General features: G+C 55.2%; 13 protein-coding genes across 26 annotated transcripts; 7 read left to right on the top strand and 6 right to left on the bottom strand.

Moving 5' to 3' along the window:
• Window positions 1-6,880: 6,880 nt before the first annotated feature.
• On the top strand, window positions 6,881-20,080 carry THAP8 (THAP domain containing 8). Of its 2 annotated transcripts, none has more exons than XM_084612691.1 (4): window positions 6,881-7,036; window positions 8,741-8,933; window positions 10,322-11,416; window positions 17,961-20,080. In XM_084612691.1, exons 1-4 carry the CDS (start codon window positions 6,954-6,956, stop codon window positions 18,105-18,107), a joined length of 1,518 nt encoding a protein of 505 aa, XP_084468817.1. In that variant the 5' UTR covers window positions 6,881-6,953; the 3' UTR covers window positions 18,108-20,080. The 2 variants fall into 2 exon arrangements, with proteins under 2 accessions (XP_084468817.1, XP_084468818.1); XM_084612692.1 differs by lacking the exon at window positions 6,881-7,036 and adding an exon at window positions 7,991-8,092.
• Window positions 20,081-31,892: 11,812 nt separating this feature from the next.
• CLIP3 (CAP-Gly domain containing linker protein 3) lies at window positions 31,893-59,481 on the top strand. The gene is made up of 14 exons (XM_084612168.1): window positions 31,893-31,970; window positions 37,437-37,591; window positions 47,037-47,176; window positions 47,913-48,006; window positions 49,253-49,414; window positions 50,018-50,136; window positions 50,711-50,947; window positions 51,111-51,246; window positions 52,250-52,378; window positions 53,254-53,388; window positions 53,565-53,688; window positions 54,206-54,270; window positions 54,996-55,068; window positions 56,150-59,481. The coding sequence occupies exons 2-14, from the start codon at window positions 37,456-37,458 to the stop codon at window positions 56,202-56,204; spliced, it is 1,605 nt and encodes a 534-aa protein (XP_084468294.1). The 5' UTR covers window positions 31,893-31,970; window positions 37,437-37,455; the 3' UTR covers window positions 56,205-59,481.
• Window positions 59,482-61,818: 2,337 nt separating this feature from the next.
• On the top strand, window positions 61,819-71,933 carry ALKBH6 (alkB homolog 6). Its single transcript, XM_084612106.1, has 6 exons — window positions 61,819-62,464; window positions 65,941-66,009; window positions 66,958-67,018; window positions 68,515-68,666; window positions 69,415-69,531; window positions 71,058-71,933. Exons 1-6 carry the CDS (start codon window positions 62,312-62,314, stop codon window positions 71,328-71,330), a joined length of 825 nt encoding a protein of 274 aa, XP_084468232.1. The 5' UTR covers window positions 61,819-62,311; the 3' UTR covers window positions 71,331-71,933.
• Window positions 71,934-75,600: 3,667 nt separating this feature from the next.
• On the top strand, window positions 75,601-99,617 carry SYNE4 (spectrin repeat containing nuclear envelope family member 4). 7 transcript variants are annotated; one of them, XM_084612099.1, is made up of 13 exons: window positions 75,601-75,997; window positions 78,313-78,447; window positions 85,046-85,300; window positions 85,862-86,012; window positions 87,562-87,744; window positions 89,062-89,199; window positions 91,650-91,844; window positions 93,066-93,360; window positions 93,952-94,058; window positions 95,357-95,513; window positions 96,963-97,117; window positions 97,949-98,010; window positions 98,765-99,617. In XM_084612099.1, exons 3-13 carry the CDS (start codon window positions 85,173-85,175, stop codon window positions 98,970-98,972), a joined length of 1,779 nt encoding a protein of 592 aa, XP_084468225.1. In that variant the 5' UTR covers window positions 75,601-75,997; window positions 78,313-78,447; window positions 85,046-85,172; the 3' UTR covers window positions 98,973-99,617. The 7 variants fall into 7 exon arrangements, with proteins under 7 accessions (XP_084468225.1, XP_084468226.1, XP_084468228.1 ...); XM_084612100.1 differs by lacking the exon at window positions 75,601-75,997 and adding an exon at window positions 76,053-76,332 and having other exon boundaries at window positions 85,050-85,300; XM_084612102.1 differs by lacking the exon at window positions 75,601-75,997 and adding an exon at window positions 76,053-76,332 and having other exon boundaries at window positions 93,066-93,294.
• Window positions 99,618-104,693: 5,076 nt separating this feature from the next.
• On the bottom strand, window positions 104,694-131,618 carry LOC311511466 (transmembrane protein 87A-like). 2 transcript variants are annotated; one of them, XM_084612096.1, is made up of 20 exons: window positions 131,452-131,618; window positions 128,011-128,077; window positions 124,353-124,441; window positions 122,902-123,021; window positions 122,483-122,539; window positions 120,249-120,473; window positions 119,576-119,681; window positions 118,587-118,651; window positions 117,431-117,614; window positions 116,358-116,457; window positions 115,751-115,844; window positions 115,118-115,189; window positions 113,387-113,495; window positions 112,832-112,890; window positions 112,233-112,336; window positions 110,673-110,752; window positions 109,333-109,394; window positions 108,642-108,694; window positions 107,834-107,864; window positions 104,694-107,229 (listed from the first exon to the last, which is right to left on the bottom strand). In XM_084612096.1, exons 1-20 carry the CDS (start codon window positions 131,581-131,583, stop codon window positions 107,188-107,190), a joined length of 1,851 nt encoding a protein of 616 aa, XP_084468222.1. In that variant the 5' UTR covers window positions 131,584-131,618; the 3' UTR covers window positions 104,694-107,187. The 2 variants fall into 2 exon arrangements, with proteins under 2 accessions (XP_084468222.1, XP_084468223.1); XM_084612097.1 differs by lacking the exon at window positions 115,118-115,189 and adding an exon at window positions 114,395-114,463.
• Window positions 131,619-134,626: 3,008 nt separating this feature from the next.
• Window positions 134,627-151,416, top strand: CAPNS1 (calpain small subunit 1). Its single transcript, XM_084612658.1, has 11 exons — window positions 134,627-134,782; window positions 139,767-140,001; window positions 144,415-144,448; window positions 145,482-145,571; window positions 146,522-146,579; window positions 147,545-147,609; window positions 148,016-148,084; window positions 148,773-148,851; window positions 148,942-149,058; window positions 149,871-149,929; window positions 150,419-151,416. Exons 2-11 carry the CDS (start codon window positions 139,811-139,813, stop codon window positions 150,443-150,445), a joined length of 789 nt encoding a protein of 262 aa, XP_084468784.1. The 5' UTR covers window positions 134,627-134,782; window positions 139,767-139,810; the 3' UTR covers window positions 150,446-151,416.
• Window positions 151,417-156,001: 4,585 nt separating this feature from the next.
• LOC311511870 (synaptosomal-associated protein 25-like) lies at window positions 156,002-168,436 on the top strand. Its single transcript, XM_084612798.1, has 8 exons — window positions 156,002-156,081; window positions 161,112-161,264; window positions 162,829-162,870; window positions 163,469-163,517; window positions 164,308-164,425; window positions 164,878-165,012; window positions 165,637-165,781; window positions 166,588-168,436. Exons 2-8 carry the CDS (start codon window positions 161,193-161,195, stop codon window positions 166,654-166,656), a joined length of 630 nt encoding a protein of 209 aa, XP_084468924.1. The 5' UTR covers window positions 156,002-156,081; window positions 161,112-161,192; the 3' UTR covers window positions 166,657-168,436.
• A 1,131-nt stretch (window positions 168,437-169,567) lies between these two features.
• COX7A1 (cytochrome c oxidase subunit 7A1) lies at window positions 169,568-176,308 on the bottom strand. Its single transcript, XM_084612444.1, has 4 exons — window positions 176,057-176,308; window positions 171,600-171,689; window positions 170,469-170,553; window positions 169,568-169,767 (listed from the first exon to the last, which is right to left on the bottom strand). The coding sequence occupies exons 1-4, from the start codon at window positions 176,285-176,287 to the stop codon at window positions 169,709-169,711; spliced, it is 465 nt and encodes a 154-aa protein (XP_084468570.1). The 5' UTR covers window positions 176,288-176,308; the 3' UTR covers window positions 169,568-169,708.
• Window positions 174,949-186,697, top strand: LOC311511662 (ribonuclease T2-like). 2 transcript variants are annotated; one of them, XM_084612443.1, is made up of 11 exons: window positions 174,949-174,979; window positions 176,828-177,233; window positions 177,581-177,665; window positions 178,647-178,704; window positions 183,086-183,153; window positions 183,234-183,291; window positions 184,004-184,068; window positions 184,505-184,618; window positions 185,675-185,723; window positions 185,906-185,980; window positions 186,424-186,697. In XM_084612443.1, the coding sequence occupies exons 3-11, from the start codon at window positions 177,586-177,588 to the stop codon at window positions 186,589-186,591; spliced, it is 735 nt and encodes a 244-aa protein (XP_084468569.1). In that variant the 5' UTR covers window positions 174,949-174,979; window positions 176,828-177,233; window positions 177,581-177,585; the 3' UTR covers window positions 186,592-186,697. The 2 variants fall into 2 exon arrangements, with proteins under 2 accessions (XP_084468569.1, XP_084468568.1); XM_084612442.1 differs by lacking the exon at window positions 174,949-174,979 and having other exon boundaries at window positions 176,771-177,233.
• Window positions 186,698-190,288: 3,591 nt separating this feature from the next.
• Window positions 190,289-200,830, bottom strand: LOC311511571 (ras-related protein Rab-1A-like). Of its 3 annotated transcripts, none has more exons than XM_084612265.1 (7): window positions 200,675-200,830; window positions 198,783-198,901; window positions 198,246-198,318; window positions 197,341-197,436; window positions 193,150-193,245; window positions 192,128-192,259; window positions 190,289-191,943 (listed from the first exon to the last, which is right to left on the bottom strand). In XM_084612265.1, exons 2-7 carry the CDS (start codon window positions 198,803-198,805, stop codon window positions 191,716-191,718), a joined length of 648 nt encoding a protein of 215 aa, XP_084468391.1. In that variant the 5' UTR covers window positions 198,806-198,901; window positions 200,675-200,830; the 3' UTR covers window positions 190,289-191,715. The 3 variants fall into 3 exon arrangements, with proteins under 3 accessions (XP_084468391.1, XP_084468393.1, XP_084468392.1); XM_084612267.1 differs by lacking the exon at window positions 200,675-200,830 and adding an exon at window positions 200,493-200,513; XM_084612266.1 differs by lacking the exon at window positions 200,675-200,830 and adding an exon at window positions 199,254-199,272.
• A 2,859-nt stretch (window positions 200,831-203,689) lies between these two features.
• On the bottom strand, window positions 203,690-210,286 carry CHP2 (calcineurin like EF-hand protein 2). Of its 2 annotated transcripts, XM_084612466.1 has the most exons (7): window positions 210,072-210,286; window positions 208,177-208,249; window positions 206,539-206,619; window positions 206,011-206,135; window positions 205,432-205,493; window positions 205,076-205,198; window positions 203,690-204,680 (listed from the first exon to the last, which is right to left on the bottom strand). In XM_084612466.1, exons 1-7 carry the CDS (start codon window positions 210,136-210,138, stop codon window positions 204,627-204,629), a joined length of 585 nt encoding a protein of 194 aa, XP_084468592.1. In that variant the 5' UTR covers window positions 210,139-210,286; the 3' UTR covers window positions 203,690-204,626. The 2 variants fall into 2 exon arrangements, with proteins under 2 accessions (XP_084468592.1, XP_084468593.1); XM_084612467.1 differs by lacking the exon at window positions 208,177-208,249.
• An 11,252-nt stretch (window positions 210,287-221,538) lies between these two features.
• DLL3 (delta like canonical Notch ligand 3) lies at window positions 221,539-479,194 on the bottom strand. 2 transcript variants are annotated; one of them, XM_084612808.1, is made up of 9 exons: window positions 478,936-479,194; window positions 476,510-476,752; window positions 469,749-469,806; window positions 443,174-443,431; window positions 424,148-424,509; window positions 417,692-417,908; window positions 410,355-411,021; window positions 355,192-355,306; window positions 221,539-221,710 (listed from the first exon to the last, which is right to left on the bottom strand). In XM_084612808.1, the coding sequence occupies exons 1-9, from the start codon at window positions 478,984-478,986 to the stop codon at window positions 221,705-221,707; spliced, it is 1,977 nt and encodes a 658-aa protein (XP_084468934.1). In that variant the 5' UTR covers window positions 478,987-479,194; the 3' UTR covers window positions 221,539-221,704. The 2 variants fall into 2 exon arrangements, with proteins under 2 accessions (XP_084468934.1, XP_084468935.1); XM_084612809.1 differs by lacking the exon at window positions 476,510-476,752.
• Window positions 479,195-495,068: 15,874 nt separating this feature from the next.
• On the bottom strand, window positions 495,069-540,921 carry TIMM50 (translocase of inner mitochondrial membrane 50). Its single transcript, XM_084612516.1, has 11 exons — window positions 540,724-540,921; window positions 537,490-537,640; window positions 536,190-536,221; window positions 518,164-518,185; window positions 508,929-508,987; window positions 506,794-506,913; window positions 503,639-503,743; window positions 501,868-501,966; window positions 497,900-498,056; window positions 496,776-496,882; window positions 495,069-495,555 (listed from the first exon to the last, which is right to left on the bottom strand). The coding sequence occupies exons 1-11, from the start codon at window positions 540,910-540,912 to the stop codon at window positions 495,454-495,456; spliced, it is 1,143 nt and encodes a 380-aa protein (XP_084468642.1). The 5' UTR covers window positions 540,913-540,921; the 3' UTR covers window positions 495,069-495,453.
• Between the last annotated feature and the right edge of the window lie 1,048 nt (window positions 540,922-541,969).

Genomic DNA, 541,969 nt, shown 5'->3' with positions numbered 1-541,969 from the left:
CTGTGACAGGGTGGGCTGGCCCTTTCAGGGGAGTTGGGCTCTGACCCACCTGCACTGAATTATCAGCCTAGTGCGTGGTGGATTAAGTGACCAGGCCGTGACAGATTTGGGGGATACAGGTGTGTCAGTATATGAATTCCATTTTGGGTTTGCGGTTGCTACGTTATAGTTCAACCTCTCACCTGAACACAACCTCTAGCTGAGCTTGGAGCATTCGCTGTTGTAGGAGACGCTTGACGGACAAACCACATCCGGGAAGTTGTGACAGAGCAATCAAGTGCCGTGAGCATTGAATGATGGAACAACACGTTTGATGCCAGCATTGACTTCGACTCACTCTCTGCCCAGAAGCCTACTGGAGGGATTGGTGCTGCCCAAGTGCAGGGGCAAAAAAGAGGCCATGTTTAAGAAGATGAACGCTGTCTAAGCCAAGGGGATATCTACACTGCATGGAGCTGTGATTGCAGTACATGTAGACATACCTTTAATCTAGCTAGCTACCAGAAACAGAAGACCCTGCTGGAGTAGGGTGACCAAGTGTCTGGTTTTGACCAGAACACCCGGTTGAAAAGGGACCCTGGCGGCTCTGGTCAGCCCTGCCGACCAGGCTGTTAAAAGTCCGGTCGGCAGTGCAACAGAGCTAAGGCAGGCTAGTCCTTACCTGTCCTGGCTCTGCACTGTGCCCCGGAAGCGGCCAGCAGGTCCAGCTCCTAGGCGGGAGGGCCACAGGGCTCTGCGTGCTGCCCCCACCCCAAGCACTAGCTCTGCACTCCCATTGGCCAGGAATCATGGCCAATGGGACCTGCGGGGGCAATGCCTGTGGGCAAGAGTAGTGCTGCGTGCAGAGCCACCTGCCACACTTCTGCCTAGGTGCCTGACCTGCTGGCCGCTTCCAGGGCGCAGCGTGGAGACAGGACAGGCAGGAAGCCTACCATAGCCCCCCCGCTGCGCAGGAGCCACTGGAGGTAAGCCTGCACCTCAACCCCCTGTCCCAGCCCAGAGCCCCCTCCCACACCCATAACCCCTCTGCCCCACCCCCCAGTCTGGAGCCCCCTCCTGCACCCCAAACCCCTCATCCCTGGCTCCACCCCAGAGCCTGCACCCCTAGCCAGAGCCCTCATCCCTTCCCACACCCCATCTCCTTGCCCCAGCCCAGAGCCCCCTCCTGCACCCTGAACCCCTCATTCCTGGCCCCACCCCAGAGCCTGCACCCCTAGATAGAGCCCTCACCCCCACCTGCACCCCAGTCCAGTGAAAGTGAGTGAGGGTGGGAGAGAGCAAGCCACCAAGGGAGGGGGAATGTACTGAGTGGGCAGCAGGGCCTCAGGGAAGGGGCAGGGCTAGGGTGTTCGGTTTTGTGCAATTAGAAAGTTGGCAACCCTATGCTGGAGGGACTCTGACTAAACTTGGGCCTCACAGGGATGGGGAAGACATGGAGAGGCTGGCATTGTTTTCCATAGATCTCTAACTGGGAAACCAGAGCTCCCACCGTCAGGAGGACTCTGGGGTGAACAGGTGGAATCTATGAAGGGAGTTGGAGTCACATTGCAGGCTCAGGATAAGAGTCGAGGTGAGAATTTTGTGCTTTCAGCCAACCTGGTTGGCAACAGTGCACTGTGGCTTTTCCTATAGAATCAGAGGTAACTGGACTGCAGTGGTCTGCACTGCCTGGAAATCTTGGCCAGAGACCAATGCAGAAATGCTGTATAAGGACCTGTTCCAGGCTCTTGAGGACATGATACAATTAATGGCCACAGCCCATCTTTCGAGATGTCACTGTGCCTTCACACATGGTGCATTACTGTATATAGCACGTGCTGAATTAAATGCTAGTTGTGAGGAGTGTTAAATTCTATATAAAACCATGACAGTTCGGCATAGACGTTAAACAGAACTGCGGCAAAACACATCAATTTTTATGGAACTTACTGCCGCAATAATGCAAGTTTCTTTTAAGAATAATATAATCATTTGCAACAACAATGCAAGCTGTGGCAAATTATGAGCATGGAACTAGGCAATATAAACTAGGCCTCATCAATCCAAATGAATCAGACAATCATGATTTTGGAAAATGGAGAATTTGGGATCACTTGTTTTTATAACCTTCCCAGTGATAGAGCACATTATAATGGGATGGTGATTTTATTTTACTGGAGCACCTATTCTGTACCTCAGACCAACAGTTCCTGCCCTAATAGGTCATTGTTTTCTAAATGGATATTGGTGGCAGAGTTTTTCTGAATGTTCATTTGTGAAAGAATCAAGGAGAAATATTAGAATAACAGGCTGTCTCCAAGTTATAAATGACTTGTATTAAAAGTAGCTATCTTCCATTGTGACCATTGGGATTATTTAAAATCAAGGTCTTATCTGTGAATAGGGAGCTTCTTATGTGAAGATGCTAATCACTATATTTTGAAAAAAGAAAAGGAGTCCTTGTGGCACCTTAGAGACTAACAAATTTATTTGAGCATAAGCTTTCGTGAGCTACAGCTCACTTCATCGGATGCATTCAGTGGAAAATTCAGTGGGGAGATTTATTTGAGTATAAGTATGCATCCAATGAAGTGAGTTGTAGCTCACGAAAGCTTATGCTCAAATAAATTTGTTAGTCTCTAAGGTGCCACAAGGACTCCTTTTCTTTTTGCGAATACAGACTAACACGGCTGCTACTCTGAAACCTATATTTTGAAATATTCTAAAATTGAGTGCTCCTTTTTAAAAAATAAAGAGAGGAAACTAGTCGGTTACATGTAAATTTCCAAGAGATTACACACTGCACCACAGAAACAAACATCACTGCTATAAAAATCACTGGTTGCACCAGAGAAATTAAGTGCACATTTAAAATCGGCATCATGTTGATAAGATTCTCAAGATTTGAAGCTTTCTTTTCTTAAAGAAGAGTTTTGTTTGATCACTTTTGTAATTTCCTCTCTTAGAAATAAATGAAGCTCCGATCTCAACTGGGGACTCTGGGTCCTACTGTACTATAATTTTCCTTCTCTTTTATTCTGCCATATCCTTGTCTGTTCTGTTTCTTCGGAACTTCCAGCATGTACAATCCTTAAACGTATTTTAGTGAGAGCTCATCCTGCTAACAGTGCATCCAATGAGAGAGTAAAAAGACGATGAAAGTGTGGTTTGTTCCTTGTGCTGCTCACAGTTGGTGTGATGTCAAGTTTTTATTCCTGTGTAATTCTGCAAGAGGGTAGCAAAGAACAAAAACAGTTCCGTGTGGGCCAGACCTTCTAGCAATCTCATTTCCCTATGGCAAAGAAAAGCAGAAGGGTGGTCAAGAACCTGTACACTGGCTAGTCAGTTTTTTTCCTATTATTCATGTGTGTCTTTAACACAGAGACAGACCTTTCACTGGTGTAAATCAGTGTAGATCCACTGGAACTATGCAGATTTACACCAGCTGGGGTTCTGGTCCATGGCTTCAAACACAAGAGAGATAAAACACTGTAAAAATAGGAAAATGTGATCTTAAAACCACCAATTTTGGCAGATGGACTGAGAGAGAAAGATGAGGGACAGGGCCTGGGACTATTTTTAGCCTCCTCCCTGACTTTTTTTTTTTTTTGGATTTACTAGATTTCAGGTTGATAGCACCTCTTAAATTATGTTGTTTTTGACTCTGTGCCACTCATGGAGGTGCAGTTATTAAGTCGGTGGTAGCAAAATTTAACTGTAGACACTTCCATACTTAGGCTGATGTAAGCTGCCATGCATCGACCTAACTCTGTAGTGTAGAGTCCCTAGGGTCCCTGTAAGCCGCACAGCCATGCGGCTGCACAGCAGGGTCTCAAGGGCCATGCAGGCAGGTGTGGAGAGGAGCCCTTCCCCAGCCCTGCCAGAGCTGCCGGGGAGAGGAGCCTTCTCTTCCCACTGCAGCCGCGGAGCAGCCTCCATGCCAAGCCCCTCATCCCTGGCCACACCCCAGAGCCTTCACCCCTAGCCAGAGCCCTCATCCCTCCACACCCCAACCCTCTGCCCTAACCCTGAGCCCTCTCCTGCACCCTGAACCCCTCATCACCAGCAGCCCTCACCTCTGTACCCCCAACCAGAGCCCTCACCCCTGCACATACCCCAACCGTCTGCCCCAGCCCTGAGCCCCCTCCCACACTCCGAACCCCTTGGCCCCACCCATCACCTCCATATTGTTGCACATAACAAAATTTATTCCGCACATAGATGTAAAAAATTAGAGAGAACACAAATCTTATTGAAAGTCACTTACAGCTGGAGTGAGGTAGGAGAATCACTTGGGAAACAAAGGCCAGGTCTATAGTACAGTCTTCCGCCAGTCAGGGAATCACATCTCTTCACGGCCTGGACCAACAGAGCCGGGGCAGCAGAGTCTGTAGCATAGCCACAGTTACACCAGCAAAACTGTGCTTGTTTTACCCATGGGGCAGTGGGTTACTATACAGGCACAAAGCACAGCTTTGCCGGTATACCTGCGTCCAGACTAGGAGCACTTTGCCAGGACAGTAGACCGCTAACATGCTCTGAGTGCAAGCATAGTCAAGAGGTGATTTTTGAAAACCCTTTCTAAAATAGAGACGTTGTCCCCCCTAGGAAGCATAACTATGGTGGCAAAACCCCTAGGAGAGATGTAGTTTATACCTGTTCTCAAACTGCTATATGTTTAGAAAATGGACTTTTTTGCCAGTGTAACTGCATCTAGTCTAAGGCTTTTGCCACAGAGCAATGTCAACCAAGGGTGTGATTCCCCCCCACCCCAAACACACACACTCTGTCCTCAGCATTAGAGCTACGCGAGCAAAATTCTTATGTGCAGATCAGGCTTTGATTTACACTCATGCAAAACTCCCAGAAACTTCATCTAGAGTTGGATCCAGTAAAGACCTCAGGGTGCAACCCTTTGTGAGCAAATCAACCGGGAATTCCTGACAGTGGCCTTTTTATGGGGTCCTCTAGCTGTGCTGTGCAAAGAAATGCACACAGCGCTCTTCTGAAAGCCACAGAATCGAAAAATCAATTATTTGGTCACCTCTAATTCTAATCCCGCCCTCTTCGCTGCCCTTCATTCCTTTTAGAGCAATGCCCCACTATCTCAGACCCCTCCTCCCTTCTGTGGTGACACCCACACCTCAACACTCCCAAGGAGACCCCTCCAGCCCAAGACCCCTAATTTAGCCCCCACCTCCAGGGTGAACCCCCATCCCAGGCCACTCCTCCCTCCTGGAGTGACACCCCCTAGCTCCGCCCCTCTCATAGCAACCCCCCAGCCCAGGCCCCTCCTCCCTGCTGGGGTGACACCCCCTAGTTCAACCCCTCTCATAGCAACCCCCCCATCCCAGGCCACTCCTCCCTCCTGGAGTGACACCCCCTAGCTCCGCCCCTCTCATAGCAACCCCCCATCCCAGGCCCCACCTCTCTCCTGGAGTGACATCCCCTAGCTCCGCCCCTCTCATATCAACCCCCATCCCAGGCCCCTCCTCCCTCCTGGAGTGATACCCCCTAGCTCCGCCCCTCTCATAGAAACCCCCCATCCCAGGCCCCTCCTTCCTCCTGGGGTGACACCCCCTAGCTCCGCCCCTCTCATAGAAACCCCCCATCCCAGGCCCCTCCTCCCTCCTGGAGTGACATCCCCTAGCTCCGCCCCTCTCATAGAAACCCCCCATCCCAGGCCCCACCTCTCTCCTGGGGTGACACCCCCTAGCTCCGCCCCTCTCATAGCAACCCCCCATCCCAGGCCCCTCCTCCCTCCTGGAGTGACATCCCCTAGCTCCGCCCCTCTCATAGAAACCCCCCATCCCAGGCCCCTCCTCCCTCCTGGGGTGACATCCCCTAGCTCCGCCCCTCTCATAGCAACCCCCCATCCCAGGCCCCTCCTCCCTCCTGGGGTGACATCCCCTAGCTCCGCCCCTCTCATAGCAACCCCCCATCCCAGGCCCCTCCTTCCTCCTGGAGTGACACCCCCTAGCTCCGCCCCTCTGATAGCAACCCCCCATCCCAGGCCCCTCCTCCCTCCTGGGGTGACACCCCCTAGCTCCGCCCCTCTCATAGAAACCCCCCATCCCAGGCCCCTCCTCCCTCCTGGAGTGACACCCCCTAGCTCCGCCCCTCTCATATCAACCCCCATCCCAGGCCCCTCCTCCCTCCTGGAGTGATACCCCCTAGCTCCGCCCCTCTCATAGAAACCCCCCATCCCAGGCCCCTCCTTCCTCCTGGGGTGACACCCCCTAGCTCCGCCCCTCTCATAGAAACCCCCCATCCCAGGCCCCACCTCTCTCCTGGGGTGACACCCCCTAGCTCCGCCCCTCTCATAGCAACCCCCCATCCCAGGCCCCTCCTCCCTCCTGGAGTGACATCCCCTAGCTCCGCCCCTCTCATAGAAACCCCCCATCCCAGGCCCCTCCTCCCTCCTGGGGTGACATCCCCTAGCTCCGCCCCTCTCATAGCAACCCCCCATCCCAGGCCCCTCCTCCCTCCTGGGGTGACATCCCCTAGCTCCGCCCCTCTCATAGCAACCCCCCATCCCAGGCCCCTCCTTCCTCCTGGAGTGACACCCCCTAGCTCCGCCCCTCTGATAGCAACCCCCCATCCCAGGCCCCTCCTCCCTCCTGGGGTGACACCCCCTAGCTCCGCCCCTCTCATAGAAACCCCCCATCCCAGGCCCCTCCTCCCTCCTGGAGTGACACCCCCTAGCTCCGCCCCTCTGATAGCAACCCCCCATCCCAGGCCCCTCCTCCCTCCTGGAGTGACACCCCCTAGCTCCGCCCCTCTGATAGCAACCCCGCCCCCATCCTAGGCCGCTCCTCCTTCCTCCGCCCCCTCCACCTTGCTGCGCAGCGCAGCACGCGCGCCGGCGGGTGGGGGTTATGCGTGGCGACGCACGACGTCGCCTCGCGTGCGCGGCGTGGCGCGTGTGACGTGGGAGTTGGGGGCCAGCCCGGCGCTGGGGCGGCCGAGCGGCGATGCCCAAGTACTGCCGGGCGCCGAACTGCTCCAACTCGGCCGGGCAGCGCCGGCCGGGCCGCGAGCGCCTCAGCTTCTATAGGTCAGTCCCGCGGGCGCGGCGTGACGTCAGGACGCGTCACGCGCCGGTCCGGGGTGTCACGCGCGCGGCGTTGTCGCCCCCTTTCCCCCCCCCCCCGAGCAACGCGGGACGGGAGGCGGGCGCCGGCCTGGAGGGGGGCGGAGCAGGTGGGAGACTGTGGAGCGGGAGGGCTATGAGGGGGCAGTGAGGTGAGGGGGCGGGATGCAGTGGGGGGCAAGAGGCAGTGAGGTGAGGGGAGGACCGTGGAAGGGGCAGGAGGTGGTGGGGGGGCAGGAGGCAGTGGGGTGAGGGTGGGGGGGCAGGAGGCAGTGGGGTGCAGTGGGGGGGCAGGAGGCAGTGAGGTGATGGGGAGGACCGTGGGGAGCAGGAGGCGGTGGGGTAAGGGTGAGGGGGTGGGATGCAGTGGGGGCAGTCTGGGGGGGCAAGCGGCAGTGGCGTGAGCGGGAGGACCGTGGAAGGGGGCAGGATGTGGTGGTGCGGGGCAGGAGGCAGTGAGGTGAGGGGGCGGGATACTGGGGGGCAGGAGGCAGTGGTGTGAGGGGTTGAGACACAGTGGGGAGCAGGAGGCAGTCGAGTGGGGAGGAGGCAGCAAGGTGAGGGGGAGGACCGTGGAAGGGGCAGCAAGTGTGGGGGGGCAGGAAGCAGCAGGAGACAGTGGGGTGGGGAGGAGGACTGTGGAGGGGGCTGGACAGGGGCGGTCTGGGGGGTAGGAGGCAGTGGGGTGAGGGGGAGGACCGTGGAACAGGCAGGAGTTCGGGGGGATAGGAAGCAGCAGGAGGCAGTGAGGTGAGGGGGTGGGATGTAGTGGGGGTCAGTCGGGGGGGGTAAGAGGCAGTGGGGTGAGGGGGAGGACCGTGGAAGGGGCAGGAGGTGGTGGGGAGGGGCAGGAGACAGTGAGATGGGGGGTGGTCTGGGGGGCAGGAGGCAGTGGGGTGAGGGGGAGCACAGTTGGCATGGGGAGTGGGCCATACAGGGGTGAAGTGCATGGAATTCCCCTCCCCCAGTAGCAGGATGGTGCTGTCATATCGGTATGTGCCACGTGGTGGGTGTTGCCAGGTACTGTATATTACTTTCAGTGTAGGCGGGCCCTTTATTTAATAGCAGTGAGTGACAGGTGCCGTATGGTTACAGAGGTGCTTACAACACCAGGGTGTAGCCATGGCTAATAGGCCCTAGGCACTGTAAGGTATTGGAATGGGGCAGGGAAATGGGCTGGAGAGCAGGAGACTCTTTCACTGCATCTGTTTTTATTGGTGTCTGGCTGAGCCCATGCACCTGCTGCCCTGGGGTGTAGGGGGAGAAGAGCAGGGTGTCAAATATTTGGAATTTAGCATTACCCTGGGGTTGATATTCAGGCCTTGCCAGCCGAATCCTGGTGTCTGCTGCCACCTCTCTAATCACTGTTATCTGTTTGGATATTTGATAGCATATGGGCCAAGAGCAGTGCTCAGGGAGTCAGGACTTTTAGGTCCTCTTCCTAGCTAGCCTGGTGACTCACTGCTTGAATTTGGGCAAGCTCTTCACCTTTCTGTCACTCCATTTCCCCATCTGTAAAATGGGAATCATAACATGGACCTGCCTCAAAGGGGGCTGTGAAGCTAAATCAGTGAATGTTTGTGGGTTGCTTGGAGATCAGAGGCTGAATATGGCTGTGACAGCGTGAGGTTTGGTTATCACTGAAGACCTCTTCTGATGTCCATGCAGGTTTCCCTTGCATAACCCAGAACGACTCCAACAATGGCTCTCTCAGATGAACCAAGAGAAGTGGGTACCCACCAGATACCAGCATTTATGCAGCGAGCACTTTGCTCCGTCGTGTTTCGAATACAGGTGGGGGGTTCGCTATCTAAAGCCTGATGCTGTCCCCACCATCTTTCAACTGTCTGAAAACCCCCTGGTAAGTCTCTGGTCATCAACTGATATGAGGACTTTCCAGTGTGAACTTGGAAGAGAGTTTTACAAAATAGCTGACTTGGGAGGGAGCATGGCTGAGTAGCTAGTGTAGCGGACTGAGCTCTATTCTTTACTCTGGGAAGAAATTATTCCCATACTTATAGTTGGGGAGACTGAGGTACAGAAGTATGAAGGGACTCAAAGTAAGGGCTTCTGAGTTATATTCCCGACCCTGGGAATGGCGTTTAGTGGCTAGAGCAGGAGGGACTGGAATGCAGCTCCTGGGTTCTACTCTCAACCCTGGGAGTGGGGTCCAGTGGTTAGAACATGGGGGACTTGGGGACTCAGGGCTCCTGGATGCTGTTCCCAACTCTGTTACTGACTCTGTGTTACCTTGGACAAGTCTCTTCCCCTCTCTGTAGCCTAGTTGTCCCATCTGTAAAATAGGAAGAATGATATTGACCGCTTCCTGAGGGGACTGTGAAGCTTTGAGCCCCTTGAGGGGAGCTTGAGTCACTGTGTTTTTATTACTTGTATGAATCTGGCAAGATGATCAGAAACCAGCCTAGTCACTGTCAGGTGGCCTGCCTATACCTGCCCCTGGTTCAACAGGCTATTGACAGTCTGTCACTCCCAGAGCAAACAGCTTGAGAGTAAACAGCTCTGTCATGTGATTTAACAAAGGCTAATAGCAATGGAGGAAATAATTGCCTAATCAGAACATAGGAGTGGGAGGTGAGGAGCATGTGGCTCTGTCTGACTGTGCATGCTTGTGCAAGGTGTTGGAGAGGGGGCTGGATTGATGACTCAGGGATCCCAGTGGCAGGCCTTTGACTGCACTTTAAATCTGGGCAGTCCCTGCAAAGCCCCCCAGGGAATGGCAGCTAGTAATGCAGTTGAGAATCAGGCCTGTTGGAAAACCTAAAGCCGCTTTGCACTGTTCAAGAGTGCAAAGGGGCCCGAAAGTGAGCAGAAACAGCTGCTTGAGCCTCCCTCTTGTGTCAGAGGCCTCCCCAGCTGGCACAGAGTAGGTGTAAGGGTCCTGCTTGTAACACCTGGCTTGGGGATAGATCAGGGCACAGCCAGAGCACACAGCAGTGTGTGTGTGTGGGGGTGGCCAAGGGGTGGCCAGGGGGTGGCCAGAGTGCACTGTGCTGTGTCCATCCTCTGCTCCCCAGGGCCCATAGGAAAAAGAGCATAACTTAGAGCAGCTCTGAGGCTGCTGTAATTGACATTGGAAGCCAGATAAGGCTCTCCCGCAGCATAGGGGAATGCGAAGGGAACTGCTAGCCGCCTCTTCCTCCTGCCTCAAGCAGGGCAGGTAATTGGGCCCCCTCACCTCTGCATTGTCATTCAGAGGCAAACACATGTTGTTTCTTTGGTGGCTTGCAGAAAAGGGAGAATCTTGCCAGGCCTCCATGCGAAACACAGACCAAGAAGCTAATTGTTGAGACCAGCATGGACAGGACCGTGCAGGGGCCACAAGCCATGGCTGCCCACCCCACTCAGGATACACTGGAAGCTCTCGCCATAGCTATCGACCCAGGTCTGTCCTCAGCCCCGATCTACGTGGAAACCCAGCCCTCTGTCTCGGATCTGGACCTCCATGCCCTCTCCTCCCCTCTGGTCGGGGCGGTGAACCTGATGCCTCTCGTTCAGATCGTGGAGCCGCTCAACGCTGTAGCCCTGGCCATGGCCTCGCCCACAGAGGGCATAGAGTCCATCCCCATCCATCTCCCGGGCCAGCCGTTTCCTCCCGCCATGGACCAGTGTGTGGATTTCTCTGTTGAGGCCTCACCGGACTCTTTCGTGGCAGACGTGCCCGAGCAGTTTGCCACAGAGATCATGGTCTCTTGTGAGGATGCTGCTGTGGTGGACCAGCCTGAGGGCACCTTCGCTGCTGATCAGCCGCATACCTTGGTGGCCACGGTGGACCCACAGGAGATCGCAGACCAGGGCACCCTCTTCATTGAGAACGTGTCCATCCAGCCCCTTCTGGAAACCGACCCTTCCACCGCAGCTGTCTTGAGCTCCCTGCAGGTGTCGACCACCCAGATGGTGGCATATTTCGAGACCATCCCCACTGCGCCAGTGGTGACCTCCGGTGCCATGGGGACGCTGACGTCCAGTGCGTCGCCTCCCGAGACTGTGTTGTCCTCAGCCTTGACGGTGCCCATTGTCTCCACGGTGCCCATCGTGTCGAACTATGCTGCCGGCTCCCTGGATGACGACGACGACTCCTCCACCATCGAGGTGGAGCTATGTGCCGAAACCCTGGAGGAGCAGCTCGAGGAGCACCGCTACCACAAGAACGAGCTAACCACCCAGCAGCTGGTCGACCTGGTGATGGGCCTGCAGAAGAAGGTCAAGGTGCTGCAGCAGCGACACCGGCGTCACTGCACCAAACTGGAAGCCATGGAGGGCGTAGTGGAGCAGCTGAGGAAGGAGAGCCTGGTGTCGGAGGAGAAGCTCAAGCTGCTGGAGATGGTAGGTTGGCGCGTGTCTAAGCTCTGTCTGCCTGTCTAAGGGTATGTTCTGATACTTGCCGGGTCCCTCGCCACCAGTTGCCCTTAGCATGAGGGAGTCTTGTCTGTCCCTGCTGTGGGTTGGCTTCCTGAAACTACCAGCCTCGGGAGCACAAGTGCTGCCTTCCAGGCCTTTGCAGGCCCCTCTTTCTCCACACAGATAAGCAATAGGCACATGTCATCTTGCTGTGGGCCTAGCCCTGTTCCTCTGAACACTGACAGAACTTGTAGATTTGCTGTTCCCAAAGGAGAAGTCCACTCCAGCTTGTAAAATGCAGCTCTGGACACCACTTTAGTGTACACACACACCCCACTGCGTAGGTATCTATATAGTAAAAACAAGAATCGGTTCAGCATCCAAGGACAGAGATTCCAGTGATAGTGGGTCGGAATATTGGAAACGGTTACATATGAAACAAAATCATAACACGCTTTCTAGAGATTATATTTAATTCACACAAGGCGTTTTCATACCTCCTACAGCAGGGGCTCTCAACCTTTTTCTTTATGAGGCCCCCCCAGCATGCTATAAAAACTCCACAGTCCAGCTGTCCCACAACAATGGTTTTTCTGCGTATAAAAGCCAGGGCCAATGTTAGGGGCATAGCAAGGAGGGCAATTGCCGGGACCCCCACGAAGCTAAGTTGATCAGGCTTTGGCTTCAGCCCTGGGTGTAGGACTCAGGGACCCGAGGTGCAATCCTGGGTGGCAGGACTTTGGCTCTCTGCCCTGGGCCCTAGTGAGTCTAATGCCAGCCATGCTTGGTGGACCCCCTGAAAACTGCTTTTGGCCCCCCAGGGGGCCCTGGACCCCTGGTTGAGAACTACTGTCCTACAAGATAGCCTACCCCAAGTCCTTTCCCCAGCATTTTCAGCCAGTAGGGTTGAGACCTCTTCTCATAAAATCAATCCCACTGACAGCTTGTTCTTACAGATTGAAGGACTAATGGGGGTTCATAGGCACCCCCTAGAAATAGTCCCCCAAACCATTGTTTGCGAACAGGATAAACCCCCTGTAGCTTGTTTTTTCCTGTGCTGCTTTCTCTTTGATGGCACATCCCTCTGTTAGCATTTGACAAGCCAGACCAGAGAGAGAAATGTTTCTTAGCTAATTATTCTACAGAAACATAACTCCTTAAATATCCCCTGTACATCCATCTTACAATGATCAAGAGGACCAGTGTATGACACACTTTCAGTAGACCCTGACATGGACCTTTGGTGAACTAGAATGTAAATACCAGACTCTGGAGATCCCTGTAGCCCTCTGTCAGTTGGCACCATGAGGTCCCTGGGTCACACATGTATGCATACATGGGGATGATTGCAATCTGTGTGGATGTACCTGTGCTAGTTGCACTCTTGAAGCCAGGATGTGGCACTGCGGGCTAGCTGGAGTACGTCTCCAAGACAAACCCGTGGCTGCAGTGTAGACATAGCCGTAGGTACTATCATGGTGGTATCTCTGCACTTCACAATCTTTAAAATCCTGTGGGGCAGGGCTCTTGTCCCCATTGTATAGATGGGGAACTGAGGCTCTGAGAGGCTAAGTGACTTGCCCGAGGGTCACACAGGAAGCCTGTGGCAGAGCCGGGAATTGAACCTGGGTCTCCTAAGCAGTGCTCTAGCCACTGGAACACTGTTCTGTTCTACCTAGTGGCTATGTCCCATAAAGAATGCAGGTACGGGCCTTTAGCTCAAGCAGTAGCAACTCATGAAGTTAGAGCTAGGGGTCCCATGTTTGATACCCACAAACAGCCTGAGCAGGATGCTCTGAGTGCCTCATGTGGGGATACAAGGGGGTGGGATTTTTTCCTGCTTCGGTGGGTGGGGGACAGACCATATAGCCTATTGTTCCCTACTCTATACCATATGTGGGGCCAGATTCATCCAGCTGGCTTCACTCTGCTCTGTGGAACAGCTCCAGGGAAGGATGTGGCCTGGTATGCTGTCCTGGTGACTGGGTGGCCCAGTGTCTTGTGGGTGTCTGTTCCTAATGGTGATGTCACTGCTATGGGAATCAAGGCTACAACAACCATTGGAAAGTTGTTCCCATCTGCCAGCCTGTCTGGCTGTCCCTGTGTGAGGAGAAGTGGGGGGGAGAGGTCTTTTGCAGCGAGCAGGGGTCTGTGTGCCAAGCCAAACCACTAACTCCCACATCGCCTTGGCCCAGAATCCATCGGGCCATTGGGACCAAACACCCCCTCTTCCCTGCTGGGGTGATGATGGAGGTACCTTGGTAGGGGGAGTGGGGCACTTTTCAGCATTACCCAGGATGACCAGGGTGAATACTACCACCTGGTTACAGTGGGAGGACACCCTGTCTGTGCCACACCAGGGGAAACTCTCCTCAGCCACCAGCTGCTGGCAACACAGGTGCACTGCTCTGGGCTCCAGGAGCCCCCTCTTTCCCAATGCAGGCTAGCAGTTTACACACCCCACTTTGTTACATGTGAGTGCCCAGTCCCCTATTTTCTGGATGCTTGCAGGGTGCGCCAATCCGCTGTCTGTGTGGAAGCAGTGCACCCCTGTTCAGTGGCTTCTCAGTTCAGCACTCTCCTTAGACACGTCTATAGTAAAACCACATTAAAGCTCGAGGTAAAGATTCAAACTAAAGGCAACTATAAGGGTTTGGAAACATAAGGTTTCCAACCTGGTGGCCTCTCTGCCGTTGAACTCCTCAGGGACATGTGACCGTTGACATGCACAATACAGAGGCTTTGCAAATAAAACAATCACTCTCTGCTTGAGATGGCCCAAGAGATATACAGATCCAGACAAAACACGCACACCTCCACACATTCCCTGCATCAGTTTCCTCACCTCTCTGAAACGTCTTTGGACTTAGATCAGAGTCGAAAAGTAAGTGGCACCTTTTATTGACTTTTGGGGCAGGGCAATGACACACAATAAAAAAACAGGTGTCCAGGACCCTCCTCCTGCAACTCACCGCTTCTCTTCTGAACCCTACTCTTGCTCTCTTTCTTCTCCAGCGAGCTTCTCTGACCTTGAGTGGTACTGCAGTCAGAAAAGCTGTCTTCTGCTATGAAAGTGTGTCCCTTTTTTTCCTCTCTATGGTCTCTGAGTTCATATGGCATAGCAATAACATCCAGTTTCTTTGTTTCTCCCCTTCTGGGAAATTCCAGTGTTCCAAACCCAAGGCCCCCGCAGAGGTGCTGGAGAAAACCAGTCCTCTTAGCTTCAGCCAGCGCCTGGTCCTGAGGCGCACTCCCAATTGAATGAGAGCCATTCAGGTTAATAAGTCTCCATTGTCCCTGGTCTGGAAGAGACATGCTACAGCCCTGAGAGCAGATGGTGGAACCCACATACACCGAGGCATTCAGTGATACAGCAGTGTCATAAAACCAACCAATGCGTAGCTTCCTCACCGTCATAGGAGCCAGTTCTTGCAAATAGTACTAGCAAGAAGGCACGGTGGCCCCATGGGTTAGGATGCCAGTATGGGAGACCCAAGTGCAATTCTCTGTGCAGCTACAACCCCCCTGTATGACCTGTTGCAAGTCACTTAGCCTCACAGGGGTCTTGTGGGGGGAAATACACTAAAGATTGTGAGATGCTCAGATACTATGGTGATGGGCACTATAGAAGTACCCTAGATGGATAATAAATCTGATAATGTTCACAGCTCTGTATCTTCCCCCGCCCCTTGAGAGGCTGTTAATACCTTGTGCCATGGAGATAGGGTTGCTCGGAGCCCCTACTAGACGATCTTTCCATTGACTAGTGCAATAACCTTCCATGCCTAATCATCTTTTGTGGGAGTGGCTTGTGTCTGCCCTTAAGTGCCAAATTGGCTGTGGTGTTGGGTTCTTTGTTAGCACATCTGTTCGGCTGTCTGTTCAGTCACCATTCTCTCCCTGTCGCTGGGCTCGGATGCAAAAAGATTCTCTCACTGCTCTTGTTTTAGGAGGGTTTTAATTGTTAACTTTGAACTTTCCCCTCATCCTCAATTGGAATTCACTCAGGCAGTTTATTGTTTTTGATCATTTTAATTGAACTGGATAAATGCATGTGGATGGACTGTATCCCCCGGTCTTCCTCAGATCGTAGCTTGAAGTTGGATCTTTTCCTGCTGCTCACTCATGCTGGTCTTGAAACCAGAGGCTTTGATTTAATTTATTGCCTACACCAGGGGTTCTCAAACTGGGAGTTGTGACCCCTCAGGGGGTCACGAGGTTATTACGTGAGGGGTTGCGAGGTGTCAGCCTCCACTCCAAACCGTGCTTTGCCCCCAGCATTTATAATGGTGTTAAATGTATTTAAAAGTGTTTTTAATTTATAAGGGAGGGTTGCACTCAGAGGCTTGCTGTGTGAAAGGGGTCACCAGTACAAAAGTTTGAGAACCACTGGCCTACACTGTATTGTGGGGCTGGGAAGTTGGGGGCTTGGCAGAGTTGTCTCTGTTAAGATGAGAAATTGATTTTACGAGTCAGGTAGACTCACGATGTCATCTTGTCTATATACAACTATCTCTACCAAGTGCTGATTCCCTGAATACAGTACAAACAAAACAGGCATCTTTCTTGCTCATACATCTTCAAGTCTGTCCCTCCAGAGCGGGCTGTCCCCAAGAAATCCCATCTCTCTGCTTCCTATCAGGGTCACACTCACAGCTCTTTCCCCTGGCTCTCTTGCCTAGCTTTTGAGTTTGCAGCCAGGGCCCCTCCTCAGTTTACATGGCATAGCTCTGATGTGCCATGCAGCCTGTTCCCTTGGGCTGCCAGCCTTTCTTGTCTGCAGCTGCCATCAAGTGGCTTGATTGCTCCTTCTGTTTAGCCTAAAAGAGTGCTTGGCCACACCCGTTGGCTACAGTGGGGCCTGTGACTGTGTTTGGATCCAAGGTTTGCTTGCTGGCAGCCTTTAGCCCTTTCAGCATGACAGTATGTTTATTCCGATGAAGTGGGCTGTAGCTCACAAAAGCTTATGCTCAAATAAATTGGTTAGTCTCTAAGGTGCCACAAGGACTCCTTTTTCTTTTTGCGAATACAGACTAACACAGCTGCTGCTCTGAGACCTGACGTATGTTTACCCCCACGCTTTCCTGTAGCATTTTGGAATAGGGGGTATGGGAGAGGCAGTTGAAGCAAAATTATGTTGCATGAAACAGGATCTGCTTTACCCAGGCCAGACTAAGATAATTGTGGTAGTCCCTTCTAGCCTTAAAAAAAACCAAAAAAAACTACTGATCTGTGGACCTGGGGGTTTGTCTACCCAGGGAAACTGACCAGAATAGCTTCCCATATGGATACTCTTATTCCAGAATATCTATAGGACTTGAAATCCATACCCTGCCTTGTTCCAGAATAACTTTCCCATGTTGATGAGCCCTGAAATAGTTGAGGTGGGGTCGAATGGCTTGTGGGCTTGACTAGGAGAGAGGCAGCGTCTTTCACTTCTAGGTCATCGGTTCAAGTGGAGGTTTCCGACCTCTGCCTGCGGTTCCCATCACAAACCAGGCCTCTTCCCAGCAGCCTAGGCAGAGAAGCCAAGGAATGCACAGGCCACTGAGACTGAACTCCTCTGTCACTCCCTTTCTCTGTGATCTGCAGGACCCTTTCTAGGGCTCAGAGGGGAGAGTTCAGCCCCCAGGGTCCGATCAGCCCTTGGGTTCTCTGCTGAGGCTGCTGATGGGGGCCTAAGTGCACCTCTGGCTTGTGCACCTCTGGCTCCTGCACCCTTGTTCGATAGCAACCAAACTCCTTTTGTCCATGGGCCACCAAACAGCTGTCAGACGGGAACGACTCATTTGCTGTTCCCTGGGGTTAGATCTAAGGAGCGATCTGGAGCTAGAGTCAGAGAGCGTAAGGCCAGAAGGGACCACCAGACCATCTAGACTGATCCACTGTATCTCACAGGCTACCATCAGCACCTGCGTGCTAAACGCAGCCACTGAAATTAGACCAAGTATTACAGCTTGCAGGAGATTGGATTATCATGTGCCACAGGCAGCGAATAGGAGGGACTGAGGGGCACCTGTGCCCAAGGCCCCAGCAGTGACAGGGAAATGATTCAATGAGAGAGACCCAGATCATCCCAGCAAGTGACCTGCCCCCCATGCTGGTGAAAACCCCCTGAGGTCCCCGCCAGTGTGACCTTCCGGGGGGAAATTCCTTCTTGACGCTGAGGAGCAAGAACCAGCCAGCCAAGCACCAGAGGGTGCGTCTACACTGCAATGCAAAAACCCACGGCACCGAGGCTTGGAGCCCAGGTCCATTGACTTGAGCTGCGGGTCTAAAAATGGCAGTGTAGATGCTCGGGCTGGAACCCAGATTCTGAGACCTGCCGCTTGGTGGGTTTGAGTCTGGGCTCCAGCCCAAGCATCTACACTGCAATGTTGAGCCCTGCAAGCCGTGGCTGTGCTGCGGGTCTTTTATTGCAGTCTTAGATGTACACCTCTGAGCCCTGGCCCCTCCCATCCTTTAAGCAGCGCTGCCTGAAAACCTCCCCAAGCAAAATCTTTAACCTCCCGTCTTGCTCTTCCCCCAGGCTTGCCTGCAGTCCAGCGCGGTGATGCCAGAAAGCGGCAGCACGGTTGCCATCATCTGCCAAGAGGAAGACCGGGCTCTAGTGTACGCTGTTCCCCAGCTCCCAGAGGAAGGGAATGAGACAATCATCCACGTGGAAGAGCAGTAACCCAGAGACCCGTCCTCTAGAGCCCTCCGCTCCCTGCTTCACTGAGCTGCACGTTCAGGGATCGCCCAGGTCCTTCTCTCCCCAGCAACAGGAGCGGCGATTCCCGTGCTGCTGGCGGTGATGCGGCAGCTGCGTATTCAATGGCCTTAATGCCATGGCACCTTATTTTTGTGGGGAGTAGAGAGGTGGGTTTGTTTCAGGTTGGAATGATTGTTTCTATAGGGTCTTCTCGTGGGGGGGGATCAAGTTACTGGCTTGTCCATGCATCCACCTCCCTGAGCATCTTGAGCTGCCGGGTCCTGCTGTCACTGGCTTAATAACCACCGATTAAAAGCCGTATTTACTTGTGTACTCGCTCTGCCTGCGTATAAGCTGGCTGCCTGGTTGAGTGACAACAAAAATGAGTGGGGTGTGTATAAGCCAAGCCAACTCACCCCGTCCTAAGCTGCTGAAAACTCCTCCTGTCAGATCTCTGCTTTGCTGCTGGCCCTGAGGCTTCTGCCTCCCCTGGGTCATCCTGTGTTTAAGCCCTCCCCCATTGATGCTTTGGAATCCTAGCACAAATTTCTCTGCCTATGCACAAGTGTCTGTGCGGATGGGAAATGGACCAAGCAGATTGAACCAGCAAAGCCGGGCTGGAAATCTTGAGGATACCAGTGCTTGCCCCAGATCTGGGCTGCAGAGGTCCTGGAGGGATGTGTGACTGTGTATCAGTTAACACTGGCCAGCTGCATTGTCACCCAAAACGCTGTCTTTACAAGGCTCTCCGCTCCCCCCCAGGGTCCCATGCATCCTGGGTGTGCGCAGTTTGCCATGGTATTTAAATGGCTTGTTCTAGGCAGTAGTGCCAACCCCAAATGTTCAAAACATCACCAAAATATCAGGAGCTTGGCTTTCAAATCTTGAAAATAAGGGCTTTGGGGTTCTTTTTATTGGCGTTCTGCTTTTTGAGCCTTTAGGGTGCCCTGGGGTCGCATTTTGAAGCTTTCTCCCCAGCCAGGAGGGCTAGAAGCTTACTTTTGCTTTAAGAATGAAGGCTGCAATCATCACATCTCCAGGAGCTGGGGCTTTAAGGTAAATAATAATTTATCATGAGACTCAGGACAAAATCATGAGAGTTGGCAACACTGTGTAGAAGGCTTGTAATGGTGCAGGTTTAGCAGCTGGGGAGATGGGCAGGGCCAGTCACTTCAGGGAACGTGGACGTGTGCACTAGCTCTGCGGAGAGGTTTGTGGCTGCCAGGAGTTGGGATCATCAGAAAGCTTGATAAAGGATTTGGCAGAGGGGTTGGGCACCTGGGATTTTCGGGGGTGGGGGTGGAAAGATGGGGGTGTCTCCTGACTCCCATGACTCCTGCTTTTTTCTGAGCCCAATCCATGAATGTTTAGAGCCTGACCCATGACTCCAGTGGGGGCTTCTGTGCTGGGTGCCCTAGCTTTGCAGGCAGCTCTTGTCTATCAGGTTCCCTGTTTGGAAGACACTGCAGTTAAGCAATTCGGCTGCTATTGAGGATGATGGCAAAGCTCCCATTGACTTGAGTAGGTGCAGGATTGGTCCCTGAATTGCAAGTTATCAGTAGAAGAGAAAGCTTTGTTTAGATCTAAGGATAGCTCATCCTCCAAAGGCTTTAAAGCAAGGCTATCCACCCCCCCCCCCCCCGCACCATGTTGTCCCGTTGCCAGTGGCTTTCCCTGACTAGCTGTGTACTTGATTCTTTCCTGAGGGTGTGAATAAATTCTCTTCCACTTTATTTTTTTATTTAAGTTTATTTTTAATACAATTGTTTGCAAATGAAACAGCCGGAATCAAAGGTTGACTGGTGACACCACGATTTTAGATCTTGTTGAATGTGTTGAGGGGAGGGACGGGGACCTCATCGTGCTTAAATCTTGATTTGTCTCTCCACCAGAGAGATTGTGTTTGTACCTGGTTAAAAAATGCTTTAATAAAAATGAATGATGATGACAAAGAAGTGCGGTTTCCACAGTGAAAAATTCTCCCTGGAGCATTTCCTTCCAGCCTATTGGGTGTATTAAAATCAGGGGTCTGATTTATTTATTTTTTCCTCCTCACTCTCTCCCAGTGTAAATCAGGAATAACGCCACCACTGTCAGCGTGTGGAGCTGGGGCACCGGTCCTGGGTCCACATGACGTCTGTACTGGAGCAGAGTGCCTGAGAGCACGTTTGCGCTGCGGTTTGGAGCCTGCCAGCCTGGCTTGACTGATGTGGGCTGGTGAGGCTTGCTCTGGCTTTCCAAAAGTGCCATATAGACAGTGCTCTGAAGTTGCATCTCGGGCTGGAGCTCGCATCATCAAAGCGTTCCTGCTAGCCTTTATCTGGCAGATTTGAGCTAGCGGTTCTGTGCTGAGGCTTGGGGGTATCGCTGCTGCAGGCTCCAATATGCAGTATAGAGACACAGTGAACCACTGGGCAGTCCATCCCTTCTAGGCACTTTTGGATGGCTACATCTCCTGCGGCAAACTCCTGCTTGTTCTCTTTCATTTTTTATTTGGGCTAACGCCATTCTCTGCCAAAGGAACGTTCCCTAAAGCCCGTTATAAATCACACCATGAAGCCGGGTGGGTCCCGGACGTTTGAAAGTTGAGCTCTATCATAAATATAAAGGGAAGGGTAATCACCTTTAAAATCCCTCCTGGCCAGAGGAAAAATCCTTTCACCTGTAAAGGGTTAAGAAGCTAAAGGTAACCTCGCTGGCACCTGACCAAAATGACCAATGAGGAGACAAGATACTTTCAAAAGCTGGGAGGAGGGAGAAAAACAAAGGGTCTGTGTGATGCGGGGACCTGCATGGAAACCTCCTAAGCTTACTTTTACCAGCTTAGGTTAAAACTTCCCCAAGGTAGAAACTATTTTACCCTTGGACTTTCACTGCCACCACCAAACATTTATCTGGGTTTATTTTTTATTAGGAAAGCGTTGTTTGGAAACGTCTTTCCCCCAAAAATCTTCCCAACCCTTGCACCCCACTTCCTGGGGAAGGTTTGGTAAAAATCCTCACCAATTTGCATAGGTGACCACAGACCCAAACCCTTGGATCTTAGAACAATGAAAAAGCATTCAGTTTCCTTACAAGAAGACTTTTAATAGAAGTAAAAAAGAATCACCTCTGTAAAATCAGGATGGTGAATACCTTACAGGGTAATTAGATTCAAAACATAGAGAATCCCTCTAGGCAAAACCTTAAGTTACAAAAAAGACACACAGACAGGAATATTCATTCTATTCAGCACAGCTATTTTCTCAGCCATTTAAAGAAATCCTAATCTAACACATACCTAGCTAAAAGAAAAGGAGGACTTGTGGCACCTTAGAGACTAACCAATTTATTAGAGCATAAGCTTTCGTGAGCTACAGCTCACTTCCTCAGATGCATATCTGTAGCTCACGAAAGCTTATGCTCTAATAAATGGGTTAGTCTCTAAGGTGCCACAAGTCCTCCTTTTCTTTTTGCGAATACAGACTAACACGGCTGTTACTCTGAAACCTGACATACCTAGCTAGATTACTTACTAAATTCTAAGACTCCATTCCTGTTCTGTCCCCACACAGACCCTTTGTTTTTCTACCTCCTCCCAGCTTTTGAAAGTATCTTGTCTCCTCATTGGTCATTTTGGTCAGGTGCCAGCAAGGTTACCTTCAGCTTCTTAACCCTTTACAGGTGAAAGGATTTTTCCTCTGGCCAGGAGGGATTTTAAAGGTGATTACCCTTCCCTTTATATTTATGACAAACTCCATGTAAGGAAAACACAATCCCACCCCCAAGCGTATCGGTTGCAGCTAGTCCTTTATGTGTCTCCTTGCCACCCCGCACGCTCTCTGCAAAATGCTGTTGTAGATCTTCTTAATTTGAGCCTCCCTCTCCTTTCTGACCTGCGTTAATGAGCAGGGGAATGGTTAATAATTAAGGGAGGCCTAGTGGATAATGCACTGGTTTGGGTCTCAGGAGATATTGGTTTTATTCCCAACTCTGCTTGCTGGGTGAGCTTGGGTAAGTCACCCCACCTTCTCTGTGCTTCAGTTCGGGGTTGAGGATACCTATCTCCTTGGGATCTACTGATAAGTACCATATGAGAGCTAACAATGGGGACATTTAGGCTTTGCCTTGACTAAGGAAAGTAGCTGAGTTTAGGGCTGGCTTTGCTAACACATGCCAGCTAAGCCTGACTGAAGTGTGTCCACTTTTCCGAGTCAGGATAAAGCCTTGTAAACATAATTGGCTTAGCAGCCGTTGAAATCAGTAAGGCAGTCTCCACATCAGAGCTATTGTTACAGGCTCTCTGCAAACTCAGGCAAGCTCTTCTGAATTGGTAACACTCGGAGCAGCTCTCCCCTCTCAGATTGCTCTTAGTGCTGGTCCACACTTAAAATTAGGTCAACCTAGCTACATCACTCAGGGCTGTGAAAAATCTCCTGTCCTGAGTGCTGTAGTTAGGTCAACCTAACCCCAGTGTAGGCCCGGCTAGGTGAATGGAAGAATTCTAGCTACCGTCTCTTGGAGAGGTGGATTAGCAACATCAATAGAAACTCCTCTTCCGTCAACGTGGGAAGCATCCATGCTATGGAGGTACAGCAACATCAGTTACGCTCAGAACAGTTACCCTCTCTCTGCCAGGGCGTCAGGCTCTCTGCAAACTCAGGCAGTCTCTGCATCAGTCACACTCTTCACATTTTGAAGATTTCCTTTGTAAGCGTAACCGCCAAAGACTTATTTTTTCCCTTTATACAAAAGCTGAGGCTCTGGGGAACGAGTGGAAGGTCTGGCTGCACCCCCCCGCCCCAATGAGTTCTTCGAGGGCACATCCCATTCTTTGTGAAACCTGGTCCTAGCTAGAATACAGCCCTAGCTCTGAGTTGTTAGTGTGGTGCTACTAGGTTTTTCCAGCACACGGTGGCAGGGCGCAGCATTGCCCTGCTGCAGTATTCGCTCCCACAAGAGCTGCGTATGTGCAAATTGATCTTCTCGTTGCAGAATGTCTGCGTGGAAAAGCTAACCTGACCCCAGAACAGTCGGATGCTTGACTAGCATCCACCATACGTGCTTTAAACATGAATCTCCCAGGGGCATTGCAGCTTCCAAGCCACCATCCTCCATTTTGTCCAGCGTGTGTGGAAGGAGATCGGCTGATGGGGGGATGGAGTTTTATAGCTGCTTTTAAGGTGATTTGTAGTAATGGACGCTCAGTTTTCTCCTAGCTCCATGCCAGCTCCCTCCCCTGAATTACCGGCAAAATCTTTCACGCTTGACACAAAGGATCACGCACACTGCGGAAATGGGCCTTCTCCACTGAAAAGCTTTTCTCTGGAGCTGGGATTGAATTTATTACCCTCTCCCCACCCTGACCTCTGAGCTCCTAATCTGATTTTGCAGATGGCTCGTGCCTTTATTATGGCGGGGTGGGGTGTCACTTTTGGGGGGGTGAGGAGGAATAAAAATTGGCAGTGCTTCAGCAACAACCTGTAACTCCCTACAATGCCCGCTGTACATAGTGTGGGGGTAGTTGCCATTTTTACTGTATATGGTCATCATTAGGTTCCAGAGTTATTCTTTTGCGATAAACGGGACCAGCTGCCTTCCCACATAGAGAAGGCGGTTGTAGCTGTGGAGGTTATATAACAGGCCTGTATTGGGTCATGCTCGGAAGGTATTCGTAGTTAGAAACTTTTACAATCTGTGGCAGATTGGCAATGCCCATGGGTGGGAGGGAAGTGTCAGGCCCTGCCCCACAGAACTCATGGGGTGTTTGGAATCTGGTCTGGGTCTCCCATCCTGGGTCTGCTAACACCTCAGCCCGCCGAACTGCTTCATGAGGGGGTGGTTCTGTTCAAAAGCCCGGGCACAACAGGGCCTGAAGCGCTGAACTCAAGTCTCGGGAGCTCCGGGGTTGCTTTGTCACTCCCTGTTCCAGACAGTGCAGGATGGCTGTGCGCTGCTGAAAGAGCCATCCTGATCCCGCCCCTGTGGCAGCCCCATTTCCGTGCACCCAAAGGCTCCTAGGCACTTTGGGGCCCCCATTAGTGGAGGGGAGGCATCTCTCTCACTCAGTCACCCCCACAGAACGACCCACGCTCCCTTCCCTATGCCTCTTTAGCTATGCGGCCCCCCCTATTCCTCTATACTCCCGCTCACTGTGTTTTAATCCTCTATCCCGTTCCTCCCCTGGAACCCCCACACCTCCTGCTCTGTCAGTACCCCATCATACAGCCCGTCTCTACCCCCTTCCACTTCCCCCAGGCACTCTGCCCCCTTACGTTCCTCTCTAAACCCCATAAACTCCTAGACCTCCTTTATAACCCCCATGCACCTTCTCTCCCCCCAGAACCCCCATAACACCTGCTAGCTCCCTATAGCCCACAAAGCAACCTGCTCTCCCCATGACACCCCTCCCATATCCCCGGTTCTCCTCCTGTAACCCCCACACAACCCCATAGCCTCCTCCTTCTCCTATCCACCTTGTTCTCCCCCTATAGTCCCCATAGCCTTCTGTTCTCTTCCTGTAACCCCCATACCAAACCAAGAGGTTCCTTCCCGCCCTGTTCCCTCTTATCTTACCCCACAGCCCTCTACTTCCCCCATAGCCCCAGCTCCCCTCTACACCCCCCATCCTGCCCCACAGCCCCCTACTTCCCCCATAGCCCCTGCTCCCCTCTACACCCCCCATCCTGCCCCACAGCCCCCTACTTCCCCCATAGCCCCTGCTCCCCTCTACACCCCCCATCCTGCCCCACAGCCCCCTACTTCCCCCATAGCCCCAGCTCCCCTCTACACCCCCCATCCTGCCCCACACCCCCTACTTCCCCCATAGCCCCAGCTCCCCTCTACACCCCCCATCCTGCCCCACAGCCCCCTACTTCCCCCATAGCCCCTGCTCCCCTCTACACCCCCCATCCTGCCCCACAGCCCCCTGCTTCCCCCATAGCCCCTGCTCCCCTCTACACCCCCCATCCTGCCCCACAGCCCCCTACTTCCCCCATAGCCCCTGCTCCCCTCTACACCCCCCATCCTGCCCCACAGCCCCCTACTTCCCCCATAGCCCCTGCTCCCCTCTACACCCCCCATCCTGCCCCACAGCCCCCTACTTCCCCCATAGCCCCTGCTCCCCTCTACACCCCCCATCCTGCCCCACAGCCCCCTACTTCCCCCATAGCCCCTGCTCCCCTCTACACCCCCCATCCTGCCCCACAGCCCCCTACTTCCCCCATAGCCCCTGCTCCCCTCTACACCCCCCATCCTGCCCCACAGCCCCCTACTTCCCCCATAGCCCCTGCTCCCCTCTATACCCCCCATCCTGCCCCACAGCCCCCTGCTTCCCCCATAGCCCCAGCTCCCCTCTACACCCCCCATCCTGCCCCACAGCCCCCTGCTTCCCCCATAGCCCCAGCTCCCCTCTACACCCCCCATCCTGCCCCACAGCCCCCTACTTCCCCCATAGCCCCAGCTCCCCTCTACACCCCCCATCCTGCCCCACAGCCCCCTACTTCCCCCATAGCCCCAGCTCCCCTCTACACCCCCCATCCTGCCCCACACCCCCTACTTCCCCCATAGCCCCTGCTCCCCTCTACACCCCCCATCCTGCCCCACAGCCCCCTGCTTCCCCCATAGCCCCTGCTCCCCTCTACACCCCCCATCCTGCCCCACAGCCCCCTGCTTCCCCCATAGCCCCTGCTCCCCTCTACACCCCCCCATCCTGCCCCACAGCCCCTACTTCCTCCATAGCCCCTGCTCCCCTCTACACCCCCCATCCTGCCCCACAGCCCCCTACTTCCCCCATAGCCCCTGCTCCCCTCTACACCCCCCATCCTGCCCCACAGCCCCCTACTTCCCCCATAGCCCCTGCTCCCCTCTACACCCCCCATCCTGCCCCACAGCCCCTACTTCCCCCATAGCCCCTGCTCCCCTCTACACCCCCCATCCTGCCCCACAGCCCCCTGCTTCCCCCATAGCCCCTGCTCCCCTCTACACCCCCCATCCTGCCCCACAGCCCCCTACTTCCCCCATAGCCCCTGCTCCCCTCTACACCCCCCATCCTGCCCCACAGCCCCCTACTTCCCCCATAGCCCCTGCTCCCCTCTACACCCCCCATCCTGCCCCACACCCCCTACTTCCCCCATAGCCCCTGCTCCCCTCTACACCCCCCCATCCTGCCCCACAGCCCCTACTTCCTCCATAGCCCCTGCTCCCCTCTACACCCCCCATCCTGCCCCACAGCCCCCTACTTCCCCCATAGCCCCTGCTCCCCTCTACACCCCCCATCCTGCCCCACAGCCCCCTACTTCCCCCATAGCCCCTGCTCCCCTCTACACCCCCCATCCTGCCCCACAGCCCCCTACTTCCCCCATAGCCCCTGCTCCCCTCTACACCCCCCATCCTGCCCCACAGCCCCCTACTTCCCCCATAGCCCCTGCTCCCCTCTACACCCCCCATCCTGCCCCACAGCCCCCTGCTTCCCCCATAGCCCCTGCTCCCCTCTACACCCCCCATCCTGCCCCACAGCCCCCTGCTTCCCCCATAGCCCCTGCTCCCCTCTACACCCCCCATCCTGCCCCACAGCCCCCTGCTTCCCCCATAGCCCCTGCTCCCCTCTACACCCCCCATCCTGCCCCACAGCCCCCTACTTCCCCCATAGCCCCTGCTCCCCTCTACACCCCCCATCCTGCCCCACAGCCCCCTACTTCCCCCATAGCCCCTGCTCCCCTCTACACCCCCCATCCTGCCCCACAGCCCCCTGCTTCCCCCATAGCCCCTGCTCCCCTCTACACCCCCCATCCTGCCCCACACCCCCTACTTCCCCCATAGCCCCTGCTCCCCTCTACACCCCCCATCCTGCCCCACACCCCCTACTTCCCCCATAGCCCCTGCTCCCCTCTACACCCCCCATCCTGCCCCACAGCCCCCTGCTTCCCCCATAGCCCCTGCTCCCCTCTACACCCCCCCATCCTGCCCCACAGCCCCCTGCTTCCCCCATAGCCCCTGCTCCCCTCTACACCCCCCATCCTGCCCCACACCCCCTACTTCCCCCATAGCCCCTGCTCCCCTCTACACCCCCCATCCTGCCCCACACCCCCTACTTCCTCCATAGCCCCTGCTCCCCTCTACACCCCCCATCCTGCCCCACAGCCCCCTGCTTCCCCCATAGCCCCTGCTCCCCTCTACACCCCCCATCCTGCCCCACACCCCCTACTTCCCCCATAGCCCCTGCTCCCCTCTACACCCCCCATCCTGCCCCACAGCCCCCTACTTCCCCCATAGCCCCTGCTCCCCTCTACACCCCCCATCCTGCCCCACACCCCCTACTTCCCCCATAGCCCCTGCTCCCCTCTACACCCCCCATCCTGCCCCACACCCCCTACTTCCCCCATAGCCCCTGCTCCCCTCTACACCCCCCATCCTGCCCCACACCCCCTGCTTCCCCCATAGCCCCTGCTCCCCTCTACACCCCCCATCCTGCCCCACAGCCCCCTACTTCCCCCATAGCCCCTGCTCCCCTCTACACCCCCCATCCTGCCCCACAGCCCCCTGCTTCCCCCATAGCCCCTGCTCCCCTCTACACCCCCCATCCTGCCCCACAGCCCCCTACTTCCCCCATAGCCCCTGCTCCCCTCTACACCCCCCATCCTGCCCCACAGCCCCCTGCTTCCCCCATAGCCCCTGCTCCCCTCTACACCCCCCATCCTGCCCCACACCCCCTACTTCCCCCATAGCCCCTGCTCCCCTCTACACCCCCCATCCTGCCCCACACCCCCTACTTCCCCCATAGCCCCTGCTCCCCTCTACACCCCCCATCCTGCCCCACACCCCCTACTTCCCCCATAGCCCCTGCTCCCCTCTACACCCCCCATCCTGCCCCACAGCCCCCTGCTTCCCCCATAGCCCCAGCTCCCCTCTACACCCCCCATCCTGCCCCACACCCCCTACTTCCCCCATAGCCCCAGCTCCCCTCTACACCCCCCATCCTGCCCCACACCCCCTACTTCCCCCATAGCCCCTGCTCCCCTCTACACCCCCCATCCTGCCCCACACCCCCTACTTCCCCCATAGCCCCTGCTCCCCTCTACACCCCCCATCCTGCCCCACAGCCCCCTACTTCCCCCATAGCCCCTGCTCCCCTCTACACCCCCCATCCTGCCCCACAGCCCCCTACTTCCCCCATAGCCCCTGCTCCCCTCTACACCCCCCATCCTGCCCCACAGCCCCCTGCTTCCCCCATAGCCCCTGCTCCCCTCTACACCCCCCATCCTGCCCCACAGCCCCCTGCTTCCTCCATAGCCCCAGCTCCCCTCTACACCCCCCATCCTGCCCCACAGCCCCCTGCTTCCCCCATAGCCCCTGCTCCCCTCTACACCCCCCATCCTGCCCCACAGCCCCCTACTTCCCCCATAGCCCCTGCTCCCCTCTACACCCCCCATCCTGCCCCACAGCCCCCTACTTCCCCCATAGCCCCTGCTCCCCTCTACACCCCCCATCCTGCCCCACAGCCCCCTACTTCCCCCATAGCCCCTGCTCCCCTCTACACCCCCCATCCTGCCCCACAGCCCCCTGCTTCCCCCATAGCCCCTGCTCCCCTCTACACCCCCCATCCTGCCCCACAGCCCCCTGCTTCCCCCATAGCCCCTGCTCCCCTCTACACCCCCCATCCTGCCCCACAGCCCCCTGCTTCCCCCATAGCCCCTGCTCCCCTCTACACCCCCCATCCTGCCCCACAGCCCCCTACTTCCCCCATAGCCCCTGCTCCCCTCTACACCCCCCATCCTGCCCCACAGCCCCCTACTTCCCCCATAGCCCCTGCTCCCCTCTACACCCCCCATCCTGCCCCACAGCCCCCTGCTTCCCCCATAGCCCCTGCTCCCCTCTACACCCCCCATCCTGCCCCACACCCCCTACTTCCCCCATAGCCCCAGCTCCCCTCTACACCCCCCATCCTGCCCCACACCCCCTACTTCCCCCATAGCCCCTGCTCCCCTCTACACCCCCCATCCTGCCCCACACCCCCTACTTCCCCCATAGCCCCAGCTCCCCTCTACACCCCCCATCCTGCCCCACAGCCCCCTACTTCCCCCATAGCCCCTGCTCCCCTCTACACCCCCCATCCTGCCCCACAGCCCCCTACTTCCCCCATAGCCCCTGCTCCCCTCTACACCCCCCATCCTGCCCCACAGCCCCCTGCTTCCCCCATAGCCCCTGCTCCCCTCTACACCCCCCCATCCTGCCCCACAGCCCCCTGCTTCCCCCATAGCCCCTGCTCCCCTCTACACCCCCCATCCTGCCCCACACCCCCTACTTCCCCCATAGCCCCTGCTCCCCTCTACACCCCCCATCCTGCCCCACACCCCCTGCTTCCCCCATAGCCCCTGCTCCCCTCTACACCCCCCATCCTGCCCCACAGCCCCCTGCTTCCCCCATAGCCCCTGCTCCCCTCTACACCCCCCATCCTGCCCCACACCCCCTACTTCCCCCATAGCCCCTGCTCCCCTCTACACCCCCCATCCTGCCCCACACCCCCTGCTTCCCCCATAGCCCCTGCTCCCCTCTACACCCCCCATCCTGCCCCACAGCCCCCTGCTTCCCCCATAGCCCCTGCTCCCCTCTACACCCCCCATCCTGCCCCACAGCCCCCTGCTTCCCCCATAGCCCCTGCTCCCCTCTACACCCCCCATCCTGCCCCACAGCCCCCTGCTTCCCCCATAGCCCCTGCTCCCCTCTACACCCCCCATCCTGCCCCACACCCCCTACTTCCCCCATAGCCCCTGCTCCCCTCTACACCCCCCATCCTGCCCCACAGCCCCCTACTTCCCCCATAGCCCCTGCTCCCCTCTACACCCCCCATCCTGCCCCACACCCCCTACTTCCCCCATAGCCCCTGCTCCCCTCTACACCCCCCATCCTGCCCCACACCCCCTGCTTCCCCCATAGCCCCTGCTCCCCTCTACACCCCCCATCCTGCCCCACAGCCCCCTACTTCCCCCATAGCCCCTGCTCCCCTCTACACCCCCCATCCTGCCCCACAGCCCCCTGCTTCCCCCATAGCCCCTGCTCCCCTCTACACCCCCCATCCTGCCCCACAGCCCCCTACTTCCCCCATAGCCCCTGCTCCCCTCTACACCCCCCATCCTGCCCCACAGCCCCCTGCTTCCCCCATAGCCCCTGCTCCCCTCTACACCCCCCATCCTGCCCCACACCCCCTACTTCCCCCATAGCCCCTGCTCCCCTCTACACCCCCCATCCTGCCCCACACCCCCTACTTCCCCCATAGCCCCTGCTCCCCTCTACACCCCCCATCCTGCCCCACACCCCCTACTTCCCCCATAGCCCCTGCTCCCCTCTACACCCCCCATCCTGCCCCACAGCCCCCTGCTTCCCCCATAGCCCCAGCTCCCCTCTACACCCCCCATCCTGCCCCACACCCCCTACTTCCCCCATAGCCCCAGCTCCCCTCTACACCCCCCATCCTGCCCCACACCCCCTACTTCCCCCATAGCCCCTGCTCCCCTCTACACCCCCCATCCTGCCCCACAGCCCCCTGCTTCCCCCATAGCCCCTGCTCCCCTCTACACCCCCCATCCTGCCCCACAGCCCCCTACTTCCCCCATAGCCCCTGCTCCCCTCTACACCCCCCATCCTGCCCCACACCCCCTACTTCCCCCATAGCCCCTGCTCCCCTCTACACCCCCCATCCTGCCCCACAGCCCCCTACTTCCCCCATAGCCCCTGCTCCCCTCTACACCCCCCATCCTGCCCCACACCCCCTACTTCCCCCATAGCCCCTGCTCCCCTCTACACCCCCCATCCTGCCCCACACCCCCTACTTCCCCCATAGCCCCTGCTCCCCTCTACACCCCCCATCCTGCCCCACACCCCCTGCTTCCCCCATAGCCCCTGCTCCCCTCTACACCCCCCATCCTGCCCCACAGCCCCCTACTTCCCCCATAGCCCCTGCTCCCCTCTACACCCCCCATCCTGCCCCACAGCCCCCTGCTTCCCCCATAGCCCCTGCTCCCCTCTACACCCCCCATCCTGCCCCACAGCCCCCTACTTCCCCCATAGCCCCTGCTCCCCTCTACACCCCCCATCCTGCCCCACAGCCCCCTGCTTCCCCCATAGCCCCTGCTCCCCTCTACACCCCCCATCCTGCCCCACACCCCCTACTTCCCCCATAGCCCCTGCTCCCCTCTACACCCCCCATCCTGCCCCACACCCCCTACTTCCCCCATAGCCCCTGCTCCCCTCTACACCCCCCATCCTGCCCCACACCCCCTACTTCCCCCATAGCCCCTGCTCCCCTCTACACCCCCCATCCTGCCCCACAGCCCCCTGCTTCCCCCATAGCCCCAGCTCCCCTCTACACCCCCCATCCTGCCCCACACCCCCTACTTCCCCCATAGCCCCAGCTCCCCTCTACACCCCCCATCCTGCCCCACACCCCCTACTTCCCCCATAGCCCCTGCTCCCCTCTACACCCCCCATCCTGCCCCACAGCCCCCTGCTTCCCCCATAGCCCCTGCTCCCCTCTACACCCCCCATCCTGCCCCACAGCCCCCTACTTCCCCCATAGCCCCAGCTCCCCTCTACACCCCCCATCCTGCCCCACACCCCCTACTTCCCCCATAGCCCCTGCTCCCCTCTACACCCCCCATCCTGCCCCACAGCCCCCTGCTTCCCCCATAGCCCCTGCTCCCCTCTACACCCCCCATCCTGCCCCACAGCCCCCTGCTTCCCCCATAGCCCCATCCCCCCGAGGAGGCGGGGATGCGGCGCTGATGCTGCGGGCGGCGCATGGGCTCTGCGAGGCTCCGGACCCAGCGCCAGCGCCCGGGCACCGAGCAGACGGACGGATCCTCGTCCCCGGTAGGTGCGGCCCGGGCCGGGCCCCCACCGGGACAGAGGAGTCGGGCCGGGCCCAGCTGCCTCCGCCCCGCGGGGATGCGGGGTGGGGGTCGGTGTTTATCTGGGGCCCGGCCGGGATCAGCCCCCGCCCCCCAGCCGGGCGAAGATCAGGTCCCTCCCCTGCCCCCCCTGCATCGCCCCACTGCTGCCCTCCCCACCCGCCACCGCCCCCCAACCAACCCGCCTGTACCCCATCGCCCCCCCGTCCCCTTCCTCATCGACTGATCACCCCACCTGTACCCCATCCCCCCTTCCTCTCCCATCCTTCCCCGTCCGCCCCCATCGCCCCCCATCCCCTTCTCCATCGACTGATCACCCCACCTGTACCCCATCCCCCCTTCCTCTCCCATCCTTCCCCGTCCGCCCCCATCGCCCCCCATCCCCTTCTCCATCGACTGATCACCCCACCTGTACCCCATCCCCCCTTCCTCTCCCATCCTTCCCCGTCCACCCCCATCGCCCCCCATCCCCTTCTCCATCGACTGATCACCCCACCTGTACCCCATCCCCCCTTCCTCTCCCATCCTTCCCCGTCCACCCCCATCGCCCCCCATCCCCTTCTCCATCGACTGATCACCCCACCTGTACCCCATCCCCCCTTCCTCTCCCATCCTTCCCCGTCCATCCCCATCACCCCCCCATCCCCTTCTCCATCGACTGATCACCCCACCTGTACCCCATCCCCCCTTCCTCTCCCATCCTTCCCCGTCCACCCCCATCGCCCCCCATCCCCTTCTCCATCGACTGATCACCCCACCTGTACCCCATCCCCCCTTCCTCTCCCATCCTTCCCCGTCAGCCCCCATCGCCCCCCATCCCCTTCTCCATCGACTGATCACCCCACCTGTACCCCATCCACCCTTCCCCTCCCATTCTTCCCCGTCCATCCCCATCACCCCCCCATCCCCTTCTCCATCGACTGATCACCCCACCTGTACCCCATTCCCCCTTCCTCTCCCATCCTTCCCTGTCCGCCCCCATCGCCCCCCATCCCCTTCTCCATCGACTGATCACCCCACCTGTACCCCATCCCCCCTTCCTCTCCCATCCTTCCCCGTCCGCCCCCATCGCCCCCCCGTCCCCTTCCTCATCGACTGATCACCCCACCTGTACCCCATCCCCCCTTCCTCTCCCATCCTTCCCCGTCCACCCCCATCGCCCCCCATCCCCTTCTCCATCGACTGATCACCCCACCTGTACCCCATCCCCCCTTCCTCTCCCATCCTTCCCCGTCCGCCCCCATCGCCCCCCATCCCCTTCTCCATCGACTGATCACCCCACCTGTACCCCATCCCCCCTTCCTCTCCCATCCTTCCCCGTCCGCCCCCATCGCCCCCCATCCCCTTCTCCATCGACTGATCACCCCACCTGTACCCCATCCCCCCTTCCTCTCCCATCCTTCCCCGTCCGCCCCCATCGCCCCCCCGTCCCCTTCCTCATCGACTGATCACCCCACCTGTACCCCATCCCCCCTTCCTCTCCCATCCTTCCCCGTCCACCCCCATCGCCCCCCATCCCCTTCTCCATCGACTGATCACCCCACCTGTACCCCATCCCCCCTTCCTCTCCCATCCTTCCCCGTCCACCCCCATCGCCCCCCATCCCCTTCTCCATCGACTGATCACCCCACCTGTACCCCATCCCCCCTTCCTCTCCCATCCTTCCCCGTCCACCCCCATCGCCCCCCATCCCCTTCTCCATCGACTGATCACCCCACCTGTACCCCATCCCCCCTTCCTCTCCCATCCTTCCCCGTCCGCCCCCATCGCCCCCCATCCCCTTCTCCATCGACTGATCACCCCACCTGTACCCCATCCCCCCTTCCTCTCCCATCCTTCCCCGTCCGCCCCCATCGCCCCCCCGTCCCCTTCCTCATCGACTGATCACCCCACCTGTACCCCATCCCCCCTTCCTCTCCCATCCTTCCCCGTCCGCCCCCATCGCCCCCCATCCCCTTCTCCATCGACTGATCACCCCACCTGTACCCCATCCCCCCTTCCTCTCCCATCCTTCCCCGTCCGCCCCCATCGCCCCCCCGTCCCCTTCCTCATCGACTGATCACCCCACCTGTACCCCATCCCCCCTTCCTCTCCCATCCTTCCCCGTCCGCCCCCATCGCCCCCCATCCCCTTCTCCATCGACTGATCACCCCACCTGTACCCCATCCCCCCTTCCTCTCCCATCCTTCCCCGTCCGCCCCCATCGCCCCCCCGTCCCCTTCCTCATCGACTGATCACCCCACCTGTACCCCATCCCCCCTTCCTCTCCCATCCTTCCCCGTCCGCCCCCATCGCCCCCCATCCCCTTCTCCATCGACTGATCACCCCACCTGTACCCCATCCCCCCTTCCTCTCCCATCCTTCCCCGTCCGCCCCCATCGCCCCCCATCCCCTTCTCCATCGACTGATCACCCCACCTGTACCCCATCCCCCCTTCCTCTCCCATCCTTCCCCGTCCGCCCCCATCGCCCCCCATCCCCTTCTCCATCGACTGATCACCCCACCTGTACCCCATCCCCCCTTCCTCTCCCATCCTTCCCCGTCCGCCCCCATCGCCCCCCATCCCCTTCTCCATCGACTGATCACCCCACCTGTACCCCATCCCCCCTTCCTCTCCCATCCTTCCCCGTCCGCCCCCATCGCCCCCCATCCCCTTCTCCATCGACTGATCACCCCACCTGTACCCCATCCCCCCTTCCTCTCCCATCCTTCCCCGTCCGCCCCCATCGCCCCCCATCCCCTTCTCCATCGACTGATCACCCCACCTGTACCCCATCCCCCCTTCCTCTCCCATCCTTCCCCGTCCACCCCCATCGCCCCCCATCCCCTTCTCCATCGACTGATCACCCCACCTGTACCCCATCCACCCTTCCCCTCCCATCCTTCCCTGTCCGCCCCCATCACCCCCCATCCCCTTCTCCATCGACTGATCACCCCACCTGTACCCCATCCACCCTTCCCCTCCCATCCTTCCCCGTCCGCCCCCATCGCCCCCCATCCCCTTCTCCATCGACTGATCACCCCACCTGTACCCCATCCCCCCTTCCCCTCCCATCCTTCCCCGTCCGCCCCCATCGCCCCCCATCCCCTTCTCCATCGACTGATCACCCCACCTGTACCCCATCCACCCTTCCCCTCCCATCCTTCCCCGTCCGCCCCCATCGCCCCCCATCCCCTTCTCCATCGACTGATCACCCCACCTGTACCCCATCCACCCTTCCTCTCCCATCCTTCCCCGTCCGCCCCCATCGCCCCCCATCCCCTTCTCCATCGACTGATCACCCCACCTGTACCCCATCCCCCCTTCCTCTCCCATCCTTCCCCGTCAGCCCCCATCGCCCCCCATCCCCTTCTCCATCGACTGATCACCCCACCTGTACCCCATCCACCCTTCCCCTCCCATTCTTCCCCGTCCATCCCCATCACCCCCCCATCCCCTTCTCCATCGACTGATCACCCCACCTGTACCCCATTCCCCCTTCCTCTCCCATCCTTCCCTGTCCGCCCCCATCGCCCCCCATCCCCTTCTCCATCGACTGATCACCCCACCTGTACCCCATCCACCCTTCCCCTCCCATCCTTCCCTGTCCGCCCCCATCACCCCCCATCCCCTTTGATCACCCCACCTGTACCCCATCCCCCTCCCCCATCACCCCTCCCATCCTTCCCCATCCACTCCCATCGCCCCGCAACCAACCCGCCTGTACCCCATTGCCCCCCCGCCCCTTCCCCATCGACTGATCACCCCACCTGTACCCCATCTCCCATAACCCCTCTCATCCTTCCCCCGTCCACCCCCATCGCCCCCAACCAACCCACCTGTACCCCATCCCTCCTTCCCCATGCACCCCATTGCCCCTCAACCAACCCGCCTGTACCCCATCGACCGATCACCCCACCTGTACCCCTTCCCCCCATCCACCTCCATCACCCCCAACCAACCCCCCTGTACCCCATCTCCCCCCCTTCCTGATTGACTGATCTCCCCACTTGTACCCCATCCCCCCATCACCCCTCCCATCCTTCCCCTGTCCACGCCCATTGCCCCCAATCACTCCCCCTGTACCCCATCGCCCCCCAAGTACCCTATCACCCCCACCTGTTCCCCCATCACCCCCACCCTTCCCATCTGTACCCCAGACCCCTCCCTGCCCCTCCATCCTCACCCAACTACTCCATCACCCCACCAGTCCCCTGATCACTCCACCCTTTCCATCTGTACCCTCAGTGTCACTCACTGCCCCTCCATCCTCCCCCAACCATCCCATTACTCCCACCCTTCCCATCTGTACCCACAGTGCCCCTCACTGCCCCTCCATCCCAATCCACCCATTCCTATCCCCATCCACCCCACAGTCCTGCCCTGTGTGCCCCATTCTCCCCTCTAGGCCTTGACAACCCCCCTCATCGCCTCCCTCCATTCTCTTGTCCTGATCCTCCTCCCTCACCCCCAACCATTGGTCCCATCCCCCCCGCTGCTGGGCTGCCCCATTTCTTCCCCTTTGTCCACCAGTCCCGCTGATTCTGGGGCTCTTGTGATTTTTGGATGTCAGGCTAGGGGTGTGTATAAGGCAGGGGGAGGAGGGGGCAAGTGTCTAAGGGGGCCCCCACCAGGCCCCCCTCTTCTGAGACCAACACCCCCTCTTTCCCTTCCCTCTTGCATACACGGCAGCGGGAGGGGCTGGGGAAGCCCCATCCGCAGCCGGGGCAACGGTTCTGATCCGCAGGGCAGGCCAGTGTGGACCAGTGGCAGGAGAGGCCTGGCTCACCTTTCCCACAGGGGGCTTTGGGGGATGCGGGTGGGAGGGGGTTCTGAACTACTGGGCTTTCCTAAGCTAGAGCAGGAGGCAGCAGTGTATGATTTGGTGAGATGGGCAGAGGGAGTGGGGTCTAGTGCTTAGAGCCAGGACTCCTGGGTTCTATCCCCAGCTCTGGGGGGGTCCTATCTGTTGTGATTGCTGGGAGACGGTGTGCTTAAGCTCGCCCATAGCTAAATGCCTTCCCGCTTAAGCATGGGGGAGGGACCAGTGAACCCAGGCCCGAGTGAGTACTGGGGAACAACAGATGAAAGAGCAGAGACAGGAGTGGGGCCTAGTGTTTAAAGCAGGGCACTGTAATTTCACCCTGGATTTCAGTTCCCCATTCTGCCTTGCCATGTGACGCTGCAAGGCGGCCCATTCACTGGTCCATGCCTCAGTTTCCCCATCACCTGCCCAGTATTTAGTAATACCAAACTCACTGTGGGGACGTGGGGGTGAGCCTATGGGGCTTAAAATGAATGTGAGCCCATGGGACAGAGGGTGCTGCAGAGATGCCAGGTCTGATCGTATTAGCCCTGCCCAATGACAGTGACTAGACCCTTGGGGGGCGCGGCGGGTTCGGCTGATTGCTCAGGCCTGGACATTTTTTCTCCCCGTTTCCTCCCCAGCCAGGAGTAAGAACCCATCATGACCAAAGACGACTCAGCCGAGCTTCCCTCCGAGGAGGCGCGCCAGCCCCTGGAGTTCCAGAGCCCCATCCTGGAGCGGAGGAAGAAACCCATCGTCCATCCCTCCGCCCCTGCACCCTTGCCCAAGGACTATGGTGAGCTTGCCCCGCCACCTGCCTCAGGACTCGTCAGTGTCTTGCTCTCACCCTCCTTTCCTTCCTCATTCTTGCCCTGCATTAGATCAGGCTTTGGATCCCAGTGACCCCCAGCGCCCAAGTCAGCTGCGTGGGGTAATGTTTCCCATTGCCGAGGGGCCTCATCCCCAGAGGTGCTGAGCACCAGCCAGTGAGAGGCAGCATGGCCCACCAGCTGGGGCCACGGGAGAGTTCAGTTCAGTTCCCATCTCTGCCGCTGACCTTCCTCTTTCTGTGTGTGCCTCAATTCCCCCTCCTGCCTGTTGTCTGGTTTGACTGTCCGCTCTCTCGGATGCTGGGGGGGGGGAGGGGGCCTCTTGCTCTGTGTCTGTGCACAGCCCGACACAATGGGGCCCTGCTTTCAGCTGGGATCCCGGGGCGTTGCCATGATGTATGTAAGAAGAGTGGCGGGTGCTTGGAACTTCTGGGGATCAGACCCCAGCATCAAAATCCCTAGCTCTTCTCATTAAGGGGTCTCAGAGCCCCATTTTACAGATGGGGAAACTGCTCCGTGCTTCAGTTTCCCCAAAATGGGGGCAGAGCTAGGATTAGAACCCAGGTTACCCAGGGCCTAATCCAGTGGGGTATTCACTAGGCAACACTGCCTCCCTGCATTGGCCTATGGGTGACAAGGATGTTGTTGCATTCTCCTCCCATGTGGCTCTGTGTCATTCAGCTTTTAACCCCAGGGCCAGGTGCCCTGGAGTCTGAATCCTTCTACTTATCCACCATGCGTCCTCCACTCACCCCACCCCCCCAGCCACAACGGCTCACCGCTGCTTGGACAGGGCCAGCTCTGAGCCAGCAATCTCCATGGCCCAGTCAGGCCCCGGTTTCTCTGCTGAGACTGCCAGCAAGAGGTGACTGTGCCGTCTGAGAAAATGGGCTGAGACCAGCCAAACTCGCTTCATGTAAGCTGCCAACCCACTCGTCAGTGCTAATGGAGTTCAGCCGTAGAAACCGAGGCCTGATCTGAGCAGAGTTAGGACCAGTTTGTGTCAGGTGGGAATATGATTCTTCTTCTGTATACAAGCCAGACGGGTTATACTGGTATAGCTCATTCCCCTTCCTATACAGGAATAGTTATCCATGTCTGAGCACCTTTACGCCTGTATAACGGCACCCAGGACTCCTGCTTTAACTAGACTGGGATAGTTGGTAACTTGGGTGGGGAGACAAAATCCCTAGGCTGGATGTGAACCAGAGGTTCCGAAACCCTTCCTTTGACTGCTGGCTCCATGGGCCTGAAATTTACGAACGAATTACCCACCTCCGTCCCTCTCAGGACCAGGACCCGGTGGAGGTGTGCCGGGGACGAATTGGCAGGTGATCGGTTTCTAAACACAGCCCAGTGACTCAGTGTTGCTAGATGCAGACACAGTGCGTCATCGGATGCCATTATTCTGGAAAGTCTCCTCCCTCCCCCCCGCCCCCCAGCTGCTTTTGCATGAATTTGGCTAGGACCGTGACAAGAGAAGTATAGATTTTTGTATAAGGGCTGGGGAGATGAGAGAGGGGTACGTGTCTCACCAGCAGTAGAAAAGGGAGTGGGGGGAGGGTGACTTTGGATCCTTTATTTATTTTTATTGGCTTATGCTGTGAATATTTTGGCAAATAAGATGAGCTATGAAATCCATGCTAGGAATATGCTTATAGCACGTGCTGTTACAATAAGCTTTGGGGGGATTTTTTTGCAGCGTGGATTGCGTGGGAGACCCCTTGGCTCTGTGCAGGTCTCTAGGTGCCTACACCTTGTTGTGATTAATTTGAAAAAACAAAATGAAACAATTTAAAACCAAAGGTGAAAGGAGTGGAAGGCTGATCTTGTTTGCCTGAGACTCAGGAGAGTGAGGGTCTATCCGGGGCTCTGCTACTGACTCCTTGTGTGATCCTGGACAAGTCACTCGATCTTTCCGTGCCTCAGTTTCCCCATGGGTAAAATGGGGAAACTAACCCTGCCTTTGTCTATTTAGATTGTGTGCTCTTTGGGACAGGGACCGTTGCTCACTCTGCGTCTGGGCAGCGCCCAGCACAATGGTGCGCTGGTCTCGGTGGAGCGTTAATAATTTAGCAGTTGTGGTGGGCATCAGATAGACGGCCCCAGAGAGGCAGAGACGTGGTTTGTTTATTTCCAGCGCAAACTGCTCCCCAGCTGAAAGGGGAGAGAGTTCAGTGTCCAGGGCCGTTCAGGCCCTGATTCTTTGCTTGCTGTGAGCTGAGGCCCACAGACTCATTTCACCAAGCAGCCCTTGAATCGTAAATGGCTGCTGGTCACTACCCGCCTGGCTAGGATTGGAACCGGTGACCTGTGCAGCTCCACCCAAATGGTTTCTTATGTAGTTAAGACAGTCATTTGTTTAACAATAATTATTATCCGTTGTTTTTATTTATTTATGTATTAATTATTAGTAATACTGTAATGCCTAGAAGCCCCAGTCATGGCCCAGGAGTCCACTGTGCAAGGTGCTGCCCATTTTGTTGCTATTAGGTGTATTGCGGTAGAACCTAGGAGCCCCAGTCATGGACCAGGACTCCGTTGTGCCAGGTGCTGTATATATATTTTTTGCTATTAGGTGTATTGTGGTAGCACCTAGGTGCCACACTCATCACCCAGGCCCCCATTTAGCTTACGTGGCAGGGGCTGGGCTTTCCGCTCCGCAGGGCCTGCTCCCTTCCTGCAGTGGCTGCCCTGGGAGAGGGGCGAAGTCGTAGGCAGCTGGGCATTTGTACAGCATTTACCAATGTTAACAATCATCAGCATAACCGGAATTGACAGCCGTGGCCTGGGCTGAGCGATGGATCCTAGAATGTGTCCTGCCAAACGGAAAGAGCAGCTGATGTTATGCAAATGGACAGTTGGCTCAGCCTAGAAGAACCCAGGAAAGGCAAATGAAAGGCAGGGTGCGATGGGATGTCTGATAGCTCATGGGGCTGGGGAATGGGACCCTTCCCATCTAAGGGGTGCTGGCTCCAATCCAGCCTCGGGGAGGGGACTGGCTGACTCAAGGGGGCAGGGAATGGGACATGGGGCCTGTCCTATCTAGGGGGCACTGGCTCTGATCCAGCCCCAGGATGGGGGGACCAGCTGGCTCTGGGAGTGGGGAATGCGACAGAGGCTTCTCCTCTTGGGGTCTCCAATTCTAATCCAGGACCTGGAGGAGGGGCTGGCAGGCTCAGGGGATGGGGAATAAGATATGGGACCTCTCCCCTCTAGGGGGTGTGGGCTTTGATCTGGCCTCAGATTGGGAAGACTGGCTGGAATATGGTGGGGACTGGGATATGGGACCTCTCTCTAGGGGGCACGGTCGTTGATCTGGCCTCAGGGCAGGGGGACTGGCTGGCACAGGGGCAGAGGCCGCGGAGGGAGGGGGCGGATAGCAGACAATGCGGCTGCCTGGTTTGCAGAGAGATGCCATCAATCTGGCACCTTTCACCCGTGTGAAATTGACTCAAAAGCCTCCCCGTCACACAAGCCAGCTCTTGTGCTGCTCACAAGCTGTGTTTTACCCCAGTTCTGAAACGCTCTCTCCTTTGTCCAAGGGCCCTGCCCTCAGGAAATCTATAGCTCAGCCCCAGAGTCAATCAGACGATTGAAACAATTGAAACAATGTTTATTCCTCCGCAAATCAATCTGAGCAACCGAAGTGCGGTACAGTTTATGAGGCCAGCTTCTGTTTTTATTAGATCTGTGGTGGTAATGTCTGGAGCCCCCAGATCAGGGCCTCTTTGTGTTGGGCGCTGCCCAGACACACCGTGACCGAGATCGGGACCCTGTTGCGCCGGGCGCTGCCCAGACTCAGCAAGAGATGGTCCCTGCCCAAAGAGCTTCCCGTCTAAACAGGCAAGGCAAACCAAGGCAGGATTATTCTCCCCCCAGTACAGCTGTGGAAACTGAGGCCCAGAGAAGGCAGGGTCAAGTTTTCAAGCCACACTTGTGGCCATATTTTCCAAAGAGCTGGGGTCAGCCCTGAAACACGGAGCAGGTGTTTCAAGCGAGATGAGCGCTTGACACATGCTGAATATTTATTTGTGAGGGTCATTCATAGAAGATCAGGGTTGGAAGGGACCTCAGGTGGTCATCTAGTCCAACCCCCTGCTAAAAGCAGGACCAAGCCCCAGTTTTTGCCCAAGATCCCTAAATGGCCCCCTCAAGGATTGAACTCACAACCCTGGGTTTAGCAGGCCAATGCTCAAACCACTGAGCTATCCCTCCCCCCCAATATTGCTTCTATCTAGTGCATGAAAGGGAGGTGAGCTCTTAAAATTTGCTTCTCTCCTACCCCACTTGTATAAGGCAGAGTGGGGAATTGAACCTAGAAGTCCCAGCCCACTGCCTTAACTATGAGGCTGTGGACAGGATGAGGGGCTTGTGGATGAGCTCAGGGAGATGATGCTTCTTGACTTTAGCAAAGCTTTTGACACGGTCTCCCATAGTATTCTTGTCAGCAAGTTAAGGAAGTATGGGCTGGATGAATGCACTATAAGGTGGGTAGAAAGCTGGCTAAATTGTCGGGCTCAACGGGTAGTGATCAATGGCTCCATGTCTAGTTGGCAGCCGGTATCAAGTGGAGTGCCCCAAGGGTCGGTCCTGGGGCCGGTTTTATTCAATATCTTCATAAATGATCTGGAGGATGGTGTGGATTGCACTCTCAGCAAATTTGCGGATGATACTAAACTGGGAGGAGTGGTAGATACGCTGGAGGGGAGGGATAGGATACAGAAGGACCTAGACCAATTGGAAGATTGGGCCAAAAGGAATCTGATGAGGTTCAATAAGGATAAGTGCGGGGTCCTGCACTTAGGACGGAAGAACCCAATGCACAGCTACAGACTAGGGACCGAATGGCTAGGCAGCAGTTCTGCAGAAAAGGACCTAGGGGTGACAGTGGACGAGAAGCTGGATATGAGTCAGCAGTGTGCCCTTGTTGCCAAGAAGGCCAATGGCATTTTGGGATGTATAAGTAGGGGCATAGCGAGCAGATCGAGGGACGTGATCGTTCCCCTCTATTCGACATTGGTGAGGCCTCATCTGGAGTACTGTGTCCAGTTTTGGGCCCCACACTTCAAGAAGGATGTGGATAAATTGGAGAGAGTCCAGCGAAGGGCAACAAAAATGATTAGGGGACTGGAACACATGAGTTATGAGGAGAGGCTGAGGGAGCTGGGATTGTTTAGCCTGCAGAAGAGAAGAATGAGGGGGGATTTGATAGCTGCTTTCAACTACCTGAAAGGGGGTTCCAAAGAGGATGGCTCTAGACTGTTCTCAATGGTAGCAGATGACAGAACGAGGAGTAATGGTCTCAAGTTGCAGTGGGGGAGGTTTAGATTGGATATTAGGAAAAACTTTTTCACTAAGAGGGTGGTGAAACACTGGAATGCGTTACCTAGGGAGGTGGTAGAATCTCCTTCCTTAGAGGTTTTTAAGGTCAGGCTTGACAAAGCCCTGGCTGGGATGATTTAACTGGGAATTGGTCCTGCTTTGAGCAGGGGGTTGGACTAGATGACCTTCTGGGGTCCCTTCCAACCCTGATATTCTATGATTCTATGATTCTATGCCATGCTTAGGGGGCTGCCAGGAAAGGGTGTATTTGCTGGCAGGCGTAAGGGATGATTCTCCACTGGCCTAAAATTCATGGGACCTATTTTTATGTCTTTATTTTCAGTCTTTGCTAAAGCTGCTTCGGGTTTTGGGTTATAAACTCGGGCTTGAGCCTGTTGGACTCGGCGGGAACTCACACGTTGATTTCAACAGCAAGTGACTCGATGCCCCTTTCGCTCGCCTCCCGTGTCCCCGCCCGGCGGCCCCGGCACACCCTCCTTCTGCACGGCACGGCACGGCACACCTGTGGTGTCGAGATGCGGCCCCCCCCCGCCCTTCAGGCGTGGCCGTCCGGCTACTTCTGCTGGCGCGGCTCTCTGCCCGGGGAGCTGCCGTGCCGTGATGCTCGCGAGCGACAGTCACGCTGGCCTGGTTTGCCGTTGGGGTGTGCAGATCAAGCAGCAGTTTCATAAGCTGCCATTGCTGGGGGAGGGAAGATCCAGGCTTTGTGTTTCCCCTGCAGGCTGAGACAAGCTCTTGTGTGAGTGCCCACTGCCTGGGATATTCAGCCTGAGGCTGCCTGCAAAGCGGATAAATGTGGCTGCAGCCCATATGTGTCAACGGCACAGAGCTGTCGGCTCGCTAGAATGTTAATTCAGGCCTTGGTTAATTCAAAGGACCCTATGAGTCAGGACTGAGTCAGTGCCCCAGGGTGGTACTGTGGCTGGGGGGATCGGTCCAGCCAAAAGTGTGGGTGGAGAAGCCTTTTGGAGATACTCTTCCCTCTCAATGAGTCCTGGTCCCCCTGCTTTGCTACAGGGAGCAGGGTGGGTGACTCAGTAGAGGGCGCTCTGCCTTTGCATTCAGTGCTGACCCCGGTGCCCCAGTGTGGGGCTAGGGGGCGCTGTGCTGCAAGGCTTCAGTAGGGGGGCGCTCTCCCCTTGCAGTCAGGGCTGACCCCAAGGCCGTGCGAGGAGGCGTTGTACTGCAGAGCGTCCGTAGGGGGGCGCTCTCCCCTTGCAGTCAGGGCTGACCCCAATGCGTCACTAGGGGGGCGCTGTGCTTCTTGACTTGGCGTCTTTCAGATCAAATGCAAAACTGAAACCCTAAACCCTTCCGGTGGTTCTGCGACGCTCTTTGCAATATAGCGGCTTCAGCCCATTTAGCCAAGGCACTGGGGTTAACTGGAGCCTACTTCCTTCCAGTCCCCCCATGCCGTTCCAATTATATGTAGGGTTTCCCTTTACTTTCTACCCTAAAGGGATGCACCGTGTTGCCGTTGAACGCTGCTGCGCCCCACCCCAGAGGAGGCTGCATGGTAGCACTGGTGAGCGATCCCTGCACAAATATGAAAGGAGGGTGGTTTATATGGTTATGGCGGAAGTCACCGGGTGGCACGGTGACAGCCATATCAGTTCTTTCTCTTAGCCTGGGAGCAGAGTTGGGCTCTTTTCGTGCTGCCGTTTCTCTCTGGAGGAGCTGTTGCAATCAGCGGGAGAACTGAGCCGTTGCCTCAGTCTCCCCGAGTTGAGTGGAGGCTTTGGGCAGAGCTGCTCCCTGGGAATCAGCCATTGGTGTTTGGCCAGACAGAGGACAGGGGTCAGATGGGAGAGGGGGAAAAGAGGTGCTACTCTTCCAAGCCCCGCCCACTAAATAAGCCCCGCTCGTGCACGTGTCTCCGCCCACAGCGGGCTGTGCAGACAGTCGTAAAGGGGGTTGGTTTGCCCCTGGGCTCTGCCAGACTCCTGGGCTCAGTGTGACAGAGAAGTAGAGTGACCAGACGTCCCGATTTTATAGGGACAGTCCCGGTATTTGGGGCTTTTTTTGATATGTGCTCCTATTACCCCCCCACACTCCCCATCCCGATTTTTCACACTTGCTGTCTGGTCACCCTACAGAGAAGGCAATTTCCTGCAATCTCCAACCTGGCCCAACCTGATTGAATTAAGCGTCGGTATCCTAGGGCTTGTCTACATTTGCAACGCTGCCGCGGTGCGGCCATTCAGCTGCGCTGCTGGAGTGCGCTGGTGTAGACGCAATTCGTGCCAGTGGGAGGGGTTCTCCTGTCGCTGTGGTTAATCCATTTCCTCGAGAGGCGAGGCTGGCGTTTCTCTGTCGGCGTCGCGGGCCACTTCCATCGGCAGGAGACACATTTCAGTGGAGACCCTTGCGCCGCTAAGGCATTGCGTTGTAGGGTAGACCAGGCCTGAGGCAACAGCTCACTTGCGCCCCGAGGAGACAGCCGTGGTCGGCCGATCAGCTGTTACAGGGGGGACGAGATCAGACGCCCAAACTGGACCGGCGAGTGACTCTCAGATTCACGGCGGGGCTGGTTCTGAGCGAGAGCCGTTGTGAATTTGTGGCCACAAAAAAACCAACCCCCCGCTGGGTGGGATTAGAAGGACTGATGATGGGCCAGGGCCTGTTCGAGCCTCGGTGCCTGGCCAATCCTTGCCCTCTGCCAGGCCACTGGAAGAGCAGCGGGCGTTGCAGGGTCTCTGCCGCAGTCACAGCTCTTGGGGCCAGTGATGTAGCCTCACTTGAGCAGCGCGTCTCTGGACCGGCCAGCTCCAGCGCGGAGTCGATTAACAGCCCAGGGCTGTTCTGCCCCGGGCGGGAGGGGCTCGGCTGGTGGGAGTCGGAGCGCGGAGGCGACAGGGTCGTTGGTGTTTGTCTGACGGGGTGACACTGATAGGGCTTTAATGGTGGCCAGACAACTTTGTTGGGACGTTCAGCATCCGGGTTATGTCTCAGGTCTGTGCGTTGCCTTGTGCGCTCGACTCTACGAGCAACTTCCCGGCGTATCTCAGGAGGAGCAATCCGGTTGAGGCAGGCAGATTTGCTGGGAACCGGGCTGCCTGGACGTATCCCGCTGAGATGCACAACTGCACCCAAGAGAGGCGATGGCTGGGGAACTAGGAATCTAGAGCGGGTGCCCCTGCTGGCCCCCAGAGGGGGAATATAGGCGCAGTTGCCCTGAATTGTAACCGGTGACTCCTTCCTGATTGCGGAGGAGAAACAAAAACTCTTGTGGCCGCTCCCAAACCCCACCCAGCATATTGGGCATCCCCGTGACCTGCCCTGGCTTGGCTGGACATGAAATCGTTAACGCTAGGGAGGTGGTGGAATCTCCTTCCTTAGAAGTTTTTAAGGTCAGGCTTGACAAAGCCCTGGCTGGGATGATTTAATTGGGTATGGGTCCTGCTTTTGAGCAGGGGGTTGGACTAGATGACCTTCTGAGGTCCCTTCCAACCCTGATATTCTATGAACGCGGCGGACGTTTAAACAGGCTCACACCTTCCTGAGATGAGGGGAGCGGCTCACACCTCTCCGAGCAATTACTTCAGACTCTCTGCATGGGGACCTGTTTTCTGGGCAGCCAGAAGAGCTAGTTGGTTTGTAAATGAAAGCTGAGCTTCTGGAGAGTTGGTTCAGAGAGGGGCAGGTCTGGCATGCGGGCACATACTGGTTATCGCTGAGTCCTGGTGGACGGGGGCCTGCATGCTGTTTGCAACCACCTCTGTCCAGGGGCTGGTGTAAATGAAACAAGCTGTGCTCAGAAAACACCCTGACTCTTCATCGCTCCCGGCTCTGCACTGGCCTGCTGGGTGGCCTTGTGCACATCCCTTCCCCGCTCTGTGCCTCAGTTTCCCCTCCCACTTCTGTCTGTTTAGGCAAGAACTAACTGGTGTCTGTGCAGTGCCCAGCACTAGGGGGCCCTGGTCTGCGTTGGGACCTCTAGGTGCTACTGTCATACAAGCTCGGTATGGCGTGGTCTCGATTTTGGATGGGGATAGATTCCCCTACTGTAGTGCACCTAATAAAGGGATAGATTCCCCTTTTTAAAGACCTTCCTTCTCTTTCCAGCTTTCACTTTCTTTGACCCGAATGACCCGGCTTGCCAAGAAATCCTCTACGACCCCAAGACCACGGTCCCAGAGCTGTTTGCCATCATCCGACAGTGGGTCCCCCAGGTGCAACACAAGATTGATGTCATAGGCAGCGAGGTGAGTGAGGGGAGCCGACGCGCCTTGCGCAGTACCTGGTGCTCGCGAGAGGTGCCGGGTTGCCCGCCCTGGGGACATGGGACGCGCCGCGGGGGGCTGCAGCTGGGTGGAACCGGCACATCCTGGTCAGAGAAGGGTCTGATTCCACTGCGGGGGTCTGAGATCGGCGCTGCAGCGGGTTGGAAAACAGCCCACAGGAAATTCCGAGGTAGAGCTGGGTGGGGGTTGGGAGTCAGGACTCCTGGGTTCTGTTCCCAGCTCTGGGAGGGGAGGGGGGTTGAGCGGGTTAGAGCAGAGGGGGGCTGGGAGTCAGGACTCCTGGGTTCTATCTTCAGCACTGCTACTAAGTCGCTTTGTGACCCGAGGCAAGTCCCTTCCCCACTTTGTGCCTCAGTTTCCCCCTTCTGCCAAAGGGGCAATGCCTGCCTTCGGGATTCCCAGGGCAGAGGTGCACCATGTGGCTGCTGTTAGAAACCTCCCATCAGGCCCTGAGACGCGCTCATCTCTTGCACCCCCCAAGCCCCCATCACCAGGCACCTTCCCACTCTAGGCTGGGTGCTGCTGACCTGGAAATTAACTTGAGACGCAGCAGGATGGCTGGGGGGGAACAAGGCTTGATCAGCTCTGGCCAACCCCACCCCCCTGCTCTCTCTTTCCCCTCCCCTTCTTCTCCTCCCCCCACCCTCTCTCCCCTCTTTCCCCCTCCCCCTGCCCTCCTCCCCTCTTCCCCCCCCAGATCCTGAAGCGCGGTTGCCATGTGAACGACCGGGATGGCTTGACCGACATGACGCTGCTTCATTACGCCTGCAAAGCCGGGGCGCACGGTGTCGGTGAGCTGGGGTCGGGGGAGGGCTGCAGGCTGGGGTGGGAGGGGGAGGCTCCCTTGGTGGGGGTTGCCCTCTATCTCTGCTGAGGCGCGAATGGCCAAATCCCCCGGTTGCGGGGTGGGGAGCTGCTGTCCTGGAACAATTGGGACAAGCTGGGGGGCTCACACTCCCCCACGCAGACTCTGCCCCTGTGCCGTGGGCCCAACCCGCACTTCAAGGGGGGTGGCAGGTGGCCCCCATCCCCTTGAGGCAGGGCCAGCATCGTGGGACCCATTTCTTCCCCCTGTGGAGCAGGATCGGGGCCATTCTTTCTCCTCCACAGAGGTGTGTGTGGGGGCCCCACAGTGCTCACCTCAGCAGCTGGGGTGTCTCTGCTTGGTGGTGGGGGCTGGGCCTGCTGCACTCTCCCCAATCTGCCCCACACAGAGCTCCCTGCTTGCGCAGGGCTGGCCGGACCCCCAGGAGCAGGGCGGCTGGGAGTTAAAAAACCCACTGAGATACCTGGGGCAGCTCCCCATGCTCAGAGCAATGGGCTCAGGCTCTCGGCAGACCCAGGCAGTGTCAGTTACACCCAGGACAGCTCCTCGTGCTCAGAGCGGTGGGCTCAGGCTCTCGGCAGACCCAGGCAGTGTCAGTTACACCCAGGACAGCTCCCCGTGCTCAGAGCGATGGGCTCGGGCTCTCGGCAGACCCAGGCAGTGTCAGTTACACCCAGAACAGCTCCCCGTGTTCAGAGCGATGGGCTCGGGCTCTCGGCAGACCCAGGCAGTGTCAGTTACACCCAGGACAGCTCCCCGTGCTCAGAGCGGTGGGCTCAGGCTCTCGGCAGACCCAGGCAGTGTCAGTTACACCCAGAACAGCTCCCCGTGCTCAGAGCGATGGGCTCGGGCTCTCGGCAGACCCAGGCAGTGTCGCTGCGTTAGTTACACCCAGGACAGCTCCCCGTGCTCGGAGCAATGGGCTCAGGCTCTCGGCAGACTCTGGCAGGCATTAGTCACACTCCATTCCTCTATTTCGGGCTTTTCCCCCATTCACCATGGCTGGAGAGCTGCTTCCTTTCCAGTGCAAGCCAAGCTCCTCCTCCTGGGGGTCCCGTGACGCAGGGAGCCGGGGCTCCCAGCCTGGGCCCAGCGCGCCTCTGCCTTCCTCTGGTCTGGAGTGTGCAGTAGCCTCGGGGGGAGGGCGGTTGCAGGGGCTCTTGTGCCCGCTCAGGGCTCTGATTCCATCGCCTTTGTCCCCCTCCCCCCAGGTGACCCTGCTGCTGCCGTCCGCCTCTCCAACCAGCTGCTGGCCCTGGGGGTGGACGTGACCCTGCGTAGCCGCTGGACCAACATGAATGCCCTGCACTATGCCGCCTACTTCGACGTGCCTGAGCTCATCCGCCTCCTGCTCAAAGGCTCCAAGCCCAAAGGTGAGCCGGGGCGAGACGGGGGAGACACATGCCAAAGAGGGGGACGCTTCCCCCCCGAGTGCTACTGCCCAGGGGCTCTGGGGTTGCGTTGCCCTGGCCCAGGTGGCCCAAGCCGTGTTTCTGGTAACTGGTGAATGTCAAAATACCTAGGAAGGCAAAGGTGACCTCAGTGGTTAGAGAGGGAGAGGGGCTGGGAGTCAGGACTCCTGGGTTCTATCCCCGGTTCTGGGAGGGGAGGGGAGTCTCATGGTTTGAGCAGCGGAGGGGGCTGGGAGTCAGGACTCCTGGGTTCTCTCCCCAGCTGTGGGAGGGGAGTGGGGTCTAGTGGTTAGAGTGGGAGTGGGGGAGGGCTAACAGTCAGGACGTCTGGGTTCTATCCCCAGCTGTGGGAGGGGAGTAGGGTCTAGTGGTTAGAGCAGGGGGCTGAGAGCCAGGACTCCTGGGTTCTGTTCCCACTTCTACCACTGACTCATTGTGTGACCTTGGACAAATCGCTCCCCATGCCCCTGTTTCCCCTCTAGCCCTCGGCATGGGGGGCGGCAGGTCCCTTCAGGGCAGGGGTTGATGCCTCACGCTGGGCCGCGTCCACGCTTTGCCTTGCAGTGCTCAACTCGACCTGCAGCGACTTCAATCACGGTACGGCGCTGCACATCGCCGCCTCCAATCTGTGCCTGGGGGCTGTGAAGTGTCTGCTGGAGCACGGGGCCAACCCTGCTGTCAGGGTGAGAGCCCAGGCGCGGGAACGGGAACTAAACTGCCCAGAGGGGAGGGGATGACCTTATACAGGCAGGAGACCAGCTGGGGCAAGATAGGGGCTGGTGTGGGAGGCAGCTGGCAGCATATAAAAGACACCAGATTGTCAGGATACGGATCAGGGTGGTGGGGAGGGAGAGGGGAGCTGGCATCAAACCAGTGACCTGATATGGACTGGGGAGAGGGCAGGGGGAGGTGGCAGCAAAGAGAAGACCTAACTGTGGGGATATGGACTGGGGGGAGGAGCAGCAGGCAAAGAGGGGCCCTGACTCTGAGATATGGACTGGGGGGAGGGGCTGCAGGCAAAGAGGGGCCCTGACTCTGGGATATGGACTGGGGGGAGGGACTGCAGGCAAAGAAGGGCCCTGACTCTGGGATATGGACTGGGGGGAGGGGCTGCAGGCAAAGAGGGGCCCTGACTCTGGGATATGACACAGGGGATGGGGGACCGCACACAGACAGCTTCTCGGGCCCTCCCCCCCTCCCCCGGCTGCCCCGTCCCCTCCTCCCGTCCCAGCGTCTCTCCCCCTCTGCCCCCTGCAGAACAGCAAAGGGCAGGTGCCGGCCGACGTGGTGCCCGACCCCATGGACATGACGCTGGACAAGGCCGAGGCCGCCATGGTGGCCAAGGAGCTCAAGCAGCTGCTGCTGGACGCCGTCCCCCTGAGCTGCAACCTGCCCAAGGTCACGCTGCCCAATTACGACAACATCCCCGGCAACCTGATGCTCACCTCCCTGGGCCTCAAGCTGGGGGAGCGCGTCGTGGTGGACGGACAGAAGGTACCGGCCCGTCGGCCCCCTCTGGGAGCTCCCCAAGCGAAGCGGGGGTGGGCTGGGCCGGGGCTGGGTCTGCGCTGACCCCAGTGTGGCAGTAGGGGGCGCTGCGCTGCAGGGAGCGGGGTGGGGGCTCAGGCCGGCCGATGATCTGTTTGCGTCTCTGTAGCTGGGCACCCTGCGTTTCTGTGGCACGACGGAGTTCGCAAGTGGCCAGTGGATCGGGGTGGAGCTGGACGAGCCAGAGGGCAAGAACGATGGGAGCGTTGGAGGAATACGCTACTTCATTTGCCCTCCGAAGCAAGGTAAATGGGGCCCGGACGCCTGGGTTCTGTTCCCAGCTCTGAGAGGGGAGCGGGGTCTAGAGCAGGGGTGGGCAAAACTTTTTGGCCCGAGGGCCACATCAGGATTCTGAACTTGTATGGAGGGCCGGGCAGGGAAGGCTGTGCCTCCCCAAACAGCCTGCCACCCCCCATCCACCCTCTCCCACTTCACGCCCCCTGACTGCCCCCCTCAAAACCCCGGACCCATCCAATCCCCCCTGCTCCTTGTCCCCTGACCGCCCCCTCCCAGGACCGCCCGCCCCAACTGCTCCCTCCGGGACCCCACCCCCTATCCAACCCTCCCTGTCCCCTGACTGCCCCACCCCCTATCCACACCCCTGCCCCCCTGACTGCCCCCTCTGTTCCCCGTCCCCTGACCGCCCCCCCGGGACCCTACTCCCTATCCAGCCCCCTCTGTTTCCCGTCCCCTGACTGCCCCGCCCCCCAGAACATCCGCCCCATCCAACCCCCCTGCTCCCTGTCCCCTGACTGCCCCCCCGGGACCCCCTGCCCCTTATCCAACCCCCCCACCCCCCGCCCCCTTACCGTGCCGCTCAGAGCACCAGGACTGGGAGCTGTAAGTAGTACACCGTAGGTAGCGCATTCCTACGGGGAGCAATTTAATACACGACACCTGCAGCTCTCGCAGCCCCGCCGCCCACCCCAGAGCGCTGGCGGCCCGGCAAGGGAGGGCGGACAGCAGGGGAGGAGCTGGGGACGACCCTCCCCGGACAGGAGCTCAAGGGCCAGGCAGGATGGTCCCACGGGCCAGATGTGGGACAGTATGGGGGGCTGTGCTGCAGGGAGCAGGCCATAGTTTGCCCACCTCTGGCCCAGAGGCTAGCGGGTGGGCCTGGGAGCCCGGACGCCTGGGTTCTGCTCCTCTCTCTGGAAGGGAATGTGGCTTAGTGGATCCTGGGCTGTACAGTTTAGCATTTTCTGAGTCCCCCATTGACTGTTGTTTTTTTTTTCTCCATCTTCTCAGGGGTTTTCGCCTCTGTGTCTAAAATCACCAAAGCCACAGACCAGACGCCATCATCGGTGACATCCACCCCAAAAACCCCCCGCATGGACTTCTCCCGCATGACTGGGAAGGGCCGGAAGGACAAGAAAGGTAGCAGGGCACTTCTAGTGGCTGAAGCAGCAGGAGCTGGGAGCCAGGACTCCTGGGTTCTGCTCCCAGCTCTGGGAGGGGAAGTGGTTAGAGCAGGAGGGCTGGGCGGCAGGACTCTTGGGTTCACTTCTTTGCCCAGCTCTGGGAAAAGTGGGGTTTAGTGGTTAGAGCTGGGGCGGGGACGGTGCTGGGAGACAGGACTCCTGGTTTCCACTCCCAGTTCTGCCACTGATTCTGTGCGTGACCTTGGTTGTACCCCTTTCCTTCCATGTCTCATTCATCCACATCTAGAAAGGTACTTGGCTAATTAACCCTGAAGATCCTTTATCACTGGGGGTGGGTGGAAAGAGCAGACCCAGCCTTTGGATCTGAAATCTCATCAAGGGGCTTGACATGACGGCCAATTAATCAGGGGCTCTTTGCAAGGAGATAAACCAGGAGCCCCCCCGGCCCTGTCCTCAGATCGTTCCTGCCCCTCCATGTCTGGTGGGGGAGATGTCAAAGTCCCGGCAGCTGGCCGGCTCTGGTGCCGCAAAGAGTGGAAGGGGAAATCTGCATGCTATTTACATATGCAAATTGGAAAGGCCCAGCCTCCCCACAAACCAATCCCACCAGTTCTCCCCACCCATCTCCTGCTGTGGGCTCAACGCCCCCTCTCCTCGGCTCTTCCCCCTGCTCCCTCCAAGTCACTCATTGGAGGAGAGAGGAAAAGTTGAGGGCAGGGAGACGGCAGGATTGGCTTACAGGTGAGCAGGGGGAGGGGTTTCATTCACCGCCCCCCTTCCTGCCCCACTCTGGCACCAGGCTACCCTCTGGGGCCGCTGCTGCTGGAGGTCTGGGCAGCCCTGGGCTGGTCTCACTGCCTTTCCGCTCAGCCCTCAGGAAGAAGTCTCCATCCGTGGGCAGCCTGGACCGAGAAGGGCTGAAGATCGAGATCGGGGACCAGGTGCTGGTGGCAGGGCAGAAGCAGGGCATCATCCGGTTCTACGGCAAGACGGACTTTGCGCCGGGTAAGGCACTGGCTGGCGGGAGGGCAGAGCCGCCGGTTGGTGGGTGGAAAAGACTATAACAGGGTCTTTTAGCTCTGGAGTGGGAGTCTGGTGCTTGTAGATCCGAGGCTCCGGGGTTTGATCCCGCGGCTCGTGCTGGGAAGTGGACAGCTGACGGCTTCTTATCCCATCACCAGGTTACTGGTTCGGCATCGAACTCGACAAGCCCACGGGGAAACACGATGGCTCGGTCTTTGGGGTCCGGTATTTCACCTGCCCCCCTAAGCACGGAGTCTTTGCCCCACCTTCCAGGGTCCAGAGGTACGTTTCTCCTGGCTCTCGCTGCGTGTGAGCGTGAGCGATTGCCTTTTGGTGGCTGACCCCACCAAGGGACGTGCTGCTTCTTTCGCTCAAGGGTGGGAACCTACGGCTGTGGCCCTGCAGGTGCTGGGTTCAAATCCTGCCTCCCTGAGGGGGCGTTTGTGAGCACCATTTCCTGCAGCGTTTGACAGCTCTGGTTCTCACTGGCAAGGACGCGACAGCCTCCAAATCATCCTAACGAAGCCCCTTTGAGTGGCAGATATTCTCCCCGTCTGAGGCAAATGTCACAGAAGTGGCTTCTGCCCGGATTATCCACCTCCTGTTTTTAAGAGGCTTTGGGACAGATCTCAGGTCTCGCCTATGCGGGGGTTCACCCTGATCCCCATCACTGGTATGCGAGCAGCCTTCCTGGACTATCACCGGGGGTTGGAATCTGGGCAACTCCCTGGCGTTGGTCCGGTCTTGGCTCCTCCACACCTCCGTGAACAAGCCTCTCTTCTCTGCCCCTCCCTTTCAGGATCGGTGGCCCCAAAGACTCCCAGGGAGATAGCAGTTCGGTGAAGAAGGTGCACCAAGTCACTAGTAGGTATACTCTGGATCCTCTGCCTTTCCCTTGCCCCCAGCGACGGGAGGGACCAGGGGCCAAGCCCACCCCACCTGTGACTCCACTGGCCTTGCACCGGGGGTGACTTAGCTAGTGAGGCCATGGGGACATCCAGTCTTCCCCAGCAATTCGATCTGTGCCGAAGGCATGGCCCCATGGAATCTCTCTTCAGTGCTTATGTGACCCCCCGCCGGCACTGTCCTCTCTGAGCATCTCACCATCGTTAGGGTGTTTTTAGCCTCACATCACCCCTGGGAGGCAGGAATATTTATCCCCCTTGCTCAGAATGGGAAACTGAGGCACAGAGGGGCAAAGTGACTTGCTCAAGGTCACGCAGGGAGTCTATGGCTTAGCAGGTCGTGCTCCAACCCCTGCTCCACGCTCCCCTCATTCTGCCAGCGCCGTTCCCCCAACACACACTGCCCTCGATGCAGCAGCAGCCCTCCCTTGCCTCAGCCCGCCACTCCCTCCCTCCTCCCTGTTTAGAGTCGTAATCCCCGTCATCTCTGCGATCCTTTGCAGCCACCATGCAGGGAATTGAATCCGGGCCTCCCACATCCCAGGCGAGCACCCTAACCACTAGGCCTGTGCACCCTCCTGGGTTTGTTGCACGGTGATTCCACTTGGGTTTGTTAGAGGGCGTCGGTGGCCCCCGGGTACAGTGACTCCCTTTAAAGCGAGGGCGTTGTCCCTTCTCTCGCAGTGTCACAGCCAAAGCGCAACTTCACAGCAGTCAGGACCCCAAAAGACATCACGTCAGAAAACTCCATCTCTAGGTAAGGCGGGGGAGGAGCTGTGGGGGGGGAGGGGGCCATAGCTGGACTGCTGTGGCCCTGCGCTGTGGCTACTCTCTGTCCACCAGGGCCCATAGGGGGCTGATTGGGGATGTGGCCAAAGCAGCCTGCTGTTTCTATTCTCTGCTCCCCAGGATCCATAGGGGGGAGGATCAGGAACGCGGCAGGAGTGTACTGTGCTGTGGCTATTCTCTGCCCACCAGGCCCCACGAGGAGCAAACAGGAAATGAGAGCAGTGTCAGAGCTAACTGACTGCTAGAGCAGCCTTGAGGCTGCTCTGACTTGTAATGTTGGCCGGGCAGGCCCCTGCACAGGAAGCATATGGGGAGGACAGAGCTGGCTTAAAGCCATTGTAAACCACCTTCCCTGTCTCAAGTGAGAGTGGCAGCACCAGACCCTTGGAACGTCTGCACCAGCTCTTGCAGGGGATGATTGATAGAGTCATAGTGGTTAAGGCCAGAAGGGACCATTAGACCCTCTAATCTGACCCCGATACCTCTGTATCAAGCCCGAAGACTTGAGCTAGACTTTGGCATTTCAGTCCTCAGGAGGCTAACCTGTTGTGAGCCCCCCTCAGATCTAGCTGGGGGGAAATACCCATTCCCTGGCTGCCTACCTAGCTGTTGTTATTTATTATGGGAATTACAGTAGCGCTTAGAAACCCCAGTCACAGACAAGGACCCCTTTGTGCTAGGGCTGTACGTTTTTATTGCAATTAAGTGTATTACGGTAGCACCCCCCCAGTCATGGAGCAAGACCCCATTGTACTAGGTGTTGTATATTTTTATTGCTCTTAGGTGTATTATGGTAGTGCCTAGGAGCCCCAGTCACAATGGTGTGAGGTGCTGTACAGTTTTGTTCCTATCAGGTTTGGACCAGGATCCTGTGGCGCCAGGCGCTGTACATTTCTATTGCGATCAGGTGCTGTACAAACACCGAACAAAAAGTCAGTCCCTGCCCCTAGAAGCTGACACGCTGCCTTCTCATTTCCTCTCCCCCTGCTGGTGGGGTCCCTGCTGCGAGCTGCCCGGTGAGCGCTCCCCCCGTCTCTCGTCTCTTTCAGATTACTCTTCTGCTGCTGGTTCCCCTGGATGCTGCGTGCAGAGATGCAGTCCTAAGGCCTCGGCGCGCGCCTCTCCCGTCCTCCGCTCTGTCCTCTGTTCTCCAACTAACCGAAAGACTGCTCTCCCCGTTGGGCTCTCATCTCCCCCACCCTAGTCGCAGTTCTAGTGAACCCCAGTGCCTTGGTACCATTGAACGTCGCCCCCCGTAGTCTGCGAGAAAGGCTGCACTAACCCCCCCAAACACCACGCGTATGCACCTCCCACCCCGGGTAGATGTGACATGGGCTTGGAAGCTCCCCTCTTTGATTTCTCCCCTGACCCCCTCTGGAGCACAGTGGCATGAACACAAAACCTCTTTGGTACGGATTTCCCTCTGCGGTTTGATTGCTCTGAGCCTGACGCTCGGGGTAAGGCCGATCCAGCATCCCCTGAACCTGGCCCTTTGAGTTGCTCCCCAATGAAACTTAATCTAACCTGGCCTCTCTCTACATCTCTGTAGCTGTGTGGACAGTGTCAGTTTATAACACTCCAAGCGTGGAAGTAATGCTCCTCCCCAGCTTAAGCCGCCTTTTTCTCTGGGAATCATGTAATGCTCACCTTCCAGGATTAGATTGCTCAATTCCTTCCAGGGAGGAGATCTGGCTTATAGAAACCGGTCTCTTGTTGGACCTTAAAGAGCAGTGAGATTTGGGGGGGATCTTCCTCTCTGGAAGCAGTGCGGGCCCCCTTCTGAGAAAGCCCCTGTCCCCCAGGCATTCACTCTCGGGCGCACTGTGCAGTTACCATGGGGGGAAATCAGTGCTTGAGTGTATTTCTAAGTGAGATCAGCACTTACTAAGATTGCTAAGCATTCCCCTTGAGACACAACCGCTCCAAGGACCATCTGATGTTGGCTTCAAAGGTTGGAGCAGCTTGTACCCGATACGTTCAGGGCGAATCTGAGGGGTTGGGGTCTCTTAACACAGCGGGGTGCCTGGTGCTCCCCTGTCCCTCTTTCACTCTCATCGATTCGTTCCCCTCGGCGTAATCGCTCTTTATTCACAGGCAGAGCCGCCGGGCTTTTTTCTTTTTGAGCTGTTTAGGAAAAAAAAAGAAAAGAAAAGAAAACGACCCTTAATAACTATCTTAAAAGAAAAATTAGCCATGGAGGGTATGTTGATGTTCTCCACCGAGCCAAAGGTCTGTCTAAACATGACCGTCGTCCTGTTTAACTCTCCCTGTTAAAGCAGTCCAGTCCCAGTCCAGTTAAAGCAGTACTGTGGATTTATACTGGTATCAAGGTGCTTATATCAGTCTAGTGGAGAGGAAAGGGAATAAGCTAGCTACAAGTAAACCTACACGGGGGTTATATCAGTGTAATGGTATCAGTAAAAAAAACCACTGCCCGGTTCTCTCCTGTGATAACCTCAGCCTGGATAAATAGCCAGCTTTGATCCCGTATAACCATGCGGTTTATAAAGGTGCCTCAGACTGCAACAGCTTATTCCCCTTCCCATGTGGGAATAGCTATCCTGGTATCAGCACACTGAGCCGGGTAAAGCTGCGTCCACACTAGAGGGGAGTTGTACCACGTCAGCTGGTCCGGTCTAGTGAAAGGGGTACAGCGTCTGGGGGCAGGGCAGGTCTTGGGAACGCTGGGAAGTCGGAGGTATTTGGGACGTTGCCAACAGCCTCCGGGTGGCTGGTTTTGGGAACGGCGGAGAGCTCCCTGTCTGAGTGCCGGGGCTCGGCTCTGGGCAGCAAACGGTACCGCGGCCTGCTCTCGCTGGGGGAGAGCTACAGATAGTTGGGTGGGGGCTGCCCAAGACAGGGTGTGGGTCATTGCTAGCAACCAGGAACAGCTGCATAAAATCTATCCCTCCATCCATCGCACTCTGTCCTCGGATCCATCCATCTTGTCCCGCCACCCATCCTTCCTTATCCCTCCCTCCTCAGCTTTATCCATCCATCTTCTCCCTCCATCTCTCCATCCTTCTCCCTCTATCCTTGGATCTGTCCATCCATTCTTACCCTTTCTTCCATCCTCCACTGCTGCTGCCATGTCCCCTAATGTCACAAAGTAGGAAAGCTGGAGAAAAACGACTGGTCAACCTGCTTTCTCTGGGGTGTCCTGTTAGTAAGCAGAGGCAGCCTGGTCCAGTGGTTAGAGGTGGGGAAGCCAGGACTCCTGGTTTCTATTCCTGACATTGGGAAGGACAAGGGAAAAGGAAGTCCAGACACCTGTTCTATTCCTGACATTAGGAAAGGTGCGCTGGGCAAAGGAATAGAAAGCCAGGACTCCTGGGTTCTGTTCTTGGCATTGAGAAGGAGGGTGGCTAAGTGTTTAGAGGCGGGAGACTACTGGGTTTTCTTCCTAGCTCTGCCACTGACACTATGGGCAAGTCTCTGTGCCTCTGTGTGCCTCGGTTTCCCCCATCGACAAAATGGGGATGAGGATATTGACCCACCTCACTGAGGGATCATGGAGCTTGCATAACGAGAAGGCTTTGAGCCCCTCAGAGTGGCAGCCCCTCCTGGAAACACAGAGCAGTACCAGTCAGTGAAAAAAGGACCTGGGCCCAGTGTACTTTAAAACACCTCCAAATGGAACAGCAGCTTGTGCACCAGGCCAGAATTCTAACCACCATCTCCAAATCCTCCAGCCTTCCTCCATGTCTTTCTGTTGCATTTTGTGAGAGCCGGGAAAAGCCAGGACTCCTGGGTTCTATCCTGACACTGGGAAAGGAGCCTTGGGAATAGGAAGCCAGGGCTGGCCCCTAAAGCTGCCCCCAACATGCATCTCCATCCCTGTCAGCTGTATGAGTACTAAACACACACACAACCTCATCCCCTTTGCCTCCTCTCTAGCCCAATAAAAAGACTCCCGCTTTCTCATTTTCTTTTTACTAGCAATAAAAAACCTGCAATTGCTCAGCTTTGTCCTGGTCACGAGGGGGTATCCTGGGCCTTCCCCCATTTCATCCGGACCTTGAGTCACCCCGGCCGGGCCTGCGTTCCTGATGCTAACCATCATCGGGGACCGCTGTCAAAATGCTAACCTGGCCCTAGTCCGGCTCTGACTCCTTTGCAGTGGTCCCCGCCATGGCCTCAGTGTTTGTATAATAGAAATCACGTCGGATGGAGTTTCTTTAACACTATTTTTAAAATTTGTAACCCATTCTCCTTGTAAATGGTTTAGCGAGTGGCTTGTTACTCCCGCTGATGATCTCGCTGTTAACTCTGCATGCCTTGTCCCTTTCCCCTTCCATCCAGGATCTCTGGAAAACTCAGCATGAGAAGAAATCAGTATGCCTATTGCTTATCTGTCATTAATAAAGAGTGTTTCTATGTGCATTGTGTAAACGGCCTCTGGCTTCCACTCCTCTCAGTGCTGTTCTGTCCCATCCCCCTGCCTCCCCCCCATTCCCAGCTCCTCTTTGGAAGTACTGTAATAATATGAGGAGAGGGAAGGTGGCATCTCAGGTCAGCGGGGCATTTAAAACGAAAGCCTCTGCAGTGTCTAAGTTTAGAATCCCCCTTTTCCCCTGCAATTGTGAGGGCAAGAAAATTAACTTAAAAAAATAATAATTTGAGATTCTCAGCGGAGGCTTTAAGATGCCACCTTCTCTCTCTTTCTGGAGTATGAACTTAATCTCTCTTTCGACCCTCTCCAGCCCTGCCTCTGAGCTCTCTGGCGGCTCGGCCGTCCTTCCCAACAGAGCATCTTTAGAAGTGAAGCCCTAGGCTCAACTCGCCCTTGGAACGATGCAGCTGATCAACCCCAACGTTTCGGGGATCATTCTAGGCGCCAGTGAGCAGAACTCCACTGATTTGGTGGCGCGGGGGGGAATGGAGGGGACAACTACTGGAGTTGAATGCAGCCACATCTTCAAGCCCCTCTGCTGCTGGCTGCAGATGGCAGCTATTATGCATTCCAGCATAACAAGCCCCCATCTCGGCTCTGCCTATCCTCCCAGTAGAGCTGACGTCCTGAATGACTTATCACTCAGACAGAAAGAAGAGGGATAATGGGGAGGGGTTGAGAATGCACACACAGCCCTTGCCATGGGGCAGAAGAGGGTGCACACAGAGCTGCTGGCATAGAAGGAGAATGGGAGACCCTGGTATGGGAGGAGGAGGGAATGGGGGGCACACAGAACCTCTGGCTGGGGGGATATTCGGCGACAGGGGATGGATCACTTGATGATGACCTGTTCTGTTCACTCCCTCCGGGGCACCTGGCACTGGCCACTGTCGGGAGACAGGACACTGGGCTCGATGGACCCTTGGTCTGACGCACTCTGGCCGTTCCTATGACCCTGTTATGGGGGGAATGGGAAATGGGGGACACAAGCCCCTGGCGTGAATGGGGAGAACAGGAGACAATGTTATGGAGGGCAGCCCTGGGGAGGAATGGGGGGCACACAGAGGCCCCGGGATGGTGGGGGGGAGGAGAATGGGGGGCACACAGAGCCCCAGAGGGGGGGGGAAGAATGTGGGACGTGCGGAGCCCCTGGTGTGATGCAGGAGGTGTAGGTCGCAGGGAGTCCCTGAACTAGGAAAGAGCGTGCTGGGGAGGAACGGGGGGGGTGTCCAGAGACAGCACCCAGCTGGAGGAAGCCGTGCCCCCCGTGCCATGCTGGGTAAGGGGAGTCACCCCCGAGACACCCCGCACCCCACACCCTGGCGCAGCCCCCGGGAGACGCTGCAAGGGGTGACCCCGGGGGGGGCAGCCGGGTAGCTGTGGTGTGGGGCACGGGGAGGCGGAGGACCCTCTGCTGCTGCTGTACCGCGAGCGGCGGGAGGCCACGGGGATGGGCTGCAGCCCCCGGCCGCGCTCACGCGCTCGCCCACGAGGCTGCTGCTGGCAGCCAGGGGGCGCGCGCGACGGCGCGGCCGCCTAGAACCCGGAGGCGCCCAAGGCCCGCCTCCGCCCCCAGCCCATTGGCTGCGGCCTGCCCCGCCTATCGCAAAGGCCGATTGGTTCCCTCCCCCCGCTTACCCTTTCCCCCCAACGCTGATTGGCTCAGCCGTGGCTTCTCAGGGGCTGGGCGGGGAGGGGACCTCGATCAAGGGGCAGCCGGAAGTGGTTGTGCTCGTGCCTCAGGTGGGGGAGGGGCCTCAGCAGCGGAGCGCTTTTCCCGTGAGCCTTTGCGACTTGCCAGGTGGTTCTGTGGGTTCTCTCCCTGGCTTGGGGGGCTGGGAGCCCGGACTCCTGGGTTCTCTCTGTCCCCGGCGAGGGGGGCTGGGAGCCCGGACTCCTGGGTTCTCTCTGTCCCCGGCGACGGGGGGCTGGGAGCCCGGACTCCTGGGTTCTCTCTCTCCCCGGCGACGGGGGGCTGGGAGCCCGGACTCCTGGGTTCTCTCTGTCCCCGGCGACGGGGGGCTGGGAGCCCGGACTCCTGGGTTCTCTCTGTCCCCGGCGACGGGGGGCTGGGAGCCCGGACTCCTGGGTTCTCTCTGTCCCCGGCGACGGGGGGCTGGGAGCCCGGACTCCTGGGTTCTCTCTGTCCCCGGCGACGGGGGGCTGGGAGCCCGGACTCCTGGGTTCTGTTCCTAGCTCTGGGAGGTGGAGTGGGGTTCAGAGGTTAGTGTCCTGGGAGTCAGGACTCTTGGGTTCTGTTCTCGGCTCTGCCCGTTTGAACACTTCCTCTCTCCCTGCCTCAGTTTCCCCGTACGTGAGGTGAGGATAACCCTGCCCATAAGCGGAGTGGGGATTGCAAGGGTTGGTCCATGCACAGTACTAAGGCCCATGTGTGCTGTAGGTCAGTGGTTCTCAACCTTTCCAGACTTGACTTTCAGGAGTCAAGCCCGAGCCCCGCCACCTGAGGATCAAGCCTGAGCTCTGCTGCCCGGGGCTGAAGCATGTAATATAACTTTACAAGCTCCCTGTGGCATAGGGCCTGGGCAGCTGTCCTGCTTGCCACCCCCTAAAGCCAGCTGTGCACTTGCAACACTGCTAAACCCTGCCCTGTGACCCTTTGGGGGCGGGGGGGGACTGCCAGGTTGAGAAACACTGATCCAGATGAGTTGACGTACCCCCTGGAAGATCTCTGTGTACCCCTGGTTGAGAGCCACTGTTGCCGTGCCAATGTTCCTGTTGGAGCTCTCCCTGCAGCTTGGGGACCCTGATGGTCTCGCTTCTGTTTGCAGTGTGAGCTTGGCTAGCTCTCAGGTAGCTAATGGTGCTGCCTCTGCTTCCTTTCCATGGATCTGCAACGGTTCCAGGAGGGGGACCCAGAAGACTGGACCTTCCAGCCGTCGCAGGCCCCTCCTTTGAGATGGAGGAGCCATGTGCCAAGATACTTGCGCTGGAAACGTTTCGTTTAGAGCAGGTAACCAGGCGGGGAACGTAGCTGGGAAGTGGCAATAGGGGGAACTGGGGGTTTTATGTGGTTGTTATGCACTGGTGCAATACCCTAACGTTCATTTGAGAGAGATGAGATCGTCTGGTTTTACCCACTTAGTTGTTGGGGCATGTGTAAAAACCATGGGTCTTGAAAGGTGAGTTTGGGGTGGGAGGGGTTATTGAGCATTATAGCAGTGGAGATATGCCTGCAGGTTTCGCATCTGTTGTTCTGGTATGGTCTGGTGCTGCTTTGAGTTGGTGGGCCCTGGTTTGGGGGGAACATGCTTCTGATGATGAGCTTCGCTAGGTTGGTGTGAAAGCCAGAAGAGGGGATTTGGCCAGGATTTCTTTCAGGTTGTGATCCCTGTCGAGTATAGGTTGGAATTGTTTAATGTTACCCTGTAGGCGTTCCAGTATGGGCTGGTCGGTGACAACTAAGGAGTAGGGTGACCAGATAGCAAATGTGAAAAATCGGGATGGGGATGGGGTGGGGTAATAGGAGCCCATATAAAAAAAGCCCCAAATATCAGGACTGTCCCTATAAAATTGGGACATCTGGTCTCCCTACTAAGGGGGTACAGTTGGAGGGGGTTTTGTTCTGTATTGGAGCAGGTTCTCTTGGGATATTTGGGTGGCCTGTTCCAGGATACAATCTACTTCTCTGGTGGAGTGTCCTTGTTCGGTGCAGGTGGTTTTAAGTGTGTTAAGGTGTGTATCCTGGACTTCCTCCTTGGAGTTTATTCTGTGGTATCGGAGTGCCTCACTACAGAGAGAACAGATTTCTTGGTGTGTTTGAGGTGCTTACTGGATCTGTGAAGGCAAATGTGTTGATGCGTGGGTTTCTTGTAGAATAGATAGTTGTCTGTAGGGTTCCGTTGTTGAAGCGGATCTTGGCATTCGGGAAGTTGACACTGGTACAGGAGTGTTCTACAGTTCGATGGTTGTGGGATGGTTGTTGAAGTTGTGACGGAAATCTATGTGAGAGGTCAGTCATCTGTCCAGAGGATGAAAATATTGATGTGTCACAGGTACATCATTGGTTTTGTGGTGCCTTTGTCCAGAAAATCTTCCTCATTCCTCACGATGGCCCATGAAGACATTGGCATACTGGGGAGCCATCCGAGTATCCAGAGCTGTTCCCATGGTCTGGACAAAGTGGTGTTGAATGTAAAATGGTTAAGGGTGAGGATGACGTGGATGAGTTTGGCACTTGGGGTGGGTATCCCAGTATCGTCCATTGTCTGTCTTGTAGATATTTGAGGCAGGTGGCCATGTTGTTGTTGTGAGGGATGTTAGTGTGGAGGGAGGTGACACCCAAGGTGGCAAGGATGATGATCTGAGGGTGGTGGTTAATGCTGTGGAGTTTCTGGAAGAAGTCAGTTGTGTCCTGGAGGAAGCTGGTCCTTTGTGTGGTGACTGGCTAGGGTCCTCGCAACAAATTTTTGGATGGCCTAGAGTGTGGCCACCAAGTCTTGCTGGTGGCTGCTCTGACAAATTTTCCTAAAATACTTTAGGAAAAACAAATATGCACATAAACAAGTCCAAATATTATTTATTTACATAGGGTGGGTTTATTTTGCAGACTCAATCATAAAAATAATGTACAGTTGGATTTTTTAGCTCCTGCTGCCTCCCATGGCCCCCCACCCATCATCTCTGGCCCCCACTGCCTCCCTTCAGGCTCTCCATTGTCCCCCGGGCCCCACGGCTCTCTTTCCTCCCCCCCGGGCCAATTGCCCCGAGCTCCCTTCTGCAGCCTCACATCCCAGGCTCCTGTCCGTTCCTTGCTTCTTGACCATGGTGCCCAGGAAGGCTGGCCCTGCTGAAGCCCAGAGCCGGAGCCCCATGATTGGACTGGGGTGGGGAAGCCATGAGCCCTGCTATCCTGGGGGACTGAAGCCCAGAACCCAGAGCCCCACAGCTGAAGCTTGGGGGGGAGCTGAAGCATAGGGTCCCGTCACCCTGGGGGATTGAAGCCCAGAGCCTCCAGCTGAAGAGGGGGCTGAAGCCTGCTGTTGGAGCCCCTAGACGCTGCAGGGAAGGGGTGCTGCTTTGACCCCCTCCCCCATCTCTGCCCAGGAGGCTGCTGTTGCTGCAGGAAAAACCCCTGGTGGCCACATGTGGCCACCGTGGCCGGATTTGAGAAACACTGGGCTTGAGGATGGTTTCTATGAGTTCAGTTATTCCTTTGGTAAGCGTGCCATGGCCAGGTGCAATAAGCCTGCCTGGGTTCCCTTGTTTGTGTATCTTGGGAAGCAAGTAAAAGATCCGTGGGGCGGGTTTGTGGGGGACGAGGTTATCGAGTTTCTTTTGGAGTTGTTTGGAGAGGGATTTGATGATCTCCTTCAATTCCTGGGTGAATTGTGGTGTGTCGGAGGCGTCTGTCAATCTGTAGGCCAGCAGTGGGGCAAGAAAGGAAGGGTGGCTTTGGAGTGAAGGGGCTGGGCTGGGATTGCAGAGACAACAGGTGGGTGTAACTGAGACCGGGATGGCCTACTGCAGTGGAGATTTTGACCCAAAAGGGGGTCACAAGCCTATTGTAGGGGGGTAACGGTATGGCCACCTTACTTCTGCACTGCCTTCAGAGCTGGGCAGGCAGAGAGCGGCGGCCGCTGGCCAGACATCCGTCTCTGAAGGCAGTTCCACTGCCAGCAGCAGCATAAAGGTAGTGGTGGCATGGTATGGGGGGGTTGTCAGAGCCTGAAATATTTTCAGAGCGGGTTCCAGCAAAAAAAAAAAAAAGTGAGAACCCCTGGCCTAGTGACTAGAGTGTTAAAGTAGTGCGCTGGAGACAGGGGGTCTATTCCCTGCTGTCACAGACTCCCTATGGGATCTTATGCAAGTCGCTTCATCTCTCTCTGCCCCACATTCCCATCTATAACACAGAAATACTAATCCCCTGCCCCTCCCCGTCCGTTTAGTCTGAGAGCTCTTTTGGGCAGGGACTGTGTCTGGGCAGCACCTGGCCCCGATCTCGGCTGGTGCCTCTGGATACTGCCGTCCTGGACGTAATAACGTTAAGCTTCTCACTTGCCTTGCCCTGGAGGGAGGCCCGTTCTGTCGGTGCGAACAGAGTTCAGGCTGAGAGGTGCGTTCAGCCATTGGGTTCTCTGCTGACGTGGCCCACACCTTTGGGATGGGTGGGGGTAGTGGAAGGGCAATTTGCATGGAGCCTACTGGTGGTTTTGTGTAAGGGGCACCTGTCCTGCTGAGACCCAGCAAACTCGTTGTACAGAGTTTTGCAGGGGTGGCATATGGCTTAGTGGATAGAGCACTGCACTGGAACTTGTTCCTGGCTTGGCCACTGGCCTGCGGGGTGACCTTGAGCAAATCACTTCCCCTTTCTGTGCCTCAGTTTCCCAGTCTGTAAACTGAGCATAATGACACTGACCCCCTTTGTAAAGTGCTTTTGAGATCTACTGATGAATATCTGGTGGTGTTATGAGTATGTTTTAATTACAGGTTCCACCAACTGTCTATTATATTCCAAACTTCATCTCTGAGTCGGAGGAGGCCTATCTGCTGCACCAGGTGTGTGAGATTTTCATTTGGGTTTATTATTCCCATGGCATGAGAAGCGAGTGTAGTGCTTGGTGGACGCTGCTCTTGCAGGGAGGAATTTCCTGCCTGACTCGGATAAAAGCAGGGCAGTTTGTCCGTTAACTTCACTTCTCTGCAACGGAGATCTCGGTCCCAGACCCCGAGTGCACAGATGGACCCAGCTTTTGTAGATCTGGAATCCGCCCGACACTCCCCCTTCAATGTAGTAGGACCAGTAGGGATCTTAAGTTCATGATACGTGTTATGGGAGCACCTTGAGGTCCCAACCAAGATCAGAGCCCCATTGTGCTGGGCGCTGCACAGACCCGGAATGAGTGGCAGCTCTTGCCCCAAAGACCTTGCAGCCTCAGTAGGCAGGGTGGATTGTTGTGCCTATTTTATAGATATAAGCACGGAAGTGCCTTGCCTGTGGGGTCTGTGGTGGAGACAAGAATTGCGCCAGGGTCTTAACCACAGGGCCGGCCTTCCTCTAAACATTCAGTTCTGGGCCCCATCACCCACTCCCTGTGCTTAAGGCCTATCCTTAATTTTCTGCTTCTGTTTCCCCCCTGGTCCCTTGGGCAGGCTCATTTAATGTGAAGCCCCTTGGTCATTAGCCTGGGCCCTGGTTCAATTCCTGCCTCTGCCACAGACTACCTGTGAGGCCTTGGGTGGGTCACTTAGCCTCAGAGCCTCAGTCTCCCCTTGTGCCCTTTGTCTGCCTTGTCTGTTTAGCTTATAAGCTCTGCCTGGCAGGGATGGTCTCTTTCTTTGTGCCTAGACAGTACGCGGCACAGTGTGGTGGGGGGTGTGGCTGGCATCCCTAGGCGCTAATGTAAATAATACTTTGTGCCTCTCGTACTGTTTCTCCATAATGTTCTTCCCCTCTCAAGCAAAGCTTTCTGGCATCTCATCCCTTCCCTGCGTTCATCCCCTCAGGTTTATGCTGCCCCCAAACCCAAGTGGACCCAGCTGTCTGGAAGAAAGCTGCAGAACTGGGGTGAGTTCTCTCCGGCCCCATCGCTGGCTCCCAGGTGACCTCCCCCACTGCACCAGGACCGGTTAGTGCATGGGACTGGGGAATTCGCTCCCGCTGATGGTCTAGTCTGGGCTCAGCGCAGGATCAGTATGTGTCAGCTTTGTCCTTTAGAAGCCACGCAGAGCAGCCTGCATCAGGGAGGGAAGGAATGTCATTTGGCTGGTGAGTGGGCTGGCTGGCTGCAGGATTGAGGAGACAAGATCTCCCCAAACCCAGCGCCAGACCCTGCCTCAGTTTTCCCACTCTCATGCAAGGCCCCAGGCCAGCTCCCCATCAGTGTTTGTTTTCAGTTCCTTTCCCCAAGGACATGTTTATAGTTCAAGGGCAGCTCGACATAGGTCAAGTCAGGTAACCCAGGCCCCTCCTAAGGTCTCGGGCTTTTGCTGATGTCTGGGCCATTGCTTTCCCCAGTCAGGTCTTTCCTGTAACTGGTGTGGCTGAATCTGGATCTCCTGCAGAAACTTCTCCTCGTGTAAATGGGGCTTGATTAGTCACAGGTGGGAGCTAAGACCAGGTCCCTCCCTGGGACCCCATGACCCAGATTCCTCCACTGGTGGTTCTCCAAAGATGTCTCCGGAGTGCGTCCGTCCCTATCAACCTCACCGCGTGTCCGGGGTTTAATCAGCTTCCAGGCAAAAGCACCTCTGGAGGGTGGTGGGAAATGATCTGCAGCCCTCCATGGGAAGCAGCAATGACTGAAGAGCAGCCAGTCGCATGGGCGTTTGCAGTAGGATGTAGCATCAAAGAGGATATAGTGATGGGGGTGGGGGGGGGGCTGCATATACACCCCCAAATATGACTGAGCCGGGGAGCTGAGAGTCAGATCTGGGGTGAGCGGACCAAGGGATATTACTTAGCTTGTCAGCTCCTTGGGGCAGGGACTGTCTTTTTGTTCTGGGTTTGTACAGCACCTGACACAATGGGGGCTTGGTCCATGACTGGGGCACCACAGTGCTACTGTAATATACCTAATAAATATGCTAATTGCATTCAGTTCAGGGCACAAATTGGAAGGGAGTTCAGAGGAGAGCAGTAAAAATGATCCAGGGGCTGGAGCGCATAGGTGACAACCAAGATGGGAAAACAGAGTGACCTAGAGGATAGAGCACTAAGCAGGGTCTTGGACACCTAGGTTCTATTCCTGGCTCTGCCTCTGGCCAGGTGGGTGACCGTGGGCAGGTCACTTTGCCTCTCTGTGCCTCAGTTTCCCTATCTGCAAATTGTGTAAAGTGCTTTGAGAGCTAGGGATTTGCTGGTTGCAGGTGCGAAAGAGGGAGAGGAATTGCTTAGGGTGGTATGGTGCTTAAACTAAGCCTGGTTGAACCCCTGGAGAAACGCCTGTAGGGGTTGATCCAGCCCAGTGCTTTTCAACCATGGATCTCCCAGCACTCTGAGCGAGATGGGACCAGCTGGATCTCTTTCATCGCCAGCTCCTCTCTGTATCCTCTGCCTCCCAGGAGGGCTGCCCCACCCAAAAGGGATGGTACTGGAGAAGCTGCCTGCCTGGCTGCAGAGCTATGCTGAGAAGATCTCCTCCCTCGGAGCATTTGGAGGGAAGCTGGCAAACCACGTGCTGGTGAACGAGTACCTCCCTGGGCAGGGGATCATGGTAACTACCCGTGGGCCAGCTGCTTCGTTACTCAACCTCAGGGTAGTTCCTGCACTTGGGGGCAAGTGAAGAGGGGCAGATGCAGATCCCGACCTGATCAGAGGCGTGTCTATGGGGGCAAATCCTGTAACCATGGCAAATCCTGCTGGCTGGAGATTTCAGCGAGGCGGAGTCTAGATAGCCAAGACTAGGTTTTCCCAGGAGAGTGGTGGTTAGCGCGGGAGCGGCCTGGGAGTTGGGATTCCTGGATTCTGTCCCTGACTCTGGGAAAGGAATTGGGCCTAGTGGTTAGAGCATGGGATGGGAGTCAGGACTTCTGGGTTCTGTCCCCAGCTCTGGGAGAAGAGTGGGGTCTAGTGGCTAGGCTGTGTGTCAGGACTCCCAGCTACCGACGTCTTCTCTTAATCCCAACATCTTTTGATAGCCCCGACCTCACTTCAAGAGAGCAGATTGCTTCGCCAGCCGTGCTTGTATCTTGGGTGTGGCGTACCAGTGACATGCGAGCCTAGGGCACTCCCCGTGCACGCTCCCGGCTTTGCCACGTGCGCTGGCTGCGAAGGTTGGCAACGTCAGGGAGGCATCTGCTCAGCAGCAGGGCCTGCGTGTGACGGGTTGGTCCACGTGTCTTCTGTGTGTAGAGACATTTCTTCCTGCGTTTCGTGCTGGGTACCGGAGAGGAGAGCTGGGGGAGTGAGTGAGTGCGTGCGTGCGCCTTCCCTTTTTAGTCTGACATCCCGGTTCCCTCTAGCCTCATGAAGATGGACCTCTGTACTTCCCCACCGTCACCACCATCAGCCTGGGATCTCACACGCTGCTGGACTTCTACCATCCCGTCAGTAGGGGGCAGCATGCAGACAGTGAGCAGGTGAGCACAGAAGGAATTACAGACAGAGCCCGGAGAATAACGGATTTGTTTTTTTTCCCTTTGGTTCCCATTGTGCCGGGAGCTGTACATTTTTATTGCTAATAGGTGTATTATGGTAGTGCCTAGGAGTCCCAGTCCTGGACCAGAAACCCACATTGAACTGGGAGCTGTTCAAACCTGGAACAGAAAGGCAGCCCCTGCCCCAGTAGAATCCCCCTGCTTCCTGTAGAGGGTTGTGAAAGTAAATCCATTTCCGACTGTGAGGCGCTCAGCTGGTGCCCATCACTGTGGTATCTTAAGTACCTGAGCTGGACAGAGACTGTCTTTTTTTCACCCTGTGTGTTCAGTGCCGCGGGCAGTGGAGCCTGATCGGCGGATTGGGATAACCAGTTCCTGCTCATTTTAATCTGAGAGCCAGATCTCTTGGGCAGCTTTAAAAATCTCTGCCGGAGGCACAACAGGGAAACCAATAACCCCAGTCGTGTTCCCTGCGGTGGGATCCCTGCTGTGCACGAAGCTAGGCAGGGCTGGTCTGCATGTGGATTTTGTAGTGCTTTAATTTAACTCCATCCATCTTAAAAACGACTACAGCAGTACACACATACACATCCCTGTTCCTTCTCTCTCTCTCTCACATACAGTTTAAGGATGATGCACTTATAGGTGTGTATGCATGCACCCCCCGGCCCACCTTATCATAGACTCACAGGGCTGGAAGGAACCTTGAGAGGTCATCTAGTTCCGTCCCCTGCACTCATTGCAGGACTAAGTATTATTTAGACCATCCCTGACAGGGGTTTGTCCAACCTGCTCTTAAAAATCTCCGGTGATGGAGATTTGACAACCTTCCTAGGCAATTTATTCCAGTGCTTAACCACCCTGACACCAACCTAAACCTCCCTGGCTGCAATTTAAGCCCATTGCTTCTTGCTCTGTCCTCGGAGGTTTAGATCAATTTTTCTCCCTCTTCCTTGTAACAACCTTTTTATGTACTTGAAAATTATCCTGTCCCCTCTGTCTTCTCTTTTCCAGACTAAGCAAATTCAGTTTTTTCAATCTTCCCTCACAGGTCATGTTTTCTAGACCTTGAATCATTTTTGTTGCTCTTCTCTGGACTTTCTCCAGTTTGTCCACATGGACATGGGTTCTGTCCCCAGCTCTGGGAGGGGAGTGATGTGTAGTAGTTAGAACATGTTGGGGTCTTGGAGGCCTGAGAATCAGGACTTCTGTTCCTAGCTCTGAGAGGGGAGTGGGGTGTAGTGGTTAGAGCTGGGGGGGGGCCTGAGAATAAGGACTCCTGGGTTCTGTTCCCCAGTCCTGCTGCTGACTCGCTGTGTGGTCTTAGGCAAAGCCCTGTTTGTGCCTCCATTTCCCCATCTGGAAGACGGGAGTGGTGCTGTCAACATCCGGGGGGGTTGTGTGGCTTAAACAACTAACATCCTTCAGGTGCTTTGAGATCCTCCCATGGAAGCAGCTGCAGAAAGGGCCAGGTTTCGTTCTGAACGTGCACCGCTCTCCTTTCCCAGGTCCCCACGCCCCAGACAGAGGAGCAGCGCCACTTCCTGTCCCTGCTGCTGGAGCCACGCAGCCTCCTGGTCCTGCGGGAGGACATGTACGTCCGTTACCTGCACGGGATCCGACCCGCCGCCTCTGACGCCATCACGGAGAAAGTGGCCAACGTGGCGGCCTGCGGCGCGGTGCTCGGGGACGAGCTGCGCCGGGGAACCCGGGTGTCGCTCACCATCCGCCATGTCCCCAAGGTGCTGAAAACGGCCATTTTCCTGGGCAGGGGGAAGTGAGGGGAGAAGTTTGCTTCCCTCCTTCCCAGGCTCTTGCCGGAGAATGGTGCCGTGAAACGCGCAATCAACAAGGGGGTAGGGAGGCCCAGATGTGGAAGGCTGCAGAGACCCCATCCTGCGGCGCGCTGGGAGAGCGGGAAGAGCCAAGCCCTAGAGCGTCTCGCCCGCAGGGGAAGAGAAGAGCAGCCTCTGGGGTCATCTGTACGAAGGCGCAGAGCCTTGGACAGGAAGCAGTGTGGTCTAGTGGTTAGAGCGAGAGGCCAGGGTATCAGAACTCCTGGGTTCTATTCCTGGCTCTGGGAGGGGAGTGGGGTCTAGTGGCTAGAGCAGGGGATAGGAAGCCAGAAGGCCTGGCTGCCTACTCCCCACTTTTGCTGCTGCCTCACCATGTGACCTTAAGGGACTCTCCTCTCCACCTCCCAGTGCCTTAGTTTCCCTGGATGGGACATGGCAGGGGTTGCTATCCGTTGGTAAAGCACCCTGAGCACTTCAGCAGCGCACGGCGGGCTCGCCTGCTCCTACCTACATTCAAACACGTTCATTTAAACCGATGAACTCTAATAAAGGCGGGGTGGGTCATTCCACCTCGCTGGGGGCTCCTTGCTGCTGTTTGAGGGATCTGTTACATTTCTGCTTCTGAACTCTCTTATGCCACTGAGCCCATTTCCCCGGACTGAGATCTCGGCTCAGCCAGCTGCTGCCCCTGCCCCCCGTTCACACCTGCGCTCTCTGCCCCTGCCGTAGCCCTTGGGTGCTTAGTAGGTGAAACCGTGCGTTTGAGGGGAGGGATTGGCCATTAACTGCTGCAGCTAAGGGCTTGTTAATCCACCTCCCATCAGTGATGCGCTTTCTAAGCTGGAGCCGATGGGGAACTGGAGTATGGAGCAACCTGTACTCGGCAGTGGCTTGGAGCGCCTCCAGATGGACGGGAGGTGGATACCCAGTGGGGAATCCACCACAAAAACCAGGAATACCGGGAGAATCAGTGGCTGGAGGCTAATGGTATTTAGATGATTCTGAGCTTCGGGTGCAGTCTTGGGAGCCAGGACTCCTGGGTTCTATTCCGGACTCTGGGAGGGGAGTGGGGTCTCGTGGTTAGAGCAGAAAGGGCTGGGAGTCGGGACCCCTGGGATCTATAAGTCTGGGTCTGAGAAGAGAGCATGCTCAAAGTCCAGGAGTCAGGACGCCTATGCCTATGGGTTCTATGCCTGCCCTTGCCACTGACTCTGGAGCATTGGGTGAGTCACGTCTTTGCTGCGTGCCTCAGTTTTCCCTGTCAGTAAAATGGGGAGAAATGTCATACATCCATCTCCCGGGGAGGTTATGAGGCTTCATTCATGAACATACTTGAAGCGCTGGGCTGTTCCGAGAGCCAGGTATGGAGGAGCCAGATCCCCAGATGGTGTGAACAGGCCATTGCTCCATTGGTGTCCATATGGATTTTCACCCCCCTGGGAATCTGGCCTTTACCGCACGACTCTGACTTTCTTAATACCTTTGGAGGTGAGTGGCTAAGAGCACATGTTGACCTATCTGTGCACCCCGCCCCCTTGGTTCTCTTGCGAGCCGGCTGCACTCGGGCGTGAAGGCCGTTGTGTGACATGCTGGAGCATGCTGCTCTCTGTGGGGAAAACGCGGCGCCCCGGGGCTGGAATGGATGAGCGCAGGGCCACCGCCGCCACTCCTCTTGTCTCGGTGCAGCCAGCAGGGCTTGAAGAGACAGCGGAGGATATCCTTGATTGCAGACTCTCCCCGGCTCTGTGGATGCAGCAGAACCAGTTCTGGGAGGAAGGATGGCTGGCCGGCCCAGGGGTCAGGGCACTACCCTTGGGCTCAGCAAACCTGGGTTCAAGCCCTAGCTCTGCCACCGCCTTCCTGTGTGACCTGGGCCAAGTCACTTAGCTGCTCTGGGCCTCAGTTTCCCCACCTGTGTGCTGGCGGGGTAATGCCACTGCCCTACCTCACAGAGGAGTTGTAAGACCCTCAGCTCGTACAGTGGTGGGCACTATCAACAGGGCCATATTTCCAATTAGGCAGAGTAGGCATGTGCCTAGGGGTGCCGCATTCTAGGGGTGCCTTACCTGTCTAAAACTGTGGCAAATGAAGGTCGGCTGTAGGCATGGGGGAGGTGCTGAAGCTGGTATGCCTAGGGGCATCTAAGGTGCATCCTGCTATAGAAGTATGATAGATCGATTAGCCTTTCCCGCACTGCGGGGGACTCCCTGTCTTGTCTAACATCTCCCAGGAAGGCAGGTGTCACCCTGAACCCTATAGACCTACAGTGGTCTCGGCTCCTTTTGGTCCCCTCCTCTAGGCTGAAATGGGGCAGACGGGAAGGTCTGTGGGTGTCTCGGGCTGGATTCTAGCTTGGAGATTCACAAGTGTGCATGAAGGGGAAATTGCTCAGTTCCCATAGTCTGTGGCCAGAAGGGACAGTCTCTTTTTGGTGTTTTATGCAGCGCCTGGCATGATGGGAACCTTGTCCATGCCTGGGGCTCCTTGCCACTACTGTAGTACACCTAATATGCCTTGCACAAATGAGTCCTGGTGCGTGAGTGGGGCTGTATAGCCCAGGCCAGAGAGTCCCACCGAGCCATTCCTACATCCAGCCCCTCTCTGGTGGTCGAGCTAGAGTGGATTAAATGGCATCCAATCTTGATTTAAAGACTCTAGTGATGGAGATTACTCCCCCTGTCCCTGGGTCAGTAGTTCCTAGGGTTAATTCCCTCTCTGTTTAAAAATTTGCATCTTTTTCCCTGTGTGAATTTGTCCAGATCTACATCAGCCTTTGTCTGCTGGTTTACCGAGCCCTCCGCTCACAGAAATCTGCCGCCTGTGTAGGTACTTATAGACCAGGATCAAGAGGCCTCTTGACATTCCTTTGGATAATTACACTTGAGCTGCTCTGTGCAGCATAAATGGCCCCGGCTGGAGCACACTGCGCTATGCCCATTTCTCTGCTCCCCAGGGCCCAGTGAGTATGTGAGTTAGAGCAGCCTCGGGGTTGCTCTGACTATTGCTGGGAGCTGGGCAAGGCCCAGAATGCAGGGAGAGCAAAGGGGGCTTCAAGCCACCTCTTCCCTTCCCCCCACATCCCTGCCTCAAAGTGCAGGAATGGGAGAGCCGTGAATCCGGCCTGAAGTTCTCACAGGGCTGCTGAGACTCTGCTGAATTCTGCATGATCTCCATGGTTGTCTGTGCTGCATAGGGCGTGGGTGAAGCTGCGTCCCATCAGCCTCGTTCTTCCCTTGCTTGCACTTTTCATTAGTCCAGGGAGCGATGTCTTTTTGCAGGCAGGCTCTTTCCCCCACCCCCACCCGGTCCCTGAAATGATGGAGATTGTTTTCCTAATGCAGCAGCCAGAGCCTTCCCATCTGTAGCCGGCAGAACTGCAAAAATAAATGCCTGGGCTATGAAAGTTTGTCACTGAGTGAGTTCACAACGGGACTTGAACTCGGGACAATCAAAATCCACAGCACAGTGTGCTACCTCTTGAGCTAAAAGGGTAACTCCTTCAGCTGTTAGCTGTAGTAGACTGCTATCCTTCCTGTTGCCACTAGAAGGGCCTACTGTGCTTGCATATTGCAAAATCACTTTTTTTATTTTTTAAATAATCTGTCTTCCCACAAACGTCTCATTAAATTTCCCTCCAACTTTGCAGGAAATTTCCTTTGCGGGTACAAGAGCCTGCTTCTTAATTTTCGGACAGATCAGCGTAGTGAACACAGTTAAGAGGGATGGGGTTAAAAAGATCCTACCTCTTTAATGGTAAAAGTTTCAATAGTTTAATGTGGCAGGATTTGTGTCTCCATTGTTTGGCTGTAATGCAAGCAGGGTTCCTTCTCATCCCTGCTGGTGGGGACAGTCCGCTTAAACCCTTTGGGGAAATCCCAGTGCTTTATACAGCTATTTGCTTTTCTTCCCATATCTGCCATCAGCCAGCCTGTTTGTGAAGGAAATTCGACCCCTTGAGCCTTCTCTAGAGCTTGTAGGGCTTGAGATGGTCTTGAGGCTAAAAAGCAGGGCTGTGACTCAGATATTTCCAGCTCTGTGCGGGGAAAGTGGGGGGGTTAGAGCCAGGGGACTGAGAAAGCCAGGACTCCTGGGTTCTATTCTTGGCTCAGGGAGGGGAGTGGGGTCTAGTGGTTAGAGCAGGGAGGCAGGACCCCTGGGTTCTATCCCCAGCTATGGGAGGGGGCCATTACGGGAGACCAGACTCCTGGGTTTTAGTCTTGTCACTGTCTCAGCATTTTTTGTTTTTTAGACAAGTCACTTCCCCTTTCTGCACCTCATTTCCCCCACCTCTAACCTGTGTCTAGTGTCAGCACACTGGGCGCTTCACTGGCCCCTGGGCCGCGCCCTGACCCCAGAGGGATTGCATTTCCCGGCAGCTCTCCCTCACCCCTCGTTAACAGAGAGCAGGCCGTATCTGTCTGGGGTTGGCAGTCCAGCCATGGAATTCGGTTCCTCTCTACCCCCAGATGAGTCTGCAAACAATGAACCGGGGTAGGGGGTGTAACGTTCCAGGGTAAATCCCCGCTCTGGGCTGAACCGGTTAAGACTTAAGGGCCCAATCCTTTCTGAAACCAACTGAGCTGCTTTGCATGCACTGGATTTGTTTGAGCAAGCCGGGTGGCTGGATTGGGCTGGGCTTCTTCCCTCGACAGGTAAGCAGGAGCAGGTCAGGTTACTTGGCACCTTTCCACCCCTCCCTCCGTCTGTGCGGTGCCGCTTTTGTGCCATTCTCCCAGCCCTGCCCACCTGCTCCTAAAGCCAGGAGAGAACCTGGGCTATAGCTCGCCGCCCATCTCCAGACAGGTGGGGAGATGTGCAGCCAGGCGGGTGCCTGACTCACCCGGCTGCCGTGAGGGCAGGGTGGAGGAGGGAGCGGGACCTGTTAATGATTGATCAGCATTGGAGATGCAAATGGACCTCGGTTCTGGGGTTGAACTGCGGATCCAGTGGGCCACGGAGGATTAGAATCAAGCCTTCCGCGTATCAGGTACGGTGAGGGCAGCCGCTGGGCAAGGCAGCTGGCTGGAGCGCCCGGCATTACTGGCCCCTTCAATTGCTGGTCTTTCTGAGGCTGCTGCAAAGGGGAGGCAATTGGTGCTGATCTCACCTGGTCTCTGGGCTGCAAATCTCCATCTGTCAAAGCTGGGGCGGGGTGAGGAGGGAAGGGGGGAATAATGGGGACTCAACAGTCAGGTTATTGGAACAGGGAGTCTGTGTCTATGTAGCTCCCAGCACATGGGGTCCATGCAGCACCTAACACAATGGGGACTCACCCCACCCCCACAGTCTTGGTTGGGGGGGGCAGGGTTGTGCTGTGATAGGCGCGGTGGGGCCCCGGTTATGATTAGGGTCTGCTGCACCTGGCACAATGGGGCCCTCTGATATCCGCTGGGGGAGGGGTCTGTGCTGCACTGATAGTGGGGGTCCCGTGATCTTGGTTGGGGAGGGGTTGTGCTATGCCTGGCACAATGGGGGCCCCTGATGTGGGGTGGGGGGGAAGGTCTGTGCTGTACCTGGCCCAATGGGGCACCAGGCTCAGTCGGGGATCTGTCTGGCGTATCGGGGTCCCTTTCTCAGCTGGGGTGGCAAGGTGGTACCATCATAAACAGCAGCAATGGAAACACGAGGCTCCATTCTTCCCTGGCAAAGCTGCCCCGACTCCCCTGGATTTAGGGAGTGCTGGGATGGGAGATTCCTGGCTGGGGAAGCTTCACCAGGAGCTGGATCTGAGGGGCCGGTGTGCACTCCACAGTCAATATTTATTCTGTCATTTTAACCCTGGCTGCCAGGTTGGAGACGTGGCCTGGTCAATGACAAAGTACAAAGTTTGTGGCTTCCCTGGGATTTACAGTATATCCCTGTCAGGGGGCAGCATTACGGCACGAACTCCTGGAGCACAGGCTTAAAGGGGCGTGCTGCCAAATAGATCTGGCAGGATCAACGCCGGATCATGCCCGACAGTCCTTCTTCTTTGTATTCTCCTAGCATCTATAGGCTCCGGTTTGCAAGGAGCTGTATGTGATGGATGCGGCTCCTTGCCCGAAGAGCTCACTGCCTAACCAATGTAGCGTTAGCCCCACTTCCCAAATGAGGAAAGTGACTCACCTTTGGCAGAGCTGGGACTGGAAGGCAGGTCTCGAGGGCCCAATAACCACCTGGCTAGTTTCGTTTCCTGGTGGCTTTGCTGGCAGTCCCAGGTGCCCAGCGCTGGCAGGAGCAGGCCCTGCCTGCTAGAAAGGGTTTCACTCTGCTTTTTAGCTTCAAAGCAAATGTTGGGTTTAAACTTTTGTCTCTGGGACCCCAACCTAGCAGCCAGGGGCTGAGTGCCCTCCCCTGGATAAGTTGACTGATGTAATGTCACTCGCCCTGTGACGCTTATTCAACACTTGCTTCTGGTAGCAATGGAAATGCACTAGGTACAGTGCAAACGCAAGCCCTGAACCTGCAAACAGGGCCCTAGGAACAGACCCCGGGCCCTTCTGCTGAGCCCCGTTAACTGCATGGTCCACAGGGGGCAGGGCGACGCTAGGAAATTAGGTCTGCATAAGTGTTGCTCAGGGGTGTGAAAAATCCACACCCCTGTGCGATGCACTTAAACCAAACTAAGTCCCAGTGCGGACAGCGCTAGGTTGCCTGGAGAAGTCTCCAGTCGATATAGCCCGGGGAGGTAGGTTATCTATGTTGAGGGGAGAAGCCCTCCTGTCTTCATTGAGGTGCTACTTCAGTGCAGCTGCAGCATTTGAAGTGTAGACCTGTATCAAAGCTCATCCTCTTTGGGACCCTGATCTCGGTTGCTCTAAGCTCCACTGTAATACAAAAACTAACATTAGAAAGATCATGATGTCTCCCTGTGAATTCAGCTGCCACCCATAGTGCGGGAGACCAAGTTGCCTTTCAGATTCGGAGAACTGGCGTTTGGCTGCTAGAACAAAAATAATCCGGTGTTTCTCTGGTCGCTGCCTTCCAGGGCTCGGCATCAGGATGGAAGCGTCTTCCTGAAAAACTCTTCATCTTGCCCCACTGAAAGGAATTTGTGGCAGCTCAGCAACCATCCTCCTGTCTTCCCACCTTGGAATCTAACCGTGACTGACAAAGGCTTCTGGTAAGAGGGGGCTGGGGAGCAAGAAATATCCTGCTCTTATTTCTTATTCTTCAACAGATAAACTGCAAATTTAGTTTCTGGGACACAGAAGGAGGGGGAGGGAAGGTAATTACAATCCCTAGCTCTTATCAGTGGTAGACCTCAGAGTGTTTTACAAGGCAGGTCCGTATCAATACCCCCATGTTTACAGATGGGGAAACTGAGGCATGGAAAAGCAAAGTGCCTGCCGTCATCATTCGCAGCTGTGTAATCGCTGCCCAGTCAGAATGGTCGATAACAATTCTGATGGCCTCCAGCCTGTCTGCCCAATTCTCAGGAGCTCTCAGACCTTGTCTTCCCTCCACCCCCCATCCCCTTCCCACATTCTCTCTAAAATAGGGGCAGCCACAGAATTGGGGTCAAAGTCCAGGGTCAGAAGGATCTGGGATTTCCTGGTGGAGCCTGCAAAGAGCAGGAATTTCCATAGACATGGGGGCCAGGGTGGATCAGAAAATCCCAAGTGGTTACACTTTATTTTATATCACCGTGGTGGCTAGGGGCTCTGTCGTGCCAAGACAGTCCAGCCCCAGAGAGCTTTCAATCTAACTAGACAAAGGGTGGGAGGAGAAACTGAGGCACAGTGAAAGGAAACCAGTGGCCTACAGTCCTTGGCGGAGCCAGGACTAGAACTGAGGTCTGTGGAGTTCCAATCTAGGGCCCATCCCACAGGATCACGCTGGATCTTTTGTCCGCATCCCTGTTTGTTTGCATATCTCCACCTGGTGCCCCCTAAACCCCAGTCCAGGGAAGGTGCTCGGCCAATGGAGACCCTGTGCTTGGAGCTGGGGAATTGCCACACCTGGTTTTCAATAGCCAACAGAGAGGACGCTTTGGACTCGGTAGTAACAGTGTGAGATTGGGGGGTGTAGGGCGCTTCAGGAGTGTAAAGGTCTGGGGGTCCTGGCAGCTTTATGTGCTGGGGAAGCTGCCTGCAGTGCTGGCTGTGTACACAGGGGACTGGGAAGGGCTCGGGGTTACTCTGATTCTCAGCTGCCCCGACCCTGCGTTCAGGGCATAGCTGAGGAGAGGTGGCTGTAAGTGTCCTCTTTGCATCCTGCCCAGCCTTAGCTCCGATCTGCCCCTGTGGGGCAGAGACTAGCCAAAAGCGCAGGGCTCCCCAGCCATGCCCCTGATCCTCCCTCTATGGGCCAGCCACGCCCCTGATCCGCACCCTATAGGCCCTGTGGGGCAGAAAACAGCCACAGAAAATAACCCAGTGCACCCTGGCCACACCCACAGATCCAGCCCCTACACCAGAGGCTTGGCACAAAACCTTTACGCTAACTCCATGCCAGCTGCAGGGGGCAGATTCTCGGGGGGGTTGTTTCCACCCCTGTGTAGCACAGGAGAGCCTCACCGTGATTGAGAACCGGGGCCCACTTAGGCCATCATTAGCTCCTTTGCAGGCTCACAGCCCCCCATGGGGGGCGGGATTCAGAATCGTCCCTGGGCGGGACGGGGGGGGGGCGCGGGGGTGGACTCTGGATCCTGAATGTGTTTGCAGAATTCTTGGTCTGTTTGCTCAGGACTTAAGGACTCCTCCAGCAGGTTCATTTTCCAGAGGGTGGTGGTACAATGGAGTGGGAAAGGCCCATCCAGACAGGACATGCAGGGTGGTACTGAAAGCAATCCCATGTCATGCTTTTTATTAGGGGGCAGCACAGGAGGGTAGTGGGTGGGCCAGTACGTGCTGGGCATCAGGACTCCTTTCCCAGGTTCTCTTCCCAGTTATCAGAGGACAGTGGTGTCCAGTGGTTAGAGCAGGGAGGCCTGGGAGTCGGTCAGGATTCCTGGGTTCGATCCCTAACTCTGGCAGGGGAGTGGGGTCTGCTGGGTTACTCAGGGACCGGGTGCTGGGGCTATGAACTGCTAAGCTTAGAGGGGCCAGGGCACAGTTCTGTTAAAAATTAAGCACTGTGGAGGGGCCATTCTAAAGCGTTCAGCGTAAGGGGCTGCGAGGCGGGAGTGCTGGGTTCTAATCCTGGCTTTGCCCCTGAGTTTTTTGCGCCTTCGACATGTGGCTGAAGCTCCCAAGATGACGGGAAACCCCCCCGCCCCCCCCCCCAATTAAGATGCTGGGGTGTCGTCCATCCCCGCAATCTATCGATGCCCCGCCACTGTTCGCTTAGCCGGCCGTGCAATGCTGGGCCAGGGGGAAATCTTTTCCTGCGCCTCTTAGCGCTCGCCTGCCCCCCGAGGTTGGGCTGCAGCTCGCTAACGAAGCAGGTGGCCTGGAAACCGCTGAGCAACAATCGGGTGGGGCGAGTTATGGCCTCCTGAGCACAACAAACAAATCACGTGTTGGTTGGCACAAAAGCAGCCAAGGAACAAACCAGGAAACCTGAGGATTGGGAGGAGGGCGGTTGGCTCAGCCCGGGCTGGAGCCGACGACCTGCCGGGTTTGGCTTTCGGTTCTGCTGGCTGGCAGAGAAGGAGGCAGAGGAAAGACGGTTCCCTGCTGGCAGCGGCAGATCCCTGGGTGGTCTGTTTTGTTCGGGGAAGGCAGGCAGAGCTGTAGGACCAGGATCTTTGAGCCAGTGGGGAGGCAGGTGCCGCAGGCTGGAGTTTAGGGCTGGCACCGGTTGGGGGCTGGTAAGACCACTGCCTGTCCCACTGCCCAGCACTGTGTCCTTGTGTCCATCTGTCCCCCCCGCCCCAGTCTGTCTGTCTCCACCTGGTCTTGTATTTGGATCGGCAACTCTCTAAGGAGGGGACTGTTTGTACAGTGCCTAGCACAATGGGGTCATGGGCTGTTGCTGGGATGCCCTCTGGCCTACCGCAATACACCCAATTGCCATCAAAATGTACAGTGCCTGGCACAATGGGACTCCAGTCCAGGATTAGTACGCCTAGAAGCTACTGTAATGCACCCAATAGGAATGCAAATGTACACAATGGGCTCCTGGTCCATGACTGGGGTGCCTAGGCACTACCGTAATACACCTAGTAATACTAATGTTGCCCCTTTGGCCTGAGCCCCTTAGCCAATATTTTGGGGCCTTGCAGGGTTGTTTCCATTAGGAGGAAAAAAATATCGTGATCACCAGGTGTTTGTTTACACAGAATGTGCAGAAAGTCCTGTTTTCCCTGAACACAATAGGGAGAAATAGCAGCAGGCAGCTTCCTCACTCAGAAATCTCCATGTCTGCCCCTTCAGTGGGCTCTGTGCCCAAAAAGTCCTGTCCCTCTGCTTCTTCTAAGGGTCACGCTCATAATACTTGCTTCAAGGTGCCAGTCAGTTGCTTGCAGGGTCAGGAAGGTGCCCCTGCGCCCCCCGCTCCTATGCACAGTTGTAATCTGGGGGCGGGGAGGGCAAATTTCACCTTCCTCTGAGGCATTGGGGATTGGCCACAGCAGGAGACGAGACACTGGATGGGTTGGACCAGCGCTCTGGGGTGGTCTTAGATGCCTGACTGGGGGGTCTTGCTCACATGCTCAGGGTCCAACTGATGCCCAGATTCAGGGCTAGGAAGGGATTTCCCCCAGCTCAGATTGGCAAGGACTTTGGGGTGTGGTTTTTTTGCCTTCCTCTGCAGCATGGGCCATGGGTCGTCTGCTGGGATCATCCGGGCATCTCTCACCTAATCAATTCTCTGCCATGGCATGGGCCTCGGGCCCTGCTGGCCCCTGGGTCTCTGCCTACGATTCACAGTTTGATCTCAGTTGAGCTCCGTGTCGGGGTATTTGGGTGGAATGGAATGTCCTGCTGGGCGCTCTGCAGGAGGCCAGGCTAGATGATTTAATGATCCCTTCCGGCCTGAAACTGTTCCCCTGGTGCTCTGCCTCCGCCAGCCATGCCCTACGACCCGTCTCCTCGCCCTTGTGTTGGCAACCATCCGTCCACGCTCTGACCTGCGAGTCTGGGGGCACCCCTGATAGTCGGCAGCTGCCTTCGCTACCTGAGGGGGCTTGGTTGACTCCTTCGGGTGCTCCTGAAGGAGCGTGTGGGCCAGGGTGCTGGGGCTTTAATGAAATCTCAGACTGTCATGGGATGCAAGGCTCAGCTGGTGTTTGACAGGGACCCCTTTCTGCAGAGCAGCCATAATAGCAACAGGAGCCGTTCCATGACATGATCCCACAGCCGTTGAAACTAGACACATTCAGACTGGAAATAAGGTGTAGATTTTTACGGTGAGACCATTGGAACAATTTACCAAGGGTCATGGTGGATTCTCCATTACTGAACATAGGAATGGCCATAGTGGGTCAGACAAACGGGCCATCTAGCTCATTATCGCATCTTCCGACAGATGCTTCAGAGGGAGTGAACAGAACAGGTCATCATCAAGTGATCCAGCCCTTGTCATTCACTCCCAGCTTCTAACAGGCAGGGCATGGGGTTGCGTCCCTGACCACATTAGCTAATAGCCATTGTTGGACCTGTCCTTCCAGGAACTTACCTAATTCTGTTTGAATCCTGTTACAGTCTTGGCTGTCAAAACATCCCCTGGCAATGAATTCCACAGGTTAACTGTGCATTGTGTAAAGAAGTACTTCCTCATGTTTGTTTTAAACCTGCTGCATATTACTTCCATTGGGTGACCCCTGGTTCTTGTGTGATGTGGAGGGGTAAATAATACGTCCTGAGTCACTTTCTCTACACCAGTCATGATTTTTAGACCTCCCTCAGATCCCCCCTTAGTCGTCTCCTTTCCAAGCTGAAAAGTCCTGATCCTTTTTTCAAATTGAATTGACTATTTTTAAACTAGGGCTGGGTATTTTCCAAAGAGATTTGGGCTAGGGATTGTTTTGGGGCAGGACTTTGATGTTGTGAAGGCCAAGACTATAACAGGGTTAAAAAAAAAACTAGATTTGTTCGTGGGGGATAGGTCCATCAATGGTTATTAGCCGGGATGGGCAGGGAGGGTGTCCTTAGCCTCTGTTTGCCAGAACCTGGGAATAGGAGACAGGGGATGGCTCACTTGATGATGACCCGTTCTGTTCATTCCCTCTGGGGCACCTGGCATTGGCCACTGTCGGAAGACAGGACACCGGGCTAGATGGACCTTTAGTCTGACCCAGTCTGGCCGTTCTTATGTTCTCTGGCGCGTGCTACGTGGCGGGTCACGCTACTTGGTTACACTGGGCCCTGCTGGCCTTGGGTTTTACGAAGCAGGATCTCCAACAGGATCTATGGGGAACGAACGGAAGCCAAATTAAAGGGGCCTACACCCTATTTTGTTTTCCTTTGCCGGTAGGGCTACCCCCATGCGTCTGGGTTTGCCCGGACGTCGCCTCTTTTTCTGAGGCTCCGTCCTCCGACTGGGCGGATTTTTCAGATAACAGGCAACGTCCGGGATTTTTGTAGCGCAGCCCTCGCGTTTCAGAAAGAGCCCTGATTAGTGCCCTCCCCTGCATCTGCAGCTGATTGGTCCATTCCCCTGCAGCCATAGCTGCTGGATCCTGCCCACTGGGGTCCCAGCTCCCAGCTCTGGGGAGCGGGGGTCCCACAGGGAGGTGCTGACCGACGGCTGTTGCTGTGTCCCAGGCTTGCGCCCCCCGCTCACCCCCTCCAGTGAGTACCCCTGCGACAGGTACCCCCTCCAGGACCCCAACTGTACCCTCCTGTCAGTGTCTTTCTTTCTGGAAACTGAAAATATGGTAACCTTATTTGCAGGACGTCTTTAAAAAGTCTTCCCCTCTTCTCCAGCCACCTTCACCACGCCCCTAATACTACCTCCTCCCATCCTATGTTCAACACAGTCTCCCCAGCCACCATTCTGAGATTCCTGGGTCCAGGTCTGCTGCTAGTCTGATGTGCCTCAGCCATCCCATCTGCAAACGGAAGGGCTCCCGGACCTTGCTGGCAGGCCAGAGGCAGTGCAAAGTGGCGGCAAAGCCCAGCCACCTCCCCCACGGAATACAGGCCCTGATTGTCACTTGCCCCATCTGTCCATATGGGGCCACGGCTGGGTGCTTTAAACTTCCTTTGCACTCTCCGTATTCTTGGCCCTTTTGTGTCAGTTAGAGCAGCCTCGCGGCTGCTCTAAGTGAGTGGGGGGCAGAGAATAGACTCGGCGCACTGCGCTCTGGTCACACTCCTGATCCGCCCCCTATGGGCCCGGGGTGGGGGGGGCGGGGGAGACAGAGAATATCCACCGTGCAGTGTCCTCTGGCTACAGGCCCAATCTGCCCCCTATGGGCCCTGGGGGGCAGAGAATAGTCACAGCGCAGTGAGCCCCAGCCACACCCCTGATCTGCTCCTAATGCCATCTCCATACTGCCTGGGGAGCATGGTGGGGGGAGGGGGGACAGATTTCAGACGAGTTTCCACCTATTTCGAAGCTCCTCCGTGCAGTGACACCATTCCCTGCTCCCTTCGGGAATACCTCTGCCCCAGGGGCCTCCCAGCGTGGCTGGAATTTACGAGAGCGGAGCGTTCTCCCCCGGGGGTGGTGGTGGCTGGATTTTCTCTGCACCTGTTGCCCTTAGGAGTTCCTGTCTCCCCAGCAGGCCCCCCACCCCGACCCTGGGTTCTGGGTGGCCCTGCTGTGCGGCTCTCCCAGCACTAGCCGCGAGTGGCGGCCCTGTTATTCAGGTGAGATCCGTTTGTGCCCAGACAGGATTGGCCGGACCCGCTCCCAGGAGGGGCAGTCCTGCGCCCCCTGCCGATGCCCAGGCTTTGTCCAGATGCCCAGGCATCCCCGAGACGCCCGCGGGGATTGTGAAGCGAGGGGGAGCCGGAGATGCAGGGGGACAGCGTGGCCCAGAGCTTCGGTTCGGCTCTTCTGAAGCCTCGGATGCTCTCCGTGCGCCGGGGGGAGGCGGTGGCCGGCTGCAGCCTCCGCACAGCCTCCGTGGAGAAACGGATCAGGTGAGGCCGAGATCCAGGCTCTGGTATTTGGGGAGGGGGGAGACCCTGCCCAGTATCAGGGCACGGGGGGGTGTCGGCCTTTCTGGGTCCCACCACCTGCAAGATGCCCAGTGACCTTCCCAGAAGCCTTCGAGGAAGCAAAAGATTGTGGGGATTTGGGTGCTGGTGTTACTTGGGTTTTTTTTGGGGGGGGGGGGGGGAAGGAGGTCATTTTGTGGGCAGCAGGAAAAAGAGAGGATGAAGGGAGCTGGGATGTGGGGGGAGGAGTGAGGGGGGGCTGGTGGGATGCAGTGGGGAGATAGGAGGGGGACTGGGCTCTGGTGGAGTGGAGGGGGTGGGGGCTGGTGGGGGCGAGTCTATATTTTCTAGAGATGTCCCCCGCGGCTGTGCCAAGCTGCCAGGCCCTTGGCTTTCCCCGTCCCTGTCTCTGGTCCGTTCCAGTCGCTCTGTTGGCGCGGCAGGGGAGCAGGTGTCACTGGCGTTCGTAACACGGGGGGGTGGCGACCGGGGGGGCGGCATGCCAGCGTGGGCGCTGTGAGGCTCCTCTCTGTCTCGCTGCAGGGCCGAGCAGGCCCGCCGGCTGCACGAGCGGGTCCTGGACTCCCTGTCCCGCTTCCAGGACTGGCTGCGGGGGGCAGAGCTGTGGGCCGCCTCCCCCGCTTCCTCCCAGGTGCCCTTCGCTGTGGCCAAGGAGGAGCTCAAAAAGTTCGAGGTGAGGATGGGGGTGGGGAGAGGGGCAGCGTGGCCCAGTGGATGGAGCATTAGCCTGGGACTCAGGGACACCAGGGTTCTATGCATAGCTCTGCCACCCTCCTGCTGAGTGGCTTTGGGCCAGTCCTGGCCCCACTCTGTGCCTCAGTTTCCCCTCCCACCTTTTGACTATTTAGACTTGGGGCAGGGACCGTCTCTCGCTGCGTGTCTGTGTGGCACCCAGCACAATGGATGGGGATGTGGGTGCTACCGGAATACACATAATAAGGCCCAACACAATGGGGGCCCCCCCATATCTGGAGGCAGATAGAGGTGCTACCGTAATATACGTAATAAGGCCCAGCTCAGTGGGGTCCCTATCCTGCATGGGGATGTCAGGGCTACCATAATATACATAATAAGGCCCAGCTGATGGGGCCCCAATTCTGGATGGGGATGTCGGTGCTACCGTAATATACATAGTAAAACAAGGCGTGATGGGGACGGTAGATGCTACTGTATTACACCTAATAAGGCTCCCCTTAATGGGACCCCAAACTCCAACCGGGGTTATAGGCACTACTGTAATACACCTAATAAGGCTCACCATGATGGGGCCCCAAACCCCGATGGGGACTGTAGATGCTATCATAATACACCTAATAAGGCTCGGAACAATGGGGCCTAGATCCTGGATGGCAACCGGTAATGAACTACCGTAATGAACCTAATAGGGCTCAGCATGGGGACAGTAGATGGTAGTGTAGTACACCTATTAAATAATACCGGAAGAAACTGAATGATTTCTTCTGCGCACTGATGTTGGCACAGCCAGGGTAGGGCAGGGTTGGCAGGAAGTCTCTTGAAAGAGACCTCAGGGGAGACCCTCGGTAGCAGAGGAGTCTTTGAGTTGTGTTTATTGAAGTCCTTTTATTTCAAAGGTGGCAGCAAGAGCTGAATACACAGAAGATCAAACAAGGGGAACATTTATAACCCCCCAGTCCTTCCCCTTGGCAAGAGGCTAACGGGGTCGCCAGTTTCCATAGTCCTTCAAGGATCTCGGCTGCCTGTTGCAAACGTTTCATTTCATCTCATGTTTCTGCCCCCCTGAGCCGGGCCTTGGTTATTTCCATTTGACAGATAGGGAAACAGAGATAAAGTGACTTACAGCAGAGTTACATAGTGGGAGAACTGGGAACAGAACCCAGGAGTCCTGCCGCCAAGCCCTTTGCTCTAACCACTAGCCCCTACTCCCCTGCCAGAGCTGGGGACGGAACTCTGGGATGAGCTCTGCAGATCAGCACCGTGGGGGCCCTGTAACACATACTCACCAGAGAGTAACGACTGCAGTCCCTGAACACAGCACAGCTGCTCATGAATTGATCCTCACAGCCCCGTCCTGCCCCAAGAGAGGGGAGAATTATTCAAATTTAACAGATGGGGAAACTGAGGCACAGAGCGACACTGCGACGTCTATAGCAGGGGCCCAGCATCCAAGCTAGTCCTAGTCCAGGGCTACAACAACAAGGCTGCTCTTCCTCACCAGTGCTGGTGTCCCTTTCTCCCTCCAGGTGCTGGAAAGGCAGATCCAGGAGAAGTTGCACCATCTGGAGTCCTTAAACAGGCAGTACCGGCAGCTGGTTCAGGCCAACAGCATCAGTTTGCAGGGCCGGCTTAAGGCCGCGGTCCAGGAGAGCAATCAGCGCTGGGACAACCTCCAGAAACGAGCTGCTGCCATTCTCAAGAGACTGAAGGTACCAGCTGGTGGGTCCCTGGGAGGGAGGGAGGGGCACTGGCATGGTGGGGAGGCAGCTCAAGGCTCCATCTTTGTGCCCAGGAATTTGGGGTCGTTAACAGGCAAAGAAATGTGCCCATGGTGTCTCTCCCACTAATAATATTTGGGTGGGGAGGGAGACAGGATTGGCGTATAAACCTGCCCCTTGTTACACTGGATATCCCTTACTCGGCAGGGAGACACGGACAGTGAAACGGTTCAGATCCTCAGTTGGTGTGAATTAGAGCAACACTGATTTACACAAGAGGGGGATCTGGCCCAGAAAGTGAAATTGATCAGGCCCAGATTCACGCCACTCGGCTGAGCAAAATGCAAAAGAAGTAATTCTTCCACTCTACTCCACGCTGATTAGGCCTCATCTGGAGGATTGTGTCCAGTTCTGGGCACCACATTTCAGGAAAGATGTGAACAAATTGGAGAAAGTCCAGAGAAGAGCAACAAAAATGATTAAAGGTCTAGAAAACATGAGCTATGAGGGAAGATTGAAAAAATTGAGTTTGTTTAGTCTGGAAAAGAGAAGACTGAAAGGGGACATGGTAAGAATTTTCAAGTACATAAAAGGTTGTTACAAGGAAGAGGGAGAAAAATTGCTCTTAACCTCTGAGGACAGGACAAGAAGCAATGGGCTTAAATTGCAGCCAGGGAGGTTTAGGTTGGACATTAGAGAAAACTTCCTAACTGTCAGGGTGGTTAAGCACTGGATTGCCTAGGGAGGTTGTGGAATCTCCATCATTGGAGATTTTTAAGAGCACGTTGGACAAACACCCATCGGGGATGGTCTAAATAATACTTAGTCCCCCCATGAGTGCAGGGGACGGAACTAGATGACCTCTCAAGGTCCCTTCCAGTCCTATGATTCTATGAAAAAGAGCAAAGTTTCAGAAACTCAGGGGTACCACCCTAGCATCGGATTAATTAGTGTTGTTATTGATTCACCATTTGTATCGTGATAGCACCTAGAAGCCACAGGCATGGACCAGTACCCTGTTGTGCCAGGCGGCGTACGAACACTGGACAAAAAATCATTCTGCCCCCAAGAGATTCCTGTGCTTAGGACAAAAACAAAGAGGGGCGCCTAAAAATTACCAGCCACTTCTGCAAGCGTGTCTGTCAAGAATTCAAAATCCTGGCCCTTTATTATAATCATTAATAACCCCTAGCGTCATTAGTGCTAAGCAGAAGGACACTGAAGTGTGAATTTTCTGATGTCCAACTTCCTGCTAAACCTGCTGGCTCTATTTGATTTTTGTTTGTTTGTTTGCTTCTCCCCCCTCAGTATTTTGTTGGCCAGCGGGAGGAGTTTGAGTGGGAGCGGGAGACCGTGCAGGTGTGGCTGACGGAGCTGGATCTGCGGCTCACCGATGTGGAACATTTCTCTGGGGGCAGCTCGCTCGAGAAAATGATGGAGCTGCAGGTAAAATGAGAGCGTCCTCTTGGGAAGGATTAGGGATCGCAGGGCATGTATACATCGTATTGGCCTCTTGCAACTCCCAGATGCATCCGTGCAATGCACACGTCTGTGCAGCCTCATCTCAGCATGACCTTGCACAATGTGCGAGGGGCACTGGTCTGCAGGGAGCAGGCTGAGGGCTGAATAGCGGCTGCGCTCCTCTTGGAGTTGGTGTTGCACTAGGGGGCGCTGTGCTGCGGGGCTCAGTAGGGGGTGCACTCCCTTTGGAGTTGGTGCTGACCCCTATGCCCCAGTGGGGCTCTGGGGGGCGCCTGTTGCAAGGAGCCAGGTGAGGGCTCAGTAGCAGGGTGCTCTCCTCTCTGAATCAGTGCTCACCCCAGTGTCCCAGTGCGGTGGATAAGCAGCTGCCACATCCCACCCCAGAGGTGGCTGCATTTCTGCACAGGGTGAAGTGATCCTTGCATATTCTTCCCCCCCATCCCCTCTGATGGGAAGCAGGGAGGGCTCAGAACTCATGAGCTATCAATTAATGTCTGTGATCTTTGAATGGGAAGAGCAGCGAGTGAGCAAAGTCCATCGTTCTGTGGCCAGCAGGCGGGTAGCACCGGCGAAGAGCACGAGCAGAGACGCCTGTGTACACAGGCACACGCCTGATCATCTGTTGACATAGAAAACAGTAATGATTTCACCGAAGGGGAAATTTTATTTTTAGATAATGACGTACGGCCGAGCTGGTTTCGGGTGACACGTTTCACTTAACCTGTCAGGTGCTGAGATGTCACTACATCCAGAGAAACGGCGGCTAGCTCAGGGTTAAAACAATACACAGGCTCAGGAGGATAGCGTGGGGTTTTTTTGCCGGGGAATCAGACCAGGCTAGTTCCAGCGCGGGAATATCTTCTCCCGGTGATGCTCTAGCATCTGCCTTCCAAGGATCTCCAAGCGCCTTCATAAATTCAGCCCCCGAGGGATACGAGTCGATATCTTCCTCTGAGTTTTATAGATGGGGAAACTGAGGCACAGAGAAGAGAAGTGACTCTGCCAAAGTCTTACAGGGAGGCTAGCTAGGAATAGAACCCAGGAGTCCTGACTCCATGTTGCTTCCTTCAAACACAAGCTCAGACCTCCCCAAAGCTTGGCGTCGTGTAGATCAGGGTAGGTTGGGTTGGTCTCACGTCAACTGGGAAGTGAATTCTTCTATCCCGTGTCATTTTTGTGCCTCCTCTCACTTTCTGCGCACGCACAGAGCAGGGCTCGTCCCCACCAGCAGGGGGCAGCAGACAGATGCCCCACCCCTGTGATCATAAACGTTACAAGTCCGTAAGGGACAAGGCGGGTGGGTTTTCAGAGAGGAAACTGAAATATTTGCTGCGATCACCTGGATCAAAGCGCTGTGCAGGGATGGATAGCTGCAGGCTCCCTGTATAAAACACTAAGCTGGGGCCTGGGGCCTTCCACCTTGAGGTCATCCGTTCCCATCGGGCCGTGGTCAATAGGGATTGAAACTTGATGAGTGTTTCCCCTGGATGGGCTGTTTGCTGGCCTGTGTGAGATGAGTTTGCCAGGCCTCAGGCCAGTGGAAAACTAGCTCTTCTTTTCTTCCAAGAATCCCTAGCTTTTTCCTCAGCAGATCTCAAAGCGCTTCCCAAAGGAGGCAGTATTGTTCTCCCCCTTTGACAGATGGGGAAACTGAGGCACAGTGTGGGGGAGGTGGCTTGCCCCAAGTCACCTAGCGGGCTACATCTCCCGAGTCCCACCCGAGGGATCTCAGTCAGCAGGCCGTATTCCACCCACCCCTTTATCCGTGTCTGTGTGGACTTTGTCCTTTGGTTGAAGGCACTGAGCAGTATTAAAATATCCCAGGGCTGATTAGTCTCCCAAATCCCGCCCCTCACCTCCCGCTCTGTGCACTGGGGTCAGGAGGGAACAGGTGTTGATATGTATTACTAGAACTCTGCTTGCTCAAACCAGCCAGCCTCTGCCCGGAAGCCTGTGGGGACGCCAGATTGATACCGAGATTAGCTTATTGCTTCCAGTTCGCGATCGCACCTGTCCCTGGGCACGTAATAAACCCAGTGGCTGAGCAGCTGCAGCCCTGTGACCTTGGGCGCCGAGCCGCTCTGTTCTGGCAAGCTCAGCAGGGTCAGGAACTGGAGGGGCGACCATGCCCCGTAGGTGTTGGGATCGGCCATTTATTTGGCCTTGCCCTCCTCTCTGGGGCAGCATTGAGACGGTGGCACGAGGGGGCGCTGTGCTGCAGGGAGCACGGTGGGGCTCTATCGGGGGTGCTCTCCAGTGCAAACCCCAGTGCCCCAGCATGGCCGTAGGGGGCCCTGTGCTGATGGATAAGTTATAAATCGGAGACCATGCCTGCTAAGATTCCCGGGGTGGTTTGCAGGGAGCAAGGAGGGTCTAGCCCCATTGTCTTGGCTAATGTCTCCCCTCTGTCCCAGGAGTTCCAGGAGGCCGTGCAGTCCAACGCAGAGCGGCTCGACTGGCTGCTGGTGTCCGGTGAGCGGCTGATCCAGAGGAGCGAGCCGCAGGACGCCGAGATCCTGGAAGAGGAGCTGCAGGAGTTGAGCTGCTACTGCCAGGAGGTCTTCTGGCGGGTGTCCCGTTTCCGCCGCCGGCTGGTCAGCATGAGGCTGGTACGCGTGGGGCAGAGCCCGCGCCACGGGGCACTGCAGCTCAACCGTCACCGGGCCCCTGGGTGACCTTGTGCTGCAGTCCCAGCAAATCTCTCCGGCTGCGCAGGGCCAGCCCTGCCCAGACTATGGATGTGAGATTTACCAGAAAAATCCTCGGGGCCACAGGACCCCCAGGGTGGGGGATTCATTGTGGGGCAGTGCTCCTCTGTCAGTGCTGACTGTAATGCCCCCCGGTGGCACTAGGGGGCGCTCTTCTGCAAAGAGGGGTGGGGGCACAGAATGAGGCGTGCTCCTCTTGCAGTCCGTGCTGGCACCAGGGGGCGCTGTGAGCAGGGAGTGGGGTGGGGGATCAGTAGGGGGCGCTGTCCCCATGCATTCAGTGCTGACCCCAGTGCCCCAGGGTGGCACCGGGGGGGATCTGTGATGCGGGCTGGGGGGGCACAAAGGGGAGTATGCGCCAGTCTAAGTCAGCTGATTCCAGCTGGCATGCTGCAAGAAGCAGAGCGGGGGCTCAGTGAGGGGGGCGCTCGCCAGACCCCAAGGCCCAGGTTTGGTGGCAGGGGCTGCATTGGTTGTGCTGGTGAGGGGAGAGGTCCAGGCACCGGGTGCTCATTGTGGTGTTTTTCTGGCAAGAGCTGGGCTACGAAACGCCTGGCTCGTGGCCACATTTCCTTGTGAACTGCCGCATTTTTACCTTCTTAGTCCGTCCCCTCCCCCCCACGTTTTCAGCTGGTTCAAGTATTCTTCTCTTCTGCTCCTCAGCTGTTGTGAAACATTGCTCTGCAGCTGTTGTTTGGCTGCCGCGCCCCACCCCAGAGGTGGCTGCATCTCAGCACCGGGTGAGGCAGCTCTGTGTAAACAGCTGCCACATCATCTCAGCCCTGGGGGAGGGCTCTCTGGATAAACAACTGCAGCTGTAGCCACAGAGCTAGATGAGGTGATCTCTGGGAATCAGTTTCCAAAGTGTTTGGGGGTTGTCAGGCGAGATATTATAATTTACAAGCTTGTGTGTGCTTCACTCCCCTCTGCAGTTAGAATAAAAATGGCTTGAATGTGTGTCACAGCCCCTCTACTGCCAACAATGACTGGGGATTCTCCTTTAGCTCAGGTGTATTGGAATTGCCCCCTGCAGGATCCATTGCAGGAGGGTTAGTTAAAGGCTACTGAAGGCCTAGGGAGCCGCTGTCTCTTTCCTGCTGACCCTCCCTGCTCACCCACCAGGTCTTTGAGGACGAGTGGCTGTCGGACCGAGAGACCGACGTGGAGTCTGACTGCTTCACAGATGCATCACTGAAGCCTGAGGTCGAGGGAGAAGCCAGGGGGCCCCATCCCGCTGCTTGGATCTACCAGTCCACCCCGCACAAGGCTCTCTGCTGCCGGCGCTGCCATCCGTTCGGGGCTGCCTGGAGGGGCAGCCTGGACCTGGAGTGGGACCCCTCGGTGGACGTGGGTGGGTCCACGTCTCATGACGAAGAGGGTTCATCTTACTGCAGCGCCATCACGGGTACGGGCTGCGGTAGGTCGCAGGCTCTGGCTGCCCTGAATTGCAGTGGTGGGGAGAGGAGTCCTTAAAGGGGCAGAGCCCCCCCAAACTGCCCCCGATGATGGGTAGGAGGTGGCTTCTTGCCCCCCTCCCAGAGATGGGGATGGAACCCAGGAGTCCTGACTCCCAGCTCCCCCACCCTCTAACCACTAGACTTCCCTCCCCTCCAAGAGCTGGGGATAGAACCCAGGAGTCCTGACTGCCCCCACACTCCCCAGCTCTAACCCACTAGACAACACCTCTCTCCATAAAGATTCCTCCCGCCCCTGCCACATATGGCAGGGGTGGGCCACCCTGAAAGGGACTGACCCCCCACCCCCAACAATGACCCAGCTGCCACCTCCCTGCTGGGGCTTCGCTGTAAGGGCCTCAGCTCCTGGCCCTGGAGATGGGTTGGGGGTGCACAGACCTGCCCACCCCCCTTGCCTTAAAGGGGTAATCCCTTAAAGGGGGCAGCCGAGCTGGGCCAGCCCAACATTGCTGCAGCAGTTCCTAGGGGGCATGGAGGACATGGCGGATCTTTTAAAGGGGCCGATACCACCCTCCGCCGTTCCCTCTCTCCAGGTGTGGGCCAGTGGGAGGAGTTGGGTTGGAGGTGCAGCTGCCAGCCGGATGCGCCCGCCAGCTGGCCGGCCGGATGCGGGAGAGGCGCCGGCCACGAGGACCTGAATGTAGGTAGCTGTCTTAGTCCATCCCAGAGGGCTGAGCTTGATACAGGGGTCACTGGGTGACACGTACCAGAGGTCTGCTGGCCCCTGCTGGCCTTAAACCTAAAAGTACCAGCGGGGGCTTCCTGGGACTCCTCTGTAAACGGCGGGGGGTGGTGGTGGTTTCGGGTGTGTTGAAACTGACTCCTTCGGGGAGCATCGAAGCGAAGTCCTGGAAGGGGTTTTACGCAGCAGTGGCCCAGGGTGAGGGGTGGACAGCAGAAGTTGGGGGGCCCAGTCCCAGGTCACAGGGCCACCCCACCCAGTCACCCCACCCAGCTCCAGTCAGGGGCCAGCTGCGGAGGAGGGAGGGAATGCTTCCCCCACAGCTCCCCTGCTGAGTTCAGGTTCAAAAAGGGGGTGGGGAGAGGCATGGACCCCCATGTTTAAAAAGTGTATGTGGGGGACAGTCCCCTTTGGTCCCCCCAGACACTGGTACCTCTGTGGTGGCCCGGGGGTCTGATTGATTTCCGGGACCAATTCTCAGCCCTTAGGCTTGTGTTTCCTCCCTCCCCACGTAGGATCCGTCCGTGTCACGTAAGCCCCTCTCCGCATTTCATTATCTGCTTTACAGCAGCAGCTCCCGGAGTGAAATTCTGGGCCCCGTCATGCCAGTAACTGAGATCAGGGCCCCGTGGCTCCAGGTGCTGCCCAGACACCGTAACTAAGATCAGGGCACCAGACCAGCCGTGCCTCAGAGAACTCACAGGCAGAGTGGGACTCTCTCTGTTTGAGGGGTGGGGAAACTGAGGCCCGGTGAGATGAAGTGGCTGGCACAGGGTCTCACACAGCTGGGACTTGAACGCCGGTTTCCTGAGTCCCAGCCTAGCACCTTAACCGCAAGGCCGCTGCAGCCTTGGTCTAGCCCTAAACCAGCCGTAGCCTGATCAGTAGCAAGGTGAGCTTCCCTTGCCTAACACGATCCCCTGCTGCTTATGGGCTTCACTGGGAATCAGAGACAAGGTGATTCCCTCTTGTATTTGTAAGAGGGAGCGGGGTCCAGTGGTTAGAGCAGGGGGCTGGGAGCCAGGATACCTGGGTTCTATCCCAAGCTCTGGGCGGGAAGTGGGGTCTAGTGGTTAGAGTAGGAGGCTGTGGGGCTCAGGACTCCTGGGTTCTGTTCCAAGCTCTGGGCGGGGAAGGTGTTTACAGACACGTGCAGGGGGCGGGGAGGTACTGGGACTCCTGGGTCCTGTTCCCTGTTCTAACCCTGATTCACTGCGTGATCTGTGGTTGTGTCCCTCCGTTCCCTGTAACCCAAGAATGAGACTAACCCTGTCTCCTGGGGAGGAGCTGTGGCTATTATTAACAGGCCATTCCCTTTGGGGAGCTGGACGCAGGCGCAGCTGGGCTCCCAGGACAGGCCTTGTCTCTCCCTGGCGACCAGAAGGAAGGTGGAAATTGCCTGGGGCAGTTCTGGTAAGTAACTCGGTTCCTGGCCCGTCACAGTCCAGTCCAGCTGACCACTGCCTACCCGCTACCAAGAGAGCCCCTCGGTAGCTCACACTCACAAGTCGCCCCTCATTAGCGGGGTCATAAGAAAAGATGCTGGGACTGGTTCCCTCGATAATTGCCCTGTTCTGTTCATTCCCTCTGGGGCACCTGGCACTGGCTGCTGTCTAGATGGGCTAGAGTTGTGTGTTTGCCACCGGGGTCCTGTTGTGGTTTTGGTTTTTGCAACATGAACGAGTTGGCAAAACTGTCCCCGGTTTGCAAAACGTGCCGAATCTGCGTTTGTCACCGAAAACTGAAACACTTCTCCCAGCTCTAGTCCCAACCCCTCTGAATAGACTTCCTCCAGTCTGGCTGGAAACCGACCGGAGGGAGCCGGGTGATTCATAGAGCCTAAGGCCAGAAGGGGCCATTCGGATCAGCCAGGCTGCAGCCAGCCCAGATCTGGTGATTGAGCTAGAGGATCTGATCTCCGTGGAGAGCGATGCAGAATCCACCGTGTCTCCTATGGGGCTGCTCCAATGGTTAATTCTTAAATTATCCAGCTTCCCGTCCCAGCAGCTTGATTTCACTCTGCCTTTCTGTGCTCCTATAAAAGTGTCTTCTACGATCAGATCTCTCCTTCCCGCGTAGGTACTTACGGTGGAAGGTACTTTATGCACCAGGGCAGGGCTTTGGCCCTTTATGGGCTTGAATGTGGCCTTTGGTTGTCTGTAGCCCCGGCGCTATGGCTGTGCCGTGGAGCGAGTTGTGAGGTCTTAGTGCCTTTCAGTGCAGGACAGGTTTCTGCAGCATAAAACACCCAGGCTCAGGACTGGCGGAAGGTCCCGTGTGACCAGCCCCCGAGATCTATTTCTCAGCCGCTGCTCTGGAAAGACTCCCCTTTCGGGGATGAGCTCGGTCTCCAGGGCCCCTTGAGTTCTGGGCCCCTCTGCTGGGTGGGGGGGGGACACACTGGACTCCCCAGGAACTTGACTGAGACCTGACAAACTCATTTCACAGCAGGGAGACCACCCACCAGCCATGAGCTGGCAGCATGTACTGAGGTGGGATGGTATCAAACCAGCACCCTGAAGACAAAGGGCTGCATAGACCACGCCACTGGCTCTGCAGCCCCCCATTATTAACTCCTTTGAGCTACCTGCTGATGCCCCCCCACCCCCGCATTACTAAGCCAAGTGCCTCACAACCCTCCTGTAAGGCTGGTATCCCCATTGCACAGAAGGGGAAACTGAGGCACTGAGGGGCTAAGTGATTTGTCCAAGGAGCTTGTAGCAAAGCAAGGATTTGAGCCCAGCCCTGCTCTCTCCCAGGTTGGTATCCGAATAACCAGGTCATCCTTCCTCCCCTGGGCTGGTGTCTCTCTGTTGTAGTCCTGCCCCTGGCAGTCACGCCTGCGCCATCCTCTCCTCTTAGGGAATGGCCCTCGGCAGGGCAGCTGGCATCCCCAGGGCCTGGCACTGGGGGGCGAGGCCTGCTGCCAGACAGAGATGGTGGGCTTTGACCCCAAGCGGATTGAAAGCTGGCTGGGCCAGACCGGCGTGGAGCAGGGCAAGCCGGAAGTGATGCAGGTGAGCACGGTTGCACCCTGAAGGGGGCAGGGAGGTACCCCAGCCTACCGACACCCCCACATCCCCAGTGCCTACAGGGCTTAGATCTCTCCTGGCCCCAAGCTCCATGCAGCTTTCCCTTCCGTGCTGGGGATGGCAGTGCTGATCTGGGGGTCAGCCCCGTGACCTCTGCAGGGATGGGGCACCCTAGGGGGAGCTGATGCAAGTGGGATTTGGGCTGGGGCGGAGGTCCTCCCCTCTGGTCTCGCCCCTGCCCCTTTCTATCCACCCCCACCCGCAGGCCTCAGAGCGATGGGGCTGCCCACCAGTTTCCCCTCCCCAAGCAGCAAGGCCAAGCGTGGGTGATCTCAGCTGGGGTGCCTTGTGCTGGGATGGTGTCAGATTCCCCAAGCTAAGCAGGGACGTGCCTGGCCACTCCGAGGAGGGGAGGCCCCCTTGTACTGCGGATCGTTAGAAAGAGCGATGCCCGCCCAGTGCATGAACCAAGCATGGGGCTAGACATAACTCCCCTCCCTGGTGCTGGGGTAGGACCCAGGAGTCCTGACTCCCAACCCCCCGCTGCTCTAGCCCACTAGATCCTCTCCCTCCCAGAGCTGGGGATAGAGCCCCCGAGTCCTGGCTCCCAGCCCCCTGCTCTAACCACTAGACAGCACCTCTCCCGCTGTAAAGTTTCCTTCTCCCCGCACGAGTTAAGGAAGAAGGCCCCACGTGTGGTGGGCTTGGGGCTGGTACCTCGGATGCCCTGGCCATGCAGAGCCCATAGCTCAAGGGGGTGTTGGGCCCCATCCAGCCCTAGCTAACGGCCCCCCCTCTCCATCCTTCCTTCTGCAGCCCTGGGAGAGGAATCAGGCTGGTCCCGGCTCTGAGGACGTGGCAGTCGTCATTGAGAAGGGGTAGGAGGCTGCAGCTTTGAGCCACGGTGGGAGCGGGGCACGAATGACACACAGATGTCCTTTGCCCCGACCTCCCCCAACTGACCCCCAGGCCTGGCATCTCCCCACCTCCCAGCCCTGCCTTGCCACAGCTGCTTTCCTGGGAGTGGGGTGGGTTAGCATGTTGCACCAGTGCCCCCAGCCGTCTGTCCCAGGTCACCACCCCATGGGTCCTTGCCCACCTGCAAAGGGTTACGGAGAGCAAGAGCAGATGTGCCCAAGGGGTGCCTGGAGCAGTCCGAGCGCAGCCCGGTTGTGGCTGAGTTTTCCGGTCGGCCTGGGCGCATGAGGCCGAGACGTGAGGGGCAGGGGTGGTGCTGGGTGGGGACCTCCCAGTGGGCTAGCCATGAAGCCAGCCCAGCCTTTCTAGCGCCCCCTCTCCTTGTCTCTAACTAGCCGCCCGTCCTTTCCAGCCCCAGCCAGACCTGCCCCTTTCCCATGCCCTGGAGCAAAGGTCTCCATACTCACTTCTGTCTGAAACAGCCACCAGGCTCCCTCCCCACTCCACTGGCTTTGGTGGTCACCCCTCGGGAGGGGGCTTTGGTCCCCCAGCCAGGGGACAGAGCAGCGCAGAGAAAGGGATGCAGGGAGAGGCGAGTCCCATGGGAGCAGCTCGCAGGGAGGGGGGTTGAGCTGCAGCGGGCCTCTTCCCTGGCTGTTCTCTTTCCCCCCACACCTGTGCCAACTCCAACCCTGGCATCTCTCCTGCCTCCAGGCCTATGTCGCAGCCCTCGGCTTTCCCAGATCAACCTCGCCTGGGCCCCAGGATCCTGGCCAGAATGAAGAGGCTGCTGCTCTCTGCGGCTGGGCTGCTCCTGCTCCTCCTGGCCAGCACCTCCTTTCTCTCCCTTGCTGAAACCCCCTGTTACACCCGGTCCTTCCATTTCATGCTGAAGTACGTCAACGGGCCACCTCCTACGTAGGCGTGGTGGGAAAATGCCACCGAGAGCCCACGGTTTCCCCAGTGGTCGGGGCAGCTCCAAGTGGGGAGGGGTCACTTCCCACCATTCAGTGCTACCCTCGGGTGGATTTTCCTTGGGCATCCGCTGTGCAACTCGCTTCGGAGGAAGGTCCCAACCTCCTGACGTGCCCAGATACGCAAGGAGCCTGCCCGTGAAGGAAACACCTTTTGGATCCTTCCGGGGCCTTTGGAAGAAGCTCAGCGGTACCGCCGGAGCTGACCTGCACAAACCCAGAAGCTTATGGCTGGAAGGAACCTCAAGAAATGAGCTGGTCCCACCACTGCACCGATCAAGGACTGAGGGTGACCAGACAGCAAATGTGAAAAATTGGGATGGGAGTGGGGGTGGTAGGAGCCTCTATAAGAAAGAGACCTAAAAATTATGATTGTCCCTATAAAATTGGGACATCTGGTCATCTTACAAGGACCCCTTGTGTTCATTGTCCTTGGCAGGTCCACTGCTCCCCAGGGAATGGGGCTGGTTGGAAAATTCTCCTGTTCTCTGACAGCAAATCAGGACTCAACCCCCCACAACATGTCCCCGGGCCCACCCAGATCCGAGTCTCTGTAAATGCCAAGTTTAAGTAAACGTGTTGAAGTGAATTTATTCCTGTGCCATAGAAATGGTTTGCTGGGATCTCAGACCTTTGGTCGCTGCCCGTCCACCATAAATGGGGGCCCACCTAAATTTTCATGCCTGGCTATGCCACTGGGGAAGGCGTTGTAACTGGCACCGTTGGATCCATGCGGGAGGACGAGTGGATGTGTTAATTGGTGCCATGCTAGTCACCCACCATTGGGCCATGGGTACCATTGGAGCTCTGCAGCCAGGGACCAGGGCACCCTGGTGCCAGGTGCTGTACAGACACAGAACAAAAAGCCACCCCCTGCCACAAAGAGTTGGTAGTCAAACCATGCCCATGTCCCACGCCTTTACGGGGCCCTGATCCTTCCACCGTGGGGCAGATGCTGGTAGAAAGGATGGCCCAGGGGTGAGGATGCTGTTCTTGGACTTTGCAGACAGGGGCATGTGAGTGAGTCATTTAGCCTCACTGTGCCTCAGTTTCCTCTCTATGCAGTTGTGAGGCTAACTGCATTAGCGGGTGGGAGGTGGTCAGATATTGCAGTGAGGGGGGCTGTGCGAGTCCTTTGGTAGACAGACAGCACTTGTTTTAGCGAGGTGGGGGGCGTGCTATGAAGACAGGCCTTGTGCCTTCAAGAAATACTCACGCTTCCCTGGGTTGGTGCAGCTTCTCCCTTGCCTCGTCGTGGGTCCCTTTCTGGGTGCTCCCTGCCTGCTGGACGCAGCCACCCCCTTGTGCCTAGCTCATGCCATGCTCCCGATCTGCCCCCCATGGGCCCTGGGGGGCAGAGAACAGCCACTGCACAGTGTGGCCCCTGCTGCACCACCGATGGGTGGGGTCTGGGAGCACAGCCTGGGTAGGCGCCCTAGATGGCAGGGAGTCTCTGGGGGTCCTTTCCACCCTGTTTAAGGCCCCTGTGCCCTGCCAGGGGGGCACAGAGAGAGGGATCTGTGTCTGAAAAGGGAATCAGCCTCTGTCTTTATGGGCCTATCCTCTGGGAGCTGGGCTATAGCCCACATTTACATGGCTAACAAGAGCCTCCACAGTAGAAATACGCACCTGGGAAACAAATCCTCCTGTGTCAGGGTGTGACTCAACCTCTACCTGACCCGGGTCAGGAACAGACCTGTCCAGGGGGCTGGTTATTCCACCCCTGCCCCCCTGGGGGAGTCCTTCTGCCTTCCTGTGATGCAGCAGGTGCCCTCTGCCACCGGAGATGGGAAGCCGGGTACCAGGGGAAAATCCTGGTTTCTGGGGGTTTTCTCAGCTCTTGCCAGGGGAAGGTGGTTTCCGGGGAGCTGAGAGCCAGGGCTGGCCTAACGCATCCCTGGGCCTGAGGTGACCGTTGGGGGGGGGGGGGGGGGGGTTTGCAGTGCCACTCAAAGTGCCGGCAGCTCTTTCTCATCATGACCCCAGTGAGGAGAGGAGGCAAGGGGGAATCAGGATGCCTGGGCGCCTTTCCTGGCTAGCTCAGCCACTGATTTGCCAGGTGGGCAAATGGTGCCTCAGTTTCCCCATGTGTAAGATTGTGGGGAGGTGATAAGAGTGACCTAAGGGAGGCCAAGGCCTTTAATTCATTGAGTTGGGAGCTCCACTTCCACCCTGGAGTGGGGGCTAGAACCCAGGAGTCCTGACTCTTAGCCCCCACCCCCCCCATTCTAACCACTAGCCCCCCCCATTCCCCTCCCAGAGCCAGGGAGTGGACCCAGGCATCCTGCTCTGACTCCTCTGCTCTATTAGACCATAGCACCGAGGGGTCCTGAGCCCCAGTCGTTTCCCCCTCCCCCCCAGCTGTAACCATTACTTCAGCCTGCCCCAAGCACCTGGTCTGGGTCCTCAACGCTCCGGGGCTGGGAGCATCCCCCAGCCCCTGCCACATAGCGAGGCCTCAGCTGCCCCACCACTCAGACAGGTTGCCATGGGAACACTGGGGGGGGTGCGCTTGGCAAAGTGTGTGTGTGTGTGGGGGGGGGACCAGAATGAAGCACAGTGTGGGGGTGGCTGGCTGGGGGTGGCCAGCTTGGGGGGGGGCAGGGGCGGGCGGGTGAGGGGGGAGCAGCTGGCTGGTTCCCAGGGCACCAGGCTGGCACAGTCCAGGTTGGATTAGAGGGACGAGCTGGTGCTGACTTGGCTGGGGAAATGGAGGCAGCCCCGGGTCATTCCCCCCCCCGCCCCCCCACGGGCGAATCCAGGCTGGTCCTGATCCCCATTCCCCCCACCCCTGTTTTGCAGTCGTAGGCAGGCTACGGGGGACTTTGCACCCAGTTGGCAGCTCAGTGATTTAGGGGGATGGGCTGTGGGGGGGGCCGGGAAAGACTGGCTAGGTCAGGACTCCTGGGTTCTCTATCCAACTCCATGTCGCTTTTTCACAGCTTGGCAGGGACGGGGGATCGTGCCTGGGGTTAAAGGGGAGATGTGAGTAAATCAAGACTGAGCTAGGAATTAGTCTGGTTCCTTCTGGCCTTGGCATCTACAAATCGATCCAGGGCTAAGTGCCACTGGTCCAACTCACTCGGTTTCTGGTTTCCCCAGCTGCTGTAGGAGTCACCCCCTCCCGGGCAGCTCTGCCCCCCAACCCGCCACAGCCCTGCTGCTTGCCCAGCCGAGGACGCCAGCCCCAGTGGCCTTCAACTGCCCCGGTGGGGGGCCAGCCCTTCACCTCCGCTGGATTTGAAGCCCCTCTCACTGGGACCTGGGCCAGAATGTGCATACAAACGCTGTCGTGCCCTCTGGATCCCAAGGGGGGAGGGGGCTGAAATGGATGTTGGGAGCCAGGGGGTAGGGGGACGACGTCCCAGCCCAGCCCGCGACGGCATCACCCCCATGCCCCTGGCTCATGGATCGGGGCTCCCGGCAGAACCCGGGGGCAAACACCCTTCAGAACAGGCCTTCCTGAGCCGGAAGATCCGGATGCTGCAGAAGGGGAAGACGGGCTGGGAGCCTGGCACCGCCAGGAGTTGTCTGCCTGGAAGCTAACCACGAGAGCCCCAGCCAGGCCATGAGGCACCCGGCAGGACTCAGTGCCGGGGAGCACGGGCTCCTCCCTGCTCAGAAAACTGCTCTGGTTCAAGGCATTGCCTCCAGGGAAGAAGGGCGCCGGCCCCAGGCCCCTCGCTACCCTCAGCAGAAGCATGGAGCCCTTTGCCGAGTCTCCCCTGAGATGGTGGCAGAGGCCTGACTCCCCCAGCCCAGGCGAGACAGGCTCCAACCCCAGGGGCTCCTGGGCTCTCCGAGGTCTGATCGCCACCAGGGCAAAGAGGAGAGCAGGGCCAGATGCCAGCGCCCGAGGCAACACCAGGGGCAGAGAGGGAAGGAGGAGATGCTGAGAAGCAAAGGGACCCCGGGGAGCTTGTGGTCCCCCCATGCAACACCCCCGTCCCAGAGGCAGGAGGCTGCAGCGTGGCCTCATTGGGCACAGAGATGGAGAGAAACGCCGGAGCCCGGGGGCAGCCCAGAGGCTGTGGGGTGCTGCATGGAGGGCTGGGGGCCCAGGGAGGGGAAGGGCCAGGCCCCCTGCCTGCTCCCAGGCAGGGAAAAGAGGGGCAGATGGAGTCGGCTGCAGGGAATCCAGGTTGGGGGAGCAGGGGCTCCAGCCCAGGCAGTCAGGGCGGCTGTGGGGGGGGCAGCTGCTTGTGTGGAGGGCAACGCCCCCAAGCAGCAGCTGGAGAAAGGGGCCACGACCCTCACCCTGGGCACATTGGCCAGCTTGGCTGCTGCCGGGCCACCCCTGACCCCGCCTCACAGGGAGCTCAGTGGACACAGTGCCCAGCCCCCTGCTCCGGCCTGGGGAGATTCCCGCTCCAGCAGAGATGGGAGCTCTGCCCCACACCAGCCCCCAGCTGGACACCCCGGCACCACTGGGTGCCAGGAATCGCGACACCCCCTGTGCTCTGCAGGCCTAGCCTCTGGAGCCGCCCGCAGGAGGACACGCCAGCCCGGCGCCACGGAGCGCAGGAGGGGCCTGCCCCACCCACCTCCTTGGCACTGACTCCCACCCAGGCAGGCACCCTGGACTGGGCAGAGGCTGCAGGAGGAAGCGGCGTGGCCCACGCAGCTGGTAAGGGTGGCGTGTGCCAGCCAAGTGCGGGGGCTTGGCTGTGCTCCCCTGGTGCCAGGTGGCAGCAAGCCGGCCTGGGGGTCAGCGCCAGGGACCCCGAGGGGCAGGAGAAGCGACTGTTGTATGGGGCAGCGGCCGAGATCGTGGCAGCCGCCATAGACGCCGCAGGCAGGCAGGCGGCGAGGGACCGGCTGGGCAGGCAGCGAAGGGAGCCCGGAGGACATGGAAGGGCTCCATTGCTCATGAAGGAGGGGGGCTTGACCAGGCCCCTGGGGCACCCCTCCCCCCTCCTCTGGTGTCTGGTTGTTGAGCTTCTGCACTAATTACTGCTAATAAAACACCTTCCTGCTGCAGGAGCTCTGGTGTGTCCTTGCAGCAGGGGCAGCTCTAGGGGCCGACCACCCAGGCGCAGCCCAGTCGACATCCTTTGGAGACAGAACTGGACCTTGGTCATGGGATGGAGTCAGTATTATTACAGATGGGGAAACTGAGGCACAGGGCGGGACTGCGACTTGCCCCAGGTCATGCAGCAAGGCAGTGGCAGAGCAGGGATTGAACCCCAATCTCCTGCATCCCAGTCCAGTACACTAGATACTAGCTAGGAACAGAACCCAGGAGTCCTGACTCTCAGCCTAATCCTGCTCTAACCACTAGACACTACTCCCCTCCCAGAGCTGGGGATAGAACCCAGGAGTCCTGGCTCCTGGCCTTACTTTGCCTTCCCGAGCCGGGAACAGAACCCCGCGCCCAGCTGCGTTTCCTATTGCTAAGCTCCCCTGGTCTATTAGCGATCAGCACAGAAACCAGTGTTGAGGGGGTGCGGGGAGAAGGGAAAATCACAGGATATGGCCTGCATCCCTGCAGCGCCTGGCCCAATGGGGCCCCTACCTTGGCTGGGCCAAGGCCGGTATCTATGCAGTAGCTGGCCCCACGGGCCCTGCTCTCTGTCAGCACTATGCGGGCAGCGTCTTTCAGCCAGGGCTCCAACGGGAAGCGGTGGGGCTGAAATTTCACTGCTGAAATTAAAAGCACAAAAGGACGGTTTCAAATCGTGACTTCTTTTTACCATTAGTGGATGTAACACAGACAAAGTCCCCTCCCGGCAAAACAAAGCAATACACCGTGCTTCCCCCCAAAAAACGGCCCGTGATGGGGGCAGAATTTGCCCCGCCCGACAGCCTGGAAAGCATTTCACAGTTTAAAATTAAAGTAAGCGGGTGAGAGACCCTCCTGGCGCAGCCAGAGCTGGCAGGAATCGGGGAGACGGGAAAAGGAAGATTTCCCGGAGAGACATGAGATCGGGGAGGGATCTGCCTCCAGGCAGGTGAAATCAACGTAAACACAAAGCGGAGGACAGGGCACTGCTGTGGAAAATGTCAAGCACGTGGGACTGGATGCAGGTCGGTGTGGAACGGGCAGGGGCGGTGGAGTGGGACTGGCAGCCCTTAACGCAGGTCAAGCTGGGGTCCGGGGTCGGGGGGCGCAGGCTGGCATGTGGGAGGCAGAGGCTTACTGAATTTCAGTAGGGGGGGGTTATAGGACGAGGAGATGGTGGAGCTATAGGGAGAGAACATGCCAGGCTAATGGGGGGGAGGGGGGAGAGAAGAGAGAGAGAGTGTGTGTTTATAGGGAGAGGATGCCCAAGGCCATCAGTGTCAATTTCTGACGGCTCACAGAGGAGTCACCCCAACCCGACAGACTGGGGAGGGACGTGGCTCCACCACTCCCCCCATTTGCTGGAGGAAGTCGCAGCCCCCCTCGGAGAAGGGGCAGCGCCTGCAGGGGAGGGATTGGGGAATCGCACCTGCAAGAGGGAGCTGGGGGAGGGTTGCTCAGCGGTGCCCAGAAGTCCGGCAGGCACCCACTCACGTGGATCCACGGGCCGCCCTCAGTCCCACGGGGGCCCTCTAGCGGCCCAGGGACGGGGCAGGTTTGGTCGGGCTCCAGGGCTGAGTTTAGTGGCCCCTGGCACCCGCTGTTGCCATGTTAATGTCCTGTTGGCTCAGGAGTGAGGAGAGGGAGATGCGGGGGGGGGGGGGGTAAGATCAGACACAGCCAATCACAGCCCCCCTCCTGCCGGCAGAGGGCAAAGCAGCAGGCGAATGATTTTCCAGCTCGCTGGCTTGTCAGCACGACAGACAGCCGCCAAACAGCTGCTTAGCCGGGCGAGAGAGGCAGGCGACCGGGTGACTTGCAGGGCTGGGTGGGGGCTCCGGGTCCCTGGTTGTTACTGGTGGTGGTTACTTTCTCCTCCTCCTCCCAGTCCGAGCCAGGTCCAGTTTGGAGCCGGGCTCAGCCTGAAGCAAGCACCAGGCACCTGTTCGCCCTGGCAACGGGCACCGACCCGTGACCCATGTCAGTTCCAGAACTGGGGGCCCCGGCACAGATCAGGTGTCTCTCCTCTCGGGGCGTCAGCGGATCTTGGATGGGTCTCTCGGTGCGACCGCTGTGCCGGCTGGGAGCCACGTCGGAGAAGAGGGCACCGGCTCCGGGGCGGGCAAGCCCTGGCACTCCATCCGCCTCGGCGAGTGCCCAGCTGGGGGAAAAAACCCTGAGCGGCCCCCGCTGGAGTCAAAGAGGCTCAGGGAGGATGCGCTATGCCAGGCAGGTCCAGAGTTGCCGCCGAGCGGGATCCCAGCATCCACCGCAGCGTGGTGGTGTCCCCTCCCCAGCGCCCGGTGGCGGATGCACACGGCACGTGGGTTCTCTCCGGGCTGGAAAGAGGAAGCGTCCCGGTCTTGGCAGCAGAATGCGAGGGGTCCGGCGGTCCCAACTGATGCCAGCTCTGCCCGTGCAGGACCAGCGCGGCAGGGAGTGTCCCAGGACGCAACGGGGTACGGGGCGAGCCTTGCCTGCAGCCCCAGAAGAGCCAGTCTATCTCCCTACCCCATCACTGCCAGCCACCCCTCACTGCCATCTGCACCCAGCATGCCTCCCACCTTCCTTTACACACCCAGCCCCCACACAAAGCTCCCGGCCTGCCTTCCCATATAAAAGCAGCCCATCCCACTTACATCGACCCCCCTCGCCTCCTCCAGGCACCCCCTAGCAGATCCGGGGCGGTGTCTAAAGGCCGGGTGTAAGATGGGCACCCCTGCAAGAACCCCATGACAGGCGCACCCAATACGCGTCCCCCTGTCACTCCCCACTCCGCCCAAGCCCACACCGCCACTCCTCCCGACCCATTAGAAAACCACTTGCACGTGTCCAGGCAATGCCGCTCCCCAGCGGGACAGAGGCCCGGAGCAGCCTAAAACCCTTTCCTTCCTAATCCAGTCCGAGAAAGAAGCCGATCCCGGTCGAGGTGCATCCTGGTCTTCCTCCGCAGGTGGGGGTGCTCTCCGGGGGCTGCTAGCAGGGGAGAGCTCCCCAGTCCGTCAAAGCCCGAGTATTAGAAACTTAAAGGTAATAAAATAATCTTTTAACCATATACAAATATATATATTAAAAGAAAAACCACCAACAACTCTCCTTCCCCGACGGGCCACGGAGGGAAGCCGGGCGCATCCTGCAGCGCAGCTGGGCGGATTCCTCCCTCACTCCATCTTGGACATTTCAAACTTCGTGGTCACTATTTCCTGGAGCCGGAGAGAAAAAAGGGCCCTTGTGAGGTCCCACGGGGAGGAGAAGAGTCACCCCCATGCCTAGGACGACTCCTTGCTGCTTCCAAGCTAAACGCTGACACCAAAAAGAGATCACTGCGTGTCGGCCACCTCTGGGGTGGGGCGCGGCAGCTGATGAAGGGGGACCGAGCTACCCAACAGCAGAGAGCGAAGAAAAACCCTGCGCCCGACTAAAGCGGGAAGGGGACACAGAGGCAGAACGGAGTCACCCGGAGAACGCGGAGCTGGGTAAACTCCTGGCTCTTGTGAAGGGGTGGATGGGACCTTGGGTGACCATGAGTGGTCAGTGCCTCCGTTTCCTAGCAGGTCGGAGAGACAAGAGAACGGCGCCCCCTAGTGCTGCACTGCAAGGGGAGAGCGCCCCCTACCCTGCTCTCTGCAGCACAGCGCCCCCTAGCGCTACACTGGCTCCGAGGGGAAGAGACCCACTGCCTTGCATTCTGTATACATAGGTGCTCTTTGGAGCGGGCAAGCTAAGAGCCCAGGATGGAGCCGCGATGCCACCTGCGGGTTCAGGGAGGAGAATCTCTGGGGCTCTAAATAGGAAAAGCAGGGTTACCTCATCGGAGTCCAGCAAAGGGGGTAGCACCCTGCAAGAGGGAAGAGAGGCAGGAAATTAAGGTGCTGAGAGCCGCAGGCCCTCTGAGGGACAGACGGATCTGCCCACAGCTGTTTAATAAAGCTCACACTCAAGGCATATGGGGTCCCAAGCGAGGGGGGGATCTTACCCCTTGGGGACGGGGAGAATCTGGACATTGTCGGAGAGGAATTCAGCCAGGACGCTGAAGCCATATATCCCAAATCCCACAGCATGGACCAGGGGATATTCCCGGAGAGGGTTTGGGGGTCATTTCTCATCCAGGTATTTGCACCTCCTGGTCCATGCCTCCCGGTACCGTACTGGGTCATTACGGACTCCAAGCAGAGAGCGCCCCCTACTGAGCCACCCATCCTGCTCCACAGTGCCCCCTGGTGCCAGGCTAGGGCAACGGGGTCATTACTGACTCCCAGGGGAGAGCGCCCCCTACAGAGCCACCCGCCTCACCCCCTGCAGCACAGCGCCCCCTTGTGCCACACTGGGGTCAGTACAGCCTCAGAGGTGAGCAGCCCCTGCTAATACCATTTCTCCAGCACTGGGCATTCCCCTCGGTGGTCTCCCACTCAGGGTCCAGCTCAAAACCCGGTTAGCATGTCAGCTAACAGGCCAGGAGCCCAGCGCGGCACGCAAAGGCCCTGCATACGAACAGACCGTCCTCCTCACAGCATCACCCCACGGGGAAGCTCGAGGGACGCACGATAAGATCTTAGATTGCCCCGGCCAACGGAGGGAAGGGCCCGGCGAGCTCAGGGATCGCGCTCAAACCTACACGTCAGCCATAGACGACGGGATGTTTTCCTCCACCCATTTCAAATCTTCATCCTGCAAAGAAAGGTCAGGGGGGAACGACAGCTAGTCAGTGCTGGAGTCCAGGGGAGCAGCCCCCAGACTGGGCGCATCAGCCCGAAGTTTGCACCACCACACAGAATCCACTGAATGGGAGGGGACTGCGCCCCCTAGAGCCACTGGGTGGTGAGGGGCACCACAGCGCCCCCTAGCACTACCATGCAGGTGAACACTGAGTGTAAGGGGACAGCAGCTCCTCAACCCCGCTCCCTGGGACACAGCGCCCCCTAGTGCCACACGGGCGGACTGGGGTTAGCACCGAGACAGAGGGGAGAGCTCACCCCTTGCCACGGAGTCACCAAGGACAATGCCTGCAGTCTCTTGGGTCTCCCGCCCACGTATTAAGCGGGTCCGACCCTGCTTAGCTTCGCAGCTCCAAGAGGAGCACAGCCCAAGCTGCAAACCTTGCCTGGCTGCGCGCTGGCGGAAGCGGTTCACCCTGACTCACCCCGCTGCAGCCACGCGCTCCTTCGGCTGGGCTGACAGGGGCCGAAAGGGCTCCGATGTAGGGCCAGGGCGGCACCCGATTCAGAGCCTGACCCTGGAGAGGTGGAGGCCCCTTTGGGGAGCCACGAGCCAGATCAGCAGCCCCTGCCCCCGACCCCATTCCTTACCACTCTGCTGCCTTTGAGGATCCCATTGGCTTCAGTTTTTGCACCCCGCATCTTCATCCCTTCTGCAAAACAGATAGTCCCCCCCCGGCCCCAAACCAGAGGGTCAATGGAGGAGCAACTAGGAGCAGGCCCCCACCCACCTCCTGCTGCAGCTGCCCAGAGTTCTCGCATTTCATGCACGATCTAGTGGGCCAGAGTCATTTCGGGGCCACAGCTGCTGCTCTGTTTGATCCCTCCCCTACCTGGCTGGCAGGGTACACAGGAGCCACTAGGAACAGAGGTTTTGGTTGGAAGCCACCACTGCCCATCGAACGGGGCCGAGCCAACCCCACCCCTGCACCGCACTCTTGTGTCTTTGATCGCAGGGATCTTGACACGCCACTTACCCTCACAACCCCCCCCCCCCAAGTGTTATCTCTACCTCTCACAGCAGGGGACATGACACAGCAGATCAGCAGCAGAGCCAGCCTCCCTTGTTCCAACCACTAGACCTCACTCCCCAACCAGCTCCAGGAAGAGAACCCGGGAGTCCTAAGCCTCCCTTGTTCCAACCACTAGACCTCACTCCCCAACCAGCTCCAGGAAGAGAACCCGGGAGTCCTGACTCCCAGGCCTGTCACCACTCCTCTGACCCTTATACAGCACTGCCTACCTCATACTTACATACCTGGATTACTGTCCGACATCCTTATCTTTGTGTACAGGGCAAAAATAACCTTGCCCCCTATATATTCCCCTATGCACATACACACACAGTGCAGAAGCTATGCAGGTAGCCGTGCCAGAAGTCCAACCCTGCGGCTGGATCATTTCATGGTTCTGATCATTTAGAGCCCTGCTAAGTTAAGGGGAAATCAAGCTCATGCTTCAGGGAGCAGGGGTCAGGAAGGGCTTCGCTCACCCTTTCCTGCACACCCCACGTGAAGCAGGGCTCAATGGCCCAGGTGGGTTACAGGGTGGATCTGATTATTGGCTACCGCTGCAGGGCATGGTGGGTGCAATAACTGATTGGGGGATGCACTTGGTCAGTTGCTAGCGCTGGGATTATGTTTAGACCCCTAACTTGCTCTGACTTTCCCAGCCCTAGAAAATTTAAAGGGACAGGTACACCAGAGAACAGCCACCTGCCTAGCATCACTCAGGTACGGAACAGATCGGGGGGTGGGAGAAGGGGGTGTATGAGTACAAGCTAGCCACATGCCAGGGCACCGAGACAGCAGGGCGAAAGGTAAGGAGCAAAGGGAGTCACTTGAGCTCAGGCCAGTTTCTTCCTACCCCGGCCCAAGCAACAGACACGGGAGTCCAGGGTCTGGGGGAGCATCCTGTTAGATCAGACTTACCGAAGGCCTCGTTCACCATACGTTCCTCTTCCTCGTCCTCTTCCTCACTCCCTTCATCCACCAGCGGCACAAACGCATATCTGCTGAGACAGCACAATGGTTCACAAATGCATAGATCCCATAGCCAGGAGGACCACTGTGATCATCCTCCTGGATAACTAGCCACGGCAGATTTTGATTCTTCTTTTCAATAATTTCAAAGAGTATCGATGTATGTTTAAGCATCCCCCCCCCGCATTATTAGCTACAGTAGAACCTCAGACTTATGAACACCAGAGTTACAGACTGACCGGTCAACCGCGCACCCCATTTGGAACCGAGGTGCACGATCTGTCGGCAGAGACAGACAGAATATACAGCCCAGGGCTGTGTGAAACAAACTACTGCGAAAATAAAGGGGAAGCTGCATTTTCTTTCGGCACAGTAAAGTTTCAAAGCTGTGTTAAAGGCAATGTTGCGTTGTAAACTTCTGAAAGAGCCACCAGAGTGTTTGGTTCACAGCTACAAACATTTCAGAGTTACGAACCACCTCCGTTCCCGTGGTGGCTGCAACTCTGAGGTTCCACTGTATTTTCATTTTCACAGGTGTGCAAAATTCTGGGTTTTAAGCTTTTTTTTTTTTAATTTAAATTTTCACTGTTGTGGGAAATTATGGGGGAGTGGGGACAGCCAATTATTTAACGACAGATGCTAAGATTCACAAAGTGACATTTTTTGTAACCGTTAAAACAGAAACGGTCAGTATCACACGTCAGAACATATGAGATAAATAGCTTGAAATCAAAGGCTAAGAAGTTCTGAAGCAGCATTCGTTTTACTTTGCCCTGCTGTATATTTCAGTTCTCACAGATGGAAACATTTCTCTCGCTGGTTTGCCTATTTGTGGTGAAATCAATGTTTACTGACATTTACCAATCAAAATCGAATCCTTACTGGACCGTGTGTAATGCAGGCCTCAGGACTTCCCCAAAATAACTCCTAAAAGATCTGCCCAAGTTCAAACAGAAGGCCATGCCAATTGCAGGGATATTTTTAAGGGGGCATCACCTGGGGGTTTAATACCCCATGGGGCAGGGCGGGGGAAGCAGCCAGTGCCTGGGTGGAGATGTGGCTCCATCTTAGCCACCAGATCTGGGTTGGATGCAGGAACGGCTGGGCGGGTTATGCAGGAGGTTAGACCCGATGCTCACAATGGTCCTACAGCATAGTATGTGATGTATCTCCCCACTCCCCCATCGCAGTTCCCCATCTTGAAACACCCTTCCCCCAACAACTGACCCCTCCCATCCCAGCGGCCCTTCCCTGGCAACAAGCACCCCCCAAAGAGCTCCTTCCCTGCTGCCAGATACCATCCTTTCTAATGGAGGCTCATCCCTGGAAAATGAGCCAAGCGCAGCTCTCAGCCAAGCCCCAGTCTAGATGCTTTCACTGCCTGCTCTGCCCGGGTGATCTGCACTGGCGTTTCAGATGACACCTAGGTTGGATCCTTCCATGCACCCCAGTCTCGAGCGCCAAGCGCGTGGCAGAGTATAGCCCGGATGGGGCGGGGGGTCCAGGCACCTTTGGTTGTTGGCCGAGGGCCTCCACAGGAACATGATCACCAGCAGGATGATGGAGAAGAGGAACCTCCAGAAGGCGTCGTCAATCCACAGCTCCCGCCAGTCCTGGGAAGGGCAAGGGCAAGCGGGAAAGGGAGTGAACCAGGGGAGGCAGGACCATCATGGAAGCCCCATCATCCCCAGGTCGTCCTACAGCACCCCTGACATTTGGCCGCACAGCCTCCCATCGGAGGCAGGAGAGGTATGGAGCAACGGGGAAACTGAGGCACGGGGCGGAAGTGCCTTGCCCAAGGGCACCCAGTGAATCAGTGGCAGAGCAGAGAATAGAACCCAGGAGTCCTGACTCAGCATCCCAACAGTAGCTCCTGCAGACTCCGGCTGGTAGCACCCCAGGGGGTCGCAGCCAGCCAGGTGGGTGGGTTAGACGCTGCAGCATGGATCTGCAGCCCCATGCAGCCTCCACAGCCAACCTAGGCCCAGTTCCTCCCCAGGGGACCTGACCTCCCCCAGGCTACGCTCTTGTTCACTGGGTTACTGTGCCGGCCCGACTGCCCGGGGCACTCCTGGATCAGAGCCTGCCGGCAGCGCCTGGCTACTCACCGACTGGCACTTGGCAAGCCGGAAGGTCTTGGTGGTCCAGATGATGAAAATGACGGATGCTGGGGAGGAGACAGGCTGTTACCAGGGCGACGGCTGCCAGGCGGGTCCCCCCAACCCCTCATTCAGCTTTACCATCACAACTGGGGCTGGGGGCATTCAGAGCCGCCTTGGGTACACTCCCCACGGAATAGGGGGTGGGCCAGAGCCCTCCAGGTGCATCCCCCGCAGTCCCCACCAGCACAGGGGGCAGAAGGCCCTCCCTGGGGCACCCCCAATTCCCCGTGGGCACTGGGGATCAGCCAGAGCCCCCCCAATGGGCACTGGCATCAGCTACCTGAACCCTTGGATTCAGCGGGTCATGGCCCCCACCCCCTGGGGAGGGCACAAGAGCCAATCATCCCTGTCCGGTCACAGACTGATCCGGGGGCACGGCCGCCCAAGAGCCGGGGAAGGGATCCCAGTGGCCTCAGAGACCTGCCCTGCAGGATCCTGCTCGCTGGAAGAGGGGGCCCAGCTCTCAGTGCACTCCCCCTCCCCCCCGCGTCCCCAACTCACCGATCACGGCAAAGATGAGGGTGTTGGTGAAGTGGCGGTACAGGGATAGCTTCACCATGTTGCGCCGTAGCTTCAAGAGCTTCATGGTCTGCACCAGGCTGATGAGGATGTGCGGCCCGTTAAGGGAAAAAAAACGGGGTACGCCAAGAGGATTGGTGGGGAGGGCTTCACCTCCTCAAAGACGCTACAGCCCTCCCCCACCCATTCCATGGTGTCTGACTTGGGCTCCTCCCCCAGGTATGCCCCATAAAGCAATGGGGACTACTGCAAAGCATTCTGGGACACCTCAGATGGGGGTTGGGGGGGGTCAGGTGGGTGGAGACATCAGAATTACCTGTCTCAAGTACTTGATAGCACACAATGCACACCCCCCCCCGACTCCCCAAGGGCCAGGAAATGGTTAATAAGCATCCTCTGCCACCTCCAGCCCCTTCCACCCCAAGAGGCCTGGGGGGGAGGGGGAGAGGGTCATGATCTCCATGTTAGAGACAGGGAAACTGAGGCACAGACAGGCTGCCCTCAATACTACACAGCAAACTCGACGAATACAACTCAGGAGTTCTGATCACTTCCCCCCAGCCGCACAGCTGGGGATAGAACCCAGGAGTCCTGCCTTGAAGCCCCCGCCTGCTCCAATCACTATATCAAAGTCCCTCCCAGAGACGGGAGTCCTGACCCCACGTCCCCTTGCTCTAACCACTGGACCCCCTTCCCCTCCCAAAATGGAGAATGGAACCCAGGAGTCCTGACACCCATCCTCACCCCGCCGCTCTAACCACTACATCCGCCTCCCTGAATGGGGAATGGAACCCAGGAGTCCTGACGCCCAGCCCCCACTGCCCAATCAGCCCATAACCTCACACTGGACAGAGCAGTCAGACCCGGACCCAGGCAGCGCTGGGGACCCGGAAAGAGGAGGATCTTAGCAGGTTAGAGAGCGCAAGGGGAGGGGAGGGGAGAGGAGGCCGCGCGGACGAGCTCGGACAGACCCATGGTGGCACAGGATATCCACCAGCAGAGGGCAGAGTCAAGCATAGCCAAAGGGATGGCAGCCAGCAGCACCAAGTCATCCTGAGCCTGGAGAGGGGGAGAAGAGAAGCAGAGAAAGGTGAGCTGCGGGGGGGGGGGGTGGTGGAGAGGGGGGAGAGGAGGAGGAGGAGACACGGCTAAGGGGGGTGGTGCGGGAGGACAGCACAGACAGCGACAGTCCAACCCGTGTGCATAGAGCGGGGGGTGGCTTTTTTGTGAGGGGGGGAGCTGGCCGTGGTTAGTTCGGGAGCAAGGAGGGATGCCCCCCCCAAACCACCCCCATATAGAACAGCTGGTTAGAGAAGAGGAGTCCCTCACCTACAAGGAGGACCAAAACACTAGCCCCACCTCGCCCCTCCCTCCCACAGGGAACCTCAGGGCAAACCTCCCCGCAGCTAGGCCCCGCCCCAAGGGAAATCCTGCCACAGCTAGCCCCGCCCACTGGCAGCAATCCCCAACTGGCCCCGCCCTCCCTCTCACAGGGAGCCCCAGGGCGACCCCCACAGGCTGTCCCTGGCAAGCCCAGCCCCACTCTGCGCACCCGGTGGCTGGGACCATTAGCCCAGGCTGAGGTCACTCCTGTCCCCACCTGATGAGTGTCAGGCCTGCCCCCCAGCTGCCCCTCCTCCCCCAGCGAGCCTGCGGTGGGGTGGGGGCCAGGGCAGGAGGATGGCGGTCCCGGGGGCGTAGGGTAAAGGATATCCACCAGACGATGCAGGAATCGACAAAGGCCAGCACAATGTCGCACACCAGGGTGGCCGTGCTACCCTGGTCCTGGGTGTGGGGAGGGAAGAGCCAGATGCTGAGGGATCAGGGAGCAGGGCCAGCCAACCCACCCGCACCGGCCCAGGCCATCCCCCAGCTCAACCCCCCTCCCTCCCCGCCCACACCAGGAGCCCCGCTCACAATTCCCGCCCTCTGCCCAGTTTAGCCCCACCCCCACCATCCACCCCTCCCTACAGGTTATGATGGTCACCCCCCAGCTGCCGTCCCACCAGCCAGCCCCTCCCTGCTCGACACCCACAGGGCCAGGGGCAAACCCCTCTGGGAGCTGGACCCCAAGGAAGTTCCTCTCCTGCGCATGAGGCTGCCAGGAGAGAGAGCCCTGCTCAGCAGAGACAGCTGTCCCCGAGGATGCCCCCTGCCCCTCCGCTGCACCCCCCCCCCCACTCCTGGCGCCCCCAGAAACAGCTGCCACCACAGCTCTGTTCAGAGGCACAGTCTCCCACCTGCCGCGGGGCAGCCGGTGGCTCCAATCAGGCTGTTACTGGGGCCGTGACTCCAGGCTGCCCATGGGTGGTGGTGCCCCCCTCCTCCCCCAAGGTCCCCACTTACCGATTTCACTCGCAGGATGCCCTCAATGATGGAGAAAAGCAGGTACATCAGCCCCACGCCCACCACCCGGTTCAGCAGGGCGCCCAGCCGCGGCCTGCAGAGAAGCACAGAGAGCAGGGCCAGGGTCACCCACGGGGCGGGCGGGCCAGGGAAGAAAGGAGGGGGCTCGTCCACGAGCTGAGCCGCCCTCCTCCAGCTTCCCCCACCCCCTTCAGCTTCATGCAACCCCCCAACGCCTGGCATGGTCACCCCGTCCTCCCCACACATGGTCTGACCCATCTCCGACCAGGCCCCCGCCCCCCAATCGGAGTCTGCGCCGACCGCAGCCAAGGCATGGAGCCGCTCCCCACGACCCATATGTGAACGCGCTACCCTTCCTGCAGGGAGGGGAAGGTGAGCTCTCAGGCTTCAGGGCGTAACCGGTCATTGGCGGGGGCAGGAAGGAATTTAACTCCTTGTTCCTATAAGCAGCATTACCCAGGGATCATCCACCAGGGTTCATGGGCTAATCTGCCAGGCATCACTCTCAAGTCTCTTCCACTGGTATTGTCCCCTCCACTTCCCGATCTCCCCCACTCTCTCCGGGGCCCCAGCCCCAGGTACTCACTTGACAATGCCGTATCCCAGGCTGGCGATGATGACCAGCACTCGGGCCAGCATGCGCTTCACGGCGCACAGCACTTCGGCGAAGATCACGGCCCCTTGGACTGGAACGGGAGAGAAAAGCAACGTCACCCCAGGGCAGGAACAGGAAGGGTGGGGCGCAGCACTCCAGGCACAAACCATCACCCCCACCTCTCCCTGCCGTGCACAGATGCCCCCTGGCGAGCCCCGCCAGGCACAGCCACCTCCCGACCCCGCCTGCCTGCCTGCCAACTTAGCTGCTGAGAACTGGGAAGAAAGGGAATTGCCCCCCAAAAAAGGATCAGAAACCAGAGCTGGGTGCCATTTCGGACCCGTTACATCGGTCCCATGCCACCATGTAGTGGGAGCCGGACTGACGACGCAGAGACGGAAACAGACCTGGGGCAATCTGGGCTCGTTCCTGGCGAGAAACTGGGGTAGGGCTGGGGTCTGGCCTGGATCCAGCCCACAGGCGGTTCGCACGTGGCTGGCACGACCCTCAAGGAAGCTTCCAAATGGGAACCGAGCACAACTGATCCCGGGGTGTCTGGTGACCGCGTCGGAGGGGAAAAGCGACCCTGGCTCGCTTGCTGGAGGAGCAGTGCTAAGGCCAGATGACGCAAGGAAATGCAGAGGGGAGAAGAGAGGAGACAAGGAGGGGAAGGAGGAGGCTGGTGAAGGGGGAGCAGATTTTCCCAGCATTTGATGCCCAGCGGGACAAAGTGTTCTCCTGTCGCTCTCTACACAACCCAGGGGGAGAGCTGCTGGGCCTGAGGGCAGCCAAAAAGGTCTGGGGTCGGCGCTGACAGGGGAGAGCACCCCCTACTGAACCCCCCCCTAAAACCAGGTGGTGCATTGTAACCACGGACTGCGAGGGGAAAGCGCCCCCTCCTGAGATCCCCACCTGGCCCTGGCGCCTCCTCGTGCCTCGCTGGGGTCAGTGCCAAGCGGGGAGGGCGCCCCCTACTGAGTCACCCCCCGCCAGGGCTTCCACCCAGGTCCCAGCGAGGGCGAGCCCTGCTGGGTGGGAGCTGCGCCGGGGGCCCGCGCACTTACCAGACACCCCCTGGCCCTGGATGCTCTGGAACTCGGCGTAGAAGACGGCCTTCTCCAGCATGCCCAGCAGGATGACACCCCCGATCCAGAACTGGATGCGCAGGATGTCCCGCCAGTAGCAGGCCAGCAGCCCCAGCCACAGCACCCCGTAGAACACGTAAACGATGCACATGGCCATGTAGAACTGCGGGGGGCGGGAGAGCGGCGCAGCTGACAGGCCTGATCGCAGAGCCCCGGCCATGGGATTGGAGGGGGCTCCTGGCTGTCCAGCAACTCCCCCCCACCCCAATCACCAACGCTGCCCTGCGGCCTTGAGATCAGCCCTGATCTGAGGGGCTGGTGCCCCCCTAGCGCTGCACTGGGGCCTGCGATGGCTGTGAGGGGAGAGCGCCCCCTATTGAAGCGGCCACTTGCAGCACAGTGCCCCCTAGCACCATGCCGGGGAAGGGATGATTGCAAAAGGAAAGCGCCCCCTACCGGGCCTCCCAGCCCCTGCAGGTTGGCATCCCCTAGTGCCATAATGGGGCATGGGGGTTGGATGGGAGAGCGCCCCCTACGGAGCCCCACATTTTGCGGCACAAAACCCTCTCCAGTGCCATGATGCAGCACTGATGGGAGAGCGCCCCCTTCTGAGCACCCCACCCCGCTCTGCAGAGCTTCCTAGCACCATGCTGGACTCAGAACTGGCCCAAAGAGGCTACCCCCTATGTCCCTTCCTACAGCAGTGGGATATGCCCCAGCAGTCTCCCATCCAAGTACCAACCTGACCAAACCCTGCTTAGCTTGCAAGACCAGCCAGCATCCCAGCTCATGGTGCTGAAGGAGAATGCGCTCAGTGGAAGGCAGTGGGGTCAGGCAGAGCTGGGCCGTTACCCACAACGCTCAGCAGAGCTGGCAGGGGCTTGGCAGACACGCTCACTGGGAGGCCATGAAACGGCCAGCAGCGAGACGTGGCAGCAGCCCCAGGCCTGGGGTGAAGAGACGGGGGCCTAGCCAAAGCAGCTGCTGGTCTCCACTTAAAACTCCCGGCGTTCATGGGGAGGGGATGTTAGCACGGCCATGGAGACCGCCGGGCTGCGCTCCCCAAACCGTGCCAGCCCCGGGGGTCGGGTCCCTCCCCTGAGCCTTGACCCCAGGGCTGCTTCTGCTCACTCACCACCATGAGCGGCCACTCGGAGGCGGAGACATACTGGTAAAGAGGGTGCTTCATCTGGACGTCAACTGGGGAAGGAGACACACAGCTGGGTGCCGGGAAGCAGCCAGAGGCAAGGAGCCCGCCCACCACAACAGCTGCTCTCCAACCGCGTTCGCCACCCCTCTCCCCCCCGGGAGCCACCTCCCTCCACCAGCTGCCCCCCCCCCCATTCTCTGCCTCCTTCCTTCTGCAGGGATCCGTCCCGTTCTCCCCAACCCCGCCCCCCACCCTCCCTGGGACAGCCTCCCACTGAACCCCCCACTCACCCTGGGACAGCTGCCCCCCCCCGACATCACTCCCCTGGGACAGCTGCTACCCCCTCCCCCCGCCCCTCTCAGTGGGACAACCTCCCACCAAACCCCCAAATCCCACCCTGCCCCACACTCCTTCTCCCCCAACTCATGCTGAGACAGCTGGTCCTCCCCCAGCCCCAACTCCATGGGACAACTGCCACCCACCAACTTCACTGGGATGGCTACACCCTCTCCCTCTGGGACAGCTCCCCCCCCCACACCCTCACCCCCCCAGGACATCCACCCCCGCTCCATGCCCCCTTCCCCTGGCCTCTCTACCACCACCCTCACTCCCCCCTCCTACCCACACGCACCCCTACTTGCCCTCGGCAGCTACCTGTCTCCAGCCCAAACCCTGTTCACCTGGGACAGCCAGCCTCCCCCACCCCTTCCCCAAGGAAAGTCACTCCTCCCCTCTTCCAGACAGTCACCGCTCCCTCCCCACATCCCCTTCCCCTATGGCAGCTCCCCCACCCTAGCCTGTTCCCCAGGACAGCTCCCTCTTTCTCTCAGCTCCCTCAGGGAGAGAGTCACCCCTTCCCTCACACAGCTGTCCTGTTCAAGGGGCACCAAGACACCTGCTTCCCCAGTGATTCAAACCCGGGATGTGGGAGCGGAGAGGGGAGGCTGCAGCTACCTAGCTCAGGCTGTGCTTACTTGTGAGCTCCCAGTTTGAGGCAGCTTTTGGGTCCCTGTTCTGCCCCTCAATCTTCAGGATGAACATGTAGGGCCCGTCCTCCCAGGTCTCGGCTAAGGCATACAGCTGCAAAGAGACAAGCCCGAGTGACCCACAGGAGGCACTCTGCCCCCACAGGAGCAAACCTTCCACCCTCACCTGACCCCCAAACTGCAGAGCGGCAAACACAATCAGGGGTTCTCACTCCCTGGGATGGGCCACTCGTTAACCCACCCAGCAACAGCAAGAGTGGGGAAGAGGACCTAGGGTGTGGGCTGAGCAGCGTGGAGGGAGGAGCCCTATTGCAGCCTGGGGAGAAAATCCAAGCTGCAGACTACTCTCTCTTGATTTCTATGCTGGAGAAAAAAAACCTGGGGCATGTGGTGGGTGGACAAACCTGGGATTATACATACAACTTTGGCTCAGCCAATGACATACTCGAGCGGTGCTGATTCTACCCAGTAGGGGGCAGAGTGTACTGAGGAAGCCAAGCTAGGGCAGTATTTGCCAAGCTGCACCAGGATCGGAGGGCTACCTGAGCCTGGCTCCATCCAGTCCTACAGACACAAGCAGCTCCTTGAAAGCAACCCTAACCACGACGACAAGCACTCCAACTGGCTCCCATGGGATCTGCCAGCTGTCGCGGTCACCAACCTCCGACTTGTCCTGCCTCCCTGCTTTTGATTTCTTGGTTCCGTCAGTCTTTCCCGGGCCCAGTTTCTCCCCCTTGGTCTCGCTCGGCTTCCCTGCCGCCTCTGGATTTTTGCCAGGCGCACCGGCCAATTCAACAGTAGACGACTTCTGCTTCCCTGCGGCATCCTTGGCGTCATCCTTGGACTGCGTACCCACGGTCCTGCGCCGCTGGACCCTGGTCGGCTGCTGCAGAACGCAGAAATTGAGGGGCAAGAGTGTATGTTGGGGGGTGGTGGTGGGGGGGTTAGAAGATTCCATGGGGGGGAAAAATGGTGGTGTAGGGTGGCGGGGGGTATATGCTCTTTTCAGGGCATCTTTCTGATGGATAAAGGCCACCAAAAGTGCTTTTATTCTACTGCAGAAATTTCTTCTACATTAGAAATCCAGGTCTTCTCTAACTCAATTTTTTTCTCTTGGGAGACTAAGGACAACTGGAGATCGGTAGGGTTAGGACACTTGACTGAGAAAGCAAGCAGGTTTATTCAGACTGTTTCAAGTGTTGTTTCACATTTAAACTCAAACAGATCGAACAACTGGGAGAGCAACTCTTTGTTAAATACACCATTAATTGCCAGGAGAGCTCCCAGTCCAGATCTCCGGGACTTCCAAGGAGACATCTAGGGTAATTAAGACATAACTGCTATTTTTAGGGTACACATATACACTATTATTATTTAAATTGAAGACCCACTCCAAGCCCTTTTATCCCTCATAAAGAAGCAAGAAAAGGCATAAAGTGTGCTGACCTGGAAACAGATGGTCCGTCCCGTGAAAAATAAACACAGCAGGAAATAATTCATCCCAAATCGGGGCAAAATGCCCAATTTTCTAATTTTTTTGCCAAACAAAATTCTGGAAATAAAACGTTTTGAGTCAATCAAAATGTTTTGCTTCAATAAACTCAAAACATTTCGATGAAAACCCTTTTATACATAAAATAAAGGACGTTTATAAACCGAAAAGTTTTGAGCTTTCGTTTTGAAACAGAACGTTTTAGAAAAATGTCAAAATCCCAAGTCTTTCTTCCTGAGGGGAAACATCGTAGAAACCTGTAAGATTTTGCCAAAAATTCCAATTTAATCAAAATGGCATTTTCCAACAGAAAACTCTTTCGATGGAAATTTTCCGACTGGTTCTAGGTACAAATCCCAGCTGGCTGGACTGGACACCATGAGGAGAGTAAAATCAGAGCTACCTACATGGTTTGTTTCAAAGCAGCTTCTTGCAACTAAAAAATACGGACAGAATGGATGGTGCAGATATTATTCAGTTATAGGTAGCGGGCAAAGGAATTTTTCTCCCTGCATCACGTCCCGCTTACAAGAAGCGAAAATATTATTCCGTTGCAAACAAGAAATACATATCAGCTCACACATTTAGAAAAGCAAGTGAGGAAGAATCGCTGCCCAGTTGAATTTGCAAGGGGGCAAGGTTCGGGGGGCAGAAGGAAACTGCCAACACTAGAATTCAGCTGGGGTGCCACGGCTAGCACACTGACTCTTGGGGAAAATGCCACTGGATCTACAATCAGCACGAGCGATCAAGACCTCTTACCTGAAAGATTGTCCCTCTAGGGACACGGTGCTGTGCTGGGGTCAGCAGGGATTCAGAGGGGAGAGGGCCCTTTACCAAGCCCCGCCCACCAGCAGCACTGCACCCCTTATCGCCAGGGCTGATGGAGGGGAAAGCACCTCTACCCAGTCACCCATCCTTCTTCCTGCAGCACAACGGCCCCTAGTGCTGCTCTGGAGTCACCACCCAATAAGGAATCAAACCCTGGTTCCCGAAGCGCGCTGGGTTCCCCATCCAAGCCTCAACCAGGGCCGATCCTGTTTAGCTTGCAAGACCTGCCAGGATTCCAGCAGCGTAGCTGCAGGACAGAACCAATTACAGAACCAATGACTACTCAAACCCAGAGCCACAGGACCTCATCAAGCCCCTAGATTAGAGCAAAGTGTCAAGCCATGAAAGGGTGGGTGATCAGAGCTCTTACCCCCGGGCCAGGGAAGGAGGGGCTGTCCCCTACATACCCCGCATCAGAGGGCCAGGCAACGCCAAGCAGAAAGCCCAGAGAGTGCCTGTGGTCCCCCCCGCAACCAGGAGTACCTCTCTCTCAGCCAGCTGGCCTCGATGACCGGCCTGAAGCCAGGGCTGTGGGGGAGAAGCGGGGCAGCCCAACAGTTGGGGTGACCCACCTGCAAGTCCTGGAGGCGATCCAGCCGGGTGGGAAGCTCGAAACTCTCCACATTCAGCTAAGGGAGGAGGGAGAAGAGAGTCACCAAGAGCAGCTGGCACAAAGCAGGATGGCGCCCCAGGGAACCCCACAAACATGGACCCCAGCCCCCCTCCAATGGCCAAAGAGCCCCCAGTTATCGCAATCCCCTCCTGTTTCAAGCAGCTGAATTAGAAAGCCCGCCCTCCGCCCCCCACCCAATCAGCCCACCCTTGCATCGGCTCCCCACCAGGACACCCCCAAAGACTCCAAGACCCCCCTGCCTGCCCCCCACCCCGTCATCAGACCCATCCCCCTTCCTAAGAGCTCTGTTTGAATACATCGATCTGAGCTCCATTCTCTTCCTGGGCTTCCCAGCCCTCGGCCCCAGAGGGAACTCACCTCGAGGGGGACCGTGTGACTGCAGTTGAAGGGTTTATACGAGCGTAGGATGTACTGGCCAGAGCTCTTCGGTTCCAGCTCGGTCTTGTAATTTGTCAGGTAAGTCTCTGCTCTCTTCTCCTGCAGGGGTGGGAAGAGACTAGGTCTGAGGCTCAAAGATCTCCCCACCCAGGGGACACCGATCACATGGTTGATCCCAATAGCCCATCACCTGCTCCATACGCTCTAGCCAACAACCTAGATGGGGGGGGGACTCCTCCCTGATTCCTCCCCACCCCAGGGACAGCCATGACATTGTGAATCAATGAGAGTCCAGGAGGGAGGGGCCATATTCCCAGCAGATGAGGAGGAGGAGGAGGAAAGAGATCACCCCCACCATTAGTTCCCCCCAAGGCTTAGTCTACACGTGGACACTAGGGAAAATTACTGTGAATTAACCCAGATTAGTTAAACCAGATTTATATAAGAACAGCCATATTGGGTCGGATCAAGGGTTCATCTAGCCCAGTATCCCGTCTTCCGACAGTGGCCAATGCCAGGTGCCCCAGACGGAATGAACAGACCAGGTGATCACCAAATGATCCATCCCGTCACCTATTCCCAGCTTCTGGCAAACAGAGGCTAGGGACACCATCCCTGCCCATCCTGGCTAATAGCCGTAGATGGACCTATCCTCCATGAACTTATCTAGTTCTTTTTTAAACCCTGTTATAGTCTTGGCCTTCACAACATCCTCTGGCAAGGAGTTCCACAGGTTGACTGTGCGTTGTGTGAAGAAATACTTCCTTTTGTTTGTTTTAAACCTGCTGCTTATTTATTTCATTTGGTGACCCCTAATTCTTGTGTTATGATGAGGAGTAAATAACACTTCCTTATTTACTTTCTCCACACCAGTCATGATTTTATAGACCTCAATCATACCCTCGTTAGTCTCTTTTAGTTTGTACCGGGGCATCTTCGATCCAATGGCCCCCAAGCGATTTACACACAGTTAATGATGCCTCACAACCCCAGCTCCCACCGTCCTCTTGCAAGGTCAGCACCATCCTCGTTTCACAGAGGGAGAAACTGAGGTACGGAGAGGGGAAAAGAACTTGCCCGGGCTTATAGGGAGTCAGTGGTACAGCTGGAAATAGAAGCCAGCAATCCTGACCCCACCCCACGCCCCCAGTCTCATGCACTAACACACTGGACTCCCAGAGCCAGGAACAGAACCCAGGAGTCCTGGCTCCCAGCCCCCTGCTCTAACCACTGGACCGTGCTCCCTTTGGGAGAGTGGGTGTCCAAAGCCTCTATGCTCAGAGCTCTCACTCCAACCAGCCTGCTTTGAATGCCTCCTCCATCCAGTTGTCCCCACTTCCTCTGCCTTTTCCAGGCCTCTTCTTCTTCCCCCACTGCCCAGGCCTTCCCCGCAATCAGAGCCCAGGCCGCAAGGACACGGAGGTGCTTACGTCTATGTAGACTTCGTTGTGACAATGGGAGCTCCGCAGGTACCAGGTCACGTTCAGGGTCACCCCCGGGGAGCACTCCTTTGCCAGCACTGCAAAGCAGAGGCACCATCAGCGCCCAGCCAACAGGCCCCCGAGACCCCAGCAGCGGAGCTGGAGTCACGACCGACAAGGGGCAATGCAGGCTGTTTGCATCCTCAGCAGGAAAAGCTGGGATGACATCAGCACTGGCAGGAGAAGTATGGAGACAGAACACGGACCCCTTCCCCCACCGCCAGGGCATGTGATGGTCTGATGGGGGTGGGAGAGGGAGACTAGACAGGAGTAGATAGACGAGGCAGTATCATTACCACCATTTTATGGATCGGGAAACTGAGGCAGGGATGGGACTTGACCTCTTCACTCAGCAGCTGAGCCAGGAACAGAAGCCAGCTCTCCCACGTCTCAGTCCAGAGCTCTAGCCACATGGCGTCTCTTTCGGAGAGAGACTGATTTGCTTGGGTCCCATCAGCAGAGGCTGAATCTTTTGGATTCCGTAGGCCCAGGGACCTTGCTCAGTTTGAACGGCCAACCCAGGACTGGTCAGTTTTCCTTTGGGTTTCTCTCGCTTCCTCTCCAACATATAGGCACTAAGCAAAACCAAGCTGCATTCGGCTGCCCAAGAACATAAACCTTCAACATGATGCTGTCACAGTCCCACGTCAGTGAAGCCCCTGAGCACATGCCTAACTTGAAAGCACGTAAGCAGGCACTGCTGATATCTGATGCCTAAAGCCCCAGCTACTGGATTCACGTGATCAGGTGAGAATCAAGACAAGCCGGAAAATGGGACACCCCCTCCCCCTGAGAGTCTAATACTAGAAATCAAAACACGAGTTGTGTTTTCACTCATTATTTTTTGAAATCTCGTGATCTGCCAGCCAATTGTGTAATGCTGGGGGACCCAACTTGCACTTCTGAACCCCTGAGCTCAGCAACGCAGCACGGGGGTCTCACTAGCTTCAGCAGAACGGATTCCATGCTCAAAGCTTAGGTACCCTGCTAACTCAGGGCCGATGTTTCGTATTCTTTTGCAATCAAAATTGCTTTAAAAAAAAAAAAGGACACATTCTGTGATGCTTTGGAACATTTTCCCTGGGTCCTCGGAACAAGATGATAGATATATTTTGTGCACGGCACTAAGAAACATGTAACTGTCAATGTGTGACCTTCACTAGACACTGGGCTTGTTTTAAATGTAATCTCTCTCTCTCCCCCGGGAGGACTGCGTGTCGAGCTCAGTAGCTGCTTACATGACTAATAAAAAAGTTGTGTTTTGATATGATCCAAAGGGCTTTTTAAAATAACACGGTATTTTTAGATGCCCCAGCTCAGTGGGTTACAGAGAACATAAGAATGGCCCTACTGGGTCAGACCAAAGGTGCATCTAACCCAGTATGCTGTCTTCCGACAGTGGCCCGTGCCCCATAGGGAATGAACAGAACAGGTCATCATCAAGTGATCCATCCCGTCACCCATTCCCAGCTTCTGGCAAACAGAGGCTAAGGACACCGTCCCTGCCCATCCTGGCTAACAGCCATTGATGGACCTATCCTCCATGAATTTATCTAGTTCTTTTTTGAACCCTGTTATGGTCTTGGCCTTCACAACATCCTCTGGCAAGGAGTTCCACAGGTTGACTGTGCATTGTGTGAAGAAATACTTCCTCTTGTTTGTTTTAAACCTGCTGCCTATCAATGTCATTTGGTGACCCCTAGCTCCTCTGTTATGAGAGGCAGTAAACAACACTTCCTTATCTTCTTTCTCTACACCAGTCATGATTTTATAGACCTCAATCATATCTCCCCTTAGCCGTCTCTTTTCCAAGCTGAAAAGTCCCAGTTTTATTAATCTCTCCTCATACAGAAGCCATTCCATCCCCCTAATAATTTTTGTTGCCCTTTTCTGAAGCTTTTCCAATTCCAATAGATCTTTTTTGAGATGGGGCGACCACATCTGCACGTAGTATTCAAGCTGTGGGCGTACCATGGATTTATATAGTGGAAACATGATATTTTCTGTCCTATTATCCATCCCCTTCTTAATTATTCCCAGCATTCTGTTTGCTTTTTTGTCTGCTGCTGCATATTGAGTGGATGTTTTCAGAGAACTATCCACAATGACTCCAAGATCTCTTTCTTGAGGGGTAACAGCTAATTTAGAGCCCATCATTTTATACGTATAGTTGGGACTACGCTTTCCAGTGTGCATTACTTTGCATTTATCAACATTAAATTTCATCTGCCATTTTGTTGCCCAGTCACCCAGTTTTGAGAGATCCTTTTGTAGCTCTTCGCACTCTGCCTGGGTCTTAACTATCTTGAGTAATTTTGTATCATCTGCAAATTTTGCCACCTCACTGTTCACCCCTTTTTCCAGATCATTTATGAATATGTTGAATAGGACAGGTCCCAGTACAGACCCCTGGGGGACACCACTATTTACCTCTCTCCATTCTGAAAACTCACCATTTATACCTACCCTTTGTTTCCTATCTTTTAACCAGTTACCAGTCCATGAGAGCACCTTCCCTCTTATCCCATGGCAGCTTACTTTGCTTCAGAGCCTTTGGTGAGGACCTTGTCAAAGGCTTTCTGAAAATCTAAGTACTCTATATCCACTGGATCCCCTTGGTCCACATGCTTGTTGACCCGCTCAAAGAATTCTAGTAGATTGGTGAGGCATGATTTCCCTTTACTAAAACCACGTTGACTCTTCCTCAACAAACTATGTTCATCTATATGTCTGACAATATTGTTCTTTATTATAGTTTTAACCTGTTTGCCCGATATTGAAGTCAGGCTTACAGGACTGTAACTGCCGGGATCACCTCTGGAGCCCTTTTTAAAAATTGGTGTCACGTTAGCTATCTTCCAGTCATCTGGTACAGATGCAGATTTAAATGATCGGTTACAGACGACAGTTAGTAGTTCTGCAATTTCACACTTGAGTGCCTTCAGAACTCTTGGGTGAATGTCATCTGGTCCTGATGACTTACTGGTGTTTAATTTATCAATTTGTTCCAAAACCTCCTCTAATGACACCTCAGTCTGGGACAGCTCCTCAGATCTGTCAGCTAAAAAGAACGGATCAGGTTTGGGAATCTCTCTCACATCCTCAGCCGGGAAGACAATCCTTTCCATTTATTGGATAGCTCTATTTCTCTAGATTTACTACTTCCCTCTCAGGAGAGCTGTGATCAAAGCTTTCAAATCTGGGTGCCTAAAACTAGGCTCCTTAAACTCCATATTTAGGCTCCTAATTAAGGACCGATCATGCAAAGACTGAGGCATGTACTTATCACAGTTTATTGGAAGATCTTCTTTGAAACAGTTTCCCGTTGGAAAATACGAATGTTTTTCAAGGAACTAGATCAACTGAGACAAAGCTTTGCGCAAAACATTGGGAAAATGTTTTGAAAACGGCCAAACATCCCCCAAACGCTGTTTGGACTCTGACAAGCCCATCCCCATATAATTTAAGGAGCCCAGCTTTAGATATCCGGGTCTCCCTGTTTTGACCCAAACATATTGCACGGTTTAGCTGGAGGATTTTGCTGGGCTTGTCTTGAATATGCCCAATACCCGCTCCCCAGCCTTTCAACACATCTGAAGCTACTCACCCTGAAGAGAGATCGAGGAACCATTGAACATCGTCTTGGAGAACACAAACAGGTTCTTGGTGCTGTTCTGAAAAGGCAAGGGGGGTGGGGGAAGATCTGTTTCAGTCACAAGGTAAGAAAACACACAGGGAAGGGTTTTTTGATCCCCTAAACAAACCGATGCCAGGAAATGTGTACTAGTGAATCGTCATAAATGAGCAACTTGAGGCAAACAGCTTTGCATATAGCCTGGAGTGCAGAAAATTTTGCATGGCTGCTTCTGGGGAAGAGCAGAAGGGTTAAGAAACAGCAGAGGTTTATCCCCCTGGCTTGTCCTCAGAAGAGCCAACGAGAAAGGGCTGTATTAGGGGGCAGCATGATCCAGGGGTTAGAGCACTGATTGGGTACTAAGGAGACCTGTGTCCCATTCCCAGCTCTTCCACTTCTGTTTCCCTTCCCACCCTGTCATGTCTATTTGGATAAACTCTCTTGCTACGGGGGTGGGGGTGGTAGAAAGTCCCTTGGGAGATGGCACACGGGGACTAGGGGTGATTAGTGAATGCAATGAGCTCAGCCAACAAAACATGTTATTGGCCGGGGATCAAGTGACCCAAGCAGGCCAAATTCCTGGCTCACTCCCACAGGAGGCCCCTCCAGGGCAGGGCTGGTGGAAGGGTCTCTGGTAGGAAGTTGATCACCTGGGCTGACAAGCTCAGCACATGAACATGGTTCCGACAGGGGGAAGTAGGCTGGGAAAAACCAGTCAAATCTGAGCACGCCCGGCCACTCTCAGTGGAGGATCTCAAAGGACTTTATGAACTAAAATTGAGTCTCAACAGCCTCCAGCAGCAGGTGCGCCCAAATCCACAGACCGGGAAGCAAGGTGATGTGTTACGCCCAGACACAGCGGAGGAGCCACAATGAGAACTGAGGAGTCCTGACTCCCAGTTCCTCTGCTTGAACAACAATGACCTCACTCCGGCCCAGAACTAGGCAGAGGACCCAGGAGTCCTGACTCCCATTGCTCAACGCCCCCATCCTACTTTGTGAATAGAACCCAGGTGTCCCAACGGCTAGATCCCAGCCCCATCCCACTGGAGGCCTAGAATCCATATGCTCCAACTCCCAGCCCCACTAGGCTAAGTAGGCTCTACTCCCACCTAAGGATAGATCCCCAGGAGTCCGGACTGCCCGCCCCCAAACCACACTCCCATCCAGGGCTGAGAATAGGATACAGGCACCCAGCCCTAAACACTGCACGCACTTTGTCTCAGCTAGGTCCTTATTTCTGACGTTCCGATGATGCTGTTATGGGTAGAGAGACGTCCCCACTATGCTAAGATCATCCCATTGTCCCTGGTACCTAGAGACTGTACCAGACATTGAGGATTTTCAGCTGTGCACTGATCCAATCAAGAGATCTTATTAATAAACTGACTGATCATAGGGCAACGAGCAAGTACTGTCTTCGTGCCCAGATGACTGTTAAGTTTTCGAGGTAAATATTGACCGAGGTACATTCTATTCGGTCAATATTCAGTTCTTCAATTATTCAGAACATCACTGATGTTGGCTCGTCAACACAAATCCATTGCCCTCTTTGTAAGGTATGTTCAGTAGCTCTCCAGAGGAAATAACCGGTGAATTTGCCATTACAGCCAGATCGCACCAGTGGGACAGAAGCAAGGAATATTTTGAATGGGGGATATTAATACACTTTTATTTCCTACCCTTTTCCATCCAAGGAATTCAAAGCCACTTACAGGTGTCAGAAAATTAAACCTCACAATCAACAGTGGAAGGAAAGTCTTTTCCCATTCCCTTTCCCCCATTTTACAGATAGGGAAACGGAGGCAGAGAGTGACTCATCAATGGCAGGGCCAGGCATACAACCCAGATTTCCCAGCTCCCTGGCCTTAATAGTGACACAAAGGAAAAAAACCCTGAGATTCTTTATGTTATATAAAGAAGGAAAGATTATTTCCTGTGTGTATTTTATACTAGGAATCCAGATGGTCGTGGGATTGAGGCACTGGACTGGGATCCAGGGGCTCTGTGTTCAACTCCCAATTCTGAAGTGGGTTTACTTTACAGAAGTCATTCTCTGGGCATCAGATCCCAAATGGCAATTTAGGGACCAAAATCCACCGTCTCCCTCTCTTTTCTATTTAAATTGGATGTTTTTCAGGACAGAAACTCTTTCACAGTCTGCACTAGGCCTGGCACAATGGGGCCTGGATCTTGGCAGAAGATTCCAGCCACTCCCACCCATCGTACAGTTATTTGTTAAATAACAATCAGGTCTTGTCTGACGCGGGAGACTTCACAGCGACTGGACTACCAGTGGCATTACGACATCGCAAGGCACTGAACGCTGCAGCAAGTCAAAGAGGGAGTGGATTTGTAAAGCAGACTGCTTAAAACTTTAGGGCATTTGAACACCCCTTGAAAACTAACGCACATGCCGGAGAAAGAACATCTCTGTTAAACGATTCGCATGCACTCCGTTAAAAGGCCAGATCTCACAGTACACCCGCCCCGATCCCAGGAGCGAGCCCATGCTAAGGACATTTCCCACCCCTGCCAACGCTGGAAGCCCAAGCACAACCAAGGCTCGCACACCAAGCTGCAGCAGGCACAGGGCTCCTGTCTACACTAGGGCTCCCAAAGTTGCAACAATGGGATATTTTGATCCCCCTTTCCCCAGCGGAGGCTGCAGGTGAAGCGAGGAAGCCCACAGCCCTTCCTGATGTTCCTCAGGAACAGGAGAGACCTAAAGGCTCATTTAAGGGCTCATTGGTTATGAAGAACAAGGCCAACAAGAAACAGGTGGGACAGCCCAGGTCCTGCACAGGAGGCCAGCCCTGCCCCTAGTCTGGAAGAACACAGCGGTCCAGAGCAGGGCACCCCCGCCCCCCACTCTATAGGGGCCGGGTCTCACCTCTATAGGGGCCCGGCTCGCCCCCTCCCACTCTATAGGGGCCCCAAACAGGGCACCTCCTCCTTCATTGACCCCGACAGACCAATCTCTAGGTCTCCCACTCTATAGGGGCCGGATCACACCTCTATAGGGGCCCGGCTCACCCCCTCCCACTCTATAGGGGCCCGGCTCGCCCCCTCCCACTCTATAGGGGCCCCAAACAGGGCACCTCCTCCTTCATTGACCCCGACAGACCAATCTCTAGGTCTCCCACTCTATAGGGGCCAGGCGCCCCCGCCCCCACTCTATAGGGGGCCAGAGCAGGGCGCCCCCTCCTTCGTGCTCCCCTGTACATAGGGATCGGTCTCCCCCCTCCCTAGGGGGCCAGAAGACTCTGACCCCCGACCTGGGGGGGGGGGCGCTACTGCGCCGAGGCGGAGCCGCTAGTGGGGGGGGGAGGGGGAGCGAGAGCGAGCCCCCCCGCAGGGGGCGGAGCCTCTGTCGCGACAGGCCCCGCCCCTGTCGCGCCGCCGCCGACTCACGCTGCGGGCGCTCACGGTCCAGCGCCCCGGCTCGGACCCCGCCCCGCCGGCCGCCGCGGGCCCGAGCGCCAGGAGCAGCAGGAGCGAGAGAGGCCGCGTCCCCCCACCGCCCCGCCGCGCGGCCGCCGCCATCCTCTTCCGGGCCCGGCACCACGTGACGCGCGGGCAGGGGCCGGGGGGAAAGGGCCAACCCCGGGGAGGGGCGAAACCCCCGCCCCCGCCCATCCGGGAACCAGGGGCCGGGGGAAAGGGCCAACTCCGGGGAGGAGCGAAACACCCTCCCCCCCCGCCAATCCGGGAAGCAGGGGCCGGGGGGAAAGGGCCAACCCCGGGGAGGGGCGAAACACCCTCCCCGCTGCCAATCTGGGAACCAGGGGCCGGGGGGAAAGGGCCAACTCCGGGGAGGAGCGAAACACCCTCCCCCCGCCAATCTGGGAACCAGGGGCCGGGGGGAAAGGGCCAACCCCGGGGAGGGGCGAAACACCAGCCCCAGCCAATGCGGGAACCAGGGGCCGGGGGGAAAGGGCCAACCCCGGGGAGGGGCGAAACACCCTCCCCGCTGCCAATCTGGGAACCAGGGGCCGGGGGGAAAGGGCCAACTCCGGGGAGAGGCGAAACACCAGCCCCAGCCAATGCGGGAAGCAGGGGCCGGGGGGAAAGGGCCAACCCCGGGGAGGGGCGAAACACCCTCCCCCCCGCCAATCCGGGAACCAGGGGCCGGGGGGAAAGGGCCAACCCCGGGGAGGGGCGAAACACCAGCCCCAGCCAATGCGGGAAGCAGGGGCCGGGGGAAAAGGGCCAACCCCGGGGAGGGGCGAAACACCCTCCCCGCTGCCAATCTGGGAACCAGGGGCCGGGGGGAAAGTGCCAACTCCAGAGAGGAGCGAAACACTCTCCCCTCTGCCAATCCGGGAAGCAGGGGCCGGGGGGAAAGTGCCAACTCCGGGGAGGGGCAAAAAAAATTTTCCTCCCCTTTCTGCTCATAGGGGCTGGGAGGGTGAGGACCCGCCCCAAAGAAGGGTGAAAAATTAGCTCCTCCCAACCCAGGGAATAGAGTCCCACCTTGAAGCTTTGGAGCCAGGGGAGAGCGCCCCCTACTGAGCCACGTCACCATATTGCGAATAAACTGGTCCCTCAGCCACTGCCCCCAGGCCGGAGCTGGGCACCCGGGGGGGGGGGGAGCCTGTGCCCTGCTCTGCCGTGAAAACTACAAATGAAGCTGCCTGCACTAAATGGAAACACTCCAGGTCTCTCCCCTCTCCCCCCTGCAGGCTGCATGATGCTGTATTAACCACCCCAAAGCAGCATCTGCTGGTGGATGTACCTAAGCCTTTGCTAATTCTGCCTCTTGGGCCGTAGGCAACGGGGCCTAGCGGACAGAGCATGGCATTGAGACTCAGCCAACCTGGGCTGGGTTCCAAGTGGCGGTGGGCAAATCGCTTCCCCGGCCCCTGCCTCAGTTTCCCCAGCTGTACAATGGGGATAATGATACTGCCCTCCTTTGCAAAGTGCTTTGAGATCTGGTGTCTAAGAGCATAATAAATCATCATTAGACAATCCTCAGTAGGGCCTGGTTCTCCAATACCTTGCACCTAACACCACTCTGGTCTGGGTAGCGTTTCCCACTCACTCTGCATGGTGTCAGTGATTGTGCAGGGCCAGAAGTGATGGAAACTCAGCCTCACCGCATATCTAGGAGGAACGTGATGCAGGATTGCAGAAAGCCCCATCCGGGAGCAAATGGGTCGGCTGGAAAAGGCTCTGAAGCCAGATTTCCAGCCAGTGTCTATTGGCCTCGCTGAGCCAAATTCCCAGAGGTGGAGATTAACCTAACTGTATTAGAGTCAATGGGGCCAGATTCCCCTGCGGGTGTAAACCAGTGAGAGCAATTTACACCATTTGGCACCCAGCCCATTGTAACCAACTTTCCTCCTTGCCCATCCTTGCATGTTTTCAGAGGCTGAACTAACCCTTCCTAGAAGGGGTGTGCTGGCACCCTGCAGCCTCACATTCCAGGCAGCTGATTCAGAACAAGGAGCTTCCCTCCCCACGCCCCTTTCCTGGGGAAAACCACAATGAATATTTGTACACTCTGCCTCACAGTTTAGCTGCAGGCCGGCAACTAAAGAGAGATAGCGGGGAAGGAGTAAGGGGCGGAGATCCAACTTCCTTAAAGAAACAGGATGTAGCTAAATCCACCCATGCCTCCACAACCTGTTGAGTCTGGGTGCTGGATTCTGATTTGCATTTACACCTGGGGCAATCCAGAGTCACTCCAGGATCAGAATCTGTCCCTGGCGCTGAGCAGCCAGGCACATAAGCGCTGAGCATGGGTGATAATGTCCATGTGTCATGGGTCTGACCCCCCCCCCAAGCCCAAGGGCCTCGATCCTGTGCAGGTCTATGCCCATGCAGAACCTCATTGGCTTACATGTGGCTCAGCTTGCAGGGAACTCAGCCCTCAAAGTCCTGATCCCCTGGGCACTGCTGTAGAGCGCCTCACGGGGGGGGGGGGGGTTCCTTGTCCACGACTGGGGCTCATAGGTGCTACCCTAATACCAGTAATAATCTAACCATTAGACTTCACTCCTCTCCCTGAGCTGAGAATTGGGCCCCGGTAATCTTGCTTCCCAGTTCCAACCAGGAGAGCCCACTCCTCTTCCCAAGCGGGGAGGAGAACCCAGGCGTCCTGACCCCTGGGAACTCCATCCCACTGCCCATGGGAACAGGACCCAGAAGTCCCTGAGTCCCACTCCCCCAACACTAACCACTAAGCCCATCATCTAAGAAGGAGTCCCTGGTGTTGGCTGTCTCTAAGATCCTACTCAGGCTCACGGGGAGAGCTGCCTGGAGGGAGTTTCCCAAGCCAGAGTGGCTAATTCAGCCGTGGAGGCAGGTGGGTCTTTCTCTGGAGTTGTGGGTTGGAGGCCCACATGGGGTACTTTTAGTTTTGGGCATCGATCCACCCTAACAATGGTTACACTGAATTAAGCCTGTGGGAGGGGCAGGGGGGGTGTCTATTGGTTGGGCTGGGGGAGTCAGGGATAGCCCTCCGGACTCCTGGGTTCTTTCTCCAGCTCTGGGAGGGGAGCGGGATCTAGTGGTTAGACCGGGGGGGGGGGGGGCTGGGAGCCAGGACTCCTGGGTTCTCTCTGAGCCCTGCGGGCGGCACTAGGGCCCCGGTGGATCCGGGAGGCGCCTCTGGCCGCGGCTGTGGGGCCCGCCCCGCCGCAGTGACTCGCTCGGGCGTGGCGGGTCCCGCAGTCCCGTCCCGGCCGCTGGCAGAGGCCCGCTGCAGGCAGAGCCCGGAGTCCCGCATCGCCTCCCGCAGGTAGGTCCTGGGGGGGCCTCCCCGACTGGCCACCCCGTCGCCCGCTGGGTCCCCGGCTCCTGCCCCCAGCGGATCCCTCCGTGGCCGGCCCCCGTCCTGGCTTCCGCTGCCCCAGATCCCTGGGGCTGGGGGCCGCTCGTGCACCGGATGGATCCCCCGCTGCCCACTGGGTCCCCTCCCTTTCTGATCCCCATCCACTGAATCCCCTCCCCTTTCTCCGGGATCCCCTCCCGCCCCCTGGATTCCCTCCCTTCCCCCGGGAATCGCCTTCTGATCCCCATCCACTGACTCCCCTCTCCTTTCTCCGGGGATTCCCTCCTGCCCCCTGGATTTCCTCCTGGCCCCTGGATTCCCTCCCTTTCCCCTGGGAATCGCCTTCTGATCTCCTCCCTTCCCCCCGGGATTCCCCCCTGAGTACTGGATCGCTTCCCCTCTGGGGATCCCATTTTGATCCCCATCCACTAGATCCCCTCCATTCCCCCAAGATCCCCTCCTACCCCCTGCACAGTGAATTCCCTCCCTTCCCCCTGGGGATCCCCTTTCTGATCCTCATGCACTGGATCCCTCCCTTCCCCCCGGGATCCCTTTCTACCCTCTGAGCACTGGATCCCCTCTTTTTCCCCCCTGGGGATTCCCCCTCTGATTCCCTCCCTTCCCTGGGATCCCCTCCTGCCCCCTGCACACTTGATCCCCTCTCCTTCCCCTGTGATCCCCTCCTGCCCCCTGCACACTTGATCCTCTCTCCTTCCCCTGTGATCCCCTGCACACTGGATCCCCTCCCCTTCCCCCTAGGATCCCCTTCTGTTTCCCCCATGTGCATTGGATTCCTTCCTCTTTATCCCCTGGTGATTACCCATCTGCACTGAATGCCCTCCCCTTTCTCCACTGGGGATCCCCTTTGAATCCCCCAGGCACATGGGATCCCCTTCCTTCTGCCGGGGGATCCCCTCCTGCCCCCATGCATGCTGGATCCCTCCCCTTTCTTCCTCAGGATTCCCTTTTGAATCCCCCCACACTGGATCCCTGCCCTTCCCCCTGGGGGTCTCTGATCCCCTCCCTCTGGATCTCCTCTTTTCTTCCCTGGAGATTTCAGATCTTCACACACTGGATCCCCATGGGGCTCAAATTCCTTCCTTACTCCATTCTCTCTATCCTTTCCCCTTCCCTGGAGATGTGTCCCTCTGGGTTCCTCCCTCTATAGCATGATCCCTAAATCCCTACCTGGTAATCCCTTTGCCCCATTCGATCCCTTGAAATCTATCCTCCACTCCTACACTGGGGCCTTTTCTCCCCTCTGCTGTGGTTGTCTAATCCCCTTCTCACTCCATCCTTTTACACCTCCAACTTTCTGCTCTCTTTGGATTCCTCCCCTAGGATCTCTAGGGCAGTGGCTGTCCAGACGACTGTACCCCTTTTGCGAGTCTGATTTCTCTCATGCACCCCTAAATTGCTCCTTGCTCAAGAAGGATTTGCTGGCCAAACCAGACCTCAAAAGACCAAAGTGTCCCAGTGCGCTAATGCTGACGAATGGCCGACTTTCTCATTTTGACCAGAGCCTTATAAAAGAAATCCGCTGGAATAGCAATATTGTACTTCCATTTCAGTGGCTCGTCTATAGCGCAGTCTAAACGAGTCATTGGCTGTATGAAATTTGAGTTTGTACTGACCTCCCTAGTGCTTTTTATGCAGCCTGTTGTAAAACGAGGCGGAGTTGATGGAAGACCTCTGCGTAACCCCAGCGGTACGCGGTACCCGTACTGCTGGTTGGGAACCCCTGCTCTAGGGGATCCTCTTAGGACTAGAAGACCTCTGCGTAACCCCCGCGGTACCCGTACTGCTGGTTGGGAACCCCTGCTCTAGGGGATCCTCTTAGGACTAGATTCTCTCTTCCCCTTCCCCCCCCCACCCCACTGGATTCCTCCCCCCTGGGGACAACTTGCTCTTCTTTACGCTGGATCGCCCCACCACCATCCCTCCTACTGGGATCCTTCTCCAGGGAGATCTCTTGCCACCCTGAACACTGGATTTCTTCCCCTCCACCTGGATTTCAGGGAATCTCCTGCTTCCTCTTTACACTGGATTCCTTTCCCCACAGGGATCTCTTGACCCCCTTTATGCTGGATTCCTCCCCCTCCACGGGGTTTTCAGGGAGTTTCTTCCTTCTCCTTTTTGCTGGATTCCTCTCACCCATGGGGAACACGGATACCTCTTCCCCACAGGGACTGTGTGTGTGCGTGCGTCTGTCCGTGCTCTGACCCAGCAAGGAGGGGATCTCTTCTCTTTGGCTCATGTCCCCCCATTAGCCCCCCACCCCCACCCCAGCAGACGGGGTGCCAACTGGCTTGCTCAGCCCTGGGCCTAACTAGGCTTCTTGCACACCGGTCCTGGGTCACTGACCTCCACCCCTTCGCCTGCCCCCCGGCTGGCTGGAGCCTATGAACCTGGTTTGGCCTCCCACCCTGGCTGCTCTCCCATGGAACTAACGCCCCATTGTCTCTCTCTTCGCCCACGCCCCCAGGCATCTGGCCTGGTGCCCAGAGGCCTCCCGCTGCTCTAGCATGGGTCTTTCCCCAGCTGACACCGCACCCAGCTCTCCTGCCCCCGGGCTGCTGCAGTTCCAGCTCTGGGGCGCTCTTCTCGCTTTTGTGTGGCCTGGAGTCGAGGCCTCATAGCTCCTGGGTTCTGCTCAGGGGTCTCAGGCGCAGAGGGAAGGCAGTGGGGGCTGGTGGTTAGAGCAGGGGGGCTGGGAGCCAGGACTCCTGGGTTCTCTTTACAGGTGGAAGAGGAGTGGGGTTTAGTGGTTCGAACAGCAAGGCAGGGAGCCGGGACTCCTGGGTTCTGGTCCCAACTCGGGGAGAGGAGTGGGGTCTGGTGGTTAGAGCAGGGAAGCGCTGGGAGGCAGGACTTCTGTTTCATTCCCCCGCCCCACTCGATTAAATGGAGAGAAAGGTGGGTGGCTGAGTCCATACGACTTTTACTGTCATACCCCGCTTGTCCTGTGAGCTAGCCTGGCCTCAGGGTGTCGCGTGCTAAAGCTGTCTTGGCAGAGCCCCTATTAAGGCCCAATTAAATCTGTTTGGCCTGCTAATCAAGCCAGCGGTCGACCTGGGAATCAGCTGGGCCCTCGCGATTCTACAGCCCCGGCTGCTCATCTGGGATCCTGCATCTTGCGCATAAAGCGTGTTAGAATCCTGCTTGCTCTCCCCGTCTGCCCCGGGGCCAGTCAGTGGATGCGTTTTGCGGGGAGCTGAGATGGGGCCCGTTTAGCCCAGTCGGCTTCCCCTCCCCCCGCTTACAAATGGGCCGTAGGTGTAGACAATGCCCCAGTGTTCTCTGATTTGCATCGTCTGGGCTCCGCTGTTCCTGCAGCGCCGGCATTAAATCTTCCAAAGCTCGACCCGGTCTGCTGAAACTGGCTGGTGATTTCGCCCGCTGAAAACAGAAGAGGGGAAAATAGTCGCTAACGAAACAAAAGTTCTTTTGTGTCCCTCGGCAGCACCGGCCAGATTTTAAATGAACCCCGGCGGGTGTTCATTTAGTACCTGCTAGGTGGTTATGGCGGGTGTTTTCCCTGTTTCACAGCAGGGGAAACTGAGGCACGGAGCGAGGGCGTGAGTGGCTCGAGATCACATGGGACGTTAGTGGCAAAGCTGGGAGGCCTGACTTCTGGTCTCTCCCAATCCAACTTGGAATCATAGAAGATCAGGGTTGGAAGGGACCTCAGGAGGTATCTAGTCCAACCTCCTGCTCCACTCCAAGCAGGACCAATCCCCAATTTTTGCCCCAGATCCCTAAATGGCCCCCTCAAGGATTGAACTCACAACCCTGGGTTTAGCAGGCCAATGCTCAAACCACTGAGCTATCCATCCCCCTGTTGAGCTATCCCTGCTTGGGCTTAATTTTTAGGTCCGCCCCAAACCCAAATCTGAGCCCTTGTATCAGGGCTTTTTTCCACTAGCAGAATCCCCTGTGGATTTCATAGTCTCTCTGCCATGTCTCCCTCTTTGGGGAAAAAAAAATCCTGCCTGGGGTAGGGATTTGGGGTTTTGTTTTGCTATTTTTTATTCATTTCTCCTCTTTCTTGTTTGTTCTGTTTCTGTATAGTGGGTTGGCTGGGGTTCATTGGGTCGCAGGTGCCGTCTGTGTCAGCCTGATGGTGGAAAGGTTTTTGTCAAAGCTGGGGACTTTGAAGCGCGTTCAGAGCTGGGGCTAGAACCCAGGAGTCCTGGCTCCCAGCCCTGCTGCTCTAACCACTAGACACCACTGCCCTCCCAGACCTGGGAATGGAACGTCAGAGTCCTGGCTCCTAGCCCCTGTGCTCCCCTTCCAGAGCTGGGGTTAGAACCCAGGAGTCCTGGCTTCCAGCCCCCCCGGCCTTCCCACTCTAACCACTAGTCCCTGCTCCCCTGCCACAACTTGGAATAGAATGTGAGAAGCCTGGCCTCCAGCCCCCCCCGGCTCCCCTTCCAGAGTTGAGATTAGAACCCAGGAGTCCCGGCTCCCAACCCCAACCCCTGCTCTAACTACTAGACCCTGCTCCCCTCCCATGCAAAAGCATGGCACCAGATGCCCGTGGTTACTCTCCAGTTTGATTCCCTGTTTTGGCAACACCCCATCCAGATCCTGCTAGGTGCTGGGGCCCTACCCCCTCCGGGAGTTAGAGGGCGCTCGGTCCCCTGCAGGTGTGGGCCTTGAAATTGTCCAGGAGCTAACTAACCAGGTGCTTGTGCCAGACGCTTCCCAGAGCATCCTGCTTGCCCCCCATGGGCCGCTTCTGCTGTGAGGCTACTGAGCAAACACTGCGGGTGGGGCGGAGGGGGCAGTTCCTCCTGGGCGAAGACACCTGTCGTCTGTGCTGAAAACCCTCCTGGGAGAGACGTCGTCGTCTCCCCAAGGGGAAAAGGGTGGCCGCGCTTTGTAGCAGAACCACCGGTGGGTTGAGGGGGAGTGGAACTGACCAGCCCTTTGTCTGTTTTCTTTCCAGCCCATCTTTTTCGCAGATCTTCCTCCAGCTAGGAAACCGCCCCGATGTTCCTGGTCAAGAACTTCCTAGGAGGAGGAGGAGGAGGGGGAGGAGGCGGAAGCGGGGGCTTCGGCGGGAACATCGGGAACGTGATCGGAGGATTCCTGAGTGGCGGCGGTGGAGGAGGACGGGCTGGAGGTGGGGGAGGCGGTGGCGGAGCCATGGGCATCATCGGGGGAGTGATCAGTGCTATCAGGTTCGTACGTAGCCTTGTTGTTATTGGTTTTGCGCTAATGCCTGGGCTCCGTGACCGAGGCCGGGGCCTCGTCAGGGTGGGCGCCGCCCAGACGCATGGTGAGGGAGATCGGGGTCCCGTCGGGCCGGGCGCTGCCCAGACACACGGTGACCGAGATCGGGGTCCAATTGTGCCGGGCACCGCCCAGACACACAGTGATGGAAATCGGGGTCCCATCGGGCCGGGCACTGCCCAGACGCACGGTGACGGAGATTGGGGTCCCATCGGGCCGCGTGCCGCCCAAACGCATGGCGAGGGAGATCGGGGTCCTGTCAGGCCGGGTGCTACCCAGACACACGGTGACGGAGATCGGGGTCCCATCGGGCCGGGTGCCGCCCAAACGCATGGCGAGGGAGAGTCAGGGTGCTGTCAGGCCGGGTGCTACCCAGACACACGGTGACGGAGATCGGGGTCCTTATCGGGCTGGGCGCCGCCCAGACGTGCGGTGACGGAGATCGGGGTCCTTATCGGGCCGGGCACTGCCCAGACGCGCGGTGACGGAGATCGGGGTCCCATCGGGCCTGGCACTGCCCAGACAGACTTTAAGAGACAGCCTTTGCCATTTCAATAGATAAGGAAGGCTCATTACCCCATTTTCTAGTCGGAGGAACTGAGGCCCAGAGAGATCAATGTGCATCTTTTCCTCCTTGGAGACTTTGGACAGTTCGAGAGCGGGGGTCCGGGCACTAGGACTCCTGGGTTCTTTTCTCGGATTGGATTGGGGTTGGGGGGAGTGCCTTTGGATCAAGGACAGTGGGATGAGTTTGTCTGTGCCAGTCTCCAATAGTGGGAGGAGAAACCCCAGACAGGCTCCTTAATTGTTGTCTTTCTGTTTGCTGGCCAAAGGGGCTGGTTTGAATGGCTGGATCTGCAGGGTGGGCGCAGCATGGGGAGCTGCATGGTAATAATACTTCACTCTCATCTAGCATTTTTCATCTGTAGCTCTCAAAGTGCTGTGTTAACGAGGGCAGAATCACAGAGATGTCAGACTGGAAGGGACCTCGAGAGATCACCTAGTCCACACCTCCTCCTCCTCCCCCCTCCCTCCAGTTTACTGGGCCAAGTAAACCTAGACCATGCCTGAGAGGGGTTTTTCCAGCCTGTTCTTAAAAACCTCCAACCATGGGTATTCCACAACCTCCCTTGATCACCTGTTCCAGAGCCTAACTCCCCTGAGAGTTACAAAGTTTTTCCTAATACCTCACCTCAATCTCCCTTCCTGCCAGTTAAGCTAATTCCTTCTTGTCCTCTCCTCAAATGGATATGAAGAATCACCGTCCTCTTTATATCAACCTTTTACACGTCATTATCCCCATTTTACAGATGGGGAAACTGAGGCTCGGTAAGTGACGTGCCCAAAGTTGGCCAGCGGCTGGGTCAGTCTCTCATCCCCAGCTGCTGTGCCCTGCCCCGACCTGGAGGGACCTGCTTTAGAGGGTGAGAGGAGAGGTCAGCCCTGGTGGCTGCTGAGTGGCCGGGAAGGGTAGTGGATTATGTGTCGGGGGCATAGATCTTGCTAGGAACTGGACTGAATTTATTACAGGCAGGGGCCACCATACAGCCATCCAGGGTGGGGAGTGTAACAATTTTCAGCCAGGCCAGATTCGAACTGGTGAACTTGTGGGTGAAAGGCTCCCTAGCCTAAAGGCTCCTAAAGAGTCTGGCTGTGTCCCTGACGATACTGTTGTTGGCTGTAGGGGCCTGTTTATTGGTGTTCACGCTCTCCTCTGGACTTGCTTCAATGTGTCCACATCTTTCCCGAAATGTGGCGCCCAGAACTGGACACAATCCTCCAGCTGAGGCCTAATCAGCGCGGAGTAGAGCGGAAGAATCTCTTCTCGTGTCTTGCTTACAACACTCCTGCTGATACAGCCCAGAATGATGTTTGCTTTGTTTTTTTTTGGTTGGGCAAGAGTGTGACGCTGTTCACCCCTATTTAGCTAGTGGTCCACTCTGACCCCCAGACCCCTTTTTGCAGTACTCCTTCCTAGGCCGTCACTTCCCACTGTGTATGTGTGAACCTGATTGTTCCTTCCTAAGTGGAGCACTTGGCATTTGTCCTTGTTGAATTTCATCCTATTGACTTCAGAGCATCTCTCCAGTTTGTCCAGGTCATTCTGGATTTTCATCCTCTCCTCCGAAGCACTTGCAACCCCTCCCGGCTTGCTATCGTCTGCAAACTTTATAAGGGTCCTCTCTATGCCATTATCTAAATCACTGATGAAGATATTGAACAGAACCGGACCCAGGACTGATCCCAGCGGGACCCCACTCGTTAGGCCCTTCCAGCATGACTGTGAATCACTGATAACTACTCTCTGGGAACGTATCCCAGATCCTTCCGGGATCTGTTGACGCTGGGGCACCAGAGGAGCGTGTGGTGTTTTGGGGTTCACCCAGGCTGGGCGAGGTGCTGGCAGGCTGAGACAAAGGAACTGAGCAATCTGATCTCTGTCTGGCCTGGAAATGCTGGACAGGAGACCGAGTCTCTGAGACGCTCGTTTTCAGTTTAATTCCCGTCTTGGCCTTTCTCCCCGTTACTTGGCATCACTTGACCCATGGGCCTTTGTGAATCAACTCACTTGGCTTTCATCTCGTAAATCACCAGCCGCTGATTGAGCTCCATCGAGGGTCTGCCTGATGGGCTGGAGGATCTGTAGTGGGGGCCCAGTGGGAGGGGCTGGTCCCTCCAGGGCAATTTTAGGGCTGGAGAGGTCTTGATTTCAGCTTGCAGGCTGGGTAAAGGCTGGTCGTTGAAGGCACCCAGAGTTTCAGGGCAGGCGGTGACCCATCCCCTTACTGGTCTGGCTTGAACCCCAGAATCCCATGGCCTCTTGGGGGAAGTGGATTCTCCCTTGCTAGGAGGTGTTGCTTTGAATGTGGTGCCCTGCCCTATTGATGGGGTGGCAGGGGGGGGGGGAAGGCTGGGGATTAGGGCTGGCTGGGCGGCTCTGCCTTGTTTTGCTTTTTAGTCAGACTGGTTTGTCCACATAGTGGGAACTAGCTAGAGGCCCAGGCCCCAGGAAAACCCTGACGAGCGCAGGGGAGAGTTCCCGTTTTCTCTGTCCCCGCCTCAGTTCTTCCCCTGATGCTGGGCTCTTCTGTCATCACTGATAGTCCCCCCAGTGCTTTCCATGCATAAGATCCCCAAGCACCTGGCAAACCATATACGCAGGGATCCCTCACCCAGCACTGAAATGCAGCCACCTCTGGGGGTGGGGTGTGGCAGCTGTTTATACAGGGATCTACCTCTAAATTGGAAAGTGGTTCTGCAGTTTATCATGCCATGTATTGTGTGTAGGGGAGGCAGCGTGGTCTAGTGGCTGGGACACTGAACTGGGAGATAGGAGCCCTAAGTTCTGTTCCCAGCTCTGCTGTTGTCTCTGTGTGAGCCTGGATGTGACTCTGTGCCTCAAGTTTCCCCCTCTGTATAGCAGGGAGGTGCTCTTCCATGTATTATGGTGGCACGCTAGGAACCCCAGGTGCCAGGTGCTGTACAGACACACAACTAAGGGGTGGCTCCTGTTTCAGGTGCATCATTTCACTTGACAACAGCCGGATCTTCACTTCTGGGATGCTTTTGTCTCAGCCACCTCTCTTCTATAGCACTCGAAATATTAAATACATTAAATATTAAGGAACTGGACTGGGACTTGGGGAATCTTGGTTCAATGCCTGGCTCCATCACTTGGCTCCCTGTGTGATCTTGGGCAAATCGCTGCATCTCACTGGGCCTCAGTTTCCCCAACTGTAAAACTGGAATAGTAACTATTCCCTTGTCTATGCAGATTGGAAGCTCGTGGGATCAGGTACTGTCTCAGTCAGGTTCTGTGCAGCGCCTGGCACAGTGGGGCCCTGATCTCGGTCAGGGTCTGTGCAGCGCCTGGCAAAGAGGGGCCCTGATCTCGGTCGGGGTCCGTGCGGCGCCCGGCGCGACGGGGGCCCTGATCTCGGTCGGAGTCCGTGCAGCGCCTGGCACAGGGGGGCCCTGATCTCGGTCGGGGTCCGTGCGGCGCCCGGCGCGACGGGGGCCCTGACCTCGGTCGGGGTCCGTGCGGCGCCCGGCGCGACGGGGGCCCTGACCTCGGTCGGGGTCCGTGCGGCGCCCGGCGCGACGGGGGCCCTGACCTCGGTCGGGGTCCGTGCGGCGCCCGGCGCGACGGGGGCCCTGACCTCGGTCGGGGTCCGTGCGGTGCCCGGCGCGACGGGGGCCCTGATCTCGGTCGGGGTCCGTGCGGCGCCCGGCACGACGGGGGCCCTGATCTTGACTGGTGCTGCCATAATGCAAATATATAATAACTTTACCAGATGGACGTGTGTGTATAAAAGACCCTTCATAATTGTTTCCTCTTTCTTTCCCCCTCTGTTTCACAGTGAAGCAGCAGCTCAGTATAATCCGGAGCCACCGGTAAGTCCTGATTACCGTTCTCCTGTTCTAGCCCTGCCTGTCCTGCGTCTAACGACTCCTGTCAGATATTAACACCGGCCCTGGACAGGCTGAGTCTGTAGCAAAGCACGTGGGGGAGGGTTTTCTGGCACGGAGCCCCACTGCTTTTGTCGGGGTAAGCCGCGGGAATGCAGGCGTCCGCCCAGGAGTAAGTGTTCTGGGGTTTGTTTTGTTTTTTAAAGTGACTTGCAAAGACGAGTAAATGGGGCTCATGTCCTTGGCTGCTTGTTCACGGAGCACAAAGGCAGCCCAAGGTGTTGTGTCGTACGTGAGAAATTCAGGTCTCCTGATCCCTGTTTGTCCTGGAGGACGCTGTGGACGACTGGAGAACTGGATCGTGCCCTGCAAAGAAAATCTTATTGACCGGAAAGGGAGGGGAAAGTGGCTTTTATTCATTCAGGTTGTCTCTCTTTGGGCCAGATCCTCCTCTGGCGGTGTAAACTGGTTCTCTTGAAATCAGTGCCCTGGCGGGGGATCTGGCCCCATTGACTCCAGTGGCTTGAGACTCATTTAGACAGGCTGGGGATCTGACACCGGTGGAGTGACGCCCATTTACCCCACCGGCAAGCCTGTCTCATTCCTGATTTACACCATCTGAGTATCTGTCCCTTTGTGGGTTGTCAATGTCCAGCCCTATTTAACTCAGGGCACTCTTGGGGGAAAACGCTTTCTGCTAACGATCCACCCCAAACCTGCTTATAAAATATCCAAACCTGCCTTGCAATGAGCTGAAAGTCTCCTGCTTTCCTTGTCTATCCAAACAAGAGCTGGGTTCCCTGCGTCCGGGCTGTCCAGATATCCACTCCTCTTGGACTATGTCTCAGTTTCAGATACTTAAACGTTTTTTGCTAAGGAATCTGCACCTGCCAGTGGAGGACTGAAAATCGCTCTAGGGTCCTGGTGCTTCCTCTTTGGGTCATTGGAGAGACGTATATATGTTTAAACCACCCTGGCTATTTATATTTTGTAACTTTCTGTTTATTTCTGCCCCCAGCCCCCTCGCAGCCACTTCTCCAACGTGGAAGCGAACGAGAGCGAGGAAGTACGCCAGTTTCGGCGCCTCTTCACGCAGCTGGCTGGAGATGTATGTATTTTCCCGTCCTCTCTCTTTGCATCCATCAGAAAGGGTCCCCGGCCCAGCCCTGAGGGCATCTCGCTGGGCCAAAATTTTCACTGAGGGCCTCTGATATTTATGTTAGGGGGGGCTCCGAATCGAGACTCCTCGGGCCTGACTCCCAGCCAATTCACAACCCCTTTGCAAATCAGGCCTCTGGTTACCCTGTGACCTTTCCTCTCCTATGACTTTCTCTCCGTAGATAGCCCTGCCCAGAATCCTCTGCAGCATGGGACTCTAGTGGGTTATGGGTAGGGCCCTACCAAATTCACGGCCATGAAAAATGCATCACAGACTGCAAAATCTGGTCTCCCACCGTGAAATCTGGTCTTTTGTGGGCTTTTACCCTATACTATACAGATGTCACGGGGGAGACCAGCGTTCTCAAATTGAGGGTCCTGACCCAAAAGGGAGTTGTGGGGGGTGGTGGTCACAAGGTTATTTTAGGAGTGTGTGGTATTGTCACCCTTCCTTCTGCGCTGCCTTCGGAGCTGGGCGGCTGGAGATCAGCGGTTGGCGAGGTGCCCAGCTCTGAAGGCAGGACCCCCCCAGCAGGAGCACAGAAGTAAGGGTAGCAGTATCGCAACCCCCCCCAACATTAACCTCGCCCCCCCCCCCAACTCCTTTTTGGGTCAGGACCCCTACAATTACAACACCGTGTAATTTCAGATTGAGATAGCTGAAATCATTAAATGGATGATTTAAAAAATCCTATGACCGTGAAATTGACCAAAATGGACCGTGAATTTGGTAGGGCCCTCGTTAAGGGGTGAAGAATGGGTGCAAGGAGGCAGCCGCCTCCATCCTGGAGCAGCCGGGAGGTGGCTCCCTGCAGGGTGATCTGCTCCAGAGAGACCAGGCAGGGCGAGAGTCACTCCAGCCCCGTGTGACGTCCCCCTTGTCTCTGTGCTTTGCGGCAGGATATGGAAGTGAGCGCCTCTGAGCTGATGAACATTCTCAACAAGGTGGTGACCAGACGTAAGTGGGGCCCGCAGTCCGTTTAAATCAAACCCTGCCTTGGTCGATTCATTTACGAAATGGTTAAAAGGTCCGGGCCGGCTGGACCCTGCCTCCCAGAGCATGGCTGTCCTGTGGTGCTTGGTAACCGTTCGTCCTGATGCTACAGGAAACCTAGGGAATGCCAGGACTCCTGGGTTCCATTTCCGGCTGGCTCGGGGTTTGACCTCAGGCAATGTGCTTTGGTTTCCCAGATTCATTGGTTTTAAGGCCAGAAGGGACAGTTGTCACGGAGTGTGGGGGAGTCGGGGCTCTGCACCCCACACTTCCTACGATTCACAGTGATTCTCAGCCAGCCAGTAAAACAGAAGATTTATTAGGTGACAGGAACACAGTCCAAAACAGAGCTCGTAGGTACAGGAAACAGGATCCCTCAGTTAGGTCCATCTTGGGGGGTAGGGAGCTCCAAACTGATACTCCCTCCAGCCTCTCCTCCGGCCATTGTCTCTTTCCCTGGCAAGGAGGCCACCTGATCTCTTTGTTTGCCAACACCTTCAGCTGGCACCTTGCAGGGGAGGGGCCCAGGCCATCAGTTGCCAGGAGACAGGGTGTTGTCTGCGTTCTCTGTGCAGACAGCATCACACTGTCCCTCTGCTCTGCAACAATCACACATCCTTATCCCACCACCTTGATACTTAAGAAATGCACAGGGGACTTTTGTGATCATCTCGCCTGACCTGTATAACGCAGGCCAGGGATTCCTGCATCCAGCCCATATCTGGTGGCTGAGCTAGCCGGCTGCCCTCTCTGAACAATGGGGGACGATGCTGAACTTCTGGTATCTCCATGGCACTGAGATGCCTGGCGCTGGACCCTGCGCCCCAGATGCAGTAGGTGCCATGCAGAGCTCCGTGGCCTGGTGCCCTGTCGTATTTACTCCTCCCGCATCATCTGAAATTGCCCAAGCCTGCTCTCTTGCCTTCCAGATCCTGACCTGAAGACAGACGGGTTCGGGATTGACACCTGTCGCAGCATGGTGGCCGTCATGGATGTATCCTCCTCCAGACTGATGTCTGCGCCCAGGAGCCTTTAAAGATACCAGGGCCCGATTCACAGCTCCCGTGTCTTTGTTCTCCCTATATTCTAGGCCCTGCCCAGCCCCTGCTATCGGTCTCCGGGCTGCCCTAACTCAAACTTCACCCCCTATGGGCCCTGGGGGGCAGAGAATAGCCACAGCTCAGTGCGCTCTGGCCATGTCCCTGATCTGCCCCCTATGCTGGGGCCCGTATGCCCAGCTCCACGCTGGCTGGGGAGATCCCCTGCATGGGTGAGAGTCTCAGGGGGCTGTTTCCACCCATGTTGAAGGCCCCTGTGCTGCTGGATCCTCTCCCCGCGGCTTGGCAGGGCCCCAGGTGGCTTTGGCCGACGTCTTTGTTCCTTGACCTCGAGCGCTTCAGAGCGACACGACCGGGAAGCTGGGCTTCGAGGAGTTCAAGTATTTGTGGGGGAACATCAAGAAGTGGCAGGTAGAGAGATCGGGGGGAGGGGGGCGGTTATCACGTGTGGCTGAGACCCGACTGTACCCCCCCTCTGGTGTGGGAACAGGAGTGGGAACGAGAGACCTTGGGGCTCCCAGTCTGGGGGGGGCCTTTTCAAGAGCGCTGGACTCCAAGCAGCCTTCCCGGCTGGAATTGACATGCGTTACTTTCAGCCCTGCGTGTGTGTGTGTGGGGGGACCTTGCTGCTGCATTGCCTTCTGGGTACCCAGAATTCCCAGCGCCGCACCCCTGCCTACCTGCCAGAGGTACTGGGGGTGCCCGGCAGGGGGGCAGCTGGGATCCGAGCAGTCCCCTCCTTGGGGGCAGAGTTAAGGGGCTGCGTTGCCTCTGATGTCCCCCTCCCTGCTCCCTCCGTCACCCAGCGCTCTAGGGAGGGGCTGCCGTTTTAGTCGGGGGGGCATCTCTCTCGTGTCCCTCATGCCCCCCATGTGCCACTTGAGCGGTGGGGTGGTGGTTTCTTATTTCCCTCCCCTGCTCTGCCATTCTCCGGGGGGTGGATCTCGGCTTCTGTCCCTTCCCCCGTCACCCATATCTGCTATCTCTCTGCCTGTGGTCCCCCTCCCTGCCCAGCCCCAGTCTGCAGCTGGGTGTTCGTGCTGGGGGGGGGACTCTCTTAGCCCATAACCAACTTGTCTCCCCCCCCACCCACCCCCAGTGTGTCTACAAACAGTACGACACGGACCGATCCGGCACCATCGGGAGCAGCGAGCTGCCAGGCGCCTTCGAGGCAGCGGGTAAGGAGCCGCCGAGGGGTGGGATTGGTGGGCGGGGGAGTGACTGTCTCAGATCGATGGGGAGTGACTGTCTCTGCCCCCCACCCCCAGGCTTCCGGCTGAACGAGCAGCTGTACCAGATGATCGTGCGCAGGTACTCGGAGGAGAACGGCCACATGGACTTCGACAACTTCATCAGCTGCCTGGTTCGCCTGGACGCCATGTTCCGTAAGTGGCCTGTGGGTCGGTCCTGGGGATGGGGGGAGGGTTCTGGGGTCCCGCCTCTAGTGTGGGCTGGGCCCCTCCCATCTGGGTTTAGCTCTGTGTTTGTACAGCGCCTGGCACAATGGGGCCTGGTCCATGACAGGGGCTCCTAGGTGCTCCCGTAATCCACCTACTAGCAATAAAAATGTACAGCGCCTGGCGCATTATGCTAATGCAAGACATAATACAAAAAACCAACAGCAATGGTTGGTCTGGCACCTGAGCTGGTTTCTCTCTCATCCCGACCCCTCTGCCCTGGCCTCTGGCGAAATGGATTTCTGTCAGTGACTCGGCGCTCCAGCCAGAAACCGAGGGGTTAATCCTAACCAGTTCATGGGAACCCCCTGGTTCTGGACCTGTGAGGTCAAGGGGGTGGGCCACCGGCGTTTGCCTTGGAGAGAGGATGGCTCGTTAGCGATTGGAGCACAGGGATGGAGGTCAGGACTCCTGGGTTCTATCCCCAGCTCTAGGAGGGGAGTGGGGGCTGGTGGTTAGAGCAGGGGGTGGGGGGGCTGGGAGCCAGGACTCCTGGGTTCTATCTCCATGATCAGGGGATAGAGATCGGGGCGGCTCCTGCTGTGCCAGGCGCTGCACAGACACGTGCTGAGAGACAGTCCCAGCCCCCGATTTAGACAGTGCGGGAGGGAGAGAGAGGCAGGATTATCACCCCCCACCCTGGCTCACAGGTTGCTCACAGATAACTGAGATCTCCGGAGTCCCAGCCCACTGTGTTAACCATGAGGCCGCCCTTCCCCCTCTCCTCTCTACTCCTACAGGTGCCTTCAAGTCTCTGGATAAGGATGGGGACGGGCAGATCCGGGTGAACATCCAGGAGGTGAGTGAGGTGGGAGGCTGGCTGCCCCCTGGCCTTTACCTTCCTGCTCTCTAGCAAGGGACCCCGATGTGGTTCCTGCCTCCCTCGCAGGGCTGGCCAGGAACTCCTGGGTTAGCGGGTCCAGCCCGGCTTCCGCAGGCCACTCCTGGTGGAGCGGGGGCCGGGGCCAGGGACCTTCCCAGCTGCGTGAGGAGCGGCCGCAGCCCCAGCAAAGCCGCAGCATCCTATTGGGGTCCATGGGGAATGGCCCCTCTGCCAGCCCCGCACCCCCACCCCATTGGGGTCCACGGGAAATGGCCCCTCCCCTGGCCCTGCACCCCCACCCCATTGGGGTCCACGGGGAATGCCCCCTCCCCACTCCACCTTAAAAACAGGGGCCAATCCTCTCCCGCCCCTGGGTTCTGCGAGCCCGTCTGACGCCTGGGCGGTCTGTATTTCGTATTGCCCGGCCCAGCTCTCTCCTGACCACTCTTCCACTCTGCCCTGCAGTGGCTGCAGCTCACCATGTACTCCTAAGAGCCTGTGCGCCAGCCTGGACCGACGGCCCGGAGCGCGCCCCCGGCCTCCCCGGGCTCCATGCTGCGACCTGGGCCCCTCCACGGCAGCTGCGATCCGCCCTTCTCTTCGCTTTCTGATTTCCAACCCTCCCCCCGCTCCCTGGAAGACCAGGTGTGCCCTCCTCTCCATCCCCCACCTTAGCCGGCTCTGCTCCGGGACGCCCGGCCGCTCAGTCTGGTGCTGTGTACGGTCTGGGGGGTGGGGGGGGGCGGCTTCCGATTTGGAGGTATGTTTGCTGCCATGTGATCCACGCTTCAGTGATCCCTCTTCGGGCCCCAAGGATCTCCCAGCTCCGGCGGGAGGGGGGGCAGAAATGAAGCCAAATGCAGCCATCCGTGGAGCTCTTTACCCCTCCCCACACACACCGGCAGATTTTAACTTCCCGATCGTCTGGGATTCCGGCTCCCTCCCTGGCTGGAATTTCGTCGGTGGAATGGGAGCCCACCAGGCCAGTTCCTTTCCCTGCATGCAGTTTCTCCGCCCAGGCCCTCGCGAGGCTGGGCATGGGGCGGGGGCAGGTGGCAAAGCTTTTGACTGTAGCAGACATGGCAGCCCACCTGGCTCTCCGTCTTCCTCTAGTGGCTAGGTCATGTATAGCGATTTTATCCGGCTGCTGCAGGTAGAGGGTTGTGCTTTTTAGGTCCGGAGGTGCTGGGTTCGATCCCCCGCAGACCACCCAAGCCAGGGAAGGCATCTGATGGGCATCCAGTGCCCCCCGTCCCCAAGGGCATCGGGTGAGGCCGCTGCTGAGCTGGGGCATATGCCAGTCTGGGGCTGCCCTGCTCGGTGGTGGCATTTTGGAAGGCAGGAGGGATGCCCGGGCTGTTGGGGGTTTGCCCTGGAACGTACCAGCTGTATCTCTCACTGACGCCCACCGTGTTTTCTAAAGCTCAATAGAAACGATAATAAAGTTCTATAATAACATGTCACCAGAGCTCGGAGGCGTCTCTTTTCCGCCCCTGCCCTGCGTTCCAGCTAAACGTATGCTCCCTGCCAACCCCCTGTCTAGGAGCTGTCACTGTTTTCATACTTCATGCCTTCCCCCCTCTCCCCTGAAGCACTGACAGTTTAGGTCACTGCAATGCAGCTGCCTCTGGGGTGGAATGCAGCGGCTGTTTTTAACACCACACAACAGCTTAACCAGCCTTACTGTGGTGCTTGTGTGGGCCCCCTTGTCTGAGCACCTCACATTCTTTAATGTGTTTAGCCTCACAAGGTAGTCCAGTGCTACTCTCCCCGTGCACAGATGGGAAAATTGAGGCATGGAGCTGCAGTGACTTGCCCAAGCTTACTCAGAAGGAGCAGGGAATTGAACCCAGGTTTTGCTGAGTCCCAGGGTGGTGGCCAAAGGGGAAAATTTTAGGGATGCAGAATTATCCAAACTGGGATTTAACCAGTTGGATGTTCAGTTGCAAAAGGGTCAATGGAAAAATAAATGGGCCCAAATTTAAACACCTCCCATCTGTAAATCTACATCTTGACATCAAAGGACTTGCACTGGATTTCAGCTGGTGTTAACTGAGAACAGACTCTGACCCCAACGCCCTGAGCTCTTACTCTGGTTCCATACTCAGTCGTTACATGCTACCGTGTCAACTGCCTGTCTCTGCCCTTTTTGGCATCCCTGCCTGAACTGGGGACGCACTATTCAGTGTGGGATACCTGGTGCAGATCAGCCGTCATGTTCCACCCCAGAGGTGGCAGCATTTCACTGGTGGTTGAGTGAGTCCCTCGGGAGGGAGGTCTGGAAAACACATTCCTCATCGGAGTTGGGGGGAAGGTACTAGGTAACAAGCAGGTATAGTGCTAACGGTAAGGGTTAGGGATGGGGAGATGGTCCCGTCTCTCCCCAGATGCAGCATGGCCTAGTGGCTAGGTTGGCAGACTGGGACCCAGGAGATCAGGGGGTCTGTTCCTGGCTCTGCTGTTTCCCTGCTGGGGGACTTGCTTCAAATCACTTCTCTCTGCATCTGTTTCCTCTCCTGCTGTCTGTCAATTGAGGCTGGAAGCCCTTCGGGACAGGAGCCATCTCTCGCTAGGGGTTTGTGCTGGCCTAGCACAATGGAGCCTGGGCTTGCAACGCACAGTGAGTGCTTGCCTGCCTCAGTTTCCCCCTCTGTAAAATGGGGATCATATTTATTACTCAGTCAGTCAGCTCTTTGGGGCAGTGTCATAGAATCATAGAAGATCAGGGTTGGAAGAGACCTCAGGAGGTACCTAGTCCAATCCCCTGCTCAAAGCAGGACCAACCCCAACTAAATCATCCCCGCCAGGGCTTTGTCAAGCCGGGCCTTAAAAACCTCTAAGGATGGAGATTCCACCACCTCCCTAGGTAACCTGTTCCAGGGCTTCACCACCCTCCTAGTGAAATAGTGTTTCCTAATATCCAACCTAAACCTCCCCCACTGCAACTTGAGACCATTGCTCCTTGTTCTGTCATCTGCCACCACTGAGAACAGCTGGGCTCCATCCCCTTTGGAGCCCCCCTTCAGTTAGTTGAAGGCTGCTATCAAATCCCCCCGCACTCTTCTCTTCTGCAGACTAAATAACCCCAGTTCCCTCAGGCTCTCCTCATAAGTCATGTGACCCAGCCCCCTAATAATTTTTGTTGCCCTCCACTGGACTTTCCAATTTGCCCATATCCCTTCTGTAGTGGGGGGTGGGGGGGGACCAAAACTGGACGCAATACTCCAGGTGTGGCCTCACCAGTGCCGAACAGAGGGGAATAATCACTTCCCTCGAGCTGCTGGCAATGCTCCTACTAATATAGCCCAATATGCCGTTAGCCTTCTTGGCAATGAGGGCACACTGCTGACTCATATCCAGCTTCTCCTCCACTGTAATCCCCAGGTCCTTTTCTGCAGAACTGCTGCTTAGCCAGTCTGTCCCCAGCCTGTAGCGGTGGCTGGGATTCTTCCTTCCTAAGTGCAGGACTCTGCATGTATCCTTGTTGAACCCCATCAGATTTCTTTTGGCCCAATCCTCCAATTTGTCTCGGTCACTCTGGACCCTATCCCTACCCTCCAGCGTATCTATCTCTTCCCCCCAGCTTAGTGTCATCTGCAAACTTGCTGCGGGTGCAATCCATCCCATCCTCCAGATCATTAATGAAGATGTTGCACAAAACCAGCCCCAGGACTGACCCCTGGGGCACTCCGCTTGATACCGGCTGCCAACTAGACACTGAGCTGTTGATCGCTACTCGTTGAGCCTGACGATCTAGCCAACTTTCTATCCACCGTATAGTCCATTCATCCAATCCATACTTCTTTAACTTGCTGGCAAGAATACTGTGGGAGACCGTGTCAAAAGCTTTGCTGTAGTTAAGATCTATCATGTCCACTGCTATCCCCATATCCACAGAGCCAGTTATCTCATCATAGAAGGCAATCAGATTGGTCAGGCATGACTTGCCCTTGGTGAATCCATGTTGACTGTTCCTGATCACTTTCCTCTCCTCCAAGTGCTTCAAAATGGATTCCATCATTTGTGTCCATCTTTTGTGTTCGGCGTTTGCACAGCACCTGGCACAAGCGGGGCCTGGCTCTGGGCTGGGGCACCTAGATGCTACTGCAGTACATGTAATAGCAGTACAAAAAGTCCAGTGCCTGGCCCCACGGGGCGCTGGTCCACGCCTCAGCCTGCCAGCTACCATGGTGCACCGAATAGCATTCCTCTCCCAGGGGAGGGGTAAGAATGAATTAGTGTAAGCGGTGAATTGCACATTGCATGACAATAAATGTGAAGTGACAACCCATTTCAAACTGTTATTCAATAGCAGCTGAACCGAGGATCTCTTGAGCAGTTGCCAGCACCCCCGCCCCTCCTCTTGTCCCATTCTCCGGGGCAGAGGCAGGGTCAGGGCTTAAGGCATAAAGCAACTCTACAGTGATCTGTGAACTGAATAACCTCGGCACACCCAGCATGTAGAGGAGCCAGTTCGGTCGGGGCCTCGAGCAGCCCGGTCACAGTTCAGCTGGCAGGCTGGGACATGTGGGGCTGCCTGGATCACACCTGCTGCACAGGGAGTTGTTCGCAGTTCAGCAGGCGTCCCCATGAGACTGTTACGCCTTGGGCGAAGAAAGCGCTGGGCTTGTTATATCCACAGCCTGTTACCTTCTCTCCTGTGGGCTCACTACAGCCCCTCATCCCACCTAATGCTGGCCAAGAGCCTCTGACTGTTAGCCCCATGGAGTCCTGGCTCCCAGCCTCCCTGCTCTAACCACTAGCCCCCACTCCCCAGCTCGGAGCAGAACCCAGAAGTCCTGGCTCCCAGTTCCCCTGCTCTAATCACTAGGCCCACACGCCCTTCCCAAAGTTGGGCATGGAACCCAGGAGTCCTGACTCCTCGCACTCTGCTCTAACCACTAAACCCCACTTTTCTCCCGGTGCTGGGAGCAGAACCCAGGAGTCCTGACTCCTAGCCCCAGGGGTGCTGGAACACTTTTTATAGTGGGGGTGCTGAAAGCCAGCGAAACCACAAAGCCCTATTTTTACCTCACCCCCACCCCTGGAACTGGGACCAGGAGCAAAGCAGTGGCTCTGGGAGGCGGGGAACACAGACAGGGGGAAGGGGGCCAAGACGGGACATCGCTGGGGGTGGGCATGGAGCCCCAGGCGTGGGGCCGGCAGCCTGAGCCCCGTGTAAACCCTGCTTCCTATGCCCAGCCCCTGCCCCTGTCCTAGCCACAAGACCCCACTGCCCTCTCAAAGCTGGGAGACGAACCCAGGAGTCCTGATTCACTGCCTGCTTAAGACAGTCACACTGTGTGCACAGCCCGGCCTGAGGCCCTATTACAAAGGGCCCTGTCATGTTGTGGCAGGTGCAGAGTCATGGATGAGAGTGAAAAGCTACAGGGCTGTGCCAGCCATGGGCCTGTCAACTAAGCCCCGCCCTGGCAGCAGCTGCGATAGGCCCCCCCTCTCTCCCCCCCGGTGGAATCCATCGCCCCCTGCTGGATTATCCTCAGCCAGGCAGCTCCCCGCCAAGCACCAGTTCAAGCCACGGCCCTTTTCCTCCTCAGGGGCGCGGGATTGAAAGGGCCCAAGCGAGTCTGGATGCCACGTCGCTGCCAGGCTGCCCAGTCGGCTCCCAGGAGCGCGGCCCAGGTTGCCTGGGTTACAAAGAGGCCCATGTTACCAGGCTAGGTGCCCAGGTTGCCTGGCGCTATGGCCGGTGGTTCAGGTTACCACGCCAAATTGCCCAGGTTGCAGTACCAAGCTGCCTAGGCGAGTTGGCCAGGTTGCCATGCAAGTTGCCGGGCATGTTGCCCGGGTTACCATGCCAAGTCGCCATCTCCGGCCTCACTGCTCCCCAGCTAACGTCATAGGCTGGAGGTTGCCCCTGGTAACAGCATCCTCAGGTGGGTGGGTGGGTACCAGCCTCAGGCTCTTAACCCACCCGGTCCTGACCCCCCTTTTGCTGGCAGCCAATGGGAAAGCATCCTGAGCTGCCAGCTAGGCCAACTGTCCAATGGGAGCCCCCTAGAGGTGGGGCCAACCCTCCCCCCCCCACCTCTCAGAGGAGCAGACAGAGACTCTGAGCTGCTGTGACTGGAAACAGAACAGGGATCCTGGAACTGAGCTAGCAACAGGTAAAAGGGGAGGGAGCCGCTCCTCTGGGGCGAGGGCTGCAGGGGGGGTGAGGATCCTCCGGCCCTGGGATTGGGGGCAGGTCTGTAAAGGGGAGGGTGGATGGGGCAGTGGGAGGGGATCTGGGCAGGGAGTGGGAGGGTCTCTGGAGGAAGGTCTGGGTAGGAGGATGGAGAAAGGAGGGTCTGGTCTGGAGAGAATTGGAGGTTGCAGGGAGGTCTGGGGGAGGCTTTGGGGGGGTCTGAGCAGATGGGGTCCATGAAGATTCCAGACAGAGGGGGTGGGGGTCTGTGGGGTGGGGCAGTCTGTGGCTGGCAGGAGGGAGGGGGGCTGGTCAACCTATCTCTCCACCCCCTCCCAGCCTCACGCTCCCATCTGGATCATTCCTGGGACTTTCCCTGCCTCTGGGCTGGTCCTTTTCAAACCCCTCCCCCGCCTCCCCCCCTACTGCCAGACCTTCGTCTCCATCTGGGGTGCCAAGGGCAGCAGGTGTTGGATCTGGGAGTGGAAGATCGATGGCTTCTGGCAAAGAGGGGCCAACCTGGCACGGCTCTTACCAGACCCCCATTGTGTTAGGCGCTGTTCATTTGTATTGCTATTAGGTGTATTACGGTAGCACTTTGTCATCCCAGTACTGGACCAGTCCCCCATTGTGCCAGGCGCTGTACAGACACAGAACAAAAAGATGACCCCATTATATTATACTATCATTTAGAGCTTTTCTGTTTACTATTCCCATTTGCGCTGTCATGTTTGGACGGGATCAAATCTGTCCCAGAGGGTCACTTTGAAGTTTCCAAATGGACGTGTTTGGAATTGTTATTCCGTGAACAGTTTCAAATGTTCGGCTTTGGGGACACAGCCCAGTGCCTGGATTTCCCGTGGTCAGGGCAGTCCCATGTTCTGAGGGGCTCTGGCCACATGAGATGGTAACTCCAGCTTCCCCAGCTCCTGATCCTGCCGTGGGCCCAGCATCCCCCACTCTGCCCAAGGCTCGTTGATTTCAGCAGGAGTGGAAGGCCTCTCAGCACCACCCAGGAGGTACTTGGCACCAGTTAGAGCAGGGGGGACTTGGCACCCAACAGGATCAAACCCTAAATGTGGCCATCTACAAAGGAGTCCATCTGGTTAAGCATGAAATGGACCCATGCTACCGGCTGGGAGCCAGTCCGTGGGGCTGGGAGATGGACCCCAGAGAGAGGGAGTAACTTGCCCAAGGTTACGCGGTGAATCAGTGGCAGAACCGGAACCAGGCCCTTAGCCCTGGTCCTTCCTGGGTCCTAATGTTGTAAGCGGATCATAGGTGCCTCACAAAGTCTGGTCTGGCCAAAGCACAGGGGGGCCTAGCTACATTTCAGTTCTGGGGTTTATAAAGGTAGTTTCCTTAGTTTGCAGACCTGAGTAAGAATGGTCTAGCCTAGTGGTTAGAGCCGGTTGGGGGATTGGGAGTCAGGACTCCTAGGATCTACCCTCAGCTCTGGGAGGGGAGTGGTGTCTACTGGTTAGTACAGGAGACTGGGAGCCAGGGACTCCTGGGTTCTTTCCTCAGCTCTGGGAGGGGAGGAGTGATCTATGAGTTAGAGCAAGGGGCACTTGGCCTCCTGACTCCCCGGTTCTATTCCTTGGCACTGCCACTGGCTGGCTGTGACCTTCCTCGCCACTCTGTGCCTCAGTTTCCCTCCCTGTAAAATGGGGACAACGATCCTTCACAGGCGATTCTGAAGTGTTCTGAGATCCCTGGATGATGGTCGCTGCGGCACGACACGACGGATAATGTGTTCGGCAGAAGTTACAGTGCAGGGAGATGGACCCCAGACCCCTGGCGCTGCTCATCCAAGCAGCGCTGAGTGCCCTGACGGCAGGAACGATTGCATCCTCCCAGCTCCGCCCAGTGCTATACCCCCCATATTATGAGGCAGCTGACTGGGAGGGGAGGGCGCCCCCTGCCCCACAGCGCCCCCTAGCACCGCACTGGGACTGGCACTGACTGCCCGGGGAGAGCGCCCCCTGCTGAGCCCCCACCCCGCTCCCTGCAGCACAGTGCCCCCTGGTGCCCCATTGGGCTCAGTACTGGGAAGGAAGAGCGCCCCCCTCTTGATACACCCCCATCACTGTTTGCAGTGTGGGGCTTCCTGGGCAGATCTGAGGATGCCTTTCTCCAGGCGCTGCCTCCAGGCCGTACGCCCCGGCCTCAGAGCCTGGTTAGTAATCCCGCCGGGGAGGCACAGTCCCGGGGCTGACACCCCCTGTCATCCTGCCCCACCTCCTCTCCCGGCACCGGCCACAGAGCCCTTATTATGAGGCAGCTGATTGCTGCTGCTCGCTTGCAGCTCCCCCGCCAGACTCCCAGCGAGGCATGTTAAAAATAAGCTGTCACTGGTTCCCCCGTGCCCCCCAGGAAAGGGGGGTGTTGTGAGTGTGGGTGGGGAGGATACTTGGCAAATCTCTCTCCATACGTTAGTAGAGGTGAAGTAACAGCTGAGCATCTTGGGATAACACGAGGCCGTAGGGGCGCTGATTTAGATCTCGCAGCGAGGGGGCAGGGGCCTGGGGTTCTGGCCTGGTTCTGACCCGTGTCAATGTTGTGGGTTTGGCCCTAGCAGTATTGGGGTCTGCTTTAGACAGGGGGTGGGGGGTGAAACTAAATGAAAAAGACAAGGTCGAAAATCAGATCAGGGACAACGAAAGACAAATACGGAGGGAGCATGAAAGGTGCTCTGAGGAACGATGGGACGCGGGAGATCTGGAGGCCATTCCTGGCTCTGCCGCAGACTCCGTCGGTGACCATGGACTAGTCACTGCGTTGCTCTGTGCCTCAGTTTACCATTTGTCCGTTTAGACTGTTTAGCTCTTTGGGGCAGGGACTGTTTCTCGCTCTGTCTGTGCAGCGCCTGGCACAATGGGACCCTGATCTCAGTGAGACCTGTGCAGCGCCCGGCACAATGGGGCCCTGATCTCGGTCGGGGACTGTGCAGTGCCTGGCACAGGGGGGCCCTGATCTCGGTCGGGGACTATGCCGTGCATGGCACAAAGGGTCTTGATCCCTGATCAGGGCATCTAGATGCTAGCTGAACATAGGAACTGCAAGACTGGATCAGACTCAAAGCCTGGTCTCCCGTCTCTGACAACTCCCAGCACTGGCTGCAACAGAGGAAAGTATCAGAACCCTGCAGTAGCAGACGTGGGACAGTTTGCCCCTCACCCCGACCTCTCACAGAGATCACAGGAGGGAGGGGTAGCTCAATGCTTTGAGCATTGGCCTGCTAAACCATGGGTTGTGAGTTCAATCCTTGAGGGGGCCATTTAGGCATCTGGGGCCAAAATTGGGGACTGGTCCTGCTTTGAGCAGTCAGTCGGACTAGATGACCTCCTGAGGTCCCTTCCAACCCTGATATTCTATGATCAGCATAAATCCTGAAGCAGGAGATTTCTCTCCCTGTCTGGATTTACAGCTTCCCAATGAATCCTTTCCTTCTAAGGAATAGAACCAAACTCAACTCTTTATGGTGGGAGCCATTTCAAATCAGTGAATTCCAGGGAGGGCTGTGAAGGACACCATGAGAGAGAGAATTACAGAGTTTATTTAATATAAAAATCAAGAGGGAAAGCACACAGCCACTACAAAAGAACCAGCCCCTGTGTGGATACTCACTGGTCCCGGGCCGAGAAGAATGGACAAAAAATCCATTTGGTAACAGCACCCCGATGCAGATGCATGCTCTGCTCTAAAACCGGGGTACTGCCCTTTCCCTAGCCAATTATAACAAGACCCCTTAATTAATGAAACCTGCCTTTGACCTGATCTGTATTTTGGCGGCTGCTGTATTTAAGCTGGGCCCCCAAACCCAAATGTTGTCTACTTCTTTATTGGCTGTTGTCCAACATGGCTTGAAAGGTCGTTTGTGTCGATGCAAATTCTGCAGTTGCTACTCTTCTGAGACACCTCCAAATTCCCCTACAACACCGGCCGGAAACCCCCCGCAGATTTACTACCTGACCCAAGGTCACGCCTTGCCTCATTTCTATTAATCCCTCTTGTTCACACTTAGCTTTAATAATATGGAGCCTAAAGCCCTGCTCTGTACTTGCATTTCAGCACATTTCCAATTAGCAGATGCCTATGTGACCCCATAGGTTACACTGTCTTCTTAGCCTGCCCTGGCAGATTCTTGTTCTCCATATCAAAGTCCGACCCCCTTTTTGACTCTTGCCTCTGTGACTTTCGGTTGTCGGCAGCGAGGCTGGGACCTGCGACTTCTGGATCTCAATGCGTGAGCCTCTCCATTTCCTGTCTGAGCTAAAAGTCCCTGCTCACTTAATCGAGGCTGTAGCAGGCTCAATCCCCCTGTATGTGACCATCACTAGAGGGAGAGAGAGCGCCACCCAGGGGCGGTGTTGGTTGCATTAAATTCCCATCCTCAGCGGCATCCGGTGGCCGTCGGTTCCGCAGGCTGACGCCTCGTGTGGAAAAGCATTTCCTGGTGTTGAGTTCGAATCCACACGTTCAGTTCCATTGCCTGTCGCTGAGTGATGAGATGGGGTCCCTGCCCAATCTCCCTTCTCTCTCCTGGGCACAGTGTTTCTCACGTCCCCTCCTATTCACGCCTCTCTAATGTAACACTCCCAGTCGTTTCAGTCTCTCTTCATATGTTGTTTTTTTTTTTTTTGCCCCGGATCTTTCTCCATCTGTCTGTGACCCCCGCTCCATCCCTCCCACCCCAGCACTCCCCTCCGTCCCTCCGGGCACCCCTTCTCCCCCCCCAGCACATCCAATCACGCTCCATCCATCCATCCATCCATCCAGGGCACCCCCCATCCATAAATAAACGCCAGTCCCTTCTAGCCCTAGGCACTGTGCTGAGCTCTCCAACCAATAGGGTTTGTATAGGTTTGTAGGCTCCACAGCCTAGGGGATTTAGACACCCCATCATAAGTGATGTATCTAAGCCCCCTAGGCTGGAAATCTCAGCCTTCGTCTGCCGCTTGCAGGGCTCTGGACACTAGCGCAGCTGCTTTACGTCACCCCCTGCAGGTGATCCGGGAGAGGCTGTAAGCAGAGCCCGTCCCCCGTGTGTTCCCGAAGGCACTCGCCCTCCGCCGGGGAGCCTGCAGGATGGCAGCCAACGGCACTGTGGGGCCCGAGTCGCAGGAGGTGCAGCGCCGCGTGGATCAGATCACAGATGAGGTGAGCAGGGAGGAGGGTGCTGGGGCCATCTCTAGCATCCCAGGGTGCCTGGCGCTGGGGCAGGCGTGTGAATACCCCCACTGCAGAAACTGAGGCACCGAGAGAGGAAGTGACTTGGGCAAGGCCACACTGCAAGTCAGTGGCAGAGTCCTGACTCCAGCCTGCCTGCTCCAACTCACTAGCCCCCGCTCCCCTCCCAGAGCTGGGGAGAGAACCCAGGAGTCCCGACTCCAGCCTGCCTGCTCCAACTCACTAGCCCCCGCTCCCCTCCCAGAGCTGGGGAGAGAACCCAGGAGTCCTGACTCCAGCCTGCCTGCTCTAACTACTGGCCCCCACTCCCCTCCCAGAGCTGGGGAGAGAACCCAGGAGTCCCAACTCCAGCCTGCCTGCTCTAACTACTAGCCCCCACTCCCCTCCCAGAGCTGGGGAGAGAACCCAGGAGTCCCAACTCCAGCCTGCCTGCTCTAACTACCGGCCCCCGCTCCCCTCCCAGAGCTGGGGAGAGAACCCAGGAGTCCCAACTCCAGCCTGCCTGCTCTAACTACCAGCCCCCCTCCCCTCCCAGAGCTGGGGAGAGAACCCAGGAGTCCTGACACCCAGCCCCCTCCCCCCACCCACGGGAAAATGCTTCCACCTAGGGGAACAGGGGAAAGATGGGGCCAGAGAGAACAAAGGGATCCGAACCGCCTTGCGGGGACGAGAGTGAGGCCCAGGCGGAGGGGAAGGAAATCCCAGCCCCTGCCCCTGGTGGCGACGGGTGGGGTGAAAATGGCAGCTGGGGAAGTGGCAGCTCCTGAACCGGGCGCTCAGTCACTGGGAACCATCCCCTCCCAGGGCACACACAGTGCAGCGGACGGTCGGGGGGAAGCCAAGGGATTTGGGTGCTGTCCCACGGCAGGACAACCGCTGGTCGAGAGCTCATTACAGGGGGCCCGGAAGGGGACAGATTCAGTGAGCACAAGGCAGGTGCCTCCCTGGGTCTCTCAATGCAAAGCCCACACGGATAGATTATTACAGTAACAGCCACACGATGGGGATCAGGGCCCTGCCGGGCCGGGTGCTGCCCAGACACACAGTGACCGAGATCAGGGCCCCATTGCGCAGGGCGCCGCCCAGACACATCGCAAGGGCCTAGAGAGCTTTCAGTCTAAATAGACAAGGGAAGGATTATCATCCATCTTTTACAGGTGGGGAAACTGAGGCACACTCACTCACCCAAGGTCTCATGGGGAATTGGTGGCCGAGACTGAAATCAAACCCAGATCCCCTAAGTCCCAGAGTAACATTGTAACCACGAGGCTTGCGGGCCAGCCTGCCTCCCCCGCATAACATCTCTCCCCCCGACACCACACTGCACCCCATCCCACCCCACTTGCTCTCCCCCAGCTATGCAGGCACTTTCTGCAAGAAGCCTTGCTGTGGTTTTGTTGCGCTGTTGAAGGGCCGTGCCCCAGAGGTAGCTGCACTGTACTGAGCTCCTCAGCGGGGGCACGTACGCTCTGCCGATGGGAGTGCCGGGCGGCGTTTCTTGTACCAACACCCTGTTCTCTGTTCTCCCCTGCAGTCTCTGGAGAGCACCCGTCGAATGCTGCATATGGTGGAAGAGGTAAGAGCTGAGCAAGGACCCCGGGGGTGATGGGGGGGTGGTCCCTTGGCACCCCCTTTAATACAGAGCTGTGCAGCAGCTGATGGCAATGGCAGCTGTCCCTTGGGGCTGGAAAACTGGAGTCCCAGCTGGAACTGATCAGGGCACTGCTGTGGGGAAGTTCACAGCATCAGAGGTCCCAGCCAGGTACGGGAAGGGCTCTGTTGTGGGGAAGTTCACTGCACCAGAGTCTTCAGCCTGGTACTGGCAGGGCACTGCTGTAGGGAAGCTCACAGCTGTGGAATCCCTGGCTGGGCACTCTTGTGGGGAAGCTCACAACACTGCCATTCTGTATGGACACTGCTGTGGGGAAGCTCATGGCACCGGAATTCCTGGCAGAGCACTGCTGTGCGGAAGCTTGCAGCATCGGTGTTCTTGGCAGGGCACTGCTGTGTGGAAGCTCACAGCATTGGGGTTCCTGGCAGAGCACTGCTGTGGGGAAGCTCACAGCCTCTGGCATCAGAGAGCTGTTCTGAGGTTGGTGTCACCGGGCAGCGGCTGGGCCGGGGTTTGCTAACACTGCCCCCCCTCTCCCCACTTGCCTCCTCTCCCACCGCAGAGCAAAGACGCTGGGATCCAGATCTTGGTGATGCTGGATGAACAGGGAGGTGAGAAAGAGGCTGGGGGGTGGGATGGGGGGGGGAGGCGGGAGGAGCAGGACACAGCCAGTGTGTGCCTGGGGGGGACACTCCCAGACCCCCCCCCAACCACGTCGCTCCTGTCACAGACCCACCCGGCTGGATCAGCACCAGCTCCAGTTTAAGGCTGGACCCCCCTGAGTTCTGCTGGATCCAGGCCAGGTCCCGGATGGACCCGGTTCCTGAGACGCCAGTGCCCCCACCCCCAGCCCTTGGCTGTGCGGCTCCCAACTCCCATGGGCGTGGGGGGGCATCAGCGCTGGGGAAGGGGCTGAGCACATGAGAGAGCAGGGGTGGGAGCTAGCTCCAATATCCCCCCCCACACACACACACAGTAACTCACAGCCATGGTGGCTGGAGTCCAAGCTGGAACTGGCCAGGGCACTGCTGTGGGGAAGCTCACAGCACTGAATTCTCAGTGCCGGGGGTGGGTGGTGCTCCCCATTGGCTCCCCCGCCTTCCTCTCAACTGGGAGGAGCAAACCCCAACCCCGTAGGTTATTTGTACCCTGGGATGAACCTCAAGACCTGAACCCCCCTGGTACCCGCAACTCCCCATTACCCTACCCTGGGTTCATGCCTCCTGAGACAGCCCCGGGCTCCTCCTGACTGGGGGCAGGTCCAAGTGAAGACTCAGTCCACTGCCAACCTAGAGCCTGCCCCCACCAGGGGCTCCCCCCAACCCCCCATAGGCTCCCCCAGCCCTACGGCCTCATCTGCCCCCCTGGCCCCGGCACTCACCTGCCCCTCCTCCGCTCCAGAACAGCTGGACCGGATTGACGAGGGGCTGGATCAGATCAACCAGGACATGAAGGAGGCGGAGAAGAACCTGACAGACATGGCCAAGTGCTGCGGCCTCTGTGTCTGCCCCTGTGCCAAGTAAGCCCCCCCGCCCCCTGCCTGGAAGGGGAGACACCCCTGTAATCTGCCCCCCTGTCACCTCCATCCTGCCGGTCCCATCCCCATGTGACAACGCAGCTGCCCCACACCCCTGCATCTCAGGGTACCTGGGGATGCCTGGGGCAGCCCTGTGGGATCAGACCCCAGCTGGGTTTTGGGGGGCAGCCCTGTGGGATCAGACCCCAGTCATGTGTGGGGGCAGCTCTGTGGGATCAGACTCCAGCCGGGTTTTGGGGGGGCAGCCCTGTGGGACCAGACCCCAGCCGGGTGTGGGGGCAGCCCTGTGGGATCAGACCCCAGCCGAGTTTTGGGGGGCTGCCCTGTGGGATCTGACCCCAGCCAGGGAAAGGGGGGAACCTGGCTGCCCTGGTGGGCGTCAGACCCCCCCAGGCCTGTGTCTCACCGGCTCCACCCCCTCCTGTTTTACTGAGGCTGAAGAACATCAAGGCCAGTGAGGCGTACAAGGCAGTCTGGGGCAACACCCAGGACGGGGTGGTCTCCACGCAGCCCTCGCGGGTGGCAGATGAAAGGGAGCAGATGACCATGAGCGGGGACTACATCCACAGGTAGGGTCAGCAGGACCCACCCCCAGGCGCCTCCAGGGGGCTGAGTCCAGCTAGGCCCCCTTGGTCTGGGAGCCCATCTGCTGATGTCCCACTGGAAGCAAAGGGAGTGGGGTGGGTGGTTCAGGAAGGGGTGCTCTCGCCTGGGGGGAGAGAACCCCAAATCCCTTAGGTTATTTGCATCTGGGGAGGGGACCTCAAGACCTGACCCCCCTACCCCAGGTTCTTGAGACAGTCCTGCGGGGTTCTGGACCATCAGGGACTCGATGCTCCAGCGCGGTGCTAGGGGGCAGGATCGGGGGCTCAGTAAGGGGTGCTTTCCCCTCAAAGTTGGTGCTGGCCTCCATGCCCCACCGGGGGGCGTTGTGCTGCAGGGAGAGGGGCTCAGAAAAGAGGGCCTGACTGGGGAACCGCCATGAATGGGGAAGCAGCGGGAATCCAAGGTCTAATAAAGTGGCTGCAGCGGCTGCAGCCTGCATAGAGGATAATAGCCTGCTACTGCCCCGTCGCAGAGGGAGCTACTCCCTTAGCCTAGGCAGCAGGGAGGCTGGTGCTGTTAGTGTTTAGGGTCGGAGCAGGACGCTCCCCACCTTACGGGAGGGGCGGGGGGAGGGGCGGATCTTCCAGAATAACCAATGACGCACGGGAGGACGAGATGGAGGAGAACCTGGTGCAGGTGGGGAGCATCCTGGGCAACTTGAAGAGCATGGCTCTGGACGTGGGCAACGAGATCGACATCCAGAACAAGCAGGTGGACAAGATCATGGAGAAGGTGAGCGCTGCGCGGCCGCATGCCCGTCTCCCCACCTGGAGACTGAGCCTTTGGGCAGGAGCCTGGTTGCCTGCAGGGGGTGCCAAAGGAGTGGGATGCTGTAGGGGGCTGGAGATGGGGCAGTGTCTTGCCCCATTAAGGATCCGGGCTGAGAACCCCCCTCCAGCTCGGTTCACTGCTCGGCCGTCAGCTGCTCCCCTGCCTAAGGAGGGTGTCCTACCAGCTGAACACGCTCACCCGGTGCCACGCACTTGTGAATCGTGCGCTGCATCCCGCTCCAGCTGGTGGATAACAGCCCAGCTACTGCAGCTGGCCGAAGGAGCGAGTCCCTCCTTGAATTCAAGGTGCGGAGAAAGGCGGCGAGGAGCGTGAGGGGAAGGGAGGAGTTGAGCAGGCTGAGCGGGGAGCTGAGGGCTGTCTAGAAATACCCCAGGAAGACGAGCTGTGAAAGCTAAAGGCATCGGAAGAAGTGGGATTAAATTGGGCTGTGATCGGCTGAGGTTGGCGGGGTTGGCAGGGGATGGGATTCGAGGACCCAGCGACCCCTTTCCGGTGCCATGTTCAAGTGGGAGAGGGCTGGGCTTCCGAGCGGTGGAGTCCTGGGTTCGAAACCCTCTAGCAGCAGCTAGCGAGGGGATAGACCTGCACCAGCAGGTCCGGCGCTCCCGGGTAGCCCCCCGCCCGCCTGCTCGGGAACTAGGTGCTTAGGTTGCTGCGGGAGGGTTTGCAGCCCCTACCAGGGAGCCGTGGCCCCCCGCAGAGTTGTCTGCGTGAGCGCGGTCCACCGCCGGCTCCTCTCCCCGCAGGTCACCGTGAACGAAGATCGCATCCAAGAGGCCAACACCCGGGCCAAGAAGATTCTCAAAAATGCATGAGCCCCGGCCCCACGTGCTCTCCCGCTTCGCTGCCCCCCCACCCCGGCTCCCGGTCGTCCATCTGTCCGTCCCTGCTGTCCAACCTGCCCTGGAGTCTCCAGCGCTGTGTGTTAGGTGGAGCCCCGGATGCTTGGGGGCGGGCGTAGGGTGTGCGCACTGCCATGGCACTTAGCGGATAACAGCCCTACTATTGCAGCCAGCTAGGGGAGCTCCTTCTGTAGCTCCAGTGGGAGAGGGCTGTCCCTGGGAGCTGAAGGTTGCAGGCTCAGTCGCAGCTGGGAGGGTGGAGTATGCTACAGACATAGTGGCTCCATGTGTTGTGGGCGGGGGGAGGAATCTTTATTTCCTCTTGGGGGGGTACACACGTGACCCCCCCCCCGCTATAGGGAAGGCAGACCCTAGTGCATCCTGCCCCAGTGCAGTGACTCAGAAGGAGGAATCTGCATGGAACTTTCTCCCAGTCTGGGGGAATTTTTGGAGCGTGACGTGTGGATATTTGGCTCTATTTTCAAACTGCCACAGCCCTGCCTCCTATGGGACCCTAATCTCCCTCACCCCTCCTGTTGTGATTGGGTCCTCATGCCCCCCCGCCCCCTATGACCCTACCCTTGAGGCTCCTTCCCCTGGCTGAGATGGGTTTTCCCAGGGGCAGATAATGAGTGCCGGGGGAGGGCCAGTCAGATGTGGGATTGGGCAGTTCTCTGCCCTCTGGAGAGAAATGGGGGTAGGGGAGGGGGTGAGAGGGAGACAGGAATTTTCTTGTGCATTATCCCAGCCAACTTTGATTGAGAGAGGTTCCGAGCAGCCTCTGATTTTATGAAGCACGTTAACCTGTGGAACTCCCCACCACAAGATATTAATAATCCCGAGATTTTATCATCCATAAATCTCAAAGCACTTTACAAAGGGGAGTGATGGTGTCAGTATCTCTATCCCCATTCTACAGATAGGGAAACTGAGGCACAGAGAAGGGAAGTGACTTGCCCAAGCTCACCCATGGCAGAGTTGGGAATAGAACCCAGGTCTCCTGAGTCCCGCTCCAGTGCTCTATCCACTAGGCCACACTGTTCTGAAGAAAGCCCCTATATCAACTGACACAAATGCTTCAGTAGCTAAATGAAGCCAAACTGGATTGACAGGACAGCTGAATCAGAGAGGGTCAGGCCAGAGACTTGCCTGGTTCAATTCTCCACTCCATCCTTCCCTGTTAACCTGTGGAACCCCCCACAACAGGATATTCCTGAAGCAAACATTTCATTAACTAACTGAAGAGAAACAGGAATGATGGAAGAGATGAATCAGAGAATGGGGACATTGGAGATTTCCCTGGTTGAGTTCCACCTCCATCCTTTCCTGGTAACCTGGGGAACTCCCCACCACAGGATATTCCTGAAGCAAACATTTCATTAACCAATTGAAGAGAAACAGCAGTGATGGGAAAGATGAATCAGAGAAGGGGGACATCAGAGATTTCCCTGGTTCAGTTCCCCCTCCATCCTTTCCTGGTAATCTGTGGAACTCCCCACCACAGGATATTCCTGAAGCAACTATTTCATGAACTAAATGAAGGGAAATAAGACTGATGGAATGGCTGAATTGGGAGGTGGGGCGCATGCCGATGACTCCCTGGGTTGTATCCCTCTGTGTGTGTGTTTGGTTTTCAAACGTAATCTGTCACTGTGACACCGAAGCCCCTGTCTGTGTGAGGGGCCCTCTTCATTTTTATCCGTGATGTAAGCGAGGTGATTTTTTTCTTCCAAAGCATAATACAAAAAAAAGCAAAAGCAAAAGCAAAAGCAAAAGTGCCTTTTTCTTTACGATAAACTCAAATCCGTGTCCATTTCGCCAGCTGGTAAAAGGCTCCAGAGGAGGGGTGTGTGCCCGTCCCACAGCATCCTAGGAACGTTGGGCTGAAAGGGACCTCCCCGGGTCAGCTAATCCACCCCCTCTGAGTTGAGACAGGACCAAGTAGCCCTGACTCCCCCTGGAGTTTCTACTATCTCCCTTGCTGCGGGTTAGGACAATTCCTGCTTGGCCTACCCACAATGGAGAACAGTGGCTCACCCTCCGCTTTATGTAGCTCTTAACGTAATTGACGACTGTTCTCAGGTCTCCCCTCAACCTTCTCTTCTCTAGACTAAACCTGCCTCCTTCTTTCAGCCTTTCCTCCTGGGTCAGGTTTTCTAAACCTGTCCTCGTTTGGGTCAATTGCCTCCAGTTTGCCCTGAGGCTGCTCAGCCTGACTCTGAGGACCAGGCAACTGATAGAACCCAGGAGTCCTGGTGGCTCCCAACCCCCTCTGTTCCAATCACTAGACCACTCATAGCTGTGAGACCCACTGAACTGGCCCCTGGGCAGCATGTTTATTCCACTGCCATCCGGCCCTGAAGTAACAACAATCCATAGCTCCAATAAAGGGCTTACAAAGGGCATCAGTAGCATTATGCTTATTTTGCAGATGGGGAAACTGAGGCACAGAGCGGTGATGTGCCTCACTCACTAAGCAGGCCAGTGGCAGAGCCAGGAATCAAACCCAGGTCCCTGTCCAGTGCTTTGCTCACTAGCCCACGCTTTCTCCACCAAAGCAAAGGCTTCAGTAAATAAATGAAGGAAACATGATAGATGAATTGGGGAAAGGGGGCATCAATTGCGGCATCAGTGCCTCCTGCTGTCCATCCCTGTTAACCTGTGGAACCCTCTGCCACAGGATATTCCTGAAGCAAAGGCAGTGCGGGGTCAGCGGAGCTGGGAATCAGAATTTCTGAGTCTTACATCAAGCCCTGCAACTGCTGAGAGTCATTCCAGTATTTGGAAAGAAACAAAGCTGGTGCTGGATCCCCTCATTGTGCTCACTTTAGACCTGCCCCACTCACCCCCTGCCCCCCAAAGGGGGGGGTGTCTTACCCTGACACAGTTTTTAAAGGTGCTTTTTATTGATTTCTGACGGTAGGGGTTTTCTTAAAGTACATGGCTGTCTGCTCTCTGCTTCCAGCCCCAAACAGGCCCCTGTGGAGCAGGGGGAGAGGGGAACCAGCTAGTCCAGGCTGCCATCTCATTTATTCTTCTGGGGGAAAGCAGCTCTGACCAGCGAGAAGACGGAGTAACAGGAGCCTGGAACAGCAAGAGAATGACTGGTAGGATTCTCAGAATAGAAAGAGAGGCCCAAGTCCTCAACCATACCCCCTAATGCACACAGAACCCAGGAGTCCTGGCTCCCAGCCCCCCTGCTCTAAGCACTGGGAAATGCTACAACACCCCGCCTCATTCACAGCAGCAAAGCACATCTTTCCCCCTCAATACCTCTGTGAGTCCCCAAAGGGGCTGATCTCAAATCAAAAGGGAAATGGACTAGAAAAGGATCATTACAACAAGGAGCAAAATAGGCTTCGATCAGTTTCATTTCTCTGTCTGGCCTGAAACACACAGTCTGGCCTGGGCTTTTATTTTAAGAGCTACCAGGGTTACATTGATGGCGGTCTCTCCCAACCCTAATATTCAAGGATTCAGATTGTGCTCATGACCCGGGGGGGGATTTGCTGCAGCTCCATTAAACAGCTAATAACTGAACCCAGAAGTGCTGATTCCTAGCTCCCTGCTCTAACCACTAGTCCCTGCATTAGAGCTAGAACCCAGGAGATCTAACTCCCAAACCCGCCCCCCCCAACCACTAGTCCCTAGTCCTCTGAAAGAGCTGTGAATAGAACCCAGGAGTCCTGACTCCCAGCCCCCAACCTGCTCTAACCACTACACCCCACTCCCCTCCAGGAGCCAGGGCTAGAACCCAGCCATTCTGAGCCGGGAGCAGCACCTACCAAAGACAGTAATGGCCATTGTGAGTCGATACAGCAAGCCATCCATGATGCCCCCTTTCAGATGCACGGGCAGGCCATTATCCGCCTAGGCACAGAAAGAAAACCGGGGGGGGGGTCAGGAAACCAGCCCCCACCCCCCAGTAACTGCAAGGGTCCCTGCACTTCCGAGCAATGGGGCATCCTTTATGCAGAGAATGGGACAAATTCAGAGAGTCTTCCCAGCCAGGAAAGGGCCGGTTGGGGGTGTGTGTAAAGGGGTAGACTGCGACTTTAAGGGCTAGAGGCCCAGAGCCAGCCAGCCAGCCCCATCCCCTTAGCCCTGCCCCCACTCCTGGGCTGGGGTGGGGTTAATTGGCAGAACCAGCTGGGTGCAGGGGAGCTGCTGTCCCTATAAAGAGCAGCAGGATGCCCCAGAGGGGGCTGACCAGGGAGGCAGCCCTTAGCTGGGATGGTTGCAGGCCTGGGTGAGCCCTGGGGGAGAGATGAGTGGCATGGACTGGCTGGAGGTTTAAGCATTGGATTTGGGGTAACAAATCCAGCCCCAAGGAGGGTGTTGCTGACCCAGATAAGAGTTTGCTCTCAGTGTGATTGAGGGAGCCCTGAGAAGTGGAGAAACTGAGGCAGGGATGCTATAGAGTGACCTCAGGCTCTGAGGGGGTGCACAGGAGGTAGCTGCCCCATTCTAGTGGGGGTCAATGTTCCATTTTTCTCTCCCCATTCCCCTCATTCATGCTGGGATCCCCACACCCTAACCCTACCAACACCCCCATGTGGCTACCATCCCTGTTTAATGGGTGGGGAAACTGAGGCACAGATAGCTGAAGGGACTTGAATCCCTACCCCCAAGATCCATGGCAGAGCTGGCAATAGTGCCCAGGAGTCCTGACCCCCCCTGCTCTAACCACTAGACCCCACTCCCCACCCAGAACTGGGGACAGAACCCAGGAGTCCTGGCTCCCACCCCCAACCCCCCCCCCCGCGCTCTAACCACTAGACCCCACTCCCCACCCAGAACTGGGGACAGAACCCAGGAGTCCTGACTGCCAACCCCCAACTCTACTCCATCCCCTGGCTCCTCCCTCTCCCTTCACCTTTCTTAACCCCCAAGAGCCAAGCTGGGGTCTGTCTCACCTGAAAGAGCTTCTGATGTTCGGGGACTTTGTTTTTCATCTGGTGGCGGGTGGAGGTGGCGAAGGAGCGGAGGGATCTCACGTGGGAGGTCTGTGACACGGCCGGGGGAGGGAGGATGGGGTTGGGGAGGACAAAGGGGATGAGGAACCTACAGAATAGAGTGAAATCAACCCCTCATCCCCCTAGGTCCCAGCCCCTGGTAGGAGATGGCCCAGTCCGGCTTGGTCCAGTTGTCTTGGCACTGATACCAGGGTAGTCACTCCTGGTTTACACCGGGCTGGGCGAGAGGGGAATGAGCCCCAGGGGAGTCACTCCTGATTTACACCGGGCTGAGTGAGACTAGAATCATCTTGCTGGGTTCTGGTTTCCACCCTGCTTTGCATCTAATGCAGGCAAATGCCAATACAAGGCCCAGGCCAGCAGAGAATCGGTCCCCGGTGTCACAAACCCCGGCTGAGGATCAGGACTCCTGGGTTCTGTTCCCGGGCTGGGAGGGGAGTGGGGTCTAGTGGGATAGAGATGGTGGGGAGGGCTGGGGGTCAGGACTCCTGGGTTCTGGGAGGGGAGTGGGGTCTAGTGGGTTGGAGCAGGGGGCCTGGCTGTCAAGATTCCCACATGCCAATCTAGAAGGGTTGGGCTGGATCAAGGGAGGGTGCAGGGCTGGGTGGTATAACAGACGGCTGGGTGCAGACCCGGGTTGTATAGTGGAGCCTGGTTCAGGAGCTCCCCGTCCTTCCACCGTGTGACACCCCAGGGCAGCTTCTGTTTCCTGAACAGGCAGAGTGAAAGCAGCAGCTGCTTGGAGCTTTCCCCTGGGGACGTGAAAGCACATGTGAAAGTGGGGCTGGCTATTGAGGCTGGGACAGCGAGACAGCCAGTGGGGACGAACAGCACCCAGGGTCTGCCTCATGGATTTATACTGCTGAGTAACGGGGTTCAGGATCTGACTCACGCTGCAGGATCTGGGCTGCCAGGAGCACGTGTGCATCTGATGGGGCCATAGTGAGGACCCGTCAGTTTGCTACAAGATTTCATGGTGCTGCAGAGGCTGCAAAGAAACTCTCAGAGTGGCAGAGGGGTCCAGATTTCCCAGGGCAGCCTCCCTAAGGCCACTGCTGGGAGAAGGACTGGGGATCCCACTGCTCACACCAATAGATCTAAAGTCACCTTGGGAAAGTGAAACTGCAGCTGCAGAGGCCTTCGTGCCCTTTCCTCTCCCTCCACCCCACCTCTGAGGTCTACCCCTCTTTACTCCCCCTTATCTATACCCTTCTTCTGCTTAGCCCCTGAAGCAGCTGATCTAATCCACCTAGAAAACATCCCTGCAGCCCACCAGGGACTTCGGAGGATTAACATCCACCATGGCATTTCAACACCCAAGCCTACTGCCCCACTCACTCCTCCCCCTTCCAAACTCTCTGCTCCCTGGCTCCAAAGCGTCATTTCCTACTGGGCAGGGAACATTTATTTCTACTGAACTAGCCACCCCATGCAGTATTCTTCTTCTTTGTACACATAGCGACCCAGACGCCTTGATGAATCATAGAATCATAGAATATCAGGGTTGGAAGGGACCCCAGAAGGTCATCTAGTCCAACCCCCTGCTCAAAGCAGGACCAATTCCCAGTTAAATCCTCCCAGCCAGGGCTTTGTCAAGCCTGACCTTAAAAACCTCTAAGGAAGGAGATTCTACCACCTCCCTAGGTAACGCATTCCAGTGTTTCACCACCCTCCTAGTGAAAAAGTTTTTCCTAATATCCAATCTAAACCTCCCCCACTGCAACTTGAGACCATTACTCCTCGTTCTGTCATCTGCTACCATCGAGAACAGTCTAGAGCCATCCTCTTTGGAACCCCCTTTCAGGTAGTTGAAAGCAGCTATCAAATCCCCCCTCATTCTTCTCTTCTGCAGGCTAAACAATCCCAGCTCCCTCAGCCTCTCCTCATAACTCATGTGTTCCAGTCCCCTAATCATTTTTGTTGCCCTTCGCTGGACTCTCCAATTTATCCACATCCTTCTTGTAGTGTGGGGCCCAAAACTGGACACAGTACTCCAGATGAGGCCTCACCAATGTCGAATAGAGGGGAACGATCACGTCCCTCGATCTGCTCGCTATGCCCCTACTTCTACATCCCAAAATGCCATTGGCCTTCTTGGCAACAAGGGCACACTGCTGACTCATATCCAGCTTCTCGTCCACTGTCACCCCTAGGTCCTTTTCTGCAGAACTGCTGCCGAGCCATTCAGTCCCTAGTCTGTAGCGGGGCATGGGATTCTTCCGTCCTAAGTGCAGGACCCTGCACTTATCCTTATTGAACCTCATCAGATTCATGAGATCAGGGCCCCTTCGTGCCGAGCACGGTGCAGACACCGAGTCAGAGTCAGCTCCTGCCTTGAAGGGCTCCCAGTCTAACCAGCCGAAGGAAGGCTGATTATCCCATTTTACAGAGGGGGAACCAGAGGCCCAGGGAGATGCAGTGACTCGCCTCAGGTCACACAGCGAGTCACAGCCCAGGCCACCCTTCCTCTGCCAGGCAGCTCTCTATCTAGCTGCTTACATGCCAGTCACTCTACCTAGCACCCATCCCTCCCTCTACTCACCATACCAACCCACCTGTCTACCGAATCTACATGCCAAAGCACACGGACCGAGGTGCCAGGCAGATCCATTCCTGGGCGTGTTTCTCACCCCCTTTTTTTTACATTGCTTTGCAGTTTCGGGGGCTTTTTGTGCCTGCCCCTTCCCAGACACGTGACAACGCAGCCCAGTGGTACTCGAATTGTTTCCAGTTTGTGGGAATCTGTGTCTGTGTGTATATGCATGGGGCGGGGGTGGGGAGAAGAAGAGCTCTGGTTTGGGGGGTTTCCCAGAGTCATTATGGGATGGATCAGAAAACCAGAACCGGTAGGATCTGGTGAAAACGCTAAATGGACCAAAGCTGGAGTCTGGGCCTTTAATTGGGAATGTTCCCTGGCGCTTCCCCTGTCCGCCTGCACCTGTTGTCTTTGTCTTATACGCAGATGGGGAGGGCCTTGGGCCAGGCGCTGTGTGAGTTCGCAGTGGGGGCCTGGTCTGTGAGGGGGGCTCTCGGCACTACCGTAATACACCGAAGAGCCATAAAAATATACAGCGCCTAACACAATGGGCTCGTGGCCCATGTATGAGGCGCTACCGTAATACACAATAAGTCTCGCAGTGCCTGGTCAAGCTCTTGCTTACCCAAGGTGTAAATCAGGAGTTGCTCCCAGTGTTTACACTGGGCTGAAACTGCAGCACAGCAGAGGAGGGTCAGGGCCTCACTATTTAAAGATACCAGACTGATGGGTTTAAAAAACCAGACTACAAAGGCGAAAAGCCAGTGCCCATCAGGGAGCAAAGGTTAGAGGCAGAGGCAAAGCGTAGGGGAGCAATTCACACACATGGGCTGCACCTGAAGGGGGCGGGGGGGGGGTTTGAATCTTGGAAATGTTTAGATCTGGGGGGTTGGACCTGCTTGGAGCTGGGGGTGTCTGGGTTCTGAGGGGGTGTGTGGATCCAGGGAGAGGTTAGAGCTGAGGGGGTGCTTGGATTTGGATCTGGGGGGGGGGGTTGGATCTGAGCGGGGGTTGGAATGGGGGCTTAGATCTTGGTGGGGGCTGGATCCATGGGGGTGTTTAGATTGGGGGGTGGATCCACAGGTGTGTTTAGATTGGGGGGTGGACTTGGAGGGGGGCTGAATCCACAGGGGTGTTTAGATTGGGGGTGGATCCACAGGTGTGTTTAGATTGGGGGGTGGATTTGGAGGGGGGCTGAATCCACAGGGGTGTTTAGATTGGGAGGTGGATTTGGAGGGGGGCTGGATTCACAGGGGTGTTTAGATTGGGGGTAGATCCATGGATGTGTTTAGATTGGGGGATGAATCCGGAGCGGAGCTGGATCCATGGGGATGTTTAGATTGGGGGTGGATCCATGGGTGTGTTTAGATTGCGGGGGTGTCTGGAGGGGGGCTGGATCCACAGGGGTGTTTAGATGGGGGTGTCTGGAGGGGGGGGCTGGATCCACAGGGGTGTTTAGATGGGGGTGTCTGGAGGGGGGCTGGATCCACGGGGTGTTTAGATTGGGGAGGTGTCTAGAGGGGGGCTGGATCCACGGGGATGTTTAGATTGGGGGTGGATCTGGAGGGGGGCTGGATCCACGGGGGTGTTTAGATGGGTGGTGTGTGGAGGGGGGCTGGATCCACGGGGGTGTTTAGATGGGGGGTGGATCTGGAGGGGTCCGACTGGGGACTTGCACCCTGATGAGGGGGCTGGGGCTGGTGGGGTGCTTGGGTCGTGGGGGGGGGTGGCTTTGCGCTGCGGAGGTGGGGGGCGGGCTGGAACTTGTGCCTGTTCCCAGTTAGTAAGGGCTGGGGGGCCGGGTCTGAGAAGCCAGGTCGGTTGGACCCCGCGGGCCCCGCGAGGGCTCGGCAGTCGTTACCAGAAGGGCCTGCATCGTCCTGGGCCGGGGCCGCGCTCTCCTCTCCTCTCTTCTCGTCGCCTGTCTCCGTCTCTCCTGGCCCCTCTGCCCCTCGCCCTCTGTCCCAGCCTTACAAGGACGCTGCCTGGCGGGGGGCTGGCTCGCTGCCCGTCCTGCTGCCAGACTAAGGGCAGCAGCTGAGCTCAAATTGCACGCTGAAGCCGAGAGACCTTGGCACCTTTCCGGGGCCATGGACTCCCCCCACGGCCTCCTCGGGGGGTGGGGAGAGAGGACAGGGAAGGTCCCAAGAGGAGGGAGAATAGAGGCCTGAGGCTTAGGCCCTTGAGGAACAGGAAAGAGCCCCCCCGAGAACCCACCCCCCCAGGGCCCATAGAGGGCGGATCGGGGGCATGGCCGGAGAGCCCTGCGCTGTGACTGTTCTCTGCCCCCCAGGGTCCATAGAGGGCGGATCGGGGGCATGGCCGGAGAGCCCTGCACTGTGACTATTCTCTGCCCCCCAGGGCCCATAGGGGGTGGATCGGGGGCATGGCCGGAGAGCCCTGCGCTGTGACTATTCTCTGCCCCCCAGGGCCCATAGGGGGTGGATCGGGGGCATGACCGGAGAGCCCTGCACTGTGGCTGTTCTCTGCCCCCCAGGGCCCAGAGAGGGTGGACTGGGGACATGGCTGGAGCGCCCTGCTCTGTGACTGTTCTCTGCCCCACAGGGCCCATAGGGGGCGGATCGGGGGCATGGTCGGAGAGCCCTGCGCTGTGACTGTTCTCTGCCCCCAGGGCCCATAGGGGGCGGATCGGGGGCATGACCGGAGCACCCTGCGCTGATTATTCTCTGTGCCCTGGGGCTGCTCCTCTGTAATCCCTGGTAGGCACCTCCTCACCTGAGATGATCTCCCCCCATCCTCTCCCTTTACTGAGTATGGAGTAAGAGGAACATCCATCATGGATCCACTTTGGGCAGCTCCCCAGACCCCCCCTCCCAGCACCCACCCAGCCACCGAACTTCCTGATGGTGGCAGCTGAAGGCCCCCACGGTCCCCAGACATCTGTGCTCGAGGGGCGTGTTCTGCTGCATGAAGAAGTGAAACCAGCTCGAGGGGTTTCCATTTTTGGCTCCCCGGCTGCTCCACCCTTCGGCCTGGCAGCTTCTCTCTCTGGCGCCGGCCGGATCGGACCGAGCAGGGTAAGCTGGAAGTTTGTGAACTGAGCTTTCCAAGCCCAGATCCCTCCAGATTCCCGACTCCCAGCCCCCAGCATCCTCCTCCTAGTGCGCCCCATTAACTCCCCCGGGGAGGTAACCGAGAGGTGCCGGATCCAACCCAGGGCTCCCACCCTGGGGTGCTGGCTGTGTGTGGCAGTTGCCCAGCGCACAGACCCAGAGATGTCTGGCCGAATCCGCCCCTGGGCAGTGACTTCCACCAAGGACGGGTGCCACCCCGGGGGGTTTGGCAGGACATGGCCCGTGCAGTACGGGGACAACTGTGGCCGCCGTTGCTCCCCCGTGTCAGTGGTTTGGCGCTTGCCTTGCAGGGACGATGGTGCGAGGGGCTCTGCTGGTGTTCCTGTGGCTGGCCGGAGCGGAGATGCTCCGGGAGGAACGGGTGGAGCGAATCGGGTAGGTGCCACCGGCAGTGAGTGCTCCTTTGCATTGGTGCCCACTGTCTCCAGCCCTGGCGGGGGGCAGAGAGGGGTCCAGGGCCCCCGTTCCTATTCTTAGGGACCAGCTGAGAGCTCGCTGGACCTGTAGGCACACTGATCCCCATCCCCAGCCGGCTTCAGACGGGGATTCTGGGGGGACTGACCCTAGATTACAGCTTCGAGTCCCCACCTGCCCTGCAAGCAAGTTGCAGAGCATTCCCTAGCTAGGGACTCTCCCCACTCATCCAGGGGGCAGGGAGGAGGGTTTAGCATTGGTGACCGTGTGGAGTGCAACGTCTGGTTAAGAAACACAGAGGTAGGAGCTGGGGAAAGCCCCTTGGGAATCTCTCTTCCCACCTTGCAGGGGGTCTCCCAGCGTAGGAGGTGGGTTGGGGACATGGCCGGAGCGCACTGGGCTGTGGCTATTCTCTGCCCCCCAGAGGCAGACCGGGAGCGTGGCTGGAGGGCCTTGTGCTGTTCCTATTCTCCACTCCTAAGGGGACAGAGTGTGAGTTAGGGCTGCCCTGGCAGGGCCAAGAATGGGGATGGCGGGGGAAAGGACAAAGGGGGCTTAAAGCCACCTTCCATCCTGTCCCTGTCCCAAGTGCAGAAAGGGGGTGACTCCGAATCAGCTCCATATTTTCCACTTCCTGTCTCTCTTAGCTACTTGTGCAGCCCCCCATTGCCGCAGCATCTCGGTACCTCAGTCTTTGGTACTTTTAGCCTCACAACCCCGCCCCTGCCAGGCAGGGCAGGGCTAGGCTATCACCCCCATTGTACATATGGGGAAACTGAGGCACAGACTAAGTGACTCACCCAAGGCCAAGGAATCTGTAGGGAGCTGGGATTTGAAGCCACCTACCCCTAGGCCACCCTTCCTTTCCGCTTCCCCATCTCCTTCCCCGCACCCGCCCCAGCCCCTGTGTGGTCTCTGCAAAGCTCTGCTCTGCCTCTTTAGGTTTTGCAGCTGGAAGTGCATGAAGTTTGTCCAGATGTGGCCGGGATCATTCTGCGTGGTGAGTGCCCGCTGTCCCACCCCCAAACCTTCCCCCCTATATCTGATCCCTGCCCCACAGCACCTCTGCTCCTCCAGCCCCCATACCTGGCCGCTGCTGCCACCTACAGGTAGCAAGTGGAACAGCCACAAGCACAGTATGAATTACACATTCGGGACTTAAAGCAGGGGTGGCTGCTTGCCAATGCTGGGCCCGTGGTCTGACCTAGGGCAGGGAATGTGGGGCCAGCTGGGCCCGTGGTCTGACCTAGGGCAGGGAACATGGGGCCGGCTGGGTCTGTGGTCTGCCCTAGAGCAGGGGATGTGGGGCCGGCTGGGCCCATGGTCTGACCTAGGTCTGAGGACGTGGGGCCAGCTGGGCCTGTGGTCTGACCTAGGGCAGGGAATGTGGGGCCAGCTGGGCCCGTGGTCTGACCTAGGGCAGGGAATGTGGGGCCAGCTGGGCCCGTGGTCTGACCTAGGGCAGGGAATGTGGGGCCAGCTGGGCCCGTGGTCTGACCTAGGGCAGGGAACATGGGGCCGGCTGGGTCTGTGGTCTGCCCTAGAGCTGGGAATGTGGGGCCGGCTGGGCCCATGGTCTGACCTAGGTCTGAGGACGTGGGGCCAGCTGGGCCCGTGGTCTGACCTAGGGCAGGGAATGTGGGGCCAGCTGGGCTCGTGGTCTGACCTAGGGCAGGGAACATGGGGCCGGCTGGGTCTGTGGTCTGCCCTAGAGCAGGGGATGTGGGGCCGGCTGGGCCCATGGTCTGACCTAGGTCTGAGGACGTGGGGCCAGCTGGGCCCGTGGTCTGACCTAGGGCAGGGAATGTGGGGCCAGCTGGGCCCGTGGTCTGACCTAGGGCAGGGAATGTGGGGCCAGCTGGGCCCGTGGTCTGACCTAGGGCAGGGAATGTGGGGCCAGCTGGGCCCGTGGTCTGACCTAGGGCAGGGAATGTGGGGCCAGCTGGGCCCGTGGTCTGACCTAGGGCAGGGAATGTGGGGCCAGCTGGGCCCGTGGTCTGACCTAGGGCAGGGAATGTGGGGCCAGCTGGGCCCGTGGTCTGACCTAGGGCAGGGAATGTGGGGCCAGCTGGGCCCGTGGTCTGACCTAGGGCAGGGAATGTGGGGCCAGCTGGGCCCGTGGTCTGACCTAGGGCAGGGAATGTGGGGCCAGCTGGGCCCGTGGTCTGACCTAGGGCAGGGAACATGGGGCCGGCTGGGTCTGTGGTCTGCCCTAGAGCAGGGAATGTGGGGCCGGCTGGGCCCATGGTCTGACCTAGGTCTGAGGACGTGGGGCCAGCTGGGCCCGTGGTCTGACCTAGGGCAGGGAATGTGTGGCCAGCTGGGCCCGTGGTCTGACCTAGGGCAGGGAACATGGGGCCGGCTGGGTCTGTGGTCTGCCCTAGAGCAGGGGATGTGGGGCCGGCTGGGCCCATGGTCTGACCTAGGTCTGAGGACGTGGGGCCAGCTGGGCCTGTGGTCTGACCTAGGGCAGGGAATGTGGGGCCAGCTGGGCCCGTGGTCTGACCTAGGGCAGGGAATGTGGGGCCAGCTGGGCCCGTGGTCTGACCTAGGGCAGGGAATGTGGGGCCAGCTGGGCCCGTGGTCTGACCTAGGGCAGGGAACATGGGGCCGGCTGGGTCTGTGGTCTGCCCTAGAGCAGGGGATGTGGGGCCGGCTGGGCCCATGGTCTGACCTAGGTCTGAGGACGTGGGGCCAGCTGGGCCTGTGGTCTGACCTAGGGCAGGGAATGTGGGGCCAGCTGGGCCTGTGGTCTGACCTAGGGCAGGGAATGTGGGGCCAGCTGGGCCCGTGGTCTGACCTAGGGCAGGGAATGTGGGGCCAGCTGGGCCCGTGGTCTGACCTAGGGCAGGGAATGTGGGGCCAGCTGGGCCTGTGGTCTGACCTAGGGCAGGGAACATGGGGCCGGCTGGGTCTGTGGTCTGCCCTAGAGCAGGGGATGTGGGGCCGGCTGGGCCCGTGGTCTGACCTAGGTCTGAGGACGTGGGGCCAGCTGGGCCTGTGGTCTGACCTAGGGCAGGGAATGTGGGGCCAGCTGGGCCCGTGGTCTGACCTAGGGCAGGGAATGTGGGGCCAGCTGGGCCCGTGGTCTGACCTAGGGCAGGGAACATGGGGCCGGCTGGGTCTGTGGTCTGCCCTAGAGCAGGGAATGTGGGGCCGGCTGGGCCCATGGTCTGACCTAGGTCTGAGGACGTGGGGCCAGCTGGGCCCGTGGTCTGACCTAGGGCAGGGAATGTGGGGCCAGCTGGGCCCGTGGTCTGACCTAGGGCAGGGAATGTGGGGCCAGCTGGGCCCGTGGTCTGACCTAGGGCAGGGAATGTGGGGCCAGCTGGGCCCGTGATCTGACCTAGGGCAGGGAACATGGGGCCGGCTGGGTCTGTGGTCTGCCCTAGAGCAGGGGATGTGGGGCCGGCTGGGCCCATGGTCTGACCTAGGTCTGAGGACGTGGGGCCAGCTGGGCCTGTGGTCTGACCTAGGGCAGGGAATGTGGGGCCAGCTGGGCCCGTGGTCTGACCTAGGGCAGGGAATGTGGGGCCAGCTGGGCCCGTGGTCTGACCTAGGGCAGGGAATGTGGGGCCGGCTGGGTCTGTGGTCTGCCCTAGAGCAGGGAATGTGGGGCCGGCTGGGCCCATGGTCTGACCTAGGTCTGAGGACGTGGGGCCAGCTGGGCCCGTGGTCTGACCTAGGGCAGGGAATGTGGGGCCAGCTGGGCCCGTGGTCTGACCTAGGGCAGGGAATGTGGGGCCAGCTGGGCCCGTGGTCTGACCTAGGGCAGGGAACATGGGGCCGGCTGGGTCTGTGGTCTGCCCTAGAGCAGGGGATGTGGGGCCGGCTGGGCCCGTGGTCTGACCTAGGTCTGAGGACGTGGGGCCAGCTGGGCCTGTGGTCTGACCTAGGGCAGGGAATGTGGGGCCAGCTGGGCCCGTGGTCTGACCTAGGGCAGGGAATGTGGGGCCAGCTGGGCCCGTGGTCTGACCTAGGGCAGGGAACATGGGGCCGGCTGGGTCTGTGGTCTGCCCTAGAGCAGGGGATGTGGGGCCGGCTGGGCCCGTGGTCTGACCTAGGTCTGAGGACGTGGGGCCAGCTGGGCCTGTGGTCTGACCTAGGGCAGGGAATGTGGGGCCAGCTGGGCCCATGGTCTGACCTAGGTCTGAGGACGTGGGGCCAGCTGGGCCCGTGGTCTGACCCAGGGCAGGGAATGTGGGGCCAGCTGGGCCCGTGGTCTGACCTAGGGCAGGGAACATGGGGCCGGCTGGGTCTGTGGTCTGCCCTAGAGCAGGGGATGTGGGGCCGGCTGGGCCCATGGTCTGACCTAGGTCTGAGGACGTGGGGCCAGCTGGGCCTGTGGTCTGACCTAGGGCAGGGAATGTGGGGCCGGCTGGGCCCATGGTCTGACCTAGGTCTGAGGACGTGGGGCCAGCTGGGCCCGTGGTCTGACCTAGGGCAAGGAATGTGGGGCCAGCCAGGTAAGTGGTCTGCCCTAGAGCAGGGGACGTGGGGCCGGCTGGGTCTGTGGTCTGCCCTAGAGCAGGGGACGTGGGGCCGGCTGGGTCTGTGGTCTGCCCTAGAGCAGGGGACGTGGGGCCGGCTGGGTCTGTGGTCTGACCTGAGGTGGGGGAGAATACCAGGTTAGACTGGTCTGGACCTGGTGGGGCTGGGGGTGGGGGATCCCAGGTTAGATGGGCCTGTAGCTCCGACGCAGGGGTGCAATGCCAAACTAGATGGACCCATTGCTCTGATCCTCTGGCTGGCGTTATGGAGCGTCCGACCCCTGGGTAGGAGCAGGGTGACAACCTAGCCCTCCCCGGCACCGTGAGACACTCGCTGCCTGACTGGATATTGTCATTTCAGTCGGACGGGTCTAAACAACCCCTGTGGGTAGACGGGCGACCATCTGAGCGGACTCCCCGGGGTGCGTCAGGGCAGGGTAGCCTGAGCTGGAACATGTGCTCCCATGGCTCCCCCCCCCCCGCCTCCCGGTTCTGGGAAGGGGTCCCCAGGTGGTATTTTTTTGGTTTATAACAGCATCAGGTTAAGCTCACACCCTGCCGCCCCCGGCTGGGTAGGTGGTGGTATCACCGTGCTACTGATGGGGAAAATGAGGCACGGGGAGGGGGTGTGATTGGCTCAAGGGCAGGCAGGGAGAGCCAAGACTGGAACCCTGTCCCCTTGCTCTAACCACTAGACCCCACTCCCTTCCCCGAGCTGGGGATAGGACCCAGGAGTCCTGGCTCCTGAGCCCCCTGCTCTATCCACTAGACCCCACTCCCTTCCCCGAGCTGGGGATAGGACCCAGGAGTCCTGATTCCAGTGGGAATAGCTCAGTGAGGGGTGGTGGGCTAAACTGGGACGTGACCATTTCCCCGTTCCTTTGCCTGGAGGCTCTAGGGCCGAGGTTCGACTGTGTCATCCCGGAGTCTGCCGACAGCTGGACCATCCACGGGCTCTGGTGAGAGACGCCCCTCGAGGCAGGTGGGAGGCGTGGGGTCAAAGTGGCCTTTCCCCTGACTCTGTGCCCCTTGATCCCAGGCCCAGCAATGTCATGAACTGCTGCAGCTGCTGGCAGCTCTTCCCCTCTGACCTGATGGTAAGTGATGCCCTGCTGACCCCACATCCAGACGTCCTGATCCAACCACAGCAGTGCTGGGAGCCAGGACTCCTGGGTTCCCTGCCCAGCTCTGGGAGGGGAGGGGAGGGGAGTCTAGTGGTTAGAGTGGGGTGGGTGTTGAGAGCCAGGACTCCTGGGTTCTGTTCCTGGCTCTTCCACATACTCCCTGTCTGACCTTGGGCGGGCCAAGTCTCCCCCCCGTGTGCCTCAGTTTCCCCATGTGTGAGAGAGGTACTGGTGTGAATGGATGCAAAGCCGTGGGGAATCTAGTCCCTTCTCCTGGAGTCTCCTTGGTAGCCGTGGGTAAGGGGCCAACTGCTCCAGACCCTGAATCATATACGGGCAGAGCAGGGCTGAGGGTTAGATCTGCGGAATGGAAAGAATAAATCCCCCCTTATGTGACTCCACCCTAGGGGTACGTGGCTGAGAGACTGGGGGGGGGCTGCTGCCTCCTCTTGGAGTCCTGGCAGGGGGGATGGGGAGGAAGGGGTGATTCCCCGGCTTGGGGGGCACTGATGGATTGTGGTCTCATCTCAGAGGGGATGGAGCTGGAGTGCAGCCTGCTGGGATCTGATGTCTCCTCTGTACAGGGGAGGGTGACCCTGGGCCAAATTGTGGGACCCCTCTCCCCCCCCGGCCCAGGACAAGGGAGGGGCCTCTCAGCCTTACCTGCTTTTCTCTCCTACGCCAGGATCTGCCCCAGCAGCTGGCCCAGCACTGGCCCAGCTTCCTCAATGCCAGCAGCTTCAAATTCTGGTGAGTGGGGTGGCCGGGGAGTGTTGGGGGGGGAATCTCAGGCCCATCAGGGGGAGGAGTGGCTGGGTTGGTGGTGGAGGGGAGGGGATCCAGGGGGGAATCCGCTGTGGACATGTGGGGGGAGGTTAGAGCTCAGACTCGGGGTGCGAAATGGGGCAAGCTGCAGGGAGAAAACGTGGGGGGGGCACTGCAGGGGAGGGAGCTGTGGGGGGGGGGAAGCTGCAGAGGAGAAAGTTGGGCGGGAGGGTAGTGGGGAGGCCGCAGAGAGGATACTCAAGAGGCCATAGGCACAGGTGGGTGTATGGAGGCTGCCCTATAGGGTCGGGTGTCATGGCTGGCAGATCCCACTGCCCCCCCAGTCTGGATTTCCAGCATGGGGCCTGGAGGGGGGGATGTGACTGACTCATGGGCATTTATTTCCCCCCCACCACCATAGGAGGGAAGAGTGGCAGAAGCACGGGACCTGCGCTGGGTGCATGGAGGCCTTGAGCTCCCCCAGCAAGTACTTCGGGGCGGCCCTCGGCTTGCGCACCACGTACAACGTCGACGGGTGAGCCGGGCACGGGGTGAGCCGGGCAGCCAGGCCGGAGAGCAAGGGAGAATAGCCCCCTGCGGGGGGGGGCACACTTCCAACCCCCACCCCACCCCACCCCTTGGTGACAGCAAAGCTCCCACCGGGGCAGGGGCTTGGTCGTTCACTGGCTTTGGGTTATGGGCTGCGCGACTGGGATTCCTCATGGGGGAGACGGGGATCTGCCACAAGGTGATCTCTCATGAAGGGATCTAGGGGGTGGAGCTCTGTATGGAGGGGATCGCTCAGTGTTGGGGGATCTATAGTGAGGGGATCTCTCAGTGCTGGGGGATCTCTCAGTATCGGCGGATTCATAGAATCATAGAATATCAGGGTTGGAAGGGACCTCAGGAGGTCATCTAGTCCAACCCCCTGCTCAAAAGCAGGACCAATCTCCAATTAAATCATCCCAGCCAGGGCTTTGTCAAGCCTGACCTTAAAAACTATTATAGTGAGGGGAGCTCAGTGTTGGGGATCTATAGAGGGGGGATCTCTCAGTGTTGGGGGATCTGTTGTCAGTAATCTCTCAGTGTTGGGGAATCTGTAGTCGGGGGGATCTCTCAGTGTTGGGAAATCTGTAGTTGGGGATCTCTCAGTGTTGGGGGATCCCTCAGTGTTGCGGGGATTCTCTCAGTGTTGGGGGATTATAGTGAGGGGAGCTCAGTGTTGGGGATCTCTCTTTTAGGGGGCTGTACAGTTTGGGGTTGGGACAATCTGTAACAGGGGTCTGGCTTTCTCTCGGGGATCGATGTACAGTACTGGGGTCTCTCGGGGGAGCTACAGCAGGGCGATCTATAGTTCAGCACTCTCTCTCTCAGGGGGATGTTTATGGGGTGAATAGGGTCTCTGTCGGGGGGGTGGTTCTGTCTATGGGGAAGGTGGGGCTCCCTCTCTTCGGGCAGTGCTCTATGGGGTGGGGTCGGGGCTCATGGAGGAGGCTGGTGTTCTGGTGGCACTGCAATGCTGGGGGTCGTGGGGTGATTTTACCTCCCCCTGCCCCTCCGTCTGACCCCAATTCCTTTCCCTTTCGGACAGAGCATTCCAGAGAGCCGGGATCCTCCCGTCCTGCAATCACAGCTACCAGGTACCCTGAGCGCGCCTGCCCCACAGACTCCCTAGGGCTCAGTTCATCCCGCCCCTTGGGATCCCTGGCCTTTTCCAGCTGGGTTTGCCCTCGGCGGAGGATGGTTTGTGGAGGGGGGAATTCCCTCCCCCATCACCCCTGCAGCGTCCTGCTTGCTGACCTGTCCCATCCTGCCTCCACAGCTCCACACCCTCCAGGAGGCTTTGGTGCCCATCCTGGGGAAGGAGCATGAGCTGCAGTGTGTGACCGACCACCAGGTGGGTGCCTTTCTCGCGCTCTCCAGGGGCCTGTGGGCAACAGCTGTGGGGTAGGGTAGGAACCACCAGGGATTCTGGGTAATAAACAGTGGGGCGCTGGGTGAGAGCAGAGCCTATGGGGCACTCTGGAAAACAGAGGCTGAGGTGCTGGGGTTGGGCAGAGCCCCAGGGGATACTGGGTAACAGAGAATGGGACATGGGGGTTGGGCAGGGAGATTGTGGGTGCTGGGGCCGAGCAGGGGCTTGGGGTCACAGAAAATGGGGCCGTGGGGCTGGGTAGGGCTGTGTGTTTTTGTTGAGCCTCTGGGGCCTTCTGCTGAAGCTATGAGAGGATCTGGCCCTCCTGCAGCAGGGAGTTTCGCAGGTCACTGCGTGGCAAAGCTTTTACTTCTGCTCCTCAGTTCTATGCCTCACCACCCTTCTTCCCTCTCACTGTGCCACAGGCCCGCCAGGTCCTGGTGCAGCTCAAGGTCTCGCTCTTCAGCAACTTCTCTGCTGGGTGCCTGGAGGAGGGAGCCTGGGATTTCTCCCCCTACCGGCCCTGCGAAAACCAGAGACGCGTCTTCTACTTCCCTCCGAACCAGAAGAACCCACGGGACCCCTGCCCCTGACTGGTGGTGGGGGTGTGGTTGGAGGGTCTTGTGGCTCAGCAGCAGAGAGCCCCAGGGAAAGCTGGAAATCAGGGGCCCTGTCACCAGAATAAAGTCCTTGGGAAGGAGCTACTGAATCTCGTGCATGCGATTATTTTGTTAGCATGGCCCCTGCTACAGAACCATGGCTGCTGGCTACACGGGACCCAGGCATCCAGGACCCAATGTTGTTAAAAGGGGAACAAATTCCATGGCGGAGGGGGTAAAGGGAGAGTGCCCCCTAGAAGGCATCTGCCTCGCTCGTCTGTACCTGGCACAGACAAGCGGGGCAGTGAGGAGGTGGGGGTGACAACGGGAATGCCTGGCCCTCAAGGCTGAGCTTACCAACCCAGCCCCCCTGCTCTAACCACTGGACTCCACTCCTCTCCCAGGGCCAGGAATGGAACCCAGGAGTCCTGACTCCCAGCCCCCCTGCTCTAACCACTAGACTCCACTCTCCCCCAGAGCCAGGAATGGAACCCAGGAGTCCTGACTCCCAGCCCCCCTGCTCTAACCACTGGACTCCACTCCTCTCCCAGAGCCAGGAATGGAACCCAGGAGTCCTGACTCCCAGCCCCCCCTGCTCTAACCACTGGACTCCACTCCCCCCCCCAGAGCCAGGAATGGAACCCAGGAGTCCTGACTCCCAGCCCCCCCTGCTCTAACCACTGGACTCCACTCCCCCCCCCAGAGCCAGGAATGGAACCCAGGAGTCCTGACTCCCAGCCCCCCCCTGCTCTAACCACTGGACTCCACTCCTCTCCCAGAGCCAGGATTGGAACCCAGGAGTCCTGACTCCCAGCCCCCCCTGCTCTAACCACTAGACTCCACTCCCCCCCCAGAGCCAGGAAGGGAACCCAGGAGTCCTGACTTGTGCAGGGGGAGCTCTGGGTGCTCCCTAAAGCGACTGCTCCTCCTGCCCGCCCGGTGGGATTGCCAGCACTTTCTCTCTTGTGTTGTGTAGACTCAGAGCAGCTGCCAGAGGCCTATTTCCTGAGCTCTCTAGCCACAGGTAAGAGCCAGGCTGGGATGGGGCAGACCTGTCTGGCCCCACTGGACCTAGTCCTGGGGGGGGGTCCCCCTAACCCATCTCCCCCAGCCATGTCTAGGACTGGGCATCCCTGTCCGAGCCCATCACACGGCTCCCCATGCCACATGCCCCATCTAATTCTATTACATCGCTCAGAACCCTGCCCTCTCCCAGGCCTCCTCCTCTGGGCCTGTCATGCCACATGCTTCCAGGCCCTGTTCCTGCTCCCATCCCCTTCCCAGATTTCCATGGTGCCTCCCCCCCAGTCAGACCCCGGAGGACAACTTCACCAGCTAGGAAGTGAACTAGCCCAGGAGGGTCTGGCCACCGATCCTGCCAGGAATACTCAAGATAACTGGCCCAGGAGAGGCCTGGAAGGAGTAAAATCTAGACACGCTTGCAAATTTAGAGAGTTGGGGTAGGGCTCTTAAGAACATGAGAACGGCCATGCTGGGTCAGACCAAAGGTCCATCTAGCCCAGCGTCCTGTCTTTCGACAGTGGCCAGTGCCAGGTGCGCCAGAGGGAATGAACAGAACAGGGAATCACCAAGTGATCCATCCCCTATCGCCCATTCCCAGCTTCCGGCAAACAGAGGCTAGGGACACCGTCTGTGCCCGTCCTGGCTAACAGCCACTGATGGACCTATCCTCCATGAAATTATCTAGTTCTTTTTTGAACTCTGTTATGCTTTTGGCCTTCACAACATCCTCTGGCAAGGAGTTCCACAGGTTGACTGTACGTTGTGTGAAAAACTTTGCCATGCTGCATGGGAGAGGGGCCAGGGCTGGGCCAGTAACAGGCTGGGCTGTAACCAATGGCCACTTTTCATTGGAGTGGGCTTTGCATTGCCAGGGCTGTAGCGTTCCCAGTGTGGGCTGGCTGGTTCAACCCTGTCAGCACACCGCAGCTGCCAACCTCCCTGTACTGATTGCTTCAGGCACCAGATTGGTGTTGTGCCTTGCCCTCCTGCCCGCTGCCACCTCCAGGCACCCGCGTGGTGTGTGTGAGGCTGTCAATGACTGAAACACTTGCCCTTGCCCCGTTGGCTTCCTGTCCATGGCCTGCTCCGGCAACTAGATTCAGCCATAAGAGACTGAAGCCGGAGACGCTGGCCCGGCAAGTCCTGGTTCGAGCTAGAGGAGAGCGATTGGAGATGTACAGCTGGGGCGGGAAGCGTCCGAGTGAGAGACACGCCCCCCACAAGTGCAGGGAAGCGCGTCCAACGGTTATGACACTCATCCAGTAGCTAGATTGAGCTGTTGTCTCTCAGACAGATTTTACACACCTGGGGTCGTTCTCATGGCTTGTTGGAAAGGTCACCGCGTGTCCACAGCCCTGCTGAAGGGCGACCATCAGAACAGGGCTTCAGATGGATTGCCCCCACGGCTGCATTGAGAGGTACCACCCCCCGTCCTTGCTCCTCCAGGCTCACCCCCTTCTCCGTTCACCTACTGTGCCCCGCCCATGCTCTGCACCAGCCTGTGCGATCGTCTGCCACCCGGCACAGCGAGATCGCCGGTGGCTGCGGCATGCCTTCGCCTTTCTGGGGCCTTCGCCGGCCCATTGAGCTGCTGGTAATGGTTGCAAGCCAAAGTATGAGCCATCGCATTGAATATGGGGGCACCGCTGCCCATGCTCAGAGGGCTTGGCCTGGCTCCTGGAAGGGATTTAGGTGCCTCATTCCCATTGAAATTAATAGTGTGTGTGTGTGGAATGCTAGGGGGGGTGCATGGCTCTAGGTTGGGGTGACACCAAGGAGCGGTGTAGATGCCTGTAGACCTTTAATGCGGAGGGCCGGGGGCCTTACACAATCAGCTGCTTTGGACCAAGGTTAAACTAAACAGTACTGTACAGCCTGAGCGTGGTCTCTCTGTTCCCTAGAGACATCAAAGGCTCACAGCTGGCCACGCAGTGAGAGCCAAACTATTTTAGGTCACCTGGTCCCCCATGCCTGTGTCTCTGTGAGATTTTTTGGCTCCCCGTGGTTGTCCTACGTCCCGTTCCTCAGCTGTGAGCGACTCGCGTGACTGGCCCATTTCGTTTAACCTTTCCTTCTGCTCCAAAGCTGCCAGCGGTTCTTCAAGTCACTTCAGGCTGGCCTTAAGAAAAGCAAGAGCCCCAGGGAGGCAGCTGGGGCCTGCTGGCTGGGGAATATGATGCAGGCAGGAGGGAGCATGGCCGAGGGGTTAGAGCACTGGCCACCCAAATCTTATTCCTAGCACAACCCCTGGGCCTGCTGGGGGCCCATGAGTGAGCCACTTCCCTGCTCCGTGCCTCAGTTTCCCCACCTGTAAATGGAGCTACGGCTGGGACTCTGCTTTGCAAAGTGCTTTGAGCTGGACGGATGCAAAGCTCTAGGAATCCATTGTAGGTGGAGCCTTTAATTCATAGGGCACCGGCAAGCCCTAAAAATCTCAGCGGTGTTAAATAGCAGGAATAAACTGCCGTCCCCTGCCGGCACATGCCATTTCTGGGCCCCACGACCTACCGCCAGCGGTGGCTGCTGCCAGTCAAGCCCTGGCAGACAAGCCGCTGTTTAGAGAGTTAACTGTATTTCAAAGGCAATAAGATAAATACCGAGGGCAAATTTTCCAGCAAGTCTATTAACCCAGCTGCCATTTCAACCCCGCCACCCCCGCAAGCCCCCATCAAACACCCATCCCTTCAAATCCCCCACCCCTCAGGACAGGGACCGTCCAGCACAGAACACGCTAGAGCCAATTCACCCGGCAAGGTCCTCGTCCCTCCATGGCCACACTCAGTGGGGAGGGATCTTGCCAAACTCTCCCCCCCCCAGGGGCTGGAGGCAGCTTTTAAAAACCTCAGTTGGGAGCAAAGGCGGGGGGGGGGGGGAATTCTGCCAGGGAGGCAGGATTGAAATTTGACCCTCCTTCAAATCTTTCCAGCCAAAAAGCTCCCCGGTCGCGTAAGTTTTGAAGGACCCATTCTGCTCATCCCATAGGACCTCCTGTGTAACCCGGACCGGTGCCTCACAACCATAATTCCAGCATTCAGCCCCTACCTGGTGGTGGAGCTAGCTCGGCTCGAGAACGAGGCATACAATCTTGCTGAGACGCCAGAGTGATGGAGAACCCAGCCCGGCTCTGAGAGAGCTCTTCCAATGGCTCACCACCCATGGTGTTAAAAACCTGCACCCCGATTTCCAGCTGACTCCACCCAGCCACAGGATCTCACTCTGGATTAAACACCCATGGTGTTAAAAACCTGCACCCTGATTTCCAGCTGACTCCACCCAGCCACAGGATCTCACTCTGGATTAAACACCCATGGTGTTAAAAACCTGCACCCCGATTTCCAGCTGACTCCGCCCAGCCACGGGATCGCACTCTGGATTAACAAGGCCCCTGCTGTCAGAAATCGCCTTAGAGACCCGGCTCGAGTCGCCTTTCCACCCAAGCTTTGAATTTTCAAGCCACTCTTCAGTCTGGAGCTGACAGGGGAGAAATTCAAGCATTCACGTTTGGGCATGGAAAAGACGCTAATTTGGCACCAGACTCCCATGAGGCTGCGTTAAGAGGGGAAGCAAACTACGGCGCTTTCCGCTTTTGTCCTGGGCCTCACAGCACAGTTCCTTGCTGCTCGGTCTGTGGCTGGGTCCTCTTAACGAGAGGCCACTTCCTTCTCCACGCAGGAAGGCGTCGCACGTCCTCCAGCATTCGGGGGACTCCTTCCCGGGCCCGGCTCCGTTCGGAGCAGCTTGTGCCCTTCCAGAGGCCTGAAGGGTGCAGAGCAGGGCGGGCTGTATGGCCATGCAGCGGGGAGTCGGGAATGACAGGGGGAGGGGAAGATGGATCTTGGAGTAGCGGAGCCAGCCGGCCAGTAGCCGGCCCCGAGTGTCTCTGGGCTAGCGAAGGGGGAGGGTGCACCCACGGGGTTGGAGAGGGATAAGGGGAGCTGGACCGCAGCCTGTAAAAATCTATTGCAGATAAATAGGGTGCTGCAAAGGGCGCCCCCCGCCCAGCAGTCCTGGCCCCCAGCCGTAGTCCCAGACACGGAGAAGCTCCCCACCACGGGGTAGGTGGTGGTGGTGGTGGTGGTGGGGTAAACCCCCTCCCTAACAGCAGCCCGCACCTCCGTCGCCGCCCTCCCCCGCGCCGGCCCGGCCCTGCCGCAGGGGGGCGCTCTGGATGCGGGGGATGGGCTGGCGGCTGTCGCTGTGGGGGAGGCCGCTGCCCACCCGGTTCTTGATCTCAGCCGCCATGGTGACGAAGGCCTGCTCCACGTTGGTGGAGGTCTTGGCGCTGGTCTCCAGGAACGGCACGTCCAGTGCGTCCGCGTACTCCTGCCCCGGGGAACACGAAAGGCCACGGTTAGTGCCGGGCAGATCCTGCCCTCTCCCATGCCTCAGTCCAGGATCTCTGGGTTTTTCACCGGAGCCCTCCCCGCCGGTGCTTGTGGGCTGGTGTTTAAGTGTGCATGAGTGTGCGACACGTGCACTATTCTGCCCCTCCTCCCCCGGTACTGACCTTGGCCGTGGTGTAATCCACCACCTTCTTGCAGGTCAGGTCGTTCTTGTTGCCCACGATCAGCTTGTTGACGTTCTCGCTGGCGTAGCGGCCGATCTCCTCCAGCCACAGGTGCATGTTGCTGAACGAGTCCTGCGGGGAGCGGAGATGGGAGAGGCTCCGAGAGCGGCGTCTCCAGGGGCCCAGCGCTTCCCTGATTCCCTCTGGGAAGACCTGCTCCCAGGGGATCAAGGCAAGAGCCTCGCCTGCAGTCTAAACCCCACCTACAGCTGGGGGCAGGCCCATCAGCCTTCACCTAGTCCATCCCCAGTCAGGGTGGGGATACAAGTCAGGGGAACATGGCAACTCAAATAAAGGGCACCTTGCCATCCAAACTGGACTGAGACCCACCAGCTTCTGTCACACCCAAAGCGGCCATTAATTGGGAGCGACTCTCAGGCATTACTCCCCTGAGTGGGGCTTGAACCCACAGCCTGGAGGGAAAGGCTCCATAGCCCCGCCCCCAAGCAACGGAGCTAGCCAGTCTTGGAGCAGCTACCCTCTTAAAGAGATACAAATACTCCTGGCCAGGTCTGTATCTACTACACACAAGCCAAAAAAAGGGCAATTAATGTAAACACCAAATCCCCATGCAGATACCATTCAACTTTCCTCTGCCCTTCCATTGGGATACTGGATTCTCCTTCCCTTCCCGCCTTAAAATGCTGCATAGTTTCTATACTGCTGTTGAAACAGCTGCCACATCCAAACGCAAGGGTAGCTTTATCCCTCCACTAGGTGACATGATCCCTGTATATAGAGCCACTGTGCCCCACCCCAGAGGTGGCTGCATCTCAGTGCGGAGTGACATGATCCTGGCACAAACAGCTGCCACGTCCCACCCCAAACCTACAGATCTAGGTTGTGAAATATTTCAGGATGAAGAACACGGATAAGCCCCAGTCATTTATAGCCAAGGGCTATAGCAAGTCCATACCTAGCAAAACGCCCTCCCTTAGGAAGGGCTCTGTGGTCAGACTCACCTGGTCCGTTACATCATACACAATGATGATACCGTGGGCACCTCTGTAGTAACTGGACGTGATCGTCCGGAAGCGCTCCTGGCCGGCTGTGTCCCACTGCAGGGCAGGGAAAGAAAGACACATAGACCATGCTCCTTCCCACAACTAGAAAGGGAACCCAGGAGTCCTGGCGCCCAGCCCCGTGCACCATACGGCCTCCAAGAGCCCGGGATAGAACCCCAGAGTCCTGGCTCTGAATCCTCTGCCCGGTTAGCCCATAGAACCCAGGAGTCCGGACTCCCAACCCCGCAGCTCTAGCCTCTGGCCAACATTCCTCCCCAGAGTCAGAAATAGACTCTGCTTTCAGCCTCCCGTGACTGGGAGCAGGCCCCTTTTGCCAGCCAGCCGGGGAGGACCCCTGCGCAGGGCGGGAGGGGAGTTTCAAGGGGCCATTCTTGGCACAGAGGGGCTGGCAGGTGAGAAAGATTGGAGTCCTGTGCAGGGGGGACTGGCAGACGGTGGATCAGCAAGGAGCCTTGGGGGGCGGGGGGCCCCCACTGGGGAACGGGGCTGGGATTGGAGGGTGGGATCAGCTGTTGGACGGATCCTGCCGCCCCCACAGTCACAGCTGGTAAATGGCTGCTCCCGGTCAGCTTCACTTCAGCTGGGCTCTGCTGTGGGGCGTCTGAACGGAGCAGAACAGGACCCATAAGGGTTGAGGGTGGAACGGAGGCTTCCTTCCCACCCCGGGATGAGCCCCACGGGGCAAAAGGGGAAAATCGGCCTCAGCAGGCTGGTTTGTAGTTTATTAAATGCAGCTTCTAAAAGGCAATCACACACACCCTGTGCCCCACACTGATCCTAGATCTCCTATACCCCACAGCCCCCCACTCTGTACCCCCCAACCCCCAGCCCTTCCAGCTTGCATTCCAGCTCCTAGGCCCCACAGAACCCAGGTCCCCTATCCTGGACCCACACAGCCCCCCACTCTGTACCCCACAGCCCTGCCAGCTCACATGCCAGCTCCCAGGCCCTACAGAACCCAGATCCCCTATCCTAGGCCCACACAGCCTCCAGACCCCCAGTTGACGCTAGTGCTGCTTGCACTCCAAAAGGGACCCCAGATGTCCTTCCCTGTGCCCCATCCCCACAGGTCCTCGATGCCCTGCCATGCACCCCACAGACCCCACCCTCTCTTGTACCCCCAAAACAGACCCCAGCTCCCCCTCATGCACCCCCGTTGAAGAGATCATAGAACCACAGGGTCAGAAGGGACCGCAAGGGACATCTAGTCTAACCCCCTGCCAAGGTGCAGGATTTGCTGGGTCTAAACCACCCAAGACAGATGGCTCCAGCCTCCTTTCGAAAACCGCCAGCGAAGGAGCTTCCACGACCCCCCGAGGCCTCCGTTCCATTGTCCTGCTGCTCGTACAGTGAGGGAGTTTTTCCTGAGATTTAATCTACATCTGCTGGGCTGTCGTTTGAACCCACTGCCCCTTGTCCTGCCCTCTGTGGCAGGGGAGAACGACTTTTCTCCAGCTTTCTTACGGCAGCTTTCCAAGTATCTGAAGACCACTACAGCGTCCCCCTTTCCTCTCCTCTTTTCCCAGCTAACCATACCCAGCTCCTTCAGCCTTTGCTCATACGGCTTGTGTTCCACCCTCTGATCATCTCTGTCGCGCGCCTCTGGACCCTTTCCAGTTTCTCTACGTCCTTCCTATACAACGGACACAGGTCTCCAGGTGAGGCCCAGCCGGCGCCGAGCAGAGCGGTACTGTCACCTCCCAGGACTTGCAGGAGGTATTAATGCAACCCAAAATTGCTTTTGCTTTTTTGGCCACAGCATCGCATTGCTGACTCACGTTGGGGCTGGGATCCACCACACCCAGCTCCTTCTCAGCCGTGCTGCTGCCAAGCCGGTTACCCCCCATTCCGCATTTGTGCATCTGGTTTTTCTTCCCTAACTGAAGCACCTTCCATTTGTCTGTGTTGAATTTCAAGCCCAGTTCTCCAATTTATCAAGATCCCTCTGAATCTTCGCTCTGTCCTCCAAAGCGTTGGCAACCCCACCCCCCGCCAGCTTTGTGTCACCTGCAAATATGATCAGTCTCCTCTCTCTTCCTACATCCAGGCCATTAATAAAGATGTTAAACAACACCGGACCCAGAACAGATCCCTGGGGAGCCCCACTCGAGACCTCTCTCCAATCCGACATCGTTCCATTAATAGTTACTCTTTGTTTGCAGCTGTTTAACCAGTTACGTATCCACTTAATGGTAGTTCTGCCGAGCCGCATCTCTCCAGCTTAGTTATCAGAATGTCACGTGGGACTGTGTCAAAAGCCTTGCTGAAGTCCAGGTGTAGGATGTCCACCGCATTCCCCCATCCACCAGACCAGTTACGCTGTCAAAGAAGGGAATCACGCTGGTTTGGCAGGATTTGTTCTTGGCAAACCCATGCTGGCTGCTAGTGATCACCCCTTCAGCCTCCCGGCATTCGCCAGTGGAATGGTTTATACCTGGCTCCAGTAGCTTCCAGGTATCGAAGCCAGGCTGACTGGTCTACAGCTCCCCGGCTCCCCCTTTGTAAAGATGGGCTCCACGCTGGCCCTTCTCCGGTCTTCCGGGACCTGTCACCCAGGTGTTTGTAAGTATTATCGCCAGTGGCTCCGAGATTTCTTCAGCTAATTCCTGCAGTAGCCTGGGTGAAGAGCATCCGGCCCTGCTGATTTGACTTCATTCAGATTGGTCAGAAGATCTGTGATGTGTTCTTTACTTATCCCGACCTGCCTCCCGTCCCCTTCATTGTCTGCGGTAATTTTGCTAGTCGTCCGGTCACATGTTACAGACTGAGGCGAGGTAGGCATTGAGCAGCTCTGCGTTCCTACCATCTTCCGTTCCCAGCTCACCTTCTCCAGCGAGCCCACACTGTCTGTGATCTTTCTTTTTCATCTGACTTATTTGAAGAACCCCGTCCTGTCGTCTCTAACCTTCCTTGCCAGCCGTAACTCATTCCTTGCCTGGGCTCTCCTGATTTTGCCCCGACACGCTCGCGCTATTTCCATGTATACTTAGAATCATAGAATATCAGGGTTGGAAGGGACCCCAGAAGGTCATCTAGTCCAACCCCCTGCTCAAAGCAGGACCAATTCCCAGTTAAATCATCCCAGCCAGGGCTTTGTCAAGCCTGACCTTAAAAACCTCTAAGGAAGGAGATTCTACCACCTCCCTAGGTAACGCATTCCAGTGTTTCACCACCCTCTTAGTGAAAAAGTTTTTCCTAATATCCAATCTAAACCTCCCCCACTGCAACTTGAGACCATTACTCCTCGTTCTGTCATCTGCTACCATTGAGAACAGTCTAGAGCCATCCTCTTTGGAACCCCCTTTCAGGTAGTTGAAAGCAGCTATCAAATCCCCCCTCATTCTTCTCTTCTGCAGGCTAAACAATCCCAGCTCCCTCAGCCTCTCCTCATAACTCATGTGTTCCAGTCCCCTAATCATTTTTGTTGCCCTTTGCTGGACTCTCTCCAATTTATCCACATCCTTCTTGAAGTGTGGGGCCCAAAACTGGACACAGTACTCCAGATGAGGCCTCACCACTTCCTTGGTGCTGGGTCCTTCCTTCCATTCCCTGCGTGTATCAGATGCAGCAACACCCTGAACAATTTTAAGGTCTCCCCCACCGTCCTCATTGGAGTGTTGAGATGGGTCAGAAAGCAACTTCAGATCCACCCCAACTTCCCTTTGGGTTGGGGCCCGATCTGAACCCAGCTCCGGCTCAGACTCTGCACTGGGGCAGAGTCTGTATCCCTTGGTCTGGGGCAGCTGAAATCTCCTGAGAACGCAGGGGAAATGCCAGGAGATTTTAGCCAGTCAGGAAGGCGGGAGCGTCATCATATCTGAGTCATGGCCTCAGCTGAGTCTGGATGCAACCTCCCAACCTCATGGGTGGGGGCGAGAGGTGGGGTCAGGAGCTGGGGGAGGCTTCTCACTTTTGCAGCCGGGTCTGTATTTCGTTCAGTGTGTTGAACCTCTGACCCTGGCTCCTAAATCTATCCACAAGACCTCACACTCCCCTCCCAGAGCCCACAGAACCCAGGAGACCAATTCCCAGCCCCGCCCCCCCGCTCTAACCAGTAGACCACACTGTCCTCCCAGAGCTGGGAATGGAACGCAGGGGTCCTGATAACCCCGAGTGCCATGAACTCACTATCTGGAGTTTGATAGTTTTCCCCTCCAGCTCAATGGTCCGGATCTTGAAGTCCACCCCAATGGTACTGATGTAGCTGTCAGTGTAATTGTCATCCTGGGGAAGAGAGGAGGGACAGCGAGTGATGGGGCAGGGGGGAGCCCGGCAGTGCCCCCCAGCCTTCCGCAGACTGAGTGCTTCCCTCCTGCCCCCACAGCCATCATGGTGCCCCTGTGCTGCCCACCCCAAGGCCCCTAGGAACTTCACAGCAACAAAAGGCTTAGAACCTGCTTCCCCCTGCTCCAAAAGCCTAGCCACCGGAGCTAAAGGAGAATCCCCATCAGCTCGTAGCAGCATAGAGGCTAGGACACACAGATGAACAGTTCCAATTCCATCCTGGAGAGGGCAGTAGCTTTACCCCAGTAAGATGTACAAGCCCTCAACCCTCTGGTTCAGGCCTTATGGTATTTTTATCACATCACAGACAGGGAAACTGAGGCAGGGAACGAGGCACCAACTTGCTCAAGGTCGCACAGAGAGTGGCTGACTGAGCTGTAAAGAGAAGCCAGGAGTCCTGATTCCCAGTCCCTCTCTCCCCCTCCACTGCTCCCACCCCGTCCCTGGCTCTGTCCCACTAGACTGTGTTCCCACGCATCATTCTTGCTCCCCCCACCTGATGGGAGAAATTCCTTCAGCAGGACCCTTGGCTTTCTCTCCCTCCTTGGGCCTGGAGAGGGGAAGAGCTGTTAGGGTCAGGCCTGTTCATGGGCCCAATGGGGTGGGTGACCTGGCTTCTAGGCACTACCGTAATACACCTAATAGCAATACAAATGTACAGCACCTGGCACAATGGGGGGCTGGTCTGTGAGCAGGTTGCCTGGACACTACCGTAATACACCTAAGAATTAACCATCTCGGATACTCACCGCGAAGCGCAGCAGGAGACAAGATTTGCCAACCCCGGAGTCCCCGATCAGGAGGAGTTTGAACAAGTAGTCGCTGTTGGGGAGAGGGGAGGGTGACGCCCTGAAATGCCTGGGGGGGCAATTCTAGCCGCTGAGTAACCCCCCGCTTCCACTGCAGCCAAACGGCTGCCAGCAGGGATCCAACGACGGACCCAGCGTGGGAGCCGCCAGCCCCCAATAGTGGCTCTCTGGTCAGGGCGGGTGGTCGCAGTGGCTGCGGGTGGCCAACAGGGAGCGACATCATCCTGCTCATAAGCCCCAGGACCTCAGCAACCACCCGCATCCCTTCTAATGTCTGCCAGGAGAACACAGGGCTCCCCCCCACACCCAATATGCATACAGACACCTCCCCCCCAACTGGTCCTGTTCCCTTCTCTGAGAGATCTGTGCTGAGACCCACCCAACTCATTGCACACAAAAGCCACCTTTTGCTCAGCATCCCTCCCACCTCCTGCCAGCCATGCGATGCAACCCTTGGTTTTGGCAGCCCAGACTCACTACTCTGGATTGATGGTCGACATGACGGTGCAGGGGCGTCAGGGTTTCCGCTCAGAGATGGTGCTGTTTCAAGGGAGGGGGGCAGGGGATCCCCAGGTTCTTGCTGGATCCTGCAAGGCCTGTGACGGGAAGAATGGGGGTGCAGGAGAGAGACAGGAGGGATTAATTGGTGCAGTCTAAATCCCCCACCCAAAATGGGATGGAGGGGGTTATTTCCATTTTACACATGGGGAAACAGGCACGGAGAAAGGAAGTGATGTGCCCAAGGTCAGGGAAACTGGTGGCAGAGCTGGGAATGGAACCCAGAAGTCCTGCCTCTCAAGTTGCCACCGCTGCTCTAACCACTAGACCCCACTCCCCTCCCAGAACTGGGGCTAGAACCCAGGAGTCCTGGCTCCCAACCCCCCTGCTCTACTCCATAATAATGCATTGTGCTTCCCTGGCTCCTCTCATCCCAGAATCTTCACACACCAGTGAATTACCCCCAGCAACCCATTCTGGAAATCAGGTTTTCACCCCCACGTCACTGATGGGGACACGGAACTGTGGAGAAGGGAAAGGACATCCCAAGGTCACACAGGGACTGAGGGGGCCCCAGAGCTGGAACAGAAAATGCACACCCCAGCCCACAAAGTCCTGGCTCCCAGCCTTCCCTGCTCCAACCACTAGACCCCCCCGCCCTCCCAGTGCCAGGAATAGAACCCAGGGGTCCTGCCTCCCACCCCCAATCCTATTCCCCTCTCAGAGCCGGGAACAGAACCCAGGGGTCCTGCCTCCCACCCCCAATCCTATTCCCCTCTCAGAGCCGGGAACAGAACCCGGGGTCCTGCCTCCCACCCCCAATCCTATTCCCCTCTCAGAGCCGGGAACAGAACCCAGGAGTCCTGCCTCCCACCCCCAATCCTATTCCCCTCTCAGAGCCGGGAACAGAACCCAGGGGTCCTGCCTCCCACCCCCAATCCTATTCCCCTCTCAGAAGCCGGGAACAGAACCCAGGGGTCCTGCCTCCCACCCCCAATCCTATTCCCCTCTCGGAGCCGGGAATAGAACCCAGGAGTCCTGTCTCCCAGCAACTCCTCCACCCCACTCCCATCCCTTAGTTGCCTCCCAAGCAGCAGCCCAGACAAGATTTAGGGGGAGGCTCATGGCAGGAGCTGGCCAGTTTAATCAGGATGAGGGCGGCAGGCGGGCAGGTGGGGGGGGGAGTTTACCCCCTTCCCACATGGGCCAGCTCCCCGGGGTGCGGGAGGAATTGGATACTTGGCAGCTAGGCTGGGCCTGGAGGCATCTCTGGGTGGGGGGCACAAGGGGCTCCATTCTAGGGGACACGAGAGGCTAGACCCAGGAACCCCCCCCCATTCCACCTCCCCAGCCTCCCAGCAGGCTCAGCGAGGCTGCCCCATATCTGCACAACTGTTACTCCAGCCCTAGGGGTGTAACCCCTGCCCCCCCCACCGTTCCCTCCCTCAGGCAGCTGCAGGTAATGCAGCCTGCCCCCCCGCAAAAAACTGCTCCCTCTCCCCGAGACCTTCTCCCCCCTATTTCCCCCAGTTCCTATACCCCAGCGCCCCCATTCCCCCCTGAAGCCTGTCCCCCGTGCCCATACCCCAGCCCCTCCCCAGCAGCCCCCCTGCCTGTACCCCGATCTACTCCCTCTGTCCCCCCCCACCCCCGCAGCCGCAAGGGAAGCAGCCCCCCCAGCTCAGGCACCTTGAGCCGGACAGGAAGATGCAGTAAGATGTCTCCCAGGCCCGGACTGCAGCATCCTCCCCGCTCATCCGCCCCCCCAGGGCTGTAGCACCCCCAACCCCCGAGCCCAGCCTGGGGCGGGGCGGGGGGAGCGGTCCTCAGTATCTCCCCCAGGTCGCTAGAGAGAGCAAAAGAGCTGGTACCTGGGTGCGGGGGGGGGGTCCCCCTTCCAGCCCGATCGCTCCCCCCTGCCCCTAAGCAGGTGCAGCGCCGATCCCTTTCCAAAAGGGGAGGGGCGATCCCGGCGATGCACCCCAATCCCGTCCGGGGACGTGTCAGCAAAGACACCCCCCCCCCGCTGCAAAACCCCAGCGCACAGGCACAAGCCCCGCGCGATTGGCTGGCTGCTGGGCTAGCCACCGCCAGAGACGGAGGCGATAGGCTGAGCCCCTGACCCAAATCTGGGTGGGTTTTTATCTTTTAACCCTACAGAGGCTGGAGGGAGCCGGTAGAGCTGGGAGCTGCCCCCCCCCCGCGCCCCCCCCGGGTGTGCGTGTGTAGGTAGACCTGGGAGCTGCCCCCCCCGGTGTGGGTGTGTAGGTAGACCTGGGAGCTGCCCCCCCGCTCCCCCCCCGGGTGTGGGTGTGTAGGTAGACCTGGGAGCTGCCCCCCCCGCCCCCCCCGGTGTGGGTGTGTAGGTAGACCTGGGAGCTGCCCCCCCCGCCCCCCCCCGGTGTGGGTGTGTAGGTAGACCTGGGAGCTGCCCCCACACCCCCGGGTGTGGGTGTGATGCGGGGAGGGACACGAGCCAACCAGGATTAGGAGTCAGAAGGGCCCAGTGTGATCACCTGGTCTCCGCCCCCGCCCGCCATAACTCGGCAACCCCCGGAATTGAAGGAGGGAAGATTTTCCCAGGCACCGCATTCAATAAACTTAAAGAAATTCAAAGAAACTTAAACGTTTCTTCTCTGGCCCCGACACCTCCCCAGCGGCCAGGATCCCGGAGAGCTCCCACGCTGGATCCCGCTGGGTCTGTCACTGTGTGTTATTTATTCGGTGTATTAGGGTGAAACGTTTTTCTTGCTATTAGGTGCATTAAATAGCACCCAGGCGCCCCAGCCACGGGCCAAGACCCTATTGCACCAGGCGCTGAACATTTTGAATGTTATTAGGTGTATTACGGTAGCACCTAGGCGCCCCAGCTATGGCGCAGGACCCCATCGTGCCAGGCGCTGTACGTTTGTATTGCTATTAGGTGTATTACGGTAGCACCTAGGCGCCCCAGCTATGGCTCAGGACCCCATCGTGCCAGGCGCTGTATGTTTGTATTGCTATTAGATGTATTACGGTAGCACCTAGGCGCCCCAGCTATGGCGCAGGACCCCATTGTGCCAGGCGCTGTATGTTTGTATTGCTATTAGGTGTATTACGGTAGCACCCAGGCGCCCCAGCTATGGCGCAGGACCCCATCGTGCCAGGCGCTGTATGTTTGTATTGCTATTAGGTGTATTACGGTAGCACCCAGGCGCCCCAGCTATGGCGCAGGACCCCATCGTGCCAGGCGCTGTATGTTTGTATTGCTATTAGGTGTATTACGGTAGCACCTAGGCGCCCCAGCTATGGCGCAGGACCCCATCGTGCCAGGCGCTGTATGTTTGTATTGCTATTAGGTGTATTACGGTAGCACCTAGGCGCCCCAGCTGTGGCGCAGGACCCCATCGTGCCAGGCGCTGTATGTTTGTATTGCTATTAGGTGTATTACGGTAGCACCTAGGCGCCCCAGCTGTGGCGCAGGACCCCATCGTGCCAGGCGCTGTACAAACACGGAACCAAAAGGCAGTTCCTGCCCCAAAGAGCGTCCAATCGAAGGCTTAGACAAGAGACGCCAGCTGGGGTGGCACATGTGGCCAGCGTGATGGGCAGTGCACTCAGCTCACCAGGCAAGCTTTTCGCAGGCATCACATGGACGTTCCAAACTGGGCCAATCCTGCCACCTGCTCGGTGGGGCTGGGGTCCCCCCTGCCCCACCAGCAATCAGGGGCTGATGCAATTCCCTTCCCCCCGCCTCCCTGAAAGACACTTTGCAACGAACACAGGTGGGAGGCTGGGCTGGGAGAACCGGGGCTGTGTCGCAGGGAGGCGGGTGGGCAAAGAAAGGGAAATGTGTGTGTGTGGGGACGCCTGGAGTTAGGGGTGTGGATGCAGCAAAGAGGCCAAGGCCTACCGAATAGGGCACTGGCCCGGGACCTGGAAGAGGTGGGTTCTAATCTCAGCTCAATCACTGGCAAGTCATGCTCTCTTTGTGCCTCAGTTTCCCCACCCACAGAACTGGGCTAATGATACCAACCTCTTTGGAAAGCCCCTTGAGATATACTAGGGCTGATTATGATTAAGGCCTGAGCTTGCTGGAGGAGATGAGTGCGTGGTGGGACATTTTATAGGGTGCAGTGGGGAGAAACAGAGAGAGATCAACTGCACCTAAGACGGACGGACGCTGTCCAGCAGGCCTCTGGAGCTGGGCACGAGCAGTCACAGAGAAATCCGCACCCACCGGGGAACCACTGGGCAAGAATCCACCCCGTGAAAATTTCCCCCCACTCTGATCTGACTTTAATGTCATCGGTGCGGGACGAGCCATTTTCCCAGGCCCCCTAGAACTGCTTTGTGGCCTCATGGGTGTGACAAACAGGGCAGGTCTCAGCTCAGTAAGATGGATGTTCACAGCCTACAAGAGACACCGGTATAAATGCCCTCTCCCGCCCCTGCTGGTAGCCTCAGTGGAGCGTCAGCGTTCCCCCGAGCCATCGGTTTCATAGCCCATGCTTGACAGGGCATCACAGGAGCCAGCTTTGGGTCAGACCGCCTTTGGATCAAGGACCCACGTGCTTCTGGGTGCATGGGAGGGGGCCTTCCCGTGTGAGATTGAGGGAGACTCTAACCCACCAGATTATAGTCAAATGCCGCAACCACTTAGCCACCCCACCGTGAAAAGGCCAAGGAGTAAATGGGACCCTGGGGCCTGAGCCCCCTACTTTCCCTTGGAGGTGGGGTGATCCCTCCAGAGCTGGGATAGATTGGCTAAGGGGAGCTGAGTGGCTGGCCACACTGCCCCAGGGACTCGAGTTGGTGGCGGTGGGGGGTGGCATTTTCTCCCCGGCATTAAATGCAGATGGAAATTCGACGATTATTTTAAATCCGAGGACGAGATTTTTCATGGTTATTTTATTTTTTTACAAACAGACAGAGTTGAATCCGAGCGAATCCAGCCCCGATGGCAGGAGATTCTAGGCCCAAGTCTCAGGCACACTGAGCCCACTGGGACGGCAGCGTCGCCCTGAGAAGCTTCCTGCGCCTTGACCAGTGAGAGCGTCCCCGGCTGCTGTGCATAAGGGCCCTGCTTCCAGCTCCCGGCACAGGGGGTCGATTGGGGACATAGCTGGAGCGTACGGCGCTGTGGGTATTCTCTGCTCCCCAGGGCCGCTAGGGGGTGATGTGCAAGTCAGAGCAGCCTCAGGGCTGCTCTAATTGACACTGGGAGCTGGGCAGGGCCCAGAATAGAGGGACTGCAAAGAGGGCTTAAAGCACAAGAACGGGAAGTGCTGTTTGTAGGTTGTAAGTCTCTGATCTGCAGTAAACTGACCAGAGGCTCTACTATCCCCTGCCATTGGGGGGCATCAGAGTCCCCCAGTTATCAGGGGCAGCGCTGGGGAGGGGAGTTAGCTTGGATCCCATTCCCTTGGGTGCAGGCACTTGTTATTTGGAAGGAGTGACAGCCATCATAGGCCAGCTTCACAGCAGGATCCGCTCTTTGTCAGCAATGCAATCTGACTGGATGCAGCCCCTCTTCAACTGGATCCATCACAAGACAAGGGGCAGAGGTGAAATCTGATTGGACGTAGCCCCTGTCAGACTGGATCCTTCCTGAGGTGAGGGGGCAGAGATGAAATCTGATTGGGTGCAGCTCTTCTCTGTCTGGAACTATGCGGAGCAGAGGTAGGAAGGCGGAGCTGAAGTGTGATTGGATGCAGCCCCTCCTTGGAGGGATCCATTGAATGATGAGAGGGCGGAGCTGAAATCTGATTGGCGGCAGCCCCTCTGAGAGTGGATCTTCCCCGTGCTGGGTTGGGGGGGGGAGCTCTCTCCAGTCCTGATGGGTCACTTCAGCAGCCGGAGGCTCATTTTCTGCTCGATGTTCAGCTTCTCCACTGACTGCGGGGAGGCGAGGACGTCGGAAACATGGCCAGCCCCGGGCCGTAACCACTTCCCACCCAGACAGCCACGAGAGGTCCCTGCGGGCGGGGGGGCTGACCACGTGACTAAAGCCCTGGGCTGGGACTCAATTCCCAGCACTGCTCCAGACACCCTGGGTGACCTTGTGTCCAACCAGTTAGCCTCCCTGTGCCTCAGTTTCCCTTCCTGTTCAGTGGGGATAATGGTCCTTCCTTGATCCCACCAGACTGTCTCTCGCTCAGCTGTGGCCCCAGGTGCGATCGTAATACACTTAATAATCCATCCTCCACCGGGCCTCACTGCTCCCCTCTAGACAATCAACCCCACCCCTTGTCCCCCAGCTCTACACCCTGCCCCCCTGGACCCTGCCAGACCATGGCAAACTCCTCGAAGGAGATGGCGCCGTCACCGTCCTGATCGGCCTCCTGGATGGTGCGCTCTGCGATGCACGCCAGCTGCTCGTCCGTCACCTGGATGCCGACCATCAGCCGCAGCACCTGGAGGGGAGGAGACAGTGATGGCCCCGCCCCTTGCCCCACCCACCCCGGGGGGCTGCCACTGCAGGAGGGGAGGAGGGATTCCACCTCTGGGGGCCCTCGGGAGGAGGCTGGCCTCGCACAGCCACCTTGCACACTCGCTCCCCAGCCTCGTGCGCATGCTCACCCCAAGCCCCTTCCCCTCACTCTTTGCACACTCCCCAGGCCCTTGCACGTTCGCACACGCTCATTACCTGCAGCATCTCATCCCGGGAGATCTTCCCGTCGCTGTCCTGGTCGTAGAGCTGAAAAGCAACTATGCAACCCAGATTGGTGTCAGCAATGGGATCGGGGCAGGGAAATGATCCCCCCGCCACCAGCCCCAAGGTCCCCCTTAAGCCTCTACATGTCCCCCTAGCCCAACACCCCTCCATATGCCTGTGGCCCCACTCTGCCTCCTCCCCATGCATGCTCCCACCCCAGCACCCCTCCCCATAGCTCTGCATGGCCCGCCCCTCAGTTCTGTCAGTTCCACTCCACCTCAGCACCCCTCCACATGCCCTTGGGTGCCCCCACCCCACTACCCCTCCCAGTTCTCCACACCTAGCACTCCTCCCACGTGCCCTCCTCACCCCCCACTCCCAATGCCCTCTGGCCAGAGGCCAGTGGTACCTTCCCCTCCCATGCAGGCCCCATAATGCCACAGCCCCTCATCTGGGTCCTCCTCCCCTTGTCACCAAGGGGCCCCAGTGACTTGCCTTAGCAGTGGGGCATGGGGGGCAGTCCACTAGGCCTCCCCCTCAATGAGTCCTGCCACCAGCCCCACTACTCACACTGCAGCTTGCTTTGTCGGCTGTTCATGGGCTCCGGGCGACCAGTCTCCTTGGACTTTCCTTCCTCCATGGGCCGGAAACGGGCCAGGACCCGGATGAAGGATCGGAAATCGGTGAGCTCTTCCCTGCGGTGGGAGACGGGAGACTTGACTAATAATCAGTGCAGCAGTGCAGGCTGCCAGACAAGCCACAGCTGTTTATACAGGGAGCCCTCGCCCAGCACTGAGATGCGGCCACCTCTGGGGCGGGGCGCAGGGGCTGTGTCCACGGGGATCCATGCAGCAGGGAGCGAAGAAGGACCACGCATGTCTCTGCCACAGAGGCCGCACTGCTCAGCACCCTGCACCATCCAGTCCCCGTCGGGCTCTGCCGGGGTCCCCTGCGATGCTCCGTGGCCGGTGAGCTCTGGCGCCCCCCAGCGGCGAGTGAGATAGCCTGCACCCGCCACGCTGCAGAGCCAGGCCGCTGGAAGTTCCCTGCCCCCACCGTCGATTGGGGCTGGGGGTGACGCTCGTGGAGCAGACTCACCCCTCCTTGAAGAAGGCGTTGATGATCCGGTCCCCCAGGGGGTTCACCGCCAGCTCCCCGATCCCCTGCAGGTCGTATTTGCTTTAGGGAGTGAGACAGGGCAGAGGTCATGGCATGGCCCGGCTGGTTCAGCTCTGAACTCTTGGGGGCCTCAACCCCTGTGTTCTAGGCGCAAGACTGGTGGCTGTCGCCTCTGGGGTGGGGCATAGGCAGCTGTTGATATGGGGATCTCTCCTCCAGTGGTGAGATGCAGTCACTTCTGGAGTGAGGCCCAGCAGCTGTTTATACAGAGATCCCTCTCTCAACGCTGAGATGCAGCTGTCTCTGGCGTGGGGCATGGCAGCCGTTCCAGAGGAAGGATCTTGGATACCCGCAGCTCACTCCCCTGGGGTTACTCCAGATTGATGCCAGACTCTGGGCCGCCATGGGCAGCTCCCATTAGCTGCCCAGTGCATCCCTGTTGTGGGTCCCTCTTAGTAGAGAGTTGGCCCCCTCGGAGAGCCACTGGGCCCGATTCCCCTCGCTGGGGGAGGGGGTGTGGACAGCATTCAGGACACCTGGGTTCTATTCCGGGCTCTGACCTTGGGCCCCACTCCGTGCCTCAGTTTCCCCTCCCAGCCTTTCGTCTGTCTCCTTGGGGCAGGGGCCTTTCCTGCCAATGTCTGCGGCACCTGAGGCAACGGGGCCCGGATCTTGGGGGCACTCTCCTTGCCCCAGCTAGGTGCTACCGTAATACCCATGATAATCGCTCCACCTGGAACCCCAGAGCTGACCCTGTATCCAGGCATCGCCTGATCTGTTCCACCCTATATGGCAGGGATGGGCAAACTACGGGCTGGGGGCCGCATCTGGCCCTCCAGACATTTTAATCTGACCCTCGAGCTTCCGCCAGGGAGTGGGGTCAGGGGCTTGCCCTGCTCTGGCGCTCCAGGTGGGGAGCGGGGTCGGGGGCTTGGCCTGCTCTGTGCGGCTCCTGGAAGCAGCAGTGTGTCCCCCCTCCGGCTCCTACATATAGGGGCAGCCAGGGGGCTCTGCACACTGCCCCTGCCCCAAGAGCTGCCCCCGAAGCTCCTACTGGCTGGGAACCGCAGCCAATGGGAGCTGCAGGGGTGGCGCCTGCGGACGGGGCAGCGTGCAGACCCGCCTGGCTGCGCCTCCGCGTAAGAGCTGGAGAGGGGACATGCTGCTGCTTCCGGGAGCCGCTTGAGGTAAGTGCTGCCTGGAGCCTGCACCCCTGAGCCTCTCCCCATGCCCCAACCCCCTGCCCCAGCCCTGATCCCTCTCCCGCCCTCTGAACCCCTTGATTCCAGCCCGGAGCACCCTCCTGCACCCCAGACCCACCCCAGAGTCCACATCCCCAGCCAGAGCCCTTCCCCACTCCCGCACCCTAACCCCCAGTTTTTTGAGCATTCACGGCCCGCCATTCAATTTCCATGCCCAGATGTGGCCCTTGGGCCAAAATGTTCGCCCATCCCTGCTATACGGTTTCCTTTGCCATGCCCATCACCGAAGTGTCCGAGCTCTTTGCACCCAAGCGTTAAACCACCTTAATGCACCAGAGACTGTAAGTGCTGTCGTAATGATCCAATGATAAAGCAGCCAGAAGGGCCCAGGGAGAGACACCCGCTTTCCCCCTACCTCAGGTAGCCCTTCTGCTCCTTGTCCAGGGCCTGAAACCGGTCATAGAGGCGGACAACGCTGGCCTGCGAAACTGGACACGAGAGAGCGAGACAGTTTTAGCCGTTGACAAAGATTCGCCCTTATTGCAGGGGCCAAGGCAGGTGAGGGTTTAACAACCCTGCGATGGAATTTTTAGGATACTGGTGATTAAATCTGTTCCCCTTCCCCTCATCTGATTAACATTTAATAGCAGATTTAATTTCATGCCAGGGGCCTGGGCTGCTCAGGGGGATTGGCTCTTTCCCTGGGTTTTTCGTCTGGAGACCTCAAAGTGTTTTACAAAGGAAGGTCGGTATCATTTTACAGATGGGGAAACTGAGGCACGAGGCAGGGAAGTGATTCACCCAAGGTCACACACAGCCAATCAGTGGCATTGCTAGTAAGAGAACTCATGAGTCCTGACCCCCACATTCCCCTTTGCTCTGACCACTAGACCCCAGTCTCCACCAGCGTTAGGAAGAGAGCTCAGGACTCCTAGCTTCCCTTGCTCTAACCACTAGAACTTACTCTCTTCCCGGAGCTGAAAACAGAACCCAGGCGTCCTGATTCTGAGTCCAGCACTCTAGCCATGGGGCTATTTTATCTCAGCGCCCCCTTGCCAATACACCCTGCAGGGGTCCCCCATTTCCTGTGCCCCATTCAATCCTGGGCCTGTTAGCCAAGGTTGCCAATTAGGACCAACCACAGGGAGGCTGTTCTGTGCCACGGGCGCCCATCCCGCTAAGCCCTGAGCTCATATCACAAGTGGGGCCACCAGCAGTAGCCAACTCAAGTAGGCTTTCAGTCCCTACCCGCCAGGGCTGGATTCGAACCAACGAACTCGAGGTGATTCCCAGCTGGGTTCAGAAAGACCCAAAGTGCCAGGGCTGGGAGAGCCACACTCCAGGATTCCCCTTGCTGGGACACCCGTTCAAAGCTTCACGCCCAGTAAGTCATAGGGCCTCAGTCAGTGGCTCTGAAATGCACCCAGAGGCGGATCCTCTCTCACACTCCGAGCCCCCTGGGGTGGGAAACGGCACCCGAGAGTCCTTCTCCACACACTGTGCTGTGGCCATTCTCTGCCCCGCACCCCCAGGGTAGATGGGGGACAAGATGGAGCTGTTTGGGGGGTGAGCTTGCCTCCTTTGCCAGCCCCTCCCATCCACCCACTGTCAGGGCACCTTGCAAATTAACCAGGTAGGCCACTTTCCCAAGGATCCAGGTCAAATGGGGGAAACCGAGGCACAGGGGGGAGGGGGGCGTTGGTGACTTGCCATGGGACTGTACAGCTAGTCAGTGCCAGAGCCAAGCAGGGAACCCAGGAGTCCTGCCTGTAGGGTGACCAGATATCCCAATTTTATAGGGACAGTCCCAATTTTTGGGTCTCTCTCTTATATAGGCTTATATATTACCCTCCACCCCATCCCGATTTTTCACATTTGCTGTTTGATCACCCTACCTGCCTGACTCAACAACCTCTGCTGTGATCACAAAACAACACCCTTCCCCAAGCTGGGGCTAGAACCCACGCCCTGCTTCCCAGCCCCACCCTGCTCCAACCCACCAAACCCCCCTCCCCAAGCTCGGAATAGAACCCAGGAGTCCTGACCCCCCCCCAGGCCTTTGGCAGAACCACACACACACGTTTCTCCCTCCCCTTCAACCAGAGGCCTCGGAAGGCAGGTATTTAGGTGCAGCGCGGTCCGACTGCCCAGCCCTGTACAGCGCAGGGTCCCTGCCCCACATGGCCTGCAGCCCCAGGACACCAGCCAGTGCGACCACCCCTCCCCGCCGTCCCCTTTTGCTCAGATTTAACTTGCCAACTTGAGGGTTACACAATCCCCCCCCACACACACACTCTGCTGAGCCCTTACAGCCGGTTTCCTCCATGATCTCCTCCAGCTCGGGGATAGCGGACGGGTGGGAGCTCTGGCAGCCCATCTCTCATGCCGTCAGGCCTCGCCGGGAATCTCTCCCCCTGCAGCAGGGCGCCCAGGGCAACCGGGAGTCTGGAGCCAACTTTTCCAAGAAGCCCATATGGGATCTCGAGTGACTGGCCGGATAGCCAATCAACCCCGGGAAAGGAAGGCTGGGCTGAGTTCCTTTAAGGTGGATCTTTCCTTCTCCCCGCCCAGGCAGTAAAGGCTGGGACTGGGAAACAGGGAAGTGGCTTGTTTGTTTGGTTTTCCAAACTGTCAAGGTTTTCTGTGGGGAGGGGTGGTTGGGGGTTGAGCTGCTCTGAGCACGTCCCATGACAAAGCCTTTCTACACAGATTGATGGTTCTGCACAGAGCAGCCACCAGTGGGGCAGGGCATGGCAGCTGTTTGTGTGGGGACCTTTCATCTAGCACTGAGATGCAGCCACCTCTGGGGTAGGGCGTGGCAGCTGTTTATACAGGGACCTTTGATCTATAACAAGGCTCCTTGGCCCAGCCCGGAAATGTAGACCCCTCTAGGGTGGGGCTTGGCAGTTGTTTATACAAATATCCCTCACCCAGAGCAGAGATGCAGCTGTCTCTGGGGTGTGGCACAGCTGCTGTTTAACAGCCAGACTCCAATTCTGCATCCCAGTTTGAGGCATGAAAAGGAGGCCACCGAAACGGAATCCAAGCGAAAGCGCAGGAATTTAAGGAAGGCCGAATCAACCCTGACTCCAAGGGCAGTGGGTCCCTTTCTGAATCACGCCCCGCCCAGCTCCCTGCAGCAGAGCGCCCCCTGGGGCGAGCAATGGGGTCAGCACTGTCTGCGAGGCACCCCTTAGCGAGCCCCTGCCCCACTGCCCGCGCCCCCTCAGACAGGAGGGCGCCCCCTATTGAAGCACCCGCACCTCCGACCCCCGAGCTTCCTTTAGCGGGCTCGTAGCCAGGCCGGTTATTTCCCCAGGCTGCTGGGAGATAAGGTGTGACACTGCGCAGAGGCCTCGGGGTCACGTTAACCCTTGAGTTGCCTGGCAGAAGTACAGCACCAGATTGTAGTAACCCCACCCGTCAGCACTCAAGACCCCCAGCAGTTGGGCTCAGCACCTTAAAAACCCTTCCCCTCCTCTGGGTAAGAGCAGGACTGTAACAACACACACACGTTCACCTCAAGGGGGCATCCATGCGCAGGCATCAGGGCATGCAGGTAGGGTCAGGAAGGTTAGCCCCGGGTAGCACCACACACTTGCTATTGCAAGGGTCGGCCCAGCTTCTTACGGACCAAAGGGCTGGCTGGGACCTGCAGAAGGCTGGGCCCAGAGCCCTGGTGGTCAGATCTGCTGGGACCCAGCCTGGCTGGAACAACAGGCTGGTCATTCCATGGTCTGCGGCCTGAGTTACACAGGAGGTCAGACTCGATGACCCCAAGGGGTTCCCTCGGGCCGCGGACTCTGTGCATCTGCTACCACAACAACCCGCTGCCTTTATCCAGCGCTTTTCAGCTGCAGAGCTCAATGGGCTTTACCAAGGAGGGAGCCCCTGACCCCACTCCCTGGCGGAAGCTCGAGGGTCAGATTAAAATGTCTGGAGGGCCAGATGCGGCCCCCAGCCCGTAGTTTGCCCATTCCTGCTGTATAGGGTGGAACAGATCAGGCGATGCCCGGACACAGGGTCAGCTCTGGGGTTCCAGGTGGAGCAATTATCATGGGTAATACGGTATGATGCGGAAACTGAGGCACAGGGCAGGGCAGTGACTTAGAATCATAGAATCTCAGGGTTGGAAGGGACCTCAGGAGGGCATCTTGTCCGATCCCCCTGCTCAAAGCAGGATCAATCCCCAATTTTTGCCCCAGATCCCTAAATGGGCCCCTCAAGGATTGAACTCACAACCCTCGCTTTAGCAGGCCAATAGCTCAAACCACTGAGCTATCCCTTACCCCTCTGTTGGTTCCGAGCCAGGAATAGAACCCACGCCTCCCGCGGGCTGGGGGAGTGCTCCACCCACTAGGCAACGCTGCTTCAGGATAAAGTCCGATGCATCAGGCGTGGCCCATGGCTGGAGACAAGACGCCAAACTAGCTGGCCACAGGCTCAGCTGAGCTGTTGATAGCTGGGAGCTGTGGAGCCTCAGTTTCCCTTTCCTTTCTATTGCAGCTGCCCCCCCACTTCTGTCTCTCTCCTCACACCATCCTCTGCTCCCCAGCACTAGGGGCAAAGCTAGTGGCATTTGTCCCGGCTCGGGGTCACCCCCAAAGTCACCTGGAGAGGAGCTCAGAGCAGCCTTACCAGCAACCTGCCGCCAGAGGGCGCTGCCGGACTGCAGGAGTCGACTAGATTTAGGGGAGGCCTGACCCCCAGCAGGCCCTGGCCTGAACCAGACAGCCCCGTCTCAGGATCTAGGGTGCAGCTCTGGCCCCTTGGGGGTCACAGAGGGGAAAGGCCCCATATCCCTCTCTCACACAGCTAGTCTCCCTGCCTTGGGCTGGCTCAGAGCTGGCACCCCCCAGGGGGAAGCCCCAAATCCCATTCTCTGCCCCCTTGAGCCAGCCACTCGCCTGCTGTGGGGCCAGATCATAGCCTGCGGCCCCTAGAGGGGAAAGGCCCCCGTGTCCCACTCCCTGAGAAAATCCGCCCTTCCTCTCCCCGTCCCGACTCCTGTTTGCGGGAGTTGCTCATGCCAAGGCTCGGGAAGGGTCTCTGGGGGCGGGGGGGGGGCAAGGCTACACCCAAGGGCATCAGCAGGATGCAGGCCGGAGAGGCAGAGCCGCTTCTGCACAGCTGCCCCCAGTCCTGGCCAGCTGTGTCAGGACAGGCGAGCCGGATGAGTCTCCTTGGGCGGGGCGGGGGAGGAATTCCCTGCGCCCCCGCAGCTCCAAGGGGGTGCAGAGAGCCAGGCAGATGGGGCATCCAGCTCCTTAGGGGTGTGTGTGTGTGTTGGGGGATGCTCAAAAGGAGCAAGCATCTTGCAGCCCAAGATACCTGTAGGGGCCTGGAAACCCCCTCCTCCAGTCCCCTCCCATCACCAGTGCCCCCCCCTTTAAACCAACACAGAGGGGGGGCTGGCCGGCCAGCCACCTCCCTTTAAACCATCTCTAAGACTCTCCCCTTCTATGCACCCAACACCCCTTTGCACCTGCCTTTAATTAGCCTGAACAGCTGATTGCCTTTGCTGGGAGGGGGGAAGGGGGGGTTGTCTTAAAGGGACAGCAGCTCATTTTCGCACCAAGGCTGGATGAGTGACTAGGGTCTGGATGACGCTGGTTATCTGCCCCTTCATGCAGAGCTGAGCCAGGCCAAGCTAAGGGGGTCCCCGGTAGCTGGGGGGCCCCGAAGGCGGAAGTGAGGGAGGGAGGCCGCCTTCCTGGAAAGGACTTTCGAGGCTCGCTCGCAAAGGAGCCTGGGAAGTGGCCGGTTTGTTAATGGGAGGTGGGCCCTGTTGCCAACGGGGGCCCCTGACTGGCCATGCATGCAACGAGTTGGGCAGGTCTCAGCCCAGCCCCATATGCTCCCAGCGCACAGCCATCCATCACCGCTGGCCCGGACTGGCAGTGGCCACCCCATCGCTGGCAGAGAACTGAATGGGCCACGGAGACCCCCCCATGCTGCTTCCTAGAGCCTCGATGGGGCTGTGGGATTGGGGGCGCTGTATTTAAGGGTTGAGCTTCTCAACCTAGGAGTCCTGACACCCAGGTGCCCCCCCCTCTAACCACTAGATCCCACTCTCCCCCCTGTGCCAGGAATAGAACCCAGGAGTCCTGACTTCCAGCCCCCACCCCGCGCTAACCACTAGATACCCCGCTCCTCCCAGAGCTGGGGAGAGGACCCAGAAATCCTGGGCTGGCAACACGTCAGCACTGTTTCATGCCCGTATCTGTGTCCCGCTCCAGGGGGGATGCCCAGAGTCTGGGTAGGTTGCTGCGCAGGGCGAGGGGGAACCGGACACCAAGCCGAGCAGAGCCCCTGAAGCCCTGAGCGACTGCTGACCAGCAGGGGGCAGGGATGAGTCGCTTGGGAGGTGGATGGATTTGGGTGGCGGGTAACCCCCCCTGGCCGTGCCCACTCTGGGGACGCCCGATGGAGCCCAGTCCCCCGGCAGGGCACATCGGTCACTTTCCCCGGCATGAAATTGATGGGTATTGAAAAGGGAGGATCTATGTCCCCTCCTGCTACCCCCAACTCCCCAGCTCTGCTGCCTGCGGCTGGGGAGGGCCCCACGGTGATGGGCAGGGAATCCGCAGCAGAGCCCTACAACCCGACCCCACGTGTCAGGTCTGGGCTGGGGGGCTGAGAACAACCCGACCCCCTTGGGGGGTCTGACCACCTCCTCCTACCCGCATGGGGGCGGCCCGGCGGAGGCTGCTGTATGCACACAGCGCAGCTGTGGGCCACGCCAACCCCATGGGCGGGAGGTGGCCAGCGATGGATTGCGGGCGACTGCCGGCTCCAGGGGGGCAGAGTTAAGGTCGGGGAGGGGGCGTTTCCCGTGGCTCTGAGCTTTGCAGAATGCGCCACACTGGAAGGGCCCGAACAATTGCCGGGCCCCCTTAACTCTACGTTAACGACAGATTTTGCTGTCAGCTCAGCCCCCGCCCCCAGCTGTGTCCGGGGGCAGACCCCCCAGGCGAGGGCAGCGCTAGAGGGTGCCCCATCTCTCCCCCCCACGCCCCCCTGGTTGTTATCGCTCCCTCCTGCATCCTGTTTTGCTGGGCAGGCTGAAGGCCAGGAAGTTTACACGTCTCGATGCACGAGCGGTTTGGTTCGGTCACTTGCACCTGGATCGGTGCCCTGGGAGGAAACCCATCCCCCGCCCGTAACCCCGACTCACGGCGACAGCCAGGGGAGCAGAATTCAGCCTCTTTCTCCTCCCAAACCTGCCACTGCCTGATCTCAAGTAGTGCAGTGTGGGGGTCTATGACACACAGTGGAACAGTTCTGAGGCCATGCAGCAGAGAGGTGTGTTGAACACACACACTCTCTCCCCCTCCAGACCTGGCAATAGAACCCAGGAGTCCTGACACTCAATTTATCTAACCACTAGACCCCACGCCCCTCCCAGAGCTGGGATCGAACCCAGGAGTCCTGCATTCCAGAACCCTGCTGCTCAAACCACGAGGAATAGAACCCAGGCATCCTAGCTCAGCCCCCACCTCTAAGCAGCAGAGCACAGCCATCCCCAAGTGAGGCCCGGTTCTCATCCCTGCCCGCCACCCCCTGTGGCCCTACGCTGGACTGACCCTAGATCTGCTGTGGGGTAGCATCTTAGCCATGTGTTGACAGCTGCTGGCTGTAAAGCGCTGCCCTGGGGGCCAGAATCAGCTGCAGCTTCCCCATGGTTTCCTCATTAACACTGGGCTGTATGGGGTCAGGGAGGTGAGGAGAGCTGGCTCCATGGGGAGGAGCCGGGGGAGGTAGGAAACCTAAACAAGAGGATCAAGGGGGTCAGGGGCAATTATGCTGCATGGAAATTGAAGGAAGGGACCAGGAAAGTCTGGGCATCACCAGTGCCAGCCCCAGAGCTGGGCAGAGTACATCAGCCTCACCGTCACTACTCCTGCTCTAACCACCAGACCCCACTCCCTTCCCAGAGCTGGGGTAGAACCCAGGAGTCCTGACTCCCAGCCCTCCCTGTTTTAACCACTAGACACCACTCCCTTCCCTGAGCTGGGTGTCCTGGCAGGTCTTCTGCATTGTTTCATAGTAGTATGTCTGCCCCCCCCGCCCCACCCCAGCCAGAAGGGATTCCCATTTGCCTCTGCCCCAGCTCCATAGCTTCAAAGGCCAGCAGGAGCTCAGTGACTTTCCCACAGTGGGGAGGCGGGGGGAGAAGAAAGACCCCAGCCCTGCAATCATCTGATGAACAAGCACCTTCCCTCCCACCCTCACCTGGTGGACTCATTACCCTTCCACCGGCCAAGATCAAAGGAATATTCCCACCAGCTGCCTGGTTCCCACCGGGCCTCGGTTTCCCTGCATTATGGAGCCCAGCAAGTCATGGGCAGGGTTGTGTCTTAAGCAGCACCAGGCTAAGCAGGTCAAATGCCACCCCCCCCTTTCCATTTCCCCCTGGCCCGTGAGATCACTACACTCTAAGCCGGGGTTAGAGTGGGGCTCAGAACAGAGGGGCAGGCTTGATGGGTTAATTAATTAATTAATAAGCACCCTAATTCCTACCCCACCTCTGCTCTAACCACTGGATTCACTCCCATCCCAGAGCTAAGGGCGAGACCCCAGGAATCCTGCTCCCAACGCCCCCCCCCCCGCTCTAACCAACGGACACCACTCCTGTCCCAGAGCTAGGGACAGAACCCAGGAGTCCTGGCTCCTAGCCCCCCCCCCCCCCCCGCACGCTCACCACTTGGCAGGTGCTCTGAAGATCACGCAGGCAGGAGGAAGCAGCTTCTCTTCCTTGTCCCCGCGGCCTGGCTTCCCGAGCCTGCTCCAGGACGGCCGTGGGTGTTTGCGAAGGGTCACGTAGCCGCTTCCGCCACCTCCCCTCCGGCGCCCCCCGCGCCACCAGAGGAGGTCAGTGCGAGGTCCCCCCCGGCGGGGGGTGCTGAGAGAGACGTTGGGGGCCAGGCAGCAGTCCCAGGACTCCTGGGGTCTGAGCCAAAGAGGCCTCAGCCAGAGCTGGGCCGCAGGATCGGGGCCAGGCCAGGATTGCCCTGCCTGAGGTTCCAAAGGGAGCCCAGACCCGCTGGGGCTGTTCCCTGCCTTCCCGAGGGATGGGCCTAAGAGCCGCCAGCCCTTGGCACTGGGCCTGGCATTTGTCAGCACCGACGGCCCGGGTTCTTGTCCCCGGGCACCGAGGCCTCGAGCGACGGCAGCTGGGCCTCTCCCCATGGCCCTGGAGGGTCCCAGCCCCTGACCTCTGGGCCTCTCCCCGTAGCACTGGGGGTGGGGGTCTCAGCCCGACCTTTGGGCCTCTCCCCGTGGCCCTGGCGGGTCCCAGCCCCTGACCTCTGGGCTGCTTCCTCGTGGCACTGGGGGATCCCAGCACCCACCCTGGGCCGTGCCCCAAGGCACTGGGGAATACTGGCTCCATAGCCCTAGCCATGCCCCCACCACACTGGGGTGGGGGGGGTTTCCCAGCACTTTCCCCTTGGGGTCTGGACCCCCATGGCACTGGGAGGATGCTGGCCCCCTGGGGACACCAGGCTGATCCTGAGCGCATGAATCTGGCTGGCCGACCGTGTGCACAGAGCACCCTGCCAGACTCCCGGGACACCTGCCCTGAGAAAGGGCCACTCCTGGCAGAACCGGGTGGCTCCCCTTGGCCCTGGGGGCCTGTTTTTTCCTGACCGCGCCCCAAGGTCTCTGCCCTGACTTTTGTTCTGCGGCCCCCGGCGGCTTTCCTGTTTTCGGGGCCTGACTGTGGGAAAGTGGAGCTGGGAATGCGGGGGCGTGTGTGTGTGTGTGACCGTCACCTTCACACAAATAAACACAGGCGGATGTGTGGGGGGGTGGGGGGGGAGACACAAGGGCACAGCTGGAGGAACCCACTGAAGCCGCGATGCTCACACTGGGGTAGTTGCTTTTCCATCAAATGCCTTTTTGCACGGATGTTAGACCTGGGCAGAGGGGCCAGGCTGAGCCCCCCGGCCCCTCCCGCATGCACCCCTGCCCTGAGATTGAAGTTCCAGTTTAGGCAAGTTCCCACAAATACACGAGCTGCCCCCCACCCGGCTGGTGGCCGGGGGAGGGGCTGGGTGTCTCTGTTTTGCCAAAGGGGGAAGCTGGCCCCGGGAACCACACTGAGACCCCCTGCAACTCATTACAGGGATGGGCTAGAGAGTAGCATGAATTTTTCACCATCTGGGTGTTGGCAGGGGTCAGCTCTCACTGCAAGGGGCCAGCCCCTCCCGCACTGAGCCCCCACCCTGCCCCCTGCAGCACAGCGCCCCCTAGCACTGCACTGGGGTCAGCTCTGCCTGCAAGGGGAGAGCACCCCCTATTGAGCCCCCATTGGCTCCCTGCAGCATAGCGCCCCCTAGTGCCACACTGGGACATGGGGGTCAGCCCTGACTGCCAGGGGATAGCGTCCCATATTAAGCGCCCACTTCCTGCAGCACAGCGCCCCCTAGTGCCACAGCAGGTCTAGGGACTCAGCACTGACTGTGCAGGGAGAGCGCCCCCTACCGCGCTGGGGCCAGAACTGACTCCAAGCGCAGACCACCCAGAGCTAACCCCACGCCCAACAGCGCCTTGCTGGGCTCGCGTCGCAGCACTGAGCCGTGCAGACCCCCAACAGACTCCCAGCTTTGCCTGCCCCCCCCCCAAGGCGGCCGTTGAAGAGAGCCGGGAGCGGGATGGGGGGTGGGAAGCAGCTTTGAAGTGGGGCTGGTGCAGCTTTGCCCTGGGCGCCTCTTGCAATGTACCTGCTGCAGGGTGGCTCCGCGCCAGGCTGAAACTGATGTGGACAATGGGCGGAAATCCATGAACCGGCTGCAAAAAACCAAAAAACCAAAACGAGCCTCATTTTGTGTGTGCGCCTTGTTTGTCTGCGGCTTCCCCAGGGTGCCGGGATCCTGCGGGCGAGCCCTGCCCCACCCCTTGCGTGGGATCAACCCCCCAAACAAAGCCACGCGTGCCCCTCTGCCCCCAAAACACCTCCATCCTCTAGCAAAAGGCAGCTGCAGCAGCCATGGCGCCCGGTCGGTGACGAGACCAGTGACTGAGCTGCCCCCCTCCAGAGTGGGGGAATTGGCGGGGAAGATGGTATGTGGGTATGATGCAGGGAAGACTGCCCTGCCGCCGCCCCAGGTAGTACCCGCTCTGGGGCTGCCCTTTCCCCGGCGCTAAACCCACAGCGTGTGGTGGGGAGGCAGCAGGCCTGGTTGTTTGACTCAGACCCCCATCCCAGCTGGGCGGAAGGGCAGTGCCATTGGAATGGAAGGCACTGTGTCATGGGCACGGGGGCTGGCCTGGCAAGGACTGGGCCTAAAGGTGGTGCCAATCCCTTAACAAGGCACCGATGTGGGGGGACCAAGATTGGAGGGCAAGGCCCCATCTCAGGGCTGTGCCCAGATGCACCTAGCGGGGCTGTCAACGCCTCTGGGAGCCCCATCTGCCCTAGGTGGCCGATGGCAGTAATCGTCCTGTCCCTCGCACAGCAGCCTCTCCCCAGAGCGGATGCTGGAATCCCACCACGTGGCCCCCTCCAGCGCATCCCCGGATGCTTTGGAGGTTGCCAAGAGCCCCAGGGTATATTGCTGAGAGGTGCTGCGCGTTTCCCTGCTTTCAGTTACAGTGAGGCAAACACAGACTAACTCCACAGAGAGTCATAGTTCTGAGACCAGGGGCCCATCAACCCTGGTATCCGGTCTCCAGAGTGGCCAGTCCCCGCTGCTTCAGAAGAAGGTGCAAGACACACCCCAGTGGACAACAAAGAGACAATCTGCCCAGAGAGGATTGCTCCCAACCAATTACTGGGTTGTATTTTGCCCTGAAGCATGAGCACATAGGTCTGTGTTTTAATCCTTCCTAACATAACTGGCTATTCCCATTATTCACATAAACCTCAGATCCTGGTTTGAACCCTGCTAAACTCTTGGGATCATTAATATCATGTGGCAGTGAGTTCCACAGGCCAAATCCTTTTGTCGGTTTTAAATCGGTTGCCTCTCCATTTCACTGAACAGCCCCTTGTTCCTGAGTCATGGAAAAGGGTGAACGAAAACACTGTGTCTACCTTCCTAATCCAGTCACGGTGTTCTGTGGCTTTAACATCATAATCCGTCACTCTTCCTCAGTAAATCTCAAAGCGCTTTAGAAAGGAGGGCAGTATCATTATCCCTATTTACAGATGGGGAAACTGAGGCACAGAGGGGCAAAGTCACTTGTCCAAGGTCACCTGGCAGCTGAGCCAGGAATAGAACCCAGTGCCCCAAGTTCCAGTGCTGTATCCACTAGGACACGCTGCCTCCCATGTCCCTCTGTTATAGATCTCCTCTCTAAACAGTCCCCATCTTTTCAATTTCTCTTGATAGGGAAGTTCCAACAACCTCCAATAGATTCCACAGATAGATTCATAGATTCTCTTAAGGCCAAAAGGGATCACTGTGATTATCTAGTCTAGCTTCCTGCATAACACAGGCTGGATATTCCCCAGCCCGTGATTCCTGCTTCCAGCCCATATCTTGTGGTCGAGCTAGAACAGATCTTTTCTAAACAGACACTGAATGCTGATGGGAAGACTCCAGCTGATGGAGAATCCACCCCCTCCCTGGATCAGTTGATTAAAGGCTTAATCTCCTCCTCCTCCTATCTCAAAATTTGTGCCGTGTTTCCAGTTTCAATTTGTCTAGCCTCAACTCCCAGCCACTGGATCTTACACTGCCTCTTGTTTGCAAGATTAAAGGACCTTCTAGTATCAAATCTCTTCTCCCCTTGTAAGTGTTCGCAGCCTGTGATCAAGCCAACTTACTGTGGTGTAAATAACAGCAGAATTGGCCACTCAACCTACTAGCAGCGGTAAAGTAAACCAAAGCAGATCCGTCAGAAAAACAAAGCATCAAACTGTTTTTTTTTCACTGAGCAAAATAGATATTTTATATATTTCTTTTGAGAGAAAATGGGGACATACAAAAAATGTAAAAGGAAAAAAAAAATCCGGGAAACAGACAGGGATATATGTACAGGACACTTCTTATAAATATACAATATATACAATTTAAATATGTATATAGAGTATCTCCAAAAAGCTTTTTGTACACGGCACTTCTTTTGTTTTAAATTAAAACAAATGCAGTTTTCAAATAATAATAATAATAAAAAAAATCATTAAAGATTTTTCTCCCCCCCCACCCCCCACCTTTGTAACACTTTAAAGAGTCGTTCCTATCCCCTCGCGCCATTGGTTCCTGAAAGCAAAAGAATCCATTAGTGGAGCGTCCCGTCTAACCGCCTCCCTTCCAACCCATCTCTGGCACATAAAGGGCGTCGAGAGCTTGCAGCCATGTGGTCTCAGCGCGTGTCCCCGCCCCTTGCATGGGGGAGGGGCTTATCCCCATCCACCGCTCTGATTGGCCAAGTGGCAAGGGGCGGGGCTTCCTTCCTTCAGCTCGACAGGGAAGCAGTCTGAGACAAAACCACAGCATTAAAATAATAATAATAATAATTAATAATCATAATTAAAAAGCCAGGGCAAAAGGAACAAGAATCCATTCCTGGCAGCCCCCTGCTGGAAAAGGACCGGCCTTTTCTGACTACTGCTCTACCGTCTTCCTGATGCATCTCCAGTGCAACATCCCCCCTCCCTCTACTCTCCAGCTTCCCCCCCAAAACAACCTCCCCCCCGCCAAAAGAGACATCCGCACCCCCCCACAGCCAACTTTCCACCTTCCCAACCTTCCTCCGTTCCTTTGGTCCCCTCCCACCCCCCAACTCACATAGCAGCAAGAATAAATATTAAATATTTTTCTCTTTAGAAAACAAACAGGAGTCGATATTTATCATCTATAGATTAAAAAATAACAGTACGTCGTCCGCTGCTGATCCAGGCGTCCGAGGAGGCATCTCTGTAAACATTCTTTAGCGGGGCGGGCCGGGGGGGGGGACGACGGAGCCACAGGTCCGAGGTCAGGGGGCCACTCTTAAACCTAGAAATGAACAAGAGCGGGGGGACAAACAATTAGGGCAGACGGTAACCGGCTGGCAGTCAACAGGCCCTTGCCCCGCCCCCTCCCACACCACCCTGGCCAAGGAATCCAGCCCAAGCGTGGGGTGAGGGGGTCTTTGTTTGGCGGAGACCCCGGCCCTGCGCACCTTGGTTCGTAAACATGCCGGTTTACGGGGGCTGGTTGTACCCCGTCCAGATGTTGGGTCTTAGGCACAACCAAAGAAGTGACTCTCTGATTCAGAGAATCATAGAAGATCAGGGTTGGAAGGGACCTCAGGAGGTATCTAGTCCAACCCCCTGCTCAAAGCAGGACCAACCCCAACTAAATCATCCCAGCCAGGGCTTTGTCAAGCCAGCCTTAAAAACCTCTAAGGATGGAGATTCCACCACCTCCCTAGGGAACCCATTCCAGTGCTTCCCCACCCTCCTAGAGAAATAGTGTTTCCTAATATCCAACCTAGCCCTCCCCCACTGCAACTTGAGACCACTGCTCCTTGTTCTGTCATTCCTGCCTTCCCATGTGAATCCTGTCCCAGGATTTACACTGAGCCCAATTCAGGACTTCAATGGAGCACTGCAGATCTACACCAGCTGGGGATGGGACTTTACGTGTGTGCTACGGGAGTGGAGCAGAGCTGATGGGTTCAGCAGAGGGCCATTGACCTCCCTACAGTCCCAAAGCGAGATGCTCCCATGTGTCGGCGTTTACACCCACACAAGGTGAGAGTCAAATGCTCCCGCTGGGTAAGTTGGTGGGTGCCAGGAAGGGCGTGGGGCAGGGGAGATGGCGTGGAATGGAGGCTGGAAGTCACCCGAGGACAAGCCACAGCCTGGGTGACTGGGCACACGAAACGCACACAGAGCTGTGAGTGGCGGAGAGGGTCAACAGCTTGTACTGAGAAACAAGGAGGCACTTAGAGGTATTATAGTACAGTCCAGCCAACAGCTGGGCCCTGCTGGGCCCGGTGCTGCTCACTCATGCCCCTGCCCCAAAGAGCTCCCAGGCTAAGCAGACCCAGGGATGAGTCTCCCCCTTTTACAGCAAGAGAGAGGAAGTGATTTGCCAAGGATCGTTAATGGAGTCCATGGAAGAGCTGGGGAGAGCAACTAGATCTTCCTCCACGTTTGCAGCATGTGATCAGACCCCTTGGAAGCCCTAGGGGGCACCCCTTCCACCTACTCTGGCTCTGTATAGCACATCGCGCATGGTGAACTTGCTTAGCACACGCCCAGGGACATTGTCTCTGTAGGTGTCTGTACAGTGCCGAGCGCGGTGGGTGCCCTAATGGATTGGGACAGTCGGGCGCTACCATTGTGTCAATAATAACAATAGCACCTTTTGTCAGGAGGCCTGAAAGCCCTTTACATATGGGAAAACTGAGGCACAGAAGGGGCAGGGGAGTCACTTGCCCAAGTTCACTGTGACCCCAGGAGTCGCTCAAAGCCAACTATACGTCGTATCAGGCATGACACATTCATCACCCCAACCCACTGTTGTCACAATATATCTCTAAAAGGTGTCAGGCGAGGTACCATATGTAAACTGGTGACACACTGGGCCCCCAAATCATGGGGCAATGTATGTGCCAAGACTTATAGCTGTGTGCTGGTGGCATGAAAGTACATTTACATGTAAGGTAAACAAAACCATCAAGCTAACAAGCGGTGGAGAAGAACATGCCGGGGGACAGAATCTGCACCCCAAGAAGCCTCCCTGCCTCTTGACGCAGAGACAATGCCCTTCGGGTAATATAAGGGGAGCAAAAAGACATTTCCTTTATCTGTTGCTTAGGGGACTGAGGGGCTGCAGCCCGTGAGCCTGTGAAAGTTGGATCCTCTTGACCTGAAGGGCAGGAGATGCTGCTAACGTGCTGTGAGACATTCATTTAGGCAAAGAAATCACTTGCTGGAATTCACGTCTACTCACTAGAAATCATATGCTGTTTGTACCCAGATCTGTCTCTTTTTCTCTCACTTAATATCACCTAAATCCTGTTTGTTCCTAATAATGTTGTACTCTAAACCAGAAGTTCTCAACTGGGGGTGCGCGGGCCCCGAGCAGGTTTCAGGGGACCCGCCAAAATATATTAGAGAGCAGGGCCAAAGTTAGACAGGGCAGAAAGCCGAAGCCCGAGCCCTGCCACCCGGGGCTGAAGATACCCCCGCGGCTTGAGCGAATCATTGAACAGCAGCAGCAACAAGCTTGACACTATGTACATTTTTTCATTGCAGGACCTCCAGTCTCCTTTTCTTTTTTATATTCTAGATGTGTGTGTGTTTCACTGTATAACGATCCATTTCACAAAGCTTTTAATCTACTGGACACATAGGCGCCGACTTTTTGGTTCCTGGGGGGTGCTCGACTCCCGCTCCGTCCCAGGCCCTGCCCCCTCTCCACCCCTTCCCCTAAGCCCCCGCCCCACCTCTTCCTGCCCCCATTCCACCCCCCGTCCCTCTCAGTGCCTCCTGCATGCCACGGAACAGCGGATCGTGGCGGGTGGGAGACGTTGGGAGGAGGGGAAGGTGCGATCCGCAGGGCTGCCACTGTTTTTTTCCCATGGGTGCTCTGGCCCTGGAGCACCCACAGAGTTGGCGCCTATGACTGGATGTGCCAAAAAATGGTTCTTGGGGCACAGGTGAGCACTGGAGTTTTTATAGCATGTTATGGGGGGGCTCAGAAAGGAAAAGGCCGAGAACCCTGCTCTAACCCATCTCAGGGCCGTAATATTCAAATAGGCGTGAATCCAACAGGCACTGTCTCTTTGGAGGCAGCGATCTGAATTTCCCTGAGTGCCACCGTGAGAGGGACTGGCCCGGCTTGCTAACCCCTAATGCTGGCCCTGGCTTTTATATGCAGAAAACCTGTTATTGTGGCACAGGTGGGCCGTGGAGTTTTTATAGCACGCTGGCGGGGGCCTCAGAAAGGAAAAGGTTGAGAACCCCTGCCCTAGAGATCTGCCTACCTTCATGGTCCTGGCTTTAATGCCCTTGGAATCGGCATGGGCGACATCTAAACAAGGTGGGGCATCTACTGGAGCTGTCTTAGGGCACTGCCAGCAGCCCAAGACTCAGGATGCTTGTCTACTGACCTGCCCCATTTGGGAACAGTGTCACCAGAGCTTCCAGCCTCGGCGCTCATCTATGACTCTGCTTCTTTCCTTCTCCCCAGATCCAGCATTGGCTTCCCTTACAATCCACCCCTGTCTCTAGCCCTTGGTCACCTCTCACCTTGACTTCTGTGACCGCCTCTTTTCTGACCTCATTGCCTCTTGATCCCTCTCCCTTCCAATCCATGCTAACTGGAGATAGCCTTTCCTCATCTTCGAATCACTTCCACTCTTTTCATCAAATGTAAGGCCAGAAGGGACCATTAGATCACTGATTCTGACCTCCTGTATATCACACACCTGAGAATTTCACCCTGTTTCCCCTGTATCGAGCCCATGAACTTGTGTTGGACTAAAGCATCTTTTCCTATAAAACATCCAGTTTGGATATGAAGACATCAAAGAGATGGAGAGTCCATCAGTTCCTTCGGCAGTTTTACCTGCACTGGTAAAACAAATTGTGCCTTATTTCTAATTGGAATTTGTCTGGCTTTGACCTCCATCCATTGGTTCTTGTTCTCCGCTAGATTAAAGACCCCCTCTTAGTACCTGGTATTTTCTCCCCATGAAGATATTTAAATATTATATTCAAGTCACCTCTCAGTCTTCTTTCTGATAAGCTACACAGACTGAGCTCTCTAAGGCCTGGTCTACACTACAGAGTTAGGTCGACGCAAGGCAGCTTCCATCAAGCTAACGCTGTAAGCGTCTACACTAAAATATAGCTCCCACTGATGTAACTCGCCCGCTGTGCCAACTTAACAACTCCACCTCTGCAAGAGGCCTAGCACACGGGTCAGCGCAATCACAGAATCATAGAATCATAGAATATCAGGGTTGGAAGGGACCTCAGGAGGTCATCTAGTCCAACCCCCTGCTCAAAGCAGGACCAATCCCCAACTAAATCAACCCAGCCAGGGCTTTGTCAAGCCTGACCTTAAAAATATCTAAGGAAGGAGATTCCACCACCTCCCTAGGTAACCCATTCTAGTGTTTCACCACCCTCCTAGTGAAAAAGTTTTTCTTACGTTGACCGTTACTGGCTTTCAGGAGCCGTCCCACAGTGCCCCACTCTGACAGTTCAATCAGTGCAAGCGCGCCTGGTGAGGATGCACACCGCCGACACAAGGAGTGTCGTGTGAACACGCAAAAGTGATTTAATCACCGTGGTGGCTGTAGGTCGACTTAATTTTGTAGTGGAGACTTGGCTGAAGTCTCTGACTGCAAGACCTTTTCTCTAGCTTGGAAGTCATTTTTGTAGCTCTTCTCTGGCCCCTTGACAATTTTTCAATGTCCTTTTTAAACTGGCGACGGCAGACCTGGAGGCAGTATTCCATTATCAGTCTCCCCAGTGCTGTGTGGAGGAGGCGCCTGTCCCTCGAGCTGTACTCGCTGCTCCCCTCATTATGTGTCCAAGGATCCCATTAGCCTTGTTTGTCACAACATTGCACTGGGAACTCTCGACTTCAGGCTGGAATGACTCGCTCCAATCAGCTGATGTTTACCAAACACCCTGCTTCTCGAACACAGAAATTCATGAACTTCCCAGAGATAATGACCACAGGCCGCTGTGTGTCTGGGTCTGGACTGCAGCCACTTGCAACTTAGCTCAATGGGGAAGGGACTGTGAGGAAGGACGTGTATGCTCTGTCCAGTCACTGTGCCAGACCCGACACACCCAATGCATTGAGTAGCAACACTGGCATGGTCAGTACATCAAATAGCAATCCTGTCACGCTCAACGCAATCAGTGCAAAGCTGCCATGCCAAACTCATCGAGTAGCGAAGCCATCACTCTCAACTCATCGAGTGGCAATGCCAGGGCGCCCAACTCATTGAACAGCAATGCCATGGCGCCCAGCTCACTGGGTCACAATGCCATGGCGCCCAACTCATTGAATAGCAATGCCATGGCGCCCAGCTCACTGAGCAGCAATGCCATGGTGCCCAACTCACTGGGTCACAACGCCATGGCGCCTAACTCATCGAGTAGCAATAGCGTCATGGCCAACTCATCGAGGCGCAAAGCGGCCACTCTCAACACATGGAATAGCAATGCCAGTATGCCATCATGACCAATTCATCAAGTAGACAAGCTGTCCCACTCAATGCGTGGAGTAGCCATGCCGTCATGACCAACTCATGGAGTAGCCACGCTCACCATGGGATTCCAGATCAGCTAGTCACAAATAAATGGCCACAATTCACAAATGGCTCACTTAGAACATTCTCTTTGATACGTCAGTTCAAGTGCACCCAGCCCAACCTTCACGACCCACAGTCACACGGGTCAGCAGAAGAATCAATGCAACGAGCAGAGACCTTGATTTTGAAATATGGAGGGGTCCCTATTGAGCACCGATAGAATATCGCCATGCCTGCTGCAATGCTTTGGTGGATCACCAGATCAGAAACTCAGGAGCGGAGCAAACACTCCAGGATCTGCGTATGGATCATTTGAACCCAAACCTTTGCCTCTTCTCGCATTACTCCACACACGCCCCATTAAGGAATTCCTCTCCCTCCCTGCCCCTAAGGCCCTTCAAACCTTTGAAAACTGCTTCAGGGCACAAGGCAAGCTCCAACTATCGGATGAAACTTTCCCCCTGGGCAGGTTATTCCAACATTGCTCATCAAGGGGTGTTCTAGCGTCTTCCCCTGAAGCAGCTGGGATTAGCTAGACGGGTGTCTGGCCTGATCTGGCAAAGCAACTCCTACGTTCCTACATTTTGCCTGACCCTCAGTTGTTGCTTAGTCAGGTTGTCCATATTTAGCTCTTTTAATTTCTCTCTCATCGATCCCTTGAGCCCTCCGAACTTCTCTGGATTCCCCTCCAGTTCAGCAAAAATCTTTCTTGCTTCGTAGCATCCACAGCAGGACCCGATATTCCAGGCATGGGCAGATCTGGGTGGCTTCTCTGTCTCTCTCACACAAATTTTCTATTGACAGTATGGAACTAGGGCCTTAGCATTTGCATTCTTCCAAAGGAGTGGCAGGGTCTGGGATTTTCCAGCTTTAAAGGACTCATTCAATGGAAACATGAACTGGGGAAAGAAAAATTAGCTCCTGGACTCTTCTGCACAACATTTATCTTTGGTTCCAGTTTCCTAGTTTTGTTTATATACAGCTTTAACGCCGGTGCAGGCGGGGGGCGGGGGGAATGGTTGATTTTCCCACCAGAGAAAAAGGGAAATTTGCATAGAGGAATGCTTTCTACTGCAATAGCGGAAAGTTATGATTTTGTTTTTCCAACTGCAGAAATCTTGGAACATGAAAACCTGAGCGGCTGTGTAGCCTAACAGAATGGACAATGCTTTCCTGAGACACAAGGATTTGGTTCCAGTTTGCAACAAACTAATCTGCTCTTTACTCTGAACCCCGATGTGTCTGGGGTCTCTTCCAGGCCCAGCCTCCTCTACATACCCAGCCCAACTACACTATGCAGAAACCAAACTCACTCTCCCCTCCCTAGAGTTTGGCTTTATTAAAACAACAATCAGGTACCAAAGTCGAACTCAAACGTTCTCCCTAGGCCAAGCTGCCTCCTAGGGCTCCTCCCCAGGACTGCTCAGCCCACACCCTAGGTCCTCTGTCCCCAGGAAATCCCTTCCTCCTCCCTTGCCTCCAGGGAGGGTAAAAGAGCCACCAGCAGCAGAGAGTCAGCAGAACCCATCTGACCCTTTCCCAGCAGGATCCAAGGTTTGTGTGACTGCTACTGCTGAAAGGAGTACTTGTGGCACCTTAGAGACTAAATTTGTTAGTCTCTAAGATGCCACAAGTACTCCTTTATCTTTTTGCGGATACAGACTAACATGGCTGCTACTCTGAAACCTGCTACTGCTGAGTTAATCTCAAACGGTAGAGACTAGCTCCTAAATCCAGAGGTCCCAGGTTCAGCCCCTCCAGATGGCCCATCCTGGGGTGTTGTCCCATGTATACATAACCTACCCCAATGGGGCCCTGCTCTTCGGGAGTTACCGTAATAACAGTGCAAACCTCTGCCCGTCTGCTAGTGAGCAAGCTCAGTCCCTCAGCCACCAAGTCCCATATGCTCATCCCTGAGAGAGGACACAGCGCTGCTCTCCAGGGAGTGAACATTTCAGCCCAGGTCTCTGCAAGGCCAGGGTCTGCAGGGGGTAAAAATGGAGGTGGTGGGGGCGTGATCAAGGAGGGTCTAACCTCCCATTGCGCAAGCCACTCCATATCTGGTGCCCTCCAGGCTCCGAAGAGAGCCCTGGGCTGACAGGTTTGCCAATACGGACCAATGAGTTTACCCAGCTCCCCAGTGTGTGCCCCGGGCAGAGATCAGAGAGTAAACTCTTCCCCATGCAGGGTGTGTGTGTGTAGGGGTGGGGGGGGGGGAGGTGTGTGTGGGGGGGCGGGGGGTGAGGAAAGGAATCATCCCCTGGATACAGGTCCTGGCAGCTGAGCATTGCAGGACCTGGCCGTGATCTCTCTCCTAGCCTTTGACAGAGGCCAAGCTCACCTTCAGCACTTCTAAATTTGTCCCCTTCCCACCCTGCTGCTGCTAAACCCTGCTGGGTCATCTCCATAATCTCCCTGCTCCTGCTTGTTCTTTGGGCTAAAGGCCTTTGGCCAGACCCAGACTGATTCCTGCCACGTTCTCCTCTAGGCCACCAGTAATGCATCATCTCCGGCTGGTTGGATCCCACCCGGCTGGTCCTCAACTCCATCCTTCCCTGGCATCCTCCCAGATCCCTGCCCACTCCCTCTCTCTCTGCTCTTCTTGGCCCTTGCTCTGTCCAAGCTGCAGGCTAACCACCCTCCCCCTTCCCTGTCTAGAAGCCCCGAGCCTCTGCTCTGGCTTTTGGTTGCTTCCTGCATCTCTCCGCTAGCTAGTTGGCCTGAGAGCTGCTCGGGGGGGGGGGGGGGGAGGATTAATCTCCATATTTGGCTGGGGTGGGAGGGCTGAATCCTCAAACTTTGCCATAGGATGGTGGACTCCAACACATGGTGCCTGGTCTTATCTGTCTCCTATGCTGGGCTGCTTGGTCCCTGCACCTGGTTTCCCTGTCCAATCTCCAGGACAACTCCCTCGCCAGTAGCCGGCTGCTCCAGTCCCAGCAGGCAGTTTCTCTCCTGTTATGCAGTAGCCCCGAGGATTGGCTTTCTCCTCTTTGTCTCCAGTCGCTGCTCCAGGCCTCCAGGCTCTTCTTTGCCAAGAGCAACCCGGGCACCTGTAGCATGAGCTGGAAGCAGAGAGCAGGAGCCAGTACTTTGGGGAACAGCCAGTCCCCTGCAAGTGCCCTGCCATGGGCAGCCCACACCTCTGGAGAGTCCTGGGCTTCATCAGGCACTCCTGCCTTGACCCCCAAAACCTCCTGTACCAGTTTAAGGGTAGTTTGCCCCAGGCCCCTGTTTGAAGGGCCCCGAAATCAGATAGCGTTGAGATCTGGTACATGGGGATGCAGGGCCATTCGGGTTTGGCCAGGCTCTGCCTCCGCCTCCAGAGGGACAAATTTGAGTGGTGTTGAGACCCCGAGTGCTAGGTTGCAATGCCAATCAAATTTGGCCCATCTGCTCCTCAGACTCAATCTATGGTGGGGCAGACGCGTCAGACCTGAGTGGGTTGCACCCTGCTTTAGCCCCTTCAAATGTCGGGAAGAATGGTGCAGCCCAGGCAAGGACCATGATTGTGCCAAGGACTTCCCTCATTCAAAATGGCTGCCACCGCTTCCTACTGTTCCCAATGGGAGCGAGGCTAGGGGCTGACCTTGTTCAAAATGGCCACCACCCTCAGAAGTGAGAACACGGGTGGACCTTGTTCAAAATGGTTGCCATCATCGCATATTTCTCCCAATGGGTGTGACGTCACAAGATGACCTTGTTCAAAATGGCCGCCATCGCCGCCTACTGTTCCCAGTGGTCCATCCAGCCCAGCACAATTGTCCATCTAGTCCAGTATCCTGCCTTCTGACAGTGGCCAATGCCAGGTGCTTCAGAGGGAATGAACAGAACAGGGCAATTATCTAGTGATCCATCCTCAGTCATCCACTCCCAGCTTCTGGCAGTCAGAGGTTTAGGGACACCCGGAGCATGGGGTTGCATCCCTGAGCATCTTGGCTAATGTCACGGACCTGCCGTCCGGGAACTTATCTCATTCTTTTTTGAACCCAGTTATACTTTTGGCCTTCATAGTATCCACTGGCAAGGAGTTCCACAAGTTGACTGCATGCAGGGTGACAAAGTACTTCCTGTTGTTTGTTTTCAACCTGATGCCTGTCCATTTCACTGGGTGACTCCTGATTCTTGTGTGACATGAAGGAATAAATAACACTTTCCCTAGTCACCTTCTCCACCCCAGTCATAATGTTATAGCCCTCCGTCATAACCCCCCACAGGCGTCTCTTTTCCAAACTGAACCGTCCCAGGTTTGAAAATCTCCCCTCGTGTGGAAGATGCTCCATCCCCCTCATCATTTTTGTTGCCCTTCCCCCATTTCTAATAGATCTTTTTTGAGATGGGAGCCACCAGATCTGCACATAGTATTCAGGGCGTGGGCATACCATGGCTTTATATATAGGCAACATGGTATTTTCTGTCATATTATCTCTCCTTTTCCTGATGGTTCCTAACAGTCGGTTTGTTTTTTTGACAGCCCTGCACATTGAGTGGATGTTTTCAGAGAACTATCCACGCCGCCGTCGAGATCTCTTTCTTGAGTAGTAACAGCTAATTTAGACCCCCTCATTCTCTCTCCCGCAATGGAAGCAAGGCTATGGGTCGACCTCATTCAAAATGGCCACTACTGCCTCCTATTGTCCCCAATGGAAGCAAAACTATGGGCTGACCTTGTTCAAAATGGCCGCCATCGCCTCCTACCACTGTCAGTGGGAGCGTGGCTATGGGCTGCTCTTTCAAAATGGCTGCCGCCTCCCCCCTCTCTCTCTGCCTAGGCGCTTATCATCCGGACTCAGCCCCCTGGTATCTGAGCCCCACCCGGCCACGGGCTGGATTTGTGACAGGAAGTGGCACCAGGGTGATGCTGCTGCGACCACTGACATTTTGGCTGGGGCGGGGGATTGGAAAGGAGACGAGAGCTTGCCCCAGGCAACTCCTCTCCTCTTCCTCCCACATTCCTTCTCCCTTCCATCCTCCCCAGCCCCTCTTCTCTCCACCCGATTTCTGGGCTAGTCACCCCCCTGAGCACTGCTTGTCTCTTGCACTGTACTGGAGGGTGTTCCTTCCCGCCAGGCCAGGCCTGAGGCAGGGGTGAGGGACAGGAAGGCAGGAGAGAGATTTGAGGTGAGGGATTGCTCTGGGCAAAGGGGTGGGGCTATTTCTGCAGAGCCAGTTGGCCCAGCCTTAATTAAAAGCCTCCATGCCTAATCAGCACCCCCTCTCGGTGACCCCCTTCCCCTGCAGTAAGGAGGGGGAACCAGGGTGGTTGTGGGAGGACGGGAGGGCTAGGCACAGAGTTATCTGGGGCGTGGCGCCATCAGGATAGGGTTGCCACCTCGGCGGTACAAATAACGGGGACAACTGCCTGCCCCACCACACCCACCACATACACCCCGGAGTACCACCGACCCCTCACCCAGGGCACTGTCTCCTCAGCCCCTGTGGGCTCCTGCTCCCTGGCCTGCTGCGGGCACCAACCTCGCCACGCAGGACGGAGCCTGCCAGATCCACCCTGCTCCTGCCCAGCAGTGGCCCCCACAGCCGGTACCTGGGCACTGCTCGTTCCGAGCCGCCCCATCCCCGTGGCTCCCAGACGCTCCGGAGCTGGGAGCTGCTGCCCCATGTCTCCCCCTACTAGAGCCATGATAGGCTGGGGGAGCCAGCGGTGCTGTGACTGACAAAACTCAAGACTTTTAATGTCCTGGGAAGATATAGATTTACCAGGATAGCCACCTAAATATAAAAAAGGGACAATCCTGGGAAAACCTGGCCAGGGAGAGGAGTGAAAAGCCAGCGGACTGGCTCAGTTTGCCATCCAAGATGGCAGCAAGGTTGGCACAGCTGTCCTCGCTGGGGAGAGGTCTCTATCCATCCCAGAGGCAGTGGGACACAGCCAGGGTATGACTACACTGCATTGTAAACCTAGGTCTGCGGGTCCTGCATCAGGTTTACAATTGCTGGGCCTGGGTCTCATAGCCAGGGTTAATGCATCCACACTGCACTGCACCGACCTGCTGACTCGGGTCCACGGCTTGCGCTGCGTCCACACTGCAAAATGACAGGGCTTGGACCGGAGTCTGAGCTGGACTTGGGTTCTGACCAACACCCTTGGGTGGGTCCTAGCTCCAGAGTATTTATTGACCTGGGGTAGACAGATTTGTGTGGGGATGGAAATGAGGTTTGGGCTCAAACCTGAGTCTGAGTCCAGGTTTACACTGCAGTGTAGACACACCCCTAGAGGTCTTACAAGGCCTCCCATCAGCATCCATACCAGACCCTCTTCCCTTTACTAGAAGGTACAATTAAACCCCTTTCCACGAAGGGTGGAGGGAGAGTCATGGGCTTCCCAAGGGACCTGGAACTCCCCCCCAAAACAGCCCCCCCCAGATTCCTTCTTCAACTCCCAGCTCCTCTGCTCTAACCACTAGACCCCACTCCCCTCCCAGAGCTGGGGATAGAACCCAGGAGTCCTGACACCCAGCTCCAACCCCTAGACCCTACTCCCCTCCCAGACCTGGGGATAGAACCCAAGAGTCCCATCGGAGGCTCTCACAGCTCTTTACTCTGAGTTACTCAACCTCACGTCATCAGCCCCAATGAATCAGGTGAACATTATTTTCCCTTTACAGCAGGGTAAACTGAACCCCAGAGAGAGGAAGTGACTTGCCCACAGTTCAGTGGCAGAGCTGGGAAGAGACCCCAGGAGTCCTGACAGCCAAACCCTTGTTTTCATTAGTAGACCTCACCTGTTTGCAGAGCTAAGAGCAGATTGAAGGAGCCCCGGGTCAGTCCCTTTGCTCTAATCTGTAGAATAAGAGCTAGGGATTAACATCAAGCACTTTTTTATCAGTAGATCCTAAAACACTTCACGAAGGAGGCGCAGTATCATTATCCCCACTTTACAGATAGGGAAACTGAGGTACAGAGCAGTGAAGAGACTTGTCCGAGGGCTCCCAGCAGCAGAGCTGGGAAGAGAACCCAGGTTGCCTGAGACCCAGGCCGCCTGAGACCCAGGCCAGTGCTTGATCCACTAGGTCACACTGCTGTGAAGCGAAACCCCTTCTTTCCATGTGCTGTGACTAGAACCCAGGAGTCCTGACTCCCAGCCCCCTGCTGTGCACTTCCTCCCATTGGGACTGGCCCGCCTCTAGAGAGGGCACCTGGATGAAGGAAGGATGTCCATGTACCAGCAGCGATTCTCCTGCCTCCTCCACCTGTCAGGATAGGGTCCAGTCGCTTTCTCCAGCATCACCTTGATTTTGTTGCATCTCTCTCAAACACACGTTCTGCATCAGCACCTACCAGGCTCCCCAGGTATCTTCTAGGGCCATCGGAATGTCACGGCCATGTGACATTTGCCGCCAGCCATGTTGCTATAGATATATGGACAGATGCTAAATGAGATCTAGGTATGGATTAAGGGAGTCAATGCAAAAGCCTACAGGCTGCGAGCCTGTAACGAACCTAGCTCGGCCGAACTAATGAAGGTCTACGGCCTAAAGACTTGACACATGTAACTAACCCTATCTCACAAGATGTCACGAGACAGAGTGACGTGAGAAGACTGCTGACAGGTAGCCGCAAGATGCCAATTTGTATTGGCTTTAGATCGTTGAAGTTGGGAACGTCGATAGCTGTCCGAATCCAAAAACGCCATGGTAGCTAATTGACGTATATGCTAATAAGCTTGAAGTAAAAGGGCGAGTAACTTAGGGCAGAAGAGCCCCCCACCAAGAGTAGGGTGAGGAAATACAGATAAGGAAAAGGGGCTGGAACCCCTACCGAATATGCATTAGGCATAGTGGGGGTCGGCGTGACACATTATAAAAGCCGTATCCCGGCCTGTGTGCCATGGGAAAGGCCAGGATGAGGATCACTGGTGATGACTAACATTTTGGGTTTCTCTGCAAGGCACGGTGTGAACTATGCAAATGTTAGACCTCGCGTCTTGTTCTCTCTCTCCTTGATCAGCTGGCAGTGTGCGTACTGTGGGTAGGTTGGCTAATTAAAGTAATTATCACAGACAGAGCACTGGATAGTCTCTATTCTGCACCCTTCCACTGATAACTTCTCCACTGTAGTCTAAGTAGGTATAAACCCTCAACGTGGGGTGGTTAAGTAGTCAATGGGACCCATGACGGTAGCTCAGGCTACATGTTTGAGTCACAGAGGACAGACGTTGTTGTCACGCCAGGATGACACAATATCACAACAGGAGACCGTGGATGTAGCGACACTCAACTTTGCCCAGGAGGCCAAGCGGTTAAGGTGTCATCCTAAATGGGGAGGAGACGTGGAAATGTGTGTGGTAGGACATCACTTCTTGGGGAGAAATAGTCAATGGAGTAGCAAGAGCATATGTAACAAACACACAGCGGCGAGGAGTTAGGATATTTTGAGGCTCAAGGTCCCGGGAACCCCAGGACAGACAGACGGACACAGACACACACAGACACACGGCCATCAGGATGTTACAGGACAGAATGTCTGTGTTCTAGGCTCCACCAGGTTTGTAAGTGACAAGCCCAACACACCTCCTCTTGGGGTGAAGTTTCCTGAGCTCAGTGGCTCTCAACTTTTCCAGATGACTGTACCCGCACCCCTTTCAGGAATCTGATTCGTCTTGCGCAACCCCAAGTTACGCCTCACTTAAAAACGACTTGCATGCAAAAGCAAGACAGAAAAATACAAAAGTGTCCCAGCCACACTGTTACTGACAAATGGCTGACTTTCATCATTGTTACCGTCTAATTATAAAATAAATCAATTGGAATATAAATATTGTACTTACATTTCAGCGTATCGTATGTAGAGCAGTATAAACAAGTCATTGTATGAAATTTTAGTTTCTACTGACTTCGCTAGTGCTTTTTATGTAGACTGTTGTAAAACTAGGCAAATATCAAGATGAGTTGATATACCCCTGGAAGACCTCTGCGTACCCCCAGGAGTACATGTACCCCTGGTTGAGAAACACTGTCTGAGCTAACCTCGGTTATAGCGAATGAAAAATAACGTGGCCTTTCTCAAGCTCTCTCCATGAGAGGATCTCAAAGCACTGTAAAAGCATTAATTAGAGGGGCCTCATAACCCTGGTGGGAAGTCCTCGCCCTCTTTACCAATGCAGAGAAGGGTGAAGTTCCTCAAATGCTATGACAGCATGGGGATGACTTTGATGTAACACCCTCGATAGACAGTCACCCATGGTCACACAGAGAATGTGGTGTAACTGCCCCTCCGCCACCAGACCCCTCATTTGCAGAATCCTACAAGAGTCCATTCTCTCTGGTCCTATCCACCAACTACATGAAAGTGGTAGGAGAACTGGTCACAGGGGCCACAGATATAAGTTGTGTGCAGATGACACACAGCTCTATGTATCCTTCACCACACAGGACCACACTACTACCACCAAAATGGCCCAGTGCTTGGGTGCGATCAGCTCATGGATGAAGACAAAGCCCTGGTTGGGATGATTGAGTCGGGGTTGGTCCTGCTTTGAGCAGAAGGTTGGACGAGATGACCTCCTGAGGTCTGTTCCAACCCTAATCTTCTCTGAATCTATGATTCTAAGATCAGCTGAACTGTATGACCCAAGAACCTCTTAATGCCAACTGACGGGGAACAGAGGAGCACAGGCACCTCTTGATTCTGGTATGTACATTCTGGTTCACCAAAGACTGCCATGTAAGGTCTCAAATGAAAGCAGGAGTCACGCTGGTTATCAATATAGCTGTGAACTGTCTGTACAGGTACGATGTAAGAAGTTATTTATGTGTACTGGAAATACATTCTTAGCATCTGTATCAAGATATTAGTCACCAGTAGAGGTGAAAAACAGGCCCTGTTGGGATGTAAATTAAGCACTGAAAGCTATTGCCTATTTACATACGAAATCAGATGTTAACGAAGAGCTGTGACAGCAACAGGGAAGCAGCACACAGGGAGAAACAAGCCCCGGGGGTGGTGAACTTTGGGGGTACCCCTAGGAGACAAAGACGACAGCCCTTGGTCCTACACTTAGGAAGCAAATGGACAGCACCTTTCTGTTCATGAAAGCAGGGCCTTAGCCAACCCCAGCTGGAAACGCTGCAGGACTTGGGGTGAGAAACTTCTTTAGCCCGTGAAGTTTAGTCTCTAAAAAGAAAAGGAGTACTTGTGGCACCTTAGAGACTAACCAATTTATTTGAGCATGAGCTTTCTAACACGGCTGTTACTCTGAAACCAGTCTCTAAAAAGCGTATGATGATTCCACTTGCGATGTCACCTTTTGTTACTCACTATCCCTTGAATCTTTGACAACAAATGTCTTGAGCTGAAGCTCCCAGGCTGGTGTGTGCTGTTCCTGTGGGAAAGCAGACACAGCCCCCGGGTCAGGGGCTGGATATAACATGGGAAATGCTTCCAGGGACCTCAGGAGCTGGGGTGCGCCTGTTGTTCACCTGCAAGGCAAAGCAAAGGCTGGCCGAGCCCAGAGGAGAGGGCTTGTGCGACTGACGTCCCGCTAAGCACAAGCAAGACTGCCTCACGCTGGAGGCAAGAGGGGTGACTCACAGCCCTGGGCACCCCGAGAACCATCACAAACCCAAGCAAGACAGAGGAGCTGCTGGCGGGCAGAGGTGAGTGTCTCAAGGTGTTTGCAGCCAGGGCGCACACCCACAAAGGGTCAGGGCAGTCCGTCGCTTGGGAGTGCTCTTGGATTCCTGGTTGCAGCATCCACACATCGCATCTCTGGCTGGCCAGGGGGCTCTGTCCCATCCTGGCGGACAACGACCAAGCCTCGGTTGTTCATGCCTTCACCAGCCCTTGATCGGACTACAACCAGGAGACAGACCTGGGCATGAAGCCTTCAGCACTCAACAAACTCCAAACAGTACCGAACACTGCTAGAGCGAGCCAATCTCACTCATCCTCCGCTCCTTACGCTGGTTTCCCACAGAACTGAGGCAAGTGCAAGGGCTCGGTCCTTATCTTGCGCCCGCGGTATGCCTACGCTGCCCGTGGCACCATACCTCCCAGCCCGGATTGACAAACCCAGGCTAGCACGGCTTGGGCTAGCCCTCGAAAAATAGTTGGGTGGACGTTGCAGCTTGGGCTCTGAAGCCTAAGGAGGGGGGTCTCTCTTGTGCTGGGCAGCGTAGACATACCCATAGAGGCTAACGCTCTGGGTTGGGGACCCTGGTCGATAATTCCGCTCCTCTAGCATCAGGGGACTTTCTGCCAGGAAACAGCAGGGCAGGCACGTCCCCAGTCTGGGGAACAAACTCCACGGGGGCACTAAGGCCCGTCCCCACTTTCTGCTCCCAGTGCAAGGTGCCCCCCTTTGCCCGGCCGTCGCTAACACAGAGCTGCATGGACATTTTAAAACAATAACAAAACCCTTCCTAAACAAACCACCCTACTGCACACACAATTCTCCCCCTGGGGAGAGGATGTGAGAACAAAAGCACACATGACAAATGTTAGCCATGTTGCTCAATGCACAACTGGAAGGCGCCCAGATGCTGCGGGATAAGAACCTATGTAGAACGTCAGTGGCAGATTTGGGACCAGATCCCAGGAGACTGGGCTCCAAGTCTCTCCAGACGAATACAATGGGCTAGCCCAAGCTCAGGGAGTCAGTGGCAGAACCCAGGAGTCCTAGTTCCCAGGTCTCTCTGCTCTAACTGGTAGAACGCACTGCAGAATGCAAGCCACTGGCCACGTGATCCCAAGGAGCTTTGAGGAGGTATCCAGTTAGTTCATTCAAAACTTGATTAGCCCCTGGGGTTGCTCTAAATCAGTTCAAAGCCAGACCTAGAGATGACCTCAGCTAGAGGAATGCAAAAAACATCTTTGGATGAAACAAGGTCCATCCTGGACACGATCCTTTTTGTAGGGGTTGAAAATGGGTTGACCTCCTCCCGCCCCCCGTCCCACGTTACTCACTGTCACTGCCTCTGAGGCTGGCGGGGTTACATGTGCCACTAGCAAACTCGAGGGAGGCCCACTGCAGCTGAATGAGGACTGCAGGTGTTGAGTTAACCAGGGGAACGTGGGGCTTTAACAACTCTCTCACCTAGAGGGAACGCAGGGCTGTTAACAAAGCAGAAGGGGTTTGCTGTGGTCAAAAAAGCGAATGCGATTTTAAGATGTATCAACAGGGGAAATGTGAGTCGCAGCAGAGAGGTTATTGGTCCTCTGTATTTGGCACTGGTGTGACCAGCTGGAATCCTGCATCCATTTCTGACTGTCCACAGTTCAAGAAGGATGTTGATAAATTGGCGAGGGGTCAGAGAAGAGCCACAAGAACAATTAAAGGATTAGAATTCACAGGTCACAGTGATTGACTCAAAGAGCTCAATCTATTTAGTTTAACAAAGAGAAGGTTAAGGGGTGATTGACAATAGCGTATCAGTACCTCCATGCGGAACAGGTATTTAATAACGGGCTCTTCAGTCTAGTAGAGATCCAGTGGTTGAAAATTAGACAAATTCAGACTGGAAATAAGGCTTACATTTTTAACAGTGAGGGTAATTGACCACTGGAACAGTTGACCAAGGGTGGTGACCCAGGGTGGATTCTCCACCATTGACAATTTTAAAATCAAGATGGGATGTTTTTCTAACAAATCGGCTTGAGGAATTGTTTCGGGGTCGTTCTCTGGCCTGGGTTGTACAGGGGGTGATCGCAATGGGCCCTTCTGACTTTGAAATCTAGGAGTCTATGAACTCAACAAGGACTCCAACGTGGTGGAGGGAGACTGGGCTCCTTTTTGAGGATCTTGGGCCAATCAGAAGGCGAGACCTCAGCGTTAATAAAGGTCCTCCGCTTGTGCAGTGCCACGGACTCCAATGGAGTGTTGGCGAATTCATCCCAGCTGGGGATCTGTCCCTGTCGACTCCAACGGCGTGACAGGCGATTTACCCCAGCTAGAAATCTGGCCCTCTTGTCTCTAACAAGGAAAATACAACAGGAGAGGCGTGGGCAACTTAGTGCTAGAAGATGCATCCTTTATACGTGTGAATTGACGTCGATAACCCTAGTAACGTGAGTTTGTTATAGCCGGTGTCGGCAAGGCTTGCATACTTTTAGCCCTTAGGAAGGAATAAAGATCTTTATCCAAGCAACTGGCGATAAAGAGCAGGCAGAGGGGACCTGGAAAAGCTCAGTGTGTAAGAATTAGCCAGTCTGGATCAGATGCATCTTAAGGAATTAGGCCCAGATCCTCAGAAGCATTTAGATTCCTAACTCCCATGGGAGCTAGGTGCCTAAATCCTTTTGAGGATCTGGGCCTTAGCTGCTATACTCCAGCCTGGTCTACACACAGATTATAGGCTGGTTAGGTGGGCTGAATTTTTTTGTGGGTACGGTTGTACCAGTATGATCCCTCATGTGGATGCAGTTATACCAGGATAAAGGTGATTTATGGCTTATTCCCCTTCCCATATTGGAATAAGTTATTGTGGTATAAGCATTTTTATCCCAGTATCACTGTATCCACACTAGGTGGGGTTGTGCCATTTTCCCCAATCTGGTATAGAGACAATGGCACGACTTTCTCCTAGAGACAAAGCCTTGGGAAACTTGGGCCTTTGTTTCTGAAAAAACAGAAGACAATTCTAATTGTCTTCCGCTTCACATACGACCCAGGAAGCGGAAGACAATTAGAGAAAAGCAAATGTGGCACCAATCTTCAAAAAAAGGAATGACAAGTGATCCTGGCAATTACACTCCTGTGTGCCCAGCCTCTACTCCTTGTACAATTTCCCCCATGTTCAAAAACACCTTGAACTCAGAGTTAGGGTCACTGGTAAAATTCATACAACCTTCATGCATGGTACAAAACTGGTATTTCAACAGTGTAACACTGTTGCAAAAAAAGCGAGCCTCATTCTGTGATGGATCAGCAAGAAAGAAGGTAGTAAGCGCGACACGAAACGCGACTCTACTCCGCACTGACACAGCCTCAACTGGAGTGTTGCGTCCAGTTCTGGGCACCACACTTTGGGAACGATGTGGTCAAATTGGAGAACGTCAAGAGGAGATCAAGAAAAATGATTAAAGGTCTAGAAAACATGACCCAGAAGGAAAGACTGAAAAAACAGGGTTTGTTTAGTCTGGAGAAGAGAAGGTTGAGGGGTGACGTAATAAGTCTTCAAGTGTATAAAAGGTTATGATAAAGAGGAGGGTGATAAATCGTTCTCCTTATCCACTGAGGACAGGACAAGAAGCGATGGGTTTAAATTGCTAAAAGGGAGGTTTAGGTGGGACATTAGGAAAAACCTCCTGTCAGGGTGGTTAAGCTCTGGAATAAATTGCCTAGGGAGGTTGTGGAATCTCTGTCATTGGAGGTTAAGAACAGGTTAGCCAAACACCTGTCAGGGATGGTCTAGTTCATATTTATCCCTGCTTCAGTGCAGGGGACTGGACTAGATGACCTCTCGAGGTCACTTCCAGTCCTACATTTCTATGGTTCTACGATCTCCATTCAAAAATCCTTAAGCATCAAAGCGTCAGGAAATGTTCATCTAGATACAACACTCATCTGTATGAAATCAGTTTACACATTCTAAGATCAGCTTTAATTCTTACCCGCAAGGTGTACTTATGAACTTTAATAGTCTGTATATACATTGCTATTTCCAAGCAGATATGATTTATTTTATCCGCACCCAGCCGTGCCTATTTTGAAAGAATTCAAAAGCATTTCTTGGGGATCAGACTTAAGGTTGCCCATTTTATGCAAGGCTTTTTCCCTTGTCAGCTGTCATTCACCTGATGTATGCGCTGCAAGGGTAATAAACTGTGTATGCACAATCACCTTTATTCTACTATTCATTCAGCTAATGATGATACTGAGAAGAGAAAATTCATCTTGTATATTTCAGCAACCACCTTAACTACAACCCACTGATGACCTCTTTCAGCTTATACATCATTGGCAGGGTTGATCAAATATTTAATGTATGTAAACGTAACATTAATGATCGATACAGGTTAGTATAAGATTACTGTCATTCAGAACTCTAACTGGTATGTTCTGTGGGTCAGAGTTAAGGGGATTATTGTGTTAGGCGAATGCCCACTTGTCAATCTTAATATTGGCCAGCTGTATGAGCTGTAAGAAGATGTATACAAAATTCCCTTCCACTAACCCTTCTCTTTTAAAATGGCAGCTGGGTTCTGTATTCTGTATAAAGGTCATGCAACTTACTACTGTAACCTTAACTCTGTTTCAGGTACTTATCTATCCGCACAACCACCAGTGCGGTAGGGCAGCCCTGTTATCCCCGTCTCACAGCTGGGAAATGGAGGCAGAGATAGGCTAAGGGTAGGTCTACCCAGGAAAAAAAGGACTCATGGCAGCTAGTACCAGAGCGTGGGCCAACTGATTTGGGCTGCGGTGCCAAAAAGTGCAGAGTGGACGTTCAGGCTCCGGCTGGAGTCCGGACTCCGAGATCTCCCCTCGCCGGGTTTCAGAACCTGCCTGAGCCCGAACTGCGATGCTGCTACTTTTACCTCTGCAGCGTGGGTCTCACAAGCCAGATTCAGTTGAGCTGGGGTCTAAGACTCACTGCCACGGGGTTTTTCCCACTGGGTGGACGTACCCTAAATGACTCGCCCAAGGTCACACACGAAGTCTGTGGCAGAGCCCAGAGGAGGGACTTGAACCCAGGTCTTTCAGATGAACCACTAGCCCATTGTTGTACTCCAGTGTGTGCATGATATTCCAGCTAGGAACGTTAACGTAATGGAGGTTCTTTTCACGGGGGAGTTTCCTTTAAAAGAATCGCAAGGGAGGATTTAAATCCGGCTGGCAAAGGAAACTGGAGCCAAAACTGACCCTCTAAGCACCCAGGTCTAACCAATTTCACCCTGCCCAGGGTCCCCTGTTCTGCACCCCCTGCCTGCCCCAGGGTGCACAGGCCGCACAGAAGCAGGGCTCTCCAGCTCACCTTTCTGCAGGAAGGAGTTTCCTTCTAGGACATTTTTTGGAGGGGAGCCAAGTGGGAAAGGTTCCCAGTACCGCAGAACTCAGAGCCCCCCTTTCTGAAGAAGGTGCCTGCCCCATTGTGCTCTTCAGTGGGCACATGCGGGAATGCAGCTTCTACTGGGCATAGCCCTCGCCAGACTGGGTCAGAGCCGAGATCCGTCTCGCCCAGTATCCCATCTCCACTAGTGCTCAACACCAGATGCAATGGAGGGAGGTGGAAGACATGTGACAGGAGCAGATGTGGGATAATCTGCCCTCTGCGTTAGGGCGTATCTGAGAATCTAATAGACAGAGATTGGCACAAGTTCTGGAGCAGGAATTCTGTCAACAAGGGCTCTTCCTTTCACTCACCAAGGGCTCAATCCTGAAAGGTACTGAGTATCCCAGCCCCAGGTGCTTCATTGGATCAAAGTCCTCAGCCCCCAGAAAGAACTGATGGCCAAATTGTAGAGTCCTTACACATAAAGACAGACCCTTAGCTATAGTGGGGCCATATGGCCTAGTGGATAGAAGATTTTGGCCCTCAGGAGACCTGGGTTCTATTTCCACCTCTGCTGCTGGGTGACCCTGGACAAGTCAGGTCTGCGCTTTGTGCCTCAGTTTCCCCATCTGTTCAATGGGGAAACTAACAACACGGACCTCCTTTGTAAAATGCTCTGAGATCGACAGAGGTGACGCACGAGAGACTATTGCAATTGGAACCAATGGATTATGGGGCCCCGATTCTGGAAAGCACTTAAGAACATTTCCATTTAAGCACATGCTTCCGCCCTCTGCTGACCTGGATGCTTTTCTGAATTGGAACCTGAGTGAGCGAATGACTGCAGCGTGGTCCGTACCATTTCCTTACTCCCGAGAGTTGCAGCATAACACTTTACATTTCTGCATTGGCCAATAGTGTTTTTTTTTTATAGGCCTATGGTGTAAAGGCAGGTGACTGATGCTGATAGATGTCTTTTCTAGCTAGGCTACACAGGCGACTTTGGATAGATTTAAAATGTTTTTGAAACAAAGCAAAACCAGCCTTTGATGAGCCAAAGCGAGGGTGGGAAAATGACAGACAGCAGGCTGCCAACGCCTTTTTGTTTACAGCTCCTTAATAAGCGCACCGATGTACGGGTAACTCTGCAGAAAAAACAATGATTCGAACTTTCCCTCCAGGAGAGAGCAGTGGAATTTTCCTTATGATCAACAGCTGTTTCCATGGATCCGTTGTGATCAGCTAGCTTGGCCTCCTGTATAACACAGACCACAGGACTTCCCTGCATTCATTCCAGTTTGAACTAGGACTGATCTTCTTAAAAAGCATCCAATCCTGCTTTTAAAATGCCCAGGGATGGAAAATCCACCACGACGCTTGGTATGTGGATCCGGTGATTAATTACTCTCACTGTTTAAAAAACCAATGTCTGATTTTCCTTTCTTCCAGCTTCAGCATCCAGCCATTGGATCTTGTTAGACTTTTGTCGGCTAGATGGCAGAGCAGAGAGCTGGTGGATAATCAGCTGAACACGAGCTCCCTGGGTGATGCTGGGGCCAAAAAGAACCAATGTGATCCTGGGATGTATAAACAGGGGAATCTCGCGTAGGAGCAGAGAGGTTCTTTCCCCTCTGTGTTTGGCACCGTGCGACCGCTGCTGGAATTCTGTGCCCAGTTCTGGTGCCCACAGTCCAAGATGGATGTTGATAAATTGAACCGGAGGAGGGTGTGTGTGTGAGTGTCAGAGAAGAGTCGCAAGAATGATTAAAGGAGTAGAAAACCCGCCTGGTAGTGACTGACTCAAAGAGCTCGATCCAGTCTGCTTAACAAAGAGCAGGTTAAAGATCACTTGATTACAGTCTGTAAGTACCTACACGGGGAACAAATGTTTAATCATGGGCTCTTCAGAGTAGCTGAGAAAGGTCCAACATGATCCAAAGAAGCTAGATAAATTCCGACTGGAAATAAAGCATGAATTTTTAACAGTGAGAATAATTAACCATTGGAACAATTTACCAAGAGTCATGGTAGATTCTCCATCGTGGACAATTTTTAAATCGCAATTGGATGTTTTTCTAGAAGATCTGCTGTAAGAATTATTTTGGGGCAGTTCTCTGGTCTGTGTTCTACAGGGATCAGACTAGATGATCACAGTGCGTCCTTCTGGCCTTGGAATCTATGACTCTATGGAAAAAAGAACAGTAATTCAATCACATCAGTGAGCAATTACAAGGACAGACCCACTGAAGGAATGGAAATACTCTCTCACCAGTACAGCTGGTCGGAAAATGGATTTTCCATCCTGTTAAACATTTCGAGAGAATGGAATCCCCCCCACTCCTGTCAAACTGCGATGAAAACCAAACTTTCCAAACTTGTTTGCAGAAAGAAAATTTTGTTTTGGGTCAAACAAAACATTTCGTTTTGATCTCGACCATTTTTAGGGTTTTTTTTTTAAATATATAAAAATAAAGGAAATTTCAAAACAAACAAAAACCAAATCAAAACTTGGTTCCAAAAATCTTGAAACAGGGGGTTGACATTTTCAAAACCCTTTTCTCTCCCCAATTTTCTTCCAAAACGAAATGTTGTCCAAAATAATGATAAATAATAATAATTTTCACAAAAACATTGGGTTGAATTGAAATTACATTTTCCGTTGGGAAACTGCTTTGATGAAAGTTTTCCGAGCTGCTCTGCTCACAGATCCCTAGCCACTGTGGTTATGTAGCATTGCACCGGCCTGATTCCTGCAGCCAGCCCCTAGCTTGTGGTTGAGCTAGTTCTCCATCGAAAGCTCATGGATCAGGGCTAGAGGCACAAAGGATTTAATCCTCATCGCAGCCTAAGCATCGTCTTAACTCTGGAGTCTCTGCTGACGCTGAAGGAAAATGGCCAAAATAACAATAATCAGATCTCTCATTCTTGCTCATGTTGGCGAGGTGCAGTAGCCTTGTCTACACTAGGAATGCTATGACCAGATCACTGACCAACAGAGCTATGCTATAGTGTAGACATGGTTTACTCGGCAAGTAGACCCGCTGAACTCAGTGTGACTGCTCACCGAGTAAGGTACGACTCAGCGTGGGTAAGAAGTGGGGAAAGGCTGGAGCTAAGATTATCAACGCTTGGTATCTGGGTCATGATTTTCAGAAGCCACGCCCAATTTTGGCGCCCAGCCAGGGGCACTTCAAAGAGGTCTGATTTGCAGAAAACGATGAGCACCCAGCCCTAGAAAAAACAGAAGATCTCAGGGCAGACAGTCCCCAAAATGGAGGCACCCGAAAATCACTAGTCACTTTTGAATAGCCTAATGCTGCGGGATGTGGGTAGCAAGGAGCACTGGGTTAATCCACAGATTATTAGTACTGCCTGCCTGCCCCCATGTGCCAGGCCCTGTACGTTTCAATTGCTATTAGGTGTATTATGGTAGCGCCTAGGAGTCCCAGTCATGGGCCAGACCCTACTGTGTGAGGTGCTGTACAAACACAGAATAAAAAGACACCACCTTCCCCAAAGAGCCGACCGTCTCAATTTTACAGCCCAGCTGCCATTGCATCAATTATGCAGTTAGTTAGGACTAGACTGTGAAGTAGTTGGGTGCCAGCTGCCATGTTACAACACCCATAATAATCCCTAGCTCTTCTATCTGGCTTCCTAGCCAGAGTGCTCAAAGCACTTTACACATGAGGAAACTGAGGCACGGAGAGGGGACATGTTTTGCCAAGGTCACCCAGCAGACACAGCTGGGAATAGAACCCGGATCTTCTCAATCCCATGCTCTATCCACTAGGCCACACCGCCTCTCCTTATCTAATACCAGAACTAAAAGCACGAGGGCTTGTCTACACTACAAAGGCTTTACCGTTATAGCTACACCAGCAGAGCTATCTCGCCAAAGCCCCCTAGTGGATACGCAGATTATCCTGACACAAGGAGCGATTTTGCTGGTATAATTAAACCAGCTCCTCAAATGACATAAACTTGGGCCCTTTTGCCGGTATAGCTGCGACTATGCTGGGGGCTGAAACCCCCCCCAATGGAACGTAGGCTCCTGAAAGTCGGATTTGTAAAGCTTTTTAGGTGCTTAAAGAAGCAGACAGACGTGCAGGGGGGTCGTTCAAGATCCTACTAGACGCTTACATGCTTTGGAAAATCTGGTCCTTTTTGAAAATGGGACTTGGGCACATTGGGCCGCGTGTTTCAGGAATCGGGCACTGCCCCAGAGCCAGCCTGGCATCGGGGCATGCTGCGGAGCCAGTGTCCGGGCCACCTAACAAGTGCAGCTGGCCTGCCGCAGGCTGCCTAATTGGCTACACTGCCTGATTGGTAGGAAGAGTCAGAAGCCTGGCTCTGAGCCCCGCAGCAGCTCCGTGGCTGCTTGATTCACCCATGACCGCATTCGCGTCTTGTTCCAGCCCTGCTTGTGCCTGGACCCAGCTGTGCCCCGACTTGCTTTGCTCCAAATATCCTGGCTCCAACTCTCCTCCAATTCCTGACTTCGGCTCTGACCCTTGGCACTGGCATCCATCCGGTCTGTGACTCTGGTTCTGATGCCAGGTTCCTATTCCTGGCTACTGAGTTGACTTCTGCTCTAACCACTAGGCCCAACTGCCCACACCCCGGTCTTGGACCACATGACCTTTACTCTTAGAGGTAGTCAGACTGGAACGGATTCCAGCATTGGCAAATGGAAAACAGGCTGCCAACGGCTGTTCTCAGGAGAATCCAACAACACTACTTACTCTTGCCCCCTATAAGAACATAAGAATGGCCCTACTGGGTCAGACCAAGGGTCCACCTAGCCCAGTCTCCTGTCTTCCGACAGTGGCCAACGCCAGGTGCCCCAGAGGGAATGAACAGAACAGGTCATCATCAAGTGATCCATCCCCTGTCACTCATTCCCAGCCGCTGGCAAACAGAGGCTAGGGACACCATCCCTGCCCATCCTGTCTAATAGCCATTGATGGACCTATCCCCCATGAACTTATCTAGTTCTTTTTTGAACCCTGTTATGGTCTTGGCCTTCACAACATCCTCTGGCAAGGAGTTCCACAGTTTGACTGTGCGTTGTGTGAAGAAATACTTCCTTTTATTTGTTTTAAACTTGCTGCCTATCCAGGATTCTCTTCTTCTGAAGCCCCATCTCCTGCAGTCATGGGACCGCAGGACAGTTGCAGCTTTCATTCACAATACAAAACAAGTTAGCATCTAGCAGTTGTGGCTGTGGGCAAACGCTAGAAAATGTGAGCGGAAGGCGAATAAAAAGGAACTGGTATTTTTAAAAAGATCTCATGATTTTTGGCCTCTTGGGGTCAGCAATACAGCTCAAGGGCATAGCAGAAGCATGTCTTCAATGCATCAAATGCATTGACGGACACTGAGCATATGAAGGCATCTGTGGGGTTCTGCCGGGATTGGGATCAGGTCTACCCTTATAGCTACTTTAATTGAAGATCTGGGCAGATGAGAAGGGGGAAAGCGTCATATTAATAAGAACCACATGGGTGATCATAGAATCATAGAATCACAGAATATCAGGGAAGGAAGGGACCTCAGAAGGTCATCTAGTCCAACCCCCTGCTCAAAGCAGGGTGATGCTGAATCAGGGGGAGCTGCCAATGAGAACAGGAAATCCTCCAAACAGATCTAGAGAGAATACAAAAGCAAGCCAGAAATAACCCAGTGAGAGTCATTTTGGGAAATGCACCGACTACATCTCGGGGAAAAGTAACTGGAGAGGCAGGAGACCGAGCAGGCAGCAAAAAGGACATGGGTTAGTGATGAGACATGGGGTCAAAAGACCACTGGGACACTAGGTTGTCCGCCTAGAAGACACAGATCTCAGGGCAGGGAGCAAATCTCTCTGCCTGTCTCTGGCTCCAGAGGCAGCATCAGGAGAAAGATATTGAGAGGAGCAACAGGAATGATGAGGAGGCAGGGAGGGTTTAAAGGACAGGACAGAAGGGTTAAATCGGGCCCAGTGGGGATGGGAATAACGATCTGAAGGTACCACCAAAGGAAGAGGTGAAAGGTCAGATTTCCCAGTTGGTGAAAGTCAGCGTCGGTCCAGTGGCGCCAAGGGAGCCAGATCCCCAGCTGGTGCAGATCAGCCCAGCACCGTTAAAGTTGACGGAATGACCTGATTTGCACCAGCTAATGGGAAGCATTCAGGGTGGAATCTGAGGAGCCAGGCTGGGAATTCCTAAAAGGAAAAGGTTGCGTTGAACATCGGGAGAAGCTCTGGACCGGGGCGGGGGTCTGTGCCAGAGGGACCAATTGCGCCCTAGCTCCCAGGGATACAGATTGGACAGGACCACGTCCATCCCGAGCCTCCACAGCTCCAAAAGGAAGTGGCTGATGCTCAGAATTCCACGCCTGGGTCTGTTCAGGGGAGCGTCCCAGCCATGTTCTGCAGACCCAAGAGCTAAGGACGATCCACCAGCCATGCGGTTCCAGCCCAAACCTCGGGGGATTTGCCCAGCCTGCTTAGCGTGACCAACCTTGAGGGAAGGGCTCTGGCTACTGTTTCAAAAGCTCCAGATCACGTGAATCCTTAGTGGCGTTACACCCGCAAGGAATTTGGCCCCAAATCTAATCCCACCATGCACCACTCCTCTCCCCAACAGCTACAAACCCTGGAGCCGGAATCTGGCCTGAGAAAGCTTTACAGATCCAGCTCCGAAAGCTTCTGCCAATCCCACCCCTGCTGCATCCCTGACTGCCAAGTTATTCCAAAGCGTAGGAGAGGAGCATCATTCCCATCTTCCAGAGGAGAAAAACCAAGGTGACTTGCCCCAGAGGCCGTACGCCAAGTCAATGGCAAAGCTGGGACAGAACCCAGGAGTCCTGACTCTCCGCTTTAAACGCAACAACCCTCCTTCCACGCCCATAAGGTGGATCTGGCTAGGAGAGGGGTTTCTAGGTGGGAGCCACCCAGACATCGACCAGTGATTTCACCACGTGCCATCGGAACGGACGACCCCCCCCCCCGAGGCATGCAGTGGATCAGCACCTGGAGCCTTTTGGACCCCTCTTTCCCAGAGCAACGCTCTGCCTCAACCTCAATTCAAATGGGCTCCGTGCGGGAATCCCTGGGTGAAGTTCTAGAGCAGGGGGTCGGCCTCGGAGGTCGTAATGGTCCCTCTAGCCATAATCCGCGACTTCTAGTGCAACCGTATCAGGATAAAGGAAGAGGCAAAAATGGTAACTTGGATTCCCGCAGTGACTCTCTCTGTCTCAAATGTTCCCAGTCCATCTCGCTGAGCTCACAAAGGAAACGAGGACTTTTCTAACAGCTGGTCCCCTCTCCGGCTTCCGACATCGCCGCTGGCAGTAAAGACTTAGCTGAATGTTTGCTGACGACATGCAACCGACTCCAGCCCCTGCAGCTGAGTGGGCTCTGCAGAGTGGACAGGACTATGAACCTCGGGTCCGCCCCCCGGCGGGAATCGCTTGGCGCAGCCCCACTGACATTCATGTGGATTGATACCTGCCAAGGCTCTAGCCCCTGGCCAGCAGCAGGCGTGACTTGCGGGAACCCAGCGGCCTTCTCCCCAGGCTTGCACTTTGTGGTGTAAAGCGCCACCGTGGGCCAGTCTGCTTGAGTCTGACACCCACCTCGCAATGATGACGCATGATCCAAAGCCGCAGACAGTGTCAGACCCACGGACAACAGAGATCAGGGATGACAGTGACCCCGCTCAGATCAACACAGTTACTCTGGTTTTAGATGGCTGGACCCAGGCTGCATGGCTAGCTTCAAGGTGCTTCTTACCAGCTGCCAAACACAGAGCCTTGCCCTTAGAGTTGGTCTAGACCCATGCTTGCTCCAGTTTAATGAAACTGGTGCAAAACCCAGTATACAGATACTTACACCAGATTCAGACTCATCACAGCGGTTTAGTTTGCTCCCATAAACCCGAGGGAAGGGCATAAACTGACGCAAGATTGTCCACACACCACGTTAACCAAATCAGTTACAGATCACACCATGCTGGGTTCAGTTCTTCTGCAACCTGAATACCCTCCCACCTGGGACTTGCGTCAGGAGCGCCTCCCCGTTTGCAACTGGGGTTGTGGCTAGCGAGACTCCAGAAGATCATAACCTGCAAAGAACGATCCCAGGATGTTTCACAGTGCAAAGGGGAACAGACCAAAGAAAGAGAGGAAAACTGACCTCGTGGTGAATGAAGGCACTGGATTGAAACACAGGTGAGCTAGATTCTGTCGCTGGCTCTCCCGCAGAATAACCTGGGGCCCGATACTTTCTCTTTCTGTGCCTGAGGGCACAGGGGCGCCAAATGAATTAACGGTGCTCAGACACTACCAGCATGGGGCCTGTAGCAGGGTGGCAGAGAGCCTGGGGCTAAGCCAGCCATGATTACAGGCTGAGCCACACCAAGGTTGCATCAAATTATCCCACGATAACAAAAAAGAGCAGCAAGTTGCAAGCTTGGGAAACTGCAGCGAGGTCTGTGGGTACTGCAGAGTGCAAGAAAAAAGATCCCTGCAGGGTCCCTGAGTCAATGGGGGGAAGGGGGAAACCAGTTAAAAAAGAAGGAGGGAGTGGGGGTGGGGGGAAGCTGTGTAGGTAGGGAAGCCTGGGAGAGACCCTGGAGAAGACTGAGTCTGTGTTATTTGGGGTTAATCATGACAGAGACACTGAACTGCTTGGGGCCTAGAGGACCAGTACGTACCAGTGGACTAAATAAATGAGACCCCTTGTGAGAATTATTTAACCACCTTTGAACTATGAGTTCTTAAAGGGCCCTGAAGAGAGGAAAAAGAGAGGCGGGGGCTGTAGAATGGCCTCTGGCCACAAGGGGGTGCTCGGTCAGCGACAAACAGCAGGGGCCCTAGATAGAAGAGTGGTTTATCTAGTCCTGTAACTGATGCAGGATTCTGCCTAAACCCTCCATGCAACACTGCGTCATAAGAGGAAATCCCTTTGTAGCAGGCTCATCAATCCCGAGGTAGCCCAGCCGCCACCAGAGGGGGACAGAGCGCCACACCGCGTGGGTGTGGTTTACACCTTCCTGACCTCCAAGCCAGGAAGCTGCTGAAGCATGATGGTTAGTAATTTATTAAAGCTGGCTTGTAGTTTCCGCCTGCCTGCCACTTTCCCTGTTTTCAGCCGCTGTTGGAAATAATTTCCCTAACAAGTTTAGTCGGGTTTACCATGGCTCAGCTTTGCACACAAGCATTAGTTCAAAGGCCGGTTGGTGTTGGTGACATCCAGATTACAAAGATGAGCAGAGACGCACTTATGCTCTATAGCCTAATTATAACACGGTTACAAGCATTGGCTAAAATACTTGCCAATAAATACCAGGCCCCAGCTAAAATACTTGAAAATAAATACCAGGCCCCAGCGGTCCCACCCTATCATGGCATGACTCCGAGGAGTAAGGAAAAGCTCTGACAAAGAACCCATAGAAAACTTTGCTTTTTATACACTATAACAAACAAGTGATAGCATTACCGGTTATCGGAACTTTGCGAATGCCCGATGAGGCTTTACTTGTTAAACACACCGATACAGCCACTTACTGCCTGCACCTGGCATCCAGTTAATCATGTTTTCTTGATTTCTGTTCCCTCAAATAAGATAAATGCCGGTACTTCCTGGATGACCATAAGTTTAACACAAACAACTCTTCTTTCTCGTGAGCTTTTCGGTCAAACGCTCTGGGCCGATCACACTAATGTTCAAACTCAACGTAGAACCATGGTTCACCCAGATCAAACGGGGGCCTGTAACCCTACGGTGACGTATAACTTTGCCAAACAAGCCGTTCGGGCCGACATGTCCCAGGCTGGGTGTCGACCTCGGGTTGAATTTTTGGGGCCAGTTTCAGGCAAGCCCCGGTTCAGCCGTTTGCAAGAATCAGAGGAGGGGACAATACGGTGGTTTGCCCAGGTTGAAAAAAACGCGGAACTGTTTTGCCAACAAACTCTAGCACCCCCCCCGTGGTGGAGCAGGGACTTCAGTTTGCATAGACCTGGGCACTAGAAGGGGGTGTTCTGTTTAGCGCCCCATGATCAATGGTGCCAATGCTCACTCCTAATTCCGGTGGAAATGTCTGCTAGCAAACCCCCGTTGCAGAGCTATCATAAGGTATCTAAGCCCAGACTTCCCCTGCAGGGAGTGTAGCTAAGGGGAGGAGCGTGGCCAGAAGGTTGATGCCTTATTGGCTAGTCTCTTAAGCTACTTTCACCTTCTGGGTCATTATTAGCCAGAATGTAAATAAGAGCAACTCTGAGGCTCTTTCAGTCCAGATGATACTGTCGGCTGGGCTGGGAATACAAAGGGGGCAGAGAGCCCATCCCCACTGTATCTAGGTTGGAGCTGAGAATCACACCGTTTATTGTGTGCACTGCAGTAGCACCCAGAGGCTGCAAATGAGCTAGGCACTGTACATCCCCATAGAAACACGCCGTGCCCCACAGAGCTAACAAGACAAAGGGCGGGAGGGGAAACCGAGGCACCGAGTGGGACGCCCAGCAGAGCAGTGGTAGAACGGGGAAGAGAACTCCTGTGTACCAGTCCAGCACCCCAACCTCACCTTGTTATTTTTTGGCCCATGCCTAAACTCACACACAGCTGGGTCTCTCCTCATCAGCGCTCTCCCGCTGTGAGGAGACCCAAGTGTTTGCCAAAGACAAGATGCTATTCCGAGCCGCGCATGTTTCTGGGCAGCAGCACGTGGACCTCACAGGAATTCCCATGTACACCCACCCGCTTACAAATTGGCCCTCCTTTAGTTTCCCTTTATAGCGATCCTGCAAGCCGGGTCTCTGCGTTTTATCCACATTACATCCAATCAAACAGCAAGCCTGTCCGCTGGCATGGCCACCAATCCAACCTCCCAAGTCAGTGGGAAATCAACCCCTATGCCCAGCCCAGAGGATACGTGCCACCTGGGCCCATGAAAACTGGGCTTTAAATGGCCACGCTCTTTGCCCAGGTGTCACTTTCACCCTCATTTCTCCCACCCGGTAGGAAAAACAGCGGGGGAAACAGACAACTCTAGTGGTGCAGCAAATCCAGGGGAAAAAGGCCAGACCTAATGCCCTGGTGATGGCCAGACACAGCTGCCTTAGGTCATATAGGGCTAGTATCTAAGGTCCTCCACATATTTACCCCTACAAACCTTCGGGAGATAGGGAAGGGTTGTCAGCCCCATTTCAGAGAGTGACTAAAAGCCAATTTTTTTAGGTGTTTAAACACGTAACCCCCATTGACATCAAGCCCCTAAATACCTTTACGAACCAGACCCCGGCTCTCACAGGGATGCCTGTGGCAGACCTGGGAACAGAACCTGGCTGTCCCAGCTCCTAGGTTAATACCAGGGAGAGAGGAGAGCATCCCAGGATTCAAACCATCACGGGTGTTAGGTCAAAGCCCAGCAGCCCCCCAAATCAAACATGTTATTGGGCTCGATGCATAGAGGCCAAGGCCAGAAGGGACTGCTGTGATCACCCGGTCTGACCCCCTGGATAACACAGGCCTGAGAACTGCCCCCAAATAATTCCTAGGGCAGATCTTTTAAGAAAAAAAACCATCCAATCTTGATTTAAACGTTGTCAGCAATGGAGAATCCACCACGACAGTTGGTAAATTGTTCCAATGGTTCATTAATCTCCCGGTTAAAAACCGGCATCTTATTTCCAGTCTGAATTTGTCCAGCTGCCACCTCCAGCCATTGGGTTATGTTAGACCTTCCTCTGCTAGAATGAAGAGTCCATAGTTAAATATTTCTTGCCCCATGGAGGTACTGAGAGACTGGAATTAAGTCACCTCTGAACCTTCTCTTTGTTAAGCTAAATAGATTGAGCTCTTTTAGTCTCTCACTATAAAGCAGGTTTTCTAATGTTTTAATCATTCCCGTGACTCTTCTCTGACCCCTCTCCAATTTACCAACGTTCTTCTCGAATTGTGGGCACCAGAACTGGACCCAGGATCCCAGCAGCGGTCGCACCAGGGCCAAACACAGAGGGGAAAGAACCTCTCTGCTCCTCCTCGAGATTCCCCCCTTTATACAGCCCAGGATCGCATTGGCCTTTGTCTTTCCCATAGGCTATTTTTGAATAAAACTGGCCTAAATATAAAAATGACCAGGAATAATTACTCCAGGTTTGTACAGTGGAGTGACACCCGAGTCACTAAGGCCACGTCTACACTACATGTACCTATGCCTTGGTAAGGCCATAGTGTAGACGCAGACTACAGCGAGTGAAGGGTTTTTCCAGTGCTGTAGAGATTCCACCCTCCCGAGCAACGGCACCGAGACAGACAGAAGCATTCTCCCATCGACCTCACTGCCTCCACACTGGGCATCACGTCAGCAAAGCCGAGCGCTCAAGGGCGTGGATCTTTCACTAGGCGGTTTTAAGCCACACTGTCCTGTTTTTTCCTAAGGTTTGTCCCCCTCTGGCAGAGTCATAAAACGGGCCGTGGCTTTGTCCGGTACCATCATGGACGCGTGGAGGACGCTGTTTTGTACAGCGCGCCACCCTGCGAGGGTTGCCAATTTTGGTTGGCCGTGTTCCCGGAGGTTTCATCCCATGACATCATCTTCATTAAAGATTCATCTCTAATGCCTGAAGACTCCCAGGCAATCCTGGAAGGTCGGCAAGCCGCCCCGCCGCCCCCGCTGGCGTGACCTCTGTATTCTATGTCGCCCGAAATTCGGAGGCTAGATCAGGCCTTACTAGTGAATCACACCCACCCAGGCTGGTGCGACCCCGCCCCTGCCGGCGTGATCACGGCCGACACCAATTTTGCAGAGTACGTCGCCCCGCCCTGCCGGCACGAGCGTGCGAGGTCCCGCCGGCGGGGGCGGGGCAGCATGTGCAGCAAAGTGGCGTCCTCCGTGTGCCCACTGGGACACCGGCTAAAACTGGATGTGGGTTTGGAGCTGTACGGGATGGGGACAAACCTGACAAAAACGGGACTGGCCGGCTTCAAAGCAGACAAATGGCCTGCCTGTGCCAACAGCCCCATTGGTTTCCATGCAGCTAGCTGTGCTGGGGGGGTGGGGGGTAAAGCCCCTCACACGCCTGCGTCTTTGCAGGATCAGGGCCTACCTGGGCACCAAGTGGCTGGCCTAACGTCTATTGAAGTCAAGGAGAGTCCAAGTACTGGGTCAAGCCTTGCAAAGTAAAAGGCCCAGGAGCCACCGAAAGTCAGCGAGTCTCTGAAGAGCGGAGGGACGGGCGGGCAATGTTCATCGGCAAAGCTGCAGCAAGCTGGTGGCAAAGCAGCCTGCGTGCCCGTGGCACGCCATAAAGCCAGCGATTCACCGATTGGGGAGGCCAGAAGGGACCATGTGCCGCTGATCTGGTCTGACTTCCCGCTTCACCCAGGCCTGGGAACCTCCCCCAGGGACCAGCCCAGGACCTGTGGTCGAGCGGGAGTGGAAGCACTAGAAAGAGACACCCAGTCTCGGCTTTCAGAGGGCACGTGACCGGATCCACCCCGTCCCGAGGTCAACTGTTCCAGCAGTTAATTCTGTTCCCTGTTAAAGACGGCCCCGTATCTCTCGCGTCAGCCGCTGCATTTCCGCCTGCCAGATTAAAGAGCCATCTGCTGTCTCACAGGCCTGCTGAGGGTCACAGCTCAGCTGCTGTCTCGGGGAGACCTTCGCCCCACTAGTGTTCAACACTCTGATCCTAGAATCATAGAGTGTCAGGGTTGGAAGGGACCTCAGGAGGTATCAAAGCAGGACCAGCCATAACTAAATTATCCCAGCCAGGGCTTTGTCAAGCCGGGCCTTAAAAACCTCTAAGGAAGGAGATTCCACCACCTCCCTAGGGAACCCATTCCAGGGCTTCACCACCCTCCTAGTGAAAAAGTTTTTCCTACTATCCAACCTAGACCTCCCCCACTGCAACGTGAGATAATTACCGATGCAGTGTCCCACCTTATTATTTTCATCTGCACAGCCCAAAGTGCTTTCCAGGGGAGGTGAGTATCACGTCCTGCATTTTATAGAGCAAAGGGGGCCCAGAGAGAGAGGTGAAGTAACTAGCCCAAGTACACAGGGTCTCCTCAAGGCCAATCTAACACCCGCCCCTTATCCACACCGCCACCTAGGGAGAAACTCCGCTCCTTCGATCACTAGGCTGAGATTTGCAAAGTCCTATGCGCAAGCTGCACTTCCGGAAATCTACGGGAACGGCGCGCCTCCTTTGCGAGTTCTGCCTTCGGGCCAGAGAACAGCAGAGCCACGGGGGAATGTCTTGTGATTTTGAAAGAGGCTTTCACAGCCACATGCTTCAAGGAAATGTAAGACTGAGCAAGACTTTAACACGTGGGCACGTCAGATTGCCCCGAGACTAGCTGGAGATTATAATGAGAGCTTGTTAGGAAATCCAAAATGGCAGGTTTTTCCCCTCCCCTCCAACTGCCCCAAAAGTAAAAACCCCAAATAAACAAACTATGGGTTTTTAGTTGCTGAACGTTTTCGGTTGGCAAAAGCTGATTGGTAGATTTGGGTTTTTTAGCACTAGAACCCCTGAATTTCTTGCATTATGTTTTTAACCAGAAATCTGGAAATTGTCACTAAAAATGGAAATTCTCCACGAAACTGTCCCGTTGGTTGGGAAAAAGCCATTTCTTCTTGGGAAACCATCTGGAGGGAAAATGTTTCAGACAGCTCGAACAATCGTCACCCACACTGAGGCCTTGTCCAGGCAGGGGGCCTGATTTGCTATTCCCCCCCCTCTTTGAGAGATGCGTTGAGGCCTGGACTGATCTTATTCTGCAGGAGGTAGTGTGGGGCAGTGGCTAGGGGTGGATCTACACTGCAGAGACTAGACTGGCATAGCCCCATAACGCAGCCATAGCCTGCACTGACAGGAGGAGTTTTCCTGTCTGCGTAGGAACAACCCCTTCCTGAATGCTATTTGCTATGGGTTTGTCCACACCACAGCTTCTACAGCAGGGGTTAGGCTGGCTGCTCTGATGCTCAGGGTACAACGTTTTGCACAGCCCGGAGGGACGTAGCTTGGTGGATCTGATTTTGAAATGCAGAGCAGGTGTATGTCGACAAAGGGATCCTTCCGCCAACACGGTTGCGTTTGCACCCGACCGGCTCATGGAACTACCAAGTGTGGGCGGAGCCTAGAAAGCTCAGAAATACAGGATCTGGTCTCACACTCTTGTGCAGCCGTTGGCGCCCGTGCAAAGTGAGCGTGAAACACCAACCGTGCTAATCCGGTAGTGACCAACAGCTGCTGGTGCAAATGACTCCACAAGGTGCAATGGCAGTTGAGAATCAGACCCTGGGATCTAACTGCTGGTGCAAAGCCCTCTGAGAGACACAGAGGTCACTAGTGTAGGGGGAGTGGCACTGGTGTAAACTGTGTCTGCACAAGGGGTTCGCTCCTGTGCAATGGCTAAAATCCCAGGGTCGCTAAAGATCTAAGGTTACTCCTGGGGCTTTTGTTCCGTGATCAGAGCTGCACCTTTGTAAACCACTGCTGTGCTAGAACTAAGAAACTCAGACGCTAGCCGTCAAATCATGCTTTAAAAGCATGAACGAACTAGGCCACGCAACCCTGCCTTGGTATTCTACAGATGGGGAAACAGAGGCACCGATTCTTGCCTGAGGTCACAGAGTCAAATTCTGAGCTGGGAATAAAACCCAGGAGTCCTGACTCCCAGCACCCCATGAAAATCATCAGACTAAAGTCTTTCTGTACCGTTGTTAAGTTACTTGATGAGGCCACTTTACTCCAGGCAGGTTTCCCTCTTCCTGTCCACAGCAATCTTATTAACCTTCCCCTGATGGGGACCCCGGCAGGAGTCCTTGAGGTCAGAGGGAGCCCTCTCTTCCTCTCCCCGGGTTTAGATTTGCCCCGATTTGAGGCTTCCCAGTGGTCTCACTACCCCATGCCAGGGACCCCCAAGAACTCCCAGGGAAGTCAAGCTTTTAAAGCAAGCAGTGCCTGGTGGGAGGAGGTTCTCCATAGCTGCAGGATGCAACAGTGTGGAGAGGAATGAAGCCAAGAAACCCAGCCTCTGTAAAGACCTTGTTTGGCTGGTTCTTGCTCCAGCCAAGAGATAGCATAGGGCAGTGGCTGGAGGGATGGATTTGGGATCCTATTCTCGGACAGCTGTGTGTCCCCTTAGGCAAAGTCACTGCCTTGCTCTGTACCTCGGTTTCCCCATCTGCAAAAACAGGTCAGATGACACTGATCTTACTCAGTAAAGAGCTTGGAGATCTCTGTGTGAAGACCCCCATATGGGTGGGCTGTGCTGCTGAAAACAGTCACACAGGGAGGGGGTGAAGCCCCCCATGTGAGCGGAGCATGCTGCTACTCACTGATAACATAGTCACAGAGAGAGGAATCATAGAATCATAGAATATCAGGGTTGGAAGGGACCCCAGAAGGTCATCTAGTCCAACCCCCTGCTCAAAGCAGGACCAATTCCCAGTTAAATCATCCCAGCCAGGGCTTTGTCAAGCCTGACCTTAAAAACCTCTAAGGAAGGAGATTCTACCACCTCCCTAGGTAACCCATTCCAGTGCTTCACCACCCTCTTAGTGAAAAAGTTTTTCCTAATATCCAATCTAAACCTCCCCCACTGCAACTTGAATCGGGACCCGGGATTGGAAGGGCACTCTGGGGTCACTGAGTCCAACACCTGCTCTCATAGGTACCCCTGTCAGATCACCCCCTCCTCAAACTCCATCTTCAAACTAGTTTGGTTATTTGCTCCCCCATGGCACCTATGGAGGCTGCTCCAGACTTTCCCTCCCCTGACAGTTAGAAACCCTCATCTCATTTCTAGTTTACATTTAATTCCTGGCCAGTTTTTCCCCCATTTGTTCTTGGGTCAACACGGTCCTTCAGCTTAGTGGATGGGCTGAACAGTTCCTGGCATTCTGAGGTTAGATGCCTCTTGGGTTCCACTCCCTGCCTCCAGGAACACAGGGTTTCTCAACCCGGGGGCTGTGACCCAAAACTGGGTTGCCAGAATGTGTCTAAGGGTTGTGTGGGAGGCCCCCCACTTACCCGCAGCGGTGTCTCCTCTGGGACTGGCTGGACGTGGCTCCCCGCGACCTGGCCAATGCCAGCTCAGCACCCCTCAGGTTTGGCCCGGCCACCTCTCCACTGTCATGACAAGGGGCCGGCCAGGCCAAATTTGCGTGAGTGGTGCTGTGACCCCATGCACCAGGTTGAGATGCCACTTGCAGAAACTTTACCCAGCCATTCCCCCCAAAACATGAGCAGCCCTGTGACCCCGGAGGTCACAATGACCAGCGCAGGGACCCGAGCCCAGTCAGACCTGCAGGACAGAAGCCGCTGCTATGATATACATGGCATACTTACTATGTTACTGTGTATATTTCTTACCCATGATATACAATATTTAGTAAGCCACAGCATTTTCACACTAGTAAGCTATTTACTGGGTCGCACCAGGCCATCACGGTTTACAGTGGGTCCTGATCCCCAAAATTAGAAGCACCGATCTAGAAATTAAAGCAGAGAACAGCAGAAGCCAGAACTCCTGGGTTCTTTTCCCAGCACATGCACCGACTCCGGTAGCCTGGGCCTTTAACAATATACATATATATTGGCCGCGAGAAGCCAAAGGTGCTCAGAGAAGTGCAACCATCCAGCGTCCCAGATGGGGCCGGCTTCAGAGGAAAGATTGCCAAAGCTAAGGCCAAGGGCGTCAAACCCAGCTGCCTAAAGTTGAGTGGCCCAGCCCCGCTTTACTATGCAAGCAGTCTGATTTTCCACCACGCACATTGAGCTCAGAGGAATGCGTGGGTGACGGGCGCTTGTGTGTAGATGCGTAAAGACAACTTCAGACTAGAAGGAAGGCACATTTGTGATGGTGAGGGTGATTAACCATTGGAAAACCTGAACCAGGGCGGGGCTGGATTCTCCAGCAGGTGAGGTCTTGAAGTCAAGACGCTCCGCTCTGTTCCCACAGGAGGCATTGGCCAGATGCATGAACTGGTGGGGGAGGTCTCTGGCCCGGGTTGGGTAGGAGGCTCGAGAAGACGATCACAGTGAGTCTCTTCTCATCTTCAGAGTCTGAATCTAAACTGGAATTCAGGTCTGCGAGCAGGTGCCTTTCCCATCACACCCTGGGCCTAGTTCTCCTCTCCCTCACCCCGGTGTGAATCCAGATCTCAAGGGAATTCCCACAGGGCGAAACCAAGTTAAACGAGCACACCAATGACCCTCGCAGCATAGAAAGAGTCATAGATTCCAAGGCCAGTCTGACCCCTTGTATAACACAGGCCAGAGAACAGCCCCCGAATAATTCCTAGGGCAGATCTGTGAGAAAAAATATCCAATCTTGATATAAAAATTGTCAGTGATGGAGAATCCACCACGATCCTTGGCAAATTGTTCCAATGGTTAATTGCGCTGACTGTTAAAAACATATGCCTTATTTCCAGTCTGAATTTGTCTAGCTGCAGCTTTGAGCCACTGGATCATGTTAGACCTTTCTCTGCTAGATTGAAGAGCTGATTATTAAATATTTGTTTCCCATGTAGGTACTGACAAACTGGGATCAAGTCATCCCTTAACTTTCTCTTTGTTAAAAGTTCTAACTCACGCTCATCGTGGGGTTTAACTAATATTGTGGGAAACCAACACTTAGATAATAAATTTCAGCTCAGACCTTTCTCCCAGGCTTGGCTGAATCTAGGGGTCCTCCCTCAGGGCTACTCAGCCCACACCCTAGATCCTCTCTCCGCAGACTCTTATAGCTGGGTAAAGTTAATGAGCCGCCTGCACCAGTGAGTCAGCAGAACCCACTTAACTCTTCCATGGCATGATCAACAAGGTGGATTCCTCTCTCCCCTCCACCTCCACACAGCAGACATTGCTTGCCTCTTCTGTGGGGCTGAGCTTTGGCCCCCAAACTCTGAAAACACTGGCATTATTATAAACACAAATGCACCCACTCTCATTGCCTGGCTAAGTGATGACTAACAGGGCAGGGATATCATCATAACTTACACCCACTGGGGAAAAGAGAGGAATTTGATGCCATTCACTGGGGGATAGGGGATGAGATCTAGAGAGGGAACATTCCAGCTCTGCCATTGATTCCATGCGTGACCTCAGGTGTGGGATGTTATCGCTCTGTGCCTCAGTTTCCCCATCTGTGAAATGGGGATACCAATCCTGCCTGTGTCAATTTAGACTGTGGACTCTTCACAGGGACTGTCTCTCACTATGTATCTGTGCAGCCCCTGGTACAACAGGGGCTGCTGGGAGCTACTGCAGCATAAATATTAGGAAGGAAGGAACAGGCTTCCTGACAGCGAGATCTATCAGCCTGTGGACCCACCTCCCCCAGGGAAGCCCCACTGTTTGGGGGATTTAAACCTACAGCATGAAGCACGGTCCAATGGGGAAGGGTTCCGCACTGGCCCGGGGGGAGATGGGAAGAGACGAGGTCAGAGGACTGCTCCCACCTCCACTGCTAGGAATTCCCACAGAGTGTGGGTCAGAGCCTGGCGTCGAGGAGCTGCCCAGGGGCATACATGGCAGAACTGGGAGGATGGGCATAGCAGAGCTGTGACTGATCTCTACCTCCAACTTTCCAGCCCCCTTTCTCCAGGCTCTGGTCGGGCATCCCCAGCTTGGTCCCTGATCCAGCACAAGCCTAGCTTCGGAGCAGTCCCATTGGAGACCAGGCCAAGGGCCGTGGCACTGATCAGGGAGGTGGTACAACAGGACCTCTCAAGATTTTCACTCTCTCCTTTCCTCACCCCCATGCTCATCTGCTTAGGAGCAGCTCCGAACGCCCGATCCCCTTTGGAACCCAACCAGACAATTTCCCAGGGCAGCACATCCCACTGAATCGCAGCACGTGGACTTGGGACACAATGGCCAAGATCGGTTTTGGGGCTGCCCAACGCCGGGCACCTGAATGCATTCGTAGGCCTGGGCTTCAAAGAGGGTGAGTACCCTGCCACAGCGCCGTCTGGCTCCCATGCAGCGGGTCAGCATTCAGACCCCTCTGGAACAGCTTGGGCGACTTGGAATCAAAAGCCAAAATAACGGGATCCGGGTGCACAAGGGGTCAGGAAATATTGGTCAATATTCCATTTGATCTCTTTTGAATCCTCTACCCGTAAATCACATGGATCCTTTTATCATGTATTTTCCACTGAATGCATCCAATGAAGTGAGCTGTAGCTCATGAAAGCTTATGCTTTCAATAAATTGGTTAGTCTCTAAGGTTCCCCAAGTCCCCCTTTTCTTTTTGCGAATACAGACTAACACGGCTGCTGCTCTGAAACCTTTTATCATGGTTATCCTTGGGTTTTGGAAGGAAGCATAGTGTAGTAGCTAGAGATACTGGGTATCTAGTAGACTTGGGTTCTAGTCCCAGCTCTGGGAGAGGTGTGTGATCCTGTGTTTAGGGCAAACTGGGAGTCAGGATTGTAGGACCTATTCCCAGTTCTGGGAGGGGAGTGGTGCTGAGTAGTTGGGGGGGGGGCGCTGGGAGCCAGGACACCTGCGTTCTATTCCCAGGTCTGCCAACAATTCTCTTTGTGACGCGTGGCAAGTCGTAGTTAGCTAAAATAGATGGTTCAGTCTCAAGACAACTGAGGGGGGACCTGATATAAAGAGGATGGTGTTCAGTTGTTCTCCATGTCCACTGGAGGTAGGGCAAGAAATAACGGGCTTACTGCGCAACAGGGGAGATCGAGGTGAGATATCAGGACAAACTTTCTAACTCTCCGGGGAGTGAAGCTCTGGAACAGGCGTCCAAGAAAGGTTGTGGGATCCCCGTCACTGGAGGTTTTTAAGAACAGCTGGACAAACACCTGGTCCTGACTCACCACAGGGGGGGATGGATTAGATGACCTCTGGAGGATCCTTTCCAGCCTGACATTTATGATTACCATAATATCTGAGCCCCTCACACCCATTAATGTCGTGATCCTCAAAAGTCCCCAGGGAGGCAGGGCTGGGCTCTTCTCCCTATAGTACAGACGGGTAAACTGAGTCACGGAATGACTCAATGACTTGCCCACGTCTGGGGCGGAATTGGGAACTGAACCCAAGTCTCCAGCCTGCCTCGCCGTGCCTCAGTTTTCTCCAATCATAAAATGGCAAGCCCTTCTTGAGAAAAGTGCTTTGACAGCTCTGATCAAAGGGCTGCTTCTTAGTGACTTTGTGGCTCCTGATGAGCACGGGGGATGTTTTGTTCAGAAAGGAGGAGAGGAAGGGGAGATGCCCAGTGAGAAAGACAGACAGACGGACCCTGAGATCTGGCTCAGCCCCCAGGTCCCCCAGCAAGAGGCGAGAGCTGATGCCCTAAGACAGCCTGGCTTTCCCACTCCTCAAAGCCGCTAATCATTTCCCCTAGAGGCAGGTGAACTGTGCTCCTTGCAGTAAGAGATGTGATGCACTGTATACAAGAAGGAGAAAGGGCGCAGACTTTGGGGCTGGGCTTTTCAAAGCTTCAGAGCACCCACAACCGCCTTTAAATCAAAGGGAAACAGACATCTCTGAAAATCAGGCCCTGCGGGGTGCTACCCCAGTGGGTAGGAGATTTGAGGCCAATTTAGCCCAGCCCACCAGTCGCTCCTGATCGGTTTTCTGCAACTGCTCCTTTAAGGCTCCATCAGTTGCTTGAGGTGATCAGTCAACTTAGGACACGTGGCCTTGTTGCTGATTGGATGGCAAACTTTTATAAGCCAAGGGGATGGCTCGGATGAGAAAGGTCACTTCCGTCTAGAACCCCTAGGGTGACCAGATAGCAACTGTGAAAAAACGGGACGGGGGTGAGGGGAAATAGGCACTATATAAGAAAAAGTCCCCCAAAAAGGGACGGTCCCTTTAAAAACAGGACATCTGGTCACCTTAAGAACCCCCATCTGCAGCTTTGCACTGAGATGGAATTTGGGAGACTTCCATTTTCCATGGAAACACACCACACCAGTTCCTCGCATACCCCCCTGGGTGGAAAAGGAAGAGAGAATGGCCAGCGGTGCTGGGGGCTTTGGTCAGTTGAATACTTCCAATAATCTCTTGCCCTACTGGGCCAGCCGTGATTTTTATTCCTCTTCCTTGGATCCAATGGGAAAGTTTTGCAAGAGTAACTCCCAGTTTTAAGGGCCTCGGTTATTGGGTGTTGCATTTGAGGCCCCTGCAGCCAGATTCCCTTTGGTGCTGAGAGCACTCAGCGACTCTGAAACATCTGATCTCCACGTGGGCGTCCAACAACCGGCACCCCCAAAGCCAACAGCCGCGTATGAAACTTTGGCCCTGTACATTTCTGAGATCTACCCACCTACGGCACGTAGACAGCTCTGACCACCAGAACGTCCAGGTGCAGAAAAGACTTTGCGGGGCGGTGGAGCCCATAACATAACACTAGTTGCCATGTCCCACACCAGCCGCAACGGCCTTTCTGAGACGAGAAGACAAGGACATCCCGTGGACTTCTGTGACAGCACAGTACTCTGGGGCCACTGTTGGGTTCCACCTCCTTGCCAGCGCAGGGCTGTTCCCTACTCCGCATTAGCCAGGGCTTTGGCCAGTTCGACTCGTCTGAAGAGCCTGAAATGGTCTCCGACGTCTGATTGCGTCCCGACTTCACTGAGACTCTGCAGGAATCAGAGAGACCTTCGGCCTGTTTTCCAGAGGGGCCTGCAGCTCCCATTTGATCTCGTGGCTGGGGGCTCAGCACCCCCTAAGATCAGGCTCTCCATCTTTCAATGAGCTGTCCATAAGGGGAAGTAGGGCCTTTTCCAGCAGAGCTTGACAACAAGGGATAATACAGGAGACGTCCTTCTCTATCAGCGTTATCTACCCACCAGCACTGCTGATGGGCTCACCAGCCGATTGGACCGTATCCCTCTCTTCGTGCTCCAGTACCTCCTAGGGTTCCTTCTCCGCTATGCCATCTTTCGGGGAAACAGGAAGACAATTTCCCCTCCGGGCCGGTTATGCCACCGTTGCTCACAAGGGGCTGACTTGCGCCTTCCTTCAAAGCAGACGACACTAACTCGCCATCGGCGCTGGGATACCAGGCTAGATGGGCCCCTGCTCTGATCCGGTCTGGCAAGTCTCAGCACTGTGGACCCGGACCGGGTGAAGCAGACTGGGGAACGAGGTGGTAGCCCCGGACTGAGGAAGGCACGGAGCTTTACAATCCCTAAGGGTTTGGCAGAGGGGGAGAAAGGTTTGCCTCTCCCCACACTGAGGCATCCCTAAAAGCCTGACCAATTGGGGGCGTATCTGAGCTGACTTCATCTAAAAACTGGCCACCTCCCCACCCGGGGGGAACCCAACAAAGTCAATGGAATGAGGCCAATTGACACCAGCTGGGGATCTGGCTCAGCCCCCCTTAATTTCTGCTTCCGTGAGTCCTCTCTGGGTTGAATCCTGCCACCCTGCACCTTGGGGAGCCATTTACACCTGTGTAAAGGCACCAGTCGGCTCCAGTTGCATCTGACACCCCCTGTGCACATCGCAAGGTGCCAGGAGGAATCAGGCCCGCTTTCATCTCCGGATCGGCTTCAGCTGATGGAACCATGCTGTAGGTATCCTGGGCTGAACCCGGGAGCGCTAGTTCTGAAGACATAAACCTTCACAGCTTGAGCGGATGGACGCAGCTCTTTGCCAGGGCTGCAGCAGGCTCAGCTGTTGCGTGGGGCCCAGCCATCGCTAGAGGGGGACAGAGTTCCACACGGGCCGGGGTTGGGTTATCCTACCCCTTGTGATCAGTGGATGCTGACGGTGGGACACTCAGTTGAAACTAACCCCTGTCTAGCATGGAGGGAAGGGACCCATCCCCTCCCCGTTCTCTTGCCTCCAGCAACCCTGCGCGTCACCCTCTGCCCCTGTTCCCGCTGGGCAAGGGGATTTAAAAGAAGCATGCTCCAGAGCCATCTGGATTCTGCCAGCCTCTCTCACCCCTTTCATCCTGGGTATGGAGCCCGTCCTGCCCAGTGACCCTGCCCAGTGACCACCTTGCGGCTGTGTCCATCCTTGCTGAGTCGCTGGCATCCAGTCCCAGCAGGGCTGGGCTGGCGGAGAGCTGGGGCACCGGAAGAGGTGCAAGGCAGATGCACCCTCGTGTGGGGTGCTGCCGGCTTCTCTGCCACCTGGCTGCTAGGGGAGAAGGTGTGGGGGAGTCTCTGGATCCGCAACATGGCTGAGAGCACGCTGGGTGAATGACGTCATTCAGAGATGGTCGATCGCAAGGCCAGAAGGGCCCACTCTGATCATCTGTACTGCATAGGCCAGACAACGGCTCCAAATCATTCCTAGGGCAGAGCTTTTAGCAAAACATCCCAGCTTGATTTCAAAGCCGTCAGTGATGGAGAATCCACCCTGACCCTGGGGGAACTGGACAAGAGACGCACGTGATGCTGGCAGCTTTGTCGGGGGAAGAGCCCTGGGCGGAGGTGACAGCAGCTACGTGTCCCCTCCACAAAGCACCATTTACACCTGTGATCCGGGGACGCTCCCACATTCCCAGGCAATGGCCATTTTTCTACCTGTCTCCCTGGGACGCAGCTTCGTCCTCACCCGTCCCCAGGACCCTGAGATCAGAGCGAAACACGGCCCCGCCGGGACTGCTTCCTGGACTGCCGGCGTTCTGCAAAGCGCGCCTGTAGGAAAGGGGGCTCATGCTTCCCTGCAGGTTGGGAGGACAAATACACCACAGGCTGTGAAGTGCTTTGAGATCTGCTGAGGAAAAGCGCGAGACGGGAGGCAGGCGGTGTGAATTCTTCTTGCAGTACAGGGCCGGCAAGGCAATCCGCCTCGGAAGCTTTGGGGCAGCCGCGCCCCGGGTGCAGAGAGCCTGTCACCCCCAGGCAGTGTTGAGCGCTGGGGATCCGTCCTTCGTGCTGGGTAGGGGTTAGTGTCAACCGAGACTCCCACCAGCACCCACTTCACCAGGGATCTGCCGGCCAGGGATCACCAGGGGTCGGGGAACTCGTTGCCGGTCACTGCCGAGAGCAATCCAAGGCATGCCTGGCTGATGCTCGGGTGGTTTCCTCCTCATCGTACCCCAGCGCCACGGACGCTCCTCCGCCCAGCTGTTCCGCCCAGCTGTTCCGTCGCCATGTGCAGCCAGAGCCTCCACCAGTGCCTGGCTCCAGTGGTTTCAGGAGCACGCCACCAATTTACCACTGGGCACTGGGCCGCAGCTCAAATCTGGTGCCCTTCCTAGCCCTGTCCAGGCACCTAGGCCCTGCTCTTAAACAGCTCACAATCAGACCGGTTTACCATCATCTAGCCAGGGAGGCTAGACCTGCTCCGACCTGGACCAGGAAACTGAGTCACACTGGCATAGGGGTGCCCGGCCAGTTGCAGACCCAATGGAGATGGGGCCTCAGGACACACCTCACCCCAGCTGAGCAGGGATGTTTGGGGGCAGGGCCCTGCCCCCGAGGGGGAGCTAACCTAGCAATGAGTGCTGGGGATGGGGGTGGGGGGTGGGAGGAGTTTGCAATGCAGCATGAGTTTGTTTTTCCTACACTTGCCACCCTCACCCCGGTGCGGGGGTGAAGGGCTGTTGGATTTGCCAGGCTGGATCAGTCCGTTCACTCTGGTAGTGTCTGCTCCAGAGGAATCACCAGTCTGGATCAGAGCCAAGGCCCATCTAGCCCAGTATCCCGTCTGACAGTGCCCAGCTGCGGGGCAATTTGCTCCCCACCCCATCCTGGGGTCGAATAGTTAGAGACTGGCTTGAGCCCTGAAACAGGAGGTTTAGGAGAGAAGGCGGCGGGGGCCAGGGGGAATTCCCCTTCCTGACCCTCTGTGACCTTCAGCCCTGAAGCATCAGATTTACTCAGCGGCTCCTGACTTAACAAGCATCATCATTCTCAGAGCCAACCAGCCGCAAGCTCTGATTCCACGAAGGGGAATCGCTCTGGCTGGCTGGCTGATCCCTTGGGGTTGTGGACCCGCTGAGCCCTGGTAGGTTTCTAACAACGATTCCATGCACCTTCCCTCTCAAAGCACTTTGCAAAAGATGGGCAAGCTCCATTTCACGGAGGGGGGAAACTGAGGCACAGAGCTGGGCAGTGACCTGTGGAACATCACACCGGGGGCCTGTTGCAAAGCCAAGCTTTGAATCCAAGATTCCTGACTGCTATTTCCCCTGCTCTAACCACTAGACTCCACTCCCCTGCCAGAGCTGGGGATGGAACCCTGGAGTCCTGATTCCCAGCCCCTGCCCTTCTCTAATCACTAGATTTCTCCTCCCTTTCCAGCAGCATGGGATAGAACCCAGGTGTCCTGACTCCCAGCCCCCCTGCTCTAACCACTAGACCCCGTGCCCCTGTTAAATCCAGTTGTAGAACCATAGCTGCTGCCTCTTGCTCTAGACGTCAAACCACACTTTCTCCTTGCGCTCTCAGGTCGAGCGACAAACATTTTGGGCCGTCCTAGATAAGAGCCCCGGAGTCCCCGATTCCCTCACTCCTGTTCCTTAACCTCTAGCCAATGCTGCCGCTTTGGCCCTTGTGGTCTGATACCTAAACCCCAGGCATAAGATTTGTTAAGCGTCCAGAACTTTTTTTTTTAACTGCCTTTTGGATTTTCCTGCAACATTTTCCTGCCCTTAGTTTTAAATGATTAAAAATAAACAAGCAAGCAAAAAAACCAACAAACTTTCCTTGCACCTTCTAGCCACACACCACGGAAACAGAACAACCCCCCTCCCCAGGGGCTTTCCAATCAAACCAAACCCTGCACTAGGCAGACAAGAAAGAGAGTCTTTTTGGGGACGGGCGCTAGTCCAGCTCCTGGACTACTAACCAACGTTTTAAGTAGCCACCTCTCACCCCACACCACGCAAATCTAGAGCTTGGTATTTATTTACAGGGGTGGTGGGTGGCAGGGGGAAGGGGATGCCTTGCCCAGTGCTGAGTTGCAGCCATTTCCGGCGTGGGGCGGCGGGTGGGTGGGGTGCAGCAGCTGTTTATACAGGGAGCCTTCACCCTGGGATGAGATGCAGCCACCTCTGGGGTGAACAAGTCCGCTGTTTAACAGCACACAGCAATGCTCCGCCGCAGCTTAGGGGAGAGAGCGAACTCAAATACTCCTGTATCCAGCTGAAACGGCAGAGGGTGGGGGGAAGCAGAATGGAATGACCGGTGCGGGATCTAGACACAAGCAGACATGTGGAGGCATGTGCAGACCCATGGACGACTCCCCTCCACCTCGGCCTCATGGGTCAGTTATGCCAGCCAAAGGCTGGGCTCACTTTCTCACCTGCACCGTCCTCCTTTACTGTGCCCTGGTAGGGTCATGCTTGAGCCAGGCACGCAAAACGGATACGGAGCTCACATCAATCCCGTAGGACCATCGCAGGGACTTGGAAAGCGACTGCCACATTGTCACCATGCTGCCCTCGCGGGAATTTCATGCCCTTCGGTGAAGCAAGAGAGACCAAACCAGGGGCATGTCCAAGACCCCGACTGCAGGGACGCATTGCACCACCCAGCAGGCAGAAATCCAGAAGGAGCTCTGCCGCTGAAAATCCCTTACGGCAGGGAATGCCGAGCGCATGGCTCCTCCAGAACAATTCCTCCCTGGCACGGAGCTCGCATGAAAATACCGGCAGAGCAAGAGCTGGGCTGGCAGAGGAGCAAGAGCTGGGCTGGCAGAGATTGGTGTCGGTCACAGAAATGGCTGGAAAGGATCTGGTGAGGTCATCAAGCCCAGCTCCCTGCGCTGAGGCTGCACCAAGTAACCCTAGACTAGGGTGAGCAGATGTCCCGTTTTTAAAGGGACAGTCCTGGGTTTTGGGACTTTTTCTTATCTAGGCACCTATTGCCTCCCACCCCCTGTCCTGTTTTTTCACAGTTGCTATCTGGTCACCTTACCCTAGACCAGCCCTGACCGGGGTTTGTCCAGCCTAGGGTGACCAGATGTCCCGATTTTAAAGGGACAGTCATGATTTTTGGGTCTTTTTTTTATATAGGCTCCTTACCCCCCATACCCTGTCCTAATTTTTCACATTTGCTGTCTGGTCGCCCTAGTCCAGCCTGTTCTGAAAAATCTCCAGTGACGGGGATCCCACAACCCCTCTGGGGAGCCTGTTCCAGAGCTTCACTCCCCGGAGAGTTGGAAAGTTTGTCCAAAAATATCTCACCTCCATCTCCCTCGCTGCAGATTACGCCCCTTACGACTTGTCCTGCCTCCAGTGGACATGGAGCACAATGGGTCCCCGTCCCCTTTGTAAGAGCCCTTAATGTATTTGAAGACTGTTCTCACGTCCCCCTCAGTCTGCTTTGCTCCAGCAGACTAAATGTGCCCAGTTTTGTTAACCTCTCTCCTAGGCCAGATTTGCTAAACCTTGGATCCTTTTTGTTGCTCTCCTCTGGGCTCTCTCCAATTTGCCCACGTCTCTTCTAAAGCCCAGGATGGACCAAGCGGAAGCTGAGGGACGCCCCCGGATGTGAATGTGGAGAGCCCAGGTGGACACTTGAGCGAGGCTTGATGCCGTGCTCCGGGTCAATGCCCCGTCCCCTGCGAGGAACAATTCGCGTAAGCGACGCCCCCCAGGGTTGGGGCTGCGTTTTTGGGGCAACAGGTTCTGACGACGACCTCCTTTACGCTATAGTCACGGGAGAACCTCCCCCACCGATATGCTTCAGACATGACTGCTTGGGCCCAGCATGCCCACTTTAGGGATCCATTATTAGCCCCCCCCCAAAGCCAGTGGGGTGCAGATCCTGCCTAGGGTGGAATTGGGGGAGGGGGACCCCCATGTTGCAGACCCCTTCTCCAAGCGAGAGACAGAGGCCGCCGCTGTGCTGCTTCCCCTGAGCCCCAGCCGGGGTGGCGGTTTGTGGGAGGGTTTGCCAGGGCTGTGCCTGGCGTGTGATGCCAGACTGGGTGCAGACCGGGCAGCGTGGTGCTCAGCCAGAGCTGGCAGCTGCAGAGGGCACCGCCTCTGCCCCACACCGTGCACCCTGGCACGATGCCGACGGAGAGAAAGGAGCAGCTCAGCAAAGAAAAGGGAAGCGCTTTGCCTCTGCCCATCTGCCGAGCATCCCTCCCGAATCCAACATGGTCCTCGCCCACGACTACGACTGCATCTCTCCCTGTGCCCACCCCCACACACGCCCCTGCGCCCTTGCCAATGCCCATATGGCCCCCAGCCAACGCTCAGGCCTGCCCCAGCACTCCACATTCATCACACACGTGCATGGACGTTTTGGCAGATATTTCTACAAGCCGCACACGTGCCTCGGTTTACCTGCGCACTACGTAACTGGCTGCTATCCACCAAGTCTACGGCTGCACTGGAGCTGCAGGTGTCATTTGCCTGCTTGAGGAGATGTACCTCAACGGGTAGTGATCAACGGCTCCATGTCTAGTTGGCAGCCGGTGTCAAGCGGAGTGCCCCAGGGGTCGGTCCTGGGGCCGGTTTTGTTCAATATCTTCATAAATGATCTGGAGGATGGTGTGGATTGCACCCTCTGCAAGTTTGCGGATGATACTAAACTGGGAGGAGTGGTAGATACGCTGGAGGGGAGGGATAGGATACAGAAGGACCTAGACAAATTGGAGGATTGGGCCAAAAGAAATCTGATGAGGTTCAATAAGGATAAGTGCAGGGTCCTGCACTTAGGACGGAAGAACCCAATGCACCGCTACAGACTAGGGACCGAATGGCTCGGCAGCAGTTCTGCGGAAAAGGACCTAGGGGTGACAGTGGACGAGAAGCTGGATATGAGTCAGCAGTGTGCCCTTGTTGCCAAGAAGGCCAATGGCATTTTGGGATGTATAAGTAGGGGCATAGCGAGCAGATCGAGGGACGTGATCGTTCCCCTCTATTCGACATTGGTGAGGCCTCATCTGGAGTACTGTGTCCAGTTTTGGGCCCCACACTTCAAGAAGGATGTGGATAAATTGGAGAGAGTCCAGCGAAGGGCAACAAAAATGATTCGGGGTCTGGAACACATGAGTTATGAGGAGAGGCTGAGGGAGCTGGGATTGTTTAGCCTGCAGAAGAGAAGAATGAGGGGGGATTTGATAGCTGCTTTCAACTACCTGAAAGGGGGTTCCAAAGAGGATGGCTCTAGACTGTTCTCAATGGTAGCAGATGACAGAACGAGGAGTAATGGTCTCAAGTTGCAGTGGGGGAGGTTTAGATTGGATATTAGGAAAAACTTTTTCACTAAGAGGGTGGTGAAACACTGGAATGCGTTACCTAGGGAGGTGGTAGAATCTCCTTCCTTAGAGGTTTTTAAGGTCAGGCTTGACAAAGCCCTGGCTGGGATGATTTAACTGGGAATTGGTCCTGCTTTGAGCAGGGGGTTGGACTAGATGACCTTCTGGGGTCCCTTCCAACCCTGATATTCTATGATTCTATGATTCTATGATACCTGTGCTAAAAAATAAAGCTGCAGTGGGGAGAGGGTGCAGCCCTGAGTACGTACCCGTCCAAGACGCTAGCTACGTACCCGGAGCGGCCAGCCCTTCCTGTCGGCACGGCTACACTGTATTGTTAGCACGGGTATGTCTCCTCAAGCTGAAAGATACACCTCCCACACCAAGTATCGATATACCCGATGGATCAATGAACTGAAGGCACTGCCCTGATGGCCAGGGCACGGCCCAGACCCTGTGAATCTGTGACGACTGGTGGCAGCGGTGGGATGCTGAACCGCACAGGAGTATTTCGTGACAAGTGACGCGCAGCAGTAAAAACAAGGTGGGTCAAAGGAAACGCCAGGAACGATGGTGTCTAAGCCTAGGAGAGCGTTCTCGGGCTGTGCAGAGAGATGGGGTCAGACAGTGGAAAGTTAAACAAGGCGCTGCTGGTAGAATGGCTACAGAAAGACGATTGGGCCAGGAACCAGGATCCAGACCCAGGATGACAGCAGGGGATCTTCATGGGCCGACTCCCTGCCTTAAGAGTTGGGGGAGCACAGGATGCAAAGGGCTATGAATGGAGGAACAGGGGCTGCAGTTCGAAAGCCAGAAACTAGCAAAAGCCACGAGGAAAGACGATGGACATATGGCCTGGGCACGGAGGAGAAGCAGGGAGTGACCACAGCTTGTTCTCCCTGCCAGGGCATCAATGTTAAATTATTGCTCCCCTGCACAGAGGGAGATGATGCAAAAGGTTGGTGAGCTGAACCCAATTCCCCCTGGCTGCTCAGTCTCACTCGCTCACAGGGCCCCAGAGACATTGGGCCTGTCTACACTGTGATTAAAAACCCGTGGCTGGCCCAGAACAGCTGACTCGGGCTATGGGGCTGTTTCACTGCAGGGTAGATATTCGGATTCAGGCCGGAGCCTGGGCTGTAGGACCCTGCAAGGCGGGAGGGTCCCAGAGCTCGGGGAAAAGGAGTTCAGGGGAGCTGGCGGGTTTTTGAAGAGACATTCTTAAGGATGCAAGAGCAAACTATTCCAATGCGTGGGAAAGATAGACACCACCTGGCTTAACCAGGAGATCTTCGACGACCAGAATCTCTGAAAAGAGTACTACCAAAACACCAAAACAAAACTAGGTGAAATGACAAAGGATGACTAGGAAAAATCAACACGAGCATTCGGGGAGAAAATTACAAAGCCCAAGCCTCAATTCTGTGAGGTGTGTCCACCTGACCTCAGAATATGGGGAGTGGATCAGGGGCTGTTTGGCAGACGAGTCTGTGGATAATATGTCCTGTTCTGAAGACAGCCCCAAAGTGGACTGGCCTTCACATGGGTCCTGGGATGGGGAACCAGGGGAGGCACCCCAGAACTGGCATTCATGTAGATCCCAACCAGGGGGGACAGCTGATGCAGGCAGACCCCCACCAAGGGATCCCAAGACCTGAGAGGCACTATCTGTAGAAGGATGGGGCATAAGGCCCAAGATTGGGTTCCTGGGGGTTTGGCTAAGAGGTCACAGGTCCGACTAACCCATCCTGTGCTCAGCCCGGAAGCCAGCCTCTACGTCGACCTCAGAGCGAAAGGTGCGACTGAACCTTTTGGAAGAGAGGAGTCACCCAGCCATCTCCTCTGGGGCATGGCATGGACTGGCAGAGGAGTGCCCACCCCCAGGCACCGGCGCCCACATCCTGTTGTAGTCCTAGGGTATGTCTACACCACATGGCAGCGAGTCGCCAAGCAGGATCAGCTGACTTGGACCCATACTATGGGGCTGAAAATAGCAGCTTGAGCTGGATCCTGGGTTCTGAGACCCTCCCCACCTCCAGGGTTCAGAGCCCAAGAGGAGTGTCTACACTGCTATTTTTAGCCCCAGCTCTGAGGGTTTTTTTCTTGCAGTGTAGACATACCCTCACGGCCTTAGGTCTCGGTGGCAGCTGGAGGGGAGACATTCCTGGGGCGGAGGGGTTCAGGGACAGAGAGGACTTTTGGAAAAACCCATGTAACAAAGTTGTCCAGTGTCAAAGCTATTTGCCCTGCCTACGGCTCAGACCCCTGGGCAGGCCCAGGAAGGATGGGGTGGGTGGTAGGGGTGCTATCTAGGTCTGATATACTGCTGGGAGATGTTGAGGCTCACCCGCGTCCTTCCCCCTGTAAACGCCAAGGGCCTGGGTCAAGTGCTGACAGGGAGCTCCTGGGGCTGAAAACATGAATCCAAATGGAGTGGCTGGCGGGGAGAGAGGGGTGCAGGGGGATCCCCTTCCCCCACACTGGGCCTCCGTCCCTCTCCACCCAGGAGGTGAGAGTCACACCGGCTCAGGTGTAAACTCCCTGAAGCCGGAGGCCAAGAGCAAGGCAGTTACCTCCCTGCCTGCCTTTCTTGGGGAAACTGAGGCAGAGCCTTGCTGCGACTGAGACCCCAGCTGCGCCTGGGCAGGGGACGAGCACTGCCAGACCTGTGAGCCCTGTCTCGGGGTGAGAAAAACCCCAGAGAAGGGTAAAGCAGCTTGACCAGACCCTGGGAAACCACAGCCCCAGAGTTACAGCTGGGTTAAGTCCAGCTCTGCAGAGTTTTACCCTGATTCCCCCAAATACTCAAAGGGTCACCTCCCACCCCACCCTAGGGCAGGGACACCCCAGGCTTCAGGCAAGATGGCTGACACCTGGAGGAAGGGGGGTTTGCCTCCTTCCCCATCCCCTAGGAGACAAAAGGGAGGAGGTGGCGGCAGGACCCCATCCCCATTTCAAAGCTGAAGGTTTCGGGATGGCAGACTCCCGCGGTGCCCCCTGCTAGTGGGATTTAAAGGAGAAGACACGTGAGGCAGAACGGAAACTGCCCTATGCCGCTGCATGAAAACGGTGTGTTTGGAAGCTGTATGGTATAGGTTTTGAAAACGCCTGGCAGAACAGCTCGCCCGGGGACTGGAGACGTTTGCCCTGCCACATGCCGATAACAGTTGTCGTATTAGCTGAGGTCGGGAGCGCGGTGTATTGAAAACTGGGTTAAAGTGACAGGCTATCCCTTTCAATTCTCAGGGGGGTTCCTGGTCCTGCTGGCAGGCTAGGGGGCTCTGTAGGGAAGTGTGCAATCTGGGTCTAGCACCAGGCAAAGAGCCAGCCTTGAGCATGGTGGGGTGAGTTAAGCCCCTCTGCCTTAGTGAGCAGCCTGCTTTGTCTCTCTCTGTTTTGGGGTTCCTGTGTGTTAAGGTTCTGGCATGTGCCAAATAAAGCTGTGTCACGTTGCTGCCTTCCAGGAAGAGCCTTCTCTGTCTGTCCGGTGTGGAACATAACCGGGGGGGACACAAGTCCCAGCTTAGCAGGGAGGCAGATCATGGGGCAGCGACCCCTCTCAGTTCACCCTTAAAAGGAGAAGAGATGTGACAAACGTGGGAACTGTGGGTAGCATTTTTTAGGCAGGACTGAGTGTCGCCCCCTACTTCCTATTGCTACCCTCTGGGGGAAAGGACCACAGCTGGAACCAAAGGACCCAGGCGTTCTGGGCCTAGTTGTAAGGCTGCTGCTGCTGCGAACAGACAGGACCTACAAACCAAGAGAGCCAAGGTGGCAGATATGAGGGGAACGGGGCATTGCCGCTACCGGCCCCGACTCCGATGTGAGCTGGGCCGTATTTCAGGAGCCAGCTGATCTTGAACAGGCTGCCAGACTCCCAGCAGATTCCCAGTTTTCACCGCTCCCTAAGAAGGGAACGTCTCTCTCAGGGGCCTGACTTCAGCTGGACTCACTGCAGAGAGCCATGGCGAGACGCAGGGGCAGCTGGAGTGCAGCGGCTCCGGGTCAGCGGCATGGGGCTGCATGACCCGCCTTGGGTAAAGCGTGGCCCCTTGGGGTCTGGCACGCTGACGGGGTTTAAAGGCAGGAGCGTAACCCAGACCCTGTACATGCGTGAAAATATACCCACGCTAGTGCGTGTACACACCAGTGTGCATGTATGCAAACACACACACACACGTGCATGTATCCACAGACACACAAAACCAGTGCTCCAGCCACTGCTCCATGCTTTCACCAGTACTCCAGCCAACGCCCGCTGTCCCAGATGCTGCCATCTCCGGGCACCTTCTGCTGGCCAAGCAGGCCCAGATAGGCCACAGCCTTGCCGTCTCCAGGAGGGGCTCAGCAATGATGCCCCCGACACCTATTTCCCATCGAAAGCACCCCCGTGGCAGGTTGATTTCTTGCTATTCCGGCTAACTCTTCCCCCAGCCGTAAAGCAAACCCGGTTCCCGGGTAAGCCTGGTCCTCTCATAGCCCCTGGGCCTGCCTTCAGCGCACGGGGCTCTCAGCACCTTCCCCTGCCCTTCTCCTTCCGTTATCGTTAACGGGAGCTCCCGCCCTTCTCTCTCCAGGCCTTGCCCAGGGCTTCTCTCCCGGCCCCTTCTGCGGCCCTCAAACACGTGGTCGCCCCAAGCTGGCTGCACCCGCCTAGTCATGAACGGAGCTGGCCCCATGGCACGTAAAAGGGCCAGCCACGCCGTGACACGCATGCCAACGGCCTCGCCCACGCCCGCCCCAGGCCCACCTCCGTGCTCACGCCCCCACCGGTGTCCGTGCTCATGCACACGCCTGTACTGGGTGCACACGCCCGCCCCGGGGCCCATGCTTACACACACGCCTGCATCGCTTCCCGTGTCAATGCCCACGCCCGCCCCAGTGCCCACACCCACGCCCGCCCCAGTGCCATGCTTACACACACGCCTGCATCGCTTCCCGTGTCAATGCCCACGCCTGCCCCAGTGCCCACACCCACGCCCGCCCCAGTGCCATGCTTACACACACGCCTGCATCGCTTCCCGTGTCAATGCCCATGCCCGCCCCAGTGCCCATGCTTACACACACGCCTGCATCGCTTCCCATGTCAGTGCCCACACCCGCCCCAGTGCCCACACCCACGCCCGCCCCAGTGCCATGCTTACACACACGCCTGCATCGCTTCCCATGTCAATGCCCACGCCCGCCCCAGTGCCCACACCCACGCCCGCCCCAGTGCCATGCTTACACACACGCCTGCATCGCTTCCCATGTCAATGCCCACGCCCGCCCCAGTGCCCACACCCACGCCCGCCCCAGTGCCATGCTTACACACACGCCTGCATCGCTTCCCATGTCAATGCCCACGCCCTCCCCAGTGCCCACACCCATGCCCGCCCCAGTGCCATGCTTACACACACGCCTGAATCGCTTCCCATGTCAGTGCCCACGCCCGCCCCAGTGCCCACACCCACGCCCGCCCCAGTGCCATGCTTACACACACGCCTGCATCGCTTCCTGTGTCAATGCCCATGCCCGCCCTAGTGCCCATGCTTACACACACGCCTGCATCGCTTCCCATGTCAGTGCCCACGCCCGCCCCAGTGCCCACACCCACGCCCGCCCCAGTGCCATGCTTACACACACGCCTGCATCGCTTCCCGTGTCAATGCCCACGCCCGCCCCAGTGCCCACACCCACGCCCGCCCCAGTGCCCATGCCCACGCATGTCCCTAGCGATGCCCATACTGGCATCTTTGCCCAGACCCCAGCGACTGCATATGTCTCTATCTGTGCCCTCCACTTGCCTCTGTCAGTCACTGCCCCCACCCACATCTGTTGCCCTGGCAGCAGCCCTGTCTGTGCCCACCGAGTGCCAGCTGGGATGCAGCGGGCCCCGCGTGGCGACACTGGGCAGGGTGGGCAGGGGAGCTGCCGTGCCCGAGAGAACCCCAGCTGCGTCGGGGGCCGGCAGGGACCCTGGTTCTTCTCCTCCACCACAGGCACCACCCGCGCCCGAGCCCAGTGGCAAAGTGATCCCGGTGCTGCTGGGCACAGCTGCTGCCCTCCGGCCCCAGCCCAGTCTCCAAGGAACCTGGGTAAGCTGGTTCCAGCCGCTCCTTCCCCTCTCCGTGCCGCATTCAGGGCGGGCACCGTGCCCACCCCAAAGCCCCTTTCACTCCTTGTGCCGGGTCCATCCCCCCTCCCTCTGGGGCTCTCTTCCCTGCCGAATTGTGCCTCCAGCCTCCATTTGTGCCCCTCCCCCACACCATAGAGTCGGGCCCTCCCCCAGCGCCTCCTGGCACTGCGGCCCCCCACAGTGCACCATGGCACCGCACCCCTCCCCCCAGCACCCCCGTGGCACGGCACCCCTTGCCCTCAGGGCCCCAAGGTACTGCACCCCTCCCCCCAGTGCCCCATGGCACCGTAACCCCTCCCTCTCACTGCCCCATGGCACCGCACCCCTCCCCCCAGCACCCCAAAACACTGCACCTCTCCCCCTCAGTGCCCAATGGCAGCATAGCCCCTCCCCCCAGTGCCCCATGGCACAGCGCCCCTCTCCCCAACACCCCATGGCAGCACAGCCCCTCCCCCCAGTGCCCCATGGCACAGCGCCCCTCTCCCCAACACCCCATGGCAGCACAGCCCCTCCCCCCAGTGCCCCATGGCACAGCGTCCCTCTCCCCAACACCCCATGGTAATGCACCTCTCGGCCCTCAGAGCCCAAAGCATCGCACCCCTCCCAGCTCCCCATGGCACCACACCCCCTGTCCCCCACAGCAATGTATGGGGGAGGGGAGGAAATTTGGTGGTTTGGCTTGAGAGGGGGACTCTGCCCACCCCTGCCCCAACATGGGGGGGCGAAGGGGGAGCTGTCAGCAGGCAAGGATTGAAAGGCACGTTTCCCTGTGGGCAGCCGGGGGCGATCTCACTGGGTGCCTCCCGCAACGGGTCCCCTCTGGGGACCATGCAGAAGGAACAAGGGTCCCTTCTCCCTTCTGCTTCTACCCCATTCCCCTCTGTGCCCTCCTCCCCACCCAGCCCACCAGCAAACAGCCTTGTCCCAGATGGCAGACTTCAGCCCCTGCCACGTCCCATAACGACTACCCACCGGGCCCTACCGTTTCCCTTCAGGGGAGCGCAGAATGCTTCCCAGGCCCTGAGCCCCACAAGTAGCTGTCGTCGCATGTTACAGAGGGGGGAAACTGAGGCACACGGAGGGAGAAGGATGTGCCCAGGCTGTGAGTCAGTGTCAGAGACCGGCATAGAACCCAGGAGTCCAGACTGCAGATCCCCACTGGCATTACCCGTGTTCCCTAATCCCAGAGCCACCCGCAGAACCTGGAAGGTCCAAATTTGCCCCCCATTCTGCTCTGACCACTAGACCCCACGCCCCTCTCAGAGCTGGGATAGAACCCAGGAGTCCCGGCTCCCAGCCCCCCTGCTCTGACCACTGGACCCCACTTCCCTCCCAGACCTTTGCCCCACGACAAGGCCCCAACCTCTGTAACAAGTTACTGACTCGGTGACCCAGACCCTGGCAGCTCTCACTGGGGTGGCTGCTCTGTGGCTCCCGCTGGCCCTGGGCTCGGAGTCTGAGACCAGGTTTAAGCTCATGCCATGGAGCCAGGCTGGCAGAGGGAAGCTCCAGGCACAAGGGGGGTTGATTGCTTGACCAGGACTCCCGGCCTGACCCCTTGTCCTGACTGGCTGTGCCCTTGGAGCTGCTGAAACGGCGCCCACCAGAGTCCGAGCGAGGAGCCCGCTGGGCCAATCACCAGGTGCACGAGCCAGGATCTCTCCGCCTCCTGACGGCTCGGGCCGTACGGGTAGAGGGCCTGGAGTATCATAGAATCATAGACTATCAGGGTTGGAAGGGACCCCAGAAGGTCATCTAGGCCAACCCCCTGCTCAAAGCAGGACCAATCCCCAGTTAAATCATCCCATTGTGTCATTCCCCAGACTGTATTGAGCACTGATCCTTTTGTGCTCTGTATTGGGCAGGTAACTGCCAGATCCCTCTGGGGCTCTCTCCCCCGGTCCGTACAGCCCAGCTGGTTATACCATCTCCCCTGATCTTTCCCTCCTGGGCCAAATAGACCATCCGGTTGCCGTGTATCATCTGTGTCCTACACCATCCCCACAGATCCTTCCCTTCTGGTCCATATAGCCCAGCTAGTCACAATACATCAGCTACACTGCCCTTCCAGTCCATACAGCTGAGTGGGTTGCAAGGCACCATCTCTAATATCCTGCCCTTTACTGCCCGCCTGGCCCAGATGTTTCACAATCACCCACTCCACGGCTCGTCAGCAGAGTTCAAACCTGAGACCTTCCCCACCAGAGACTGCTTGGGGTCCATCTACCCTGCATTGCAAACCGGGGTCTGTGGCACCCGGGCTTGTGGACTCGGTGGTTGCAAACCTGTTCTTGAGCGTCCAGACTGCTTTGTGGACCTGGGCTTACCGTTGCTGGAGCGGGGTCTTACAGCCGGGTCTGCGCTGCACGATGCAGCCCTTCTGACTCCGGGGCTTGGCCCCGAGTCACAGCAGGATTCAGGCTCTGACCCACCCCCTAGCAGGGGCGTAGCGCTTGGTGCCCTGAGTCAGGCTGGTTTGTGTGTGGACGTAAAAGGGGCTTAGGCTCAAACCGGAGTCGGCACCTGCAGTGTAGACATACCTGGGCAGACCAGCCACTTGAGGGCTGTGTGTGTGTGTCTTACATCCGGGCCTCTTTCTCCCAGGCCATATGCTGCCGATGGCCGAGCCTCATGCATGAGAAACAGGGTTTCTGATTTTCAGTGTGAACCATTAAACACCCATAAAACATGCCCAGTAGGGAAAAAAAAAACCCTTGGTATTTACCCAGTAAACCCTGGAAATGGTAACTTGTATCTAAGAGCACGTCAACACGGAGCCACGACTTGGACCACAGTGATGCGCTGGGCGTGGATCGGTCTGTGGAGAGCCCTCGGTGCGCACTGACGGGTCCCAGGCGCACCCAGTGTGGTGCTGTTTGACAGAACACGCGAGGGAACATCGCAAAGAGATTACACACCACCGCAGATACGTCACTCGCCGCACACAAAGAGACCCCCCCCAGGAGTTCTGACTCCCAGCTCCCTGCTCTAACCCCTAGCTCCCACTTCCCCTCCCAGAACTGGGTCTCATACCAGGCGTCCCAACACCCAGCTCATGTGACAAGCCCATTCTACCCCATCGGCTGCTCTCTCCTGGGTCATTCTAACTTTACAGGGTTGTTCTCTTTGCTTTTTAGCCTCGTCCCTCTCGCTTTCCCCGCAGCAGCCCCTCCGCCTCCCGAGAGCCTGGCCTAGACAGGATGTGATGGGGACTCTAACCCTTCAGCTGTGAAAAGCCTCCACAGGACACAGCCAGATGTGTCTCCCAATTCCAAGGGGCACCCTCCCAGCCACCCTATGTCTGCACCTCCGGGCAATGCCAAGGAACCGGGGCTGGGGGTTGGCGGGTGGTTTGCAGGTGAAGATCTTGATCCTCAAGGGTCTACGATTCTAGCAATCTAGAAGACCTGGGTTTGATTCGTACCTCTGCCATAGACTCCCTGTGTGACCTTCGCTGAGTCACTCCCCTGCTCCGTGCCTCAGTTTCCCCCAAATGGGGCAACTCATCCTTCTGGCTTGTCGGTTCAGACTGGAAGCTCCCTTTGGGGCAGGGACCATCTCTCACTTTGTGTCTATGCAGCACCCGGCACAAGGGGCCCCCGCAGCGCCCGGCACAACGGTGACATCTGGCCCAGTTGGGTTCTGTGTGGCACCCAGCCGTTGGGGCTCCCAATCTCAGCAGGAGCATCTGGGGGCTACCGTCAAGCAGGGCATTGTGGTTCTGTGTGATCACAGGAGACGCCAGCACTTGGTAAGTTGCCAGGTTCTTTCTCGGCACCATTTCCAGGTATGCTGCTATAAACAGATGGCCTGGTCACCGCAAGGGCATAGGGGCTGAGGGGAATGACACTAAAAGCCAGATCCAGCATGGTCGACACCGGTGGGAGTTGGATCCAGCCCCAGGAGGGGTGGGATTGTCTCATGAATGGCAAGTACCAGGTATGTGGATAGTTCTCTGGGGCTTTGCATCTCGACAGGTCGCAAAGTACTTTACAAGCCAACAAGTGACTTGCAACCTCCGCCTCACTCATCACTGAAATCCAGCCACCTCTGGGGTGGGACTTGGCAGCCGGGGTGAAGTTCACCGCTGTGGAGAACGCTCTCACTAGTCCTGGGATTTGAACAGCATATAGGGATGAATTGCAGCCAAACACACAACGGTAACAGTACTGTCCCGCTATTTTAGGTACTTCTATAGCCCCTACTACTGCGGGATATGAGCATCTTACACCCCTAATGCACTTATCCCTCGGCATTAGGGCAGTGCTGTTATCTTCGTATTACAGCTGAGGAACCAGGCATAAAGGTTGTGTCTACACTACACACAAGACTGGGCTCTGATTCAGGTTTGAGCCCACTCCCCGCCTTCTGTCCACACACAAATCTGTCGCACTCGGGGTGGGTCAGAGCCCGGGTCCCGCTGTGACTCAGGGCCAAGCCCCGTCATTGTGCAGCAATTCAAGCTGCAGCCCCACAGCAGAAGGGCTGTGCCATGCAGTGCGGACACGCGAGCCCGGCTGCCAGACCTGGGTCCAGCAATTGTAACGCCAGGTTTCTACTGCAGCGTAACATTGAGACCACAAGCCTGGGTTCACAGTGCAGTGTAGACAGACCCAAAGAGATTGACACCCACGCCTAATTCCCAGAGAAACCAATGGGAGTTAGGTGCCTAAACACCTTTGAGGATCTGGGTCTAAGTGACTGGCCCAAGGTCGCACATGGGGAGTCAGTGGCAGAGCAGGGTCACCCGGGTTATAGACTTGTGCCTCAATTACTGCACAATCTTGCCTCTCTATGTCATAGCTCAGCGTGGGGAAGGGAAAACACTGACCCCAGGGGCCGGGGTTTAGAGAGCAGGATGCAGACCCTCCAGCAGACACGGGAGGGTCTGACCGAACGCACAGCAGGATCCACAGTGGCTCTCCGGCCCCACGCTCAGATCAGCACCGACCCTGTCAGAGGGGGCGGCTGAGGTGAGCTTCACAGAGTGATTCTTCAGCTCTGGGGGGAGGTCCCCTGACCCGACGAAGAGCTCTGTTCAACTTGCACCTTCCTCCAAGAAAAGACAAAACCTCCCTCACCTGGTCTCTCTCGTAACCTGGGACCAACCCGTCTACCGACCTGCACAAAAAGGGATTTAAGTGGGTTTTTTGTTGTTTTGCCTGAGCAAGTAGTCCAACCTGAGCCCCGGCCGTTGCACGGGCACATTTAAAGGTTCAATTGCGTGCACTGTTTTGCACGCTGCCAATTTCAACAGCTCGGGCTCAGCCATTCCTCCTAGGGCCAGATTGTTCCCTACAGCGCATTTGCTAAGGCCTCCCCCAGTCTAACTTCCAAATCACAAGCGCTGGACCAGCCCCGTTCTTGCAGCCAGGAAACTTCTCCTCCTACCTAGCCTCAACTCCACAGCATCCCATTCCTCCTAGTTCTACCCCATGTGCTGGTCAGAGAGTCCTCTGGGCCTGCAAACAGGTAAATAGACTCCTCACGATTAGGACCAGAAGGGGCCACCAGATCTTCTAGTCCGGCGAACAACCCCATGCAGCACACGTACACTGAACCCAACAACAAAAATTAGATCAAAGCAGCATAGCTCTCCGCAGACAAGCCTATTATGTGCCAGAGGGCACCGTGGGGCACCAGTGCCCGAGGCCCCCGCAATGGCAGGGAAATGGTTAAGTAAGATAGACCCAGATCATCCTGGCGAGTGACCTGCACCCACGCTGCAGAGGAAGGCAAAACTCAAATTCCTTCCAGACGCCACACATGGTGATCAGATCACATGAGCAAGAACCAGCCAGCCAGGTGTGATGAAGTGGGACTGTTCTTAATGTTTCCTCTGAATACTGTAGGGGTGCCTCAGTTTCCCCTATGCATTTCTTAAAGTCTCTAGGTGGTGGGATAAGGGAGGGTAATTGTTGCAGAGCAAAGGGCCAGGGCACATAAATGGCCGACACTCTGTCTCCTGGCAACTGATGGCCTGGGCCCTTCCCCCCTGCAAGGGGAGAGCTAAAGGGTTGGAGAACAAAGGAATCTGGTGACCTCCGGGCCTGGGAAAGGGACAAAGCCCAGAGGAGGAGGGGCTGGAGGGTGAGTCAGTTTGGGGCTGGCTGGGGATGAGGAGTGAAGTGCAGACATGGTTGTCTGGCTCACTGCCCCCCAAAATGGACCCGGCTGAGGGGTCCTGTTCTCTGCACCTGCAAGCTCTGTTTTAGACCATGTTCCTGTCGTCTAATAAACCTTCTGTTTTACTGGCTGGCTGACAGTCACGTCTGACTGCGAAGCTGGGGGGCAGGACCCTCTGGCTTCCCCAGGACCCCGCCTGGGCGGACTCGCTGTGGGAAGTGCATGGAGGGGCAGAAGATGCTGAATGCTTCGCGGTCAGACCCAGGAAGGTGGAAACCGGGTGAGCTGTGTGTCCTGCAGACAGGCTGCTCCCAGAGATGAGACTTCCCCAGAGTCCTGCCTGGCTTCATAGAATCATAGAATATCAGGGTTGGAAGGGACCCCAGAAGGTCATCTAGTCCAACCCCCTGCTCGAAGCAGGACCAATTCCCAGTTAAATCATAGGGAACTGCTTCGTAGGGAGCAGTTCCATAGCATCGCCCGGGGACTCCGTGACACCAGGCACCTGAGAGAGATTGCTCAGCGCTACCCCAGAGCCCTGGCCCTACCCACCCAATGTCCCATTTCCAGCCACGGCCGTCCCTGAGGCTTCAGAGGAAGGAGACAAAAATAACCCCAGAATACACGGGGGGAGGAATCCCTTCCTGACCACTGCAGGTGACTGCCTCAAGCCTTGAAGCGTGAGATTAGTTAATAAAGTACAAGCAGAGAGCGCTCCAAAATACATAGCACAGTTCCAGGACTGCCAACCCCCAGCTTTCAAATAATCTCAAATCAGGCCTCAAAATAATCGCACGATTGGTTTAAAAATTAAATTAAAAAGTAATAATAAATATTGGGTTTGTTTTATCCATCTTCTGGTTCCTGAGCCTCAAGGGGGCATTTGGGGCATGTTTTAAGCTTTTCCCACTATCGTGGAGGCTGGAAACTGACTATTAAAAAACAGAAGCAGAGGTTGTCCCTGAATCACATGACCCCAGAAGCTGGGGCTCAAAGAAAGACCCTCCTGTCACGAGCTGTGCCATAAAATCATGAGACTAGGCAACACTGCACAGTCCCTGGGGTTTGTGGGACCAAACAAAATGTATTGTGTCTTACCAATAACTTCCATCGGCTCCGCCTTAAATAATCCCCTTTTCCCCCCCACAAGCCACGCCTGTCGATAGCCCTTCTCCTCCACCCAGATACTCCTCATAGCATATTCCCAGAGCCTTGGATCATTTTGATGGCTCTTCTCTGAATTGCCTCAGTCTTTCTGCGCAAAGGTATTTCGATGCCTAACTCCCCTGGGATGTAGGACGTAGAGCCCAGAACTGACCGCAGTGCGGGCCCAGTTCCATGCCCTGTAGCTTTACACCCATGACGGTCTCTCTGTTGAATCCTGATTGAGTTATTCCCATTGGGTCTACAAGGGAGCAGGGGTGGATTGGAGCCAGTGTTTAAATCCCCAGATTTCTTCCCTTTTCAGCTCATAGATCCAGCCCTCAAAAGCACTATCTCCTCCTGAGGGCAGGTCATGCTCCCAACTCATAGCTTGCTGCCCTGCTACCACACCGAGGTCTGCTACAGGCATAACCGCTTCCACCACCTTGTTACTGAGCACGTCCGGTTTATATTGCCCCATCCCACAGAGAATCTCATTTGGCTATTTCCTGCCTGTGTTTCTCAGGCCTCATCCACACAGGAGGATTAATTCAGATTAATTAAAAGTGTGACTTTAAACCAGATTAGTTAAACTGGATTAAACCCCTGTGTGGACACTCTTCTTCGGAATGTGAGTGGCCTTCATTCAGTTTACCTTAGTTTGCTTCCAAAGCAGAGTCATTATTCTGGACTAAAATCTCTTTTATTCCAGAATCAAGCCTTCCCACATCAGGAATAGTGTATTCTGCAATTGCTGTGCCGGTCTATTTCCCTCTGATCCTGTTGGAGCCGATTTCTCTGTCCGCTCGGAGAGTTTGCAACACCTCCACATCAGCAGCAAATTTTCATTAATAGCCTAGTTCTGGGGTGGCCAACCTGAGCCTGAGAAGGAGCCAGAATTTACCCGTGTACGTTGCCAAAGAGCCCCAGTAACACGTCAGCAGCCCCCCGTCAGCTTCTGCCACTCCCAGCGCCTCCCGCCCACCCTGCCGATCAGAGCCTCCCCCGCTCCCCCCGATCAGCTGTTTTGTAGCTTGCAGGAGGCTCTGGGGGGCGGCGGGGGGAGGAGCGAGGGCACGGCTGGCTCAGGGGAGGGGGCGGGAAGGGGTGGAGTGGGGGCAGGGCCTGTGGCAGAGCTGGGGGTTGAGCAGTGAGCCCCCCCTGGCACATTGGAAATTTGGTGACAGTAGCTCCAGCCCCAGACTTGGGGCCGGTACAAGGAGCTGCATCTTAACGTCTGAAGAGCCGCATGGGGATCCGGACCCACAGGTTGGCCACCCCTGGCCTACTTGCTTTCTCCTAGTACCCGATCCAAAGCGAACTGCAGTCACTGGGAATCTTTCCATAGGCTGCCAACAGGCATCGGCTCTGGGTCCTACCGCTCTCGGGAAGATATTAAAATAAGACCACAGCTAACACTGATCTTTGTCTCATCCTGCTCAACACCTGGTTCACGGGCACAGGCCAGGCAGGAGCGCTGATTTGGATCAAGAGGAAGGATAGAAAGCTGGCTAGATTGTCGGGCTCAACGGGTAGTGATCAATGGCTCCATGTCTAGTTGGCAGCTGGTATCAAGTGGAGTGCCCCAAGGGTCGGTTCTGGCGCCGGTTTTATTCAATATCTTCATAAATGATCTGGAGGATGGTGTGGATTGCACCCTCTGCAAGTTTGCAGATGACACTAAACTGGGAGGAGTGGTAGATACACTGGAGGGCAGGGATAGGATACAGAGGGACCTAGACAAATTGGAGGATTGGGCCAAAAGAAATCTGATGAGGTTCAACAAGGACAAGTGCAGAGTCCTGCACTTAGGACAGAAGAATCCCATGCACCGCTACAGACTAGGGACCGAATGGCTCGGCAGCAGTTCTGCAGAAAAGGACCTAGGGGTGAAAGTGGACAAGAAGCTGGATATGAGTCAACAGTGTGCCCTTGTTGCCAAGAAGGCCAATGGCATTTTGGGATGTATAAGTAGGGGCATTGCCAGCAGATCGAGGGACGTGATCGTTCCCCTCTATTCGACCCTGGTGAGGCCTCATCTGGAGTACTGTGTCCAGTATTGGGCCCCACACTACAAGAAGGATGTGGAAAAATGGAAAGAGTCCAGCGGAGGGTAACAAAAATGATTAGGGGACTGGAACACATGACTTATGAGGAGAGGCTGAGGGAACTGGGATTGTTTAGTCTACGGAAGAGAAGAATGAAGGGGGATTTGATAGCTGCTTTCAACTACCTGAAGAGGGATTCCAAAGAAGATGGATCTAGACTGTTCTCAGTGGTGGCAGATGACAGAACGAGGAGTAATGGTCTCAAGTTGCAGTGGGGGAGATTTAGGTTGGATATTAGGAAAAACTTTTTCACTAGGAGGGTGGTGAAACACTGGAATGCGTTACCTAGGGAGGTGGTGGAATCTCCTTCCTTAGAAGTTTTTCAGGTCAGGCTTGACAAAGCCCTGGCTGGGATGATTTAATTGGGGATCGGTCCTGCTTTGAGCAGGGGGTTAGACTAGATACCTCCTGAGGTCCCTTCCAAACCCTGATATTCTATGATTCTATGATGGCCTAATGGTTAGGTTAGATTTGAGACACCTGGGTTCAATTCCCAGCCCTGCCTCTCTGAGAGACCCTAGGCAAGTAGATTAGTGGCTGTGTGCCTCAGTTTCCTCATTTGTATAATAATAATCCTGCCCTACCTTACAGGGATAAATACATTCAAGACTGTGAGATGCTCAAGTTATTTGGTTCCAGGACCATTCTAGTACTTAAAACAGGCAATTACCCCAGAATGGATCTTCAACAGAACCTTCAGCACCGAAACACAGACCGCTACCACTTGAGCCAAAAGGAGAGATTCCATTAGCTAGCAGCAGTAGTGGGCTCTTATCCTGCATGTGGCCAAGCCCCTGGGGGTGGGGGTGGGGTACAACACATCTTGTCAGTGCAGACTCCTTTTAAACCTGGAGTTGTGCTGATTGTTTGTAAAGCAGAGTGGGAAATCCCATGAAACTGTTGACCCAAGCGACAACCCTTTGTGCTTTGCCCCAGCATCTCCTAGAACGAAAGTTCAGGGGGTCCCCGCACTCGCCTCTACCAACACGTGGACTCGGTTAACTTAGCTCGCCACTAGCCCAGCCAAACCTCTGAGTTACACCTGCAGAGCAGTTACCAACCCACCTGCCAGAGCTGCCACATGGAAACCAAGACAATTTCATTTTGCAAGCAAGATGTTTTTGGCGGAAAAAAAACACCCCTTGCTACCATCCAGCTGTAATCACACCATTAGTATTCTGTGCATTGTGGTAACACCTCAGAGTTCCAGTCATGGACCACTATTCCACCACTGTGTTAGGTGCTGTACATTTTTATTACTATAAGGTAGGTTTGGCAGAATTAAATTGTTTTTAAAATAATGTCAATGGATAATCTTGATGTTGATTTTGAAAATGTTTTAATTGATTTAAATGTTCAGTGATGCAAAATTATTGAGGGATCAGCCAATGGGGTGTGTGTGTGTGTTGGGGGGGGCGGGGAGTCAGCCAATAATTATTTAATGACAGTCGACGTTGAGGTTCAAGGAGTTAAAGTTTTATAACGGTGTAAACACTTGTCATGATCTCATGTCAAAATATACAAAGGACATAGGCGTAAATCAAACTCCAGTGAGTTCTAAAGCTGCATTTTTCTTACTTTGCCTGTCTGTAAATGTTGATTATTATTGATAGAGACAATTTTTTTTTTGTCGGTTTGTGTGCGCGCGCTGAAATCGATGTTTACCGACATTTACTGATAAAAATTGAATCCTTCCTAGTCTCCTGTTAGGTGTATTACAGCAGTGCCTAAGAGCCCGTCATCCATTGTGACAGATGCCGTACATTTTTATTGCTAGTAGTATTTTATGGTCTTGCCCAGGAGCCCCAGTCACCAGCCAGGACCCCATTATGCCAGGTACTGTACATTTTCATTGCTATTAGGTGTATAACAGTAGCACCTCTGAGTCCGTCACAGACCGGATCTCCATTGTGCCAGGTGCTGTACAAATCTCTTCAGTCCACGAGTTACCACGGCTTTGCTCCCTCCTTCCCCCTTAACTTTGGTTCTGTTTACTGCTGGAATGAATTTACCTAGGATGATTCATCCAGGTTCTTTATCCTGGTCTGTTCTTTGCTGTCCCCTCCCCCAACAGTGCTCCATTATCTGTTAGTTGTTTGCGATTCGGGACCTAGTGGATAGTGCACTGGACTGGGCTTCTGAAGACCTCCTGTTCTAATCCTGGCTTTGCCATGGCCCAGTCCCTGCCCCTCTCTGTGCCTCGGTTTCCCCACCTGTACAATGGGGATAAGGAGACTGGCCTCCTTCGTAACTGCTTTGCTGATGAAAAGTGGTAGGCGATTTTATTATTATAAGCGAGTGAAATTAGTTTCTCCCCGACATTGGCTCCCAGGGTCGCTCTTCTTGCCCTTCTGGGGAGACCGGGCCCACCCTGGCTGTCCCCCACCCATGAAACAACCCCGCTCTCACTCCAGTTCCCCAGCGCTGCGTGTAGCTGTCGGCCACGCAGCCCATCTCGTCGGTCATCGGCTCTCGGGCCACGCCGACACTCGGGGTGCTGCAGCGGCGCAGCTAGGATGCTGCCAACGTGCCGAGGTTGCGCCGTAGGGTAGGCGCTGGCTCCATCACCGGAAGGGGTGTTTCCGTTGCTGTAGGTAACCCCCCTTCCCAAACACCGGGAGCCAGGTCTACACCAGGGCTTGGGCTGGCCAAGAGTCCTGGGATGTGAATTCTTCATACCCCTGAGCGGCGCGGCTAGATGGAGCTACATTTTAGGTGAAGACCAGGCCTCAGATCTGCCCCATTGCCACCAGCCCAGAGCAGATGTGAAATCAGAGTGGAAACATTTAACACCCAGAAAGGTACGTCCCCTGTCCTCCAGTCCCAGCTTCTGGCAGTCAGAGGTTCAGGGACCCCAGGAGTATGGGGTTGCATCCCTGACCATCTTGGCTAATAGCCATAGATGGACCTCTCCTCTATGAACTTCTCTCATTCTTTTTTGAACCCGGTTGTACTTTTGGCCTTCACAACATCCCCTGGCAAGGAGTTCCACAGGTTGACAGTGCACAGGGTGAAGAAATACGTCCTTTTGTTTGTTTTCAACCTGCTGCCTATTGATTTCATTGGCTGACCCTTGGTTCTTGTGTGATGTGAAGGGGTGAATAACATGGTCGCCAATCACTTTCTCACACCAGGCATGACTTTATAGACCGCTCTCCTATCTCCCCATAGTCATCTCTTTTCCAAGCCAAACAGCCCCAGGCTTTTCAATCTCTTCTTGTATGGAAGCTGGTCCAAGCCTGGGTCTGGAGGTGCTTAGCCGAGGCCACCTGTGAGCGTCCACACACTCTTACGCCACACCCCAGGCACACCTATGGTGGTTTCGCTCTAATCCAGGGGAGATGCTAGGACTGCTGGAGACAAAGCCCAGGGTTCTTTGCACCGTACAATGCCGCTCCGCTTCAGAAACAGTTTTGCAGCCGAGTGTGGGAGAGCTTATCTTGCCTCTATGCAGAAGCGTTCTTAGCCTACCAAGCAAAGCACTTCTGGTTTGCCGGGCTCTGAGTTCCTGGCCGGATGGGGCTATGATGACAACAGTCCAACCTGAGCCCCCACGTAACCCAGAGAATTGCAGGCAGGGTGCCTTGTCACTCGAGATAACACCTCGTCTGCACCAGCCTATTTGCATATATCCAAAATTCTTTCCTCCCACCTGCCTGTTAATGACTACTTTGTCCACATCATCACCAAGTTTAAGGCCAGGAGGAGAGAGAGCTCTATAGCCCAGTGTTTCCCAAACTGTGGGTCTCAACACCTGTGGGTGCGTGTGTGTCATGAGACCCTCCTGCTTTGAGACTCCTCTCCCATCCAGGGTGAAGCAGCTCCTGTCCCATGTGGCTGGCTGGGCTTGGCTCCCTGATCCAGATGTTGCATCCTGGCCCCTGGGGCAGGGGGATGGGGAGGGGTCGGGCCAAATTTGAGGGAGGCTGCCATGTCTGCTAGGGGCCAGGTTGCAATATCTGGAGCCAGGAGCAGAACCCAGATAAGCAACCTCGTGGGACAGGAGCTGCTGCTTATGGGGAGAGCTCACTCTGCAATCCCTGCCCCCCTGTGCCTCCCAACACTTGGGGGCCGCACCCCACGCTAGGGACAAAGGGGGTCACAGCATGAGAAAGTTGGGGAACTGTCAGTGGAAAGCCACATACAGGAGGTGGGCTCCTGGTACTCCAGTGATGGGAGAAATCAGAGCTGCGGGGTGGGATTCTCCGGCCTGCGTTCTGCCAGGGTCAGAGCGGGATGGCCCTAGAAATCGAGGAGGAGATGCCACCGGGGTCTAGCTGCTGATGGCTCCCCCTGGACACAGCCCCGCCCAATATGTAAAGCATACATCTTTGTAAGCCCCTGGGGGGCGGGGAGCGGGGGTGGGAGGGAAGCATCGTCCCCATTTTTACAAAGGGGGAAACGGAGACACGGAACAAATAAGTGACTTGACCAAGTCACACAATAAGTCAGTAGCAGGACTTGAACTCAGCTCCCCTAAGGCCAAGCTGTGCCCACTAACCACTGGGCCATCCTGCTTCCATCTGAGTCCCCCACCCTGCCCTTCAGCTTCCTGACCCTTAATTATTAAAGGGTCTACATTAATCAGTAATAACAGCAGTTCACAAATTCCCCCACCAAAAGCGGAGAGGGCATATTGTGGGGGATCCTCTGTCATCCTATCCCATCTGCCTCCTGCCTGCTCATCCTCCCTCTCTGAGATCGACTGCCGCGGGGGCCCCCTATGTGGGGGACATGTGGGGGTGGGGGAGAGGCTTGGTAGGGGGCTGGGATCTCACATTTTCCCCTCCCTGCCGTGAGACTTTTATGCTTTCTGCGGGGAAATGGTCAATTTCAAGGCCTCCTGGGGCCCATGCTTTGCAAGGAGAGGAGGGATAGGGGGCAGAGCCTGCAGCCCAAGGAGGGGGTGGGGCTTGCACACCTGTGGACCCGCTGGCAAAATCCCTGCCCACGATAAGTGGAGTGCAAAGCCTTAGAACTGCATTAATAGCCCACGGGGCCCTTTGGGGGTGGGTAGAGAATCTATCCAGGCCCCTCCCCTTCTTGCCTCCAACCCCGAGGTTTTGCACCAGGATCGGGGGTATCTGGCCTGAAAACAACGGTATTGACAAAGCTGAGCCCAGAAGGACAAAATCAATAACCAAGACACAGTTTAGAAGCCCCGCTAGGGGCGCACACCCTGAATACTCCTATCAGACCCAAACCTCAAAGCATGCCAGAAAGGGGATCAGTATCATGATCCCCAATTTGCAGATGGGGAAACTGAGGCACGGGGAGGCGATGCAACTTGCCCAAGGTCCCCCTGCAGTACGTAACTGCAGGCCCCCAGGTCTCCTGAGTCCTAATCCACTGCCCTATCCCAGCGGTTCTCAAACTGTGGGTTGAGACCCCAAAGTAGGTCGTGGCTCCGTTTTAATGGGGCTGGCGTTAGACTTGCTGGGGCCTGGGTCCAAAGCTGAAGCTTGAGCTCCACCGCCCAGGGCCAAAGCCAAAGCCCGAGGGTTACAGGCCCCCTGCCTGGGTTGACACCCTTGGGCTTCAATTTTGGCCCCCCACCCCCACCCAGGGCAGCAGGACTCGGACGGGCTCAGGCTTCGGTCCCCGCTCCTGGGGTCGTGCAGTAATTTTTGTTGTCAGAAGGGGGTCGCGGTGCAGTGAAGTTTGAGAACCCCTGCTCTAGCCAAGGGGCCATGCTGGCCCCACACTGGCTGCTCCCTGGCAAACCAGGGGTTCACACCAGGTGATCTGGGGCTGGGCTATGCATTGGGTGCTTGGGGAGAGGGGAGCAGAGGGACGAAGGGGGATGTTTGGGGGAAGGGAGGGTCCTTTCTGCTCATGCCATCTGATTTCACCCCCTGGCTGTAAATGCTAACAGATAGACGGAGACTCCCCCCTGGTACCCCTTCACTGCCCTATTGGAAATAAAGAAATAGTGGAAGGGAGTGACTCTAGGCCCGCCCAAAGCTAAAGACCCTCCCTCAACAGAGTGGGAGGAACCACTAAATCCAGGCTACAGTTAATTGCGGGCGGGGGGGGGGGGGGAGGACAACAAAGGAGAAAAGGCATCTGGGGGTATGGACTGTCTGCAGTAGCTACTCAGGAGGAGTGTCTTACATGGATGGTCTCCCCTGGAACAGAAGTGACTCCAGAACAACGACTCCACTTTGGAAGTGAACTGAACCAAACCCAAGGAAAGCCACTCTTATCCCAAAGGATGTCTTAATCCGGTTTACATTCACACCTTTGGTTAATGTGGATTGATGCCCCCCCTCTCCCACGCAGACAAGCCCTAATTCTTGCCGAGCTGTTCCAGCTGTTCCCCAACCCAATCAAATTCAACCCGGGCGATCTGTACAAAAGGAGGGGAAAACACGCCCAGGGCTTGTCCCCACTTGAAACTGCAGCGGTTCAGCTGCAGAGCTTCAGTGTAGACACGACCTACGCTGGCAGGAGGGGTTCTCCCATTGGCGCGGGTAATCCACTTCCATCCATCTAGTGCTGTCTACAGGGGAGTTGGGCCGGCTTAACTGTGCTGCTCAGGGGTCTGATTTTTCACACCCCTGAGCAATGGAGTCGGGTCGACCTAACTTTTCAGTGTATACTGGGCCCCAGGAGAATGCCCAAGGAGGGCCCAGTAATTAGAGCATCAGCCCAATGCTTAGCAGATGTGGGTTAATTCCCCGCTCTGCCACAGACTTCCTGGGTGACAATGCCCAAGTCACTGCGCCTCTCTGTGACTCAGTTTCCCCATCTGTACAAAGGGGAAAGTAGCCCTGCCCCACAGGGGGTTTGGGAGCATCACCGGGTGTGAGGGGCTCACAGGCTACCGTGATGGGGGGTCAGATACGGACTGCAGGTTTTCCCACGGCTGTCACTTTACACTAGTGCGCCGTGTGTATCGTCAGCAGATCACAGTGCTGGTGCACGTTCTGCAGCGGTGCAAAGGCCAGCTCCACACATGGGTTTTGCACCTGTAGGATTATGTGGGTTACGGAGGTGACTTTTTACTGCTCTAGGTACAGACTCCTGGACATGTCAGGCTGGAAGGGACCTCAGGAAGTTAGCCAGTGCAGCCCGCTGCGCTGAGGCCGAGCCAAATAAACCTAGCCCAACCCTAACAGGGGTTTGTTCAGCTGTTCTGAAAAACCTCCAGTGACAGGGATCCCACAGCCTCCCTTGGACGCCTGTTCCAGAGCCTCACTCCCCGGAGAGTTAGCAAGTTTGTCCTGATATCTCACCGAAATCTCCTTTGCTGCAGATTAAGCCCATTGCGTCTCGTTTCATCTACAGCGGACCTGGAGAACAGCTGATCCACATCCTCCTCATAACAGCCATTAACATATCTGAAAACTGGTCTCAGGACCCCCCCTCGGTCTTCTTTTCTCAAGACTAAACCTGCCCAGTTCTTTAGACCGTCCCTTATAGGGAGAGCCCTGCAAATCTGCGGCTATCTGCTTTCTAGCAACGGACCGTGTTTGCGGATCGGGGATCGGATTTTGTATCCACGCCGAGCTTTAAACCTCCGGTCATTTTTGTTGCTCTCCAGTTTACCACTACCACCCCTAGTAGGGACCCAGTTATCCCGGGATAAAGGGGACATAACTAGTATCGCTTATTCCCCGCCCCGTATGGAAGAGCTATACTGCCATAAGCCCTTTTATCGCAGTATGAGTGTGTCCAGGCTGCAGCATGTGTGTGTGTGTGTGTGTGGGGGGGAGATTAACTATCTTGGTCTAGTTAAAGAGATACAAAGTGGGACAACTTGTGTCTCTAGACAAGGCCAAAATAACTAAGGGAGTTGCAGAACCATGGAGAATTGGGCCCTTGGGGTTTTTATAAACTGAGGAGAGATGGATTGTGGGAGAGCAAGTGGGGATGCGAGTTCCACATCCTACAGAGCCAGGAACAGAAGCCAGGAGTCCTGGCTCCCAGCCCCCGTCCCCCCAGCTCTAACCACTAGACCCCACTCCCTTCTGGGAGCTGGGAGTGGAACCCAGGAGTCCTGAGGCCCAAACCACCGCCCCCACTATGACCACTAGACACCACTCCCCTCCTGGAGCCAGGAATAGAACCCAGGCATCCTGATGCCCAGCCCCCTAGCTCTAACCACTAGACACCTCTCCCCTCCCCAAGCAGGCAGCCCAACCTTCTTCCATACCACAGGAAAGCTGCAATCAGACTGCTAGCTCAGGATGCTGTCCCTTGAAGGTGAATGGGGTTAGAACATAGGTACTGGACGGGATGGGTGACGAGTGTTTCTTTCCTAAATGCATCGGAGGGATACGCCTTCCTCAGCCCCGAGACAGCACTAGGTGCTTTCCCTTGGCCTGTATTTCTTCCCCAGGGGAATGATCAAAGCAGACAAATGCCGACAGGGGCTAGCTCAGTGGGTCAAATTGAAGCCGCTATCGGGCCCCCACCGTCAGCATGGTAATTAAGGATGTGTCTAACTTTAACAGGTCTGCAGTGGGACTGCCCACATACTAACATACTGTAGTCTACCAGGGCTTTAACTCCAAAACTCTTCTCTAGAACTGACCTGCACGGGTCAAATCCTACCGTCCTTACTCAGGCAAAACACTCACAGAAAGTCAGCGGCAGAACCAGGAACAAAATGCAGGAGTCCTGACCTCCGCCGCGCTAACTACTAGTTCCCACTCTCCTCCCAAAGCTGGGATAGAACCCAGGAGACCTGACTCCCAGTTCACCTTGCTCTAACCACTAGACACCACTCCCTTCCCACAGCTGGGATAGAAACCCCCCCCATTCACAGTTTTTAATGTATTTATGTTTACAGCACTGGCAGGGAGGGCAGGGCAGGGCTATTCTTCTCATGGGGAAACTGAGGCACAGAAAGGCTAAGTGAGTTGCCCAACATCCCACGGGAAGTCTGGCACAGCAGAATGTCGCCCCAGGTCGACCACATTCTAGGCTAGTGCCCCTAACCATGGGGCCCATGTGAGGCCTGGATCTGGTACTATTATTTGTATTCATGGCGTGAGTAATGGAGGGGAGAGTACGCTTATAATGTTTGTGGACGACCGCAAGCTAGGAGGGGTTGCAAGCACTTTGGGGGACAGGGACTGGAACTCAAAACGACCGTTGCACACTGGAGAATTGGTCTGAAATCAAGAAGACGACATTCAGCCAAGGCAAGTGCAAAGTGCTACCCTTAGGAAAATCACAGGCAGAACTGCAAAGTGGGGAACAACTGGCTAGGGGGTCAGACTGCTGAAAAGGATCTGGGCTTTAAGAGTGGATCACAAACTGAATATGAGTCAAGCATCTGAAGCAGTTGAAAAAAAAGGCGAGAATCGTTCTGGGCGTATTGAGAGGAATTTTGCATATAAGACAGGGGAGGTAATTGTTCCGCCCTTCTTGGCTTAAGCTGGAGTATGGTCTCCAGTTCTGGGCACCACACAGAGAAACGTCGGCGGCTAAAGTGAGACACAAGAAAGCTTTTGGAAAGGTCACTCAAAGCATATAGAGCTTTGAATAACAACTACCCCAAGCTCTCATCATCAGCCGATCTCAAAGCACTTTACAAAGCAGGGCAGAAACATTCTCTCTGCTGTACACATGGGGAAACTGAGGCAAAGAGCGAGGCAGTGACTTGCCCCAGTTCACCCAGCAGCAGCGTCGGCAACAAAACCCGCATCTCTCGAGTCGCAGTCTGCTGCTCTAGTCTCTGGGTCACGCTGCCTTTAATGTCTAACTCCTCTCTGCAACGAGTGCGGGGAGCCAACAGCCAAATTGATCACCACTGGCTACCTTTTCTGATGTGCTTTGTGGTAGTCAGGGACCCGGCTGCCATTGTGTTAGATGCCGTAAACACACAGAACAAAAAGACAGTTCCTGCCCCCAAAGAACTGGCAATCTAAGTTATAAGAATCGAATTGTAAAACCTGCTGCACTCCCAGATTTTGTCCTTGTGTAACAATGTGCATAAGGGGGCTGATTTTTTACCGATCTCGTGCTAGCAGGGCAACCCCTACTGTGGATGCAGTTATACCCAGATAAAGGTGCCTTATCCCAGTGTATCTTATTCCCCTTCCTATATAGGACTACTCTATATAGCAGAGCCCTTGGTGTGAGCTGCTCCGCTCGGGGGGGGAGGGATAGCTCAGTGGTTTGAGCACTGGCCTGCTAAACCTAGGGTTGTGAGTTCAATCCTTGAGGGGGCCATTTAGGGATCTGGGGCAAAAATTGGGGATTGGTCCTGCTTCAAGCAGGGGGTTGGACTAGATGACCTCCTGAGGTCCCTTTCAACCCTAACCTTCTATGATTTCCAGCATCCCTAAAGTTAGGCTCTTAAATCCATATTTAGGCTTCTCAATCAATGTGATTCCCAATACTGGTCTAGATTTTACCACGAAAACTTGACTGCAAAAGTATTAAAGACCATTGGGGTGACAGCGCCCAGCAAACTGCACAGAAGTTATGGGGAAGTGGAAGCAAGAGAGAGAACAAATCAAGGCTGAAATCTGCGGACTTGGGCAGGTTTAACAGTTTGGAAGGGATCTAAACCCTTATGCTTCAGGGCATAAACCAGCCTCTGATTGACATGGGTCAGGAAGGAACTTCCCCTCAGTGCAGGTTATCCCATCATTGCCCACTAGGGTTGACTTGCACCTTCCTCTGAAATAGCGGGCCCTGTACACTGGTGGAAATGGGACACTGGAGTAATTGATCCCATGGTCTGATCTGCTCTGGGAATTTCTGCCTAAACTTATCTTGGCACCAAATCAAAGTGTACTGAGCATCTGCACCTTCTAGTGAGGTTAATTCTTTGCCCCTCGGGCAGGCATTTAAATAGTGCAAAGTGGAGTAAAGTGCTGCCCAGTTAAACGGGCCCATTTTACAACTGCTTTGCACTGGGGTAATGATTATAGAGAATCAGGCCCCAATGACTTCAGCTGGATTTGTGGGCACGCAGCAATCCTGGACTTTGGGGCAGCTTGTATTCAGGTGATTATTATTAAATGTGTTATGGCAGCATCTAGGAGCCCCAGGCATGGAGCAGGGCCCCATTGTGCCAGGCGCTGTGCATTTTTATTGCTATTAGGGGTATTACGGTAGTGCCTAGGCACCCCGGGCATGGATTACACCCCCACTGTGCCAGGAGCTGTACAGATGCAGAAGATCAGGATAGCCCCTGCCCCAAAGAGCTGACACGCATGGACTTAAGGGGCTTGCTTTAGGCTCCCCCACCCAAAGTCTGAAAAAAGCATTGCCCCTGGATGTTAGCAAAGAACTTGATCAGGTAGCTCACAAAATTAATATGGACGGGACCAGGGTTTTCATCTGGCTACAGGAACAAAAAACACTGGGGGCGGGGGGGAGGGGAGCCTCCTGACTGGTGAATGACTTGGGGGAGGGAGGTGCTAGGCAGGGGGTAGGGCATGAGAGTGGGATGGGAGGTTCCACAGGGGGCGCTCTCCCCTTGCTATCGGTGCTGACCCCCCCATGTCCGAGCTAGGGGGCGCTGTGCTGCAGGGAGTGGAGTGGGAGGCTCCGTAGGGGGCGCTGACCTCCATGTCCGAGCTAGGGGGCGCTGTGCCGCAGGGAGTGGGGTGGGAGGCTCCGTAGGGGGCACTCTCCCCTCGCAGTCAGTGCTGACCCCCATGTCCGAGCTAGGGAGCGCTGTGCTGCAGGGAGTGGGGTGGGGAGGCTCAGTAGGGGGCGCTGTCCCTGCACAGTTGGTGCTGACCCCCATGTCTGCGCTAGGGGGCGCTGTGCCGCAGGGAGTGGGGTGGGAGGCTCCGTAGGGGGCACTCTCCCCTCGCAGTCGGTGCTGACCCCCATGGCCGAGCTAGGGGGCGCTGTGCCGCAGGGAGTGGGGTGGGAGGCTCCGTAGGGGGCACTCTCCCCTCGCAGTCGGTGCTGACCCCCATGGCCGAGCTAGGGGGCGCTGTGCTGCAGGAAGTGGGGTGGGGAGGCTCAGTAGGGGGCGCTGTCCCTGCACAGTTGGTGCTGACCCCCATGTCTGCGCTAGGGGGCGCTGTGCTGCAGGGAGTGGAGTGGGAAGGCTCCGTAGGGGGCACTCTCCCCTTGCAGTCGGTGCTGACCCCCATGGCCGAGCTAGGGGGCGCTGTGCTGCAGGGAGTGGGGTGGGGAGGCTCAGTAGGGGGCGCTGTCCCCTTACAGTCGGTGCTGACCCCCATGTCTGCGCTAGGGGGCGCTGTGCTGCAGGGAGTGGAGTGGGAAGGCTCAGTCGGGGGCACTCTCCCCTGGCAGTCAGTGCTGACCCCCATGTCCGAGCTAGGGGGCGCTGTGCTGCAGGGAGTGGAGTGGGAAGGCTCAGTCGGGGGCACTGTCCCCTCGCAGTCGGTGCTGACCCCCATGGCCGAGCTAGGGGGCGCTGTGCTGCAGGGAGTGGGGATTCAACCTGGGAAAATTGCAGCTGATACACATGGGGCAGGAACTCACCTGAAACATGGAGACTCGACGGGAAAGAGACCAGTGGGGTGACAGTAGACAGCAAATGGCGCAGGGGTTTGCCACATGGCACCAAAAGGGGACACAGAGGGAAATTCCTCCCACTGTGCACAACCCAAACCCCACAGAAATCCCACTCAAGCCTAGTGGGGCACCGGGGCACCTACGCCATGTGTTGGTTCCTCTGCACCACAGGCAGCTGGGAGAGCACTGGACCCCAGTTCCCAGCTCTGCCACTAGGTGTCCTCAGGCAAATCAGTCTGCCTGTGACTCAGTTTCCCCACCTGTAAAATGAAGATAAGGATACTGTCCTTAAAGCACTTTGAGATCTGTGGGTAAGAGCGAGGGATTTTTGTTACTATCACCCACTGTGATTTGGGGGTGCGTGCTCAGAGGCACCAGCGGGGTGAATCAGAGAGTTATTAGGACTTCGCGGGAACGCAGTGGTTCAGGACCAGAAAGAGGGGTCTGCGTCCTCCAGAGATGAAGGAAAGAGACCTGGAGATTATCAGGGGGCTGGTGGAGGGCTTGCTTTGCCAGGGGTGAGCTAAACGTCAACCAGCTCTGCTGGCCTGGCGACAAAGGGACAGCAAACAGTATCATCGAAATGTCGGGACCTCGAGAGGTCATCACGTCCAGCCCCCTACACTGAGGCAGGGCCGTGTAAACCTAGACCAGCGCTGACAGGGGTTTGTCCAGCCTGTTCCTAAAATCCTCCCATGACGGGGATCCCACGACCTCCCTGGGGAGCCTGTTCTGGAGCTTCATTCCCCGGAGAGTTGGAAAGTTTGTCCTGATATCTCACCTCAATCTGCCTCGCTGTGGATTAAGCCCATTGCTCCTTGTCCTACCTTCAGCGGACATGGAGAAGAACGGATCCCCGTCCCCTTTACAACAGCCCTTAACATGTCTGACGACCGTTCTCAGGGCCCCCCCTCAGTCTTTGCTGAAGCCGAAACATGCCCCGTTTCTTTTAACCTCTCCTCCTAGGAAGATTTTCGAAACCTTGAATCATTTTTGTTGCTCTCCTCCAGGCTGGCTCCAATCTGCCCATGTCTTTCCCAAAGCGCGGTGCCCAGAACTGGCAGCAGCCTGCCAGCCTAGGCCTCGCCAGTGCTGAGCAGAGCGGGCAAGGACCTCCCGTGTCATATACCCCTCGCTCCTGTTAATACACCCCAGAACGATATCTCAATTGCATCACGGTCTCGATTCACATTCAGTTTGTGGGCCACTCCAACGCCCAGATCCTTTTCGGCAGTACGACCCCTTAGCTGGCTGTTCCCCACTTTGTAGCTGTGCGTGTGATTTTTCTTCCTGAAGGGAAGGATGGCGGAAGGCTGTAAGACTCAGAATTACTGGGTGGGGGGAGGAGATTTACAGGTGTTGTAACTGGGAGCAGAGGGTTGGAATTAAGATCACGGGAGCTGAATCGCAAGACAGACGTCCTGCTAACGAGACAGACTAACACAAGCCCGAGGGGAAGGGGAGGGATGGTTAAGAGAAGGCGGCTCTGGCTGCGATGCAATGGGCTAGCTGGCCCCTAGCCGGGCTTTTCTAGCTCCGGTGTCTTGGATTCCAGGATGCTCCGGGATAATCACGAGCGGGAAACCAAGGGTGGTGGCCACGTGGTTCCCCAGCCGTTATTTTGGAGCAGGGACTCAGCAGTGTGAGGGGCAGCATGGCCCTGAAGCGGGCGGTGCTGGGCAGGAAGTGGGCATGGCTAGGTGGGGGGGAGATTCGGCACATTCTCTCGCAGCAGCCCCAGCCCCAGCATGTCAGAGTCCTGATGGCAGGGGGAGAAACAGGGGCAGTGATACCCCATCTTGTGGGTGTCCCCCCGGCCCTGCTAGGCAGACCCGGACAATCCCGGACAATCAAGGCCCGGATTGGTGCAGACAGAAGGGGCTCATTTCCAGAGCTCGAGAAGAATAAGAGGGCTTTCCCCAGCTCTGATTTCAGCAGGTCTGAAATGAGTTTGCCAGGTCTCAGCCAAACTCTGGGCAGGAACCGCAACCGGGCCCCTTCATGGGGAAAGGATTGGATGAGCCTGTGGAGGAGCTGGGGAGAGAGGGGGCAGCGAGGTGTGTGTGCTTGGATTGGGCTCTGCCAGTTCTGGGGGTATCCAAAGGGCTCGGTCTTGTCGACCCCAGCCCTTTTCCCCAGCAGGGAGAGTCAGACAGTGACAATAACCCAGGCAGAACAGACCCCAGGCCGGCGTCCTAGGAGCAACCGCACTGGACTGGGTAGGTTCTTGTCCTACCTGGGGTGAGATACGGCCCCAGCTGTAAAGCAGGGCTAATGCTGTCCTGTCTCACATGGGTGGGGTCAGGCTGCGGTCAGGTAACTGAGGGATGTGACTGTAGGACGGGTAGGCTTTAATCTCGCTAGCACAGTTGCCTGCCCAGTGTAGGCGCGGTGGCACCGGCCCCCATCCCCAGGGCTCTCTTGCGGCTGGCATGCTCTCACGTCTTCGCTGCGATCGTCACGATCTCTGCTAGCTAGATTGATGCTCGCGTGAGTATCTCGCCCTGTGCTACCATCACACCGTCGCCGTGTGTAGACGCAGTGTGTGTAGACGCACCCTCTCTCTCTGTCTTATGCCTCTCTATTCCATGGGGAACACAGGGCCTTCACCACGGCCGTCCATCTTTGCCCGTCTCCTGCCGCAGATTTAGCTTCTTCGCTTCTCATTTTGATAGCTTTCAGTTCTGCTGCTCTTGGGAATTTCTGTGTTATCTTTGGTCTGTCTCGTCGCCTCTTGCTCTGGGAGTTCTTGTTATGCTCCCCGGACCTTCCCTCCGTCTATGTCCCAGCCATCTGTTTTCATTCCACAGTTCCCGGTCAGATTCGGTTTTGCCACAGTCCAGAGTTCTTCGTTTGTGATTTTTTCCAGAAGAGGGAAAGCCGGGCGTGCTTTTTGTACCTCTAGTGCGGAACTGGAGAACAGAAATCTTGCCCTCCAGACTAAACCTCAAATATTTAACATCACCCCACTGTAACATCAGTGTTACTGCATGGCCCCGAATCATGGAGACTGACGAAAGCCTTGCTAGCTAAACCCTGCGTATTCAGAAACGGCTGCCTTAGGCCAAGCCTCAGTATCAGATGGCCAGAAAAAAATCTCCAATGCGGGGTAGCTAATCTACTTTACATTCAAACCTCCCGTTAATTCGGAGGAATTTTCCCGAGTGTTCCCATGTAGACATGCCCAGAGAGTTAATTGCGCTGATTCAGAATTAAAGTGGCCTTAATTCGATTTAGCTTCACTTTGCAAATAAACCCTTCATTCACCTTGGAAGTGAATTACGTTAAATTGAATTGAGGCCACTTTAATTCTGAAAAGGAGCGTCCACACAGAGGTGTAATGCAATTTAACCAATCCACTTTAAAAGTTAATTCAGAGGAAACTTTCCTGAGTGTCCTCATGTACACAAACCCTAAGGGTAAGTCTACACTGAACATGAAGCCCGGGCTCTGACTCAGGTTTGAGCCCCCCCTTTCTGTCCACACACAAATCAGTCTGACTCAGGTCAGCAAGCACTCAGGACCCAGGGCCGAGGACTCACTGTAATGCAGGTCCAAGCCCTGTCATTTTGCAGTGTGGATGCCGCTCAAGCCGCAGAACTGAGTCGGAAGGGCTGCACGGCACAGTATGGATGCGTTGGACTAGCGTTGAGACCCGGCGCCAGCAATTGTAAACCCAGGTTAACAATGCAGTGCGGATGCTCAGGCGTCGGCTTGGAAACACCGAGTTCACAAGCCCGGGAGCCACAGGCCTGGGTTTACAACCTAGCATGGACATCTCCGAAGGAGCATGCGGGTACGGTTGGCAAACCGCCATCCGGCCTCTGGTGTGCTAGGGGATACCCAGTGCCAATAGATGGCTACAAGGGGCTCAGTTGCTATAGTCAAGAAGGGCTACGACAAGAACCTACATAGAATAAAATCCTCCCTGTTTTACAGCTGGGGCCCAGAGCAATTCAGGTCCCATGGGGAACCCATGGCAGAGCCAGACAATGAGCCCCGGCCTCTTCCATCCCAATCCATGTGGTATAGCAAGGACTGTGTTGGAATTGCAAGCTATCGCTTTAAGAGTAAAGGGTTTCCTGCTCCTGTTTGCAGGCTAGGGGGCTCTGTAGTGGAAGCCTGTGATCTGGGTTGAGCAGCAGTCAATCTGCAGGGAGCCGGCTTAGAATTAGAGGGAGGAGTTGGGCCTTTCTGCCTCTGGGAGCAGCCTGCTTTGTCTCTCTCTGCTTTTGGTTCTTGTGTGTTAGGATTCTGGATTCTGAGAATACAATCGTGTTACATGGTGACCTTCCAGCCCGAGTATTTAAATTTTTATCTAATTTCTGTGTGTCTCTGCTGTGAACACAACCTTTCCTACCTCAGTATGCATGGCTAGAAAAAGGGGTTTCAGAGTAACAGCCGTGTTAGTCTGTATTCGCAAAAAGAAAAGGAGTACTTGTGGCACCTTAGAGACTAACCAATTTATTTGAGCATAAGCTTTCGTGAGCTACAGCTCACTTCATCGGATGCATACTGTGGAAAGTACAGAAGATCTTTTTATACACACAAACCATGAAAAAATACCTCCCCCCACCCCACTTTCCTGCTGGCAATAGCTTATCTAAAGTGATCACTCTCCTTACAATGTGTATGCTAATCAAGGTGGGCCATTTCCAGCACAAATCCAGGGTTTAATAAGAACGGCGGGGGGGGGGGGGTAGGAAAAAACAAGGGGAAATAGGTTACCTTGCATAATGACTTAGCCGTGGCTGGAAATTCCAGGATTTGTGCTGGAAATGGCCCACCTTGATTATCATACACATTGTAAGGAGAGTGGTCACTTTAGATAAGCTATTACCAGCAGGAGAGTGGGTTTGTGTGGGGAGAGGGGGGGTGAGAAAACCTGGATTTGTGCTGGAAATGGCCCAACTTGATTATCATACACATTGTAAGGAGAGTGATCACTTTAGATAAGCTATTACCAGCAGGAGAGTGGGGTGGGAGGAGGTATCTTTTTATGCTTTGTGTGTATAAAAGATCTTCTACACTTTCCACAGTATGCATCCGATGAAGTGAGCTGTAGCTCACGAAAGCTTATGCTCAAATAAATTGGTTAGACTCTAAGGTGCCACAAGTACTCCTTTTCTTTTTTTTAGAAAAAGGGGACGATCTTTCAGCAGCCCCGTCTGGTTATTTTCAATACTCATCCCCCTCCAAAATATGACTAAGATTAAATATAAAACCCTCCACCCCCTCGTGCTGAGCAAACGTTGAAAGAAGAAGGAAGCTGTTGTCCCATGCGGGACACTGGATGGGTTGCTCCTGGCCAAGAACAATGAAAGAGTTCGGGCTTGTGCCCACAGAGTTAACTTGAGTTATAAACCAAGCCCCGTCCACATACACATACAAACCCTTCACTCAGCGCAGCACGGCTTTTAACTCAAGATGGCTGGCCAGCTGGCCAGGGGGAACCTGCTCCAGGGAGCATCGCTCACCAGCTGCTAATGCAGCCGCTCCATGCAGTTCCTGGGGTATTCGGAGCGCGGCTGCTTTTGCTCCAGCTAGGCCAACCCAAGAGGCGTTAACTCAAGTAGAAACAGCACCAGCTAACTCTGCAGTGAAGACAAACCCTTAGAGTTGGAAAAAAATGATCGGGGAGCCTAAAGGATTTATGAACAAGGGTCCAGGTGAAAGTCAATGGGGCTGGGTCATTCTTTATAGGTACACACACACACACATGGGCTCATTCCCTCCAGCAGGGGCTGGTAGGGAGATGCACACCCACACACACCTGGATACCAACTGTGATCCTTCCCCTACCTCCCGTCTATTTATTTCACTCGCTTTACATTGTGATCTTCTCAAACTAGAGTTCACACCTTCTTTGCTGTTCAGAGAGCGTCTATTATTATTTATTATTATTATTATTATTATTATCTATATTAGCATCACACCTCAGAGCTCCTAGTTATAGATCAGGACCCCACTGTGCAAGACGCTGTACATGATTAATGCTATTAGGTATATTACAGTAACACATGGGTGCTCCGGTCATAGAGCCCATCGTGCTAAGCACTGTATATTTCTATTGCTATTAGGTGTATAACAGTAGTACCTAGCCACCCCAGGCATGGACCAGGATCCAGTTATGCAAGGCACTGTACATTTTTATTGCTATTAGGTGTATTGCGGTAGCCCCTAGGCTCCCCAGTCACAGACCAGGACCTCACTGTGCCAGGTGCTGGGCAAACAGAGAATGATCAAAGAGGGTCACTGCAGCTTTGGGTTAGTGCATGAGGCTCCCCGAGTGAAACGGGCTAGAAACCCGGGTGGAAGTGACTCTTCCCTCAAGCGGAGCAAAGCAGCCAATGGCATGGAAGGCCCCCAGATCCAGCAAGAGGAACCTTTACATACATGAGTGGCTCTGCTCAGCTCAGTCGCAGCTGGTCATGGTATATGAAATGACTTGCGTGAGTAAGTTGGTACTGGTTATGTACCTTGCGGGCACCTGGTATGTTCTAGGTGCTTTCTGAATGTGGAGGAAGACACAGATCCCTGCCCCAAGAGACGGAGAAACAGACATCGAAGAAATTATTTTGTAAATTCCTTCCGTTTTAATAACCGACAGACTCATTTGGAGCAAGGCCATTTTTACCCCGACACTGTCCCTTTAAGGAACTGTTAACCCTTACAGCGCTGAAGACAGAATGGACCAAACAACTGAGGCTTCCTGTCTCTACAGTAGGACTTGTCCTCAGTCCCAACTCAAATCCTTCTTCCCCCTTTTCCAGCGGGCCGCCTCACCGAGACTTGGCAGCTACGCCCTCGCACCTCCTTGTACTAGTGCCAATTTGAAGGATTTGTAGACTTAAAGGCCAGCGGGTCACCTAGTTTGTTCTCCTGTCTATCCGGGCTTGGAAAGGCAAGATCTTTATCGATAAAGGTCGATAGACATCGATTTCATCGAACACACACAAACCAACGAAAAATATTTCCATCGGTAATAACAGAAATTTACAGCTAGGCCCAGAAAGAAAAACACTGCTTGCGACTTGACTTTTGACGTAAGGCTACTGACAAATGTGATTTACGTTCCGATGGTTATAAAGCTTTAACTTTTTGCACCTCAATATCCGCTGTCATTAAATAAATATTGTTTGACCCCCATCCCTCGTCTCTGATTCCCCCCCCCCCAATTTCCTGCAACTGTGAAAATGTAAGTGGACAAAAATTATTTTTAAAAAATGCTTCAAGCCCGACATTTTGCACAACGGTGACAATGTCACTGGATACAACATGCTTAAAAATCAACACTGATATTGTCCATCAAAATTAGAAAAAAAATAAAATCGAATCCTGCCAAGCCTATGGCACGGGCCATTCATTTTCACCCCATTCCCTACCCCTGTATTCTGTCCAAAGACAGACTAACGCATTTCAGTCATCGGGAGACTGTCTGCCACAGGGAGAGACCAAGGGGCCACAGACGCTGGAGAGGAAGGCAGAAAACCCCCAAAGGTCACTGCCAATTTGAGTGCAAAGGTTGGGGAAAACAATCACACAGCTTCCCCCTCCTCTTCTCCCTCCAAAGCCATCTTCTTGGTGCTAAGCCACCAGCCGGCTTGCTCAGGGTTCACCTGCCAACGAGCTAAAGGAAGCCAAAGGACGAGAATGTCATTTTTCTACCTGCAGCTGCTGTCAATGGCCGTGATATTCCAGAGACACTGGGAAGGGTGGCCATTCCGGTTTGCCTCTCCTGCAGCCCCTCAGATTGAGCCTAATAAAACAGGGTGCTGCTGAACAGTGGGATGCCCCTGCCGTCACGACAAAATGTCCGTGTTAGCAGGTCAGCACTCACCTGCAACCCTACAATAACAATCTGGGGGGTGCGGCAGAGTGTTTCCAAGAGACCCTACAACAGGGGTTCTCAAACTAGGGGTTGGGACCCCTCAGGGGGTCACGAGGTTATTACATGGGGGGTTGCGAGCTGTCAGCCTCCACCCCAAACCCTGCTTTTCCTCCAGCATTTCTAATGGTGTTAAATCTATAAAAATATGTTTTTTAATTGATAAGGGAGGGTCGCACTCGGAGGCTGGCTATGTGAAAGGGGTCACCAGTACAAAAGTTTGAGAACCACTGCCCTACAATAACAAGCCAGTGCATGCAGCCCTCACGCTCCCAGGGAACCTAGAAGAAATAGCAAAGAATCATACAAACATCAGGCTGGAAGGGACCTCAAGGTTCATCGTGTCCAGTCCCCTGTGGTGAGGCCGGATCACGTAAACCTAGACCAGCCCCGATAGGGGTTTGTCCAGCCTGTTCTGAAAAACCTCCAGTGACGGGGATCCCACGACCTCCCTTGGACGCCTGTTCCAGAGCTTCACTCCCTGGAGAGTTGGAAAGTTTGTCCTGATATCTCACCGAAATCTCCCTCGTTGTGGATTACACCTATTACGCCTTGTCCTGCCTCCAGTGAACATGGAGAAAAATGGATCCCCGTCCTCGTTATAACAGCCCTTAACGCGTCTGAAAACTGTTCTCAGGTCCCCCCTCAGCCTTCTTTCCCCCAGACTAAACATGCCCACTTCTTTTAACTTTTCCTCCTAGGGCAAGGTTTCTAAACCTTTGCTCATTTCTGTTGCTCTCCTCTGGGCTCTCTCCAATTCATTCACATCTTTGCTAAAGTGTGGGGCTGGCAATTAGAGACAGGACTCCAGGTGAGGCCACGCAGTGCAGGACAATGACCTCCCATGTCTTACTCACGACCCTCCTGTGAATGCACCCCAGAATGATATTAGCCTTTTTTCACAACTGCATCCCATTGTCGACACACATTCCATTCGTGATCCAACAGAACCTCTGGATCCTTTTCAGCAGTACGCCCCCGCTAGCCAGTTATTTCCCATTTTATAACCGTACATTTGGTTTTTTTCTGCCTAAGCGATGTGCTTTGCATTTGTCTTCCTTGAATTTCATCTAGTTGATTTCAGTCCAATTCTCCGATTTGACCAGGTCGTTTTGAATTGCAACCCTCCCCGCCCCCCAGCTTGGTGTCATTCACAAATGTTCTAAGCGCACTCTCCTCTCCATTATCCAAGACGTTAATGAAAAATATTGACTAGTAGCAGGCCCAGGATTGACCCCTGAGGGACCCCACTAGAGACGCCCTCCCAGAGTGACAGAGACCCGCTGGTAGCTATTCTTCAAGTACAGTCTTTCAACCAGTTGAGCGTTCACCTTCTAGTAATTCCATCTAGACCACATTTCTCTAGTTTGCTTACGAGTGTGTCATGTGGGAGTCTCAAAAGCCTTAATCGAACCGAGATACACCACATCGACAGCTTCCTATCCACCAGCCAGTAACCCTGGTGAAGAAGGAATTGATTTGGTGATTTGTTCTTGACAAATCCATGCTAGCCATTCTTTTTAACTCGAGGTTATAATATCCTCTAGCTGCTTACAAACTGATTGTTTAATCATTTGTTCCAGCATTCACATACAGGCCCATTGTGATCATCTAGTTTGACCACCTGTATAGCACAGGCCAGAGAACTGCCCCCAAAATAATTCCTAGAGCAGATCTTTCAGCAAAACATCCAGTCTTGATCTGAAAATGGTCAGGGATGGAGAATCTACCATGACCCCTGGTCAATTGTTCCAAAGATTAATTACTCTCGGTGTTAAAAATTCACACCTTATTTCCAGTCTGAATTTGTCCAGCTTCAACTCCAGCGGTTGAGGCATGTTCGACCTTTCTCTGTTAGAAAGAAGTGCCCATTATGAAATATTTGCTCCCCATGTCGGTACTGAGAGACTAGGATCAAGTCACCCCTGAGCCTTCTCTTTGTTAAGCTAAATAGGTTGAGCTCTTTCAATGTATCACTACCAGGCAGGTTTTCTAACCCTCTGATCATTCTCGTGGCTCTTTTCTGACCCCTCTCCAATTTATCCACATAGTCCTTGAATTGTAGGTACCAGAACTGGACGCAGGATCCCAGCAGTGGTCACACCAGGGCCAAACACAGAGGGGAAAGAGCCTCTCTGCTCCTACGCGAGATTTCCCTGTTTATACAGCCCAGGATCACATTGGCTCTTTCGGTCCCAGCATCGCACTGGGGGCTCCTGTGCCGCTCATTATCCACCATGACCCCCAAATCTTTTTCAGAGTCACTGTTTCTCGGGGTAGTGTCCCCCAGCCTGTAAGTACAGCTGATATTCTTTGTTCTGAGATGCATCCATTTACCTTTAGCCATATTAAAATGCATAGTGTTCCCTTGCACTCAGTTTACCAAATGATCCAGATCGCTCCATATCAGTGACCTGTCCTCTGTCCTCTTCATTATTTGCCACTCTCCCAATTTTCATGGTGGTGATTTTAAGTTTTCTTCCAGGTCATTGATAAAAATGTGAAACAGTGCAGGGCCAAGAACCAATCATAGAATCATAGAAGATCAGGGTTGGAAGGGACCTCAGGAGGTATCTAGTCCAACCCCCTGCTCAAAGCAGGACCAATCCCCAACTAAAATTATCCCAGCCAGGGCTTTGTCAAGCCAGGCCTTGAAAACCTTTAAGGAAGGAGATTCCACCACCTTCCTAGGGAACCCATTCCAGTGTTTCACCACCCTCCTAGTGAAATAGTGTTTCCTAATATCCAACCTAAACCTTCCCCGCTGCAACTTGAGACCATTACTCCTCGTTCTGTCATCTGCCACCACTGAGAACAATCTAGATCCATCTTCTTTGGAACCCCCCTTCAGGTAGTTGAAAGCAGCTATCAAATCTCCCTCACTCTTCTCTTCTGCAGACTAAACAATCCCAGTTCCCTCAGCCTCTCCTCGTAAGTCACGCGCCGCAGCCCCCTAATCATTTTTGTTGCCCTCCACTGGACTCTTTCCAATTTTTTCACATCCTTCTTGTAGTGTGGAGTCTAAAACTGAACACAGTTCTCCAGATGAGGCCGAACTAATCCCTGCGGGACCCCACTGGAAACAGACTCACTCAATGATGATTCCCTGTTTATAGTTATATTTTGAGACCAATTAGTTAGCCAGCTTTTAATCCATTTAATGTGGGACATGTTACTTTTATATTGTTTTTTTTTTTATCAAAATGTCGTGAGGTACCAAGTCAAACGCCTTAAAGAAGTCTGAGTATATCACATGACGCTATTACCCTTTATCAACTAAACTTGTAATCTCATAAAAAAAAAGAGATCAAGTTAGTTTGACAGGATCTGATTTCCATAAACCCATGTCGATTTACATTAATTACATTACCCTCCTTGAGTTCTTTATTATTTGAGTTCTGTACCAGATATTTCAATATCATGGCTGGGATTGGTGTCAGGCTAAAAGGACTATCATTACCCAGGTCATCCCATTTATCCTTTTTAAAAATTGGCACAATGCTAGCTTTTTTCCAGTCTTCTGGAACTTCCCCAGTGGGCCAAGATGTATGGAAAAAAAAATCAACATTCACGGTTTGGCGAGCTTCTCAGTCAGCTCTTTTAAAACTCTTGGATGCAAGTTCTATGGACCTGCTGATTTTAAAATGCCTAACATCCTCCAGAGACACCAGTGGAATGGAAAGAGGGTGATCACCATATGATGAGACTCTATCATCTGTTCCCCCCACCCCCATAAATACAGAACAGCTTTACAAATACAGGCAACCCTGCAATAACAAACAAGTCCAGTGTGGCAGACCATTGCTGACCCTGCAACAACAAGCTAGCTAGTTAGCTATTACTCGCACGCAACCCGCCAAGTCCGGTGCGTGAAGCCCAGCTTCCGCAGCAACCCTGAAATAACCAATCAGTATCCAAAACCCAAGGTGAAGGAGCAGCCCTACTGTAACAGAGTAGCACAACAGATCCTGCAGGAAACAAACAAGGGTGCTCATAAGGAGAGCTACGTTCCCATAGCGTGTTCTGGGAATACTTGGAAAAGATTACTGTTTAGACAGCGGGTCAAAAAAAAAAAAGAACGGGAAACACTGAATATCTTCCAATCAGCGAGAGCATTCAGTAATTAATAACTCAACTTACCGCACCCCTGACTGTTAGTTAGGAAAGTTATAAGACCCCTGTGGACTGGAATAAAACAAATATGGTGCCGACTTTCAAAGAAGGAAATGAGAATGATCCCGACCATCACAGCCTTGTTAATGTCACGTCTGTTAATTAGCAAAGTAAAGGTTGTGTATATTAAAGGGAAGAAAACAAACAAAGAAACAAACAAAAAAACCCCACACACCCTGCTGCACAGCTGGAACCATGAGGATTAATTAAGAATAATTCAGAATAGCTTCCACCAGACAACGAGGGCTTGATTTGAAAAACAGGACGTGGAGTTCTGTGTCTGGACAGCACCTGGCACAATGGGATCCTGGACTGTGAGTGGGGTTCCTAGGTGCTACCATGATACATCTAATAGCAATTAAAATGTACAGCGCCTGGCGCAATGGGGATGTAGGCCATGACATGGGGTCCTAGGCGCTACCGTAATACACCTAATAGTGATAAAAATGTACAGTGCCTGGCGCAATGGGGGCCTGGTCCATGACTGGGGCTTCTAGGCGCTACCATAATATAAAAAATACATAATAATACAGGATAGGCGGATGGCAAATTAAGTGGCAGGTTTTTGACAAAGCATTTGATGCAGCAGCCAGTGAAATCTGTCTCTCGACTTTAATTCGGATCGGTTCCAAAGGCTGGACTGAGAACTGAACACCAGCTGGAGGAATGAAAACACAGGAGGGAGGTACTGAATTGGGTGTGGGATGTTCAGTGGGGGATCAATATCTGGTCTGGTCTCAGGGCTGAAATTGACCAGCATGGCTATGCCAAAATAACTCATAGTTTCCTAGAGTTTATGGTCGGAAGGGACCATTAGATCATGTAGTCTGGCCTCCTGCATACCTCAGGCTATTGCTTTTCAACCAGATCCCCCTGCGTTGAGCCCAATGATGTTAGTTAAACCAAAAACACCTGAGTCCTCAGGAGACGACCAAGGCTGAGAACAGGTGCCACCAGTGGAAGCGGAGTAATTAATCCAGATTAAAATCACTTTTATTTCAGACTAGAATGATGGAGGAGTTATAGATCTAAATACAACGGGGTAGCTGGGCCAGTCAATTTCCCCATGGAAACAAGACCCTACTAAAGATCTTCATTCTGTCATCTGAAAATAAGATTCTAGGTGTGAGAGTGTGTGTGTGTGTGTGTGTGTGTGAACACTGCAAATCCCCCCCCACACACACACTTTCAATCAGACCCTGGTTCCTAAGTCCCTTAGGTGTTGCTAAAAAAATATTTAATAAAAAATCCTCTCCCCGTTCCCCCCCACCCCGGGCCCCATCCAGAACGCGCTGAAATCCAACAGGAGTCTTTCCAGTGCTACAAATGGGCCCCGGATCAGGCCCTGCAGTGGACAGGCAGGAGGACTGGATTAGGAGCCTGGGCAGTAAAAGAGCTGGGGCTAGCAAGGTTGGCAGGGGGTGGGGAATAACCCGGAATCCTGCTATTCAATGGGGGAGGCGAGCGGCCCCAACCGACGGGTGAAAGCCACGGGACACAGCATCCAGCCACCCGGGCAGGAGACAAAGGCCAGTGGAAACCTCCAGCCGGGATCTGTGGGCTGTGTGTCAGACCTCATGTCTTGGGATCAGCGACCTCCTTCCCTGAGGTTTTGGGGAGCTCGTTCCCTGCCCCCGCCCTCACCAGCTTCCTTTCTGGGCACTGCAGGCAGCGAGAAGGGGAGGTGAAAGAAGCTGGGAAGGGCTGGTTTGGGTCCGCAGCAGGACATGATTACGCCCTGCCTCATATCAGGGGGTTCATCACGGAGAAGGGGAAGGAGCAAAAGGAAGGAAGGGGAAAATGTCACCTGAATAGCAGGAGAGTGAAAGCTATGGGGCTGGGGAAATCGCCCCCGCGGGGGAAGGCCTGGGAGCCCCATTGCTCCCCAACAGGGAGATGGATACAGCTGGGGAACTGTCCCCCTATGGGGAAGGGCATAAGGTAGGGAAGAATCCTGCACTGGAAGAGAGATGGAAAGGAGAAGACCTACAATAACAACATCTCGCGCGTGCTGTGGACTCTGCCCTAATCTGGTGTCTGCTGCCCGCGCTCCCGGATGACCTATATAACCCCACGAGTTCCTGCAACTGCATGCCCCCCCAGTCCCAAACCAGCTAGCAAAGCAACAAGCCTGGCCGCAGCCTTGATTTTTCAAGACTTTTTATATGCAGTTTTGGGCCCAGAAGAACCAAACTCATGCACTGAGGAATAAAAACACCCCTGGTCTTTGGGCCTCTGGGTCAGACCTCGCTGCCTGCTGGCGTTTGCATCAGCCATTCACTGTGGATTCAGGCCCGACGGCCCCAGGCGCAAAATTTCACCCACAAACAAGTGGGACGCTGGTCGGTGGCCCGGTTGAAGATGACTCACTCCTACGTGCAGCCCTACAATAACAAACCAGCAGGCCCCAGCCAGCGCTGACAGTAACCAGAATAAGGCGGTCAAGTTGTCAGGGAGACCTAGACAAAAAATGCTAATGAAGCGCAGACTTTAGTGCATGAAATGTTCGCTGAGCTCACGGGAATTTGTGATGTTACCCTGGGGAAACTGAGGCACGGCGCTTTGTGGCTTAGCTAAGGTCACATAGTGGCACAGCTGGGAATAGAACCTGGGAGTCTTGACTCTCAGCATCCCCCATTCTCCGGTCACTACACCAATGCTCTCCCCCTTTGGTAACAAAACAGTGTTCACTAGCCCCCAGTGCACACTCAGCCCCTTTGTTTACAAGTGACCCTACAATATCAACCATAAGCCACAGCCGCAGGGAAGGGGTGGGAGAATTCTGCCAGCTCCCAGGTGATCACTTTGAACCACAAGAGAAGGGATTAAACCCTTCCGCTGCTCCCTGCCGTGAAAACACTTCCACCAGCCAAGGAGGTGTGCACATGGCAGGTGCTACTCATCCAGAAGGGGGCGCTGAAGACTCAGGCAGAGGCTTGCCATCTCTAGCACGCCTGTTTCCCCAGAGGGGGCTGGGACCAGGACTTCTGGTCCTCTACCTTCTGCCAGTTGGTTTCCCCAACAGGAGCGGCAAAGACTCATAATCTCCATTTTTTATCATCTGTAGCTCTACAAAGCAAGGGCCAGTACCCTTATCCCCATCTTACAGATGGGGAAACTGAGGCCCAGAGCAGGGCTGTGACTTGCCCAAGGTCGCCCAGCAGGCCCAGAGCTGGGAATAGAACCCAGGTCTCCCAGTCCAGACAAGGCCACGTTGCCCCCCATGAAAGCAAGGGGATTCTAACAGCTGCTGAAAAAGAACCCAAGAGTCCTGAGTCCCTCAAAGGGGCGATAGTCAGATGTCTCCTAATCGTGAAGTGAGCCAATAGTTTAGGCGGGGAGGGGGGACAAGGGTTGGAAAGAGTCCCATGCCCCAGGAAACTTCCCCCAGCAAGAGCGGGGTTCTCTGCCCACTATTTTGGCAGGATTCAAGCTTTTATTTGGGGAGGGGGGGAAGTGTTTCTAGCCCATCCCTGCAACTGGCGTGCGATCCACCATCTGCCTGAGTCTGCAGACAGGCAGCCCCCGCGCCACCCCGGCTGCTCAGAGCTTTACACAGCCCACGGCTGACGCAAGGAACTAGAGCACAGCTGCTAGCGATGGGCGGCGGAGATCCTGTGGAGGCAGGTTTACTCCTGGGGGAGGCCCACCTCCCCAAAGAAGGAGAAACCCCCTCCCGAAGGACAGAGTGGGTACAGCCGCAGAGATGCCACCCCTACCCCCTCAGTCCGGAGGCTCTGGGAGAGGGGACCTTCCCGCACGTAGATCCCCATCTATTGGACACCTGCTCAGCAGAGGCTCAGATGCAAGGTCCAAGCTGTATCTAGGGCAGCCTCCCACCAGCTAGGGGGCATGGTGGGGGCAGGGATGGGACAGCCAGGCTCCCCAGAAGGATCCACCCTGCCCTTGTCTTCTGCACCCACCCTGGGCTAATAGGTTTAGTGCCGCGGCTAGTAGGGGTGGGTGGATGTTTTACAGCCCATGCATGGCCCCTCTCTCACCTCCATACGAGCTGCAGCTTTCGTAGGTTCGCTCCAGCTCTCCCGGCACCCACGGGTGCCCCCTTCTGGTGCTGCACCTGCCCTGCACCTGGTTAGACGGTTCGGGCTGGGCCCTCCGCATCCCCCTAAACTTGGCACCATAGCTCCCTTTGCAAATCCCAGCAGGAAGCTCCAGGGCTAAAACCATCACTCTCCACCACAGAGGTCACAGGTCACCCCACAGCAAGCAGAGGGGCCGTTTAGGGGCCCCGTATGGAGGCCATAGGGTCCCACTAGGGTTAGGGACAGAGCCGGTTGCTATTGCAGTGAGGCCTTGTTTTCACAGCTCGCCGTGGGGCTGGACCTTCAGCCCCTCCACCCTCAGGGCTGCAGCCCGGTGCCGGGGTTCCCGGTCTCTCCTTCATTGGGCGTCCTGGCCAGTGGGGCCCTGGGGAAGCCAGGCGTGGCTTGCCAGGAAGGAGACGCGGGCAGGGGCACGAGCCGCTTTGCAGACCGGGGGTTGGACCCGGAGCAGATCACCCTGTTTTCTCCTCTGACCCCATCCTGCCGCGGGGCAAGGGGTGAGTGCTGGCTGCCTGGGGCTGGAAGACATCCCCGAAGGACAGGGTCAGGTCCATGGGGGCTTTGTGCACCTTCCTCTGACACTGCTGCTGGTGGCTGCGGTCAGAGATGGGCCCAGGGGCTGATCCGGGGCAGCGGGGAGGTGGGGGGACAGGGGTCCAACTAATTCCCGTCCCTGTTGGGGGGGGGTAAACGGCATCTCTCTGCTCCAGCTGGTTCCCTTGTTGAGGGTTCTGGATGTCCCTATGACCTGTGGGAGGGATCCGTGACCCCCTCGGGGCTGCAGGAACCCACCAGAGAGGGGTCCCGGCTCCAGATCATCATCCTTTCCCTCCCAGGGGGCCTGGAGTTGCAGAGACAGGTGCTGGCTAAGCTGGCCCACAGCACAAGATGCAATGACTGTGCAGGGCCTGGAGACCCGTCTGCAGCCAGGGCTGGCCCAGCCCTTGCCCAGCTCCTCAGGGGTGTGTGTGCAAGGAGCCTCTCTCCTCTTGCTCAAGGAGACCGGGCAACAGCGCACAAGGATGACCCCACCCACCCCAGATCTCAGTCCCTGGGGGCACAGGCCACCCCTAAAACCAAAGGGAAGGGTGCCAACCCTGCCAAGGCTGGGGAAGATGCAGGGGGCATGTGAGTCCACCCTAACCAACCCCTGGCACCATCCAGGGCCCATGGACTGGCTTCCTGGGGTCTTTCCTGGCGGGGCACTGGCTTCCCAGCCCCACAGGGCAGGCAAGACAGCAGGACGGTCCCCCAGCCACATCCCCCCTGAACTGGATCAGCCCATGGGACATGCCATTGGGATGCCATTGGGATGCCTGAGGTTCAGGGTGGCCCAACTGGCTCACACCCACTACCCAAGCCGGGAACTCTGACTGCGCATCTCAGCTTTGGCCCTAGCCTTGATTCCGGCTCTCCCGACAGACCTGGGTTCAATTCTTGCTCCACCACAGGCGCCGAGAGCTTGGGCAAGTCATTTAGCTGCTCTGTGCCTCAGTTTCCCCATCTGTACAATGGGGATAATAGCTCTGTCCTACCCCACAAGACGTTAGATTCGAAGGGGCTCAGATACTCCAGTGATGCAACCAGAGTTAGGCTCAGGGGGTTGTGGGAGAGGCACTGAAAGATTCTAGTGTTAGCAGCAGATTTGGGATGGCGTTTGCCAGCCTGGGCGGTACTGTGTGCCTGTCCCCTTTGCTGTATGGGGGGGGAGAGGAACCATAATAAAATAATGAAATCCTCATGGATGGAGTCAGGACTCCTGGGTTCTATCCCCAGCTCAGGTCCTGACTCACTGCAAAACCCCGTGCCTCAGTTTCTCCATCTGTAACATGGTGACTGTGTTACTGACCCTCCTTCCCAGCTCCAAGGGGCACAGGGCTCAGAGATGCCCCTCTAACTGCACTGAGCGAGGAAGCTGGCAGCCCCTGGCCATGCAAGAGCAGATCAAATGAGACCACCACCCCACTAGTAAAGAGGGGCAAAGCAGGGTAAAGACACTTTGCACAGGTCAGAAGGGACCGCTGTGATCATGTGCCCAGATCTAATGCGAGCACCGTTAGAGAGTCATACAGATCATAGAATCATAGAATCATAGAATATCAGGGTTGGAAGGGACCCCAGAAGGTCATCTAGTCCAACCCCCTGCTCAAAGCAGGACCAATTCCCAGTTAAGGGCCCTTGGGAGGTCAACAAGCCCAGCCCCCTGTGCTGTGGCAGGACCAAGTAACCCTAGACCAGCCTTGACATTCTGGGCACTTGAATCCCAGAAGCCTCAGATTAAAAGCCGGAAGCGTCAGCTCCTGCCGAGACAGACGGAGAGACCCAGCCGCTCTACTTAATGCCATCGCACAGACCACCTGCATCCCCCTCCCGGTTCCATTGCCAACTCGACCGCTGTGTGCCCCTGTCCCCGTTTCTTTGCAAACTCTCCTCCCCAACCAGCTGGTACCATTGCAAAGAGCACCTGCGCCCCTCCCTTCCCATTGCAAACGCCACCTCCATCCCACCCTGCTTTCCTCTGGCCCGGGGGGCGTCCAAATCTCTGGTAAAAGTCAGAACCTGCCGCGATTGCTCTCGTAGTAGTTTTTGATTGGGATTCCATTTCCATAGAGGGTCCAGTCCCGCGGGTTAGCGTAAAGGTCTGAACCCCTCAATAGCTGAGGGAAGCGCACTGCACAAGGCCGGGGGGCAGCAGGCAGCTCTGGCCCAGGGATGCAGCCTGCAGGTGCATGAGCAAGCTCTTGTAACTGGCCACAGGGCAAAGGGGAAAGGTACGGGGGAGGGTCCCTCTTGTAGCCACTTGCAGCACATCTGACCGCTCCATAGAGTCCAAGCCAGAAGGGACCACGGTGATCATCTAGTCCGACCTCCTGCGTAACACAGGCCAGAAGTTGCCCCACAACAATTCAGATCTTTTAGGCAAACAACCCATCTTGATTTAAAACTTGCCAGTGATGGAGAATCCACCACAACCCCTGGTCAACCGCTCCAGGGGTTAATTACTCTCACCACTAAAAATTTAGGCCTTATTTCCAGTCTCAATTTGTCCAGCTTCAACTCCAGCCACTGGCTCGTGTTAGAACCTTCCTCTGCTAGACTGAAGAGCCCATTATGAAATATTTGTTCCCCACGGAGGTACTGATAGCCTGGGATCAAGTCACTCCGTCACCTTCTTTTTGTTAAGTGAAATAGATCGAGCTCCTTGAGTCTCTCACCACCAGGCAGCTTTTCTAACCCTCTGATCATTCTCGTGGCTCTTCTCTGACCCCTCTCCAATTTACTGACCTCCTCCTTGACTTGTGGACACCAGAACTGGACACAATATACCAGCAGCAGTTGCACCAGTGCCTAACACAGAGGGGAAAGAACCTCTCTGCTCCTACGCGAGATTCCCCTATTCATACCTCCCAGGGTCGCATTAGCTCTTTTGACCCTGGCGTCGCACTGGGTGCTCCTGTCCCGCTGATTATCCTCCATGACCCCCAGATCTTCTGCAGAGTCACGGCTTCCCAGGAGAGAGTCCCCCAGCCTGTATGTCCTACCTTCTTTGTTCCTAGATGTCTCCATTGCCATTTGGCTGTATTAAAAGTGCCCACCTTACCAAGCGATCCAGATCGCTCTGTATCAGTGACATGTCCGCCTCATTATTTACCATCCCCCCAAACGTTATCAGGGAGGATTTGATGTTCTCTTCTAGGTCATTAATAAAAATTTTAAATAGCGCAGGGCTAAGAACTGATCCCAGCAGGACCCCACTGGGAACACCCCCACTCCGTGACAATCCCTCATTTAGTTACATTCTGAGACCTTGGCAGAGTTATAGCTGCGTTGGTCCCAAAGAAAAATGATAAAAAAAAGACAAAACCAGCATATCGCCCGCGGGTGAACACTTTTCACAAAGGGATTTCTCCATATGTGATCTTTCAATACTTGTCCTCAAGGGAAACCTGCCCAACACCTTCCAGAGGCGAGCCTGGGAACTTAAATTCATAACTCTGCCAGACACCAAAAGCCATGGGCTTAAAACAAGGACACTGGTTTTATGGCTCATTACCACAATCTGTTTCGCACCCCACTGCCTGCTACCTTTAATTGCCCACTTCAAACTCTTTACGCGGAGCAATCTAGCCTCCAATGACCGACTTCATTTCAACGGAACACCTCCAACATGGGTCACCCCTTCTGCTCAATTTGTACTGAGCTCACACACTGGGCTTCCTCCCCCAAAGCTGAAGGGGAGCTCTGTGTAGCTCGGAAGCTTGTGCCTTCCACCAACAAAAGCTGGAGATGATACTCGCAAATGATACAACCTTGTCCACCTTGTCGCTTTCACTCTGAGACTTATCCGTGAGCCAGTTTTGAATCCATGTAACATCTGCACCCTCTGAGGCCACTGAGCTCTGCCCACAGACGCTGTGTGGAAGGGCAAAATCAGGGGGCTAGACGGTTGGATCTGTCACGACAGAGGCATTGGCGGTGTTTGTAACGTGTTCGACCCCAAGTATACTGCCTGGAAGGGATATCGGGGCGCCTTAGGGAAATTGTTCAGAGGGGGTACCTAGAGATAAGACGGTAGATGGGTGGAACAAACACATCTTTGAACAGGGACAGACGTAGCCCGTCTTGCACCTTCAGTAGCAGATTCTGCAAGGTAACTCATTGCTTGAAGCAGGGTAGAAGAGGACCATCATCCATGTCACACTGTTATTATGTGCAGAGTTTCATTCAGCTGAGTGCCAAAGAGTTTAAGGCCACCGGATTGCCTGGTCTGACCCATCTGTCACAGGCCACTGACCCCACCCAGCACCCGCACGCAGCCCCCAACAACCGCCATGAGACCAAGGCAGACTAGACTCAGAGAATAGAATGGCAGAGACTGAGGGGCCCGCAGTGAAAGGATTAAGTGAGATACGCCCAGATCATCCTGGCAAGTGACCTGCTCCCCCACGCTGCACAGGAAGGTGAAAATCCCCCAAGGTCCCTGCCAATCTGACCCGGGTGGCGCGGGGGCATTCCTTCCTGAGCCTACATATGATGATCAGTTCGACCGCGAGCAAGAGCCAGCCAGCTAAACCCCTGAGAGAGAGAACGCTCGATGCCACCTCAAGCCCTGACCCTCCCACTCCGTGTCCCATCTTGGAGCACAGCCAGACAACTGAGGTTTCAGAAGGAGGAGGGGAAAAGACTCTCTCAGAACACATTGCGCCGGGTGGGGGAGGGGGATCCCTTCCTGACCCCTGCTGGTGGCCAGCTGAGGCCCTGAAGCCTGAGCGTTAGGAACATAAGACATAAACCGTATGCGACCCCCAGGGCTCTAAGCCCTGCCCCACATCATCCCAAGCAGCCCCTTCCATACAATCCCACTCGTGAATTTGTCTGGCTCGCTCTTAAAACTAAGTTGTTTGCCCCCCGCCCTCCCCATCCCCAACTCCTATTGGGAGGCTAATCCCTAAACTCACCCCTCTGATGGTTAGAAACTGTTTTCTAATCTCCAGCCAGAGTTGGTGCCAGGCCAGTTTGTAGCCCTTTGTTCTTATGCCAACATTGTCCTTTAGCTTAGCTAGCTCTTCACCCTCCGTGATATTCCCCTAGCAGATTTATAGCCAGCAGTCAGAGCCCCTCTCACCTCCTTTTTGCTAGCTCAAGCACAAGCCACTAGTGCTGTGTGATAGGAGCTGGATCCACCAGAGGTTGCCACGACTCAAAGGGGCAGAGGGGGATTAAGGCGCCTGGAGCAGGATCTAATGTGGGACTGGTTTCGACATTAATCTCCATGTATTTGAACTCGCCGTCCCCTTTCCAATGCACCATGCTCTTGTTCATCATAACTGCTTTGTCAGAGTTGTTGGGTAAGGGGGGGAGGGTGTCATTTTTGCCACCAGAGAGCATATGGGAGTCAGTCTGGGCAGGCAAGAAGAAGATGATCCTTGTTCCCCATGCCAGCTGCCCCCCCCAAGCCCAAGGTATCCCCAAAAACACTTGGTATGACTTTGGCACTGAAACAATCAACAGCTACAGAATTCATGGTGCCGCTCACCTCTGATCATCAGTAGGGTTCAGAGTTAACACCCCACCCCATTAAGTCAAACAGGGAAGGGCAGTTAGTGCTTGTTAGGGAAGCTCGCCGCAGACTCAGGCAGTCATTGCTGAACGTGGGTCACTGCGGGAAGGATTCTCCCTGCAGGGGTGAAAGCTTAGACCCTGCCACACAGTTCTGCGGCAAGGCGGGATGGATCCACAAAAGGGACCAATCCTTGGCTGCAGCCCATCTGGGGGCAAACAGCTGCAGCCAAGCAAGGTGGGACATGACTACAAATTGCGTCAAGAGGGTGACCTTAGCTGAGATCATTGCGGGGCTGGGAATGAGCAGAGAAAGCAGAGCTGGGCATGCTGATCATGCAGAAGACGGTTTCAGAGCATTCTGTGATCACAGGACACACACTGAAAGTTAAGGGGCAGATGGCAGGAGCTGCCATTCGTTCAATAATCTGTAAACAGCTGGACCTGTTCTCTCCCCGCCCCGGCCAACTCCTCAGTTGGGGTAAGCCTCAGCTGAATTCAGTGCTGATTTACAGCAACTGAGGTTCTAGCCCAGGGTTAGAATCATAGAATCATAGAATAACAGAGTTGGAAGGGACTTCTGGAGGCCATCTAGTCCAACCCCCTGCCCAGAGCAGGACCAATCCCAACTAAATCATCCCAGCCAGGGCTTTGTCAAGCCTGACCTTAAAAACTTCTAAGGAAGGGGATTCCACCACCTCCCTAGGTAATGCATTCCAGTGTTTCACCACCTCCTAGTGAAAATTTTTTTCCTAATATCCAACCTAAACCTCCGGCACTGCAACTTGAGACCATTACTCCTTGTCCTGTCATCTGCTATCACTGAGAATAGTCTAGATCCATCCTCTTTGGATCCACCTTTCAGGTAGTTGAAAGCAGCTATCAAATCCCCCCTCATTCTTTTCTTCCGCAGACTAAACAATCCCAGTTCCCTCAGCCTCTCCTCATAACTCATGTGTTCCAGTCCCCTAATCATTTTTGTTGCCCTTCGCTGGACTCTCTCCAATTTCTTCACATCCTTCTTGTAGTGTGGGGCCCAAAACTGGACACAGTACTGCAGATGAGGCCTCACCAATGTCGAATAGAGGGGAACGATCACGTCCCTCAATCTGCTGGCAATGCCCCTACTTATACATCCCAAAATGCCATTGGCCTTCTTGGCAACAAGGGCACACTGCTGACTCATATCCAGCTTCTCGTCCACTGTCACCCCTAGGTCCTTTTCCGCAGAACTGCTGCCTAGCCATTCGGTCCCTAGTCTGTAGCGGTGCATGGGATTCTTCCGTCCTAAGTGCAGGACTCTGCACTTGTCCTTGTTGAACCTCATCAGATTTCTTTTGGCCCAATCCTCCAATTTGTCTAGGTCTCTCTGTATCCTATCCCTACCCTCCAGCGTATTTACCACTCCTCCCAGTTTAGTGTCATCCGCAAACTTGCTGAGGGTGCAATCTACACCATCCTCCAGATCATTAATGAAGATATTGAACAAAACCGGTGCCAGGACCGACCTTTGGGGCACTCCACTTGACACCGGCTGCCAACTAGACATGGAGCCATTGATCACTACCCGTTGAGCCCGACAATCTAGCCAACTTTCTACCCACCTTATAGTGCATTCATCCAGCCCATACTTCCTTAACTTGCTGACAAGAATACTGTGGGAGACCGTGTCAAAAGCTTTGCTAAAGTCGAGGAATAACACGTCCACTGCTTTCCCTTCATCCACAGAACCAGTTATCTCATCATAGAAGGCAATTAGATTAGTCAGGCATGACTTTCCCTTGGTGAATCCATGCTGACTGTTCCTGATCACTTTCCTCTCGTCTAAGTGCTTCAGAATTGATTCCTTGAGGACATGCTGCATGATTTTTCCGGGGACTGAGGTGAGGCTGACCAGCCTGTAGTTCCCAGGATCATCCTTCTTCCCTTTTTTAAAGATGGGCACTACATTAGCCTTTTTCCAATCTTCCAGGACTTCCCCCGATCACCATGAGTTTTCAAAGATAATGGCCAATGGCTTTGCAATCACATCCGCCAATTCCTTTAGCACTCTCGGATGCAACTCGTCCGGCCCCATGGACTTGTGCACGTCCAGTTTTTCTAAATAGTCCCGAACCACTTCTTCCTTCACAGAAGGCTGGTCACCTCCTCCCCATGCTGTGCTGCCCAGTGCAGTAGTCTGGGAGCTGACCTTGTTCGTGAAGACAGAGGTAAAAAAAGCATTGAGTACGTTAGCTTTTTCCACATCCTCTGTCACTAGGTTGCCTCCCTCATTTAGTAAGGGGCCCACACTTTCCTTGGCTTTCTTCTTATTGCCAACATACCTGAAGAAACCCTTCTTTTTACTCTTAACATCCCTCGCTAGCTGCAACTCCAGGTGTGATTTAGCCTTCCTGATTCCATTCCTACATGCCCGAGCAATATTTATATACTCATCTCTGGTCATTTGTCCAATCTTCCACTTCTTGTAAGCCTCTTTTTTGTGTTTAAGATCAGCAAGGATTTCACTGTTAAGCCAAGCTGGTTGCCTGCCATATTTACTATTCTTTCTACACATCAGGATGGTTTGTCCCTATAACCTCAATAAGGATTCTTTGAAATACAGCCAGCTCTCCTGGACTCCTTTCCCCCTCATGTTATTCTCCCAGGGGATCTTGCCCATCAGTTCCCTGAGGGAGTCAAAGTCTGCTTTTCTGAAGTCCAGGGTCCGTATTCTGCTGCTTTCCTTTCTTCCTTGTGTCAGGATCCTGAACTCAACCATCTCATGGTCACTGCCTCCCAGGTTCCCATCCACTTTTGCTTCCCCCACTAATTCCTCCCGGTTTGTGAGCAGCAGGTCAAGATGACCAACACCTAGTTGGTTCCTCCAGCACTTGCACCAGGAAATTGTCCCCTACAGTTTCCAAAAACTTCCTGGGTTGTCTGTGCACCGCTGTATTGCTCTCCCAGCAGATATCAGGATGATTGAAGTCGCCCATGAGAACCAGGCCGTGCGATCTAGTAGCTTCTGTGACTTGCTGGAAGAAAGCCTCGTCCACCTCACCCACCTTCCTAGGATTTTACTACTAACTCAAACAGCAACAAACAAATGTTCTGTTCAGCCTAAATCTACCTTCCTAGCTTGGCTGGCCTTCACATTTCCCTGCACGACCGCCCCTGCGCTGGACCCCCGCACCCTCTGAGCTGTGACTTCATCCCAGAGATAACCAGTCCAGCAGGAAATCAGTCAGTAGGATTCCAGCCATGGCTAGCCAGCTGGGTCCAGGGTTAGAGCATCTGGCAGGCAAAAGGAGGCAGAAGATGGAGCTGAGGCAAGAGACGGGGGCATTTGGGCCATGGATGCCAATCGAGGTTCGGAGCAGAGGCTGTGACAAGTCCCCCTAGCCCTGCTCAGGGCATGAACCTCCCAGGGCCACACCCCATACAGGGGTCTGCAAAGAACGTGCCCCCCCCAATACTCCAAGGACCCCGGTCCCTCCCCTGGCTGGGCAGTTCCATGGTATAGGCGTTGCGTGCTGGATGGTGCTCTCTGGGCCCTGGCTCTGCGGCCCAGCATGGAGCTGCGAGCAAAGTCGGGCTTCTGAACGTCCCCCATGACCGTGCCTGCCACACAGAGCTGCTGGGCCCCCTCCTTGGGAAAATTCAGGTTGCGCCCTGAACTGTCGGGGAGGAGGACCGGAGGACTCACTCCTCATGGCTAGCGTGGCCACCTCGTCTTCTGCTGAAGGAACACAGCAAAATGTACAAGTTAATAGAAAAGTCTGAAACCCACTGGAGCGCTTCTGGGGCTGCAGAGGGCCCCTGCTAGACCTCCCGGCAATGGGGGGCTTGTTCACAGCAGGGTCGATGCTTTGGAGGTCTCTGCCTTCGCACCCAATCCTGGAGCCTCCATTTGGGCATCGGGGCGCAGCATCTTTCCCGGATCCGGCTGACGGCTGTCCGCTGTCTTCAGCGGAGCAAGAACCTGGCGGTTCGACAGCGGGACCATCTCCGAGGGGTGCGTCGTCAACGGCAAAGCCTGCCCAGGTGACTTCTGGATGGATGTCGGACGGCCGGAGAGCTGCTCCAGCCACCCAGAACGCTCGGCGAGGAGGGTGAACAAGGCAGTCAAGGAGTGGGAGCTTTCGGTTTGCAAGAGTTTTCTCGTCTCCCGCCAGACAGCTGGAGGAGGGACGTCTGTGACGCCTGGAAGCCAAGACAGTGGAACAGGACTTCACAGTACCAGTTACAAGCCACATAGCTGCCTTTAGCTGGATAAGGACGAGGTCCATATGTGCGCTTCTACCCCCAAGCAGACACGCAGTCGAACAAGGCAAGCCCAGCTAGACCCTGCTAGCTCTTGGAGGGTATTGATGCATCTCTTCGTTTTACGGCTCCCCTCTGTCAAGTGGCGTTGATCGGTAAGGCTGCGATTGAGGGTGACTCCTAGGCAGTGGAGTTCGGATCGTGGGCGGTTGCCTCACCTCAAAAGTTTACCGCGGAGCAGCCCCTGACGCATCCTCAGAATACAGGATATCCGCTGGGTTACATGAACTTCTGGAATGGGGCGGACCCAATCCCGCCACCATGACGCCACCCCGCCAGCATGACCTCACGTGCAAGGTCACCCCAGCAGGGACAGAGCAGCACACTTGGCAAAATGGCCTTCCCCCTGTGCGATACCGGACAGAACCACGTCCAGCGCTGGACATGGGCAAACCTTACAGAAGTAGGACTGTCCGGTTTAAAGGCTCTGCCTTGCGGAGACACTTCCACCAGGGCGCCACAAGCGAATCGGCGAGTCCTTCGCACTGCGCGAGGCGCAGGACAACCCAGAGGCGTGGGCCACAGCATTCGTGCTCTCAAGGCAGGGGCGTGCAAGTGGACAGAGCATGAGCCAGGGGAAACAGGCTGCAATCCGGAGCTAGGCCCCTAGCTGGTTTGAAACGGTGTGGCTCTGGGGATGTGGAGGGAGCTACGCTGATTTACACCTGCTGGGAATCTGGCCCTGCAATCCCAGCCGGCAGGTTGAGTCTAAGAAGAGGGATGTTAATGCCTAACGGGACCTTCTGGCTATTGATTGCCGGGCATGCCACAGAGGCGGGTCGGGATGGAGGAGGCCATGGTAGAGCTGGGAACAGGGGAGCAAAATACAGAGTGAGGAGATCTAGAGAGTGAAGAAGAGATCAGGCTGTTTTTTTAAATTGCACCTAAAAAGACACAGAGCAAGCACCTGCCCCAAAAAACTCACAATGTAAATAAATTAGGGGAAACTGGGGCCCAGAACGGTGTTGTGATTAGACCAAAGTCAGAAGAAGGAACAGAACCTGCAACTCTGAAGCCCCAGCCCAGTGCTCTAACCACTGGGCAAGGCTGCTTCTAGCCCAGGCAGGCTTTCACGGCTAGTTTATTGATGAGGCCAGTGGGTTGCACTCTGGCGGTAAAGGGCAGGGACGGGGGATCTCTGGGGGGAAGGACAAAGGGGATGTAAAGCAAAAGATGAAGCCCCCCCGCAGGCCTCTGGGTCTGGAGCCCAGGGTTAGGTGGACTTTTGTCCTACTCCAAACCCAGAGGATCTCACGCCTGTGGGGAACTCAAGCTCTGCAGAGAGCAAATCCAGCCAGGAACCCGACGAGCTCCCCTGTTTTTCAGAGGGCAGCTTTACGATCCAGGGAGCGGAGCTGCTGGCTCCAACAGGCAGCATGGCCTAGGGGACTGGGAGGGTCCTGGGACTCAGGGCCCCTGCCCCTCTCGTGGGGGTCCCACGTCTACACTGCAACATTACAGCCCCGCAGCTCGGGGCCTGGGGCTGGGGAAAGGACCTTGTGTGGAACAAGGAAATCTAGCAGGTGCAGAGTGGTGCGGGGGTGAAACCGCCTCTGCGCTGCACGGCGAGACATTGCATCCTCGGCACTGATTTACACCCACCGGGGATCTGCCCCCACTGACACCAACAGAATGATGCCCGTTTACACCAGCGGGGGACCCGCCCCCTCCCCCCACACCTGGTGTTGTGACTGTCTACAAGGCCTTTGGCCGATATAAGCAAAAGAAGAATCCGTGCGGGGTGGCTCAGGGAGCCGGAGCCGGAACCCGTCCCGGGAAGAGAGAAGCGGAGAAGTAGCTATACGGGAGAGAGCCCCGGGGGTGAGGGGAGCCCAACCGGCAACAAGACGGGATTTTCCAAATAAAACGGGGAGGCGCCGAGAGCAAGTTGGCCAATCAGGGAGCTAATCTGCGCCCTGCCTCTGCACAGCGCCCCCTGGCGGCAGGGGCAGAATTTGGGGCTACACAGCCCTGTGCAGCACAGAGCCTGGGGGTGAGGGGCGGAGTTAGTGCATAGGTGGGGGTGGAGGAGCCTTGCTAGGGAGGTCACTTGGTCCAAGCCCAAGGGATGTCGACGTAGCCTTGTGGCTGCAGCTTTAGGGTGGGCTTCAGAAGATCTGGGTTCGAGTCCCAGCTCTGCCCTTGCCTCTCTTAATTGCTCTGTGCCTCAGTTTCCCTGCTGGTATAAACAGTGATGATCCCCCTCCCTGCCAGTGGGGTGCTGGGAGGATCAAGTATGAGGCTTCCAGATACCATGGTGTTGGAGGCAGTATGAACACCTCTGTAGACAGGAAGGATCCACAGGGGCACCTTCTGTATTATAGTCCTGGGTGGCAGAATTCCTCCTTCATCCGCTTGAGCCTGGATCGAGGATTTGCCCCGTGGAGGGTGGAGATATGGCATCAGTAATGTCTGAGATGCTGAGCTCCTCTTGGATGGCGGAAGAGAAGTTTGGGCAACTAGGAAATAAGACGAGAGCCTGGGGAAAAGAGGTATCACTGAATAGCAGGGAAGGGGGTAGCTGGTTCTGCACCGGCCAGCCTCGATGGCAGGCAAAGGTAAAAACAGTCCGATCTGAAGCCTGGTGAAACTCCAGAGGCTTTGGATCAGACTCAGAGAGAACTAAAGGTCTGTAGCATGTGAGCGGTCTTAGTTTGTACAGCACCTCGCACGAGGTGGCCTGGCTGGGGTCCTTAGACGCTACCGCGGTAGACACAAGAGGATGGGAGGCAAATAAATGTGGTATTTGCTTTCCAGAAAGGAAGGAAGAGCGATCCTGACAATTACAGATCTGTCAATCTAACATCTGACTAGAGAGTGCCACCCCCTTCCGTGGGATCAGCCGTAGGATGGGATGAGGAGAGAGGTGCTGGCAAGGGGATATGGCAGCAAAGAGGGATGTATAGGGAGGGGTTTGACAGAGCAGGGGCTCTTCTGCAAGTGCCCCGGACTAAGGCCCTCAGTTACATGCTCCGGAAAGATATTGACCGACTAAGCAACAGGCAGGATCACAGGGCTGGAGGGACGGAGCTGTGGGGAGCGATGGAGGGTGGAATCTGGCTCCCATGGTTGGGGTGGGGAACAGCCTGCCTGCCGAAGCCGCTCGCAGGGAGAGGAATTATTTAAAGGGGAGTAACTAACGCACAAAAGGATCTGCGAATCAGGGGAAGCGCCACCCCAGGGAAGGGCTGGGAGTCCCAGCGTTGGGACATTAGACTGGACTGGATAATAAGCAACCAGCATCCCTGGCTCTTTGCATTGGTAGATCTCAAAGCCCTTTACAAAAGGGGTCACAGCATCACCATCCCTGATTACATCACCATTCTCCATTACTGATGGGGAAACTGAGGCACAGAGCAGGGACGTGACTTGATCAAGGTCACCCAGCAGGCCAGCGGCAGACCCAGGTCTCCTGAGTCCCACGCCACTGCTCTGCCCACTAGACCAGGGCAAAGGCCTGGGGGCGGGGATCAACTGGAGGGAGAAACTGGATGAATTCCTAGAATGCCAGCATGCCCCACCCCATTGGCTGCACCAAGAGCAGCCACCCCCAAAACACACCCAATGAAGCAGGCTCGGGAGGGGCACGCCCTCCCCCCTCCCGCCAGTCTACCAGGCTTAAGGGATGGGGAGCCCCCACTGCCAACCCCGGCAGGCTCTAGGGGGTGCTTGTCAGCCTGGCCCCACTAATGCATCCTGCCCCCATACATAGGGGCAGCCAGCATTTCTCTCTCTCATACACACACAATCCAGGCTCAGGGAGCCATCACCTCCCCCATCACCCCCACTTCCTAGGGTGGGGCATCTGCTCTGCAAACTAGCCCTGAATAGCAGGGCAGTCAGCAGCCCCTTCTTACTTGAGTCAGGGGGTGTGAGGAGGGTGGGGATCTTAGCCCCCTCCCCAATCTAGCCCGGCTCAGGGGCACATCTAACCCACAACTCGGAACTTGCTCTGTCTACAAAGCCGGCTCCTGCTGCTCTCAGCCCTGGGCCAGCGGCGGGGACATGGGGAATTATTAATAATATCGCAGGGGATACTGCCTGAGGCTAACAGCACCATCAGTTCCTTTATTCAGTGCAAAGGGGGGTTGACACAAGTGCTCTGCACACGCCGAACAGCCTAAGCTCCACCCAGCACGACCAAGAATTCATAGCCATGGGATCAGGATACTTCCCTATGGGCCAGACCTGGGGAAACCGTCTCCCCTGGCGTGTTCACCCACGGTCAGGGCGGGTGGGACCAAGAGCCCTCCCCTCCGTATCTCTTCTCAGACCCTTTCCCGAACAAGCGAGGGCGGACTCCTGCTGAAAACCAGTTTGACGCAGTTCCCCCTCACTTCCAGCCTTTAGAGACTCGCAGACTTTGAGGTCAGAAGGGACCGGCTGTGAACATCTAGCCAAACTTTCCTTCCCCTCTTCCTTGCTCACCAGCCACACTTAAGCTAATTCTAATTCGAATTCGTTACGTTCATATTTATCCTTCACCATGGGAGCTCCCCCCCATAAGAGCCCCCCACCTGTGTGTCCTCCCGGCCAACAGGAGATCGGGGGGAAGCCTTGATTTCATACAGCAGGGTATACCTGATATAACAGTTCCTGAGCCAGGTGAGGGATGCTATACGTTGGGACCCAATAAACCCCCTCACTTCAGCTTGCATCTGCAGCTTGTCCTAGGAAATGGCTGGGATGGAATCCCACCTTCCTGCCAGGCCAGACCTCAGGATTTCTCTCCTTCCCTGTCTCCCGACCTCCCTTCTCGCAGCGACTTCCCTCTCAGCAGGTCTCCCCGCAGGGCTCCCCTCCACGCCCTGTCCCCTGGGTGGATCCAGCTATTGTGGCCCGAACAAGGCCTCCCAGATCCGGCCCTTTTAACGGCAGCAGTCGCGCCCCCGCCCCCCATCCAGGCAGGATGCCTGGCACCTCCATGCCCCACACATGGTGCCCGCATGGATGGCAAGTCTGGTGCATTGCATGATCCCAATCAAGAGATGCTGCCTTACTCACCAAACCAATCCTGGGGGACTGGAGAGCTGCCCACGGCACCAGGGAAATCTCTGCAGGGGTAAAGTGGTCAGCAAGCCCAGTGGCCCTGGGACGAGGTGCCTGGCCTAGTGACTATGCCACCTGAATGGCAGCTCAGGCTGAACTGTGGGAAAGTGCCCAGGACCCGAAGAGGTAACAGCCAACCCCTCGCCTTGCACCCTGACACGCCATGCTCCAGAATCCTTGCAAATGTGCCACCCAGTCTGCATGAGCAAGCTCCTCCAATCAGTCCCAGCAAGGCACTGCAGGGATGCACCTTCCAGGGGCTGCTGCCTGCCCCCAATCGGGACAGGACACAGCCCACTAGCCACCCAACCCTGGGTCGTCAGCGGGGATTGAATCCAAGATGTTTGGTGTCAAAGCACAGATCTCTGCCAATGAGCCAGATCCTGAGGGGTCGCCAGCAGCAGATAGGTCCAGGATTGGCATTGCAGTCCCATCAAGCCCCCGTCAGACCCCAGATCCCTGCCCTGACCGGTCCGTCATCCCCACAACACCCCCGCCCCTCGCTTTCAAAGCTCCTGCTCGCCTTTCGTCCTGCTAACCATGCTTGGCTTACTACAGTTCTCCTCCAGCTGGTAGCTGCTGGGGGAAACTGAGGCACGGAGCGGCAAAGCAACTGGCACCTGCTCAGTGGCTGAGCCAAGAATGGAACGCAGGAGTCCGGAGGCCCAGCCGACCCCACTCCCTCTCCAGCCATGCTCGGTCCATGGTAGGCTGGTGACGCTGCAGCATGAAGTGCACCTTAAATATGGGACGGCCGCTGCCACCTAAAGCCGGCGAGGTCTGTAATAAACCTTGTAGCTGGCGCAAGCTGCCACCTGGGAATCGCGGCAGCTCCGGGATGAATGTCCCACTGCCTCTTCCAGTCTCCTCTCCCCCCAGCCCCCCCCCCCCGTGTCTCGAACCACCTTCTGTGCTTCCTACTTCTCTCCACCCCGCCTCTGCCACCAGCTCCCCGCCCCACCCACCTGGCCTTTCACTTTCCACGCTCCAGGCCACCCCGGCTCCCGCCCCCTCATCCTCCTGCGGCCCCCAGTTCCATGCTTCGGCGGCCGACGGGGATCGCTGCTGGACCGGGAGCTGGGCCCCGGGGGCGCTGCATTGGACAGGTGCATGGGGTTAGCTGGTTAGTGGGGCGCTAAGCGGGAGCGGGTCTGCTCAGTTTGAAGAGGGGAGACTTCAAAAGAACAGGAAAGGTGCTGCAGGGGGCGTTCTCCTCTTGCAGTCAGTGCTGACTCCAGCACCCTAGGGGTGGCACTAGGGGGCACTGTGCTGCAGGGAGCAGGGCCGGGGGCTCAGTCGGGGTCAGCACGAACACCAAGGGGAGAGCGCCTCCGACTGAGCCCCCACCCCACAGCACAGTGCCCCTCCCTCACCGGCAGCACTGGGGTTGACGCCCAGGGGCAAAGCGCACCCAATACTCTCATGCGGCACTAGGGGGCGCTGCGCTGCAGGGGTGGGGACCCCATGAGGAGCACTCTCCTCACGCAGTGTGTGCTGACCCCAGTGTAATGATCGGGGGGGGCTGTGCTGCGGGGCGGGGGGGTATCAGCAGGGGGCGCTCTCCCCTCGCAGTGGCTGCTCACCCCAAAGCTCCCAATTTCAATGTGGGTAATTCCAGCCTGTGTCTCTTAACATTTTCCCCGCAGTTGCAACTGGACTCCGCTTCCTGTCCTAAACCACTGCTTGGCTGCTGCATCCCACCCAAGAGGGGGGGCTGCATTTCAGTGCGGCGTGAGCAATCCTTGTATAAACAGCTGCTGCGCCCCACCCCAGAGGTGGCTGCAGCTCAGTAGCGGTTGAGGGACAGTTCATACAAACAACCCCACAGCTGAGGAAACGTGGCGTCATTATGATCAACGGTTTAGCTACTGACGAAGTTGCTTTGTCTGTCTCTCAGCTGCTGAGAATTGCTCCCTCCTGCCCAGGTCACTAGATGCCAGCCGAGCGACACAACAACACAATACACACCGCAGCCCGATTTACAAGCACACACGGGAGAGCTGAAGTGCCAAGAGCGGAACACGAATCAGGAGCACCCAGTAGATGCAACAAAATTCTTCCAGTCAGAGATTTAGCCCCGGGTGGGTTCCCAGATGCAAAGTTTTGCATCTGGATTTCAGCAGGGCACCAACCCCAGGCTGTGACAAAGCAAGTTCTCCTTGCCCCCGGCAGGGAACGTTCATCCCAAAACTCAGCATTCGGCAACAGTTCGAATCCCCAGGCAGGCCACCCTTTGTAACGACCGGCCACCCCAAGACAAGTCATGGGCAGAGACTGAAGCTATGACCTTTGAACCTCTGATCTGTGAACCCAAGACCCTGGATCGCAAAGAATGAGCCAGGAATAAACCTGGATCCCAGTCCCATCCTGTGGGCCAGGCTCTGGGCAGGTTATGAATTAGGCTTGCGCAGTGTGAAGACTGTCTTCAATACTACAGGACGGCAGCTGCCACCTCAAGCCCACGAGGTCTGTAAAGGGCTAAGAACATCAGAGCTGCCAGGTCGGGTCAGCGCAATGGCCCATCTAGCCCGGTATCCCGTCTCCGACAGTGGCGTGTGCCAGAGCTTCGGGGGCAGTGCACAGAACAGGGCAATTATTGGGTGATTCCCCCCGTCTTCCACTCCCGGCTCCTGGCAATCAGACGTTTAGGGTCACCACAACCATGGGGTTGCATCTCTGCCCATCTGGGCTAATAGCCATCGATGGACCTGTCCTCCAGGAACTCATCTAGTTCTTTTTTGAACCCAGTTATAGTTTTGGCCTTCACAACACCCCCTGGCAAGGAGTTCCACAGGTTAATGATGCATTGGGCAAAGAAATACTTCTTCTTGTTGATGTTAAACCCGCTGCCTATTCATTTCATTGGGTGACCCCCTCGCTTATGTATCGTTGGAAAGAGCAAACAACACTCCTCTAGGCACTTTCTCCACATATTCACGAGTTTATAGACCTCCATCATAGCCCCTCCTTTAGTCGATTCTTTCCTAAGCTGAACAGCCCTCTCTCCTCATATGGAATCTGTTCCGTGCCCTTGATCATCTTTGCTGCCCTTCTCTGAACCTTTTCCAGTTCCACTCTCCGCGGGATTCAAGGTGTGAGCGCACCATGGATTGATACAGTGGCATTATGATATTTTCTGCCTTATTTTCGATCCCTTTCTTGCGCTGCTGTTGAGGAAGTGGACCGTTTAAGATAAAGAGTCAGCAGCAGGAGCAGGCTTGGAAGTCTCTCCAGCGTGGGGGCAGTCCTATGGAATTTTGATTTGAGCCCAACTCTAGGGGAAGACATGCCCGGTTTTAGGCTCTGATACCCGCCCCCGGTGATCGGGTCACTTGGGGACGGGAAGGGCTGTGAGGTCACGGGTGGGGGGGTATCACCTGGCAAGGAGTAACTCAGCCGCTGGAAGTCAGGGTGAGGCCTTTATGCTTGTGGTCAGAGCTCGGAGCCATCACAGCCCCAAGGCCCCCCCAAGTTACAGGGCCAGCCAGTGATTGAACCTCTTACTGCTCCGGGCAATCCTCGAAACGTCACAGCCACGGGCTGGAGACTGAAGTTCTGGCCCTTTCAATTGAGCGTCAACCTGCTGCTGACCCCACTGGAGACCGAATCCCGTAGCTGGCCCCAGGACAGGCACTCCCTCGGACCCCACCTACACGCCCCAGCCCTGCCCCAGCCTCTGCTCCTCTCCTTCAGGCTCTCGGCTGAGGTCTGTTGGGAAACTGAGCTGGGACCCAACAAACTCGCTTCACGCCAAGGGGCCCCCATATAGGGCTGGCACAGTCAATGGTCTAAAGGGGACGGAGAGGTTTTTGAGTGGAGGAGCTATGCCTCAGCCAATCAGGATGCAGGGGGATTTGCATACGCTCTCTGATTGGCTGCAGCCCACTGTGAGCACCTTGGCATCACTTCTGACCTGCCAGTCACCTGCCTGCTCTTGTGTAACTCTTGATCAGCAAATTGCCAAACCCGATTTAGTTGGGGTTCTGTTCTTGGGGGGCTGGGGAAGACCATGGCCTGCAAGAACCAGGCCCCGGAGCTGTCACTGCAATTGACAGCAGGGCCACGGCACTCAGAAGCTCCGGAGAATCAAAGCATTCACTCACTGCAGTTTTGCACCCCCGGTTTAGTTCACGCACATGTCCCTGAGTTCACCCCACCTTACAGAGCCCCTGACTTCTGAGGGACAATCCGGGCCCTAGACATGTAAGGGACTTGGAACAGGGGTGTACTTTTGTACCCCTGATATTTGCACCTTGGGGAAAAAAATATAGGGAAGGCTGGAGCTGAAAATTTGCCCCAACATGTATTTTTTTAAAAATAGGAGGGCTGGGGGCTGGGAATGAAATTTGTGAGCAACGCACTGACCTAGTTTTGCACGTAGCCTTCAGCAAATAGCCTCAGAGGTCAAACAACAAACAGGGGACCTTCCCCTCCAAAGCCTTTATAGACACTCATCATTCATATCCTCCCAGCCAGAAGACAGAGTTGGCATCTTGGGGACAGCCTGGAGCTCGGGGCCCCAGTACAATCGTCCCTCCTTCCCCATCCCACCTCTGTCATCGCCCCTGCTTTTACAGAGAGGGGAAACCGAGGCACAGATCAGTGACTTGCCCGAGTTCACCCAGTAATAGAACCCATGTCTTCCGCTCTGTCCACAAAGTCTCGCTCCCTTCCTTCCCACCCCTCCTGTTCGCCAACGACCTGCATGACACAACCGGCTGTGACCACCCATTTATATTGTGGGAGGATTGGTGCAAACATACAGTTCGAACTGACACAAAACTCTGGCGTGGGCTCTACAAACAGATTTTGGCCTTGTATATCTAGGTCAGGTCAGGGTGTGATTTTTTTTACCGATATTGCTGTACTAGTACAATCCATAGTGTGGACACAGTTATACCAGCACAAAGGGGCATTATAGCAGTGTGGTTTATTCTCCTCCCCCTGCAGAAATACTTATGACAATAGAAGCAGACTTGGCAAAACGCGATTTTTATTTTTTTGATAAGGTTGATTAATAATATGGATGTTTATTCTGAAGCGTTTTACAAAATTGTTTTGATCAGTTTAAATGTTTACAGCTGCGCAAAACGTACGAGGGTTGCAGACAATGGGAGGGTCAGATGATAATTACTTAAGGACAGCAGACGCTGAGATCCAAAAAGTTAAAGCTTTCTGACCGTTCCACAGTGGTTCTTAACCAAGTGTACGCAGAGTCTTCCAGGGGGTACATCCGCTCATCTAGGTGTTTGCCTAGTTTTACAGCAGGCTACATAAAAAGCACTGGTGAAATCAGTACAAACTAAAATTTCATACAGCCGATGACTTGTTTATACTGCTCTACGTACTGTACACTGACATGTAAGTACAATATTATGATTCCAATGGATGTATTTTATAATTAGATGGTAAAAATGAGAAAGTCGGCCATTTGTCAGTAACAGTGTGGCTGGGACACTTTTGTCTTTTTAGGGCTGATTCTGTCAGCAAGTCGTTTTTAAGGGAGGTGAAACTGGGGGTGCACCAGACAAATCAGACTCCTGAAAGGGGGACAGTCATCTGGAAAGGTTGAGAACCCCGGTGTTCTAACACACATTGCCAACGTCACGTCAAAAAATAAAATAAATATCCTTAAATCAAACCCTACTCATTTCTCAAGCAGCGTTTTTCTTACTTTGCCTAGCTATAAGTATTGATTGTTATCAATGGAGAGATTTTTTCATGGGGGGGGAGGGGCGCGTGTGTGTATGGTGAAACTGACGTTGATTGAAATTTACCGGTAAAAGTCAAATCCTTCCATGCCTAGGTACAAGGCGCCTTTACACCAGTATACGTGTGTCTAAGCTACAGAAGCCGAACTGCTTTGACCAGACGGGGATAGTTAAAGTGGGACAACCTGGGTGCAGAGACAAGGTTTAAAATCCACACAGTCCAAAGCTATTTGACTTGGCTGCTGGACATAGGCGTCGTTTGGCTTCTATATTTTGGGGGGCAGTGCCAGTCAGGCCAATGGGCCTGCCTGTGTGGGGGGGGCAAATTCCTTGCCTGCCCGAGGCTTGCAGCTGCCCTCCCAAACTACAGCCATGCGTCTGGTGAGGGTTCGAGGGTCTGCTTCCCTGAAGGATAGAAAGAGGATTTTTTTCCTCACTACCTGGCTCTGTTCCTTTTTGGGAATGATTAAAATGCTACTGGGGCTTTTTCGTTTTGCTGCAATACCCATCATTCATCCAGCATCTAGAGCGATTTTAAAAAAAGTAAGAATCAAATTGAAATTAATCAATTAGAAGCAGCCAGGCCTAATGGACAGAGCGCAGGACTGAACGCCGGCCACTCTGCCCCTTGCTTTGCCCATTGCTTCATCTCATTGCCCCTAGTAGAAATTCCCCTAGGTTTTGCATCCATGTCACGAGTCTGTTAGTCCACTGGTCCCTAGAGCTCCCATCTCTTCAGCAGAAACCCAGAGACCCGAAGAAACAAAGTGGCATTCTCACTCCAATGTAACACAGGGGAGAGCGATGTTTACCTGCCTCAGAACAGGGTTTGAGGGGGGTTAAGAACACGTCAAGCGTCTTCCCTGAGGATCTGCAATCCAAAGAGCTCCAAGCTCTTGCCGAAGTGGGGCAAGTCCATGTTACAGAAAGGGGGAGGGGGCTCCTTCTAGCTGCCCGCACACGGACCTGCCCCTGCCACCCCAGAGCCGAGTCAGGGTTTACCTCCTTGGACCCCCTCAGTACATCTGTAGATGGAATGGCGGCCCCGACGCGGCATTGGTAGAAATGACAACCTTGCGCCCGTGCGAAATGCCCCACCCCAGGGTACACAACCCCTTCTTAACTCGCTGTATTTCTGGAGCGCCTAGATCGGGCCCTCATCATGCTGGGCACTGTGCACACATGGAGACCCCAAAGAGCTTCCAATCTCAAAAGACAAAGGGTGGGGGAAGGGAAACTGAGGCACAGAACTGAGAAAATGACTTGACTACCCAGCACTCATATAAGGGGGAGTTTTTACAAGGCCAAATTCTGAAGTCCTTATGCAGGCAGAGCTGATGTTAACTTCACTCAGAGGATTGTCCCAGCTCTGAATCCTGCTGACGTCCGTGGCAAGACTCCAACTGGCTTAAATGGGAGCAGAACCAGGTATGTATGGGGCTCAGGATCAGGCCCTAGAGCTACACCCTATTGGACAGCATGGGTAAGAATAGAGTTGCTGGGTTGGGTCAGTATTGGGTGGGGGTGTTCAGGCTTGCTAGAGCCAGGGAGATGCCCAGCCTGCGGGTTGTGACTCCCCTCCCCCCACCATGAAATCCTGTTTCAGGGGAAATCAAGCCCCGCCCCCAGAAAGAAGCTTCCAACAAAAGTCTGCCAGTAATCTCGCCTGGTTTCGTCGCCACCATCAAATCCCCAGACAAGGCAAATCTCCCCCAGATCTGGGGTGCGGGAGAGGTTTGCTCAGCTACTAGACAGCGACCCACATCTGAATGCCCTGGCAGCTGGGGGTTCAAATGCAACAACCTCCCCCACATAATGCAACAAGGTGGGTAGGATGGAGAGAAAAGGTGGCACTATGGGCAAGGTGCCAACCTAGGCTTCTAGTCCCACCTCTGCCACAGAGTGACATTGAGAAAGTCACTTCCCTGCTCTGCGCCTCAGTTTACCCATCTGTGAAATGGGGATAATGACACTCCTAGACCTTGGCCCAATCACTTTTAAGCAGGTACGAGCAGCCTCACCCGTCACAGCCGGGAGCAAGCCACGGCCAGCACCTGGGTGCCGCTCTGCATGCCAGGTCCACAACTGCTGGCTGCTACCAAAACCACAGCAGATCCTCCCCATATTGGGGACTTGCCAGCAGGGAGAGGTAAGGTCAGGAGCGGGGTAGGAGAGGTATCCTGGGAGGGGGTGGAAAGAGGGCTTCCTTAAGGGCTGAGGCCCCTGGGAGTGGGTGGGTGTAGGGGCTCATGGGCTGAGGGGGGGGTGTGATAGGGGGAAAGGATGGCACAATGTGACCGCGATCCCGGCTGTGGTCTTGAAGTGTTACTGTAATACACACAGTGATCCAGCTTTGACTCTGAACTCTTTCAGTTACAGGTAACCTGCCAAGGGGGAAAAACTGCATCTGGGACTTTTTACTCCTGGACAAAAAAACCCCCCAAAAACCGGGAAAAGAACTTTTTCCCCCCTTACAAAAAAGATTTGTTCCTGCCTATATTTCGCATCAGAAACTAGACTCTTGTCTAGCTCTGCTTTCCCCTGGAAGATTCTCTGGAGGACTGGAGAACCTAGGGTTTTGTCTACCTGTGGGAAATTCACACCACAGCCACGTGATTGGATTACATCCTCACCGGTCCCAAAGAGGTGAAACCCCATTGACTGACAGAAGGAAGTGGCTCTGAGCCAGCGTACTTGAATCTGGCATTTGCTTTCGATCACACACTTTTCACTCATAATGAACAGATGGGAGAAAAGCCCTCTCTGTTAAACAGCCAACAGCCTCTACTCCTTTCAGTGAAGGGTGGAAGGAATCGACATCACTGGGTCATCCAAGGAGATCTCCAAGGAAAACAAGATTTGATGGCTCTAAGGTGCAAAACAAGCAGAATTAAAAAAAAAAAAATCCAAACCAAGCCATTCAGGCCTTGTTTTAACCAGAATAAAGGGCACGCACCACACTGCCACCAGCAAAACCTCATCTCGAGGGCAGCCAGCACTCTGGTACAGATGCAGGTCAGCCGTGACACGCCTATTGAAACACGTTCCAGCAAGGGAGATCACACCACACTTGAACCTGGGACCGTCAGCCCCAAAGCACAGTCCTTGGCCACTCCAGCTGAAGGGGTGGGGGAACTCTGTGCCCCAACAACAGTAGCAGGCTGTTCTCTGGCGGACCAGCCGCGAAGGGCAGCGTGGCATGCTTAGGAATTGCCGATGGGGGGAAATTGACCAGCAGAGCCATGTTACAAGCAAACCAGTGGTTTGGCCTAATGAGCAAGGGCTGTTTCTGCTGAATTCCGGCTGGGATTTTCAGAGCCAAGGGAGTTAGGAGCCTGATTCCAGATGCCACAGGCCCCTTTGGAAGGGCTAGCCCTAAAGCCCAACTCTCTGAAAAGCAGCCGTACAACCGTGGCCCCCTTGTCACCCCATTCAGCTGCTCTCGGTGCCTCACGTCAGATCTACCGCTGGCAATAAGAGTTCGTGCCGCTGGGCCCACAGAGCCAGCCCGGCTCTGGTGGAGAGAGTTGAATTCTGTGCTCTCACGCTCCAGGCAGCAAACACAGGAGATCTGGGTTCCAGCCCTGGGCCAGCTGGGTGACCTCAGGCCAGTCCCTTCCCCGTTCTGTGCCTCAGTTTCCCCTCCCACCCTTTGTCTATTTAGAGTTTGAGCTGTTGAGGGCAGTGTCTGTGCAGCGCCTGGCCCAACAGGATCCTGAGCTCGGTTGCGGGGGGGGGGGGTGTCTGTGCTGGGGGTGGGGGAGTTGCATTCGTGTAGATACCCTACTGCAGTCAGGGCATTTCTTCCAGCCACAGAGTCTTCATCAGTGATGCACAAGGCAAACCCCCCGAGATCACAGGGGGAGTTTCAGGCACCAGCTGCTAGAGAGGACCCGGCTGATACTACACCCGTCACCCTCAGCAGCCATTCACACCTGGGAAAAGCCACTTTGTCTGTGCTGGGGCCCAGGTCATGGAGAATCAGGCCCCCTGGGCAGCAGGGAATTGGGCTCAACCTCCTTTTACTGGTAGACCAAATATATTTGATCTGGGGCCCCTGAGATACAAAAAACCGGGGATTCCCACCCTGCCAACTCCCCCTTTTTTAGAGTCACTTTCCAGAGTAGAAACACACTTTTCATTTATTAGGTGTATTACGGTATCAGAGATGTGCCGGGCACTGTACGGACAAACAGCAAACCCCAGGGAGACAAGAGAAGGGCCCTGTATTCAGAGGGAAGGCACTGGGCTCTCTGTCAGGGCAGAATCATGCCGCGATCCGCACTCAAGGCCCTGGGAGCAAGGCGCCCAATGCCCTTTGGACTGGAGCCTCTAATTCCCCTAGTGCCCAGGTGGGATCCCAAGGCACCCAGGGTTTGCAGCTCAGGAAGGCGTCCAAGATGCAGGCCAGCCTGGCCCTGAGTAGAGGGGAGACGCAGGCCGCGGGGAACGCTCCCGTCCCAGACTGGCAGTGGGGCTGGCGTTCGGGGATTAGGGGCTGGGCCAGGGAGAGGGGCCGCCCAAACTCACCTCGGCCAGGGGGCTGACAAGAACCTGGGCAGAGCTGCTAGATTGGGGGAGAGCTGAGACTAGCCTGCTCCTCAGTTCCCTCTTCCCTTGGGCTCCCCCATCTGTCTGTCTCTTGTCTTTCAGTCAGATGGTCAGCTCTTGGGGCAGGCACGGTCTTTGTACAGCGCCTGGCACAAGGAGGGTGGGGCTTACCGTGATACACCTAATAGCAGTAAAGCCGTATAGTTCCTAGCACCGTGGGGTCCTGATCCGTGACCGGCTCCTAGGTGCTACCGTAATACACCCAATAGCAACAAAAATGTACAGCACCCGGCACAACGGAGTCCTGGGCCATGACTGCCACAATCCACATCATTAATCCACAACACGTAGGAAGGCACCAGCCCCTCACGCTACAGCAGCTGCCTCTCAAAGTGGAACGATTTGGGTCAGACCCCACACAACCGACAGGGATGGATCCGGGTTGGGGGGAGACATGTCTGAATCTGACAGCACAGCACAAAGACTGGGGAGCGAGGGGCTGGTTTGGGGTCAAGCCCCGAGTACGTTGAATGTGGCCAGGAATGGCATGTATTATGTGTATTACGGAAGAGGGGGGTCCCACCAAGCCGGGCACTATGCAGACTCGGAGAGGGCCCCTGCCCTGCTCCCAGGCTCACTCGCCCCTGGGCTGGCTCTCTGCCCCCCTGTACCAGGGCAAAGAGCCTCTGCTCCGAGTCACACGCCCGCTCTGCCCAGTGTTGGTGGTACCACAAGGCGGGTGGATGGGGATTCAAGCCCCCAGTGGTGGGAATCGCACCGACCCGAGGGGCTGGTGCAGGGCAAGCACCGGGGGGCTAAATCTCCAGGATAGATGCAGCCTGAAGGGTGATGGTGCTGCCCAAAGGGTCGATTTCAAAGGCCAAATTTAAAGCAGCAAAAAGGGGGAGCAGAGCAGAGGCTGGATGGTGTTACCTCCCCGCCCTCTGCAACCTTTCATCCCGTCCCATCTTACCCTCACCCCTCCTGCGCCCAGCTCCCTACTGCACAAACAGAGCCACACGGTCCTGATTCATCACCCTAGGAGACGGCAAAACGACCACAGGGCCAGGGAGATCGCAGAAGGGTTGACGCAATCTATGCTCTGAGAAGGTGCTGCGGGTCGGGATGGAGGGACGAGCCGTCACTGGGGCAGGGCGTTATCCCTGCCTCTCGTCAGAGGTCTCACTTATTCAGGACCAAGCAAGCTCTGCTACAGCCCAATTTCAACCCCCTCAGCGCTATGGGCCTGGCCCCCCCGGCCTCATTGAGTGGGGCACAACTGCCCGCTCAGAGCGCTGGCATTTCACCCTCGGCCAAGGCTCCGGCTGCTGTACCCTCCGGCCACCCCTGGGCGACACGGCCCTGGAGCGGGCCCTGAACCCAAAGAGCCGAATATGCCCCGGTGACGTCTGCTCCAGCTCCCCCTGACTGGGCCTGGATCGCATTTACCCGAAGAGACTGGCACCAAAATGCTGGATCGACTCGGAGGATGGGCAGCCCCCAGGTCTGCTCAAACCGTAGGAATTGCTTGAGAGAGAGACACCCCTCCTTTGCCTTCCCCTTCCCCCCGCCCAAGCTCCACCCCACAGCAGCCGCAGCGCCCCTCCCCGACCCTTGGGCATCTTCCCCTATTCAGGCCCTTCTGTGGGTGCAGACCCGACCTCCCCTCCTCCCGCGAGCTGCCCCATCCATGATGCTAATGAGACATTGGTGGGGGGAAAGGCCCTGATCTCACCTCCCTGTAGCTGACACCAGTCCCGGGCAGTCCATCCCCCACGCCCCAGACAGGACCAGCTGACGCAGAGACTGGCTGGCAACTTAGAGGAGATGCTCTGCAGACAGTAGGGTTTACCCCCCACCCGCTCCGCCAGGGTCCATGCCCAGACATGCCCAGCACCACCCCCCTGCACACAGACTCATGCTGCAAAGAGACAAAAGACCTGTCTCTCAGCTTCCCCTTACCCCCCCCACCACCACCACACTCCTCTTGTATTCAGTGCAGGGATGTGGGGGCTTTAAGCCCCCTTTGCTCTCCCCATCTTTTGGGGCAGGCCCTGATGTCATAGCTACGTCCCTGATCCCACCCACTTGCGCCCCAGAGGGTCCTAAGCATGACGGCAGTCAGGCCCTGGGTTACTATAACGACAATTCTGAGACTTAGGGACCTTTTCTGCTCTCATTATACCAGGGACATGTCACTGACTCCCACGGGGTGACTGCTGATTTACACCGGGGTGAGTGAGAGGGGAATCAGGCCCCGACTCTCAGACACAGGTCAGCACCAAGTAAGTTCCACCCTGACCTTTGTGCAGGGGGCTAGGGGCAGAGTTAAGGGCATCTGGAGCCTGAACTGCATTTCCCGAGTTCCCCTCAAAATCGCGGCTTGCTTGGTAATGTCACCATGATGCTAGGGATGGGGCACTGGTGGACCCAGGGCCAGCTCATGCCAAGGCCCCCGGGTCCCTGCTGAACACTGAAAATACATGGCTGGGACCAGCCTGGCTCACCTGTATGTTAGTATAATTAAAACAGGTGTTGGGATGATAAGAATGTGTTTAGACTTTAGGGAATGCTGCTGGTATTCATCTGACTTATAACATCTGTATCCCCTATCATAAGGTAATATCTGAGTGTTTGCATTATAAGCCTCTGTAAATCACCAGAGAGGAGAGGGACATTAACCAGTCTGAAATGCTCGTCTCCAGCTCAAGGCGTTATGTCCCGCCCAACAAGGAAGGCCCAGCCACACCAGATGGACTATTGGGGAACGTTAAGGAGGACAAAATACTGTTTACTCTCCTCCCTGCCTAGTGAAGATGAGACTTGCAAATGGATTCCTCCCACCAGTGGAGTCTGCAGCTCAGAGCAGAAGCAGGGAAGGGAATAAAAAACCCCTAATCAGAAGGAATTGGATCTTTATGTGGCTTGGACTCTGGCGGGGCAAGGATTACTAGGCATAAGCAAGAGATCCCCAGTGCTTAGCCTAAGGACACACAGAGCTTGCTTATTATAGGAACTGTTATTACTTTTTGAAATTTAAGATTGGAACTCGCTTGCGTGTGTGTATGTTCACCTGCTTTAACCTTGTAAAGAACTCACTCATTTCCTTTGCTTATGTAATAAATCTCTAGATAGTTTATTACAGGACTGGCTATGAGCATCATCTCTGGTGTGAAAGCTAAAGTGCAATTGACCTGGGGTAAGTGACTGCTTCTTGGGGAGTGGAAGTAACCTGTATATTTCTGGGATTCTCGGTGAAAGGGACCATCTATTACTCAGGTAGGCCCACCTGGGTGGCGAGAAAGATCAGAGGACTCAGAGGGACTGCCTGTGAGTCCATATCAAGGCAGCGATGGGGCCTGAGGAGTTTACACTTGATAGTTGCTTGGTGAGATCTAGGTATAGCCAATTTGGAGGGGGTGCCCTGGTTAGGTAGACAGGTGGATAGCCCCAGCACCGGTACCATTTAAACTTGACAGTGTGAGTTTTAAACTCGACACAATGAGGGAACCCCAGTCAGAGGAGGGTGGTCTGAGAGCAGACCTTGAACAGTGATGTCTGGAGCAGGGAAATCCCCGAAAGAGAAAACCCCCATTCAGGAGCCGAGAACTTTGCTTGTAAGTTTTGATCAGGCGCCGGGGAAGGAGAGTTTATGGAGCCCAAGGACCCGCCGGCCCCCGGCTCGAGACCATCGCAGTCGAAGGAGCCCGACTGCAGCACCACTGGCTGACTTGCCGAACGGGGAAACTGAGGCAGCAGTGGAGCGATGCAGTCAAAGCCAGCGAAGAAGCTGAGATGACGACCCAGGAGGCAGAGGGAAATTCAGACCATGCCACTCAAGTTACATGAGCCGTAAAAAGGAACTTTCCCAACCGGTGAGTGCATCCCCTACAACACCCGGGAGTGGGAGCGTCTGCCCGCTTTATACAGAGACTGACTGCACAGATTAGCGAGGAAAGCCTGCCAACTTTTTTATGCTGTGGAGGAGCAGAGACAACTGGTACCACCTCGGGGGGTGGGGGTGGGGGACGACAATTTAAAGATGTCTGCCCCGAACTCTTGAGTCACTCCAGCCCCCAGGCATGCCCCCCTCCCTCTTGCCCTTAGCGGCCTCTCCTTGCAGCTCCCAGCTGTTTGCGGTTGCCTCTCTCCAGTGGCCACAGCTTGAAGCTTGCCAGCTCCAGGGGCTGCCGGAAAGGGAGGGGGCCTGGCCAGCAAACCCTGGCAGAAATCTGGGGAAGGCACGTGACCCCATGTGTGTCTCCCCCCCGCCACCCGCATGCATTGCCTCTGTGGAGAAAGAGGATGCTAAGATGTATAAGAAAAGTAAAGGCAATGGACTGAAAAGGTTTCGGATTCCCCCGAAACCTACCGCTCGCAGCGTAGACACCTCTGAATGTTGGACAAGGTCACTTGTGTTGCATATGTAAAAATGTGTAAGTTTAATGAGAAAATGGATACGGGTCTGGGCGCCGAAGGTGACTGTGGAACGGTTTGATCTGACGGTCCAGGAGCAATTGTTAGGGGTAGTTACACATGAGAGGAAGGCAGTTGTCTGTGACAACAAACCATCCACAGTTTTAGAGGCTGTAGAAATTGCTGATGAGTATGTTGAATCAAGGGCCCACGAGGGATGGGGGGCAAATCCCAGGGGAAGGGAAATACCCCTGTGCCCCAGGTTAAGAGAAGCGGCTGGAAATAAACTGATCCCCAACTCTGACGATAAAAAACCCCAAGAGAGCCCAGAGTTTAAAGCCCCTACCAAAAGGACAGGCAGGTATTCCGTCATCACCCTGGGGCTCCCGGCCATATAAAACCAAATTGCCCCAATCTTAACCCCACCCGCCCCAGTGAACGCCACTACAATCACCCCAGAGGCAGCAGTCGGGCAGGAGGAAATTGAATCAGGATCGAACCTTGGGAGAGGAGTGAAGGATTTATTAAGAATGCTAAAGGTAAATGACACAGGTTGTCAAGGACCGGAGGGACACAGCGGCTCCAGCCACTCTGGTCAAGGAAAGTTTGGTAAGTGAGGAAGACCGGTTTCCTGGTGAGAGTTTAACTATCTTAGCTTTGGCTGAAGGCCCCGGGACTCCCCCTTTTGCCAAGATTTACTTCCAGGTTGAGGACTTTGAAGGTGATATCGGTGTGGGTGTTAGGAATCTACTTCCCGCTGCTGTTTTAATAGGTAACGATACTGTAGCCCTGCTAGCAGGTTCATATCATAACTCGCCTCTGGAAAGAGTCTGGCTCTGCCATGGCTATGGACAGCAGGGGGCGCTGCAAGGGGCGGGGGGCGGGAAAACGCCCTCGGTCCTCTTATCAGCTGAAAGGCAGAGTTTGTCCCCAGAGGATGGGTTGGGAGATTGCCAGAGAATCTGCTTTTGAGTTCATGGAGGCTCACCAGGACAAGGAGAGGAAGGCGGCTCAGAAAAACACCCTGGCTGGGGGAGAAAAGGGGAGATGGTTTCTAGGAGGTGGTTGGTTGCACAGGGAGACCTCCACAGGGAAGAAAAAGAGCATCCTGGTGAGGTTTACAAGCAGGTGCTTGTGCCGGATGAGCGGAGGACGGAGTTGCTCAGGATTGCTCCTTTGCTGGACAGCTCGGCAGGGAGAGAAGCCGCGCGACACTCAAACAGAATTGCGAGTGGCCTCACAAGTTGGCGAGAGTAACAAGTTACCGGCAGAGTTGCACCTTACGTCAGAGGTGTAGGAGGTTCCAAAGGACCCAACAAGGGACTTCTGCAGGCATTGCCCATCACTAGGATGGCATGATGTTCATGAATGATATAAATGGCAGTGACTTACTTGACTCGTGATTGCTGCCCAGAGGGTGCCAAAGGGTTCCCATGCTGCTGGGGCAGAGCAGGAGGTGAGGGGTGTCACATAACCATCTGGGGTTGTTAAAGGGACTGGCTAGAACCGACACAGATCAACGGAGAATCCAGAAAGACAACGGGCACCCTCATGGCGGGATGTTCACATCTAGCAACCCCCAGCCAAGAGGCAGGATATTTCCTTCCACCTCTCTGCAGGGACGCAGAGCACAGCCCCAACCGGAGAACGAAGAGGTAAAGTGTCAGATGGCAGGGTTAAAAGCCGGGCCGCTGCGGAGAGACAGAGCGCTCACTCGGGACGGACAGACAGACAGCGAGAGGGAGATGGAGCCAAAACACGCAAAGGAGGGTGTTTGCCAGAGGGTCTGGTCTGTAGATATTGTGGGATCCCTACCCGGACCTTCCTGGAATGGAAAGAAATATATGGACCGGTTGCGGAGGGTCCTGCCAGCAGCTCTAATATAAATGCTGAAACCGGCTAGGATCCTAAGCACCGTTTTAGCAGAGTACATTTTCCCCAGGAAATCTTGTCAGGCTCTGGTACAAATTTCATGCCTGTGGTTTCCAAGAGTTTTGTGGAGCGAGCGATATGGAGGCTGCTCCCATCAGCCAGACGTTAACGGTCTGGTAGAAAAAGATTCAACAGGGGATGTGTGTTACGTGGTGGGAGAACGACTGGGGTGTGTTGCTCCCGTATTTGTGTACCGGAGTATACCCCACGAATCTATGGGGTTCACCCCCTTTAAGCTCCTTTATGGGAGACAAGCAAGGGAAGCCCAAGATTCAGTGCAAAGCTCTCGGGTGGGTGGGACAGAGGAGACAGGACAGCCTGTAGGAGGGTGAGCATGTCACTTTGCTTTAAAGAGAATTTTAAGGCTGTGACGGATTGGAAGGATTTGGATGTCTCAGATGCTCGGTGTGACAGGCAGGCTGCAGAAAGGCCTTTCGCCCTCGGTGACTTGCTGCTAGTGTTGATTCCAGTGAGGAAGAACAAGATGCAAGATCACTGGGAGGGACCTTTCTGGGTGACGGCGCGTGAACGGCTGATGATGTAAGGAAGCTGCAGGGGACCTGTGCAAACAGTGTCTGTCCACAGGTTGAAAGCTTCCCACAAAAGTGTGGAGGGGGGATACTTGATTTTCTGTGCTGATGAGGGAACATTTCCTGCCCCTTTAATTGATCTGGTCAGGGAGAGTAAAGAAGAGACCCAGCTGGAGAGCAGCGAGATTTGGGAGGGTGTTAGACCCAATATTGGAAACACCACAGCCGGGTACTTTCCAACCAGCCAGGTTTAACTAACAAAGCAGGGCCTTCCACTGAAATGACAGGGCCCATTGTGCCAAAGGAACAGATCCGGGAGGAAGTGGACCGCAGGCCAGACACAGGAGGGATGGGGGCGTCTCCCATTGTGACGGTACCTAAAAGGGATAAAACCAGGAGATGGTGTGTGGATTTTAGAAGGGTGGACGCCATTCACCCAACCTGACCTTGACGCCACACTCTGGAGAGGGGACCTAGTGGAGGAGGGTGCAAAATTCATAAGCACTCTGGCTTTGACTCATGGCTATTGGCAAATTCCCGTAGATGCTGTGGCCTAGGAGAAGTCAGCTCTCATAGTGGGCTCTGGCCTAAACGTGTTTATGGTTCTGCCTTTCGGGTTAATCAGTGCAGCGGTTCCCTTTCAGAGGCTCATCAAGGAGATGTTGCAGAGTTTGCCGACCTTTGCCAGGGCCGATGTAGACGACTTGGCTATTTTTAGTGGTTCCTGGCAAGACCACCTGAGCCATGGGGGAACTGTACTGCAGAGGCTTAGAGAAGCCAGCCTCACTGGCAAAGGGTCCAAATGCAAGATGAGAGGCCACAGGGGTATGTCACAGAGGACACAGGGCAAGCAGCAGCTTTGCTTGCCCTGACCTTTTAAAAGTAGAAGCATTTGGAATTGGCCTGCCCCGCAGACCAAGGAGCAGATCATCATTACCAGAGGACTGGAAAGGGCTCTAGTGACACTGTGGCCCCAGAACAGACCTTACAAAAAAAGGGGGAAGGCAGATCGGGTGATAGGGACCGAGGCCTGTAAAAAACCGATCCCCCACTGAACAGAACTATGCTGTCCTGGAGAGGGAACGTTAAGCAACTTGGGCGATTAAGCAACTTAAACCTTAACTGTAGAATAGAAAATGTAAGGTTTTAATCGATCACTCCCTGTTAATATGGTTGCAACCAAGCCAAAGGGACCAATCCCAGACTGAGCTCTGCCGGGGTATGACGTGGAAAAAAATCTGTATCAAGGAAAAGAAAATGTAGTGGCCGATGCCTTGTCAAGAACAGAGGGACGCTGAAGAGTATGCAGGAGAGTCAGCAACACCCCTTCCTACGAAGTGTTTGCATTGGGGGAGTCATGCTGCCATGGTTCCCATTGAACACTGACAAATACATGGCTGGGACCACCCCTGCTCACCTGTGTGTTAGAATCGATAAAACAGGCATTAGGAGGATCAGAATGGGTTTAGTGTTTACTTTCGGGAATGCTTGTGAGCTGCTGCCAGCATTCATCTCACTTATAACATCAGTATCCCCTACTGTAAGGGAATATCTTGAGCCTTCGTATTATAAGCCTCTGTGACTCTGTAAATCACCAGAGAGGAGAGGGACCTTAACCACTGGGAAACGCTGGTCTCCAGCTCAAGGCGTTATGTCCTGCTCAACAAGGAAGGCCCAGCCACATCAGATGGACTATTGGGGAACGTTAAAGAGGACAAAATACTGTTTACTCTCCTCCCTGCCTAGTGAAGATGAGACTTGCAAATGGATTCCTCCCATCAGTGGAGTCTGCAGCTCAGAGCAGAAGCAGGGAAAGGAATAAAAAACCCCTAATCAGAAGGAATTGGATCTTTATGTGGCTTGGACTCTGGCGGGGCAAGGATTACTAGGCATAAGCAAGAGATCCCCAGTGCTTAGCCTAAGGACACACAGAGCTTGCTTATTATAGGAACTGCTATTACTTTTTAAAATTTAAGATTGGAACTCGCTTGCGTGTGTGTATGTTCACCTGCTTCAACCTTGTAAAGAACTCGCTCGTTTCCTTTTCCCATGTAATAAATCTATAGCTAGCCAGTCCTGTAATAAACTATAAGCATTGTCTTTGGTGCGAGATCTAAAGTGCAATTGATCTGGGGTAAGCGACTAGTCCTTCGGGACTGGGAGTAACCTGAATTTTGCTGGGATTTTTGGTGTCAGGGGCCATCTATCACACAGGTAGGCGCACCTGCAGGGCGAGAGAGACCAGAGAACCCAAGAGGACTGTCTGTGACTCCATATCAAGGCCGTTACAGCACCTGAGGAGTTTACACTTGATGCTTGGTTGGTGAGACCGAAGGATGGAATCACAACCAGTACAGGGCCTGTGCCCTGGTTCCTAACAGTCTGCACTGAGGTTGGTATCATGCTCTTGAGCCACTGCAGGACAGCTTGACAAAGGGATTGGGGGGTAGCCCGAAAATGATTCTGACCTCAGTGTGGGCCCGATCCTGACATCAGCTGCATCTGGAGCTAGATACACTCCCTTACACCTGGGGTAAATCAGATGTAGCCTTGTCAGAACCAGGCCCCTTCCCTCCATGCTTCCTGGGCTTCCCCAGGCTCCTGGGAGCTCGTTGGTTGAACTCTCCTGGCAGCAAGCAGCCTGGGCCGGCCTTAACAAAGAAATTAGGGCCCCGATCTAGCCTCACTGCCCTGCTGGACTCTTTGGCTCGAGTGCCCTGGGCTCCTTGATGATTCCCCTCCAGTGCAACCCAGATCCCAGCTGGATTTGAGTGGAGGAGATGCTAAGAGAAGCCCAAGTTAGGCTCACACCCACCAGGGAGCATTGCTGCTGGAAGTCAGGGAGGTGCTTCCCACACTAGGCCCCTAGCAGGGCCAGCCCAGATGTTATCAGCAGAACCCCTGTCCCTGCTGGGCCCAAATTGTGTCTTCAAATTGAGGGGAGGAACCCCAGAGCCCTTTCCGTGCAGCCTGGGGCTGAGCACCCCAGCAAGGACACCTCCGGCTATGGCCTTGCCCCACCCCAGTAGGCCTGGCGGGGCCCCCCCCAATAACTAATGATTGGTGCAGGTTACTCCCCCACAGCCTCCCCTCCCAGGAGGCAGTACAGGTGTATTATGCCCACAGCTCTGCAGCTGCACCTACTGCAAACCCGCCCAGCCCGGCTCTGGATCCATAATCCCCGGTGCCCCACCGAGCCTGTCTACAGAATGAACCAAGAGAGCCCTTGGGACCCAGGGACCCCTTGAGGCCAGCTGGCAGTCTGAAGTCAACGGGAGAGGTGGCAAAGGAAGGTCTCTACTGAGAGCAGTAACACATTGGTCGCCCTAACCGGCGCGAGAGGTGCGTAAGGATGATATTTAAGCAGCTTCATGTGCATCTGGTGCCATTACAAAGGGATCACGGCCAGTCCAGCCTGGAGTTTAGCTCACTCAGAGCCAGACAGATAACGCTGTGCCTTGTTAGTTCAGTCTGGCAGGCAGGTTACGGTTTTATTTTACCCGTAACCAGTGGCTTCCAAGACTTCTGCTCTACTTGCACCTGCTACGTAAATTGATCCTTGATTTCACTCCAAACATACCTAAGGGCTGGTCTCTTTCTCCAACAGGTGTTGGTCCAATAAAGACGTCTCTCTAATAGCCTGAGACCAACACGTTACAGCCACCCTGCAAATCTCCCAGGGTTGGAAGTGAAGCAGCGATTGGAGGTGAAGCTGGTACGCCAGGGGTGCTGTCTCTTTGGGACCAGCAGATCTGTGAATTCTGCGAGGGGCCAGTGGATCAGGGGATGGGCCGGCCACGGGAAAGCCTGGGGGCAGGCGTTGGCTGGCGCCAACCTGAGCGGGCTAAACAGGGAGCGCTCACGTTGCCGGTGACCCCCCAGCAAGTACAGACGAAGCTGTCTGACGCTAAGTGGGGGTGGTAGTGAGGTGCTGCACAGCTCGGGGGACCTCGGGAAGCATCACAGGCTGCCCTGTGGGATCTTTAAGAACTTGGGTCTCCCCGAACTGACTCCAGCAGCTGATCGGCACAGCTGCCTCCCTGCAGAGGGGAGGGGAGGAGAGACCCTCATTCTCACTGGGTTTCTCCCTCTCTCTCTGCAGCCAGCTGCTGGACGAGAGCTCAGCACCACCAAACCCATGCTGGAGTGGACGGCAGCGCCGGGCAGCGTGGTGCCAGGGGGAGTTTTTACGTGTTAAGGATGGAGCCAGAGCTCAGCGAATCAGGTGTGACTCCCACCCACCCCAGCACAGACCCTGTTTTTTTATCAGCAGCTCCCACATGTACGCACACTGCATCCGCCACCCAATGCTGCAAAACCAGGGGCCACTCCACAATGGGGGAACACCCGGAGCCCCAGAGCCCGCATCGACACCCCCTCCCCCCATTTGCTTGGCGTGGCAGCCCCCATTGTAACTCTGGCATCAGTCAGAGTGGTTCCATCTCTCTTCCTGCAGGTGCACCCATGGGGGTGTTTTAAGGGTGTATGCAGGCCGTCTGGGTTGAGCGAGCCTAGCATTCAGGGTGGGAGAAGGGTAGCAAAGCAGCCCAGACGCCAAGCGATGGGGGGAAGAGGTGGGGGAGAGGCTGGCTCACACACTGGAAGCTCTTAGCGTGATATGGACAGAGACCTGACCCTGTGGGGTGGGGAATACAGACTTGGGGTGAAGGCAGAGTTCCTACACACGCTGGCCCCTCCCCAGGGCCCAACACCCCAAAGGGGAGGTTACCAACACTAAACATGGGCTCGACTGGTGCTGGCGAGTGCTCACTCCCCACAGGGCCCCTGGGGGCAATATGAGGATATAATGCCCCCAGCTACAATAGCTCCACCCTTGCACCTGCTCCAGGCAAGTGCTCGCTCCCCACAGCGCCCCCTTGGGGCATGAGGGGACATAACACCCCAGGTACCATAACTCCAGTTCTGCACCTGCTCCAGGCGAGTGCTCACTCCCCACAGCGCCCCCCAGGGGCATTAAGGGGGTATAATGCCCCAGGTACCACAGCTCTGCTGCTGCAGCTGCTCCAAGCCATCCCAACCCGACCCATGGGATTCAGCAAAAGCAGCCGGCTTTGCGTTCTGCCCGAAAAACACCTGGAAAGGAAAGTGATGAGCTTATACTTGGCCGCCCGCAGGGGGCGCTGCTGCCAGCATGCAATGCAGCCGCTCTAAAGCTGCCTCAACAGCCCCCCGCCTCCCCCATGGGTAGACACTGCTGGCAGTTCCTACCCATTGCAATCACCCACCCCACACACATACACCCACCCACTGGTCTTAGCTTCATGCACTTTGGGGTCATGCATGTTACCCCCACCGCCCCAGAGGAGCGGGCATGCGGCTCAGGGTGGGGCTGGGGCGGCAGGAAGCGCGCGCTATGGGTTTGCAGGGCTGGCTGGGTTAGGGAGTGGCAGGGGTGGCGAGGAACAAGCGGGAGAGGGGAGGTCGCAAGCGCACCGCGTATCTTCATTACCTCGGTGGCAAAGATGCACGGCTCTGTCTGGTCCGGGATAATATAAATAGGGCGATAGGGGCCGTCTTTGGGGTACCCAGCAGGGGCACGGGAGAAGATCGGCTCCGATTTCTTACTGCAAGAGAGACAGAGAGAGAAAAAAAAAAACCAGCATGAGTGATGGGGGGGAGTGGGGGTAAATCCTGACCATCAGGAGGCGATATGTGGGCAGCATCGTGAGGTCACGGCCCGTGGCCCCCGTTTGCCTGGTTAAAAGGGGAAATCAGAACCGAGCAGGGAGCCTGGAACCAGCGGCAGGATCCAGTGGTTGGAGCCCGGAACAGGGAGCCAGGACCTGCTGGGTTCTCCTCCCAGCTCGCTGCGTGACCTTGGCTGAATCAAGCGGACTCGGGGAATTATGTACCCAGCTTCCATTAAAATGATCATATGGACGGTGGTAGTACCTAGGTGCCCCAGGGATGGAGCAGGGTTCTAGGCGCTGTACATTTGTATTGCTATTAGGTGTATTACAGTAGTGCTTGAACCATGGGATCCTGGTCCATCCTTGGATGCCTAGGTGCTACCATAATTCACCTAATAGCAGCTCAAATGTCTTATGGTAGCACCTAGGAACCCCAGTCACAAACCCGGCTGCCACTGTGCCAGGCGCTGTACAAACAGAGAACAAAAAGGATGATCCCTGCCCCAGAGAGCTTCCAATCGAAGTATAAGACAGGAGACGACAGCTGGGGAGACGCAGATGATAGCACATGAGGAAACAATCAGGGAAAGATGGTCAGTAAGATGGGCTGGGCATGCTGGCAGGGGGACGGCAAAGGAGAACAATACAGACGTTTAAAGAGAGCTCCTTCCAACTGGGCTGCTGTCCCCGGCCTGACTGCTAACCCAGCCCCGAATCCCTGTGCGGATCTCCAGTGCGCATCTGCTCAGCATCCGGCCAGCCTGCGTCCCAGTCTCTCAAACCAGACAGGAGCTGCTAGAACTCATCAGCTTAGAAAAATCAAGCTGCCAACATCTCCAATAGGGCAGACAACTCCCCCGCCCAAAATCCCAGGTCACCTGCTCCACAAAAACACACCTGGCTGATCTCTGCCAGGGGAATAAGAGGACATATACTCAGAGCTGTCCGGACAAGGGTACTTCCATCCCGCGGGAAACTCCGATTCTTTCGTTTTGGGGGAAGGGAATCAAATTTCCGCACAATGAAAAAGTTCAACCCTGAAATGGTGGGGTGAGGAGGGGTAGGGAAGGGAAGAGTCAACATTTCTGAAAATAGTTACTTTGAATTGTCCTGTGGGAAAAGTCACTAAAATTTTACAATTTTACAAACCAACCAACTAAACCAAACCAAAGCACACCAATTTCACCCACTCCCCTACATTTTGTCAGGAAAACATTTCATTCAACCAGATCTGTGGATGGGGGAAGAGGAATTACATTCTACAGAAGGAGCTACCTTCGACTCAAAGTTTGCTAGCCCCCGCTTCTCCGCCAGGAAAACATTCCCAAAACTTAATGGCAACACAGACAACTGGCTAGAGCATCAAAGGTATTGTTAGCCATATATATATTAGGCATAGTATACACCATGTTAATGGGCATTATGCACATGGTATTAACATACATTATACATGCATGTAAGTATTGGGAAGTTATCCATTACGCTCTCCCCACAATTCGGTTCACCCATGTAAAGAATCCCACCATATGCTGCAAAGCGGAGGCAGGATTTGGCTTTAAAAATAGGAACCCTGTCAAAGCCAAGACACGTGAACCGTGTGTCCCAGCACGGGGTAGGATTTACCTCCACGCCCAGCTCTTCTGCCAGACAGGATCCAAACCAGACATAAGCCAAGTGCAGAACACCACCAAGGTACGGAACTGTTCCAAACCAGTGGGTGGATTTTAGCGATGGATACAGAGTTTTGTAACTTGTAAAATCAGACTGTAAATACTACGGGCTGAAATGCAAATCTTTGAAGCACACCTTCTGCGTGAGGTGAATACACTTCTTTTCGTATTGTACTACTTTGTCCTTAGACAATAAATCGAACCAAGTTTGGTTATTTGGGCTCTTGACCAAATAATAACAAACCTTGAGTGCAGGGTGGATTGAAAAAAATGATTGGGGGGGGGGAATAAAAATAATCTGATTTTTATTCATTGCAATTACAAGGTTTTCTTTTTTTTTAAGAAACAAAATCTGAATTGAATGCAAAATATATGTTAACGCCTAAATTTATAATCTCTTAAAACATTTAAATACAAAAATTAAATATGCTGAATCCACAAGCTTCTATTAAAATTACTGAGTTAGAGGCTGCTTTTCCATATAAAGAAAGAATCAAGGGAAAAAACGTTCAACTTTTGAGGTCAAGCTTTATAAATATGGCATGATAGGTCACGTACTGTATTAAGGACTTGTTTAATTTGATACAAATAAATTGTATCTGCCATTGCGCGTGTTTAATTTCATTCCAGTTACCACCCTAATGCAGTTTGACAAATCATGAGCAAAAATAAAATTATCTAGCAAATAAGCAAGATCACTCACCACTTTCCAACATACTAAAACTGCACAACTAAGAAGAACCTGAAAATACGAAGCTACATAATTGCTTAAATAACTACATATGGGTACAGTGTACCCTCCTAGATAGATGTACCAAATCTAGTATAAAGGCTCTTTCATAGATATTTAGGTCAGAAGGGACCATTACGATCATCTAGTCTGACCTCCTGCACAACGCAGGCCACAGAATTTCACCCACCACTCCTGCGAAAGACCTCTCTCCTATGTCTGAGCTATTGAAGTCCTCAAATCGTGGTTGAAAGACTTCAAGGAGCAGGAGAATCCTCCGGCAACTGACCCGTGCCCCATGCTACAGAGGAAGGCGAAAAACCTCCAGGATCTCTTCCAATCTGCCCTGGAGGAAAATTCCTTCCCGACCCCAAATATGGCAATCAGCTAAACCCTGAGAATATGGGCAAGATTCACCAGCCAGATACTACAGAAAATTCTTTCCTGGGTAACTCAGATCCCACCCCATCTAATATCCCATCACAAGCCATTGGGCCTATTTACCATGAATATTTAATTACCAAAACCATGTTATCCCATCATACCATCTCCTCCATAAACTTATCGAGTTTAATCTTAAAGCCAGATAGATCTTTTGCCCCCATCTTTTGCTCTAGTTCACTGTAAATCAATGTTTTTAAATGGTTCTATCAAGCAATGAGAAAGTCCCTTTGTTTAGAAAATAAAGGCACTGCGAATGGCTGAGATGGTTAAATCGAGGATTTAAATGCAGAGTTCCGCTTGATGATTTCAAATCAATCCACCCTACACGAGTGGAGGCAGATGACTGGCTGCACCTTTTAATCAATATTATTTAAGCATCTAATGATGCCGGCAGGTCCCAGCAAAACTGTCAGAAGCACCTAAGTACCTAACTCTCATGGGCACTTCTGAAAATCCCACCTGGTGTTTACCTGCGTCTTTAGGTGTCTAAAGGCCTTTAGACAATCTGCCCCCCTGTTCATAAGAACAGCGTTTTCCCCTTTAACGTTACAGTAGAAACAGGAAAATTTCCCTTTTCCGCAATGGCAGGCCCCGCGGTGCAGCTGCGAGAACCCGAGCGCCGAACGAAACTCAGAACCACACCGTGTAACTAACTAGTCTAAGGCTTGGCCGACACTCTAGAGTTAGGTCAACCCGAGGCAGCTTACATCAACCGAACTCTGCAAGTGTCTATACTGAAACGTCGCTCCCACCAATTTAACTTGCCCACGACACGGGCTTAACACCTCCTCTGCGAGAGGCGTAGCGCGTAGGCCGATGTGAGCAACGCAGAGTCTGCGCTGAAATTACATCGATTCTTGCTGCCTTTCAGAAGCCGGCCCGCAGTGCCCCACGCTGGCAGTTCAGTCGGTGCAAGCACGCCTGGTGAGACAAGAAGCGTCGTGTGGGCGTGCGGAAGCGATTTGGTAACTGCAGGTGGCTGTATGTCGCCGTAACCGAGGTCTCATAGACTCATAGACTATCGGAGTTGGAAGGGACCTCAGGAGATCATCTAGTCCAACCCCCTGCTCAAAGCAGGCATAATCCCCAATTTATTTTTTTTTTTAATTTTTTTTGCCCCAGATCCCTAAATGACCCCCTCAAGGATTGAACTCGACTTAGTTTTGAAGTGTTGACTTGCTCTGATAAAACTGCCCCAGCTGAGGCAAACTGTGGAGGAAGGATTTAAAACACACACAGCATCACCAGCCCAAGCATTCAAAATCACGAGTTGGGCCCTAAAATCAGGAGATCGCGCATGCTTTGTCTAAAGACAAAAGCTGACCCAATTTAACTACCCCGGCTTAGTCAGAGAGGTACAACTGGCGTGTGGTCATAGAAATAGGGTATAACAATATTCGCTAGCTCTTCTACAGCATTTTTCCATCAGCAGGTCTCAAAGCTCTTTGCAAAGAAGGGCGGAATTATTATCCCCATTTTACAGATGAAGAAACTGAGGGGCACTAACTTGCCCAAGGTCACCCAGCAGGCTAGGAGCCAAGCTGGGATTAGAACCCAGGTCTCTGGAGTACTCTATCCCCCCCAGGCCACACTGCCTCCATCCAGGGAGGGGAATTATCTACCGTGATAAAAGGCAAGTCTATCCTGGTACAACTGAGTCCACACGAGGACTTGCACCAGTAGAACTGTATTAGGGTTACCATACATCCAGGATTTCCTCCAACATGGCCTCTTTTTTGATCCTCCGCCCTCTGTCCAGGCAAGATTTTTCAAATAAGAGGAAATATGCAGGATTTTTGCAGTGCAGACGCTGCAGCTCAGAAAGAGCAGTCTCCGCACCCGGATTGGTCCCTCCCCTGCATCCACTAGATCCTGCCCACCCTGGCCCGGCCCTCCAGGTAAGAGGAGCCACCAAGCGCCTCTCGGCCGGGCCACCTGCCTCGCTGTGGGGCCTCAGAGTCCAGCTGGGGTGGGTGACAGGGCCACCCTGGCTCCCTGCCCTGGGGAAGGGGAGAGGCCTGCAGGGAAGCCCTGACTGATGGGCTGGAACTGCGTCTTGGGCCTGCACCAGCCTCCCTGCCACTGCCCCCCACCTCGAGAGTGAAGCCGCAGGTATCCCCTCCAGCACCCCCAAATATCCCCTCCAGCACCCCCCCCAAAAATGGAAGCGGAAATTCTCGCCGAATCTTGGGACACCTGGAGCTGGGTTTCTGAGGATTAAAACCACCAAATATTGCAAGACTTGCAATCGAATTGCAAACGTTGCTAACAGAAATGGACTTAAAAATAACGAGACGTGACAGGATAATTTTTTTTTTAAAACGTTCCCGTTTTAGTTGATTGCAGCCAACACGTTCTAGAAAGGTTTGATGTGTGTCCATTGCTGGATGCCGGACCTGTGAAACCTTGAGCTAGTCTTTCCAAGCAGCTCAGGGTGTTGGGTCCTGAGCGTTGTTGAAAATCCGGTTGCGAGTGTCACAGTGGGAGCTGCTGCGAGGTTTTGCAAATCGGCCTTTTCTGTAGGTAGATCTGCGGGAGCAGAAGTCTGGAAAACAAACTGCATGCCCAACTGCGTGTGTTAAAAGCTACACGGTGGGGTCTGTACCAGCATCTCCAAAAATTATAGATTTGTAGATTTCAAGGAGAGAATGGACCACGGTGCTCATCTAGTCTGAACTCCTGAGTAACACCGGCCGGAAAACGGCTCTCAATTAATCCTCTCTGGTCTAGAGCAGATCCTTTAGAAAACTGTCCAATCTTGGTTAAAAAAAGAAAACTGCCAATGCTGGAGAATCCACCAGGACCCTTGGCAAGTTGTTCCAAAGCTTAATTACTCTCACTGTTAAAATTCACACCTTCTTCATAAGGCATAAAATCTGGTCAGTGGCACCTTGGAAACCGAGACATGGAAAGCCCTGAATTCTGCAATGGTTAGACATACGCTCTGCCTTAAGCTTGCAAATTGTCCCTCTGCTGTCAAGGAGGGACCACAGTGTCAGGCTGGAAGGGGCTCTTGAGAGATAATCTAGCCCAGGCCCCCTGCAGCCCTGACAGGGGTTTGTCCAACCTGTCCTTAAAACTCTCCAGTGACGGGGATCCCACAACCTCCTTTGGATGCCTGTTCCAGAGTTTCACTCCCCAGAGAGTTAGCAAGTTTGTCCTGATATCTCACCTCAATCTCCCTTGGTGCGGATTACACCCATTACGTCTTGTCCTGCCTCCAGTGGTCATGGAGAACAGCAGATCCCCGTCCTCTTTACACCAGCCCATAACGTATTTGAAAAAACATATCAGGTCCCCGCTCTGTCTTCTTTTGTCAAGACAAAACCTGCAACGTTTTTTAGCCTCTCCTCCTAGGGCAGGTTTCCTAAACCTTGGATCCTTTTTGCGGCTCTGCTCTGGCCTCTCTCCAATTTGCTCACATCTTTCCCACAGTACGGCGCCCAGAACTGGACACAATACTCCAGCTGAGGCCACACCAGCGCCGAGAAGAGCGGGACCGTTACCTCCCACGCCTTACATACCACAACCCCGGAGCAATATTAGCGTTTCTCACAACAGCAATACGTTGACTCATTCAGTTTGTGACCCACTGGAACGCCCAGATCCTTTTCAGCCGTACGACCCCCGAGCCAGTTATTCTCCATTTTGTGGTGCTGCATTTGATTCTCCCACTCCCCCCACACACACAACCCCACCTTCCTAAGTGCAGCACTTTGCACTTGTCTTTATTGAATTTCCTCTTGTTGATTTCAGACCAAATTCTCTAATTCTCACGTGCCTGACATTAAGCATGTGTCTGACGTTCCAGCAGTACCAGGGCCAAAATCAGCACCCACTTTTAAGAATGTTGGCCTGTGCCATCTAAGGCACCAGATGCCATGGTGATGGGTGCAGCATGTGGATATGACTTTCACAGCAGCAGCACGGGTCACGAATCATAGACAATCAGGGTTGGAAGGGACCTCAGGCGGTATCTAGTCCAACCCCCGGCTCAAAGCAGGACCCATCCCCAATTTTTGCCCCCGATCCCTAAATGGCCCCCTCAAGGATTGAACTCGCAACCCTGGGTTTAGCAGGCCAATGCTCCAACCTACTGAGCTACCCCTCCCGAGTAAGAACCCAGGACGTTAAATCCTTTGTTCGAGAAGTGTTTTCTGATTCTCAGAGGGGTGCGATAGAAGGATGAACTCTAGAAAATCTGGGATGCTTTTAGGCCAGATGGAGCCATTTGATCATCTCGTCGGGTGGGGAACAATTGGTCCTTAAAATTAAGACACACCTCAAAATGCGGCACAAGGGAAAGCTTTCTGTAAGGGTTTTCAAACATACGGTCGGACTCTAAGTGAATGAGCCCCTCAAAGTCCATGTTCAAAGTTGACCAAAGAAAAGAAATGCTGACAAAAAGGGTCATCATGTTTTCCATAGCCCCCTCTCACCACTCGAATGAAAACTGGGTCTGATCATTCAATGTGCGTGTCTCAGAAAAGTGAAGAATTGCTAAATGGTACGATCGAGAGCTTTGTTCGTTACATTTGAATAATTTATCATTACGGACAGTGAGTTTTGATCACGTCCCTCGTGCCAGAAAGGCCTTGCCTGGGGTTTTGCCACCTCTCCTTTTATACGGAAGTGGATAAAACAATGTTATTGCTAACAGGACAGAAGTACCATATTGTGCCGAACGATTTTAGTAAGCAATACCCAAGCCGTAATGACCCGAAGCCCTTTTTACTGGGAAAACCCCAGCGGCAGAATGCCATGCCGCAGAACGACACTGAAATGGTCTAGATACCAAAAATCGTGCAAAGAGAAACTCTCGCCCACGTACTGCCTGGGTTACTTTACATGCTTGAAGCTGATTGGAGGAAGGTTGAGAAATACACAGTGAGGACAATGTATGAAAAGACTCAAGTGAACAAGGCCCAAATCAATGAACCACAAGGCCAGAAACTGAAGGAAGGGGACTGAAGGACCAGACCAGGGATCAGAGCTGGCTATGTCCTTCATGAACTCCCTGTGCCCCAAAATGCTGTACTCTTCTTAGTCTGTCTCATCTGTTTATTGTCTGGCATAAAATGTGCATTTGGACACCCAAAGTGACAATAATTCTGTCTGAAACTGTATTAAATAAAGACAAAAATCGATGAAGCCTAAATTGGGTGGACTGATGCCTCAGTTTCCCCACCTTACTCTCCCAACAAGCCCAGCCTCCGGCATAGCCCAGGCCAGTGACTATCTCCCGGTTGTACAGTGGTCTTCGGATTTGTCTGAAATAGCAGCCAAAGAAAAAACAGCTGATCCCCGCAGGGATCGAGGATATGAATCTGAAGGCATCGAAGAAATTTGGATCCTCTTTCGAAACACATTTGGATAAAACACTGACCCCCACCCCAAGAGGTCTCAGAGAATGGCCAGACCTGCATTCCACCTAAACGGGAAAGGGGGGGAGGGTTTATGTACATTTTTTCTTAATTCCCGTAACTCCCTCCCTAAGGGGTTGAGTCCTGGCAGCATTGTTCGGTCTTGCAGCTTTGATAAGTTGTAAAACTGCATAATTCTACCGGAGCCCCATGAAGGGGGCGGTATTCAGGAACACATATGCTGTAAGTCGTTTAACTTTCATGTTATTGATTTTTACATTTTAAAAAAAAGAGACAAGTGAATCCCAGGTTTGCCCCCAGTTAGCTCTGTACTGAGCCCAGTGACTCAAGATTATTATTTGATATCCTACTCCTTTCTCTCACCCCACTGCCCATCTGTTTTCAGATCCCCTCTGATGCGTCTCTTCTCCATTTGCTTATACCTTTCTTATATGCCCCCCAGAATATTTTAGGGTTCAGTTGGTAGGGAACAGACTTCGTACATACCTCATGGTCTGCACTAATGGGCCAACGCACAATAGTCAGCCTTGTAAGGATTGATACAGCATTCAGATCAGTTACTGTACAATGAAGTCACAGCATAATTTAATTAACACGTGGTCTTTCTTAGCAGAGTCCCACCTAACAGACAGTTCTAATGACAATGCTTCCTTGAGCACAGTTTAGTGGTTATAGCAAGGGATTAAGGAGTCGGACGCCTCGGTTCTTTTTCCTGGATTTGGGTGGGGAGTATGTCTAGTGGTTAGAGCAGGGAGGGCTGGGAGTCAGGACTCCTGGGTTCTGTCCCCAGCTCTACCACTAACTCAGTGTGTGACCTGAGACGATTTATGTCAATCGCTTCCTCAACCATAAAACGAAGACAAAGCTGGCTGAGAGGGGTCGCTCTCAGATGGCTGGTTCTGAGGAAGGGCAAATGATTCCTACATTTAAAAACTCTTCACGTGATCTGGATCCGGTCCTGCCCCCACGTGACCCCTGCTATACACACATGACCCCCTTACTGAAGTCACCACAGAATCTGGCACCACGTGTGTCTTTTGCAGCATCAGATACATTAGAGCCGGATGAAACATTTTTCCCCCCGCTGAAAAATAGTGCGACTAAGAAAGTTTTCAGAAACCAAACAAAAGAATAAATTTAGCTTCCCACTTCCCATCTCTCCTCTTCAGCCGTACTATTTCAAGGAGGAAGGGAGCAAGGGACGGAAAAAGAAAAAAAGTTTTGCTTTGTCTTTCTTTCTTAAGAAAAAAGAAGATCCCACAAAAAAAAGTCAAAAATGTCTCACGTCGTTTGAAATTTTTCCACAGAGACTCTAGAGCACTTTTTCCCCAGCTCTAAGACAAACTGAGATGTTTAAAGCAGAGACCTCTCTTCTCTCACTCAACTCTGTTCGTACCCGTGACAAAGCATAAACAGGAAGCTGATCTTCGTCTATTATGCCTTCCTACAGGATGCAGATCAGAGTCTGTACAACACAAGTCGCAGCTCGCCGTGTCAATATCACTGTCTGACATGTGATGTCATCATGTCCGAGCAAGCATCCATCCCAGTATGCTCCACAAACACAGCCTACATCTGAGAGTTCCTCTTTCCAGACTGCTCAGCCCACCCCCTTGGTCCTCTCTTCCCAAAGGGCTTTTATATACAACCACCTGCCTCCATGAGTCAATAGAAACCACTTAGTTCTTTCCCAGAAGGCTCCAAACCTATTAAAAGATGTTCCAGGCACACAGGCAGACAGACATTGTTGTTATTATTATTAAGTTGCTCTGGGGCTATTGTTATGATCCTCTCACTCAGAATTTCAGCTCTTTCCTAAGTGGCTGAAAAACAGTCTCCCCTAAAAGAAAGTTTGAGAGTTTATCAAGCCCCGGGGAACAGACTGTAGGAGAAAACACTCCGTCGGATCTAGCCAGTGTACCCGTAGTTAATTATGGCTTTGCCTAGCAGTTCCAACTGAGATCGGGACTCCCATCATGGCGGAGGCTAAGTGAGAGACAGTCCCTGGCCCAAACAGCTTACAAACTAGCTTGATGAGCAAAGGAAGGGTTATTCCCTCAGATGGGGAAACTGAGGCACAGAGAGACCTGCCCAACGCAGGGTAGCCTGTGGCAGAATTGGGAACCAAACCCTGGCTTCCCGCATCCCAGCCCCGTGCTTTAACCACAAGGTAAGACTGCCTCTCAGCTGTAACTTCTATAGCCGGACCCCGAACGATCCTTTCCTAGGCCAAGCAACTCCACACCCTTCCCCGCAAGCCTCGCTCCTAATGGCACGGCTCCCCTGCTCTGGCGCTGGCTCTGCGCCCCGACCGCTGGAGACAGGAACGCAGCGGGATAATGGACCAGGCAGACACAAAATTCACTAGCAACTCTGGCCGCCCCCATTCCTAGCAGGCAGTGCATCCTTCCCCAGAACCGGAGCCAGTCTCCCCTCCCCTCCACTCCCTTCCCTCTGCCTGGGGAGGGGGGAAACGCATGAAGTTCAGTGAAGACTCGGTCCTGGCTCAATCAACCCCCCAAGGGCGAGTTTCACAGCTGCCCTATGGCCCCCTTGAGCCAGCTAGGCCGGTGGATAGCATGGGAGGGGCAGGCTCACATAAGCGCTGCCCTCTCTCTCAGGTGCAGATCTGGCGCAGAATCCCCTCCTCCCACGTTGGCATGGAGGGGCACATCGAGGTGGCAGACTGGGTCAGATGGGTGGGTAGGGACGACTGCAACATGGATGCAGGCTAGGGCAGCCCCATAGCAGTACCACCAGGCAGGGAGGACCTGAAATGGCCCAAGCTACCTCCCCCGTGCCCCTGCCTCAGCCCTTGTGCCCCGATCTCCCCATCCCGCCCCCCCCCACTCCTGGAAGAGAATAGGGTGGAATTCCCTCTAGCTCAAATGGGAGCCAGGGATCAAGGCCGTCAGCACAGATGGGGCCGGGGGTGGTGGTGGGGAATATCTAATACAAAGCATTCGGGTTCAGGGAGCTGGGCGGAGGGGGACTGGACGGAGCTGCCCAGAGCTGGATGGGAGTCCATTTGCAAAGCAGCACCTCCTGCTGGGCACAGGGGATTCTGGATCCTGCCCCCCTCCGCGGGCCCGGTAGAGAGGAGAAGCCAAAGGAAAAGGGGGAAGTTGAGGTGCTGTCAGACAACTCAGGGAAGCTCTGGCAGGTGTTTAAAGGAGCTGCCGTCTGGCAGAAGCAGCCTTCGAAAGAGGTGCTGTGTTTTCCAAACAGGGGAGTCCTCAGGGGGGTTAAATTCACTCACCAGTCCTCCCCGCTGCTCAGCAGGGTCTGGAAAGCCAGGTGCATCCCCGCCACGCCCCAACCCAGGCTGACAAATCTTGGGAGACCCTAGGCCTGTTGGCACGGAACTGGGCCACAGGGAGAGCTTCGAGGCCTGTTTCACCATTGCCCTAGTGCCCTGGTTCCTTGCACGATGATCACCAGGTGCTACCGTAATACACCTAATAGCAATACAAACATACAGCACCTAGCACATGACTCAGGTGCCCAGGTGCTACCGTAATACACCTAATAAATAAAAACAGTAACTTCAGCTGCTGCAGCCCAGGTGGGGCAGCCCTGAATGGGATGGAGACGCGTGGGGGTGAACTCCCAATCAGTGACAGCAGCACCAGGCCCCTGGGACTGGGGATGGGTTTAACACGCCCATATCCTCGCCCGCGTGCCCCACCCACTGTGCACGTAAGATCAGCTTTCCCTCCAGCGGCAGTGTAAACACACTAGCTGCCCCGCTGGTGGCCAGTCTGGGGGGAGGATAACAGCTCACTACTGCTGCCGGAGGCTGGGAGGGGAATGCCATGCATCAAGCGAGTGTTATATCCCCTAGGGGTGGACAGTGTTTCAACATCCCCTCCCCACTCCACCCCCACCGTTGTCCTTTGGGCCCAGTGGGCACGGAGGCTTCACATCACACAGGAACACCTCTCCCGCCCTATTAAAATCCCACAGGAGAGGGGCTGGGTCTCAGGTCTGGGAGTTGCAAGCCCAGGGACCCCACCGTCCTCCAGACTCCCAGTCAGCCTCTTCTTCCCTGGGGAAGACTCTTCCCCCCAAATACAGATCCCACCCACATTTAGATTTCCCCTAGGGGCCAGGCTGAGCTGGTCTCAGGACTGCCTCCTGCTGGGCTGGGCTGGGCGTGCCAAGGCCGAGCCAGTCCCAGCCAGAGCTCGCTCACTCTCCAGCCGTCACACAAAGCACCGACTAGCCGGGCAGTCGTGGGCTCTGCGCTGGAGCCAGTGGGAGCCACTGATCTGGTGGAGATGCCTCTCCCACCCATTCCCCGCCTCCCTACCTGCAGCTGTGGCCCCCCTTCCGTTCCCTTCCCACCCCCGCTACACTCCCCCCATCCTAGCACACGCCCCCCCAGCTGTTCTCCCTTTGACCTCATAGCAGGCAGCTCCCCTGCCAGGCGAGATGGGTTTCTAGGAAGAGGATTGTATGGGAAACACATGCCCATGGGGAGGGGAGGATGTCCCCAGGAACCAGGGGGATGCAACTCCTGATGGGATAACGGCACCCACAGCCACTTTCCAGCACTTCCGGGGTTAAACGGTTCGTGCAGCACTTGGCTGTGTGTAGGGAGAGCACAGGGCGGGTGAGACCTCAGGGTCCCCTTGGCTCTCTGGGAGGAGAGTGGGGTCTAGTGGTTAGAGCAGGGGGCTGGGAGGCAGGACTGCTGGTTTCTATTCCTGGCCCTGCCCCTGATTCTCACTCTGGTCCTGGGCACGTCCCCTCCCCTCTCGGTGCCTCAGTTTCTCCATGGTGCAATGGGGAAGTAAAGCAAAGAGGAGGCTCTCTTGAATTGGTGAGCTTCTCACAGGACTTATCTTCCCCTTCCAGCTCAGGCCTGTTTTGTACAACACCCCCCCTCCCCGCTCTCTGCCCTGCACAGACCCAACGGGGCCCCTTTCAGCCCAGTGAGCTGGAGTCGTTAGCTCCTGAAGCCTCCAAGAGTCAGTATCATACTGCTGGTGGGTAAACTGAGGCATAGAATGGTTGTCATGAGATCACCTAGTGAATCACAGAAAGAGCTGGCAGTAGAACCCAGGAGTCCTGCCTCCCTGCTCTGACCCCTAGATCTCACTCCCCTCCCGGAGCTGGGAATAGAAGCCAAGAGTCCTGTCTCCCAGCCCCCACCCTGCTCTAACCCCTAGACCCCACTCCCCTCCCAGAGCAGGGGAGAGAAGCCAGGATCTCTGACTCCTGCTCCCCTTGCTCTACTCAGTGGATGACACTGCCTCATGTGCAATACCAGAAATGCTACATTATTAAAAAGTCCTCACCCAGGCAAGACCCCCCACTTACTTCATCAAGCACCCTTCCTCTCACGGTGCCTTGCAGGTCTAAGCTCCAGCAGGGAAGCTGTGCTCCCAGGTCGCCCAGCTGCGGTGAAAGCAGCTCTCGTCTGCTGCGGGGACTGAACCAGCAGCCTCTGGATCCAAACACGCACACCCCGCCTTGCCTGAGCTGAAGGGGCAGCTCCAGGAGGCGGTAGCCAGTGACAGGCCCACAAACCACTCTCCCTGGTTCAGCTATTAGCGGGGGACACAGGCCCGCGTTGGGTTGATAGGGGGTTTGCCCCGAGCCGTCTGTCACCCCTTTTTGCCAGAGGACAATGGGGAATCCCCTGAGACCAGCTAGTTTGAGCTGCCACGGCCCCCTCTCTTTCCCCTCCCCTGCCAGAGCCAGGCGACCTAAGGCTGGGCCGGACTCGCTCAGGCCAGTGCATTGGGGTCTGCCTAAAGGGGAACCTCAGATTGGGGTTAGAGACGGGCTCGCAGATCCACCCACCCCATGGAGCAACAGACCTGCAGAGAAGCGAGGCAGGATGGGATTGGCTCCAAAGGGGACGAAAGTCTCCAGGCTGCTCTGGACCCAGACAGACCCTGGCTTTATCTCAGTTTCTCCCACTCCCCAGTCTGTGCGGCCCACTGTCACCACATGGGGCATCCCTCAGGCCTGCCACTCACAGCTCCATCTAGATTCCCATTGCCAAGAGGTCCTGGTGGATCTGGCTCTGGGGTATCATTTGGGGGCTCTTATGCCTTGCTTGAACTTGCCTTGGCTCTTATCATTTGGGGGCTCCATACGCCCCAATACAGGAGCTTGCGTATCCCCTCTTAGCCCTTCTGGGCCTTACAGCAGCAGGGGGAATAGCCGAGTGCAGGAATACCCCAGTCACGCCGCCCCCTTGTACAATTCTCCAGGGACCCTGCCAGGGGGCTGTATCTAGGGGTGGGTAATGAGCCAGCTCTGTGCCTGGGGGAAAAGCCCCCCACACCACTGGGGTTCCCAAGGATGAGGGTGGGGGAGGGGGGGGTTGCAGCTGCTGTATGGGCTCTTTGCACCAGCTATTCCTTAGGATAATGGAGTTTCCAGCCCCAGGACGGGACGGGGGATGGATCAAACTGACCTCTTTCCCAAAACCAGCCTCTCAAAGCATTTCAGGCACTGGTGGGAGGCACTAATCCGCAGGCCCCCCTTTTCCCCAAAACCGCTCGGGGAAAGGGGTCTGGGAGAAGGGCGGAGCTATTAGACTAATCCCCGCCCCCACAAGCCGCCCCGGCATTCCTGCAGCACTGAGACGGTTCGAAATCCTTCACTGCTCTACCTCCTGGGCTGGCTCAAAAAGGGGCCGAGCACGAGACTGTGGCCCGGGTTCTAGGCCCAGGTCTGCCACTGGCCTGCTGGGTGAGCTTGGGACAGTTGCTGCCCTGCCCGGTGCCTCAGTTTCCCCTCATATTCTACCTAGATTTGAGGGTAGGGGGCTGTCTGCACAGCGCCTAGCACAATGAGTGGCCTGATCTCAGCCAGGGTCTGTGCCACACCTGGCACAACAGGGGCACTGAGCTCAGTTGGTGCTCCTGTCGTAGGTCTCTCTCAGTTGTGACAATATCCTGTTGCTGGCGATAAATCTGGTTCTGAAGCCACTCCAGATTTACCCCAGCCAGCAGGATTCAGGGGCTGGGGCCTGAAGGGAAGCTCAGTATCCCTCTAGCACCGCTGGGGCTAATGCAAAGAAAGCCGACCTCCAATTCAAATGCCAATTCAGCTCCGGCTATGCTGACAGCATGGGGAGCCCGGGTGCAGAGCAGCAGGATGTGGTGTGAGCACTGGGTCTTCTGGCTACACTAGCTGCCCTTAAGTGGCTGCATCCCTACCCCTTTTGTCATCAGTGGCACCTGCCTTGAAACACTGCTGGAGTGGAGCAGGGTGGGGACGTTCTTAACTCTTCCCCCTCCTCCCCGACCCTGCATAGCCACACTTTGGAAATACACCGGAGGGAGGAGGGGGTGTTAACCAGCAGGGGAAAGCGATGCAAAAATGCCAATCAGACTGGGCATTTTGCACCCGGTGTAAACAGCTGCGTGTGGCACCAGGGAACCTGACCCAATGGGGCATGAGAGAATATTCTGGCTCTGAGATGCAACAGAAGCAGGGTGGTGGGCCCTGCTGATCCCTCCACCCCCATCGGGAGTCAGACCATGTCAGGCCCCTGCCTTGTGAATTTTTATCACCTGCTTGTCTCTTGGCTTGGACCTAACTTGAGCCCAGGGGCAGGAAGATGGCGGCAGAAGCAGAAGAGAGCAGGATCCCGCGCTCACGCCCCAGTGCCGAAGAGGCCTGGATCTAGGCACCCTCCAAGCCCTGCCCCAGTGTGTGTGACATGGGCGTGAGATGAACCCAGGCGGGAACAGCCTTGTGGTCTCCAGTCGCTTTGCCCTAGTGCGAAGGGGGCCCCGAGGCGCCGGGTGACGGAGCAGCCCAGCTGGGACTTGCACGTCGTGGTCAGCAAGAGGCACCGGGAGAGGAGCGTTCGAAAGGGACAGAGGATGCTGCGCTTGCCGGACATCTGCAAACAGGGCAGCTGGCTAGAATGGCAGGTGAGCCATTAAAAGAGACATTAGCCACCCATGTGGAGGGAGGATGGCCAAGTGGTTAGAATGCTAGCCTGGGACTCAGGGGACCTGCATTCAATGCCTCTGCTCTGCCCTAGATGTCCTGGCGAGTCTCTCAGGGCTGGGTTCTTTAAAAGGTAAAGGAATTGAGCCCAGGCCGCCTGCTGGTGCTCTAACCCATAGGCCATCCTTCCTCTGGATAGGCCAAGGGAAGACAGCACCAACAAATGCAAATGGGGTAACTGGGAAGGGTTTGGAAATAGCCATTCCTGAAGGGAGCAGAGTCAATCACTTTCACATGTGAATTTCGGAGGGTAACAACCTTCAGACACCTCCAGGCCAACAATCAGATTTGAACAGGCATCTTGAGCCTTGTCTATATGACCTCAAAAAACAGATTTCCCACTGGGTCCACTCCCACAGAGGGGAAAATGACCAGCGGCAAAATAGTTAACAAGCCTGGACATTTAAATCCATCATCACTAAGGTTCAGAGTTAATATGCCCTAATGAGAAACCCACACATCTCTCATAACTATAGCAACAAGGGGAATACAAGCTTAGAAAAAAATATTATCACCTTCCATGGTTATAATGAGAAGTTCAAATCCCTTCCAGGTCTCAACTGCAGCTGTTAACTCTGAACCTTAATGATAACAATTTTGACTGTTCATTTTGTTCCCTCTGTAGCAACTGATCATTTAACCCTCACGGGGGAGCTGAACCAGTGGGGAAAATTTGAGTGCTGTAGATACAGCCAAATGCTAGGCTCTGTATCTTCCAACCTTAGACTGTTTTGTTCATAGATTCCAAGGCCAGAAGGGACCATTGTGATCATCCAGTCTACCCCCTGTATAATACAGGCCAGAGAACTTCCCCCAAATAATTCCGAGAACAGAGCTATTAGAAAAACAGCTACTGTTGATTTAAAAATTGCCAGGGATGGAGAATCCACCATGACCTTTGGTCAATTGTTCCAATGGTTACTTACTCTCATGTAAGAATGTACACCTCATTTCCGGTCTGAACTTGCCTAGTTTCAACTTCCAGACATTGGAGCATTTTATTTCTTTCTCTGCTAGATTAAAGAGCCCATTAATAAATATTTGTTCCCCCATGGAGGTACTGATAGACTGGGATCAAATCACCCCTGAATCTTCTCTTTGTTAAGCGAAATAGATTTTGCTCCTTGCATCTCCCGCTACCAGGCAGGTTTTCTAACCCTTCGATCATTCTCATGGCTCTTCTCTGACCCCTCTCCAATTTACCAACATCCTCTTTGAATGGTGGGCACCAGAACCGAACACAGGATCCCAGCAGCAGTCGCACCAGGGCCAAACACAGAGGGGAAAGAACCTTTCTGCTCCTACGTGAGATTCCCCTCTTTATGCATCCCAGGGTCGCATTAGCTCTTTCGGCCCCAGCGTCACACTGGGGGCTCATGCTCAGCTGATTATCTGCCATGACCCCCAAATCTTTTCACAGTCAAAATCACGCCCCCATCCAGTAAGTACAGCCTGCATTCTTTGTTCCTAGAAGTACGCATTTGCATTTAGCTGTATTCAGGAGTGACGGAAGGTCCCTAAAAGTGGGGGGGGCAGTGGCGTCACCCCTTCTCCCTGAGGCCCTGCCCCCTGCTTGCTCCTCTCCACTCCCCGCCTATCGCTCGCCCTTATGGCCAGTAGGAATTGGGAGGGCATAGTCCCCTGCCCCCCGCCCCCCCCAATCCAGTGCCCTCAGCCATAACAAAACACACATTGTTTGCTTGTGCCCAGTTTACCAAGCCACCCAGATTGCCCTGAATTCATGCCCTGTCATTTTTGTAACTTACCGCTCCCCCAAAGGCTGGGTTACCTGCAAACTGACAAGTGATGTAGTCGTGGGAGAGAAAATATTTTAGGCTATTACAGAGCCTGCTCTACACCAGCTTTTACACCGCTAAACTCGACGTCCATTAGGGGGGTGATTTTTTTACCCTTCTGCTTTTACCAGGACAAGCCCAGGTGTGGAGGAAATTACACCATCCAGGATAAAGGTGCCTTATACCGCTATAGCTTATTCCCCTTCCCGTACGGGACTGGGGAAAACACACACCTTGTGTGTTTGGACAAGTCCTTAGAGGTGGAGCAGGTAGCCAAGAGAGGCAGATCGAGACTCACTGGCTGGAAGTTGACGCCAGATAAACTCAGGCACAAATGTGTGTTTAATCACCATGCAGCTGACTCGCCCTTGGAATCAACCTCTTTGGATGTCGTCAGTTCTTGACTGGCTGCCTTTCAGGAAGAGACACTTCAGCCAAACTCGAGTCACTGGGAGATCTGGGTGAACCTGAACAGCCCGGGCTCTGCAGGATGGCAGATGAGATGATTTAATGGCTTTTCAGGCCAGGAAGGATCATTAAATCAGCCAGTCTGACCCCTGGATAGCTCAGGCCATTACACTTCGCCCAGAGCGCCCAATATTGAGCCTCATGACTTGAGTGAGACAAGACTGCTTGATAACCTGGGAGCAAGCAAACAATATAGGGGTTTGATGCCGCTAAATTGAAGACGTATACAGCTGGGAACACAGAAGGCAGGCCCTACTTACAGGATGGGGGACTCTCTCCTGGGAAGCAGTGACTGAAAGATATCCACTCCCAAATGGCCAGCTGATCGTGAGATCCCAGTGCGTCGCTGGGGCCAAAAGAACTGATGCGACCCTGGGATATATGAACAAGAATCTCGTGTAGGAGCAGAGAGGTTCTTTCCCCTCTGTGTTTGGCCCTGGTGTGACCGCTGCTGGGATCCTGTGTCTGGTTCTGGTGCCCACAGTTCAAGGAGGATGTTGATAAATTGGAGAGGGGTCAGAGAAGAGCCATGAGAATGATCAAAGGGTTAGAAAACCTGCCTGGTAGTGAGAGACTCAAGGAGCTCGATCTAGTTCACTTAAAAAAGAGAAGGTGATGGGGTGACTTGATTCCAGGCTATGAGTACCTGCACAGGGAACAAATATTTGATCATGGGCTCTTCAGCCTAGCAGAGGCAGGTCTAACACGACCCAATGGCTGGAAGCTGAAGCTAGGCACATTCAGACTGGATGTAAGGCGTACATTGTTAACAGTGAGGGGCGTCAGACTAGATGATCACAGTGGGCTCTTCTTGCTTGGGAATCCATGAAAAAAAGCACCTCAGATCTCAGGAGACTAAACTGATGCACACCCAAGGTGGAGACAGGGAGGTCCCACCAATTCCCAAGCAAGCCAATGCTCTCTTGTGGTCCTACTTTCTATCAATTTATGCTGTGCGGATCAGGAAAGAGATGCCATGCCAGCCTGATCACAGCCAGCGTGGATTCAAAGAGAATCTAGCCCAGGGGTTCTCAAACCGGGGGTTGGGACCCCTCAGGGGGTCGCGAGGTTATTACCTGAGGGGTCGTGAGCTGCCGGCCTCCACCCCAAACCCTGCTTCGCCTCCAGCATTTATAATAGTGTTAAATATATAGAAAAGTGTTTTTAATTTATAGGGGCGGTCGCACTCAGAGGTTTGCTATGTGAAAGGGGTCACCAGTACAAAAGTTTGAGAACTACTGATCTAGCCCAAAGGGCTGGTTGGAAAAGGGGGAACATTTTCCAAAGAAAGACTTGGAATGAGACAAAAGATATATCTCAATAGATTTAAGATGAGGATGGTCCCTTCTGGCCAACTAGCCTGATCTCCTGCATGTCCCAAGCCACAGAACCTCTTCCACCCACTCCTGTACCCTCTGGCTGAGCTACTGATGTCCTCAAACCTTGATTTAAAGGCTTCAAGTTACAGTGAATCCACCCTTTACTCTAGTTCAAACCAGCAAGTGGCCCATGCCCCATGCTGCAGAGAAAGGCAAAAAAAAAAAAAAAAAAAAAGCCCAGGGTCTCTGCAGATCAGACCTGGGAGAAGATTTGTTTAGTTTTGTTTAGTTTTCCAAGGACGTTTGTTTGGACAGGGCTGTTGGGTTTTTTCTTTTGGTTTTGTTGTGGTGGGGGGGTTTTTTTTGTGAATGAAATTAAACCACATTTAGTTGATGTTTTCCTTTTGGGGTTCCCTGAAAAGGAGGGAAAAGAGGGTGAAAAATGGGACTAGGGGAACCACCCCTGAAAAAAACCCACCCTGAAAATGTGTTGGCCATTGGAGACCTGGACAACAACGGCCATTTTGGCTGAAAAGTCTTTTTGGGGGTAGGCCAAAAAAAGCTGTTTGGATGGAAATGTTTCCACCAGTTGTAACTAGCACCAACCAGAAAGATCTTGAGCAGGGAGTCCCATATGTTTCCATGCCATGACCGTACCAGGGAACTCCTGGCCCCCCCTTTATCTACCCAGGACTCACCCTGCCCCACATCAAGTTGAGTTTTAGGGGCTCCAAAAAAGATCTAGAGAGGTCCATGAATGGCTATTAGCCAAGACGGTCAGAGACATAACCCCATCCTCTGGGTGTCACTAAACCTCTGACTGCCAGAAACTGGGACTGGATGACAGGGGATGGATCACGTAATAATTGCCCTGTTCTGTTCATTCCCTCTGGGGCACCTGGCACTGGCCACTGTGGGAAGACAGGACACTGGGCTAGATGGACCATCAGTCTGACCCACCGTGGCTTTTCTTATGACCCTCTCCCCTCCTCATTCAGCAATATGTGCAGAGCAGGGGAGTGGGTTGCAGTCCCTGGTCTGACCGATGCTTGATAAGTCAACAAAAACCACCTAATGCCTTAAGGCCACGTTTTTCTCAGGGCAGCCTCTCAATTTTGGGGTATCTTCAGTTGTGGGACCCTAAACGGGGGACATCTGAGCAGAGGAAGCAGGAGTCTGGCTGTCACAAGTGCCAGGCACCTCCAGCTGGTAAACGGGAACCACCAGCATCCTCCGAAAACCAGGCCCCGAGTGGTCTTAGGTTGGGGTCCCCCTGCCAAAATCACAGCACCCCCCCCCACCGCCAAAATCAGTGGCTGCTTTTGGAACAGATCAGCCCTGCAGCATACGGTCGGACCATCCGCCAAGCCCCGCCCCTCATACACAAACCCCATCCCTCATCTGCATGTAGGCCCCTCCCCTTATCTTGGGGGCTGAATTCAGCCAACCGTCATATAAAGGGCTGATCCTTGGTGAAGCTTGACATGCGGAAGCCAAATTCCCATTCGGCTGGATGGGAATTGGATCAAAATCTAGGCAGCTTCGGTAGGAAAAAAAAAAATCCAGTTGTCCATTCCTCTTCCCCTAACCTCTTTCTATTTGTCTGTCCTTGGTCTATGACCATGCCAGAGCTCCTGCAGCCTTTGAGAAGCCCCTATGACAGAGCAGGTGCTACCATAGCAAAAATATCTACCCATCCATAGGGGTCTGTGCTGAGGAACCAGATCGGCGTTCAAGCCCCTTTCTGAAGAGACACCATCTAAATGGCACTGGGGGTTATTGGGTGTCACCTGGTGCAGGTCAACAGGTGCCCAACTGACAAGCAAGGTAATGCGGGGGTGGATCAGTCCCCCCTGCCTGGCTTTTTTATCCCTAGGATCTGAGAGTCAAGCTGGGTTCTTTCCTTCCTCTGTAAAGAAGGCCCAGCAGAACCAGCCACTGACCTGGATTGAGAGTGGCGCATGCAGTAGCCTCATGTGACTGTGTAAATGGGGGCAGATTCTGCTCTGGGATCTCAGCTCTTCGGCCTGATTCTCCTTTACCATCACTACTGCTTTTAAGGCCCATTGATGCTGCTAGAGTGGCACAAAGAGCCCTGCGAACAAGACTCGGCCCCTCACCTCTCTAGCCCTGATGGCTGTGGAAGTGACCCTTCAGGCCGGGAGCCAGGTAGCAGCCCATGCCTGAGTCTGCACAGAGCCTGGCACCATTGCTCTGAGAGGCACAAATTCCTTCCGCCCTTCTAAATAAGGCATTAACTCTGAAGTCTAACAACTGCCATGTAAATTAACCGTTTCACTGCTGATCCTTTTAGGAGAAACAGCTAACTAATGGGGTTGGATGCACTGGCAGATCCTGAGCAGGGACGGCAGCCGGTAGCGATTAAGGGATGCTGGAGGTATCAGGTAATTTGAACGGTCATTCCTCATGGAAAGGTGTGGGGAGAGGAAAAACAAACAGCCCCTCCCTGTCTGTCAAAACCCCCATCAGTCATCTGCCCCCGCCCTGGGTGCCCAAACCCTCAGTTCCTTCCCCTCCCATTGATACCCCCAAAGTGCCTTGGAAACTGGTGTGTCGAGTAAAACAGACTAAATAGAATCAAGACACATCAGTAATGACAAGGGACTCTGCACTGGTTGGCGTGGCTAGGAGAGGCAGGGGGCTGTAGCGCTGCATGAATTCTAGGGTCCACATCAGCGCCGATCTGATGGGACATGGGGCCATTGCAACGGTGCAACCCCTCTCTGCTCCCCACCCCGCTCCAACAGGCAGAGCAGGGCCACGCAGCCTCCATTGCGTCACAGCCCAGCCCTTCCAAGCGCCGGCCTCAGGTGGGTGAGGCATCCTCTTCATTGGACCAACTTCTGCTGGTGAGCCCCACCGAGCGCTGCTCTGGGCCCCGCTGTGGGGAGGAGCTCTGTGCAGCTCTAAGGCTGGTCTCCTTCACCAACAGAAGTGGGTCCACTAAGAGAGATTCCCTTACCCACCTTGTGTCTCTAATATCCTGGGACCAACATGGCTATGACAACCTTGCGAACTCTAAGCCGTGCCCATCCACTGCCACACACACACCCCCCTATCTGGACTAATTTTCCCACACTGCACCCCTCAGATTAGCTCCTGCCTCCGCCCCCTCTTGGCCCCTTCCAATGACCTGTAAGTGGGAGAGGGGATCCTTTGGTCTGTGGCACCTGGCGCCAGTTCCCCAGTTTGTAGGCCCAAGCTGGACTGTCAGAGCCCAGGGAGCATTTGGAAAAGGAGCAACTTGTTTTTAACTCCCCTCCCAGAGTCATGCAGTCCTGCCCTTCCCTGCCCCCTCTGACACAGAGAGACTTCCATGCCAGGGCTGCTTGAATGCAGAGGCACTCAGGGCCCATGCCTGGGGCCCTGGCTCCCAGAGTCACAGAAGAACCAGCTTTCATTCCAGACAGCAAGCTTCTAGCCCTCGTGATCGTGAAGAAAAAGCTCGAAAAGCTGACCTGAGTGTAACTGATGGCACAAAGCCTGCCTGAATCTGCAGAGACCCCAAGCCCAGCGCTCCGAGACGGAGCTGGCTCAGAATCCCAATGGGGTGTTAACACCAAGCCCCACCTCTATGGGGCCCTTTGCCATCTCCACCCCAGCCAGAGTTGCTGGTGGGGGGGCCTTTGCTGCCAACCCACAATCATGGCTGTGCTGGGGATGGGTGTCAGCAAAGCCCCCTCCCCTCCTGAGCCCTCCACCCAGGTGTGGCAGAGTCCTTCCCCCCTCCGGGACACACCCCAGCCCACATGAAGGCAGGGAGCGGCATTCGGGGGAGATGTGGGTGTGGGGGGGGGGAGGGGGGGCGTGGGACCTGCCACTACACTCCCTTGATTTCTTTGAGCTGGAGCAGCCCCACCTCCCAAGTCCAATATTATCAGTATTAAAGCAGAACCTGGGCCGGGGGGTGGAGGCAGTTAGGGGTTAGGGCCCACACTGTGCTAGGAGCTGGACAGACAATCCCAGGGCAGCCCCATTAGCAAAGGTGTGTCTGTCTGTCCATCTTCTGCCCCCTGCTGGAGGGGATGAGCCCTGCTATCGGCGGGTGGGGGGGGGTGGGGGCGGTGTCTATCCCTGCTGGCTCCTGGTGGAGGGATTGAGCCCTGCTGTGGGTACGTCCCTGTGAGTCCACCCTCCAATTCCACACCTCTGCCTCCTCTCCATCTACCCCCTTCTGATTTCACAGCGTCTATGTCTTCTGCTAAGGCCAGAAGGGGCCGTTAGATCCGCTCGCCCGACCTCCCGCAGAGCGGGGGCCATTCAGTTTCACCCAGAGCCCCCATGCTGAGCCCAGGGATTCGAGTCAGACCAAAACGTTTGAATGCCTGGGAAATGTGGGGAGACAAAGACCAGGCGAGAGCACGGCGGCACAAACGCCCCAGGCCCCTGCTGCGGCAGGGAACTGATCGGAGGAGATCTGCCCGTGGGATGACCACAGGCGCCCCACGCCGCAGAGGTACCCAAGCAGCCTCTTCCTCCTGATCTAACCTGGGGGAGAATTCTTCCCTGACCCCACATGTGAGACCAGCCAGACCCTGAGGATGCCAGCAAGGCCCTTCAAGCTCAGGGGAAGAATTTGCTAGTATTTCGGGGTCTGGGAGCACTAGGCCCTTCAGGGACCGTCCAGGCATTTGCCCCTGTTTCACCCCCTGGTTACAGCACTATCCGTGCTAAACCCCAGTGCATGGGTCACCAGGGAGCCATGGGCAGCCATGCTCTGCACCGCTGCAATTCTCCCCACCTGCACCCCCAGACATGCTGGGCCCCTGGGAATGCAACCAACTCCTGCCCATCACAGCATCCTCCTCCCCCGGCTTGGGACCCAGCTCCACCCATCCACCCACCCCAATGTGAGGTCTCCTTTCTCTGCAGAGCACCTGGGAACGTCCCCTCCCTGCTCCGGGGCAACCATGTCATGCTGGCCCCGGCCTGGGCTCATAGACTTTAAGGCCAGTAGGGACCATCATGACCATCTCAGCTGACCTTGTGCACCTCACAGGCCACAGACCCTCACCCACCCACTCCTGTAATAGGCCCATAACTTCTGGCTGAGTTACTGACGTCCTCAAGTCTTGATTTAAAGTCTTCAAATTACAGAGAATCCAGCATTTACTCTAGTTCAGACCAGCAAGTGACCTGTGTCCCACACTGCAGAGGAAGGTGAAAAACCCCAGGGTCTCTGCCAATTTGAACTGGGGGGAAGATTCCTTCCTGACCCCAAATACAGCGATTAGTTAGACCCTGAGCATGGGGGGATTTGATAGCAGGGGGGATTTGATAGCAGCCTTCAACTACCCAAAGTGGGGTTCCAAAGAGGATGGAGCTCAGCTGTTCTCAGTGGTGGCAGATGACAGAACGAGGAGTAATGGTCTCAAGTTGCAGTGGGGGAGGTCTAGGTTGGATATTAGGAAACACTATTTCACTAGGAGGGTGGTGAAGCACTGGAATGGGCTACCTAGGGAGGTGGTGGAATCTCCATCCTTAGTGGTTTTTAAGGCCCAGCTTGACAAAGCCCTGGCTGGGACGATTTAATTGGGGATTGGTCCTGCTTTGAGCAGGAGGTTGGACAAGATACCTCCTGAGGTCCCTTCCAACCCTGATCTTCTATGATTCTATGTTAGCTAGTCCCACCAGCCAGATACCTGGGAAAGAATTCACCGTAGTGACTGAGAGCCCTCCCCTTCTAGTGTCCCATCTCCGGCCGCTGGAGGTATTTGCTAATGGGCCACATGCCATTGTGGGCCACCTCAGCAGACCATCCCCTCCATGAACTTGTCAAGCTCAGTCTTAAAACAAGGGTAGGTTTTTTGCCTCCACTGCTCCCTTTGGGAGGCTGCTCCAGAACGTCTCTCCTCTGGTGGTTAGAAACCTTCATCGAATTGCAGCCTAAATGTGTTGATGGCCCGTTGATATCCATTCATTCTTGTGCTGACATTGCCCCTTAAACAACTTCTGTCTCTCCCTCGTATTTATCCCTCTGATGCATTTAGAGAGAGCAATCTGATCTCCCCGCAGCCTTCAGTTTGGTTAGGTTAAACCAGCCAAGCTCCTTACGTCCTCTTGTAAGGGAGGGTCTCCATGCCTCAGCTCACGCCAATAGCCCTTCTCTGCACCTGTTCCAGTGTGAATTCCTCTTTCAGCACCGGAGACCAGGACTGCACATGGTATCCCAGAAGAGGTCTCACCAGTGCCTTGTATCATGTTACTGGCACATCCCCCTCTCTACTGGAAATCATAGAATCATAGAATCATAGAATATCAGGGTTGGAAGGGACCCCAGAAGGTCATCTAGTCCAACCCCCTGCTCAAAGCAGGACCAATTCCCAGTTAAATAATCCCAGCCAGGGCTTTGTCAAGCCTGACCTTAAAAACCTCTAAGGAAGGAGATTCTACCACCTCCCTAGGTAACGCATTCCAGTGTTTCACCACCCTCTTAGTGAAAAAGTTTTTCCTAATATCCAATCTAAACCTCCCCCACTGCAACTTGAGACCATTACTCCTCGTTCTGTCATCTGCTACCATTGAGAACAGTCTAGAGCCATCCTCTTTGGAACCCCCTTTCAGGTAGTTGAAAGCAGCTATCAAATCCCCCCTCATTCTTCTCTTCTGCAGGCTAAACAATCCCAGCTCCCTCAGCCTCTCCTCATAACTCATGTGTTCCAGTCCCCTAATCATTTTTGTTGCCCTTCGCTGGACTCTCTCCAATTTATCCACATCCTTCTTGAAGTGTGGGGCCCAAAACTGGACACAGTACTCCAGATGAGGCCTCACCAATGTCGAATAGAGGGGAACGATCACGTCCCTCGATCTGCTCGCTATGCCCCTACTTATACATCCCAAAATGCCATTGGCCTTCTTGGCAACAAGGGCACACTGCTGACTCATATCCAGCTTCTCGTCCACTGTCACCCCTAGGTCCTTTTCTGCAGAAAATACCTCGCCAGACGCCTCCTAGGACTTCATTGGCCTTTTTCACAGCTGCCTGACATCGGCGGCTCATCACCATCCTCTGATCGGCCAGTATACCCAGGTCTTTGCCCTCCTCAGGCATTTTCAACAGACACGTTCCCAGCTTATAGCAACGAGTCTTGTTAGTCCCCAAGTGCACGACTTTGGGCTGTTACGTTTCATCCCTTTTCTCTTACTCCCATTCTCATGGTTGTGCAAATCCCAACAGCCTCTCCCCTCTCCTCACCCACCCCAGGGCCTCAGCTGCTGTGGGCCACCCCAGCCACCTGACCTTCGCCCAGGATCCTTTGCTGGAGTCGCCAAGGCTCTTCTCGGCACGGTTTTGCTTGTACCCAGCTGTCTCTGACAGGGAGGCAGTGCGGCCTAGTGGATAGGGCACCAGGCTAGGCTAAATCGTCCCAGCCAGGGCTTTGTCAAGCTGGGCCTTAAAAACCACTAAGGATGGAGATTCCACCACCTCCCTAGGTAGCCCATTCCAGTGCTTCACCACCCTCCTAGTGAAATAGTGTTTCCTAATATCCAACCTAGACCTCCCCCACTGCAACTTGAGACCATTACTCCTCGTTCTGTCATGCAGGAGGGTTGGGTTCTAGTCCCAGCTCTGCCCTGCTGGGCGACCTTGGGCAAGCCATGTCCCCTCTCTGTGCCTCAGTTTCCCCTCTTAGCTGTCCAGAATGATCTCTTTGGGGCAGGGACCATCCCTCACTCTACGTACAGCACCTTGCACACTGGGGCACTGATCTCATCTCTGTATGCTGCCTTTAAGCCTGCTGAAGTCTCACCACGCATCCTCCGCTGTATGGGGGCCTGCAGGCCTCAGTTCTCCTTTCTTGTCACGCTGGGCCAAAGATCCTTGGTTTGTAAAACTGCTATGTCAGGGATCAATTCGGCCTCCCCCCTCCATGCATCCTTTTCTGCTGACCCCTCCTCACCCACCCTGTAATATGAGAGCAATTCTACTGCCGAATCCCATCTACCGCTAGTCACGTGACCTCCCATTGCCGCAGACGGAGCTCCGCCTCTGCCTTTGGTGACTCCGCCTCCCCCTCTGCTTGTACCCGCCCCCCAGTACTCCATTCCTTCCACCAGCCACCGCAAGAGTCTCCTCCTCTGCATTGTCGTAGTTCTAGACCCACTGGCCCATAGCTGCCAGGCACCAGCTGAGGGCACAGGCCCCAGTTGAACTCAGGAGAGATCCACCAGCAGGGGGCGCCGTTGCCAAGTCCTCAAAGTCCGTGGGCGCCTTTTCGCTAACAGGGAGGGGAACCGGGCCTTGCGCTGGGAGTGGGCTGAAACGGATGGCTTCTAGACCACTCACTGAGCCACAAGCTTTATATCATGGTTTATTTGTATTGCACTCGTGCCTAGAGGGGGCAGGCTCGAACCAGGCCCCCATGGTGCCGCTAGCTGCATAGAGTCACCGAAATGTCATGCTTGACGGGACCTCGAGAGGTCGTCCAATCCAGAGCCCTGCACCGAGGCAGGACCAAGTAAACCTAGACCAGCCCTGACAGGTGTTTGTCCAACCTGCTCTTAAAAACCTCCAATGACGGGGATCCCACAACCTCCCTTGGGAGCCTGTTCCAGAGCTTCACTCCCCTGAGAGTTAGAAAGTTTGTCCTAATATCTCACCGAAGTCTCCCTGGCTGCGGATTACGCCCCTTACTTGGGGCATCTCTCTTGAAGTCTTTAAACCATGATGTGAGGACGTCAGTAACTCAGCCAGAGGTTAGGTGTCTATCACAAGAGTGGGTGGGGGAGATTCTGTGGCCTGCAATGGGCAGGAGGTCAGACCAGATGATCATGATGGTTCCTTCTGGCCTTGAAGGCGATGAGTTTCAAGTCGGGCATTGAGAAATGGAAGCACGTCAAACCTCTCCTGAAAACGTTGGCTGCAATTGACTAAAACGGGAACATTTTAAAAAAAAAATCGAGTCACTTCTCGCTACTTCTAAAGCCATTTGCACTGGCGATGCCTGTGAGTCTTGCAATATTTGGTGTTATCCTTGAAGGCCCAGTTCCAGGACTCACGTGATTAGGAAGATTAGCTTTCATTTAAATAAAGAAATTAATTTTTTTTTAATCTTTAAAAAGATAAGTACCAAAAGTAGTTTTTTAAAAAGTGAAGTAAATGTTTTTTACAGGTAAAACACTTCTTAAAGAGTTAAAGACAAAAAATAAAAGGGAATTTAAAGGTCACTTTCCAGTCCTTGAGGTTCTAGTGAATAGCTTGAAATCATGATCCAAGAGCACCCCAAAAGCTCAGGAACTGGAAGGCAGATAAAAAGAACCCAACAAACTTTGTTTTTAAAAACCTCCTGACTACGAAGCTAATCTCATTGTTGTTATTAATATGAATTATGTAGGTGTATTAGGTAGTACCGAGGAGCCCCAATCACAGAGCAGGCCCCCCACGCTGTCAAGATGGCCATACCCCCAAAGAATCTAACCTGCTCTACCCAGAGATTTTGCCCCGGGATAGCTAGTCCGATTAGAGCTGTTAGTTATTTTTAACTGATACAGTTCTAGTGGTGTGGACGCAGTTATATCAAGATAGCAGCTTTTGAAAAGCTGTTATCAGGCCCCACCCCCGGTCTTCTTTTCTCAAGACAAGACATCCCCAGATTTTTTTAAAACCTCTCCTCCTGCTCAAAGGTTTAGAAAACCTCACCTACTTTTGTTGCTCTCCTCTGGACTCTCTGTAATTTATCCACGTCTTTCCTGAAGTGTGGCACCCTGAATTGGACACAGGACTCCAGCTGAGGCCTCCGCAGTGCAGAACAGAGCAGGGTAATTACCTCCTCTGTCTTACATACAGACATTAGCCTTTTTCACAACTGCACCACATTGGTGATTCATATTCAGTTTGTGATCCACTCCAACGCCAAGCTCCTTTTCGGCAGTACGACCCCCTAACCAGTTATTCCCCAATTTTGTAGTTGTGCGTTAGAGTTTTCCGTCCTGAATGCAATAGTCTGCACTGTCTTGACTGAATTTCCCTTTGTTGATTTCAGACCTATTCTCCAATTTCTCAAGGTCATCTTGAAATCCAGTCCTGTCCTTCAAAGTGCTAGCAACCCCTCCCAGCCTGGTGTCATCTGCAAATTTTATAATCACATTCTCCACTCTATTACCTGAGCCATTAGTGAAAATATTGACTAGAACCAGAACTGTCCCTTGTGGGGCCGCACTAGACACACACTCCCAGTTTGACAGCAAACCATTGATAACTACTCCTTGAGTAGTCTTTCACCCACCTTATAATGATTTCATCAAATCCATATTTCCCTAGTTTGCTTATGAGAAGGTCATAAGAACGGCTGTACTGGGTCAGACCAAAGGTCCATCTAACCCAGGATCCTGTCTCTGACGGAAGCCGGTGCCAGATGCTTACAAGAGAATGAACAGAACAGGTCAATTACCACGTGATCCATCCCCTGTCATCCAGGCCCAGCTTCTGGAAGTCAGAGATTTAGGGACACCCCAAAGCATGGGGTTGCATCCCTGACCATCCTGGCTAATAGCCATTGATGGACCTGTCCTCCAGGAACTTCTCTCGTTCTTTTTTGAGCCCAGTTATACTTTTGGCCTTCACAACATCCCCTGGCAAGGAGTTCCACAGGTTGACTGTGTGTTGGGTGAAGAAGTACCTCCTTATGTTTTAAACCTGTTGCTTGTTAATTTCATCGGGTGACTCCTGATTTCTGTGTGATGTGAAGGGGTAAATAACACTTCCCTGGTCACTTTCTCCACCCCAGTCATGACTTTACAGACCTCTCATATCCCCCGTTAGTCATATCTTTTCTAATCAGAACAGTGCCATCCCTCTTTAATCTCTTCTCCGATGGAAGCTGTTCCATCCTCTTAATACTTTGCGCTGCCCTTCTCTGCACCTTTTCCAATTCTAATATCTCTTTTTTGAGATGGGGCAACCAGAACTGCCCACAGTATTCAAGGAGTAGGCATACCATGGATTTGGGGGCCCGAGCTGACTGCCACCTATATCCACAGCTGGAATCAATCACGTTTCCAGCCTAAGGGATCATTCAGCCGCCAGGCTGAACCTCCAGTATAGCACAGGCCAGAGAAACCCAGCAAGGGATTTCTTCATTCAGCCCCTATCTGGTGTTTGAGCTAGAGTGGGTTTTTTAGAAAGAGCTGGCCAATCACAATTCTGTCCCTGGGAAGCTGCTCAAATGGTTAATCCCCCTGCCTGTCACAACCTTGTAGTTCGTGTTTGTATGGTGCCTAGCACAAATGGGTCCTGGTCCCAGACAAATAATAATTTCCGCTCTGAATCTATCTAGTGTCCAACCCTCAGATGCTGGATCTCCTCTGCCTAGGTCTAGCTCGGTCACAAGATATGGGCTGGAAACAGGAATTCCTGGGCCATATTCTCCAGCCCGGGTTATGCAGTAGGTCAGACTGAGCAGATCAGAAGGTCCCTCGTGGCTGCACATCCTCCATCACCCCAGAACTCGTGCAGTGAATCAAGTGCAAAGGGCTACCCGGGTCAGAACGGCGGCCTGGCACACCCACTTCACCCTGGCATACGTGATGGTATGGGGGAATGGGCCTGATTGATCAATGGGCGTCTCTGTCCATCAGACCAGACACCCGGAGTGGGGGCAGGGTAACAGAGGGCTTTTGAGAAGGAGCTAGAAGGACAGACAGGAGGGTGGCCCAGGTGGCAGTGAGCTGAGCAGAAGCTTCTCACACCCAGCAGCTGTAGGAAGGGGCAGGGAGAAGCAGGCTGGGGGCAAGCAGCCATTCCAGCTGAGCCCTGGGGCAGGAAGGAGTCCTCTTTGAGCCTGCCTGGCCCCCCCAGACATAAGTCAGAGCAGCCTCAGGGCTACCTTAACTTACACTTTGCACGACTATAGCCCTGCAGGGACATTTAGGCAAGTGAGAATAGCCAGTGTGCAGCCCTTCCCCCCAGTGCAATGGCCCCATGGAGCTACTTTGCAGGCCTGTGCTCTGCCACCAGTGACCCAGGGAATCGTACCTATATATGAAGGTTTCAACCCCTTCTCTTTATTAGATCTTCCACACCCCACCACTACTGGGGAGCCCCACTTTTCATAGGCTTATTTGTTAGTTCTTCTGAGACAAGTTAACATTGATGTCATTGTGCTGGGCATCACAACATGGGGAATAGATGGCCAGCCCTCTGTGGAGAAAGAGGTGGTTAGGGACTATTTAGAAAAGCTGGACGTGCACAAGTCCATGGGGCTGGACGAGTTGCATCCGAGAGTGCTAAAGGAATTGGCGGCTGTGATTGCAGAGCCATTGGCCATTATCTTTGAAAACTCGTGGCGAACGGGGGAAGTCCCGGATGACTGGAAAAAGGCTAATGTAGTGCCCATCTTTAAAAAAGGGAAGAAGGAGGATCCTGGGAACTACAGGCCAGTCAGTCAGCCTCACCTCAGTCCCCGGAAAAATCATGGAGCAGGTCCTCAAAGAATCAATCCTGAAGCACTTACATGAGAGGAAAGTGATCAGGAACAGTCAGCATGGATTCACCAAGGGCAAGTCATGCCTGACTAATCTAATTGCCTTCTGTGATGAGATTACTGGTTCTGTGGATGAAGGGAAAGCAGTGGATGTATTGTTTCTTGACTTTAGCAAAGCTTTTGACATAGTCTCCCACAGTATTCTTGTCAGCAAGTTAAAGAAGTACGGGCTGGATGAATGCACTATAAGGTGGGTAGAAAGTTGGCTAGATTGGGGAAGGGCTGGAAAGGAGAGCGGAGGCCAGCTGGAGCGTGGGGAACAGGGACGGCCAGAGGAGGGAGCTGTCGGAGCAAAGGCAGGAGGACGAGGCAGAGGTCACTGCGGGCAGAGCACAAGCCAGAAGAACCCAGCCAGGGATTTCTGTATCCAGCCCCTATCTGGTGGCTGAGCTAGTGTGGGTCTTTTAGAAAGAGCCAGCCAATCAACCCTGAGTGATGGAGAATCCACCCCGTCCCCTGGTCTGGGTCTGGATCTGGGGGCTTGTGCGACATGATTCCTTCCTGTTTGGGGAGTTGAGTTTATCTTTGTGGCTTCCAGTTTCTTGCTGTCTCCTGTTAAGGGGCAGGGGTAAGGCGCGGGTAGGAAAGGGATGTTAACCCTTTGTCTCCCACTAAGGAAGCCCACCCTGAGGCCAGCCTAGCTAGTGGCTTCCACCACGAGTCCCTCGCAATCCTTGCCCCTACCTGGCCCCTCTGGGAGCCCTGCTGCCAGCGAAAGGGGGCGGCGCTGACCCCAGAGTTAGAGTGGGCAGGACTCCCCCTACAGGGGGCACTGGCCCCAGATTTTCCCCCTCCCCACGAGCTAGGGTCTAGCTCGTGCTTCGGGAGGCTCAGCAGGGCCCCAGCAGTCACTGGGCCAGTCCCACTTGGATCCCTTTGGGATCCAGCACCCCAAGGGGTTGGCTGGACAGGGGCCGGAGTCACTGATGGCAGAGGACAGCAGGGTCACTTCAGGAGGGGCACTGAGAACCCAGAAAGGGCAGCTAATGGATAGGGGTACAGCACAGCAGCCCCTCAACACACCCAATCTCCTCCCCAATCCCAGCCCCCTTCTTCTCCCACTCCACACCCCAACCTCTCCCAGCCCAACTTCCCCATAACATCTTCTCCCCACCGATACCCCTTCCCCGCTCCCGCCACCTCCTCTCCAGGTCCTGTTTCTCCCCATCTCCTCCCCACAACCTGTCCCCTCCTCGCTTCCCTTCCCCCCCCCCCAATTTGTTGTGTCCCCTCTGTGGTCTGTGGGCTCCCCGTCGTGAAGCGTCCGGGACGCTCCATTAGAGCAGTAACCAAACAGCCGGAGCAGGACTGGCAAATTTGCATGCACACCCCCATCCCAAGTCACCTGAGTGCAAAGGGAGAACCCCCATCATCTAGGAGCAATGGAGGGTCTATGACACACGGTCAAGCAGTTTCAATGCCATCCCGCAGAGGGTAGCAGTAGGCACGCATGCCCATTCCCGGCAGCGTCTGGGAGCGTTTAACCTAGTGGTTCTAAAACTTTTGTACTGGTGACCCCTTTCACATAGCAAGCCTCTGAGTGCGACCCCCCCCTAATAAATTAAAAACACTTTTTAATATATTTAACACCATTATAAATGATGGAGGCAAAGCAGGGTTTTGGGATGGAGGTTGACAGCTCACGATCCCCCCTTGTAATAACCTCGTGACCCCTTGAGGGGTCCCGCCCCCCAGTTTGAGAATCCCTGGTTTAACCCTTGCTGCTACAAAATGGCTTTGCTAGAATCTATCGCTCCCCAGGGCCTCTTCCAGTCCCAATGCCCCAGCTAAACAAACTTCCCCTGCAAAGATAGGGACTTCCCCCACAAAGCACAAGCTTCCAGCCCAGGCACAAAACCCCCACTCCCCTTCTCCAATAGGCCACCCCCTCCCCAATACACTGGGGAGGAGTGGAGCCCACCGAGGTTGGGGTACAGCAGCTGGCTGAGCACAGGATTGGTGGGGGGAAGGGGATGACAGATCAAGTCTCGCATCCCCACACAGTCCTGAACAAACATCCCCCCGTGGCCGTGGCCCCCTGGGAAGCTAGCGGGCTAGCAGGCTGTATGCACTGGAGGACTAGTCCTTGGGCTAAGGGCTAGCGTACTGGTCTGGGATCTAGGCCAGCGCTGGGAAGAACACATTAAAACCAGCTGAACAGTCCCAGAGTAATGGGGCTGGCGGAGACCTTGCCTGGGTGAGTTGGGCTAAAACTACAGGGGGCTCTGACCAGAGCCAGAGGCTGGACCAGAGAGGTGGGAACGGAACAAAGGAGAGCTGGATGCAGGGAGATGTTCAAGGCCTGGGGAAAGATTCCCTGGATGAGACGTCTCCATGAGGAAAGACGGGGCACAAGCCCAGCTCAGGACCAGACAAGGAATGACAGACACAGGGGATCGTCCCACAAACACAACACATGACCCCCAGGCCCGATGGGCCCCCGACACAGCCCAGAGGGAGCCAGGTTTTTCACTACCCACCGGCAACATGTAGCAGCATCACCTCCCCAGTCTGGCTTCAGACTGCTGTAAGGTTGCCAGTTTTAGGGGTGTAGGACACATGGTGGAGCAGCTCAGAGTCTATCCAGCAGAGGGCAGTGATCTCTCTCACACACACATACATAAGTCATTTGCAAAATGAACAGAAGGACGTGTGGCACCTTAGAGACTAACAAATTTATTTGAGCGTGAGCTACACTACACTAAATTGGTTAGTCTCTAAGGTGCCACAAGTCTTCCTTTTCTTTTTGCGGATACAGACTAACACGGCTGCTACTCTGAAATAAGTCATTTAGGATACCAGTTTAATATTGAAGGGGAAAAAAGATCTGAGTCCAGCCCTTTGTGCCATCTGCTGCCAGACCTGGCACTCAGGGTACCAATGCCAATTCCTCAGCTCACGGTTACCTTGCCCTTGTCTCTGGTGTATCCATCTCCGGGCTTGGGCTGGAAGTTCTTTGGGGCAGGTCCTGTGTCCGACTCCATGTCTGTGCCCCAATCTCGGTTACTGTGTGTCCAGGCACTGTCCTGATCTCAGTTACTGTGTCTCTGTGCAGTGCCTGGCCTGGTTACCGCCTGTCTGTACAGCCCTGATCTCAGTCAGTGAGTGTCTGCAGCACCTGGTGCGACGGGGCCCCGATCTCGGTCACTGTGTGTCTGGGCAGCGCCCGGCCCAACGGGGTCCTGATCTCGGTCACTGTGTGTCTGGGCAGCGCCCGGCCCGACGGGGCCCTGATCTCGCTCACTGTGTGTCTGGGCAGCGCCAGGCCCGACGGGGCCCCGATCTCGGTCACTGTGTGTCTGGGCAGCGCCCGGCCCGACGGGGTCCTGATCTCGGTCACTGTGTGTCTGGGCAGCGCCCGGCCCGACGGGGTCCTGATCTCGGTCACTGTGTGTCTGGGCAGCGCCCGGCCCGACGGGGCCCTGAGCTTGGTCACTGCGTGTCTGGGCAGCGCCCGGTGTGATGGGGTCCTGATCTCGGTCACTGTGTGTCTGGGCAGCGCCCGGCCCGACGGGGCTACGGTTGCCAACTTTCTAATCGCACAAAACCGAACACCCTAGCCCTGCCCCTTCCCCAAGGTCCCGCCCCCTGCTCACTACATTCCCTCTCCCTCAGTGGCTTGCTCTCCCCCACCCTCACTCACTTTCACCAGGCTGGGACAGGGGTGCGGGAGGGGCTGAGGGCTCTAACTGGGGGTGCGGGCTGTGGGGTGCAGGAGGGGGCTCCAGGCTGGGGATGAGGCTGAGGGATTCGGAGTGCGGGAGGGGGCTGCGGGTTGAGGCAAGGGGGTGGGGTGTGGGAGGGGGTGAGGGCTCTAGGGTGGGGCCGGTGATGAGGGGTTTAGGGTGTGGGAGGAGGGTCTGGGTGCAGGATGGAGTACAGGTGCGACGGGGCCCTGATCTTGCTCGCTGTGTCTCGGGGAAGCACCCAGCAGAATGGGGCCTTGATTCTGGTGTGACAGAAACAGTGATTTCCTGCAACACTCTGGACAGTCCTTCCTGAATTAAGTTTAAGTATCTTAGGAATTCATTGTATTAAAAATGCAATTGTTTATGTACCATTGTGGGATTGTGGATGACTTTTCCAGGCGGAGGCATGACTAATGGAAACTCTGGCAAATGTTATGAGCATCAAAGAGCTGTTTGAAACAATGGTCAAGACAAGAATGAACTTTTAAAGCATAAGACAATTTCCCAGAAAAGCCCTAGGCTGAGAAGTATGGAAATACACCTACTTCAGTTATGCCTGAATTTAGCCTTGTGATGCTTTGCCCTGGGAAGGTGGGAACTAGATCCCCTCTTATTGGAGGGCAAATTAGAGCCGCAAAAGCCATACAAAGAAGTAGCTCAGAGATTCATGGTAGTGCGCTGAGCCAAAGCTATGATAAATTTGTGACCACAGAAAAGCCCCTGGGCAGAACCCTTGTTGGTGGATCTCTGGTAAGCTTGTCAGCAGGCGGGTAGGTTCTTTGATTGTTTCAGTACGTTTTCTCTCTAATGCTTTCACATTACAAATACATGCGCTTGCTTAGAAAGGGCAGGTTGGTAACTAAACTATGCGCAGTTACACCGTTGATAGGCTCAGAGGGGGAAGCAGTCTGTCTTGCTAGGGAATATACAGTGTAGACAGGGAACAGTGCAGCATGGGAAAAAAAACCCTCAGAAGGGAGAGGCACACAGGTCTGTGCCCAAGAGAGGTGATGGCTGGGGAAGCAGAAAGCTAAGAAGCTAGGCAGCAGTTCTGCGGAAAAGGACCTAGGGGTGACAGTGGACGAGAAGCTGGATATGAGTCAGCAGTGTGCCCTTGTTGCCAAGAAGGCCAATGGCATTTTGGGATGTATAAGTAGGGGCATAGCGAGCAGATCGAGGGACGTGATCGTTCCCCTCTATTCGACATTGGTGAGGCCTCATCTGGAGTACTATGTCCAGTTTTGGGCCCCACACTACAAGAAGGATGTGGATAAACTGGAGAGAGTCCAGCGAAGGGCAACAAAAATGATTAGGGGACTGGAACACATGAGTTATGAGGAGAGGCTGAGGGAGCTGGGATTGTTTAGCCTGCAGAAGAGAAGAATGAGGGGGGATTTGATAGCTGCTTTCAACTACCTGAAAGGGGGTTCCAAAGAGGATGGCTCTAGACTGTTCTCAACGGTAGCAGATGACAGAACGAGGAGTAATGGTCTCGAGTTGCAGTGGGGGAGGTTTAGATTGGATATTAGGAAAAACTTTTTCACTAAGAGGGTGGTGAAACACTGGAATGCGTTACCTAGGGAGGTGGTAGAATCTCCTTCCTTAGAGGTTTTTAAGGTCAGGCTTGACAAAGCCCTGGCTGGGATGATTTAACTGGGAATTGGTCCTACTTCGAGCAGGGGGTTGGACTAGATGACCTTCTGGGGTCCCTTCCAACCCTGATATTCTATGATTCTATGATTCTAAGAGTGGTTGCCCTTGGGGACCGGAGAGGAGGAATACAGACGCAGGCAACCTGAAATATGGCACTCAGTGACCTTGTGTCTGAGCAGCACCCGGCACGACGGGGCCCTGACCTCGGTCACTGTGTGTCTGGGCAGCACCTGCCACGACGGGGCCCTGATCTTGGTTACTCTATGTCTGTGCAGTGCCCAGCTCAATGGGGCGCAGATCTCGGTCACTGTGTGTCTGGGCAGCACCCGCTGTGCTGGGCACTGCAAAAACACAGAGCAAAGGTCAGTGCCTGCCACACAGAGCTCACAGAGTAAATAGACAGAGGGTGGCAGGGGAAACTGAGGCACAGAGCAGGATCAGGGATTTGCTCAAGTTCACACAGCAGGTCTGTGGTGGAGCTAGACATGGGACTGAGACCTTCTGGCTCCTAGACCAGTGCTCTTCCCACACTGCGTCCCCCCACCACATGGGATCTCTTCCAGAGAAAGGGGTACAATTAACTTCAGCTTTGTCTAGGGTCCGGGTTTGAGTCTACGGTGCCCAACGTGGTAATACACATAAATATCCCCCCTGGGCCTGGTGCCAATGGCCCTAGCCACTGACATCTGCCTTTGACCCCGAGCCCCACTTCGGAAACCCACCTATCTCCCCACCCCCGCCACACGCTCTATCGCTTCCCTCGGACTGCACCTGTCTCCTGTAGGGGGAAGAGGAGCAGAAGCAGCAAGAGGAAGGGGGAAAAGAAGACCCCCCACACCCTCCCACCTGCCCATTACAGCCCACAACCGCAGCCCACCGTACACCCCCTCCAGCCCCCGATCGCAGCCCACCACACACCCAGGACCGGCTCCGGGCACCAGCAAAGCAAGCACACACTGGGGGTGGTACATTGCCGGGGGCGACATTCCGGCCACCCCTTTTTTATTTTCGGGGCTCTGGCGCTCTCGGAGCTGCGCCGCTGAGAGGGCGCCACGCCCCTGGCCGCAGCGGGAAGGGGAAAGCCCCAGCCCCCGGGATGCTGAGCCGCCAGGGCCCCGCCGCTACCTGGGGAGGAGAGGGCGAGTCCTGCCGGGGAGCCGGGGCTGCGCCGCCTTGTGCCACCCCTGATCTCGGGGCTTCTCTGCGTGGCCGGGCAAGGGTGGGGGGGAAGCCCCTGCAGGCGCTGGGAGAAGGTGACATTGCTCGTCCACTTCCAGCACCGCCTGCGAGCCCCAGCCCCGCCCTGCACGCACCCCTCCACCCCCTCCTCCCAGCCCACAACACAACGCACACACCCGCTCCAGCCCCAGTTAACGGTTGCCGACTCTAATTGCACAAACCGGAACACCCTTGCCCCGCCCCTTCCCAGAGGCTCCCCCTGCCCCACCCCTTTCTTCGAGGCCCCGCCCCCGGTCACTCTGTGTCCCCCCCTCCCTCTGTCACTTGCTCTCCGCCACCCTCATGCACTTTCACTGGGCTGGGGCAGGGAACTGGGGTGCGGGAGGGACTGAGGGCTTTGGCTGGGGGGGTACAGGTTCTGGGGTGGGGCCAGGGATGAGGAGTTTGGTAGGAGGCGGCTCCAGGCTGGGGCCAAGGGGTTCGGAGTGTGAGATGGGGTGCAGGCTCTGTGAGCGACTTGGGGGGCGGGAGAGGGCTCAGGGCTGGGGCAAGGCATTGGGGTGAGGGAGAGGGTGACAGGGGTAGGCTCCAGCTGGGCAGTGCTTACCTAGGACGGCTCCCGGAAGCAGCCAGCATGTCCGGCTCCTAGGCTCAGGGGCAGCCAGGCGGCTCTGCACACTGCCTCGCCTGTGGGCGCCACCCCTGCAGCTCCCTGCGCCTAGGAGCCGGACGTGCCAGCTGCTTCCGGGAGCTGCGTGGAGCCAGGGCAAGCCCTTAAAATCTCCCAAACAGCCTTTAATAGTCAGCGGGAGATTGAGGCCAATTCCAGCGAACAGCCGGCCAATCTGGGAGGGTTAGCAACCCTAGCCTGGACCCCAGCCCACGACACAACACACACACACACCCCTCCAGTCCCTGATCCCAGCCCACGACAACACACATACCCTCCAGCCCCCAACAAAACACACATCCCTCCAGCCCCCAATCCAAGCCCATGACACAACATACAGTCCCTCCCGCACCCAATCCCAGCTCTCGACAACACCCCTGCCCCTCCAACCCTTGATCCCACCCACGACACAATGCACACACCCCTCTAGCCCTGATCCCAGCTCACTACACAACACACACACCCCTATGGCCCCCAATCCCAGCCCATGACACAATGCACACACCCCTCCAGCCCCCGATCACAAGCCACGATAATGAACACAACCCGCCAGCCCCCAACAGAAAACACACACCCTCCAGCCCCTAATCCCAGCCCGCAACACAACGCGCACCCCTTCCAGCCCCAAGCCCAGCCCTCAACAGAACACCCCATGCCTTTGGCCCCAATCCCAGCCCACGACACAATGCACACACCCTCCTGCCCCAGATCTGAGCCCACAACTCAACACACACATCCTTCAGCCCTAGGGTTGCCAACCCTCCCAGTTTGGCTAGGAGTCTCCCAGAATCAGGCTCAATCTCCTGGAGGCTATTGAACCCAATCCAGGAGAATTTAGGCCGGTAAGAGTCTGGCGTCACAGTGGGGCTAAGGCAGGCTCCCTGACAGCCCTGGCTCCGTGCCAGTCCTGGAAGCGGCCATCATATTCATCCGCAGCTCCTAGCCGGAGGCATGGCCGGGGGGGTCTCCATGCACTGCCCCTGCCTTGACCACTGCAGGGGCGGTTCCTGAAAGCAGGGGCAGTGCGCCCAGCCACCTGGCCGCCTCTGAGCTGAGGAGCTGCTGCCAGACATGCCATCGCTTCTGGGAGCCACCCGAGATAAGAGCCACCCGGCCGGAGCCAGCACCCCTCACCCCCTCCTGCACCCCAACCCCCTGTCCCAGCCCTGAGCCCCCTCCTGCACCCAAACTCCCTCCCAGAGCCCACACTGCTCACCCCCTCCCACCCCCCAACCCCCTGCCACAGGCTCCGAAAGGAGCACCTTCCCACACCCCGAACCCCCTGGCCCCATCCCCCAGCCCCTTGCCCCAGCTCGGTGAAAGGGAGTGAGAGTGGGGGAGAGTGAGCAACGGAAGGGGAGGGGTGGAGTGAGCAGGGGGCAGAGCCTCGGAGAAGGGGCAGGGCAGGGGATGGGGTAAGGGTGTTTGGGTTTGTGCGATTAGACAGTTGGCAACTCTATCCAGCCCCAATCCCGACCCACAAGACAACACACACACACCCGTGAGCCCCTGATTCCAGCCCAGAAAACAACACAGACCCCCCCCTTCAGTCCCGATCCCAGCCCACAACACAACGCTCACCCCCCTCAGCCCTAGAGTTGCCAACCCCCTCGGTTTGGCTGGGAGTCTCCCAGAATTGGGCTGGTTCTCCCAGAGGCTACTGAAGCCAAACCGGGAAATTTTAGACTGGTAAAAGTCTGGCAGCGCAGCGGGGCTAAGGCAGGCTCCCTGCCTGCCCTGGCTCTGCACTGCTCCCGGAAGTGGCCAGCATGCCCAGCAGCAGCTCCAAGGCAGAGGCACGGCCAGGGGGTCTCCGCATGCTGCCACCGCCCCAAGCGCCACCTCCGCAACTCCCATTGGCCGGGAACGGGGATGGGGCGCCATTTAGGGGGTGGAAGCCCCCCCAAATTTCACACAGGAGGTGTGCAAGCTCCCAGGTGGAGGTCTTAAACGACAGCCCAGCCCAGCATTCGTGTGAAATGTAAGTTCTGCAGAGGAGAGGTGCCCCTGGGGCGGGGAGTCAGTATTTTGTTTACAGAGGCAGGGTGATTAAGATAAGAAAGAAAAGGAGGACTTGTGGCACCTTAGAGACTAACCAATTTATTTGAGCATAAGCTTTCCGATGAAGTGAGCTGTAGCTCACGAAAGCTTATGCTCAAATAAATTGGTTAGTCTCTAAGGTGCCACAAGTCCTCCTTTTCTGTTACTCTGAAACCTGTCATTAAGATAAGAAAGGGCTGGTGATTAAATAAAAGATCTGGAAGTTTAGCCTGTAAAACAGGAATCCCTCTGTGGAGAGGGGGGAGGGATTGTTTTAGAGGGAACGCAGGGGGACTCAGAAAAAATACAGCCAAGCCCTCTGAGCCAAGGTTACATTCAGAAAAGGGGGGAGATTTGGGGGCACAGGTGAAAAGAAGGGAAGGGCGAGCAGTGCATAGAGAAGTGCCCACTCTCCCCGTGGTACTTCTGTGGCCCCATCACCGTAGTATCTGAGCGCCTCACACGGTCTCACTGATTTCTCCTCCCAGCCCCTCAGCGAGGCCGAGCCGTGCTGTTATCCCCATTGTACAGATGGGGCACTGAGGCACACACAGACTAAAGGCCAGATTTTCAAAGGCATTTAGGCAGCTCGTGGGATTTTCAGAAGCGCCGAGGGTAGGTGCTTGGTAAACCCCACTAGATGCCTAGCTGCATCTTTGGGCGCACAGGCGCCGACTTTACAAAGTGGCAGGGGGTGCTCGAACCCCCCCCCCCCCGGCTCTGCCTCCACTCCATCCCTTCCCCCCCAGCCCCCACCCCCACTCCGCTTCTTCCTGCCCAGTCCCGCCCCCTCCCCCCCCAGCATCCTCCCCTCCCAGCCTCCCGCACGCCACAAAACAGCTGTTTGCGGTGGGCGGGAGGCACGGATCTGCGGGGCCTGCCGTTGGGCAGGAAGAGGTGTCAAGAGGGAGGCTTGCCAGTGGGTGCTAAGCACCCATCAGGTTTCCCCCAGGGGTGCTCCAGCCCCGGGGCAGTAGAACCCAGGTCTTCCAGAGCTAGCTCCCCATCCACTAGCCCAGCCTAGCTCTGCTGCAGGAAAGGAGGACTCGGCTTGATGGGAGCAAAACCAAGGGGCCCAGTTCTCAGACGCCAGCGAACGGTCCCGGGAGGTCGGGATGGATCGTCGTGCTCGACAGCCTGAAAAGCAGCCCAGAGGTCAGGAAGGCTGGAGAAGGCGCGTCTGGTGGAAAGAGATTGCTCAGCTCCCAAGAGGCGGCCGGTTCTGACCCAGGCTGGGATGCAGAGCAATCGGCTGCCGTGCAATTGTGCAGTTTAGTTTGTTTGGTCATTTTCTGTTCGGTGTTGGAGAAAAGGAAGGAATCGGAAAGTGTCATATCAGGATCGGAGGGGTTTATGCCTCAAATTCTTAGGGTTTCAGCCAGGGTTCCCTCGAACTTTTCCCCACCCATGTGCAGGGTGAATTTTGTTAGGTGCACCAATATGGAGGTAAGGTGCGACACGGCCCTGTGTGCCACATCACCTCCATATTGGTGCACCTAACAAAATTCATGGGGCAGGGGTGGGGCCGAGGGGTTCGGAGTGTGGGAGGGGACCCAGGGCTGGGGCACAGGGTTGGGGTGCAGGGGTGTGAGGGCTCCACCTGGCAGTGCGGGCTCTGGGGTGGGGGCGGGAATGAGGGGCTCAGGGGTGGGGCAGAGGGTTGGGGGACAGGGTGAGGGCTCCGACTGGGGGTGCAGGCTCTGGGGTGGGGCCGGGGATGAGGAACTCAGGGCTGGGGCAGAGGGTTGGGATGTGGGGGGCTGAGGGCTTCAGCTAGGGGTGAGAGCTCTGGAGTGGGGATGAGGGGCTCAGGGCTGGGGCACAGGGTTGGGGTGCAGGGGTGTGAGGGCTCCACCTGGGAGTGCAGGCTCTGGGGTGGGGCCAGGGATGAGGAACTCAGGGCTGGGGCAGAGGGTTGGGATGTGGGGGGCTGAGGGCTTCAGCTAGGGTTGAGGGCTCTGGAGTGGGGATGAGGGGCTCAGGGCTGGGGCAGAGGGTTGAAATGTGGGGGGCTGAGGGCTCCAGCTGGGGGTGCGGGCTCTGGGGTGGGGGTGGGGATGAGGGGCTCAGGGCTGGGGCACAGGGTTGGGATGTGGGGGAGTGAGGGCTCCAGCTGGGGGTGCGGGCTCTGGGGTGGGGATGAGGGGCTCAGGCAAAGGGGTGGGGTAGAGGGGTCAGGACTCCGGCTGGGGGTGCAGGCTCTGGGGTAGGGCCAGGGATGAGCAGTTTGGGGTGCAGCAGGGTGCTCTGGGGCTACAGCAGGGAGAGAGGACTCCCCCCCCAGTTCTTTCTCCCCGCAGCAGCACCTGGGCTGGGCTGGGGGGGAGTCACCTCTCCCCGTCACCGCAGCTCCGGGGCTGGGTTTGGGCCGGGATGGGGTAGCCACGGCAGGTCCGGGGCTGAGTTGGGGCCAGGGCACCCCAGCCATGGCAGGTCTCCGGGGGCAGGGGGTGGGGCGGGGTTGAGTTCGGGCTGCCCCTCCCCTGACCCGGCGGGTTTCCTGAGCACCTGTGCGGCTCTAAATAGGCTGCTTCACGGCCGCCTGGCTTACAGGAAACTTCGGTTTCACCTGTATCCAGGCCAATTCCAGCACAAAGAACAACTACATCCACCGAGTCCATAAAGTCGACGATTATGGTCATGCTTTGTATTATTCACTGGGCACCACCTGTGTGCTCAGCCCTGTTCAGAATATGCCAGAAAATGTCATCCCTGAGCCAATGCGTGTAAAATATGTAGCCCTGGAGGAGAGATGGCTCCGATATTTAACTGTAAAATGGATAGTTCTTGAGCTCACGTTAATCTCTGTGGGTGGAGGTGCCCATGGCCCTAGAAGTTTTACTGGCATAAGGACTAGAAGATTTGACCCTCCAACTTTCTTTCAAGTGGAAGAGCTGCCCAGAGCTCCTGTGCTTGTTTATTTTCCTTTCCTGCCTACAGTGGCCCTGACGTACCTCAGAAGTCTCCCTTTTTTTCCCTCAACTTTAAAATGTGGGATTTTCTTGGTGTTTGGTTTTAAATATTCTCCTGGGAGAACGGCAGTTCGGTCACTGGAGTGCTGTGGTTAAGAGCCTTCTGGAAAGCAACGAGCCTTAAAACAAAAGTGAAAGGAATGGTGCCAACTCTCGTGATTTTGTCATGGAGTCTCCTTAAAGCCCCAGCTCCTGGAGTCCAGGGGAGACATGATGATTGCAGCCTTCATTCTTAAAGAAAAATGAAGTTTCTAGCCCTCGTGGCTGCAGAGAAAGCTTCAAAATGCAACCCCAGGGCACCCTACAGGGTCGAACAGCAGGAGGCCAATAAAAAGAACCCCAAAGCCCTTATTTTTACATCATCATCTCATGATTTTAAAGCCAATCTCGTGATTTTTGGTGCACCTGATTCATAAGTTTTGCACATTTGGGATGGGCAACACTGTGAAAGTGACTTGAAAGCGTCCCTACGTAAAAGGATAAATGGACACAAGTCAGACATTAGGAATGGCAATATACAAAAACCTGTAGGACACCACTTCAACCTCCCTGCACACACACTAGCAGATGTAAAGGTCGCCATCGTGCAGCAAAAAAACTTCAGGGCCAGACTTCAAAGAGAAACTGCCGAGCTTCAGTTCATCTGCAAATTTGACACCATCAGCTGAGGATTAAACAAAGACAGTGACTGGCTTGCCAACTACACAAGCAGTTTCTCCTCCCTTAGTGTTCGCACCTCAACTGCTAGAAAAGGACCTCATCTTCCCTGATTGAATTAACCTCATTAGCCTGAGCCTGATTCTTGCTTGCATATTTGTACCTGCCTCTGGAAATTTCCACTACATGCATCTGACGAAGTGGGTATTCACCCACGAAAGCTTATGCTTCAATACGTCTATTAGTCTATAAGGTGCCACAGGACTCTCTGCCGCTTTTACAGATCCAGACTAACACGGCCACCCCTCTGATAGTTGAAAGTGTCATTTTCACTCCTGTTTAAGGTCAGTTGCAAGTCTTATTATTTGTAGTGAGGTAACAGCCCTAGAGCCCCAAGCAGGTGCCGTATAAACCCCACGGGGCCTTGCCCGAGGAGGATGTTTCAAAAGTTAAACTATCTGTTCCAAGCTTGGTGAACTGCAAAAAAGCGACAGAAAGTCATCAAGATTTTTCTGCAATTGTTTCAATGGTTGTATTCAAGAGTTCGTAGCAAAGTAAGAATATAGACTCAAATTTTAAACCTAACCAGTGTCCCTTAAGTGACTTGACACAAGACGTGAGAACATGTTAGTATTAGAGCTGAGTGGGTCTAATATTTGTTGAATTCTCTTTTTTTATATATAAGAATTAGATACAGTACTCCTATCAGCTAATTTCTAAATTATTATCTGAAAAAAAAACCCTAGAGTTTTCAGGTGCCTAAGTAGCCCCTGGTATCGCAGTTAAAGTTGCCGCCCTTCCCCCCCAAAAAATCTGCAATGGCGCCCCTGAACAGGGAACCGCAGCCAATGGGAGCTGCGGGGGTGGTGCCTGCAGGCAGGGTCAGCGTGCACAGCCACCTGGCCGCCCCTGAGCCAAGGAGCTGCTGCCAGACCAGTCACCGCTTCCAGGAGCTAACCAACATAAGCACTGCCCGGCCGGAGCCCGCACCCCTCATCACCTCCTGCACCCAAACCCCCTGCCCCATCCCTGAGCCCCTCCACACACCCAAACTCCCTCCCAGAGCCTGTCTCCCATGCCCCTTCCCACACCCCAAACCCCCTGCACCAGCCCTGAGCACCCTCCTGCACCCAAACTCTCTCACATGCCTCTCACCCACTCCCGCACCCCTCACTCCCTCCCACAACCTAACTCCATGCCCCAGGCTCAGCTAGGAACGCCCGGCACTTTCTGAACCTCTCAACCCTACCCTCCAGCACAGATCCCGCACCCCCTCCGGCACCCAAACCCCTTCCCCAGCCTGGAGAAAGTGAGGGTGGGGGAGAGTGAGCGACGGAGGGAGGGGGCTGGAGTGAGCGGGGGTGGGGCCTTGGGGAAGGGCTGGGGCAGGGGGCGGGACAAGTGTATTTGGGTTGGTGCAATTAGGCAGTTGGCAACCCTATCCTGCCCTGATCCTGGCCCGCAACACAACACAAACCCTCCAGCTCCCAATCCCAGCCCACTACACAACACAGACCTCCTCCAGCCCCTTATCCCAGCCCACAACACAATGTCCACCCACTCCAACCCCAATCCCGGTCCATAACACGACAGCCCCCACCCCCACCCCTTCAGCCCCCAATCCCAGCCCGCAATGCAAGACACACACCCTCCAGCCCCGATCCTGGCCACAGCTAAGGTGGCCAACCCTCCAGGATTGCCCTGGAGTCTCCAGCAATTAGAAATGAATCTTTTAATTAAAGATGATGTCATGTGATGAAACCTCCAGGAATATGTCCAACCAAAATTGACAACCCTAATCCTCTGGGGTGGATACATGCCTAATAATTCACCAGAGGGTGGCGTGTGAGTCTCTGCCAATAGCCAGTAACCTATTGGGCATCGAAGTCATTGCCAGATATACGCAAGGATAATATTTATGGCATTATGTAGCTATACTGGAAATTACGCTCTTAATGTCTTGGAGTGAAGGGAGGGCGCCAGGGGGGTGATGTACCTCGGAGATGTTCCTTTCAGGGAGGAGGTAACCGGTTCCTATGTCCCTGTCCGGCCATGTGTCTTGTGCGTCGTACACAGGCTGGACACAAGGCTTACACTTTTGGCGGTGAGAGTAATTAACCCAAGGGGCAGGGTGGATTCGCCGCCACCGGCGATGTTTAAATCAAGCCGGGATGTTTTTCTAAACGATCTGCTCTCGGAATTATTGTGGGGCATTTCTCTGGCCCGTCCGATACAGGAGGCCAGCCCAGATGACCACGGTGGCCTTGGAATCTAGGCCTCACTATGGGGGCCAGTTTGCGTACTAAGGCTAATCAAGAGATTGCGAAATCGACAAGAGAGGAAATCTACAGCAAGGAACGATTAGCACGGGGTATGGGGGGGGGGGCTCTGTTTCCAAATAAGGACGAAGGATGGGTCTGTATATCTAGGGGTGGCAGGGGGACCCCCTGGATCCTTCACCAAGGAGGCCAACTGGCCACACAGTTCTCTCACAAGCACTAGTGAGCCCAATGTTATTAGCCAGGAGAGTAGCTTGGTAATTACGTCTAGGCTACAGACTACACCTTGTGATTTTATTTGAAGCGTAGCGGTTTTGTTTCCGATTCTTCCACTTGCTGCTCCTTGAGCCTCTAGGTTTGCTAAATAAACGTATACTCGGTTTCACAGAACATCGGCCCAGGGGACGGGTGGGGTAGAGTTGCCAACTTTCCCAAACCGGACGCCCCTGCTCTGCCCCCAAGGCCCTTCCCCCTCCTCCGCCCCCTCCCCTGAGGACCCGCCCCCGCTCACTTCTCTCCCCTCCAATCAATCAAACCACCACCACCTAAGCCCCAAAGCAGGTATTACTGAGGAAAATGACACGTTCCCTCCTACCCCTCTTTCAATCTTAACCATTATCACAACACGGTCTGAGGAAAGGAGGGAGGTGAAGATTTGCTGCAATAGTGGGGCGACCAGACAGCAAGTGTGAAAAATCAGAACAGGAGAGGGAGGTTTAATAAGTGCCTATAGAAGACAAAGCCCCAAATCTCAGGGCTATCCCTATAAAATCAGGGCAGCTGGTCACCCTATGCAATATTTGTCTGGGAAGTGTCAAGAAGTTGCTCACAACTGTTGCAATAAGTACCATTACCTACATCCCTAACACTGCACCGAACCAGAGATGCTAGAGCAAAGAAGAGGGAAGAGACTGCTCTCACAACAACCCTTCAACAGAGAACTGCTGGGATACTGATAGTTACTACACAGGGTACTGGCCCCATACTTCGTACTGGACACAAATCAGACATCAAGAATTGTAACATTCAAAAACCAGTAGGAGAGCACTTCACTCTCCCTGGACACTCAATAACAGACTTAAAAGTGGCAATTCTTCAACCAAAAAAACTTCAAAAACAGACTTCAACGAGAAACTGCGGAACTGGAATTAATTTGCAAACTGGACACCATCAAATTAGGCCTGAATAAAGACTGAGAGTGGATGGGTCACTACAAAAAGTAATTTTCCCTCTGCTGATACTCACACCTTCTTGTCAACTGTTGGAAACGGGCGACGTCCACCTTGATTGCGTTGGCCTTGTTAGCACTACAAAAGTAATTTTCCCTCTCTTGATATTCACCCTTCTTGTCAACTGTTGGGAATGGGCCACATCCACCCTAACTGAATTGGCCTCGTTAGCACTGACCCTCCACTTGGTAAGGCAACTCCCATCTTTTTATATATATATATATATACACACACACACATATATACATACATATACATATACATATACATATACATACACACACACACACACACACACTGCTTACTGTATTTTTCACTCCATGCATCTGATGAAGTGGGTTTTAGCCCACGAAAGCTTATGCCCAAATAAATGTGTTTGTCTCTAAGGTACCCCAAGGACTCCTCGTTTTTGCTGATACAGACTAACACGCCACCCCTCTGAAACCTACACAAGGCACTGTGCAGCATGAAATATCCAAGCAGAAAATGCATTTCAGCCACAGAAGCCTGCTCTGATTCCCCCTCTCCCCTCCGTACAACGAAAGCAAAACATGAACTTTGGCAGGCTGCATTTTCATTTTGGCTGAAAAGTCCAGTCTTGCCCCCTCCTCTATTCAAAGAGCCAGTGCCCGAGTCTCACCTTCACCAAAACCGCACTTCGATCCAGTGAACCGTTCCTCTCGACCGAGATCTCAGTGCTGGACAGAGAAAAGGTCCATGGCTCAAGGAGGCAAGTCCCGTAAATAACCCCAATCAGGCAGCGGGTATTTAGGACCCTCTTTAAGATGCATCAGGGAGGGAGGAGGGACGAATGCAGGGAGAAGGAGAGATACTGACTCTACTGAGCTAAATCTCCAGTGTCCCCCCCCCCAAAAAAAAGGGTCCTCAAAAAGTTAGAGCTTTAAATAAGATCCAATACTGACGCCCACAGACACATATACACACCAGAGGCCAAGATGCAGCACATAGTAATTCCAGGCTGTTGGGATTTTGGGGGGCGGGGGGGGAGATTGTGGTCTTCGTGTTTCTCCTGGGGAAATGAGAGGGAGGGGAGCTGGCTCTAGATCCTACGGCGGGAGGGGGAGGGTTGCTCGGGCAGGGTGCATGCCTGGCAAGGAGGGGTGAGGCTTAGAGCCAAGCTGGCCCCATTGAGTGTGTGGGGTTTTGCAGCCGCAGGGGATGGCTGGGGACACAGCGGCTCCAGGCTGTGCGCGCAGAGTCAAAAGCGAGGTGAAACACTGCTTGCAGCCTGCTCTCCCTGCCAGGGGGCCAGTGGAGCCCCTGCACCTGGGGGAGCAGGGATCCTCCTGCCAGGGCTGAGTGGGAACCCCCTTCCCTGCAAGCTGGCCCGGGCACTGGGCACAGCAGGTGCGCAGGGAGGGCACGCCCTGACCCAGCTACTCACCCATGCAAGGTGGGAGCTGGCAGTGGGAACCCCCTTCCCCGCGGGCTGGCCCGGGCTCCAGGCAGGGGGCACAGCAGGTGTGCGGGGAGGGCGCGCCCTGACCCAGCTACTCACCCAGGCATGGTGGGAGCTGGCAGTGGGAGGGTGGGGGTGCTGCTCCTGGGCGCACTCTCGCTGTCCATCCCTGGGGTTGCTGCCACCGCCGAGGTGGCTGCCGCTGGAAGAGCCGGAGAGGGTGGCTCCGGCGGCAGGCGCACACTGGGGGGAGGATTGTGGTGGCTTGGCCACTTGCTGCCCCCCACTGTTGGCTCTGTGCCATGATCCTCTCGCAGCACCTCCCTGCCTGTCATCCGCTTCCTCGACCCCAGCTGTTCCGGCGCCCCGGCAGGCAGTAACCGGACTTTGGGTGTCCGGTCGGTTGTTTCTGACTGGACACGGTCAGGTGCCCTTTTCGACTGGACTTTCCAGTCAAAAACCGGACACCTGGCAGCCCTAGTGTGTGGAGCGGCGCAGAGAACCGAGGCGGAACCAGCAAGCTGGGACGACCTGTTTCTTTGGGAGCAGAGGAGCTGTAAATACTGCAAGTGTCCAGCGGACTGGGGGCTGGACTCTCCAGGGGGGTGCGCGGAGGGCTCAGGGCTGAGCACAGGGACCTGCAGAGGGACGGCAAGCGCTTGAGTTGCCACTGGCCGGCGGAGTCGGGGACTTGAGCCCCGGCAGGCCCTGACAATGCTCCCTCGCACTAAGCATGAGTAGTAGCGAGGTGCCGCACAGCCCTGGGTACCCCAGGGAAGCCTGGTGGGGGGGGCTCCTTAGGGGACGCTTCAACAGAAATAAAGCACCCCCGCTAAAACTCACTGTGTGCCCCGAACGCTCAGTCTTTGCAGCATGGCTGGAGGAGGAACGGAGCCGGCTCCGGGGGGAGATGAATTCTAGGCCTGCAGAGAATGCCGATCCCAGGCTGTCCCAACGAGCAAGCCCCAGCCCGGCTGCCTGCGTAGCCCCAGAGAGCCACGTAGCTCACACGCTGCTTAGAGACGCACAGGAACAAACCACGGGCATCAGTTCAGCCCCCGGAGCCAGGTGCTGATGGAGAGAGGCTGGCCTCCGTGGAGGGCTGGTCCAAAGCTGACAGGGAACCACCGGGGGTGGCGGGGCTGGTGTCCCATCAGGCCCCTAGCAAGACGCTGCTTTGGGGGCTGGCTCGAGGCCAGCTCCAGGCGCCTCACCCATGCTCTCTAGGCACCCGGTCACAAACGCCCTTTGAGCACCCCCTGGCCCCACTGTACAGACAGGAAACTGGGACATGCGAAGAACGTGACTTGAACACCATCAACCGGGGACTCAGAGGCAGAAGAGAACCCAGGAGTTCTGATTCCCAGCCCCCCTGCTCTAACCACTAGACCCCACTCCCCACCCCAGGGGATAGATAGATAGATAGAACCCCAGGGTCCCACTGCACAATGCTCCCTTTCTTAAACATCCCTGCCCCGTGCTTCGGCAGACAAAGCTGCTCAAACATCTGATGGTGTTGCGCCTTCTGGGGCTCAGCCGTCCAGCATCCATCATCTCTGCCCTGCATCCCGGGGGACCCCCTGCCTTATACTTTCTGCTAGCAGAGGGCAGAATCCCGTCATGGGGGCTGGGCACACAAACTGCCCCTGGCCACCCATCTGGTGCCTGCTGCCAATATGGGGGAGCAGCCGGGTAACCCCCACTGGCACAGCCAAGCTGCCCCACTCCTCCCGCGGCTCCCGGCCCCAGCAATTCCCTCTGTTGCTGCATCGCACGTGGCTACGACCGCCAGTGGCACAGGCCACAGGCTACTGCCGAGGAGATACAAGGAGATGCAGCCCAGCGGCAGTCTCTCCCCCCCTCCCCCAGGGCTACAAGGTGGCAGAGAAACCTTGGCTGGGACAAACCCAAAGCGTTTGGCTTTGAACATACCTTTCCCAGAGGAGCAAAGCCCCAACGAGCTCAGCACACAAGCCCTCCTGCTGCTCAGGGCCCACAGAGAGGGGTTCAGGGATATGGGGGAGACACTCCAATGCTGCCACTTATTTTAGATCCAGTGCCCCTAAGCATCAGGATCAAGGATTCACATCTCTCTCAGTCCGATACAGCGGCCAACCTGCCAGCGTTGATGGATGGAGGGTCGCAGCGCCCCCAGGAGGCAGGGGAGCATTGCTATCCCGCAGGTAAACCGAGGCCCATGGCGACTGCCACTGATTTGTCTGGAGCAACTCAGAGGCAGGAAATGAACCCAGGTCTCCTGTGTTCCAGGCCAGCCTGCCTTCCCCTTGCGGGTTGAATCGGGACTCTTAGACTAGCAGGAGCTGGGGTCGTTTGGCCACAGTGGCTGGGAAAGGACCTGCCTCCTTGTCATTCCCAGGCAATACACAAGCACCCGTGCCGCTGTTCTTCTCGGCCATGTAATTCCAGCAAGTCTGCCAAGTAAACCCCTATCTGGTTACAGCCTCGTGAGAGCATCAAAGCTTCACGCTTGGACCTTCACAGGCACGCAGCTCGGACCCTCCTGCTCCACAAGCCCAGCTCTGCCCCTGCCCCTCTGCGCTGCTCGGCCTAAAGGAGACGCTCTGCATGCACTAGAGGGTTTATGACCCACGGCTGGGCAGCTCCGATTGCATCCAGCAGGGGGCAGGGCTGAAACACACTCAAGGATGCAGATTGCGCAGATGCTGCCGCCTTCGACTGGCTGGAATCAGAACAGCTCTGCTGTGTGTCATAGACCCCTATACCACTACTAGGGATTCTCCTTGCGCTCAAGGAGTGATGGGGGGTGCTCTCAGAGCAGCAATTGACTTGATGGGCTTCTAACATCTCTTAACTACTATGCCTGATATTTAAGCCCCATTCAATCCACATCCCTTAGCAAGTGCAGGGTCCCTCTATACCGCGCATTCTCCAAGCCTGTGTCCAGCGGGATTTTAATCCGCACTCGCACCCCATCCATTATGAAGCCCAGTCCCGGCCCAGCGGATCTCAGATTCAAGCAGCTTGTCCTGAGCGCCAGCTTGTCATTTTGCTTTCCCCCCGTCTCATCCCGTCAATACTGCTGCCCAGGACAGAGCTGTGGTGAGGCCATTCAGATGCACTCCTTCACCAGACAGAAAACCCCCACGCCTTGCTCTAAATGTCAGTTATAATTTGTATACATAGACCAACTCTTTTTACATGGCCTGAGACCTTCCACGGCTGCTAGAACCGATAGGCAAAATTCCCCCATGTTCATTACAAACGTCTCATCTGCCCAGAGAGCCCTCAGCCCCAGTTGCAAACTCTGCAGGTGATTCCCCATGCACCAGACGGCCCTGCAATGTGCAGAGTTGCAACAGGGGGAGGACTTGGCTGCTGCGTGCCGATTTCAGCCCCCGCGGGGCAGAGATCCGAATGGCAAGGGACTGAATTCACAGGCCAGTCAATCAATAGGGCACTGCAGTCAGTATGCCAGTGCAGATCTCAAATGCAGTGGAGTGATTCCACTGAGTGCAGTGCCATGCTGATTGCACAAGGCAGTGAAATCAGCGCACTGCAATCAAGATCTGCACTGGCCTGCAGTGCAAATACTGAATCACCACCCTACACTGCAGAGAACACCCCACGGAGATCTGCAGTGCCCGATTCCCTGCCCCGATTCCAGCTGAGCACGCCAGAGGGACATAGTGCAAGATTCTGTCCTGGTGCAACTCTCATTGACATCAGCGGAAGCTGAGCCCTCTTACACCAGGGCTGGATTTGACCCAGGCCGCTAGATCCTGATTAACAGAAGTGCTGACCACCTGGACCGCCCCTTTATTTCAGCTCGAGTTGGGAGCACCCAGCCATTCTGAGCGCCAGGCTTTGGAGCATGGTGAATGACTGATGTCTGTGAAGATATCTGGAAATCCACCCCAAATGGCCAGCAACTGCACCATGGCCACTGAATTGCACTGAGTTGCCAAAAGAAAAGGAGGACTTGTGGCACCTTAGAGACTAACCAATTTATTTGAGCATGAGCTTTCGTGAGCTTCAGCTCACTTCATCGGATGCATTCAGTGGAAAATACAGTGGGGAGATTTTATAGACACAGAGAACATGAAACAATGTTTCATACACACCATACACATACATGTTTCATACACACCATAACGAGAGTGATCAGGTAAGGTGAGCTATTACCAGCAGGAGTGCGGGATGGGGGGGAGGGGGAAACCTTTCGTAGTGATAATCAAGGTGGGCCATTTCCAGCAGTTGACAAGAACGCCTGAGGAACAGCAGGGGAGGGGGAAATAAACATGGGGAAATAGTTTTATACTTTGTGTAATGACCCATCCACTCCCAGGCTTTATTCAAGCCTAAGTTAACTGTATCCAGTTTGCAAATTAATTCCAATTCAAATCTCCCCACTGTATTTTCCACTACATGCATCCGATGAAGTGGGCGGTAGCTCACGAAAGCTTATGCTCAAATAAATGGGTTCGTCTCTAAGGTGCCCCAAGTCCTCCTGCTCTTTTTGCGGATACAGACGACCACGGTGGCTGCTCTGAAACCAGCCATTGGGTGGCCAGCGATGGCAACGCAGGTGCTGAAGCACGCCGGCTTCCGAAACCACGCACTGCATCGCCTCCGCGGCTTTCAGAAATTCATGCGCCGAATGGCTGGCTGATTTCAGAAATCACGCAGATTGCCGCCGCCGCCCGCCCCACTGGTTTCAGACATCACGCCTTGACTTGCCAACAACCGCACCGCACCCCCTGATTTGCATCGATTCGCCGACGCCTGCCCCGCACCAAGCCGGAGTCGCCGCGCCGATTCCAGCGAACGCAGAACCCGCAAGCACCAACCGGGGGAAGGGGAGCTGGGCCCAGACCCGCCGGGAGATGCAAGGGAAAGGAGCTCCCAGGTCACTTACTTCTCCGGCTTCTTCTTGCAGGCGGCGTCCCCGCTGAGATCCAGCAGCTTCCGCTTGCAGTTGAACTTGTCCCGGAGGCCGTCACTGCCAAACTTGGGCTCCTTGTTGGGCACCTTGAACCGCCCGGGTGCAACGAGGAACCCTTCCCTCTCCTTCAGGTTGTTGATGGTGTCCAGGTCATTCCGCACGGTGCCCTTCACCACCTTGCGGCCCTGCCTCATCTGCCGCAGCACCGCCAGGGCTGCGCACACCCCCAGGGCCAGGGTCACCAGCCCCAGGGCGAAGGAGACAGCCAGGGCCATCGGGAAGGGGTCGTCGACCGCCAGCCGCCGGCTGCTGGCCGGGGTGGGGCTCTGCACCTTGAACTCGCAGCTGGGGCCCATGTAGCCGGCGGAGCACTCGCAGACGTGGCCGGAGAAGTGGGCGTAGCAGGTGCCGCTGTTGAGGCATGGGCTGGAGCCGCAGGCGTCCACACGCACGCTGCAGTCCTTGCCGCCGTAGCCCAGGGTGCAGGAGCAGCTGTAGCTGTTGGCCCCGTCCAGGCAGGTGCCGCCGTTGACGCAGGGGTTGCAGGCGCAGTCGTCAACGTTGCGCTCGCAGCGGGTGCCGGCGAAGCCCGGCCGGCACTTGCAGAGCACCCGGCGGCCCACGTCCAGGCAGAGGCCACCTAGGAGGAAGCGACGGAGCGAGTCAGGGGGGTGGCCCGGCCCCGGCTGAGCCTGGGATAGATTTGGCGGGCACGGGCACGGGCATGGGGCCAAAGGCAGGGGGCAGGACCATGGATGCCCCAGGGTCAGACTCTTCTAGCTCCAATCCGGGATCAGGGCCCCGTTGCGCTTGGAACATGGAGTGCCGCCACCCACCCCGGGCACCTCCCACCCAGACCATTCCCCGCCCCGGCAGGGACCCGGGCACTGTGGGCACCTCGGACTCTCCTGGGCTCTGCCTTCGGCCTCCCGAGGCCTGAAATGAATCAGTCTCACTAGAGCTATCGGGGTCAACTCCAGGGGTCCAAAGGGCCCGTGCTCCACGGGAGGCCAGACTAGGTGAACTCGCTCTCCCGTCTAGGGTCTGGGCCTGGTACACAGACATTAGACCCAGATCTCAGGCGAGCTGCTTTCCCCGATCAGAGGGAGGGAACAGGAAGAACGGTTAGCGACTCACCCAAGTCCCGCAGGCGCCGGGGCTGGGAACAGAACCCAGGAGTCCTGAGTTCCAGTCCACTGCCTGAGCCGAAATTTCCCCCACAAAATGTATGAGCTTCCCCCCCCTTCCCCTGCCCCCCCACAGCCTGCCCCATCTGCCCTCTCTGGCGGGGAGCTCTGGCTCAGGAGTCGTGTTGCCCACAAGGGAGCCCAGTTCATGCCAAGTGGATTCCCGTGTCCTGCGCACTGAGCACACTGCCAAACGGCCGCCCCATCTGAGCCAGCTGGAGGGGAAGGATCCCACTTCACCCACCAACACCCCTCCGCTTCCCTGGCTTTGAGGGGAGGGTTTGCTCCTTCCCAAAGGAGTGGGAAGCTGCAGTGTAAGGACCCAGGAAGTGCTGTCCCGCCCCGTTCCTTCCTGTAACCGAGGGCAGATGGGGTCTAACCCCTGCCCCGATTCACCCCATTGCCACCTAATTAGGCCGTAACATCCCACTGGGAGAAGAGGAATCTTCGCCTCTCCCTTGGCAGCCCACCCCTGGGAAAGTGACCTGATTGCACCCTAAAGCACAAAAACCTTCAGAGTCATCCGCCACCAAACATGCCCCTGCCTCTTGCTGAACTGTCCAGGCCGGAGCCTCGGCTGATGTAAACCGGCACAGCTCCACCGAGCAATGCCGATTTACACCAAGAGGGGATCTGGCCCCATTGTCTCCAATGGAGCGACACTGTTTCGTACCACCTGCGGATCTGGCCCCAGCATCCTGCAGCAATGAGTATCACTGGTTAACGAGGCACCACGGATGTAATACAAGCACTTCTATTTTTAAAGGACTGGCGTGGAGTGCTGCCTTGGGTAGAATACAGCCAGACAAACCCCCACCAGGGACTTGCAGGCAACACCCAGACAGTGCCAGGATCCGCAAGCCACAGCCAGACAACCCCCTGGGATCCGCAGGTCACAGCCGGACGGCACCCCCAGGAGCAACGAGAAAAATCTCTCCTGGCATTGGCTCCCCCAGCCACACAAGTGACAGGGAGCTGGAGACACAAAGGTAATTGTTACTGTGATCCCAGCTCACCGCAGAGCAGGATGTGATTAAGGGCAGAGACTGTGTTTTGTTCCATGTCTGTAAAGCGCCTGGCACAATGGGGTCCTGGGACACCTAGCCATTACCGTAATACACCCAACAGCAGCAAAAATATACAGCACCTGGCACAATGGAGCCCTGGGCTATGACCGGGAGGGGGTGGCCCTAGGCATTCCAGTAATATACCTAATAGCAATCAAAATGTACAGTGCTTAGCACAATAGGGGCCAGGGTCATGACTGGGGCTCCTCGGTGCTACTGCAAGGCTAATTATAATGTTAAATGGTCGTGTGGCCTAGGGACTCTAGAGTCTTGTGTTCTGGTTCCAGCTCTGCTTGCTGGGTGACAGGCAAATCAGTTCCTTTTGCAATTGCTCTGTGCCTCAGTTTCCCCATCTGTAAAATGAGGATAATGATACCAACCTTCTTTATAAAGTGCTTTGAGATCAGATGACGGAAAGAGCTAAGGGGAATGATTATTAGTAGAGCCTGATACGGTGCCTGATCCTGCTTTGGGCTATAAATCCAGGGCATTTCACACTGGGTCCTTATTGGCACTGGTGTAACTGCTTGGGTCCCAGATCAGTCCCTTCTGAGCCCCCAGAGCAACCTCTCTGGTTTTGCTACTTCTCATTCCTGGTTGCTGGATTAGCCGGATTCTAGTCCAGCTCCTGAATCGGCATCTCATCACCACCATCAAAGGAAGGGTTAGCTCTGTTCCCAGCACTGGAGCAAATGCTGCTCCTGGTTACCCCTGTGCAATGCCTGGGTGTACATGAGAGCAGAATTTGAGGGCACTGAGCCCTAACACAGGGCTGAATCTGAGCACAGTGCAGGAGGAAAAAGAGAAGAATGGCTGGATGCTGCTCTATTTACAACCCCCACTCCCAGCTCCAGATCTTGGGGCTGGCTGATCCCCAGCAGAAGTTAGAGCAGCTCCAAGGCTGCGGTAACTTACAGTCATTGGCCACGCCCCCGCCAAGGGAGAATCCCCAGCCAGCTGTGCTTCTCCCCAGCCATGCCCCTTATGCCAGGGGATAGAATTCTGTCGCAGTGCTTCTCATTCATAGGGCCTCAGATGCCAAGGCCAAAAGGGCCCATTGCGATCATCTTGCTCCCCTGTGTAGCACAGGCCATAGGACGTCACTGAATTAATTCCTGTTTGAACTCGAGCCCGTCTTTTAAAACAAAAATCCAGCCTTGATTCAAAAATTGCCAGCAAGGAAGACCCCACTGTCTCCCTCAGCAAGTTGTTCCCATGGTTAATCACTCTCACAGTTAAAAATTGACACTTCATTTCCAGCCTGAATTGGTCTAGCTTCAGCTTCCAACCACTGGATCATGTTTGACCTTCCTCTGCCAGACTGAAGAGCCCAGGATCAAATTCTTATTCGCCATGTGGTTACGGCTAGGCTGGGGTCATGTCACCTTCTCTTTGTTAAGCTAAAGAGATTGAGTTCTTTAAGTCTCTCACTAGAAGGCTTCCCAATCCCTTGATCATTCTTGGCAAAGAGTCCTGTGGCACCTGACACATGTCATGCATCTGACGAAGTGGGTGTTTACCCACGAAAGCTTCTGCTCCAATACGTCTGTTAATCTATAAGGTGCCACAGGACTCTTTGCCGCTTTTACAGATCCAGACTAACATGGCTACCCCTCTGATACCTGATGATTCTCATGGCTTTTCTCTGACCCATTTGCCATTTACCACCATCCTTCTGTGCCACACCTCCAGAGAGATCCTGGACTGAGTAAACAAGCAAGGGCACAATTTGGCTTGCTGGATCCTTACTTTCCCAGTCACGCCAGAGTCAGGAAGAGCCCAGAGTGGCTCTCAGCTCCCAGGGAGGGGGGGTCTCTTTCACGTATAGCTTGTTTGCCCCTTGGGACTCTCCTCCGTATGTATAAGCAGCTTCCCGTCTAAGCATTTGCCACATTAGACTTCAGGGCCTTTTTGACGAGCTTCCTCGCCCTCTTTGAGATCCCCCTTTCGGAAGGTTAGTGCTAACTTTTGGAACGATTCTTGCCGACTGGGGCTGTTCAACTTCAACCTACCAGCAGAATTCCAGCACCAGCTACAGGCTGCATTGTGCCGGGTGCTGCCCAGACAGAGAGACAGCCCCTGCCCCAAAGAGCTGACGATCAAATACACCAATCAAGACTGGATTTTTCTTTTCCCCTAGAAGATCTGCTCTAGTTCAAACCAGAAATCTGATGAGGTTCAACAAGAACAAGTGCAGAGTCCTGCACTTAGGACGGAAGAATCCCATGCACCGCTACAGACTAGGGACCGAATGGCTCGGCAGCAGTTCTGCAGAAAAGGACCTAGGCATTACAGTGGACAAGAAGCTGGATATGAGTCAGCAGTGTGCCCTTGTAGCCAAGAAGGCTAACGGCATTTTGAGCTGCATTAGTAGGAGCATTGCCAGCCGATCGAGGGAAGTGATTATTCCCCTCTGTTTGGCACCGCTGAAGCCACATCTGGAGTATTGCATTCAGTTTGGGCCCCCCCGCTACAGAAAGGATGTGGACAAACTGGAGAGAGTCCAGCGGAGGGCAACGTAAAGCATCAGGGGCCTGGAACACATGACTTATGAGGAGAGGCTGAGGGAAATGGGCTTGTTTAGTCTGCAGAAGAGAAGAGTGAGGGGGGATTTGATAGCAGCCTTCAACTACCTGAAGGGGGGTCCAAAGAGGATGGAGCTCGACTGTTCTCAGCGGTGGCAGAGGACAGCACAAGGAGCCATGGTCTCAAGTTGCAGTGGGGGAGGTCTAGGTTGGATATTAGGGAAAACTATTTCACTGGGGGACGGGGGTGAAGCACTGGAATGGGTTCCCTAGGGAGGCGGTGGAATCTCCATCCTTAGAGGTTTTTAAGCCCTGGCTTGACAAAGCCCTGGCGGGGATGATTTAGTTGGGGTTGGTCCTGCTTTGAGCAGGGGGATGGACGAGGTAACCTCCTGAGGTCTCTTCCAATCCTGATCTTCTATGATTCTAAGAACTAATTCAGGGCAGTCCTAGGGCCTAGGTTATACAGGAGGTCAGTGAAAGATGATCACAATGGTGCCTTCCGGCCTTGGAGTCTCTGAAGTGTGGGAGGGGAAACTGAGGCACAGAGTGAGGACAGGCACTTGCCCAAGGACACGCAGCAAGGCAACAGCAGAAGTGGGACTAGAACCTAGGTCTCCAGAGGCCCAGTCCAGTGCTCTGTCCACTAGACCACATTACCTACTAAGCGACTCCTCTCCAACGTGCGGCATAGGACTGCTGCTTCTATGATGGGAGCACTTAGGAGCCCCAGCCAAGGAGGGTCCCTATTGGGCCAAGGGCTGTAAATTTTTATGGCTATTAGGCGTATTACGGTAGCACCTAGGAGCCTGTCATGGCCCATTGTGTTGGGTGCTGTATGTTTCTATTGTAATTACACGTATTACAGTAGCAGCTGAGAGCTTCAGTCATGGACCAGGACTCAATGCTGCCAGGTATAGAACATTTTTATTGCTATTAGGTGTATTATGGTAGCTCCTAGGCATCCCAGTCATTGACCAGGACCCAATTGTGCCAGGTGCTGTACATTTTTATTGTGATTTAAGTGTATTACGGGAGCAGCTAGGAGACTCAGTCCTTAGACACGGTGCATTTTTTGTTGCTATTAGGTGTATTAGAGTAGTGTTGAGGCAGGCCCACCCCCCAGCCCTGGACCAGGCCCCAGTTGTGTCAGGTGCTGTACAGACACGCAAAATACAGTCCTCTCTCCAGAGAGCTCTTAATGTAGGTGTCAGGAAAGACATCAGGTGGGCGGCAAGGAGGGGGTGGACCAGGAGAAACTGGTTGTAATTTTTCATCAAACAGATCTTTCAATTTATCAAGGTGTGAGATATTCTGGGGGGGTGGGGCTTCAGAGCTCCCTCCAAAGAAAAAGGGGAGATAACAAATGAAACACCCCCCAAAACGGTCCTTTTTGGGGGCTTCTTTTCTGAATTTTTGGCAGAAAGTATTTCCCTCCCTTTTCCAGGGGCACTCTCAGGAAAACCCCAGCCACCTTGGTGCACCGCACTCCACCTTTCCAGACTACTGCATCCCTTTTAGGAGTCTGCCTGGTTTTGCGCACCCCCAAATTACACCTCACTTAAAAACGACTTGCTTGCAAAAATCGGACATCAAATTACCAAAGTGTCCCAGCCCACGGCTTCTAGGCAACTGCTGGCTCTCTCATGTGGTCGGAATGAAATTGCCGTTTGTACTGACTTCACCAACGCTTTTTACGTGGCCTGTTGTAAAACTGGGCCAATCTCTAGATGAGTTGACGTACCCTGGAAGACCACTGCAGACCCCCAGGTGTACCCTGGGGGAGATCCACTGAACTCTGCCCACTGAGGGAGGATGGCCCTTGCTCTGGGTGTGCCTGAGAGATGGCTAACCCCCACCCCCATCCCAATCCTTTGGGGTGCCAAGAAACTGCTGCCCTAAACCTTGCCCCAGTCTCCTTAATTGCGAGCAGCCACATGGGAAGCTATTTCAGAACAGTGCTAACATTTCAAATCCAAAGCCTGGCTTGTCCCAGAATAGTTCTCTACGTAGAGAAGGCCATGCCCTAAGAGTTTACAATCTAAATAGACAATGGAAGGATTATTACCCCGTTTTGCAGATGGGGAAACTGAGGCACAGTCTAAGTGACATTCTCAGCGTCACACAGGAGATCAACGGCAAAGCAGGGAATTGAACCCCGATCCCCACCATGCCTCTGCTTTGGGCAGAGGCATATTCTAGTGTCTTGGGGATCTGCATACAGGGGATCTATTCCGCTCCATTCAGGGATTTTCTGGGCTCGCCCTGGGAAACATCAGGGGATGGCGTAGAGATTCCAGCCCACTTCCCATTCAGAGCAGGGCTGCCGGGGAAGCCATCCTGCAGCGAAGCCCTGGGCCCTGGCTGAGTGGGGTGAGACCCACCCAATGGCTGTCACCGCCAGCCCAGAAGCTCAGGAGAAGAGAGCAGGACGGCGCAGCAAACACAGGTTCCCCCCCAGTCATGCCCAGGCCTGCGTGCGGCCTTCACCCGCCCCCCCCCCCAAGAGAAGAAAGCAGCGTGGCCCTTACTGTTCAGACAGGGGTTATTGGTGCACCGGTCGATCTTCTTCTCACAGTTGGAGCCGTGGTAGCCCAGAGGGCAGTGGCAGGTGTAGCCGCCTGTGGGCTTCTCGGCGCAGGTGCCTCCGTTGAAGCAGGGCCCGTCGGCACAGGTCATGGCGCTGATCTCGCAGTTCTTCCCGTAGAAGCCCTGGGGGCAGGTGCACTTGTAGTCATTCTCCAGATCCTGGGGGCAGGGGGAGGGAGAGAGAAAGAAGCGACAGGTTACAGATTTAAATCTGTAACCAGCGGGGGAGGCCGGGAGGGGGGGGGGGGGGACGAGGACCAAATGGATCCAGAGAGCTCATGCGGACAGGTGCTATGAACATTACACCGCTGAAGATCCCGGCTCCTCGGCAGGAGAAGGAAGCTGGCCTTCTGGGGGAGACGCAGTGCCGGGGCTCGGGGCTTGTCGACGCTACGGGGGCTGTCCTGGAAGAGCTTCGGAGCAGCCGCAGCTGAAAGCGACGGGAAGGGGATAGGAAAACCACCTCCCCGAGCAGCCGTCGCTAGCCTGACGGAAGCATTCTTCCAGCGCAGGGGGGTGAGGTGGGCAGAGCGGTGGATTTCACACGCCCCTGAGCACCGTCATGACATCAACCTAATTTCTACGTCTTCGGGTGGTCACCGCGCTATTCCCAGCTCGGCTGCAGACCCCCTGGGCAACTCCTTGAGGCCCACGTCCTCAGAGGTACGCAGACTCCTAACCCTCATAGGAATTAGGCACCTCAGTACCTTTGAGGACCTGAGTCTTAAAGCTCTGTGAATGCACAAAAAATTGTCCTGCTCCAAGTACTTCGCTTGGCAGCAATTTGGGGCAGTGGCTGGCTTCTTGCTCTGCCTTTATACAGCCCCCGGCACAGTGAGGGCTCAGTACATGACTGGGGCTCCTAGGGGCTACCGTAATACACCTAATAGCAATACATAAGTACAGCACCTGACAGAGTGGGGTCCTGCTCCATGCCTGGGGTACCTAGGCGCTACCATAATACACCTAATAGCAATAAAATGTACAGTGCCTGGCATAATGGGGTGAGGCTTTTGGTCCATGACTGAGGATCTTAGGTGCTATCATAATACACCTAATAGATAACTTAGTCTTGTTAAAGCTGTACAACCCCCAGAGCGGATGCAGTTATAGTGGGATAAAGATGCTTGTACCCAAACAGGAAGGGAATAAGCTACACTGGTATAAGGCACATTTATCCCACTATAAATACTCCACACTATGGGTTGATGCAGAATAACTACATCAGGTTAAAAAAACAAAACCATACCCCTAACTGGCATTGTCCACACCGGGACAAAATCCGTGTGTAGATCTAGCCTCAGTCCTCAGTGGCTAGCGTTGATGCAGGAGGCTAAACCAGACGACCAAAGAGGTCCCTTACCAATCAATAACCCCTCTGTGCCTCAGTTTCCCTTCTGTAAAATCAGGAGAATAATTCTAACTCTCTCTGTCCTGTCTATTTCAACTGTGCTCTTCAGGACAGGGATTGGCTCTCACTCTGTCTGGGCAGCACCTGGCGCGACGGGGCCCCGATCTCGGTCACTCCGTGCCTGGGCAGTGCCCAGCGCAACAGGGCCCTCATCTTGATTGCGGCTTCTAATTCCCCCATAATACACCTAATAGTAAATGTGCAGCAGTGGCCAGAAAAAGCAAAAGGTTAAAGTGATGAAAGGAATGAGACGGGAAACAGCAGAAAATATTTGAGTGTGTATTATATAAGGACATTCTGGCTTGGGCTAACTGTGTTCCATTCAGGTCACACCATGGAACACAGCAATGACACACAGGGTTTTCAGAGATAGGCAGGGAGACCATTAGAGGTCTATATCATTACTTAATATTTATTAGGTGTGTTACGGTAATCCTCATTCCACGCTCCTGGCCACAGTCTTTTTGGAAGGGTGTTTCCTAGTTGCAGCGACACCCCCGGACCCAGTCCTGGCCCAGAGCCCATTGTGCCACGTGCTGTACAATAGTATTGCTATTAGGTGTCCTATGGGAGCACCTGTCGTTGCTCAGGACCCCATTGTGATGGGCACTGCACGGACCCAAGAACAAGAGAGATTGAGAAGGCTGACGGGGCGGGGGGGGGGTGTAGTTTAGAATGGAGACTTACTCAGAGAGAGGATGGAGATGGTAGATCGGGGGCTGCTCTTCACCCTGGCTCCTAACACAAGAGCTGCAAGGCAGCACGTTTAAAGCTGATGACTAGATCATTACACAAAGCACCACTGGCCTGCGGAACTCGCTGCCTCATGATTATTGTCACCACTGAAGCCAAGAGCTGGGCAGGATTCAGACTCAAGGGTTGGATATTGGTGCAGAAAATGGGCCTATCCAGAATGATGTGACAGAAGTGTTTTGGAAAGGAGCTAAACCCGCACGCTCCAGTCTCTACCTAACCCAGATCATGGAAGCAACTTCCCCTCTGGGCAGGTTATCCCATCATTGCCCAGTAGGGGGTGTGTCTTGCACCTTCGTCTGATACAGCTGGGACTGGCTGCTGTTCAAGATGGGATATTGGGGTAGATGGGGATCCGGTCTGATCCGGTCCGGCAGTTCCTATGGGCCTAATAATCGAGCCTCCAGCCTCTGTTTGGTGAGGCTGCCTCAGAGGCTCAGAGAGGCAGCCATGATCTCAAACAACATGTGGGGTTGGAGAAACTGGGCACAGCAGGAAGCTGGGCTGGTAGTTCAATAGGGGGAACGTTCCCCTCGTGGTCAGTGCTGACCCCAATGCCCCAGCGCAGTGCTAGGGGACGCTGTGATGCAGGGAACATGGGTCAGTAGGGGGCAATCTCCAAGACAGGGCCTCAGAATTGAGGCCCTAATGATAGGTGCTTGCTAGGAGACTTCCCTGGCACACACCCCTCCACCCTTGGGTCTGCACTACCAGGCGTACCACCTGCCAGTGGGCAGAGGGCCCAGGGGTGCACATAGGTTCTAGGGGTGCCCTAGGCCTGGTATTTACAGACTAGATTACCAAAGAGAGTCCCGTGAGGTCTCTAACTGAAGCCCGCATCCGTCACACAGCCCGTGATCAGCTTAGTGAAATGTACGTGGGGATACTATGTAAGGAGATCCGTATATCGATTGGAAATCCTGGTCTCAAAGCCTTGTCATTACAGGTAGGAGACCCAGAAACTGGCTCCACCAGACAGGAGATAGAGACCTCTCTCTTGGGCTGAACTTGGGGTATCTTACAACGAGGGTGTATTTGCTCATGAAGAGCTTGCAGGGACTTCAGGAGAAAATTAACAGGAAGAGATGAACAGCGCGGGGGGAGAGGGGGCTGTTTTACAGGTGAAACAACATCGGGGGAGACAAGCTGCCCCCAGGCTTGATCTCACAAAAGGAGGAGCTCAGCCATCCTGTTTGAAAAACATGGGGAGAAGGACTTAGAATCATAGAATATCAGGGTTGGAAGGGACCCCAGAAGGTCATCTAGTCCAACCCCCTTTTGGGGGGACTTTGAGGGGAGCAGGACTTATTAGACAAGAGGGCATCTTGTATCAAGGGCAGGCTCTAGTATACGAGTTCGGACTTGATTTTATAGGTAACCCTGGGATCCACGCGTAGATTCCCTTGGTTTCCTCTGTTTCGGCTCACAGCCATTCGAATCTCTGTTTGATGGACGGATCCTGGCTTTCTCTACCGACAAAGCGAAGTGCTGGGCGTTAAGCGGTGCTGTGGGAGTGTGGACCCAGTAAGCCGGCGTGTTCTTCTGGGAGCAGCGGCTTTGGGAATTCTGCGAGCACAGCGGGGCGCAGAACAAGGAGCAATGGTCTCAAGTTGCAGTGGGGGAGGTCTAGGTTGGATATTCGGAAACACTATTTCACTAGGAGGGTGGGGAAGCCCTGGAATGGGTTACCTAGGGAGGTGGGGGAATCTCCTTCTTTAGAGGTTTTTACGGCCCGGCTTGACAAAGCCCTGGCTGAGATCATTTAGTTGGGGTCGGTCCTGCTTTGAGCAGGGGGTTGGACTCGATGACCTCCTGAGGTCCCTTCCAACCCTGATATGCTATGATGCTATGCTAGGACGCTCGGGGGGGCACAGGGGGTTGGTGCGTGTCTGGCTCTAGTTTGCACGAGGGACAGCGGACCCCATGCAGGTGTAGGAGTTGGGGGACTGCCTCCCCGGCAGGCACTGACTCGTTATTTTTAGTTCCCCGCCGTGGATCAGCACCGGGAGAGGGGAAGGAAAGGGAATCCCTGCCTCTGCCTCTGCCCAGCACCTGCCTTCACTCTGCAGGCGTGAGAGCCTTCTGCTGTGCAGCTGGGCCAGCTGCCACCTTGACCCCCCCCCCCCCCCCGCTTCAGATCTCAGGCTGTGATGGCCAGGGTCCAGACTGGAACTCGCCTTTGTCCCCCCCTCCCCCAGGCCAGCGCTCTGATCACTGGGCCACCCTGCCTCTGTGTTAACTCTGCACCCACTGGAGACAGCTGCATTGCGGGGGGGGGGGGGCAGTTACGGGAAGGCCCTGCTCCTCTGGGGGCACAGACGGCCTACAGGACAGCTGAGGCATTTTGCAGGGCACGAAGGGGGCATTTTCACAGCCGCCAACCCCTCCCCAGCCCCGGATCTTTCCGGAGGGGTGTTTCCTAGATGCAGTGATACCCCCTCACCCAGCTCCCTGCACATGGAAAGGAGACATCGATGGCTTCGCCCACCACCATAGCATCCAGGCTGCACGGACCCCGGGGCTGGGGGAAGGAGCACTGACCCACACCGGGTGGGGATCTAGCCCCCTAGACGGATGTGGCCGCTGCCTCCCATATTGCAGGGGCAGGGGGGTTAAGGCTCATCATCCCCACCACCCCTCCCAGCAGCCAGCGCCCAGGTCCTCTGCTGTGCACGGCCATGGACACCCCCTCCCCCCCGCCGCTGCTGGTGATGGGTGGGGGAGATAAGGGGGAGGCTGATGTTGCAGCTGCTGCCAATCTAGTGGTGGAGGGGCAAGTTGGGGGTACATTGGGGTGGGGGAGGTGATAATGGGGGGGTGATACGGACATTGTGGCTGCCTCCATTCTAGCGGGGGGGGGGTTAATGGAGGGTGCAGTGGGGGGGGTGCAGTGGGGGGATGCCGTGGGGCAAGGGAGGGGAGATACAGATGTCACAGCCGCCTCATTCTTGAAGAGGTTGGGGGCCCTGTGGAATCTGGGGGGGGTTACAGTGGTGTGGGGTAGGGTAGGGGTCCCGGGGGGTTACGGTGGGGTGCAGAGGCTACAGAGCGATGAGGGTGGGGTGCCATGGAGCGGGGCGATACGGACGTCACAGCTTCCTCTGCTCTTGCAGGGCTTGGGGGAAGGGGGTTGCTATGGGGGTGGGGTTGCTGTGGGGTGGGGCTGCAGTGGGGGGTGGGGGTGGGGGGATAGTGATGTTGGGGCTGCCGCTGCTCTTGCAGGGGTTGGGGGGGGTCACGATGGGGTTGGGGGTGCTGTGGGGCAAGGGGCATCGCAGGGGGGTGCAAGGGTGGGGGGACACTGACGTCACAGCTGCCACCGCTCTTGCAGGGGTTGGGGGGGTCGCGATGAGGTGGGGGGTGCTGCAGGGCGGGGTTGGGGGTCACAGTGGGGTGCAAGGGCGGGGGGATACTGACGTCACAGCTGCTGCCGCTCTTGCAGGGGTCGCGATGGGGTGGGGGTGCTGCGGGGCGGGGGGTTGCGATGGGGTGCAAGGGCGGGGGGATACTGACATCACAGCTGCCGCCGCTCTTGCAGGGGTCGGGGGGGTCGCGATGGGGTGGGGGGTGCTGCAGGGCGGGGCTGGGGGGTCGCGATGGGGTGGGGGGTGCTGCGGAGCGGGGCTGGGGGTTGCAGTGGGGTGCAAGGGTGGGGGGATACTGACGTCACAGCTGCCGCCGCTCTTGCAGGGGTTGGGGGGGTCGCCATGGGGTGGGGCGTGCTGCAGGGCGGGACTGGGGGGTCGCCATGGGGTGGGGCGTGCTGCAGGGCGGGGCTGGGGGGGGCCGCAGTGGGGGGGCGGGGGGATACTGACATCACAGCTGCTGCCGCTCTTGCAGGGGTTGGGGGGGGTCGCCATGGGGTGGGGGGTGCCGCAGTGGGGGGGGCGGGGGGATACTGACGTCACAGCTGCCGCCACTCTTGCAGGGGTTGGGGGGGTCGCCATGGGGTGGGGGGTGCTGCGGGGCGGGGCTGGGGGGGGCCGCAGTGGGGGGGGCGGGGGATACTGACGTCACAGCTGCCGCCGCTCTTGCAGGGGTTGGGGGGGGGTCGCCATGGGGTGGGGGGTGCTGCGGGGCGGGGCTGGGGGGGGCCGCAGTGGGGGGGGCGGGGGGATACTGACGTCACAGCTGCCGCCGCTCTTGCAGGGGTTGGGGGGGGTCGCCATGGGGTGGGGGGTGCTGCGGGGCGGGGCTGGGGGGGGCCGCAGTGGGGGGGCGGGGGGATACTGACGTCACAGCTGCCGCCGCTCTTGCAGGGGTTGCTGTCGCACTCGTTGGTCTCGATCTCGCAGCCGGCGCCCGTGAAGCCGGCCCGGCAGCTGCAGGTGTAGCTGCCCTGGCCCGTGTTGGTGCAGGTGGCCCCGTTCCGGCAGGGCCGGTGGTTGGTGCAGTAGTTGAGGTCCTGGTTGCAGAAGAGGCCGCCCCAGCCCTCCCGGCAGTTGCACTGCCAGGGCTGGCTGCAGGTGCCGTGCAGGCAGCCCGGGTAGCGGACGCACTCGTCGCACAGGCCCCCCTGCCAGCCGATCCGGCATTTGCACTCCCCGGGCCGCTCGCAGTAGCCGTGCCCCTCGCTGCAGCCCGCCAGGCAGACGGCTGGAGAGTTGAACAGAGGGGAGAGAGAGGGGGTGGGGGGGCGGAAGGGAGGGATGGGGGGGGGAAGAGGGGAACAAGGTTTGCTGTACAGATTTAATGTCTTTAACCACAGGTGGCACCTGCCCCCAATCCCACCTGCCCCAAAATGCCCCACGGTGCTGGATATTTTCGCTCAGGGGGGAGGGTTCCTGTCTCCATCCCCCTCCCCTGACCCTGGGGCAAAAGGAGGGGGCTGGGAAGAGGAGGCAGCCCTGACCCACTCCCTGATTCAGCCTCCCCCCCTTTCCCCGTAGAGCTGGGTGTGGGGGCAGCTAAGTGGGGAGGGGGCTCGGGGGTAGGGCAGCTTAGCGGGGGGGGGGGTTGGCCATTTCCTTGGGGCAGGTGGGGGGGGTGCCTTTCGAGGATGACCCCCATGCTCGACAGGGCTGATCGGGGCAGGGCGGGGGCAGCTAAGCCAGGGGGCAGGCCCTCGTGGTGAGCGACCTCAGTTCCCAGTGGGGCACGGCGGAGGCGGGGGTTTTGGTCACTTATGGCGGGTGATCTCCATGCCTGAAAGGGCCGGCAAGGGGTGGGGGTAGCGAGGTGTATTTGGGGGGGTGTGAGGAGAACAAGGTGCGCTGGGGGCCTTGAGGCTAGCGCGGCGTGTCGGGGGATGAGGCGCATGAGGGGGGCGAGGCGCATGAGGGGGACGTGAGGGGCACATGGCACGTGGGGGGGTGCGAGGGGGCGAGGCACGTCAGGGGGCGTGAGGGGGGCAGCGAGGTGTGTGAAGGGGGCATGAGGGAGGCGAGGCGCGAATGGCACGTGAGGGGGGGCATAAGGGAGACGAGGTGGGTGAGGGGGACGCGAGGGGCGCATGGCACGTGGGGGGTGCAAGGGGGTGAGATGTCGGCGGCGTGAGGGGGTAGCGAGGTGTGTGAGGGGGGCAGCGAGGTGTGTGAGGGGGGCGTGAGGGAGGCGAGGCACAAGGGGCGCATGGCACGTGAGGGGGGCGTAAGGGAGACGAGATGTGTGAGGGGGGCACGAGGGGGATGTGATGGGAGCAAGGCGTGAGGGAGGCAAGGCGCACGGGGGGGGCACAAAGGGGACGTGATGGGAGCAAGGCGTGAGGAGGGGCGTGAGGGAGGCAAGGTGCACGGGGGGGCACAAAGGGGACGTGATGGGAGTGAGGCCCATTGGGGGGGCGTGAAGGGCGCGCGGAGCGAGGTGTGTGAGGGGGACGCGAGGGGGCGAGGGGCGCATGGCATGTGGGGGGGGCGTGAGGGGGTAGCGAGGTATGTCGGGGGGCGTGAGGGAGGCAAGGCACGTGAGGGGGGCACGAGGGGGTAGCGAGGTATGTCGGGGGGCGTGAGGGAGGCAAGGCACGTGAGGGGGGCATGAGGGGGATGTGATGGGAGCGAGGCGTGAGGAGGGGCATGAGGGAGGCAAGGCGCATGGGGGGGCGCGAGGGGGACGTGATGGGAGCGAGGCGCATGGGGAGCGTGAGGGGCGCACGGCCCGGGGAGCGAGGTGTGTGAGGGGGACGCGAGGGGGCGAGGGGCGCATGGCATGTGGGGGGGCACGAGGGGGTAGCGAGGTATGTCGGGGGGCGTGAGGGAGGCAAGGCACGTGAGGGGGGGCACGGCGTGAGGAGGGGCATGAGGGAGGCAAGGCGCGTGGGGGGGCACGAGGGGGACGTGATGGGAGCGAGGCGCATGGGGGGGCGTGAGGGGCGCACGGCGCGGTGAGCGAGGTGTGTGAGGGGGGCGTCAGGGAAACGAGGCCCATTGGAGGGCATGGAGGGAGCCAGGGACAGCGGAAGGAGTGAGGAGCGCATGTGGCGGGGAGGGGCACAAAGTGCGTGAGGGGGCCATGAAGGGGCATGAAGGGAGTGCGGCGTGTGGGGGCGCGTGGTGGGGGCACGAGGGGAGTGCAATGCGTGAGGGGGGGGGCGCAGCGCAACGGGGGTACTGCCAGGAGTAAGGCCCTTAGCTGCACCTGCTCGGTACTTCCGACGCCCCAGCAAGGCTGCTGGACAGACCCCCTGCTGGACTGGGCTCCTTGGCTCTCCAAGCCCTGCCTCTGTTCTGCTCCTCCACTGTTCCAGGCCAGATCCTGCCCTGCCCCAGCCTTGGTCCCATCCTGTCCCAGACCCAGAACCAGCCCTGGTCCCGCCTTTCCTGACAATCCGGGTCCGACCCTCGGCTCAGCCCTCGACTCTGGCATTGAAACTGCAACCACTAGGCCTGATGGCCTACCACCCACTCCGCTGACGGTTTGAGCGGCCCAAAGTAAACAGAGGGGAACTGGGCTGACTAAAGGTCCAGACCAGTGGCTCATATGGATCCTTTCCCAGCCAATATTCCCTTGCTGGAGACATGGGGTGCCTTGCTGACCCCATACTGCCAGTCCAGGTCGCTGTCCTATGGACACAAGCAGGCAGCACTGCCCCCAACTCTGCCCCTTGGTCCATGTGAGCCAAAGATTTCCCTGCCTCATAAGTTTAATGGTGTTCAGGGAACATTTCGGGGGTTGGGAGGGGGGGAAAATCAATACTGGCTCCTACTTCTTCTGTGCCCATAGTTGTTCCCCACTGACCAATGCAGGGTGGGGCTGAGTATCAACCCGCTGACTGGGGAGGCTCTGACCTGGGCATCCCCACTGCTGCAGAAAGCAAGCCCACTCCTGGCTGTGATCTTCAATGACCCTAGTCACGAGCGTACACGTGAGGCCGCCCTTTGGCGGTCGCGGCAGGGACGCCGGCCTGTTGCTAAATATGCCATGGTGTCCCGCCGCTTGGTAGTGGCTACTGCATGGAACGAGGCCACGCTGCATTATCATCATTTCCACTTCGGCCAAAAGGGTGACATCAAAGACAAGCTGGTGTGAGTGGACTCCCCACCCACTCCGGACACCTTGATTGACCTCAGTATCCAGGTTGATAACTGCCTGATGGACCACCACCAAGAGAAAAATGTCAGCTTGCCAATGCCTGCCTGTCCTGGCATCTCCAGCCCAACCTTGGGCACCTTCCCATGCAGCCGGACCAAGTCCAGCCCCATCTCACCAACACAGAGAAAAGGCGACATCGGGCACCGGGGCTATGCCTATACTGTGGAAGAGCAGGAACTTTGTGTCAGGCTGCCCTCCTAAGCTCCAATCTGCACCCTGGTCAGGAAAGGCCAAACCCCAGTACCTGATGTGTGGATCCAGGCTGGGGTGGCACTCCCTGCCTCTCATCAAACACCAGCACCAGTACCTGTCTGATGGTGATTCGGATGCCTCAGGCAACTTCATGGATCAGGACCGTTGCATGAATATATCACATCCCCCCCTCAACCCAAGGATGCTTCAGACTTGTTGAAGTCTATCAACGACTCACTCCTCTCATCAGGCCTGGTTCCCCACCAAACCGAACCCCTTGAAAGTTGTGACTCACCGAGAGACCCTTCAGTTTGAACTTATCCAAGCACCACACTTTCCAGCAGTTTTCGGCATGCCCTGGCTCACTACCCATGGCCCAGGTGTTTGTTGGAGGACAGGCAGGATACAATGCTGCTGCCCACCTTGACAACAATTCTGTCTCCTGCAACGTGACCATAGACTGGGAACCCTTCAGGGTTCAGCCTGCCTTTCTCGAGATTCCAAGTCTGAACAGGAAGTCTCGTTAACCTCTGCGGTCCAGTCCACTGCCCCCGCGTTACCACTTAAATACAAGGACACTCTGCCACCTGAGTGCAGCTAAGGACTATCCCATCTATCTCCCACCTGGAGCAGAAGTCCCTTTTGGCTGCATCTACGCCCTTTCAGAGCTAGAATTTCAGGCTCTCCATAACTGCCTCCAGAAAAAGAAAAAAATAAGAAAAAAAAAATCTACAAAAGGGGTTAATCCATCCTACCACATCTCCAGCTGGGGCTCCAATTTTCTTTGTAAAGAAAAAAAAGACAGATCACTAAGGCTCTGTATTGACTATTGGGCATTAAACAGAGTCACGATTCAAAAATCAATACCCTGACCCTATCATTAATGAGCTTTTCAAAAGACTCCACTCCACAAAGGTTTTCACTTAGCTGGAGCTTCACACGGCCCATAGCTTGGTGATTAGCAAGGGAGTTGAGTGGAAGACTGCCTTCCATACATAGTGTGGACACTTTAAGTACCGGGTCATGCCGTTTAGTCTGTGCAATGCCCCAGCAGCATTCCAGCACTTCATAAATGACATCTTCAGAGAGGTGTTAAACCGCTATGTAGTCGTCGTCTTCTTCTTCACCTCGTGTGCTTGCCACACACTAGATCTTTTTCTAGAACTGTGCACAAGTGATGGGTCTTTCCATCACTACAGGGAGGTCCTCCTTCTTACAGGTCTCCCCAAAGAATTGGCAAACAAGCAGGTGCTCCATTGTCTGCTCCTCACTGCACTCACATATATTTGTGTCATTAGAGTAGCCCCATTTGATCATATTAGTCTTTGATCTGCCAGTTTGCATACACAGGTGGTTCAGGCATCACGACGTTGACTGGTCTATATCGGCCCCTCTGAGAAGGTCCTCCTGGGGTTCCAGATCTATTTCAGTGCATCCAACTGCACGTATTCCATAACCTCAGTCATGCCTTGCCAGCTGTCATATCCAAAAGGTACAACGTTGGTTATAAAACGCTTTTGCGATTTAAGGCATTTGATTACTCCTGTGTGACCATATAATGGATGCCTTGGATCTTCCATGATCTTTTCCTCTGGCTTGCTGCCTTCCTCCTGAGATCAGGTGGTACAAAGCCAGCCAGTAAGTACAGGTTGTCCTTTGGTGTTGGCTTTCTCCTGTTATTCCAGGACAATTGTTTAGAACAGAGTCTAATTCCTTAGCATGGACAGATCGTTCCCACACTGTACATGCATACTCTGCTATGAAGTAGCACAAGGGGATAGCATTAGTTCGCAAAGTAACTGTATTGGCTCCCCACTTGGAGGTGACCAACTTTTGGAGGAAGTTGTTACAGGTGCTAACTTTCCCTTTCAACTCCTTGGAAGGAAAAAGTGTCCGGTCCAATGTCACCCCAAGGCAGACAAGGTGTGGATGATTAACCTGTGGGATTCCACCCCAGGTGATGTTTAGTTGCCACTTGCCTTCTTGGTGGCGTAGGTGAAAGGCCATCACCTGTGTCTTGGTCAGGTTGGCACGAAGCTGGTTCTTACTGTAATAAATTGTGAGGTTGCTCAGTCCAAATGTTAGTTCATTCTTGACAGCGGAAAAGTCCTCCTGTGATGTGATACATAGATCATTGGAGTATATAAAGCTCCTCCTATTGCTGTGTATGGGCTGGTCACTGGTATATACGTTGAAGAAGGTTGGGGCTAGATACACTGTCTTGTGGGAGGCCATTTCATTGTTGTCTCTAGCGGCTCCGTTTCTTGCACAGTTCTACATAAAAACATCTGCTCTCCAGAAGAGACTGTGTTTGGTTGCAGTCGTGTTATTTTGTAGACTTTGGAAAGCAAGTTTTGGTGGTTGACTGTGCTGTGTAATCATATGTAGTATCTGGACAACATCCTCATCTTTTCTACCGATCAGGCTTCTCATGATCAGCAAGTCTGCAGCATCCTACCACTTTGCCAGCACCATCTATACGCGAAGCCCGAAAAATGCAAGTTTGATCAGGATCCGATATCTCCCCCAAGAGATTAACCATGCACCCATGCAAGGAGGCGGCCATTGCCAACGGGGTCACACCGAAGGATACCTGTGGGGTCCAACAGTTCCCAAGCTTCGGTAACTTCTACCAGTGGTTCACGGAGGGATTTTCCAGCCTAGTTGCTCCTCTGACTGCCCTTCAGCCAAAAGGAGTCCAGTTCACCAGGGTCTTTGGAAGCCCAAACTGCCTTTGATCAGCTAAAAGAGTAGCTCACTACAGCACTCATCTTGGTTCACCCAGATCCTGCTAAACCATTCGGGGTGAAGGCTGATGCAGCCAGTTTCGCCCTGGGTGCAGTACTGCCCCAACTGGTGGGTCCTGTCAGATGACTTCACCATGTGCCAATTACTCTCGCAGGATAGCCCCACAAGAGAAGAATTATGATAACTGGCATAAGGAACTCTTAGCTATCAAGGCAGCACTTGAGGAATGGCAGCACCTTTTAGAGGGGGCCAGGGTCCCTGTCCAAGTGCTCACAGATCACAAGAACCTGGAATATCTTCCAACAGCCAGACAGCTCAACCAACAACAGATCCACTAGTCCCTCTTCTTCACCTGGTTTGACTTCATAGTCACCTACCACCCAGGAGCAAGAAATGGGAAGGCTGGCACCCTGTCTCATAAGGCCAAGTGCCTGCAAAGAGCACTTTACGATTCTAAAGGCATCCAACTTCAGCAGCCCAAAGGAGTCCATTCGTACCTTGTTACCCAACGACCCCGTCACTGCTCAGATCCTCCAAACTCTGGAGAATGGTGACACCCCATTCTGACAGCCCCCGGGTTCAGGTTCCAAGACACGGAAGAGGACCCCAAGGACCATAGCTATGTCTGGAAATGGCATGTCATGACGCACCACTTGCGGGGCGCTTCTGCCACCTCAAAACCTGGAGCCTAATCACAAGGAGTTTCTCGTGCCCAGGCTTACGCAGCTTAAACAAGAGCTACCTAAGATCAAGTGCCCATGCTAAAAACACTTGGCCTTTTCCAGTCCATGCCTATTCCACCTCAACCATAGGCTGCCATTTCCACTGGCTTTATTGTGGAGCTGCCGCCTTCCCAGGGACATACAACGATCTTAGCCATGGTTGACCTCTTAACCAAAAGAGCACATTTTGCCCCCGGTCGCGCCATCCCCCTACCTCTGCCTAGAATACATTTTTCAGCTCCGTGGATGACCATCAAGTATCGTGTCAGACTGTGGTTCTCAGTTAATTTCCCAGTTCTGGCGGGCGTTTCTAAAACTTCTGGAGATTGAGCCTCTCCTCTCAACTGCCCACCCACCCACCGATGGACAAACGGAGCAGGTCAACCAGATTTTTTTACCAATACCTGCTCTGCATCTTCAACTATGATCATGACAACTCCCATGTGCCGAGTTTGCTTACAATAATGCCACACATGCCTCTACCCAGCAAAGCCCGTTTTTTGCCAACCATGGTGTTCACCCTCTGCTGTCTTCCGGACGTCCCCATGAACTCTCCAGTACCAGCTGTCACAGATCTAGCTACCCATCTCCACCAGGTACACCAGGAACTTAAATAGCACTTACAAGGAAGCCTATAAACATCATTTTGATTGGGACCGCCCAGCTGTCCCTGACCTTTCCATGGGAGACAAAGTCTGGCTGTCCACCCACAATCTTAAATCTGCTCACACTGCAGCCAAACTGGACCACCAGTATCTGGGCCCTTTCAAGATTGAGGCACGAATCATCCCAGTAACATTCAGATGGCAATTACCCAAGTCCCCGAAGATCTGCCCTGTATTTCATGTCTCCCCTCTGAAGCCATACAGGGAGAACCCCTCCCCACATCACTCCAGCCCTCGGTCTCCCCCTGCCCTCATAACAGTCCAAGGGCATGACGAGTATATAGTTCGACAAATTCTTGACTCCTGACTAGTCAGAGGGAAGCTCCAGTAGTTGGTGGGCCAGGCGGATAACAGCCCAGATGAGCAGTCCTGGGAACTGGCAAATCACATCCATGCCCCAGATCTATTGTGGGCATTTCATAGAGACCACCCTGAGAAACCAGTCCTGCTGGTACCTAGAGGGCACCCTCGATGGGGGTGGTACTGCCAGGAGTAAGGCCCTCCTCTGCTCCTGCTCAGTACTTCCGATGCCCTAACGAGTCAACTAGGCTGCCGGACAGACCATCCTGCCTGATTGGCTAAGGAATTCAGCAGTCCGCTTCTTAAACGTAGCAGCAGCCGCTCCTCACTGGCTACTCAACACACGTGCCCATGGTCTCTCTGCCTCCCTGTGCTCCTCTCTCCAAACCCTGCTCATGCTCTGCTCCTCCACCGCTCCAGCCCAGACCCTGCCCTGCATCCAGCCTTGTTCCCATCCTGTCCCAGCCCTGCTCCTGCCTTCCCTGACTCCTGGTAATCCCGTTCCGACCCTCGGCTCAGACTCCAACTCTGCCTTGACCCTTGGCTCTGGCATTCAGACTCCAACCATTAGGCCTGACCGCCTAAGACCTGGATCACTGACAGCATGTGGGGAACGAGGTGTGTTTGGAGGGGTGGGGGGGCACGTGAAGGGAGTGCGAGGTCTCAGGGGAACAAGGTGCATTGTGGGGCATAAGGGGAGCGAGTTTTGTTTCGGAGGTGGGGATGGAGGGAGATGGAGGCATTGGGTGGGAGCGAGGTGCATTGGGAGGCGAGGGGAGTGAGGTGTGGAGCGAGGTGTGTTTGTGGGGTCCTGAGGGGAGGAAGGTGTGTCAGGGGGCCTGAGGAGGAAGAGGTGTGACAGGGTGGTCTGCGGGGAGCGAGGTGCGGCAGGAGGCCTTGGGGTGGGGTCAGGTGAGGGCCTGCGGGGAGCGAGGTGCGTTAGGGAACATGAGGGGAGCGAGGTATGATTGCAGGGGAGTGAGGTTGGGGCCCGAGGGGAGTAAGATACATTAGGAAGCATTTGTGGGGCACGAGGGGGAAGTGAGGTGTGTTTGCGGGGAGGTGTGGAGTGAGGGGAGCGAAGTGTATTCGGGGTGTGGTGACGTTTATTGGGGGTAGACAGTTGAATGGGATGTATTGGGGGACTGGGGCAAGGCACATTCCGGTTGGGGGAAGTGAGCTATAATTGGGCTAGGGTGTGGGTTAAGGTGTATTGGGGAGTGGGGTGAGGTGGGTTCGGGGGAACAAGGTGTGTGTGACACACACATGCAGGTAGACACATTACACACCTATGTCCGACCCTCCTCTCAATACTGCACCAACAGGGGGCAGGGGTCACGGGGGGTCTCCGCCAAAAGCCAAGAACTAGCTGATCATCGTGGTTCTTGCAGGATGTTTATAAACTATTTCCTGTAAAAGGTGGAAAATGTCGAGTAGCATGTTCCAAAATCGCTGGAAATGGGGCACCGCACCTGCGGCAGGGTGGGTCACAGCCACCTCAAATCATGAGTGCAAACAATCAGCATCTTTCAACCCAGCCCAGCCCTGTGTTTCCAGTCCGGACCAGATGTAGGCCTGAGCCTTGACAAAGACAAAAGAACCCTGAGGAAAGACTCTGAACAGGGGGCCCTCGGGGCTGAGCTGAAGTTAACTTAACACCTTGGTTATGAGAAGAGACCAAAAGTCTGGGACTGTATAGGAGAAAAAGACAGGGCACAAGATGGCATCCATTACAGAAGAAGCAACACTCAGCCAGCACAAGTGTCTCTTACAAAGTGGACCCCAGCTCTCTGGATCGACTGACCATTGGGTGAGAGACTGGAGGGAACTTGGTAATAAATATAGACTCCAGATTGGGTTTTATATTTTTCCTTTATCTGTAACCAGAGGTTCTTGGAGACGCGTGGTCCCCAATCTGTATTCTGTATCTGGGTGCCTGTGGGCTCCACGCTCCTGAAACTGGAGATTTGTTCCCAGCAGAGTCCACACCTGTGCAGTTGCTTGTCTTGCTCTGATCCGAGGGTATAAAGGGCAGTGCTGACCGATGTTCCCCCAGTTCGTTCCTCACTGCAAAAATCAGATGAGGTCCACAGCAGAGGGCAAGTGGAATACAGACAAGGACCACATTCTTGGACAACCTCTAGTTACAGGTAAGTAACATCCATTTCTTCTTCGAGTGCTGGTCCCAATGTGTATTCCACACTTGTGTAATGAGGGTGCAAAGATGAGTTGGTCCTGATGTCTGTAACGCCCCTGTCCCACCAGCTGCATCTGCAGAAGAGGCTGCCTTTCAGAAGCATAGATAGGTACATCTCGAAGTGATGACGCTGAATTTGCCCCATCTGGGGAAGGGCGATGTGCCAACTGGTAGTGAAGGAGGAAGTAGCCAGCAATTCACTTTGAGAGTTTCTGAGCAGATGTTTGTCCCCGGGTTCGTTCTGCTTTACCAACAAACACCCAAAGCGGTTTTCTAATTGCTGTTGTTGTTCCCTGCAGGTGGAATGCCAAAGCTCGTCTGATGTCAAGAGTGGAGTCTCCCATCTTCCTCGGAAGCATAAGGTTTAGGAAAGAAAACTGGTGAACGAACAGGTTGATTCACCAGGTGGAACTCATGTTAGGGATGAATTTCAGATGGAGGCGAAGGGAAACCCTCTTCTTATGAAATTTGGAGAATGGCGGGTCTGCCGTAAGAGCTCCTAGTTTGCTCACCCTTCTGGGACAGAGACTCAGAAGGTGACCTTCATGGAGAGGTAGGACATGGAACAAGTGGCCAGTGGTTCAAAGGGAAGTCTGGTAAGCCTGGAAAGCACAGGACTGTGGTCCCAATGCGGTGTGGGTTTCATAACCAGCGGGAAGGCTCTAATGAGTCCTCTTGGAAATCTGACTGTTCCATTTTTATACACCAAATAGCAGGAGAATGGAAGGCACTAATTGCTGCAGGTGGACTCACAGCGAGCTGAAGGATAGGCCTGACATCTTGAGATGAAGGATGTAGTCAAGAATAGCAGGAAAACCCACCAACCCGGAGGTCAAATGGTTCCATTGAAGAAATGTCTCCATTTAGCCAGGCAGCATTTTCTAGTGGACTCTTTTCTGCTTCAATTAAGAGGAGATTGGATATTTTCCGAACATGAACATTCTAGGTCTGAGGCCCATCCAAATACCAGGCCGTAAGGTGGAAGGGGTCTGGGTTGCGGGACATCTTGCTGTGCCGTTCCGCTGGGTCAACAGGTTGGGGAAGGGGTGGATGCTGATGGGACGACGGGCTGCCATTTGCAGAAGGAAGCTGTCTGGGGTCCACTGGGTGCAATGATTTGAGCTTTCTCGTGACATATCTCTCAGTGCCTGTGGTAATAGCGGGAGGGGAGGAAAGGAAAGGTGCATCTCAGGTGGGAGAAGGGTGTTGCTCTTGCAGCCCTTGCCCAGAGCAGCCCTGGAGCGATATAGGATGAATTCCTTGTTCGTCTGGGATGCCCACAGGTCCCAGGATGGTATTATCCACTGGGTGACTCTCTCGTTCAGGCTGGAATCGTGTAAGTCCCATTCACAGTCTGTGGAGACGTGTCTGCTGAGATTGTCCTCCAAAGAATTCTGTGCCCCGGTAGGTATGTCACCAAGACCATTGTGCAGCTCCTGACACACCAGTTCCATTAGTTGATGGCCTCTACACACAGAAGAAGGGATCTTTCTCCACCTTGTTTGTTTACGTAGGAGACAGTCATCATGTTGTCTGATGTTATTTGGACATGGCTGGATTGAATCAGTGGGAGGAATGGATGGCAGGCTAGGCAGACTGCTCTCAGCTATAGGCAACTGATATGCACTCTGGCTTCTCAAGGGGTCCATGTGCCCTGTGTGGTGTGATTGCCCATGTGCGCTCCCCATCGGGTGTGAATGCAACAAAAGGGACTCCCTCACGCACTGGCTCTGGGCTTGTCCACCAGGCCAGAGAAGCCTTGAGCTTGGCTGGAACTTAGGCCAATAAGTTTAGGCTTGAAATTAAAGGCAGGCTTCTAGGCATCAGAGCAGTGAAGTTTTGGAACAGCATCCCAAAGGGCAAAAACCTTAACTTGTTACAAGACTGAGCTTGATAAGTTCACGGAGGGGGTGGTATGAAGAGATTGCCTACAATGGCATATGGCCCTGCTCTAAGTGCTATTAGCAAATATCCCCAATGGCTAGAGATGGGACACCAGATGGGGAGGGCTCTGAGTTATTACAGAGAATTCTTTCCCAGGTGTCTGGCTTGTGGGTCTTGCCCACACATTCAGGGTCTAACTGATCGCCATATCTGGGTTTGGGAAGGAATTTCCCCCCAGGTCAGATTGGCAGAGATCCTGCAGGTTTTTCCACCTTCCTCTTTAGCATGGGGCATGGGTCACTTCCTGGTTTGACCTAGAGAGTCAATGGTGGGCTCTCTGTAACTTGAAGTCTTTACATCAAGATTTGAGGACTTACAGTAATTCAGCCAGAGATTATGGATCTGTTACAGGAGTGGGTGGGTGAGGTTCTGTGGCCTGTGAGGTGCACGAGGTCAGCCTAGATGACCATAATGGTTCCTTCCGGCCTTAAAGTCTATGAATCTATGAGAACTGTTACCCTGACGTTCATGTTGTCAGATCAGAGACAGGACTGCAGACAACAAGTAGAGCCTGGCAAAATGGCATGACTCAAGTACATGAAGCCTTGTGGCCTAATAGAGAAAGACAGCCTTTGACTGCAGTTCATGGTTTAAACATGACTTTTCTTATCAAGTTGAGTTTCTCTCCACTGGCAGGCAGGCCCTTGGTGAGCTCCAAACTAGGGTAGCCCCCATCAAGTCTATTGTTCTTGTGGGAGGCGAAATGGACTTTTCTTTGTTTACATACTTTCCTGGCATCCTCCTGGGAGGATAAGAATATGATTGGGGACTGACCTCCTGACTGGATTTGCCTGTTAGTAGCCACTCATCCCAGTATGGGAAGGCTGTGTAACTGTTTTGTCTCATCTGGGCCGCCATCACTGAGAAGACCTTCGTGAAGACACGTGGTGCTCTGGTTAGTCCTGAAGTACTCTGAACTGGCAGCATTCTTGCCCTACCAGAAACCCGAGTGACCTTACGTCGTGCTGATACGTGTCCACAGGAAAGTAAGCATCTTTCATGCTGAGAGCCACAAACCACGCACCCTCTTCTAAAGGAAGGATTATTGATGCCAGCGTAACCATTCGGAGTCTTGACTTGCTGTCGAAGATTGAGAATGGGCCTTCAACATCCATTTTTCTTGGGAGCAACGAAGACTGGGGAGTAGAACCCCTTTGCCTCAAGGCTCCATGAGCAGCACCTGGTGGAGAGAACTCAGCTGCTGGTGGAGAATCTCCTTGTGACAGGGAAGCGGGGCAAGAAACTCAATACCGTAGCCCAAGTGGATTATCTCTAGCACCCACTCATCTCTGTTGTTCCTGCCCTCCAGTGGTGTGCAAAGAGGGCGAGATGACCACCAAAAGTTTGAGGGAGGGGAGGGACTCGATAGAGCTACCCAACGATAGGAGTTATCTCAAGCGTTCCATCAAAAGAAACCCTGGTTGGTGGGTGGGCTTCAGCAGTGGCAGCTGAGGTGGAAGAAGCCGGCGAGCTCGGTCTGTGAACCCTCTGTTGTTTACATGGCAGTTCGTAAAGGTGCTGGGGCGGGGGGGAGACATGGCTTGGCCTGGAGCTGTGTTTGGGGTGTTCCCTCTTTGGGGCTAAGGTCCAGGGAGCGGAGGATTATCCTAGAGTCCTGAAGGGAGTGAAGTGACTCATTCATCTTCTCATTGACAAGATGGCTTATCTTTGAACCCCACCAATGTAGCGCAGTTTGTGAAATCGTGTTTTGCCAACAGGGGCTGGTAGTTAGCGCTTCAAACTTGGAGGCTGGTTGATGAAAATAGCTTCCGCCCTAAGAGGCTAAGGCGTTTATCACCCTGGTCAGATGGAGCTGGCCTGGGGAACGGCCATCCGGACGGCTCTCTGGCTGTCTGTACCACCAAGGAGTTCGGCGCTGGGTGGGTGAACAGGAACTCGGCCTCTTTCAGTGGAACCAAGTTCTGCTTTTCTGCCCTGTTCAGGGGATGGACGCAGGAGGGCCTCGCGGGCTCCAAAATGGCTTCCTTCCAGGAGCCTACACTGTGCGTCATGGACCTCCTCGAGAGGGATCTGGAGCTCGGTCACGGGCCTCTGTAAAAGCTCCTGGTACTGCCTGTAGTCATCAGTCAGGAAAGGGGATGATGGCGCATTTGCCTCATTGTGGGAGGAGGAGGACACACCCGTTAGAACCATCGCAGCCAGTTTGATTTCCTCCTCCGCACGCCCCGACGGAGCCTGTGGTACCATATAGGGGGAGGTGATAAGTGCAATTCCTGCACGGATCCAGAACAATTCCTGCATGGATCTCAAGAGCCCCAGTGAGGTCAATATGACAGGTCAACTGGCTGGGGGAAGGGGAGTCTCCCAAGGCATTGGACACCATCGGTCCCTTTGGTAGTGTTGTCTGAGAGGAGGATGGCTCCTAGAGGCTCTGCCTGGGCTGATCTCTCTCTCCGAGGGGTTGAAGTCTTGTCCAGAAGGTCAGAGTCCTCTGATGAAAAAGTCATCTCATGTTTTACCAGCGGTACCGGAGGAGGAATGCTCCGGCCTGTAGCTGTAGTAGGGTTTTCAAAGTGATTTCTTCTGGTGTAGAGATGTCTCTGAGGAGAACTGGACTGATAACAGAGGAGACCGCAGGTATATAAAGGCAAAAATACTTTCCGGAGTAGTAAAGGTCTCAGTTTAAACTGGAGTACGGGGAGTACTGGAGGTTGGTGCTGAAAGATCTGGTATGCCCGAGGACGGATCCATCCTAGACTGAGGCAGTCCTGTGGAAGGGAAGTCCAGGGTGGAACTCCCAGATGAAGCCGTGGGATGCCGGTCCGTCAGTCCAGGAGTTGGAGCTGGTACCGATGGATCCTTCCCCTTTCACGCCGTCCCTTCTTGCATGGAAGATTTAGGCAGCTCTAAGTACTTAGGACCCGCACGCAAGGACTCTCCCGACATGGACCGAGTAAGGGAGGGATCTTTTCTTTTAGAGGCTTTTCTGGAAGGGAATCCGCCGTTGTGTCTACTGCAGTCCTGAGTTTCTGAAGTACTGCTACCCTGCCCTGCCAGCGTGACCTCTCAGCGAGGTCGCACTGTGTGGAGGACACCCAGTGTACTTTACAAAATGGCTTCCTCCATGTGACCACATGGAGGAAACCATTTTGTTTTTGTACAAGTGGCTCCATGACACCACTGATGGCCAAGCCCCTTACCCTCATGAGAGGGTTTCTTGGGCTTCACAGACCCTGCCTCAATCGCGGAGCTCAGGTGGCCTCTCACACATTCCTGGAATACCAGGCATGCCGGTACTTCTGGGAACGGCATGGGCCCGCCACCACCGGTGTGACCTTGCACGCAGTGGTTCCACACGGCGGGGTGCCATTTTGAGGTGTGCACAGCCCCACTCCTGCTGGTGTGACCTCACACACACAGTGTGTACACAAGATCAGGCTGCGTGAGGGGTGCCATTTTGAGGAGCTCATTGCCCCATCCCCGCAGGCGTGAGCTCCCATGCACCGTGCTCCTTAAAATGGCATCCGCCATCCAATACTGACTTTTCTCAGTGTCGGATGGGGGGCAAACCCCAAAAAGAGGTTCAAAACCAGGTGGCCGGCCTCCCTACTAGGAGCTTGTACTCAGAGGGGCGTTTCCCAGAGTCTGAGGCTGCTGCATGTGGGCCTGGGTCCGATTGCAGTCTCCTGGCCTTCAAACATTGTCGCTCCTTCCCTCCCCGAAGAAGGGAGCTAACGCTGCACTTGCTGAGTGTCTCCAAAGCCACGAAGGCAGCCCTGGTGTTCATCGCTGCTGGAGAAGGAACGGGGGCAGGCAACCCGGTTCTTAAATCCCAAGACTCTGGGCATAGTCCCGCTCTGCGGGGAGAACTAGACTATGAACCAGTTAACTAGTACGGCTACGAAACGATGGACGCAATCTATACCTGCAGGTTCTGAAAGAACAAGGATCGCTACGGATACGGAGACCACCACATGGCCTGAGTCGGAGTCAAGGAGAAAGTGGAGGGGCACCGGTCCACGCCGCCCTTTGTGCCCTGGGGTCCAAGCGCAAGGAGGACAACGGCGTGGGTGTCAACCAACGGACACCGCTTGCTGCCAGCCTCCGATGTCAGCCACATGTGGAATACACATCGGGGACGTCAACACAGCGATGCAAGATCATAGAATCATAGAATATCAGGGTTGGAAGGGACCCCAGAAGGTCATCTAGTCCAACCCCCTGCTCGAAGCAGGACCAATTCCCAGTTAAATCATCCCAGCCAGGGCTTTATCAAGCCTGACCTTAAAAACCTCTAAGGAAGGAGATTCTACCACCTCCCTAGGTAACGCATCCGTGACACGGCCGTGGCTGGGTTTGGGCTGCAGGGCTATAAAACTGCAGTGGAGACAGTTAGGCTCGGGATGGAGCCCGGGCTCTGAAATCCCACGATGAGGCGTCTACACAGCAATGTTAGCCCGAGCCCTGCAAGTCTGAGTCAGCTGACCGGGCTCTGCCACGGGTTTGTTATTGCAGTGTAGCCGTACCCATAGGGACCAACCTGGCATTGCCAGTCTTGTTCCTTGCACCTATTCCGGATCTTTATCGTAAGCGGCGTTCAACAAGTTTATATGTGGTTTGGTTTTAGTCTGGACACAGCCAGGCGCTTTGCACTCAGGACACTGTAGAGCTGAGGGGAGGCTGGCAACCTGGGTCGCCCTCCGTTTCCACACAGACAGCGGGTTGGTGCACTGGGCTAAAACAAGGGGCGGGTTGGTGGGGGTGCAAATTGCTAGCCTGCATTGGGGGAGTGCGGGGCTCGCGGAGCCCAGAGCGGCTTGCCATGCTGCCAGCGGGCGGCAGAGATGGAAGGGTTCGCCCTGGTGGGCGCGGATAGGCTGTCATGCTGTGAGCAGGTGGTTGAGCGGGGGTGGGCAAACTACGGCCCACGAGTCGCACCACGTGGCTTGGCCCTGCTCTGGTGCTCTGGCTGGGGCGCTGGGTTGGGGGCCACACCATGCGGCTTCCGGAAGCCGCAGCGTGGCCCCGCTCCACCTCCTACGCTCTCCAATGGGAGCTGCAGGGGGTGGTGCCTGTAGATGGGGCAGCATGCAGAGCCGCCGGGCCACGCCTCTGCCTAGGAGCTGGAAAAGGGACATGCCACTGCTTCCGGGAGCCGCTTGAGGTAAGCGCCGCTTGGAGCCTGCACCCCGAACCTCTCCCCATGCCCCAACCCCCGCCTCAGCCTGGAGCACCCTCCTGCACCCCAAACCTCTCATCCCCAGCCCCACCCCAGAGCCTGCACCCCCCAGCTGGAAACTGCACCCCTGCCTCAGCCCTGATCTCCTTCCTGCCCTCTGAACCCCTCAATCTCAGCCCAGAGCACCCTCCTACACCCCAAATTCCTCATCCCCAGCCCCACCCCAGAGCCCACACCCCAAACCCAATTCTGTGAGTGTTCATGGCCCGCCATACAATTTCTATTCCCTGATGTGGCCCTCGGGCCAAAACGTTTGCCCACCCCTCTAGTAGAAAGTCACCTGGGCAGCTCGGGTAGCCCTGAAAAGTGTCCCAGTGAGGTACATGGGGGCGGGGGGAGAAGAGGTCATGGCTGGATTGAGGTGTGTTGGGGGAGCGAGGTGTGTTGGGAGACAGGAAGAGCAAGGTGTCTTTGGGGGAAAGAAGTGTATTTGGGGAAGGTTTGGAGGCGTGGGGGACAGAGGCGTGTTTGTGGGGGGGACGACAGGGGAGCGAGGTGTGTTGGGGAGGTCAAGGTATATTGGGTGAGCAAGGTGTATTCAGTGGGAGCGAGGTTTATTCAGGAGGGTTTGTGGGGAGAGAGAGAGGTGCATTTTGGGGGGGGGACCTAGGGCAACATGTATTCTGGGGGGGTTGGGGCAGAGCAAGATGCATTCTGGGGGGCTAGCGAGGTGTATTTAGAGGGGTCCGGGGCGGGGGGAAGTGTGGTATATTCAGAGGTCGGGGGAGGGGGGAAGAGCATAGTATAGTCAGGAGTCGGGGGTGGGGGGGTTTGAACAAGATGTAATTGGAGAGGTCGGGGGGTGATATATTCCAAGGTCTGGGGGGCGGGTCGTGGTATATCCTGGGCGTGTGGTGTATTCAGAGGTCCCAGTGGGGGGGCATGGTATATTCAGAGGTCTGAGGGGGGCGTAGTGTATCTGGGGGGTGTGGTGTATTCAGAGGTCTGTGGGAGGGGCGTGGTGTATTCAGAGGTCCACGTGGGGGGAGGGGGAAGTGGTATAGTCAGAGGTCCACCGGGGGAGGGCAGCGTGGTATATCCAGGTGTGTGGTATATAGTCAGAGGTCTGCCAAGGGGCATGGCATATCTGGGGGGCATGGTGTATTCAGAGGTCCGCTGGGGGCGGCGGGTGTGGTATAGTCAGAGGTCTGCTGGGGGGGGGCAGCATGGTATATCCGGGGGCGTGGTATATTCAGAGGTCCGCAAGGGGGGTGGTGGTATATCCGGCGGGCGTGGTGTAGTCAGAGGTCCACCGCTGGATGGGGCATAGTATATCTGGGGGGCATAGTGTATTCAGAGGTCCGCTGGGGGCAGCGTGGTATATCCGGGGGCGTGGTATATTCAGAGGTCTGCGGGGGGGGGTGAGGTATAGTCAGAGGTCCGCTGGGGGGGGAGGTGGTATATCGGGGGGGTGTGGTGTATTCAGAGGTCTGCGGGGGGGGGTGAGGTATAGTCAGAGGTCTGCTGGTGTGGGGGTGGTATATCCGGGGGGCGTGGTGTATTCAGAGGTCCGCCGCTGGATGGGGCATGGTATATCTGGGGGGCATAGTGTATTCAGAGGTCTGCTGGGGGCAGCGTGGTATATTCAGAGGTCCGCGGGGGGGGCGAGGTATAGTCAGAGGTCCGCTGCGGGGGGGTGGTATATTGGGGGGGCGTGGTGTATTCAGAGGTCCGCCGCTGGATGGGGCATGGTATATCCAGGGGCATGGTGTAGTCAGAGGTCCACCGGGGGCGGGGTGTATCCCGGGGGCCGTCACTCACTCACCCTCGGAGCAGTACTCCCCCCTCCAGCCGGGCAGGCAGATGCGGGCGCCCAGCTCGTCGCAGGCGTAGTGCCCGAAGGCGTCGTCGCGGGGGCGGCAGTAGTCGGAGCAGCCCTCGCCATAGTAGTGCTCGTCGCACAGCACATGGTAGGAATAGCGCAGCTCGCTCTGCTCGCCCAGCTGCACGTCCTGGGACCAGTCCTCACCCACCGCCAGCCGGCGCCGCGTGGCCAGGCGGCTGATCAGGTTCTGGGCGTCCTCTGATGGGGGGTCAGGGAGGAGAAGAGGAGAAACGGGCTGTCAATGAAGAGCCTGGGAAAAGCACAATCCTTCCCCCTCCCCCATGGGCAGGGCCAAAAACCGGGACCTTCAGCACAAAGGGCCCGAGCCAGACACCACTGAAGTCAAAGGGCCTCGGGACGAGGCATAGACATTGCTCACTTCAGCTGAAGGAGGAGCTCTGTTAGAGGATAAAGGCCTTACTACTGCTGCTGGCTATGTGGACCAGCCACTGGAGGGAAACACATAATACTGACTCAACAGGTGACATCCCCGCCCTGTCATGCAACAGGAATGCATTGAATGCCTCTCTCCTCCTGCCCAGCCCTGCCCTAGGTAATGCCCTTTGCTCCCTACCCAGAGGAGGGGTCACTCTTAAAGGGGTGTGGGCCAGGTCCAAGGACAGGAGGGACCTCTGTGATCATCCAGCACGACCCCCCGGTGTAACACAGGCCAGAGAACGTCCCATCAGAGCTAGAGCAGATTGTTCTTGGCAGACCATCCACAGTCTTAAGTTTAAAATCATCAGGGATGGAGCCTGTGGGGAGCTGTCCCAAGGGGCAATGCCCCTCACTGTTGAAATTGTGCATCTGATATCCCCATCCGAATATTTCCAGCTGCAACTTCCAGCCACTGGATCGCGTTTTAACCTTTTTCCACTAGACTGATGAGCCCTTGATTAAATATTTGTTCCCCCTGTAGGTGCTGATAGATGGGGATCAAGCCACCCCTGAACCTTCTCTTTGTTAAGCTAAACAGATCGAGCTCCGTGAGTTTCTCACTACCAGGCAGGTTTTCTCACCCTTTGATCATTCTCTTGACTCTTCTCCGACCCCTCTCCAATTTACCAACTTCCTTCATGAAGAACCCGACCCAGGATCCCAGCAGCGGTCGCACCAGAGCCAAACACAGAGGGGAAAGAACCTCTCTGCTCCTACGTGAGATTTCCCTGTTTATACAGCCCAGGATGGTCAGGACTCTTTTGGCCCCAGGGTCGTACTGGGAGCTCATAGTCAGCCAGTTATTCAGTTCCCCCACCCCCAAAAAGTCTTTCAGTCACTGCTTCCCAGGGGAGAGTCCCCTAACCTGCAGTCTTTCCTTTCTAATCCCCATAATGAACTTGTTGCACCAGCTCCCCCTCACTCCCCTGGTTTAAATCCCAGCCCCCAGCCCACCCGGGATCCCTTCTCCATCCGCCACCCCACTCAGTGCCCCCCGCCTGCCATGAATCTGCCCAGTTAGCAGCTGCTTGCCCTCTGCCCAGGCAGACAGAATCACCACAATGTGGGGCCAGAAGGAACCTCAAGAGACCATCTAGTCCAGCCCCCCTGTACCGAGTCTGGACCAAGTAACCGTAGACCAGCCCGGCCAGGTGATTGTCCAGTGACGGGATTCCCTAACCTCCCTTGCAAGTCTACCCCAAAGCTTCCCTTCCCTGAGAGCTCCGAATAGCTACCTTCAGTCTCCCTCGCTGCAGATTACGCCCATTACGTCTTGTCCTGCCTTCAGCGGACATGGAGATCAGCTGACCCCCGTCCTCTCTCGAGCAGCCCTTAACATCTTTGACGACTGTTCTCAGGTCCCCCTCCCAGTCTGCTTTGCTCCAGCCTAAACCTACCCTCTTCTTTTAACCTCTCCTAGGGCAGGTTTGCTAAACCTTGGATCCTTTTTGTGGCTCTCCTCTGGACTCTCCAATTTGCCCACGTCTCTCCTAAAGCACGGCGCCCAGAACTGGACACCGCGCTCCAGCTGAAGCCTCCCCAGTGCTGCACAGAGCAGGGCAATTACCTCCCGTTTCGGACATACGGCACTCCTGTTAATACACCCCAGATATTAGATTAAACCTGCGTCACATTGCTGACTCCTATTCGGTTTCATATCCGCTAGATCCCCTAGTTTATTTTTCAACAATATTATCCCCTGGCCAGTTATTCCCCGGGCATTTGATTTTTCCTTCCCAAGTGAAGTATTTCACACTGCTCTCCACTGATTTTCCTCTTGTTGATTTCAGACCAATGCTCCAATTTGTCCAGGTCGTTTTCAATTCCCCTCCAAAGTGTTGGCGACCCCTCCCAGCTTGGTGTCATCTGCAGATTTTATAAGCATCCTCTCCACACCGTGGTCCAAGTCGTTCGTGAAAATATTGAATGGGAACCAGCCCCAGGACTGACCCCTGCGGGACCCCACCAGTTACGCCCTCCCAACTGACAGTAAACCATTGGTAACTCCTCTTCGAGCGCACCCACCTGGTCGTCATTCCATCTAGACCCCCGCTTCCCTAAGCTGCTTAGGAGAATAAAGTGGGAAGGTGTCAAAAGCCTTCCTAAAAATCAAGATACATCATGTCTAGTTTTCCCACACACACGCCCCCCGACCCCAACTGAGTAGGCCAGCGACCTTGCACACGCCCCACAGATGGGGCCAAGTAGGTGTGCCCACAGCACATGCCCCACACCCAATTACACCTTCTCCCCCCAAAGCACCCCCCCCTCCATCCACCTGGGACCCCACCTTGTCCCCGCTCGGTGACACTAGTGCCAACCTGTAAGGGAAAAGAACAATACCCCCTTCTTGCCCCACATGTGTCAGGGAGGGTCCAACCCAGTCAAGGCAGGAAGGGGGTCAGGCGCTGCCTTTGGGGGAGGGCCTGTGTCCATTTGCTGTTCCCCCCCCGTGCCCGAGTTCCCACTGCACCCCCTTCTCCAGCACTTGCGCTCCTGCCTCCAGCGCCCCCACAACCCACACCCAGCACCCCTCCTCCCCACCCCACCCCTAACCCCTACCCTGTCCTCCCCACCCCACCCAATTCCCACACCCCTCTCTGCTCCTGCACCTCCACCCCCACACCCAGCACCCTGGGGAGAATGTGGAAATGTCTTGTAACATTTTAAGGAACAGTGTGAGACTCGGTTTACCCACTGCCTGGGAAGGGGTCAGTGCCTCCTCTGGGGATAGGGAGTGAGGCACATGTGTATAACAGCTCTTCCTGAGGCCAGATCTACCCTGCAGAACCTAAACCGGCATAGCTCCCTAGTGTAGACACAGCATATGCGACAGAAAGAGCGCTGACCTGTATGGTAACACCAGCTCCCCGACCGACAGTAGCCAAACCACCAGAAGCACTCTGTCTCCCCGCTGACGGCTGTGTTGGCATAACTAAGTTGGCTAGGGGGGCAGTGGCTTTTGCACTCCCCCAACTGACAGAGCTATGCCAGGCTACGTTTTACGACTCTAATAGGGCCCAAATGTGCCGTCAAGAACTGAAGGGAACCCACGCAGATGAATAGCAGATCCAAGGACTGGCACAGGAACCCTTCACCCCCAGCCGCCCAAGAAAGAGAAGAGCAAGGTTGCAAGGGTGCAGACAGAGACATAGGAGATACCAGGCCTAGGTACAGAGACACAAGATAAGACGCCAGGAGAGCATGGGATATCAGGGCAGCTGCTTCTGCCCAGATAGACTCGGTCTTAAGCTTGGCTTTTCCATGCAGACCTCAGCACTCTCCGAGGCTAGATTCCTGATGACTAATCAATGCTCCATTGTCCTGAAAAGGTTGCCTCGTCTCACCAGGCGTACGCCTGGGTGCCCGGCTCCCTGGAGGGGTACAAGGGTCTATAGGAGTCTGAACTCGGCTGGTCTTCAGTAGAGCATCAGGACAGAAACAAGGTACCAGAGTTTTGGGAAAGGCTATGCTCAGGGCAAGGCAAGACCTAGTGGTCCTTTTAAGACAGTGGTTTTCAACCGGGGGTATGTATACTCCTAAGGGTACACAGACATCTTCCAGGGGGGACATCAACTCATTTAGATACAGTATTTGCCTAATTTTACAACAGGCTCCATAAAAAAGCACTAGCGAAGTCAGTACAAACTAAAATCTAATACAAGGACTTGTTTATACTGCGCTATATGTTATACACTGAAAAGTATGTTTATATTCCAATGGGTTTATTTTATAATTATATGGTAAAAATGAGAGAATCAGCCATTTTTCAGTAATACTGAGCTGTGACACTTTTGGGTTTTTAGGTCTGATTTTGTAAGCAAGTCGTTTTTAAGTGAGGTGAAACTTGGGGGTATGCAAGACAAATCAGACTCCTGAAAGGGTTACAGTAGTCTGGAAAGATTGAGAGCCACTGTTCTAAGGGACTGGATGAAGGCTGGAGCAGTGAACCCATGTTGATCCATGACAGCTGGTGGCAGCAGTGGGATTTTGGATATACCAGTAGTATTTTGCATCCAGTGACCACAGCAGAGGGAAAAACCAACCAACCAAGGTTAGTGAAAGGAAACGTTAAAGCAAATGGCATGGAAGACTGTAGAGCTGTACAGAGCGGGAAGGCTAAATGCTGAACAGTTAAACGAGGCACAGATGGCTGCATGGCTAGAGAAGGACAATTGGGCAAGAACCATGGTCCAGACCCAGAAGGGGTTCCAGGTGATCGACTCAGCTTGAGAGCAGAGAAGAGGGGAGAATTGGAGAATGCCCCAAGGGAGCCACAGAGACTGGGGCTGAAAGCAAAGGAGCGCCAAATGGAGGCACCAAAGCTGGAGACAGCCAGGTCCAGCACACTGAGCAACAAGATGCGCAAGCATGTTGCAGCCAAAACGTGAGTCACGGCAGAGGGACGCAGGAACTAGAAATCAAGGTACCAAGGAGCAAGAGGCCACATGGAGCCCCAGTTGGGGAGATCTACTCCACAGATACCACCTTACTGCCCCACTTGGAGGACGGTGGGGACAGAGAGGCCTTCCTCCCTGCCTTGGAGTAGGCTAGTAATTTGAATCCAATCCCCCCTGCAGATGGGCTCCGATGTCTCACTCCCATACCGGGGCCTAAAGCCATCAGGCGTCTAGTCAAACTGATGGGGCTGATACTGGGGACTAGGTGCAGTGCAAAGGGGCCTTACTGCTTATGTCTGAATTGACCCCTGTGGCTTCTAGGACAAGGTTTCGGGGTGTAGGGGTGCAGAAGACCATGGGAGGGACATATACGGAAGTTGCCACCCTGGTGGGAGAATAGCTCCACCAACAGGGTACTGAAGGAGGAGTCACTTCTTTGGATGCTTTGTTGGGTTAGAACAATTCCACCCAATGTGGAATTTAAAAGATTGGATGGTTTACAAGAAGGTGGGAGGCTTTTTTGGAAAGACCCTGCTCCAGGGAGTCTTTTGGGGCCATCTTCTGGCCTGCGTTGTACAGGAGATCAGACCAGATGATCACAACGGTCCCTTCTGGTCTTGAGATCCGTGAAAATATGATTAGTGGATCAGAAGTCTAAGGATGTCAGTCACACGCTGATCGACAGGTGAGTTTGTGGACAATATGTCCAGTTATTAAACAAGACCCAAAGGGGATTGGCCTAGGCATGGGGGGAGGAAGTGCCCCAGATGGGGGATTTGGGTAAACCTAAACTGGGAGGGGGCAGCTGACCTGGGTAGCCCCCGGATCCCAAAGATCTAAGCTGCAATATCTGCAGAAGGATGGGGCATAATGGAGTGTTCTGCCTGAATCTCCGTTTCCTGGGGCCTGCTCAGAACCAAAGGGTTAATCCATCATCTGCCCAGCCAAGAAGGCAGCCGGTACATTAGCTGTGTGAGTGACCATGTGGGAGAAAATGTTACCCAGCCAGCGCCTCTCGTGGATACGATCTCCTGGTAGAGAAGTCCCCACTCCGCACACTGGTGCGCATGCCCTCTTGGACTCACCTGGCCCCAGATCCAGCTGATCCCCAAAGGGAGCAAAAGGTGGGAGCTTACAGGAAGATTTTCAGGGGACAGCGGGACACTGGAGCCAATCCCCACGTAGTAAAGCCGTGTCGAACACTGCAATCTGGGGCAGGTTCCGAGTACGAAACCCATGGTACACCCAGCAGCACAGAGTTCTGGGCAGACTCCGGCAGCGCTGTAGGTGGGGATCCTGGCTGAGACCCCTTTTGCATTACTTCTTGGAAGGGACCCTGTAGCGGTGAACGGTTGCAGCATTCTTGGAGCCGTGTCAGTCCCAGGATACAAGACCAGCGAGGTGAGGTAAATGGAGCTTTAAGGCACAGTCCAGCCCTTCTCTCAGTACAAGCCAAAGGCCTGGGGGAAGCACTGAGGGGAGCCACACGGACAGGCCTGGAGGTGTCAAGCAGGTCACCCAAGGGAAACGCTGGTAAGCTCACGACACCTCCCCGTCTGTAGACGGATACCTGACCTGGAGTGGGGCAGAGGAAGGACCCCCACCCAGCTCCACCCAGGAGGCAAGAGTCTAGGGTGAACTCCCTGAAGCCTGCATCTGTGACCAAGGCAGTTACTTCCCTGCCTGCCTGCACTGGGTAAACTGAGGCACAGCTGAGCCTTGTCGCGGCTGAGTTCCTGGCTGAGCGTGCACGGGGAGAGGGACTGCCAGAAGCGTGAACCCTGTCAGGGGGTGGGAAAAGCCCCAGAGAAGGGTAAAGCAGCCGAGAGGCCACAGATGATGGCAGAGACATCTTTTCACAAGGTGGCCACGGCCATGGTACACTCTTTTAACCAAGAGGCCCTGAATAACATCGGGGAGCGGGAAAAGAGACAATGACTTCTCTGCAAGAGAGGAAATGGGGTCCTGGCATACGCACAGCCCCGGGGTGGAGACAACTCCAGAGGGAGCCTGCCAACGCTGCACCCGGGACACCCAGAGCCCCAGAGTTACAGCTGGGTTATGTCCCCCTGTTGACCTGGGCTAACCTGCCCTGCTCCCACCCACAAACTATTCAAAGAGGCACTTCCTAGCCCACCCTAGTGGGAAGGACACCCCAGGCTGCAGCCCAGACAGCTGACACCCGGAGGAATGGGAGGAGGTAGAGGCAGGGCCTGATTACAGCCTCAAACCCGAAGGCTTTAGGATGGCAAAGGGGTGTAGAGGGGAGGGCATGAAAGCTCCCCATGTGGCCCTTGATAGCGTGACCCTAAAGGAGAAAACCTGTGGGATGGATTTGAAACGGCTCTATCCTGCTATATGACAACTGCATGTTGTTTAATGAGTAGCAGCTCTTCTGTAAGACCCTAGAGATTATCTGGAAGAAAAGTTCTCCAGGGAATTGGGGACGTTTGCCCCAGCAGGTTCTGATCACTGTTGGGGTTTCACTGAAGTAGGAGAACGCTAAGCTGGGGGGAGAGGTAGATACGCTGGAGGGTAGGGATAGGGTCCAGAGTGACCTAGACAAAATTGGAGGATTGGGCCAAAAGAAATCTGATGGGGTTCAACAAGTGCAGAGTTCTGCACTTAGGACGGAAGAATCCCAGCCACCGCTACAGACTAGGGACCGAATGGCTGAGCCGCAGTTCTGCGGAAAAGGACTTGGAGATTACAGTGGATGAGAAGCTGGATATGAGTAAGCAGTGAGCCCTTGCTGCCAAGAAGGCCAACGACATATTGGGCTGCATAAGTAGGAGCATTGCCAGCAGATCAAGGGAAGTGATTATTCCCCTCTATTCGGCACTGGTGGGGCCTCATCTGGAGTCTTGCATCCAGTTTTGGGCCCCCCGCTACAGAAACAATGTGGACAAATTGGAGAGAGAGTCCAGCGGAGGGCAACGAAAATTATTAGGGGGCTAGGGCACATGACTTACGAGGAGAGGCTGAGGGAACTGGGGTTATTTAGTCTGCAGAAGAGAAAAGAGTGAGGGGGGATTTGATAGCAGCCTTCAACTACCTGAAGGGGGGGGTCCAAAGAGGATGGAGCTTGGCTGTTCTCAGTGTTGGCAGATGACCGAACAAGGAGCAATGGTCTCAAGTTGCAGTGCGGGAGGTTTAGGTTGGATATTAGGAAACACTATTTCACTAGGAGGGTGGTGAAGCACTGGAATGCGTTACCTAGGGAGGTGGTGGAATCTCCTTCCTTAGAGGTTTTTAAGGTCAGGCTTGACAAAGCCCTGGCTGGGATGATTTAGTTGGGATTGGTCCTGCTTTAAGCAGGGGGTTGGACTAGGTGACCTCCTGAGGTTTCTTCCAACCCTGATCTTCTATAATTCTATGAACGTGGAGTCCCAACTTCAGAGGGGGTTCAAACGTCCTTAGATCTCTGCCGGGGGGGAGGGGGGAGGGCAGCGATCTCACTCTGTTCTGGAAGCGAGGTGAAGAACGGGGGAATTGCTTGTGATCTTTTTATGAACGATGCGTGACTCAGTTTACCAACTGAGTGGAAAGGGGCCAGTTCCTACTCTGGGGAGTGTGGCAGGGCTGGATGTCAGGCAGACAATGGCGGTCTCTGGGATGGACCTAAAAGAACCAAACGGATCTTCCATTCATCTGTGTGGATTCCATTCATAAGCACTTCGCCCCAGCTGCTCAGGAAATAGAAGAGCTGGGACTCAGAGGAGTTGCAGGGGTGAGGACAGAGACCCCGGTGCCTCCTACCTCTATGTTAAGAACTAGGACAAAGACACAAGGTGGACCCAAGGAGAGCATGGGATATCAGAGCATCTGCTTCTGCCCATATAGACTGTCTTAAACTTGGCTAAAGACTCTCCAGTGCTGGATTTCTAGTACTGATCAATGCTCTGTTGTTCTGAAAAGGCTCCTGGTCTCACCCCACGCATGCCCCAGGTGCATGGCTCCTTGAATGGGTACAAGTCTCTACAAGAATCTTATCTCAGCTGCACTCTCAGTAGAGCACCAGGACAAAAACAGGGGGTGCCAGAGATAAAGGTCCAGTCTGGGAGTCGGAGAGCTGCAGAATTCATCCTCGGGAAAGGCTATGTGCAGGCTTGGCAAGAAATAGGGGACTTCTTAAGAGACCGTATGAAGGCTGGAGCAATGATAGCTGTAGATCCATGACAGCTGGTGTCAGCGGTAGGACACAGAATGCACCAGCCACCCAACCCCCACGCCTCCCAGCAAACAGCTCTCATAGGAATCGCCAGAGGACTCTGGATCACAGCCGAGGCCCACCCAGCTTGGTATCCTAGTTCTGACAGCACCCAGTACTGGATGCAACACAGAAAGGTGTAAAGACTCTGCAGTAGCTGAGGGGAATAATCTGCTCCCCACACAGATCTCACCCTGGTCTTTACTAACTACAGATCTTAAGCCTTGGAGCGGGAGGTTTAGCTCCCTCCTGTACACACTCTAACCCTGCATATTCTTGTTCTCTACATGAATGTCCAAGACCTTTTTCTCTTCTGCTACCAATGTGGTACCCATGGGTGGGTCAGCAGCAGTAGGGATAGAACTGGGGACCTCTGGATTTAAAGGCAGGAGCTTTTCCTGCCCAAGCTATGAGACCCAGCTCCCCGATCAAGGCTACAGCAGGCTCTTCCACCACTAGGGGTATGTCTACACTGCAAAAAAGGTGTGTTTTTAACTCACGTTCTTAATTCGCGTTAGCTAACCTGGGTTAAAACAGCAATGAAGACCCAACCAATCGGCTGTAAACTCCAGGCTTCTCTTAACTCCAGCTGCGAACCCGAGTTAAGAGGAGAATGAGAAATCGCTAACCTTGTACAGTGACTGGAGTTCAAGCTGCGTGGTCCAGGTGCACATTCGAGTGGGTGGGGTGCACACACAGCGGTGGAGTTCGGAGTCTTGTGGCCAGGAGCGTCCACACGGCACGTCCGCATCCTGGTAGCTCTTCGCCTTTAGACACCCTTGCGGAAAACCATGGAGCGCGTCAGCACGCTCCGTTCCTCTTCACCACAGAATCAGAGTTAAAGGGCTCCTGGCACGTGCTTATGGACGACATCTCAGCGGCTCAAAGGAGAAGTTACAGCGGTTCATTGTCTATACGCACATTATATTGATGCTGACTCCAGTGCATCGAGTCTAAGAGAATAAAGAGACTCAAGTATGGGCCTGCTGAACACAGCTTCCAAGCTGGAGACTTCAGTGAGTACCTAGTGCTTAGTGAATGAATGGATAGCGCCCCAAGTGGCTGCCCTGCATGTGTGCACATTCTTTAAGGAGACTGCGATGGAACGAGTCTCAAAAAGGATGGGGGAGTCCTTTGCCACCTCATAGCAAGTCCTCATATCGTCAGAAATCCACATGGACAAAGGCTTTGCCTCTCATCCTTCCTACGACGGCCACAAAGGGGCTAAGTGAAGATCTGCATGGCTTCTTTCTTTGTAGATAGGAAGCCGGGATTTGTTTGACGTCTCAGGTGCGAAGAGCTGGAAGCACGAGGCTTAAGATAGAACACAAGTAGGTGGATTTGCTGGTTCAGATGGAATTCTGTGACTACCTTTCGGCAAGAACTTTGGATGGGTTCTTAAAGACACTGGATAGCCAACTACAGAATGAAGGAGTAATGGTCTCAAGTTGCAGTGGGGAAGGTTTAGGTTGGATATTAGGAAAAACTTTTTCACTCGGAGGGTGGTGAAACACTGGACTGCGTTACCTAGGGAGGTGGTGGAATCTCCTTCCTTAGAAGTTTTTAAGGTCAGGCTTGACAAAGCCCTGGTTGGGATGATTTAGTTGGGGATTGGTCCTGCTTTGAGCAGGGGGTTGGACTAGATGATCTCCTGAAGTCCCCTCCAACCCTGATATTCTATGATTCTATGAAGGAGGGCCAGCCAGCCATGCTTGACTCTCTCCTACCCTCCTCACCAAGGTGATAGATACCCTGAATGACATTTTCAGAGACAATTGCAAGAGAGCACAAATCGCCATTAGCTTGAACGGAGGGTCCATCAGCACTGAAACAATCAGGTTGAGGTCCAATGGGGAAACCAGAATAGGCGGAAACTCACTGATCAGGCCTTTTAAAAATGTCAAGACCACTGGGTGTGAGAAGGTAGATTGGCCCTCTATAGGGGGAGGAGGTTTAGAGATCACAGCCAAGCATAACATCAGTGAGAGCTCAGAGACAAGTTAAGCCATTTGAGTTCCAGTCGATAATCCAGGACCACGGGCATGGATGCCTTCTAAGCGTTCAGAGATTTTTTTGACACCACCAGTGAGAAAATCTCAGCCATTTTGCAAGGTAAGTCTGTCTTGTAGAGTCTGTCCAGCTGCCAACCGGGATATCCCAAACGGCCGAGAAGCAGGACTCTCAACAACCATCCAGCAGCCCAGCTGTGAGATGAGGAGACTTCAGATCCAGATGAAGGATTTTCCCCTTGTCCTGTGACATTAGGTCTGCTACCAGAGGTAAGGTCTTGAGCCAAGTCTCGGAAAATGTCAGGATGTCAGAAACCAAGACTATCTCAGCCATGCCGGGTGCTCTCAGGCCGAGACTGTGGCCAAGACCATCTTGGTTTCTGGACATCCTGAAGGTGTTTCATCTTGCAAATGGCTGCGTCCCTGGGTAGCGCCAGTCTGAGAAGATGGCTTGGAAAATGGAGTCCTTGAGTTCCCACTTGTGGTTCAAGGAGATGTACCTGCTCCAACAGTCTGCTATGGTGATCTTCAGACTGGGTAGATGGACAGCCAAGAGGGCGATCCAACATCTGATGCCTCAGTTCCATAGCCAAATGGTTTCTTGGCCAAGCGGGTTGGATCTGCCACCTCCCTGGCTTGTTGAGGTAGAACATGGAGGTGGTATTGTCCGTCATTTATCTGGCTGTGCTGTCGTGCAATATGACTCAAAGAGGACTCTCTGGGCTTGAGCAGCACCCTGAGCTCTCAGAGGTCGATGTGCATCTCTGTCCCTCAGGGCACCCACAGGCCCTGTGTCTGCAGGTTGTCCATATATGTTGCCCATCCCGAGAGCAATGTGTCCATCACCCTCATCCTGGATAGTTGGGGAGGTGCAATGGGGCATTCACTGGGTCTTTCCACCAAGTCAGAGATGATCGACCCAACGGGGGCATGAAGAGGGCCATATCCAGATGCTATTTGCCTGGGGTGCAGATAGGCCTCGGCCAGCCCTCCATGCATGGGAGGTGGTCCTCCTAGCCTCATGTCAGACTACAAGAGCAGCAAGGAAAGTTCTCTCAACTAGAGAGTCTCACTCCTCCACCACCACCATGAGATCAGGAACGAGAGATTCTTGAACCTGTCCCAAGGTAGGAAGTCCATGGGTTTGAGCAGTGCACCCATGAACTCCAGGTTCGGCACCAGGCTGCGGGTATATTGAGCAGCCTTTGAGACCCAGCAAGGCGATTTTCCCTGAACCAGCCAACCGTCCCGATGAGGGAATACTGACATGCCTTTCTTGCTTCGGTGTTTTGCTGCAATCTCCGGAGCTTTAGTGAATACCCTCATGGTCTGGATCTCCCGGGCAACCCATCAACACAGGTGTTTCTAAGGAGGAAGGTGGGACGGCTGGGTCAATGAAACAGGCTGCCTTTCTCCTGCAGAAGCGCTGTTTCTTCCTGGAGGGGTTCTATGAACCTGTGGTGAAAGAAGCGTGCTCAGGATTGTTCTTTGAGGAGCAATGGTGAAGTTCACCTCTCCGGGGTGACATCACAATCCTTCGGTGTTTCCACACCAGTTCCTAGAAGGAAGCATTTCAGAAAGCAACGACCAGAGCACGCCCACCACCATGGCCATGGAGCGAGAGGCAGCATCGTCTGCTGCAGCCAGCGCAGCTTGCAGATCGCTTTTCATTACCAACTGCCCCTCAGCGATCCCAGGGTTGATCCATCCCGCCACCGCGGCTACACTGCTCTTTTTAGCACCCTGGCTCGATCAGGGCAACACAGGTATGTCTACCTCAGCCGGAAACTACACCTCCAGCTTAGACACATTGTTCCATTGTCCTACTGCTCGTACAGCGAGGGAGTTTTTCCTGAGATTTAATCTACATCTGCTGGGCTGTCGTTTGAACCCACTGCCCCTTATCCTGCCCTCTGTGGGAAGGGAGAACAACTTTTCTTCAGGCAGCTTTCCAAGTATCTGAAGACCGCTATCGTGTCCCCCTTTCATCTCCTCTTTTCCCAACTAACCATACCCAGCTCCTTCAGCCTTTGCTCATATGGCTTGCATTCCCATCCCTCTGAACATCTTTGTCGCTTGCCTCTGGATCCTTTCCAGTTTCTCTACTTCCTTCCTATATAGCGGTGACCAAAACTGGACACCGTACTCCAGCTGAGGCCCATCCAGCACTGAGTAGAACGGTACTGTCACCTCCCTTGACTTCCTCCATGGGTAGGAGCACCACCATTGCTCTTCTCGTCAAGAGGTCTTGGAACCCGTTAGCCTCCAAGAGGTCCCCGCGCAGCTGATGAGAGAACTTCGGGAGCAGTGTCCGTTGTGCCACGCCACGAGGCGAACCCCATCCGATTGTGGGGCTGGGGCGAGGGGCACCGCTGCTTCATCTGGAGAGGATGAGGATGACAACGATGGCAAAGCACCTGGTCCTGCTGGATCTACAAAACCATACTCTGAAGAGTCGCTGGCCTCTGTTTGCCAGAAGCTGGGAATGGGCAACAGGGGGTGGGTCACTTGATGATGACCCGTTCTGTTCATTCCCTCTGGGGCACCTGGCATTGGCCACTGTCGGAAGACAGGACACCGGGCTAGATGGACCGTCGGTCTGACCCAGGATGGCCGTTCTTATGTCTATTAGAGGAAGGAAAGTTGTCCTTGCTCCTCCACTCAGCTAGAAGAAGGCTGAGCTGGTGCCAATGGAGTTGCTGCAGACGTGGTTGAAGGAGCCCTTGGCGTACAACTCCTGTCCAGGTAGTCCCGTCTTCCCATGAGATGGACACGCCCCCCCCATGCCCCCAAGAGGGCCACATGGGCACAGAGGGGAGCAGACCATGGAGTGATGGGGTCCCAGTATCCATCCCTGGAGTGGTCCATAGAGCTCTGGTGGGAGGTAGAGGATGGTGGTGGCCCTTGGAGAGTAGCTGTGCGGTTATCACCCAGGGTCACCAAGGAGAACGAATGCGCCTGGTTCACCGTGACTCCGAGCATCACGGGCAGCTTGGTGCCATCTCGGGACTGTCTGGGTGAAGTCAGGAGAAGCAGCACATCAGGTTCCTATAGGACTGAGAGGTCGCTCCACGCCATGAATCTACCCAGTGCTGGTAGATGTTGCGGGCGGCCCAAGTTTCTCCCCCGGGAGGAGGCTGCTCCCGGTGCTGCTGACACAGTCTGCAGCAGTCGAAGTCTGTAACCCAAGCCAAGGGTCAGGGCTGGAATGAGTCAGAGACCAGGGGCAGGGATTAGGAACAAGGAAGGAACCAGGAGCACCACAGGGCAGGGAAGCAGGAACCAGGGGGAGACGACCATCGGTAACGAGCCTGAGCTCTAAGAAGCAGAGTGACACAGAGTGGGGCGTGGGCGCTCAGGCCTAGTGGTGGGAGCCAGAGTCAAAGCCAGAGTCGGGAACTGAGCAGAACTGGAGACATAAGAGCACGTCTCTTGGTTCCTCCAGCCAACCTGGCAGGCCTGGAACAGATGCTGGCCCAACGGATTTGTGTTGCAGAAGGATCTGCCGTCTGGCCTCGCCATCCTTTACGGGTCTGGGACATCAAGGAGTTGCATATTTTCTAATCACACAATAATGAGCCGAGCCGTCATGCTGCTATACGGGCACCAACCATTCTGTCGCGATGCTGGGAGGTGGTGGAGAGGAAGCGATGGTGGTTGGCTTTTCCCTTGGCTGAGGAGGCCCAGTGGGCAGGCCCACCACATGAACATTGCTTGGTAAAAGACCCTGAGCTGGAGGATGGGGGTGAGCGGCCCCATTAATGAAACGTGCGTGTGGACAAACACTCAAAGAAGACACATTTTGCAGTGTAGGCATACCCAGACACTACTAGAGGAGGACAGAGTGCCGCACTGAGCTGGTGTCGGTGACTCTAGGTTCCCTTGTGGCAGTGGGTTCCACTGGTTAATGACACAGCAGGGAGAAAGCATTTCCGGGTATTGGGTTTGAATTTCCCACAATTCAGTCTCATTGACTGTCCCCTTGTCCTTGTGTGAGGAGACAGGGGGAGCAGGCCCTCCTGATCTCCCTTCTGTCCCGGGGACCAGGGTGTTAGAGACATTTATCACATTCCCTCACTCACCAACAATCGAGATATTTCAGGTCCCTGATCATTCTCCACCCAACCAAGACCCAGTCCCCCCATTCCCTCTCCATCCCCTTTGACCCACCACCCATACCCTCCATCCCTCCTGCACCCTCTGCTGCCCCTCTCCAACCCCCCAGCCTCCCCCCTCCATCCCTCCAGCACCCCCCTCAACTCCCCTGTACTCCCTCTCCATCCCCACCCACTCCATCCCTCCGAGACCCCCCTCACTTCCCCTGCCCACCGCTCTCCAGCCTTCCAAGACCCCACGCTCCCTCCCTTCTCCATCCCTTTGAGACCCCTGCTCCTCCCCTGCACTCCCCCCTCTGTCCCTATGGGAGCCCTGCGCCCACTCCGCACTCACTACCTCAGAACTGACGTTACCTGTTACCAAGTCACTGAGAACATGGAGGAAAAGGATCTTGAACGCTTGTGGGTCCACGTGCAACCAGCTAAATCACAAGTTGGGCTAGTCGGAGGTATGTGCTACAGACCCTCAAATCACACGTGGGAACAGGCTGAGGGGCTCCTTACACAACTCTCTACAACGTGGAGGTGAGCGGGGGAAAGAGAGGGCCATTTCAGCCCGAGCGCCATATGCGGGAGGTCTCAGGTTACCGGTCCCAAACCATCCTCGGAATGGCTACAGACCGCAGAGAACAAAATTTCCTACCTCAAAAAATGGTTGCATCCGAACCAGGGGGAATTCGATGTTAGACCTCGTCTCAACCGATAAGGAGGAACTGCTCACAGAAGAAGTGACTCACCCTGGGCTCTTGGAGATGCGTGTCCCTAAGGATGCTCCGTCGGAGGTGGTCCCCGCACGGCTGATGAGAGGACTTCGGGAGCCATGTCCGTTGTGCCACGCCACGAGGCTAACCCCCACCCCAGTTCCTTCTCTACCGCAGAGGCATAGCCAGACGCCGAAGTAGAGGGGAGGAGGGCGGGTCATGGAGCACCCCACAGGGACACGCATCTCGAAGAGCCACACAGGGCGAGCCGCTTCTTCTTCGAGTCACGTCCCCATGGGGGCTCCATTGTAGGCGAGTCCCAGGCAGTATCCCCCGGGGAGGGCTGGGACTTCCGACTCAGATGGGCCACGGATGAAAGTACTGGGGAGCCAAATAGGGCAGCAGAGACAGCGTCCTTGGTGATCCCGTAACGTTCTGCCCAGGTATGGCTCGTCGGCACAGCTCCGAGACGGGGCCAGGCTTTAAGAAGGCAAGAGCGGAGGAGACCAAGATGGTCTGGAGGGGCCATGTCGTGAATCTGGCTGCACTTCGAAAGTCATTGGGCTGACCGCACTGAGCCATTAGACCTTCCTGCCATAGAGAGACACAATCCAGGGGACCTCCTGGAGGCCTTTGTCCTAGCGAGGTAGAACGCGAGGGCTCTCCTACCACCTAGGGTGTGGAATATGGCCTCCCTATTGTCCCGGTGAGGCGGGAAGGTGGATAGACTGGTTCCTGTGGCACGAGGCGGCCACTTTAGGGATAAGCCCCAGACGCTGCCTTAGCGTGACCTTGTCGGGGAAGAATACCGTGTACGGGGGGGGGGGGGGGGGGAATCTCTCCTATCCTTAAAGACAGTTTGCGTCGACAGAGGAGATAGTGAACAGGTGGCCAGGGGCTCAAAGTGGGGCCGAGGCCACCCTTTTAATACTAAATTACAGTCCCAAAAGGTGGAGGGGGGACGGGGACAGGGACAGAAGACGTTCGTTATTCCTTTGAGGAACCTTTCTGTGGCGGGGTGCGACAGTATGGAGGACCCCGTATATAGAGTGGTGAAAAGCTGTAATAGCTGCAAGGTAGACTCTGAGACAGCTCAAGGATAACCCCGATTTCTTAAGGGTCAGAGCAGACTCCAGAATCTGGAAAAAAGAGGTGGGGGCTCCAGACAGATTTGCTGGGACGTGCACCAACTCTGGAACCTGGACCATCTCTGTCGGTAAGTGCGCCGGGTGGAGGACATCATGCGTGTAGTAGGAACTCCTGTATGTCCTTTGAGCATGAGCTCTCAAGAGGCTCAATCCACGTCGGAGACATGCTTTGAGTCGGAGGATCCCCAAGTTGGGATGTATGGGGTGCGTCCCTTGTCTTGTGTGAGGAGAGGCGGGGCGGTTGGGAGGGAGATCAGCAGGTACACTGCAGGCTGCATCAGGTAAGGGTACCAGGTCTGTCTCGGCCAGATAGGGGTGATCAGAATTACATGATCCCCGTCCCTCTTTATCTTTAGCAGGATCTTCAGCAGAATAGGAAAAGGAAGGTGTAAAGAAGGTCCTTGTCCCACAGGAGGAGGAGCAACAGTATTGCCCAGATTGCGCCGTCCAATCCCTGCCCTGGAACAGAACCATGGACACTTCTTGGTTTGGTAAGTGGCAAATAAATCCGTGGATGATGTTCCCCATGGTGCGAACAAGTCCTGAAGTATTGACGGGTGCATCTCCCATTCTTGGTCTAGCGGGAAGGTGCGACTGGATTTGTCCGCTACCACGTTCTGCATGCCCGGAAGGTAGGCTGCGGATAAGGTGGTGTTTCGAGAGATGCAGCAGTTCTGGCCCCTCCTTGGCGACAGACATAATACATTCCGGCTATGTTGTCCGGCAGGACTTTGGAGCCTGCTATCAGCGGGAGGAAAGTGGCTCACGCGTTCCTGACTGCCCTCATTTCGAGAGGGCGGATAGGAAGGGAGATCTCCGCCAGAAACCATCTGCCTTGCGTTGTGACCCCATTTCAATGCGTGCCCCATCCTAGGAGGGATGCATCCGTGGTGAGAAGTAATGAAGGTGGTCCCTAGAGGAAAGGGGATCTCTTTGCATGCATTGACCAGGTCTTTCCACTGGTCTAGGGAGTTTTTGACCCTGGTTGGTAGTGACAGGGGTTTGGCCAAACTGTCCCTGTTCGATCTGTACCACCGCTGTAGGCATCACATGTGAAGTTTGGCATGCGGAGTCACCGCCGTGCCGGCTGCCATATGCCCCAGGAGCTGGAGACAGGTTCAGGCTAGCACTTGAGGGAGGGAGGATTGGATGGTTTTGCTTCATAGCGCATCTAGGTCGGCCCCTATAAATTCCAGGCATTGCACAGGTGCAAGGGTTGACTTCTGGGAGCTGATCTGTAGCCCCAACTCCGTGAACAAGAGCATCGTAACTTTGGGGGCTCGACAAGCTTCTTGGAGGAGACCATCGTCTAGGTCAGGGTAGATCCTGATCCCTGGAGATTTTAAATGGGTGGCCACCATGGAAAGAATGATGGAAAATCCTCTCTGGGCTGAGGAGAGACCGAAGGGAAGGACCCCGGATTGGTAATGATCGTATCGCAGAGTGAACCCGAGGAAATGTCTGTCAGCCGGTAGTATGGAGATGTGAAATATAGGCATCATGTAGGTCGAGGGCCGAAAACCAGTCTCCCAGTTCCAGTGACAGAAGGACCGTCAATAGCATGACCAACTTGAACTTCTGAGCTTTGATGAAGTTGAGAGCTTGGAGGTCCAGGATGGGCCTCCAACCTCCCTTCCTTTGGGGTATCAGGAAGTAGAGAGTAGAACCCCTTGCTTCACAGATGTTGAGGTACTAGGTCTATGGCTCCTAACTACAGGTGTGGATCTATCTCCGGCTGTAGAAGACACATGTGAGAAGGGTCCCTGAAGAGGGACGGGGAAGGGTGTGGTGGAGGGGGGGGTAGTGATGCGAAGTGGATGGAATATCCAGATTGGACGATCTCTAGGACCCATCTGTCCGACGTTACGTGCTCCCGAGCACTGAGAAACGCTGGCCAAATAGGTGCAAGGTTACAGGTGGTAGCATGGAGTGGTCTTGGCCTGTCAAAAGCGGGGTTTCGGGGCAGGTAGTTGGGTTGAGGCCTGGGAGCCCAAGGGCTTCTGCTTTGAGAACCTCCCCCTCTTTCTTTGGGACTGATAGAGCCGCTGCGCCAGGAATTCCGCCGAATACGGTCTGTGCTGGTACCGTGGGCTGACTTGTCTCCTTTGCCCTGGTATATTGATTCCCAAGGACCCAAGAGAGGCCCTGGAGTCCTTCAAGGAGTGGAAGGAGGCGTCGGTCTTCTCCCCACACAGCTTCACCCCTTCAAAGGGGAGGTCCTCCACCATCGTCTGCAACTCCTTCGGGAAACCCATGAGGCACAGCTACGACACGCGTCTCATCCCCACCGCAGCGGAGTTGTGTCGAGAGCCGACTGCAGGGTTGTTTTTGCCACCAGTTGGCATTCCTGGAATCCCGGGAGCTGTCTGGCACCTTGTCAATAAAATCCTGTAATTGGGGGAGTCATACTTTTCCAGAAGCGCCTGGTAGTTTCGTCTGCTCCCTTGCAAGGCGGAGCCACCGGGGCCGGGTTTTCCCACACCCCCTTAGCAGGATCTAGGTTGGCCTCACTGAGCAGGAGGGGGATTTTAGAGGTAGAAGAGGTGTGGAGGATATCAACAAAGTTGGTGACGCATATCCTTCTCCTCCTCCAATGGTGCATAGAGGAGGTCGGCCACCATCTTCGCCAGCTCCTGGAATAGGCAGAAACCATCCGCAATGGAGGGCGGTGATGGCATGACCCCCTCGTTTGGAGAAGAGGGGGATGTGGCCTTGGGTGCGATCCTCTCCTCTGACTCCATCTCCTGCTCTGCCACTTCTAAGGGTTCTGAGGCTCACGGTGAGGCCTCTGGTGACACGTGGTGCCCTGGAAGGAAGGCTGGCAGTGCACTGCCCGGGGGTCCCAATACAGCCACTGCGGTGGCATGAGCCCTGGTGGTGCCCATGGGTGAGCATACCAGGATGGCGGCAGTACCATCTGGTGGTATATTCCTGGACCCTGCGCTCGGAGAGCTGCCTCCCTAAAGATGATCTTCTGGTGAAGCTCTCAGTCTGTGCGGGATCTCTGTCGAAGTTGCTGGCAGAGGGAACGCTTTCATTGGATGTGGCCCTCACCGAGGCAGTAAACACACTGAGTGTGCTTGTCCGCAACGGGGATTGCCTCGCTGCAAGTGCGACATTTCTTGAAGCCCAGAGAACCGGGCATAGCCTTGTCCGGGGGCCGATTTGAACAATGAACTCTTTTCTTTCTTGTTTTTTCTTCTTCTTCAGTCAAAATAAAGATAAAAGAAGGCTAAAGAGCTCTTGGAAGCTAAATATTAACAACTGAAAGAAGAGTTAAGGATCTGCAAATGGACAGGCAGTAGAGAAAGAATGGAGGACGGGTAGACTCATGGCGCAGCACGAAGAGAGACAGCACAAGTGTGAACCCAGCAGACACGGCTGCCGAAGTTCTCTGACCAGCGGCGCAGGGACGCAGACACACCTCAAGCGGAGCACCCATAGGGACACGACTCAAAGAAGAACTAAAAATGAATAGTAACTTTGGAACAAGTGCTCATGACTTGACCACATTTGAGCTGGGCAAACAGAATAAAGTGCAAACCAGTAATACAGGGCTTTAAAAGGACCAACTTCACAAAAAACTTTAAAACAATTATAAGCCAAATCAGCTGGGAGGAAGAATTTAATCAGACACATGTGAATGTTAATTGGGAATTATTCAAGAAAACTTTACTACATGCCTTAAAAGCCACAACTTGAGAAAGAAGACTGCATTGGTGGAAAAAACAATCTGGCATAGAGGGGAAGTGAAAGCAGCTACTATATATAAACAGACAGAATACAGGGGAAGTTCATAGTAATGAATATAAATCTGAAGCTAGGAATTGTAGAAAACAGATAAGGGAAGCAAAAGGAGAACTTTATGGCCAGCCAAGTTAAAGACAATAAGAAGGATATTTTAAAAGTATATTAGGAAGAAAAAGAATCCTAGCAATAGTGTTGATCCATTACTACATGGAAATGGTAGAATTGTCAATATTAATTCAGAAAAGGCAAAAAATGTTCAGTAAATATTTATGTTCTGTATTTGTGAGGGTGGGAACAAATTATATAGTCAGATCATAGGATGATAACACTTTCCATTCCACTAGTATCTCTGGAGGATGTTTAAAACAGCAGCTACTAAAGTATCAGCAAGTCCAGATAACTTGCACCCAAGAGTTTTAAAAGAGCTGGCCAAAGAGCTTGCTGATCCATTAATGTTGCTTTTCAATAAATTGTGTAAGTCAAGAAGTTCCAGAAGACTGGAAGAAAGCTACTCTTGTGCCAATATTCAGAAAGGATAAACAGGGTGACCCAGGTAATTATAGGCAGTCAGACTCACATCAATCCCAGGCAAGATAATGGAGGGGCTGATATGGGACTTGATTAATAAAGAATCAAAGGAGGGTAATATAATTAATTTCAAGTAAAATGGGTTTATGGTTTATAGTTTGGTTGATAAAGATAATGGTGCTGATGAGATATACTTAGATTTCTGTAAGGCGTTTGACTGGATAGTACACAACATCTTTATTAAAAATTAGAAAGATACAAAATTAACACGGCCCACATTATATGGATTAATTGCTGGCTAAGTGACAGGTCTCAAAAGGTAACTGTAAATAGGGAATAGTCATCAAGCGGGTCTGTTTCTAGTGGGGTCCCGCAGGGATGAGTTCTTGGCCCTTCACTATTGGATATTTTTAACAATGACCTGGAAGGAAACATAAAATTATCACTGATGAAGTTGCAGATGACGAAGATCGAGGGAGTGGTAAATAAAGTAGAGGACAGGTCACCAATACAGAGCAATCTGGAGCACCTGGTAAACTGGGCGCAAGCAAACAAAATGTGTTTTAATACAGCTAAACGTAAGGTGATTTATTTTGGAACAAAGAATGCAGGGCATACTTACATGATGGGGAACTCCATCCTGGGAAGCTGTGACTCTGAGAAAGACCTGGGAGTTGTGCTGGATACAAAACACGAGTTCCCAGCATGACGCTGTGGCCACAAGGGCTAGTGTGACCCTGGGATGCATCAACAGGGGAATCTCAAGCAGGAGCAAAGAGTTTATTTCCCCTCTGTAGTTGGCCTTGGTGCGACCGCTGCTGGAATCTTGCGTCCAGTTCTGGAGCCCACAATTCAAGGAGGATGTTGGTAAATTGGAGAGGGGTCGGAGAAGAGTCACGAGAATGATCAGAGGGTTAGAACACCTGCCTTGTGTGCGAGATTCAAAGAGCTCAAGCTATTTAACTGAACAAAGAGAAGGTTCAGGGGTGACTGGATCCTAGGTGATCAGTACCTACCTGGGAACACGTTGATAAGGGGCACCTCAGTCCAGCGCAGGGAGGTCTAACAGGACCCAGTGGTTGGACATGGAAGCCGGGCAGATCCAGATGGGCGATAAGGCGTGCATTTTTAACAGCGAAGGCAGCCAACCTTTGGAACAACTCACCCAGAGTCACGGTGGATTCTCCGTTCCGGACAATTTTTAAACCCAGATGGGATGTTTCTTTTTTCCCCCTATAGCGCCACCAGGAATTAACGCAGGGCAGTCCTGTGGCCGGCTTTCGTCAGGAAAGCCGATGAAATTATCCAAGTGGCCCCTTGTGTCTTTAGACTCTATGAATCCCCTTGCGGCCCAGGGACCTCCTGATGGCCATTGGCAAAGGGCCCAAGGGAGGCAGAGGGGTTTACAGGGACCACAAGGTCTGAGGTCTACATAATAGCGCAGCAAAGGTGGGGCATGAGAGGTCTCTAACGACATCGTCCTACCCAGCCCGTGACGTATGTACGGACGATATTTAAGGAGTTATGTATCTATACGTTCTAAGGTGTGTAGGTTAGACCAGGTCACCAGGTGATACACAGGTTCCGGGCAGGCAGGCAGGGTAGGAGACGCTTCTCTTGCCCCGACTGACCATTGTGTATTGCGTGTCTTACAACGGGAGTCTCTCTGCACACGGCGCGTCCAGCTAATCGAGACCACAAAGTCGCCAAGAGAGAACAAGATCTACAGGCATGCACGGCCTCGCGGTGGGGGGCGGGTCCTGCTTATGACTAAGATCAAAGAAGAAGCCTGGAGAATGCGGAGAGACACCCAGGAACCAAGCTGCCAACAGGTTTGTCTTAGGAATGGAGGGTGCCAGCCGGCCTGGCTGTTAGAGGCTGGGGGGAAGGACATGGGGGGAGCTGGTCTCTGGAGAGAGGTGAGTGTCTGGTAACTGCAGTCTGGGCTCTAGTTCTGGTGTGGACGTAACTCATTGTGTCCAATCATTCTACCTCCCTGCTGTTACTTGAAGCTCTGGTCTCTGCGAGATACACCTGAATTCCCTCTGAACGTGGCTAAGGCCTGGGGGTTCAGGGAGCTGAGGTGGATCCGGGAAGCCGGGCTGGGCTGTTCCTTTGGGAGCAGCAGGGCTGTGAATGTGGCGAGTGCCAGGTGGAGCAGGGGCCGGGTGCTCCAGGGGGATGCTCATGGTGCGGGGGGCTGCTGGTAACGTGCAGAGGGCCAGCAGGGCCTGCCTAAGCTGGGAGGGGAGCGCTTGTGTTCCCCAAGCCAAGGAAGCTGGGGAGCAGAGCCCCGCCAGGCCCAGACAGGGGTTCCTCATGCTAAGGGCAGGTGGTGGCGAGGTGCCTCACAGCCCTGGGTACCCCAGGAGCGTCAGACCCTTCCTCCATGTTGTCCTCCCCATTCAACCCACCCTAGAGTGCCCCTTCCTTCCCCCTGCACTCCCATGGCCTCCTGCACCCCATATTCCCTGCCTCATCCCCACCAGAACCCTCATTCCCTCCCCCCTTTATTCCCCCTACCCATCCCCTGGGACCCCCATTCCCTTCTCCTCCCCCCCCCCATATTCCACCCTGGGACCCCATTCCCTTCCCCCCCATATTCCCCTCTCCATCCCTCTGGGACCCCCCCCCTACTCCCAGCATTCTGCCACTCCCCACCCCCTCCCCTCAGCAGTTCTCCCCCCAAGTCAGAGCCCCCCTCCCCCACACACACACACACCCTGTCCTGGAGCCTGCAGCTTTGGCCCCTCATCCCCCCATCCCCTCCCTCTCAGAGTCCTGCATCGGGGGAGGGGGTGGGGGGGAATTAAGGGGGTTGCTCCTCCCCCCAAAGCGTCCAACCAGCCAGCACTTGCCCCGCCTGCGCCTTGGCTCCTCACACCCAGCCTGCTCCAGCCACACAGCATGACCACTGGGCCCCTGCCACCCCGCAGCTGGGGGCCCTACCCCTCCCCCAGCCAGCCACCCCCACCCAGTGCCAACCCACCCCCACCTTCTTCCCCCCTTCCAGACGGACTCCCCCATATGCACCATCCTAGCCCCACCCCGCTTCCAGCCAGACTCCCCCACACACACACACACCATCCTTTCCCACCTGTCACCCAGCCAACTACCCACCCCCAGACCTCACCACCACCCATTCCTCCCCCAACCAGCCTTCTCCCCCCCCCCACTACCCATCCCCACCCTGCCCCTGCCCAGTCGACCCCCCACCCATCCTCCCCTTGCTACAGGATCCGGTACAAAGAGGATCGAATGCTCCAGCCCCAGCAACAGGGTTTGTGTGGAAGGGCAGGGGATGGTTCCTCTCCCCAGCACCCAGCGGTGTGACCCCCTCACTGGGATCACCACCCCCCCGGCACCAGGATCCTCTGCCCCCACCCCCCGCTAGCATCCCCCACCCACCCCCGGCACCTGGCTCCTCTGCCCCCCACCCTGCACTGGGATCCGCCCCCCTCCAGTACCCAGCTCCTCTGCCCCCCATCCTGCACTGGGATCCCCCCCACCCCCAGCACCCAGCTCCTCTGCCCCCCACCTCTGGAATTCTCCCCATGCCCCCAGGGGCTGACATGGTCCATCCCCCCCCCAACCCTCCCCTGATCACTAGCACCCAGTGTCTCCATCAGCTGCTTTCCCTCACCCCTGCTGGCTCTAGTACCCATCATGGATATCGGTGTCCCCACTTCCGCCTCCTGGAGCCAGGGACCCGGAGCTGAAGGCTGTAAGGGAATTGGGGTGGGGGATGTCCCAGGAATTTCCTCCCCATCCCTGCATCCTGGCTACAGCTGCTCAATCCCACCCAGGGAAGTGCCTGCTCCCTCCCCAGGTTTGCTATTTCCCCCCCCCAAAAGAAATCCCACAATTCCCTAGGGCTGAGCCTTGCTCCGCTACTGTGTACTTCAGCTGGGAGTGGGTGGAGATGGGGGGTGACTGGGAATGGCATGGCCTGGTGCCCGAATCCCAAACCCTGCTGCCGGGCACCCTCAGGCTGAGGGGAAGTTTGGATCCAGGCCCCAGCCCTCTACGCCGGCGTCACAGGGATGCAGAAGAGGGTGGGGGCCACCCTGGGGGAAGTGGATGGTACAGGGTCGACATGTGGGTGGATGCCCGTCGACACGGGGGCAAAGGGCTAGTGGGTGCCCATCCCGGGGGAGGCCAGGGGCATGGAGCTGACATGCTGGTAGATATGGGCAGCATGGGAGAGATGGGCTGGTGGGTGCCCGTCCTGGGGGGCATGGGCGGTAAGGGGGCCAAGTGCCAGTGTAGGGCTGTTCCAGGGGTGCATGTGGGGACAAGGCAGGGGCATGGCCCGAGCACACTGCACCCTGCCCGTTCGGCCTGCCCACATGGGGTTCGGGCTGCCGCGTGTGAGCTCGAGCCGCCCAGGAGTGGGCGTGTCGGGCTGGGCTGCCCCGGGACAATCCCAGAAGGCTTCAAGCTCCACATCTTTGGAGGAGGGAGGAGCACAGGAGCTGGCTGGAGTGGAGGAGTTGGGGTGGGTTGCGGGGCCGGTTTAAGGCATGTGCACACAACAGGCCTGGTGGGTCCCAGTTCCAGCAGTCACATGATCCCAGCAAGATCCCCGGCTCCATGCTTCAAAGAAGAAATTCTCTAGCCCTCGTGATTGGGAAGAACGGGGTCTGGGGTAACCAAAGCAGTGACACTGTCTGGGTCTGCAGAGAGCCTGAACCTGTTGCTCTGTGAGGGGACAGCTGCCTCAAGCAATCTGAGTGGGCTTTTTATTGCCAGCCCCATTACTTCACCCTGCGAGCCTCACCCCAGCAGGGAGCTCTGCCTGGGGCAGGAGGGGCACAGTGCATCAGGTCCAGCACCTCCCCCTACCCCACCAAGCAGATACATCCTGGTTGCAGAGGTAAGTACTGGGACCCCCCACTGCCACCCTGCTTCTCTGGCGGAGGGGGTCCCTGCTGTCCCTTAGGGAGTCAGACTCACAATGTGGGGGGGAGCCATAGGGGCTTATGATGTGATGTGCCAAGGGGCCAGCGTTGGCATCATCTGGCCCTAGTGAATTGGGGGTGGGGAGGGCAGACCCGGGAGACCAGGTGCAGGACTGGGGAGAGGGGGTGTCCCATCAGTCAGGGTTCTGTGTGAGCCTGGGGTGGCCCCCCAAAACAAAGTTCTCCAAAAAGATGGGGCTGCCCACACACCCCACCCCCGCAGCACCCCCTGGTGGCGGCTGGGGTATCTCTCACCTGTGGACGGCTCGCCCGCTTCGGCTCTCCACGTCTCGATGATGAGGGAAAAGGTGCCCTGGAGCGGAGAGAGAGCAGAGCGCGTGAGGGGGTGGGGTGGAGAGGGGAGGCCCGGGACAGAGATGGGATGGTGTGATGGATGGGGGGGGGGGGGAGAAGGTGCACAATAGGAGGAGAACTGGGGTGGGAGAAACAGAAGGCTGCCCTGGGGGCGCCTAACTGGGGGCGTTGGGAGGAGAGGGACGCTGGGCATGTCTTACCTGGGGGAGGGGAACTTGAGGGGTGGGGCAGCGTAGGAATAAAGTTATAAACTCAGAAGGGCCCATTGTGATCATCTAATCTGACCCCCCTGGACAGCACGGGCCAGAGACTTGCCCTGGAATAATTCCCTGTTAGCAAAACATCCTGTTGGCACTTTAAAACGGCCAGTGCTGGAGAATCCACCGCGCCCCTCGGTCAGTTGCTCCAGTGGTTAATTACCCTCCCTGTTAAAAACGAACGCCTTCTTTCAGTCTGAATGCGTCCTGCGTCAACTCCCAGCCGTTGGCTTATGTTGGGCCTTTCTCTGATAGATTGAAGGGACCTTGATTAAATATTTGTTCCCTGGGCAGGTGTCGATAGCCTGGGATCCAGTCACCAGCTCATCTTCTTTAGTTAAGCTAAAGAGATCGAGCTCCGCAAGTCTCTCACTACCAAGCAGGTTTTCTAACCCCCTGATCATTCTTGTGACTCTTCTCTGACCCCCCTCCAATTCATCAACATCCTCCTTGAATGGTGGGCACCAGAACCGGACACAGGATCCCAGCAGCGGTCGCACCAGGGCCAAACACAGAGGGGGAAGAACCTCTCTGCTCCTATGCGAGATTTCCCTGTTTATACAGCCCAGGATCGCATGAGCCCTTTCGGCCCAGGCGTCGCACGGGGAGCTCCTGTTCTGCTGATTATCCACCACGACCTCCGGATCTTTTTCAGAATCCCAGAGCGAGAGCCCCCCAGCCTGTCAGTACGGCCAACAGGCTTAGTGCCAAGGTGTCTCCATTGACATTTAGGCATGTTTAAAAACAAAAAACAAAAAAACAAAACAAAACACACCCCCACGCACTGTTGGCTTGTGCCCAGTTTACCAAGCAACCCAGAATGGCTCCGAGTCACTGTAGAATTGCAGGGGGTGGGCTGTATTATGGGGGAAGGGTCCCGAGGGGAGACATTATAGGGGTGATGCTGGGGGAGAGGGATCCAAGGGATATATAATGGGACTGCAATACAGTAATGGGGGGGGGATAATGGGGATGTATTATTAGGGAGGGGGCTGGGGAAGGCCGTGTGTTATTGGGGGAGGGGCTGGAGGAAGGGGGTGTATGAATAAAAGAGTATTATGGGGTCTGTTGGGTGGGGCGGATTGTGCTGACCCAAGCAGCTGGCTAGGCTAGGCTGAGGGCTCCGTCACGAGGCTCGGGCCCACCATCTCTTGAGCCCTGATCCCTCTGGGGACCCTCGACGGCGGGGGCGGGGCGAACTCAGGCAGCCACCAACCCAGCTCCCCAGAGGAGCTGCGACCAGGGGAATTTGGTGAGAGAGCATGAGAGGCAGACACACCTAACAAACAGGCTCCAGCTTGGCCAAGAACACTCCCCCTCCCCAAAATCTCTGCTAGAGTAAAAATACCGCAGGCAGGCATCAGAGCAGAGTGGGGGGCTCCCCAGTTCATAGCACTGAACACAGCTTGTGCCGTGACCTGCCGCGTGGGCCGGGGGCCTTACGTGGGCATTCGGTGCCAGCAGCTCTTGGCTCTCAGAGACCGAGTGCGGGCTCTGGAGACCGGAGGAGCTGAGGGAGACAGAGGGGTACAGAGAGAAGACTTTTGGGGACACAGGAGAGCGGGTTCCACCCCATCTGACAGCCCCTGTGCTGCTGAGGAGGGGAGAAGTCTCCGGGAAGGAGATAATCAGGCTGAGGCGGAGGGAAACAATCCCATCATAGAAGATCAGGGTTGGAAGAGACCTCAGGAGGTCACCTAGTTCAATCCCTTGCCCAAAGCAGGACCAACCCCCAACTAAATCATACCAGCCAAGGCTTCGTCATCGTTGGGACCCTCCTTCCGGGGGGGGAGGGATAGCTCAGTGGTTTGAGCATTGGCCTGCTAAACCCAGGGTTGTGAGTTCAATCCTTGAGGGGGCCATTTAGGGATCTAGGGCAAAAATTGGGGATTGGTCCTGCTTTGAGCAGGGGGTTGGACTAGATGACCTCCTGAGGTCCCTTTCAACCCTGATAGTCTATGATATCATGGTCTTCTCTCACACTGAGGCCCTCCCCTCTGTGGGGGGGCCTCAGTTATTAGGAAGAGACAGGTCATAGCGATGGGGGAGTCGATCAGTAGAAATATGGATACAGTAACATAAGAACGGCCATACTGTGTCAGACCAAAGGTCCATCTAGCCCAGTATCCAGTCTTGCGATAATGGCCAAGATCAACTGCCCCAGAGGGAATGAACAGAACAGGTCATCATCAGTTACCCTGTTGCTCGTTCCCAGCTTCTGGCAAACAGAAGCTAGGGACACCTTTCCTGCCCATCCTGGCTCATAGCCCTTGACGGACCTATCCCCCATGAACTTATCTAGTTCTTTTCTGAACCCTGCTATGGTCTTGGCCTTCACAACATCCCCTGGCAAGGAGTTCCACAGGTTGTACATTGTATGAAAAAATGACTTCCCTTTGTTTGTTTTAATAGTTGGGTTTGTGATGACTGGGAGAACCGCACGGTGAATTGCCTGCCAGGTGTGAAGGTTATGGAGCTCTCAAGGTATCTACACAGACTTGTGTGTAGTGCTGGGGAGGAGCCAGTGGTCATGATACATGTAGGTACCAGTGACATAGGGAAGGACAGGAGAGAGGTCCTGGAGGCCAAATTTAGGCTGCTAGGTAAGAGATTGAAGTCCAGGACCTCCATGGTAGCATTCCCTGAAATGCTCCCAGTTCCACACGCAGGACCAGACAGACAGGCAGGACTGCAGGGTCTCAAGGCATGGATGAGACTATGGTGTAGGGAGGAGGGACTTAGGTTTATTAGGAACTGGCAGTGCTTAACTTGTGCCAGGGCTTGCCAGGGCTGAGCCCCGGCACCTGTGGGCTTGGCAGTTCACAGCCCCAGCATCTCTGGGCTTGGCACATCCGGTATGAATGTAAAAAAATTCCTTGAGTCCTGATGCCTCTTTCATTGCAAATGAAGCACTGGGAACTGGGGAACCTTTCGAGAAAGGAGACGCCTAGAGAGGAAGGATGGGCTCCACCCAAACCAAAACCGAACCCGATTGCTGGCATGTACAATGTAAAAGGTCGTAGGGAAGTTTTTACACTCAGGGCTGGGGGAAAGCCGACAGGTGCGGAGGATCACCCGGTTTGGGCAGAAACATCTCATAGGGGAGGATCTATTAAAAGGGAGCTAAGTCCTAGTAAAGAAGTTACATCTGGTAACGTACAGATAGGAGCTAGGGAAGTGCAGTCAGCGGTAAAAGAGTCCGGTTTAAATATAGCACATGAAGGCGAGTTTCGGATATTGACAAAATGGACAAGTGCTTATCTACAAATGCTAGAAGTGTAAATGCGAAGAGGGGTGAACCAGAGTGCCTGGTATTAAGTGAGGATATTAATATAATAGACATCATGGAAACGGGGTGGAATGAGGATAGTCAATGGGACAATAATACCAGGGTACAAAATATATCAGAAGGATCGAGCAGCTGGTGCTGGTGGGGGATCAGCCCTAGAAAGCCCAAAGTCAAAGAAAGTAAAAATCTTAAATGAATCAAACTGTACCTCAGAAACTCTGTGGATAGAAATTCCAGGCTTGACTAATAAGTGTCTAGCAGTAGGAACATCCTCCCGATCACCTGGCCAGGATGGTGGCAGAGATTAGAGAGGCTACAAAGGCAGAAAACTCAATGATAATGGGGGACTTCAGCTATCCCATATTGACTGGGTACATGTCAGCTCAGAGTGGGATGCAGAGATAAGATTTCTAGACACCATTAATATTGGCTTCTTGGAGCAGCTAGCCCTGGAACTCACAAGGGAGGAGGCAATTCTTGATTTAGTTCCAGGGGGCACACAGGATCTGGTCCAAAGGGTGAATATGGCTGAACCGCTCGGTAAGAGTGACCACAATGTAATTAAATTTAGCAGCCTGGTAGAGGGGAAAATACCAACAAGATCTGCCACGGTAGCATTTAACTTCAAAAAAAAGGAGAACGACACAAAATTGAGGAAATGAGTTAAACAGGAATTAAAAGGAACAGTCACAAGAGTGAAACGCCTGCAAGCTGCATGGAAACTATTTAAAAACACCACAATAGAGGCTCAAAACCTAATGTATACCTCCAAATAAAATAAAAAAGCAAGAGGACCAAAAAAATGCCCCCGTAGCTAAACAGCAGAGTAAAAGAGGCGGTTGGAGGCAAAAAGTCATCCTTTAAAAATTGGTAGTCAAATTCTAGTGAGGAAAATAGAAAGGGACAAACTGTGGCAAGTCAAGTGTAAAAGTATAAGGCAGGCAGGCCGGCCAAGAAAGAACTTGAAGAGCAACTAGCTAAGGACACAAAAACAAACAGCAAACATTTTTAAGTAGATCAGAAGCAGGAAGCCTGATAAACAGTCATTGGGGCCACCGGACGATCGAGGTGATCAAGGAGCACTTAAAGACGACGAGGCCGTTGCAGAGAAACTAAATTAATTCTGTGCATCGGTCTTCACTGCAGAGGATGCGAGGGAGATTCCCACACCTGAGCCATTATTGTTAGGTGACAAATCTGAGGAACGGTCCCAGATGGAGGTGGTGATAGAGGAGGTTTTGGAACAAATAGATAAATTAAATGGTAATAAGTCACCAGGACCAGGTGGTATTCAGCCAAGAGTTCTGCCGTTTCACATTTGAGTTCCTTCAGAACTCCTAACCATGGTAGAAAACCTATCACTTAAATCAGTCTGTACCAGACAACCAGAGGGAAGCTAATGTGACACAGATTTAAAAAAACAAAAAATGGCTCCAGAGGCGATCCTGGCAATTACAGGCCTGTAAGCCTGACTTCAGTACCAGGTAGATTGGTTGAAACTAGAGTAAAGAACAGATTTATCAGACACACACAAGAAAACGCTACATTGGGGAAGAGTTAACACAGCTTTTGTAACGGGAAATCATGCCTCACCAATCTATTTGAATTCTTTGAGGGGGTCAGTAAGTATGTGAACACAGGTGATCCAGTGGATCTAATGCACTTGGACTTTCACAAAGCCTTTGACAAGGTCCCTCACCAAAGGCTCTTAAGCACAAGATAAGAGGGAAGGTCCTCTCCCGGGTCTGTAACTGGTTAAAAGACTGGAAACAAAGAGAAGGAATAAATTGTTTTCAGAATGGAGACATGTAAATAGAAGTGTCCTCCAGGGGTCGGTGCCGGGACCAGGGCTGTTCAACATATTCATAAATGACGTGGAAAAAGGGATGAACAGTGAGGTGGCAAAATTTAAAGAGGATACAAAACTACTCAAGACAGTTAAGTCGAGAGCAGACTGCGAAGAGTTACAAAGGGACCACACAAAACTGGGTGACAAAATGGCAGATGAAATTCAATGTTGATAAATGCAAAGTAATGCACGTTGGAAAGCATGATCCCCAATATGCATATTCAATGAGGGGGGTCTAAATTAGCTGTCACCACTCAAGAGAGAGACCTTGGAGTCACTGCGGATAGTTCTCCAAAATCATCCCCTCAATGTGCAGTGGCAGTGAGAAAAGTGAACACAGACTGTTAGGAACCATTAGGAAAGGGATAGAGAAGACGACAGAAAATATCACTTTGCCTCTATATAAAGCCACGGTATGCCCACACCCTGAATACTGTGTGCAGATCTGGTCGCTCCCATCTCAAAAACGATGTATTAGAAATGGGGACAGGTCAGCAAAGGGCAACAAAAAGGATGAGGGGGATGGAGCAGCTTCCATACGAGGGGAGATTTTCAAACCTGGGATGGTTCAGCTTGGAAAAGAGACGCCTGCGGGGGGATATGACGGAGGGCTATACCATTATGACTGGGGTGGAGAAAGTGACGAGGGAAAGTGTTATTCACCCCTTCATGTCACACAAGAAACAGGGGTCACCCAGTGAAACTAACAGGCAGCAGGTTTAAAACAAACAACAGGAAGTACTTCGTCACCCAGCACACAGTCAACCTGTGGAACTCCCTGCCAGGGGATGTTGTGAAGTCTGAGAGTTTAAAAAAAAAAAAAATTAGGTAAGTTGCTGGAGGACAGGTCCATCAATGGCTATTGGCCAAAAGGACCAGGGATGCAACCCCATGCTCCAGGTCCCTGAACTTCCAACTGCCAGAAGGTGGGACTGGACGATGGGGATGGATCACTCGATGATTGCCCTGGTTGTGTTCACTCCCTTTAAACATCTGGCACTTGCTGCTGTCAGAAGACAGGATACTGAGCCTGATGGACCATTGGGCTGACCCAGTCTGGCCGTTCTCATGTTCTTGTTGGCCGCGGGTGAGGAGGGGGTGGAAGAGGTGGGAGTTGAATGGGGATGAATAACTGGGGAGAGGGGATGTTTGATGGACTGAATTATGAGGGGGAGGGGATTATAACAGGGTGTACTATGGGGAAGGGCCCTGGATGAGAGGTATACAATGGAGGTGTATTCCTGGGGTAGGGGGTGTATAATGGGGGTGTATTACTGGGGGGAGGGCACTGCGGGGCAGCTCTCACCGGCCACTTGAAGTGGAAGGGCACGCGGATGGGTGCGCTGGTGGCCACAGCGTTGCGGTCGGCAGGGACCATGTCACTCAGGGCGGCCCCGAAGGTGCAGGGGGGCTCGGGGGACACGACAGCCTGGGCGTGCTTGAGGCAGACGCGGAAGAAAAGGCAGCAGGGCCTGGTGCCGGGGCACAGGCTGGGGGCGCTGATGCGGAACCAGTGCACCCGAAGCTCAAACACCCCAGCCGGCTGGGCCTGCGGGACAGAGGCGGGGGGGTTAGCATGGGACCCCGCCCGTCTCCTCCTGCAGATCCCCCCCACCCCACAGCTGGATCCTCCCCGCACACTGCTCCCCACCCCAGAGATCCCCCCACCCCACAGCCTGCGTTCCCAGCACGGATCCCCACCCCGCAGCCCAACCCTCCGGCATGCAGCCTCCACCCCACAGCTCCCCCAAAGATCCCCCAGCCCGTGCCCCCTGAGCACACTGCCCCCTCCCCCAAAGATCCCCCAGCCCGTGCCCCCTGAGCACACTGCCCCCTCCCCCAAAGATCCACCAGCCCACAGTCCCCCACAGCCCACTGTCCCATCCACCCAGAGATCCTCCCAGCTCAGAGACTGTGCCCCCAAGACCCTTGTCCCTCCATGGGGCGAAATCCCCCCATGGCATCTCCAAGCCCCCTGGCCTCCCCTCCATAGTTTGCAGCTCCCCCTCCCCAACTCACAGCCTTTGCCTCCCAGGGCAGAGACCTTGCCCCCCCCCTTCCCCCCCCCACAAGTTGCCTCTCACAGCCCAGGGCTCATCTCCCCTCTCCAGAGAAATTTCCACCTTTTCCCCAGGGCCAAACTCCCCCCACTCCAACCCTGCCACTGCCCCCCCCCAGGGCAAAAGTGTCCTGGGAACCATGTAACCCCCCCCTCCCCCAGGAGCACTGCCGCCTGGACTATGCAACCCCCGCGGGACACCCAGCCCTCTGGGTCCTGTACCCCCACTGCCCCCAAGGCATGGTTTATCTCCCCCCCGCAGCCTGGAACCGCCCCCTCCCCCCGATGTTCCCTTCATGAACTCCCCACCCCGCGACAAGGGTCCCCCCTCCCCGCCAGAGAGGGGTGGCCCCTGGGCAACCCCCCCCCCCCGCCGCTGCCCCCTCACACGTCCCAGGATACAGCCCCCGCCCCGGGCCTCCCCGAAAGAGGGACCCCCCTTTTCCCCAGACCCTCCACAGTGCCTGAACCCTTCTGGGGTCCTGCCAGCCCTCCCTGCGAGCGGGGACCCCCGGGGTGAGCCCGAGTCACCTGACCCCTCCCCGATCCCCCCAGGTCAGAGCGCGGGGCTGGTGGCGAGGTCCCGAGCCCCCAGCTCTGCCAGGAGCGCGGGGCACTGCAAAGCGCTCACCCCCCACTGAGAAGTCCCCCCCATAAGCGCGCCCCCCCGGAGAGATCCCGGTTCCCCGCCCCAGCGCGCAGCCGCCCCCCCCCCCTCCTTGGAGAGGTCCCGGGTCCCCGCCCCAGCGCGCAGCCGCCCCCCCCCCTCCTTGGAGAGGTCCCGGGTCCCCGCCCCAGCGCGCAGCCGCCCCCCCCTTCCTTGGAGAGGTCCCGGGTCCCCGCCCCAGCGCGCAGCCGACCGCCCCCCCCCTTGGAGAGGTCCCGGGTCCCCGCCCCAGCGCGCAGCCGCCCCCCCCTCCTTGGAGAGGTCCCGGGTCCCCGCCCCAGCGCGCAGCCGCCCCCCTCCCCCCTTGGAGAGGTCCCGGGTCCCCGCCCCAGCGCGCAGCCCCCCCCCCCTTGGAGAGGTCCCTGTGTCCGCGCCCGGCAGGACAGTGAGCTCTCGGAGAAAGGTCCCGATTCCTCCCCCGCCCGCGACGGCCCCCAGCCACACACTCAACTCCCCACCTCCTGCCCAGCGCGCAGCCCCCCTTGGAGCGGTCACCGCCCCCGCCCCCCGGTGCAAACCCCTTGGAGAGATCACGGTCGTCACCCCCACCCCATGGCGTGCACAGCCCCCTCCCCCCCTTCGAACTGTTCAGGTCCCCACTCCTTGTGCTCCTGCGCGCAGCCCCCCTTGGAGAGATCCCGCCCCCCCCCATACTGCCCCTGCCCTGCGCGGCTGCCCCCTTGGGGAGATCCCGCGCTCCTCCCCCATACTGCCCCTGCCCTGCGCGGCTGCCCCCTTGGGGAGATCCCGCGCTCCCCCCCCCCATACTGCCCCTGCCCGGCTGCCCCCTTGGGGAAATCCCGCCCGCCCCTGCCCTGCGCGGCTGCCCCCTTGGAGAGATCCCGCGCTCCCCCCCCCATACTGCCCCTGCCCTGCGCGGCTGCCCCCTTGGGGAGATCCCGCCCGCCCCTGCCCTGCGCGGCTGCCCCCTTGGGGAGATCCCGCCCGCCCCTGCCCTGCGCGGCTGCCCCCTTGGGGAGATCCCCCTGCGCCCGGAGTCACTCACCAGCTGTGCGCAGAGCAGGGCCAGGAAGCCGGCGAGGAGCAGGGTCGCCATGGGGCGAGGAGGCGGGTGGCCCTGGGGGGCGAATCCCTGAAGCAGCAGCTTAGTCCAAGGGGGAGCGCGCCGGGAGCCGGTGCGCCCTGGGCAGGGCTCGGTGCGCGCCGGAGCAGGCCGCGGGAGGTGGGGGTCGCGGGTGCCCGCCCGGCGGAGCCCAGAGCCGGCGGAGGGACGCTGGAGGAGCCCGCCGAGGCTGCGGGGAAGGCAGAGCGGAGCGCACGGAGAACGAAGCGGCCGCCTGCCGCCTCCGGCTCTTTTAAACCCCAGCCCTGCCTGGTGTCGGGTTGCCTGGCCCGGCTGCACCCGCCCCCTTCGCTCCCCCTCCCCTTCCCACCGGCAGGGGCAACCCCCCCCCCAGCGGAGCGAGCGAGCGACTGGGGCGGAGCCCACCCCCAGCAGCCGGGCTGGCCCGGGGCCCCTGCCGCCTCTCCGGCTCCTGGGTTCTGGGACTTTCCTCCAGCCCCACGCCTGACCCTCCCCTGGGTTGGTACCTACTGGGCAGGGCGGCAGAGCACCTCACTGGCAGGAGATGCCTCTGCCCCAGGGCCCACGGGTCTGTGCCACTGGCCTGGCCCTTTGGCAGGCCTGCTTGGGCGGCGGAGCAACCTCCTGGGGCCCCCGGGCCAGGTGGGAAGAGAGGCAGAGGCTGAAAGCTGGGTGCTCGGGTTATGGGGCACCCAACTGGTGACACCCTGAGCTGGAATGGCCAGGCTGGATCAGAGAAGAGGCCCATCTGGCAGGGTATCAGGCCTCCCCGGCGAGCAACAGGCGTAAGAAAGGCGTAAGACCCCCGCCATGGCAGCTGTGGGATAATCAAGCTGACCGAGTTAGAAAGGGGCTGAAATCCTGGGGCAGGAGGCTGGATCTCTCTGCAAAGACTGGTGCTAGCATCTCAGAGAGCCTAAGGCCGGGGGACCCTTAGCTCACCTAGTCTGGCCTCCTGCTGAGCTCTCCTCCATTTCACCTGCATCCCCCTTTATCGAGCCCAATGACTTTAGGCAGAGACCAGGAGAGAGCCAGGTGCTATCAATGGCAGGGAATTAATTAGATGAGGCCAGCCTGGGAAATCTGCAGCCCATGCTGCAGGGAAAGGAGGAACCTCCCCTGTCAGAAGACAGGATACTGAGCCCGACGGACCATTGGGCTGACCCAGTCTGGCCGTTCTCATGTTCTTGTTGGCTGCGGGGGGCCCCAGCATCAACTATTAGGACCCTGACTATTCTTGTTATCCACAGAAACGATTCATCCCTTTTTTGACTCTTACATTCTTGGCCTCTGCACCTTCCAGTGGCCGGGATTTCCACAGGCTAATGCACCTTGTGTGAAAAAGCCATTTCCCGTTCCTGGTTTTGAATCCCCCCACTTTTTCAATTTCAGCACCTGTCTCCTTGTCCTTGTGGGATGAGATGAGGGTGCAGAGGTTCCGGATTTCCGTTCTCTCTCTCCCAGGCCCCGCGGGATAGAGATTTATCATGTCTCCTCTTCGCAGCTCCTTTCTACAGGAACAATCCTGGGTCTTTTTCAATCTCCCTTTGTAGGAGCTTTTCCAGGCCCCTGATCATTCCCAGTGGCCCTCTCTGAACCCACATGAGTTCTGTGCTCTCCTTTGGGAGTGGTACAGGATCCAGACAAGGCTGCAGGGTTGCTTCATATAATGGTATTAGGACATTGTCCATCCTATTCTCCCCTTCCCCAATTCCTTATGAATCCAAAGACCTATCAGAGGTGCCAAGTACCCACAGCCCCAGTGGACATCAGCAGGAACTGGGAGTGTGGCCAGCGTGTCTGAAAGATCAGGCAATAAAAATGTACACAGGTCCCTGACTGGGGCACCTGGGAGTTACTGTAATACACCTGATAGCAATAAAAATGGACAGCGCCTGGCACAATGGGAGCCTGGTTGCAGACTGGGGCTCCTAGGCACTATAATAAAATAATAATAATAATTTGGGCACCCAAAACTACCAGCCACTTTGGAAAATGTTCTGCCCCTGGGAACGAGGAAGCCTCGGCTCTGTTCTCAGTCCTCCCAGCGATATTTTTTAAGCCTCATTTTATCACTTTCCAGCCCATATCTGGTAAAAAATAATCTCCCCAGGTCCTCCCCCTGCAAAAATCCTGTCCTCACCTGTATTTTGTAATGCCTCCCTTAGATCTTAGGAGGGTCCTGGGGGTGGATCAGGGAAATAGCCAGTTGAATTCCTGCCAGGGTCTCCTCATGCAGCACAGTGCCACCAGTGAGTTCCTAAATGGCATCAGAATGAGTACAACACACGCCTGTCATTATCTCTGTTATTGCATCCAAAATAATCTGTGTTAAAAGAATGCCAAGGTCCTCCAAAATTAGGACATGCTGGAGTTAAGGATGCCCGAACAACCTTAATTCATACCCTTGGAGATCTGCATTATGATAAAGGCTTTACTTAAATGATCTCATGCAGTTCCCTCCCCGCCCACACCCATTCAGTGCACTGGATGGACAGGGCTCACTGAACGGGCAGCTAGAAAGTAGTTCTTTTGATCCTTACCATTCAGCATGTGGCCCCCATATTTATGGTGCTTGATCCTAAACCTGCCCTGAATACAGAATTATTCATTTCCTCCTGGGCTTTTTTTCTGGGTCTTTCCAAACACTAATTAATTTACCTTAACATCACCCCTGTGTGCATTATTAGCCCTGGTTTACGCACAGGGAACAGAAGCACAGGGTGTTGGGAACAGCTGGGCGACTGGGAGGCAGGAATCCTGGGTTCTATTTCTGGCTCTAGGATCAGAGTGGGGCCTAGTGCTTAGAGCAGGGCACGCTAAGAGTCAGGACTCCTGGATTCTATTCCCAACTCTGCAACTGGCTTCCCTTGTTGACGCAAGTGAGTCACGTGTCAGCTCCATGCCTCAGTTTCCCCATCTAAACAGCTGGGGTAAGGACACCGCCCCACCCAGCGAGCATTCGCCCAGCACCATGCAATCTCATCCTTATTAGAAATGGACAGCCACAAAGCACCTGGAAAAGAAACAGCTCCCCTCCCGGTTATGTGAGCCAGGTGTGAACCGCAACTAGTTTACACTGGAACCGGTTTGCAGCATGCAGGGAGGGAGCCCAGGATCTGCCCGCTCCCCAACCCTCAACCCTCCTGTTTAATCAGCCCCACTCCTGCCATGACACAAGCCACAAGCCATCTATGAACTGCAGCCCAACTTAGTCTTTGTGGCGTCTGACGTGCTGGCCTTTATAGGACCCTGGGAGGCGTGGGGAATGGGGGGAGCCAGCTTAACCCCTTAGCCCTCCCCTCCCTTCTTCTTTAGCCCCTCCAGCATTTCCTTGGTCTCAGGCCCTCCAGCCCAGCTTTGTGGAGCTCTGCAGAAGGGGTGGCCTGTACCAGCAGTGGGGATGCGTCAGCTGTATGCTAATCCGCAGCACCTGCCTTATTGCTTAAGCACAAGCCCTCCCCGGGCCACTTTCCCTTTAAAGTCCCAGGGAAAAGCTGCCCTTCCAGGCGGGTTTGGGGTTGTTTTAATGCAGCAACAGCTGTTAAAAAAAAAAAATCGCAACATTGCTTCCCCCTCCCGGGGCCGGAGCAGCAGAGAAAGCCAGAGGGGCCCTGCCCTAGCGGCCTAGGCTGCAAACTCCACCAGGCTGGAAGTTTTTGGCGGGGGGCGTTTATTTCACAGGTGCCGGCCCCGCACCCCGGCAACGTTAGAGGGCTGCAGGACCCGTAGTCCCCTGCGCTCCAGGAGCCCCTGGGCGTGGAAATCAGAGCCCAGCTCCCGAGCGGTTGCAGCTCGGTTTAGTCCAGCTCCCGGTTGCAAGGAGATGTTTTTATTTGGGGAGAGCCAGGGGGGAGGGGTGAGTTCCTAAGCTCACTTGGTTGTCACCTCCCTGGCCCCAGCCAGCTTTATGCTGGGCAATGCGCTCCATTGTCCCGCAGCTGGCCGAAGAATTAGCCTCCGGGCTGTGGCGGTGGTTTCTGCTAGGCACCTACCATCTGCCTGCCCATCCCCAGCCGCAGCAAGCCTAATTCAGGCAGCCCCTGGGCCGGCCATACCACCATCCCCTTCTCATGCTCCCCTGGCCCCCCTCGGGCATCTCCACTCTGTGTCCCCTTTTAACTAGCAAGCACTGGGACGGCTAAGATCAAGCTGGGCCCTGCTATCTCCTTTCTCCTCCCCACACTCCAAGGGCCGGCTGGGTAAAGGTATTTAGGTGCCCGAAGGCCACGTTGCCTGGTGGATACAGCACTAGACTAGCCTCGGCCACCTCTGCCCTTGGCCTGCGCGGGGTGACCTCGGGCCAGTCAGTCCGTGCCTCAGTTTCCCCAGCTGTAAAACAGTGTTAATCAAAGCCATGTCCTGCCAGAAGGGATCTTGGGAGGTCATCGCATGTAGCCCTCTGTACTGAGACCAAGTAGCCCTAGCCCAGCATTGACAGGAGTTTGTCCAGCTGTTCTTAGAAACCCTCAGTGACGGGGATCCCACAACCTCCCTTGGACGCCTGTTCCAGAGCTTCACTCCCCGGAGAGTTAGAAAGTTTGTCCTAATACGTCACCTCAATCTCCCTCGCTGCAGATTAAACCCTCCTGCCTTCAGCGGACATGGAGAACAGCTGATCCCCATCCTCTCCCTAACAAGCCTTAATGTAGCTGATGGCTGCTCTCAGATCCCTGCTCAGTCAGCGTTTCCCCAGACTAAACATCCCCAGTTTTTTTAACCTCTCCCCCTAGGGCAGGTTCTCTAGACCTTTGATCCCTGGACTCTCTCCAATTTAGCCTAACCTGCAGTGCCCACACCTGGACCCCAGACACCAGCTGAGGCCTCCCAGCTGATACTGATCACCTTTGGGAGCTGCTGCAAAGAGTTTGGGGTTACTGTTATTAAACACCTTTAAAATCCACCCTCAGATGCCTCCTCCCCTGGTGCCGCTTTGTCCCGGATATAGATAAAGCCAACCCTGGGGCCGTCTCCTCCTTGCCCGGGTTTGGGCTCCTTCCCTAGAGGGAATCTGTCCCCTCGGTGCCATCAATCTGGGGTGGGCTGGGAGGGCAGAAGTTTGGGCAAGGAGGGAGTTTGCATTTTTGTGGCTATGCAGCTGTGTGTCCTTTCTCCCCTCACCACCCTCAAGGCCTGATGGGTGGGGCCAGCCACCTGGCCACCGGTGGCTTTAGGGCAGACCTTGCAGCAGGTTGTCAAGGTTGATTCTAATGGGGAGGGGGCAGGAGGCCTCGGCTGTGCCCCCCGCCGCCCTGGTGTGATCAGCCCACTAGGGCGGCGTCCTCTCGGGGTCAAGGCCCCTGACTTCGGTAAGAAACCAAACCAATGGAGCAGGAGGGGCTGGGATCTGTCCCAAGAGCTTGGAGCGTCCCAAGGGGCCAAGTAGCCCAGTGATTCCTGGCTCACCAAACCCCTCCATCCCGTGGCTGGGCTTCCTCGCGGAGATCTATGTCTCCTCCTGCTCCCCAGCCACCCAGGAGCCCCTGGACAGTGACAGGAATGAAACTCAGCTTCCTCGCAGTGTTAAAAAGCCTTGGATTTCTTTCAGCAGCGGGGAGAGGCAGGCAGCGTGGGCACGGCCAGCGTGCTGGGCCATTTCCTTTTGGAATCTAAATGGTGTTAATTACAACATCAGATACAGCTCCCCACCCCCACCCTGTGCCCCCCAAACCCCGATCAGATCCCCGCTCTGCAGCCCCCTGTGCCCCCCAAACCCCAATCGCATCCCCACTATGCAGCCCCCCAGTGCACCCCCTAACCTCCTGCACCAACACTTGGAAATTCTCCCGGCTGCAAAGGCCAAGGATGGAGCAGGGTGTTTTAAGTTCTGGATGGACTTTGAGTCCCACTTCTAGGGAAATCGTGGGTGGCAGCGGGGTTGAGGGGGAGCAGATTTACGACAGAGAACGCTGGGGTGTGTGTGTGTGTGTGTTAATATTCAGATCTTTTGCAAACCAGCTGGACCTGAGGGCACAGACCATGTCGTGATCAGAAGGGAGGCTGGCTTTGGCCTCCTTTGGCCCCGCTCCTGGGAGCTGTTACACACATGCCATCCTTTCCTGCTGGGAATTGGGCCCCATTGTCTTCAATAGAGAGACGCCCACTGACACCAGCTGGGATCTGTCCCATTGACGCCAGTGGGGTGACCGACGCCCATTGACATGCTGGGGATCTGACCCCATTGACACCAGCCGGGGGCCCGGCCCCATGGACTCTAGTGGAACTAAATTGATTTCCATCGCCAGTAAAAATGCTCCAATTATTTTTGGAGGCTTGGGCCCATCCGTCCCTAGCGCTGCGTTTGAAACAGACCCTCCCCGCGGCCGTGGGGCCTCCCGAGGCTAATGGGTTTCCCAGGAGCCTCCGTTTGGCGGGGCCGAGGTGTCGGAGCGTCCCGCAGGCAGCAGGGAAGGTGCGAGAACCAGCAGGGGCTGTACCGTCCTGCCTGTGCCCGCTGGGTGTGAACGGCAGCCCTCCGAGCCCAGCCCCCAGCCCCCTGGGAAGCACAGCTGAATGGGAGACACACTTTTTCACACCTGGACACATGGACCTGTTGTCTCGGGAAACCCTCGCTGGGGTCCCCCCCCCCCCGCCCCATCCCATTCGCCTGCCACAGCCGGGTAACACCCCGCAGCATGTCACGCTGGGGTTCGAAAAGTCACACCTGGCTGGGCCTGCAGGGAGGCTGGGGGCCAAAGGCCAATCTCATGCTTCAGGCCTTGGAGTTAATTACACCCCACGGGAGCCGGGGAGGGCAGGAATGGCTCCGGGAGTTTCCCTGCTTTAACCGGGACCCAAACTGGGACTGGAAGGGGCTGATTCAGAGAAGGGAGGAGAACGTGTGAACCCATGTGGGATCTGGCCCCATTGACTCCCATGGAGTGACGCCCATCGACACCCGCCCCAGATCTGGCCCCGAGAGCATATAGATATCCACAGAGCAGCTTATGGCTTGGAGCCCCTGGCTAGGGGGTGATGGACGACTGCCCGGCTGGCGGAAACCTGACCAACTTGCCTCGAACTCCCCCTGGCATTTCAGCGTGGGTTTAGACACTGCAGGGGGGCCCGTAGCCCCACCAGCCTACCAGGGGGCACAGGCCCAGCTGGGACATGCAGGTGCGGGGGCCACAATGGCGGGGGGCTGCACCGTGCGCCCTCACTGTGGCCAGCCTACTCCCAGGGGTCCCTGGCACCTTTCCCCCTCCCTGCGCCCCCACCAACCGGCTCCGCGGACGATCGTTCTATTCATCCGGGCCCTGGGAAAGCAGCCAGCGCTGGCCTCACGAAAGACCCCGACGCCGGGGATTGTGTACAAACATTCCAGCGGCAGCAGGAGACCCCTTCAGAGAAGTCAAAACGTTGCCAGGGCGAGGGGGCTAATCAGCGGGTATTTGAGAGGCAGGCCAGGGAGAGCGCGAGCTGCCATCTACAGCGACGACGTCACCCACCAACGCATGCCAAGCGCCGTCCCAGCTAGTCTCACTGCTGGGCACAGTGGAGACCAGGCGCTGAGCTGCTGGTGTCTGTACGGGGGCTTTGAACCACAGCAGAGAAAGGCAGGATGCGGGGGAAGCAGCTCCTCGGGGTTGTTACCGCACGGGCTGGATTGAACCGGAACTTGTGCCAGGGAACAAAACCCATCCACAGTATCCGGCTTTCCGGGCAAATTCTCACCCGGGGGGTCAGCACGGTCCCGTCAGCACCAGCGCAGTGACGCCGATGGGCGCCAGCCGGGCTCTGGCCCTAAACAAGAAGTCAGGGGAACTTCTAAACTGAATCTTCTTAGCAAAAAATGACTGAGCTCGCTGCAGCCCCTCCCGGCTCTGCCCTGGGAGCTGTGGATTCGCCAGGCCAAGCTGGCGGAGAACTTTTCCCTCCCCTCCCTGCCAACGCCGGTGGGCTGGGCTGACCCAGTGGGGAACCGGCCCCGTGAACTGTCCAGCCCTCCCTGCCAACAGACTAAGCCCAGAGGGGGCCACTGAATGGCCAGATTGGATCAGGGCCGATGCACCAGAGGCAGGTGCAAGAAATCTGCATTGCACGGCTATGGCAGAGCAGACTGGCCTCCCGGCTTGGATGATCCCTGGCAATTGGCCTCCCTTCAGCAAGAGACGGCACGAGAGGATTCAAACGTCTGTAATCCCTCCAGCTCGCACCTTCCCCCCTTGTTCATGGGTGCGACTCCCTTCCACCTCAGCGCTGCAAAGAGCCTCAAAGGTATTTAGGGGATCCCGGGATGCATCCACAGGGGAATCTCACACAGGAGGCAGTGAGGTTATTTCCCTTCTGTGTTTGGCCCTGGTGTGACAGCTGCTGGGATCCCATGTCCGGTTCTGGTGCCCACCATTCCAGGAGGAAATTGATAAATAGGAGCAGAGTCAGAGAAGAGCCCCAAGAATGATCAATGGGTTAGAAAACCTGCCGGATAGTTAGAGACACAAGGAGCTTGATGGATTTAGCTGATCGAAGAGAAGGTGAAGGCGTGACTTGATCCCAGGCTATAAGAACCTACGTGGAAAACCAATATTTAATAATGGGCTCTCCCATCTATAAACCTCGCTCCCATTGAAAATCGGATCCTCAATACCCGTATGGATCTGAGGCCACACTGAGGACGCGCTCTCATGGGTGTGGTACCGTGCCTAGCACAGAGCCAGGCGGTAGGGGTGCAGCCTGGCTCTCAGAGGCCCTTTTCCAGCAAGACACCGGGCTACAACTCATAAAGCCCAGGGCCAGTCCACGCCCGGGACAGCAGGCCAGGGGCGAAGTAATGTCAAAGGTTCAGGAAGCCAGTTCATATATCCGCAGCAAACAGGAAACAATGAGGCAAGACCTTGGCTGGCCCGGGACGGGGGCCCTGGAAACGGAAAAGAATATAATATAAACCAGCTGCCCCATGAGAGCTGGGCTATGCTAGCGGCAGGTTAACACGCTGATCCACCAGAGCCCCTGGCTCTCAAAGCAACGGACCAACCCGAAACCAAGGAGTCACGCTCCCTGGCCCCTGGGACGGAGATGGGGGAGAGGAAGGAAAGCGTAGAGGTTAAAGCAGGAGGCAGACTCAGGGTCAGGACTCCTGGGTTCTATTCCCTGCCCTGGAAGGGGAGTGGGGTCTTGTGATTCGAGCAGGGGAGGGTGGGAGTCAGGACTCCTGAGTTCTATTCCCAGCTCTGGGAGAGGAGTGGGGGGCGGGGTCTAGTGATCAGAGCAAAAGGGCAGTGGACTCTGGCTTCTAGTCTACACGATCTATGCCCAGTGACCCCCATACCACAGTGTCTGGGCACCTAATGCTCTTGGGTGTATCTGTCCCCGCCCTGGAGGTTTGGAAGTATCACCATCCCCGAGCACACAGGTGGGGAACGGAGACCCACAGAGGCTAAGAGACTTGCCCCAGGGAGGCTACAGGAGAGCCCAAAAGTTGAACTCAGGGCTCCCCCGGCCCATCATTCTCTCAGTGGCGCTACTTGGGTGACCCTGGGCCAGGCCCGGCCCTGTGCCTCAGTTTCCCCTCTAGATAGAGTCCCTACCCCAAAGAGTTCACAGGGTCTCTCACTGTGCAGCACCAGGCTCAACGAGGCCCTTATCTCGCCTGGGAGAAGGGGGGGAAGGGACGACCCCCACTCCCTAGTGCAGAGAGTCTCCCATTGCAGCCAGCTGGGGAAGCAGGGGGTGGGCGCCTCTGTTCAGCCTGGATGGGAGGGGGGGGGAACCACCTCACGGGCTCTACTGACATCAGCACCAATTGAGAGGTTTCCTGCCTCCCTCCCCCTTTGCAAGCTGGCCTGACGGCAGACGCGAAACAATCCCACTCAGATTACAGCTTGCGTGCCCCCTTCAAACACGCAGCCCAGCCTGGGGCCCTGATCCCTGGAGCGCTGCAGGGAAGCGGGGAGAAATTAAGAGGCTGATTCCTATGCCCCTGTTGTCCCCACTGGGGGAATGTTTCCCACTAACACGTGCAAGGGGCACGAAGAACAAGCTGGAGGGGCAGGGAAAGGCCTTGTAATTGCTCAGCGGAGTCTCAGCTTTCACTCAATAAAAGCAGCCGGTCTCAGACTCTCAGGGCTGCCGACGTGACCCAGTCTCTGCAGACTAGACAGCCTGGGACAAATGCTCTGGGGGGGGGAGGGGTGTGTGCCCCAAATGTAATGGGTGCAGCGCTGCTGCCTGAGTTTGCAGAGAGCCTGAGCCAGTTGCTGGGAGGGGAGCTCCACCCCCTTGTGCCAACTCCAGAGGCCCAGGAAAAGACTTTAAATGCCAATGTTGTTAACTCTTTCACTGCTGCTCAAAGCCTGTACGATAGGAGAGGGAGGAGTTTGTTACGAAGCCCCGCAGTCCCTCGGAGTAAGTGCTCGTTTCAGGGAGGGGTGTAGCAACACGTGGGGCTAAAACGGGGGCGGGAGTGGGACAGTTGGTTCAGTTTCCCCACCCGTGGTGGATTTCAGCTTTCAAATGTGCTCAACCCCGCTGCAGTTCGGTACCTTCCCCTCCCTACACCTGTCATCGGTCCAAAGTGCCCCAATACCCCACAGGGCGCCCCGCTCTACCCAGGGCACGGCCCCGGCCCAGTCCGAGGAAGCTACTGCATGGGAAAGCCGTGCTCTCCGCAGCTCATTCTCTGGGACAAGGAGCATCTGACTGCCCGTCTCGCCCCGACCGAGGGGCTCTCCCCCACAGCAGGCCAGGACGGGCAGAAACACCCTGGCCGGCACAGCTGTTCCCACTGCTGAGAAGCCAGGGCTGGGCCGGTCTGTCTTCGGGCCTCAATGGAAGGGGGGAGCTGGCCCTTTGCCACCTCCTTTGCTACTGGGTAGCGTCTACAGAGATGGGAAGCTTGGATGATGCTTTTGCTGCACCTAGAGCCACGCACAAGCCTCTTAGTTCAACTTTCACAAGCTGCTGAGGCTCTTACCTGACCCCCTAACGGCCACAGTCGTGGAGCAGCTGAACTCTTCCCTTTATTATTTGTATTGCTGTTGCGCCCAGAAGCCCGCGGCATGGACCCGGCCTCCAGCGTGTCAGGCGCTGTACATTGGTAATGCTATTCGATTTATGACGGTAGCATCTAGGCACCCCAGTGTGAAAGGCACTGTACATTTTTAATGCTATTAGGTATATCATAGCAGCACCTAGGAGCTCCAGTCATGCACCCGGAGCCCAGGGTCCCAGGCACTGTACAAACACAGACCAGAAAGGTAGTCCCTGCCCCAAAGAGCCGACGAGCTAAATATAAGACAAGAGGTGGAGACAGAGACAGAGACAGACAGACAGACAGGAGAGCACAAGGGAATGCCACCCCCCTTCCTTAGCTCTGTGCATCTGCAGATTTTCAAAGCATTTTCCAAAGGATGAAATGTCTCATTTTGCGGGTGGAGAAACCAAGGATGGAGGCAAGGGGGGACCTGGTGAAGGTAACACAGCAACAAAGCTGCAAACAGAACAGGGCAGTCCTGACCACCAGTCCCCCAGCCCATACTACCTCCTTGGGGAGCCTCAGACAGCTCCGTCAGACTATTGCTAACAGCACCGAGAGCAGAGGTCAGGGATTGATGGTGGCGAAAGCCTTCTAGACACGCTGGAAGTAGCCAAGACAGAGAGAATCATAAAAAAAAGCAACAAGAAATTCCAAATGAAATTAACAAGCAATCCTCAAACATCTAACAGGCTAAATATTTGCAACTAAGATACCCCAACGGCCTTCACTCTGCCCCCGTAGAGCTGCTGGCCTCCAACCTCCCTTCCTAAAGCAGGGAAAATGGAGGATGGGCATGTAAATACATGGCAAGGGAGTCAAGTGTGAGGCTCATTCCCATGAAACCTGGCTGCAGGGAAACCCAGGCTGCTGTCAGCATCCAGCCATTTACGTCTCACCTTTCCAAGACAGCTGCCGGGGGACAGCTTAGGGCTGGCATCCAGAGGTGCTGGCCCCGCACTGCTCCAATGGATGCTCATAGGAGCCGCAGGCTGAAAAAGAAGGCCCCCTAAATGAGCGAACATGAAGGCATCAAAAGGAGTAGCGGGGCAGCCCAGTGCTGTGGGCAGCAGGAGACGTGGGTTCTATCCCCAGCTCTGAGCTGCTGCAAGTCCTGTTTCCACTCTGTGCCTCGGTTTCCCCTCACACCTCATCTACTTAGACTAAGCTCTTTGGGACAGGGATTTTCTCTCTCTAGATGTCCGTGAAGGAGATGTGGCCCCTATCCTGGTGGGGTGTGTGTGAAGCATCTGGCACAATGCGGGCCGTGATCTCAGTCAGGGATGGTGCAGTGCCTGGTACGATGGGGCCCCCACTCTGGGGTGAGCCTTGTAGGTGCTAGCGGGAGGGCTGCTGGTCACACGGGGCACTGGTGGGTGCCACTCTTTTCTGGCCTAGCCAGAGGTGGTCGCGTTCCCCCCGCTGCTCGGTGCTCCTACCTCCACCCCGCCAGCCGATTCACACCCTCCTGCCCCGCTCATGTGGCCGCCTGGCCCGGGGCCCGTCCCACTGCATGAATGGCCAAGCGCTGAGATCATGTGAACCTGGGGGCTGGCGCTTTTCCCTTGCTCTGAGCCCCGGTGCCCGGAACCCGCTTCCTTCCTGCCCTCCTGCTAGGAGGGATGAAGCGGCTCCTTGCACTAATCGTGGGCACGATCCCAAACCCTTTCGGCACTGCGGCCTTACGGGGCAGCAGGACCCACGTGCTGGGGGCTCCCTGTCGGCCAGAGCTCAGTTGAAGCACCCCAGGTAATCCAGGCCCCCAGACAGCAGCACCTCAACTGCTGAGAAGCGGCTGCTCCAGGGGGAGGGTAACATGGAGCTGGCAGGGCTTAGCGGCCCTGGCGAACATCACTCCCGGGCTCTACACCCAGCAACATCCCAAGCCCCCATGAGAGGCAGGAAAGGAAGAGGAATGGGGGAGCCACAGGGGCAAGCAAGTTGCTTGACTGTACCCCAGCCGCGGCGAAGTGTGGCCCAGTGGGCGGGGCACTTAAGTGGAGCCCAGGACGCCTGGGTCCTATTTGTGGCGTGCTGGCCGAAAATGGGCAAGTCACGCACCTGCTCCATGCCTCGGTCTCCCCTCCTGCCCTTTGTCTGGTTACGCTGGAAGCGCTTTCGGGAAGGGATCACCTGGGCAGCGCCTGCCACGGATAGCATGCGGCCTGGCAGCGGCACCCGTCCCACTGGGCAAACGCCCGGAGCTCAGCGGCCCAGCTCGATTTCTAATTAGTCAATTGATTTTTTTTTTGGGGGGGGGGGTGTCCAGGTCCATGACCCCCCTTTTCACCCCACACGAGTGGGGGAGGGGGGGTATTGGTCCGTGCTGCCTAGGCGCTACTGTAAACATCTACACCAAGTCCCAACCAGCTCTCCGGCCAGGAGATCTGAGAAGCGGGTTCTCGCCTGCGGAACGGCCTTAGAGCAGCCAGGCACGAGCTGAAGTGTGCGGAGTGAACCGGCTCCCGGCTGGTTCCCCCCCGCAGCTAGGGGTGGCTGGGCTGCAGGAAGCAGTGTGAGAGGCGCAGTAGGGGGTGCTCTCCCCTCGCCCTGAGAGCTCACCCCAGTACACCAACACAGGGCTGGGGGGTGTGGGGCTGCAGGGGAGATTTCAGCAGAACGGCTCGCACTGGTGAAGATTCAATACATCTCCTCCTCCCTCCGTTAAAGAGGGAGAAAGCTCATAGTCCCTCTCTCAAGCATCCAAGGAAACTCCAGCAAAACCAGAGTTGATCTTCTGGCTACTTCCAATCCCATCCTCCTTCCCCTGACACAACCGGAACAGGGATCTCCCCAAGAGCCCTAAAGGAGTTGGATTGTCGTGGGATCTGGGCACCTCCCTGTCTGCTGGCCATCCCCAGCCCCCATTTCTACCTGGGAAGCTGAGGCTGCCAGGGATTTGAATGCAGGGATCCATTCCTGGGATGCGGAAGAGATCAGCTGATGGCAGGAGCCGAAGGGCAGGCTGGAGTAACCAAAACTTTACTCCCTCTATCTCTTACAGATGCATCTGCTTCCTCCTTCCATCCTGGAGAAGGGGGAGAAAAAAAGCCCCAAACAAACAGCTGAAACTTGTTCAGCATCCCCCCCCCCCCTCCCCCAGGGGCGGCTTTTCTAAATACAGCACCTCCGAGAGAACCAGGCGGCATTACAGGCCCGTGTCCTGTTTATGTTCAAAACAACTCAGTTGCTTATCTACACCCCCCCCCCCCCAGCAGCCCCTGCCAAGGCAGGATGACTGGTTACGCCTGCCTTACTGTTTGTTTTGTTGGCTGGAGGCAAGTGTGGGAAAAGATCTAGGCTCAGTTCCTGACGGGAAGTGCCTTTTATTTCTTCTTATTCTTTCTATGAAGAATGAGGAAACAACAAAAAAAACGGTAAGGGGAGATCACTGGCTGAATTAACGAACCCTTGCTGAGGGAAACGGGACAGCTGAGTCATGGGGGAGAGCAAGGGGGCTGTGTTAATAGGGCGGGGGGGGGGCGAAGGCATGCAGGGAGAGATGGCTCGTCACAGCTCACCCATTCCCTTGGGCTAAGCAGTGGAAACAAGAGGTGAATGTTACATTCAACCCCTAAATTATGTTAATCCCGTTAACAAACAGGATGGGACAAAGTGGAGAGGCGAGGAAATCATTCTGATGGGTGAATAAAATATCAATCGACTTCCCAGCTGCACCAGCAGATTGAGTCGGTGGGCTGGTAAACTTCACTCTGGTGCAGTACCGAGATCTAACCCTGGGCTGCTGAAAGCCAGTTATCTTCCAGGCGTCCGTGTGATGCCAGCAGGTACCATGCAGTAATCTCAGTTCTAGCCGGCAGAGCGCGCCTGAACTGGAATCAGAGTGAACCAATCCCACCAGATTAAGGAAACGCTGTGTCTGGTCATCCCATTCTGTTTACTTTCCTGTTTACATCCATCCTTGGTCTTGGGATAGGAACTAGGACCCGTTTTCCTGAATCAAAACAGGAACCCTCCTCTTCCAGCCGCTTCCACAACTGCAATTTTAACCTGCATCAGGCAACTCTAGTACACAGGGATTCACCACACTTGGAACTGTCCTTTCCCATCTGTTTCCTTTAAAAAAATACACAAGTCCCCATCCCAAGCGATGACAGACTCTAAACACAGGAGGCTGTCAGTCGCTTCCAGTCATTTCCTTCCAACTTCAGGAAGAGATCATAAAAAAACCAAGGATCTCACTTAAAAATTCAAACACATGCTTTTTTGGCTCCAAATCTACGGTGGGTTTATTATTGTTGTTAGAAGCCCCTTGGCGTTTATACTTTACAATGACGCTTAGGACAAACACAAGGCTGTTCCAGCCTCTCACAATCATAGACCTTGCTGGAGGGGTTGCTAGCCTGTCTGCCCGAGTCCTCCCCCCCCCCAAATGTACCAAAACACAGATTGAAGCCAATCTGTTTAACAGGGAGCAGGTAATCCCGGCTCTGGAGTGGAAAAGCTCAGTGCAGTTGGCGAAGGGATGAGTCGTGGGGAAATGGATGTCAGACGAGGTGGGAGGGTGCTACCTCAACCTTCCCCTAGCAAGACAGGGGGCTGGGTGCGGGGAAGGAACGCTGAAAGGAAATGGAAGAGGATCTCAGAATTCTCTGCTCACTGGGGTATGTAGATGACCGCTCCAACAGAGGGCAGAAGGCCTCAGTGACTGTCTGTAGTCTGACCCCTGGACAGGCAGGGGTCACACTTAGCCCCAAAATGGGAGGGCCAGACGGCCTCGAGTTGGAGGTGCATTTTATAGGTTCACTGCCATTCGCCCCTCTTGTTTCTATATTGTCCCAGTGTGTGTGGCCAGACACCTCTGCCCATCCTGTCTGGCAAGGAACAGATCTTGGGGACGGCTTGCTCCCCTCGCGCTGAGGGACTGGACAATCTGTGCATTACCGCCCTCCAGCAGACCTTCCAAAACAGGGTTTGTGGCCCCAGCTACACTGGTCCCTGACAAACCCTGACGGGCCTAAGGTGGATGCCCTCTTGTAGTGACCGAATGAATCAACTGCCCCTCCCACACAGGGCAGCAGTGGCTTTAGACACCACCTCCTACCCCCACCCATGACTAAGCGGGAAGTGCAAAGCAGGGACGCGTCGCAGGAGCCGCCTGTAGAACGATGACCCTTTATTTGAAGCGTGCGTACCACCGTTTCCATTCACGCCAACAGGAGCAGTACGGTCCTCTCTCTCGTCTGAAGGAAACATGACACGGGGGGGAGGGGGGGAGATCTAGAAGCTAATTAGGGACTGACCCCTCCCCCTGCACCCTTACTTGTACTGAGAGAAGTCCATTTCTCCACAGAGACACAGGCCACCCTAGCGCCGGTGCGGGAATCTCTGCCTGCCGGCTCTCCACCCCGCAGGGGGGTCTGGAAAGGGCTAAGTCTGAAGGCAGTTCTGGAGGCCTTGTAAAGCGGATGCCATTGCTGGAACCCCGCCCCCAGACCACGCTGCTCTGACGGTCCACAAGCGGGCGGGGGCCGCACAGGAGAGAGTCACTGTTGCTTGGACCGAGGCCACAGCCGGCTTGCCAGGGAGCCCAGGAAGAGCTGCTGCTTCTTGTTCTTGGACAGGTCGGCGAGCCGCTGCTGTTCTTCCTGCATGCACAGGGAAGGACACAAACCCTGCGTTACTGGGGCGCGCCACACGGCCCGACGGCACCGAGCTGAGGGCTTCCTCGAACCTTCCGCTATTAGCCCCTGAGCCCTGCCTATGCCACACTACCAGGGGGGTGACTCAGGAGTCATTTCAGCCAGGAAGGTGAAGCGATCGTCCAAGTTCCCACAAGGCGTTGGTGTCAGCGGTGGGAACAGGCTCAGGATCGGATTGCCACCCCTGTGCTTTCGCCCCCAGCCCATCCTTCCACGGGCGACGCACAAGCATCAAATCATTGCACCAAAATTCAACGGGAAGCGATGGCTCTTACCAGCACACATCCAGCCAGGCTGAGACGCGAGCGAGCACACGCGAGCTACACACAGGTGAGCCTGGCACTGATATGCTCAGCATCATGGTGAGCCTGACAGGTGAAATACAGCTGAGGGGCTTGTGGGAATGCTGGCTTCTACTCCCAGCTCTGCTGCTGGCAGGCCTTGGGCAAGTCACTTCCCTGCTCCGTACCTCAGTTTCCCCATGTGTACAATACTGATCTCCTTTGTAAAGCTCTCTGAGATCTACTGATGAAAAGCTAGGGCTTTATCATGACGAATGCAATGACTACATTGGTTCTGACACAGCTATCGTTAAAGCGGGACAACACTTAGTGTGGATGCAGTTAGCCTAGTAGCAAGGTACTTATTTCGGGAGGGCTGATTCTGGTAAGTTGCCAAGCCAATATGATATCTGCGTACAGAGCAGCCCCCAAAGCCAGTGCTCCCACCTGCACCACCCCCTCGCGTTGCTGGTCCCTCCCCACCACCGACACATCTGTCTAGGGTCTCCATAGAGCTCACGGCTGTGGTATAGCTCACCACAAGCAAGCGGGAGGGGGATCTTGCTATGTTTTAACAGAGGAAGACCAAGACACTCACATTTCTATTCCACGTGACTGGTGAGTAGCAACCTGCCTTGCTCTCAAGGCCCCCCTCTTACCCTTGCTGTGTCTTGTCTATTTAGACTAAGCTCTGTGGGGCCGGGGCTCTTCTATCTGTGCAGCATCGGCACAAAGGGGCCCCGACCTTGTTACTGGAAGACACTGTTGTAGTACAAACAACATCCCTCCCTCCAAGACTCTGAGGACAGACTCCACGCTGCCCCCTGCCTTCTGGTGCTGCAGCCTGAGCCGGGGCGGCAGGAGCCGTGAGACCAGTGCCCTTACCTGTTCCAGCTGAGACTGCCTACGTTTAAATGCTTCCAGCGGGTCGTCCTCCATCGAGTAGTTCTCCAGCACCGTCCTGACATCCTCGACCCCACTCAAGGCAATAGCTGTCGGGCAATGAGAGGCAGGGAAGGAGAGGCTGAGCATGGGTGGGCGAACATGTCAAACAAAGCCAGTCCGGGAGGCAGGGATTCTGCACTGCGTGTGCATAAGCAGCATTGAGTTCCTGCTGGGGGTCAGAGGGTCTAGACCCAGGAGCGACGGATTCTTCCTAAATGCAGGAGGGCCACGAGGCCCCATCCCCTCTGTGACCCTGGCCTTGCCCCACCTCTTCCCCCGAGCCCCCGCCCCCAGCCAAGCCAGAAGCTGGAGCCAGGCCAGGAAGCCCAGGTCCCTCCACCTGCCCAGGTTGGGGGGGCCCCAAGAGCAGCCACCAGCCTGTGACCCCATGCCCCAGGGCGCCCACCCAGGGCAGGTGGAGGGTCCACAGCTCCCCATGTGGCTGTTACCCTGATCTGGCTTCCGGCCTGGCGGCAGGGCTGCGGGGGCCAAAGAGCCGCAGCCGGGCCACGGTAAGAGCTGCCCAGGCAGCTGTGGGGAGCCACGGACCCAACTTCCGCCCTGGGCTGGGGGCTGCTCTTAGGCCCCCCCCACCCTGGGCGGGTGGAGGGTCTGCAGCTCCCCACAGCTACCCGCATTCCAGTTTCCAGCTTAGCTGGGGGGCAGGGCCTCAGGGGAGGGACAGGGGGCCAGGCCTGTGGCGAAAAGTGGCCTTGACCCCCTTGTTCTGGGGCCTCTGTCTAGGCCCCTCTCTGAAATGCTGCCCATTCCCAGGAGAGAGGCCCAGAGAGACCTGCTCTCTGCAGGAACGTAGGGAGCAGCTGCGACACTAGCGGGCCCCTTGGTCCCGGGGAGGGGAGGGGAGCGAACTCCTGGACTTTCCAGATATAAACCCAGTGTTCCCTCCCATACAGGAACGGGTCAGTCCCTGAGCCAGGTGGCAGGAGCTGCTCCTGTAACCATCCCATGGCCTTACCGAGCAATAATGCGGTCAGATTTCATCGCCAAGCGCCCCCTGCCCCAGCAGCAGCCCCCGGCAGAGGGACACCCCCCCACCCCCTTACTCTTCAGGAAGGCGGCGAGGTCGAAGAGTGCCCTGTCGTCGGAGCTGCCGTCCCATTTCTTCAGTGCCATGCCGTTGAAAGGCTGCAGGCGGAATGCTTCCTTCTTGCAGTCCACCACCACCACTTTGGCGGGGTCTCTGTTCAGGCAGGAAATATCCTGGACACAGGGACACGGGACAGAGGCTGAAACCTGCGCTCTCCAGCACCCCGGAACCTGATGCAGCTGCCACCACAGGGCATGGCAGGGACCGCCTGGGAGACAGATCTCCCCCTGCCCAGCCTAGGCTGTGCTTCCCTCCCCTCTCCCCCAGAAACCCCTCCACTGCAGCCTTTCTCCTGAACAGGAGGATTCAGGTGTTTTGGCTACCATGCGGGTCCAGACCTAAAGAGCGGTGTGGAAATCAGCGACCCGTCCTGGGTCCAGTGAAGACCGGACAGAATTCCGTACTGCCTAGCACAGCTCGGAGTGCACACGGGTCTGCACAGAGTGGGATCTGAAAGCTTGAAGGGCAAAACGGAAGCTAGTCAGACCCTTCTTCTCCATCCCATAATGAGAATGACTGAGGGGTCGTGTAAAGGCTGGTGAAGCCGGAACGAAAGAGCAACCTGTGGCACTGTGTGTTGCAGAAGGCCAGGAATCCAACAGCAACCACTAGTTCTTCTCTAGCACTTTCCACCCATAGATCTGAAAGTGCTTCACCAAGGATACTGGTATCATTAGCCCCCACTTTACAGATGGGGAAACTGAGGCAGAGAGGAGAAGCAACTTACCCAGGGGGCTGGTGGCAGAGCCAGGGACTGAACCCAGGCCTCAAGTCCCAAACCAGTGCACTATCCACTTCGGCTGCACTGCCTCCCCCATACACAGTGTCTGGATCATTGCATGACCTTGCTAAATACACTGGAAGGTGGCCGGGGGGGAGGCAGGGGGCATGTGATTGCTGCAGGGATCTGCATTCCCTGCTAGGACTGGTAGCGGGGAGGGATGTATATTCACCATGTGCTTCGCAGCATCAGATCGCTGCACATGGGGCTGGTAACTGCACAGAAGTGACAACAGGTCAACAGATTTAAGAACCCAGATTTTTTTTTTGATTTTTTTTTTTTTGGGTAGTACCAGCGGTGAACAGGGCAGTGCCACTACGCAGCCTCCAGATCTGATGTACACACTTTTCGCCCTGTCCCCTCCCCTGCGATACTCCAGTCGGAAACAAAAACGTCCCGCTGGGAAACGAATCCTGGTTACGGTACCAGCAAGCTCTTTCTAAAGCAGCAACATCTTGGATGGAACAGCAGGGCTGCTCCTTGCAAAGCCGCCCCGCCCCCTCCAAAATCCACAAACAATCAAAACACAGAGAGAGCTGCCCTGAGAGAAAAGGACGCCCTGCCCACCCCGGGACAGCAGATGGGAGGTGAGAGGGAGGGAGGGGGTGTGTGTGGGGGGAAAGAGAGCCAGAAGGTCCATAGCAAAGTGCTCTATTGTGGAGTGTGGACAGAGGTGCTCGAATTACAGTGCACGAGGCCAGGGCTGGGGAAAGAGAGGGCAGCTTTTCGCGGGCAGAGCGCTGCCTAGATGCAAAGGCGACATGGGACCATTTCACGGATGAGCGGGCATGGCATCACATGGAGACCCAAGGCTAACACTACCGTGCTCAGAGAGGGAGAAAGTACAGAGCAGCTCTGAATTTCGAGCTGCCTACATCCCAAAAGGGGTCTACCCTGCCTGGGAGAGTTTTAATGTCCACCCAGGCAGCTGGGCACGTGTGTCTAGAAGTCACAGAGAACCAAGCCTTTTGCTCAGACACCCCGAGTTGCAGACGCACAGGTCAGGGCAGGCAAGGCCGTCACGGATCGTCTCCCTATTCGCATTCTGCTACTGCGGCAACGAGGCAGCAGGCAGATGCTGTACGTACCATCACTCACTGGAGGACAGAGCAAAGTGCAGGAGGGCCCCCCCTCCGCCCCCGCACACCAGCCGCGGAGACAAACTGAAATTAACATACAGCATGTTTCTGGATGGCTGACAGCTGAGAGGGGCCTCTTGTTAAACACAACCAATGCATCAAGTCAGTCAAGGGAAAGCGCTCGGAGGTTTGGTAATAATCTAGCACCATCAGGCACGGAGCTTCATCATGCTGAAGCAGCAATGCTCAGAGCAGCTGCCTTTCTTTTAAAGGTGACCTGCACAAGGGAACGAATTGCGTTTCCCCCCCACTTTTCTCCTTTACCTGCCCTCCTCCCCTCCTCGCAATTTTGCTCATTTTTAAAGCCGGAAATATTAAGCCTGATCTTCCCTTGATTGTGCTGGATGACGAAGAAGGATGGATGAGGAGCCTTTCCAGCTGGAAAGACAGGGGGTCTCTCGAGTGTTTGAGTTTATTGGCCACTGTCTCAAACTAAGTTTTAAACATCTGAAACAAAAGTCACTTTCGCCTCTGAATCTGGCGACATTTCTTTGGCATCTGCAACGTCATCAGTTTGCCAGTTCTCCGTCGGGTCTTGGAGAGCAGACAGAACCGGAGTTTGTCTACATGAGGCCATCCAGGAAAATTAATCCCAATTAGCTTTTAGGTGGATTAGCTAAATTGCATCACACCCATTTGTACAGCCCTGGAAATCCACTCTTTATCCATGGATCTCTGCCTCCGCGGATGCGGTTGTATTGTTTGCCCTCTTCGCAGATCTGATGCAGGTCCGCATTTTTGTATCTGCCCAGGGCTCCACCCACGTGGATGTTTTCATTCAGATGTAATGGGACCTTGAATTCGTTTCATTTTAATTCGCTTCCAAACTAAAATTAAGGTCAACCAATTTAAGGCCACTAATTCTGAGTGAGATTGCCCACACGGGGATGTAATGCAGTTTATCGAAAGGTGTGAATTTAAAGTGGATTCGTTCATTTGATTTATTTTCCCGAGGTTATGGTCCTGTCTACACTTCAGGCCATGCGGGGAGTGTGAACTGCAGAGCGCACTGAAGTATTACACTCTAGCTACCCCCAGCACGAACTAAAAGGTACCTAGTTTGCATTAACGTAGAGGACTACATTAGTGCAAACCAGGTACCTTTTAGTTCCCACCCGCAATATCAGTGTGTTCTGTAATTCACATCCCCCCAGTTTGCCCTGCGGCGAAGTGTAGACATACCCTAAGAGTCCCCACGTCAAGAAGCCCCAGTGTACGAAAACAATTAGAAAACACAGTCCCCTAGAGGCCTTCCTTGTGTATCAAAGGGCACAAACCCAGCATGCACCCCCTGCCACAGGTCACCTTTCAAAGCCAGAACGGTCACATTCTCTGACAGAGACACACTAGAATTTGCATTGGTGAAGTCAGCAGGCGTGACTCAGAGCTAGACGGGGTCACGTCTGCGTGAAGCTGGGGTTACTCACTGAAGGAGACGCCATTTCCCTTTCAACCACTTCCCCCAGCAAGCTCCGGGGCAACGGAAGACTTTGCTGCTACTTCTGCCTCCATCATACCCTTGGATGGGGACTCCTCCTTATCCAGCTCAGCAGGTTACAGCTTTCTCAAGTAAAGGCCGTAAAGAGCTTTTTTGGTGTATGCTTCCACAGGGATGAATGGGCTGGCACAGAGGCTCAGATGCACACGCTTTTTAGCTGTTGAGGCTCACAACACAAACCGCGGCACCTTGAGCCTCTGATGGGGAAAGACCACAGGCTGAAGTTGACTGGCAGAGCTGTGTCCAAGATTAGTCCAAGACTGGAACAGCCCGGGGAGGTGGCAGGACGGGACTGAGGGAGCATCGGCAGAGCTAGAGGGCGAGGGGATATCAGGATACACAGGCGAAAGTCTGAAAGCAGCACGTTAACCACAAAAACGCATGAAGCTTTCAGACCCGGTAAGTTTCCTGCTCACTCCAGGACAGATGTGTTCTGAGATTATTTTCGGCTCTCCCCCTCTAGGAAGCGGCAAAACTATTCAAGCCGGAACCCCCAGTGAAGATACCTTAACGTGGTGTCCATCCATGTAACGGGTGGCATCTCGGAAAAGCCGATAGGAGATGAATCCGTGAGGGTCCACGCTGTCAATGAGGGGGAATGCCGTCTGGAGGAGAAAGAAAAGGGGTGATACAAGGCTTGCACTAGACAACTCTGCAGGCTTAAATGCATCCACAGCTCTTCCCTCACAGAGACACCTTGAAAACCATTAGGGGTCAGCAACAGAGCTTCTGAGCAGTAACATGTAGGTAGGTGAAGCTAAAGAAAACCACGCACAGGTTTCAGAAGCCAGGGACAACCTGATGCATACAGCCGGCTGGAAAACGGAAATATCTTCCTGTGAAAAATGTAACAGTTTTGGGGGAAAAAAACTCATCCTGAATGGGGTCAAAAAGGTGCCATTTTTCCTGGGAAGGGATTTCCAGAAAAAGTGCATTTTAGAAAACCAAAGCAAAACCATTTCAGCTTTTGGAGGCAGCACGTGAAAGGGACACAGCAGGAGCAGTTGGAGAGCCAGGGTTCGGATTTTCCCAGCAGAAAGCAATCACATTTTGGGGGGTAAAATAGAAATTTACCCATGGAAAATTTCCATTGTGCGAAAAGGGCATTTTCTGTCAGAAAATCAGTCAGATGGAAAGTTCCTGACCAACTTTACTAACGGACCCCAAGCATTTCTTCCAGGATGTACGCAAAGCAAACGGACACACTTTTTGGTCGCCCTGATACACCCCCAAATCCATCATGCACCTTGATGTCACAGAAGACCAAGTTTGGCAGTAGCAACACAAGAAACACGTGCACCGGGGAGAAAGCTAGAAACGGCATTGGTCAGGAACGCTGAGAGGAACAAGGCACGGTTACTCAAAGGTTAGTAATTACCAAGGTCTCCAGCACACCCCACAAAATTTGGCATCTCCCTAGCCCACAATTCACACAAATATCATGGGCAATGATGAATGGGGCGTTTAATCATTCTGGAGACAGAGAGGCACCCCATGGCTGTGCAAACCCGAGTCCGGGAGTGCCCAGTGTGGACTTCGGTTCAGACATTTCTCGTGAAGCTGGTGCATTTTGCTGGAGCAGCCTGCAGGAATCCACCCCCCAGTGCACCAAAGGGGAAGCTATGCTGGATCTCAGCATGGGCCAGCCATTCCCTTGACGTGCTTTGAGGGCAGCACGGCTGGCCAGATGCATGCTGTTCCCTCAGTAGGTTCCAACAAGGGCAGGGTTTTTGCCCTATGGACGCAAACACACCCCCTTCTCGCAGACGGTTCCACCAAATTAACACGGCAATAGCCCCAATTCAACAGATGGAATGGAGAAGATGTGGTTTATATACATTCAAATGAGTGGTGGCACATTCCAAACTCTGCTATTCGTGCCCCAGCTATTTACTGAAGGAAGGTCAAGAGTATGAGGAGACTCACTGGAAAGACTTTGCCTAGCACAGCAAGGGGGACACTTGCTCTTGGGGGTCTGGGTATAAACAATCAACACCCCTACACTGGGCTAAACCAACCCCCCCCTCCAGGTTTAAGGGCCACAAAGCATGGTGCCCGCCCAATTGCCGGAGTCACTAACATGAAGAGCGCAGCACGCCCCCATTTGTACGCTGCTCAGCCTCTTCCTGGTTTGTCAGAGACTGCTGGAGAAGCTCTCAGTCTCCCTCACCCACTCTTTTATCCAGGGCATGCCAGCTGCACCTGTCTGAGAAGACAGCACCGATCACACCCCGTGGGGCGCAGGACCTGCCCTCCCCCCGGCACCACAGCACTCACCATGCCCGTCTCAGATGTAAAGATGACTATTTCATAGTGCGGAGCCAGCTGCTGAAACAGACTGTCAATGCCCGGTCTCTTCTTAAAGCGCCAGCCAGTTACTAGCTGAGGACAAAGGGAGGGACAGAAAGAAAAGCCATGAGATGACAACTCGCTAGGGAAGGACAGGAGCTGATTTTCAACAGAGAGACTGGAATCGGAGGCCTGGCTGGCATCGCACTGTCCAGCAGGGAGAGCAGCCAAGCACTCTAGGGCTGCCACAGCATGGAGAGAACGACAGGGAGAATAAGGCACATGGAAGTCTTGGAAAGAGGCCAGCAGTTCTTCAAGAGATGCCTCCTTCCCCCTGACTCACATATTATCAGAGCGCCTAGGAGTCCCCTCCTGCCTTATCCCGTATTATTGTAGGGCCTAGGAGCAGAACCCCATTGTGCCAGGCACTGGACAAACACCGAACAAAAAGACGATCCCTGTCCCGAAGGGCCGACAATCTGAGTGCAAGACAAGAGACAGACAGACCAGTGGAGGGGTTGGGGGGAAGGAAGGCGCACAAGGAAACAAGACAACAACACAGCTCAGCATAGCAACCAGTGGTCTCTTCACTCCAGCGGCCCAACAACAGTCGATTTGTCTGTCGGCCTCCCGGGAAAGCAGTTTGAAGGAGGGATTGGAGGGACATTAATCGGACGGATGTTTACAGAGAACTCCTCCCAAGCACAGGGGGAAGCATGGACGAGAGCACAAAGGTGTATGTTTGAGAATTTCACAAATGGACAGCTGGTGCCAGGGGCCGAACGGAGGCAGGAGTTAACTTCTCAATACCGAACTATAGAAGACAGTCAGGGGATAGACACAGGATGGAGCTTGGCTGTTCTCAGTGGTAGCAGATGACAGAACAAGGAGTAATGGTCTCAAGTTGCAGTGGGGGAGGTCTAGGTTGGATATTAGGAAACACTATTTCACTAGGAGGGGGGTGAAGCACTGGAATGGGTTCCCTAGGGAGGTGGCGGAATCTCCATCCTTAGAGGTTTTTAAGGTCAGGCTTGACAAAGCCTTGGCTGGGACGATTTAGTTGGGGTTGGTCCTGCTTTGAGCAGGGGTTTGGATTAGGTGAGGTCTCTTCCAACCCTAATGTTCTATGATAGGCCACGAAGGGCTTTGAGAATGAACATGAGCATCTTATGTTTGATGCAATGGAGAAGGGGGAGCCAGTGGAAGGATGCAACTCTCCCAAACCCTTCATTACCAACCTGTTTGGGCATCTTCGTTGGCCCAAGCACTGGGCAGGCCTGTTCTGTGGACCACAACCCCACAGACTGTGTGTTAAACCAATGCTCAGATCCCAAAGACGCCCTGCTCCGTGGCTGGTGAGTTAGCAACTCAAATCACGCGAGTGGTGTCAGGGCTACTGGAAGTTAGCAGCACTGCTCTGTCCACAAGTTCCCCTCTGTGTAAGAGCGAGGACTGGCCTGGCCAGCCTGCTGAAATAGAGTGATCAGCTGTCCTTCAAATCCACAGACAACTCCGGATTTCCCACCATACCCTGTAATGCTAGCATTTCTCTCCAGTTCTACGGCCTCCCTTCCCTTGGTTACTTACAAAACAGCAATTTGTGATCAAGTTAAACGTGTCCAATTCACAGTAGTTAAGTGGGACGTGATGCAATGCCCATTACCTTTGGGAGACATCTGGGCCATCCATGGGCCAAACTGGAGTGCCGTCGCGACCCCATGTGCTAGGTCACAATGCCAATAAAATCTGACCTGTTCACCCCGCTGTCTCCATCTTCAGAGGGACAACGGATGGGCCAAACCCAAGCGGCACTGAGGCTATGTGCACCAGGCCACAAAACCCGGGCGAGGATGCCGGGCTCAACCCGGCAAGACACGGGAGCCGCTGCTGTCCAGGGTGAGTGCAGGGCTGGCCCCCTTCTCCCCCCCACAGCCAGGAGGTTGCATTACGAGGAGGGGAGCTCAAATGGAGTCAGGGTCTGGAAAAGTTTGGGAACCACTGTAGTTCAGGACATCCACAACCAGACTAAGCAGCAGCTCCCAAGACGTGGATCGAAGACATGTTCTACCCCTGAGATGTGTACTGTGATCTAATGACTGCGGAGGGGAAACTGGATTGGGATGAAGATGCTGGGGGGGAGGGGAGGGGAAGGGGTTGGATTCAACAGCTTGATCTGCAAGGTGAGTTCTCCATTTGTCAGTGCTCTGTTCCATCTTTAGGCTAGAACCACAGGGCCGGACCCACTGGGTCAGACAGCAGGCCTACGTGCTTAGGGATCACTGTCTGCAGTCATTCGATCCTGCCTCAAGATGCTGTGACTACTGGAGAGGAACCCAAAGTTTGAAAGATGGAGCAAACGCGATCTCTCCTCCTTGTCTCTGCTGGCACCACCCTCTCCTCTTTGGCCCAACGCATCTGCTGAAGCACCACACCCATTTACACAGCAGAAGGCCAGCATGCGTAAGGCACGCAGCTGGCTCCCCCACAACCAGATGTTCCCTCCTCTCAGAAGCAGCCTGCTGAGAAGAGGTTTAGTTACTGCCAGCTTTTAGGATCATGCAGACGGGGGTCCAGAGCACAACGCACAGCTTCTGTTTGCTACAGCTGTCTGATCTGCGGGAATGGCCTGGAGTCCACCTAGCACTCCCAGAATAAAAGCAAGGGTCGGTTCAGCTGAAGTCAGTGAACTATCCATAAGGAACAGAGCTTTACCAATGCTCTTTGATCCCGACCAAGTGTACCCCTGCAACCCCAATTCCAGGCTCTCCACACATAGCTTTACTGATGCCAGTCAGTCCTAACCTGCAGCCCACCTGGGCTCTCTGTGCACAGAACTGTACCCCCATTCCTGACTAGCAGTACCATGGTCTTTTCCTAGCAAGCCACTTGTGGTCTGACCGTTGCGTCAACCTATAGAGTGGCCCTGTGTAGGGAAGAAACAGGCGCCACGCTGGGACCACTAATCTAGATTTCACTTACGATCTAGCAGGATCTCAACTAACTCAGTAACCCACTGCCTCTCGTCACGTGTCTGTCGCGAAAGCACTTGAAACACCATTCAAAGAATTTGAGGGAAGGAGCCCTCCTCCCCCGAAACACTCTCTCCAGAAAGGGGAACACAAAGGGGAGAGCGCCTGACTTACCGACCACTCGGGATGGAGCAACACATCTGTAAGCTCAATGACCAGGGTGTAGGGAGGCTGGTAGTATGGTTCTTTCAGGGGGTCTGGAAGCAGCTTCGGGCTGGTGGGCTCTATAATCATCTGCAGGGAAGAGACCCAGGAAGACAGAGTAAAGGAGTTACAGGTGTGTGAGGAAGCCAGATACGGAGGAGCTTGGAGCAGCAAGGCAGAAGAACACGACTATACATGGCTATCCGGCACACTGCATTAACATGCATGGGCGAGATACAGAATTCCTGCATCACGGATATCGTTCATTTCACCTCTACGTCGAGCCCCGTGAGCTGTACAAAAATCTCCCCTCCACTGGCACTTCCTCCTTCCTTGGAAGCCTTTAGTTCCCAAGATGCTATTCTCATGACACTGAATACCTGAGTGTTTCTGACAGCTGACCTCGTAACCTATCTGCTTTGGAAAAAACGCATGCGACTCCCAGTTGTTGTACCAGGCTTCTGTTTAATCACAGGAAACAGGAGAACACCGTTAACACCTTGCTACAGCTTGCCTCAAAAACTAACATGTGGGAGATTTCAGAGAACACAGGTCCCTCCCAACCTGGAACAGTCTGCACTCGCTGTGTCCCCCTGAAACCAAGGCTTTGTCTACACTGGAAACTGAGCGACAAAATTTTTGTGGCTCAGGGGTGTGAAAAAAAACCACCCTCCCCAAACGACAAAAGTTTTGCCAACGAAAAAAGCCAGTGTGAACAGTGCTTTGTCAGCGCGAGTGCTCTAAAATGAGGTCTAAAATGGTCCTCCGCTATCCATTTGTGCTTGGCAGCAGCCTTTCCACCTTCCCTGCGAAGACAGCTCAAAAAGCTGGGAGCATTAACAAGAACGTGGGCTCCTAATGAGAACCAAGCTCCTTGTGTGAAGAGATTTTTAGCTGCCAAGGTGTAAGGGACAGGCCACGGTTCAGGTTGGAGAGTTTCTACCCTGGAATAGCTGATGACATTCACAACACAGAGAGCTCGACACCTACACATTCGGGGCAGCGTCAACTGTTGTAGGGGGAAGAACACAGAAGCTTGGATGCTGATCTCAGCAAGACAAAGAAAAAACCTTTTTTTGAAGCTAGATCCATTTACACTGGAAATAAGGCGTGCATTTTTAACCAGGAGGGTAACGAACTGCTGGATCAACTTACCAAGGGTTGCAGCGAATTCTCCATCACTGGGAATTTTTAAATCAAGATTTTTTTTTTTTTTAAAGCTTTAGCTCAAAAGGAACAATCTGAGGGCAGTTCTCTGGCCTGTGCTATTCAGGAGGGCAGGATACATGATCGCAGTGGGCCCTTGTGGCCTTGGAATCTACGAATTTTCAATATGAGAACCGTCAGCTGAAATGTATTTCATTAAGGGCTTGAGGTCTTTCTTAGGGGATGTCTACACAGTGACAGCTGGGCATGGGTTAGCCCGCCGGAGCTGGCTTGAATCAGCTAGCGGGGTAAGAACAGCTAGGAAGACAGGACAGCATGGGTGATACAAGCCAGGCATGGACCCGGGGTACGAACTCTGCTCGCTTATCTGGTCTGCTACACTGTCACCTGCTGGATTCCAACTAGTTCAGGCTTCCCCTGTGGTAGGGAAGTATCAGGCCCCGCCCCCTTTGACAGGTGGGAAACTGAGGCACAAAGGTGCTGAGTGACATGCCCAAGGCAGGGAAATGACCAGATGCCCGAAGACCTAGGCTAGTGCCCTATCCCCTGGGCCATCCTTCCTCTCAAGCCAAACTTCGAATGCCGGGGCCAGATTAAATCCATGACAAGGGACACGGTTTTACAAATCGGAGTCAGCATTAGGTCACAGAGCTCTTTGGAGCTGGGACAGTCTTTCATCACACGTTTGTATAGGGCCTATCACAAGAGGGCCCCAATCGCAACGGGGGCCTCTATGTGTTATCAGAAGACAAATGATAAAGAACTGCAGTGGGTCTACCCAAACCATCTGGAGAGGGGCTCTGTTTCTTAATCATAAGAGTTACATTTGGCTCAAGCCTGTGAAATTTATGCTGGCGTTTCTACCTGACTGCAGAGCCCAGGATCAGCCCTTTGGTGAGCTATTCAAGACCAGCCGGAGGGTTTGTGCAGCAACTCACCTGCCTATAGTCTTTGAAATATTTATACGTCCTTCGGAGCTGCTGAACCACCACTGGATCTGCAAAAGAAGAGGAAGAGTCACATGTAGCAGCAGCACCTAGAGCGGGAAAAGTCTTCACGCCACCTATCACAGCTAGCAGGAAAATGAATCCCTGCCTTGCTAGGGATTCTGAAAGGACCAGATGCAAATGGGCTGGGTGGGAGGGAGGATGCTTGGGGCATTAGAGTGGAGGTTCAATGTCTAGCTCCCTACAGATTTCCTGGGAGATCTTGCTCAAGTCACGTGCCTCAGTTTCTCACCTGCAAAATAGGGTTAATGCTCCTTTCCCTCACAAACATGCTTTGCTTATTCGTGACCGAAAGGCACTGGTGATGGCAACATAAAATACCCAGAAAGCCAAGTACAAGATAGAATTTATCGTTTCATTAGCCAGGGATCCTTTCAGGGACACAAACTCTTCTAATTATACTTCCACCAAAGAGACTCCGCACAAGAAAACCAACCCCAGAACTGGTGATGCTATAAGAATTTGCTTCAGCAAAGGGTCTGATTAGTTAAGTAACAACATCCTCACGTAGGATCCTATTCATATCAGCCAGTCTTGCAAGAGTCTATTCATCCTCTTCCCCAGGCCAACCAGCATGGGAGGCAGCAGGTTCTGGACAGGGCTGCAGATTTGGAGCTCAGGACACCTGGGTTCTATTCCCAGCTCTAACACCAACCTGCTCTCTGACCATAGACAAGTCCCTTCTCCTCTTTACGCTGCTATTTTCCAGCCCACCCCTTGTCTAGACTTAGGCTGTGCTTCTGTAAGGTCTCTCATGTAGCTGGCTCTATCCCGCTGGCACAATTAAACCACCCCCAAGGAGTGGCGGTAACTACTCCGTGCCTGAGCAGCGCCCAGCACAATGGGGGCCCTGACCTCAGTTGGTGAGTGCAGCGCCCGGCACAAGAGTGCCCCGAGCAGCAATTTGTTTTGAGGCATAAGATTGTTTTCCATCATCACCAAAAAGGGGGGTGGAAGGTAATTCAGTGGGCGGGGGAGGCAGGTAACAGCAAGCAGACCATGAAACTAAACTGGCAAAAATTTTGTGGCAATTTATGCGTTGAAATATACTGGTTATTTTATACTTCATTTCCGTTATTTACAAGCATCATACAGGTCTTCTGTTGTATCAGTGGGAGGTGGGGGCAAGTTATCCCAAACTATTTCATTCTCTAACTGGCAAACAGAATTTAGGGATGAATGGAGAGTGAAAGGAGGGGAGGGGGAAGGAAGGAAGGCATATGCACATCAGTATAAGAACATGGTTTTTAGCTGCCAATCACGGCCAAACTACACAAGGGTCTAGAGATTTGGGGTGGTGGGGTGGGGCGCCCAAACTTGAGGCACTAAAGGTGATTCTCAGAAAACATGGAGCACCATCCTTCTGAAAATCAGGTCCCCTTTTTTTAAGGGGTCTAGCTGAATACTCAAAAAAAAAAATGGAGATACCCAAAATCGCTAGCCACGGTTGAAAATCTCGGCCCGTACCTTTAAAAGGGAAGGAGGCTGCCCTAAGAGAGACGCCAAGGATAGCATTTCTTTTGGGGACACTGAGGCTGTGTCTAGAAAGTAGAAGTCTAGGGAAAACACACGGTACTGTAGGAACAAATATATACAACTGTATCTTCTGATCATCCGCCATGCTAGCAGATGAAGCGTGGGCTGCTGTCTGGCAATCCAGACCATCTGATGTAGCTCTCACATATGCAGAAGCATCCCTCTGCCCCTCCCAACACACACAAGGAATGGATTTTTCAATTACTGGCCTCCTGTCTCTTCAGATGTTCCCATAAGCAGGGGTCAGGCTGTAGAGAGCGTGTGACTGAGTCCGCAGTCCCCACACCATCGCTGTTAACTATCCCTCTGAGATTACAGCTTTACCATCTTAGCGGCCAGGGTTATTCAAACAGAAACTGTAAGTTAATCAATCAAAGGCAGGCGCACTGAATGGGACATAATTTGGGGGCAATTGTTATGATAATGCGGACCGAGCAGCTGGGGCGGATGACGATGGGGCTGTTGAGAGCGGGATTCAGGTGTCAATCGCAGGCCCATACAGGGGACTCTGACCATGGCCAAGGCTGCATTGGACTCTGTCTGTCAGATGCAACACTTGAAAAGAAAAAAAAAAAAAAAACACCCTGGAAAAGTTAAATCAGGAAGGAAAAAAAAAAGGGATATGGTTTTAAACCCAAGTCTCATCTGTGACTGAGTTTACCGTTTACTGGCCTGCGTTCATGTTTTAAACTTGGACTCTGTGTCCAATTGTCCCCTTCTCTCCCATGGAGAATACTACAGATCTGCAACACCAATTAATATTTTTGAAGCAAACACCACCCTTCTGAAAATTCTAGCATGCAGGGGAGGCAGCTGGGAGACAGGACACCTGGATTCTATTTCCAGGTTTGAAACTGATCAGAGCTCTGAAACTGACACACAACAAACACACTGCTCCCTGCCTCGCTTTCCCCTCTGTAATACAGGGAGGACAATAGCTTTGCAGCCTACAGATGAAAAGCATTACATAAGAGCTAAGTCTTTAGTATGACCTCAGGAAAACCGAGAACACATAATAGCTTTGGGGAGAGGGCACTCAGCTCTACAGTGGAAAGTTATCTGCCGCATGTCTACAGGGGAGTAGGTACCCATTGTTTTAAACAAACAGGGGAGGTGAAGAAAAGGTCTGCAGTGTCTTGACAGATTATTCTAGGTCACATGATGGCTGGCGCATGGTGGTTAAACAATTATGTTAACCCCAACCCGTACATCTTTAAATCTAAAAGGAAGAGCTCGGAGAATTAGCCAGAGATTTGGAGAGAGGAAAAGCGGGGAGGGGGAGTTTTCTATTATGTCAGACAATGGGCCACTGACTGAAAAATGGCTTTTAATCTGGACGGAGCATATGCCAGGCCTGCTGAACAGAGCAGGTGAAAAGCGCTTCCTATCCCAGCTCACGCGCTCTCAGGGGTCCATGGGCAGACAAAGCCCAGGCCCTGCCTCCACTGTGTGTTTCTGTACGTGTTTGATCTGAACGCGTTCCGCTCGCCGGACCTTCTGCCTTTGAAAGTGTTCAGCAAAGTTCCCATCTGCCTCTCTGTTTTCCAGGCTCCTTTAGGGAGGGGGCAGAAGTAACATAACAAAGGGTCTGATTTGCTGAGCCCCCACCAGTTCAACTCAGTGGGAGCGCAGTATCTCAGAAAGTCAAGCCCCTCCTCCCACCACGGGCTTTGCTATTTTCCCTTACAAACTGTAGGACGAAGCAAGACCTATGCTTGAAACTTTCTCACTAAGATTCTGCATTATTGGGATTGGAATAAGGGCTGTAACCCCCCCCCCCCCCCTTCATACAGCCCCACCTCACAATCTGGCAGATCTTTGCCGTCTGGTAGGACTATGCTCCTAAATGCTGTGAAAAGGACAGACAAGGTGGGTGAGGTAACATCTTTTAATGCAGTGGTTTTCAATCTTTCTTCATTTGAGGACCCCTAAAAAATTTCAAATGGAGGCGCAGACCCCTTTGGAAATCTTAGTCTGCGGACCGCAGGTTGAAAAACCATGGTTTGATTGGACCAACTTCTGCTGGTGAGAGAGACAAGCTTTCGAGCTTACACAGAGCTCTCATTCACCAACAGAAGTTGGTTCAATATAAGGTACTACCTCGCCCACCTTGTCTCGCTAATATCCTGGGACCGATACACTGCAAATGTCAAATCAACAGTCAGCCTGTATGATTGAGAGGTGTGCTCCAACAGAAACCACCAAAATAGGTCTACCAAATGGCATTATGTTGATGTAGGTATCCAGAATATTCAACACGCTGTAGGAAGAAAATCCAGAAATAACACGTGGGCTTTATCAGAGAGCTATGGAAAGCTTTCCCTAGTAGGAAGCATGGGCTGTAGAGAGCTGGGGCCTGGGTGAATTTGGGGGGCCAGAGCCTGGCGGAGGGGAAGTCTATGGCTCCTTCAGCAACGCCGATCCATGAAACAGATGAGTGAGCAGCGACAGAATGATCTTAAGCAAGCGAAGGCACGTCAGACAGCACGAAGGTATGAGAAACCGCGCTGCGACAGGATGCCGTCAGAGCCTGACCTTTCCCCATCGCTCCGCTCTGACCCCCTTGGGGCTCTCTCTCCTGAAATCTGCCCCTGCTCTTCGCTCATCAAGTGGAACAGGCTAAGAAGGGCATCTGGAAAGCCTATGGCTCCAGTCCCTTGGGGGGCAGACATACTACAGCGCCACATCCCCCCCTCCCCTTCATTCAGTGTCACAGCAGTTTCCCACTCTGCTCCCCCCCGCAGCTATGCCCAGGGATGGGTAGGGAAGAGAGAATTGTTAACCCTCCCATCCCAGCACAAGTCCTGCCTGACCTTCTGCCCTCGACAAGAGACTCACACACGCTGTTTATGCACCAGTACATCTGCTCTGGAGAAGCAGCTCAAACACTGGCCCTTTCACTCAGCTGATTAGAATTGTAAAGTTACTTTATTTCTTGATTTTTTTTCCCTAGGGGGAGCTGAGCATGTTACACTTATTACTGCTCACTCACTATCCAGCTTAAACACATTAAAGAATTAACATTTATAATCCGGCTTTCCATATTCTGAGCTGCTCTCCCCCTAGATTTCTCTGCCACCTAAATCCAAAAGGTGGTAAAGACATTTGTGCTTCCAGCCAGCCAAAGTAAAGAGTTTAAATCCTCGGTCGGGCTGGGATTTTTACCAGATGGGTCTCCAACAATATCATAGTGAAATAATTCCATAGCTTGTATAACCAAGCGGGGTATGAAAATTGCCCTGAATGTAGCTTTGGAAGGAGTAGCAAAACACAGACCCTATGTGGAGGGGGAGATGGGGTGGAGAAGATATCTGTAAACCTGATCAGAGAGGCAACTTTCCTATCAACTGGCTGAGGTTTGAACAGAGTTCTGTGATTGTGCTGCCAAAGTGATCAAAACTGCCCCTCCACTCACCAGGAGTCCTCTTCTGTGGTTCCAAAATTTACGCCCACTTTCAACAATTTGATAAGGGGAGGGAGGGGAGGAGATGGGGCGAGATACACGGGACTGATTTTGGGGCCCATATAGTTTCATCGAGTTTAAGACCAGAAGAGACCAATGGATCATCTAGTCAGACCTCACATATAGCATTGATTTTCAGCCAGATGTCCCTATAGTAAGTCAATGACTTACCTTGCACCAAAAGAATTTCTGTCCTCAGAAAACTAAACTGAGTCTCAAGGAGAGAACAGGAGAGGCTGAGGCTTCTGCAGTGGCAGGGAATTGATTAGGCGAGACAGGCCCAGATGATCCCAGCCGGAGTTCCACGCTCCAGAGGAATCAATAACCCCAAAGTCCCTCCCAATCTGACCGGGGGGGGTAAGGGGGGAGAAATGCCTTCCTGACCCCAAACCTTGCAAACAGTTTGACCCTGAGCATGAGAGTGAGATGCACCTGCCAGGCAGCTAACAGAGGATTCTCTGCAAGGCCTCAGAGCACGGTCCACCGCATCCCAGCAACGGTCAGCCTGATACTCCAGAGGAAGGTGAAAAATACCCTCCACATCCAACAAAACAAAACAAACTGCACTGGTGAACAAATTCCTTCCTGACTCCGCTGCAGGTAAGCGGCTGAAGCCCCAAAGCATGAGATTTCATTATAGTCACTAACTTGACGCAGAGCGGCAGGTGCTATCAGCATTTCACGGGCACGGCAGGCAGTTCTGTTCTCCCCATACCCACGAAGGAAAGCGATGAACCAGAGGAAGCAGATTCCCAAATTCCAAAGCCAGAATTTCTGGCACTGCTACAATCTCCCAGCCCATCCCTTTTCCATCATTTCAAAACATACACCCATTCCACAATCGGAAGGGTGGCAGGAAAGATGGGGGGAGATTACAAGTGACTGATTTTGGAGCCCATATGATCATTTGGTTTATGGATCCCTCTGAACAGCAGGGAGCGCGCCTCCCCTTTAGGTTCCGAAAACTCCTGGCACATTCTTGGGCACCACCGGGAACAAATATTAGAACTAACCCCTTGATTGGTGGATTCTGGAGTGGTTCTATTAAATGAGTATGTTATTGAGTTCAAATATACATCTAAAAGAAAAAGATGAATGCTGATCACGTCTCTGTTGAGGAATTTTGTTCTCATGACCATGTACCTCTTAACCTTCCTCAAAACCACTGGCTGGCCTTTTTGAGCGTTTAATTTGTGGGGGGGTTCAAGGGGTCATCCTTTGGCGGGTGGGAAATGGTACTAGGGTTATAGATCACCATGTACCTCGGAGATCAGCAGCATTCAGGTGGGAGTTTTACATAATCTTTGCTAGTGAATTTCAGATTTAAAAAAATGCCAAGAGCTTCACTGATGGACAATCGTCATTAGCATCCTGGCCTTTCAGGCTCCGCTGCCTCCTCGGATGATCACACCGTGTGGATTTGATTGCAGCTGGGCACTGAGCGGGCCCCTGTGCAATGGAGACCTGAGTGAATATCGAGCTAATCTTCTGCAGTCAGGAGGGCTCCTGGCTCATTCTCAGCTGCTGCTTTTAGTGCTGGTTCATTACCAATTCATCTTGTTTTAATTACAGTATTAACCCTGGGCTGATTAATATGGAAATGGACAAGATTTCAGCTACAAATGGAACAGCAATTAAACACCAGGCTAGGTCCTGCAACCTAGATAGTTCACTTGGTCAAGGCTGCAGCCTTTCCTTTCCCAGAACCCCGATGCCATATAGCATGCTGGCGATCGCAGCAATGCCAGGCAATCCCGGAAGGTGGGAACAAACCCCATTATCTTCCAGGGTGGAAAAACAAGTATAGATATCCAGGGGGGAAATGGTTTTACTGAACAGTCACTATGAGATGAGAGAAATCAAGTTCAAAACACTCCGTCTTTCTTAGGGACCCAATGCCAGGAGTCTTCCTTGACAGGAGTTTGCTTATGTTCTGTCCTAAGACCCAAGTAACAGAGCAGCTAGCTGCGCCTTGTCTTGGCGAGACTGTTCCACAGCTGGAGATCTCACTCTCAGGAAACTTTTCCCAACATTCAGCCTCAGGGCAGGGTTTTTAAACACACCGTAGAAGTGCAAGTCAATGGGACACGTGCTCTTAAGTCACTTAGCTACTTTTGAAAGTGCCGCCCTAAACTGTCCTCTCTCAGTTTCACCCCAGTACTCTTACTCATCTGCCATGATACTATCTGGCCGCCAACACCACAGTATCAGAGCTCATCACATGCTAATGAATTTTTCCTCACAGCCTCTCTGCAAGGCAGGGAAATGCTACTATCCCCATTTTATAGTACCGAGGCACAGAGAGGCTTGGCGATTGGCCCAAGGTCACACAAGGCAGAGTAGGGAATTACACCTTGGTTTCCTGAGGCCAAGGCTGGCACCCTAACCACTGAGCCCATCCTCTCATAAATCACACTCCGTCCCTCTTCTTCCTTGGCTCTAACGCTTTTCAAACATGTACAGGCTCCCGCAATTTAGACAAGTCAAGATTTAGCTCTCAGGCTTTCCCTGGTGCTCAGCTGCTGCGGTTTCCTTATTAGTTTTGTTGCTCTTCTCCAAAAATGTGATGACCAGAAAAACACGGACGGCACCGTTTGCAGCAAAAGTCAGAAGAGGAAACAGCAGCTGATGGTTTCTTTCAGGAGTCAAAGGGGTTCCAGCCCCATTTCTGACCTACGAGGACCAGCTGGAAGCTCTGCTGCAGTGATAGGCAGGTGACAAGGTTTAGAGCTGCTGTTTCACCCAAATGAGAGTTTGGGAGGCTCGGAAGAGGACGGGAGCATGTCAACCAGAAGCAGACTCCGCATCTGTAAAACTCAATTGAGCACGTTAACAGAGTTGACTATAGGCTGCCAAACCTTCCCTCTGCCATGTGCACATACTCATTTGTGGTCATAAACCTTGTTGGACCAGACCCTTCCATTGGAAAAAACATCCCTACATCCCTCACAAGGAAACGTTTTCCATAAGAAATCCATGTGCAGATGACAAAAGTAGCCCACAGGAAATAGTTTTGCCTCCCAGTTGACCAAAGCCCTCACCATGGACTGTTTTCACCCTTTGCTCTCCATCCCCTCGCTTCGAATGCTCCAGCGGGAGTTCTTGGTTTCCTTCTCCACTTCCGGAAGTGTGGGCTACTGGCTAGAGCAGGGGATTAGGAAAACTACTGCTACAGCAAATCAGTGTCAGGCTTGGGTCAGTCATGCAACCTCTCTGTGGTTTGGTTTATCCATCCATACAATGGGAACAACTGCATGTCTTCCAGGGGATTAAAGGGGAATCATCGTATGCTCTCCAGAACACAGACCACAACAGAAGATGGCACCATGTTCGCAGGGAGGGGCAGAAACTGGGAAACTGAAGCTCAGAAGCACTCTAGGTTTGATCCGGTATTTTAAGCCAACTTCCCAGTGGATTCACTGAGTCCAGAGACATTTCACAGCCAGTTCCACTCCCCAGACAGGTAACTGTAGAGTCCCTCACTTTCATCATTCATGAACAACAGCACTAAGAAGCATCGAGCCCAGATGTGCTTCTCTGTCTAGGAGAAGAGTTTCAACGAGGTGTCTACTGCCAAATCCAAGAGCACCCAGCCGGTGCAAACATCCATCTCTTAGCACAGTGACAGGCATGGAGTAAAAGCCCCAATTCACGCAGTGCAGAATTCAGAAGCCCAAACACAAACGTGTTTATCCAAAGTGAGTCGCTTTCCTGCTTGGGGAGAGTGGGAGGCTTTGGGAAGGCAGGCAGAGTCGCCAAGTCTGATACGTCTCCTGGAGGGCAGCTACTTTGTCCTGCCACAGAGGGATACCGCTGGATGAATAAAGAAAAGGAAGGGCAAATGTTTCTCTCCCTGCACCTGCCAGCGCTCTCCTTGCTCAGCATTTCTGGCTTTTAAAACTGGCCATCTTTCCAACCTGGAGCAAAAGGGCCTTTCTGTTCCACCTCACACAGACTTTCCAATGACCAGTGAGTTGCCCTTTTTATCAAGAGAGCCATCTGCGCTACCGAGCTCACATCTGCAGGAGCGACAAGTCTATTCCCCCACCCCCTACATACACACCCCTGCACCAGCCTCTCTTCCATGTCTGTCTGCCAAGGGCTCATGGGGAGGAAGCGGCCCAAAGCACTGAGCCAACTCAGAAGCAGGTTTGGGGCTTTACTCACCATTATCAAATTCGTCTGGGATCTGTAGGGAAAGAAAAGAGATATGGCTGGTTATTCTTCTTTTTCTGACTCCACTACATTACACAGCATGGCTAGAGACACCCTCACAGCCATTTGCCTAATTAAGAGAAAGATTAATCTCTAAACATATGAATATTCAGATACATCTGTTGGCTGGGGTGCAGCTGCCAGCCCTCCCTTACCCAAACGCTACCATTGCCAGCATGTTCAACTCTGAGGTCTGGTACCCACGGCAGGCACAGCACTCCAGCAAGGCCAACTGGGCCTGCTCCCCAGGGGAGGGGAGAGGGGATGAAAACTCCTGACATCAGTTAATTACATCAGCTCTTTGTCTAAGACAAGAGGACCAGGCTGAGAAGGACAAGAGGACCAGGAAGGCCTTAACTGTTGGCACGTTTCATATATAAGCAGCATGTTTATTGCAACATATCACAATGGTTATAAGGAGTATTTCAGATCCCATGACCCTTTGCTAAGAACAGTTGGACAGAAAACTGAATATCTGAGGACAGAGAAAAATACAGGAACAAATTCCATTCCTGAGCAACTCCACCGAAACGGATGTGGCTGGACTGCGTCGAACAGATGCCCCAGTCACTCAGGGGAACTTTGACTTTGAACTCCACTGGGATATAGGAAGAAGCTGTCTTCATGTGAGCATGAGAGAGATGCAGGACACCTGGGTTCAAATCCTGGCTCTGCCACGACTTTGGATATGTCACAACCGCTCTGCATCTCAGTTCCCACATCTGTTAAGTCAGGAATATAATCCACTCCCGCCCTTCGCCTATTTCGACTGGAAGCTCCTTGGGTACAAGTGACTGTAACTGTGTGTCTACAGAGTGCCCAGCACAACAGGGCCCTGATCTCAATTGCAGCCTGTAGGCACTACCAGAATACAAGTAATAAATGTCCCTTTGCTAAAGGAAAACCCCACGGTAATGTCAAAGCTGTCTGAATCACCACATTTATTTTACAAAGAAGGGCTTATCTTTATGGAGAAACGTTAGCTAAAATACAGTTATGTACAAAATCCTTATCGGGTGATGTCCCCAAGACACAGGAAAAGCAGCTCATCACTAGAATTGATTAGGAAGGCAGGAGGACTTTCGAAGTTGCTCTAAGCTGCTCTGTTGCAGAATACAAACAGAAAGCTGGAGAGGGAATTCCATGGGGGAGAGGTGTTTCCTGAGGTGCCTTCATTTACTGCCCAGCAGGAAGGCCAGAGTGAGGACTGAGCAATGTTCATGAGGATGAAGAGATTTGAGACGTTGATCACACTTCTGTTTGATCAATGTGCGTTTGAACTCGTCACTGTAACCATTCTGTTTTCACGTTCTACGATTTGGTCTAATGTCTGGGTTGGTCAGGCTAGGTTTGAGGAGATGCAAAAGAATTCAGACATCACCACCTCTGAACCCTGGCTCACAGCAGAGCAGGGGTGGGCAAACTTTTGGCCTGAGAGCCACTTCTGGGTATGGAAATTGTACGGCGGGCCATGAACACTCACAAAATTGGGGGCTGGGGTGCGGGAAGGGGTGAGAGTTCTGGCTGGGGGAGCAGGCTCTGGGGTGGGGGCCAGAAATGAGGAGTTCAGGGTGCGGGAAGGGGCAGGGTGTTGGGGCGCGATGGGGGGGGGTGTGAGGGCTCCATCCGGAGGTGTGGGCTCTGGGGTGGGGCTTGGGATGAGGGGTTCGAGGTGCAAGAGGGTGCTCCAGGCTGGGATTGAGGGGTTCGGAGGGCAGGAGGGGGATCAGAGGTGGGGTAGGGGGTTGGGACACGGGAGGGGCCCAGGGGTGCAGGCTCAGGGCGGCACTTACCTCAAGCAGCTCCCAGAAGCAGCGGCACGTCCCCACTCTGGCTCCTACGCAGAGGCGCGGACAGGCAGCCCTGCACACTGCCCCGTCCACAGGCCCTGCCCCTGCAGCTCCCATTGACCGTTTCAAGACAACGGAAGCTGCGGGGGCGGTGCTTGGGGCAGGGGCAGCGTGCGGAGTCCCATTTCTGCCCCTATGCATAGGAGTCAGAGAGGGGACATGCTACTGCTTCCGGGAGCTGCACAGAGCTGTGGCCAGCGACCCTGCTCCCCGGCTGGAGAGCGGGAGTGGGGCAAGCCCCAGACCCTGCTCCCCAGCGGGAGCTCAGGGGCCAGATTAAATTGGCTGGCGGCCTGGATGTGGCCCACGGGCTGTAGTTTGCCCACCCGTTCTGTGGGGGATACACAGGTTTGTGAATCAAATAAATCAATGTATTTAGATTGTACAGTCTTTCGGGAGGCAGGGACAATCGTGTTGTTATATCTGTACAGCGCCTGGCACAAGGCGGTCTTGATCATTGATGGGGGGGAGGGCGCCTCTAGACACTACTGCAATACAAAGAATGGTAATAATAATGCACTTGGATGAATAAGAGATGCTTGGTATTACAAGAAAAAGGCAGTCTCTACCCAACCTCTTACCCGGAGACGATCCTTAGATAAAGTTCTAAGGACCTTAGGCCTGTCTTTAACTGTCTGTTTCCCACTGAGGCTAATGTGACATCCATCAGGCTAGCTGCTTATGCCTGCATTGAGCAACTGGACCCCCCCACATAGGTAAGCTTGCCCCCACCAGGCAGTAGTTCCTGTACCTTCCGGGAGTTAGAGGTGAAATATCCCCGCTGCATATTAGACTGCACAGCTCTGTAGTTGTGTTTACAGGATGCAAACCCATCCCCCTCCTGCCAGTCAGGCATGGATTTGCTGATCAAATGACTAGTCAGTGTCCAGGGTCCAATTAAATAAGTTGCGTGCTAGGGTCCAGACCAAGATGGGGAAGAGGCATGCAAGTGCCTCCAAAGATGCTCCAGCCTTAAGGTTGAAGGGAATCACCCCTTACCACTTAATCTGTTGCCCGACTGGGATGATGAGCTTTTAGGTGTCGGGACTGTGTCATGTTCTGTATTTTGCAGAACGCGGAGTACATTTTACAGCGCTGTGCAAAGAGCTCTGCACTTGAGAAAGTCACAAGAAGCTCTCATCATTCTCAAGCTGTTTCCCTGCCACCTTCTGTGGGCCAGAAGCTCAGCTGTTCCGCTTCTAACCCTTGTCACATCACACCAATGGGTTTCTTTTGTAGCTGACAGTATATTTACTTTTCTGAGCAGCAGCAAGTAGTCACTGGCCAGAACAGAACCCAGACAGCCTAGACAGACTTTGTAGGCAGAAGGAAGCTGTAGTACACTCTCCCTCTCTCAACAGCACACACCCAGAGGCAGTTTTCCAAAAGGAGCTGCTGCTCAAAAATAAAGTCTGCTACCTCCTGTTCTGTGGCTGGGCTCTGTGTTTTTAGTTGTATCTCTCCCCATAATCTCCCAGAGCCTCTCTCACTCACACACACACACTAATGAATGGAAGGTCCGTTCCCTTGCGTGCCCTTCCTCCTGAGAAAGTAACTAGGCATCTACATGTCTACCCTGTGCTCTTTCCGAACCAGTACCATCTCTCCAACAGCACACACCTAGCCAACCGTTGGTAGGACCAGTTTTAGGGTTTGCAGGTCACCCAGTTGCCAGGATGAAAGGGATGGTGGCTACTGGGTTGTGAATTCCATCTCCCCACCTGCACTGCCCTCTGGTCCAGCTACACAGATACGGTGTCAAGCTTCCTCCTGCTGCCGGAGAGGAAGTTCAGCTGGGGCACTGGCCCAGATATGCCTGTGGACGGTGCCCGTAACAGGGAGATGAGGGAAACCTGTACAGCAAGCAAAAGGTACAATTCCCCACTGGGCAGGTAATCCCGTGGCAGGATGTTAAATGCAGGACAGCGAGAGATTTCAGTTCTTTTTTCTTTTTTTAAACTACTCCTACTGAGTCCCACTAACGCATCTCTAGGCTAGTCTGGAATCAATCAGCAGTGTGGTCCCCCTAAGCATTTCTGCTTATAAATGGCATCTCAGCCTAGGATAAGAGCAACCCTAGGCCATGCGGCACCGTAACCCCCCCCAAATAACTGCACTGCTCTTTAAACATAGAGCACGTGTGCGCATGAAGTGAGTTTGCTGCTCCTGAAAGAGGAGGAGCCTGAGGTCCAGTGGCCAGGCTTTTAGGAGGAGGCTGTGTGAATATATCTCAGTTCAGAAAACATATCTCAAGCAAGAGTATCTGGAAAACCATTTCAAGATATCGGTAGCCTATACAAAGGCCTAACTGAGCCTGTTTAATCCCCGTTTGAAACTGTCCAAGACGGCAAGGGAATGGAGAGAGTACCTCCTACCTCAGCCTCAACTACTAGGAGGGTTCATTCCCGCAGAAAGCTCGGCAAATCATGTTAAGGGCAGACTGGTTGGTGCAAGCCTGCTGCTAACTCCACAGTGCCACCTAATGAGGAAACGAACCCGAGAAAGCAGCAAGCTCTGAAAGTAACCCAACAAGTGAGAACTGGGTGGCAGAAGAAAGCAAACTTGGCACACTTCTTAAACTGGGTGTTCTTCCTTCCAGACTGCACTTCCATCAGCAGCACTGTTACAGATCACTAGAACTTGCTAACCAACCCGCTCCATGTCATGGAGGATATCAATCAAGTGCTCTCTCTGAACGCCATAACGCCATCATTTTATAAACACGTGGCTCACAAAACAGCCATTTCTAAGGGCTTCTGCTGTGGACGGCGCAGAGCTGATGACACTGAATGAAAGAGGTTAGGGGAAGAAGGGAAGGAAGTAGGAACAAAACAAAAACAGGTTATTGTTTGACTGCATGAGGAAGCCAAATGCTCAGATGCATCAGGAGTCAGAGCCTGTTTTAACAAATTCAGGCTATTATGGAGAGCAAGTTAGCAAAGCTGACATGATGCCCATGAGTCAGACCCCCCTGAGGGATGAGGACATGAATGTTTGTGGGGGGCGTCCCCTGGAGTTCCAACACCCCACTGCCGGGAGAACCAGGGGGATAAGATAATTTTGGCCAGCTGTCTTTGGCTGGCCTCCCACCAGTCAGGAAAGAGCAAAATCCAATCAGACGTTTTTATTTAGACTCACATGGAAGAGGTCAAACAGTAACAGGATTTATACAACTGCTTAAGTGAAGACAACATCCTTTCAGGATGCAATTCCCCTGGTATGACTGTGAGCACTACATCGGCCATTCCACTGAAAGGAAACAAAGTCCCTCTCATCCTAATCCCTCTTCCCTGTTTAATGCACATCCAGATCAGGAGGATGAAAAGAACGCACAGCTGACCCTCTCAGGGGCCATGAAAGAAGTGGCCCCCACAACAGCTGTCAGGAGGAAAAAAACCCAGTGTTCATTTCCCAGAGAGCTTTGCAGCACCGTCACCTGAGCCATAAATATAACGAGGTTTAAATTACTGTACCAATTACTAAAGTGAGGTGGCAACAACAGGAAGTCACCTGGAATCACAAAACACTCTTGAGCATTAAGAAAAGGAGTACTTGTGGCACCTTAGAGACTAACCAATTTATTTGAGCACGAGCTTTCGTGAGCTACAGCTCAGTAGCTCACGAAAGCTCGTGCTCAAATAAATTGGTTAGTCTCTAAGGTGCCACAAGTACTCCTTTTCTTTTTGCGAATACAGACTAACACGGCTGTTACTCTGAAACCTGTCTTGAGCATTAGTAGATAAAGCCCAAGTTTGGCAGGATTATGGTCTACTGGGGCACGGAGGTGGTTTAAACTTGACTAAAAGGAAAATCTAACAGACTACAACTCAAATTGCGTGCCGTATCTGAGGTCAGAACTGCCCCCCCTCCCCCCCCGCAAGGAAATTCCACCCAACTTAATGCACGCCTGCAGGGCCCCCTAAGGGAGGAGTGAACCAGGCAGCCAGGTGAGCTCTCTACTAGTGGTCGAACACAAAAGCCTCCTGCTTTGTAGCTCTGACATTTTGGCTTTCCACCTCTCGGTGCCACTCTGCCAAGATAAAGATTTGCCAAAATCACCCTCATTGATTGACCAGCTGTTGCAGATAAAGAATTCAGAAGCCTAGAGAATATGCCAGGGTGGCGAGGCCTTGACATCTGGAAATCAGGAGTGACAATGAAGCAGGTGCTTCCCTCCAGCACATTCTCTGCTGTGACTTCATTTGCAACATGGAAACCTGTTCACTAGAAACATGACTAGGATCCACCAACTCATTTCACAAGAGGAAGACCAATGAAAGGTCAAATGGAGCAGGCAGGACGTGAGCCAACAACCCCTACGTGAAAGGCACGGCATCCAGCCATTACTGCTACTGAAGGCCTCCTCCTATCAGATCCTTGGTAAGTTTACAGGTGTATCCGGCCAAGATTTCAATAATGAACAGGCTGCCCATTCAAACCACATAAAGCGTCCCCAGCCTTATATAAAATAACTGTCTGAATTTGCTCATACTATTCCTTCTCACCTATTGTCTGGAGGACAGCTTTATGCCTTCGCTGAGCAGAACTATATGTAGCGATGACTGAAGACTGTAGTGTAAGTTCAATAAAAGGAAAAGAAACTGGAAACACATGGTGGAAGGACAAGTGCTAAGGAATTTATTCTGCACTATCAGGAAATACTTTTAAAATGCACCAGTCAACCAGGAATCCTGCAGATCCCTTATTTAGCAACATATGAGACTCCCTTCAGCCATACACAGCTTGTCTTCTTTTAAAATAATTATTTTTGCTATTAAATTTTTCAGAATATTAACTCCTAAACTTAAGCCTGGAACTGCATTTGCTTCAACATATGTTTTTAGCCCACATTCATCACTGTAGCATCTGAGTGCCTTCCAGGCATACAGTAAACAACTTTGATTAGAGCTGGATAGACTATGGATTTTTTGGTTTGCTGGCAATCCAAAAAAATTGGGGGGGCGGGGAGAATCATTTCACATCAAACTGAAAGACAACATTTTCAAAGTTTTTGGTGAATCAAAAAGGAAAAAAAAATAGTTTTGGGTTGAATGAAATTTTAGTTGGTTTGATTGAGCAATTTTTAGTGTTTAATTAACAAAATAATATTAAAGTAAATTTCCAAACAAAAAGTTGTTTTGAACTGGGGGGGGGGAGGAGGAAACGACAGTTTGCTTTGAAATTTTCAAACTGAAATGCTTTTTTCTTGGATTTTTTTTTTTTTTGGTTAAACCAAAACAATTTGGCGAAATCCCCACAAATTCACACAATGTTCTGTAGTCACCGTGTCTGCATTTTTTTACTGAGAAAAGATTCAGTCAAACAAATTCACCCAGCTCTAGAGGACTCATCTGTACAAGCTTAACACAGTGCATGGCCCATCTGCACTAAAAAAAACCACATCCCAAAATTTTACAGTTAGAGCCATATAGCCACCACCTAGGCTAACACCTTTAGAGTGGTGGAGGACAACAAATTGTGGTCAAGGCAGCCAGGCTATAGAGTTGAGGTACCCTATACAGCCCTCATCACTGCAGTATCTAAGCACCTCATCATATTGATTGTATTTATCCTCATAACCCCCATGGTTAGGTCAGTGCTGTTATCCTCATTTTGCAGACAGGGAACCAAGGCACTGAGAGACTAAGTGACTTGCCCAGGGTCACGCAGGAAATCTGTGGAACAGGGACCTGAAACCAGGTCTCTCAGTCCCACGCTAGCACCCTAACACTGGGCCATCCCTCCTCTCATTGAGCTCCACAATACTCCAGTGAGGAATGAACAGGCTCTTGGGAAGGTAGATTCCCTTATAGATTTCTCTTAAGTTCACTCCAATTATAATTACAATACAGCTCACCATTGACCCCCACTCCATGATACACAATTCTTCTTGTGGCCAACTTCACTGGCAAAGAAAATTGTACCCGTACTGATGGCTAGAACCCAAATCAAAGTCAGCTTCCAACCCAAGCTCCACTAACCACATGCAAGCAGAAAAAGGTGACTAGAAAAAGAACGCCCTTTCAATGCCAAGAACAATTGCCTACTTAAAAAAAGAAAGAAAAAAAGACATCTGTAATAATGGACCAGCTGTTTAAGCCCTATAGAATCCACACCACCAAACAAAAAGGAACTTAACTCGTCAAAGCCCCAGCCCCACACACAAGAAGGCAATGGAGAAGGGTAAGTTTCATTGTGTCCTGACACAGGTGCAGGACCAGAATGGCTGTTCAGCAGAACAAGTGACATTCTTCAGTGAAAAGTTCACTTGAATTCAAGGGCTGCTGGATCAGCTTGCTGCAAAAAGAAATCTGACCCCCCTCACCCCCATTCCCCCGCATGTGAAAATCTCCCTATGGATTTAGGCTTGGGTAACGAGGAGAGAGTCCCAAATCTGTGGCGGCTTTGTGGAAACTGCTACAGAACTCGAGTCAGCAGAGAGCGGATGCAGGATTGAGGCAGAGATGCTTGTTGATCAAGAGTTTATTTTTAACAGCCCCTGGGAGAAACGAGCAGCATATCGTAACTGACTGATCATTTAAAAGCAAGGAAGTTTATGAATCACAGCTGTGTTTCGCAGAGTTTGGGATTATGTTTAAAAAAAAAAGACTGGAGTGAAACAAGGATGAGGGACCCTGGACACAGAGAATTAATCCCCAACACCACGCGTTTCAGAGACCAAGACATCAATTTAGCATGGTGTGAATTTCTTTGTTTGAATTAAAGACATGAGAAACCACTGTACCCTGGCAGCCTTCATTTTAACTGCAATATCATATAATTTTAACTTAAATTAAAAATAAAAATGATCAAATTAGACCAACAAAACATGTAACTACTTGAGAGCCTTCAGGTGGTTCCATTACTGGTTAATTAAAGAAACCCTGTTTGGATTTACAACTCCCCAGGAAGCAATATTATGTCACTGGCGGAGTTTCATATTAATATATGTAAGAAATCAGCAATAGTGCCCAGATTTGGGATAAAAGGACATACACAGAGGACCCAAATGCCATATAATCCTGGCACTTTGTGAGCTTTCATGCAGTTTTTCCAGCACTAAGCATTCCTAAATGCATTGTGTTTAGTCAGCCAGCGGACAGGAAGGCTACTTTATTGCAGTCAGATCTCTCCTGGTTGTCAGTCAATGTGAGCAGACTTCACTGTAACGCTTCCCCACTTGGACAAATCCACAAAGGAAGGAGAAGAGAGCAAAAGCCAGGGACAGTCTAATCACTTGCCCACTCTGCTCTTGTGAGAGACGCTCAACAGCAACGCCAAACCTGTCAGACATGCGTGCAGCATGGTACTTCTTCATGGCACTGGCATCCTCCTTGACACCCCCCACTCTTCAAATGGGGGCCACAGGTGGCTTGAATGAAGTCAGTCTCTTACCAAGTTGAGTGCATATCTGACACACAACTGTACAGCAATTTCAGTCTCAGCACTAATTTACTTCTCCAGCTTGCTAACTATGCCAGATTTTAGAATGAAGGCATCGCCTGATGGCCACAGACTCAGGAGAGGAATCCTGCATTGCAGCTTCTTCTATGTGCATACCAGGTTTACCAGGATTGTTTCTAAACACGCACAGGAGGGGTACGAATCAACAGACTGACCCCCTCCTGTTAGCGGGGAGAGGGGGAAGGTCATTCATTCATTCAGAATTCATTTCACCTTCTAAGTCCAGAGCTGTATGGCAAGCAGGCCAACATTTATTCTGAACACGTTAGGGACGGAGAAGCACAATTGCCACACTTCTCCTATCATGTGTCTCAGGGCTTTACACCAGCAGCTGCAAATGACAGAGCAGCCTGGGCATTTGTAAACAAAAACAAGCTTCAAGGGAGCAGTTTAACTTGGGGCGGGCAGAGACTGGCCCCACACTCAACCAGTTCACATTGGCTCAATGAGGTTTTAAAGCTCAACAGTGCTATCTAGACAGAGAAACTGGCAAGACAACTGAAAATCCATGCTCCCAACCTTAGCTTGGAGAGACTGAGCGTACAAAGCGCATTCAGAGGCTGGCAGGAAAGGGGGTTAAACTCTCTCCCTGAGCTACAGGGTGGGACCCCTGAATGCATGGTGCTGTCCTGGCTCACCAGGTTAGGCCAGTTGCAGGGAATTAATTCTCCTCTCCCGCAATACGCTGTGGGGAGTTGGGGGCTCAGTCCAGCAACAAGACTCAAGAGTGCTGTGCCAAAAGGAGAACCAACGGGTGCAACGGGATTACATCACCTTTCCTCGGACTTGGCTGAAGTGAGCCAAGACCTTTGCTATGGACTTCGGTTAAGGAGAGCCTATATGCTTGCTTCTTAAAGGGGCAGCACATTGTTTATATGTCCTTTTGCTGATGAAGGACTCCACAAAGGTAGTTTGTGAAAGAACGCCCTTTCAGTACCAAGTAGGTGTTCCCAGTCGCCGTACAGAATACTTTCCGGCTTCAGCAGACTTGTTGACTCCCGGTAGTAAAAGCCGCATTCAGCACTTTATTTTATTTTTCCCACTGGCTTCCTGGAATTTGGTGCACACCTTAAAAGGATATTGGCTACATAGGGAAGAAAAAAGATCTCACCAGGTCAAGGACAAGAGACCACCCGAGACTGAAAAAGTTTCTGCCATCCTGGACCCTGATTGTCCACCTATTCCCTAAGGAGGAAGAACAGGTCTTCTGAACATAATGTAGTAGTAGGAGCAGCTTTGTACATTAAAGGGTGACAACACACAGATCTCTAACAGCTGGAAAGCACTATGTAACTTCTCAGTGTAATTACTCATACTCGTCCATTCTCCAATTCTCTTACTGAATCGAGTCCTTCGCATATGTCACCCCCAGTCAACGTCCATGTTCACCTACAAGAAAGGAGTTCTCAAAGTGCGAGCTACTGCCTTTTGCCGGCCTGCATTCACTCTCTTGATGGCTGAACCCCAAAGAAAATCGGGAACAGGGAAAATGTGAAGCTTCCAAAAGAATTTGGCCAGGTTTTATTAGTTGTATTACCATAGCCCCTAGGAGCCCTTGGCATGAAGCAGGACCCCATTGTGTTAGGTGCTGTACATTTTTAATGCTATTCGGTGTATTACAGTAGCACCTAGGAGCCCTAGTTATGAAGCAGCACCCCATGGTGCTAGCCGTGTACAAACACAGAACAAAAAGATTGCCCTTGTTCCAATCTAAGTAACCTACTTTCCACAAACAAGGACCATCCTTTGCCACAGTGATTGTGTGTAAGACTTTATGGGGGAGCAGCTCTGGAACAGCCGGTTTAACAGCCTCAAGGAGAATAACTTTTTGTAACGATCTTCAACAACAGCTTCAGGACAATCCTGTGTTTGCATAATGCCTAGCACAACAGCGCCTGATCTTGGCGGGCCCATAAGCACTATGGTAATAAACAGGGTTAATACTACCATTTAGCATACACTAGCTGCCTGCGTATTTATGCTCACGTAAGAGTCAGAACACCCTGGGAACAGGACCAGGCCATTGAATTCTTTGGATGCCTTTTCCCTGTTTTCCTCATTTGCACCTTCAAGTCACATCTCATCTACCCAACGCGTCACATCCCTTTATTCCACAAGCACATCTCACGACATCTGCTGAAAAGATCTGGTCCCAACACCCTTCCTTTGCTCCAGACTTTTACATCCCATCTGCAGGTTTGTTCTTTGCTGGCATGATCCAGCTTTTCCAAGGAAGCCACCAGCAGCTGGGGTGTTTTCAACACCCATATTTCACATTTTAAAGTTCCCAGGAAAGAGGAAGCTCTTCTCTGGACTGTAACAAACAGATCGAGTCCCAGTCTAGAAGCCAAAAAAAGGGAGCATGAGCAGAGCTGTGCGGGAAAAGAGACAGATCAAAAGCTCTCCCATTTTACAGCCAGCCAAGAGAGAGGTGACCAGACAAGTCAGATACAATTATGTGATGCCATGTGACTCTCGAGGAGATGGGAAGTGTGCCAAGCCTTTCCAATCAGGCACATTTGCTCTGCTGCTACCAGCCAGACACCTCATTATGGCAAGTCACATGAATATGACATTTAAGCAGACAGGATCATTAAGAAAGCCAAAGGGGTTTTTACTGCCACAGAGGAAAGCAACGAAGTAACTGCATCGCGAAGCGCTTATGAGAAACACGGGTCTGCAGTTACATCAAAGAACAGCTAAGCTGGGTGAAGGCCTCTGTGGCATCTCTGCTACATAACAATCTAGACAGAGCTAGCACCTGCGGGCAAAGGGAGAACACAGACTCTCTCTTCCCTCCCAAGAGCAAGTGTCTACAGGACACGCACAGATTCCTGAAGCTGACAAGTAGGTCAGCACAGGAATAATCCCAGCAGCACCTCTAGCCCATCTGAAATTCTCTAGGAACAGAAGGCAGCCCAGTGCAGCCCCTCCCGTAGCCTGAGAGGCATCGCGGTTACGCAGCATCAGTCTCCCATGGGACCAGCAGAGCGCTTACTGTGATGTACAGACAGCACCTGTGTCCTGTACTGTGTAAATGCAGGAGCCGATCCCCGCCATTCCCCAGTTGAAGGAGGGGGTAGGAATGGAACAATCTTGTCACAATTACCCTCAGATCACAAACTCCTTGTATTTCAGGGATGATTTTCAACAGCCCATGGGCTCTACAAAGAGTCCAGTTATACCAGAAAAGACTTGTTAGCATGGCTGATTCTCACACTGGCAGAGGGCATGCGCCGACAGCAACGAGACCTGCTACCTAACCAAGGTGAGAAGGGATATTTGCAGGGATGTGAGAGAAGTGTGTTGTCAGCACACAGGCTCCAACTTCCCATCCAGGGCAGTGAAGTCATTCACCTGAGGATACCGGGGAAGTGTGCCGTCCTCAGCTGCACCAGAGGGGGATATTATGGGTCGCTTCCCCCCATGACAATTAGCCCCTATTCACAACAAGGTGAGGAATTGGGAGCTTTGCCTGAACATCAAACAAGCCTTGCATTTAAAGGGTAGCCAGGAAGCCAAGAGGCACTTCAAAAAAGAAAGCCATTCTCCCCCATACAGAAAGCCATGAGGATATGCAATGCATAACCACTGCAGCAATTCACACCTTAATGCCCCAGCTGGGCTCATGGCTCGTGCTGCATATCAAAAAACAATCTGAATAAGCTCTCCCGTAACATAGGACGGATCTAAAAAAGGAGAGATTTTTACATAGGCAATGGGGAAAGTGCCCCTCCAGGAGCCAGACACACGAAAGCCCAGCAATCTACTCCCTTCTGCAAGGTGAGCTTCAAAAGGATCCGTGGCACATGTATAAATTTCCCAAGGGGACAGTAAAGGAGAAACAAATTCCTACCAAATCCTTAGAGCAGGGACCCACTTTCCATTGAAAAAAGCCAGCCAAGGGCTCTCATCTTCCTACAAATGCTGTATGTATTTGAACAAAGATTTACTTTCCATTTAGTGAGAGTGAGCAGCAAGAGCTAGAGCTAACTGCAGCCTCACTAATGGGCTGCTTTGAAAGGTTTCAGAGTAGCAGCCGTGTTAGTCTGTATTCTATTCGTAAAAAGAAAAGGAGTACTTATGGCACCTTAGAGACTAACAAATTTATTAGAGAATAAGCTTTCATGAGCTACAGCTCACTTCATCGGATACAGACTAACAGGGCTGCTCTGAGACACCGTTTCCAGTCACTGTATGATGGAAGGCAGGACAAGGGTAAAACAGTACACAGGGCATGCCAGGGAAAGTGCACAGAGAACCAGTTTAAAGAAAGCTTGGTCTGGATACCCGGTCCAGCAAACATGGGTGCAAGCAGAGCTAATACACAGGAAGACATGAAAACAACATTTTCTTTCAATGGTTAAAAACCACCAGGAGCAGGGGAGAATCCCGGAGAGCCACCAATTCACCCAGTGCTCCCCTCTTACAGCTGACCCCAACATCATCAAAGGGAGGAAATGAGAGGTGCAGATAGATACACGTTACAAGAACTGCCCACTCGAAGACTTGGCCATTCCCAGCCCTTCAAAGAACAATGGGGTGTTGAAGGTAACAGGTAGGCTGTGGAAGAGGCCACAGTCAGGCGAGTTCCCACAAGCCCATCAGCAAGGCCCATTCACATGTCCATGGCAGCATGTGCGGGTTGTAATACAGATCGTAATGCATCTGTGGGAACTTTCACTCAGACGTTCTCCCAGCTTCTGTCTACAGTCTCAGGACACAGGAAAACACGGGCAGCAAACAGGAACATGCTCAAGCCTAAGAGGTGGCAAGCACTGGCCAGAGAGACAAAAGAAGGGGTTTCAAGGTAGCAACAGTTCTAACACCACGCACTATCCTGGCCTAGCCAGGAACTCCCTTAGCTTCCTCCCCACATAAAATAGAAAATGCAGCACTCTATCCTCAGAAAGGGCAGGACACTCCTGCCAATTTGCTCCAGCTGCTCCCAATTTCAGAGAGGAATGGGGCAGACATTCCACCCATTGCTCCCTTTGAGGTAAGGGCCACTTAGCCATACTCCTTTGGAAAGGCCACCCTCTGATAGACAGCAACGTAAGCCTTTCAACATTCACGCCATCCAACATTCTTACCCACTTTTGCAAAGCCCTCTGCTCAAGGTCAGGGTTTCCCTGTTGCACTGGAAGAGAAGAGTCCATTGTAAGTTTCCGTAGAGCATGAGAAAGAGAGGAAAGTGACCTCTCTGGAAGAAATTTCATCTGTCTCAGAATGCAGCCCCCTTTTTCCAGAACACCTCCAGACCCATTTGCTCCTATGACATGAGTTTCAGCCCAACAGGAAGAGAGTCAGCAAGGTGGGGAGGCAGGGACTGGACACCCTCTAACAGGTCTTTTCCCCTGTTAATTACTCGACCCTTGGCCTGGTTTTCAGAGGGCTGAGCACCCAGGCATCCCAGTTAAATCAGCGGGAGCTGTATGTGATCAGCAGCGTAAGGGAAAAAATCAGTCCAAAAGCCTATGACCCTAATATGCTGTTACCCCGGACACAATACACTCGACGGCAGTGTTCTACGGGAAAACAAACACCCTCCGAACAGAGCCACATAAACCATTCCACAGCTTTCCCTGGAACATAAGAATGGCTCTACTGGGTCAGACCAAGGGTCCATCTAGCCTTGAATCCTGTTTTCCGACAGTGGCCAGTGCCAAGTGCCCCAGAGGGAATGAACAGAACAGGTCATCATCAAGCGATCCATCTCCTGTCGCTCATTCCCAGCTTCTGGCAAACAGAGACTAGGGATGCCACTGATGGACCTGTCCTCCATGAATTTATCTAGTTCTTTTTTGAACCTTGTTATGGTCTTGGCCTTCACAACATCCTCTGGCAAGGAGTTCCACAGGTTGACTGTGCATTGTGTGAAGAAATACTTCCTTTTATTTGTTTTAAGCCTACAGCCTATTAATTTCATTTGGTGACCCCTAGTTCTTAGTGTTATGAGCAGTAGTAAACAACACTTCCTTATCTACTTTCTCTACACCAGTCATGATTTTATAGACCTCAATCATATCTCCCCTTAGCCGTCTCTTTTCCAAGCTGAAAAGTCCCAGTCTTCTCAATCTCTCCTCATACGGAAGCTGTTCCATACCCCTAATCATTTTCGTTGCCCTTTTCTGAACCTTTTCCAATTCCAACAGCTGCTATCCGTGTTCCTAAATCTATATGGCTCCATCTGGTTTGTTAATGGGTGTCCAGAGAAGCCAATGTGACTTGAGCAGATCTGCTAGGGACCCAATGGATTGATTCCAATGGAAGATAACGGACAACTTTTTCAGCCTCCCTACTCAATCTGGACACCCATTAACAAACCAGATGGAGCCATATAGGTTTAGGAACACTGACAGCAGCTATTCTGTACCACACCGCCCCCTTCTCCCATGACACTTTGAGACTCATTTGCTCCTGTTACATGAGTTGAGGAAAGTTCCCCAAAATGACCAGATGGCTCACAGGAGCAAGAATGGGTTGCAAGAGCTTTTCACTTCCAGGTCACTGGTTCAAATTCAGCCTAGCCTGGTAGTGAAAGGAGACTGCCACCACCTGTTTGATGATCCCTTTGCGAAATAAGTCAGGGGAGCTCACCACCGTTTTTTAGGAGACTGGTGACCACATCATCAAGGCAACAGGCATTTAATGGCATTCGGATTGACAGTATCAGCTGTGTGCTGAAAAGATCATGGAGATGCAACACCTAGGTATCTCTCCTATGAAAATAAAGAGAGGACTTATTTATTCAGGACTGCCCATCACCAGCACAAAAGGGTTTCCCCATGGCACCTCAGCAAAGGTAAGGGACTCCGGAAAGGAGGCACAAAGCATCATTGGAAAGTGCTTCACAGAAACATCCAAGGCACTGCTAAACTATTCATCACCTGGATTGTTATGAGGGTATAACACACTTCTAAGGGCTGATTTACGAAGAGACCCAAAAAGTGCGGAAGGCTTCCCTGGAAAACATGATGCACAAGGCCATTGACCCATGAACACGCCAAGAGGAAGACGGTGACAGCTGCAGACACAGTCTATGCTCTGAAACACCAATGCCGCACTTCATGCTAATTTGGTGGCTGAACCCTCAGATTAAGACTAAAATATTACCATAAAAAAAGCCACCAAACCAACCCTCTTTGGATTAAGAGAAGGTCTGAGCGGCAGAGAAGGCGTAACAGCAAGCTCTATCTCAACAGGGAGTAGGATGAGAACTGCAACAGGCTGTTCAACTGAAGACTCCTGCACCCTGAGTCAACGACAGAGTCCCAGAAACGCCATTTGTAACGAGGAGATGGACCGTTTGGCAGAAGAGTTCGACTACACACAGAGCAAGTCACTTTCATGCACAGGACGGACGTCTGCAGTCAAACCACTAGTTGTTAGCACAGAGAGCGTGAGGAACCTGAAATTCCCTGCAGCTATGCTTGTAAGATCCACTCAAGTCTGAGCAACAGTTGAAGTCTGCAAAGAACTGACACAGCCATTGACAGCTGCAAAAGAGGAGGGGCAAGTCTTATGAAAAACTGAGCAAGACCTATCGGAACTGGGCAACTCTCTCTCCCTTCTCGTGTTCAACAACTGAGCAGAATTAGCGCTAATGGGAGAATCTAGAATGCAGTGCGGGAAAGTTTGCTGAGCTATTTGATCCATGACCACCTTCCCCGTTGGGACAGCGCATGCCGAGCAAAAACGTAGATCCCTGAACTAGCCCAATACCCCCAAATCAACATCGTGGAGTTTCAAGGGAAAACCCAATACCCAGGATATTTCAAAGTGTTTGCCCCCAACACCAAGAAACCCTGACTTTACCTAGCACATAATTCCTTCCCGTTGTACACACCCCCAGGAACCCACACATCAATTTTGTTCTGATTCTTTCCCAGTGGAAATTGAAGCCAATGTCACTGATGGATACCTCAAAGCTCCCTCAATACCATCACGCCCCCTGCTGGGAAGAAGACACTTGTCAGGACTCAGCCCTGAAAGAATGGGATTTAAAGGGTGTACCGGGTGCTACTATGGAATGCTCTGAAGGTTCTTTACAAAACCCCAGAAGACAACACGGCAGAGCATGCGCACGCCCACACACCCCATGCTGTAACTAGGCTTGCTGTGCTGAAGAGGTCCACGCAGCCAAATGTGAGCGACCTCTATAGAACTACAGGGATCTCCTATGGCTAAGCCAGCACCTGGGCAATCACTAGCTGTGCACAGAAACAATTCTTATTTCACTCCTCTTGGCTGGTCCCTGGGCCTGACTATCTTAAAACTGGACTCTCTGGCTTAGGCTGAGAACTGTTCCTCTCTCCTCCTCCTCACTTTGTAGGAAGAAGTAATCCAAATCACAACCAGCGAGCAATGTTCAACTGGCCAGTTACTAAGAGAACAGCGATAACTGTCTGAGTACCTGGCTAATTTAATTGACACTCCCCCGTCCCCAACCATAAACCTAACCTTGTACCATTCGCTCATGCAGGAAAGATTATTATTGATTCCTGGTGCACACATAACCAGCCTTGCAGAACGTGGTCAAACAGAAACAGCGCCCTCTTGTGGCATTCACCAAGCAAACAGCACTGTAGCTCACTGCAGTTCTACGGACAATTCCCTTGTATAACGAGGAGCAAAACCCAAAGAACACAGAAAGCACCTTACCTTAGCCCCTTGCTCGTCCACTGAATTACTACCTGCCAGCAAAACAGAAGATGAAGAAGTAGTCAGTCATTTTCTCAGCCAACACTGCAACATGAACACTGTTACAAACAGGTACCAGACCCATGTGTACACCTGGCCACATTACATGTTTGAAGGCCTCAACATAACAAACAGATCTCTGCAGACAGCAGAGAAACTCCCTCTCACTTCCCCGGCCGGAGAAGTTGTGGAACAAGATGTCCCTGCCTTCCCACTTTGTTCAGATCAAAAAACCACCCAATGCAAATCAGCGATGCGGTCATTCCATTAATTTGTGAGAGACTTTGTGCAATAAGTAGAGCATTAAGTGATGGTAGTGCTCAGGAAGGGTTCCATCTTGACAGCTCTGGAAACGGAAGACTACATTCTAAACAGACTGTAATAGTACAGACTGTCTCACTAATGGGCCTCAGTTCTATGCCAGAGATATCAATGCTAAGTTTCCAGAAAAACATTTTTAAAATTGCCATTAAAATACAAGAACCCCTTAAAAAAAACCCCAGCAGTCTTGGTACTGTTTTGGGATATCAACTAACTCCCTTCCTGGCTAATCTGACTGGCCAGACACCTTTTGCATGAAGGTCGGATACTACAGTGATGTGTGTCATGTAAGTATCTAGACAGACCAAGGAAGGGAGGTTTAGTGGATTAGACTGCAGGCTTTCGGGGCTAAGGACCATACCTATGTGTATTTGTACAGCATCTAGCACAATAATGCCTAGCTTTATTTAGTGCTCTGAGATCTCAAAGTAATTTATGTAGCACTCATAAAAGGAATGTCAGGGTTAGATTTCCCATGCTGTGTTCCTTTAAGAACTGAATATCTGATGAGTCTGGGGGTATACCATTTACAAAGGAGGTCAGTACCATTAGCTCCCCTTCTACAGACGGGGTCCTGATCCTGACTGGGATCTCTGAACACCATGGTAATATAAATAATAAAAATGGAAAGAACAGAACTCCTGGGTTCTATTCCTGACCCTGCTACCGACTTGTTGTGTAGCAAGCCATTGGCATGCACCGTAAGCATCTATACAATAGGAATAATTATCCTTCACAACCTTGCAAAGGTGTTGTGAGCTTAGTTTTTGTAAAAGACTTGAGATCCTTGGAAGAAAGGTAATAAAAATATAGCCAGTTATTGGGCAGGGGGAATCAGCTGCTAGAGAATAATCAGAAAGGCACTGAGAATAACACATTTGCTGGCATTTTTATAGAATTGTTAATACATTTCTATCCCAAATGGATTGGAACAGCTTACCAAAAATATAGATAACTGCTATCCCGCTACCAGCTCCCATTAGCCCTGCTATCCGGAGCACCATTTTCTTGGCATAGGCTGTATTTTCCTTCTGTTTCTTCTCCTGCTGCTCATCAGAACTGGACCCCTTCCCATCTCCTCCCTCTGTTGACTACCCATGGAGGGTGGGAAAGAGAAAAGATTTAAGTTATCAGGTGTGAAAGTTACAGAAGTTAGGGTTCATAGCTACAGAGAAGAGAGCCACACACAGGTAAATAACTAACTCACTGGACTCAAAACCTCTAGGGAAAAATTCCACTGGCCTTTCTGTTTAGTACCAGAACGTGATTATAGAACCTTTTACAGAACTCCCCGTGAAAGGAATAAAGAAAGCAATTAACATAATCAGAGAAACTAAAGATGGAAAGGATCCATTACATCATCTAGCCAGAGATCGGATTAGCAAATTCTTCAGCCTTTACTGTATAGACAGTATCCTTCAAAATGTGAAATGACTAAGTCAATATAGTGGAGTCTGCCTGAATATGCAGACTGCCTGAAACAACAGCTATAAAAGGAGCATTAACTGCTTCATTTATCCAAAGGGAACTCTGAATCCTAATGAGGCAATTAAATGTCAACAACGTTACCTATTTTTATTCGGATCAAGCATGCAAGAGGAAGATTTGTGCAATCCACCCAGCATGGCTCCTCCTGATGGCCACCCAGCATGGCTCCTTGTGATGGGGTTGCTAGAGTAAGTACCACCATTTCCCCCTCCCCATTCTGACCCTACATCTAGTCCAGCCATCGCAGCCTGGGAAAGACTGGTCTCCCCTAAGGTTTCCCTGCACTATTAATGAGGCACAAACACAAACTGTCAAATGCTGTGCCAACCGAAGAAAAGACCCTGACCTCGAGAAAATAGCATCAGACTTGCAAACTTTTCCCTCATCCACTTGTTTGGGGAGAGTAAAATACAAGGTTTTTTCATTAGTGATCAGATGTCCTGGCAAAGGGCAGGGGAGTGGGGTTTTGTGCTTAGCGTGGTAAGTTTTCTTAACAATTTTACAAGACTGCTTTAAAGTCCCGTTACCAGGGTACTTTCCCCTTACGTTTTGGAGGGTTAAAATGAACCACTGGGGAAACGTTTGCCCCCGAGAGCCTAAAATCTGAATGCCAAGTCCTAACCAGAATACAATTTTGTTTAGCAACCATTTGAGAGCGCCGATATTTTAAACCTGGAACAACTATAAAACCAGCAATAGGTCTGTTTTTTACTCCCGTGGTTAAAGGCTGAATGGCACTGTAAAGGCTGATACCCCACTGAAACGCAGGATGGAAGAATATGACTACCCAAGCAGAAATATGGTCACAAGACCAAGATTAAACACCCAGCTGCCTTTGTGAAAACTACCATAAGAACTGTAATGCTTCCAGGTGGTCAAGACTTCTGGGCTAGATCTCATTTGAAAAAGAGCAACTTCCCTGTACCAGCCAGAACTCCCTAGTACCATGTCAGGGAACTGAGGTTGGCACAGGCAGATGAGCACATCCCCCATTGAGATACCCACACAGCTCCCTACAGCGCCCCGAGTTTTTCCTGGTTGCTTCTCCTCCAAACACTGACCAGACCAAACCATGCGAGATGCAACAGGCAAACCTTCCGGGATGTGCCAGTGCCAAGGGGGACAATACAGTGACAGTGAGTAAGAATTCTCTCCCATCCCAGATTTCCGTGGAACATCCTAATTTCCACAACCTGCTTGTGGGATGTTTTGGGGTCTTGGCATTAATTCTGGAGCCTGAGACACACCGGGTTGTGAGAGGACAAAGCTGACTCTGCCAAGGACTCTCAAGTACATTTCAGCAGCGCCACCTTGTGACAGCCAGGTAGAGACCCTGATGACCTTTCTGCTGAGGTCATGCCTGCCTCTCAATGCCAAGTGGTGGCCATTTCTGACAGTATACCAGACAGGGTCTTATCCCATCCAGTGACAACTCCCCTTGTCCCTAAACCTGCCCCCAAGCTTGCCAACTTCATCATACCCTATCATCAAACCTGCCTTTCAACGCCCCACACGCCATCCTCCCAACCAATTCACAACCTCCCTCTCCGCTTTTCCTTTCCCACCACTTCCCAGCCCCACTTCCCTTTGGATGGCAACCCCCAGCCTTCCCCCTCACACCCCCCACAACCATGCCCTTCCCAGTCCTCAACCCCCTCCCCACTGACAACCCCCCCACACCTAATCCCCTCCCAGCCATTTCTGATCCTTCCCATTAACAACCCACCTCACCACCCTTCCCCATGCCCCCACTCACTGATAACCCCCATCTCTCCCTCCCTCCACCCCCGAATGCCCCTATCCCAAGCTCCCTCAACCATTTTCTAGTGTCCTCTCCTCTCCTCCCCTCCCCCCACATACACCCCACCCTCGGTTGTAATAACTTGGCCAACAGATTTACCCCAATGGTGAGTTTATCTGTAAAAAGTGAGGGTATGCTTATAAGAGATCACAATAACCTGACACATCAAGTGTTGACGGGAAAAGGTATGAAAAGGAGACAGAAAGACTGAACGAGTCCGAACAAAAAGGCCGGCTGATGTAACTCAAGGCTTGTGGTAAGATAATGCCTGGTAAACAAGGTGAGCGTAGAACCAGAAATCAATGAACCAAAACTGGTGTGTTGAAAAGTAGGCCACCCCTCCCCACCCCCCCAACCTTCCCCCCCACCACAGCCCCCCTTCCCCCACCCCCATCCCCCAACCTTCCCCCCCACCACAGCCCCCCTTCCCCCACCCCCATCCCCCAACCTTCCCCCCCACCACAGCCCCCCTTCCCCCACCCCCATCCCCCAACCTTCCCCCCCACCACAGCCCCCCTTCCCCCACCCCCATCCCCCAACCTTCCCCCCCACCACAGCCCCCCTTCCCCCACCCCCATCCCCCAACCTTCCCCCCCACCACAGCCCCCCTTCCCCCACCCCCATCCCCCAACCTTCCCCCCACCACAGCCCCCCTTCCCCCACCCCCACCCCCCAACCTTCCCCCCACCACAGCCCCCCTTCCCCCACCCCCACCCCCCAACCTTCCCCCACCCCCATCCCCCAACCTTCCCCCCACCACAGCCCCCCTTCCCCCACCCCCATCCCCCAACCTTCCCCCCACCACAGCCCCCCTTCCCCCACCCCCCAACACCCTCCCCCCCAAAGAGCAGCCCCGCCCCCTCCCCTCTGGCCCCGCCCCCTCACCTGCTGGTGCTGCCGTAGCTTGTCCTGCAGCAGCGCCTCGGCCAGCCCCACCCCCGCGCCCTGCGGCGGCGCCCCCGCGCTCAGGGCCCGGCCCGGGGCCGCCCGGGGCCGCCGACAGCAGCCGCCCCCCAGCGCGCGGACCCCGCACGCCGCCGCCACAACCAGCCCGCGAGCCGCCGCCGCCGCCATCTTCCTCCCCCCCCCGGAGCGCAGCGCGCAGGCGCCGGGTGCCACCTCCCGCCCAATCGGAGCGCTTCGAGCCCAGCCCGCCAATCCACGCGCGAGGGGAGGTCAGGCCGCTGCCGGGGAGATTGAAAAGTAGCGGGGGAGCTCAGCCAATCAGAGGAAAAGGCAGTGAAGACAACGCCCACACCGCGGCCTTCCACCAATCAGACATCGGGGTGACCCTGACCCCGCCTATCTTGGCTAGGTAGACCAATCGCAAGCGACAGAAGGCCGGCACCGGGCTCTGAGGGAGACAGGCCGGCAGACCAATGACAAACCATAGGAGGCGGAGCTAAGAGGGCGGACCCAACCCATCACAAGACACGCCCGCCCTGCGCAGGCCGCTGCCGCCCCAGCCAATCAGAGCGGGGGGAGAGCGAGAAGAACGGAAGGCGGCGAAGGTCAAATGAGGCACTTGGGCTGCTGGCGCCCTTCGCGCTGTCTGAAGCTGGGAGGAAGGGCTGCGGCGAGCGAGGGGCGGGTTGGAGGTGGATGGGGGCAGAGGAGGGAGGAGGCAGGTGGGGGGGAGGTTGGGGCAATGGAGGGGGAGGGGGATATGGGGGAGGTGGATGGGGTTGGGGCAATGGAGGGGGATTTGAGGGGGGAAGGGAGGTTGGGGCAATAGAGGGGGATTTGAGGAAGGGAAGGGGGGTTGGAGGTGGATGGGGTTGGGGGAAATGGGAGGAGGGGGATTTGGGGAAGGGAAGGGAGGTTGGAGGTGGATGGGGTTGGGGGAAATGGGAGGAGGGGGATTTGAGGGAGGTTGGAGGTGGATGGGGTTCGGGGAAATGGGAGGATGGGGATTTGAGGAAGGGAAGGGAGGTTGGAGGTGGATGGGGTTGGGGGAAATGGGAGGAGGGGGATTTGAGGAAGGGAAGGGAGGTTGGAGGTGGATGGGGTTGGGGGAAATGGGAGGATGGGGATTTGAGGGAGGTTGGAGGTGGATGGGGTTCGGGGAAATGGGAGGAGGGGGATTTGGGGAAGGGAAGGGAGGTTGGAGGTGGATGGGGTTGGGGGAAAT

The sequence above is a fragment of the Lepidochelys olivacea genome, assembly GCF_965140295.1.
Source record: "Lepidochelys olivacea isolate rLepOli2 genome assembly, chromosome: 23".
NCBI lineage: Eukaryota > Metazoa > Chordata > Testudines > Cheloniidae > Lepidochelys > Lepidochelys olivacea.
The sequence above is the reverse complement of the archived record's forward strand: the minus strand, read 5'-3'. Positions and strand labels throughout refer to the sequence as shown.

Coding starts and splice junctions, on each gene's coding strand:
- THAP8 (XM_084612691.1), top strand. CDS start 6,954: ATGCCCAAGTACTGCCGGGCGCCGAACTGCTCCAACTCGGCCGGGCAG. Junction 7,037..8,740: donor GAGCGCCTCAGCTTCTATAG/GTCAGTCCCGCG, acceptor ATGTCCATGCAG/GTTTCCCTTGCATAACCCAG. Junction 11,417..17,960: donor AGCTCAAGCTGCTGGAGATG/GTAGGTTGGCGC, acceptor CTCTTCCCCCAG/GCTTGCCTGCAGTCCAGCGC.
- ALKBH6 (XM_084612106.1), top strand. CDS start 62,312: ATGGTGCTGCCTCTGCTTCCTTTCCATGGATCTGCAACGGTTCCAGGA. Junction 66,010..66,957: donor AGGCCTATCTGCTGCACCAG/GTGTGTGAGATT, acceptor TCATCCCCTCAG/GTTTATGCTGCCCCCAAACC. Junction 67,019..68,514: donor AAGAAAGCTGCAGAACTGGG/GTGAGTTCTCTC, acceptor TCTGCCTCCCAG/GAGGGCTGCCCCACCCAAAA.
- TIMM50 (XM_084612516.1), bottom strand. CDS start 540,912: ATGGCGGCGGCGGCGGCTCGCGGGCTGGTTGTGGCGGCGGCGTGCGGG. Junction 508,988..518,163: donor CCCAGACGAATTTGATAATG/GTGAGTAAAGCC, acceptor CTTCTTTTGCAG/ATCCAGTGGTGGTTCAGCAG. Junction 501,967..503,638: donor TTACATCTGAGACGGGCATG/GTGAGTGCTGTG, acceptor TTTCTCCTCCAG/ACGGCATTCCCCCTCATTGA.
- LOC311511870 (XM_084612798.1), top strand. CDS start 161,193: ATGGCAGCCAACGGCACTGTGGGGCCCGAGTCGCAGGAGGTGCAGCGC. Junction 164,426..164,877: donor TGTGTCTGCCCCTGTGCCAA/GTAAGCCCCCCC, acceptor TGTTTTACTGAG/GCTGAAGAACATCAAGGCCA. Junction 165,013..165,636: donor AGCGGGGACTACATCCACAG/GTAGGGTCAGCA, acceptor CGGATCTTCCAG/AATAACCAATGACGCACGGG.
- LOC311511571 (XM_084612265.1), bottom strand. CDS start 198,805: ATGTCGACCATCAATCCAGAGTA. Junction 198,319..198,782: donor TCGACCATCAATCCAGAGTA/GTGAGTCTGGGC, acceptor TCTCCCCAACAG/CGACTACTTGTTCAAACTCC. Junction 193,246..197,340: donor AAACTATCAAACTCCAGATA/GTGAGTTCATGG, acceptor CCTGCCCTGCAG/TGGGACACAGCCGGCCAGGA.
- COX7A1 (XM_084612444.1), bottom strand. CDS start 176,287: ATGGCCCCGGAAAGGTGCCAAGGTCTCTCGGCTTCAGCGTGCAATTTG. Junction 171,690..176,056: donor GGACGATGCAGGCCCTTCTG/GTAACGACTGCC, acceptor GCCGTGTCACAG/ACCTCCCACGTGAGATCCCT. Junction 169,768..170,468: donor AATGGCCATTACTGTCTTTG/GTAGGTGCTGCT, acceptor TTGCTGTTCCAG/GCTCCTGTTACTCCGTCTTC.
- LOC311511466 (XM_084612096.1), bottom strand. CDS start 131,583: ATGGCGGCGGCCGCGCGGCGGGGCGGTGGGGGGACGCGGCCTCTCTCG. Junction 115,845..116,357: donor CTGGGATACGGCATTGTCAA/GTGAGTACCTGG, acceptor GCTTCTCTGCAG/GCCGCGGCTGGGCGCCCTGC. Junction 107,230..107,833: donor CTTTGCTGGACTCCGATGAG/GTAACCCTGCTT, acceptor CTCCGGCTCCAG/GAAATAGTGACCACGAAGTT.
- CLIP3 (XM_084612168.1), top strand. CDS start 37,456: ATGACCAAAGACGACTCAGCCGAGCTTCCCTCCGAGGAGGCGCGCCAG. Junction 50,948..51,110: donor TCGTGGTGGACGGACAGAAG/GTACCGGCCCGT, acceptor GCGTCTCTGTAG/CTGGGCACCCTGCGTTTCTG. Junction 53,689..54,205: donor CCACCTTCCAGGGTCCAGAG/GTACGTTTCTCC, acceptor CCTCCCTTTCAG/GATCGGTGGCCCCAAAGACT.
- DLL3 (XM_084612808.1), bottom strand. CDS start 478,986: ATGGCGACCCTGCTCCTCGCCGGCTTCCTGGCCCTGCTCTGCGCACAG. Junction 443,432..469,748: donor AGCGGGCGAGCCGTCCACAG/GTGAGAGATACC, acceptor ACCCCCCATCAG/AGGACGCCCAGAACCTGATC. Junction 424,510..443,173: donor GGGGGAGTACTGCTCCGAGG/GTGAGTGAGTGA, acceptor TCAACTCTCCAG/CCGTCTGCCTGGCGGGCTGC.
- SYNE4 (XM_084612099.1), top strand. CDS start 85,173: ATGCAGGGGGACAGCGTGGCCCAGAGCTTCGGTTCGGCTCTTCTGAAG. Junction 85,301..85,861: donor TCCGTGGAGAAACGGATCAG/GTGAGGCCGAGA, acceptor GTCTCGCTGCAG/GGCCGAGCAGGCCCGCCGGC. Junction 93,361..93,951: donor CATCACGGGTACGGGCTGCG/GTAGGTCGCAGG, acceptor CCCTCTCTCCAG/GTGTGGGCCAGTGGGAGGAG.
- LOC311511662 (XM_084612443.1), top strand. CDS start 177,586: ATGGTGCGAGGGGCTCTGCTGGTGTTCCTGTGGCTGGCCGGAGCGGAG. Junction 184,619..185,674: donor ACCACGTACAACGTCGACGG/GTGAGCCGGGCA, acceptor CCTTTCGGACAG/AGCATTCCAGAGAGCCGGGA. Junction 185,981..186,423: donor AGTGTGTGACCGACCACCAG/GTGGGTGCCTTT, acceptor ACTGTGCCACAG/GCCCGCCAGGTCCTGGTGCA.
- CAPNS1 (XM_084612658.1), top strand. CDS start 139,811: ATGTTCCTGGTCAAGAACTTCCTAGGAGGAGGAGGAGGAGGGGGAGGA. Junction 144,449..145,481: donor AGTATAATCCGGAGCCACCG/GTAAGTCCTGAT, acceptor TTCTGCCCCCAG/CCCCCTCGCAGCCACTTCTC. Junction 148,085..148,772: donor GGAACATCAAGAAGTGGCAG/GTAGAGAGATCG, acceptor ACCCACCCCCAG/TGTGTCTACAAACAGTACGA.
- CHP2 (XM_084612466.1), bottom strand. CDS start 210,138: ATGGGCTGCCAGAGCTCCCACCCGTCCGCTATCCCCGAGCTGGAGGAG. Junction 206,136..206,538: donor AACGCCTTCTTCAAGGAGGG/GTGAGTCTGCTC, acceptor CTCCCACCGCAG/GGAAGAGCTCACCGATTTCC. Junction 205,494..206,010: donor CCGACAAAGCAAGCTGCAGT/GTGAGTAGTGGG, acceptor TGGGTTGCATAG/TTGCTTTTCAGCTCTACGAC.